General features: G+C 34.4%; 3 protein-coding genes across 7 annotated transcripts; 2 read left to right on the top strand and 1 right to left on the bottom strand.

Moving 5' to 3' along the window:
- The first annotated feature begins 21,093 nt into the window (after nucleotides 1-21,093).
- Smpx (small muscle protein X-linked) lies at nucleotides 21,094-74,232 on the top strand. 2 transcript variants are annotated; one of them, XM_077107246.1, is made up of 5 exons: nucleotides 21,094-21,288; nucleotides 24,966-25,022; nucleotides 35,875-35,961; nucleotides 41,946-42,095; nucleotides 73,801-74,232. In XM_077107246.1, the coding sequence occupies exons 2-4, from the start codon at nucleotides 24,984-24,986 to the stop codon at nucleotides 42,078-42,080; spliced, it is 261 nt and encodes an 86-aa protein (XP_076963361.1). In that variant the 5' UTR covers nucleotides 21,094-21,288; nucleotides 24,966-24,983; the 3' UTR covers nucleotides 42,081-42,095; nucleotides 73,801-74,232. The 2 variants fall into 2 exon arrangements, with proteins under 2 accessions (XP_076963361.1, XP_076963362.1); XM_077107247.1 differs by lacking the exon at nucleotides 73,801-74,232 and adding an exon at nucleotides 61,348-61,636.
- A 52,736-nt stretch (nucleotides 74,233-126,968) lies between these two features.
- On the top strand, nucleotides 126,969-130,978 carry Klhl34 (kelch like family member 34). Its single transcript, XM_077107082.1, has one exon. The coding sequence runs from the start codon at nucleotides 127,519-127,521 to the stop codon at nucleotides 129,463-129,465; it is 1,947 nt and encodes a 648-aa protein (XP_076963197.1). The 5' UTR covers nucleotides 126,969-127,518; the 3' UTR covers nucleotides 129,466-130,978.
- Nucleotides 130,979-132,621: 1,643 nt separating this feature from the next.
- Nucleotides 132,622-388,797, bottom strand: Cnksr2 (connector enhancer of kinase suppressor of Ras 2). Of its 4 annotated transcripts, XM_077107065.1 has the most exons (22): nucleotides 388,734-388,797; nucleotides 350,512-350,675; nucleotides 340,438-340,640; nucleotides 325,478-325,565; nucleotides 293,289-293,330; nucleotides 273,760-273,879; nucleotides 266,782-266,841; nucleotides 262,634-262,702; nucleotides 247,238-247,384; nucleotides 238,995-239,128; nucleotides 234,048-234,259; nucleotides 216,044-216,133; nucleotides 214,269-214,483; nucleotides 189,274-189,322; nucleotides 188,678-188,850; nucleotides 185,400-185,473; nucleotides 185,043-185,114; nucleotides 181,094-181,161; nucleotides 174,422-174,522; nucleotides 172,463-173,009; nucleotides 135,869-136,065; nucleotides 132,622-132,837 (listed from the first exon to the last, which is right to left on the bottom strand). In XM_077107065.1, the coding sequence occupies exons 1-22, from the start codon at nucleotides 388,795-388,797 to the stop codon at nucleotides 132,622-132,624; spliced, it is 3,105 nt and encodes a 1,034-aa protein (XP_076963180.1). The 4 variants fall into 4 exon arrangements, with proteins under 4 accessions (XP_076963180.1, XP_076963181.1, XP_076963182.1 ...); XM_077107066.1 differs by lacking the exon at nucleotides 216,044-216,133; XM_077107067.1 differs by lacking the exon at nucleotides 247,238-247,384.
- Nucleotides 388,798-576,716: the final 187,919 nt, after the last annotated feature.

Here is a 576,716-nt window from a genome sequence, read left to right as displayed (position 1 = left end):
TTGGGCAATTCATGGAATTTCTTGGTGTCTCACTTCCTACATTTATAAAATGGGAAAAATAATAGTACTATCTACATTATAAGATTGTTTAATGGAACAGTTGATGTAATTAAAGCATTTGCCACACTGGGCATAGGGAACATTATGTATATACCTACACAGTTTCTCTGCTGTATATTCTTTTCCAGTTTATTCATATTTCATGGATTTGATCATAGCTGCAAGTCTCCAAACCCTTTTCTCACACACATTCTTTTGTTAGGATTATTTTATCACTTTAAAATTACTTGATAAAAAAGATTGTGAATAATTTATACTTGAGATTTTTTTTGGTGTAGTGAAAGAAAACTCTTCAAATAAAGAGATTTAGGGCTGGGGTTGTGGCTCAGTGGTAGAGTACTTGCTTAGCATGTGAGAGGACCTGGGTTCAATCCTCAGCACCACATTAAAAAAATAAACAAATAAACAGCAACAAATAAATAAAGGTTAAATTCTTTAAAAAAAGAGAGAATTGTGAGCTGGGGTTGTGGCTCAGAGGTAGAGTGCTCACCTAGCATGCACAGGGCACTGGGTTCGATATCCTCAGCACCACATAAATGTAAAATAAAAATATTGTGTCCACCTAAAACTTAAGTATAAATATTTAAAAAAGAGAGATCTAGTGAGTCCTTGTATACTTATTGTCAACCAGGAGAAAAATAATGATAAACAGTGAAAAATAAAAATAATAAAACCATATAGTAGAGATGATTGTGCATATCCTGATTAGAAAAGTGTTCAATTAGGATTTTGGTTATTTGTATTTTAAAACAAATGCCTTTTCCCCCAGAGAATACTTTCGTTGTAATCCAATGAGAGATAAGGAAAGAATGTATGTATTATTTATTTACTAAAGTGGAAAATTTACAAGTTGGGAAATACCTGCATTAGCAGAGAAATAGGAAAATGAACGAACTACAAGTTGAGCATCCCTTGTCTGAAATGCTTGGAACTGTAAATATTTCAGATTGGGGACTTTTTTGGATTTTAGAATAATTTCATAGATGTTACCAGTTGAGTATGCTTAATCAAGGATTTTGGATTCTCAGTTCAGGAACACTCAACTTGTATACAATATACAGGAACACTCATTAGTTTATACATTTTTTATTGAGTTTTCCCCTAGAGTGATCTGCAAAAGGAATAAACCTGATGGACTGAGATTGCTATCATGAGACCTAGGGTGATGCTGTTGTTGAAGTGTAGATATGACTGATGGGCCAGGCACAGTGGAGCATGCCTGTAATCCCAGCAACCCAGGAGGCTGAGGCAGGAGGAGCACAAGTTCAAAACTAGTCTCAGCAACTTAGCAAGGACCTAAGCGACTTAGTGAGACCCTGTCTCAAAAAATAAAATAAAATAAAATAAAATGGGCTAGGGATGTGGCTCAGTTGTAAAGTACCCTGGGTTTAATCCCTGGCACTAACCAACCAACAAACAAAACCAGAAAATCTGATGGGGATTCTACTGTTATTAGTCTGCTAGGGCTACCATAATAAAGTACTACAAAATGGGCAGCTTAAACAATAGAAAGTTAATGTTTCATGCTTCTCTAGGATAGAGGTTCAAGATCAAGGTGTGGGCAGGGTTATGAGGCTGTGAGAGAGAATAGGTTCCATGCATCTCACCTAGATTCTGGTTGTTTGCCTGCAATCTCTGTCTTGTAGAGGCATTGCCATGATCTTTGCCTTGATGTTCACATTGTGTTCTCCCTGTATGTGTGTATGTACTCAAATTTCTCCTTTCTATAAGGATATTAGTCATATTGGAGTAGTACATAATCTACTCCAGATGACCTCTTCTTAACAAATTATATCTGTGATGGTCCTACTTCCAAATAAGGTCAAAATTGGAGGTACTGTGGGTTAGGACTTCCACATATGAATTTTGTGGTTACAAAATTTCACCCATGACGTCTACTAATGGGAAAGGTATTAATTATGTTTTTAAGCTCTGCTATGGCCAGGCATGGTGGCACATGCTTGTGATCCCAGCATCATGGGAGGATGAGGCAGGAGGATCAGAAGTTAAAGGCCAGTCCCAGCAAATTAACAAGGCTCTAAGCAACTTAGTGAGACCCTGTTTCAACATAAAAAATAAAAAGGGCTTGGGATGGGGCTCAGTGGTTGAACGCCTCTGGGTTCAATTCCCAGTACCCCCCTCCAAAGCTTTTTTTTTTTTTTTTAGAGAGAGTGTGTGTGTGAGAGTGAGTGAGAGAGAGAGAGAGAGAGAGAGAGAGAATTTTAATATTTTTTATTCTTTAGTTTTTGGCGGACACAACATCTTTGTTTGTATGTGGTGCTGAGGATCGAACCCGGGCCGCACGCATGCCAGGCGAGCGCGCTACCACTTGAGCCACATCCCCAGCCCCTCAAAAGCTTGATTGTGCCCAGAAGTAGATTGCTAATGGGTAGACTCTTCAGATAAGGTGTAGAAATACAATGTATTCACAATCAGCAAGAATATTTCTAGCTCTTTTATGTAGCCAAACTGGATTCTTCCTCCCTTTTGCCTAAAGATATCCCTCTTGTCTCCTTTCCAAGAGCTGCTCATGTTAATGCATATGCTTCTCTCTAAGGCTTTTCTTGGCCAAGGTTGCTGCTTCGTGCCTATTTTGGAACAACATCAGCCTTTAAAACAGGTGACTTAACATTCCCAAAATTACTCAATGACTTGTGTCTAGAAGAAATCATTTGAAGAGAAGTCAGGGACTAGGGGAGTGATGTTTCTAAATGATAATAAGAAGACTGAATATTAAGTATGACTATCTGCCAGATTTTCAAAACTGACATTTGCCAGTTATTTCTTCAGAACTTCAAAAGTGACTTACAAAGGTCTAGTTAAAAAATAAACCAAATGCTGCACCCCTGGCAAAACTCAATTGAAATGTCAAAGGATAGCAAATCTGTTGGTTCTAGGTGAAATGATGATTTTTAGAATATGTGTGAAATAATATTTAGCAGGAAAGAAGAAAGTTCAAGTTCATAGTGAACTTGAAGAAAGTTCAAGTTTGGTTAGGTCACATGGCTGTGGCTTCAGTGTTCTGATGATCACAGATACTGCCGTGGGATCAGTCCAATACCAACTAATATCTGTTTTTCAATTGGTTTTTCACTGCTACATATTTGTTATATTCAAAGAGTAAATGGTAACTGAAACCTGCCTTGGCTCTAATGCAGCTGTTCCAGAGTTATGTTTCAGTATTTGTGTGGGCTACATTCATAACACACTTTGTAAGAGCTTAATATAAATTCTTGGAACTCAGATAATGCCTCTGTGTCTATTAAAAGAAGTTAGAACTTTGGGATTTAAGATGAGGTTGCTTGGCAATAATAAAACAGATTAAAGGGGTTGGGGGATTGTGGCTAAGTGGTAGAGCACTTGCCTAGCACATGTGAGGCACTGGGTTCAATTCTCAGCACCACATAAAAATAAATAAAAAAATAAATAAAATAAAGGTATCGTGTCCATATACACCTAAAACACTATTAAAAAAAAAAAACAGATTCAAGCAAGTCACCTTAACATGAAGCAATTCTTTCTTCAAGAAGACATTTTGTCAAAATTTAAGGAAAAAAATCTTTCATTTTTTAATGGAAAAAAAGCAAGTCACCACCTTATAATTTTTCATTTATAAAAGGAAATTTTCATTTTTAAGAACTCAACCAAATTGAAAGTAATAAATAGTAAGTATATATTACTTTATTGCTGGAAGAGTTGAAAACATACCATCCTGTGTTTTTCACAATATTTTAAAGAATTTATTTTAAATGAGGATGGTCTTTTTTTTAAATGCAAAAACAGCAGAAAGAAGACAGAGGGGAGTTAAGTGACCTGGAGAATATCTTCATGACTCTGTATATCAAAGTTAGATCATCTTTTTCTTTAATTTCTCTTTTTAGATGTGGTCTCATTATGTTTCCCAGAAGACCTCAAACTCCTGGGTGCAAGAAATCCTCCTGCCTCAGCCTCTGAGTATTGGGGACTACACGTGCACCCCATCCTACCCAGATAATCTCTTGCTGTACAAGGAAAATAGTAAATATTATAGCCTTTGAAGGCCAGGTCATTTCTGTTTCAACAACTTCACTCTGCCTTTCTAACTTTATTTTTATAAGCATAGGCAGCAGACTATAGTTTGCTAACCATTGCTATATATTATTAGGGAGATCATTATGATCAAGTCATAAATATTGAATATTGAAATAAATCAAGTTGTAAATATTGAAAATCAAATTTAGTGCTTTATTGCTTTTTAAATAATTTCACATATATTTTCTATTGGATCACTCCAGGGAAAATGAACATTGTAGGAGACCCTCTAACAATCTGTGAGTTTCTTTTTTTTTTAAATAGAGAGAGAGAGATAGATAGATAATTTTTTTAATATTAATTTTTTAGTTCTCGGCGGACACAACATCTTTGTTTGTATGTGGTGCTGAGGATCGAACCCTGGCTGCACGCATGCCAGGCGAGCGCGCTACCGCTTGAGCCACATCCCCAGCCCAAAGTCTGTGAGTTTCTTGAAGACATGTTTCATAGTCTTTTCTCCAGTGCCTAGGAGTGTTAGTAAATTGAATCAGTGCATTTCCTATAAACTCAATGTACTTACTGTATTTCCTTGCATATGCCACTTTCCCTGTCTCAGAGGTACATTTTATCCTTCCTTGCAGCTGTTCTCTTGACCCTCACACATATTAGGAATCTTCCATATTTATGCTGAATTATTTATGGATACTCCAGTTGACATAAAAATAGGGTGGAGTAAATAACTTTCCCTCCTCACTGGCCTGTGAGGATCAACCACATTGAGTATCCATCACCAGACATTTAGAAAGGAAAAAGGACTATCTACATGATGGACACAGTGGACAAAGAAGGAAAAGAGAATCCCTTGTTCCTCTATTTCCCTAAGGCAGGGTGTTCTTTTGGTCTGGCCATTCCTTTGTGATAGAAGTGGCGGGAAAGGTTGATATGCTAGTGAATACTTTTGGACCAGCTATGATTGCTGATGGTTCTTATTCTGAGTCATTTACTTCTATGCAGGAAGCATGTAAGGTTGCTAAATTGCATCTTAAATTATCATCTAAACAAGAAGATAAATACTTCATGGGTCTCCATGTTACCTCACTATGTCTTCCTATTTTTTGCCTTTGTGTTTCATTGACAGACATGACCACACTATTTTACAGCTCTTTCTATAAGGAGTTAGTTCTTTAGGGGTATGGATTTTCCTGTGAGTGTATATTGTTTTCACTGTTCATTTAGAAATATGTTGTAATTTCAATTTTTATTTTTATTCAGTCCTTAAGTTATTTAAATGAATATTTTAGAGTTTCCCCAATTGTTCTACTTCTTTCTTTTTGTTGTTATTTTCTAGTGTTTCAGCATCTGGATCAGAAACTGGAATATACAACTTAATTTTTATTAAGACATAATATCTGTACATCATTATGGAGTATTTTGGTAACTTGATACATATATATGATGTATAATAATCAAGTCAGATCTTTCATTTTCTGCCTTTTCAAACTTTGATCATTTTGTGTTGGGTATTTTATATTCTTCTGTTCTTGTCATTTTGAAATATACCATAGATTGTCTTAAGTAATAGTTTTTCTACTGTTGTATTGAATAGCCTATGTTTTGATGCTCTTATTGAACTTCTTTCTATCCTCCTTTCCCCCTATCTTTCTCAGTCTCCAGTGAGTCCTCTTTCATTCCATTCTTCTATGAGCTTGATTTATTATTTTCCACAAATGAGTAAGAACATATAGTGTTTGTCTTTCTGTGTCTGGCTTATTTCATTCAACATATTACCCTTCAGTTCCACCCATGTTGCTGCAGACAACAGAAGTTCATTTTCTATTTTTACTACTGGAGATTGAACCCAGGTTGCTTCAATACTGAGCTTTTGAGATAAGGGCTTTTTTTCAATTTTTAAAAGATCTCATTTATTTTTTCAATTTATTCTTTTTAGTTATGATATAACACCGAGATCCACCCTGAAATAATTTCAAAAGCATGGAACCCAATCTGCTCCAATTCAGTCCCCAGCACTTGTCCTCCTCCACCCCTCTTCAATCCTTACAGCTTACTTTTTGAAAAATTTAAATTCATATTCTGTGGATACACCCAATGCCAGGACCCACCATGCCACATCTGCGCATACAAAAGTTTGGTCAGATTTAATCCACTGTTCTTACCTTTTCCTATCTCTTCTTCCTCCTCCTTGATCCCCTTTGTCTACTCTACTGATCTTTCCTCTATTTTGATGAAATTCCCTCACCTTCTCTCTCTCTCTCTCTCTCTCTCTCTCTCTCATAAATATTGAAAATTGAAATAAATCAAGTTGTAAATATTGAAAAATTAATTTGGTGCTTTATTACTTTTTAAATAATTTCTATTGGATCACTCCAGATTTCAACTCCGTTTTATTTTTGATTAGCTTCCGCATATCAGTAAAAACATTTGAACTTGGACTTTTTGGGACTGGTTTATTTTACTTAGCATGATAGTATCAATTTCCATCTATTTACTAGCAAATGAAATAATGTTGAGACAGAGTCTTGCTGGCCTCAGACTTGTGATCCTCCTGTCTTAGCTTCCTGAGTCACTGGGAATACAGTCGTGCATCACTACACCTGGCTCATTCTTTTTATGGCTGAATAATTTTCCATTGTGTGTGAGTGTGCCACATTTTCTTTATTTATTCATCCACTGCTGGGCATCTAGGTTGATTCTACATTTTAGCTATTGTGAATAATAATGCAATAAACATGGGAGATGCAAATATCTTTTTGGTAAAATGATATCATCTCCTTTGGATATATACACAGCATTAGAATTGCTAGATAATATGGCAGTTCTACTTTTAATCTTTGGAGGCATCTCCTCAGTGGCCTCCTTAGTGACCATACTAATTTACATTCCCACCAAAAGTGTATGAGTTTCTCTTTTTCCACATCCTTGCCAGCATATTTTTTTTGATGATAGCCATTCTAACTTAGATGAGATAGTACTCATCATGATTTTGATTTGCATTTCCTCAATGATTAGTGATCCTGAGCACTTTTTTATATACTTGTTACCCATTTGTATATTTTCTTTTGAGAAATGTCTATTTCTTTACCCCATTTTAAAATTATTTGGTTTTTGGTGTATAGCTTTTTGAGTTTCTTATATATTCTGGATAGTAATCACTTGTCAGATGAATAGTTTTCAAATATTTTCTTCCATTCTTTGGTTGTCTCTTAATCCTATTGATTGGTAGAATATACAACTTCTAGGCTTGATGCAGTGGTGCACACCTGTAATCCCAGTGGCTCAGGAGATGGAGGCAGAAGGATCGTGAGTACAAAGCTAGCCTCAGCAATTTAGCGAGGCTCTAAGCAACTCAGTGAGACTCTGTCTCTAATAAAATACAAAATAGGGCTAGGGATGTGGTTCAGTGGTCGAGTGCCCCTGAGTTCAATCCCTGGTACCCATCCTGCCCCCCCAAAAATATACAACTTCTAAATTTGGGAATTTGAAGATTTTTTGGTATCACAATACCTTAAACATTTTTTACAAATGTTTCATGGCAATAACAAATGAACATTGAATTGAAATTTTATGTTTGTGTTTATATAGATATAGATATGTATAAGATACAAACATAAAATATATAATACTGTGCATATACACATTGAATCATGTATAATTGTGTCTGCATATACTCAATCAAGTTTAATAACTGTAATATTAAAATATTTTATATCTATTTTGGCTAGATATTTTTCAAATTTGGAAGAAGTTCTTTTTATGGTTTTTATTGGTGCATTATAGTTATACATAATAGTGGGATTCAATGTGAAATATTCATACATGCACATAACATAGTTTAATCAGTCTCATTCTCCACTACCTCCCCTTTCCCTTCCCTCTCCTTCCTCCTGATCCCCTTCTTTATTGGTTTCTATTCTTTCATGAGGTCCTTTCAAAACTTGTTTTTTGTATTATTAAACAATATTTTGTGGAAGGCCATGAATTTGGACTAAGCAATCACATGGGGCTTGACAGATCAAACCAATATAGAGTTCAATCACACTTAGTGAGCTTTGGTTGGTTCCAGGAGGTCCTGTAGTCAATTAACTAAGCTGTAAACAATTAACTAAGCTGTAAACAATTAACTAGTTAAGCTGTAACCAATTTACTGGTTAATTGACTAGACTATAAACATTTAAGTTGTTTTCTATTTCTCACTTCTGTTTTGCTATAAATGCTATCTGATCATGTTGTTGACTGGAGTTCTCAGAATCTGCCCAATTTTCAAATTGTCTTTGTTTTGCTTTGATCAGTTAAACTCTACTAAATTTGAATAGTCTAAGGAATTTTCCCTTTAACAGTATTTTTTTGGGGGGGGGGTGGTTACAGGGGATTGAACTCAGGGGCACTTGACCACTGAACCACATCCCTAGCCCTATTTTGTATTTTACTTAGAGATAGGATCTTACTGAGTCACTTAGCAACTCACTTTTGCTGAGGCTGGCTTTGAACTTGCCATCCTCCTGCCTTAGCCTCCAGAGCTGGGATTATAAACTGGGATTAAAAGCATATGCCACTGCACCTGGCCCTTTAATGGTATTTACAGAAGTCTCCGAAGTATATATTTTGACAAAATGTTGTCAGTACTTAGAGATTTATGAATGATATATTTTGATGGCTTGCATTTTTATAAAACATACTTAGAGATATTTAAAAAATTCTTGTCTATAATAAGTGAATCGGAGATAATAAGACTGATATTATACACTATTCAGTATTAACAAAAAATGTTACATGTTCAGATAAAAATTGATTCTGACCTCACTTTACATTGTTGACCACAAACCTTAATTAGGCACCAAGAACAGCTTACTAAATCCAGTGCCAATTGTCCCTCCCTCCCTTTAAGAGGGCTATTTTAATGCTTCTCGAAAGTCCCAAATCATGTTTGCCTTACATTCAAAAAGCCCTGGACTCAATCCTCAGCACAACAAACAAACAACTTCAAAATCTCTTTCCACTCCTCACTATTGGCTGACAACCTTGCTTCTTGTTTCAGCAAAGAGTCTTGGTCAGAGGAACACGTCTTTGCCCTCCCACTGGCAAGCAGCCCCACCTGCTTGCCTCTGTACCCACACACCATGCCCACTCCTGATATCATGGATCAGTTGCACATCCTTTGCTCTTGTGGAGGCCAGCTTGCCATCTGCCACTGCCTGTCCCCATGTAAATTAGATCCTTAAGGCTCTTGGTTGCTCAGGGGCTGAGTGTGGCTGTGACAAGTGTCCTCTCTCCTTCGTCAATGTCCCATTCCCTTTGGGATCATTACAGCCTCAGCCCTCAAATATGATACACTATTTTTGGTCTTAAAATAAGACTTCTTTAACCATATCCAGCTGTTGCCTCCATTTATCTGCCACCCTGAGTCAGCTACTTCCCCATCTTGCCGCCTTCATCCTTCATTACATCTTTCAGTACAATTCCACCTGCCCCACCATTAAGGGCACAATGACTCTATATGTTGCCAAGACCAATATTTAACTCTTTGTTGATTTATCAGCAGTATTTGACATGGTTGATCACACCTCCTTTCTGGAAGCCTTCCATTTGGGTTCTTGTATTCATTTACCTCTTAGTCTCTTTCTATCCCTCTGCCTAAATTGTGATAAAATACACCTAACAACATTTTCTCCTTCCTTCCTTCCTCCCTCCCTCCCTCCCTCCCTTCCTTCCTTCCTTCCTTCCTTCCGGATAGAAGCCAGAAGGGCTTTTACCACTGAGCCACATCCCTAGTCTTTATTTTTTTGTGTAGAGACAGGGTCTTGCTGAGTTGCTTATGGCCTCACTAAGTTGCTGAGGCTGGCTTTGAATTTGCAATCCTCCTGCCTCAGTCTCCCAAGTTGCTAGGATTATGGATGTGTGCCACCACATCCAGCAAAATTTATCATTTTAACTGTTTTTAAGGGTACAGTTCAGTGGCATGAACTACATTTATGTTGCTGTGCAGCCATCACCACTATCCATTTACGGAACTCAAACTCTGTACCTATGAAATACCAACTCCTGCTCCCCTCACTTCTCAATCTCTCCTTGACTTCTAAATGTTGCCCTGCTCTAGGGCTCAGCCCATTGACACCATCTCTGCTCTAGTTCCACTTCTTCTCCAGGTGATCTATTTCATCTGAACCTCTGGTATTAAATACCATTTCCACAGTGGTGATCCCCCAATTTGGATCACAGCCTAGACTACTCTCCTGAACTTCACACTGAGATACCCATATTATCTGATAGCTCTATTTAGAGATCTAATAGGCATCATAAACATAATATTTTCCAAACCAAATTTTGGTCTTTATCCCCAAACCTGCTTCTCCCCTAGCATTCCCTACTCCAGTAGTCCCTACCTCACTATTCTCTGACTCCCTGAGACTTAGAGCTAGGAGTTCATTCAATATAAGACCCAAGAGAGCAAGGATTCCTGTTTTGTCCACCGAGGTATCTCTAGTGCCTAGAACTGTACCTGGCACAGAGAAGGTTCTCTAAGATTCTATGTGATCTAATTTTGGCTACATCTTTCCTTTCACTGTCTGGCTTGCTGCACTAAAGCCACTTGCTTCAGTGTGCCAAGCACATTCATACTTTTAATCTTTGTTGTTAGAATTCTTCAACTTGGTTCTGGGGTGATATCAAGACTATGAATCTAAGAGAAAGTTCTTAAGGAGATTCAGGAATATATAAACTAATCTTTTACTCGTCATCCCCTTCCCACACCAAATGTGATCTTCAAGGTAAACAGATGCACAGAGGAGGCAAACCAGGCTATTACTTCCTAGGGCAATAGCTCCAAACCATACTGCAATCACATGGACATCACAGAAAATTCCTTTACCCTTGTCAAGTTAACCTAAAAATTCAGTTTTTCTTTTCTGATTTATATTTTATTTTCTGGTACTAAGAATTGAACCAAGGGGTGCTGAGCTACATTCTCAGTCTTTATGATCTCCCTGCCTCAGCTTCCTGAGCCACTAGGATTACAGGTGTGTGTCAACACATCTCGCTGTCTATCTATGACACACTTTAAGTTTAGGTTTTATCCATTTCTCACTCTAGGAGGACCCAGTTATTTATGAGTTTATTGTGTTGTTTTAATTCATTGATTTATTTTTTAAAACAGACTTTGTAGGGCAGGAAGGAAAGGAGAGTGAGAAGTTACCCTTCATTATCTGTGGTGCAATTGTGATTTTCTCTGGTTTTATAGATGCTGACCTTGAGTAAAATTGAAATTGGGTAAAAATTTTCACTCAAGGGCACACGGGCCACAGTGATGTTTCTGTAGTATTCCAGTTCTCTGGTGCATGTGCCAAAAAGTTACTGTTATTGCTTAAGACCCTGAAGGAGGACCCTCTGTACTTATTCCATCTACTATGTGTCACCAAAGGGACTGGAATTACCTCTTTTCTTTCTTTTTTTTTTTTTTTGAAAAGAAGCCAGGTTATAGAGGTTTCATGTGACAAATCAGAAAAGCATAACTAAATATATTTATAGACTGCCAAAACCCTGTAGAAATATTCCATTTCACCACCCATTAGAAAATGACCAATGAGAACAGAAGTGCTCATCTCAACATGGCATTAATAGAATTTTGTAAGTCTGATCCAAATCGATTAGGCTTTTTGGAAACAAGATGTCAATCTAGTTAAGGGCAACTTTGCTGAGGCCCATATGCCATGATGGGCAGCTGTGCTAGGACAGATCATGATGATGCACTGTCTGGTACCCCCCAGTCCCCCTTCCCCAATTTCTTGTTTGCTCCTGGCTCCAGTGGGTGTCTATTTCCAATACCTTAGCTTTCTTTGGGAGGCCAACCCTAGGGCTTTTGGAGCATACCTTTCTTATTTTTTTTTGAGAGAGAGAGAGAGAGAGAGAGAGAGAGAGAGAGAGAGAGAGAGAGAGAGAGAATTTTTCTCAATATTTATTCCCTAGTTCTCGGCAGACACAGCATCCTTGTTTGTATGTGGTGCTGAGGATCGAACCTGGGCCGCACGCATTCCAGGCAAGCGCGCCACCACTTGAGCCACATCCCCAGCCCCTGGAGCATACCTTTCTAAGGTAAGGGGAGCCAGAAGCCCTGGGAATTTGTTCCCCTGGGCAGTACTTCATTAATGACTGGTGGACACAGGAGTATGACAGCCTCCACCACTTGGCCTGAGGTGGGATAATTACATGGCATAACTTATACTCCAGGTCTCCCATGTGGTGTCAGGTACAAGATAACTTCTATGGGACTTGAGAAAGTGCCCTTGCTCGGGTTTTTCCTGGAAACACTTTCTAACAAATCACTTGTAAGGTTTCCAACCTCATCTGTGCTTGCAGCACTATTGGGCAATTCTTTCAGCTCTTCCCTATTCCCTACAGCTGATTTCTTTTTCAAGACCTTTAGAGAGTTGAGGCAGGTCATCAGGTGGCCTCTGTTCTCCCTGTTCCTACTTCCTCAGCCCTATGATCCTATGTTAGTCAGCTTCCATTACTGTAACACATCCTTGAGATAATTTATTTATAAAGAGGAAAAATTTACTTTGACTTACAGTTTTAGAAGTTTTCAGTTCTTGTTCTCTTGGCCTCGTTGCATTTGCGACTGTGGCAAGGCAGCTTATCACAGCAGGGACCATGTGGTAGAACAAGCTGTTCATCTCAAGGTGGATGTGAAGCTGAGAGAAGGAGGAAGGGGAGGGCCCCGAGTCCCAATATCCCCTTCAAGGACACTTCTGCCCTCTAGGCTCCACATCTCAAAGCTTCCACAGCCTCCCATTAGTGCCACTCTGGAGAACAAGCCTACATTTAACACATGGGTATTTCTGGGACATTTCAGATCCAAATTATAGCAGACCTTCTTACAAGTTTTTGCCATCAGCTTTCCTACTTGAACTCCTTCTCAGAGTTTTTACTTCTGAAGGCTGGATTTCATTCCCTCCTCTGAGCCTTAGTCACCAATGACCTCTTCTTAACCTCTATCATTTTCTTCACCTTGGCTTATAAACATGTTTAAATATTGCTCAGATTGAAATTTGGCATGGTCAATTTTTTTCCTTCATATTACATATCTCCAAACCCAGCTACCAGCTACCATCCTCTTTCTTTCTTTGGCAGTAGATATTGCAAATGTTAAATAAGTACTCCACCACTGAGTGACGTCCCCAGCCCCCCTTTTCTTTATTCTTAATCAGGAGTCTCAGAAGGGACATGTCTACTTACTGCCTCAATTCTTCATTCATGTCACAACCCATAGTAACCTACCTGTTTTTTTTTTTTCATATAGTCATACAACAAGGATTTATTGAAAATCATGCACAAGGCTCTGAAAGATTCCAGGCAATACCATTCCCTTTCTATTCTAAATTCTGGAATGTAAAATGAATGAAGACCCTTTGAATTGTGTGCTGTGGTGCCCCTCACAGAAGCAATTTGCTTTTATGAAATAAAAAGAAAGGATTGTTTTATTATGAAGGGAGACAAAGAACCTGTGAAAGAGGTAACAACATACCTTGCCTAATTCTTAGTTATTATTTCCATAATGCCATTCTCCAATGTGGAAGATATCATGGATGTGTCATCCTGGAACCAGCCTGTCCTTAAGGGAACAGCACTTCATTGTACTGCAGGGAACAGCTTCCATCTCCTCCAACCTCAACATGTCAGAAGGTGAAGGGGAGTGAGCTTATTCTTATTGGGCTCCAGATTCCTGGCAACAGAAACCATTATAGAGAAGACTCTGGTCCAACCTCAGTATCTCAGCTCTACTTCCAGCCATAGAGGGGGTTGATGTGTGATTCAAACCCAACCAGAGTCAATCTTTGGGATTTTTCAGCTTGAAACTTTGACTGTAAGGTCTTATTGCCTCTTATGACCAAGCAGGACAATGTGAGTCACAAGGTGCTGGTAGCCATAGTTCTTGCCTCCTGAGAAAGCCAGGATGAAAGGAACATGACCAATCAGCAGAGAGAAGCAGAAAGGGGAGGGAAGGGAGACCTGCTGGACTGAGGCTCCAAGGTCTCCAGAACTGTGACGTGTTTTTTGAAAAGCTTCCACAATCAATTGAAACTCTTCTGAAGTCAGCAATGACTTTTTTTTTTATACCAGGGATTAAACTCAGGGGCACTTAACCACTGAGCCATATCCCCAGCCTTTTATATATTTTATTTAGAGACAGGGTCTCACTAAGTTGCTTAGGGCCTCTCTGAGTTGCTGAGGCTTGCTTTGAACTTGCCATCTTTCTGCCTCAGCCTCCGAGCTGCTGGAATTACAGGTGTGCACCACTGCACCTGGTAGCAATGACCTTTTAATTCTTCATGTCTCCAAGGATACAGAAGGAAGAACTAACTCTAACTCAGACTCAGCTTTTTCCCACTATACATTAACAACATGGATTATGGTTATGACCTCAAAAGGTGTGAGAATTTCTCCTTAGCAGAAAACAGGCAATTCTTTAGTGGACAATAGCTGGAAGTACTCTAATCTAATTAAGTTCTGATGCATATACCTGGAGATAGTTTCAGATTCCATAGGTTGAGGGCTCAGTCCCCAAGATACCTCCCCAACCTGTTCCACTGTAAATGCTAGTCACTAGCCTCAGGTTATTTTAACCTGTGTTTCTGACCACATGGCTACAAATCAGAGCTCCCACAGTCCCCTCTTCACATTCAATTAACTTGCTTGATTGGCTCCCACAACTCAAGGAAACTTAGGTTTACTGGTTTATTGTTAATGATATTTTAATAATACAGATGAAGGGAAGTACAGGATAAAGAATGACAGGTGTGTGGAGCTTCCATGCCCTCTGGGAACATCACCTTTTAGGGAACTCCATGTGTTCAGCTATCCAGAAGCTTTCTGAACCCTATTCTTTTCAGTTTTTATGAAGACTTCATTGCATAGCTATGATTACTAATAGAGTGAGTAGGAAAACCCAGCAAAACTTGTCTATTCATATTCTTCTTTGCCTTTCTGTGCAGCAATCCTGCCCCCCTTGGTATGGGGCAAGAACCCTCTGGAACAAGGAGGGTCTTCTGACCTACTATCAGACGAGGTAGGTTAGAGTCATGAGCCAGATCCATGGATGAAGTCCCAAATACGTATATCCTATATCACAATGCTCTGCCTTATGAGTATACTATGTCTCAAGCCCTATGTCAAGAACTTATGATGTATATCTCATTGTTGCTGCTACCTTAACTCCTCCCCCAATGTACCAGTTCCCTTAAATTTCATGGTCCAAGCCTGAAACTTAAGAGACACCTGCCATTCCTCTTTCCCATTCTACCATATTCCAGCCCATTAGCAAGGAACTTTTAACTCAATTACTAAAATACATTCTGAATCTCTCTTTGTTCAGGTCACCATAACCTCTAGCCTTTTCATCATTTTATCCACTTGTTCTAGCATAATCCATTTATTACAGCAGTAGTGAGGTCATTAAAATGTAAGCCAGGCAACTCCACTGCTTAAAACCTTCCAAGGATTCCCATTACACTTAGAATAAAACCAGTACTTCTTGCCAAAATGGCCTACAAAGCCTCACTAGCCACTTTCTTTCTCACCTCATCTCATGCCACTCTCATCTATGCTCAGGCCATATTGTATTTCTTTGAGTTCTGAGACACATATATGTTTCCATCTCAGGGCCTTTTTACATGTGGCCTCTGCTGCCTGGAATGTCCTTTTCCTCAGTTCCTTCTCACCATATCAATTTCAGTTTTCTTGGAGAGATGCCTCTCATACCACCACTCCTCCCTCTCCCCCGTTATTCTCTTCCTTAGTATTTGTTTTCATATAACTTAGTAGGATTTATAATTATCCATTTATTAGTTTACTTAGCTTTGTCTGCCCTTTTCCCCAGTAAAGCTCTGAGAACAGGGATATACTCAGCCTCATTTATTGTTTTCTCCCCAGAACAGTAGGAATGGAACAGTGCCTACACTTAATAGAGGTTCAGGTCATTTAGCTCAAACATTTTCTTCTTGGTGAAGTGATCATCCCCATGGGAGAAATAGGTCATCTTCCTCTGGAGTCCTATAGCAGTTTGTATAGTTACTTTCCCAATGGCACATACAGCTTACAATTATGTTATTATTTACTTGTTTGTCTCCTGCACCAGACTGTGGCAAATAGGTTCCTAGAACACAAAACTACATTTTACTTACTTTGAAACATTCAGCATCTATCACACTGCCTGAATTATAGTAAGTGTAATAAAATATGTGATGAATGAATGAATAAAATGTTATTATCATGATAAAGGGTGACTAAAAGCATTGAGAGGTAGATGTGGGCAATTTCTCTGAGGACAGAGGAGCAGAGCATATTTTTGGAGATGGAGGTCTGAATTCACTTTTGAGGCTAGATAGTCCTTTTATTTTGGAAAGAAAATACTTTTGGGGAAAAAAGCTATTGAACTACACAAAGGTGAAACAAAGGTCTCTTTTCAAAATGGTAGTTTGAAGGCAAGGAAATGCTAAAATGCTCTGCATAATTATATAAAAGTGATTTTCCTTGTGAGTGGAAATTATAACTCTATGCAGTACTTCTTTTTAGGAAAAAAAAACAACATTTTTCCTCTCTGTGGGTACCTGTGGAAATAAGCTAAATTCTAAGGAGAGAGACATACATATGGCTAGTGCATCACAGCACAGAACCAAGTTCTAAGGAGAGAAGTGGCTTGTCTCATGTAATACAGATAATATTCAGCTTTGACTTTTTATTTTTGATTTTGCCACTGTCTTGTTATCACAAATCTTTAATGAAGTTTTACTCAATGTTATAATCTTGTGTGAGTTGTACTTTTGGAAACAAAGGGTCTGGATTTACACTGGGACAAGGGAAAGGGGTAGTTTAGGAGGAGCAGGCTTCAAACTGTAAGAGAAATTGTATGGAGCCAGAGCATTAGTAAGGAGATATGTGGCCACTGGGCTGATTTCTGAAGCATATGACCCTTAATTCTTGGGCATTCTGAAAAATGCTTGGGAATGGGTACCTGACAAAACATGGGCTTTCTATGATCAAGAGGGGCATCAAGGCAATTGGCAATAAATATATAAAGAAAAGGTAAAAGTAAAAATCTTCGATATTGGGAAGAAAAAACTAAGACTGTCTTTATTCACACATTATATGCTCTTATAAAGAAAATCTACCAAAAAATCCCTACTAGAATGAATAAATGATTTCAGCAATGTTGCAGAATATAAGATCAATATACAAAACATATTTTATTTCTATATGCTAACAATGTGGAATCCAAAAATGAAATTAAGAAAGGAATTCCACCTCCAATAGCAATGAAAAGAATAAAATACTTAAAATATATTTAACAAAAGGAGTGTGCTTGTACACTGAGAACTATAAAATAGAATCATTATTGAAGTAAATTTCAAAAGACTGAAGTAAATGGAAAGACAGCTCATGTTTATGCATTGAAAGATTTAATCTGGTTAAGATGGCAATGCTACCTGAATCAATCTACAAGTTCAATGCAAACTCTTTTAAAAATCCCAGCTTTTTTTTCCCCTCTGGACTTGGTAAGCTAACCCTAAAATTCATATGGAGATGCAATGGACTCAGAATAGACAAAATTAGCTTGCAATAGAAGAAAACTGTTGGGTTCTATGGTATCTCTGTGTTTAATCTTTTTAAAAAATATTTTTAATTATAGATGGACACAATACCTTTATTTAATTTATTTATTTTTATGTGGTGCTGAGGATGGAACCCAGGGCTTCACACATGCAAGGAGAGCGCTTTACCACTGAGCCACAACCCCAGCCCTCTGTGTTTAATCTTTTTAGGAACTGCTGGACTCTTCCAACTTTGGAAAGTACCATTGTACTTTCCAACCAGTAGTGTATGAGGGGTGCTTATTTCTCCACAAAAAATTTGTCTTGTTGGTCTTTTTCATTATAGCCACTGAGCCACATACTGGGGATACACCTATGAAGTGATATATAGGTACCACAAAATAGTGGTTAAGATATTTAAGTCATATTATTATTTAGTTACAAATGCAGTTAAGAAGACCAGAACACATGAAAATAACTTATCTAGTTGTAGAATTGTTGGACAACATACCTTTAGTGAGAGCAATCTTTCCAGAAATTATCTGTAATATTATACAAGTCTAGACTATAAAAATGAAAAATATCTTCATGTTGTTGGATTTTTATTTGTTATGATCCATAATATCAAATGTATATCTTGCTGAATGCAAAGAAACTGTGGAAGTTAATAATTGATTAACTATAAGGTGATAATAATATTGCATTACTCTTTGCAGAGAGAAATGGGGTTGTAGACATGGGAGAGGGTAAAACAGGAAGCAACAACAATACTGATAAAAAATAAAGATCCAAAATTATTCCTGGTCCCTATCATTCATCTGACCACAAATATCCATATTTATCGTGTTAGTAAATTTAATGAAATCAATATTCTAACCTTCTTGTCATTAAAGGCCACTGGCCCTGGGTAGATGGGTAGTGCCATTACCAGATGAACATACAGAGAACTACAACCAATTACTCAATCAGAATTAGTCTATCCCATTAGTCAGATTGCATCAACATTACAATATATTATATTTATTGTTAAAAACTGATTATACTTTCTAAGATAAAATGACCTATAATTTATAAAATTTTGGTACAACTGTGATAGATGTTATGGAAATTTAAAAAAATTATGGTTGTAGATGGACAGAATGCCTTTATTTGTTTAGTTTTTTATGCAGTGCTAAGGATTGAACCCAGTGCCTCACACGTGCTAGGCAAGTGCTCTGCCACTTAGCTACAGCCCCATCCCTTATGGAAATTTTTGAATTAATTATTTTCTGCCCAAACTGGTGGGGACAAGTATCAAGTGGGCAGAGTGAGCTAACTTGCACAACTAGTCTTTTTTGGGGGATAGGGCAGTGTTGGGGATAGAACCCGGGGTTTTCTGCATGCGAGGCAAACCCTCTATCACTGAGCTACACCTCCAGCCCTCATACCAGTCTTTTTAAAGGTGTCAGCATCAGCCAGGGAATGAATCTTGAAACTTTTCTGGATTTCAAATTGAGCATTGATTTGGTCATAGTTGTGGTGTCAAAATTCCAATTTAACATAGAAGTAGTTATTATGGAAAAATAAAGTGTTTTCATAGATCATAGCTAGGTTCTTTTTCATAGTCCCTTCTCCAAGCTGATCATTCTTTATTATGTTTTCTTTTGTCTACCAAGTGGTCACTGAAGTAGGACTGTGGCAAAATGTGTAGGCTGACTGGAGGGCAGGGTATCCAAATGGCTCATTGTTGTTGGTCCATGGAGTGACAACATCTTTGGTTCAGTAAAGAGCTCTGAACACACAGGTATAGCCAAACATCTGGGCAAATATTCAAGTGCTCCTTATATTTTCTTCTCCAGTGTATAAATAACTCACTTTTGGCACTATATAATCTTAAAGCATGATGTCTAAATTGAAATTTAAAGACACCATTTTTTGAAATAGTATATGAATAATAGAAGTCAATGGTGAACCCCAAACTAAAATAAATCCCAATAATCTGCTGACCCTTAAACTCCCAGAAAATTGTTTTTCTGTTTGCAGGCCTGAAAACAAAGCCAACTGCTTCTATTTGGAATGCACTCAGCTACAGGGAACAGAAACTTGACTTAAGAGGCTCACAGAAACTGAAGTTTCTTTCCTTCATCTAACAAGAAGATTAGTGGGTGATGGTTGCTGGTAAGAGTTCTGTGGCTCAATCATGCCATCAAGGACTCAGACATAGGGTTCATTTTCATTTAGTGGGTAGATTTTAAGTCTGTATACTCTGTCAATTATTTCTACTGAAGGACAGTTTTTTATTTAAAAATTTTTAAATTAAAGCATTATAGTTATACATCGTAGTTAGGTTCATCTCAACAAATTATTACATTCATGGAATTCTATTTCAGTTAATGTCCTCCCCTTTTCTTTCCCTCTTCCCTCCCCTCAATCTCCTTTCTCTACTGATCTTCCTTTTGCTGGTCTATTTATTTATATTTTGATTGCTTCTTTCTACCTATACATAAAGGTGAAATTCCCTGTGGCATATTTATGTATGCACATAGCATGATTTTTTAAAAATTTATTCCATATTTCCTACCCTTTCCCATCCCTTCTCCCTCTTAATCTCCTTCTTCTGCTCTACTGATCTTTCCTGTATCTTTATGATATCCCATCTTCCCTTCCTTCTTTTGAAGGTAAGTTTTATATAAAGCTAATTTCAAAGACTGGAGAAGTTAAAAAAATGAAAAGTCATGTTAAAAATAGTGAGCATGTGCCTTAGGGTTTGGTGTGGTCTGTTTAAAAATGTTTTCCTTGGTACCTGGTCCTGGCTCTTGTCATACTGAGACACTTCATCTTTGTTTGCTTTGTTCTATTCTGTTGTCTCCTTTGCTTTGGGGGTCAAAGTTAATGCCCCCAGTAGAGGCAATGAAGCAGAGGAACAAGGATTATGGGCCCAACAGCCTGTCCCTCTTTAACCATTTTTGTCCTACAAAAAGACAATGTCATACAGTTCAATGCAATAGTTTAAATATCATTTGGTGACTATTGAATGCTGATTATTTAAAAAAAATCAAAACTTTAATAACTCCCAAGTGGCCAAGCCGGAATAAAAACACTGACATCAGTACCCTAGCTGCTTCCCCCAAATTTTATTAAATGCTCCTCATCTTCTGGCCTCCAGGTAATAAAGCTAAAGATAGCCTTTTCCTACTTTTTGAAGTTTTCTGTACCTCCTTAGAATTTGTGAGAAAATATAATCAGCCTCTCTGGAAGATTAGGAGGGCAGTAAGATACCATAGCCACCTCCCGGCTGACATTTGAGCCCTGCTTCCCGCCTGGTCAATCCTTTTGGAGGCAGCCAGAGTATGGCTTGTATCAAACTCTATATTTAGGAAGAACAACTGTGAGCTATGACAGGAATTCTCTTTAACACTTAGCCTTAAACTGAGTTCCCCTCCAGCCCCGAGCCAGGAGCAGCTCTCTGTACCGGGAGAGGCACAGAGCACTCGAGCTATTTCAGCCACATGAAAAGCATCAGAATTGAGATCACAGCTCAGAGGACACCGGGCGTCCCTTCCACCCTCCAAGGAGCTTTGTATTCTTGCACCTGGCTGCCTGGGACTTTCCTCAGGCAGTAAACAAATACAGAAAGCAGGTAAGCAGAAGGACCAGCTTGCTGGCAACTGGGCTTTCTGAAGGAAATGTCCTTGATACCTAACTTGATGTAACTACTTATAACTTTGTAGGCTTGTAACCAGTGGGGGTAGTTTCTTTGTCAACTCCCTGTTCACTGATGGTGCTGCTGCTTATTTTATACATTGTTTATGCATGTGTGTGCGAGGGGTGTGCTGAAAGAATATTGAACTAGAGGTATTTTTCATTGATAGGGATGTTAGTAAAATGTTCACAATCCAGATATGATAACTGTGACCTTGAAGCTAGATGGTCAGCATTACAGTCAGCCAGCTGTAGACTGATTTGGACTCAAAGCTGAGAATTAATCAGGAGAACTGGGAGCAAAGAAAAGCTATAATGCTAGTTTTCTGATTTACCTAAATCCGCATTATTGACAGAGTTGTTACACAGTACAAGTTTGAATGCTTTTCTCATTTCCCTAAGTGTCAAGCTTACTCTTAATGATAAAGTTCTATTAATATCTGTGTGTAGATAGAAACTTCTTTTCAAGAGCTTCACTCTGATCAGTTTTCCTGTAACTTCTATCAGTGAAGAGGGCAGTTCTCACTGTCCCCATCTATGCGGGTACCAGATTTCAAGGCATGGGACTATAGAGTCTCTTCCCTCCCATTGTATTTAAAACAGAGTGAATAAGGAGTCCGTTCAGACAGCTGAACATCTTTCTACACCCTTCTCAGGAATTATTTTTAGCTGTAGGACAGAAGATAATTCCCTTTGAGATGGAGCTTTATCCATTTACTTGACCTTTCGAAAGAACAAACAAAGCTCTTCTTTCCAAATATTGATTTTCCTCTGAATCCCTTCTTATTAAATTAGTGATATTAATGTTGACCACTTTTTAGTAATTTAAGGAGTTTTATTTAGAAGTTAGATATTAGGTGCTGTCCAATCAAAACCAACCAGGGGTATATATTGTACATGACTCAGCATACAGACCATTAAAAGTCCCCACTGACTTGCAGAACTGCCAGGAAAACTCAACTGCACTCAGTTGGCAAGCATTTGCATTATACTATAGGCTTTGTAAAAGTCAATATATGCCTGTCAAACTTTCAATGTTTTCAAATTTTAGCCAGAGCCAGGAGACAGACACAGTAATTGAGTATTGTAAAGAGTACCTCTCTGGATGAAAAGCTGTGGCCCCGGTGGGAGTAGAAAGTGTATCTAAGGCATAGCTTTCTTTTTTGGTCCCGGGGAGGAAGCATGCAGATGAAGAGGGAAGGTGCATCCTATACTCTACATCCCTGATGGAGGTGAATACAGGGCCAGGGAAACAGCTAGGGAACACGGTCTATTTTTATTCATTAGTGTGCTTTGCCCTGATTTCTCTGCAAATAATGAGGACAGCAGGAACTGCTGCTGAACTGATTTACACAAATGTTCTCTAGCCTGTTTGTGAGGAATAAGAGCTGGGAGCTAACCAACTTTTTCTATAGGTGTCCCCCTATTCAATATTGACATGGATGTTTAGAAGAGATTTGTATATAAATCAGAATATACCAAAACTATAAGGAAGATAAGGCCCACCCATTTGTTAGGCTAAGTTTCTCCCCACCCAAAACACAGCAGGCCAGTAGTTGTTGTTATCGCCAGTGGAAAAAAACAAAATCAGCTTATCAAAAAAAAATCAATGCAGTATAAATGACACAACTATCCATTGCTTGCTTTTTGTTTCGTTTTACATTCCAACATGCTATTGTAATAACATAAAGAAATTTCCTAATTCCCATGTTTTAAACTGATGTAAAATAACTTTTCAAAAGTTCCCAAATGATAGTAGTTAAACTTTAGTTGTACACACTCAGAGAAAACTATGCTGAGATATTTAAAATCCTTTGAGAATTCTTTGCATGACTTCTACTAGCTTTTGAGGAATGGAAACGTTAAGAATTAAGTCACTACACTTTTCACTTTGGCATTGAGCTGTGTGCCCTAGATCCAAAAATTAAAAATGATTCTTTTTCCTTTGACACTGAAGGAAAGACAGTAATCTTTTTGAAACAAACCATAGAGCAAAATGTATCCCCATTGTTCATTTTGGTTTTGCTATTTAATTTTTTAACCATATTAAAAATAACTGTACCTAACCTTTATGCACAGAGGCTATATCCATGTATTACTAAAGCATTTGGGGAAAACTTTTATAAAATGTCTCATCATTTTCATGTATATAGCTACAAAAACTCTACTTGGATATACTAATTTTAAAAATATGTAATTGTTTAACTTCACATAATAGAGCCTAAGACTTTGAAGATCTGAAAAAAACAACAACCTAAGTTATTCACAGAGTTCTCAGATCTTTTTTCTCTACAGGTGTTGAGGAACATCTGTCCATCAATTCTCTGTACTTAAGGCTGCATATCAGTAATAACAATCACAAATCATTAGCTGTGGACAGTGCCAGTAAAACAATAAATACTTGCATCATGCTTTAACATTCGTAGGGCCTTCCCAGCAGCATTATGTGTTTTGAATGTTACTACAACCTGTGAGGCAGGTAAATTTTAAGGAAGGGGAATTGAGCCTAGAAATGTTGAGCAACATTGCCCAGGTCACATAGGACTTGTGGCAAATGCCAATACTGCTTCCTGTGTCACTTATTTACATGTTAACATGTATGTTTAAACCAGTCAATAGGTAGAATGCAGTCAACCTGTTTTATAGATTAGGTTTAGAACACAGAATGCTTTTCATTCAATGAATTTTTTAACTTTTCACTTGGTCCTGTTCTTGTTTAATAAATGAAGCTATAAAAATAAGCCAGAGCTGGGTTATTATTTCCTGTTCCTTCAGCCCCAGTAAACAGCCTAGTCCCCAAATATGCTCCAGTTACACTGCCCTAACGAAGGTCTCTAAAGTCAGTGTTGAAAGAATGAAATAGTCCTCTGGGAATGAAGCAGTTCTACATCTTGGGTATCTGATCTGACATGGTCACTGAAGTCCTACTGCCTTCTGAGATCATTGAAAGCAAAGAAGATGAGCAAGGCCTAGTTAGCTGCCTGTGTTCACAGAGCCTGAGCTCTGTATGAGCACCCTGCAGAGGGCCTGAGGAACATAAGGCACTGCTGGAGTGTGGGGTGATGAAGCTGTAGCCCAGGTTCTCCGAGTACCTCCCAAGAGCTGGAAGAAGAGACATGTGCACAGTGGGGATGTAGCACAGGCCATTTGTCTTTGGGTGTTCAACAAAGAGCAGGTGCTCTCAATGGACTGACTAGCCACCCTGGCAACAATGAATTCAGATCAAAAGTTCAGCTTCAAGTGGAGAGCTGCTGACGCCTGAACAAAGGTGTTTTATTCCCACCACCTCTGTGCTTTGCTGCTCTTGGCAGAGGGTCAGGAGGGCAGGGAAGGAGATGATAGGGCCTTTCAAGTTTCTGATCCCCTATCATTAGCATCAGGGGCGAGGCATCTCAGCATTTCTCCTCCTGAATGATTTATTGGGGCGCTCTAGTGTTCCCTCTCCCCAAGGCTTTCAGAAGGAGGGTCTCTAAGTAACTTTGGAAATTGAGACTGAAAGAATATATGGCCTGTGAGAGGGGTGGCTGCCCAGTTGAATCATGAGTTAAATTTGAATTTATCAAGACTAAGAATCTGAATGCCGCCACATCTAACAGTTTCTTACTTATTTTTTAGAACTAAGACTGCCTGAATATGTCGAAACAGCCAGTTTCCAATGTCAGAGCCATCCAGGTAAGTAGGTGTGTTTGTGTTTTAACATCAGCTCTGTGACTTCTAGTGTGATCGCTTAAGTCATACTGCAATTGTGCACCTCTAAATAATGTGAAGAAAAGAAAGTTCCTCTTGGTAAGGCTCCTGAAGGACAATTGAGAAACGAAGTAAGACTGGTAAGCACAAAAGAGAAAATAAAAGCTATTTTTGTTTAATTGTTCTGGATTATAAAGACAATCAAATTTTATAAATGAGAATTAAACTATCTTCTACAAAAATATAGTGTGTTCACAATAGTCTATTATATGCTTTCTGAAGAACTAGAAGAAATTTGCTCAAAGGCTCCATACAGAAAGCAATGATAAGGAGAGGAAAATGCTAATTGCTCTGATTTGATCAGTGCACATTGCATACATGTATTGTTATAAAATATCATATTGTTGAAATATCATACTGTACTCTATAAATCTTTATAACTATTAAATGTTAATTTAAAAATGTAGCATGCTTTTGATATGCATGTTTTATACGCTCAACAATACAGATAGAATGTTAAGTTTCCATTTTCATATCCAATTGCTATATGGATATATCAGTGGGTCAAAGTTTGTTGATGCCTCTGTTTCAAATACACCTTTAAAAGCTGGGGGTGTAGCTCAGTGGTAGAGCACAAGCTTTGTATGTGGGAGGCCCTGGGTTCAATCCTCAGCATAAATTCAAATAAAATATATCTTTCTTTAAAAAATACCCTTTTATAATCAAGTGTTCTTCCCATGGCTCGTTTATTTATTTATTTATTTATATTTTTGGTTATTTATTTTTTAAAGTTCATATGTTATTAGCTTTCCTCATGCCATCTCAGTAAACAAATTCTTTGGCTGTTTAAATTGACTTAGTACCACCCACAAAAATGGGAAAGAGAAGCAGGCATTTTGAAACAAAAACACAATTATGAAAATAACTTTCAGTATTTGTTTTTATTCAACATTTAATTTGCTATTTCTCTTAAGTGTTCCGTGTTTCATTGTCAAATGGCTCCCACTCAGAGAATTGGGTACAAAGATTTATTGTAAAATTCCTTCTTTTCATCAACATGGAACCCATCTCTGCTTTCTCCAAATGAATATTTTTTCTTTCTGGACTTTTTCTGAATGTGTGAGGGCATGTGGCAGTTGCAGAATGTGTTAGCTTTGATGTACCATCATGGCATAAACACAGTCACCAACAGTTGACTGTGTTTTGGAAGGGCATGCACGTGGCCAGGCTGTGACTACATCATTGAGGGTTTTAGAAATCCTGGCACACACCAGTGATGGACGTGGGTGGAGGGACAGATCTTTCTTTACTTGTCATGACTAATGCATATTCTTAAATTGGTGGGGTTCTTAAGTGGCAGGATATATGACAACCTCTGGAAACCTGTCACTTAGTAAGCTACCAAGGAGGGGCCTATATATTTGGCAAGGATTCCATTCCAAATTGTGACATTCAGTCCTCTGGTGTCTACCTAGTGGGACCCTGACATCCTGACAGTAGCAGTGGAAATTATTTTGTCTCTCAGAACTTGGATATAATTGAGCTTTAGAATCTTCTCTTCCACATATAAGCAGTTAGTAACATGTGCTCTGAAATCAGATTGCTGAGGTCCTTCATCTGTCTTGTGCTGGCATAGGATCATAGGAAAGTAACTGTACCCTGTTCTTTCTCTGTACCTCCACTCCCACATTTGTAAAATGGGGATGATAATAGTACTCACCATCTAGGGCTATATGTATAAGATGTTGAAAACAGTACAATATACACTAGCTGAAGATCAACCATTATTATAGTTATGATCTTTCAGGAGTGTTTTATGTAAGTTATGAGCAATAATACCATTGGATCACTTTGCTTAAGCTTCAAAGTGCTAAACATAAAATTTCCTTTTTATTTTGTAGGACACAAAACCATAATCTTCTCTTGGGCTGCTTTTGCTTCTCTTTTGTTTAAAGCTGAAAGCATGATTTGTCTTCTCTCAATGCTCCCTGGTCTCACTCAACTCTACACTGAAAATTCACCAGTATTTCATTTACTAATTTTGACCTTGATATATTTTTAGACCTATCATATTTAAAAAGCTACTATCGACTATTCTCAGTAGCTGTTATTATGCTGCATTACAAAAAAATCCATCCACTTTACCAACAAGGGCAATACAGTCATTCCTTATGGTGTGGTGTTGCCTCTTTCAATATATTTTATGCCACACAAAAAGCCCAGTTTGATGTACCTTCATTTTATTGTGGCTAAATTGGATCAGTACTACCTAATATTTTCTATCATTTTTGTATTAACCTTAAGTAGGATGCATTAAATAAAATATAAAAATGGTTACACTGTACAAAGTAGTTTATAGTAGGGATATTTTCTAGGTTACAGTCTTCTCTGGAACAAATAAAAACCCTGATTGATGAAGGAATACCCTCATTGTGTAAATGCCATTCAAAGGTCTTAAATGTTCTACTCAATACCCTCTAGTCACTTTTTTATTAGAACCTTATTTCCAATCCAGTTCACTGGTTGTTTCCTGGGTACATATTGTGGACCAGGTACTGTGCTAAGTGTAGGGTATACAAAGATGCATTGATATCTGATTCCTATATTTGAGAAACTCATAGACTCTTACTTAATAGCTACATGACTTTGGGCAAGTTTATTTTTTGTCCTCTTTGTGCCTCAGTTTCCTCATCTGTCAATAAGGGAATTAATAATAGTGTCTATCTCAAGGTTTCTGGGAGGGTAAATTGAATTAATCAAATTTAATACATGTAAATACTTAGGCCATTGCCTGGGTCATTGTAATTGTTTAAGAAAAAGCTTTTATTATCAATGATAATCATCAATCATTATTATTATCTAGTTCATGACTACACTTTTTAAATTTTTTTTAGTTGTAGATGGGCACAATATCTTTTTTAAAATTCATTTTTGGGCACAATATCTTTATTTGTTTATTTTTATGTGATGCTGAGGATCGAACCCAGTGCCTCACATGTGTGAGGCAAGCACTCTACCACTGAGCCACAACCCCAGCCCAAACAGTGGCAGATTTTTTTGTGTGTGTGTGTGTGTGGTGCTAGGGATTGAACCCAGGGCCTTGTGCATGCAAGGCAGGCACTCTACCAACTGAGCTATATCCCCAGCCCTCATCATCTAGTTCAATAGTACCCAAAATGTGTCCTTTGGAAAACCAGTTTTATGAGATATTGTTAATTAAATTAAAGGCTTCTATCATTAAATGTTTGGAAAAATTTATCAGAGTCAATAACTTGAAAATAGCATTATATTATTTCCAGGAAGGTGGTAACATATACAATGTTTTCTAAACATATTGGACCTCTTCAATGAGTATCTTGCTGTATAGTGTTTGGCAGAGCAAATGTCTAGAAACAATGATTGGGGTCTCTACTTTGTCTGGCTTGGTTAAACTTAAGCTACTGTCAGCCATGCTTGTAACAGGCAGGCAGATCAGGAACTGAGTTATTGCACCTGTGTTAGAAAACATCGCATCAAACAGTTGCAAACCTCTTAGCTTACCTTTCTGTAAAATGGGGACAATGTTACTTAACATGGTTGTTATAATGCAAAATGCAAAATCATGCATGGCAAGCACCTGGTTTATAGTACACACATTTCTTAAGAGATGGCTCTTTACATGAAGTAATGCATGGAATGGCTTTGCTTTCTCTTCAAGTGGCTCTATCTCTTCCATGTACTAGAATAAGAGGGAGACCAGAACTAGATTCACCCTTAGAAGAAATGGACAAATTTTCTTTCACATCCATACTGAAGAAGAGAAGGCCTTTGAATTTTGTGGAGATTTTAAGTATACCCTTCTTTCACATGGTTTTAACTAAGTCTCAGCAAGGGAGCATAAAAATAGCTTGAAGGAATCAGCTGATTCTTTTATAGCCTGGACAGGGCTTTTGTCTCTTAAACAGCTGATAAAGTTCTGTCTGAGAGGTTGGCAAACCTTTTCTGAAAAGGACCACATAGTAAATATTTTATGCTTTGGGGTTGTTTGGTCTGTTCCAATTACTCAACTCCATTATTATACCACAAAGCAGCCATAGGCAATACAAACATAGGTGTGTTTCAGTGAAATTTTATTTGAAAATCAGGTGGTGGGCTGAATTTGGCCAGTGGATTGTAGTTTTCCAACCACAGTTTTAGACTCTCCAGGCTGCTTGTTATTCCCCATTGTTGATGGGAATGGAGCTGTGACCAAGGTAACATCAGCACATTTGGGACACTAAGTCCACTCCCTTCCCACGAAAGAATTTGACATGACAGGTGGTGGGGAAAGCTAGAGCTGCTGGGAAATCTAATCCCATCAGTGATCTGCTTTGTGACTTTCTCTAATGAGACCAAATGACACCAGCTACTGGTAGCACCTGCTTGTCCTTCTTCTTCCTCCCAAACATATCCCCTTTTGGAAATATTACAGGCCTCCCAGGGTCTCATTCATACAGAGCCAATCTTCTCTGGGTTGTCACTGGTCATTTCTCTCTATTGTTTATCAAAGTAGCTATTATTTTTCCTCTCCCAGGCGATCTGAGAGCTCATGGCTGACTGGAAAAGAGTCCTGTGCCCTAGTCTTAGTTCTGCAGTGTGACTTCATCCCCCCTGACCCTTGTGGTCTGCAAAGGGAAGGTGTTGTGTTAAATGACCACTAAGCCTCTGACCAGCTTCTAATAGTCTGTGAATTTCTTGAGAATAACTTCCAAGGTTTATTATTAGGATGACAGTAATAACTACAGTTATTCTGGGTTTCCTATGTTTTTGGCACAGTGCAACAGAATTTTTGTGGATCATAACATTAGGTTAGGAGATATGAAATAATGCACCTAGGATCACACAGCTTGTAAGTAGGAGAGTCATACCTGAACTCAGTGGTCCAGTGCAATCCCAAAGGCCATGTTTGGAACCACTGTGCCCATTCTTGTTAGTTATCATCCCCACCCTTGGCATAGAGCACAAGACTGGGTGTGTGGCTGTGGATCATCTCAAGGGTGATTGGAAGTGCCAAGGCTACTTGAGGGACAATTACCATTTTATGGATGCTGGGTGCCTGCCTTTTTTTTTTTTTAAAGAATTTAACTCTCTTTCAGAAATGGTGTCAGGATTTCAGTGGAGAAGCTAATAGCTGACACCAATTAAAGTCATGTTAAAGGCAAGTTGGCTTAGAGTGAAAAGTACAAAATAAAGGGACTCAGTGACAAACATGGTCTTGAAATATAACCACGGCCACTGAATTACTACCTCTGGCTTAATCAACTCAATCAAGCTGCTTGTGAAACTAACTCCAACTCTTTCATCATACATTCAAAGGAATGATTCTGTGAGTCCTTCATGTGTGGCTTCTTACTATAGGTTTCCATTGCTATTCAGTCTGCATAGAGAACAGAATATTTTGACACCCCACATTTTAATGCTTCTTTTCCTTCTCCATCCATAATCATTGCTCTTCCACTCTCAATTGCCCAGGGCATAAAGAAATAGCAGTCTCTGTGGAAGCCCCAAATACACACAGACAAGATTCCAAGTATATGACACTCCTTGATACAAAGGAAGAGACTATCATCATCATTGATTAAGCTAAAAATCATAATAATTATATATGCCTTCCTTCAATATTTTATTTAAATTTAAAACAGTAACTTTCATTTGCCATTTGTTTTAATGTAGATATAAAGCCCTTTTTTGATCATGTATATACTATTTCTTTCTTACAAAAACCACTCCAATACATTGTTTCTGATTTTCAATGCTGGATTCTATAAAGTAATAGCAAGAACTTGCATACAGCTGTCTGACTCTCTGCTCTAACCAGGGCCTCATTCTTATGACATGAGACAAACAGACATATACTGGCTAAAAGATGTCATTTTTTGATGGCGACATTTACAAGTACTTCAGAGATACAACCTGCCCCCAACCAATTGTGCACATTATCTTAATAGCTGTACAGTACATTCCTGAAATCTGATTTCCCTGGATGACAAGACTACAGTTGAGTCATCCAGGAAATTATCGAAGAGAACAAAAAGTGTTGAGAACAGAGAAAAAAAGAAAACGGTTCAGTATGAAACATCATGGGGGAAAAACAGTGGCTGAGTGGGAGTTTCTCAAAGTCGTGTTGAGTGGGAAAATTTTGTGTTTTTAATCTATTCCACCTTTCAAGAATCCCTAACCTGTTATGCATTCTAGTGACACAGAATTTTAATTTAAAATAAGTTGATTATATTTCAGTTGGTAGGGGTGTGTGTATGTGTGTGTGTTTGTGTGTCTGTCTGCCTGTCTCTCATTTCAGGTGAATATATCAAAAAAACACTTCATTTTCTTCTCAGAAAACATACCTCTTTTTGAAAGTCTTCTGTAAAGATGCTATAGTCTTAAAATGTCACATCCTGCTCTGTTTATGGAAGGACTAGGACTGTGAGAATAGGAAACTGCAGAAAGAAATACTGTAAAATGCAACCCATAGAATTTCCTCTGACTGCATCTTGGGAGAATGACTTTGGGGAGGCTATAGATCCTGGTAGGAGCTGATGAGAATCTTTGAAAACTAAAGATGAATCATTGGGGGGTCATTAGAAACAAATATGCAACACAGTAGGTTCAGGAAATTAGAGACAAAAAGAGAGGAGGAGATAGGAGAACAATGACTATGGAAAGTAAAGTTCAATAGGAATTGTCAGCACCCAGGGGCCAGCAGCTATCAGAATCCAACCCCCTGGGGAAAGACAATGTCATTCCATTGTAAACCCCAGTGGAGTGACTGTGAAGGGAATATTGTTTCCAGAATCCTCCTGGCTCAAAGCCTGGAGTCAAGTAAAGAGAACAATACAAATAATTAAGGGAGTGGTGGAATTAACTTACAGGGAATTCTTTCTACTTTTCTTCATCTGGTGAGATCAAATGTAGTATTCATTTCACATCAGATAGGTCTTCTATCAGGGAACTGTATCCTGTACTGGCAAAAGATGATCTAGTAGATTTTTTCCATTCCCAACTTGGAGGATGTAACAAATTATGTATAGCTTGGGAAATGATGCACCTGGTCTGTTGAAGGGGAGCACATTTAAAAATATCTAAAATGAGTAAACCTCAAGGAGAGAAAGGAATTAGATAGGGTTGCACTACCAAAGGGAGAAAAAACAAACAAACAAACAAAAAAACCCAAGAACCTGCTTCCTTCACATTTATACAGAATCTATATAGCAAAAAACCCTCCAACTTAACATCAATGACTTTGGTCATTAATGTTAAGCCTTTTCTGTGTTTATTCTTTCATTTTAAAAATAGCTTATAGCCAGGTGTGGTGGCACAAGCCTGTAATCCCATTGTCTCAGAGGCTGAGGCAGGAGGATGGCAAGTTCAAAGCCAGCCTCAGGGACTTAGAAAGGCCCTAAGAAACTTAGTGAGAACCTGTCTCTAAATAAAAAATTTAAAAAGGGCTGGGGATATGGCTCAGTGGTTAAGTACCCCTGGGTTAACTCTCCAGTTCCAAAAATAGATCGATCGATTGATAGATAGATAGATAGATAGATAGATAGATAGATAGATAGAAGCTTATATTCCAAACCCATTTTCAATGGCCAATGCCATACTCAATTTGCAGGGGGAAAGAGTGAGGGATTGAAAAGATATTTCATTTGTATTCAAACACAGAGAAAGCCCTGGGGATGTATGTAGATCAGTGGTACAGTGCTTGCCCAGCAGGTTCAAGGCTCTGGTTTCCATTCCTAGTATTTCAAACAAACTGGAGCAAGTCAGTGAAAAAGACAAGAATATGACCCAATTCTCTGGCCAATGGAATAAAAACAGAGATCTACACATCTACATTTTCCTATCAAATTCAAGTTAAAGGAATTTTCTTTATGTGTATAATTTAGTCTATAATTTGTCATTCAAGTATCACTGCCCTACAATTATATTAATGAAACATCTCTAATCATCTTATTACTAGTGTAATGCATGCCACAGTTGACAAAGCATTCCTTTTACACTCCCTCATTGGTGCACATGAATGATTGGATGTTCCACATGTTTTCAGGCTGCTTTCATTCCTGTCAATATTTGCTGTCATAAAAAGCCATTTAGGTTCCTGATGTGAGTGATGCTTTAAAGAAGAAAAAGTGTCAAGTCAGTGAGTTAATGGCCCATTTTTCAAAGTGGCTTTTCTTTGGCAGATATTCTGGAATTATCTATTCTGTATGCCCCTTTTCAAAGGCCTTTCTCAAAATATAAGTCTGTAATTTCAGAGCAGGTTACAGCTAACTTCAGCCAAGTGAAAAGAACTCTTTGGAGAATGGTTTGGTAGAGTATAAAGGTCTGATTCTACAGTTAGACAGCTTTGATTTAGAATCCTGGCTTTTGCTTGTAGTCTTTTTTTGGGGGGGAGGGGCGATCAGGATTGAACACAGGGGTGCCCTACCACTGAGCTACATCCCCAGTCCTTTTTATTTTGAGACAGTCTTGCAAAGTTGCCCAGGCTGGCCTGGAATTTGGGGTCCTCCTGGCTCAGCTTCCTGAGTAGCTGGGATTACAGACATTTTGTGCCAGCATGCCCACTTGCTTGTACTAATTGTGTGACCTTGTACAAATTATCTAACTCAGTTTCTTTATCAGTAAAACAAAGATGATTATATCAGCCTCAGAATACTTGTGAGAATGTAGGTGTTCAAAACCTCCATCTCCTCAGACTTTGCATTAGATATCCTTAGAATTCCTTAATTGAGGGAAGGATTCCATGGTTAAGAGGTTTGAAAAATCCTGCTGTAGCCTAATATTCATATCACAAGTGGGGACAGAGCAGCTATCACTTTTTTAAGTACTGAGAATCTGTTAGCAACTCCTAGAACTGGGCTCTTTTCACTATTTTTTTTTTAAAGAGAGAGAGAGAATTTTTTAATATTTATTTTTCAGTTTTCGGTGGACACAACATCTTTATTATATTTTATGTGGTGCTGAGGATTGATCCCAGCACCCTGCGCATGCCAGGTGAGCGCATTACTGCTTGAGCCACATCCCCAGCCCCTCTTTTAACTATTGTAAACCACACATGACCCATGGAGAGGCTACTTGAATTTCTACAATTAATCCCCAAATGGGAAAAGCACCTGATTCTACAGAAAAGAAATCAATCAAGAGTATTTATAGTGGAAAAAACAAGAGGTACATCATTGCGGTGCCATCCTTAGAGCCAGCAGGCCAGGAAGTATTTTTGACTAATATATCCTATAAGACAGATAAGATAGAGGGAAATATAGGTCTTACATAGTTGAAAATATGGAGCCCTACTTTGTGAACTCCAAGATGTATTTCTTTTAATGTATTTGAAATCATAATGTGTCTTACAGCTAGTGATATCTTACACTTCCTAATAGCCAGGTCAGATTATCATATTGTTTCTAAAAGACTTAATAGTTAAACTAACCTATTTACTCAAGTATGTATGTTCTATAGTTCATTGTGGCTTTCAGAAAGAAAAAAATGCAAAAGTCATCCACAATAATGTAATAGATAAAGCACATGCTATGGGCCCACCCCAGGTGCTTCCAAATGGACCTTACTATATTTCACAATAATTTCATTTGGTCCAATCTGTGTTATAATAAAATGATGCCTTTGATCAGGCATCATTGTCACTCAAAATAAGATGAAACTTCAACTTTTCAAACCCACATATCCCATTACTCATAAAGCAACACTTTTATCTATAGTGGAAAAAAATGTGTTGTACTTTTTTTAAAAAAAAGTGTTTAATGCATGTTTTATGTGAGTGCTACTATTGGTTGAAGACATTTTAGGTCTCTATTATATGTCTTCACTCTTCTTTTTTTTTTTTTTTTGGTACCAGGGATTGAACTCAGGGGCACTCAACCATTGACCACACCCCCAGCCCTTTTTTGTATTTTATTTAGAGGTAGGGTCTCAATGAGTTGCTTAGTGCCTTGCTAAGTTGCTGAGGCTGGCTTTGAACTCATGATCCTCCTGCCTCACCCTCCTGAGCTGCTGGGATTACAGGCACGTGCCACTATGCCTGGGTGTTTTCACCTTTTGATATCAGACAAAATATGGGCAAAATTCAAATTTATGTATTCTCTTCCCAAGTTCAAATTACTATGTCAACATGACATTACATAATTTAATTTTTGGAACATTTCATATTAAGTAGATGGTATTTTGTGTTCTCCACTGATGGAGAATAATATGTTGTCTTAATAAAGAATAAGAATCAGTGAGTTATAATACAAAGGGAACTTGTCTTTTCAACATTCTGCTTATTCCTTACTGACACAGAAGAGTGTGTTGGGAAGAGGACTGAAGGTCAATTCCAGAGGCCTAAGGCAATGCTGAAATATGGCAGGATGTTATGTAAAGAAGGGAGCAGCAGCATAGGAGGTGTGAATGTCCCCCACTCCTTGGTAAATCTGAAGGGACCTGAAGGAAGGCAAAGGCATGGGGTGGCCTTTGCAGATGCTTTCCTTCTGTCCTATGGTTCTGTGTTTCTTCCTTATCCCTGACAGAGATAATATGCACCACAGGAGGGCAATAGCGAGAACAAACTGTCTTCAAATTCTTCCACCCAATAAGGAATTGTAAAATCGCTGCTCAGATATAAGGATGAATACCAGAAATCTGTAACAAATGGAAGTCAAATTTTCCTTTGCATATTTTGTGCTGTCATTACAGCAATTTTCCTGAGATAAAAAGCTTTGAAGATGTACTTTTCAGACACATTTTTTCTCACAATGATTGCTGTCTCAGAGTATCATTGCAATTTCATACATTTCTTGAGCTAAATCTACCCCATTTTCTCTTTTAGGCAAATATCAATATTCCAATGGGAGCCTTTCGGCCAGGAGCTGGGCAACCCCCCAGAAGAAAAGAATGTACTCCTGAAACCGAGGAGGTGAGGAAAACTTAGCTAGCAGAGCTTAGCAAGGTCTGTCTCCTCCAAAATCCTCCCTGAAGGAGGGCAGAGGCCAGGTGGGGCAGCAGGACAAGGGAGGGGAAATAAATGTGTATCAGGGAATCAATATATAATATGCAGATTTATGTAGTTGTCTTGGTCATTCAGCTAGGAAACTCTGTCCCTCTCATTCCTTCAACCAAGTCCCTGGCGCAGTTTCTTGAGGATACTGAGCTTCCTGTTGTTCATTGATTTTATGTGTGTCAGGGAGGACACAGCCTCTCAGATGCTTTTGGTTTAGTGATAGTTGCTAGATTAATTTAGTGATAGTTACTAGTAATTTGTTAGCTAAGTTTCACTTGGAAACCTTTATCAATCTGAACAGGATGTATTTAAGACAGCTTCTGATGTGTGCTGAACACAAATTGGAGCTCTGGAAGTATGCACATTGAATCACTTGTGGATTTGAACAATCACCATGATCTCTGTATGTTTCCTTTGAAGACAACTTTGCAAAGGAGTCTTTCAAAACTCCATTTCTACTTTTTTTCTCCCTCTAATTTTTCCTCCCCAAATTCAAGTACCTAGTTTGCTAAAATGAAGGCTTAAATTATGCAATAAGTAGTAAAGAGTTTTCAGAAGTTTTGTTTTTTTATTCACATGTGACTTTTCTGCTGAAACCTGGAAGGAAGATCTGATTCTGAGGTAAAAATTAAGATTTTGAAGCATTTTATTAGCACAAGACAAGGAAAATGGAATTAAATAAAGCCACAATGCACATAAAACTGTATTTTATCTTGTGATAAAAGTAAAAAGGCTTTTTTACTTTTTCAGTGACATTTTTGGTATTTCCCCCCAACAACATCTGTCACCATATTATGGTTACTAACAAGATTTTATCCTGTATCTAATCTTTTCTCCTGTGACTATTTTTTAAACTTTATTTTTAAAATTTTTATTAGTTATTGATGGATCTTTTTTTATATATTTGCTTATATGTGGTGCTGAGACTAGAACCCGGTGCCTCACACATGCTAGGCAAGCACTCTACCACTGAGTTACAACCCCAGCCCCTAAACTTTATTTAATTAATGTGGTACTAAGGATAGAATTCAGTGCCTCACATGTGCTAGGCAAGCATTCTATCACTGAGCCACGACCCCATCTCTCCTGTGACTATTCTTTTTTTTTTAAATATATTTTTAGTTGTACATGGACACAATTTCTCTTTCTTTCTTTTCTTTCTTTCTTCTTCCTTTCTTCCTTTCTTTCTTCTTTAATATGGTGCTGAAGATCGAAGCCAGTGCCTCACATGTGCAAGGCCAGTGCTCAACCACTAAGCTACAACCCCAGCCCTGTGACTATTCTTGATGTGGTCCTGGGTCAGTGGTTCCAGCCTCCCATCAATAGATAATTCTTGAGAGAAAGAAATGAACTATTTAAGTGATGTCATCAAATTCCGGAATTTCAGCTACTAAGTTACCTTTGATGAATAAAATTGTTGAATATGCAAGTTTAAAAGACCTGATCCTACCTTGCTTTTCTTTTCTTTTTCTTTTTTTTTAAAATATTTGTTGATTGACCTTTATCTATTTATATGTGGTGCCGAGACTCGAACCCAGTGCCTCATGCACACCAGGCAAATGTGCTACCGCTTAGCCATAACCCCAGTTCCCTACCTTGCTTTTCAATTGTTATATAACCCTAAGTTCTAGTTCTGTAACTTGCCTTCCAGTTAACTCATGAATTCTCCATCCAGGATCTGAGTCAAGTACTTGAAAGTGTGCCTGAAATTGTATCTCCTCCATTCTTCAGAGTGTTGCTGTGATAAAATAATCTGTGATATAATGGATATGGCATAGTCTAGTAGGTATCTGATAAATGATTATTCATCAGTTGATCTAATTGTCCAATTTTTATGAGAGACCCCTGGACTTACTGTTTTGCATGTTGTGAGAAAGAGCCATGGGAAGGTAAAATGGAAGGCAGTGGAATTTTTCCTATGCCTGTTGTCATTAGATTTTCTTCTCATGTTTCCTCTTAAGCTGTGTCTGTCACTACAGTGGCAATTAATCAGAAGGTAGCTTGACCTTCTTTCTCATTAAATTGACTGATGTAACAGTTGCTTTGGAGGCTCGCATCTTACTTCTTCTCTGTGGTACAGATGGTCCTTGATTCTTCTCTGTACAACTGGTACTTTCTTCCACATAAGTGTATCACTGAGGGGGCTAGGGAAGCACTTTGCTCTCACTCTTGCTTTGTCCCCAATCTGAGGTTTCCAGCACATTCTAAAATAATCAAGAATGGATAGTCTAGTTTATGAATATATATTTTAAAACCAGCCACATATACAAATAGCCAACTAATATTCTTCACATGATAGAGTGAGTGAGGTATCCACAGAGATCCAGAGACCCCAGGAGTATTTCTTCAGTGATGCCACACTTCTTCACAGGGCTCAGTGGGCAAGAGGAAAGTAGAGCTGGGGAGCTCCCTTATCACACAAGCAGAAATGAACTGTGAGGACTGGTGGGTTTTCTAGAGGAGTGGGCTCTCCTGCTTCAAGCTCTGGCCCTTTGCTTTGCTCCCCCAGGTAGAGTGCACCCTCTGTGTGCTTGGCCTGTCAGACATTGGCATTTGCCTGGCCAGGAACCTCATAGTCAAATCCTCATAGGCAGGCCTGGTCTTTTGCATGACAAGCAGCTGCTGGCTTAAAGTGATTGGAAAGGTATTGACAAGCCTCCACCAAGAGAGAGAATTTTTTAATATTTATTTTTCACTTTTCGGTAGACACAACATCTTTATTTTATTTTTATGTGGTGCTGAGGATCAAACCCAGTACCCCACGCCTGCCAGGTGAGTGCGTTACCGCTTGAGCCACATCCCCAACCCCCCCAAATCTCTCTTTTGATCAAAATGTCATCGAGCCACAAAATAGCATGTTGGGATTTTCTGTTAAATATTTCCCTTTCCATCAGGTCTCTTCAAAATGTGAACATATTATTTAATTCTGGATCAGCTACTTCTTAGCTGTGTGACCTTAAGCAAGTTTCTCAGCTCTCCTGGGCTTAAATCTTGTGAGTAAGGTAAGAGTAGTGCCAGATTTATAGGGCTGGTATGAGGGTTCAATGAGCAAGTATGTATAACTTAGAACAGCTAGTAGTGTTTGCTGTTATTGTTAAGTCTTCAGTGTTTGGGCATGAGTGAACAGTAGACTGTCACCCCACGTAGGAGAGCTCAGGGGAGAACTCAGTAAAGTATCCGGTAGCAAAGAGGAATATGAAAGCAAGTGAGCTGGAAAATGCTTCACTGTTTTGCTAACCTTTACAAATACTCTGACTTCCAAAACAAGCATTTTCCTTCCCAACAGTCATTCCTAAAACTGGGAATGTGTCTGTGGTCTATAAGGCTTCTCCCATCCTTTCTTCATCTGAACCAAAGAATGTCCTCCATGTCCCTTCTCAGTTCAAATATCTATTTATGAAAAAGAAACAAAAAGAATGAACTTAATTAGCCAAATGAGGCCATCTGGAACTCAGCTTGTTCATGCCTTAATTTACTGTAATCCTTATAACAACAAATTCGTGGAAGAAATAGAATTGTATTTCATTAAGTTTTTAAAAGATGAGAGAAGATTCAGTTTTAAAAAATGCACCACCATTAACCCCCTTCCTGAGTCAATATCATAATGTCAAATTATTAAATATATCCACTTATAATTTTCCATTATATCTCACCTCTCCAAATCAAAAACTAAAAGTCTTACCTTGATTAAAAAAAAAAAAACAACACAGTGCACTGAGGTTTTAATAACTTGAAAGGAAGATGCCCACTATTAAATATTACCATTATTCATCTGCATATATTCACATAACTCATGTACATTGACACATAAGTTCAGAGATAGATATTATGTGTTAAATGTGCCAATGGAGCACATTTTGATGTTACAAAGATATGACTTACTGGGGAACTTAACAGAAGGAATTGGAAACATTTTTCTCCTTCAGGCTTCTTTATTAAGATCTACCCACCTAACAACCATGGGAACATTTATAAGTGAGGAAACATTTTTCATTTCACTGCTACACATATTAAAAAAAAGCAATACTTTATATTCTTGTTAAAAAGTCCCTCCTGGAAGCCCAACAAAGAACATTTTGGAATACCTAGTCATCCAAGTAGATGTTTTACAGCTTTAATTACTGCTTCTATATCTATATTTATAAATGATGAATGTGTGTGTGTGTGTAAGGAAAAGCAGCCAATCCTATGGCTCTGTACATTGACCTGCAGAAGCTGTATTTACAGCAGGTATAGTCTACATTGACTTCCTTTATCATTTCATGTGGGTGACATGTTAGCCATTTCATCAGTACTATACCAGATTCAGAGAAAATGACTATAGGAAAAGTCATTAGCCCTTAGTAGAAGAACATCACCTCAATATTTTATGTGTCTAATCATTCCCTCTAATAAGCAATTTAAAAATGTGTCTATAAAAGAAATGTCTTCCAAGTAATTTGTCAGGGTTTGGAGAAGCTTGAAAGTGTTCTTCATGTTCTAACCAATCTGAGAACTAGGCATAGGAGCTGGCAGGGACTAACACATGACATCAGCTCTAATACCCCAATGACAGGGCTGCCAAGTTAGGCTGGAGGGCCTAGGGCTTCACAGAAGGCAGACATTCAGTTTCTTATTCCTTTCCCCTTGGAATTGTATTAATTCACCCAGGTATTGGCCCCCAAAGTGGAACTCTGCCAGTCTCACATTTGAGACCATATTAGTTTGTGTCCTCCAAGAAGCAGGCTCAAGGATGGGATTAGATATGCAAAATATTTATTGAGGAAACTGCTTGTAAGGAAAAGTGGGAGGGAGCGGCGGGAGGCTGTCAGAGCACCAGTCAGACCACACTGCAGGGGAAGGTGAGAAGGATGGAGGGGGGGTGGATCTGCGGAAGCAGTTCAGACTTCCAGGCTGCTCTAAGGTCAATTCTCCAGCCAGAGCTGCTCTGTTGAAGTGTCATGTGTCTCCCAGGAATAGACCTGCCTTAGGATTCCTGTCACACTCAGTCATTGGTTACAAGCAGCCGTGGGAAGCGTGACCTCAGCTGGTGACGGATGGATTTTAGGGTGAAGCAGCTGGGACTGTCATTCGAGTACCCTCCCTGCAGTAAACTGATAGGAGGCATGTTCTCAAGGCTGCCAAGGTGATCAAATGTTCTCTTAAATAGCTTCTTCCCAGGCCCTTGGAAGACTGTGTTCCCCCACCTCTAGCAAATAGAAAGAATATACTAAGAAGCAACTTTCTTCTGTAATAATGAGTTGGAGCCATACACAGCAACTGATCTTATTGTCTTATAGTCACTGTTGTATGTGTGTTGGGTGTATGTACATAGAGGTGTGGATTTGTCACTATGGTACATTCTCAAGATTAATGAATTAATCAGCAATCATCAAGTATGCTTGTGCGTATCTGTAACTGGGCATTGGAAGAGCCATAAAAAGGACAGGATGTAGATATTGCCCTAAAGCTGCGACAAAAACATAACAACACGTCATGATAGGAAATTTAAAATACTTTCAAAGCAGGAGGAGAAGGCTGGGCCTCCTCTCTTGGCCTCTCACACTCTGTCCTTCAAAGTGGTTTCCCTTATGTCCTTTTGTTTATACTTTTCAAAGATATCATGGGACCAAAGACTGGCAGCCACAGCACCTCAAATAAAACCTTGAAAATTCCTGAACTACGTCATCATTAGAGCCAGCCATACACTAAAGTTACTTAATTTGTTCTTCCAGATTTATTTTACTAAACTCTAGATCTTATTGGAACTGAGGCTGTCTCAATAATGCAAGAGAAAGAAATTGTACTAGAATCACAATCTGACATTCTTGCTTTGTTTTTTTTTCTGGTTTATGTCTATGAGCCAGAGAAGGATCAAATATCTTTTCTAGGGAGTTGAATATCTTCTCATTTCCCTTCAGGGAGCTCCTCTCACCTCGGATGAGGAGAAGAAGCCAATTCCGGGAGCAAAGAAACTTCCAGGACCTGCGGTCAACCTATCGGAGATCCAGAATATTAAAAGTGAACTGAAATATGTCCCCAAAGCTGAACAGTAGTTGGCAGAAAAAAAGGTGAGTTAAAAAGTAGTTTGTCTCAAAAACACCACTATAAAATGGTTTGAGGAAACCTTCCACAGAAGAAGTCTGGAATTTTATTAAGTACCAGGAGCCTTCAATTTAGACTAGTATGTCTCTGGTGCATTTTCTGCTAAAGCCAAGCTTTGGGGCTCATCTTATTCTACAATTAGTCAGAAATTGAGGACGTTTGCCTGCCAGCTCCTTTATGGTCACCCTTCTGGGTTGGGGAAGGGTGAGGAGAGGAAAAATGCTTGGGGAATGGATTTAAGGACCTTTTGGTCTTGGGATCCAGGGATCCCTCTTTCATCCACATGCTTCAGTTTCCCCACTCACATACCACAAAGAGCAGTGGACTATTCCTTTAGCTAGAAGATCCAAGGAGCAAGGAGATGAACAGGTCTGGAAGTGTGAAGGGGCACAGAATAGGAATTCAGGGCTTGACAAGAATTAACCCAGGTATGTGTAAGGCAGATAGTACCTTGTAGTAACTCCTGTGGATGGAGCAAGTGAAGGTTCAAAACTATACATGCTACCCCCAATAAGGCAATTCAAGCAGGCCTTGTGACTTTAGTTTCATTTTAATTTATCTGTTCAACAATGACCCCCTGCTGGGGGCTCAGCCCACCCTCTATCTGTAAAGCAGGCTCCTGTCAATTGGTATAGAAATTCTGCCACCAGGAGGATTGTAGAATTGACCCAAATCATTGCTCTTTCTCCAAAAGACTTGAGGAGAGCAAATGTACCTTTATCTAACATTACTAAACCCAACCATGCACAATCTATTCCATTTCTTAAGCAGATGTTTACAGGAGAGGAATCTATACTGAGAACTTAAAACAGGCTTTTATCTCACTGAATGGTCATTCATTCATTTGTCCACTTGCCCAATTATTCAATCAATATTTAATATCTACAATGTGCTGAACACTAGAAGCACTTATTATTCACTTACCATGTGCCAGATACTTTGTGAAAAGCACTATATCTATTGTTTCTGATAAGCCTCTTGATACCCAACTATTGTCCTAATTCTTGAGATGAGTCTTAGAGAAGCTGATGTTCTCCATCTATCATACATCATAAAAAGGGTTTCTGACCTCAAAGTTCATGCTATCACCTACTTGTTATACTGCTTCAACCCCTTCTTCCCATCACACCTTTCAGATGGATTACACACTCCCTGTTGGTGTTGGGGTGAAATTTTCTGACCTTCTAGAAGGCAGAGGCAAGCAGTGGGGCAGATGAGGCCCTGATATATCTTTTCCTCTAAGACAGAATGAAGAACCAAATGTTCTGTGAGACAATCCAATATATTGTGGCAATGTTATTTGTGTCATACGTGAATGGATTTACTAGAATATTTGCTACTTCTGCAAAAAAGATATCTTTGTAGTCTAGAGAAAAAGAATAGCCATTTTGAGTCAAACTAAAAAAAAACAAAACAGTATTTAAGGTTTGTAGTTCAGTTATGTAAAAAAAAAAAAGAGTAAGAAAAAAAACAGAGGAATCCATGCCCATAGAAATGAATCCCAGGAACCTGGATGGGGACAAAATGACATGAACGGGAACTGACCTGACATGTGGCTACATGCACTTGATATTATTTATGACAGAATGGAGCAAACTGATGATAAGCATACACAGTCCTGCTTGTGTTGTGAAACTGAGATGAAATCTTCCAATCCATTTGGAATGAAGCTACAGAACTTCCTTGTGAGAAAGCCTAGAGATGGGAAATTAACTTTTTGTAATATTATCATCAGCTGAACAAGGCCGTCTAGTTAGACATATGACTTTTTAATGCAAACTTTAAAGGATTTGCTTTTGTGAAATCCATGCTGACCTAAATTTAACCCTAGTTCTGGTTTCAAAAGAATTTGGCTTTGAAGATTCAAGGAAGGGCTGTTAAAAATGAGCTCAGAAAGGACCTTGCATTGGTACATAGCAGCAGTTGATTCAGTAGCCTTGGATGTTTGGTTGCAGTAAACAGAGAACAAAATCAACTCAATAAAATATTGAAAAGGTAGCAGAGTACCCAGTACACATTTTTGTCACTTCATTTTCTCAGAGAAGACTTTAATGTTTCTTCTCCCTTGTGTTAGCTTTTTGTCACTGTGAAAAAGTACCTGGGAAAATGAACTTAAAGGGAGGAAAGATTTATTTATTAAAACTCTTGGTTTTAGAGGTTTCAGTCTATGGTTGTTTGGCCCCATTGCTTTGGGTGTGTGGTGAGGCAAACATTCATGATGGAAGGGCGTGGTGGAACAAAACTGCTTATCTCTGGCAGCCAGAAAGCAAAAAGAAAGCAAGACAAAGGGGCTGAGAAAGGGAGGTGCAAAATATCCCTTTCAAAGGCACCTCCTACTCCCCTAACCTACTTCCTCCAACTAGTCCCCATCTTCTAAAATTTCTCAGTAGTGCCACTAACTGGGAAGCAAGTCTTCAACACATGAGCCATTGAGGGACATTTCAGATCCAAACTGTAACATCTCCATGTACAATTCTAATGTGAAACCTCTCTGAGAAACCTATTTATACTTAATCTCACAGGAATGTGAACATCTAAGTTGTCAGATTAATTGATCTGAATTCCAAATGAGTACAGACATTGTTTTAAGCTAAGAAATGATCTTTATTTCTTGTAGAAGCAGTAGTGCTCTGGTTTGCTTTTAACTCATCTGTTCTGCAAACCTGTGATTTCAGTGGTTATAGGTCTATGGTCACAGAGGGAGAGCAGTTCCTAACATTCATTGATTTAATGAACTCATAAGCAATAGCTACGCTGGAACAGACATTATTTAACCCCTCACTGGTTAGATTGATTTCCTCCTTCTTGGACCACCATTTTGTCGTCAATCACCCTCACTCTGTATTGTCCAATTATTTGATCAAACAGATCATTGGTTTGAAGACAGAGTAAGTCTAATGTGTTCATACTGACAAACACCAAAAACCATGAGACTCAAGAATCAAAGTCCACATTATAATTAATACAGTCTTTAGACATATAAGACAGAGCAGCATATCCTTCTAGTCAAGATCAGTGTCTCCTTTTAAGCAGGATTTTAGATGTGTTCCCTGCTTTATTTCATGGCCAGATTGTTCATGGAAATTGACTAAAAACATTACAGTACAAGAATCAGAAAGGCCAATAAAGGCCCATTAGGGATGGGGAATCATAGCTTGTAAAAAAGGACTTAGAACCTGGACCCAGTCAGAAATCAGATCAGGTAAGAATGAGACAGCATATACCAAGGGACATATGAGTGTCCCAAATGGGGCCCCAAACCAGGCTGGAAGTGGCATAGGGCAGAGAAGGCAGGGTGTTCAACCATAGATTCTTGCAATTCTACTGGCTGTGATTTCAGGTGGTCAGATGGTGATTCACAAAAGTCCAAGAGCTGGGTGTGGTGGCTGGCACATACCTGGCATACCAGTTACATGGGAGGCAGAGGAAGTAGGATCACAATTTTGAGGCCAGCCTCAGCAACTCAGTGAGACCCTGTCTCAAAAAAATTATTTTAAAAGGGCTAAGGATATAGCTCAATGATAGAGTACCCTAGGTTCATTTCCTGGTACCGCAAGCAAGCAAGCAAGCAAGCAAGCAAACGAAAGTAAGTTCAAGAGCCAGATGCAGAGGCAGGACCAGCAGCAAAGTCTGAAAAACAAGTACACTCCTACTTATTTGCTGCATTAGCAAAATTCCCATAAGTCCTGTTAGCTCATTTGCTCATAGCTACAGCAGATGCCACAACAGGCTTCATCGACACAGGTCTGGGGAACCAGCTCAGGGCTGGTGTCCAAACAGACTGTGTCCATTTTTGCTGCCTCACAACCCTGAGATTAGACCACAGGTGCTTTGTAAATAACCCTTGTAATGCTTCTGTACTTTGGGCACTTTCTTCATTTCGTACTAAGATGTATAGATACAAAACTTGGTCCCTGATCTCAGGATACCTAAGTCTTGATAGAAAGTCAAACTACTTCCCAAGAGAAAGAATTCAAGAATTAGACAGCGGTTCTGTGTTTGAAGATATCTCACAGATGTTTCTGATCCACTAACAAGTTACGCAGTAAAGACTTATGAGAGGAGGAATTTGTGATGATTTGGAGTCGGGGACAATTTCAAGGTAGAAGGAAGAGAATGGTTTAAAACAGGCTCAGAGATAGCCTCTGGACATATGGAAATTTCAGGCCACCATTAATAAGGTAGCTTGGTGAGACTCAACAGTTATCTGGGGCAATACTTGTTAAAATTTTGGGGCAGACAAAAATAAGACTTTATAATTTTTTGTGGGGGAGATGATACCATGGAACAAACTCATGGGCACTCAACTACTGAGCCACATCCCCAGTCCTATTTTGTATTTTATTTAGAGACAGGGTCTCACTGAGTTGCTTAGCACCTCGCTGTTGCTGAGGCTGGCTTTGAACTCATGATCCTCCTGGCTCAGCCTCCTGAGCTGCTGGGATTACAGGAGTATACCACTGCACTTGGCCAAGACCCTACAATTTGCCTATACTGTCTCTCCTCTTTTTCCAGTGGTAAAAGCACTCAGTGATAACAAAGAATTGGAAAGGAACAATATAAATATTAAAGTGGTAATAATGCAGCGATTACAAGAAAAAGAAATGATTAACAAAGGTAAATCCTAAGAATAGTTCTCCAATAATGCTGGTTAACACCAAGATAGCAGCAATCAGAAGCTCTGGGACTGGTGAAGCTCTTGAGAGAAATTGTCATTCTGAAGTTACAGGGCATCTCTTCAGTGTTGGGCATGGTGGCATGACTACGTGTTATGTGGGAGGCAGATTTCATACATAATTAAACTAGTATACATAAACACTACACTAAGGTCTCAGAGAAATGCAAAACAATTTTGTGGTTTGGCGTTTTAAAATTGGCATAATTGTACAATTTAAGGTGCAGTGTGGTAATTTAGATATGTGTATACAATGTGTAATGATTAAATCAGGGTATTTAGCAAATTCCTTCTCCTTAAACATTTATCATTTCTTTGTTTTGGGAAGCTTCAAACTCCTAGTTCTTTATAGGGTATAAGAAATTGTTGTGAATGTAGTCACTCCACTGTGCAGTAGAACCCATTATTCCCATATAACTGCACTTTGACACCTGTTATCCAACCTTTCTCCATCCTCCTTTCCCTTTCCTAGTCTCTAGTGACCACTATTCTACTCTGTACTTCTATGAAGTCAACGTTTTTAGATTCCACATGTGAGTGGGAACATGTGGTATTTTTTTCTGCTCCTAGATTATTTTGCTAAGAATAAAGTCCTCCCTTACAATTCCTTTTGCCACAAATGATGTGATTTCATTGTTTTTATGGCTGATATTCCATTGTATATGCATCACATATTCTTGATCCATTCATCCATCAACACATACTTCAGGTGATTCCCCAAATTCAAACTTTTAATGACTCTTATTAATTTACTTAGTTTTTGGTCATGTATAAAAGTGAAAACCTATGGAATTGATCCCCATTTGTCACTAAGAACTGAGGGAAGCACCTGAATCTCTGCAGTATTTTGAGATCAACCCATAGGTCTTAGACCATACTTCAAGAAACATGGCTGTACAGCAGCACACACGAGTAAGTTGAAATGATCTGCCACTCCCTTGGACCCATACATAGTCCCATAATCTCAACCTAATCTGTATCCTATATTCTATATCAGCTAACCAGCTTTGATTCTGAATTTTGTAGGTTGGAAAAGAATCATATTCCCTGTTGGGGTTGGGGTGCCCTTATTTTAGGGTTCTTAGGCTGCTATTACAAAATACCATAGATTGGGTGGCTGAACAACATTTGTTTCTCATAGTTCTTGAGGTTGAAAATCCCAGACAAGGGTGCCAGCATGGTCACATTCTGGCAAAAGCCTTTTTCCTGGTTTGTAAACAGCTAACTTCTTACAAGGGAACTAATCTCTTCATGGGGGCCTCACCCTCTTGACCTAAATCTAATTACATCCTCAAAGCCCTACCCCTTCTAATACTCTACATTGGGCATTAGGGCTTCAACAAAGTAGTCTGCAGGAACACAAACATTCAGTCTGTAACAGCCCCCTTCTTCCAGCACTTCTCTAGCATCTTCTATTTATGCTGTAATACTTATCAAATTGTAACATATTGGTTTTCTGATTTTTATCTTCTTGATGCCATGGTATGGATCCTTAAAGACTACAATGCACCTAATACCTACTAGGCACACAAGGCATGTCTGTAGGATGATAGTGGCACCTTGACTACAGCAAGTCTGGTGTCTCTTAGAAATGGGGAGCTTCCAAGTCTTTGTATTTTAGGGGGATTACTACTTAAAAGCTAGATTAGCTTCTCTGGCAAGTGCTGACAGTAACATTTTTTACCATAACCAGTAATAGGCTCAGAAATATGATTTCAATTCAGTGATTCCTTTGAGAAACTGAAAAATTAGGGAAAATGTCAAATTTGGTTCATATTCTCCAAAGAGGAAAACCAGAAGAAAATTCAATTTTCAAGAACTCTTTGACTTTATTTTTCAAAGAACATTTATGTCCAGATAAGACATATTTACCAACCAGTCATCCAGAGAGATGTCATCTCTGATAGAGGAGAACATAAGGTGCTTATTACTCTTAAATGTTAAGCATTATGCATCACTGTCATTCTTACTGACTCAAGGGCTAATTTTGAGTGTTGGCAGGAAGGCAAAATGATATATCCAGATACTCGATAAGAAGTTCATTTAGCACCTAACAACAGACCCCCCCAATATAGAAATTTAAAAAATTGACAGAATAAACACAGAAATAGACAATCTAATGATAATAATTGAGGACTTCTATATCCCATTTTCCTTAATGGCTAGAACTAGACAGAAGATCAACAAGGAAACAGAGATTTGAGCAATACTACAAAGCAACCAGACCTAACAGACACACATATAACACTCTATCCAACAAGAACAGAGTACTACTCATCCTTTTCAAGTACACAAGGAACACTGTCCAGGACAGACCATATGTTGCACCCCCCAAAAAAGTCTCAATAAATTTACAAGGGATTAAAATTATGCAAGTCTGCCCTCTGACCATAAAGGAATGAAATTAGAAATTGATAACAGAGGGAAGTTTGGGAATGTAGAACTTAAATAACATACTCCTGAATAACTAATGTGTCAATGAAAAAAATCACAATGGAAATTAAAAAAATACTTTGAGACTAATAAAAGTAGAATATAACATACTGAAACTTATGGATGCAATGAAAGCAAGTGCTTAGTTGTAAATGCTTATATTAAAAAAAAAAAAAAGAAAGATCTCAAATCCGTAACCAACCAACCAACCAAATCAATATTAGCAGCTACAGATTTGGGAAACATGTCTTTTATCATCTTACAGTAAACTTATGGTTAAATTTATTTGTGAATAGAAATATCATTCCTTTCAAATGGTAAGCATAATAACTTAAAAAAATCTATCTATATAAATACTAGAACAACATAACAGAACTGGAAAATAAAAACATAATTGTCCAGATCACCAATTTAGCATAACATTCACTTTGATATCTCCCCTTCTAGTCTTTTCCTCTGCATTTACATATGGAATGAAATATAATCAAGTTGCTAACAATATGGTGATTCGGGGTCATAAAGACTTGATCTCATTTCCTTCTACTTTTGCAATGTTGAGCTTGATGTATCTATTTTATTTCACAAACAAAACAGAAAATGGCACATCCCTCATAGGGTAATTGCAAAAGATTAGAGAGATGTTTTTGCAAAATTATATCTAAGCACAACACCTGGGATGGGTAATTACTCAGTAAATGGGAACTGATTCTCTTTATATTTTTTTTCTGAGAAAGCATCATTCATAGCACTTGTACAGATTTGTATCTTGCTTTTTCCACTATACATTTTCTCACAAGAATATTTTTATGCTGCTTTTTAGCCTTCACTATTAAGATTTATTTCTCATAGTCATTGTCATGATTTCATAACCTTTTCCCTCTGCAGAAGACTTAAGATTGATTTATTGATTTACATAGAACTCAACTCAAACAAAACAAAACAAAAAGCTTCTCCAAATGTCTTTTCTGTGGTTTGCTGGAAATGTTTTGTCCTCAATTTTGACATCTTCCTAGCTTTGACCCAATTACACAAGGTCTCTTCACTTTCTCTGAAGGGAATGGTTTGAGGCTGAGATTTTTCACTCTTTAGTGAAGCCACATTTCTTTTGATTTGTGATGCTCTTTTTTTTTTTTTTTTTTTTCCTGCTCTTCACTAGGTTAGGAGAAAGTGAGTTCTGCAGTGGTTTTGAACTGCATCAAGATTTCATTCGTTTGTTTTCTTGCCTGGCAAAGCTCTTGTTCTAGGCTCTGATTTCAGCCTGGCTGGGTGTAAAGGACTCAACGAGGGTGAGTTTGAGGAGCCTTTGAATTGATTGTGGCCATTGATTGAAGAGCCTCTCCATGGCAAACACACTGAAATCACCTGGATGGCTTCTACTAAACAGAGCCCTGGAGGGGCTGCTGTGTGAATTTTCAGCAGGGAGCTGGAACTGGTGAGACAACTTTTACAGAGTAGACTTGAGACCAGAGAAACACATTTGTTCCAGCAAGCATGGTAGAAGGCAGAGGTGATTCAGGACCCAAATCTTCAGATCCTTGTATACTGGCATGTAAATTTCCATGGGTAAAAGTACAATCATGACCACCATGTCCCCTCCTCTCAATGCTAATGGAGCATGTTTTTCTACTCAGTGGTTCTCAACCCATGGTGTTGGAATATATGTAGATTTTGTCCCTCATGTGCATTGGCAATGTCTGGAGACAGTTTAGTTTGTCATACCTTGGGTGAGGGGTGGACTACCACTATTATATAGTAGGAGAGAGTTCAGGGATGTTTAATATCCCACAGTGCCCAGGAAGCCCCCTAAATAAAGAATGATCTAATTCCAAATGTCAGTAGTGCTGAGTAATCCTGCTTTATCTGCTTGAGAGCTGAATGTCAGCGCAACTTGCTTTAAACTTTCTTTTCCAAGCAATCAATTCAGTGCATTTTACAGAAATTAAGACATTAACAAAAAGAGTAGTTAACTGCCCAACATCTAAACTCTCTCCACAGTAATTAGAGACATAGAAATAAGGTAATCTTAAGTATAATTATTTTTATCAATTGGTAAAGTAAGCATATTTATGCTATACGGTGTGCATGGAATATCCAAATTACTTTTTGTAGGATATTTTTTCATCTCAAATGTATCAGAGAGCAGTAGGTTATCTCAGCAGCTCACCAACTATTTTAAAATGTTTATGTTAAGTATTAGTAATCATCACTATCATTTTTATTGTAATCATGAGCATTACTATTTATTATATGTTTGTGATATGTCCTATACCACACATCGTGTGCTTCACATTCTTTTATTTGCTCCTCATGTTAACCGCATGGGGTATATAATATCATGTCCAGTTTCTTTTATGGGGAAAGGAGGCTAAGAGAGCTTATGTAACTTGACCCAGGTCACCCAGCTTGTAAGTAACAGAGGTGAGGGTCACACCACCATCTATTATACTCCATACTAGCCCTTTAAATCACTATGTCCCACTGCATTCTTTTAAAATGCCTTTTGAGTTACAGTCTTTGCAAATATTTCACTGTGTTGGGTCAGAGTGAAGCAAGCAAAGGGTAAAGACACTGAAGAAACTGTCATCTCCTCAAAGAGGAATACTGAATCACAACTCTCACATACTGGCTTATTTGATCATCTGCTTGTTCATTCATTCATTCATTCAACCAGTCAGTCAGCATTTATTAAGCATAAATATCCACCAGGTGCTGAGTATATCAGACATTGGGGATTCAAATGTGAGTTACAGCATCTACCCTGGTTCACAGTTAAATGGGAAAAACATCACAAAGAAGCACAAATAATTTTCTCTATTTAAAAATCTTGAAAAAACAAAGGCTTAATACCCATTTGTATCAGAGAAAGCAGGAAAAAAAGAGAGAGACTATGAGAAAGGTAAAGAGAAAGAAATGAGGGAGGGGGAAGAAGAGAGGAGACTATGGTCATGTTGAGGCTGGTGTGGGTTGTGCCCAGTGCCAACACCACCACAGCAGAAACTGCCAAGCCTCTGCAGAGCCTGCCTTGGCTCCCAGGATGAGCAAGGGCTTGTCAGGTGCGTCTTTGTCGTTTATGGTGCAGCCGTCTCTGAGCCATGAAGCCTTTTCTCTTATTCCCTCTCATGCTGTGTGCAACCCACGCAGAAAACTGGGGAAATGAATTCCAGGCTGTCTAATCAGGCTTGGCTGCATCGTGACAACGCTGCTCGTTTTAACTCCCTGCACATGCTGTGGCATTTGAGAAGAAGGAATCACGAGGAGCAAATCAAGACTTGCAAATTTAACTTGTACTCCCTTGCCACCACTCCCTGCTGGTGAACTCATCGTTCCACACCCTCTGGTTTAGAGCTTTATGCAGATGGCAAGGTGGTAGCTGGTTTAGTCCCAGGCAGGGTTGGTCAATTGGCTTCTTACTGAGGGAAATTTCTATTAAGCAGTCGACAGATTGAAGTCTCTTTCGTCCAGGCAGATGGCGCAAAGGCTGTTCAGACCAATTCATCTGGACTGCTGGAAAAACAGTGGAAAGCAAGCGTTCCCTATTGCCAGAAAGTCATTGGATAACTTCTGTAGGAAGGACAATGGCACTTCTTCCACCCCAGAAGACCTGCCCTGACACGGTGCAATTGAATCCTTAACAAGTAATACACGTTTGGCTGCCTAGCTGTTGTCTGACCCCCAATTTTTAATACAAATGATAGGAATCATGGCTGCCCTTTAGTTTCACAGACAATTAGTTCCTAAAATCTTACCACACAGGGTTATTAAATCCTGAGTGTTCAAACATCCATTTATTCAGACTCGATTTTAATTTACTAGTAATTTTGTATGTGGGCTAGTTGGAATTTACCTTGGCTGAATTAACATTTTTTTTCACAATGTACATTAACTCTATGAACTATATATAAATGGGAGGGATTAAAGTACTGGAATAAATATACTCATTTATTAAGTGAGTATGTGTGCACCTACCGTGTCAGTCATGGTGACATTAAAAATATGTGAGAGCCGGGTGTAGTGTGCATACTTGTAATTTCAGTTACTCAGGAGGCAGAGGCAGGAGGATCACAAGTTCAATGCCAGCCTCAGCAAGATCTCAAAATAGAAAATAAAAAGGGCTGGGGATATATCTCAGTGGTAAAGTACCTTTGGATTCAATCTCCAATATTTCAAGATGAAAAAAAATAGGTGATAAAGGACAATGCCCCTCAAGAAATTCACATACTAATTGGGTGAGGACTGAGACATTAACACATTGTGGATAAAGCAGGGATGAAATGATAAGGTACAGCCTTTGAATATAGGCAACAAAGAATGATTCCAGATAGGATGTTGAAAACTAGGTATTCTACTGAATGAAATGCTGAAGAGAGAAGATTCACACATAAGTTCAGGTCTTGGCTTTGCTATTCCCTTAGTCTCTGATTTTTACATAATGACTGTGCCTCAGTTCCTTCACCTGTCTCATGGGGTTTAGATTCTTCTCCCCCCAAGGGACAATTAGGAATGTTTGAAGACATTTGTAGTTGTCATACTTCATGGTGGGTTGAAAAACATTGAATTACATAGGCTGTAGAAAGTTCTCAGCATAATAATGGCTATTACTATTATTAACTATTGAATGTTACAATAAGAAAGAATTTAAAATCCCTCATCTATTAGCAATAGAAACTGAGTCTCAGGAACAACTGAGTCAAGATTAGTACCAGTCTAGAATCTCAGTCTCTTGGGCTGGGGCTGGGGCTCAGTGGCAGAGCACTTGCCTAGCATGTGTGAGGTACTGGGTTCAATCCTCAGCACCATATAAAAATAAACAAAATAAATGTATTGTGTCTATCTACAACTAAAAAAAATCCCAGTCTTCTATTTCCCAGTTTTATATCATAACTTTCTAGGGAAGGCATACAGTTTTCATTTTGAATATTGTCTCTGTTTCATTGGGTACTGACAATTGAAAAGGGTTTGGAACCTGAGTTCTGCAGGAGGGAGTAGGGTGATCACAGTAGAGTTGACAGACTGTTTGAGGTGGTTTGGATAGGCTTCCTGCCACAGCTTTGCCCACCTGACAGCAGGCACTAGACACTGGATATACTGAAGAGAGGAACACACCTGCAATCCACTTTCAGCTGTTACATATAATTCTGTGACCTTGGTCTACTTCCTGATCACTCTGAGCTAAATATAGAAATAGGAATAATAATGCCAATTCATGAGAGGGGACCATAAAGACAGAGAAGTGACTCAGCTGCCTCAGCTGGTATGAGCCAAGCCAGCATCCAGAAAGTGTTCATCCCCTTTGCTGTCCCCGCAATGTGCCCATGCCTTCTGCACTCTGCCCTTTTCTTTCAAGGCTGAGAACTGGTTGGTTTATAAATGAAATACTGTGTAAAGATTAGCTCTGCATATTTCCCCAGAGGATGGGAAGAAAGTGCACTGAAAATTAAAATCCATTAATTATTGGTGACTAATATGAGCTCATTGAAACACTTGCAAGCATCCAGGAAGACCTGTTTCTCAGTCACCACCTACACTGAGCCACTGCAGTTTGCACCAGTTGGTGAGGTGATTTCTGACCTGCAGGTGTCCTCTTTCTCCTGGAGGAGGCATTGCAGTTCCAGTTTTCAAAACCTGCAGCAGCTCTTGTTTCCAAAGTCCTTGTTTTGAGACAGCAGAATTATAAGCATTTCACTTGAGCATTTTCATTATGTTTTGGAGACTTCAAGGGATTTTTTCCTCCTCTTTCCCCAATTTTTATCCATCAAATGCATCTGGTTTGTGATTTCTGATTTTTCTCTAAAGAGAATCAGTTTAAGAAATACTTGGAGGATGAAGCTGCCATACCCCTCCTGTCAGGGAAAAGTCAAACAGTGAATCTCATACACCATTTTCCCGAACATTTCAGATGGGTTTGATGGCCAAAAAGAGACAGCTTATCTTTATAGTAATCTTTCATGTGGTCCAGAAATAAAATGAGAGCTGTGTTTGTCAAGATACCCAGAAGTGTCTTCTCTATGACATCCTGTCCTGTCTTATGCTATATCCACATCCAAATTTCAACTATTACCCTTCAGGAGTGTTCTCTCCCTTTTTCTGACATTGCTTAATTTAATAATTAAGTGATGTCTATTTTGAAATAAGAGTAAACAGGTATGCAGTTACTAATAAATACAGGTGCCAGAAAACATGAGAGTCTGGAGACTTTGTGAAATGGCTACTTAAAGGGGCATCAGGAGGAAGGCAATGAGGAAACAGATGCTTACTTAGAGTTTTATGAAATAAATAAAATCACACCTTTTACATAGGGGCTGTGGTAGCAATAACATGAACAAGTCCTTGAAATTGATATTAAAAATTCCAAAGCACTTCCATGTTTATTCTCTTTTTGAGCCCACCAGCAGTTCTGTGAGATCAGGAGGGCAGAAATTGAATTTATAGTACATTCTTACATGACTTCCAGCTTCACAATAGTTTATGATTGTGTCATATACTATTATCTCCCTCCAGAGAAAGCTAATTTTAAGCTTATTTGTGACATCAGCTTATTTGAGTTCATTTATAGAAAATGGAAGCAATCCTTTTTAACCAATACAAAAAGATCACTACATAGTTTGCAACTATAGTAGCCAAGGAGCGGGATTAGCTACAACCCATTCCATGGGGCCAGAATTGACCAGATAATGGCTCTCCTTTTATCCAGGAAGACATTTTTTTTTTTCATTGACATAGAAAGATAGCCAAGATTAACTTACTCATCTCTATTTATAGATAAATTCCAAAGGAAATGTATTGTCTCAATTTTTATTTTTATTTGCTCTTTTCCTGCTGCCTAATTTTATTTCATTTTTTAATATTTTGTCACCCTGAGGGTCATTGACCCCAGGTCCTTGTACATGTTAAGTAGGTGCTCTACCACTGAGTTCCACCCCCAACCCTCACTGCCTAATTAAAAGAATCATACTTAAGTGTAATCTTTATACACATATAAATACAACACATACAATATATATATATTTGCACTAGGATTTGGAAATCATGCTGAAATGCTACCATGTAATCCTCCCCTGCCAAAAAATACATGTCTGGGAAAACTTCATTTCAAGATGCCCCTAAATCATCACCCTACAGGTCAACTATTCTGAAAAGCTCCCTGTCATCACCAATAGCAAAATTAAAAAAAAAAAAAGGTGTCCTGTACTCCCTGAAGAATCATTTACAAATTTTGCTGCTTGTTATCTGTCAGGGGAGACAGCCTGGAAGTCATTATGACCCAAATACAATCCAATTATGGAATAATTATAGACATGCTTTCACAGCCAGGAGCGGGCCACCCTACCAACCCAGTTGGTTTCAGAGCCCCTGGCTGCACCAGCTCCCAGTGCATAGGAAGAGGAGCTCATGGCCCAGATAAGACAAAACAGCTAATAATACTCCAGTACTACAGCACAGGTGGCAAATGCCACTGCATCAAGTTCTGGAACTCCTCACCACCACTACCCCACTTCTAACCCTTCATACCCGAGTCTAGACATGGTTTCCTCTTCTGAGCAGTACTATTTCTCACTAGATAATCAAATCCTAAAATAACAAGAGGTGGTAGTCAGGGCTTTGCTTATATAGTTGGGGTCAACCTTCTATTGCTTGCTGCAATTCTGTAGCATTTACCATGGTGTGGACTTGGGCCATGGTACATGGAGGCTTGGATCACTGCTGACAACTTCACCAATCATGTAGAAGTTAAAAATGCCAACAAATTTGAGTTAGGTAAAAAAAAAGAAAGCTATCTCTATTAAAAACCAAAACAACTCTGTAAAATTTGGCCAGCACTTTCAACCTATGGAGATCATTACAGGTTTACATTCTAGCATCCAATCATGTAGTTGTTCCTCCAGGCTGGCACTGCATAGATGACCTGCCAATTTAAGAAGCTTTCTCCCTAACTTGAGATCTTGAGTAGAATAGGGACAGGGCAGCACCAAGGACAGCATCCTGTGGGCCTTTGTGAAGGAAACCTTTTAGATAGGTCTAGAGCAATGATTCTCAAAGTTTTCCATGCAGTAACATCAGCTGGTGGGATGACTTCGGCTTAGATTGCTGGGTTAAACCCCAAAGGTTTGAGTCAGTTGTTCTGGGGTTGTCCCAGAATTTGCATTTGAAACAAGTTTCCAGGGCTGCAGCTACTGTTGGTTTGGGTATCATACTTTGAGAACCATTGACTTAGAGCCAAACATCAATCTAGATAGTTTAGATCTGGGCATTCAAAGATCCTATAACTATGCTATCACCCACTCCACAGTTTTTACCTAGTGTTTGAATGTACAGTGAGACAGTTGGTCAGATTTCTTTGCTGAAATTCAGACACACTAAATACCAACGAGGCAATAATCACAAATACTTGTCATAGTCTTTCCAAGGGTCAGACATTGTTCAAGCACTTTATCTTATGAGACTTAAATGGGTTTGTACATATAGGAGCTCCAATTTATACAGATGAGAAAATGGAGGCACAGAGCAGTTACATGAATTTGCCCAAGATTGTACAACTAGACAGTGGGGCAGACAATAGTCAAATCTAGGCAGATTTCTTAATCATTACCCCAGGCAGACTCTCCACATGGCAGACAGGACAGCTCCCATGGGGATGAAATGTGTTGTGCAAATTACAAGGGACAATCCTAATGTACAGGATAAAGAATTTTGTCAATGGCATTGACTTACCAACTAGTCACTTAACCTCACTGACAGTTATGTTTTAGATAAGCGGTATCCCCTGAAAGCTCATGTGTGAGACAATGTAGGAATGTTTAGAGGTGAAATTCTCGGATTATGAGAACTGTAACTTAATCAGTGAATTAAATCATTTGAAGGATTAATAATTTGAATAACTATAGGCAGGTAGGATGTGGATGGAGGAAGTAGGTCACTTGAGGCATGCCTTTGGGGTTTATGTCTTGTTCCTAGTGAGCAGAATTCTTTCTGAAACCTGGCTGTCATGAGCTGAGCAGCCTTTTCCTGCAACACCCTTCCACCATGATGTTCTGCCTCATCTTGGACTCAGAGCTATGGAGTCAGTTGACCATGAACACCCAAAACCATGAGCCAATATAAAATTTTCCTTCCTTTAAATTGTTCTTGTCAGGCATTATGGTCACAGTGTCAAAAAGAGCTAACTCAAACACTAATACAACATTAATTTCTATTAATTCTAATACTGTTATAGTCCCAGGGCTGTCAAAATAGGGCCCATAGATCCAATTTAGCCTATCATTGAGTTTTCCTTTTAAACTTTTTTTTAACTTTGAGATTATTTTAGATTCAAATGCAGTTGTAAGAAATAATACAGAGAGATTCCTATAGGTAATGAATGGGAAGAAAGAGCAGAAATCATTTTTCCAATCTTTATGGAAATATTTCTAAGGAAGGCCTTGTCAAGTTTCAAATATATGCTGAGATAAAAAGCTGGGTTTGATAATCTTCATTCCAGCATGCTTTTATGGATGTACAGGTAGTAGAAGTAAAACACAAAAGATATTCTAAATTTGTACACTTTTCAAGTCCAAGAGCAGACAGGACCAAAGGATCACAGCTAGGCAACTTTATAGTTTTTCTCAAATATTATGACACAAGAACTAGCCAGTTTCTAAACAATTGGTTTGTCTAGTCTTGAGATTTAGGGTGAGAATTGCTCATTTTTATTCTAATTATTTTAGTCCTAGAGTTAGGCAGCAGCAAAATGCTGAATACAATTAGATACATTGTCCTTGACAGTGACTACGTTAGAGAGTCATGTGGACTTACCTGGGTGCCACTTCTGACAAATGAATTCTTTGAAAGAGGAACAGAAAGAACTAGGCATGAGAATGTTTCACAAAATTTCTAGGTAATTCTGATGTGCAGGTTGGGCTGAGAAGGGCTGAGTTAGAGGGTGTTTCTCACATCTTCCCTTAACAAGCCAGAGTGAAATCTTTCTTGCTTGTGAAAGTTTTTTTTTTTTTTTTTTGGTTGAATGTCTTTCTTTGGGATGAAAGTCTCCAAATGTGGAAAACAGCCAAGCATTCCTGAAAAGCCATGTAGTGTAAATGTGCACATATGTGTAGGGTAACTCATTGGTGCCACAGCCTCTGTTTAGGATAGAGCACAGGAAAGAGATACTGGATTATGCAGACTGCCATATGAATCCAAGGAGTAGCCAAATTGGTCTTAAAGGGGACTAAAGACATGCCAGTTCCCACAAATATTCTGTACTTCCTCAGTGTTGTGATGCGTGTCTATATCCATCAGTATATGAAGAGTCACATTCTCACAGGTCAGGTGACCATCAATGCCATTATAGCTGAATACAAAGGTCCTCTCTATTTCCCTGCTTCCCAGATTATATCCATTACTCTGAAGAATCTTTTGGGTTTAACTATGAACTCAGTAACTTTTAACCTCTATCCTAATTCATTTCCCTCTAAAACCTGCCAAGGCTGCTCTTCCCTCAAGATAATCTCAGTCATATCCTTTGGAGTGATTTATTAAAGGGAATACTAAGTAAGCCCCTATTTCACTAGAGTTTCTTTTAACAAGATCAGTCTCTGAGTGTGTAAACATAAGTGGGTTGTGTTTTAGTGTAATGTGCTAAGAACAAATTGTTGGGTACTGAGCTGTTGCACTATAAGCTTTGGTTCAAGGTCAGCCACAAAGCTGCTTTGTGACCTGTTCCCATAAAGCTGAACCCATCGGTTCTCAGGTTGCTACTTCTCTAGATTCTGGCTACTCACTTTTTCTGTCCATTTTAGAAATGCCTAATGCATTTGCAAGGTATTTACCTTGCAGCTTGGATTCAGTTTTTGACCTGTCAAATGAAATGCCAACTTTTCATGATTCCTATCGATCACATCTATTCATTGGCATAAACATGTAAGGAATGGACTTAGCCTAAGGCAGGTCTATTAGTTATCTATTGCGGTATGACAAATTACTCCAAACTTAACAACTTGAACAATAAATATTATCTCACAGTCTCTGTGGGTCAAGAATTTGTAAGTGGCTTAGGTATGTTATAGCCTAGGGTCTCCCATGAAGTGGCAGTCAAGATATCAGTTGGGACTGCAGTCATTTAAAGCCTTGATTAAGATTGGAGAGTCTACTTTCAGAATAGCCCACTCTCATTGCTAGCTACCTGGTGATGACTGTAATTAGGAGGCCTCAGTGCCTTCCCATAAGGACTTGTCCATTGGTCTGCTTGAGTGTTCTCACAACATGGCAGCTGGCTTCTCACAGAGTGAGTGATCCAAGAGAATGCAATGCAAGCAAGCAAAGTATTTTATGATCTAGCCTTGGAAGACATACTATGTCATTTTTGTAATGTTCTATTGATTATACAAGTTGGTCCTATTAACATCTTGGGGGCTACCTCTCTGATTTTTTTAACAGATGAGAAACTTGAGGTCCAGGGATGTAAGGTTTGCTTGAAGTCACATAACCATAACGCTTCAGTATTTGTTTTTCTTTCACCTTTATAGATGCTCACCAACCACAACTTCGTATATGTACTTAAAATATCAAATGCTGTTTATCTTGGGTAGATTAGAAAGATTATTTCCAAACAAAGTCAGTTTCCTTGATGCTACTCTCTCACAAACCAGATGACAAACAAGCAAAGTGCATACTCTGATCACTTGGAAAAGTGTTTCCTTTGCTTACTTGAGTTATTAGGGAGGAGATGTTTCAGGGGGGAAGCAGATATAGAGGTGAACTAAAAAGCCAGCATTTGAGGGACACATTTTAACTTTTGTTTCCTCTCTTTAGCTTATTTCCATATGCAGTGGGTTCCCCACTCTCTTCATTTCTGAGGACAAAAACTTGAACAACAAGAAAAAAGCAGAGGGTATCACCCAAATCAAACCAATGGAAGGGAAGACTCTCCTTAGGGGTTGGAATTTCATTAGTCCTAAATGAAAGAGAATTATCCAGCCCCAGGAACTCCCTAGAAGAAGCAACTTTGTTTTGGAAAAACTTGTTTCCACACACACACACACACACACACACACACACACCCATGCCTACAAAAACACAGTTTTTCAAGCAAGAAACTTAAAATCTGTGATAAATATTATCAGTGCTTTCCTTTTCAGGTCCTCTTTGAAACAGCTATCTCCTGAGAAAGGACACAGCAAGAAAGAAACCTCTTGTATATTCTCTATCCTTTTTCAATCTCTTCAAAACCGACAAGGCCTGTCATCTCTGATCAACTTAACTAGTCAGGAGACACAACAACTTTTTCCCTGCCTGACCTATTTTGTATAATGGGGCCAGTTCCTTTGCCCTCTGACAAGCTACCTTCTCTCCTGACTTCCATTTATAGTAGGGCTTTATTAATGGTTAAATTGTTAGGAACGGATCTGTCTCCCTCACAAGGCTTATTTCCCCTGTTCAATAAATTAAGCCATGGGATCCAAGAGACTGTTCATTTCTACTTTATTTAAGGTCAAAGTCTTCCCAGCCCACAAAATACTTTGAAGTGACAGGAAAGAGCTCAGTCTGAGTTCCCACTGCATGCCATAACAGTCTGGTCACTTGCCAATTATCTTGTATTTACTTGCTCCAAGTAATACTTCTGAGGCCTGTGGAAATTTTCCTCAGCTCTCCATGGAAGTTTGCGATCTGGAACTGAAACTCTTCGTTGAGGAGCACTAGGAGTTTTACCAATAGATAAGGACCTCCTTTCTCAATTCTCAAGCAAAAGCCTTTGGACAAGTGCTGAATTTTTCATGTTTGATGACCTTAAATGAAGTTTGGCAAACTCTAATTATTCACAATGCTTATTGCTGTCACACAGGTGATCTCACTGAGGTCCTACAAGTGCCAAAGTTACCTGTGAATTTCACCCCTCAAAGCTTTTCCTCACTTGCTTTTTAAATCCACTCCCCAACAAAACCCCCACAGAAGTGATAATATCACTGCACTACTGCACATTCTTCAGTGGTTCCCCATTACCCTTAGGGTGTGCACTAAATGATACAGACCAACCAGGAGTTTTTCATCCTGCATTTTTTTTCTACCCAGGACTTACCTTGCTCCAATCCTAGTGAACTTCTCTCAGTTCATGGAGGTGCTACGTTGACTCTAGGCGTTTGTACCTGCTCAGTCAGTGTTTTAGTCAGCCTTTTAACTGCTGTGACCAAAATACCCAATTTAAGAGAAGGAAAAGTTTGTTTGGGGGCTCACCATTTCAGAAGCCTCAGTCCATGGCTGACTCCATTCTTCAGGGCCTGGGATGAGGCAGAAGATCATGGCAGAAGAGTGTGGCCAAGGAAATCAGCCGAGAACAGGGCACCAGGAAGCAGAAAGAGGGCTCTGCCCATCAAGGACAAATTATAAACCAGAAAGATACAAACCCCACAGTCAGGGACCCACCTCCTCCAGTCATACCCTACTTCCTGTAATTATCACCCAGCAAATCCCTATCAGGGGATTAACAAACTGATTGGGTTAAGGCTCTCATACTCCAATCATTTTATCTCTAAATTTTCTTGCATTGCCCACACATGAGCTTTGGGGGGACACCTCATATCTCAACCATAACACCCAGAAAATTCTTTTCCAATCTTTCTCACCTCCATTACCAATTATCTGGCTAACTCTTACCCATGAGTCAGGTCTCATCACAGTTTTACACTGAGCCCTAAGCCTTTCTTTTCCCCAGTTTAAATAAATGCAGTTTCTGAAAAGCCTTTGCATGGCCCCTTAAGCTGGATAAGGTATTCATAGTTTTCTGTGTTCGTCCCATCATGGCAGCACCTATCACAATGGAGGAGTGAATTGCCATCACTTATGTTGTTGTCAGACTTTCCTTCTAGATGTTAAGTTCCATGAAGAAGAGTAACCTGTTTGACTTGTCCACCATATATGTATCTAATACGTTTCCTGGCCTACAGTGCAATCCAATTAGACAGGAATTCTGTTTTTCACCTTTAGGACCTTTTAGTACATGTAAGTATAGAGCCAAAAAGAAATATAAATTTATTTCCAAAAATGACCTCAAAAACAGATGCAAATATTTAAGAAAGAGTTACATGTAAAACTACCTAAAATTTTCTCATTATCAGCCCAAGATTCCTTTATCATAGAGATTTTTTTTTACCTCAACTCAAATCTCACTTCTTTCTTTCTGAGAATCACAGTTTTACACTGAGCCCTAAGCCTTTCTTTTCCCCTGTAATGTAGACTCAATTCATTTCTTTCAATTTTCCTCTACCCATTTAGATCTCCCTCCACTATAAGCACCATGAAGAGCTTGAAGCTAAGATGACATAGACTGAAAATCTTACTTGGAAGACAGAGGAGGAGGAAGGAATGTGTTGACTTATAAGCTTTTTGTGGGCCTTTGTCTCAGAATAATAGCAAAAGTGCACAATGATAATGTAGGAGGCACTCTGCTAAATGTATGAATATGTCATCCTTATAACCATCCTATGAGCTTGACACTATTATTTTCATATCCATCAGAAAAACAGTGGGGTTTATGTGGTTAAATAACTTGCACATGATGCAAGGTGGCACGGGTAGAAAGCAGGAGAGCTGACATGTGAAGGCAGCTTCTGCTGTGGAAACATCTCCATAGTGAGCATGCAGGAAAACCCCAGCTGAATGTAGAGTCTGGATCCTATCTGGGAAATAGCTCAGAGACCGGCAAGGCAAAGGATGTTGAAGCTGTTTCTGGATGAGTTGATTGTGAGCACATGTCAAAACTTTATTTTAGAGTTGTTTCAAGTAGCTTCAAAAATCCAGTTCAAAAAATGTGGAATTCGGCTGGGGTTGTGGCTCAGTGGTAGAGTGCTTGCTTAACATGTGTGAGGTACCAAATTCAATCTTTGGCACTACATAAAAATAAATAAGAGAAATTTTTAAAAATGTGGAATAGGAAATAATGTGGTCAGATAACATTGTGAAACCAGGTACAAGTGATCATTAAACTCTGTTACAAGGCAAATCTAGTGAGGCAGGTAAATCTAATATCCCTGAAGGATCTCTTAATCTCATTAAAGTTGATCAGAAAATCATATGTTTATCAGCAATGTTTCCCAGAAGGAACCACTTATTTCACCAGAACACAAAGCTCTTTACTAGCTCAGGTTTGTGAGCATTTTCTTTCACAGGAAACAGCTCTCTCTGGACCAGTGTTTCTTCACATCAGTATTTTGACATTTGGACCAGATAACTTTTTGTTGTGGGTGCTGTTCTGTGCATTGTTGGATGGCCCACCCTCCTCCTGTTGGCTGTAATAACCAAAAATGCCTAAACATATTAACAAATGTAGAGTGGGGGTGGGCAACCCCCTCCCTATTGAGAACCACCACTTTCAACCTTGAATTCTCCAAACATGGTCCATGAATCAATAGTGCTCCTTGGGAGGCTGGGCATGCACAGTCTCAGGCCTCACTCCACATGTTTTGAGTCAGAATCTGCATTTTAACAGGATCCCCAGGTCACATGGACATTGAAGTCTGAGAAGCCCTTCTAGACCAGTGGTTCTCAACCTTGATTACACACCAGAGCACCTGGGAAACTTTAAAAAATATTGATTGCACCTCCAGAGTCTAGTATAACTGGTCTGGGGCAGCCTGGACTTTAGGATTGAAAACAACAACAAATAGCACTGCCCAGGTGATTCTAATGTGCAGCCAACTTTGAACTCCTGTTCTGGGTTTTCAAAAAGAAGAAAATTCTCCACAACACTGGGAGTGATTTATATAAAAAAGGCTACAAACAAGACCTCAAATATCCAACGCTTCTTTTCTTTCCATAAATATCCTTTCATGACTTCTTAACTCTCTTAGGATTATAACATTAAAGTCCTTTGGTGATATCTTCAAAAGATAGAATTTGGCTATAACTAACTTTAAAAATAATGGTTGAATGATTGGGGGTGGGATGAAAGCATTAAGCTTCCATGATAAGCTTTTAAATAAGAGCCATTGAAATAATCCCTCCAAACGCTGATCATTTTTAAAAAGTCTATACTTGGAAAAAATACATTAAATAGCAAACCCTATCAAGAAAATTGTTTTGCATGAAATGTATAATTATATAAAGAGCCCATGCAAATTGGGAAGCAAAACACTAACACCTTAATAAATAAATAGTTAAAGAAAATGAACACACAATTCACAAAAGTGGATGTAATTAGCAGAGAAGCATGAAAAAATGTGCAGCCTCATTAGAAATCAAAGGGATGCTCAAGAAAACAAAGTTAACAATTTTCCTCTTAGAAAATTCCAAAGATGAATGGGAAAATGATCATGAGACAGACATACTCATTCTCTCCATGGGTATTGAGAGTCTCCCGCATAGCAGGCACTATAGTAGCATAGGTGATGAGGATGGGGGGGTTAATAAATGAAGAAAGTCTCACACCTTGTGGATTTTTATCTCTTCCAACCTATGTATGCCTTGATGGAAGTCCTTCCAAAAGACAATGTTCATGCGGAAAAAATTGTTTATTTAAGATTTAAAAACTGATTGAAAACCCACATGTTCAATAATAGGATTTCAATCAAGCAAATTCTGATGCAGTCTCCTGATGAAATACTACAGACACTGTGGCATAATAATGAGACATAAAAAATGCAAACACTGTAACTGGGAAAATGTAGTGGTGGAGTAAATTTTGAAAATAAAATGTGGCTTTGTTCTTACTCTTAATACACACAATATACATTTATATATCTAAAGCTCTAAGGAGCCCTAAAATTAAGAAATTGTATTATCTTTCCTTAACTAAGTATGTTTTTAAAAATGTTTGTATTGACACATTATAGTTATATATAATACTGGGGTTCATTTTGACATATTATGAATGGATGGAATATAATTTGCTCCACTTTGTCCCCAATACTTCCTTTTCCCCTCCTTCTTTCCCTCCCCTGTTCCCCTACCTCTACTCTACTGGTCCATCTTCTATTTATTTATTGTTTATTTAATTGGTGCTATATACACACACACACACTCACCATGGTATATTCATATATATATACATAGTATAATTTGGTCAATTCTAATTTAACTGACCACAGAGGATTTTTTTCTCCCTCCCTTTCTTTCAAAAGTGAAACTTCTTTTATCACCTGTTGGAATTAGTATTTCTCAAACAAAATAACAAAACTTTGGGGATATGCTGGCATGTATGATATTCATAGTTATGTAAAGATAAAAGCCATACATGGTTATATATAGGTCCTCCTTTTTATGATGGGGTTGTGTCCATTATAAGTTGAAAATACCAAAGTTGAAAATGCATTTACTATGCCTAGCCCACCACACATCATAGCCTGGCTAATTGGGAGTTCCTGATTTTTCCACTGCCCAGCATGGTGGTAGAGGAACATATCATGTCTTGATAGCCCAGGAAAAAATCAAAATTCATCATTCAAGGTACATTTTCTACTTAATGTGATTGCTTTTGCATCATCAAAGCAAAGAACACAAATTGAATCAGATGACTTTTTCCCCTGTCTGGACTTGATGAGGAAATGCCATATTCACTCTTTCTTTTCCCATAATAATGGTTTACCCTGTTTACCTCTACTAACTCCTAACATACTCCTAAGGCAACACCTTTAAAAATCATAAGTTGAACCATTGTAAGTTGGGGACAAGCTGTAGATAGTAAAAAGAATCTCAACAAAAGGCTGGGGCTGTAGCTCCATAGTAAAGCACATGCTTAGTGTATGAGAGGTCCTGAGTTGAGTCTGTATCAAAACCACAATAATAACAACAACAACAACAAAAACCCAATCAAACAAAAACCCCCAACACTTCATGCTGTTCATGTCAGATTTCAGCATTTTACTCTAGGAAAAAAAAATATACACACACACACACACACACACACACAGAGAGAGAGAGAGAGAGAGAGAGAAAGAGAGAGAGAGAGATATTTGTGTGTATCTATCTATATCCCCTCTCTCTCTCTCTCTCTCTCTCTCTCTCTCTCTCTCTCTATATATATATATATATATATATATATATATATATATATATATTTATATATATATATATTTATATATGCTTGTTTTTGGTTCCAGGGATAGAACCTAGGGGTGTCTAACCACTGAGCCACATTCCCAACTCTTTTTATATTTTATTTTGAGACAGGGTCTTGCTAAATTGCTTAGAGCCTCACTATCTAGAAAATATTTTTAAAATGCCTCTAAGAAGACAAGAAACATTTTTGATTAAATTTTGGTGTTCCTTAGGACAGAACAAGTACACATATTTAAATCAAAATTTTGATACACTACCAATATATTTATTTTTATCAGTTATTGCCACTGGTGTCTCTAATATACTGTCAGTATTTTACAGAAATTTTGAAAAATAATTTAGTGTAAGGGAAAGAGCTCCAGACCAACTTTTCTTCCTGAATTAGCCATTTTTTTAACTGGCTGTATGATCTTGGACAAGAGACTCAAACCATCTGGATTCAAATTTCTTAATTTCTAAAATGAGAAGCAATAAAAACCCTCTAATTTCATTCATATTTGAAAATAAGTTTAACTATTTTGAAAGATAAAACTTTATGGTTATATCTTTGCTTGATGGTACATCAAAGGCTGTACTTTTTTTAATACTGAGAATTTGAACCACTCATCATGATCATTGTTATTATAAAAACAGAGTCAATCTGTATGACCATGTGGTTTCCAGGAGTATGTTTCTGGAAGAAAGCAGAGAGGCCTATATTTGTTTTCAGGTGTTCTGTTAACTATGTCAAGAAATTGGTTTTCTATTTGGTTGTTCCAGAACCCATGGCTACCACAGATCATTGCTAGACAATTGTAGGAGGATTCTGGGTATTTCCCATATAATTACCATTGTATCTAGGATTCAAATGCTAAGGTATACACAACATAGAAGAATGTTCCTGTATTTGGGAAGTCAGAAGCTTTTGGTCAAGATAGTCATTTCTTCAACTTATCACTTCTTCTACCTCTCAATATTGTTGACCTCTGCTTTGCCAGGGAAATCTCGAGTCAGTATTTCCACAATGAAGTCAGTGGCCCCTTTGAAAACAGGGAGGAATATGTTCTGATGGATGGAGAGAAATTTTCCACAAACTCTCTAGCTACCTGTGGTAACTTAGATGATGCCCCTTTCTTCATCAAGATCTCACCAACCAAATTAAGTTTGTGTCTCAGCTTCCTGTGGCCCCTAACTCTGACCATGTATCATGCTATCAATAGAATAAAATTTAAAAGCTCCTTTTGAATTTACTTTAATGAGATTTGACCTGGATATGTAATTTGCCTTTTCCTTGATGTCACTCAAATTCTCCATGTCTTACACACAATGCTACTTTACTCTGGATTTCAGGTGAAGAATTTTGCCAGAACAAATGTCTTGTTCTTCAAGCCTCTCTCATCTTCTCTGTTTTTAAATAGTCACTGGTAGAAACAATTCAGTTATCATTGTTGCCACCAAAGGCTTCATGATATGCCAGAATCAATTTTGGTGCATGTTTCATAGCTTAGGAAAAAATTTTCTAATTTTTCAGAATTTTGTTTCATTGATCTTATTAGTGGCTGTTTTGGATAAAAGAAAGAATTCTGGGTTTGGAGTTGAGCGTAACTCCAAACTGTACATGTCTTGTCTCTATGACCGTGTGTGTGTGTGATATTCCCTAACACTTTCCTCATGGTGGTAGTTGTAATGATCACATAGGACAATGTGTGTGAATGTGCTTTGTAACCTCTAGAGGGCTCCACAAATGCCAGGCTCTTATCTTTATTTCTGATGCCCTCTATCGAACTTCAAAGTGTTCACTGGTTTTCTCTGGGCATGTGGTGGGCCACTGCAAATGAAAACAGAGTGTGAAACACTGCCCGTCTCCCAACTACTTTTGAGTGTCACTGTGTTTATGGCTTTATGATTTAGCACCACATAGGAGGAAGTAATTGTTGCACCGCCCCCTGAGTGTCTGGTTAAAAGACCAAATGCAGTGTCTGGTTAAAAGATCAAAGTGTTGAGAAGACTCCGTTTCCCACATGATATATGTAGGGCCACAGTGACTATGAGTAACACAGCTATAAATGGGTCATGGCAAGGCGTAAACATCACATGCTCCTCAGGCTGGATGTGGTGTGACACAAGGGGGAAATTTAGCCTATCTTAGCACCAGCCAAAGTGTCCCTTGCCCAGAAGTAAACTAGAGGTTGGGCTTCCATTTAAAAAAAATCTGGGTGTAAAAGTTGTGGGGTAACTGGTGAGTGACTTTTTAGCAGGGTGCCTCACTTTCCCCATCCTTCTTACAAATGCCCCCATACAGAAGGACAGGGCACAGGAGAATAGCTGACAGCTGTTGTCTAGGCAGCAAATCAATGTGGCCCTGGAGACTGCCCAACACACTTGCATTCCAATGCCCCAACAAACAAGTGTGCTTTACAGCATGGGCAATTTTAGCTCTGGATCCCTTCCCATTGATTTCCATTTCTAAATTTGAGCCCTGACGCAGAGCAGGGAGCTCAGGTCTCTGGATTCCTGAATTTCTGTCTTCTGATATCTTCCAGGCATTCCTAGCATATGCCAACTCCCATGAGGCCAGGGTTGGAGATTCTGGTCCTCTGTGGCTTTGTACTCCAGGTTGGATTATATAAGACCTTATCCATAAGCTTATCCATAAGCAGAGTCCAGTGTTCAAGATGGGACATCTCAAATTCTACTGATACCCAGGAGAGGAAAAGGGATCTGGAGGCACAGTGTGATCTACAGGATAACTGCAATGTTTTCTCTCTTTCATCCACTGCCTCCTGTCTGGCTTCTTCTAGGAGGAAGAATCAGGTTCACTTTTTAGATCAAATGAGGTAACTGTATAAATCCATGGTGGAGTGTCCAGAACATAGTAGGTGTTCAAGACTGGTATAGTCACCATCAGCTCTTTTTCCACCCCCATATGAAGCCACAGGTTGACAACACTGCCAGAGTTCCCATCTTTAGTCAGAGTTTGACAGGTATCTTTGGCCCTTGGGCACTTTGGGTAAAGGGGAAGAGCCCAGATCCCCTACAGCTAATGTTGCATAAGTAATATTTCTCAGTATAGCCACAATTTTATCTACCTTAGTTCAGAGTACATATCAATCCTGCCATATAAATGGCACTGATCTGTGGGTTGCAGATAGTGCTTCCCAGTCTGAATATTTCTTGGAGAGAAATCACACCTCACAGAACATGCTTTAGTGACAATTTGCTATGGATCATCACCCCTTTTATGCTGGTCAGAGAAGCCTACGGAATGTCTCAGCTTCAAGGGCACCTTGTCATGGGCCTCTTACTTAGCCAGGGAGACTGGGCCATATGTCACCCAGCACAGTGACCACAGCAGTAAAGTGAATAGAGCATACCGTGGCCATGATGGGACTGTGGCTAGGGTCTAGAGCAAAATTGACAGCACAGTGGAGACCCAGCACATTAATCAGCACTTCTGGTCTACTGCATCTATGAACCTCTTGCTCATTCCTGCTGCATCACATTGAAGAATGTGGGTTTGGCTGTAACTACAATTTCAGCCTTTTTTCTGTTCTCATTTTTCCAGTGGCCCAAATCATCAGTTCCCTGGTCTCTGCTATATGGCAGGTACCATGATAGGCAATGGAATGTAAAAATGAATAGAACATGTTTAGACCCTACACAGGGTCACAGCCTAGTGGCAGGAGAGCTATAAAAGAAACCATGTTAGGAGTGAGATGATGCATATAAGCAAATGATTACAATCCAGTATGTTACATGGAGAGTCATGAGGAGGCAGGATTTTAGTCCAAAGTTATAAGCAAAGAGGGGGAGGCCTGATGGCTCTTGTGTTAAAGAAGCATTAAGTAAGTGGTCCAGTGAACTCAGAGTACAGGTGAATGAGAGAGAATGGTCAGAGATGGGGCTGGCATGGTGCACCAGGATGAGGCTTTGAAATTGCTGGTTAATGATACATATGTCCTGTGGAAACCCTGGACTGTGGAGATGATGGTATTTTACTTTTTTTCGGTGACTAGCATGCACCAAAAATTGCTTAAAAACAAGCAATCTAAATATCTATTAACAGATGAATAGATAAAGAAAATGTGATGTAAATGTACAATGGAATACTCTACAGCTTTCAAAAAGAATTACATTTTGTACTGTGTGACAATATGGATGAACCTGGAGGACATTAGGCAGAGTCACAAAAGGACAAACACCATATAATTCCACTTACATGAGGTAGATAAAATAGTCAAACTCATAGAATCAAAGAGTGGAATGATGGTTGCCAGGGGCAGAGGGAAGAGGAAAAAGGAAGTTATAAATCAAGAGGTATAAAGTTTCAGTCAAACAATACGAATAAACTCTAGAGTTCTGCTGTATAACACTGAACCTAAAGTCAACAATCCTTTATTGTATAACCAAAAATCTGTTAGGAGTGTGTATCTCATGTTGTGTTCTTACCACATTAAGATAAAAGATAAGCAAATAAAATAAAATGCTAGAGAAATACAAGGGACTATGTCAACTGCTATTGAGAGCATTTTCAGTTTTGCAACTATTAATATCTCTCTACCTTTCCCTCTGGTTCCCAAACCATCCAAACCTTCCATGTCAGTGGAGTAAAAAGAGCCTCAGAGTCAGGACAACTGAATTAAAATTCCAGTTTTTCCATTTGTCAGCTATGACACTTTGAGCTAGTCACTTAGCTTTTGGAACCTTTATGTATTTCATCTTAACAATGAATACACCACATCCTGCATCATAGCAGTGCTACAAATGTTCAATGACACAAGGGGCTTTGTGATCTATAAAGAAATATACAGGAAAGCAAAGCTTTCTAACAGATCTCTGCAATAGACTTCTCCTCAGGACTCACTGGCCAGACCTGGGACTCATGGCTCCCACTAGCTGTAAGAGAGATTAAAAAAAATAAGAGTATTTGGCTCACCAGCCTTTGAAGTAGAGAAAACTGGGCTTTGTGGAGAGTATGAAGCCATAGTTTTTACCTTAGCAGGGAGAGGACCCTTGTTGGCAGAGTTTTTATTCCTTCCAGCTATTGGTAATGAAAAAATTTGAGTATTCAATTTAGAAAATACTTATCCCATTTATATAAGTAAAACACACAAAGAAAGACACCAAAGATTAACAGAAAACAGATGTATCAGTGATGTTCAAGAATCCTTGCATTACAAGAACTTTGCAAAAAAATGGCACATGTCAATTAACTATTGCTTCATGACAAACTACCCCAAATCCAATGCTTAAAAACCACTTTTTAAAAGTATTTTTTTCAGAGGTTGGGGTGTGGCTCAGTGATAGGGTACTTGCCTCGCATGTGTGCGGCCCTGGGTTCAATCCTCAGCATCACATAAAAATAAATAAAATGAAGGTATTGTGTCCAACTACAACTAAAAAATAAATATTTAAAAACCATTTTTAAAAATTCTAGATAATTTGTTTGGGCTCAGCTAATCTTGGCCAGAAATATTAATGAGTCTTCAGGTCAGTTGGGGGCTCTCTACTACATGAGGCTGTACAATTAGGGTTGCTCTGATCTCCTTGTTTCTCATCCTTCTCTTGGGATCAGAGGCTAGCCTGGGCATACCCTTGTTACAGCAGAAATACAAGAGACCAAGCAAAAGCATGTGAAATTTCTTGGCGTGTAGGCTTAGAACATCATCACTTCTGCCTCATTTTGTTGACCAAAGTAAGTCACATGGGCAAACTCAAGCATGAGAAATTATATCCCACCCACAATGGTAGGAAACTACATAGCAGGAATGGATATAGAGGGGGGTGACAGAATGGAGCCATGAATGCAAATCTGTCTCAGGCACCAAAGGTCTTGGAATTTATGGTCATAAGATTAGCATTACACTCTAAATCTTCACAAGGAAGCCATTCTAATTTAGTTTGCAATTATTTAAATCACTGGAGCTGAAGTTGATGGTCACACCTTCTACCCATAGTTCGTTTTACATTCATGGAATTGAGATGAAATTTCCAAGTGAAAATGGGGTCTTGTGTCCCATTTGGCTTGTACCAATCAGATTGATTTATAACCTGTCCCTAAAAGTATCTCATGGAAACTCATGACAAACGTAGGGGACATTGTATTAAATTAGCTAAGCCAGAAACAGAATGACAAATACTGTATGATCTCTCTTATGTGTGAAATCTGAAGAAGTTGAACTCCCAGAAGTAGAAAGTAGAATGGTAGTTGCAGGGGACTGTGTTAATGGGGAGATGTTGATTAGAAGGTGCAAAATTTCAGATATGAGAGGACTATATTCTGGAGATCTGGTGTATATATAGCATGGTGACAATGATAATGGTAATAATAATGTCTTGTATACTTGAAAATTGCTGAGAATAGGTCTTAAATGTTCTTATAAGAAGTTAGAATGTAAAGTGATGAATATGCTAATTATCTTGGTTTAATTATTTCACAATGCATGCATATATCAAAGTATCATGCTGAATACCATAAATATATATATATATGATTTTTATTTGTTTACCATGCCTTAAAATAAAGCTGGGGAGAGAAAACTAGTGTTTTTTTTCTTTTGCAGGCTTGATGTGAAGAATTAAAAATGAAGAGAGTGGATTCAAATGAATATAGCTCAATAAAAACTTTTCTATATTTGTATGAAGATTATGAACTTCCTGAATGCCTGAGACTCTAGCAGAAATGGCCTGTTTGTACATTTATATCTCTTCCTTCTAGTTGGCTGCATTTCACTTTAATTTATCTTCATTTGTGGCAACTTGCAGAGTAAATCAGCCCATAAATTTGCCACCTGAAGGGTGTGGTTTTGAGGAGGGATATGATTTTATGGAGCAGGATATGGCAATGTGTGTAACAGCGATTTTGATGGAAAGATCTCTAAGCTACTTCCCACAGTCTCTTGGTCAATATTTGGAATGCATTTTAGTTCTTCACCTTTTAAATTATGTCAATAAACTTTTTATGAGTTCAAATAAATATCAGAGTAAATGTAAAATCTGAATCTAGACTAAATTAATTTTCACATCTTCAGACAGCCACATATTCACTAACATGGAGAGAAATAAGATGTAAAAATGAGCCAAATCCTCTATTACCTAAGTGTGGGCTTCTTATTCTGAATTATTAGCTACTACGAATAACACTATGGCTGGGTGAACATTGCACACAAAATTAAATATTGCCTGAGGGATTGGATATCACTGATGTTCCTTCTCCAAAGATGACATTTGTGGAGAGTGCATTTGACTTCCGTAGAGGCTCAGAAACTCCCCTCACTCAAATGGAATAGAGTTTATTGTAAGGCATAATAAAGTTGAGAGATCAGAACAAAAGAGAGGGGCAGATCATATGTTAGTTGTGCAAAGGAACATGAAACATGCCACCTGCAGCTCAGATGAAGAGTCTCTGTGTAAATTTAATCAGTGTCCAACACTATCACAGACTAAAAAGAATCACACAAGCAACTTCACAGTGCAAGGACACGAGTGACCGGACGATCAAAGGCCATGGTGTTCAAAACACAAAGGGTGTCACCTACCTGGTATGCACAGACCTCAACACCACTTCTGGGGCTAAACGACTTTTATCCTTGCCTCAGAGCCAGCTGTTGTAAAAAAATTCGATGTGCTTCTAAAAAGCCCAAGTGGAAATGAATCTGCTTTTCTGTTTTGCAGAGAGTGGTTTCCAAAAGCAAGACTATCATTGCCCACACCTGTGACTGGCTGGAGACTCTCTGATGCCTGATGGGTTTACATTTTCCTGAGGGGTTGCCCATCTGGTTTTAGGTCCTAGGTGTCTTGCTGGACTGTGGTTTATCTTGGTGATCTACATCTAATATATGTCTATGGGGTGGGGAAGATCAATCAGAACTGCCAGCCTATCATTTGTCAGTAGAGCAGGTGAACAAGTTCTAAATAATATGGTGCTGGGTTGCCTCAGGCTGTCTCTTTCCTTCCTAATTGTCATGGTTGGGTAGGGTTACAACATTTACCTCAGTCTTCACTTTGTTTAAATATAAATTATCCACACTCAGTTTCAAAATTAAGTTCTGGTTCAGTGTTATGAAAACTGTCTTCATAATTTAATAAGTCTCCCAAGACACATTTGCAGCATAATGCAGACTGAAGCCATGAGATGAATTCAATAGATTTTTTGAGAGCTTTAAATGTAATGTGTATTTTATTTTGTTAATGTTCAAATTCACTATGTGTAGGATTTAGGAGTTCCATATTCTATCATTCATTGCTATTTTATAATATAGGAAAATTTAGAGCTTTGGCTTTCTATAAAGCTATAATTTAAAAAAATCAGGGCTGGGGCTATGGCTCAGTGGTAGAGCGCTCACCTAGCATATGTGAGGCACTGCATTTGATTCTCAGCACCGCACACAAACAAACAACAACAACAACAAAAAGGTCCATTGACAACTAAATATGTAAAAAACTAAAGTTTAAAAAAATTTACATATTTCATGGTAAGTAGCATACCATAAATCATGGGCTAGGGGTATGACTCCATGGCACAGTGCTTTCCTAGGGCTTGGGTCCCATCACCACAAAACAGAAACAAGAATACCCATGCATCAGCCAGGTATGGTGGTACACTTGTAGTCCTAGGTTATCAGGAGGCTGAAGCAGGAGGATCACTGGAGCGCAGGAGTTCAAGGCCAGCCTGGGCAACATATTGAGACCTTGTCTCAGGGAGAAGAAAGCCATACATGACTCGGAAACACACTTATCTTATGGGTTTGTAAGCAACCAGTTATTATGCAACTTTTGTATGGGAGAGAAACAAGTTTAAGTAGTTGAAGAGTTATCAGGAAAGAAAAAAAAATCCTAGAAACAACACCTATTTGAGTAAGAAAAGCATAAGCTACCATATCCAGTTTTTAGCGTGAGTGCTGTAAATGATGATTAGCATTTTATTGTGTACTCAAAGATATAACATCCACTCTGCCCACATTTGATAGATATGTCAGGCTCTATATTAAGTTCTGGGGAACACAGAGCAAATTCACCCAGAAAATCACCTTGCTTAAAATACCCCCCCCCCCAAATCACTCCCTCTCATCCCTTCCCCAAATCTGGGATCTTCCTATATTGTACTTGGAACAGTGAAGGAAAAAGGCCCTGCTGGATTCATGACTGAATGGGACAATTGGAAAGCTTCTCCCTTTGGATCAGAAACCATAGAAAACACTGTTCAGAATCATCTCAGCCACTCATTTTGCATGATCTTTATATTTTGAGAGCACAGACTGGATGTAATTAGCTTTGTTTCCAAGGTTGCTTACTGAATAGCTGAATGGCACAGTAGTATTCTAGAAGTTAGGCCCTGGGCATGGGGGATGATAATTACCCAAATGAATCCCTCATTTTTAACTAGAGCAGCTAGAGGATTTACAAAAAGCCTCCCATTGTGATTAGGTCCATGTAAGGAACGCTACTAATTTGAATGTGCCATCCTGTGAAATCCCCTCTCCTACATTCTTGGGCTGACCTAGAATCAGGGTTTCCCCTTTGGGAATGAGCACAGGGCTCATTTGGATTCAAGGACTACAGATTGATCAATTAAAACTCGTTTCCTTGGAAGGCCTGTGGCATTATCCCATTGCTTTGCAATCTAGCTTGAAATAGAAACTGCATTTAATTTGATAATTGATGCTCCCTTGGGAATTTAACCTGATGCTGAGCGTGTGCATCAATGTGGCCCATTGTGAGTTCTTTGCCTTATGTACCATTAGTGAAATTTCTGTGTTGCTTTGAAGGAAAGGATATATTATATCACTCAGAGACAATCATGTATTCATTCAACAAGCCACACATAAAGCATTCTCTGGGATAGACAGCAATCCACTAGCATATTGCCAGGCCAAGAAAACCCTTAGAATTCATGCATTGAGTTCATTTTTTTTTCTCTAAGCAAATGACAAAACTTGTTTAGATCCTGCATTGAAGGCAAATTATACTGTCAAAAAAATATACTGATTATAAAAAGAGGGGATTCAGACATAAACTAAGATTACAGTCTTAACAACATCATCACCTAAAGGTGTTCTTCAGAGAAAGAAAAACAACCTCAATTAAGCAATCATTTTCAGATTCTGGGAAGCTCTTGGCCTCATATCCTTCACCTCTATGCTTGTTTATTATAGGAGAAAAATCAATCCTTTAACATTTGACTTCTCCTGAGCAAAATAATTCAGAGACATCACTGACTAGGAGAAACTACACTATCAGATAACAAGGCTCTTTTTTATGACTAGCTCTTTCCCTGGTTCAGTGAGGATATATTAAGATGCAGATTCCAGAGGGAAGGAGGCTTTCCCCTTGGGCTTAAAGCAAGCTGCAAAGCAAACGGCAAGTCTGCACTCTGAAATCAAATTTGTAAAACTGACTGGGAGGAGCAATGGGGAGAGGAGGTGCAGGCAGATTTTGCCCCAGTGTGTAGGTGGCTGATGGATTCTGGGCATGCAAAAAGGTGGTCTAGACTTCTCTGAGAGCCATTCCTGCTCCTTAACATTGCTCAAAAATCTATGGTGCACTAGACAAGGCAGGATCCTGGAGAAATTTCTTTTCACAAACATTTTTGGAGCACATCAACATGTGATTCACCCACCCACACAAGCCATGCTGCTTGATGGCTAATGGCAAGCTTTAGGCAAAAACAAAACAGGAAAGGCTTTGTTCTTGATTTATGGTTTTGTTTTGCTTTATTTCATACTGTGTCTTCTGGTTTCGGCCACACACCAAGATTCTCAGGCTTGGGCAATCCTTACCCTCCTCTCCCAGCCAGAGATGAGTTTTCCATATATGGTGGGAGATAAGGAACATAAGGAGAAGCCAAAGGAGACCTTTCAACTTCTAGGAGGCCAGCTGACCAACAAGGCCTGGGAATTTCTGTTTGGTGTTAGAATGTAGGCATTTGCTTAGTATTCTAAAATCATTTGGGTTAACCAACTTTATTATAATTTCTTTAAAATGGCATGTTCCATTTATTTAAATTTGCAGCTAAGGAAACAGGAAACAACACAGCTGTCTCTAAATGATAAAATAACAATAGCACATAGGCCAAGATTCCTTAAATATTGGGGGAAAAACACAAAAAGATCAACCCTCCAGACATATTTTTTTTTCCAAATCTGAAATTCATTGCTAGGCATTGTGGCTGTGATAACAACAGTTCAGGAGAGACGGAGTCAGAACTCCATTTGGAATCCAGGGCAACAGCCCACCCACCCACCCATACCCACACACTGGGTAGGAATTCTTTTCTTTCATTATTGCATTATAGTTATACATAATAGTTGGGTTAATTTTCATAAAATCACACATGCCTGGAATTTGATTTACTCCATTCCAATCCCCAGTGTCCCCACTTCCCATCCCTCCTCCTTCTCCCTCCTATCTACTCCTATTCTCCTTCCTCTACTGGTCTTCCTTTCACTTATTTATTTTCATATCTTTATTTTATTTATTTTATGTAGTGCTGAGGATCGAACCTGAGGCCTCACACATAATAGGTGAGCATTCTACTGCTGAACCACAACCCCAGCCCCTCACTATTTTTTTCTTGATTGGTGCTTTATAGATATAGAGAAAGGTGGAATTCACTGTGGCATTTTGAAGATAAAATTACCCAGGAAAAATGCCCTTACTGAGGAACCCACTAGACTCCAAACTCTGTTATCAGATTCTGGTCTATTACAGAGATCCCAACCAATACACTCCATATTGTGGTCCCCTTGGCTATTCCCTAGACTTTCCCCAGCTTATTTGATTTACCATCTTGGAAAGGGAACCACCTCTTCTCTGTCAAGTAGCATAATTTCCTTATAGAGCATGCTTCTATCGCTGGCTTTACCTGTATTTGCCACTCTGGAGTTGTTAGTTCCATTTGTCCTTGGATACAAACAATGAAACCTATTGCTGGCTAGAAAATAAACCATGGGAATTGGCATGTTTTCCAATGTGAGATCATTGAGAGTAGCACTGGCAATGGCCTGTCATCATATCCCCCAGACCTTTGGTTTAGAGGTTGAACAGAGGCAATGATCTTGAACAGTTGCACCATTAGGCAAGACCTACATCTGAAAGCTTTGTTGATTCAGACACTCAGTAATTAAGTTGTGGGTCAGTGAGCACATTATCTGCAATCAAACATGTCCCTGATCAGCGATTAGACAAGCAAACATGTGACCTCATTGTCTCCACCAAAGGATGATTATATAACAGTCTCTGGTCCTAGGATATTATGGTTATTTGCCAACTTTCAATCCCAGTAAATAAGCTAAAAGCACTTGCTGTGGTTCTGGGAATAGGAGTTTTAGGAGAATAGACTCGTCCCTGATGCATTGTAGCTGATTACCCATGTACTGGAAATTCTACAGATATTCAAGCACAAAATGGGAGGGATGCAAGGCGGTGGGAGCTTCTAAGAAGGACAGGGGTGGGCCTGTATCACATGAGTTTACCCAAAGAAAGATATGTCAAAGAACATCTGGTTTTTAAACTTCAGAGTTTTTTTTTTTTTTTTTTTTTTCTGTACAAGAGAAAGAGAAAGACACGGGTAGGAAGGTCAGAGTAAGAGGGAGGGAGGGAGGGAGGAAATGAGAAGAGAAAAGGCAAGAGGGAGAGTGGCTTACTCCTAGAGCCAACCCTTTGGAGGGTCACCAAAGATTCAGTGACTTCTTTTCAGTCTAGCTAAGCAAGGAAAGCATATCTGCTTCATGCACAATTGAATACTCATCATCTATTTTCTTCAGAGGGGTAAGGAAGATGCTCAAGAGCTTCCAAGTACAGGTGGTGAAGCCAAGAGAAGACCAGAGGATAATCTGGCTTGGAGTGACTTGGGACATCTAAATGTCACATAGTCTTGATGTACATGTGACCTGGAATAGCCCTGGAGTGACTCAGGCACCAGCCCTTCCTTAATCCCTTACTCTTTACCCCAGTGAGATTAACACAGAGCAGCACCTAACAGCTCATGGCCTGCTTTCAGCTTTGGATAGGCCAGTCCTGCACAGAGCTCATCTCTCTGCTCAGACTGATCTGCATTTCCATCCTAGCTGCCCCTTGAGAAAGAGCACCGCTCAATTAAAATGGCTGCATATATTTGCAAAACAGCCTACCAGTCAAATCAATAGGCCATGAGCCCTGATCCAGCACAGGGCTGGTGCCATTGGAGGAAAGATCTCCACACTGTTTTGTCCCTTCACCACTTTCCTAGAATCTCCTGGAGTTCTGGTATGTTTGAGGGTTATATTTGGTATAGAGGCCTATCTTGTAGAAAAACAAATGACAAACAATGATTCAAAATTAATTTACATATCTAGTGATTGAAGTCATGATTCAAATTATGTGGACTTAATTTCAATATTTCTCAGAATCCAGATTCCTCTATCTAAATCAGAAGTTATGATTTAGGGAAAGATCCAGGGTAGTAAGCCACCGCCCCCCAACTTCTGTCTTAGTTTGCTTTCCCTGGCTGCAGACTCTGGGATGAGGATTCAAATCAAGAAAGGTTGTTTGGGCAGGAAAGGAAACACAAGTAAGGGACTGAAGAGGTGAGATGAGGCAGGGAAGGCTGCTATTAATTCATTTAGTACAATGGGTAACTGGACCTCAATCCTGCATAAGAAGCCCTGGAGTTTGAATAGAACACAGGTCTCAGAATTATCCCAGCTGAGGAGTGAGGGAGCTGATGTAATCATGTGTCAGCTTCAGTTCTTCTTTAAGGACTACCTGTCACACAGAGCAAGTTCACCTTGCAGCTCAGGGAAAAGCCCCAAAGCCACACAATGGTTGGAAAGTAGGAAGCTGGGTTATTTGTGTTCAAAATGTAGTAGGTAGGAGGACAGGGTCCATTATGGCTTCTATGAAATGATAAAAAAAATATTATTGTACTAGATCACAGAACATATTTTCTTAGAATTTTTTTTAGTTGTAGATGGACACAATACCTTTATTTTATTTATTTATTTTTTATGTGATGCTGAGGATCGAATCCAGGGCCTCACACATACCAGGCAACCACTGTACCATTGAGCCACAAACCCAGCCCCACAGAACATATTTTCTACTGAAGATGTGACTAAATATGCATCATTAATTCAGGAAATGTATCAAAATGAATCATACCCACTAAAAATTAGTGAGGGGCATAACACTTGCTGGAAAAGCAAGGCAAAGGGATATCTGATTTTTTCCCCCACAAGGGTGTACATTTAGAAACAGTTTTGATGATAAAACAATTTAAAAAATAGAAATCCTATAGAACATCTTATGCTACCTAGTCTCATATCTATTCCTCCTGTCTTTATATTTTCCAAACAAATTTTTCATCATAATAACTCGAGATAAATCCAGGGAGGCATATATTTATCTATAGATATGTAAATTCAGATAATAACATTACATGGTTAATATTGCTAGCTCTCCACATACAATTAATGTATACAACTATTATCATTCTGAAGGTTTGTTTTCATTTTGAAGATAGATGTGTAACTAGAAACACAGTTGATCAGACCTAAATGTCTCTTTTCTACAAAAGCAGCATGTTTTGGGCTATTAGGATTTTTTGAAAGATGCAATAAAATATCCTTATGGTTAAATCCCATGGCCCCAAAGCATCTCAGACTGTCCTTCACTCTTATTTGTGTAAGTCATTGCAAAATTGTACATGACTTGGGGCTTAAGTATCAGCTCAATAAGAAAGCATCCTTGAATAAATTGATGAAAGGAGTGAAAAGAGAGGACTTGAACATAATGTGTAATCAATATCCATGATTTGGTAGCTTGCTAGCCTCTGCAGTGAAAATGGCAAATGAGCTAATAGTATCAAGAAGGAATTAGGAAATAAAACCATCAGCAATGGAAATGTGGTTGAGTAGATCGTTATATGATGTCCTGGGAAGCCCTGAGGTCGAAGGGTGGCAAGCAAATCTTTTTAGTTGAGTGCTTTCTATGCGATAGTGATTTGAGGCGGCATGGTGGGATAGAGGTGTAGAAAAGGTAGAAGGCAATTTTACCACTTTAAAATATAAAAATTTCTTGATAGAGCCAGAGAGGTCTCAGTGTCCCCTATTGTGCATTTTCTTCTTATTTTTCAGAATAAAAATCCTGAATTTTAATTGTCTGTATGACCATTTCTTTTGCAGCTTGAGGTGGACTTTGACTAAATTCTGGTGAACTTTATTAGGTAAAACCAGCAATTATAATTCCTGGTCAACATTCTTGAAGGGAGAGGTCGGGTACATTTTTCTTTCCCTTTTTCCCTTTGCTTCTAGCTGATATGCAGATGGAAAGACTGGATTGGAAGTGGCCATCTTGCACCATGAGTTGGAAACTGTGATGATAGAAGCCCAGGTCCACAGAGATGGAATACTAGACTGGAATTGCCTATATTTCTGAGACAGGTAAATAAAATGGCTTTCTTATACTTTGGGCTTTTTGTTACTCCCAGGTGAATCATTTTTTTAAATTGATTTTATTTTTTTTTTAAATACATGACAGCTGAATGCATTACAATTCTTATTACACATATAGAGTACAATTTTTCATATCTTTGTATACAGAGTATGTTCACACCAATTCATGTCTTTATACATGTACTTTGTTTTTTTTGCATTACAATTTTTTTTAATATTTATTTTTTAGGTGTAGATGGACACAACACAATGCCTTTATTTTTATGTGGTGCTGAGGATCGAACCCGGGTCCCACCCATGCTAGGCAAGTGCTCTACCACTGAGCCACAATCCCAGCCCCTACAATTCTTATTACACATATACATCACATTTTTTCCTATCTGTATTTGTATGTAAAGTATGTTGACACCCAATTCATGTCTTCATACATGTACTTTGGATAATGATGTCCATCACATTCCCCCATCCTTGGTAACCCCCTGCCCCCTCCCTTTCCCTCCCACCCCTCTGCCCTATCTAGGATTCATCTATTCCTTTCATGCTCCCCTTCCCTACCCCACTATGAGTCAGCCTCCTTATATCAGAGAAAACATTTGGCATTTGTTTTTTGGGGATTGGCTAACTTCACTTAGCATTATCTTATCCAATGCCATTCATTTACCTGCAAATGCCATGATTTTATTCGCTTTTAATGCTGAGTAAAATTCCATTGTGTATGTATGCCACATTTTTTATCCATTCATCCACTGAAGGGCATCTAGGTTGGCTCCACAGTTTAGCTATTGTGAATTGTGCTGCAATAAACATTGATGTGGCTGTGTCCCTGTAGTATGCAGTTTTTAAGTCCAGCTGAATCTTATTTCACTAATACAAAAGCTATTCTTCCTTGGAAATGAATAAAGGGGAGACTGTGTGCTCCACAAAAGGAACCTGCAAAGGCTTCCCCAGTACTTTCTGGATCATCCTTCTAGCCATCATCAGTGAGAGTCTACTGAGAGACTCTGTGGTTTATCATAGTAAATGTGTACTGTGAAAGGGGAAACACATCTTTTCCAAGGACCAGAAAGTTACTGTGACCCATTAATCAGGTGAGGCAGAACACAAAGAGAGACACAGAATTCATCCCCATGTTCTTTTCTCTCCATTCTGGATGTTACTGAAATATATTCTCAGAAACTGGCTGTGGCAAATCAGATTACATTTTCCAAATGTAATTTGGATTACCTCAGATCCTGATGGGTTTTGCATGTAACCTTGTGACCCTCCTTATTGGGCGGTAAAGTCCATTTCTTCACCTCTTTGAATCTGGGTGGGCCCTGAGACCACTTTGATCAATAGAATGGGACAGAAGTGACATCTTGCCACTTCCAGGTATAATAACCCTTAACTCATCAGGCAGTTCCTGTTTCTTGATTGTTAGAAGGCAATCACCATGTGAAGAGAGCAAATTTCCTGAGACCACCATTCTTGGAGAAACCCAAGTCATATGGAGAAATTCTAGAATGTGAGATGTCACATGGAGAGTGAATTGACAATGAGAACAGGTTTTCCCATATGGCAGACATGTTACTTAACTTGAATGGAGTTAAAGCTACAATTCCAAATTTTAGATGAAAATATGATTGTACTTTAGAAATAATATTGTATGCCAAATACTTAATGAAAAATATTTGCTAACTATTCTAAGTATATTAAGCCTAACAAGATTTCTTACAGAAAGACAAAGTAAAATTGATAGTTGTGTAGTAATGTCTTTTTGGTGCACTTTTGGAAATGGAGAAAATAATGATGCAAAGAACAGGTGTCAATTTATTTTTCAAGTCTTATAATTCTAATTCTTTGCTCTCAACAAATTTGAAAAAACTATGAAAGCTGATACATCATTAAAAATAAACTTTGTTGATAGATGACTATGTAACAATTAGCATATACTTGGAGAGAATTCAACAAATCAAGTGAGGTTGGTATAGCAAAACTCTATTCCTATATACTTATTTATGTGAACAAGTTTTCTTGGTGCTTACATCTATAATGAAGAAAAATAGGAATAAATGTTGAATTCTTGTGCAACCCTGTCTCATTCTATCAACAAATCATATTCATTCATAGATACATAGACTAATTTTAAAAAATCAACCCCATCCATATTATTAAGAAATTCAATTTCAATTAAATTTGCTTTTTATTGTTTAATGATTATCCGTCAAAATTTATATTTATGCTGTTTTGGTCAATTTTATGTAAATAATAACCATATAAATCAATCCAGAAGAATATTTTAACCATTAGATATGAAATTTAAATTTTAAGTTGATATAATTATATGAAGTAATATATTAATTATCTTGATTGTAATGATCATCTCACATTGAATGTGTATGTCAAAGCATTATATTGTATGGTATAAATATATACATTTTTTATTTGTCAAACATATAATTTTTGTCAATTTTATATCAATAAATCTGGAAAAAATAAGAAAAATCCAGTGGATATTATCTTTATATATACAAACATGGAGAAGTATAGTATATATATATTTACAAATTTATTTACTCAGCATAAAATTCTATGGGTCAAGATATGGAAATTCAAGTTCAATAAGATGTAAAGTTTATTTATGTTAACTAGGAATTCATTTATGTAGATTTTAAATGGATCAAGTCATGATCTGTTTGGTTTATGGTTATCTAAAGAATATGATGGAAACAATGTTAATAATGCAGATGAAACTTAAAAGTCTTTTAAAAAATATGCTATTAGGTCCCTTTAACTTTATTCAAATAATTTTTTATTCTTTTTCTTTCTTTTTTCTTTTGATAATGTTGGAGGTCCAACTCAAGGCCTTGTGCTAGATGCTAGGCAAGCCTTCTACTACTGAGCTACATCCCTATCCCTGAAACTGAGTCTTATTTATAATCACTATATTGTGGATAGCACAAAAAATTGAGTAAATATTCTTCCAGTATTTGAAAACTTGTCCAATTCAGTAAACCAGTAAAGAAGAACCAATGAAGAACAAATAATGTTCCATCATATATATTCATTTTTAAACTTTCATCTTGCTTGTTATTGCAAATGAGATTATCAACCAATATCCATGACAAATGTATTAGTTAGATACGAGCAACTTCTTGGTTGACTTATAGAGTATAAGTATTAATAGTCTGGTTTTGTCAAATCATGGTTGAATTGCCATCATTGGTTGGGGGAAAATCCACAAAAGCAATATTGGAGAATCAATTTGTTTTATGGAATTTATAATAAAGAACATTACATATTTTTATTAGTTGTAAATTGTGCACTATATATCCTTTACATCAGTAAAATTTATAATGAATATCACCCCTCCACCCCCCACAGAGAGTTGGTTGTTAAATATTTACCAGTGTATCATGCTCAAGGTGGGCCTCAGGGGAAGGGGAACTCAGAATGGTCAAAGGAAGAAAGAAGACAGAAATACCTCATTATTAGGAGCAGAAACAGGGACTACAGGATCTTCTGAGATTTTCTTCTTTGCAATTTCATGTACACATTTATATATTTTAAGTGATTTCCCTTTCTTTCCTTTTCCTTTATCCCACTATTGCATACAGAATTTGCTGGTGGTTGAGATGTTATTATGGCAAAATTAACCTCCTTCAGATACTCTGAATGAGGGATTAGAAGAAGAAATTTATGAAGTAGTGGGTTATTTTCTTTGGGAATGGGGTAGGTTGCATTATTTTTAATTTTTTTTTTAGTTGTTGATGAACCTTTGTTTTATTTGCTAATTTGCTAGGAATTGAACTCAGTGCCTCACACATAATGAGGCAAGCACTCTACTGCTGAGCTACAACCCCAGCCTGAGTTTGCATTATTTAAAGTGTGTGTGTGTGTGTGTGTGTGTATGCACATGTGCACTTAAGAGTATAAGAAGGTGAGTTTTCAGGGATAATGACCAGCCAAAGGAGTGGTCTGGAAATCTTGCATCCTTTTCTATGTATGGGGAATGGTTCACAGTGAAAGTATTATGGGGAGGGTGAGTCCTGCCTCAAAAAGGGAAACTAAAACATGTTTTTCTCTTCCCCTGAGGGATGGAGTGTGTGTGTGTGTGTGTGTGTGTGTGTGTGTGTGTGTGTGTGTTGTATGAGTGATCTAAACTGAGAAAAATGCATTCTTCTAGTTAGGGTTTTGTTTCTGAAGATACAAATAGGGAACAGTTTACAATTCTTGGTAACTTTAGCCATGGGAGGCAGCATGCAGAGATGCAGCTGTGGCTCAGAGATGACTCCTTTAAGAGATAGTTCCTATGGTGTCATTTTAGCAGTAGATCCAGCTGCTCAGCTTCCTTTGCTTCCTACCATTTTTAGAGCCATTTCTGCAACCTTTCTGTTAATTCTGTGAGCTATTCAATAAATTGCAATACATTGATTTTTCTGCTTAAGGTAAGTAGAGTTGGTTTCTGTTGTTGGAGTTAATAAAATATGCCCAGAAGGAAGCCTTTTAAAAGATCATGCTGTGATTCTAGAAGCAGGGGTTCACTAATGGCACCCCTGGCTGGAGCTAGAAATTTGATGCTGGGAAATTGAGAAGACCATAAAGGCTAGGATGTGCCCAGCTCCTTAGTATAACATCCATGGCCAAGGAGCAAGATGAATTGTTTAGAAGTCCCTATTGTTGTTGTAGGTCTATTACAGGAGAAAATCATCTTGATGATGGTTAAATCTTTTTTCTAAATTTATGAATTTGATTTCATTCATTTTCTTGCAATAGTCATAGCTCTGTGACATTTTTTTTTACAACATGGCTGGGCAGACACAATAATTTCTGACAGTCATCAGCATTTTCCTTTTCTGTGTTTGAGGACTTTGTAGAAAGGAACATCATCCAAGTATTTGCCATTATAACTCCTCTTTGGCAAGTCAACATGCAGGCTAAATGTTCTAGGAATAAACCAACCACCCAAATTTGCCAGGTTTCTCACATCTCAACTTATGGTTTGTGTTCAGCAATGTCAATGTCACTAGAATTGCTTATCAGTGGTCTACTAGCTCAAAACTGCTTCAGCAGTTACATTATTTGAAATGATAATTTTCTATTGCTACCTAAAAAATCACCACAAATTTAGCATCTTATAACAACAAAGGTTTATTATCCCACAGTTCTGTAGGTGAGAAGTCTGGGTGGACTCCCTAGCTTCCTCTGTTCTAGGACTCCCAAGGCAGAAATCAAGGTGTTGGTTAGCCTGAGCTCTTTCTTGTAGGTTCTGGGGAAAGAATCCACTTATAAGCTTTCAGGTTGTTGGTAGAACCCAGTTCCTTGTAGGACTATAATCCCCATATGACATTTTTTTTCTGATAAGTCATCCAGGAACTTATCTTGGTTCCTTGAGACTATCTGCACCCCTCATCATATCCTTCTACCATTTTCATTCCAGTGATGGCACACAGAATCACTCTCAAGCTTCAAGTCTCTCTGCTCTCTTTTGCCACAACTCTCTGCCTCTAGCCAGAGAGGGTTGTTTGCTTTTAAGGACTCATGTAATTAGATTGGACCCACTTGGCTACCCTCCCTATCCAGGCTAATCTCCCTATTTTGGCTGGGGCACTGGGGATTGAACCCAGGAGTACTTTATCAGCAAGCTACACCCCAGCTATTTTTTTTTTTTGAGACAGAGTCTCTCTAAGTTGCTTAGGGCCTTGCTAAATTGATGGCTTTGGACTTGCGATCTTCCTGCCTCAGCCTCCCAAATCACTGGGATTACAGGCATGCACTGTGTACCTGCTAATCTCCCTGTTTTAAGGCTCTAGTCTTAACTACACCTTTTGTCATGTAATGTCACATATTTACAAGTTCCAAGGATTAGAGTATCGACATCTTTTGGAGGACATTTTTTGCCACAGCAATTTCCTCCCTGTTAAGATCACCAAGGACTCCAAAGACAGGGTTTCCTACCACTTTCATCAAGCTCTGGCTATTGGGGTTCTTCAGGTACCTAGAGGACACTGTTCATTCTTTTTTTTCTCCCTGGTACCAGGGATTGAACCCAGGACTGCTTAACTTCTGAGCCACATCCCCAGCCCTTTTTTTTTGTATTTTATTTAGAGACAGGGTTTCCCTGAGTTGCTTAGGGCCTTGCAAAGTTGCTGAGGCTGGCTTTGAACTCAAGATCATCCTGCCTCAGCCTCCTGAGCCACTAAGATTATAGGCATGTGCCAATGTGCTCAGTGACACTGTTCATTCTAACCCACAGAACTATAGGAAATTATAGGATACTATGAACCAAATGTTTGTGTTCCCCCAAAGTTCATGTGTTGAAATCCTAACCTACAAAGCAATGGTGTATGGGGATGAGGCCTTTGAGAAGTAATTAGATTTAGATGTAATCATAAAGGTAAGGCCCCCATGATGGAATTAATAGCCTTTTAAGACAGGAAAGAGACCCAGAATTTCCTCTCTCTGCCATGTAATGATATAGTAAGAAGAATGTTGTCTAAAATCCAGGAGGCCAGCCCTTGCCCAGAGCCAGATAGACTGCTACCTTGATCTCAGACTTCCCACCTCCAGAACCATGAAAAGTAAATGTCTGTGGTTCAAGCCATCCACACTATGGTATTTTTCATAACAGGCTAAGATAAGATATATGGATAACATTTTATCTGCCACATTATGAAACTAGAATATATGAGTTTTTTCTGCTTTGTTGAAATATTGAGTACCTTTAATGAAGTTAATGAAAGACTGAAATAGTTTTGCTTTCTAAGCTTTAGCCTCTGCCTGTGACCAGAAGCACAGTATCAATAGTGAAGGCAGCTATAGTTAAGATTTCCATTGCCATGTGCAGATGTTTGCCTTTGGATATCTCCTCCCACAGTACCTAGAGGAGCACTTTGCAGTTTGGAGCCTCTTCCCATGAGCTTGAAGGGTTCAAGACTCAAAAGCTGTCCCCCACTCTTGGCAGAAAAACCAGTGGAAGGGAAAGTGGCTAAGGCAGTGCTTCTCCAACATCACTGTACTTTGAAACCACCTGGATACTTTCAAAAAGTACCCAGGCCTTGCCCAACACCCAGAAATTCTGATTCAAATTCTAGAGTCGGTCCTGAATATTAGTGTTTAAAACAAACAAACAAACAAACACTTCTAGTTGCTTTTAATGGTAGTGAGGCCAGTCTAAAGAAGCCCTCTGAGATAAGGAGTTCAGCTTGTCCTTAGTGCCCCTATTTAGTAGATATGTAAATTCCAGCTGTCATGAACTATTACCAGTGTTGCAAGAATAATAGGGAAGGAATAATCATTAAAGCCTCACCTTTAGGCAAAGGGTACAAACCCTTTCTATGCTTCTGTTACTTTGTATGCAACTCCTTTTTGCTTCTCTGAACACAGGCATGGACCAGGGATAGGAACTCTGATGATGGCCCTTCTTAGAGGGCCTAGACATAATTGAGATAAGGAGACAGGGAGCATACTGTTCAAATATGTAGTGTCCCTGAAAAGCTCATGTGGGAGACAATGCAAGAAAGTTTAGAGGGGAAATGACTGGGTTTTGAGAGCCTTAAGTTAATCAGCGGATTAATCCACTTGAATGGATTAATTGAGTTGTAATTGTAGGCAGGTAGTGTGGTTGGAGGAGGTAGATCACTGGGGGCATGCCTTTGGGGTTTATATTTTGTCCTTGGTAAATGGAGCATTCTCTCTCTTTCCCCCTCCTTCTTTCTCTCTCTCCTTCCCCCTCCCTCTTTCTCTCTTTCCCTTCTTCATGATTGCCATGTCCTCAGCTGCTTTCCTCTGCCATGATGTCCTGCCTCACTTTGGGCCCTGAGAAATGGGATCAGCCATCTTTGGACTGAAACCTCTGTAACTGTGAGCACCAAATAAACTTCCTCCTCTAAAATTGTTCTTGTCAGGTCTTTTGGTCACAGTGATGAAAAAGCTGGCTAAAACATACCTTAATCTGGATGTAGATGGCATCCCTGTGCCATTGGCTAGGAACTGACCAACCACTTAACAAGTCAGGCTGACATAATGAAAGATTCACTGACCATCGCCTCTGATACTGCCTACTATGGGAAGTTTAATTATACCTTTTAATGACTCATCTGGGCCACAAATGAGAGAAGCCATACTTTCACTAGCTAAACAACAAGTGAGTCTTAAAAAGGATAATAATAGCTTTTGTTTTTGAGCACTAATTGCCCTAACAATTTACTACAAAATTAGAGGCTTAAAACAACACAATGAATTGCCTTACAGTTTTGTAGGTCAGGAGTTTGGCATAGGCCTTACCAGACTAAAACCAAGGTGTTTGCAGAGCTGGGTTCCTTTTGGAATCTCTAGGGAAGAATCTGCTTCCAAGCTCATTGAGGTTGCAGGCAGAATTCAGTTGTTGAATTAAGTTGGAGCTTAATTTCCTTGCTAGCTGTCAGTTGAGGACAGGTCCCAGTATTCCAGTGCTCATGGTCTCCTTCTTCCATCTTCAAAGTCAGCAATCGTGGGTCTTTGACTCTCTCCTGCCATCTTTTTTCTATCATTGAATCAATCTGATCTCTTTTGCCTCTCTCTTCAACTGTTAAGGATCCATTGGTTACATTGGGCCCAGCTGGACAATCCAAGATGATATCCTTATTTTAGGGTCTATGACATTAATTCTATCTGCAAACTCTCTGCCATGTAAGGTAACACTTTCACAGGTTCCAGGGATTGGGATTTGGATATTTTGGAGCAACTCTTCTGCCTGCCACACACTGTATCAGGGTTTCCTCCTACCCCTACAAATAGGTATATTCATTCTTGTAGCCTAGTTGCTCTTCCTTTAATTCATTTTCATGTTGGCTTTCCTTGGGGCTCATTCCTGGCTCCTTTTCTTTTCTAACTTTCCCCCCAGGTTATCTCTTCCATTCTCTTGACTTTAAATAGCATCTATCTGCAACATTTCAATATTCCTGTGCCCTAGAATTTTTTTTTAATCCAATGGCCTACTTGATAGTGTTATTTAGATATGCATCTCAAATTACTGAATTCTTGGTCTCCTTTCTTCACCTCCAATCTTACCCACATTTCCCTTCCCATCTTATCACTCACTCAGTTATGCCAACACCTAGGATTCATGTTATTTTCTTCCCTTTCAGGCACTGAAATTTTGCCACATCATGCTGTATACTAGATCCTTTTTGTCACTTCCCTTTACTCCATAACCACAGAAGCTAGGCTGAGCCTGGATGCTATGAGTTTTCCTTAAATCCACTTCTCCTTACAGCAGTGGAATAGATTTTTTGCAAACCTAATTGAAAGTAGCAATTCCAAATGGTTAAGAAGCTATTTCTGGATGGTGGAGATGTGGGTGTTTTTTTTTTTTTTTTTTTTTTTTGGTACTTTTTTGTACTTTAAACATTTCCTTAGAAAACTCAAAACAAAATGTTCCATAAAAAACAAAAACAAAAACAAAATGTTACCTTCTCAGAAGGCCCCCCCCTTTCTCTGTCCCTACACTGTTGTCTCTAATAGCATCCTGTTATTTTCCTCTCTGTCTTTATCATGCATTGTAGTAGCATACATTTTATTTGTGGCTTGTTTATTCTTTCTCTTTTACTAGCTATAAGGTCATGAAGGCAGCTCCATATTTATTGTGTTAATCACTATATGTACCCAGCATCCAGACCTATGCTTGCTGCACAGTAAAGGTTGAGTTTACCCAGGTACTCCTCACCACCTGGACTGTCATTATCTAAATACTTACAACCTGCAAAATCTTTTATTCCAGATTAATTATCTGAAACAAAGTCTGATATTGCAAATTAGCAAGTAATTGCCAGAAAACCTGCTTAAGTTGCAAGTGAGCCCAAATAAGAGAATACAGACTGTGTTGCAGTTCTATCTCAGCTGTTGCCTGATTGGTGATACATGTTGTTTAAATGTGCACTATCAACAGCCACATAAGCACTCCCAATTACTAAGTGGAAATGTCTTCTCAGGAAGCAGAACCTATTCAGCTTCATGTTCAACATCATTTAGAGGAAAGGGGAAAAGAGGACCTATGAATATTCTATGCTGAATCTTTAGAAGAAATTGTAGCTCATACCCAGAAAGCCATTGCTATAACAAGTGTGTATGATCATGGTATTAAAGAAAGAGCCACATTTTAGAAATGCAATGACAAGCCCTGCTTAGGCTAGCAGGAGCAGTAACCTTAAGCAAAGACAATATAAGCAGCTGTCCACTTTGACAGTTTTTATTCTCCTCATGCTACAGTTACAGGCAATGTTTCGGCCCCGCCCACTTCTGGTGTTTCACATGCTAATTAGACAAAGTGGTCTTCCAGGTCCTTGCATTTGGACATGGAGAACATGAGGACATTTACCCTTCCATTCATTCTTTTACTCACCCTCAACTGTGACTAATGCTTCCATGCCCACTACTGGACACCAGACTCTTCTTAGGCAACTCATCCATTAGTTGATAACCATTATTTGAAAATTGTCATTTTATTTAATTTCATTTTCAAGTGTAATTTCCATTCATTATTCATAGAATCTTCAACATATTAGTTCTTTTATAAGAACTAATAGATTTTTTTTGTGGTGCTGAGGATCAAACCCAGGGTCTTGTGCATGCAGGACAAGCACTCTACCAATTTAAGCTTTATCCCCACCAGCCCCTTATAGATGTTTTTGTAATACTTCTTGAATGTGGAAGAAAGATGAAATTCATGTCCTCTATAGCAGTCCTTATCTCAGTGTCCTGGATCAAGCAGATCAGCATCACTAGGGACTGTATTAGAAATGCCAATCCTTCGTCCCCACTCCAGACCGACTGAATTGGAAACTCTGTGTCGCAGGATTCTGTGCTTCAACAAACTCCCCAGATGATTCTTATGTATGCCAAAGTTTGAATTGCCTGGTCCCACTATGAACCAGGTTACTGCACACAAATAATTAGGTGGTTAGTGTTTTAAATGCTTCACAGTATGTACAAATCTTTGATGGATGGTTATATATTGGATTAAGAGTATTTTAGTGATATTTGAGAACATCAGTTCTGTTTTCTGGATGGCCTGAGAATACATTATTTTTGTCATTTAAGCTTCCTGTATATGAAAATTTGCTATCAATGTGTTTTCAGGAACAGATTAGATTCAGTTAGCAAGGGAGGTTGAGAGATGTTGAGAGATTAAAAGGCATCTGTCAAGAATTCTTTTGTAGTTAAATTCTTTTGCTGATTGAAAATCTGCCTCTTCCTTGAGTCATTTAGAGTTGCTTCATGGCAGAATGTGTACATAGGCCAAAACACAGGGTAGTAGTCTGAAAGTAGTCTGAAATACTTCGGGAAACTATGTGAAGATTTTTTTTTAGGATTTTAAGAAAAAGTGGTTGAGGGAAACAATAAGGGAAAACTCAAGGCTGTAGGGAATGTCAGCTTAAATTCTCACTCCAAAGGTATGATGGAGAGAGAATGGCAATTTGAAACCAGAAATGATGTGAACCACATGCTTTAATTAACCAATTGCTGCAGATCACCATCAACCTCAACTCATCAAAGACAAATCTAAAGGAAAACTCTATTCCTAGTGGAGAGCCAGTTGGTAACTTTCCAAGAGCAGACACCATTAATCTAACAGGTTTAAAGCAACTCAAGCCTTGCAATTTCTCACAAACAGTCATGTAGCAGTCTGCTGATTATATAAAGTTCAAAAGAAGTCAAACAGCATGGAGTGATTTAAGAAGAGAATTTTCTTGTAGAGATAGGTGACCCAGAAAATCAGCTTTACCCTTCTGTTTCAAATATATTTAGTTCAATAAACACATTTTCTCTTAACTCTGGGTATATCTCTGCAGGAGTAATTTACAAATGTTTATCCACTGTAGGTAAATTACATCTTGTCTGGAATATTCACAAAAGGACCCCAGATATGTAACAATGAATAGAGACACACAGAGAATTCAAATAACAATGCTTTTAATTAGGGATTTATAAAACATAGTAAGGGCATCCAAACTTTGTTTATCTCAACCAACCTTGTGCCCCTAAATGATTTTGGAATTTGTTCAGCATATATCAACTTACTGGAAGGAATCAGAAATAATTTTAAAGTGGAAATTATGTTGTTAAACAAACCTTGAATGCATCAATAGCTATAAGGAATGAGGTAACATGATGCAATATTCTTTGTCTAGCTTTACCCAAAGAGTGTATCTTTTGTAGGAATTCTGTAATTGAGGACATATGCCTTTATATGGAAAGCTTACTGTGGATATACATGATAGAGGCTTATTATTGTACAAAAATTGCAAAACTATGTAGTTTATAAAGCAACATTTCATTTTTTGATATAGAATACATTCACTGTGTTGTTCCAATCAACATTTCTATTCATAGACACAGAATTTTTCTATCTGTGTACTTGTCTCAAATTATTTCCCTTATTTGGAATATCTTCCATTTTCTTTCCGAAAACAAGTATAAGTTCTCTTTCAAATCCTTGTAAAACTTTCTTTTTTTTTCTTAAAACCTTCCCACACTAAACTTAGCTGACCCAGTCTTGTAAAAAATACTTATTGAGCACTCACCATATGGTGGGCACTAAGTTGGGTTCTAGGATGAGCCAGAAAACTGAAAGACTAGCCAGTCCAGTGGAGATAGATGATACAGCAAGTAAGAACCACACTATGTAAGGGGGTTCAGAGCCAAGTAGCAAGGGACTCTGGGGGCACTTGTGAAGGGTACTTATGTCCATCAAGTCCAGGGAGAGTTTTTCTTCTGTTTCAGATTATTATTAGTATCCATTCTGGAGACAAGACACCAAGTACCCACATCCTAAGGTCAAGGAGTTTTCATAGCTTAGGTATAGCCACCTCAGGGCTTGCTGAAGAGTATCAATTCAGGCCCACCCAGTCCCAAATATGGATAAGATGCTTAAGCGTGGGAGACGTTTGAGGTCTTTACAAGGAGAGGTTAGTTTCTGTTTCTGTGTGTCAAAGCCAAGAGAGTAACTTGTACACAAGCATTGACAGGAAAAGTAGAGTCACATTTCATCTCCTAGTTGGATTCTGGCTTAGTCATTAGACTTGTCAATCTGTCCCTGGCTTCCCTGAACAGGCCAAAGAGAAAAGGCAAAAGATACAAGGCTAGGCAAGGAGTTGGCAGCAGTCTGACCAGCCTACCCACCATTTTGGGTGGGGAGGATTTAGGAGCTTCCTGTGGGTTGAGTAGACATCTCAGAAGTAAGCTTGACTTGAGCCATGTTGCTGGTAACTTCCATCCCCCAAAGAGATGCCCTGAAAAGAGGCAAAGGAGTAGACTGTCTTTGTGGAGGTAAGGGGTAGAAGTGAAGTGGTCCAGGTAAAGACTAGTGTATTAGTCCTTTCTGTTGCTATAACTGAATGCCACAGACTGAGTGATTAATGAGGAAAAGAGATTTATTAGGCTCAAAGTTCTGAAGGCTTGGAAGTTCAAGATTGGGTGATGTATCTAGTGAGGTTCTTCCTGACAATGGGAACTCTACAGAAGAGTCCGAAGGCAGTGCAGGACATAACATGACAAGAGGGTCCAAGAATCCTAACTCGGGTTTCTTCTCCTCTTCTCATAAAGTCACAGTCTTACTGGATTAAGAACCCACCCTCATGGTCTCATTTAACCTTTTTACCTTCTAAAGGTCATACCTCCCAGTACTGTAGCTGGATTAAATTTCTACCTTTTTAATACCTTACAATGGGGCTTAAATTTAAACCTGAGTTTTGGTGGGTACTTTCAAATCATAGTAAGAAGCTCCCAGGGCCAGGAAAATATGCAGTGGGGAAGACTCACATGAGTCCTCTGGAGGGCCCACATACATGAGACTCAATTGTTGGGGAAAACAGTTGTTGGAACAGGGCATCTATTGTTAGCCTGCCAGTATTAGCCAGAGAAGCATGGAAAACCAAATAAGTGGAATGTCAACCTTATCAATAAAGAAAAGAGACCTCTGCTGTTTTCTGTTGTTCTTTCTCTGCCCTAACATATGGAGAAATGAGTCCCTCCAACTGGGAGAAAGTGAATGAATATAAAGAGTAGACTTTGCAGCATCTTCTACACTGTTCAAGACCTAGGTAGGGGTAGAGGAATGAGTTTTGAATTGATCTTGAGATGGAAATTTGAGAGTAAAGAGTATGAGACTTAGCTCTTGTTGCCCCCTGCTACAGTGATTATGGAAGCATGTGCCAATGTGGAGATGTAATGTTGGGCCATTCTGAGGAAGAAAACTGCCCTAGAGAGTTGCTAGGTCTGCATGGGCTGTGTGAAAGAGAAATAATGCTTGTTTTAAATTTCTGAGATTGGGAGTTGTTTGTTACTGCAGCATGATTTAGCATTTCTGGGCTAATACACAAGTTAACTGAGACTCAAAAGAAAACCAGTAGTTAGCTAGTCGAAGGAGGGAAGGGAAAGGATGAGAAGAAGAAAGTGTGAAGTGCTTCAAGCACCATGTGTGAAGTTTAGGAGGTGAGAAAGAGAATGACACATTTTATGACCTGAGAGAAGTAGAGAAAATAATGCGTGTGGGAGTGGAAGTTGTGTTCAGAGATGAGACACCAGGAAAAAGATCCTGAAGGAACTTGACAGCTATATTTATGAGTTTAGGTGGCTTTTTAGGTCATGATTTCTAAAGGGCCAGACCACAATCCATCCTTCTCAGTGAACGTATTGAGGAGCTCTGTTTGGGACAAATAGGCAGCAAATGTTACAGATGGCTTTGCTGCCCAAGTGAATTTTAACATTCAGTTGTTTCATAGGTAGAGTTTTATTCCCCTTACTGATTCTTTAAGGGTCTAAAGAAGGGTATCACAGATATTTGCAAATTGGATGTTAATTTAAAAATTAAAATGACTTGCAACTTCATGAACATTTATCAAATGAATGAGGATATGAATAAACAGAAATCTATTTTAATACAGCTGCTTAACTGAATTTATTTATTTATTTTAATATTTTCTAGTTGTAGATGGACACGATATCTTTATTTATTAATCGTTATGTGGTGCTGAGGATCGAACCCAGGGCCTAACACATGCTAGGCAAGTGCTGTACCATTGAGTCACAACCTCAGCCCCTGCTTAACTGAATTTATCTCTTGGTTTCACAAATACAAGTGGGTAACTCTCCATTATTTTGATTGTGATTAAGCCCTCAACACTGTGCTTATTAAAGCATGGCCCACATGCTATATACATGCTCTAATAGTTGGTTCAATTCATAAGAGACTCATAAAATATATCAAGGTCACCATAATTGTGGATAATTGTGGAATTGATTTCCTTCACTGGATTTGATCTTCAGTTTCATTGGATTTCATCTATTGTTGATCTCCATAGCCTGTTTGTGAAATTACTTCATCCTCTAAACACATATTAATGAACAATCTTTATCCTTTGAACCTGGAAGTACTGCTCAAAACCACAAAAGCTAAAAATAGATAATTGGCCTTTTAAGTACTATGAGCACCAGATGCAGGAAGAGAAAAAAAAACACCTTAGGCCCATGGATGAGAAATTTTATACACATTTAAAAATAAAAACTTGAAAGGAAAAAATGTCAAAAGAGTGATTATCCCATAAAGTTCCACGATGCAAGTTATTTATGATTCTTCCTCTATTTATGATTCCTGATCCTGGAATCAATTTCTAAATCAATTGGAAACCAGTCTCATTCAGAGGGCAACCTACACGTTCTCATCTATAACCAGCTGGTATCTTTCCATTGCTCTTCAATCATTCTCTTTTGAATTATGTTTCTGGATATGGAAAAGGGAATAGGAGAACTTTTCTTCTTCATTGGCTTTCTTCCTAGGATAGTTTTAAAGAGATATTTATTATCCCCACAGTTCAAACCAGTTACCCTTATCAACTCTTTGCTTTTTTCCTCTCTTCTTTACAAAGCTTTTATGTTGGAAAAAATTAAAACATGTACTGAACATAAAGCATCATGAACCCTCACATAACCACGACTTAGCTTCACTGCCATGAACTCATAGACAATCTTGTTTCATCTATATATCCTTTAAGACCTCCCTCATAAAATTTTGAGGTAAATTTCACTTCATTTGTAAATATTTCAAAATGTAAAGGGTTATTACCTTAGGAAAAGAAATTTATCACCCTTCCTCTAATTCTTTCAGAGGGTGACAACAGAAAAATTACCTAGTGATATTGGTTAGGGAGTCTAGTCTGCAGGTTTTTCAAGGGTAGGGTAACAGATCTCATCATACTTCCCATGTATCCCATCTCAGGAATTTTATTTTTCAGGTGGGAAAAATGATGACATATGCATCAGTCAACCAGCCTCAGCCCTCTTTTGGTCCATGGCAGATTCATCAGGGACACAGATTCTTTGCATCAACTATATATTTTAATTTATATTGTTCCAAGTTATATTATATTTCTGTTATTGATTTCTGTTTTAATCTACTGTAGCAAGAGTATTTAATCTGTATTATTTTGGTTTTTGATTTACTGAGAGTTATTTAGGCCCTGGCATATTTATTATCTAGTATCTATTTTAGTTGATGTTCTATGTGATTTCCACAGTTGTTCTACAAATGTTCATTTGTTACTAGCATATTTAAAATTTTTATATTATTGTTACTTGTTTTTTCAATTGATAAGAAAGAAGTTTACATTTCTCAACTAAGACTGTAGATCTACCAAGGTTTATCTCTACTGAGTGCTGTCAAGTTTTCCTTTATGTATTTTTAAGGCTGTTATTAGAGGTGCATTCACATTTAGCATTGTTATGTCTTCCTGTTGAGTTGATCCTTGTGTCATTATGGAGTGTCCTCTTTATCTCTAGTAAGACTTCCTTAAGCCTACTTTGTTCAACATTAATATAGCCTAAGAGTTTTCCTTTCAGTATATCTTTCCCATTCTTTTGGTTTTAACTTTTCTGTGTCCTTCTTTTTAAAGTTTGCATTTTATAAATAGCACATACTTGGGTGTGTTTTTACAAATCCAGTCTGCCTTTCTTAGTCTTTTCATTGGAGTGTTTAGTTCATTTATATTTAATGTAATTATGATATAGTTGAGTTTATGCCTACCAAGTTATCTTCATCTCCAGCATCTCTCACTGTTGCAGAACTCAGCAAAAGGCCTGTTGGAGAAAATTGGTGAAAAATACTGGCTATATGTTTGGAAGCTCCTCTTGATTCCATTCAGTTGTGCCAGCCCACATGGCATACATAGCTGTTAGCTTTCCTGGTTTCTTTTTTTCTCCACAATGTCTCTATGCATAGAGTAGGTCTAATTTTTAATCCCTTTCACGCTTGGAAAATGTCCCATGGGAGGAAGGAGGCAAACAGTGGCTGATCTCTTCTCATCTAAGAATGATTCTTCTCTCTCTGGAATTTTATTCATTGAAAAATCATTTTATTTATTTTTTTATTGGTTATTCAAAACATTACAAAGATTGCAGAATCACATCGGTTACACATCCACATTTTTACATAATACCATAATAGTAACTGTTGTATTCTGCTACCTTTCCTATCCTCTACTATCCCCCCTCCCCTCCCCTCCCCTCCCATCTTCTCTCTCTACCCCATCTACTGTAATTCATTTCTCTCCTTATTTTTTTCCCATTCCCCTCACAAACTCTTATTTTAATGAAACAGAGAATTCATGGCTCCATAAAATAGTACAATTTTCCATATATACTATACCTATATTATTTAATATCTTGCTATATATTTTTTTATTATTTCTTACATATATCACAATAGAGGAATGCATTATATTCATAATTTTTTGCATTGCAATTCTTAATACACCTTTATACCACAATTTATCAAATCTTGATGGTCATCATTATACAGAATTCATGTATAAGGATGTGAATTTGGAGTCATATGTGTTTAAATCATGCTATGTATGCCTACCTGTCTGCCCCTTCTCCCAAATACAGATGTTTTGTTTTTGCTGAATATTATGGTGAATTACAGACATTATTGACATTACTTCTTTTTATTTTATAGGTTCTTTCTAGTTATATGTAAAAGTAGAATTCATTTTGATATAAGTATACAAGCATGGACTATATATTATTCTAATTAGGACCCCATTCTTGTGGGTGTACAGATTGTGGTATTCACTTAGGCATTTTTATGTATGTACATAGAAAAATTATGTTAGATTCATTCCACTGTCTTTCCTTTTCCTATCCCACTCCTTCCCTTCATTCTCCTTTGTATAATTACTGAATATCTGTTCTTCCCCTCTACCCCCTTATGGTGGGTTAGCTTCCACATATCTGTAAAAACATTAGACCTTTGACTTTGGGGGACTGGGTTTATTTCGTTTAGCATGATAGTCTCCAGATCCATCCATTTACTTGCAAATGTCATAAAAATCATTCTTCTTTATGGCTCAGTAATACTCCATTGTGTGTGTGTGTGTATGTGTGTGTGTGTATGTGTGTGTGTGTGCGTGTGTGTGTGTGTGTGTGTATACATATAACATTTTCTTTATCCATTCATCTGTTGAAGGGCACATAGATTGGTTCCATAGCTTAGCTACTGTGCACTGAGTTGCTATAAACATTTATGTGGCTGTATCACTATGGTATGCTGATTTTAAATCCTTTGTTTATATACCAAGGAGTGGGACAATTGGATTAAATGGTGGTTCCATTTCAAATTTTTGAAGAATCTCCATACTGCTTTCCAGAGTGGTTGCACCAATTTGTAGTCCCATCAACAATGTATGAGTGTACCCTTTTCCCCATATCCTCACCAACATTAATTGTTACTTGTATGCTTAATAATTGCCATTCTGACTGGAGTGGGAGTTTCAATTTGCATTTCTCTAATTGCTAGTGATTTTGAACATTTTTTTTTCATGTATGTGTTGACCATTCTTATTTCTTCTTCTGAGAAATGTCTGTTTAGATCCTTTGCCCATTTATTGATTGGGAGATTTGGTTTTTTGGTGCTAAGTTTTTTTAGTTCTTTATATATCCTGGAGATTAATGTCCTATCTGAGGAGCAAGTGGCAAATATTTTTCTCCCATTCTGTAGGCTCTCTCTTCGTGTTATTGCTGTGAAGAAGCTTTTCAGTTTGATGCCATCCCACTTATTGTCTATTGATTTGACATTTTTTTTGCTTTAGAAGTCTTGTTAAGGAAGTCAGTTCCTAAGCTGAAAGCAAATTACCTTTAAATGTTTCAGCATCCATGTCCTAAAAACAAAATTCTCTTCCACATTCATAAGACTATTGTCAACTTCAAGGAATTTGCTACAATAATATCAAATAGGTACTTCATTTTCAAACTTCCCTATTTGCCCCCCAAAATCATGTATGTATTTTTCTTAAAGTCTAAGATCAAAAGTAGGATCACAAATTGCATGTGACTGTCAAGATGTTTAGTGTCTTAATCTAGAAGTATCTTCATCTTTATTCATCTTTTGTGACCATTGACATTTTAGACTTGTCTAATGATTTCTTCAGTATTAGGTTTAGGTTAAACATTTTGACATGAATATTACCTAAGAGGTATTGTGTTCTTTCCACTGCATATCATTAGGCATATGGTGTTAGTTGTCTTATTAATAGAAGTGTTGAGTTTGATTACTTGTTTAAGGTGGGGACCACCAGATCCCTACAGTGTAAAGATCTCTCTTTCCCTTTGCAACTAATAAGTAATGTATGGTGTGATACTTTGTGATTGTATGTACATGTTATTACCTATAATAACATGTATGTACATGTTATTATCTCACTCACTGGTTTTAGTATCCATTGATAATTTTTACCTGAATCAACGGGTACAATGATGGTTGTGAAATGATGATTTTCAAATTCCATCATTATTTATCATTATTATTTATCCTCCCAATTTTTATGTAGTATTACTGTGGACTCATTTCCTTTTGTTCATTAGTCATTGTGATTCTGAAATTGTCCTGAATTTGCCTATTGGAAGTCTCTTCCAGCAGTTCCAGTGTCCTTGATGTGTCCTATATATTTTTAGCACTTCTTCACTTTCTATACCACAGGATACTCCAGGTTTACCTTGTCTTTTTCCTGTTCCATCCCTGGAATGAACCATTTCTCCAAGGTAGTCTTTATGGTGGCATCCAGCAGTCTGAGATGCACAATATGCCCATGTTCAGTGGTAGCATTAATGAAGTCTACATGGTTTCATCACTGGGGTGCAATTCAGGGCATTTTTTACCAGATGCATAGCCTCCCAAATTTTATTTTCCAGCCCTGGTGAAGATTTTATGGTATCTGGTATCTTATAGTATAAGATTTTATACACTCCATAGTATTTAATCATTACATGTACATTTAGGTGAGCCAAAGTCTCTGTTGCTTGCAGTCATGAACTCTGACTGATATAGTATCAAATGATTTATTAATAAATATGAACTTTCTGTTCTTTGGGTGACAGTAGATAATCTAGAGCCTGTGTAAAGGTATGCTATGATAATGGCTCATAAGGGCAGGCTCAATAAATATGAACTTAACAGCACTTTTCAGTTCCATGGTATTTTTTTTTTAATTTTTTAGTTGTAGTTGGACACAATACCTTTATTTCTCTTATTTATTATTATGTGGTGCTGAGGATTGAACCCAGGGTCCCGCATGTGTGAGGTGAGTGCTCTACCACTGAGCCACAATCCCAGCCCAGTTCCATGGTATTTTAAACATTATCTTGAATACCCTTGACATGTTTTAGAAATATATTATTTGTCTCATTTGAAAGATGGGAATTTGGAGTACATGTTATATCAACATGTTTTAGAACTTAATTATTTGAAGATAAAAGGTGTTCTGAGCAGAATAGAATAGAAAATATGATTGATGTATGTACATTTCATGTATGTATTATATGTCAAAATACATTCTGCTGTCATGTATGACTAAAAAAAAATAAAAATAAATTGTATGGTAAAAAAAATGTAACCAAAAAAAGGTGTTCTGAAAACTTAAGTCCATCAAAATAGAAAAAAATACCAAAATAAATTTTATGGGTAGTACTGCAAGAAGTTAAAACAAAAACATCCAAATGTTATTATCCAAAGCTAGAACTACCTCAATTGTCCTTCATTGATTATTTATCTGCTGATATTTTTACAGCAAATTTATGACAATAATTAGTAGGATTTTTCTGAGAATATAGTAAGAGTTGGGAGTATAAAGAAATAGGTGGGTCTTTGGTAGAATATGTACTTAGCATGTGAAAAGCCCTGGGTTTGAATCCCAGAACCCCCCAAAAAATGTTTAAAGGGAATAGGACATAAACTACTGGTGCAGAATATTAATTTTAAATAGTAGTGGATTGTCACATTTGATTCAATTAAAAATTTGATCCATATAACTTCATTTCTTTGTAAATGCATTATAATTATTCTTCATATTGATAATTTTTACCCAAATCAACAGGTACATTGATGGTTGTGAAATGATAATTTTCAAATTCCATCATTATTTATTTTGTAGAGAAGAACTTTTTCTCCTCCCAATTTTTATGTAGTATCAGGTTTTATCTTGGCTTAATGAATCTCCAGGAAGGTGAACTCCCTGAAGGTGGGGTGTATTAGTGCACACAAATCCAAATATATTAGTTATCACTGACTGTGTAACAAATCACCCCACATCTCAGTGGCTTAACCATCACACAGTTATAATTGGTTTCTGTGGTCAAGAATCTTGGCCTGGCCTGAGTCTCTCATGTTGTTGACAGAACAATGGATTCCTTGCAATTACCTTTTATAATGAGAAAAATCTTACTTCCCTTTTCAGACTAAAATTTCCTAAAACAGCCTCAGTGATATCTCTCATCCCACATGCTCTATGACCGTACTACTACCCCCTTTATAAGTAGGGTCTAAGTCAGTTGTGGTGGCACACACCTATAGTCCCAGATACCTGAAATATGAGGCAGGAGGATCATCTGAGCCCAAGGGTTTGAGGCCAGTCTGGGCAACATAGTGAGATTCAGTCTCAAACAACAACAACAACAACAACAAACAGAACAAAAATAAAAATAAAAATAGTAGGGTCTAGGGGCTGGTGTTGTGGCTCAGTGGTAGAGTGCTCACCTAGCATGTGTGAGGACCTGGGTTTGATCCTCAGCACCACATAAAAATAAATAAATAAATAAAAGAAAAGTATTATGTCCAACTACAACTAAAAAATAAATATTAAAAAAATAGTAGGGTCTACAACTCCTTTCTAATCTGACTAGGCTTGTTACTCCTAAATAATAGGATGTGGCTAAAGTTATGCTGTGTGATTTCTGAGGCTAGGTCAGAATATGTGAAGCATGTGAAGATGTGGACATTCTTGTTTGGAGTTGGGAGCTGTCATATAAAAAGTATGAATATCTTGAGGCTGCCATGATGTGAGATAGTCCAGCTACATGGAGAGACCAACGTTAAATGCTCAAGTTGACAACTACAACTAAGCTTCCAGATGACAGGTAACATTAAGCATCAGATATATGAGTAAAGAAGCTTCCAGATGATTCCAGCTTCTAGCCATCAAGTCATCACTAGTCATGAGTTATCCTCAGCTGAGGCTCCACACAGAGTGGACAGAGAGGCAAGCACATCTAGCTGTACACTGGCAGAAAGGCTGATCCACAGGACCCATGACCATAATAAAGTGATTCTTTTGAGATGCTAAGGTTTATGAGTAAACTGTTATATAATAATAGTAACTGGAAAACTTCCCCATCTTCCAGTCCAAGAAGATTTGGGAAATAAGGAGCCTCTAGGAGTCTATATAGCTTATGAAGCATCACCTCTAAAATCTACAGGGCTAATGAAATCAGTAAATCCTGTTTAGTTAACTACTCAGTAATTCCCAGTATAAGTAATTCCACAACAGTGTATTAGCTATGTATTCGTATTACTGCTTGCTGTGTGACAAATTATCCTGCATGTTAGTGGCTTAAAATAACACACATGTATTATGTCACAGTTTCTGGGGGACAGCAATCTTTGAATGGCTTAACTGGGTCCTATGCTTTCGTGATCTCTCATGAGGTTCCAATCAAGGTATTGGCCCAGTGTCTATCATCTCATCTGAATGTTTGAGGGGAAGGACGAAGTGAACTTTGTGGTTGTTGGCACATTCAGTTCCCTGATGGATGTCGGTTGAGGCTGTTCTTTGTTCTTTCCCATGTGGTAACTTGCTTCATCAAAACATGCAAACTGAAAGTTCAATAGACAAAGTCTGCTAACATGACAGAAGTCAAAATCACTTGTAACCTAATCATCAAAGTAACATTCAATCACCTTTGCCATATTCACTAGGTCTGCCTACTCTCAAGGGGTGGAGGTTACAGGTGTGACTACAAGGAGGCAAGGATCACTGTGGGACATCTTAGAAGAATCTATTCCATTAAAGACATTTTAGTTAAAATAATATTTAGCTAATTTATTCTAATTTTAATTAAGAAATATCAGTTTTTTAACATTCTTCCTCTTTTAGTCTGCCCATTTACTTATCTATCTTTTTGCATTAGCCTAGGTAGCTACATGGAACTCTCCTAATGTCTGATAATTGGTTCTGGATGCTGTTCAGTGGATGATAATTAATTTTCTTAACTTTGTACTTTTATAAACTATTTGAATTCTTCAAAATAACCTTGCATTATATTGACAAAGAACACTAATTTGTCTTTAGAAAGAAAATAAAAAGAATGAAGGTGATAAAGGAGAGGGAAGAAGAGATAGACAGAGACAGACAGAATGCTGGACAGAAATGCCAAATTATTAATAATTTATTCTGGATGTGCAAATGTGGTTAATTTTTGTTTTCAACCTGCATACTTTTCTCATTTTTATTAGATTTTCAAAACTAGTCTTGTGTGTTACTGAGGGCACAGGAGCTTTTGATCTCTTTTTCACCCAAAGGGAAATTGTGAAGAGTAGAATCACTGTTAAGTCAGAGGTTGTAAATTATTTTTGCTCTTTCAAAAAATCTTAATAATGAAAAAGGACTAAGAATGAGTCCATAGCACTGCTCTTTAAAAATATTCATGCAAAATTCCTAAGGGAGTCCATGGGTAAGTTTTATGGGCCAGAGATGTAAATAATTGACTGCTAACAAGTGTCACTTCTCACTGATGAATGACATGTTTGCTGAATATGCTTCCCTTGGCAAGCAGGTGGCCACCTGGGGTGAGAACCCTGTGAAGCGCCAAGGATATGAGAATATTGACTTAGAACTAGTCATATGGACAGACTTTTATTTACATGTGAAAATGCGGTGGATTTAAGTTTTGTTTTTAGAGTTACCCTTTGAGGTTTATACCTACAAAACTTGAAGATGTTCAGATGTAAGCCTTGTGCAAATTCTAAATATTCCTCTTGTAAAAACTAAGTAAATGTCAGCTTGGAAGTTTCTGGTATTGTAACATTTTGTTTGAAGAAATGTTAAGCTTATCATACAAGGAATTCTTGTGAGAAGAGAAAACCTGACTCTGTTCTACTTTTGGAAGGCCACTGAGAGCTGTGAGAGGGCTTTTGTCTTGAATAGATTTTAGAGCATAATAATCTTGATAAAGAACTCCTTCTGCATATTTCCAGCTTAACACATTGCTTCACTGTGCAAGAGTGAATCAGTTAAAAATAAAATGACATTCATCACACAAATAGAAAATTATTCTGTAAAATCCAAGCACTCAAATAAAAGGAACAGCAGATCCATGGTAGCAGATCAAAGACTGTGGCATGGCAATAATTTTCGTGTAACTAATGACTAAAACAGTTTGAAAATGTGATATATTGCCAGGAGAGGATATCAAGGGGTTGGGGTGAATCTCAGAAGCCATCACATGTGTCATGTAATCAGAATGTTGGGGCTGGAAGAGCCTCTAGCAACATACCGGAGGACAAGAAGTTGCTTTCAGCTGCAAATAGAAGGAAGAACTTGGACAAGCTGTCATTTGGGCATGGTCTTGTGGGAAAACTTGTGTTTCCACATAATGGACGATGAGTTTCCAAGTAGGGAAATAGCTCCCATTTTCTATTTGGTGGTGGAGATTTGTTGTAGCAATCCAGATATTTAGCAATTTTGAGAAACTTGGTCTCTGCACTAATTGTGTCAAAAAACCAGTGAAACAATATCTATCTAGATGGATCTGGGGGAAGATATCCTCCTTGCTTTTGAGAGCTTCAGAAAATCTGGTCTAGTAGGTATAAGTTAGATCAATGAATATACATGCTGATCCTAGCTAGCTACTGGGTCTGAAGTTGTCTCCTTTCTAACAAGGCCACTTGTCCAACCAGGAGGCATCTGCTATGTTACATAGTGACATACATGTTCTGTAGCCTTCTGACCCTAGAATATAGTACATGGAGCATGACAGGGAGGGAGAGGTGTGCATGGTAAGCAGTGAAATAATGTTGAGTTTGGGAGGATTGCACATGCTTTAGCACTCCTCCGTTTGTTAATTTCCCAATTGGGAGATTACATGCACCATGTTTCACTACTGGTGTGTGTCCTGATCTCTTCACACTATGGTCAGAAACTTAATATTTTTTTGGAGGTTCATTATACAGATATATTTATTCATACCACAAAGCAAATGATGCTTAAAAAAACTGTATGGTGATGTTCCATGTTCCTATTCAATATAGATTACTCACATTTACAATCAGACTGATGCTTTCATCTGATGTGTAATACAGGAATAGCTGGTTAATGATAACCATGAGCAGGTGCAGGACTGGAAGCTTTCAGAGCTTTATATCCTTTCAGCACATTCTCAGGGTACTTGCTCTCAAATATGATCAGCTAGGTTTTCCAAAATCTTCTTCTTATTATTATTTCATAAGCCTATATTTTAAATCTTTCTGATTTATTCTAATAATATCAAGGTAAGATTCTTTGTTATTAATAACTATATTTTAAATAACATTTACCATTTATTCTTTAATAGAAAATAAATATATGTCATTGTAAAGAATTTGGTATATGCTTATTTGTGGCTGCACATGCCTGTAATCCCAACTACTCAGGAGGTTGAGGCAGGAGGATAGCAAGCTTGAGGCCACACTGAGCAGGTTAGCATGATTCTATTTCAAAAAGAATTTGTTTTATATTGAAAGGTACAAAGAAAAATACTCCCCCAGATATAACTACTCTTCCTTTTAATGCATATCCTTCCACTATTTAATTTCTCTAGTTTGTCTATATGTATGCAAATTTAATCAGAATGATACTGTAATTACTCTTTTGTAATCCGATTATGTCACTTAACACAATATATTTTGAACATTTTCCTATGTCTTTTTTTTTTTTTGGTGCTGGGTATTGAACCTAGGACCTTATGCATGTGAGGCAAGCACTCTACCAACTGAGCTATATGCCCAGCCCTTCCCCCTATGTCTTTTTTAAAATAATTTTTTGTTGTGGATGGACACAATATCTTTATTTTATTTATTTTTATGTGGTGCTGAGGATCGAACCCAGTGCCTCATGCATGTGAGGCAAGTGCTCTACCACTGAACTATAACCCCAGTTCCCATCCCATGTCTTTAAACATACTTCTAAGAATAATTTTAAAGGTTGCCCAGCTTGCTGCCCAGCCAAACCAACATGCCGCTTGGTGCTTGGTGATTGATCTCAGGAGGCAGAAAGGATAGGATCTGAGAGCATCAGAAGCAGCAAAGGATAAGCTCCCCTATCCAATGATTGGAACTCTGGGGAGACTCCTGGGGCAGTATCCCAGTGTAGATCTAGAGTTGGGTTCTAAATGTACGTTGATTCAACACTGCCAGACAACTTGCCAGGCAATAAAGCACCTTAAGCCTCACTAAACCTAAGCTCCACCCCCAGGAACTCCACATCCAGGAACTCCTCTAACAAAACCCTGTACCCTGGGAGTGGAACTGGCAGCTCTTCCCATCCCACTGCACACCACTCTGCCAAGAAAGGAAGTTGAGAAGTCTTAAACCTCAATTGGCAACTAGGTGAGCAACACAACACAAAGGAAGGTCTTGAAAGTCTGCAGCCCATACTCCCATGCTCAGTTCATACCTCAATAAGAAATGAAAAGGCAGTGGCTTAGGGGGCTGAGACAGGATGATTGTGAGTTCAAAGCCAGCCTCAGCAAAAGCAAAGTGCTAAGTAACTCAGTGAGACCCTGTCTCTAAATAAAATACAAAATAGGGCTGGGGATGTGGCTCAGTGTCTGAGTGCCCATGAGTTCAAGCACCAGTATCCCCCCCCCCACCAAAAAAAAAGGAATAAATGAAAAGAAAATCACTTAGGCACAGGCATAGATGACAAATATATATTCTAATTGACTATTTTGTCCACCATAATGAAAATTACTCCTTAACTTTTCACCAAGATTTTTCACTTTTCTTTTTTTCCATTTGAATGTGTACTGATAGATTCAAGGACATTTATACATATACATATTTGTTTCTGTCTCCTCATTTCTAGCCTTTTTTAAGGTAGTTTTTTTCCTTGCTCTGTTTTTTTGAGGGTTAGGATTTTTGATTAGTATATTTTGATTTTTTTTTTGTATTTCTTTTCAACTACTCTATTTACCTCTCTCTTTTCTTTTGTTAATAGCCAAATTCTACTGTTCTCTCTTTCACACTTTCTTTATATTTTTACTTCAAATTTTTCTTTTCCCTCCTCAGAAACAACACACTCTACCACACCATTGCATTTCCCTATTTACTCTTTGACATGGCAAAACTTTTCTATCCTCTTATCTCTTCTTCTTTTCCCTTAATTAACTCTATCTTAATACCTCTTAACACAAATTGGTTTATATGATGCCAGCCCCCACCACCAATTCTATAGAAATAATTAATACAGTAGAAGTCATAGATAATATCTATTGTTTGATTTTATGCCAGACATAATTTATGATAATTTACTGGTTTTACTGATGAGAATTGCTGATACTACTATTTCTGAGTAGTGTGCCAATTAACATTGCAGACATCATAATAGGAACTAAGTACCTAGGCTATTGATATATATTGTTTGCAAAGGTTGTTGTTATTATTGGGCTACCCCTTAATCTGTGAGGTACTAGAAACATACAAGGATACTATAAGCACATAGGGTAGAAACTCTGCAGCTTCAGATCCATTCAGATATATGGATAGACACAATATGAAAAAGCAAGGAAACAAACCATCTCATAAAATACAAAATATCTCAATAACATAATCCACTGACACCACAATGGAGAAGACATAAGAGATGGAACTGAGAAAGTTCATGGTTAAATTGATTGATGAGATAAAAGATGACATAAGAAGTGAAATCAGAGAGAAAATATAGGAAGTGAAAGATCACGTGAATAAGGAGATAGAGATTCTGAAGAAAAATCTATCAGAAGTCCTCTAAATGAAGGAATTAATAAACTAAAATAAAAATTAAATGGAAAGCAACACCAACACACTAGACAACTTGGAAGATAGTTTCAGGCAAGGAAGGCAAAATATAAAATATAAAAGCTTGAAAACAAAGTTGACCAAGGATAAAAGATGTTAAGTGACCATAAAAAGAATTTTCAAGAAATATGGGGTAACATAAAAAGACCAACTTTAAGATTCACTGGGATAGATGAAGGCTCTGAAATATAAACTAAAGGAATGCACTATCTTTACAATGAAATAATATCAGAAAATTTCCAAAACCTTAAGATTGAATTGGAAAATTGCTGCAGTCTTGCTGGGCACAATTCAGGAGCCACTTGTCAAAAGAAACAAACTTTATTTTAGAACCACACACGCCAAACAAAACAGTTCCTCAGGAAAACCTTCAGAGCCCAACTGCCACCACCGGCTTCCCACAAGTCTCTCAACCTCCCCCACTCCTCCTGCTCTTGAGGCCGATTGGCTGGGTCGCATGGGCGGATCCAAAAAAAGTCCCCCAATGAGCAGCTCCATGGTCTGAAAGGGCGGGGAAACAGCCCAATGAGCATCACCGCAGAGGAGCCAATCAGTTGGCAGCTAGAAGTTGCTGGGGCCGTTGTGAGCCAATCATCAGCTGGCAGCTGGAAGTTTGCTGGCAGCTGGAAGTTTGCTGGCAGCTGGAAGTTTGCTGGGGCCCCTTCGGCTGTGGCTCTCAACAGAAAATCAAATATAGGAGGCACACAGGACTGCAAACATACAATATTACAATAGACCCACAAATATAAAAATGCCTAACATACAGAAAAAGGACAGAATTCTAAAAGTGGCTAGAGAAAAATGACTTGTTACACTTAGAAGTAAACCAATCTAGATCTCAGCTGATTTTTCAACCCAGACCCTAAGAACTAGAAAGTCTTAGAATAATATATACCAGGCTCTGAAAAAAAAAAAAAAAGGATGTCAACCAAGAATATACCCAGGGAAATTAAGTTTTCATTTTGAACATGAAGTAAATATCTTCCACAATAAACAAGTTAAAATAATTCACAACTAGAAAGCCAGCACTACAAAAACATACTTAATAAATATTTCATGAAGAAGAACTGGGAAATAAAATGAAAACCTGTACATGGAGAAGCTACACTAGAAGAATAGCCAATCAAAGGAGAATCTAATTCAACTTAAAAAGTAGAAATAAATCAAAATTACAGGATATAAAAAGCATTTCTCAGTAATAAAATTAAATGTAAATGGCCTGAACTCATCAATCAAAAGACATAAGTTGGCAGGTTTGATAAAAAAAAAAAATAAGACCCAACAGTATGCTATCTCCAAGAGACTTACCTCATAGGCAAAGACATCCACTGACTGAAGGTGAAAGGATGAGAAAAAAACATATCATTTATATGGTTCTCATAAACAAGAGGAAGTTTCTAATATCATGTCAGATAAAGCAGACTTCAAGTCAAAGTTAATCAGGAGCCAAAAAGGCCATTTCATATTACTTAAGGGAAACATTAAAAAAATAATAAATAACAGTCATAAATATTAAGGTCCCCAATAATGGAGCATCAATGTACATCAAACAAACCCTCCTCAATATCAGGAGGATTCCTGATATTCCTTCAATATAAGGAATCAAATATACCAAACATAATAATACTGGATAACTTTAACACACCTCTCCCAACACTAGATTGATCCTCTAAATAAAAACTAAATAAAGAAGCTACAGAACTAAAAATACAATTAATAGGGGCTGGGGTTGTGGCTCAGCAGTACAGTGCTCACCTAGCACATGCAAGGCACTGGTTCAATCCTCAGCCCCACATAAAAATAAATAAATAAAATAAAGGTATTGTGTCCAACTGCAATTGAAATAAATATTAAAAATATACAATTAATAGTCTAGACATAAGAGATATATATAGAATATTTCATTCATCAATGGCTGAGTACACCTTTTTCTCAGCAGCCCATTGAACATTTTCTAAAATAGACCATATTTTAGCCCAAAAAGCAACTTTTAGCAAATAAATTTAAAAAAGAAATACCCTGCATTCTATCATATCATACTGGAATGAAATTAGAAATCAATCATAAGACAAAAAAGTAGAAACTACTCTAATACCTGGAGACTGAAAAATTCACTATTGAATGATGAATGAATAGCAGAAGAAATCAGGTGAAGTAAAAAAATACTTAGAGGTAAAGGAGAATATTGATACAGTACATCAAAATCTCTGGGATATTATGAAGGCAGTTCTAAGAGGAAAGTTCATAGCATGGAGCTCATTCATTAAAAGAATAGAAAGACACTAAATAAATAATAGAATATTAAATTTCAAGGCCTGAGATAAAGAAGAACAAATCAACACCAAAATCAAAAGAAAACAGGAAATAAACAAAATCAGAGCCAAATGCAATGACATTGAGATTAAAAAATAATTCAAAAAAATCAATGAAACAAAATGTTGTTTTTTGAAAGAATAAATGAAATGGACAAACCTTTAGGCATGCTAATCAAAAGAAAGAGGAAAAAATTCAAGTTATTAAAATCCATGATAAAGAGGGAAATACCATCACAAACACTGATGAAATACAGATGATTATCAGAAACTACTCTGAAAATTTATGCTCCAATAAGCTAGAGAATCTTGAAGACATTGGCAAATTCCTAGAGGCATATGACTTACCTAAATTGAATAAGGAGAACATAGAAAATTCAAACGGATCAATTTCAAGTAATGAAATTTAAGATGCCGTCAAAAGCCTAAATGGCATACTTTTGGCATTCATACATTATATACAGAGTTACGAAAAATTGTGCTGTAAATGGGTAATAAAATGTATAAGGCATTCCACTATTGTTATGTACGTAAAAAAATAAGTTAATTAATTAATGAAAACAAATAAAATAAAATGTGTTCTCAAAAAAAAAAAAAAAAAAAAAGCCTACCAACAAAGAAAAGCCCAGGACTGCATGGATTCTCAGCCTCATTCTGCCAGACCTTTAAAGATGAACTAATACCATTCTTCCTCAAATTATTCCATGAAATAGAAAACGAGGGAACTCTGTGAAACTCATTCCACGAAGCCAGTATCACTTTGATATCAAATTCAGAAAAAGATACATCAAAGAAAAAACCTTCACACCCATATCCTTGATGAACATATATGCAAACATTCTTAATAAAATATTGGTAAACTACATACAAAAACACATTAAAAAGATAGTTCACTGTGATCAAGTGGGATTCATCCAGTATGCAAGGTTAGTTAAACATATAGAAATCAATAAACATAATTCATCTCATCATTAGACTTAAAGACAAGAATTGCAGACCACAAAAGAAATTGAGGAAGACATTAAATATTGAATGATCTCCCATGTTCTTGAATAGGCAGAATTAATATTGTCAAAATGACCATACTACTGAAAGCACTATACATATTCAATGCAATTCCAATTAAAATTCCAAAGATGTTCTTCATAGAAATAGAAAAAGCAGTCATAAAATTCATTTGGAAAAATGAGAGGCCCAGAATAGCCAAAGCAATCCTTGGTGAGAAAAGTGAAGCAGGAGGCATCACAATATCAGACCTTAAAGTATATTACAGAGCTATAGTAACAAAAATGGCATAGTATTGACAAAAAAACAGACATGAAGACAGATGGAACAGAGTAGAAGACACAGAGACAAACCCACATAAACACAGTTATCTTATACTAGGCAAAAGCACCATAAACATATATTGCAGGAAATAATAGCCTCTTCAACAAGTGGTGCTAGGAAAATTGGAAATCCAGATGTAGTAGAATAAAATTTAACCCCTAGCTCTCACCTGCACAAAAACTCAACTCAAAGTGGATCAAGGACATAGGCATCAGACCAGAGACCCTGTGCCTACTAGAAGAAAATATAGGCCCAAACACTCCAACATATCAGCTCATGAACTGACTTCCTTAGCAAGACTCCTAAAGTGCAAGAAATAAAATCAAAACTCAATAAAATAAAAAATCAACACTCCAAACTTGTCAGATCAGGAACTGACTTCCTTAATAAGATTCCTAAAGTGCAAGAAATAAAATAAAAAATCAATAAATGTGATGGCATCAAGCTAAAAATCTTCTTCACAGAAAAGAAGACTTTCAAATGTGTGAAGAGAGAGCCTACATAATGGGAGAAAATCTTTACCATATACACCTCAGATAGGGTATTAATTTTCAGAACATACAAAGAACTGAAGAAATCTAACACCAAAAAAAATCAAACTACACCCCCCAGTAACCCAATCAATAAATGGACAAAGGAACTAAATAGACCCTTCTCAAAAGAAGAAATATGAATGGTCAACACATGTATGAAAAAATGTTAAATATTTCTAGCAATTAGAAAAATGCAACTTCAAACTACACTGAGATTTCATCTTACTCTAGTCAGAATGGCAACTATAAAGAATACAATAAATGTTGGGAAGATGTGTGGAAAAGGATACACTCATAAATGGCTGGGTGGACTGCAAATTGATGCAACCAATCTGGAAAGCAGTAAGGTTATTCCATATTGGAACCATCACTTGACCCAGTTATCCCACTCCTTGGCATATATCCAAAGATTTAAAATCAGCATACTATAGTAACACAGCCACATCAGTGTTTATAGCAGCACAATTCACAATAGCTAAGCTATGGAGCCAACCTATGTGCCCTTCAACAGATGAATGGTTAAAGAAATTGTGGTATATATACACAATAGAATATTACTCAGCCATAAAGAAAAATTACCTTATGATATTTTCTGGAAAATGGATAGATCTGGAGACTATCATGCTAAATGAAATAACCCAGTCCCCAAAAAACCAAAGGTCGAATGTTTTTGCTGAAATGTTGAAGTTAAACCATACCAAAGATGGGGGAGGGGAAGAAGAAAAGTTCAGTAGAATAGACAAGGGTGAATAAAGGGAAGGGAGAGAGATAGGAATAGGAAAGATGTTAGAATGAATCTAAATAGTTTTCTTATTACATATATGAAAATACCTAAGTGAATCGCACCATCATATACACCCATAAGAATGGGGTCTTAATTAGAATAAGATATATTGCATGCTTATATAATTTTGTCAAAATTGATTCTACTGTCATGTATAACTAGACAGAACCAATAACAAAGAATAATTTTAAAGGTTGCCTAGAAGTCTACTCTTTGAGTTTTTCTTAAATTCCACATATTTGAAAAATATTTATAAATACAATTTTGTATAATCAGATTATTTGCTTAGATTAAATTTCCAGATGTAAAATTGTTGGTTAATAAGATTGAGTAAATCTGAGGAAGCCTGATTCTTTTCCATTTGCAGATGCATTTTTCTGTCTTTGTGGATACTAAATTTTTTTTTAAATTTCAAATTTGAAAAACTAAAGAAAAAAGAGAATCTGTCTCAGCATCAAATGTTCTCTATGATATTACCATACAATGAAGTATAACCTTTTGATCAGCAAATCTAATTATTTATTTATTTAAGGAGGAATTCAGCAGTGAAGTCCTAGGCCCTGAATTTTTCTTTAACTGGAGATATTTTTGTTTGAAGTTTAAATGTCATTCTGTTTTATTATGTTTTTTATTAGTGCATTATCGGTATACATAATAGTGGGATTTATTGTGATATATTCATATAGGCACATAATTTGTTCTGTTTCATTCCCAGTACTTCTTTCCCTTCCCTGCTACATTCTCCAATTCTCTTCCTTTATTGGTCTTCGCTCTATTTATTTATTTATTTATTTTTAATTGGTGTATTATAATTATACAGGAAAGTGAGATTCCTTATGATCTATTCATATATACACATAGCATAATTTGGTTAATTTCATTGCATAGTTCCTTTCCTTTCCCCGCTTCTTCTCTTTCCCTTGAGCCCCTTCCTCTATTTTAATGTTCTCCCTTCAATTTTTTTTAGATCCCTGTTTTTGTTCCTTATTACTCTCTAGCTTTTACATATGAGGGAAAACATTGGGCTCTTTACCTCTGAGTCTGGCATGATGTTCTCCAGTTCTATTCATTTATCAACAAATGATGAAATTTCATTCTTCTTTATGGCTGAATAAAACTACATTGTGTATAATGTGTGTGTCTTTATCTATTTGTCTGTTGATGGACACCTAAGTTAGTTCTATAACTTGGCTATTGTAAATTGCACGGCTATAAACATTGGAATGCAGGTATCACTATAGAATGCTGATTTTAGTTCTTTTGGATAAATACCAAGGACTGGGATAGCTGGGTTCTATGGTGGTTCCATTCCTAGTCTTTTGAGGCATTTACATACTGATTCCCATAGTGATTGTCGTAATTTGTAATACCACCAACAATGTATTACTGTCTTTGTTGAGACACTTTTTATTACTGATCCAATTCATTATTTGTTTTTGATCTGTTAAAGTTTTCTATTTCTCCATGATTTAATCTTGGTAAAATGTATGTGTCTAGGAATTTCACCATTTCTTCTACATTATCAAATTTGTTGGCACATAGTTATTTATAATAATCTCTAATGATCTTTTGTATTTTTGTGGTGTCAATTGTAATGTCTCCTTCAAATAATTTTTGACTCTATGCCAACACCATTCAATAGAAAAAGGGCAATATTTTCAACAAATGATACTGGGAAATCTGGCTATCCATATACAAAAAATTAAGTAGGACCTTACCTTATACCATATATAAAAATTAACTCATAATGGATCAAATGCCTATACATAAAGTTTTATAACATTAGATTTGTCAATGATTTCTTAGATATGACACTAAAGCACAAACAACATAAGAAAATAACAGAAAAGCTTGATTTCATCAAAATACAAATGTTGTGTGCATCAAAGGTCACTATCAAGAGAGTGAGAGAGCAACCCACCAAATGGGAGAAAATATTTGTTAATCACATATCTGGTAAGGGATTGATATCCAGAAGATGTGAAGAACTCTATACTCAATCACAAAAAGCTAAACCACCCAATTGAAGAATGGACCATGATTTCAATAGATGGTTCTCTGAAGTGCTACACAAATGGCCAATAAGCACAGTAAGCAATGCTTAAAAATCATGAATTATTAGGGAAATGCAAATAAAAACAATGAGATACCACCTCCCACCCATTTGGATAGTTACTAAGAAAACAGAAGAGAAAAGTGTTGGAAAGGATGTAGAGACACAAACTTTTTAGAATGCTGATAGGAATGTAAAATGCTATAAATGATGGGTAAAACAGTATAGGATGCAGCAAATCCACTTTTGGGTATATATGCAAAATTGACTACAGAGACTTGAACAGATATTTGTATGCTAATACTCATAGCAGCAATATTCACAATAAGCAAAAGGTGGAAACAACTCAGATGTCAATGGACAGATGAATGAACAAACAAAATATGGTCTATACATAGAATATTATTCAGCCTTGAAAAGGAAGTACTGACATGTGCTACAATATAGATAAACCTTGAAAACATTATGCAAATTGAAATAAATTAGATACAAAAGGAGAAATATCTGATGATTCTGCTCATTTGAAGTGTCTAGAATAATCAAATTAATAGGGACGGAAAGTAGAATGATGTTTGTCAGGGCCTGCGTGGGGAGGGAGACATGGACACTTATTTAATGGGTACAGAATTTCAATTTTGGATGATGAAAAATTTCTGGATATGGTGACAGTTGCACAACAGTATGAATGTACATTATTCTGCTCACCTGTACATTTAAAAATTGTTAGAGTGCAAAATTTATATGCCATGTATATTTTGTCCCCTTCTTCTCCAAGTCAGGTCTGGCCAGGCAGAGCTGCTTAGGAAGAGAGGAAGTAGAGGTGCTCTGAACAATGCAATGGCATGTATTTTGGGCTTCTAGGAGCAGTCTGGGAAAGAGTGGTAGGCAAGGCAGAAGAGGAAAAGGGCAGAAACTAGGCATAGTTGCCCCTGTGGAGGATGAGCTGATGATTTTTAGAAGTGGTGACTGAGTGTCCTATACTGGGCAGGCTCTGAAAGTGTGGAACTTGCTGCTTTAGTGAAATATATCCTCTGCTTGGAGTTCAAAATGAGATTTCCTGAGTGAAAACATTACACACTTCTTAGAAAATAGTCACTTGAGATATTACAGTTTAATGACCATTTCATGCTATTTATATATATATATATAAATATATATAAATAGACACTTTTGAAGAATCTTAAGAAAGAAAACCCTGGACAAATGACATACAACTTTCAGGTTAATATTATGAATACCTTTAAGAAGATTATATGCAGCTGAGAGCAAGGTATCCTATGATCTCTCCCATGTTGTCAAAATCTTGTGCAGAAATTTTCCCTATTAGTCACTGGCCAGAATTATTACAAAGGAGTTCTGAAAATAGCAGAAGTCATTGGCACAGTTAACATACTGCTCATGTGTCAGACAAAGGGATAGTTCAGGAAAGAGTAGAATATCTCTTTGGAACAGTAATAGTTAAAAAAGGGCTCTACAGGGCTGTGGCTGTGGCTCAGCAGTACCATACTTGCCTGGCATATGCGAGGCACTGGGTTCAATTCTCAGCACCACATAAAAACAAACAAACAAACAAACAAACAAATAAATAAATAAATAAATGTCTATCAACAACTAAGAAAATAGTCATGTGTGATTGGACACATTTACTAACAGCTAAAGACTGTTATATGAGTATATGCTTGGTTGTGCTCAGCTGTCATACCTGAGCAACTTCCCATTCTATGACTTTTTTTGCACTATGCAGTCATTTTGAAAGGTGAGTGAGAGACTCTGATGTTGATGTCAGAATACTGTTTTGTCTTTCTGAAGAAAGACCAGCCACCAAAAGTTACCATGAGTTTTGTTTTCTGTACATGACAGTAAGTAGATGACAGCTGATTCCTTGAGTCAGATACTATAAGACAAGCCACTTCATTGTAAGGTGAGTTGTGGAACTGGTGTGGAGATAGATGGGCTGCCATAGCATGTCCTGCCATTCTACTGGTAAAACTGTGAACAAGGTCTGAGGTCTGGAACTTAGCAACAGTCACTTGGGAACTGGTGTGAACTGGTATTGGATTCTTCTACTTAGCTAATTTAATGAAGTAGAATGGGCAAAGACCTCATGAAAGGGGCCATGAAGGCTGAATTTTCTTGGGAATGTATATGACACATGGAAACACCAACATGTTATAGAATTCCTTGAGGTTTGAACTCTTCAAGGGCAGGGTCTCTGACTCTTCATGGTGCCTACAGTGCCTCACATGCCTGGAACACAAGAGATATTTCTGAATAAAGTGAAATTCTACATAAGTGGCTCTTGAACTGTAGAGCTATGCTTCTCAAACCTTATGATGCATCAGAATCATCTAGAGGGCTTGATAAAACAGGGAAGGTTGAGCCCCATCCACAGAGTTTCAAATTCAGCAGGTCTAGGGTGTATCCTGAGAGTGCATCTGTAACAAGTTCCCAGGCATTGCTGCTGCTGGTTAGCTGACCATACTGTACAGTCCCACTTTGGAGTGAGTGAGTGAAAAACTCCTAGACAGCTTGTTTAAGAGGCTGCCATTATTCACTCCCACCATATCTAGGAATTCTAATCCAGTGGTAGAAGATGTAGCCTGGGAATCTGCATTTGATTCAGCTACCAGGGTGCTGATGCTGCTGGTCCCCATGGGGGAAACACACCTCCATGGGGGAACTGCCAATGGCTTGCATCTCTCTTGTTGCTTTAAGAAACTAAGTGAGGTGAGAAGCTCAGTGACAGCCAAGCCCTGGCAAGCCACATACATGAACACACATAAAAGTATAGCTTCCTGTGTGAGATGTTGTAGAGTGAAGAAAGGGACATGAGACCATCCCAAGTGGGTAGGAAAGAGAAGAACACAGGTGAGTATAGCTTCAAGCCATGTGAAGTGTGGTTGAAAGCTGAAGGTGGGTGGGAATAGTAAGCAGCAGCCAGGCTGAGGGTATAGTGGGAAAGATGATAACAAAGAATAGTATCAATTCAATAGAGCAAATTCTTCAAATAAGGCTCACATTTAGGTGGTACATGCAGTTACAATTTAAGTGGCCAGTAGCTCTGAACTGTGGCATCCTGGATTTGAGAGAACTCTGGAGTTCATTTTAGGTTCCACAACAGTGTTGAAAGACCAGAAATGTGGAGGTTGAAACATTCAATCTTGGTGTCAGGCTCTCCTGAGTTTTGGAGTTTTCCAGTTGTGTCATTGGACAGACATACCTATCAACACAATAGATCTCCAGTGTTCCATGCATGTCTGCAAGTGAATGACAAGTGGCCCTTTGTGGATGTCATATGTGCTCCTCCTTGGAAACCATCAGCTGTGTATCTTGGGTGTTTTTTCCAAGGCCAGGGGTTCCTCCTGAGATGAGAATCCCTTTGAAAGTGATTTAGTAGGAAGCACTTCCAGAAGAGATAGGTATAGGGTTGTGATATGAGACAAAAAGAAGTAGGGGTCCAGAAAGCACATGACACCAAGCAGTCTCCCACAGAAAGTAACTGTGGATCTATCAATAAAGGAACTCTGGAAATGGTGTAAGTCATACCTGGAAAGGGATCTGGGATATTTGTTCATTTGCTGCCACCTCTCCCCTCAGTGGTTGGTTAAGGGTGGTCCATGGAAGATACAAATTTTAGGTCTTGTACTTCACTTTGCATGCATAGGTAAAGTGGACGCCCAAAGAACAGGAGTGTCTTCCCACAAAGGAATGCAGGTGCTGGCTGCTAGGAACAAAAGTCCCTGGGGTAGGTGGGTTCCGAAATGGTAATGGGATCAAGGGGATATGTATGCTACTCCAACAAGGTTTGCTAAACCATGCCCTTCCTTGTCAAGTTTCTTTTCTTCTTTCTCCAGGGCTCCTGTAATTTTTCTTATGACCTAGTACATTCTATTTCTTTTTCTTGAACATTTTCTTTCAATATTCTAAATTGGCAGGTGGTTCTCATGTGTGCTTGGCAAAATTTCTCTTTATAACTTAATCTGTTGGTCCCAGGTTTGCCTTCTGTAGCTAGGAGACTACCTCTGCTTCCTCTTACCCTTCAGGAAGTTGAAAATGGCAATCATTTATCTTCTAGAGGATTCTTTGAGCCTAAAATCTCCAGCTCCTTCACCTGCTCCCTATATGAAGAAAAATTTTCCCATACCTCACCTCCTTCACCTGGCTTCTTTGGATATCCCCCAATTTGTTCAAGAATTTCTAAAAATATGACCTCAGAATAGGAAATGGTACTACAGGTACCTTCAGATTTGAGTTTTCAATCAAATGTTGTTTGGGAGAATGTATTGGTTACCACAGCATTATCTCTTGCCTCAGAGAACTACTGTTAATATTGTCAACTTGTGGGGGTAAAGAAAGGAAAAAAGTCCATAATATATTTTTAAGTCTTATAACAAGAGGGAGAAGCCCCTAATTTTTCCCCTCTGGGTCTCCAACCTCTGACCATTGAAGTTAGTGGGCTTCCTTCCTGCTGTGTTTTGATTGTCCCCTAAGACCTTGTGTGTTGGAATTTAATTCCCATTATGAGGTATTAAGAGGGTGGAGACATAGAATAAGTATGGTGCCTCTGGGAGGTGATTAGGGTTAGATGAGGGTGGAGTCCCCATGAGTAAATCCTTGCTGGCTTTATGAGAAGGGGAAGAGATCAAAAGGCATATGCATACACACATGCACTGGCTATTTCTCCTTGTCATGTAATGCCCTGCACTGTCTTGGGACTCGACCAGCAAGGAGGCCATCACCAATTGTGGACCCTTCCTCTGTAACTCCAGAAGTCTGAGTCAAATTAAACCTCTTTTCTGTATAACTTAAGCAATCTGTGGTGTTGTGTTACTCGCAATGGAAAATGGACGACTACATGCTCTTTTGGGGGAAACATTGACATCACACCTAGAATAAGTTGCTAGCAAGACTAGCAAATTCAGGTTGTAGCAAAAATTGTTAATAATTTAGGACATGGTTTTCAAATTTTCATGTGCATAAGAATCGCAGGGAAGGCTTGTTAAAGCAGATCACTGGCCCCACTCCCAGAATTTGATTCAGCCAGTTTGAGGTTGAGTTGAAATTTTATATTTCTTAACAGGTTCCCAGGTGATGTTACACAAGTAGTATTGAGAACTACTCCTCTACTACATTTCCTGATGGCTTGGGCTCTGGTATTATTTCTGAATGCTTCAGTCAAAAGAAGGAGTAGAAGCAAAAAGACATCTCTTGTGTACCTTGTGTGCCAGGAACAGTTACACACACACATGTATATACACACATATGTATACACACACATATATACACATAAATATGGGATATATGTGACTGTTTTATATAATCTTATGTATATTATATATAATATACATATTTATATATAATCATATATATTATGTAAAATCTTATTTCCACAGTGACACCAATGTAGAGTCAATATCCTATTTTTAAAAATAATAAAATGATAATCACAAAATTTAAGACACTTGCTTTACAGTCACATGAGACAGAACTGTAAGTGGATTTGGAATTGTTGCCCAAGTCTGACTGACTCCCAAGGCTAACACTTCCCCACTCACCACACTACTTCTTGAGCTGTCAGCTGGGCCAGAATACCAACATTACTCATGATTAATACACACACACACACACACACACACATTTGCTTGAATTGCATGTTACAAAGACAAAATATATTTCACACACATGAAAAATTGTCCTTGCAAAGGTGAATATCGATTTTTTCCCTACTGCATGCATGTTGTTTTTTGTAATTATGTTTTCACAATAAACTTCATGTGTCAATTTCTAATAATAGGCTTTCCATGGAGGTTGCCAGAATTCATGTGTTGGAAGAAAGCAGATTGGATTGAAAAGAGCCGGTAATGATAGAATTACAAAGGGCTAACCTGCCAAAAAACTAGATCCTAAATATCTAATAGGTAAAATTTAGAATTTTGTGGTTTTGAGAAAAGGTTCCCAATATTATCATTATATAGTCTTTTTATTCCTCAAAAGTGCATTACAATAGACAAATCTTAAAAACATGCTAAGTGAAACAAATTGGTTACAAAAGATCATGTACTGTAATATTAATATGGAATGTCCAGAATATATACAGAAAGAAAGTATATTAGTGACTGCTTAGAGCCTGGGGGCTGACGGTATAGGGAAATGACAGCAGAAAAATAAAGGATTTCTTTTTGAGGTGAAGAAAATATTCTAAATTTAGAGACTGATGGCTGTACAACTTTGGGAATATACTAAGAAACACTGAACTGTAAACTTTACGTGGGCAAATTCTATGGTAGGCTGATTATATCTTAATTCTGTTACCTAAAAAAGAACATTATATTTGTAAAAAATTACAATGTTCATTGTACATGAAAGTTTATAGCTTTGAATTTTTTAAAACATGTACAATTATGTTAACCAAATTCATTTGTGACTCCCTAATGTGACAGCACTATAAATTACCCCTTGTGAGGTGTGTTTTGTTATAGTAGCCTAAATGGACTTAGAAACTAATTTAAGACACATATCCTCCACAATTTAAAAACACACTGAAATTTTATTTAGCATACTTAATATTGCACAGAAATTACAATACTGGCACAACATAAACATTACTCAAAGATAATGATTTCCTTGGGTTGACAGTTAAAACATTTTCTAAATAAGTTCTTATAAATACATCTAATATCAAAATGTCTTCAGTTAACATACTTCATTATATCCTCACTGGCAAAACATATTGGTGAGTAACAAACACATACTTGTTGTGTAGAACTGGATTTTTGATGTTAAAATGTAAAGTTTTCTATAGCATCTGAAGTGTGACATTTTGGATTTCACTGGAATGCAGTGATGGGCAGTTCTGAAGTGACGTGATTCAGTTTCTGGGTTAAAAATATGCTGTTTACAAAACATTTAAATGATTTTAAATTGATAAGGCAATAATCATATTTTATTACCCCAAAATAGTTGGTTTAAATAAAGTGTGTGGCACTATTTTATTATCATATACAAGGTCACATAGTGGGAAGGGAGCACTGGATTCTTGTCCAGATTCTGTAACTAAATATCCAAGCCATCCAAACAAACCATACTCTCTGGGGCTCATTTGTCATAATTATTTAAAACTAAAGTAGGTTTTAGAGAAAAGGGACAAGGTTTGACTAAATGATCTTAAAAAAAAATCCCTTCTAGCAAAATTCAGTTGTGTTGAATAAAGGCCATATAAATTCAAAATACAGATCTGTGCAAAGTGAACCATACTGATATTTTACTTTTGAACCCAGAATTTTAATATTAACCCCTATCCAAATATCTACAAATGAATATACCCTCTCTGAACCCATCTGTAGCTATAATATTAGGAATTCCATCTGTAGCTATAATATTAGGAATTCATATTGGAGCATTTTTAGTATCTGAAGTTTAAGGAAGCCCAGCCGCAGCCCCTGCCTGCACTTTGTAATTTGGCAATTTAAGTTATAATACACTTCCATCTTTGAAAGCAAAATTCTTTTTCTAATATTTTTATGCGTTTAAAGAATTATTTCTAATAGGAGACCTTTTAAGTACTGGTGGCACACTAAGCAGGAAATGACAGACTCCCCCCACCCATGAAATACAACCCCAACTGCCAGAAATACAAGTTATTTCAGATGCCTTCAAAAGGTTCACTTAAAATAGACTGCCAGAGGAATTGCACTAGAAAACAGAAAAATCAATTCTAGATGAAAGCAAACAGAGCAGCTTCCAAATTGGCAAGAGAGATCAGTTATATCAATCATTCAGTTATTTAAGAGCAGGAAGCAGGAGATGGACAGACTCTCCTAATGTCTCAACATTGGGGTACTTTTAGTCATAATTTCTGTGCTGGGTGTTTCTTATAAAAATAACTTCACCAGGAGGAGTCCTCCCAAGAAACTCCAGCTCTATCGAGCTTTGCTATCTTCCTACTCATTATCATGGCATTGAGGATGTAGCAGCCAGTAATTAGATCAGACATGGAAAAACAGGGAGAGAAAACTATAAAGAATTATGTCTTTTAAAGGAAGTGGCCAAAGAAAATCCAAGTCAGCTACAATTTCCTTGTGCATGTTGCAAAGAGATGGATTGAGCAGGGTCCAAGAATGGAAAGAAAGAACTCAGCTGGGGCGGTAGCGAAGGGGTGGGAGCAAATTCCCAAATGGGGAATATGAAAAGAGGTATCCTCAGAGACATGACCTGCCTTGGGAAGGGCGCAGAGTAGGCCCAGCATCTCGCACGCACGGGTGAGCCCAGGTGAGTAGAGCGTTACTCAGCGCCCCTGGCGGGAAGCCTGGATTCGTCCAGGAGACCTTTTTCGGAAGTCTCCTTTGTGCATAGCAGCCCTGCTGGGTGTCAGCGCGCAAAGTCACCGTTTAATTCCCGCTAGCTCCAGACACATTAGGGCTTCTTTAAAGCAGAAAGCTGATCCAGGGGCTTCCTTCCCGGGCACAGCGGCACCAGAAGGTCGACAGTCGTCCTGCCCAGCAGGGCGCCTCTTCCTGGACACCACCAGGTTGAGGCTCTATGGAGACTTGTACCTCACAGGAGCGTTCGCTCCCTACCCATAACCAAGGTATAGAAACACTCCTGGTGACTAGCGGCCAGTCGGGCCACCCGAATCAGGTCCCTGGTCCGGTTCGCTTTCTCTTGGGCCCCCACCCTCTGTTCGCAGCCAGCAGTTGGGGCGGGGTGCGCCAGACAGGCCGAGGTGGCGCGCTATTCCTGTCACTGTGAGCTACCAGCATGTTATGTGCGGCGCCCAATCACGCTTTCAACTAGCTGCGCGCTGCGCTGACCTGCGGCCCTCCCCCGTCCCCTAGTCTAATCCCCTAGGCCTTGATTTGATCCTCTACGCGGAACATGCTCACCCCCCTCTGCCCCGTAGCCAGTTGTCTCTGGCCCTCCCGGGTGCCCTCAGAACCCGTCCTACTCGTCCACAACCAGGAGGTCAGAATCCTCGCCTCACACTACCAGAACGCCTGCAGTCGGACTGCATCTGCGTTTTTGGGCCGTCGGATATCTTGTACCTCCGCTGGCCACCGGCAGCTCGGCCCTTCCAGGTGATGGTGCGCGGCCACCGCCGCCCCTGGTGCGTAGGTGTGGGTTACCTAAATTGGGCTGAGGAGGGGGCTCTGGGCAACGCGCTGGCAGCCTTCGCAGCCGCTGAAACCAAGCCCCACATCCCCTGGAAGACTCCAAATTTCGCGTCTTCGGCTACTAGGGACTTCTGGAAACGGTTCTCAGACCAGATTTTCTCTGAGAGGGGCACGGGGCGACCAGCGGGCGGTCCTGGATGAAAGCGCCCTGGGCTTTAAGCTGAGCAGGCAAAAATGGTCTGCTAGGGCCTCTGCCACTCGTTCAGGGGCTTTGGGGGTTCCGTGCCCTGGGATGTCTCCAGCCGCGCCCGGCTGGCTCCATTCCCGGACCGGCTGTTTCCCGCCCAGGGCATCATGAGTTACTTCCTGTCTTACTGCAAAGCTCATGGCGGCGCGCTGCTCACCGGCTACCAGGCCCTGCGCGCCGAGGGTTTCTTGTGCGACGTGACACTGGAGGCCGAGGGCAGCGAGTTCCCGGCGCACAGGTCTCTGCTTGCGTGCTCCAGCGATTACTTCAGGGCGCTGTTCAAGAGCCACACCCGGGAATCACGGGCGCGCGTGATCCACCTGCACGTGCCGTCGGCGGCCGGCCTGCAGCGCTTATTGGACTTCATCTACACTGCCTGGCTGCCTCTCTCCATGGATACCGTGGAGGACACTCTGGAGGCCGCCAGCTACCTGCAGGTCACCGAGGCCTTGGGGTTGTGTGGTCGCTACCTGGAGCGTCAGCTGGCCCCAGAGAACTGCTGCTTCACCGCCAACGTGGCAGCGCGCTTTGGCCTGGCGCATACATTGGGCGCGGCTGAGCGCTGCATCGTGCACCACTTGCGGGAGCTGCTTGCGCTGGGTGTGGGGCCCGCGGGGCTGCTGGAACTGAATCCAGCGTCCCTAAAGGCCATGCTAGGTGACCCCGACGTGGCACGTGTGCCCGAGGCCTGGTTGTTGGGTCTGACGCTGGCCTGGCTGCGGCAGGACCCAGCAGCCGAGCGCCTGGCGCACAGTGCTGCGCTGCTTGAACGTATACGTTTTGGCCTAGTGCCCCCTGAGGTCCTAAGGCGTGTATACTCAGGCTCCGGTCTTGCCCTGCCCGCTCGGGTCAAGGGCCTCATCATCCAGGCCCTTAACTATCATACAACACCCTCCCGCCAGCCGCTCCTACACTGTGAACAGACTAGCATCCGGAGCCCCCAGACCCGCATCTTGTTGATTGGGGGTCGCAGGGGGCGGGAGGCAGTGATAGAGGAGGTCGTGGTTCCACGGGCAGCAGCCAGGCACCCCGGCCCAGCAGCTGAACCCCAGGAGGAGGAGGAGGAGGAAGAAGAAGAAGAAGAGATGGAGGAGGAAGAAAAGGAGTGGGAGGTCACCCAGGACGTGGTGGCCTTTGACGTGTACAACCACCGTTGGCGCAGCCTCACGCGGCTGCCTGCACCACTGCTGGGGCACAGCGTGTGTACCGTGGGTAACTTTCTGTTTGTCCTGGGTGGGGAGACTTCTTTTGGCAGCCCCTCCACTCCCCTGGCTGATGGCCCATGGGCGGTCACGGCCCAAGTGCACCGTTATGACCCGCGATTCCACGCTTGGACCGCGGTGCCCGACATGAGAGAAGCGCGCGCCTACTTCTGGTGCGGTGTGGTGGGCGAGTCTCTTCTGGCTGTTGGAGGCCTAGGAGCTAGTGGTGAAGCTCTGGCCTCCGTGGAGATGTACGACCTGCGCAGGGACCGCTGGACTGCAGCTGCGAAGCTGCCTCGGGCGCTGCATGGCCATGCAGGGGCCGTTGGAGACCGGGATGTTGTGTACATCTCTGGGGGCAAGGCGGGGAGAGGTGAGGGCGGTGCTAGTAGCCTCCGGGACTTGTATGCCCTGGGCCCTGGGGAGCAGATATGGAGCAAGAAGGCGCCCATGGGCACAGCCCGCTTCGGGCACCAACTGGCGGTGCTGCGAGGTGCAGTGTTTGCCTTTCTGGGACGATATGAACCCTTCTCCGAGATCGAGCGCTATGACCCTGGTTCGGATCAGTGGACTCGGTTGAGACCACTGCCCTATGACCGCTTCTGCTATGGGTTGGCAGTGGTGGAGGAGACTGTGCTGCTGCTGGGCGGCCTCAAGTGGCGGGACTCGCGCCAGGTGCCTACCCGTAATGTGGTGGGTTACGACCTGGACCTCGACCGCTGGGAGGACATCAGCTGCGCGCTACCCTGGGCCTGGAGCGGCCTACAGTGCGCGGTGCTGCAGCTGACTGAGGGAGGGGATGAAGAAAGGGAGGAAGAGCCTGGAGACTTGCTAGGTTTAATGCTGGGTTAGTCTAGTCTCTGTCTCAGGGAGGATGAAGGAAAAAGTCGTGCAACAGATGGGCTTTTCCAGAGTGGAATTCTGATAGCAGAGTGGCTTCTGAAGATTGAGGAGGTAAAAGAGGCATTGGCTAAAGGGAAACAGCTCCTCTTGAGCTGAGAATGGGAGACAGGAGAGGTCACATGGAAGGATATATGAATCAGCTTCAATGAACTGGTATTTTGAAAATAAAACGAGCCCTATTTCCCCCTCTTAAAGTGTTTCCCTAGATGCCAAACAGTTAATAGCTTCCTGCTCCCTCCCCACAAAAAGGTCAAAAATGTTCACAAAGTTATATACAAATCCCAGAAAATTGTTGGCTATAAAAGCTGTAATAAATAGTCCTAGAAGATGGCATTATCAGAATAAATAGTGAAAGAAAAGTGCCTTGGTTAAGCAGTATGAAATCATTGTAGAGATAACTATGATTTTATGAACCAGAGCCACAGTTATAGTTCTGCTCTGAGAGTTCCATAAAAAAAAGGAAACTGAGAGGGGGAAAAATCTCAGAAGCACTTTCTTTGAGACAGTATCCTTGGTTAAATCTTTCCATCCCTGGTTTCCACCTCTAGTCTGCTTTTGTACTGGCTTCAGGTAATTCATTGGTTTAAAGTCATATTTCAGCAAACCTTAGCAACAATAGTCTGTATTTTTAAAAAAATAATTAACTTATTTTTTGGTGGATTCTCCCCACTTCCCCCAAAAGAATCACAGAGAAAGGAAAGAAGAATAGGTGAAGTTTTTCCTGTTTGTGTAGGTAAGTGGGAAACCAGATTGATTTTTTAAGGTCTCAGAGAAGATACTTGAAAGCTTGACACAGGTTTTCCTTCTGGCTTGTGCCAACAAGGAGGTGGCAAAATTGGAACTCATAACTGGGGTGGTGCTAGTGCTGGTGGTTGTGTGATTAGGTCACAAAGAAATGTGGTAAGGACTTTGCATGAATAAAGTAGGTGCTTTATAAGGATTCATTAAGAGATGAATTTATTTGACTTCAGTTTACAATGGTGCCTCTCTCCTAGATTTGAAACTAATGCAATAAATTGTACAGATATATAGTGTTAAAAGATCTCTTTCATGCTAGGCTAGCCACGAGTCTTGTAAAGTTTCATTAGTTTAATTTTTACCATTTAAATAACAGAGCTGACTTTACAAAAGTAGAAGCTGCTTAGTAGCAACAGAGCTAGTCTTCCCATCAACTGCTTGCTGTTTACAGGCCATAACCTGGCCCCTGTTACGTGACACATCTATCAGATACAAATATTTTTAAATTAACATACACATTTGGTCTAGTAAACATCAATAAGTCTAAACACCTGTAACAAGCACACTTCATTTTAGGACAAGAGGTTTTTTTTTGTTGTTTGTTTGTTTTGTTTTTACATATACAAAATCCCACAAATTTAATGTGCATCAATATCCATGCAGTAAATAAATGTTTTTACAAATAGAGTTTTTAAATGATAAAAATATTACACTGGACCCAAAATTCCATACAAACATTAATACATGATTTCTCATCCTTTTGACTAAATATAGGATTACTGAAAATGTGCTGTAGAAAGGCCACTCTCCTGTACAGTTGTGCAAAGTCTGCAAAACGATAGTGATTCAATGGTGGTTTCAAAAGCAAAGAAAAAGATCCCCGCTGTGGAGTTTTACTTTCTCCTCTACAGCAAAAATATTCACTGGCATATATCTGAACTCTTAAAGATGTAAGTACATTCACTGAGCTGTACAGGCAACAGTATAAAGCTGATTAGAAGTAGATTTTAGGATATAGAATAGTAAAGGAGGGTCCCTTCCTCCTCCTGGAAAAAACAGCAAATTGTGACTTGCACGTTATGCAGCCAGACACTAAAAAGCAGCACAGTCATTTTCATGCTGTGATCACTTTCAAAAACGAGACGCTTATAAATGGAAATATATGAAGAGGACCTTTTCATAGGCTTCATCCACTCTATAGAACAATTCATAATGCTAGGAAAAACCTCTAAATTGTTTCTCTCATGGAATTCAATGTGACATCTCTCTGACCATCACCCTCTTGCTCCTTAGGTGAGAAGTACATTTTTATTTTTAACATTGTTTCCTTTATATAACACACATCTGCCTATAATTAAGCATATTTTACTTCCCTTCCTGAAGTATAATTACATAAGTTCAATTAATGGACTGGGCGGGGGTGGGGACTGGAGACTAACTGGAAAGTTGATTCATTTCAGTTTATACCTTGTCATCTTTTAAGAGTTAAGAGTTCAAAAACATGAGTTTGGGCTGAACTTATATATATAGCTGTTAGCTGCCTTTCTGGGGGAGTTAAGTCTGTTTAAAAAAATCCATTCTTAAATTCTTCTGTACACAATCAGCATTTCATCACTACAAAAATAAAGGAAGATTTAAACCAAGAAAATAAAGCAGCTCTATCTTCAATTTTGGTCTTAGTTACAAAAACATCTTACAAAGCTTTGCCCTGATAAACCATTAAGTGTTCTCATAGATTTGGAATAATATTTCCATTAACCAGCTTTCACAAGTTAATAGACTATTAAGACGAATATTAGATACCTGAACTTTTCTTATGTCGATGCTCTTCTAGTTTGCTTAACTCTTGTACGCACACCTACATTTCACAAAAATAAAACTACAGCATTAAACTTTGTGCAATGTTTAAGAAAATTCTTAGGACATTTTAATAAATATAAAAAAGGTTTAAATTCTTTCCCACCCACAAGGATGTCTGCACCTGAAAAAATGTGATTTACGTTTGAAGTCTTATTTATATAAAATTAACATAAAGGGAGAAAAGATGACCTTAGATAGAAAACTGCCTTTTTGTGGTTTTACTACTTGAAGACCACCTGTATTCAGAATTGTTTGCAAAAGTTAATTTTAAGTCATTAAAGATAGTTGAGTTTGCACATGGTAAACATAAGCTGAGCACTGATTGCATATAAAATATACAAATGCTCATTAAAGACAGTGGTATTATGATCATATATGGTTTGTTTCATATAGTTTGGTAACATTAAAGTATAGCTTGTCAAGTATCCTGCACATTGATATAAAAACTACCTTATATACTTGTTCAGAATACCAGCAGGTACTAGATGGCCTGAAGGCTGAATGCACTTACACATGCGTTTCGATGTAGGAATGAGTGTGTGTTAGAGAGGAAGTAATTACATCTACTTCAGGAGAAATACTTAATGGGTCATTTGAGGTGGTATTTTGACAGATATCCAAGAAAAGGTCGAGGTACATCTGCTTCCACTGTTGGAATTCTTTAGATGTCAACTCTGGATTGTCTAGGACTTTATCAATAATGGCTACTTCCCCTTCTCTGGCCTGAAAAGCAAAGGTATTCAATGGTTACAATGGGGATAAACTTTTATTCAAGTTTAAAATGAAAAGTTAATAGGTTAAAAAATAATCCAGAAGCTCCTAAAACATCTTTGTTATATCCACATTCAGATGTTTACACTCAAATCCTAGTGTAATTTTTCTACTCCTGATGTATACCTTATGTTGCCCACACTGATTTATTTTTTCTCTTTGTTTCTCCTGTTGCCCATCTCTGTCTATGGAAACCTTCCTTATGTTTTAAGATCCAGTTTAAGAGCCTTTCATTTCCTCAAATCTCCTTAAACACTTGGAGAAAAGGTTTTATCTTTCACTGATGTCCCTATAATTTTCCATCCCTGCCAATGAGTGGACTTACCACATCCTACCTCTTGAGTTACTTTGGCAATCTGTCCTCCCTTTCTATATGGTAAACTACTCACACAAATACAGAATTCTAATACAAAATTCTTGATAGTTGAATGTTGAATGTTATGATTCTCTTCCTGTAATACTGGGGCTTGTAATGGAGAATGACTCTCCCTTCCTCGTTGGTGACTGGGACTCAGCTGAAGACTAAGCTTCATCTTGGCATAACTTACAACTATTGACTATGGTAAAAGAGAATCTTCCAGGTGAAAAGTGGGATGGAGGAGAAGGGGTTAAAACAGTATGAAAAGTCCAGTTCTGTCTTTTATGAGATAAAGAAAGGATAAGAAGTGCAGGAAATGTTCTAAGGGAAGTGAGAAGGCATGCCTCTCTGCAGGCCAGAGTTGGGAGGAAAAGAATATATCAAGGAGCCTAAGAAGTGGTTTAGTCTTTGAGGTGAGTGGCAGGACATGGAATAGGGCTGGGACTAAGGATGGTAAAAATTGCCTGTGGTAGGATCTGACATCTGTGCTTGGTAAGAGTTCCTGTTAAAAGTCCAGGGACTAGGTGGCTGGGGTGTGGCTCAGGGGTAGAGCACTTGTCTCCCATGTGTGAGGCACTGGGTTCGATCCTCAGCACCACATAAAAATAAATAAATAAAATGAAGATACTGTGTCCATGTATAACTAAAAAGTATTAAAAAATGTCCAGGGACTAGGCACAACTGAGACTGCTTGATAAGTTGTCCTTTCATAATGGAAGATTTTATAATTTATAAACTCTTCTCCCTCCCTCCCTCTTCCCTCCTTTCCTTCTTCTTCCCTTCATTGGGGATTGAACCCAAGGCCTTACACATGCTAGGCAAGTGCTCTACCAATGAGCTACATCCCCACCCAATAACCTATTAATTTTCCATGTGCAAAATTACAGGATTCTGTAGTTCATTTTTACAAGTGAGGGTGTTTTCTTTACAGACTTTTTCATTTTCATTGTCCCAGATAGTCAAGTACAGCATCATATACCTAATGCTTCATCAATACTTATTGAACTGAACATTGGCAGTAGCTCATACTCTGTGTCACTGGAAGAAAATGTTTTTTTGGGGGGGTGGGGTGGGGATATAAAACAGGAGAAGGAGAATACCTTTGGTATAGAGCTGGTCACTGTAATTATTTTTATGAATATTATAGACTCTCTATAAATCATGGTCTAAGTTACCATTAGGTTTTCCTATAGATTTGCAATAACATTTGCACAACTACCCTAATTGAGGGCTGGGGTTGTGGCTCAGTGGTAGAGCGCTTGCCTTGCATGTGTGGGGTGCTGGGTTTGATTTTCATCACCACATATAAATAAATGAATAAAATGGAGGTCCATCAACAACTAAAAATAAATAAATAAATGGATGAATGAATGAATGAATGAATGAATAAATAAATAAGATTTAAAAAAAAAAAAAAAAGCTAATTGACTTCTGGGCATGGTGGTACAGGCCTGTAATCCCAGCAGCTTCAGAGGCTAAGGCAGGAGGATCTTGAGTTCAATGCCAGCCTTAGCAATGTCGAGGTACTAAGCAATTCAGAGAGACTCTGTCTCTAAATAAAATATAAAGTTGGGCTGGTGATGTGGCTCAGTGGTTGAGTGCCCCTGAGTTCAATCCCTGGTACCTTCCTGCTGCGCACCCCCCCCAAAAAAAAAAGCTAATTGACTGTGAAAACATGGCTGCTTATTACCTGAAATTTTGTCAAAATCATTTATTTTCTATTTTGTTTATCTCTTTGGTAGTTACCTATATTTCAAAATTACAAAACCTTACCAGCATGCTTATTTCTGAAATATTTCCCACAGAAGCCAATGACTTTTTTTTTTTAAAAATATTGTGCTACATTCTATGTATGAAAGTTATTTTTGGTTTTGATTGTTCAAAGGGCCTGATCAGGTTTTTGATGTGGTATACCCTCAACTCCAACCCTCTGCTCCCTATCCCCATATGCACACAGTGAGAGGGGGGCTCACTTGTTTGCCCCCTTCTTCAACTTCCTGTCTCTTTAGTGGTCCCTTGTCCTTGCCACCTCCTTCCTAGTCTGGGAGTGGCATAATAAGAAGGCGGGGAACAATGTAAGCACTTATAGAAATGTACAATAGGAAAGTAATATGTGAGTTGTGAACTAATAGTTAAATAGAACAATTATGCAATTTCTACATGGAACATGAATCACTGTGGCTTCACTCCAAATGTCCTATATGTAGTTCATGCAAGAAATATTCACAAACTATCTTAATTGAATTAGCATCAACTATTTCATTTTTCATGCAACTGTAATAATTATACAAATGCATATTTATCTTAGGAATCAAAAGACTGAGGAATAATACTAGCCCTATGTTTTTTGTAAAAATAATTACACATCCTGTTTTCTCCTAGAACTAAGTCACATAACATTTCATAAGTGTTTTCAGACTTTAATGAAACCTTAACATGATCTCTTTATCAATATACTTACTATGATGTAGGACGGCTCAGCTTCAGTTTTAGTTTCTTATTGTTTATCTCTTTCATCCTCCAGTTCCCTATTTTGTATTGCTGGATTTATAGTATCTGGTCATTCACTTTCAGTTCAAGAATGAATCTCCTAAGAAAAATTTCTCTTTTCAATTAATGTCTTACCTTTAAAGTGCTTTTGAGAATTCTCAGCCTGTGTAGTTTTTCATTCATTACAGGATCATTACATCTTTTAATAAATGACAGCTTGTATTCCATCTTGGTTGAAAGGCGATGTTCTCCTAGTGGTGACAGACTGGCTTGCTCCAGTGCCCTGTATAAATCTTGCAATGAATCTCCTAACTTTTCCTCCCTACTTTCACCTGTAATGTTGGGGCGGGGGGGGCGGGGTGGAGAGGGAGAAAGAGAAATAAATCCACTGTAACAAACAATATTTGCTACTATGAAAAATCTGCTAAAAATCAAAACTATTTGAGAAACAGGATAATGAATGATTGGGAATGCACTATAATATTTAAATAACAACAACAACAAACCCCCCCCAAAACACCCCATAGCTGTTAGTTACATTGGGAAATATTAGATTAGCTATGGGAAGCTAATTGTTTTAGAATGATTTAATAATAGGATTCTTTGATTACCAAATATTCTCTTGATAGCACATTACCATATTATATCTTGAATCCATTAAGTTCAAAGAATTAGAGTACAAAAGGTATGCAACATGGAAATAATTTTGTACATAATTTCATTTTTTGAAGAATATCAGTGAATATCCCTTATAATTATACTGATAAGCACAGAAATGCTGGTTAATAGAGCTTTCCTGGTTTATCAATACTGAATGAACTGACTTTTACATTTTTCTAGACTTCATAATATGAAATGGCATCATTAGCATACATTTGATTATAAAAATCTTTCAGTAGTTTTATGGACTATTAGGTTTCATATAACTGACATAGTGATGCTTGGTGCATTGTAATAATATAACTACTGTAGCTGATTGTAAATTGTCATCAATATTGTGTTAATTAAAGTGAAACATGGGAATATATTTATATGCAAATATAAGGAAAAATTTGACTTGTACTAAGATAAGCTACTTAATATTTATGAAGACATGGGAAGAAAATACTCCAATTAAATATTTTTGAGAAAAAATTAAGAGACCGGTTCAGGTAAAGATTTTAGATATAGCTGGACAAATAAATCTCCTTATTTTTTAAATACCTGAATTCTGATGTTATATCAGTGTTAAGCATATAAGTTTGTTTATCATAATGATAACCAAAGAAGAACTAGGATTTTGCTTGGGGTGATGGAGAGGGCTGTATCATATTTAATAAGATCAAATTTGAGGTATAGTCATTATATTGTCCAAAAGAGTAAACATGGGATGTTATTTATTCTACCATGGTTCATGTGAATATTTTAGGCTTTCTGACAGAGTCTCAAAAAAAAAAAAAAAACAAACTCCTAAATGGTACTAGTTAACATTTATATGTGCCAGGCAGTAGGGTAAATGCTTAATTCACAATCTCATTTAATCCTCACTATAATATTAAGAGCAGGTATATTTGATCTTCACTTCATAGCAGGAAACAACCTCATTCACAGCAATATTTCATAAGTGGGGCAACTAGAATTGTAACTGGGCAGTCTTCCCCAGAAATCATGATTTTAAGAAAAATTCTATACTGCCATTTTTTTAAGGAACTATTTGAACTATGTACTTAGCATTAGGTGCTAAGAGGCTCCCTTAAAATGTAGCATACTATTTTTTTACAAAAAGAATATCTAAAACTGCCCCCAATGCCCCCAAAATACAGCACCTTAATTTTAAAGGATCACCTTTAGGATCAAAAAGTAGTTTTATTTAAATTTCATATTTATCTCCTGGTTCTGCTACTAAGGTTAGCAACTTATGGTAGGTATGATCATTGAGTTTTTCCATTAGACAATTCCTTCTTATCCATTAGCATATGTGATCACTAAGTCCTCTATCATGAGTTTTAAGTTCCTAACCATATATCTAAATTAGAATTATTATCTAAAAATACAAAAATCCATTTAAATAACAGATTTTTAAATTTTCTTAGCTCATCCTTCAATGTTTTCAACAGCTCCAGGATTTCTTTCAATGGATGGATGAATGAAAGACTATAAAAAGGAAGGAGTACTTTGTGGGTTAAAAGTATGATGGATGCAATGAGATTTTTTAAATTGAGAATGCTTTGAAACAAAGAAGGCAGAAAATCATATGGTCATTTAGAATAACTAAATGAAGTTGTAAAAACAAGGATACATTTAAACAGCATAATTCCATTTCATAAAATCATAGGCCAGGAAAGGACCCCAAATAATTGTCCAGTAGTGATCATCCTTTTTGCCTTTAGACAACACTACATCTAAAGCCAGATTTAATTTCATAGAGTGGAGGGTGAAGTAGAAATGGGAGGCCTACCAGATACGATAATACTGTAGTAGTTAAGGAACCAGGTAGCCTAATGTATTGTCATTTTTTCAAAAGAAGAAGGAAGGTGATGGGGAAAAGAGGTCCAGATTATAGTGTTAGGATTTAAGGGAAGCAAAAGTACTTTTACATAGCAAATTTGCCATTTTAAGAAAAATTTTCTCCATACTACATAACACTTTAGTGTGTGTGTATTTGTATGTGTGTGTGTATGTTTTAATTAGACCCAGTTTTTTTTTTTGTTCCCTTACTCTTAACATTGTGAAATTCTGGGGCAGATTACTGATTTTTATAAGATTTCAGTGTAGTTTTACTTTTAGTAAGATCAATGAAGCTTTAATATAAAGTGATAGAGCTATTAAAAATAAAAATTGAAAGTTTTTTCCCATTCTTGATGTTATGGGAGAGAAAAGCATTCAGCCAAAAGACAACATAATTCTACAAAGAATCTGGTTTGACAGCTTAAGAATTGAGTATGGATTTATCTCTGGGCAGCACATTTGAACAAGGAATCACAATGAGACGGAACACAGAAACATTTCCAAGGCAATGAGATAGTGTGGCTCCTATCAGAGATAAGAAAGCCCCCCTCCATCCCATACACATCATACACATATGCAACACTGCACAAGACACAGTAGTGGGATGAGTAAGGATGAGGGACTGAGATGCCAGGCTACCACAAAATGCCACCAATTATTTAACATTTTAAGACTGGACAAAGAGTCCTTTTATTTTCAAAGGAGGGGGGTGAGGGGCAGAGTCACATTATAAATCTCATTCACTGTGCTCAACAGTCAAAACAACACAGAACTCAACATTCAAGACAAAAACAGACCTTTATTTTCGTTTATAATTTTCAATTGGTTTCCTTGATTTTTTTTTTCTCAGATGAATACCAATTAAGTCATTTGGGGCTATTGTTGCAACTGAAAATATGAAAGCACCTTTATTTTCTTCTCTTTTGCCCTCTTCTTCATCTCCTTCTCATTTCTCTTCAGGCTTCTCTTTCTTTTCAACCCTTGCTTTCTTCTTTTAGAAGAAGCTTGCTTTGGACGAGGAGGCAAGCACTTGGTGAGGTCTGCTTCCCAAATGACTTTCTTTTCAATGTGCCAGTTCAGCCATTGGAACACTGGCTGAAAACCAGCTCTTTTGCAATTTGAATGAATGTTTTCTGAAAGTTGGCAAAGTTTAGACCACATTCAAATCACAGGACATATATAGGAACCTTCTGCGATTCCTAATGAGGAAGTGGATCACTGCTGTAATGACATTTTAATCTGTATCTAATTTAAGAAATCCAGGCCTATGAAAGAATACATTTTCTTCAAAATTATATTTACATTTATAACATGTAAATTAGTCCTATGTCAGATCACACATTTTTATTCCAATTTCATTAAAGCAGAGAGCACATAAGAAGTTTCCTTTCCTATATAAAATTCCACTAACGGATAGATTTGAGGATCACTATTAAGTGATTAACTTGTATTCTGTGCCAAGGGAGGGTCATTTCTGGCTGTGTTGTACTTGACAGGGTGAAAAAAGATCCTCTTAACTATCTCTTTTATACTCTGCTGTACTAAGAAATATTGTAAATCTAGAAATGTAGTGGATATCACAACACTTCATTCTCTGGTTTTTACAGGTTGCCTATCATTTCTAGATAGTGAAAAAGAAAAGCCCAAAGATAAGATTAACTAATAAAAAATACTACTTTGTTGGAACCTCTTGCAAACTGCTTATGAGCAGATGATAATATATTTTTAAAATATCACAAAGTCTTTGGTTGATGTGTTTCCTTATATTCAGGCTCAGTGGTTTCCCAAGCTTTTTTCTTCTTGGATTGTGCACCCTTACCAGTTAAAAAAATCTGTTGTTGACAACTTATGTACATGTATTACTCTATATTAATAGATATATAAAACATATACAGAAAAGAAATTCAAAAGGGTGAGCTATAAAACCCAAGGGGAAATTCCAAAGATTTTCTTCCTGTGCTTCAATAGAACCCTGTATACTCTTTTCCAGAGACCTATATTTGTATGATTTTCCTATGAGTGAAATTTGTGTCATTCATGTTTTAACTTCCCATTCTCTATCTGGTACAGTGCTTTGTGCACTAAACAAATTCAAATGGAGTGATGGTTTTCTTTATATACAAAGTACTCCAAAGAATGTAGCCTATTTGGTCACTATGTAATTATTAGGAAGGCCTATTGTGTAATATTGTTCCTGTTTCTCTGGTGAAAATTAAGGAGAGAGGAATAAAAATAAAACTTTAGTGACCCCAAATTTCACTCTGGTATCCTCTCAATTTCCCTGCCCCTGCAATGGCAATGTTGAAGGAGAGTAAAATATGAAAATGAAACCATAAGCATACTAATTGGGCTCTTGAGGAACTAAACCAACAATGGTTAATGGTTTCTAGTATATGATTCAGAAGGGAATTGTGCTCTTTTAAAATTGGACAATGATGTCCTCGTGGAAAACAGTTTTTTTTTCCTACAACACAGCTGTGTAATGAGCACAGAAGGTTGGGAAAGGTTAAATCACAAATGGGAGAGAAGGCTGGACATAGTAGTATTAGTCACCAGTCAAATCTGAGAGGCATTTGTTACAACTCTGTGGTTGTAACCACAGAGTACTTTAAGTCTTCCAGGCTAATGATATCAAGTATGCAGAACACTATTCTTGTCACAAAGGACGATTAGCATTTGCATTGAGACCACAGGAATATTTTATAAGAATACTAATTCAGTAGCATGCTACAAAGAATAACTTATTTATGTGTAAGGTGACAATTAAAATTTAAATGGATTTAATGTCTTTGTAGGTTTTATGATGATGATGATTAAGTATTGAAGGGTTTACACTGTAATTTGAATTGTTGTATAACTAAATGCTAGCTCTCTTAATTCATGCTTTTATATAACTCAACTAGCTATGCCTAGCACTGTATAACTGTGGAGAAGGGAGGGCAATTTGTTATATCTGAAAAAAGTGTAAGATTTTAAAATCTAGCTTTTAGTTCTCCCTCTATAATCAATTACCCATTTCACAATTAGAAGTCATTTATTTATTTTCTTTTAGGCAAAATAACAATGCCAAACCATTACTATTTGGTAACAATTTCTCTGATGGAAAAAACTGATTTTAGTGAAGAAAAATCCCTTCTTTTAAATGGACAGTTTGAGTGACTCTACCAACATTGCTAAGTGTTTTTTTTTCTTTTCTTTTTTCTTTTTTTGTTTTAGAATGGGTACAGACCATATTTGTAAGAATGATAATACATTTCACAAAAATCAAGTATGGCCTGTGTTCATGTCTGTCAATTCTGGTGTATCACTAAAGCTTACTTCCATACAGATATGAGGAAACAATCAGAGCTAGGTTATATTCTACACTTCTTTCTCTGAATTTCTGCCAAATTCTGTGGTTTAATAACAAATATGTCTTGGTCAAATTTTTAGGGTATTTCAATAGATTTTATGACAAATAGTTCAGATGGCAAAACCATGATATCTTTAGTATTGATTTATTGACCCAAAGAAGGGAAGATTCTTTGAAGGACAATCATAGGCATAAATGGCAGTCTAGATTTATCCACAGAATTTAGAAAATTTAAACAATAGACATGGAGGTCAAGGTGCCTCACTCTTAGGCAGGAATTCATAATTGGGACAGTTAAAAACTCAAGCTAAGGGATGATTATATTTGAAAATTAAGGTAAAGTCACCAAATTCCTTAATGAGAAAAAATTAAAATTCTTCAGATCATAAAATTTTACTATGACTTAAACAGGGAAAATGACCCAAAACAATTCCATTAATATTAAATGCCAATAAAATGCTTTTTGATGGAATTCTACATACCAGAACCATCTTTTTAAAAAACACGTTAAAATGGTTAGAGCACAGAGGCAATTGTAAGGCAGATCAATGTGATTTTATTCACAACACAAATTCCATTTGTGAGAAAGAAGCATAGATTACTTCTTTTTAGAAAGATATTTACTATCAAGCATACTTAGCAAATTATTTAGCTATCTAAAAAGATATCTGATACCAACTGGTCATATTTTTATTTTTAAGTAATTTATATTTTTACAGGTATTCACATTATGCAATACCACACACTGTAGCAACAGGAAGAAAAAAAAACATTTCAAAATACAATGTTAAATTTCTGTTCATTGCACAGTATGAATTATCAATTAATTAGCATTGAAATCATTACAGTGTATCTATCCAACTGAAGTAAATTTCACATTCACCACAAGAAAAATAAGTACTATTGAGCCATAGGGGTCCCAGTTACATTATATGAAATAATATCTGAAGCTAGTTTGAAAGACATCCAGACAAAATACTTTTCAAAAATGAAAACCACAGCCTATAGATTTGGAATATTTTACAGAATAGAATAGCTCATGCCTGCCCTAAGAGGCAACACCACTTGTATACAAGTGCCAAAAAATAAGGAGAAAGTTAGAATTTTAGCTGAGGGGTCTAATAAAGCCTGGTATAAGGAATTTCCTTCATTAGTGTCACTAAAAGCAGTCTCTGTGTTGCACCTGAATACATTTTATAATAGAATAAACATATTAAGTTTCAGAGCAAGTTGTGTATACCTTGCCTTAATAGATTACACTTAATTTAGTACAATACAGCACGTCAAGTTTTAAAAATGCAAAATACACTTAATACAGAATTTGTTTCCTCTGCTTTGCCTTAAAGAAGCCACCGAAGAGTCCATTAAACAGCCAGGATTTTCTAGTTATTGGAGCTGATCCCTCTCATTTCCTGGTGTCAGGAGAATACAACTGAGGTGTCACCACACAGAGCCCTTCCCCAGTCAAGACCCTTTCCCCTTCTGTTCTCCCACAGAAAGGGCAGTTTTCTCTTACTGTGCTCCATCTTGATTGGCTTTGATCTTATGCTAGTCCCACTGTAGATAGCTCGAATTCTTCTTAAGAGTGGCCTGCCCCTCTTAATATCCCTGTAGAAAGGCCCCCAATCCAAAAACACTTGATGATCTAAGCTTTTTACAAGTCTGTTTTCTGTTATAAACAGCAAGGACGAGGCCATTTTAGTTGCTTGCAAGAGGTTGATGTTGAGTCTGCGCCGTGCCGACTCTCTCCGATCTAAATTCTCTAAACATTAGCTTATCAATCTGTGAGTCCAATGGGTTGAGTGCCAACAGAAGTGGATCCGATTTGGCATGGAGAGGTTCTACCAACTCTCGCAGTGTATTAGCCTAATATGATAAAGCAGTGATACAATATGATGAAAGACCTGCGAGTGCCATTATTCCAAAGCATATTAGTATTTGTATTAGAAATACCATCATGCAATACCCATGAGGAGAAAATAGAAAAATATGGCTAGAACTGCATATGGTTTTAATGCCATAATGTCTTTCTGTTGGCATGCAAGTCTATGTGGCCATAAATGGGATACTTTTTGTTTTAGTTTGGTTGTTTGAAATGCCAATCTTCCAAACATACACAGTAACAAACAGATAAAAAATTTTCCACTTCTAAACTTGTATATGCATATCTACAATTTTAATCAGAAATGTCTATATTAAAATGATTAGTCTTTTAAATATTAAAATAATTTCTATACAAGAGCTTTCCTCTAATTCAATCAACAAATATGAGGAAAGGTTTTTCTGGTCTTCTGAGATATATGCTACCATGAACTAATATTTTACTGAGATAGTAAAATAGTCTAGCTAGTATCATTCTGATAAGGAGGCCGCATGCGAAACCATACAAGTGAAGAGAAATGAAAAGTTGTAATAGAGTAGACGTGATGAAGGGTGACTTTACACCTGAGCATAAGCCACATACCAAGGAGTTAAGAAACTAGAAGAGAAAGAAGTTTCTGAATGACTTGAGAAACTAAGAACAATTTGGATAAAATAAACTGCAGTCTCAGTTCATTTTATTTTGAGGAATACAAGTATCATCAGCAGGCACAAATTGGCAATATTTGTTATCTCTATCCTAGGGCTGAATTTTATGTGCAACATCCTTTTATATTTTTTGAGTTATACATAGAAGAAGAAACAAATCAAGAGAGGGAACCAAGAAAGTATAGTGTTCATGATTACTCTCTTAGAAAATGGGGAGGAGCATGTGTTGCCCATAACACTGGTATCTAGAAAATGAGATGCAGCAGAGTTCAGAAACCAGCAGAATTGTTTATCACATCATTATGTTTGTGAACAAAAGGAGCTGAGAACTAAGTAATCTTCATATGTAGTTCAAATAAAACAAAATATAATACCTCATTTTTTTGAAGATTATAAATACTGAAAAGCTAGCTATAACTTTTTCCAATGTATTCCATAAGGTCGTGGAATTTCAAACAGTGAAAACAGAAAAATCTAACCTTGGGCATAAGGTCATTTCTAAATTTAAATTGTACTTAATTTATCTATGCAATTCAAGCATTCTATAAGTTGTTTTGAACACACCCCTCATTTTCCTGCAGAACCAATGTTATATACTACTGTATTCCCTAATGCCCAGTTAACCCTGGTAATCAAATTCGACTAACTTAGACTTATATCATTGTTCCTATAAGATTGCTGAATGTTATTCCAAGAGATTGGAAACACCTCAATTTAGCCCCTTACCAGAGTGCAGGATGATGAGGAAGAATCACTATTTTAAACTAGTTACAGCTAGCTACTAATCTGTGTATATTAGGAGAAGAGAAGATAATTTCCCTAGGGCAAGGTATCTCTTCAACTAATAGTGGTCAATACCACTCACAGAAGAATCTCAGGGGTGGGGATGAGATCTGTTTGCTAATCACAAATTTCTGGGCCCTTACCCCTCATCTACTGAATCAGAATTTCTGGATATGGAACTCAGGAATCTGTATTTTGAACAAGCAATTCAGTTTATTCTTATGCCCACTGCAGTTTGAGATCTCTTGCTTTAGGCCAGTCACATATGGATGGCCCACCCAATGGGTAGGGCTGTTTGAAGTAATATCCAATTGTACTGTATATCCAAGTAGTTTCCAAGTCAGAAGACCGGTGGCTGGGGACTTCACACAGCATTTTATTTTTAATGTTATCTGAAGTCCCAAACATAACATTTTTATCACATATAACATTGTATTACAGTTAAAAACAAGGTTTTTGCTGAGGAATCTGATGGAAATATCTTGGTCTACTAAAATTATGGCAAAATGAAAGCAGCCTTGGTAAACAGCTTGAATAAATTCTTTCAAGCTAAACTTTTATGTAGGGTTAAATAATTCCTATTTATTTTTGAGACAAAAAGAACAACTACAAAGATACTCTTAGACTCAACCCCACTGAATCAACAGTATGTCCAGATAAATGCATTATGTATCTAAAGTAACAATGCATTGGCAAGCCAGGTAGACAGAGGCAAGGGCACAAAGTGCTGCTGGTATATGGCTAATCTATAAGAAATCTCTAAAACAAAAAACCAAAATAAAACAAAACAAAACAAAAAAAAAACAACAAAAATACACTTCATAATCATATGTACTTCATCAAAGTCCACTTTTGACTTACTGAATCTCATATTTATATGTCTTTAACTTTTTACAAGTCCCTTTTAGATTCTCAACCCTATTTCCTTTTTTCTTCCTTTGTGTTTTCATTGGGCTTTCTGTTTTTTTTTTTTTTCTGTGTGTCTGATCCCCTGTATCTACCTTCCTCATTTGTAGCTGACACCTTCATTTATCTTTACTCAATAGCCTAAATATTCAAATCAGCTAAAATTATTTATTACAGTAACAGACTAAGTTTATCCCTATTTTCCAAAAAGACAAATGAAAATTGTATTTTTTTAAAGGCAGCTGAAAATATATGACTCTTGACTGTTTTGTTTTCTTATGGCTGATTTAACTATAAAAATATCCCCTATTCCTGCTATTAAAATAAATATCACTGTTTTCAAGCTTTTAACCAATGATATTTTGGAAAAACAGCAATGTGTCTATGCTACTCCAAAGAAAAATCAGTCATGTCTTTGCTTGGCATATTAAGAAATATTTATTAATTTTTCATTCATCACTGAAACCTCTGCTTATTAGACCAGTAGCCTAGCAGGATAATAAGGAACAGATATTATTTCCCTGTTCCTGGGTTCCTGAAGTTCTGAATGATAGATCCAGATGTAACATCATCTTGAATTGTGCATGGAATAATTTCTTCCAGTGTGAATCTACTTTCCATGTAAATTCTTTGAGGCCCAGTTTGAAACCACATAGGATACTTTGAGAAGGACATTTCTTTCCCTTTGTATTTTATTAATTTAAAAAAAAAAGTTCCACTAAGGACCACCCAAGTAATAGCAGAAATATGAATTCTAGAAACAAGTTTTATAATTGTAAACTGGCTTTAAAAAATGTATCTGCCAGGGTCTGGGGTTGTGGCTCAGCAGTAGAGCGCTTGCCTAGCATGTGCGAGGCTCTGGGTTTGGTCCTCAGCACCACATAAAAATAAGCAAACAAAATAAAGGTATTGTGTACAACTAAAAATAAATTAAAAAATGTACCTGCCAGGAATTACTGATGATAATCTAATCATATTTTTTGAAGCTTAGAATATAAAGTGGTTAAGGGTGGAGGCACAAACATTTGCAAGAGAATAATTAAGTTTGAATACCAAACAGGTGAAAAAAATCTTGCCCTTAATGAATGAAAGGCAAGAAAAATACTTGAAAATGGGAATAAGAAGTGCTTTAGCGAAATGAGAACTTAAAGAGTCCTACTTCTGTTTGACTTCTAAGAGACAACTCCATTCCATTTACTCAGTTTCATCATCACTGAGTTGAGAGCAAATTTAGAGCAAAGCCATAGAATATTTGTCTTAAACTGCTTGTAGAGAGATAACAAAGGTCACCAACAGCAGATATTCAAACCCATCAGCAGTAACACAGAAAGAGATCCTGAGAAACGATTGTTTTGCTCCTTTAAAAAAAAAGCTTATTTAACACAATTATCTGAAGCCTCCCATTCTTTTAAATGTACCTATTTTGGATTTAAATTTTTCTTTTTGAAAAATAAAAAGATATTTAACACTATAAAGTGTTAGTGATAATTATTTTCTCAATGTAAGTATTGGAAAGAGTACTTTGGTTCCGAATGTTTAGACCAAAAGAAAGATTGGTAATTGTGGGACTTGAGTAACATATGACCATATTTTGAGGGCCTATTTTATCATAAAAGGTTCGGTTAAAAAGATGGGAGTTTAAGGGGCTGGGGATGTGGCTCAAGTGGTAGCGCACTCGCCTGGCATGCGTGCGGCGCTGGGTTCGATCCTCAGCACCACATACAAATAAAGATATTGTGTCTGCCAGAAAAACTAAAATAAATAAATAAATAAATAAATAAATATTAAATTCTCTCTCTCTTAAAAAAAAGATGAGAGTTTAAAAAAATTGCTTGCTTCATTTTTCTTTAACACCACAGGGGTTAGGAATTAGAAAGTTTTAATTTTTATTTTATAAATGAGGAGCACAGTGAGAAACAGTAAAAACATAATAAAGTTTGTGCTTATAGAACTTATGTACTTCTTTAATTAACAATCCAAGCAAAATATTTTATGAACCTAGCTACAGGCAAAACAGTTAAGGAAATACTGTTTGCAGGTAATTGGAATTTTCCTCTAAATTGGCAAATCACAATTCCTCTATCTATATAATTCACAAGAGATGTAATATTTTCTTATGAAAGTAGTATTTTATCGTAATGTATCTATGCTATATTATGACCCCAGAGTGCATTTATGATTTAGTTACTATCTGTATACTACACGATAGCTTTTTCTATTTGCTTTAAAAACTATTATCTCAAATAAAGTAAGACCTAAAGTCTTTTTCTTAAAGAGAGAGAGAGAGAGAGAGAGAGAATTTTAATGTTTATTTTTTTTAGTTTTCGGCGGAGACAACATCTTTGTTTTTTGTATGTGGTGCTGAGGATCGAACCCGGGCCGCATGCATGCCAGGCGAGCGCGTACCGCTTGAGCCACATCCCCAGCCCAACCTAAAGTCTTTAGTTTACTTATGTATTTATTTTGTGCTGGGGATTGAACCCAGGGCCTTGGTGCATGCTAAGCATTGGCTTTATCACTGAGTAACACTCCTAGTCTAAAGTACTCTTTTAAAAAATATTTTTAGTTGTAGGTGGACACAATACTTATTTTTATGTGGTGCTGAGGATCAAACCCAGTGCCTTACACATGTAAGGCAAACACTCTTCCACTGAGCTACAACCCCAGGCCCTAGAGTACTCTTTAAATGGAGCTATGTATTAGCAACAATTGTTTCTTTTGTTATTTTTTCATATTTTTATCAGTGAATTGTAATCAGACATAACATTTTGGCAACAACTGAAAAGGTCTTTTAAGTATAATAGATGTATTTAATATTACTTCATTGAAAATAAACTGGTGGTAAATTGATTTTTCAGAAAAACATCCTAGGAATTTTGTTGCACTATATGGTCATTGTAAATGTCATCATTCAGAATTTAAAATGGAAAATGGGAGGAAATAATTTTGATAAACACATACTTTTCAGTAAGGATTTAATATGTATGTGTTTGAATAATACCAATTATTAGGGATAAATATACAAAGATAGCCTGACCTTAAAGAGTTCTTGATATAGCTGTACAACTCCTTCGAATTTGTCTTAACATTTTGTAATTTTTACTTTTTTTGACTTAATATTTGACCCCTCCATTCTAAATAATCCATATTTTAAAATAACAGTAGATAACATTATTTTGATATTATTAATAAAAATCCATGTTAAACTCCAATGAGATAACTTTAGTAAGCATAATGATTCATGGTAATATTTTCTTTCAGCAGTGTGGATAGATGGGAGTCTACTGATATTTTATGATTAACTATTACTTATCTTAAAACAATACCTTTAAAGTTCTCAGTTGCAGGTGAAATAACTACAGAGGTAACATAGCTCAAGTCTGAGATGTGAACCCACTATAGGAAACAGTATTCTTTTTTAAAAACCCAAAATATTTAGAGATAAACAATGCAGATTTTTAACTTATGAAGTTTTATAAACTATATCACCATTTCACATATTTATATCAAAAGAATATAATTAAATAGATCATATTCAGTCTGGAAGATAATCAGTGTGATGAGGACTGCCCATCTGGTGAACAAGTGAGTCACACAACATTTCATCTGTGAAATGTGTGGCTTTGCCAAAATGAAAAGGTAAATTGGGATCAACAATGTTTATATTGTTTTCTTTCCTATTTCTTCCAACAGGTTACCCATTGTTCTTTCCAACCCTACTAGGACATTCTTTTTCCTACTTCACAAGTACTTTGAAAGGAAGTTGAAACCTGATCTGAACTTTGATCCATATATGCAATTTGGTGGTAAAGATACCTTCAAAACACTGATTATACCTCCAAGATCCAAACTACTTAATTTCTCCAACACACTTGACTTGAATTCTCCAAATTGGACACTCTGATAGAACAAAAGGGAGGGTATGTGTATTGGGGAACTGAGGTTGTGAAGATGTATCTAGTATGTTCACTCCATCAGAACCCATGCAAAGTAAACAAAGGACTTCACCCTTGCCAAGTTGTTGATCAGTTAATTTATCTATCATCAGTGAATTTCGCTTATTCTGCTTCTTTCCAGCTTCTTTAGGAAGCAATCAGTGGCACAACTTCCTAATTCTTGAAAACTCAATCCAAAAATAAATGAAGACACACATATTTTTCAAATTAATAGTAACATAGATCTTTGCAAACTTTTATTCTATATATATATATATATATATAGGGGTGTGTGTATGTGTGTGTGTGTGTGTGTGTGTGTTGCTGAGGATTGAACCCAGGGCCTCATGCATGCTAAACATGTACTCTACCACTGAACTACACTCCTAGCCCTAGTTCACTCTAATCTTATTCTTACACTAAATTTGTACACTATCCTCCAAATAATGCCATTTTGATCTGGTAAGATTACTTGACAAAGAGAATTTTCATTTAATACCAGTTCCAGTATCATGTCATCCTACAATACTAAATGATGGGAAAGGAGGTATTAATCTGCAAAAGTGAGTGGAATACTAAATTCTTTTCAACAAGAAAAGAATTTAGTGTGTGTGTGGGGGGGAGCGGGGACTGGGAGATGGGAGTAAAGTAGGAAAAGTAGTGTCCTAGCTAAAAATTTAAAGGTATTATTTCCCCTTATGCTGTAATATTTTTTGATTGTAGAAGCCTGAAATGGACATCTACTTACTCCTTCTGAGCTTGTAATATTACAAAAAAGTTGTGATATTGATTTTCCTCCTTCAATAACTTCTAAATGTTAATGCCTTATTAATAACCTCCTTGGCATACCAGCCTGACATTTGGGATTTTTTGCTCATTAGCAACCCTGGCAAGGAAAAGCTGCTTTGGGGGTATTGCCAACTGAATTTAAGGACAACCAAAAATATCTTCTCCAGAAAATCAAATGCCAAGAAAGATAGGAAAAAATTTCAAGAAATATGTGCTGAGAATCTAAAATTATTTCTTGATAGTCATTTATATTTTTCATCAAAGTGTTATAAATCTAATCTTTCACCTTAATGACATTTTTACATACTTTTTAATTTTCCAATCTATAATAATTTCATCATAGACTTATAAATTTCCATTGTTTGAATCATCTGCATATTCCAATACATATTGTGTACATGACCAGAAGAAAAAAATTGAGTAAAAATCATTATGAAATCATGTTTTTAAGAAATATAGTGTAGATGGAAACAAATCAGCACAAATGTCCACCTTAATTAAAAGCTTAGGGTAGTGAGTATTTATAATCTTAGCTGTCCTAGAAATTAGTAGTTATTAAGTATGGGATGGACCTAAAAACATATGAGGAATATACTTTAAGAAATTCCCTATATGTTTCATTTTTCCTTCCTGACAACACTTTACAGTACTGCCCTTTTAAAGTATGTAAATTTTACTGAAGAGTTAGATGCTGACTCTCAATATTCTTAGGGAAAAATACAAATGACTTTATAGCTACTGTAAAAATGTTTCCAGCTATATCTGTGTTTTAACATTTAGCATCAAATGTTGAATTTCACACTCACCAGTGTAATTACAGAAAACTAGAATTATACAGGAACTTCATTAGGGTGAGAGTTCCTTTTGGAAAATTCAAATGTTTGAAATGTCAGAAGGTTCTCTGCATCACACAATGTAATTTTCATTCAATTATGACAATGTATTTCTAATTTCCTGATAGCAAACAAAAAATCATATTATATGAATGGATTGATTTCCACCTGTAAATAAATTAATTTGTAGCAGCTTTATGGTACTAGTTTATTCATAATATATTTTTAGAAACAAAAACTCCATATTTTATTAAAATCAGGATTTAAAATTCCTATTTAGTATTTTTTTAAGAAAGGACCATGTTGCCTTCTCTATGGTAAAAAAAATACTGTCAAAGTAGTGATCTTAAATCACTTTGTAGAGATATGCAAATGAACGGATAAATGTGGGATTACAGAATTCCACTTAAAATTTCCTTACCATCTCCTCTGACTACAGCCATTTGTGTGTGCCTGTGTGTTTGTGGGGGAGCAGGGAGGCAAAAAAATATATATCAGCTGTAGAGTAATTAGTGATCAACAAAGAAATCTGGAAATTTGGCCATATTTGTGATGCTAATGTGTGTTTGTGTGTGTGTGGATACATATATGCTAGTGTGTGAATGATATTAATACATGCCTATATCACAAATAGGGCCAAAGTTCACTTCACAGAGTGTGTGTGTGTGTGTATGTGTGTGTGTGTGTGTATGTGTGTGTGTGTGTGTGTGTGTGTGTGTGTGTGTGTATATATAAAATTCAAGAAAATATTATCCTGGTCTATTGTGATCTTCTACAGATAATTTATCAGATCTTTATAGATCTGTGTAGACTGAATTTATAGTGAAATATCATATCAATACCTCTTTGTTAAGTCCATGTATACTTATGATCAATGTTCTAGAATAAATTTTTTATACTGATTTTAAGTGTAGAACTAATCTAAAAAACACCAATATTGGATTTAGAAACAAATTTAGAAAACCTCAAACTAAAATTAAAAGTAACCTTTTAAGATCATCAAGTGTATATTATAAGTGTTTACTACTATACAGGAATACTCTCAGATAATTTGAAATGAAACATTATTATTTAGTGATTGACTATGAAGACTACATACCATAATTATATACAAAACCAGAATCTGACCAAGGAAAATGTCATGATGACATTTTCTTTCTTCTTATTGTAAATTTTCAGCACAGTGCTAGGAAACCTGTTTTTTCTTTGTGGAAAATCAATAAATACTTCAAAAGCAGAAGCAGGAACTCTTCTTTAACAAAACAATATACTTTAATTATAGAAAGCCTTGGTTCCCAAGGCCTTAGTTTTAGCCATACTAGGAATGATTTCAGATCTTAGTTGTGTGGGCTGATCTGGTCTCCATGGTAATGAAAAAGTCAGCCTGGGATGTGGAAAGAACTATGGTACATTGCTCCCCATAGAAACTGCCAAGCTGAAATCAAATGCAGCTTCTGTATTTAGCATGGACAAAGCCTGAAGCTCCAGTCAACTGGTACTTTACCTCAGGAGTTGCCATGGCAACCTGCTTAAAAAAGGTGGGTAACAGATACCCACATCAAATTATTACTAAGATGTCAAATCAAAAGCCAGAACATATGGGTTAAAAGTAATAATTTATTCACTAGTTCTGAATTTGGTTTTCTTAAACAGGAGCTAAGAGTTTAATGGGGGCATCGCTGTTTTTGCAATATATTATATAATCTAATTAGTATTCATTTTCAAAGAATCCTAAGAAATAGCACCAAACAACTTTTACTTTTCTTCAATTTAGTATAAAAATTTTGAAGCAAATCAATTTAGCCTTTCAGTTCAGTAATGATTCTGACACTAACATTTGTATTTTACCTTCTACTTTTTATTTATTTTTTGTAATTACCTTGACAAAAGATGCAGAAAATAAGAAAATTTCACTAAAGTTCACTTTGATAATAAATTTTTATTTTGTATTACATATTGTATGCTTCAAAAGAGAAGTTACAAGTTGGAATTAGATTAAATATGAATGTTGTATTCTTTAATAGTTCCTTTTGGGTCACTGAAATGACTGGATTGGTAAAAGGTGATGAAACTAATGATTTATTATGAGGAAACAAACAGTAACCCATAATACATCATATTTGGCATCTGTGAGTAGTGACTGATAGAATCAGTGTTATTTTTCAATTTTACTCCTGTATCTGTTGCTTTTCTACCCCCCAGATCATAAACAGGCAGAAAGATTTGTATTATTTCTTAAAAGTTGGATAAAGTGGAATTTGGAAGGAAAGGCTGAAATAACTTTGGCCATATGAAATACTTTTCAAATTTGTATACAGACTTAATTCTGTGGAAGCAGTTCTTAAAACAATATCCCGATATTAACAAATTACCTATAAAGAAATTATGTCAAAGTTTAAAATATTATAAAAGTTTTAACTCATGTAGAGAATTATTTCACATTCATCATTCATACAAATTATGATACATGATTTTTGGACACTGGCTAGTTAAAACAGAAAAAACTAATTTTAATTTTTAGTAGTAAAACTTAAACTGGTATAAATGTTACTGAAAGATTAGAATGAGGTTTCGCTTTACTTGATAGAGCATGTTAATACTTATCATGACTTGCTGCAATAAAACAAAAAATTTAATTCCTTTTTTATAAGTTTAATAATATACACAGAAAAAGTATCTGAAAGGATACATTTTGCTAAATTTATCCTAAATTAAAATTATGGACCTGAAGGTCAATATATACTTGAAAACGTTTTCTCTGTTGTCAGAATGTATTAGTCTGAATCTCCAGATACGTTTTTAACTAGCTGGAAGTCATGGATTATGCTATTTAAACTCTGTTTCCTCATCTAGAAGATGAGGATAATAATAATGTTTACCTCAGTGGTGTTGTGAGGTTTAAATGAGTTACATTATATAAAGACCTTCAAATACTGCCTGGCACATAGTAACCCTCATTAAAAACTGTTAGCCAGTATTTATAATAGATTAATGTGTTCAACAAACCTACAAAATCTAAACAAAATGCATCATATTATTAAAAATGCATAATTCTTATTGATATTTGTGTTTTACCTTAGGGAAGGCAATTCCATTTTAACATTTTTTCATGTGGGAAAATGTCTTCTTTCTATATATGAGTAACATGAAAGATTGAGATTTATGGGCATGCCTAACTCTTGCAGATTGCATTTCAAATCCAGACTATGTAGCATACTTTTATAGAAAAAATAAATCATTAAAATGTCTTTCATTTTAACAGACAGGTATAGTCCATAGGAGAGATAAAAAGAATCTTTCTGAGAAAACAGTGAAAGTAAAAGGACAAAATCCATATAATTCAGTCAACTGACTCAGAGTGCCCTTGACATCAAATTTAAAATTATTTCACACAAAGACTTACAAGGTATTACTATTGTAAACCTAACTTAAATGAGATTTACTTTAGAATGGAACATTAAAATATCTTCAGCTTTCAATTCTTCATAATTTATGTTATGTCATTGAATATATTTTACTAAGCAATTGAAACATGTAATAAATAAATCCTACTAATATAAATGGGATTATTTCTTATACCAGTGAGCGTTCAACATTTGCTATTAGATAGCTTAGTTTACACATTAATGTGGCAGTATCCCCCAGTTCTTTTTTTCCCCCTTCAGTAATGGGAATTAAACTTGGGTGTGCTTTATGGATTGAGCCACATACTTAGCCCTTTTTATTTTTATTTTTTTTTTTTACATTTTGAGACAGGGTCTTGTTGAATTGCCCAGGCTGACCTTGAACTTGGAATCCTCTGCCTCAGCCTCCCAAGTACCTGGGATTATAGTTGGTAACTGAGATTATAAGCATGCATTATCATACCTGGACCATTTTTTGTTGTTTGTTGTTTTAAATTTTTAATTTTTTTACCCTCAAGATTCAAACATAAAAAAAGGATGTTGAAAAGCTGTTTTGAAATAAGCCACCTCTGTTTATTTTTTTGCTGTCAAATCCTATAACGTAACACATTTGAGCTTGTCATCAGGGTGAAACCATGTCACTTCCTTAAGTACTATAATTCTCCCTGATAACACCTTCCTCTCCTTATTTCTTCCACTATGTCTAATCTTTGATCTTACCAAGAACCCAGTCCATTATTGAATCCACCTTTTTACTCAGTAAAGACTCCTCAATTCCCTCACCCTCTTGGGTAGGAGCTATATGTACTCTTTCCAATATGTGCTTTCTTATTCCTGCTTGGCCACTGAGAATTGCTAGAGAAAATTGTATATCCATGCTGATCAGCACTATTCTAAATTTTGTGTTTTCTGTCTTCAGGCTACAGAAGGCTATGTGGCAGACCTCTTATTAGAGCTTGGTTAGCTCAATATCCAATTCCCCCGTGAGGCATAGTCCAAGATCGCATGATACAACTAAAAGCCCTACTCCCTACCTGAGGATCTTCCTTTGAGCAGATTACTTTATCTCCACATTTGGAGAGGAGTTATCATTCCTTCCATGTGAATCACTGAAGTAGTTTTCTAACTGGTTTCACTATCATATATTCTTCCACACAGATACATGTACATTTCCAACAGAGAGGCTGTTCCAAAACTTACTGTATGATTATATCATCTTCCTATTAAAATCTACTTGAAGCCCTTCAGCATATTGAAATACAGTGCAAACCCCTTGGCATGATATACTAGGGACTTCATAATTTAGTTCTAGCTTAATTCTTTGTCTCATCTATATTACCATGTTGTATTTCTCTAAATTATATGTTTTCTTCATGTCTACATTTGCTGATGCTATTTCTGACACTGCTATGTCAAGGAAGAATGATTCAGTCCTTATATGAACTGATGACTATCATCACTAAAGGGTAATTTAATGACCTAGACTGTCAAGTTATTCATGTGTCATTAATATTAGGAGTAGATGAGGTGAGTCAAAATCTTACTGACTCAGGATGAGTTTTTAATTATAAATATAGCTCATAATACTCTCTCTAAAGGTGCTTTTTTATTGACAGAGGCTGATTACAATGAACTACTATGAAAAAATCTTATCTTACCACCTTACTACCTTGGGGAAATGTTGGAATAGGTTGCAGCCAAATGCTTGTTATGGGTGGGTTTATGGCTATGTCTAACACTTTTAAGTTTTTAGGTCCTTTAAGCAGACTTTGAATGGCTAGCATTTTGAACCATATGGGTCATATAAAATAGATACCTTTATAACATACCCATTAGTTTCTGCTTTAATATTTTAAAAATGCTATTTTCTTATCTTCTCATTTCTATATTTCCATAAAAATATTGTCAATTTAAGAGTAAATTTTACCCATCTATTTATGATTTACTTATCCATTCATTTCTTTTTATAATAATATTTTATTTTAAAAATAATCTTTGAAAACTGAGTTGAGATAATTTTAATTCTTAGTGACTAGTATTCTCTAGTCACTAAGAAGATCTGCTTTCTTATACCACTGGATCAATTAAATGGCTTTTCTAAAAATTCAGGCATTTCATTGGAGACAATTAAAACATAAAAATTAGTATTCTATCTTAATGAAGCCTACTGGCACATGCCACTCATTTTCACTTAATTGGGCCACAACCACCTGAATTATGAGCTACTAGGGGTAGAACACAATTATGTCAGATATTCTCAATCTAAGACAAGCTCTGACTTTAGAAATTGAACAATAAAAAGAATAAAAGTTCAGTTAGGTAGGTAAATTAATACATCACAATTCTATTTAAACTGAAAATCAATGGAACAATTCACAATAGAAAATAGAGCAGTCCATTCTTTAAAAAAAAAGTGGTAAAGGAGATCTCATGAAAATAGAAGAGAGACTAGTAGAATAGAGGAAGGGGATTAAAGGGGAGGGAGGAGGGGTAGGGAAAGGGAGGGAGGGTGGAATGAAATCGACCAAACTAGCCTCTGTACATATATAGATATATCACAGTGAATTTTACCTTTATGTATATCTATAAAGCACTAATTAAAAAAAACTATAAATAAAGAGAAGACCATGGGGCTGGGGATGTGGCTCAGGCAGTAGCGCGCTTGCCTGGCATGCGTGCGGCCTGGGTTCGATCCTCAGCACCACATACAAACAAAGATGTTGTGTCCGCCGAGAACTGAAAAATAAATATTTAAAAAAATTCTCTCTCTCTCTCTCTCTCTCTCTCTCTCTCTCTCTCTCTCTCTCTCTCCCTTTAAAAAAAAAAAAGTTGCTGAGACTGGCCACAGACTTGTCATCCTCCTGACTCAGCCTCTCGACTCTCTGGGATTATAGGTGTGTGCTACTACACCTGGCTATAGTTTGGTTAAAAAAAAAAAAAAAAGAGAAGACCAGTAGAGTAGAGGAAATGAAATGGGGGAAGGAGGTGGGGAAGGAAAGGAAAGTACTGAGAAATGTATTAGAGCAAATTACATTCCAAGCTTGTACAATTATGTCAAAATAAACTTCAACATTATCTATAACTATAATGCACTAATAAAAAAACTGAAAAAGGATTCTAGTTTGTTCCTGTTCTATAGTCATAAGAATTTCAACATCATAGACATAATTCTCACCATTTTAACTCCACAAAATGGCACTGTAAATATAATAAAAGGCTCTTGAGAGTTTTTAGTCATTGTTTATCTATATGGCCTGTTAGAACACCTGGTTTATGATTACTTTTGAGATTTACTTTTGTGATGCTAATGAAGTCTTGCTTATAAAACTTCTGCTGATTGTCAAGTACAAAAAAACTATATTATGTCTCTTTCCTTCTTTTCAAACCTAAAATACTAAAGGAATTAAAATAGTCCTGCACTTTTTGAAAATAATTTATCAGCTGGTTTAAAGTAGCTAATTTGATGTCAATGATCTTAATATACTAGAAATTCAGTTCTGTATATCAGTAATGCATAGGACTTTCTTCCATATTTCAGAAATCGAAGAGTGATTTTATGTCATCAGTGGAAATATTGTTGATGTTTACTAAATTGTTCAGGTAATTTGGCTGTCTCATCACATTATCATTGTTGGGGTATATTTATTAAACTTTAAAAACATGAAGGTCATTTATAAACTCACTTAATAAAATTTTCTATACCATAACTTATCACAAAGCAAATTTTAACACACATAGCTTTCTTTTTCCAACAATATATGGTATTTTATAAGCTACAAACCCATGAAACAGTGTTATTTAATGTGTATTCAGTTTGAGTTCCATGACAATGAAGTGCATGTTACACGCCTTATTTAATAGGCACTTGCTCAGTGAATGATAGGCAAATAATTTTTGAAGGGCTAAATCAAGTTTGTTTATTTTTACCATCATGAGAGGTACGAATTCCAATTGTTTCTATAATGTTAACTGTTCAGTTAGAAGAGGGATACCACTGGCCATGTGTGAAAATCTCAAGAAGTATTATCAATGTAGCTTAATATCACTTTTTGTTTTATAATTACACATTCTGAAATGTCATCATTTATTCTCTAAAATAATAATAAAGATGATTACCTTGAACAGACATCTTGTTTTTTTATAGGCAAGCAGCAGGTATTTAGCCCTAGACATTATAGCAAGATAATATAGAAAACAAAAATATTCAAATGTTGCCCCCAGTTATATTAGCTCTAAAGAGCAGAAATTAGTAGTACAGTTTTATACTACAGAGTATCCCTTATCCCAAGCACTTGGGACCAGAAGTGTTTCAGATTTCATAGTTTTTTTGAGATTTTGGAATGTTTGCATGGACTTTACTGGTTGAGTATCCTTCATCTGAAAACCCAAATTTGAAATGTTCTTAATCTAAAATGACCCTATGCAAAACCCCCCAAATTTTAAGTTTTGGATTCTGAAGCATTTTGGATTTCAGATCTTCGAATTAGGGATGATCAATTTGTATCAAGGCATTATTACTTTATATAAAAAGCCTTAAATGAAAGGTATGAATTCCAATTGTTTCTATAATTAGAATCTATTATTTATAGGGGATGCGAAATGATAATTCTTAGAAACAACTGAAGGTAGTTGACTAAAGAATATGGCTGATCTAGGATAGGTTTAGGTTTAAAATATAAGCTACTAGAAAATTTTGGTTCTCTTATTTCTTTACTCTTACTAGTTTACTATCTGCAGGGTTCCCATACTTTATCCTGGCATGTTTAGGTATTGACTGAGGATGCATGAACAATGGATTAAAAATCCTGGGATTGGGGTTGTGGCTCAGTATTAGAGTACTCGCCTTGCATGTGTGAGGCGCTGGGTTCAATCCTAAGCACCACATAAAAATAAATAAATAAAATAAAGGTGTGTGTCCAACTACAACTAAGAAAAAAAAATTTAAAAAAAATCCTGCAAATTATCCTCATGAAGTCACCAAAGTTTTATAGTGCTACTTTTCCATTAATTGGTTAATAAAAGTTGGCAAATCAGGTTCTATGAAACCCTCTGAATATTAAAAAAAATAAATGATATTATTTGAGCATCATTATTTTCTGTTTAAGTCACTAATAATGCTAACTATAGGATTTAATGCATTAAAGATGGGATGAATACATGTAATTACTGTATGCATTAAAACCCAGATAATTTAATGCTTCATAAATAGAAAGAAATGAGTAAAACCCTGTCTTAACACTGAACAACAGGGAAGAACTTTTGTGGCCCTGGAGACGTAAAAGAGACTATAATAGTTCAGTGGGAGTGAGTGGTATGTGTCTGTAATCTCAGCTACTTGGGAGGCTGCAGTGAGAGGGTCACTTGAGCCCAGGAATTTGAGAGCAGCCTGGTCAATATAGTGAGATTCTGTTTTGAAAACAAACAACAACAACAACAATAGCAGCAATATATATATGGGAGGGGTGGGGAGAGAGAAACTAAAACAAACTCATCCTATAATTTTGTCTTTGTTTTTATTTCTCTAACAGTGAGAGGAAAACACAAAGTTGAATATGGACCATACAGGAAAGAAACATGATTTAAAAACTCCAGTAAGACAAATAGAAAATTTTAATGAGAGATTAAAAAAAAATAAAATTACAGTAATATAAACATAAACTGTCTCAATGAGAGAGGGAAAAAGAGATTCAGCTCAAATCAAGGTAGTTACAAGAAATTTACTTAGGAAAAGCTTTAATTTAAAGAAAAATTTTATAAAATATGGAACGAGAGGCCACTAAAAATGAATTAGCAGAGAATAATACCAATTGCTTATACAAATGCTATGAAGGTAAATGTTCAATTGAGGCTTGGGAAAAAATATAAAGAGCTTTTAAAAAAATCATAAAAAATGGTCTAAGAAGGTAGAGCCATATTGTTTCAATGATATTTAAGGCTTTTTCTGCAAGAAGAAAAGTTTTAAACTAGGACATTACAAAAAGAAACACTTCTGGAGACAAGGGACTAAGAAGTACTCTGTGGTCCCCCTGAACCAGTAGTTTATAATGTTAGACAACAAATGAATGTTTTGTAAATTATTATAGGGCTATGGTTAGAATACCTTGAGACTTAATGCTTAAGTCTTAACAGAAGAGCTGTTATCCAAAAAACCAAAACCCCAGCATAGGTTCTACAAAGCACAGGCTGATAAACCTGATATAAATGCATGGTGAAGTTTTAGAGAAGACTATTGGGATGAGTTTTGATTTTTAATTTTGATTGTAGGATGAATATAGATTCAATCATGAAAATGAAGCATTTTAAACTAGATTTTTTTGGGGACAGTACCTATAGGCTGGGAGATAAGTGGAAAGTCATAGTCAGTGTATGTTGCATGAGATGAAACTCTGCATGATATCCTTATGAATAAAGATATTGCAATAAGGACTGAAAGACATTAGGTGGATTCAGATAAGCACTTTGAATGACTGAATTAAATTAACATACAAAGTTTTAAATCGAGAACTATAATGCTCTGTGCTTTGCCCCTTTTTATTTAGAATAATTTCTATAATTTTTTTCCTTAATAAATCAATCAGTTAAAAACAGAAAGGATGCCTAAAATTCTGGAGGACCTGGTAATGGGGAGCCCACTAAACTCAGGACCAGTCATTCCATTTATGGGCAAATACAGTAATTAGATCTTCTTTCTCAAATCAATCTACATTTATAATGTTCTTTGGAACTTTAAAGACCATCTTATTCTTTCCTTCCATAGGACAGCCTTTCAACTACTTGCTCTATATTTTTCTAAATTGCAATTTTAAGATTCTAAAACCAGGTAGAAAATTTGTCAGAGGACTGCTTTTGTATATCAATAAGAAAGAACCTTCTAGCTAGGTTGTCCAACATGAAATATCCTGCTTTTGGAGGTAGGCACTCCGAGACCCTAAAATATTCAAGCAGAGGTTCAATAACAATTTTTCCAGTATGTAAAATGTGTTTATATTTTGGGTGGGAGGGTGGACATATTGTCTTAAAACTCTAGTTCCATAATGAGACAGCTATCGTGCCTATTTACATGTAGCATGAAACATTATATGCCTAACTGAATAAAAACAATTTATCTAATAAATGAACCCTTTACCTTAATATAAAGCATTTTCAAATGGGTTCTGTAGTGTTACCAGAGTGATACCACCAGTAATAACACATTAAAAAAGATGCATGCTATAAATTTAAAGAAACATTCAAAGCTAAGGCTACCTTTTCATTTAATTATTCAGCAAAGTGTTTCAGCATTAGTGCAAATTATTTTTGGAAGGGTAAACATCTTTCCAACCTCTAGTGCTGGGGCAAAATCCTTCTAATTAAGTTAATAAAACCCCATCATGAATCTCAGAACCCAATATGCTAAATAAAGAGGAGGCTGCCCAGCAACTATATAGTGTGTAAAAAAAGACAATAGAGTTCAAAGTGAGGGGTGGGGTTTATTGTCAGAGTTGCAAGATTGCATTAAAGCCACACTGATTCCAAGTTGTCTCTCTTTCCTTTTTTTTTTTTTTTTTTAAAGAAAAGGGATATAAACTCCTGTGTGTTAGCATTGTTAAAAAGCATTAAGAAAACAGCAGAAATGGTGGTAGTGGTGGTGGTGTAAAATTCAAGTTCTGTGATATCAAAGGCTATTTTCTCTCACCTAGAATCCCAAGGTATATGCTTTTAAATGTCCATTTCATAAGTCACAGAATATACTCTAAAATTAGTTTATGGAGTTGTAGTGGGGCAAAAATAACAAAAATATCAAGGAAAAGAATATAGCAAAAAAACACAAAAAAGTCATGGGTGAGAAAGATAAGAAGTCTTAAAAGAATAGATCTTGAATAGAAGTCAATAGATTCTATGGATGATTTATAAAAATAAAAAAGAGCATAATAAGAATATCAGACTTGAAATCATGGAAGATAGGGATTGTAAGCATAGAGCAATGTTAAAAACAAGGCTTGAAATTTTAAGGTTCAAACTTCCCTAAGACAGACATTCAAAATATAGTACAATTTTCATTATCTGGCACTCTGCTAACATTCCCTATGTTAATTTTTATGTGTTTGTTTGTTTTTTTGGGTACCAGGGATTGAACTCAGGGGCATTCAAGCACTGAGTCACATCTGCGGCCCTATTTTGTATTTTATTTAGAGACAGGGTCTCATGGGATTGCTTAGCACCTTGCTTTTGCTGAAGCTGGCTTTGAACTCACTATCTTCCCCAGCTGCTGGGATTACAGGAGTGCATCACTGCTCCTGATGTTAATGTTTTTTTCCCTGATAGTTAAATTCCCATGATGGTTATAAAATTAGGAAGCATTTTCTTAAAGAAATATTAATCTATGGTCAGTATAATATGATGTTCACTTCACGTTTTTGACATTTGATTAGTGGTAATCAGAACAGCTGAGTGACTTGAATGCTTATTCCTAAACCAAAGCTTAAGGAATGAGCCAAATCAGAAATAGCTCTTCAAGTGATCTCATATCTGATTCTAACCAGTCTTGTAAACTTCATGTAAGTGATAAGTACCTTAAAATGAAAACAGAGTATCATGTGCCATCTAAAACAATTATAAATTGGTTACTAGATAAAATTATTGTAACATTAAAGTAAAAAAGATGTTACATATTTTGCATTATTTGCTGTTTCATGTTACAAAAAGAAAGATCTATCTTATTTCTTAAAGATAATTTACAAATTTCTGTTGTAAGTAGACTTATGGAATAGCTAAGTATACTTCTAATATGACACCTAGCATGTAATAAATAAATGCCTGTTAAATGAATGAATACATGCTTCAAACTAACTGGATGATATGTTGATACAGTAAATCATAAATAAAATACAGAAATTTAGTTTACATTTCAGTAGGATAAATCTAAATATTGAAATGTCATAGCACCTATGATATATTAAATAATTCATAGCTCTGAAATGAATAAAAATTTGATAACTGAAATTGTTATTTTTAAGTATTTTAAAATTTCTGTAAAAGAACCCAGAAAGTTGATTTTTTTTGTGTGTGTGTGTGTGGTTCTGGAGATTTTATTTTAAAAGTAAAAGTTTTAAAAAAGGGGCTGGAGATGTAGCTCTCCATATTGCCTAGCATGTGTGAAGCCTTGGGCTCAATTCCCAGTACCATAAACAAAATATATACAATTGGCACTTTTTCCTTATTGACACATTAGTTGTGAGTATTGTCCCATTAATGGAAAAACTTCAAAATATAACATACTAAGCTATTAAGACCAGATATTTGGCCAAGATGTGCTTGTGGCTAAACATAAAAAGTCTGAGTGACCAGAGTAATGGAACTAGTGAGAAAACTAAAAAAATAAGAGAGAAAGATTTTTAATAGAAGGTTTAATGTTTAAAAACTTGAATCCCAAATCCAAAGGCAAATTGATTGCCAGATAAGGGACTCTGAAACCATTTGTGAGTTTTGCTTTTTGGCTTTTTAAGAATATACTAGAAATGTTTTATTTTGTTTTTTTCTTTCCTTTAGCTAACTGATAGACTCTGGCTCAGTTGTTGTCATCACAGAACTTTGGAATAAGCTTATAGTACTGAAAGATCTCCATACAGAAAGCAAAAATTTATATGACATTGAAGACTTAAGCAAGAAGTTAGGAGAACTTCTGATGTATGAGTCTAGGGGATGTGTGTGTGGAGGTGTATGTAAGAGTGCACAACAGCTGTTGCCCTTTTTTCTCACGTTCCTGTCCATCATTTTTGAAAAGGCCAACTACTGCATTTTCTAGAGTATGGGACTGAGGCTGGGTTCTGAAGTGGTAAGTTATCTCACAACACTGCTGTTTTTATTATAAACTTTTTGCATCAAAATTTTCAGAGAAAAAAATAAATCAATTAGGTCATGCTTCACCCCCTTACTCACACTGAATCACAGGAAAAAGAAATATGAGGAAAATGAATTTATGTAGTTCTATATGGACAGCATTCCTTTGTTTATTTTTATGTGGTGCTGAGGATTAAACCCAGGGCCTCACATGTGTTAGGCAAGTACTCTACCACTGAGCCACAACCTCAGCCCCCATAATTAATTTTTGACAGTAATCTTTGGAGGGTCAGAAGGTGAGAGGGTTTCTTTGTACTTTTATAATTGCATTATACACATATTATATATTCCTTTCTTTTGCAACAAGCATGTTATTATTACGAATTAAACAGCAAAAGAAAAATGTGGAAATTTATAAAATTTCCAATACATGTTGCATGGTACAATCCTATTATATCTCAACATGCTATCTATCTCCTAGCAGGTGGTAATCATAAGTGGTGAATTTCCTATGACGAGGAACAAAAATGAGGCATTTGGGACCATCAGCTTTCTGTGGCAAGGGTGAACAAAGCAAAAGGAGAATGAAATTAGGATATGTTCTTATATAATATGCTATAAGGTATGTCACTGAGAAACTGTCAATAAACTATTACTGAACTGAAAAAAAAGTGGTATGCTTTTTTGATGTGTGAAAATAGGAACAGGTAACAGTATGGCTAAATCTGATCTTCTGTCTTGATTAAAAAAAAATGTAAATTATAACTTGTCTTACTTATGCTAGGGAGGGACTGTCATCCTTTTATATGAGCTTTAATTCTTATTTAGCCACATTTTCTGCTGGTGTGATTATAGCATATAGCATCTAGAATTTTTCTTTTACCATTAATATCTGGGTTCATTACTTATCAACAGTTCTGAGATTATTTTTCTGACTGAGGCAGGGCTACTGGTTATTTGCTAAAGTACAAAGTTGCAATTTTAACACTTTTTAAAAACTAATTAAGATGAAACTAGGTGATGGACGACTTCCAAGGGAGAACTAAGGCTGTAAACCAAACATTGGTAGTGAGTTGAGTCACCCTTCTTTCCACAGGGAAAAGATTTTGGTAGGAACAACAAACAACCTATGGATGCTGGAAGATCTGGCTTCTAACTGGTTCACGACAATGAACTAATCATTTCAGATGTCATATTTTTGTGGCCTTCATCTTTGAAATTGGAGTAAAACAGGACAATTATTTCAACTATAGAGAATATGACTATAAAAGAGCCACAATACAAAGAGCAGTAATTCTAATTATTAGCATCTCAGCACAAAGAGGGTATGCTGAGCACATACAGTCCTGGCTAGCCCTTTCCAAAATACCTAAAATGAAGAATTCTGCAATGTTTTGATTCCTGTTTTATGTTGCATAATGGATAAACAATAACTTTAGCTCTATTATATAATAAAATAGATAAGAAATTAGGAAGAATGGGGGTTAGCTATTATACATTCATTCACTTATTCACTCAGTACTGTCTGGCCTACTTTGGGTTATATACTATTTTATGCCTTGGGTATACAAGACAGGAATAAAACCCCTGCTCTTAAGAAGCTTATATTATGGTGGGTAGAGGGTAGAGATGGAAAATAAACCAGTGAATAATATTTGATATTATATACATAGTGATAAAGCTGGGAAAAATATAAAACAGAATACCATACCAAAGCACAAATGGTGGTGATGGTGGTGAGGGGTTGCATCTGGATCACACTGGGTTGTGAGGGAAGGACTCTAACGGGAAGATATTTGAACTGAGACTAGAATGGTATGATCTATAAATAACTATTTAAGTAAATACATATTATAAGGTGATTTACATTAGGAATACAAGCTTCTTTTGAGTTCCCATATATCCAAAGTCAAAAAGGAAAGGAGTAGTGAGTGATAAGAAAGTGAAACAAGTGACATTTCTAATTCAGTTTGTAGACAACAGCTAATGTACAAAATTGCTGTTCTTTCATCATTTTTACCTATAAAAACAGTCATTCACATAGTTTAAGTCAATGTCTGAAACTAAGCAATTATAGGTCATGTAGTCAAGTAAACATTAGTGAGGTTTGCCAGGCCTAATAGTTATTTAAGTATTGTAACTGCCCTCTTTGCCTAAATTCAAATCTACATAAAATCTACATACAACCACATAATTATAACACTTGTTGGATGATTTACAATGTGTCAGATATGGACACTAAGTGCTCTCTGGCACTGCCTCATTTAGTCCTCACACAACCTCAAATGGTAGGTACTGTTACCATCTGATTTAACAATGAAGATATTGAGGTATAGAGGTATTAAATAACTTGATAATTCATCCCACTTGTAAGTGGCAGAGTGACAAAGCAAGAATTTAAACTGAGGAATGTCTTCAGAGATTGTACTCTAAGCTATGATCATTTATTATTTACAGAAAATATACCTTTCATTTATAAGGCAACAATAATTATATAAAACATGTTATATTTTCAGGGTTACATAATATTCACCTTTTAAAAAATATATCTAGTATTTTAGTAGCACCAAGACTTTGAAATGAGGTGACATGATCTGGGGCATGTGCTTGAATGTACATATTAAAAAAATGAAACAATGCTTAAACAAATATACTTAAAGACATAAAAATACACAACAATAGAGCTCCTCATACAGAAAGTAATGACAAAACGTTTTAGTACATTTATTTTATGACCTTGTGAATGGTTCAAGTGTAGTCTAAACTATTAATAATCATTCAATTTCCCTTGACATATAGGCATGGGCATATGGAACAACCCTGGCCAGTGATATCTGGGGATACGCCTGCTGAAGGGATCTAGACAAAGTTGCCCTTGATGTTACAAAAAGGACTAATAATAAAGTCTGGTCTTTGGCTTTCTGGATGCTGTCTTATGAGAAATGATGTGTGGAACTGTTGGCATTAAAAAAAATTAACTGAGATTTCTGACATTTAGAGAGCCATGAAATTTACCCTAGAATAGTCCCATCTCTGAACTTCCTATAGGTTAATGACTTTCCTCATCAATTGAGAGAGGTGTGATTAAAAAAAATCCAGACTCTAAGCAATATAAGAATTATATCAAATCCTCTGTGTTTAATGGCTCCCTAACAGTAATTTTTTTCAAAATGACAATATGATATTAAGAGAATATTTACTGCTTTCTAGATTTTTTCTGCATTTTTTCTTTATATATATGTTAATTACATAACTAGTCAAGGATGGCACCTTAAACTTCATAAAAGTGACATATTTAAGGTTTTCTGCCATTTATTCTGACTTTATCACATGCCTTTTTATTCCCATTGTTATATCCCTCTTCATTCATGTACTCCCTTTAAACTTAAACTAGTGTTTTAGATATTATTGATTATACTCTTCCAATTTCTTTGTATTGTGTACAGTTTACTTTGAAAATAAAAAAATGATGAAAAGTGCTGCAGTATTTTTATTTATTTTCAACTTGTTCATTACCCCCTTCAAAGTTTCATATTCTGAGAATATGAAACTTACCCTTGCCCATACATCTCCTATCTGAATGTTGTTAAAAATAAAATTCATGGATTTTTAGAAAATTTTCAGGAAATTACTCTAGGACCATTTACAATGATTCAAGTGGATTAATGTATGTTCTTCTGCACCACATTGGCCGTCATAGTTATCCAGCCTCTTTGCCTAGATAATTTCAGATATTAGGCTACTGAATATTAGCTCCTAAGTTATCAGTGGTATTCAAAGAATGCTAGATTTTGAAATATCACTTTAAAATATATTTCTCAGCAGATATTATTTTGAGAACATTAGCAATAGTTCATCCAGGTAACCAAATGTGTCTAGCAGCTACAAAGTAATAGATTTATCCCTCTCTAACCCCTCAAAAAAGACCTAGATTTTGCTTTAAATTGCTAAGTCCAAGCTAAATATCTACATAAATTAAGTGAGAAGACTGGTAGGCAATCTTCAAGGCAATGGAAAAAGAGAAAATTATAACTTCATTGAGTAAATGAAGACACCAAGAATGTATGGCTAGAAAAGAGTACCCTTATAACCGCCAAGGGGCACATCGGTAGGATTAAGGGATAAAGCTTTTGAAAACCTCATCTAAATTGCCTATTATGGCAAGGGAAAGAGAGATATTAAGACAACTTTAAGTTGTATTAACCAAAACAGTATTTTAGTGTTATGGCAGATGATTTCTAAATGAAACATACCTTTTTATTTTGTCTTATACTTTTATGATTTTTATCCCTTGAAAGTTGCATAGGCTGACATAATTAATAATTTAACAAAGGTATTATAAGGCCTACACCTCAGTAGCTTTGAAACTGTTAATTGGGATAATAGGAAATTACTTGTCTTTTCCCAAATGCCAGTGAAGTAGGTCAAGATAATTAATATGCAAGCTGACTTTTCAGTCAAAGGAAAACAAGACAAGTCTCATCTGTGTACTTTTAGTACATCCATTTCAGACTAAAATGAGTTCAGCCTGAGAAAAATCACAGTATGACTCAGTTAAATAAGTGAATTTTAAAATAAGACAAAAGATAGTTCAACCATGAGAACACAGATTGAAGTCTGTTCTAAGGAGGACTAAATTTACACTTCATAAGCACAGCCAAATTCCACATCCATAAGGAAACTGGAAAACATCCAGGGCATCATTTTAGGTATATCTTGCTTCTTAGATTATTTGTAAACTTGTAAGCACCATATAATATGTGCCATATTATATAAGGTAAGATGAAATATAAATGATAATAAATGGCTTTGGTTGATGACATAATTCTTCATCCTTAAGGTATAAGAAGGCCATATTTTTAGGTTCTCTTCCATTACTCCTTTTGCCCACTTGCTTGATGGTTCCTATTTTTAACTTTATGGCAAACTGAGAAAAATGTTTGAAGCTAGAGACATTAAACTTATTGCTTCTGCATGTTTGTACTTGAGTACAAATTTACTTTAGTAGGGTCAAATTGAGCAGGACAGTTAGTAACACACTGCTGTTAGACCTTGATTTTTTTTAAGTACTAGTTTCCTGCCAATCTGTGTGGTGGCACAGTGAGTGCACTGTACTGGAGAGAGTGCATGTAAGTCTGAGGCTGATGTAATGGCCACAACTTCATTCCTGTGTATAAGTTTTACTCTACTGGAATAACACCAAGCAGCCTGGTTTGAATAAGCAGCCTGCTCATATACTCCTAATGGCCAATCCAGGTGAGTCAATACTATGGCACCCTTAAACTAGACCTTAGTCTTTTGAAAACACTGATTTTAAACATACTGGTTTGCAAATGAAAAGTTCATCAAATTGTATATTCCTGAATATTAGAAATAACAATGCAAAACCATGATTAGAAAGGCGAACATGCATTTCATCAAATAAGAAACATCTTCCAGGCAAGCATGAAATGCAACTCTGCTGAGAACAGTTTGAAATACACTGAGACATCAAGTGGCACAATTTATGGAAAAATACCCAGAAAGCAATGGGGCCTCAACAATAGTGCACAGTCACTTCCAGCAAAGCTGAACTGACTGAAATAGCATGAATTGTCCCATAATATTGAATTGTAAAGAAAAATGTGCAATACCAAATTTACTGACACACTCACTATGGCTATTCTACCTTATCACATTTATTCTGCAAAGAGAACCCACTAAAAATGATGGACAGTACCAAATAACTACTCACTTAATTCACCTGGAACCTGAAAAAAATCCTTACCTACTTAGGGGTGCACCTGTATAGCTAACAATCTATCTAATCTACAGAACAATAAAAAAGAGGCTCTAGAAGAAATTGAAAGCTATCTATATAGAGATGCTCTGTGGGCTACTGGAATTTGGAAGGAATGGCAGGTACGGTGCCATGTTTTCCTTTTGTGTCCTAAGTATATTTGCTTCTAGTCCTTCCCAACACAATGACCAGGATGAATGGCTAAATACCTCACTTATTCATAAAAAAGACGGCATCAGTGACTCTGCTTATAGGAATGATGGGATATTTTCTAAACAGAATTCTCTATTTCAGGAGGCTGTGCTAGTTTCAACACAGTTTATTTTAACACAGCTGAGATAAAGTATTTTATACAATATTTTTAGAGTTAACAAACCTCACATACTTAGTCATAGCCATTATGCAGCAACTGGATGACAACTGAAATAAAATTTTGAATTCAATTTTAGAAATCAGTTCATTGATTTTGTAAACATTAGAATATTAAATATGTATTATTGCCAGAACTCCTAAAGAGGCCTAGCATGACTCCTAAATATTTTTTACAAGAGTCTTCCATAATCTCTGATAGATGTGAATGTTGGGAAGGCTTGGCAGGTAGTAGATGGTAATTACTTTTTAAAAAAGAATTAGCACATTACTTTTTAAATTTATTTTTTAATGTGGTACTGAGGATTGAACCCAGTGCCTCATGCATGCGAGGCAAGCACTCTACCACTGAGCTACAACCTCAGCCTGGTAATTACTTTTTCTACACCAATAGTATACTTTTTATAATATTTCTCATGGAAAGTACCTCAGCCTGTAAATTTTATTAAAAGCAATTCTTGTACTTGTTGTAGAAGATATAAAATCCCCATTAAATAATACAATGCAAGATCCATACCATAAAAGAAGGTCTACTACATTGTCTTGTCAATAATCTTCAAAGTGGCTCTCATATTAAAGGAGCCAAGCTTCACATTAAGATGAGGCTTTTGCCTTATTGGTAATTTGAGAGCTTTGAGTTGTTTTTCCAATTACAATGAAGAACTAACATGAATATATCCGGGAATCAAAGTCCTGCATACTTGTAAAATGGGTTAAAGGCTATTTTCTGTTTGTATCCATCAAAAAAGAGAAGTCTAATGCCCTAAGGGGACCAAATGAGTAACTCATTTCATAACCACTGGCTCTAATCATCTACACTAATCAGCTCAGATTGCATTTTGAATAGAGATGCAAGTGGTAGCATATTTCTCTTACACATTCAGGATTTATAGCCAAACCTAGTTTTTCTAACAAAAACAACTGAGTTATACCCTTAAACTAACCTAGTTTCTGGAGCAGTATATGATGTTAGGTATAAACAGATGCTTGGTATAGCATACTGGATAAAGAACTTGATACTTGGGAAACATAATCTTAATCTCAACAAGACAGAGGGTTACTTGATTGGCTTCTCTCTCTTCAGAGTTGAGTTCATATAAATTGAGCATTGTAATCAACATATATACCAAGAAAGCACATGGATGCTTTTGGCAAATTGGTTTCTAGAAACAAATACAACTATTTGGAATTGACAGAAATGCTATGTGACATCTCTCCTTGGAAAAATTGTCTTTTGTACTTTTCCTTTAAATCTGATAGTGAAAAAGGAAGATATATACATGTGTAGGTATGGTTGGGTGTATATGTGCATAAATATTTACCTATTTAACCAGGGCTCTGCTAACATCCTGTTTGAAGCATTTATAGTTTCTTAACCCAAACTCAGGGGCTAATCAGTGTGGACCAATGGGATGATGCATGCAAGTGAGAAGAAAGAGGGTAAGAGAAGGAAGAAAAAGAAATGAATATTATTAACCTTAAAAGGCAATAGGTAGTTGGGAGAAAAAGATTTTTTTGCTCCAGCTCTGTGTGTCCTGGGATAAAACTTCATTCTTCATTATATATAATTTTCCCCCAAGTTACTTAAGTTATGGAAGTAGGACATGAAGGGGGACCTGACTTCTTATTCAGCAAGATCATTATTTTAAGAAAAAGGGAAACAATTCTATTTTCCTCAAACAACAAGTTTGAAAAGTTTAGGCCTTTGTATACACAGGCTAAGAATCTCCATAAACATACTTACTTTTTTCTCCTATGTTTTCCCCTGCTGCTTCCCCTTCTTCCTCCTCTTCTTCCTCCTCTTCCTCCACCTCTGGGGGTTGCACATCATCCTGTGGGTCACAGGCACTAACCGGAGCATTCAGACAGCAGTGGTTGAACCCACTATCTCGAGGCAGAGTAAAACTTCGAGGCTTGCCCCCATTGCCATTTAGCACTTGCATCCTCTCACTCTCGGCCAAGGGGTATGGCCCATAGTGATCCTGTAGGTGGCACTTCTGAGTTGGAAGGGTGGATTGCCGCCTGTGCTCAGGGGAGATGGCTGCAGAATCAGAGAAGACGGAATCCTCCAGGGGCAGAGTCTGAAGATAGTGTAAGCCTGAACTTGTTAGTGGTGTCTCAATTAAATCCTGCCAGGAGCGGCGCTGACTGGCTGTCTTGCGAATGGGGGACACTGCACTGCTCCCAGTTACCTCCTGGCGAAACTCCTCATGAGAAGACTGAGACTGAGAGGTCTCTGTGGAGGAAAGCCGGCTGTGTTTTGCTTCCACATAAGGACTGGCACAACTCATCTGTGGAAAAGAGCCTCTGATCAATCTCCACAGAAATAAAAGACCACTTGGAGCATCAAGGAACACTTTAGAATTTTACCAAGGAATATTTAAGTGACTAGATTCTTACACTGTCATGTAATTACTAAGAAAATTGTTAGATATCCCAAAGTTAGGCCTCAACTTATAGTTTAAGAGACAGACTTGTATGTCTTAACATGCAGCTATACAAGGTTCTCATGAAAAATCTGACATTTCAACGGAAAATTTCACAATAATGAAAGTATGAGAAAATGTGAGTGAGAAATATTCAGCAGCTAAAACAAACACAGTTTTAAAATATACATTTGGAAATCCTGAAGTTTTGTCTGAAGATTCACATTTTTGGATTTTATGTAGCTTGGGGGTGAAGGCAAGGAGAGAGGCTTTTGGGTATAAGAACATGTCGCCCATAAACAGACTATACACTTCCCCTTCTTCATAGATGAAATGTCTGTTCCTATGGGTGCCACAGAAAAGCTGTATCATTTTCTATAGAGTTAAAAATGTAGGCAGGATGAGATTATACCTTAGCATTTGCCTTGAATATAGACAATATATGGTGTATAAGCTCAAAATAAAAATGAAATATTTTTTATTTGTGGTATTCAAAGTTTCAGAATTCTGGAGCATCATATACACATGTATATTAAACAGACTCCATGGTTATCTAAAAAGCTATATGCCAAACATTATAAATAAATAAATAAATAAATAAACAAATAAAGAAATAAATAAATTTTTTGGTGGTGCTGGGGATCAAATCCAAGCCAGGGCTTTACACATGTTAGGCAAGTGCTCTGTCACTGAGCTATACCCCAGATCTATAATACTATTTTCTATCAGTTCCTTGTAAAGGATATAAAAATGAACTTCACTAGTATATAGTAGATAAGGTCAATTTTATATCTTTTGTTAAGAAAACTTTTTTTGTGTTGATATCTCCATGAATGCTACTCTGACACAGTGTATGCTCTTAATAAAATTGGTCACATATTCTTCCTTCCTGGAATTTCTGGCAATGTTTTTTCTTTGTAAATTTGTTGGCAGTAAACCACTGAACCACATCCCTGGCCTTTTATTATATTTTATTTAGAGACAGGGTCTTGCTGAGTTGCTAAGTGCCTCGCTAAGTTGCTGAGGCTGGCTTTGAACTCTCAAGCCTCCTGTCTCAGCCTCCCGAGCCGCTGGGATTACAGGCATGTGCCACCATGCCTGGCTCTTTGCAAACTTAAAACTATTTTCCTTACTGATTTTAGACCCTCTTTTTTCATTTTTCCAAAGAAACCCACAGGTTGACATGAAATTTGCTACACAATTTTTAAACATATAAAGAGATGTTTCTTGTCAAAGAATCTGGTGATGTATTAAGTATACTTGTATTGTTAACTTACAGAAGGAGGCCGTGGGTATGTGTCATAGGGTGGTGGAGGACTGTCTTGTTTTGGTGTTGATGGAGTATCTGCTTCTTCCTTGTCACTCTCACTCCAGTAATCTGGAAATTCACACACATGGATATATGGACATTCTATTAAATGTTTCTAATTATATTTTTCAGAAATGTACCTTACCAATTAACAGAAAGAAATTTAAATTCCATTCCAATACCATACCCCTGAGCACTCCCTTACCATAGTCATCAACTTCCATTTGTTGGGTTTTGAAGAGGAAGCAAGAGCAAAATTACCTAATTCTAACCTGCTTTCAAAGCAAGTGTTTAGACACAGCCATCATTAATGGATTCAAGAAAAGACACTCTGTAAGCCAAATCAGGTTTAATGTGCCTTTGCATCTAGACAAAATTATTATGAAGCTTCAATTAATAATTGATATTACATGATGCTTCTTAAAAGGTTTATCATTTTATCTTAGAGATTAATACTCAAAGAAAAGCAATACATATACTTTTGTGGATCTCTACAGATATAAACAGCTCCAAAATAATGTTCTCAATTCTTTTCTTTGGCTTCAATTCACTGGTTATCTAACTATCACTGTTTTCAGAGTCATGCTGACATGAATCCGTAACACCACACTCCCACCTCTCTTTGGAAACACATGGCAAACCCTGATCCTTGCCAAATGGAAAAGGACAAATCTACTGATGTGGCTACAGTTCTAAACTTCCAGAATGATTTAAAAGGGTAGAAAATGTAAGCCACTTGAGAAAGTGACTTGGCAGACCTCAAACAAAAGGGAAGGAGAACAATTCTCTGAGCTATACATTAGTAAAGTTAAATCAAATGCAGCAACAAAGTCAATAATCAGAAACTATTCCACTAATATCTCAGCCACCCCATAACTGATGGGTTAATGTTTTGTGATTTACTGGGGAAAAAAACCAAAGTGTTACCCATGCCAATTTCAGAAACTAAGAGAACAGGCATTAAAACAAAAAGATTCCTTAATCTCATGAAAATTTAAATTATAAAAAATTCCAAGGTTTAACTAATATTCAGATACTGTGAAAAGTCACAGTATCCTTTTTTTCCCCCATAGAGACCCTTCTCTTCCCAGGAATTCTCACATTATAATATTTTTATATATATTTTCCCTCTGGTGCTCATTAATAAAATTATTGGGGCAGTACAGCTAACATTTATTGAGAAATTATTGTGTGTTAAATAGAAGTAATGATTTGAACCAGGAAATTGCCTTGCCTTAAAATTCCAAGGACTGTTTCTGAGACTCTTTCATTTAATATAGTAGAAGAGTTTGCTAGGGAGTATACTGATAATCATTTAAATGCTGTACCCCCTTCTGATTTATAACTCTGACCACTATAAATAGAAACTCTTTAGCAATGAAGACTGGGTAAAAGATGTCCATTATATTCAGGCTTTAAAACATGAGGACACTGACAATTCTATTTCTATCTTAATTTTTCCTTTGAATAAAAGGTAGGAAATGACTAGTTAATCTAAATTTTATATCTGTTTTTTTCCATTAAAAAACAATGGAAATAATGGCCAGTGCCAGTCAGTATACTAAGTCTTCCTTCAAATTTGAATTGACATTTTTGCCCAGAAATAGGACCAGCAAACTCTGGTGGAAAAAGCATGACCTATATACTCAGGCAGGTATAGGTTGAATTCTTGGCTAGACACTTAGTTATTTTTAAAAATTTTGTTCTTATTAGTTGTACATGATATTTGACATATTATACATACATGGGGCATAACTTCCCATTCTTCTGGTTGTACAAGTGGAATTACATTGGTCATAATGCACATAGGAAAGTAATATCTGATACATTCTACTATCTTTCCTATTCCCATTCTCCCTCCCTTCCCTTCACCCCCCTTTGTCTAATCCAAAGTACTTCTAATCTTCCCTAAATTTGCTTATAATCTATAAAATGGGATCTAATAATAACTTTCCCTTTAGAGTTGTGTGTCAGGGATACTGAATAAGATAATGCAAATTCAAGTGCCTTGCACCTTGAGTACTCTCAACATATATTAGGACCCTTTATTTTTTTAGATGTATTTGCAGGTAGCATGCCAGGACAGTCTGAGCCAGTTTATACAGGCGATAAATGCCTGGTGGTCATCTTCTCAGGCATTGCTGTTTTTTTTTTTTCTTCCTCATAGCAAGTTCCAGTAATGAAAACTAAAATCTGGAGCCCTGGGTTCTGGGAGGATGGTTTTATGAGCGCCTGAAATCCAACTGGAAAGTCAGTGCTAGAGGTGAAGGGAGTGAGCAACCCTTCCACACAAAGCAGTGGGCTTGTCAAGATCACTCCACCATTCCCACTATTCCAGGAACTCTGGCTCAATTTCTCCTTGATGTTTACATTGATACCTTGAAGCCTTAAGGAGAAAATATCTCAAGTGGTCCTTATTAGTACACTGAAGAGGAGATGATCAGCATTTTATCCAGGGCTCTATAGCTGTCATTATGAGTGACAAAGATTTCAGGAAGTTCCCTCTCTACTTTTTCTCTTCAGCTAAATTAGGAAGAATTCTAATCCACTATTTCATATAATTCTTGGTTTATTAAGAAGCATCACTGATCTAAACTTTTCTTGGGTGCCTTAGAAAAGGCTGAAATACCACTTTGCAAGTTAACTTTTTTTCTTACACTAAGTGGTGTGTGTTTGAGAGAGCAATTCCAGAGAAGAAGCTACACAGAAAATTTAGTTAGTCTTTTTGTGTTTGTGTGGAAAATCAGGAGCATACCATAGCATAAAGGCTTAAACTAGTCTGATTTTTATTCTAGGATAAATTATCTTTGTAGCTTTCTACATAGCATAAAATAAATGGATATTTCAACATTGTTACAATGACATATAATTTTATAAATAATCATGAATAAACAGTGCCATCACTAGAAGAGGAAAACTTCCACTTTACTTTTGCATGTTGACATAAAAGGATAATTTTAAATTGAAATTTTCATTTAAAACTATCAAAGAAACATATTTCATTCATTTTTATTTGGTCAAATAATTATGAATACCTTATATATGATTTAAAACTATCTGACTTGAAGCTGGAAAAAACTGGAAAAATTACCAACAAATCATGATTAGCCAAATTGTTATTTTGGTTGAATTTAGTGTAATCCTGTTTTCTCTTAACTACAAATATGAGTACTCAAAGAAAACCCTACAGCCTTCACATTTTTGTAAGTAAAGACAAATTCATTAAATTTTAAGTTAATAAAGAGTCACGTAAAAGTTACACTAGATATTTAAATAGAAAAAGTGGCAGTTGTTTCTTTGCATCTTGATGAAATATTTCTAAACTTCAAGGAGCTTTATTTTATTTTAAAAATTTAATATAAATATTTATTTAAAATATTAATAGAAATATAAAATCAAAATTATACATATTTATAGGTTGCCTTGTGATGTTTCAAATACATACGTGTGTGTATGTAATGTTTAAATAAGGTTAAACATCTACCTCTTCAAACATCATTTCTTTAGAATAAAATATTTAAACTCCTTTCTTCTAGCTTTTTGAAATATTCAATATCATTATCTACAGGCTTCCTACTGTATAATAGCATACCTAACTTATTTCTATCTAACTATAATAGTACCCATTGATCATCCTCTACCTCAATTCTGCACATCCTCTGGCAGTTACCACTCTACTCTCAACTACAAAAGAGCTGTATTTTGTATGAAGCTTAACTTCAATACTGAGAATGGTAATCAGGTATCAGCTATCAAATTACTACAGAAGTGTGGAGTAGACATGTGCATGTATTAGTTTTCTATGTACAATATCATGATACCCTAATTATGAATAAGACAGGGGGTCTACTATGGTTCTGAATATGTTAAAGTACCTTAGGACCATATACTTTATGTGAAAATTGAAATTACTTCAAAGATTCTGGTCGCACTGCATTAGCAAAAAAAGACTTAAATTGTAACTCTTAGCTTCTGCCTATGATTTCTACCACACTTCAGTAGGCATTAAAATATATACTTACATGATTGACCAGGGCAGCATGAACCCACAGAATACTTTTTGTAACCTGTGTATGCAATATAACATACCAGATCTTTCATTTTTAATGAAATTTGGTTATATAAATACTGAGTACAAAGAAAATCCACTGAAATAAAGACTATGCTCAGCTTTAAATAATGTCCAATAATAAAATAACGGACATTAAGCCCAAAATTCCAAGTTTACTTATTTATGTAAATTGATATTTTTACTACATTACCCACACTTCCTTTTTAAATTTTTTTTGGTTGTAGATGGACACAATACCTTTATTTTATTTATTTATGTGGTTCTGAGGATAGAAGCCAGTGCTTCACATATGCTAGGTGAGTGCTCTACAACTGAAACACAACCCCAGCCCTACCCACACTTCTAATTCTTGTGTTTAAAAAAAAGGAAAAAATCTATAAACACCTTTAAAGAACTATTTTATGCCTTTTAAAGAAGTGTGGTACTTTTTTCAGTACTCTTATCTCAAATTTAGGTCTATAAATTACAATGAAGCATGAAAGTGAAAAACAAACTTATAATCACTAAGATGTCTTTTTTCCCCCCCTGTACTGTTGATTGAACCTGGGACCTTGATCATGCTAGGCAAGGTTTACACCACTGAGCTACATCCCCAGGCTAAGACATGTGCCTTAATAACTGGTCTGACACTTCATAGTCTTGACTTAGATTTGCCTGTGTAGATTAATTTGATGGAGATAGTTTCTATATTATTTGTGAAATTATACATGCTGCTTTCACTCCCTGGAATATTTTAATTTCTTCCTTTAGTCAATATCCTTCTCATCGTTCAAGACCCAGTTCAGAAAATAGAGCCAATATAAAGTTTTTCCTCATTCTCTTCTTGGAAGGATACACATTAGCCTCGTTCCATGGAACTTGATTTGTACTTTATTATATTTCACTTTCTATATTGCACTAAGACTATCTACCAGAATGCAATGTAATTTCAGGTAGGATGGGTGCCTATTTCATCCTTACATTATTAAGAGTGCTAGTTGAGGGTCTTGTACAGAAGTACTTAATATTGAATAAAATATATTCTTTCCCTCTCTACTGCTGACTTTAAATCATGTTGACCATTTTTTTTCCCAGAAAAGCATTTCCACATCAACTGCACATCCTTCTCGGCACTTATGAAAAAAAAAATATTTGCAACCCCTTAATTATTTTTTATTAGCAGTATACTATGCAAAATTTAGTAATTATTTGGATTTTGTGGTTCTCTTTAGTTTTTCTTAACTAATTTCAAGAATGAATTTTATAAGTCCTCAATAAGATGAAAAATTCCCCTTGGGAGAAACCATGCCTTGCTAATTATTTGAGATCTCCCTGACCTAATTCCTCACCCTCACTAATCTGACAATTTCCATTCCCTCACCCTATCACTCAAACCAAGGGCTGGCAAACTTTGGTCTATAGGTCATATAATGACCCTCTGCCTGCGTTCACATAGCCTATTAAGATCAATATATTTTTGTACAATTTAAATGGCTAAAAAATAAACAATAAGAAGAATATATTTCAACGTATGAAAAAATGATATAGAATTAAAATCTTAGAGTTCATAAAGAAACTTTAATGGCACACAGCCATACTCATTAATGTGTCTTTGCTTTCATGTATTATAATAGCAGAGTTGAATAGCTACAATAGAGACTGAGTATAGCCCTCAAAGCTCAAAATATAATTTGACTCTTCATAGAAGAAGTTTACTGATATCTGCCTAAACATTTGCTGACATGTTGGTTTTGGGATCTGGTTGTCTTCTTTGGATCTCTAAAACTTTTTTTTAGATTTTAAAAAAGTCTTGGCTGAGATTTTACTCTAAATCTGAGAGAAACAGGTTTTTAGGAATCTACACATCAACAAACTGGCTGTGCTCACTGTAGACATAACTACATATGGGTTTGTGTTGTATCTATGTCAATCTGTGGAATTTTTAAACTTTAGGATGTCTCAAATAATTTCAAAAAACTATTCATGCTTCCAAGGGATGTATAACAAGCACCCTTTCAGCAATGTGAAGCTACCTCAGAATGGTGACCACAGCTTTCATTCTTAAAATTTCAATTCTGCATCATAAATCTGAGGTCAATACCAAGACAGATTACCTAAGACCATAGAGTAACATAGTAAGAGAGCTAAAGAACATAACCAAATGAGATATTTTATAAAAGAAAGGATAATTCCTCTGACCTCTCTGCATAAAAGGCTACTTAATTATCCATGAAACTGCTAAACAGAAAATACAGATCACTGACAAGGACTTGGACTTGGGTTAATAAATAGGATCTACTATAGACTTTTTCATTTTTAAGCTTTTGTTCCTCCACAGGAAATAGATGGAAGAAGAGAATAATAACCAAGACAGAATTCCACCTTAATTGCTCTAAACATTTGAGAGTTCAGTGCCTATTTGTTCAATTAACTTTACCTATAATATTCTATGATCTGGATTTGAAGAGCCCAGTGAGTAATAGTCACACAATAAAATATTTTCTCTTAAGTGACAGCAATGAAGCACTGTATAGGAAAACAGCAAGAAAAAAGTATAAAAGAATTGTAACAAAGAAGGTATTCCTTTACCTTGTTCTTGCTTAATCCTCTCTCTTTCTGCATATCCTGCAGTCAGCATATTAATTCTGTTAAGCCACCTGCAAAAGCAAATATTAAAATCAGTAACATTGTAACTTGGCCCTCAAAGCTCAAAATAATATTTGGATCTTTACAGAAAAAGTTGACTGATATCTGCCCAAACATTTGCTGACATATTGGTCTTGGGATCTGGTTGTGTTCTTTGGATTTTTAAAACTTGATTGTTTATTAGCTAAAAATATTTACTTATCACAAATAATTAAGATGACTAAGAATATGTGAAATAGTCCTACGTATAAGATGTGTTCTTTGCCACTCTTGATACACGGAGTCTTCAATGAGTCATAATTTACTGTAGTACAAACCGTTCTCACACCAAAGATGTTATTTCAATACAATAGTTGGGAAAAACTGTTAACATTTGTTCCAAGAAATATTTGTAATATAAAGGGCTCTGGGATGACCAAAGCCATATCTGTTGCTCCAAATGTAGAAGTACTTCAAATATTCCTATTGTTCTATTTCATCAGAACAAATGTTCCTTTAGAGATACCTAAATAATATCCAGTCTAATTTATCCTGATAAGAAAGAGTTACAGACCTTGCCTGTGAAAATAATAGTCTTACTTTGAAATGACAGTTTTGATTAAACTCATTTAAATTTAATAATACAAGAAGAAACACATCTGGGAGCACTTCAGAAACTTGTCTCTAAATACAAGAGAATTAAGTTTTCCAAAGAGACAAGGAACATATATAATAAACATGTATTTTAACCTCTGTCTGTATCTTGAAAATGTATTTTCATGAACAATAGTAAGTTAAAAATAAACCTTATCTATTTCCTCATTCAGTATTACTGCTATTGCCAATGTAGCAACTGCCTGAAGCAAAGCATGGTCTCTATCACTTTCATTTGTTCCATCAGGGCTCTCCCTATGTGCTTATATTTCCAATTATTTATGTTGCATCAGATTAAAAAAAATTGTACAATATTTAAACAAGGTTCTGAGGCCACAGTCTTCCACTGGTCATTCCTGAGCCATGACCCATAAGCTTTCCAAAATCAGAAACTGAAGAAGAACCTACCTTTCAAATTAGCTTGGGCAAGTATGGGATTACTAGCATAGTTAATATCATTAAATTGTAGAATAATCAATCTAGATATACTTTTAAGAAAAGGGTGTACTTGAGAACTTTTTCTCCTAAGATCATATCTCCCAATCAAGTGGAAGTAACATTATTTGCAGTGATTCATATATTTCACCATTTTTGCCAGGTGGTGTTAACTGTGCATCAGATACTAAGCATATCTTGAAAAGGAATGAAAGTTATGTCTCTAATAGATGGAATCACATCTACAGAAATTTAAACTTTAAGAATAAGTCACTTAAAGCCAAATTTTATTTTGACAAAACCTACAATGTTATTATCACCTCAAGTATGTGTGGGAAATAGAGAAGGAACTGGAGTAGAAATGGAATCAAATACTGATCACATGAATGCAATAGCACAGAATATACACATATACTCCTGAAGATTATAAACTGTAAGTCACGAGGTCAATTTCTTGACAAATAACTGTTTAAAATGACTAATTATTAGCAAAATATCAAATTTAAATCTAGTCTATAGCTCATTTGTAGTGAGAAAGGGGTTGAACTACAAGGCAGATCTTATCATTCTTGGGAAAGACTGTCTTGATGTTTTGGAAGTAAAAATCATGATTATATAACTAAAGCAAAATTCACCCATTGAAATTTAATCCATTGCCTTATATTTACTACTTTAAAAATCACTAACATTTAGTATTATTGCAATTCCAAAGAACAATGAAGTTCTTATGAAATAAATCAAGAAATTAAAAAGAAGCTTCCTCAGATTTTCAATTTAACACTTATTAAGTGCCTATGTGCTGAACAATGAGCTCTATTAAGGGTATTGAGCTTAACATGTAGTAACATGGATAGTTGAGGACCTAGATCAAAGGTTTAAAATAATTAATACACAAAATAAGAGTATCACAGTTCCCCACCTGCCATGTGCATGTGAAAAACATTTTCATCTTGAGAACAAGGAGGAAAAGCTCTCCAAATTCCAATGGCCTAGTGTGAAATTTTAAGAATGGGAGTTATAAAAATTAAGAGGAAATTATGGAAACTACAGGAGTTATTCCTTTCATTAAGTGTTCTCAACATCGTCTTTGTCATTTCCTTACATTCATATCTCCAATTTAGAAAAACAATGCTTGTACTCCAAAGTTTCAGAAAAACAATATTTATAAAACCATATTCATTCAGTGTGTTCAAGTATATTTATGAAGCTACACATTTTTGTGCTTAAAAATACCATTTTTAGAGACATACAAAGAGAGGCACATGAAGCAAGAGCCTAAAATATGTAAATGCATTGACAGTGAACACTTATGTAGCACTTGAAATTTATTAACCCCTCAAAATTCTTTCTTATTGGGATAGTTATTATTCTCACTACTTATAAAAGGGTCAAAACCTGGCATAGGGAGTTAAGTTTCTTGCCTAAGGTTGCAGAACCAGTCCTGGTAAATACAGAATTGAAAAGGTTACTATCCCCACCTACCTATTGAACACATTGAACAAAACAGTCATGGAGAGGTCAAGTTCCTCATCCAAGATCACATAGCTAGCAAGTGGTGCAGCTGGCATTTAGACAGTCTGGTTCAAAAGTTACATAATTCTGATTACCATCTAATCTTACCTCTCCTTTACTATAGGTAGTTTATATATGTAATATACACTGGTTGCTGAAATTATAGAAAGGGAGAAAAATTTGAATCTTAAAGTCAAATTCTATAATTTTATTTTTTATTAAGAGAAATGGAGAAGTATAGGAAAGGGAAGAAAAGAAATTCATAAAAGCTATTGTTGAAATATGAAGCAGAAGGTGGCAGATGATGGGGGATATACATATGTAGGACACACACACACACACACACACATACACACACACACCTTATGTTGTGTCTTTCTATGTATATCTTTAAAAATGGCATTGTAAGCATAAAAATTATGTGTGTGTGTGTGTGTGTGTGTGTGTGTGTGTGTGTGTGTATTCCTCAAGTCATCAAATAACCACAGAACCATCTAATCAGTTGGCTCTATAACCCTGTCCAGTGATGTATGAAAGGTGACAAAAATAAGTACTAACTTTGCTTAGGCCTGAATTATTGAGATGAATGTTCTATCAAAAATAACACTTAAAAATAGCTGAGAGGATTTTGAATGTTCCCAAAACAAAGGAATGATAAATGTTTAAGGAGATGGATATGCTAATTACACCGATTTGATCATTATATTTTATATATATATATCATGCTATACTCTATAAGTACTATAATTATTATGTATCCATTAAAAATAAAACTTTTAAATTTTAAAAAATAGCTTTTTGTGTAATTTTGGGCCATCTATGAATAAATTTTAAGACATTCTTAATATGAACTTAAAAAAATCTGTTTTTCTTGTGGTGGAATTTGTATGGTCTATATGTGAATTCTAGCATGCCTTTGGTAAACTTGACAAATAATCAATGAATAACCATTCATTTTTTTTCTTTTGCTGTGCAGGGGATGGAACCCAGGACTTTGCACATGCTAGGCAAGTGCTCTACCACTAATCTACATTCCCAGCTAGAGTCTTACTGTTTAAATGCAATTCTTTATCTATTATTATTATGTAAAAAATAAATTTTATATATATTTTAGGCTTACATTATGATGTTATAGGTAAGTACTATTCTTTAAAATTAGGTATGGCCATAATGAATTCTATCTGGGTCCATTTTATTTTAAACTAATTAACCTAGAAACTTCAGTGACATTCTCTAAGCATTACTGTAGAAAACCTAGGACTCTAGGGCTAAATGACTTTTTAACTACTTTGAAATTTAAGTAATACTTTACCTGTTCATATCATCAAGATGTTCAGCAGCAAAATAAAAGCTTTTGATTTTAGGATGACAGGCTTTGAATGCACTGCAAAAAGAAACAAGGTATATTTATTTTATTAAAAACTGGGAAATAAGTTCAAACCAAATATTTTTTATGAGTAAAATTACCTCAACATCTAATCTGAGTTCACACATATATGCTTCTACTATGATGACAGAAGTCAGTAAGAAAATAAATTTTCTTCCCACAAAACTGCTTTCTTATTACCTCAATGTGAAAGCATTAGATGAGCAACCTATAATTTAAAAGCTGGAAATTTTAAAAAAAATTTTTCCCTTCTCTCCCTCTCCCAAAATAAAATCCACTTACTATTTCTTGCGACATTCACTGGCTCTATCAATTTTAAATTCAGGCAGACTGATGAATCCTTCTGCTTTTTCATCCTAAAGAAGCAAGATTCTTGTTTAGGCTGTTACACAAAAAGGTTTGAGGCTAATGATACTGCATAACTATGCCTTAAGTATCTATACTAACAAAATTATTCATTCAATTCCTTAATTGACATTTGAGATTATAATTCAGTGACATTCTCTAAGCATTACTGTAGAAAACTTAGAATTACTATAGAAAACTCATCTGTTATATCCTATAAATTTAAGGTATATTTTGAACATTTAGAATACTAAGGTTAAAATACGCACAGAACTTAACTAAAAATTCTCTTTTTATTATAATAAGGATAGAAAATTATTTAATTCTCAATGTGCAACATGTCTATTAAGAAATTTTCTGAGGTTTGGGGTATAGCTCAGTGGTGAAACACTTGCTTATTATGTGCAAGGCCCTGGGTGAATCCCCAGCACCCCCCCTCCAAAAAAGAGAATTTCCGGTCAGAGTGTATGTATAATTTTATAACACACAAAACAACTGGAGTTCACATTTGCAATACACATTTTTTCTTAAAGTTTTAATTCTAACATATAAAATATAGAGATGCATACTGATTCAATTTCTCTTCTGTCCAAAGATTCTCTTATCAAACCTGAATTAATAAAAATGTTATATAATGATGAAAACATCATTTTATAACATTTGTGTTGTGTATTATTTTTGGTGTACAAATAAAATAGGCCAATTTCAATTATCTGGCTTTGGATATATATTATATTTATAAACATCATTTTTCATGTAGAATTGAATAAAATAAAATTGAATAAAATCCATAAAATCCTTCTCTCTTTAATGTTGTATTTACAAAACTCACAAATTATCCAAAATCCTGTGTGATACGAATGATTCCATCTAAGCTAAAACTATCTTTGGCTAACCCGTTACTCTCTACCTCTCTTTTCCTGCACATGGCAAAGCTTTTTAGACTTTTATTCCACTAAATTCTTATCTTGATTTGTGTGATACCAGTCCATAGCTCCTTATATATCAAGTTCAAGTGAGATTACACTCGCATTCATGATCTCAAAGAACAGATTCTCAATTCTTTGTATGTGTGCATGCATGTGATTTTTGAACTTCTAGACAAAACTAAAAATTAGATGCTATGGGCAGTGATTCAAGTGTGTGTGTGTATGTGGGTGTGTGTGTGTTATAAATAAGAGAATTATGAAACATTTTCCATCTTTGAATATAGTTCCAGTCTTGGATTAAAGACAAAGCTTTCAAATCATGTTCTCAATTTTCATTTCTATGTTACATTATCTTTGCTGTCCTTCATTTAACAATTTAAAATTTTGAATAATTTAAGTATTTTGAGGTAATTATTGCTTCCCTGTGATATGATAAGTAATTTTTTTTATTTATTTGACAAAGATCACATCAAGGTATTTCTTGCAGAGTGTGCTATGAAACTATTCACTCATATCTCACAAGGCTAACACAATAACTTGTTGATTGAAACACAGCTACTGGATTGAGGGTATAGCTCAATAGGTGATGTAGAGATCTTGCGTAAGACCATGGATTTGATCCCAAGTGTCACAAAAACAAACAAACATGAAAAAACATAGCTAATATTCAATAAAAAGAGGCCACAGTTTGAAAGATAGAATATAATCCAGTACCATAGCAGACAAATCTACAAATGATTTTACAATGAAGAAAAACATAGAGATACTGTATCTTAATATTACTTGGTAGGCAAGCAAAAAGTATTTAAAATATTCATTAAATAAAAATGTAGGTAAAATTGTAGTTTGTTTATTCTACCTAAAATAAGACACACTTAGTGAAATAAGTGATGTTTCAGGTAACTGTGCAACTGCCACAAAAATATCAAAAGAACAGAAAATTATCAAATCTTTTAACAGGTAGTACAGATATTTATATTAAATAGAAAAATGTATTATATCAAGATTTTACAAATAAAAGGTCAATTTGAAAAATATCACTGGTAACATATTACTTGAGCACTTTTTATATGCCAGATATTGTTCTAAGTGGGATTTACATTCATTGATTCATTTCATCAATATGATAGCTCAGTGAGATAATCATTATTACTCCCATTTTGGAGATAAAGAAACTGAAGCACAATAACTCAGGTGGTGTAATTCCTCAGTCTACATTCCTAACCTTGTCATAACATAACAGCCCGTTTGGGGAACACCAAGTTCTTTAGACACAGTATGCTCCAATCACAGGCATAATGATAATGTTCAATTATATTTCAACAATCTTCAAAGGCATATTAATAAATGTCAACATAATAGTATCTGAAAAGACTATTCAAACAATATTATATTAAACCATGTATATTTTTATGATAGCAGAAGTCATTGCTTAAAAAACCACTGATAACCCTGGAAATAAATCTGTTGTACTAAAAAACTCCAGGAAATTATAAGAACAATTTAAATGTGTTATATATGTTCCCTCTACTCTCAATTCCTGTTGAAATAAATACTTGCAGATTTTCAAAACTAGTCTAGAGGTTCATTTTTAATATCTTATTATATTAATTTTATTACTAAAGAGCTTCTCCATTCAAAAAAAATAGGGAAACAGAAAAAAATGTAAAACTTTAAATAAAAGCAAGACATTTTGGTATTAAATTAGCATGTTTAATCCTTTTAGTTAAGCTACTACTTGAATCAGCTGGGTATTTTAGTTAGATACATAGAATTTTAATATACTTTGTGCTTCAGATATATTTCCATATTAGAATAATTGGGGCACTCTCCTTCCAAAACCCCCAAAAGAAATCATTTTAAGATAATGTATTGAAAAAGAACTAGCAGAATTACATCGGTTACACATCCACATTTTTACATAATGCCATATTAGTAACTGTTGTATTCTGCTACCTTTCCTATCCTCTACTATCCCCCCTCCCCTCCCCTCCCATCTTCTCTCTCTTGGGGTAAAAATGGGAGTTCATAACCCACTTGAATCTAATGTATGAAATATGATATGTCAAGAGCTTTGTAATGTTTTGAACAACCAATAAAAAAAAGAGAAAAAAATCAATAAACCTTCTTTTTAAAAAAAAAAAAAAGAAAAAAAAGAAAAAGAACTAGCAGAATTCCTGAACTGACTTTAAGGCAATTTTAGTTTCAAACTGTAAGCTTCAAAATGGTGCCACTTTTAGTTAAAGATAGAGAGTGGATAAGAAAACAAAGTGTGCTTTATCTTACCTCTTCATTAATATACCAGTATAGGGATGCATCCTTGAGGACAAACCAATATTTCTTCCATTTCTGTGAAAAATAACTCTTTGCATCTTTCTTTTTCCAAAGCCAGCCCTCACAGTCACCACGACCCAGATCCTTGCAAGAAATCCGTCTTTTGCTCTTGCCTGCTATAGGACCTAAAGATAATAGTGAGTGAACATTCACTTTAGATTTAGAAAAAGGTATAAAAATAGAGGATCAATTTACAGGTTCTAAAAATAAGTCTGGGTATTTAACTTTAAAAGTTATCATTTTCACATGGTATTAGAATAGAAACATAAAGACATCTTTAATAGCTTTTCCTCCAAAGAAGTGACACATGATTAATTAAAAAATGTGTAATCCCAGTCTTAAAACTTGTTGTGACCATTTGCCATAAAAGGTACCTTGTTTGGTAACTGAACCAAAGGAGAAGCTAGTCTCAGCAACTCTTGCCCTGGGGAGGGGGGCTGTGCTTTTCCAAACCACACTGGGCTCAGGCAAGAGAAGGATGGATTAAATGTGCTGGTGATAATCACAGCACAAATGAAGCAGGTAAAACTTTCATTTTCTTTTCTTACCTTTGTTTTTCTTCTTTGATTTGTGCTGCAGAGAGGACTGCTGAAACGTCTGAAATCAAAGACAGGGTAGAATGTTATCTGATACTCAGGATGCAATCCATAGCTCCAGTAGGCTACATAGCTCTCAAGGGCTAAATGATTAATGATCAGAAAAAGTACCTTGTTTTTCCCCAAAGCCTCAAAATAAATTAATACTTAGATTTCTAATTCTTGTAGGAAGTAGGAGAGAATATTATCTTTACCTTTATTTTGTAGGCAGAGAAATCAGGGTATGAAACACTGGTAAAACTAGGGGCTTTTTTACTTTACTCTTTCTATACCTTTTTAGGGGTTTGTTGTGCTTCCTCAGACAATATCTCATTTGATTCTCATAAAAATCTCATTAAGTAGACAAGCAAATATTACTTTCATCCACTAATATCCCATTTCCTTAGTCTCTAAATATTATAGCTCTTAGATCAGTATTTTCTTCTCATGCCTAATTCTATCACTATAGTTGGTGACAAATCTTCATGTAGATGATATCATCCTCATCTCTGATTTCCAATATTTATCTCTCCCTTTTTCAGCTACCCACCCCCATGACCATGTTTGATATCTCAAACACACACCAGCTACTGCCTGTAATACCTATGTTTTACATAGTCCATCCCACCAACTTAAAAATATTCATTACATTTTCTAATTAATTGACTATACCACCCTTTATGCCTGTATTTCTCTCCTCTCATTTGGTTTCCATCATGGTTCCACTGAACTATGCTCCATGCTTTTACTCCATGCTATATACCTGAATAGCTTCGCGTATCTGGAGAAAACCTTAAGCTGTAGTGACTAGTCTAGCTTTTGATCAATGACTATAAATCACCAGTCAAACTTCTAAGCTAGATAGTTTACTGGTGTAACAAGATTAATTACATTTACATAATGTTAGACAAATGGAAACAAAGATAGCATATATGCTTTTAATTCATCGATAGTCCTTCAAAATGAATTTTAGGTAACAGTTTCTTCATAAATATACACCTATAAGGGACAAATGAATTTTGTTTATACAAAATTTTGTGATCTTGGTTTTATACTGTAAATTAATGTTATTTAGTATCTTTATTAAAAATAGTATTTATTTAAAGAATAATCTTCTCATTCTGTGTATGATTTACACAAGTTTAATGAATATTAGGGATGGGTACAATATGTAAAGATAAGGGTCAGATAATTTTCTAATATATAATGTAACCCAGAAATAATAATCACCCAAGTATCAAAGCAATATAAATAAGTATATACGTGGTATTTGTTATATCTCTCCATAAATAAACAGTATTTTCATAAAGATCATGATTGCAGAGTATATTCAGTATACGTATTCTCTCTCTCTCTCTCTCTACATACACACACACACACACACACACACACACATATAAATCTTAACCTTTGTAGCATTCATGACTATAAAAATTCATAATCAATTTTTGAAAGAAAGCATAAAAGATAACCCATTACTATGTGTTGATTTTCTTGAGTGCACTTTGTTTCAAAATAATAGTTTAAATGATAACTCAGGCTACTGTGCTTAATGTAGTTAATTTACATATGGTTATTTTCCCTAAATTGTTTTGCTATAAAATTACTGATTAGGATTTTTCCTTTTGTGTTTCCACAAGTAATCATTATAGTTTTACAGCTAATTATTTTGAAAAAATGACAAAGATGAGGGTGGTTTGTTTTTATGAAACTACATGGGTAACAGACAGCTTGGAAGAATTGGGTTATATAATCTACCTCCTATGCATTTTGTATGCTATCCTTAGAATTTGAAGGTCTACTTAAAAATCTGCACAAAACACCATTTTATGCTCTCCAGGTTTCCTTTTTAACAAGATTATCTTGTCTTTCTCTATAAACATATGGTATTTTCATAAAGATCATGATTACAGAGTGTAACTTGTATACATATTGTTGAAACCTGGCAACTCCTAGGTACTCAATACAAATTTAATCATTTGATGGAATAAAGCCTTAAATATCTTTTGTAAATACTGTAAATATTACAATGGAGTTATTTTAAGAGAGATTTCCTTATTTTTCCAAGTGATTTGATATTTTAAACAATGAAAAAGTTAATTGAATTATAGTTCTTTGAAGGTAATGAGAAAAAAGCATTAAAAATTTACATTTAGGAAGAAAACAGTTAATACAGTAGGCCTGAGGATGCTATCTTAGAAGGATGTATTAGGTTGGCCCTTGGCTAGCATCTGGGAACTTGGCTGGTAAACAGTTCTCTATACTAATATGAAGCTTCACTAAATGATGAATATGTTTTCCACATAGGGGTAATGAATACCTGCTTTCTTGCTGGAAAGTCTGAAATCTTCGTGGTTTACAGATAAAGGATGCCTGTATGACCAACTCAATATAATGTTTGGGTGTTGAGTCTCTAATGGGTTTCCCTGGATAGAAACACCACAAATCATGTGGCTGCTGGGGAGAGAGTTTGCTCTGTGTGGCCTGTCATGGGACAGGGAAAGCATAGAAAACTTGCACATGGATTTTTCCAGATTCCAGAGGTTTTCTCTCTCTTTAAAAAAAAAAAAACTTGTTGAGCTTTATATCACTTACTGTATCTCTCTAATAATCTTTATTGTGAATACAAATACGTGTTATATCCTATGAGTTCTAGCAAAATTACCAAACATGGGGTTGTCTTGGAAAACCCCCAGTCTCATATTATAAATGATCCTTTACAAACTTATATTAGAAATTGTTCATTATTACACAAACAAATAGCTCCTGATAGTTAAGGTTTCCTCATGTCATAAGCAGTCACATTGTTATGAAAACCTTGAGGTACAAATTTATGATAATATACTGTTTTTAGTAGAACTGAAGGAGTTATTCATTCTGATTGACAGAACTTAATTTGTGCAAAACATTTTAGTTTCTAAGGATATTATGCAATATTTAATAAGAGCAAGGCATTAAGAACACACTATAATAAATAACAAGCTGATCATTATAAGGTTCTAAAATAACTAAAAAGGAGTCCTTGAATCTTTGCATTAATGACAATACAATATTTCTCATGAGAACGAAAATTCATAATGCATCTTATTTCTCTACTTTTTGTATTAGTTTCAGATCACCCTTCTTCCAGGTTCATGCTCAAGTAAGTATATCTTTTAGAAGGTCTGATTCAACAATCTGTCATTGGAAAATTCTTCTAGTTTTGCTTTCTTTTATGTTTTTATTAGTACATTATAATTATACACAATAGTGGGATTCGTTGTGATATATTCATATGTGTATGTAATTTTCTACAATTAATTCCCCAGTTCTTCCCTTTCACTTTCTTCTTCCCACCCCCTTGATCCTCTACCTCACCTCTATTGATCTCCATTATATATTCATGAGATTTCCTCTTTGTACGTTTGAAAATCCTTTACTTTTTAAATAACATCTTAGCTGTATACAGAATTCTGAGGTGAAATAATTTTCTTTGACAATTTGAACATACTACTATTTTGGCATTTATTGTTGCTCTTAAGATATCTGTAGCTATTGTCATTTGTTATAATCTGTCTTTAACCTCTGTAGCTTTTAAAATATTTTTCTCTTTATTTCTAATATTCTGCAGTTTCACTGTTATATTTATACGTCATAATTTAACTTAATTAACCTTATATAGCCTTCATTAGGTTGCACTGAAAGTTTTTTTCTTTCATTCTGGACATTCTCAATCATTATCTCTTTGAATGGTCTTTTTTTGATAGCCCTCTTTAATTCTCTAGATGTATGTTATCACCTGTATGTATGTATCACCTGTGTGTCTTTCATATTTTTTTTAACCTTTTCATACATTTGCAATATCTTTTAGGTGAATCCATTCTACTATCTTCCAATTTCTTAATTCTCTGATTTTTATCTCACCTGAAGTTAATCTCATCTACAATGTGTTTATTTCACTTACAATATTTCATATTTACAGGCTATCTAGTTGGTATTGGCTTTTTTGAATACCCACTTTTCCTGATCTTTGTTTTATTTCAAAAACTTTTGTGAATTTCTCATGTTTGCATTTAGCATGGAATCATCTAATTGATTGGTTCATTGTCTTTTTTATAAAAGCATTAATTTTCACTAGACATTTTTGGATTTTTAGCTGGAGTGCAATGTTCTTCCTGGGAGGAAGTTTCTTTTTGCATTCACCGCTCCCTGTCTGAATTCTGTTGTCTTCTGCCTCCATTCTAGGGTGCCTTCATCTTTTAAATGATGACATGGGTTTCTGTCACATCCCTGAACTCCAAGTGGGAGATACCTGACCAATGGTTCTAAATATACATTTTTTTTTGTTCCCTGCTCAAACACAGGAACTTAGCTTTATATCAGTCTTACCCCTGGTTATTATTTACCTTTATGCAACCTCAACCTCATTACTCACAAATGAAGACACTGTTGCTTGTCTTCCCAGTTAACTTCACTCAGTGAGTCAATCATGTTTCCCAACATTGCTGAGGTCCATTTGTTCTCTGATACTCATTAGAGACAATCCCCAGTCATTACTACCTCTTTCTGTACTAAGACCTAGCAGATACATGGCTTTAGTTCCCAAATATCACTTACCATTTTTGTTCTGGTCCTTAGAGAGTAGATCTAATATTTTTTAACCATCAAACTATGTTTTCTTTGTTTTATTGCTATATATTTGGTGTAGAATGAATAAAAGGGCTTGTGCAAGTACATGAAAGTGAAGGAGTGGGTTTTTTTTTTTTGTGTGTGTGTGTGTGTGAATTTAAAGTATAAGTTTATAATACTTATTGGCCACCAAAAATTGGTTCTTCTACTAAGCAGTTTTGAAGGCCAATTCTCTTAGAAAGCATCTCCTTATCTTATTTCCTAAACCATGTTTCATTAAATATTTCTAATACTCTCCTAGCATTTTCTGTTTATTTTAGTGAGTATCTGGGCAAAAGTTCTTCAAACATTTTAAGAATGATCTACAAACACTGATCTTAAGCAACTTATGAATTCATATAATCAACTGGGACTTCTTGGCTGGCCTATAGGCTGTCTAACTCAACAAATTTAATATGTACAAAGCTGATTTCATGATATTTACCACCTGTCAAGCAAATCTGCTCTTCTCTTAATCTTCTTTACCTTAGTAAATGGCAATTCCATTTTTTCCCTTTCCCATGGCTCAGTGCAAAATCTTTGGAGTTACATTTTTTTTTAACTCTTTTACTTCTCTTACAAGACCATGACCAATTTGTCAGCAAGTTGTTTTAACTGTCTTAAAAATTTATTTAGAGCTTACTACCTCTACTATTATCACCCTGGTCTAAGCCACTATGTTATCTTACCTGGGACACTGAAAAACCTCTTTCCTCACTGTTCTCCCTGCTTCTGCTCTTTCCCCTTCCAAATTAAGACCCAGAGTGATCCTATTAAATAAGATTTGAATCATGTAATTCATATATATATATATATATATATATATATATATATATATATATATGAATTAAACTATCCAATGACTTCTCATCTCACTCTGAGTAAACATCCATATCCTTTCAACAATTTTGAAGGTACCACATGATCTGTTACCCTGGTTCTTTTGCCTATTGCTCTTCTTCTCAAGACACATTTAATGATTCTAGATCATGCCATGTACAGTCCCATCTCAGGGCCTTTACCCTTGCTGCTCATTCCCTATGAAATAGTTTACTCTTTTACTATTATCAAATGCTTATATTTTAGTAAATTATCAAATGCTTATATTTTAGTAAATTCATTCTAGGCTTCTTTATATAAAATTGTTATCCTCATTGCCCTCAACACTTCCTATTTTCCTTTCTGACTTTATTATTCTTCTTAGCATTTAGCATTATCCAAATTACTTATGCTTCTAATTACTTGGACTTCCCTCTAAATACCAACTCAATTAAAGAAAAGGAATTCTATTTGTGCACAGCTTTGTCCTTGGCCTAAAACAAGGCCTAGCACAGAGTAAGTGCTCAGTTAATACCAGTTAGATGATGGAACACTGAACAAACCATTAGCAAAGAACAAAGGATATAATCTTAACTAGCTGGTTATTGTAACCTGAAAGAGTCATTGCAGGGAGTAGGGAAAGCAAGGCATCTGTTCTATTCTTTAGGCCATTCATTTGGGAACAAAAAGAAAATGTTCCTTTTTATATAATCTACTTTAGCATTACTTGCACTGGGATTGTCTTGGTGCATATAACAGTTTAAATTTAAATTCAAGATGTGGCTGGCAAAAGTACATTAAATTTTTTGTCCAAAGATATTTACACAAATAATTATATGATGAATTATAAATGGATGTGTTGAAATCATAATTCTATCCATAAAAATAGAATGTGCTAAAATAAAGGGTCATTAGGGAAGTATTGTTGATCCTCTTCTTAACCATGGTGATGCATGCAATGGTGTTCTGTTTGGCTATAAAAGATCCCTTTTTCAGACGTTTGCCTGAAAAGACCATTTTTCATTCATTTTGTCCACAGATGTTCTGTTTAAACTCCATTCCTCCGTCTTTTGGATGGAGAAGTATGGGGGGGGGTAATTTGGGTCATTCTTATCCTAAAATTTCAGAAGCACTTATTTTAATTGTAGAAGAAAAATGACAGTTTCTGTGTTACATTTTGAAAGCTCAGCTACTATTAAATTCTTCTCAAGTTGCAAATTGCTGCACTTATGGAAAAATTTGCAATCAAAATACTCTCTTGCTGCAATAAAGCAACTCTTACTGTAATTTTCTGCAAAGTTCCAAGATTTCTTCAGTGATGGGTCCAACCAATAGTTTATTTCTTCTCCATAAGAAAAAAAAGGTGCTTAGCAACTTGAAACATTCAGGACAAATGACAGCTGCTTCCACATATTTAATTTTTAAGTAAATAAACACAATCCTTTGAGATTTTAAATTTTTTAATAACTTTATTTTATTTATTTATATGTGGTGCTGAGGATCGAACCCAGGGCCTTGCAAGTGCAAGGCCAGCACTCTACTGTGGAGCCATAACCCCAGCCACAAGATTTTAAATATTTTACAAAGAAAAATGTTTCATCTAACTGCCTAATTATTTATGTCAGGAGAAAAAAGTATAAATATAAGCAAGTAGGATGAAATGACAATGGGACTAAATATTATGTCAAGAATTCTTTCATTGGCAATAAAAATAGCCTAGAACTTAACAAGTTTGCTACTGTGGTGGTGGCCTTGCCCATTTGCTACATGAAACAAAAAGCTAGTGCAGAGAGTGGTGAGGGAAGTGGCACTGCATATTCATGAGGTAGCTCTGTATTCTGTCAGTAAAGTTAACCTGAAGTTTTACTGAATGAAAATGGCTCCATACTAACTTGAAAATAAGCATGCTCTTAAAATATAAACTAATCAATTACGAGTCAGATAACAATAAAAAGGCAGTAATTGGGAAAAACTGATAGAAGGTCAGTCAAACAGGTTAGGCAGACATCAGGCTTATCAACCATTGAAGGAAAGAGGTAACTGAACCTTTTTTGCATGATTTCATATGAACCATTTCCATTGCAGTGGCAAAGTAGGAAAAAGGGGAAAGTGGCTAATTGGTGAACAGTTGGAAAGGCTAACAGAAATTACTACTCTTGGAAAACAGAAACTGTCATACTTGAGGGTCATCATGATTATCATTTTCTGAGAGTTTATTATGTGTAACAGTATTAGGCACTATGTAAGTTATTAATTTCAATCCTTACAACAAATCTATAAAGTGGTGATCATTAACCTTATTTTAAGGGAAAGAAAACTGAGAGAATGCATGAAGAACTTGCTCAGGATCTTACAAGTAGGGGCCTCTTAGGTGGTCTGTCAACCCTAAAGTCTTTCCTCTAACTCTACAAACAGTATTTCTTCCCAAGTTATTTTGTAGTCATAGTAACAATGTGAGAGAGAAGAAAAAAATGCTTCTGACATGAGACATCCATTTATGAAAACCTCATATGACATGTGATGCAAGTACATTGCTATGTGGAAAGGATTCTACAAAACAGAAAGTTATTAGTAAGGATAATACTTTTTTATATAAATGGAAATAATTTAAACCAGTACCATCTTATCAATCTATTTTTCATGCATACTTTATCAACTTTATTTTAGTTAGAAAGTTATATACTTTGTGGGTGAAAAAAGATTTGCAGGATTTCTTTTCGGCAACCACTTATAATATCTGCATGAGAAGAAGGTTCATGTCAACATCTTAATTCTGCAAATGAGATAGAAATTAAGGTAAATAAAGGTCACAACACTTAGCCAAAGGAGACAAGGATGGGACTGGAATCACATTTAATTCCAAGCCTATTAGCAATGTGAACTCAATGCAATGGAATTAAAAAGCTCTATGTCAATACTAATAAGGAAATAATGGATTCAAATAAGGCAAGCCTGTCTTTCCACTAATTCTTTACATAGGAGAAATCTCTTGGAGCTGACCAATCATTATGTATTTTTTTTTCACACAAATACACTCCTGATTGCTAAGCAATGCCTTTAAACTACTTGGTTCACTTTCTCATAATATGGCTTATACCTACTATAGTAGTTTTGTGAAGGCATAAACCATCTGCTTTGGTCACCACTCTATACTTATTTCCTAGTATAGTACCTGACATAAAATTATCAGTTCAAAGGATGAACCAATTAGTTTCAAAGGATGACTCAAGTAGTTACTGAGCACGTATGGGTGTGGGACACTGATGAGTTATGAGTTACAGCATCTCATATGCAATGTGTCAGGACATCTTGTCCACTTACCTTAAACACATATCCAGAGTTTAATCCATTCTCATCACTTCTACTTTAGCAGCCAGAGCTAAGGCATGCTTATTTCTCACTTGAATTGTCCTGATTCTATCTTGTCTCCCCACTTTCCATACTTGCCCCTGGCCCTTCACCTTTATTCTCAACACACCAGCTACAGTATTACATTTAGAATGCTTATTTATCATTAAGAATGGAATGCACAGTATCAGTGGAGCAATACTGTGATAGGAATCAGGAGACCTGACTTATCTATAATCCAGACTTTATTCTAGCTCTATCTATGACTGTGGTCAAATCACTGAACTACTCATGACCTCAATTTCTTCATCTGCATGACCCGGGCTTTAAATCAGATGCTCCTAGGTGTTTCAGAGAGTACTACCTTCATGTGATTCTCAATGAAAAATGAATGAAAAAAAATGGCTATTCATCAGTGTAAGTCTAATTAGTGTTGCCCTAGAAATTATAAATAACTGTAATTCATGTCAGTTTTAACACTAAATGCTGAATTATTCTTTGAAAAGCAGTTTATGTTTAAGCTCCACCATACATGGAAATATCCTATGACCACCCATATTAGGTACAGCTATTTTTGAATATCTGATTGATGTGTACAATTAACATGGATTTTGCATTTGAGACAGGGCAGCTCCTTATCCTGACACTTCCGTCTGATAAAAACTGTTGATATCTGGATGCTAGAGAAATCAGGGAAGGTTTACCAATCTTTTGTGACAAAGAAATGTTTATTGGTGGGGTGTTCTTAATCAAGTGATTTTTTTTCTTAGTAGAAATATTTTTCAAAGAGAATACTGAATAAAAATAAAACTTAAGAAATTTATAAAAGTCACCATACTCAATTCATTTTATAGTAAAATAATTGTTATATATCTCATACTTTTCCTTCTCTTTATAATGAAACACATACATAAAGTAAGACATGATTTTAAGACTAAACTAGCAACACTGGCTTCATCTAACAGAAGGGAGAAATGAATTTTATGGGAAGAATTTTTTTTTAAATTCCCATATTTCCGGCAGGGATCAAATCAACATTGTGCTGTCAATTTAGATGGCATTTTCCACAGTTCTCTCTGCAACATAATGCTCATCTTATAAATAAGAAAACTGGGTAAGGCAAAGAAAGCAATTCATATAAGCTCATATAAGAAATATAGAGGACCTAGTGTTTGCTTCTACGCTAAAACTGGTTGCTTCAAATGCCCCTAGATTATATTTTGCTTGTTTTCAGCCCACTAACAAGGATATTTTGGTAATATGGTTAGAGAAAGATAATTTTATATGTGTATATTCATAGTGCTAGATGCTGTATCAGATACTTTATATACATTGGTTCCCTTTATACACACACACACACACACTGGTTCCCTTTATATATATATATATATTGAACAGAAAAAAACAGAAAATACAATATCCAAAAATATTATATAGCAAATGAGAAAGTGATATCATATAGTTGTTTCTTGTAATAGCCATATGACAAAAATTGAGGACATGATGCTACAATGCAATAAAATGAAGGAGTTTCAGCAACTATGATAACAGGATCTAGGTATACAGCCTTCTGGCATTCTTCCTCAGAGTATGTGAAGAAATCAGTAAGAGAATTGTGTAATCTTTTATTAAGTAGATACTTCTTCAGGTAACCTAGATATTTTATCCTGGTTATTATTTATATTAATCAGCTTTTGATTTGAGATAATTTAAAGTTATAGTTTCTAATATACGCTTTGAAAGAGTAAATAAATAGGTGCAGGGATGATACCTTCATTGGGGTGGGCTATGCTTTTGAGTCCACTTCAGATTTATGATAAAATGAAATTTTTTACTTAAACATACTATCGAGAAATCTTTAAAGCAGAGTGCCACAGGGAAGGAAACCTCAGTGTGCTTATGTTCCAGTTTGTTCAGGGGTTCTAGTTTTGCCTTGTTTTCTCTCACTTCATGTCCAGATTTGCTTCTCAAACATTGGCTCTGCTAAGGTATCTTTACCAGTTCCTTCACTGAGTAAGATCTAACCTTTTATCCCATGTCACTTAGTGATTATGCTCCCCTAACTGTACCTTAATTTTTATACTCATTACAGCCCAAGGGTAATATATATTCTTTTAGTCCTAGAAGGCTTGATTTGCTCATCATGATGTAAATTACCTTACATGCAAATGAATTTTTTTCCTATATGGAATTAAGAATAGCTATTTTGTGCTCTGCACAGTGGAAAAGAAAACTTTATATACAATGTATGACTGAATTCTGAAGAAGAACAATGAAAGATTATATTTTTTACTGAGGTTTAGAAATGGGTCTAGAATTATACAGCTCACTTAAAGCCCATCTTTTATAATGACAACATTATCCTTAGCCATTTGGATTTTAGAAAAGCCAATTCCATTCTTTTTCCATTCTACCCTGATATGGTAGAAGTAATAAGAGGCAGACTTTGCATTATGACTTTGAACTAAGATTTTAGGTTGAGCTCAGGCAGTTTGACTCACCGCCAATGGCCATCAATTCCAATGAAAAGTTCATAAAGACTGCTAACAGGTTAATATTGTTCTTGGAAAGAATATCTTCAAGAAATAGTAGTCAATAGTTATGCCTTTCTGTAGTTTATTAAGAGGAAACTGGATAAGATTTGGGGATATACAGCAAATCATTATGCCTACAGTTTTGTGGAATTACAGATTGCTGAAACCATCAAGAGAATAATATGTTGAGTTAAGTGAAGAAAATAATTTGGTTCTTTAGTCTGGATAGACTTTAAAGAGTTCTAGGAGGTTAGATAATTTTAACTAGAGTTTTATTAAACTTGAGATACTTAATTAAATGAATTATGATAATGAGGTAATGTGAATAGAATGATTATGGGAGCAAAAAAGTCCTACTGCCTACAAAATTTGGGAAAGTTTTCTGAGGCTATTAAGTGAGCCAAAACAAGTCTATAAGATAAAAGAAAATGATACTTTTTAAAGGTCTCTGATCAGAGCTTCTAAAGGCAGGTATGTCCTCAAATAATGTGCAATTATTGACCTTAGCAACCAAGTCAAGGGCCTTCCACTGAAATTTGTTTTATTTTTTTTTCCTAAAGGCAACAAGGAATTTGTAATCAGATTTAAATTTAATAAATTTAAACTCAATAAATTCCTAATTCAATTTTTCTGTGTCCTGTGTTGCATGGTGCCTCACTAATTAATTTTGTGTTTTGCTTCCTGGTAGTCATTACTTAATCAGGAACTAGCAGAATGAGACATTTATTCAAACATGAAACTGAAAATACTGTGTTTCTGTTTATCAATTATATATTATATCTTTATAATTATATATAATTATGTTTATACATAACATTAACATTATAATAATAACATATAATACACATACATATATAATTACATGCAATTATATATATATGTGTGTGTGTGTGTGTGTGTGTGTGTGTACATATCCACATGCACATGTATACATACAGTGGTGCTGGAGATTGAATCCAGGGGATTGCACATGCATGTCAAGAGCTTTACCACTGAGCTATACTTCCAGTCTTAATAAACTATTTTATACAGTGTGGCCAGAAATCTTTCTCAAGAGTAAGGGTATATTAGCAAATCTTTTTTTTAATGCTCAAATTTTAAAACTTAAAAAACAGATGGAACAATAATTTTTAAATATATAAACATTTTCAAAATTAATAAAATTTATGAATTTTTGACAGTTTTGTATAGCCATTCCATTAAGTCACAATTTTTATACATCAAATCTCTTATAGGTTTCCAACTCTTTGCACCAGAGAACATAATATAAACAAGTTGGGTTAATTCACAATCAATATGAACATTAGTATTGGGGGGATTGTTCTTATTTTCGTATTTCTCTACTTATATTCTATAAATTTTTTAATGGTTAACTAAATTTTCTTAGAGAAATTAAAGAACCATTCAGATTATACATGTCATCTTGGGGTGAGCTTTGGTGCTTTCTGGTTTTTGAAGAATTAGTTCAGTTCATCTGAGTATTTGCTTATTTGTTTAGATCAATGAGGTTTACCATGACATTCCTTCTTTCATTCCAGATATTGGTAATTTGAGTCTTCTTTCTTTTTTTCTGTACCAGTCTTGATAGAGGTTCATCTTTTTTCCCCCACAAAATCCCACAGCTTTATTTTTTTTTCTATTTTTTTTTGTTTTCAATTTAATTGATACTGCTCTTTATTAAGTCTTCCTTCTGCTTTTTTGGGGGATCCTTTCCTAATTTCTTGAGGTAGGATTTCAGAGTTGAGATTATTAGAATTTCTCCTCTTCTGATATAAGCATTTAGTGCTATAAATTTTCCTCTAAGACTACTGTGTTTTTATTTTCATCCAGTTTAATTTTTCTTGGAACATTCTCTCTTTTATCTAAGGATTATTTAGAAATTGTTGTTTCATTTCTAAGAGAGTTGATATTTACTTATCTTTTTGTTATTGGTTGCTAATTGTTTTCCCTAATGATCCAAAAGCATACTTCATATTACTTCCATTTCTTTTTAAATTGAATTTAATTTTAAGACCATTATCCTGATGAATGTCCCATTCATACTTGAAAAGAATAGGTATTCTGCTGGGCATCAGTTCAATACTATTGAAGTCATTTGGTACTTCTATATCCTTCCTGACAAAATATTTTGTTTAGTGGTTCTACTAATATCTGAAAGAAGGACAATGAAATTCACAATTGTAATTTTAGTTTGTCAGTTTATGTTTTCAGTTCTGTTGGATTTTGCCTCTGATAATTTTAAATCTCTTGTTTGGAGCATATACATTTAAGATTTTCTGTCTTATTGAATTGATCCATTTTATGTTTATTATGGTAGAGGAAAAGAAGCATGACTTTGATAGTTGTTTCCTTGAGAACAGGCAGGTATTATAGAAAGATTCTTTTTTATGGCTGTATTTTTTACATGCCCATTGAGGTTTCCAGATTGTAGGCTTTTCCAGACTCAGCCAGATATATAACAGGCAAGAAAAAACCAGGAACTCACTACTTGTTTGTTCATCTCTACCCCACCCCACCACAACCTTTCAGAGTCTGAAACTAGAAGTTTGTATTTGTGAATCTTTATCTTCCAGTCTAGCCAGTTCAATTATGAGTACACCAATTTGTGGTAAATGAGAAAATGGGGCTAGGGTGCAAATAGGTGATTTGTTTGAAAGGGAAAATAAGACCTTTCTAAGTATAGAAACAAAGAGAACTATTAGAATAAATGAATCAGGAAATACAAGTCAATTTTCCTCCTATTCTTTACAGACTACCATTCAACAAAATTGTTTCATATTTGTAAACAAGTAAAGCCAAACTTTCTTTTATTCTTCTTTTTAAAAAATATCTTTTTTAGCTGTAGTTGGACACAATACCTTTATTTTGTTTATTTTTTTATGTGGTGCTGAGGATCAAACCTAGCACCTTGCACGTGTGAGGCAAGTGCTCCACTGCTGAGCTACAACTCCAGCCCCAATATATTTATTTTTTGTGGTGCAAGGGATTAGAACTCAGGACCTTGTGCATTCAAGGCAAGCACTCTACTAACTGAGCTATACCAACAGCCTCTTTTATTCTACTTATTTTAATCATGTATCTATATCTAAAGCAGTAGGTCTTAAGAGTTTTTGACTGGAGCCTCCTAAGAGAGATCAACAGAAACCTCATGTTCATGTATCCCTCTGTTCCCACTTTCCAATGGAAAAAATAGCTATGTGATACCAACAGAATATTACTCTATAGTTATTATTGGCTATGGACAAGTCAAACTATATTCTTAGAAAACTGTGGTGAAATAGGAATCACTGGATATAGATGGTAAACAAAGCAACTAACCTAAAACAAACTAAAATTGATAGTAATTAAGTCTAATACTAATTTATAATGAAATAATAACAATAAAAATCATAGGTAATTGTGCCTATAATCCTAATGACTCAGGAGACTGAGGTAAGAGGATTGCAAGTTTGAGGCCAGTCTCAGCAACCTAGCAAGACCCTGCCTCAAGATATAAAATAAGGACTGGGCATGTTGTTCAGTGGTAAAGCACTGTTGGGTTCAAACCCTAGTACCAAAAACAAAAATAAAACAAAAAGTCCCCCCAGTACATAGGTAACTTAAAAAAATCCTGATGATGCATTAGTAGAGCATTCTTCCTATTTTTTCCTCAACAAAATAAAGATTATTTATGAAAAACCCACAGTCAACATCATAGTAAATGGGGAAATGCTTTCAACATGAGATAATTTAAATCAGGCATGAGATAATGATGTCCACTCTCACCACTCTTATTCAATACAGTACTTGAAATTTTAGCTTGTGCAATAAGGCAAGAGAAATAAATAAAAGGGATGCAAAATAGGAAAGGAAGAAGTCAAATTATCCTTATTTGTAGGTGATAGTGATGCTACACTTAGAAAATCCTAAAGGCTCCACTGGAGGACTTCTAGATCTGGTAAACAAATTCAGCAAAGTAACAGGATACAAAATCAATACATAAAAATCAATAGCCTTTCTATATATCAATAATGAACCTGCAGAAGAAAAAAAATCAGGAAAATAATTCTATTCACAATTGCTTAAAAATACCTAGTAATAAACCTAACCAAGGAGGCAAATGACCTCTAAAATGAAAATTACATATCATGGAAGAAAGAAATTGAAGATGTCACAGAAAGACCTCCCACCAGCTGCAGTAGCACATGATTGTATAGTAGATACTCTGGGGCTCAGGCAGGAGAATTTCAAGTTTGAAGCCAGCCTCAGCAATTTAGCAAGGTCCTATCTCAAAATTAGGAAGTAAAAAGGGATGAAGATATAGCTCAGTAGTAAAGTGCCCCTGGGTTCAATGCCCAGTACTGAAATAAAATAAAACAAACAAACATACACACACAAACCTCCCACATTTATGGGGAGCATTGTTAAAATAAGCATTGTTAAGCATTGTTAAAATAACCATATTACCAAAAGTGATCGATAGATTCAATAAAATCCTCATCAAAATACCAATGACAATTTTCACAAAACTAAAACAAATTCTAAGATTCATATGGAAACAAAAAATTCTGAATAGCTAAAATATCACAATAACTGATTTCAAAATGTACTATGGAATCATAGTAACAAAAACAGCACAGTATTGGCATAAAAACAGACACATAGACCAATGGAATATAATAGAGGTCACAAACACAAATCCATGCAGCTACAGCCATCTAATTCTTGACAAAAGTGTCAAGAACATATGTTAGAGAAATGATAGCCTCTTTAGGTGCTGGGAAAACTGGATATCCATATGTAAAAGATTGAATCTAGAACCCTCTCTCTCTCACCCTGTACTAAAAGCAACTCAAAAAGGATCAAAGACCTAAGTATAATTCCAGAACTTTGCAAATGCTTGAAAAAAACATAGGGGAAACACTTTAAGACATAGGCACAGGCAACAACTTCCTGAATAAGATACAATAGCTCAGGAAATTTCATAAAAAATCAACAAACGGGGGAGGGAACGGGAGTGACTGGGGTTGAGGCTTAGTGGTAGAGTGCTTGCCTAGCATGCGTGAGGCACTGGGTTTGAGCCTCAGGATCACATAAAAAAATCAATAAACAAAATATTATGTCCATCTACAACTAAAAAAGAAATTCTTAAAAAAATCAACAAATGGGCCTATGTCAAATTTAAAAGCTTCTGTACATCCTAGCAGCTCAGGAGGTTGCAGCAAGAGGATTCCAAGTTCAAAGTCAGCCTTGGCAACTTAGTGCAGCCCTGAGTAACTTAGTGAGGACCTGTCTCAAAATAAAAAAATAAAAGAAAAACAGCTCAGTAGTTAAGTGCTCCTGGGTTCAAATCCAGTAAAAACAAAACAAATCAATCAAACAAACAAAAAAACCTCCTACATAGCAAAGAAAACAACAGGGTGGAGAAACAGCCTAGAGGATAGGGAAAAATATTTGCCAAAAGTATATTAATATCCAGAATATAAAAAGAGCTCAAAAAACTTAACACCAAAAACCCCAAATCACCCAATCAATAAATGTGCAAATGAACTGAACAGACATTCTCAAAGGGAGAAGTATGAATGGCTAATAATTATATGAAAAAATGATCAATATCTTTAGTCATCAGGGAAATGCAAATCAAAACTACAATGAGATACTGTTTCACTTCAGTCAGAATGACTATCAACAAGAATACAAAAAATCAAATGCTGGTGAGGATGCAGGGGAAAAGAAACCCCTATACACTACTGGTAGGGATATAAATTAGTATAGCCACTAAGAAGCCTGTATGGAGGTTCCTTGAAAAGCAAAATATGGGACTACCATATGATCCAGTAATAACTCTCCTGAGTATATACCCAAGGAATTAAAGTCAACATAGGATAGAGATACCTGCATACTCATGTTTTTCCCAGCATGATGCACAATAGTCAAGGTATGGAATCAACCTAAGTGCCCTTGAACGGATGAATGGATAAAGAAAATATGGTATATATAAACAATGGAATATTATTTGGTCACAAAGAAGAAAGAAAATATGTCATTTGCACAAAAATAGGTGGAATTGGAGATCATAATGTTATGTGAAATAACTCAGACTTAGATAAATATGCTTTCCCTCATATGTGTTATCTATGGGGGGGGAAATGTCATTAAAGTATCAGGGAGACTATTAGAGAAAAGGAAGGGGATCTGGGTGAGGGTGAGGGAGGATAAAGGGGGTGGACAAAATCAAATTATGTTATTTACATGTATGAATATGTAACAACAACCCATCATCCTGTATAATTAAAATGCACCAATAAAATATAGCACTCCTCCTGAAAACCATTGAGATATGAGCCATCTACAATTGTGCTTATGCAAGAAGAAAATGACTATTGTCAAGATTGTATGAATACCAGGCTTACTGGAAAAAATACTGAATCAAAATATTTAGTAAATTTTACTAAAGCATTGCTTTGTAATTTCTTGATTTATAACCTTTTAAAAATTAGTAGGTTACTGGTAAGCAATATCTACCCATAACTGAAAAGGAAAGTCTGTAAAATTACATGTTATTTGTCTATAAGAATCAAAGAACTGTGATTTCTGGGTCAAGCCTCAATCATCAAGCCCTTTGCCAAGGTTGGCCCATACTTTGAGATTTACTGCTCTGGGGAAGTAGCATGCTGGGAAACACTTCTCATAGTCCTTATTATTCCTATGTAAACCTGCCAGTGCTGCTATAAATTTGGCATTAGTGCTTTAGAAATAATCAAGGCATCTAAAGGAATAAGAGAATATACATTAGAACAAATACATTAATATTAGAATGGATATTTAGCATATTTCTATGCTTCCTGTGAGGAGAAACATCATGTTGCACTGCACAAAAGCCATTTTATGGGTGAGTAAAGTCAAAATGGGTGAAATTAGTTGTTATAAATAACTGTCAGCTCAGAGGTGGCTTCTTTGCTGCTAAATTTAATTGTCCTCTTATTTTTAGTTACTTTGATCCTGAAATAATGCAGCTAAATCAGCAATCTGTTATACAAACCAACCTTTATAACTTCAGATAAATTTAATTATGAATGTTTATATGCTAATTATAGAGTTTCCATCTTTGTGATAATAATAGCTCTGTCTTCCCTAATAGATGGTAAAATCTTTATGAGCAGAAATGGCTTTATTCAGCTAAAGATGTGAATTTTTGAGTCAGACTGCTTGAACTCTTAATTCTGTTTCTTTTGGAGCTATGTGTCAAGTAAAATCACAGTTCCTTTCTGTTTTGCAAAATAGAAATAATAATGATAATACCAACTTCATGGTGTATTCTGATGATTCAATGAGATAATGTACAAATTATTTGCATAGAAACTTAATAAATAATCAGTAATGTTAGCTAGTAGTATTAACAGCATTGGTAATATTATTATTAGACTAGGCCTTTACACGTAGTTGACACTACTAGAAGTATTAAATTTTGAGAGGCAAAACTATTGAAATGAAATAAAGTCAATTAGATATAAAAACATCATTTCCACTCTGATATGATGTATTTTACAAAGAAATACCTAAGAAAAAAGGTACACTCATACATTGCTGGCGGGACTACAAATTGGCATAACCACTCTGGAAAGCAGTATGGATATTCCTCAAAACACTAGGAATGGAACCACTATTTGGCCCAGTTATCCCACTCCTTGGTATATATCCAAAGGACTTAAAATCTGCATACTACAGAGACATAGCCACATTAATGTTTATAGCAGCTCAATTCTCAATAGCTAAGCTACAGAACCAACCTAGATGCTCATCAACAGATGAATGGATAAAGAAAATGTGGTATATACACATAATGGAATATTATTCAACCATAAAGAAGAATAGCTTTGTGGGCTGGGGTTATGGCTCAGTGGCAGAGCACTTGCCTCACACATGAGGCCTTGGGTTCAATCCTCAGCACCACATAAAATAAATAAATAAAACAAAGGTATTGTGTCCATCTACAACTAAAACAAACAAACAAACAAACAAACAAAAAGAAGAAGAATGGCTTTGTGACCTTTGCCAGTAAATATATGGATTTGGAGACTATCATGCTAAGTGAAATAAGCCAGAACTAAAAACAAACAAAAAAACCAACCAACCAAACAAAAAAACCAAAGGTTGAATGTTCTCTCTGATATACAAATACTAACACACAATATGGGAGGGAGGAGGGAAGAATAGAAGTTCAGTGGATTAGATAAAGGGGAATGAAGGGAAGGGAGGGGGGATGGGATGGGAATAGAAAAGTCAGTAGAATGAATTGGACATAACTTTCTTATGTTCATATATGGATACACCACCAGTGAAACTCCATATCATGCACAACCACAAGAATGGGATCCTAATTAGAATAAGATACACTCCATGTATGTATAATATGTCAAAATATACTCTATTGTCATGTATATATATAAAGAACAACAAAAAAATAAAATAAAAGTTTATTTACTTGTTAAATTAAAAAAGAGGCTTTAACACCTATCACCCTCCTACCTCCACAAAAATAATTCCTCAAAAATTGACCAGAATGGCTAAAGGTACTTATTAGAAATAAAACAACAATTGAATGTCTGTATTTATAGCGTATAAAACAATCCTCTTCCACTGAATTCCTATTCTATTAAAATGGGGTTGTCATTCAAAGGAGCAACTGGTAAAAATGATTAGTAGTTCATCATAAAAAAACTAATAGAAACTACACAAATTCTGGAATGTTATGAAAGAAATTATACAGATTTTTGAACACCTACTCAAAATCTGTTGTTAATAAGACATCTAAAATTACATTATTTGGTTTATCAAAGTATACCTGCATGCTGCCTGGATCCATAATCAAATTTTACTTGTTCTGGCATCTCAACAAGTTTATTTGGGAAAAAAAGTTTTATAAGATTTGAAGATGAGATTCAGAACAATTTAATCATTTTATATTTAAGATCCTTCTGGCTACATTTGAATTTCACATGCACACACACTGCTCCTCAACTTTTTTTTATGTGCTCTCAGGTCAGATAAGGGTTTTGGCAGTTAACGACTTCCACAGTTTCAGACAGAATCAGTGAGTAGGTAAAATAAAGTTATGATTTTTTTGAAAAATGTCATAACATGTTTGGCTGATGGACATATTGGGACCTCTGAGATAGAAGGGAAAGGAGAAAAGCAATGACTAGCTGAAGATCTGAGCTACCATGGAGGAGGTGTGGTCGGAGCTGTGGGGGAACTAAACTTGTTGCATTACTGATCATTGTGGACTCGGCTTAGGATATGTAGGAAGGCTGTGTTTCTAGGTTGAAGACATGGAGAAAGTGCATTAAAAATTTCCTGTCCACATTCATTTATTCATTGATTTATTCATTACATTCTTATTGACAACTTATACTAAGTGCTAAAATATAGTGCTAAATAAAACAGAGAAATTGTCCTTGCCTGTCATGGAAATAGACATAGCTGTCCTACTATGTACAGGAAAGAAAGAAACTAAGAAGATATTTACATAAATAAATACATAATTGTAAATCTCAATAAAGGTTTTGAAGAAAAAGTACTGAATATTAATAGAATATAATAGAAGAAACTGCTTTAGTTCAGGGAACAGTGGTCAGGGAAGTTCTCCCTGGGAGTTTGGGTTTAGACAGTCCAGAAAAAAAGGTGTAAAAGGCATTTTCAGTAGAGAGAATAGTATTTCAAAAGAGAAGAGGTGGCCAAGAGCTGGTGGACGATTATAATGGCTAGAGCATCATGAATGATTCCCTTTTAAATAATTTAAGAAAAAAATTGGAATAACAAATATGTGAGATTAATTTTTAAAAATATATATTTTATAATATCAAAACTCAAAATATTTATTATCCTGTAAGAATTTCTGTGGTAATTGCTGATAAGAATGAATCAAACACTGAAGTTAAACTATATTTGCCTTGTTTTGTTTATTTTTATTGGACTGCTTTCTAAAATAGACCAGTGGGGATTACAATTTAGGTCTGCTCATAAGGAATGCTATGCATACACACAACACCCCTTGAGAAATTTGTTTGCAGATATCTAATGTTGATATGATCTTGCTGTCAATTTCATACTAAATTTGAGCTCAAAATTTTTAGACTACACAGAGCTAGTAGTATATATAACAGCAGAGATATAGCCTATAAAACAATCTTCTTCCACTGAATTCCTATTCTATTAAAATGGGGTTGTCATTCAAAGGAGCAATTGGTAAAAATGATTAGTAGTTCATCATGAGGGTGACTGGATTACATATTGATATTGGTCTTGAGTTGGAAAATATAAGTAAAATTATTTCATTTTAAAATGATAATGTATAAACAGAAAAATAAAACATTGATTTCTGTGAAATATAAAGATATCATTTAAGTGTATTTTGTTTCACCTCCAAGGTTCAAGAAATTTAACTATAATGCTCTGTAGCCTCTCAATAGACCATGTTGAATAACAACTTGTGCTCTAGAATAGCAGTAGCTCTGTAGGTTTTTCCTAATTTAATAAAAAAGTAACATAATGCAAAGAGAAATCTAGATAGAAATTAATCCAGACACTGCAAATGATATTAACAACAACATATGAAGGCACCTGTATCATCAAGTCAAACTTTTTTCAAAATGCATATATTTATCCCTTAAGGCACAAACTCTTCTATGTAATGGAATATCTACCATGCACAATGCACTAGGACAGTATGGAAACCCCTATTGTATGTGATGGGGATCCTAGTCCTGACGAGAGCCCTTACAATTTTTACAACACACCTTTGGGTAAATCATTTATCCTTTCTGAATTTGAGGGTTTTTTGTTTGTAAATAGAGTTTTATAGGATTCAAAATACATAACAAACATGGAAACTCCCTTGATAACTGTGGAAGTACCAAGTACAAAATGAGGTCTTGTATTAGGGGAGGTAACTCAGGGAATGGAAGAGCCTCATAAAAAAATCCAACAGTGAAAGTTCTCTATTTGAACATTGGTTATAAGCATCCAGAATGTACTTGGGGGCTAACAATTATTTTGCTTCTTCTAAACCTGAGAATAGATTATGAAGTACCCAACCTTTGACTATGGAACTGGTGGATCAATGTTACATGGGAGGATATCTCCCAAAGTTAATGCTATTCCTTACTCTGTGTTAGCATTCTGTCAAAAATTAGCTGGGTACCTATCTGGGAAATACCATGTTACAGACTCAGGACACATAATATGATGCAACATAAGTCAGAAATGCATTCTTGATTTCTTTCTTGAAATAAACTTTTGGATGTGAAGTTACTAGACCAGACTCGATACACCTAATTAAATAAAGCCCTTAAGACAGGTGGCAACAATTTATACTTCTAGAAAATACAATATTATTTCAATTGATTCACCTTTTCCTGTCTTTAATTTAGTAATTCAAAATCCACAATTCTCATCTCTCTATCTTCCTTCCCCACACAGTATATACCTTTCTGGATATGCATAATGGAATAGAATAATGCTGAATATTTAAATTCAATGGCTCACCACTCTCTGTAAATTTAAATCCAAACTCTTAATAGTTGAAGTAGCCTCTTACTCCCTCTTCAGTCTCATCTCTCATTACCAACTTCTCTTTTGAATAGGCCAGCTGTCTCTCATCTTTAGACCTTTGTTCAGACTATTACTTTTGACTAGAACACTAGATTCTAGAGGGATTTCAGTGTTCATATGATTTTTCTGATTAGTGGTGGTAACAAGAGTGGCCCTCTTCACACGTATTAAGGAGAATTGATTTTAGACTCACTTTAAATGTTAATGAAAAAATACTTTGATATTTCAGTCGGTTAATGGAGGGCTGAGAGGGACACTTTCCTCTTGGAAAAAAAAGAGGCTTAGGAGTATTTAACTGGGGAACAGAAAAGGTAGAGAATTAGGCACTGGAGAGTGCTATCGACACCCCAATCCAAATAAAGAAAAATACTTTCTATTCTAGGCTTTTTTCGTGTGTGTGTGTGTGTGTGTGTGTGTGTCTGTGTATGTGTGTGTGTTTGCGTGTATGCACATGTGTGCATGCACCTGCAGTACTGGGGAAGGAACTCAGGGCCTCCTGCATGATAAGCAAGGTTCTACCACTTAGCTACATCCTATATCTCATTAAGAAATTGTTTGTTTTGAGACAGGGTCACATTATGCTGCCTGGGCTGGCCTCAAACAAGTGATCCTCCTGCTTCAGCCTCCCAAATGGCTTGTATTATAAGCATGTATCACTGCACACCATTCTATTCTAGTTTTATAATAGACATACAGAGTAAGAAAGTAGATGATTTAAGGGATTTACACAGAGAATAAGTTTTTAAATCTTTCATAAAATGTATGCCTAGATGGCACACCTTTGACAACAATGGTACATTAAAAGTTTTTGTGAAATGGTGAGCATTAAGTGCAGCTGTCCAAATTACTATTTAAAAAATTGCATTCTGTGTTTTAAGGGCTCTTATTAGAAGCTTGAGTTGTACTGGTACAGCAGTACCTTTTAACCAAAATGGTCTAAAAGGGGTTGATTTTTTTAAACATTTATTTTCTAGTTGTAGTTTGACACAATACCTTCATTTTTTATGTGGTGCTGAGGATCGAACCCAGTGCCTCATACATGCTAGGCAAGTGCTCTATCTCTGAGCCACAACCCCAGCCCTAAAAGGGGTTTATTTTTAGAGTGTTCTGGCTAACAGTATTCTTAGCTTCCATGTGGCCATTGTTTTAGTTTCTCATCACCAATCTAAACTGGATGTAATGGCTCTGCCCTTTGACTACTCAATTTATGCTCTGTACAAGAGGGATACAACAGCCCAATCTGAATATGCAAGTCCCTAGCTAAAAATCATCAATAGCTCCTTATTACTGCAGAAAAGAGCATAGGTATTTTATCATATAATTTATAATCTAACCTCTGCCTAAGTCCCTTTACCTTTTTATATTGCCATCTTTCTACATAATGTTCCTCCATTTTTAATGAACTAGCATTCTAAGGCACATAAAGTCCCTGGAACTTGGCATATTCTTACACACCTATGGTATACCTGTATATGCCTTCCCATTAAAATACTGCTACACTCTTTTCACTCGTCACTTAAATGCTTCCCATTATAACTTCCCCAAGATTAAGGCCCTTCTTTTCCTATGTTACTTCTTTTTTTCTTTCTGCACCTACCCATTATAAGTTAAATAATGCTGGGACTCTCATCTTTTTCCTCACATAATGGTGTGCTTTGCCTTCTCATTTTTATCTCTAGAATCATGCTCTATACCTTAGATAATCATTTTAAATGGAATCATGAATATATTAAACATTCTATCTTCAATGTTAAATTTTACAGCTACCTGCACACTGTGTATTATCAAGCTGATGATTAATCAGGTAATTACTTGTTGTTCTATATTAACTTTGGGTATTTTATCTCATAAAATCCACATGACATAAAACTCATTGAATATATAAACTGAAGATCAATAATCCATCATTTTTAAGGATCATGCTCTAAAATTAGAACCTTATGCAAAATCTAGGAATAGGATAAAAATAATCTGGAATTTACCTCAAAGAGTCAAAAGGTGTATCAAAGTTCTTGAAACTTTACTTACATGGTACAGTGTGGTCTCTGGCACAGGTGTGCCCATGATGTCTTGTCTTAATGCATCCATTTGTAGACTAGGTAGCAACGAATAGTGAGTTGGGCTACTGCTCTTATCACCCTTCTTTTTTGACTTCTTCCCTGTATCTTTTTTGCTGTTTCTCTGAAACATGTATTCTTCTTGAGCAATTTTTTCATTGCTCATGTATCGAAGTAGAGAGTTTTCTATACAAAAGAGATAAATACACCAATATAAATATACAAATATCTCAAATTTACCATTCATTCCCAATTATGCTAGAAGATTTCATTTCAGAACTTTTAGTTGATTTGATTGATAAAATATATGGTGAAAATATAGTAGGTCTTAATTACTTGGGATTACAGGACAATAAGAAATAGACTCTAGATTATTTCTCCTGGTTTTATCTTTGAACTAAATATATCAGAATCACCTGCAGAAATCGAATCAGAAATTCTGGGTGTTAGCTCTAAAAATTTCTAATAAATTCCCCAGGAGGATTTCTGTAATGATGGATGACAATCAGTGGTATATGGCATGCTAGGTAACATTTGGAAAAGTTAAAGTCCTCATTGTGAACCAACAGTCAGGAAACTTAGTTCATAAAACCTACACTTAAATTAGTAGCACTTTATATAGCACCCCCCACAAGATACCACTATAACATGAAGTCTCAAAAGAGTGACTCAGAGATGGCATATGATAGGCATTTCTCTTAAACTTTTTAATTGATTGAATCTATAAATGAGATTAGAAACATTTGGAAAATGAAATGAATACATAGATGAAAAGGAATTTGTAAATGTCCCTGGGCTTGTCAGCATTTTCAGAAGTGCTCACTCCATAAAACAAGTGCTAAGAAGACTAACAAAGCAGATATTCATGTTTGCTTGTCTTTGTGGTCTGTGGATTTGTGCAGGAATGATATAAAGTCTGTACCCTGTCTAGAAAGAATAGGCAAATGGGTCAAACATGCTAATCTAAGCCTAGTGATCTTAGGTTCCATGAACAGTTTTTTTTGTTTTATTTTCCATCTACAATCTCATGTTATTTTACTTCAGAAAGTGGAAGTAGCAGCATGATCAACGGGGCCCACCATATCCACACTTGGTAGAACCCAATTTAGTAATGAGGCTTTCAGTTGCTCTCTTTACTGCTCACCTAATAGCAGAATAAATGAACAAAAAAACCTTACTTTTGGTAGATACTTTAAGAGGAGCCCATCCCCACATAAGAAGATAACCCTGAACAGCAAACAGAACAGAAAAAAGCAAAGGAGTCCCCCCCCCCCACCATTTCAACATGGTTTTCATTAGAGTCACTGGCCCAGTTTCCAATAGCTTTTTTTTTTTTTTTTTTAATAAACCCATGTGCTTCAATGCTCATTCTGAGGTTGTATCAATACAAAAGTAGTGACATTGCATTGCAGACCAATGGGGACTAATAACAAATTGTTTCTATCTACTGAACTTTATTATTTTATGCAGTTTCACACTTCTGACTTTGTTTTCAAAATATTAACTTTTGAACAGGAATCAGATGCTCATTTTCACACTGTACTATCTACTCTGAATCCCACAGAAGACATTTGTAGATACCTATTTAATAATGGGTCAAGATAGTCAAATATTGGTCTGACTTCATTTGTTGCACAATAAGTCAATGGTAGAATAAATTTTCCTCTGAAGCCATAACAATCTATTTAAAGAACATTTAAATTTGTTCAAACAACCCAGCCTACACTGAAATTCTAGAACACTTACCTCTTCTACTATCTCTCTTCATCTTATTTGGATCTTCATAGTCCCCCACCCAATTATATTCCACTGGCATAGATATAGGTCGTAGCTTGCCTAAACACAGAGAACAAAGTTCACATCACATTGTTTTTCTTCCCCATGTCTGCTCAAAGTTAGGCTGATTTTCAACTACAGTGAACAAAACACACTCACTTATATTAAACATTATGGTTGGCATTCGTGTAGATGAAGAAAATGTGTGTTTTGAGCCAGAAGGTGAAACTGCCTGTGGCAAATGGCCAAGTAATAATGGAAACTTAAAGTATTTTTTATAAATAATAGAGAATAGCCTAGGTTTGCTCTCTTAGGAGTCTCAGACTATAAGAGTTTGGTCCTTTAGAAAGAGGATCATCATTTCCATAATTTTATTTCATTTTCAGTAATGAATCTCTTATTCCCAAATGTCCAAGTATCTACCTCATGATAGCCAACCTCTGAAATGGTAGCCCCTTGTGATTAGCCGGACTATTAGGACATTAATCCAGTTTCATGTTGAATACCACAAGGCTAACTTCTTAACTTTGTTTCTTAACATATCACCATTTTGGATACTATATATCAGCAATATGGCTAGATTAGTTTTAATCTAGTCATTCAGTTGGGTCTGCCCCTGCACATGTCTTTTGCTACAATAAACATTCTTAGTTTACAGATACAAGTAATCACTGTTTTGGCCTATCCCATTTCCTTTTGGGTCTGTATCCTCACCAAACAGCATTTTATTTTAGCAAGATGAACTAATGATGAAGACTTTTTGGTGGGGCTACAGTGTATGATTTTTGTTTAACTTAAAATTACTGGAGCACAAAAATAGCTAATGAAAGTTATTGAAAAATTTTAAAAAGGATACCTAATGGAATTACTTGCATGAGATGTTGTTTAATAAATTTTGAATAAATGAAAACCAGAGACTCATATATGCCTGGATCATAAAATAATGATCATGATATTCATGATAAAGTGTAAAGACTTATAATCATTTAACATATGCCACATACTGCTTAAAAGTTTTAAAAGTATTAAATAGTTTAGTCCTCACAATGAAAAAACTGAGAAAAATTATATAATCAACTAAAGAAATACAGCTGGTAAATGCCTGGTACTAGGATTTAAATCCAGGCACTCAAAATATTGCTTTTGCCATAATTCTTGGTGACTTCAATAGTCACTGTCTGATATTCTGACCTCAGTTTCTTGAGGGTCTCTTCTCCATGATAATCTGTAAAGGATAAAGACCTTCTAAATATCCCACTTTCCAACCTTCTGTATTCCTGTATTTCTAGTATATTTCCTACAGAATTCTAAACCCAACAACCTTCATCCCTTTAATATGCTGATTTTACCACTTTTTAGTATCTCTCAGTTAACTTCTTTCTTCTCTTCTTCCCTCCTTGCCCATCTAAATTTCCTGATCAATTATTATAATCATTCCAGGTATTTTTAAAAGTTAGCATTTTTATGTATCAGTTAAAAAATAAATTTAATTTAAAATTCTGTCAGGAGATTTCTAATTCTATTCTTATGGAAACTTCAACTGTATCTTCTTATATACACTAATACAATGTTATTAGGTTTTGCTAAGATCTTTTAAAGTCTGAGGATGAACTAGACAAGATTAAATTTTTAATGAGCCAAAAAAGCAGTAATTATTTAGTGGCTTACATTCAAAGCAAGCAACTACCTTTATAAATAACCATGCAGAATTCTGCAATTTTTGTGGAATATATTTTTGCTCTTTTACACAGAGGGAATTTATGAAGATTCAGGTCAATATATACTTCCCACCAAGGAGAGATAATGGGTTGAAGAAAAGTCTCTTTTTGTCATGTGTATTACACTGCTTTGCAGAATCAGTCCTCCAGATTTTCAATGTTATAAAATATGCTATATTTTCCAAATACCTGTACAACTTAATTTCTTTAAGGGTCTTGTTTTACAACTGAACTCCCTTTCAGCACAGGAAATGAAACTGAAGTGATTAAGAATTGTAGCACTGTTTCAATGTTACCAAGAAATCTTCTGAAAAGTGAAAAATCCAATGAACGAGCAATTATTTGCTTTATTTACTGTGCATATTATATAGTTAAAAACTAGTTTGATATTTTTAGAAGAATTAAATGTTTGTTTAGAGCCCAATATATGTACACAAAACAAGATCAAACATACTTTAGACAAATAATATTAAATACATAATTGTATTAATTGTATTTTGGTCATCTCTGAGATTCTAATGGAGTTAAGTAATTGAAGCAAACAATTAAGCCCTTGATCTGTCTCATTGTCTCATTAGTCATAGGAGCAATTTTGCATAAGATTTGCAACACTGACTTTTCTGGGGGTAATTTTTAAACAGAATTATATTGTATATTATTAATATAAAATTGAAGAAAATATATTGCATTAGGAAAAAATTGAGATAAAAGCTCTAATTAAAATTTACTTTTGGAGCACTTCAAGATTTTACTTTTATTAGTTATAAAATTATATAAATCTAGCAGTGCAAATAAAAATAAATATTTAAAAAATTGAAGTGTATCAGTGGCTTAGGTATAACAAAAATGTTGTTGGTAAGTATTGCTCCTTTGTAATTTTTTTATTGTACTGAAATATAGAAACAGACAATAAAAAGTTAAACTAATATCATAAGGTTACATTTTTATACAAATAGCAATCATTGATAGACTGAAAAATAGAACACAGCTTATATTACTTCTAATTCCAAATACAAAGATCGCCAATGCAGCTTGAGAATATATTCACTACTTCATGTATAATAGCAACATTTTAACTTTATAAGACAGAAAAAGTTAAAATGGGAAAAGAACTTTATAGTTTTGTGCTATAGTGCTGTTGGTAAAAAACAAAAACAAGAGTATTATATTCATTGTAGTTAGACTTAAATATACATTATTATTGTATGCATTTTTATGTTCATATTACTTAAGGCCTTAGTACAAGTTAACTGATTCAACAAAACTAAATATATTTGACTGCTTCCTATGTAAATGTACACAAATTGATCATAAATCTCTAAAAATAATGTTAAAAATTTAAAACATGTTTTTAGATAGCAATGCTTACATTAATTTTTGAGGCGATAATAATTACAAATTCATGACAAAAATTAATAATAGTCAAAATGTAGTTAAGAAAAAAGAGGTTTAGAACTCCTCTAAATTTTTTTGTCAACCGCTTCATCTTAATTTTTTTATTCCTTTAAGGATAAATCATTTACTAATTGTGGATTTAATGTGGCACCCTATCATAAGTATATAATTTCTCCGTGCAAGTGCTTTATAGTATAACCATTGTTTTGTTACTTGTTTTTTCATATATTTCACATCTGTAGTTTTCTAACTGGTATCTCCATAGGAGCAAGAATTGTGTTATGTTTCACTCTATTTGAATAAATGTAATGAAGGTGAAAGGTAAATATTTTTGAAATCTGCTTGAATTTTATTCAAAATTGATGGCAAGTTAGCTTCTTAAAAATTATGAACTGTATTTAACTGCATTTAAACACAAATGGAACATGAATAAAGACAATGATAGGGTGCTTTGTAATGATGTATGTATCTAAATCACTATATTTTAATAAAAATTGCCATATTAATACTAGTGTACAGAACTATTGAAAACAAACTAATTTTTACCTTAGATAATAAAACATTTTAGGCAATATTACAAATGATATTATTCCCTTTGACAGATAAATGATCACTCTTCTGGGATTCCTTAGTTTTTTTTCCTGGTGCCTCTGGTATGTATATATAATGTTAACTATACTGTATTGTAGTTATCTGTTATAGATCTCTCTACTTATTGGCAGAAACTAGGTCTTACATATCTTTGTTATCTTTGTCTCTGGCAGAAACTGATCCAGTGTAGGTATTCATAAAAATTTATTTAATGCTTGAATCAAAGTATGCAAGACATTAGAGAGATCCCAAATTACTAGGTTGCTCACTGGGTCCCATTCCTTCAGACCTACTCCATGATATACTTTAAACAACTCTTTATCCTACAAACTCCTACCAGTCACACTTTATTTCTCTGCTCCCCTTTATAGAAAAACTCCTAGAAAACTTCTTTATATTCTCAACCTCGAATTCCTCTCTTGAACCCTCTCTCTTGAATGATCCTCTGCCTCACTAATCCCCAGAACTGCTATTGTCGAGGTCATTTGGGCTTTCATGTTGCTAAACTCAATAGACAATTCTCAGAGTCCTTGCCTTTTCTGATCTATTTGCAGCATATAGTATGGAGGATTATTATCTTCTTGAAACACTTTCTTCACCTGCATGTAGAATTCTATCTTCCTCTGGTTTTCCTCTCCTCTTCCTAAATCCACATGCATCTTTCAGAGCTAAGCAAAAATGTCATTTCCTCAGGGACATGCTCCTTGACCCTTTATTCTGAGTCAGCTTCCTCTGTATTTGTTTTCATTTCCTCTCAAAGTTCTTCATGGCACAACCAATGGTACTCAAATAAATATTAAATTAGTTGCTTGATTTATTTTACCCTTTTAGAATGTAAATTTCAATAAAAGATTGCTATTTACTGTGGTATCTCCAGCACTCAGAACACTGTCTTAAATATAGAGTAATTGTTCAATATTCATTAACTGCAAATTAAGAAAGTAAATAGAGACTCATACACTGGACAAACAAATGATCCAAGCCACATCTTAGCTTTGTATTTCAATAGTTTCCTTCCCTTTTCCTTCCATCCAAGGCAGTATGCCATCTTAACCCACCCTTCTTTATTTTGGGCAATGAAGTCAGAACTAAAAGTCATGTCTCCTGATTCCTTTCCTAGAAATATTTCCATATTAAGGTGCCCATGAAATCTGTTGAAACACCACTGAATTGCTGCCTTTTGAATTGTACAACTTTCATTTTATTCTCTTTCAAAACATGCTAAACTCATTAAGTTTCATTGTAATAAAAAACACCTGAGAAGCAATCTTCTCTCTTACAGTTGACAAAGGTTAAAAAAAAAACTGCAGAGAAATTCTCCATAAGTCTAACATACCTTTCAATGCTCAAAAAATGTTTCTCTAGAGCCCGAGAAAACATATACATATATACACATCTGTTCTGAATATTTTAGTCATTATTTTGATGAAAATGAGTGTAGTAAGGAATAGTTAAGCTATAAGCTTGCCATATATACCCATCAAACTGCTCACATACCAGACAGAAAAATTACTTTCAGATGGTTGACTGCATTTCTAGGAAAACATCCCGAGGTTATTTAAGGTAGAGAGTCACACATTTGAAAAGGAAGTGAAACTGAATTAAATGAAAGTCAGTCATTTTTAAAGGATAATGGTAACCTATCTGGATCCAATAAAATAAGTACAAATGGGCACTTTGATCTTTGTTGCCACATTTTAAAAATTTAGCTTTTGTATAAAAGAGCTTAGGAAAAATTGGCTTGTAAACATTTCAATGTGTTGATTATTTAAGCATTGGCTTTAATGACACTTATAAATAATATAAATTAAATACAAACACTGAATTGGTTATTAACTCTAAATCTTTTAAGTTTCATTAATGAAAACCAAAACCAATTAAAATATCTTTTAAAAACTAAGCCACATCATGTTTGTGTATTTTCCTACTGCTTTCTAAAAGTGATCTATACTTTAAATGGAGAGAAACAAAACAATTGTTGAAGGAGAAAATACTGAACTGTTTCAAAAATTACACAGTACATTTAACACTTGATTACAAGGCTAATTATATTTTGAACCAAATTACCTTTTATGAACATCCTATCAAGGAAAGGAAGAAGCTTTACACACTGAAGTTTGGAAAGTCAGGCTTTTCTTAGATGAAATGTTGATGTGCACAATGCTGATTCCTCTGCAGAGGAGGGGTGTGGGAGAAATCAGGAAGGATTCAAATTCCTTAAATACTAAGTAGCAAAAGAGTTCTGGGTCCTCCTCTGAAGATTCTGGTGGCCTTCGTTATGCTCAACATTAATACAAATGTGAACAAGAAAGGCTCACAAATATTATTTGTTTAAAAGCATACAGTTATCAACTGCAAATTAAAAAATATATATTGTGGGGGGATTAAATTAAGGGGTTCTCTATCCTGAGTTATATCTCTAACATCCCCTCTTATAAAGTTTGAGACAGAGTCTTGCTAAGTTGCTCAGGTTGGTCTTGACTTTGTGATCCTCCTGCCTCAGCTTCCTGAGTCACTGTGATTCCATATGTGCACTGCCACACTCAGAGGAAAGCAATGTATTTTTAAAAAATCTTAGCAATGTCTTAAAAATCCCATTAACATATAGAAGTCAGTCACCCTTTCTGATGAAGAGTGAAACAGATGATTAAGATCATCAATTGAAGATTTTCTTTTGAAAATAAGTGACATCTTACAATAATCGTACTATTTCTTTCACATATTTTATCATATTCATGAAATTAGTAACAAAGGTAGGGATGAAAAACTTAAGACACACCAAGGTTAATTTCTTAGAATTTCAGATATAACCCATGTTAGAGTCAGCTCATGAATATAAATCTTCAAATTCCTATCCCAGTCCTTTTTTCACTATATCAAATTGCTATGGTGATGAATCATTTAAAACCATGAATGAAAAACTCCAATTTATTTTTCTTCAAAATAATTTAATGACATGTATGACTACTGTATTTTTTGCTGTGTTCTTCTAATCAGCCTGCAACTCGTGCAAAACATTACAGCTAGATGAAGAACTAATGGAGAATTAGAGCATAGAGTGTGGATGAAACTTTGTGTTCACAGTTAAATGCTTTAAAATAGTGAAAAACACATTAGTTTGACATGATGTATTACTTATAAACCAACGTTAGCTTGTCATATATACACTTTTAAATGTCTGTATATTATTTCAATTATTTTTTAAATATTTTCTTAAGTTGTAGTTGGACACAATACCTTTATTTTATTTATTTATTTTTATGTGGTACTGAGGATCAGATCCAGTGCCTCGCACATGCTGGGTGAGTACTCTACCACTGTGCCACATCCCCAGCCTTATTTCAATTATTTTTTTTAAAAGTCTATAGTCTAAAGTAACTTTAATATAAATCATAACCTTAATTTAAATCATAACTTTAGTATGAGTTTTTTAGTTATCACTTGTTGAACAACAGTGAGTATAACATTTGACATTCTTTATCCCAAGGGATCTGTTTTCTTCCATGATTTTTGGAAAGTTGTTTTGCAATGATATCATTAATTTCACAGTAACTAGGAGTATTAAACACTACTCACTGATATTTCTGGGTTTTTTTATTGCTTTATTTTGATCTTTTATCACAAAAAGATTAACTCTAGAAAATGGTTTGCATCTGGCTTTTCCTCAGGTAAAAAATGAAGAATGAAGATGGCATTCAAAGAGCATATAACATATAGAAGTCAGTCACTTCATGACGAGTTTCAACTTTGAGAAGTTTTTCAAATGCTTATCTCTAAATCAGCTGTTTGAAACTTAAAATGCAAAAGAAAGTTTTGCCATTGGTATTTTTTAAAATTTTAAAATTTAATTAGTTATACATGATAGTAGAATGCATTTATGCACTTAGATATATCATACATAGATGGGATATAATTTCTCATTTTTTCTGAGTGTACATGTTGCAGAATCATATTGATCATGCAGTCACATATATACATACAGTAATAATGTCTGTTTCATTCTACTATTTTTCTTATCCCCACATCCCCTCCTTTTCCCTTCCATCACTTCCCTCTACCTAATCTAAGGTAACACTATTCTTCTCTAGTGCCCCCCTCCACCTTATTGTGAATTAGCATCTGCATATTAGAGAAAACATTTGGCCTTTGGATTTTGGGGACGGGTTTATTTTGCTTAGCATGATATTCTCCAACTCCAAGTAGAAATCCTCGAAATGAAGGAATCAGTAAACTAAATTATAAATTCAATAGAAAGCATCACCAACAGACTAGGCCACTTGGAAGACAGAACCTCAGACAATGAAGGCAAAATATATAATCTTGAAAGTAGAGTTGAACATGCACAAAAGAAACTATGAACAGAACATCCAAGAATTATGGGATAACATGAAAAGACCAAATTTTAGAGTTATCAGAATGGTGAAGGAGCAGAGATACAAACCAAAGGAATGCACGATCTTTTCAATGACATGATAGCAGAAAATTTTCCCAAGATAGCTAAAGAATGGAATGGTAAATCAAATACAAGAGGTTTATAGGACCGCAAATGTACAAAATTACAGCAGACCCACACCAAGACACATTATGAGGATGACTAACAAACAGAATAAAGATAAAATCTTAAAGGCTGTGAGAGAAAAAAAATCAAATTACATATAGGGGGAACCAATTCAGATCCCAACTGATTTCTTAACCTAGACCCTCAAAGCTATTAGGTCCTGGAATAATATATTTCAGGCTCTGAAAGAAAATGAATGTCAACCAATAATTTTGTATCCAGCAAAGTTAATTTTCAGATTTGAAGATGAAATTAAAACATTCCATGATAAACAAAATTAAAAGAATTCACAACTAGAAAGCCTACATTACAGAGCATTCTCAACAAAATATTCCATGAGGATAAAGTGAAAAAAAAAATAAGAACCAGTAAGGGGAGGATCTACACTAAAGGGACATTCAACCAAATGAGAAACTAAGGCAAATCAAAAACAAGAAATAAATCAAAATGACAGGGAATACAAATAATATCTCAATAATAACCTTGAATGTTAATGGCCTAAATTCATCCATCAAAAGACAGACTGGCAGACTGGATTACAAAGAAAGACCCAACAATATGCTGTCTTCAAGAGACTCACTTCATGGGCAAACACAATTACAGGCTGAAGGTGAAAGGATGGGAAAAAACTTATTACTCATATGGATTGCATAAACAAGTAGGGGATTCCATTCTCATTTCAGATAAAGTAGATCTCAAACCAAAGTTAATCAGAGGAGACAAAGAAGGACATTTCATACTTTCCAAGGGAAGTATATATAAGCAGGACATAACAATTATAAATATTTATGCCCCAAACAATGGACCATATAAGTACATCAAACAAACCCTTATCTATTTCAAGAGTCAAATAGATCACAAATAATACTATGAAGGCAATATTAAGAGGAAAATTTATTGTACTGAGTGCATTCATTAAAAGAATAAAAAGCTAACAAATAAATGACCTAACACTTTATCTCAAAACCCTAAAAAAAGAACAAATCAACACCCAAAGCTGTAGAAGACATGAAATAATTAAAATCAGAGCTGAAATCAATAAAATCAAAGCAAAAGAAACAATTGAAAAAATTGATAAAAAGTTGGTTCTTTGAAAATTTAAATAAAATAGATAAACCCGTAGCCATGCTAATGAAGAGCAAAAGAGAGAAAACTCAAATTACTAAAATACAAGATGAAGAATAAAATATCACAATGGACATGTCTGAAATACAAAAGACAATTAGAAGCTATTTTGAAAATTATACGCTAATAAAATAGAAAATATCGAAGACATTGACAAATTGCTAGAGATATAGGACCTACCCAAACTGAATGAGGGGGTCATACATGATTTAAACAGATCAATTTAAAGTAATGAAATAGAAAACACCAACAAAAGCCTACCAACCAAGACAAACCCAGGACCAGATAGATTCTCAGCCACGTTCTACAAGACTTTCAAAGAAGAATTAACACTAATGCTCCTCAAAGTATACCATGAAATAGAAAAGGAGGGAACCCTTCCAAACTCATTCTATGAAGCTAATATCACCCTGATACCAAAACCAGACAAAGACACATCAAGGAAAGAAAACTTCAGAGCAACATCCCTGATGAACATAGATGCAAAAATTCTCAATAAAATTCTGGTAAATCACATATAAAAGCATATCACAAAGATAGTGCACCATGATCAAGTGGGATTCATCCCAGGGATGCAGGGTTGGTTCAACCTACAGAAATCAATAAACATAATTCATCAATATTAATAGACTTAAAAACAAGAATCATGATCATCTCAATAGATGAAGAAAAAGCATTTGGAAAAATACAGCACATCTTTATGATCAAAAACTAGAAAAACTAGGGATAGTAGGAAAATACTCAGCATTTTAAAAGCTATATATGCTAACCTCAAGGCCAGCATCATTCTAAATGGAGAAAAATTGAAAGCATTCCTGCTAAAAACTGGAACAAGACAAGGATGCCCTCTTGCACCACTTTTATTCAACATCATCCTTGAAATCTAGCCAGAGCAATTAGACAAAATAAAGAAATTAAAGGGATACAAATAGGTAAAGAAGAACTGAAACTATCACTATTTGCTGATGATATGATTCTATACCTAGAAGATCTCAAAAATTCTACCAGAAAACTTCTAGAACTAATAAATGAATTCAGCAAAGTAGCAGGATATAAAATCAACACTTATAAATCAAATGTATTCCTATACATCAGAAATGAATCCACTGAAAGAGAAATTAGAAAAACTACTTCATTTACAATAACCTAAAAAAATACCTGGGAATCAATCTAACAAAAGAGGTGGAAGACCTCTACAATGAAAACTACAGAACACTAAAAAAAAAAATTGAAGGAAACCTCAGAAGATGGAAAGATCTCCCATGCTCCTGGATAGGCAGAATTAATATTGTCAGAATGGCCATAGTACCAAAAGCATTATACAGATTGAATGTAATTCCTATTAAAATCCCAATGACATTCATCATAGAAATAGAAAAAGCAATCATAAAATTAATTTGGTGTTAAGGTCTATAAACAAGTCAGAATGGCACCTGGTATTTTGCCAGAGAAATGTTAGAGTCTGTAAACAAGTCTGCATGGTGCCTGGCAAAATACCAGAGGGAGTGGTTTGTGAAGTAACAAAAGCGAGCCATTAAGTGTGGAGATTCCTTATTGGTTGACTGCTGTATCTATTTTATGCTAATTAGATAAGCTGTGTAAAATGTATAAATATCGCTCAGATCCTACAATAAACGGCTCTCACTCCTGCTGCATCAATCTACACAAGTAGTTCATCACGCCCTGGTTATTTTGCTGCAGCCGGACTGCGGCAATTTGGAAAAATAAGAGACTCAGAGTAGCTAAAGCAATCCTTAGCAAGAAAAGTGAAGCTACTGGACAGGTCTTTCAAACAAAATCTAAATAAGGAAGCTTTAGAACTAAATAATACAATAAATAATTTAGACTTAATAGACATATATAGAATATTTCATCCATCAATGAGCAAATTTACTTTCTTTTCAGCAGCACATGGCTCCTTTTCTAAAATAGATCATATCTTATGCCACAAAGCAACTCTTAGTAAATAAAAAACAGAGATAATACCCTGCATTCTATCAGACCACAATGGAATGAAATTAGAAATCAATGATAAAATAAAAAATAGAAGCTATTGCCATTGGTATTTGGGTATTTAAGAGGAGCTGCAAAAACCCATTTCAGCATTTTCCAAAATGTGTTCAATAAAACATTAGTTCCATTAGAAAACTTAATAAGTTTAGATGATGATAAAGAAGAGGAGGAGGGAAAAGAAAAAAGGAGGAAGAAGAAAAAAGGAGAAAGAGATTATAATTCAATGCAGAAATATTTGGGAAACAATAAGCATCCAAATTCAACAAGACTTTCAAAGCCATTAATCTCTAAGACCAGATAAAACATACAGAGTTCCCAGACTTATTTAACCACCTGACCTTTCTTTAATAAACTCTCTTTCATGATAAGTGATCTTAAAAATCATACTAAGGAAAATGCTGAATTACTTTAAACTATATTGTAACTTGTAAGTTAACACTAAGAGTTCTATGTAAATTTTATATAGCTGCCATTTATTATATATTTTTTCTATAGGGGAAATGCATTCTGATTTCAAGTAGGGACAATTGTACCACACTTCACGTTCCAGAGGATGTCATGATTATGTTTTCTATTGTAGAGCAAGTTTGGTCATTCTAGACACTCATAACCTTAATACTACTTCTACCCATAGAATATGCTGAACATGAATAAATGTAGGTATATCTTGGAGGGGCAATAACTACCCAGGTTCTTTGGACTAGAAGAACAATAGTAAGGTAATCATCCCTGTGTCATATAATTTCTCTGATTTTGATTTTCTATTATATGCTTCTGGATTCAATTTATCTGTTAATCAATTCTTCTTAAGTTAGCCAGGTTTTTAAAAAATTATTTAATTTGTTCTTTTTAGATATACATGAAAGTAGAATGTATTTTGACATATCATACATACATGGAGTATAACTTATTCTAATTAGAATCCTATTCTTGTGGTAGTACATGATGTGGAGTTACCCTGGTCTTGTATTCACATACAAGACTAAGAAAGTTACGTCTGATTAATTCTACTGTCCTTCCTATTCCCCTCCCTCTCCCTTCCCTTTGTTCCCCTTTGTCTAATCCAATGAATTTCTATTCTTCCCCTACCCACCCTCCCTTGTTTTGGGTTAGCATACACATATCAGAGTGAACATTCACCCTTTGGTTTTTTAGGACTACCTTATTTCACTTAGCATGATCTATTCCAGTTCCATCCATTTACCAGAAATGCCATAACTTCATTCTTCTTTATTAGTGAGGGTTTTCCAACAGTGGCATTATTGATCACTTTTTTTTTTGGTACCAAAAATTGAACCCAGGGGCACTTAACCACTGAGCTACATCCTCAGCCCTGTTGTTGTTGTTGTTATTATTATTTTGAGACAGGGTCTTGCTATGTTGGTAAGGACCTTGTTTAGTTGTTGAGGCTGGCTTTGAACTCAAGATCCTTTTGCCTTAGCCTCCTGAGTTTCTGGGATTACAGGTATGAGCCACCATGCCTGGCTGATCATTATTTTTTGTTGTGGATTGTCCTATGAGGTTTGGTAGTGTTTTTGGCCTCTACCTACTAAGTGCCAGTAGTACCTCGCCTCCCCTAACTGCTATGACTGTGTAACAAAAAAGTCCCTAGAAATTGCCAAATGTCCTCTGAGGTGGGGAATAATGACCTCAGGTGAGAATCACTAAATTAATCTCTATTCTTGGCTTTTCAATTCTGTTAATTTATTTGAAGAGTTACTTTTCTCCTCAAATAGGTGCATCAGCTTTGTTATTTGGTTTGGTAATCTTTCCATTTTATCCACATATTAATATTCTGGAACTTTACTTAAATCTCCTCTTTCTTAATCTTACTGTTTTATCCATTATTTAGTTACCTTGAATTCTTTCAGAATAATAATTTCTTCCCAGGTTTCATTTCTTTAAAAGTTTCCATTTTGTTTATTTACATGTTATTTTTCTCCTTCTTTATTTTAGTTACTCACCTAAAACTTTAAAAATTTATGAGGACTGAATTATTTTCAGATTCTGAGAGGTTACAATGGTCCTTCTGGCCCAGAGTATAACTTGATGGTTTCTGTAGTGGAGTTTAAGAACACTTAGGTAGTACTTTGTGGCATTATTATCTATATGAATATTCTTATTTTTACTTTTGCAAATCTAAAGCAAAAGAAAACAAAAAGTTATATTCCTTTTTCTTTTAGCTGCTCAAACTTAAATAGTTGGTTATTGGCTTGGTAGAGGGACAAAACATGAAGGAATACTTATAGCCTTTTTGTCCCTTAATAAGTCTTTCCACAGGAGAGAAGCAAGTGCTATTTTTTTAATTTTTATTTTATTTTATTTTTTCATCTTTCATACATTTGATTCAAGTGAGTTATGAACTTCCATTTTTACCCCAAATACAAATTGCAGAATCACATCAGTTACACATTCACAATGTTTACATAATGCCATATTAGTGACTGTTGTATTCTGCTGCCTTTCCTATCCCCTACTATCCCCGCTCCCCTCCCTTCCCATCTTCCCTCTCTACCTCATCTGTTGTTGTTCAGTTCTCTCCCTTCCCCCTGCTTTCCCCTCACAACCTCATATATGTGATTTCGTATAACGATGAGGGTTTCCTTCTGTTTCCATGCAATTTCCCTTCTCTCTCCCTTTCCCTCCCACCACTCATCTCAGTTTAATGTTAATCTTTTCCTCATGCTCTTCCCCCCTGCTCAGTTCTTAGTTGCTCTCCTTAAATCAAAGAAGACATTTGGCATTTGTTTTTTAAGGATTGGCTAGCTTCACTTAGCATAATCTGCTCTAATGCCATCCATTTCCCTGCAAATTCCATGATTTTGTCATTTTTTAGTGCTGCATAATACTCCATTGTGTATAGATGCCACAATTTTTTTTTAATCCATTCATCTATTGAAGGGCATCTAATTTCATCCATCAACACTTGAAAATCTTTGGGACATTTTTTATTATTTTTACTTATGAGAAGCAATAATATACTATCTAGGCACCATTTCTTCAGCACTTTCTATGTGGCAAGAATTTTGCTAAGTACTAGACACATTATCTCATTTAATCCTCTTGAAAACACTATGAGTAGTACTGTTATCCCATGTTTGCAGATAATGAAACAAAATTTTAGGGAAGTGAAATTTCACTTAAACTCAAGTTTTTTATTTACGTATTTATATGTGGTGCTGAGAATCGAACCCAGTATCTCACACATGCCAGGCAAGTGCACTACGCTGCATCCCAGCCCCAGCCCTAATATACATTTATTATATAAAGTATATGTAAATATAACAAATATAAAATATATATGTATATAGAACATATATATACATACAACTTTATACATACACTATATATAACTACATACACACACACACACACACACACACACACACACACATACACACACACACACATTGTTATGGTTTATGAGATGTCCTCAAAAAGCTCATGTGTTAGACAATGCAAGGATATTCAGAGGTGAATTGATTGGGTTATGAGAGCTTTAACTCAATCAGTGAATTATTCTCCTAATGGGTGTCAAGTGAGTGGTAACCTGAAAGCAGATAGGGTGTGGCTGGGGGAGGTGGGCATTGGGGGTGTGCCTTTGGGGCATATATTTTGTATCTAGAGAGTGGAGTCTCTCTCTGCTTCTTGATCATGCCCTGAGCTGCTTCCCTTTACCATACTCTCCAACCATGATGTCCTGCCTCATATTGAGCCCTGAGGAATGGTGTAGGTTGTCTATGAACTGAGACCTCTGAAACCATGTTCCCCCCAAAAAACTTTTATTCCTCTAAACTTTTTCTTATAATGTTTTTCAGTAACAGTAACAAAAAAGCTGACTAAAACACACACATACACAATTTTAAAATATGAATATATTAATACATATACAACCCAAAGTACATATTCTTGTACTGGTAACTGCGTCATGGTCCTCTTTTGCTTCTCAAAATTTTACCTAGGCTCATAATCTTAACTTTAAACTTTCTCTGAATAGACAGGTAATTTGTGAAGTTAATAGGAGAATAATGGTGGCTAAATTCGAATACTTCAAGATAAGGGCATTTGTAACTAAGAACTAAATTGACAGTTATAAGGATAAAAAACTTATATACTGCATTTTAAGGTATCACACAAGTAAAAAGAAGTTGCATTAATATCAAATCTAGAAAATACCAAATATGAACTTTAGGTTTTTTTGCAATACATTTAAGGAAGATTGTAAATTTTCATCATCATAATTTTCAAATACAAGATAATATTGTCATACTTGGTGGTCCACAACATACTACTTTATAAGTTAAATAAAGAAGTTATTATTGATTATGAAGGCTGGAAGTAATTTGTATTTAGGCTTTTAGGGTCTAGGCTGAGAGATTTATGCAAACCCTTGGTCTCAGACCTAGGTTTTGAAGAGGTACCAGGAATTTGGTGGAGATGACCAGCATTTAGAAATGCTGGATAATGATTATTCATCATTCATAATCCAGCATAAATGTCATGCTTGCTTATGTGATTTCAAAGGTAGACTATGGTGTTTCAATTCCTGGGCTATGTAGCATTATGTGTATATACTTAAAGTGATTGCAATGCAGATATGTTTCTCCTCTTGGGTTATGCCTATCTTCCATGTAGAATTTATGTTTTACTCACCTGTGTCCCTAGTTATGACCAACTTTATGTATATAAAATACTAGCTGAACAAGTTGACAAATGAATTAATCTTTGGGAAAATTATGGCCACAATACTGTAACTGAATAGTAGATTTATTATCTAGCCTCTGATTTTGGAAAATTAAATAAATTTAATTGTTGACTGAAAAATCTTTCAAGTTGTGCCTGCACATCTTCACTGAAGTATCTACAAGTGTCTACCTTGAAGGTTCGGATTAAATAAAACTATTATATAGTAAGATTATATTTGTTTCAGGTTCAAAAGTTAAAAAGAGAACTTTGTTTACTTCTTTATCCCTCTTTTAAGCATATACATATTTCTTTTTAAAATCAAATATCTATATCTATAGGCTATCTAAATTTCTAAAGTTAAAACAGTTAAAAATATGATTTATAGAAAATAACTGTACTAGTGCTTTAAACTGCTGTTTAATATGACAATTATAGCTATTCTATAAGAACCTAGTAAATATATTTTATAAGGTCATGAGTAATGAATCAATTACTTCATTTGGTGACTAGAATTTCCCCTTAAATGCAATGTTCATTTACTTCCATATAAGTAAAAGTATCCAGAAAGTTCTGGGATATAAAAAGAGAAGAGTTGATATACTTTACTGTCTATTTAATAACAGGTGGTCAACATGTACTTGTGGAATGAATAAAAATATACATTATGTCATGGGATGCAGAAAGTGATAAGATGGCAGGCCTCTCTACTGTAGGTTTACAATATAATAGGAGAGAAAAAGGTGCAAATACCTTTAATATACAACAGTTCAAAATAACTGTCACCAAAGTTATGTGACTGAGGAGTTATGCTAAAAATATCATCACTTATTTGTATAAAAAGCACATGTACAAAGAATCACAAAGAAAATTAAGTATGATTCCTATTCTTTGAGATTACTTTGGTCAAAACTTTTCATACATAATTATTACCAGAGAACCATAAAGAAATAAGACATGCATAAGAAAAAATTACTGCTATTTTTGTGACAAAAGGAGGAAGGTATATGGCTGTAGCAAACAATTGAGGAGGGTAGGTAAAAAGAGAGTGTTTAAAACAACTTCCATTCTTTATAGCTCTTAGTGATCAAGTTTAGACTAATGAGCAAGAATCCTGTCCTTCCCCAAAGCATAAACTCCTCAATGAAAATGATTAATTTAAAAACTGGAAAGGAAGGAACACAGTCTTCCAATTAAATCCATTCATTCTTGCATTAGGACCATAGGATTTATTACATTAGGCAACTTTATCAAAAAATATTGCAGACACGTGGTATCAATTTTACATATTTGTGACCTGATTACATTCTTGGACATGCATGGGAAAGCAAGAGTCAGAGGTAAAAAACAATTCCAGGTACATGGTAACTTTGGGCCCATCTTGCCTTAAATACAGTATGTCTATTCTATTTAAAATCTACTTCAACTTGAATGTCAGATTAATTTTACAGCTTCTTAAAAACAAAAACTGAGATGAGATTTACCCCAGAAAAGCTTATCTAAAGATGTTTTTAATCCATGAGAATTAAGAAGACAATTTTATTTTAAAGAAGTCATGTTTGAAGTAAGTGTTCATTAAAAATGATAAAGCCCTTGAATTATTTTAATTTGGCAACATATAACAAAAGAAGTACTTGTGATGCTACAAAGATTTTCATAAACCATTATGAGCTAAAATGTAACTTGCTGTTCTCTCTTATTGTTGGAAAATCTAGAGTAATTTTTAATGTCATGTCATATTGTTGATATTTCACTTAGAAGCACATGATAGATACAGATTAATAATAAAGATTCAAAAGCAATCAAGTAATTTTCAAAGCCCCAAAACTTATGAGAGGAAATTGTGATTCCCATGTTAGACATAGTGTCATGTAAAAATAAGAACTCTCACCATAAGTTGGAGTGCTTTCTCGTCTTCCTTGACTACTTGATCTTCCTTTTTCATATTCATAGCAATACAAGACAGTATCTTCTTCAACAATATTAAACCTCTTTCGGTATTCCTGATCCAGAAATGAATTTGGTGATTCAGATCCTTTATGCACTGGTTTGCCCACCATATGTCCTCTAAGGTCTTCACAAGGAAGGTTTCCTTTTTCATCCCTAAAGAAAATTGTTAGAGTAAAGGAAAAGGATGTGGAAAAGTGTTAGGGGGGTAAAATGGGCAGAGTTTTTAAAATGCTAATAATAAACTTCCCATACAATATATCTCCTGTCTTTTTTTTTAATGTGTATGGTGCTGGGAATCCAAGCCAGGGCCTTGTGCATGCAAGGCAAACACTCTACCAACTGAACTATATCCGTAGTCGCTGATCTTTCCAAGTTTTCTTTGAAAATTAAAGGAGGCTGAGGCAGGAGGATTATAAGTTCAAAGCCAGCTTCAGAAATTTAGTGGGCCTAAGCAACTTAGAGAAACCCTGTCTCTAAATAAATAAATAAATAGGCTGGGGATGTGGCTCAATGGTTAAGACCCTCTGGGTTTCATTCTTTATTCAAAGAAAGAAAGAAAAAGAAAATTATAGGACAACTTTTAATTATTCCTATTTTGCAAGAAAAAAAATCTGAGACTCAAGTTAAATGACTTGTCTCAATGTTACACAGCTAATAAATGACGTAGCTAGAAATGGGCCACGGATCTTTTAACTATTGCTTGAGTTCATTTTTCACTGTAAAATGTCATTCATAGGAAATAATTTTAGCATATAAATTGCTCTAGTATTCAAGTCACTATGTATACTACTAACAATGTTATTTTAACCATAGGCCTTTTTTTCTGCCAGATTACCTAACTGATTTTTTGGTAAAATGTGTGCTACTTAAAAACAAAGATGTATATAAGATTTATCACTTACATAAGGAATATCATGGTGACAGAAATCAAATTAGCCCTATATAAATTGGTATTGTAGTGACTTCAAACAGCATGTCATTAATTTAAAAGACTCTTAGGAGACTTGAGAAAAAATATGTATCTTAACACATCAGTAATGCTTCTTGTGGAGAGACGTTATAAAACATGGACTTTAAGAATGGGATATATGGGGTTTCCAAAACCTATTACTTACACAGTACTTGATGATTAGGATCATGATAAATGGCATTTTGATAGAAATATTCCATTTAGGATTGGTTGAGCTGAACCTTGTTTATGTTATGAAATATTTCACTAATTACCTGTGCATTCGTTTTAAAAAAGCTTGTCTTCTAAAGTATAACTAGGAATGTAAATGCAGTATTTCTTCACTTATGGATCACAAATCAGTGTTATTGAACCAGAAAAAGAATTAATTTTATGTTAAGCTCTAGGACTAAAAATCTTAAAGATGTAGAAAAACTGAAATATAAATATATAAATATATGTGTATGTGTATATGTATATGTACACACACACATATATACATATATATTTATTTAAGGCCCATTATAATTTATACAATGGTGATGAGTTTATAAAAGTAATGTTATTTCCAAAATATGTGTCTCAGAGCAAAAATCTATATTTTTTTGCATCAGTGTGAAAATGTTTAGATGTCTAAAATGTAGGGAACTATATTCCCAGTACTTTAAATATGGAAAAAGTAATAAACAATATTCTTAAGACAGACTAAACTGAATCAGTAAGATGTCTTATAATTTAACCCATCACAAGGTGAGGTTTTTATTTATATTGACATTTACTCTTTTATTTTCTAAAATGATTGCTTATAACCAAAATATGCCTATATAGTTCTTAGGCAATGAAAAGAAAATAAATATAAAAATTCATTCAGAATTTCATTTTCAATTAGCTTAAAGCTTTCCTGAACAAATTGCCTGGCACTTTTTGTTACTGTTAATCCTCTATCAAAAAGAAATCAATACTACGATTAGCCTGGAAACAGCTCTAATGAATTCATGGCACTGGACTAAGGTTATGCCTACCTATAAATGGGCAGATTTTTCTATCAGGCCTGTGACATGAATACTAATGTAGCTGAGATCAAGGGTGATTCAAATCCATTAATTCACCTTGCTATATATATATATATATATATATATATGAACACAGCCAGTGGCAGAAAATTTGAAGGGCTAATATTTTCTACCATATAATGATATGAAGAAGTGTCTTAGATCAACAAGGCAGATGTGTTAGACATGTCTATATGGCACTAAAACAATGCTAAGTTAAGAAAAGTAAAAAAGAAGCCTAACTTTCCAGTGGAATGAATTGATATGTCTAAGAGTATGTGTGCATGTATATGTGTGAGTTGTGTATATAAGTGTGTGTATAGTATGTACTCATGTTATGAATCCCTGAAGAACTCATTGTATTAATTCATTGTACTATAAACATTTTAACTGTTCTTAAATTTATACCTTTATAAAATATGTAATAAATCTACATTTTGACCTAGAAAGGATTTAAGAAAGGATGAAGATAACATTGCTTTAGTGGACACATAGTAGAGTTAATTTGGTTAAATATAAAATGCACAATAAATTATAATAATTTAGCATATAGTCACAAGGCATAATAAAATTCCAAGCAAATTTCACATACTTTACATACATGAGTGTTTTCAGTTTTAGAGGAAAAGGCATGTTTATAGTCACTTTTTTACTTTTTGTTTTTTACTGGAATACATACATTTGAAAAATTTAATCACATAAAAAATCTAAACTTAATGACTAGTTGTACCATTTTAAGTTGCTTTTTATTAAGATGAGAACCCTTTTATTATTTAAAATCCAAATGAAAACTGCAAGAGGTTTTATGACTATAACTTCAAGTCATACCAAAACATGCAGATGATTTACATAATGTTGTGGTTCAAAGGGGCTTTGATGCATGGGCTGTTCTGATTGCAGTATCAAAAGACTGACTGGGTAAATACTAATATGACTCAAAATGCCTTTAGAATATTCTGCTAAATTATATACTGACCAAATAAAAATCAATTGAGATGAATTTTACTGAAAAGTATGGAGCTTTCAGTTTATCCTGATAGAACAATAACCAATATGTTGACATTTCAACTTTTCTAATATTTTTAAATAGTGCGTTCAAGCTTTTTATTGACTTAAAATATCTTCACCAAACTCACGAGGATAGGACTGGTTCATTTTACTGTGTTGTTTATCTAAAGTGTATCTTAAATCCTATCTGTCTTGGAGATCATTTCCTTTTAACAAATTCATCCCTAATCCAAGTGAATAGGAAAGAACATTTAAAAATTGTGGAGATTTGTTAAGAAACATTTTAAAAATATTTATCTTTAAATATAGTCCTCTAAAGGATAAGGCTTGTTACATAATCATTTGCACTGAAATATAAATATTTTCAATGAAAATGAAAACCATAAAAAGTAGCTTCCTATTTTTTTCAGTGCTTCTCATGCAAGAGTATTCAGAAAATCTGACACCATTTTAACAGAATTAAAATGTAACTTATATTTTTACTCATATTGGATAGATCTATACATCTGATTGTAAATTGAACATAAGATTGCAAATTACACTATGGAAAGACTTATTAAATGTCAATCATTTTTTTCTATAATTTATTTTTCCACAACTCCACTTAATTCTCAAAAATAAGAATTTATGTGTATATACATACTGATTATAGTTTTATTACTAGATGAAAACATAGTATTTGTGGATATGTCGTATTGCCATATAGCATTTAGATTATATAGCATCAGTATATTGTATTTAATAGAATAAATATCTCTGAAACACTAGGTATACTAATACAACATACACTAGTATGGCAATATGTAAAAACGTGGATGTGTAACCGATGTGATTCTGCAATCTGTATACAGGGTAAAAATGGGAGTTCATAATCCTCTTGAATCAAATGTATGAAATATGATATGTCAAGAGCTTTGTAATGTTTTGAACAACTAATAATAAAAAATAATGAAAATTAAACATGAGGAGTTCAATTATTTTCTATACAGAAGAAATTTAATATTAAGTACTGCTTAGTAATAACAGAACTTAAATTATTATTTTTGAGTGACTGCAGAATTAATTTAAGAAATGAATCAAATTCTTTCTGATTGGTGTTTATTATTCCCAATACTGATGGCCCTTTCCATAATTTTTGTATTCACAAGCTAGATATCAGAATGCTTTTGGATAGAATGCATTATGGCACAAAGCTGTAATCTTTCACCCCTGCCAGGAATTTCTTATAAAGTCTAGAAATGAAATGGAGATTCAGCCCCAAGAAATCTAGAAAATAGAATTTAAAGGCAATTTGTTTTCTTGTAAACACTATTGCCTGAAGAAAATATTAATGAACTAATAAAGTAAAACCTCTAGATACTAAGGCATTGGGGGGAAAACACTCTCCCTCTTCTCTTCCTCATCATTAAAAAAGTAATCCCTCTATATATTTAATAAAGCATAAATGTTCTCCATAAACACTCTTTTTTGAAAAAATTGAAATGCTTCAAACTAGACTGAGATATTCTCAGCTTCTTTGCCAGAATGCTTCACTTCCTTTGTACTTATTAAAATAATTGTTACTTAATATTACCTTCCTCTTCTTTCTTCTAAGAGATAAGGAGGATAAGATATTTAATGCATACTAAATATTTAATACAAATTAGTTAATAATGCATACTAAATATTTAATACAAATTAGCAGTATTTAATACAAATTAGTTACTGCTATTATTAACCAACCAAAGTTTGTTCACTATAATGGGAATGATTTTCAAAATATATTCAGAATTCCTGAAAAAGTATTCACAGCGTTCCTCAAGAGTTGACTTTGTAGTTTATATGCTATTAGTTTAATCTTTAAGTAGAAATTGCCTAGAACAACATGATAGTTTTATACCTGGGAATATATGGTTCTGCAGGTGGAGGGGGAATGTAGAGATCCTGGAGGGCAGAACTGTCTCTCTTGGTGGGGGTACTGATGGTGCTGGAAGGCGTGGCAACACTGCTTGTGGGACTTCTAGGTATAAGAGGCTGGTTAAAATGAAAAAGAAAATACATACACACACAAACAACACAAAACAACAACAACAACGACACATAGTTATCATTTTAAAATGATCTATTTCTGCAAAGTTTTTGAACTTGGCTGAAATCAAGAGGGATGTTATTTAGTACATGGATATTCCTTTGAGTCTCCAAAAATAAATGATATATATTAGAGGTTACTTCTTAGTTCCCAACTCACCTTTTCCTGTGATCTAACCACCTAAAAGCTAATTATGAGGTAAAAAATTACCATGTACTGTTTTATAATGGGAAGATTTATCTCATAGTCAGAACCTTATTTAAATTAACTTTGTCAGAATCCCACTTTCGAAAGAAAGATAACAAAGAGTAATTCATAGAAGAATTAACTTGCTTACATCTTGACTGATTTACAAGAGAGCTATTTCAGATCTCACCAAAAAAACAAGCCCCACTCTTAGATTTGTAGAATGTCATAGATTCTCAGAGAAGGCAACAAAAGTGGATTATGAAAGACCAATATGAGACAGCATTTTCTAGGAAAATGTACCTTTTTCTGTCAATATAAACATAGCTAGCTGTCTCCTTAAACTCATTTTATGGTACATATTCAAAAGTATGGTTATTAATGTAACACAATCATTTCACCTTTCATAGGCACACACATTTCTCTCATTTTAAATAATCTTCAGTTGCATATTGATAGATCTCAATTTCATGTTTGTATGTACACAATGAATAGGAGGTTGTTTACTTTTATGTTAAGAGACTGTATATATTGAAGTAAGCCATACATCAGGATGCATTAAAAGCATCCCAATTCCAAACTTCACAGCATTTATAAATAATCTTGTGGTTCAAGAAATTATCCTATAAAAATTCACAATTTTTTATGTTTCTCTTACAGATCTTACTGATTAACTACACATACAATTAACATTAAAAATAAGAATTTTTGTGCAATCTCAAATACCAAAGTAATGATCACAAAATGAACTGCATCTCCTCATGACAAAATGTTGCCATTTTAGCTAGTATGAAAACACTTTAGTATATCTAGATAGACCCACAGTTCTATTATTTAACATGTATTTTTGGACATTCATATAATGGCATAGTACAACTATTTTATATTGTAACAATACTTTTGTACAGATAAACAAAATTTGTTCAAAAAGCCAAGGATAAATACAGTGGAAAGTACAATGCAGGTCACTGGGATAGACTACATAGTTTAAGACTCATTTCATGATTTTTGATGTTCCTTGTTACACAGCTCACCTTAAAAGCTTGCAATTAAACATCCTGCCAAAATGATGGTTAAGTTTTAATCTATGTGAAATAGAAATTAAAGAAAAAGAGAGAGAAGGGAAAAAGGAATGATAATGTATTTTGGGGCTTTACAAATCCATCTCATATGATGTTAAAGTTAGAAGCTGTACATACTAATTGAAGAATTTTAAGATATTATGAAGGTGTACAGTAAAGACTATTGTGGTAAACAATGCTGATTTCTGAAAACAGTGTCCAGTTAAGCTATGCCTGTCCTTTAGGAGCAAAACTCTTGGCAACAGGAAATCTTAAGATTATATAAGTAATCAGAGGAACCACTTATACTGATGAACACCATGAAGCCTAAAGGAACAACTGCATTATTTTGAGGTTGTGTTGCACGCCTCTGCAATAGATCTTTGAATAATATGTTTAGAGATAACATGTTTATGTTCAGTGTTACATCTATGTAATCTATAGTCACTATTATGTGACTGTTTATAGTTGTTTTCCTCTCTGTAAATATAACTTGGCTCTAAATACAGATGACACTAAATAATAAGTCTGATGAAAATTTCATCATAATAGAAATGCAGTAAAGAAAAATTTTATTACATAGTATATTATTTTCCAATAATTTAAAACTGATGCACTGACAGAAAAGCTAATACTCAATATGCTTTTTAAATGCTCCAATAGATCTCTTACTTTAAAATATCTTAATGCTACTAGTAAACTTCACACCAAATTTTAAAGTATAAGCTTTTAAAAATAATCTACCACACTTATTTGTCTTTCTGCAATTTTAGTGTCACTTTTTCTAGTTTGAGGATTTCTCTCCTTTTCTTCCACCATCTACAGAACTATGTGTTACTTTTCTTGGATAGTACCTATCATCTTCTCCCCAAACAAGAAATAAGGGAAAAAACAGCAGTAGTAAATGGTTACAAGTATATTCAACATATTCCTTAAGTATCAGATAAAAAAAATCTGCCTCTAGATCATAAGCAATAACTTTAGCAATAATATCCTACTCATCCAGCTTAAACATCATTGGAAGATTGTGATTGTTGCAAAAATTGAACTTCAAGCTTTTGTAAGGAATCAATGAAATCTCACTTTAAATACTCTGATGGCTCACGTCTTATCTTTGTGCCTCCCAATTCTAATATCTCTAAGATAACTGAGCACTTCTGGGAAGGATTCTGTACCTCTGAAACCCATATGGTCTTAAAGACTATGGAAAAAGAACTTCTATATATAAGGAGATTTACATTTTAACATCTCTTGGCAAGCATATGTTAATTTAGTTGTCTTTCTGTATAGAAAGTGACCCAGCTTTTTTTTTATAAGAATCATAATAGTCTCGAAAGAAACCAACAATATAAAGAATGACCTCAACTTTAAAGATTAAAACTCTGTGTTACGTAGTTAGCTTTAAAAGTCACTGATGCCAAGATCACATAGAGTTTGATTTTGCCTTCTGGGGGTGAGGATATCCACTGAAATACAAATGATTACATCAAATATAAACCTGGCCATTTATTTTATTCAGTCTTGGGAACAAACACAAACAAATAGATCACAACACCCCAATATTCTAAAACAGGACTTTTATATAAGACCTTACTCAGTTTAGACACATTATAATTCCCCAATACTAGTATCAGAACACTACTTTATATTAACAACTCTTTCCTTAATCATCTAAACAAATGTCCACAGAAAATGTATTCTGGATTTTTGGAAGGCAAGAATTTGTGTACAAATTGTAAGTTTCTTTATCATGTAAAGAATGTTAGACCTAATTTGGAAAATTACTCAATACAGTTTTTCCTGGCCAAACTTTTCTTAAGTAGTAAATTATTTGGAACTTAAGCAAGGGAAATGCATGTATTCAACATTGTCCCATTCTCAGTTATTTCATAGCTTCTTTTAGAATTCAAGCTTATAAATACAAAAGATTTGAGTCTTCTTTTGTAAATATGTAACTTTATTTTCTATTATACTACAAAGAAAACAGATATTTTTCTGACCATAGATTCAATCAGGAAATCATATTTGCCTATGTTAAAATACAGACATACGAGCATAAATATATGTATGGAATAACACAATATATAACTAATATAGACTTCAGAGTCACTGTAAAAAATGTCTTTTTTTTCACCAAATCAACTTTTGCACACTGTATTGAGTCTAACACTCATATATTAATTATGTGATGTCCAATTTTATGAATATAATTAAACTGCAACATCTTTCAAATTACAGTAAACATCATTTTTAGGATATTAATTTTAAAAGTATGGCTAATATTTTCATTATTAGTTGATTATTTGTTGTCATTGCTAACTGTAAAAGCATTTGGCTCAAAAACACAAATGTGACTTAAAATTCTTTAATTGATTTACTTAAACATTGGTGCGTTAAAAGCTGATATGACAATTGCTTGTAGCTATTTGCTAATTCAAACATGTAAAACATAACAACTGTTATTGTCTTCCAGTTAGCACAATTACATTTTTTAAAACGCATTTTTCTCTAGTGTCATATCTAATATTAGTTTTTGTCCTCTTCAAAACATGCTGTTAAAATAAAATTCTCAGAAACATATAAACTTTCTGTCACTAATTTTTATTTCAGTCACACCAACCCATAACTTAGATATCGAAGTAAATTTTATTGCTACTTTTGTGTTTTGACTTTTATGGAATAAATTTAACCATTCATATCTCTATATAGTTCAAATGTAATGTCATCAGCATTCTCCAGTTGTTACACCAGTTGACAGACAAAGTTTAATGTTAGGATTATTTTCTATTTCTGTTTTTGCTCAAAGGTGTTTAAATATCCTGTAAAAATGTCATTGAGGTAATACTAAACAATACAATTTAAATAGAAAAGCACAAAATCACACAAGTAACTATGGTATCAACATAAGAAATTTATGGATTGGAATACAGTTTAAGAATATAATTCTAATTATACAGCTAATGTAACAATATCTAAATCAGTTTGTTGAATTCCAGCATTGTTTTAATGATTATTTATGAGATGCATTCTCCTCCCAAAAAAACTGGATAATTAAATTTACAAAAATCACTGATTCCCAGTGACAACTTTCAGTGTCTAGCTAATAGTTCAACATATTTCTTTTAAAAAGAAATGATACTTCCCATGCATGCTATGGCCTACACGTACTAATTTAAAATATTCAATATACCTTGAGGTTTATCCACAGTTCCCTGGAAATTTTTTTCATCAAATTAGAACTTGACCATAAACAATCACCATGCTTACCTAAATCCAGGAAATTAATAAAGGGTGCAAATAAGTTTGAGAAATAGTTCCCAGAAAGCAAGGAATCCCTTGCTTCTTACAATAAAGATTCTATCTCAAGTAAACTGTCTCTGCCATTTATGAAAGTATGCAAATAACAGAATTAAAACTTTCAAATATAATTAAATCTGCTTGTAGTATTTAATTAAAGAATTTTTAAGTCCTTCAGTTCTATCATATATGTTTGAGAAATCAGAAATTTTTCAGAAGAGCTGCCAAATTTTATGAAATGTACTGATGAAATTGCTCTGAGTATGAAGTTGTATTGTATGCTTTTGTTTATTTCACTATAATTTCATCAATAAGTATCAAAAGCAAATCCAAATTAAAATTCATCATTGTAGTTAATGAATATTAGAAGTCACTATCTTTTTAAACATTTTAAAAATAGAACTACTTTTATTAAAGTTACATTAGAGTATCTAAGACTATATTTTATTTGTATAGATAAAAATTTTCCTTATTAATTTAAAAACCATTATGTTAGAATAAAATTTTTTTTAAAAAAGATGCATGTACTAGTGTCTACTTGAACTTTGCTATATTTTATCTGAAAATGCTAATATCTATTAAGACTGGTATAGTCTAAGAAAAAGACATACCAGATAAATAAACATCACAGATTTTAGTAGCCTCCAATTTAAGCAATTCTTAGTAGAATACTAGTACCTCTATGAAAAAGGAAATAATCTAATGTACAGTTATTTAAGGTTGAGTGCTGAAGAGTTATATTTAGAGGAGTTAATGGGTATTTTTTCTCCAACTTATTTATATACATAACAGAAGCAAGAACAATAAGAATGGCACTTGTACCTACACAGAGGATTAGTACTATGTTTAGCACTTAAGCTTCACATCTGAGGTTGTTCCTTAGGCACTAGGAAGAAAACATGACCTCAGGTATAGCATGAAAAATTTCACAGCTGCCTGCAAAACCATCTTATCCCACTATTTCTGTGACTTTTCACCCTTTGGAGGCAGTCTAACTTCAATCTTGAGATCCTGGTACCCTAAAATTTTGTTCATTTTTGGTTGTATCAGAAGTTATATTCTATGGAATTTCTGACCAGATAATTTCCATTATGCTTCCAAGTGTCTGCATTTTAGCATATATCAAAGTCTTAAGATAAAGAATTCTATAATGGTACAATTTCAGGTCCTCAAAAACAGGATGCAGGAACATTTGGCAGAGGTGTAAGGATTGTATATTAAAGAACTTATCCATTACCCTTACTCCTAAGACCTTGTTTTAACACCAACTGCAAGTATTGAATTAATTATAATATTCTTCCTTCTAATCTGTAAAAAAGTAAAGCACTGAAGCAATTTTCAAAGATGTTAAAAGTAGTTTTTTCTCCATAATAGCATGGCTTACATACAGATAATTGACCATTGCCAATACATTTTAGGTGAACCAAATTCAGTTGAAATAATGAATTTACAAATATGTTGATAAATATATAAACACATATAAATTTTGGTTTCCCTTTTGCAGATTTTTGCATTCTGAAAAAATTTACAAATATACTCAGCATAACTGAATAAGCAATGAGGAATAAACACAATTAATAATATAAGAAGGCAAATTTCTTGGTATTTAGAAATGGACTTAGAAACAATACTTTAAAAATCTATTATAATTATAGGTAAGAAATGATGTGAGGTAATTTTTAAAACTATAATCTTTGTACTCTAACTTTGACTACATATACTAAATGTATGTGTAACAAAATATTGGTCTTTCAATTATTTCGGCATTTTACGTAAAAGTTATTCTTAATTGGGTACAGCTATTATCTTAACTCTCCAGTTTGCATTTGTGGAAAAGAATCCAACAGGGGATCAAATTATCAATTTATTAGCTAGATACATTTCCTCAAACAGAACACACGGATCAACAAGAAACCAGGGTCTTTTTGGTGTTCAAGTCCCTTTATGAGGGACTAGAAAAGACTTGTTAAGTTTAAGTAGACATATACAGAGAACAATGCCTAATGGCTGAAAGTATGGGCCTCTTCTTCAGGGTGCCCACCTCTTCAGACTTTGAAGAAGGATCTTGGGGAAGACATTTCAATAGAAAACTCCAGAGTGGAACAACAAAGCAATTTGAAATGCAGTAAGAAAAAAAAAATGATGTGATGGGAAATTCTGATCTGTTCATCTATGACTTAATGAGGCAAGCACTGGCCTCTGAACTTTAATGATCATCAAATATATTTAATAACAAATACCGTAGGTCAAATGCATTTGGACATATCAATACAGTTTAAATTTATTAATTTGAAAAATAGATTCCCATTAAAAATTTAAAGATCTTAATATTGTAACATTTTATGTATTTTTATATGATTTAAGTATAATGATAATTTTGATGTTAATAATAATTAAAGTTTTAGACAATGAAAAATCATCATAATCCAAAAGGCCAGTCATGTGTAATAGAGAACTAGGGAAAAAAATTATGAATGGTAAAAAAGTACTAATATCAAGCTTAACAACAATTTGCATACCAGTGACAATAATGCATTTCCATATATTCCTTCTCTTTTTTAATCTGAGCAATGGGCAATTATTTTTATTTTTTTTAAATTTGACTTCTAAAAAAAGGTAATTTAAAAATGCAGGTTTTGGGGGCTGGGGTTGTGGCTCTGCAGTAGAGCACTTGCCTAGCACATGCGACACTGGGTTCAATCCTCAGCACCACATATAAATAAAATAAAGGTATTGTGTCCAACTACAACTAAAATAAACAAAAAATATTTAAAAATGCAGGTTTTGCAAGAGAAAAAATTCTATGATATGTTTAAATATTACATTCTAATTGAAATGGAAGGAAATGTATTACTTCATTGCCTTTTTCCAGCTAGAATACTTTTATATCTTTATAGATATCTCCTAATTAATTTGTCATTATCCAGCATAATATTTTAGAGTGATGTTTCATGCTGAATAAAAATGCAAAAATTTTAATGTGACAATTTCCCTATTTTGGCTATTCTACAAGATAGAAAAGTCAAAAACACTCAGGAGGAATGAACTAGGTAAATTTTAATTAAAACTTATCTTCCTACTGTCCACAAATTACTATCACTATCTTATAACCTGATTTAAAAGAATTCTTTAAAATATCATCTAGCTTCTTCCAGAAGCATATGCAGTTATAACCTATAAAATAGAAGATTATATCACAAAAATGAAATCTCTTACTTTCAATTCTACCCATATTTTGGCATGATATATTTATGGCTTTTTGGAATTATGCTTTAAGTGTTTATAAATTAAGGCAGAGTTCTTTATCATTTGGGTTTTAGATACTTTCTCAGATTTCATGACGATTAAGCCTATTAAGATAAGCTGTGAAGAGATAGTTTCACAAACAAATTTTCAAAAGCATACAAGATTAAATCCATATGCTGCTGAGATGAGGCACAATAAAGAAGCATTACTGAGATAATCTATGGCTAAAATGATGGTGTATGACTTATGATTAAGCTTCATTACCTGCAGAGCAAGGGGCTTCCATCTCATATTTTTCAGTAAAGCTGGTGCTGAGGTAAGCATGCTCTGAGGTCGCTTTTTCAAAGTTAAGATAACACCACTCGGGTCCTCTCGTAGTGCATTCACCAAATTTTTCAACTGCCACCCCACCTGGTAACCAGCAAAATCATTACAATAAAATTGAGGTACAGTATTCAAAGATTTAATGTTCTCCCCCTTTAATAAGATTAGTAAAAAAATCACATAATTGGTGTATCATCCTATCAATTTTCAGGAGATATATACTCAAAAAAGAAATTTTATCTTTGAATTTATTAACCATGTTACTGCATTAAAGTCCATATAATTATGAGACAAAATAATGGACATTTACGATGTTAAAGCAGAGAGTAAAACTGTATCCTAATCATTGGAATAATTTAGAATTTAAAGAAATTATGTCACCATTAATGCTGCTTAGCTGCTAGGTAGAAATCCAAGCTCTATTCACAAGCACAATTTGAAAGTCCACATGCCAGAAAACAAGGATTTGGCAATGTCCTAAGCTTACAAACTACACCACATGCTTTCTCATCACCATCTTTTAGAGATATGTGGTTACAAGTATCTCTAAAATACACTGACATTATACTACCAATAGCTAGTACTGACACACCAAGGCAACATTCTGATGCAAGGATGATAGCATCAATAAATGAACCTTTTACCATGCTATAAAGATAGGATAATAAATGACAAGGTAATGCTACTCCAATGAGGCAGCTATTGGAAATGTGTTCCAAATAACCCTATAAACGTAAAATATGGTGTGTCGAATTTAATGAAGCCTTTCTATTTGAATATCACCTTAAAACACATTACATAATTAAGCCAAATACTTAATAAATGTTTTGAAACCTGGCTCCATGGTTATTCATGTTAAATTACTTCACTTATCATCCTTTTAAAATTCTGAACATAGAATACTTTTTGTTAGTATGCTTTTAAAACAGACTAGTAATACAGTATCAGGTAACTGAACTCCTAGAACTATGCTTTAAAGAAATACATTAAAATATTTACTATTCTAACATTTGCTTTTTAAAAAATATACTTCATATTTAAAACAGAGAAAAACCTTTTGTCCCAACTCTAATGTGTTATAATATTCCAGGATGTGTTGTTATACAATTACACTGGGTCAAATTTATCCTGGATTGCAAACAATTTAGCAAATAGTATAAACAGTGATCTAGTTTTTGAAGGCACCCAAGTGAAAGAGAATGCAAGTCTTTTGTCTGCTATTCACCATGTTTGCCTGGAAAATCTTAACTCAAGCTAGAGAGATGAGCATTTTACCAAAAGAAGCAAAGGCCCCTATGCACTATAAAGAAGTAACCTGGAATGAAGCCTGTGTGGTATAACAACAGATGTAAGTATATTTAATAAGCATTTATGTAAATTATAACCTCAACTACAGCAGAATTGAGTGATGATGAATAGAAGGAGTCAGGGAAAAAAGAAGCAAGATGCTATAATTCTTAAAACTTCAGGGGTCTCAGACATGAGTCAAAATGATCATTATGATACATGGCTAAGATGAGTAAGAGGCTGTCAGTTAAAAACATGTTAATGCAGATCTAGCACAGCTACAGAACTGGTTGAATGCCTCTTGTTATATGTAAATAGGGACTGTTATATGTCCAAAGGTATATTACATTGATTCTCATCCCTCTAATAGCTAAGTAGTGTCCTTAAAGCCATTTTTACAAGCTAAGTATCAAAGAAAAATTAGCTTAAATACAAGTGATCATTTTGTTTGCCAAAAAAGGAGAAATTTTGAGTTATGTTTGGAGGAAGAAAACATATTTATAGAGAGTTTAGGAAAGAACTATTAATGATAATCATTAATAAGCTGAATAATGTATTCAAATAATTGCTGACTATACTAAAACCCCATATGTGATAGCCATATCTTTCTTCCAGCATATCTATTCTCAACAATGAATTATACATTATTTATACTAAGCAATTTCTTTCCATTTTACACTATAATGTGATCATTGTTGACTAATTGAAGATTTTAAAGGCTACATGGTGTTTTGTTGTGAAATGTTCAGTACAATTTGATTCCTCCTATTCTTTCACACTTTCTATTTAATTTTTGCAGCAATAATTTAAAAATTAGAATTGTTTTCCCATGAAAAAGTGGAATGTTAATTTTTGGTGGGTTTTAATTTTAATTTTGGTGAGAATGTTAATTTTGGTGGGGTTTTAATTTTACAGCTGAATATTATTTTATTGGATATATAATGTTACTACTTTTATGTCAGCCTTTGTATTATCATTGATATAACACTAAGAATGTTTTAAACAAAAGCAAGCAAACATATACCAAGGATCATATATGGTAAATAACTTTGGCTCCCAAATTCTACTTCCAGTACCACAAGAAGATGACTGCACAAAAATCACAAAGAGAAATGTGTAACATATGTGTCACAGGATGATTTAACCAACCAAAACTTGAATATTATATAAATGTCTACTACTAAGGGATATTAAAATTGTGTGAAACAAAGTACGTTCCAAAATAGCAGGTATTATTTAATTCCATTTTTGTTAAAAAATATATATATATAGCTATGGAAGTCCAAAAGATATACACACCATTAATGGTGGTTACATTAAAAGGAAGTGAGAACTGCAATATGTACTTTCATCTTTGTACTTCTATTTCCTGAAATTTGGCAATGAAATGAGTTACTTTTATAGATAGTAAAAAGAACAAAATACATGAATTTATTTATGAATAATGGTAGTTTCAATTAGAAGAACATGAAATTTATAAATTAACTAATTGGGATTGCTTGTGATAGATGGAAAATTTCCACAAAAACCAAAGAACAATATTTAAAATAAAACACTAAAAGGTAGTGATGGGGAAACAAAATCTGCTTTGCTCATGATATTTTTAGATGATTAACAAAATCAAATACAAATTTATTAATCAGATATAGTCAATAATTCAAGAATTACATTACATCCTGATTTTTGAGTCAATGAATGATTTCAGTAGATATTCCACTTAAGCATTGTCAGTTTCACACAGAAATTACTGAGTAGGAATGAAGCCTGCTGAGTAATTTACAACTTATATATAACATTTTTCTCAACAACACAATTATGTTTTAACTCTATCAGTCCTTCAATATACATATGCCAATACATATGAAATATATAATTAACTCAAGTTAATAATTTTAAGGTTAGTTTTCCATTTTCTCATTTAAGTTTCTGGCTATAGTTTTAAAATATTAAGTACAATAGGCTTGAATGAGAACACATATAAAGATATAATAATGATATGGAAAATTAATGTAAAGATATACTAATAATATGGAAAATGAAGGTATTCTTTCTACTGACTATAATAAAAAATTTATGTACTAGGAGATAAATGGAGCTTTGAAGGAATGAAGAAAGGGGTCCTAGTGGCTACTAATATAATATTGTAAGTCACTGAATTAAGAAGAAATCAAATAAGGCACACAATTTAAAGAGATAATAGGTATGGATAAAAATGTAAAACAAATATAGTAAGTTCCAAAAAGGGAACTGGCTGACTGGTGAAATAGTGAGCTTGATATCAAAAGAGATATTGAAATATTCTTGCTCAGGCCAAATAATTAGGTGACTTCCAATGTCACAATACATTACAGTCCCCAAAACAGAATGGGTAGGAACAAGCAAATAGATAACAGATTAGTTTGAGTAAAGGAATGTGGTCCTGATATGTCTCTGCCTATGTGTCTTCCATCTTCTCTTCTTCTCAGCACCAGAAAATGTAGAGTTTTTTTCCTCTAGGTTAAATATTAGACAATTTCTAATATTTTATGTTCTTTTTATAATAATCTTTTCTCTTTCTTGATTTTCCATTAACAACTTCCTGCATATGACTCCAACATCTAACCACCTCTGATCCATTTTCAATTGAGTCATCCATTTTCAATTGTTCAGTTCATTGATGCTAATAGTTGCTAAATACACTGAATAATCAAGGACCAACAATTCACTCTACTAGATTCTTCATATCTATATTAAATTATTTTAATGTGTATTTTCATTTTCACAACAGCTAATGAGGTAAGCTAGTAAGCTGGTTTTGCACATGAAGATATTGAAGCAAAGAAATATTTTTTTCCTATCCAAGACTACAAAGATGGCAAAGCTAGAAATTATATTTAGGTATGGTAGATTCTACAACACGGTAAGTATTTTCAACTGAACAGCTACTGGTAACTCATATAAAAGCAATATTTTAAAAACTCAAGCCTATATTTCCTTGCTTTCATTCATCAAAATAATAAGTGCACCATCAGGTTTAGAATTTGGCATCACCTATGACTGTTTTCCCTTTTTAAATCCATGTACATGTCCTAAACATAGATGCTCGCAATTAATACCTCTTCTTACTGCCTTAGTCCTGGCTTGGGTATGTACTTGGCTAGACTTAAAACAATCCTCACCTGCCTTTCTGCTTCTAGTCTTTTGCAGGTCCAAAACATTGCTATGTGTAAAAGAATTCTTCCTTTCAAAATGTTTGATTAGCTCTCCAAAAGCCCAACTAAAGTATCAATCCTTGGGGCTGGAGTTGTGACTCAGTGGTAGAGCGCTTGCCTAGCATGTGCGAGGCACTGGGTTTGATTCTCAGCACTACATAAAAATAAATGCATTATGTCCAACTACACTAAAAATATTTAAAAAAAAGAACCTTCCTCATATAGGTCCTTTTAACTTTGGTATAGTTTTATCTGCGATTATTTCACTTTAATGTGAATTTCAAAGATTATAATGTGTCATCATGAAGGCTAGTTGAAAGGCATGTTGCTGAATTTTACTCCCCAGAGTTTTTCATCAAGTGGGAGTGTGGAGTAAGGCACACAATTTTTTAAAAAAAACACAGAGTCCTAAGTGATGCTCATGCTATTGGTATGGGAATCACATTTTGAGAACTACTTTAAAAGATGATGTGATCATTACAGGCAGTAACTGCCCATGTCTAGAATATTTTAGTTGTTTAATATGTTTTTTAGAACTAGATCTAAAAATTCAAATTGCTACATATTTATTATGTTGTTTATAGTATGGATACAATGTTGAATGCCATACAATCTGTGCTTCATTAACCCATTAACTCCCAAGTTTTCAATTTTGCAAATATTCAACAAAATTAACATAGGTACATTAAAATAGGTTGAACTCATGATATAGAGCTTACATATTACATTATAATTTTCATGGAATAATATTTTCTCATTCTCATATAATTACATTATCTACTGTATTTAAATTTTCACAGAGGCTCCACATCTGGGATATTGGGACAAAATGGGTTAAAGAGCATAATAACTAGGCAGGGGAGAGTTAGCAGATGAATAAACATTTAGAATATGGTTAAAGATTCCTTAACAGAGTAAATACAGGGTTCAGTAGAAGCCCCCACAAAAAGCACTTAATTCATACCATTCTTGAGGTCAGACAAGGTTTCCAATTAGTGTAGCTTAACTCTAAAATTTAGATGACTGAAAGGGATATGGAAGTTGAAGGGGTGAAGAAAGCTGTGAGATAAAGTATCATCAAGTTTGAACCAACTTTAAATAGTTGAATAGGACTGGATAACAGAACTAGAGTAAGGAGGCAGAAGAAAGAAGCAGAGGTCAGGTGCTTATAACAATTTTTTTAAATATGAATAATTGAGTTAGATGAGTAGTGAATATATGCTTTCCTTAAACAGTTTTTTTTTTTAATTTTCAGCTATATTTTTGCAAAAGCACTCTTTCCTCTGCTTTTAATTTTTTTTCTCACTTATAAAATCTTACCTATAAAGTCTCATCTCACATACAATGTCCATCATAAAGTCTCTTCTTACAACCGTTTTCCTTATGTGAGTATCATAATACACTGTATCTCTCTATTGGCATTTTTGTGCATTGTTGTTAATTGTTGCTATAGTTATAAATTTTTCCTTACCCTTTCCTCTTTACTTTCCCTCACAAAACTGGATTTGAGGGTTTGAGATAATGGTTTCATTTGTCTAGATATACCCTGTACTCAATAAGTTGCCTTACAAATGGTAAACAATTAATCAATATTTGTTAATGCTTTGATTAGTGAGATAATGTGGTGCCATGAGAACTAAATGTTTCAAAGACAATAAACATTGAAACTCCAAAGGAAGGCTTAGATTTATATGTAAAATCAAGTTGTTGTATTAAAATGTTCTCTACCTGCAATATAATTAAAATCCACCATATTAAAGATTAAATGAGCTCACAACCAAAAAAGTAATGTACTTTATACTAAAGCTACAAATAGACATTATTTATCACCCAAATTACCAATAAACTTTCAAACACTTGAAAAAATACGTCTAATGTTGGATACTCAAGATCTAAAGTCACTGTGATGTGATTATGACAACGAATAGAACATTTTTCTATTTATATCTGTAGTGGTTGCAAATAGTTAAAGTTTCTCTTTCTTAATATTTTAATAGAACAATTCATTTACATGAAGTTCATGGGCTAGGAAAACCATATACATGTTATATAAAATGTGCCTTATTATTAGCTATAGATAATGTTTTTATAAATGCCAAACTATTAATATTATCTTCCTTATTAGACAAGATAGAAGAAGTGTCTTCAGGCAATGTCTAATCTTATAATTTACTAATTTATATATAATCCCCAACACATACATTAAAATTTATTTCATATACAACATAAATAGGGTTAAAAATTCCAGAGAAAGTCACTAGGATATCCCAAATAGTAAAAGTCAGAGGTCCTGTTTTCTTGTGAATGGGGCCTTTATTTTTATCAGGCTGAAGTGGACAGCACATGCTGCTGGGTGAATCACAACATAAGTGGGCAGGTCATGGACAACTGGTTCCCAGGATTAGGTGCACAAGGGGTTGGTGATGAAGAGATGAGGTTTCCTTTCCTTTGGGCACAGAGAGGGAAGAAGTTGTCAGTGACCCCTTTATGGCTTGCCCTGGCCTGTTTTCCAAATAATACATGGTGAATTATTCGACCAAGATATGAAAAGATAATCACTACTCTAGATTTCAAGTAGCCAAAGTTACAAATAAGTAAGTGTAAAGGTAAGAAGTTAAGCCTATCAATCTAGACCTTAACCTCTTTCATGGCTATATTTGGTTACAAGAGAGCATCTTTATACATATAGTTAGAAGAATATTTCTTAAAATATTTTCAAAGTTATTAACCTTCACAAGACAAAAAAGGATTCATTATCAATATTTACACATACTCTTATTCACCAGTTGTAATGTAGAAATGATACCTGTTCATATAGGAAATTTTGGAGATTTTGAGGTGTGCCTATATGATTGTCTGATGATATGAGTCATGCTATAATCCAGATGTTCTCCTCTCTTTTTAAAATTACAGAAGATACATCCATTCATTCACACTATGGCTTATGACTCTGCTAAATTTTTTGGTGCTGAGATATTTATTATACTGTTCTTCTCCTTTGTAGTACTAAAAACTTATTGAAGTATCTGATAAGTTAATTATTTTATAATAATGATTACCTCTTTCTTCAGTGAAACAAAATGTGCAGAGGAAATATCATATAGTTAGTTATAGCATTTCAGAAGTAATGAGTTGACATATCCTGTCTTTCAAAGATTCTAGAAGCACTAAATTTTGAGCACTTATCTATAAAATTGACCTCCACCTAAATTTATTTTTAACAAAATATTAATGAAAACAGTCTTACACAGTTTAACTTTAATACATTTGGAGCTATTCTAATTTTGCTTTCACAATCATTTATTCCCTGAATAGAAATAAAAAAGTTTCTCATGGTTCAAATATAAGCTAAAGGGTATCATGCAATTAAAAACTATGCAATTGACTGATTTTAAATCCCAGCATAGAGTAATTTGAGTAGGTAATTCAGAGTATTCAGAAATGTCTCAAGGTTTACCCATTTGAAATAAAACCTTAGTATTGATAATTCACAAACACAATTAGAAACAACAGTCTCAGAGAGAAAAGAAGGAATAGAAGAATTGGAGATTTTATTTTAATTAGGAAAATTTTATGTTTATTCATTGAGTGGCTCATTATCTCATATTCTCGACTCTAAAAAGCACTGATCCAGTGAAATCAGAGTAGGTTAAGGCGTTTTTTGTTGTTTTCTTAATAACTTTTTTCCCCTTCAGGGCTTAATTTTACTATAAAATGTGGACCATGATGAGTTACAATTTAAATATATGTTCTAATACTTATTATTTTTATGTGAATTTTGCACTCATGTATATATAATATATGTGTATATAAAATGTGCATATATGTAGGTGTGCAGTATTTAAGGCACAAGCTCTAATGGAAAACATAATTTCTCACTGCCAAAGGTGAACAAGGAGTCCAGGAGAGAGCCAATTTGATCAGCAGAAGCAGCTTGTATTTTTCCCCCCATGGAATGTGTTCATAAATAATCAAGAAATTCTGAAGGTTACATCAGAATTTCTTGATTGACTTATAAGGAGGCTCATGGGAGAAATAAAATGGTAATCACAGTAATCATAATTTTTTCCTTTAAGTTTTATGAGTTCCTATACAATTCTTACCAAAGGTGGTGACTTTCTGTGTCCTGTTCTTTGCACTGTCTTCTGTAACCTATCACTTATATTAAGTGTGCCCTTTATATTGCTGTGGTAAGCTGATTCCAAAGCTGGGGGTATAGTTCAGCATCTTTAATAGACCCATATTCCATTTCAATATGGCATTTGGTAACATTGTGGTTTCTGAAGTCCAAATGTTTATTTTGGAGGCTTCATGTTTTTCATTAATTTATGCTATACTATATGAAACTAAATTACACCTAATTTAGTTTTATTTCATCATTATTTATGGAGTCCTCTGACTTCTCCCCAAAATATAAATTTTCAGACTCAGTCTGAAAGCCTTTGATATAAAGAGAAGAGGAGGAAATCATATCATAGTGAAGGTGAAATTGTGGGATAGACCTCTGATTGTACTATAGAACTTGAATATTCAAAAGAGCAAACATATTTGAAAAGATGTTAAACTAAATTTTTGTAAAGATATTGAACAAATTAAAATTCAAAACTATTTTATGTATAGCTATACTTTCCTGTAGTTCATTTCTGTTCTTCTTGTAAAAACATTGGGAATATTTTTTAAATAAAAAGAAGAGAGTCCCAGTCACCAAAACTAAGCGATGAAACAAAGCCCCATTATGTAAAAATCTGAAACTCCATTTTTTAAAGAATTCTGAGAAAACATTAATATTTGTTTATGAAAGATTCATAATTAAATTCAATTTAGGAGCCCAAATGATAAAAGTAAAAAGCAACCCAAAACTTTGTATTTGAAAATTAGTATACTTAAAATTTTACTTTAAAATGTCACTAGCAGATACTTAGCAAAGATATACTTATTTGAAAATACTTGCAAATATTGAAATATGTCTATATTTATCAAAACACAAAATAAAGCATTTTAAATCTCTGTTAATAAATGGTATTTGTTTAAGAACTTCCAGCATACCCGTTAATACTTTCAATGCATCAGTTGTTTTAGAAATTATTTTACCAGAATTCTGGCAACTCAGACAAAAAAGGTAACACAATGTCAGCTCTAAATGGGATGAACCATGATGAACTCTATATGTCATCTGTCTCATTTAAATTTTTTATGCCCAGTATTAGGGTAATAAAATGTAGAAGGTACAGTGTGAGAGGAAATGTATTGAGTGGCCATATTACCTACAATTTCAGCTGTCATGCTGATCAGAAATATAATTTAGTGAATGAAATCTATATTTGAATCCTAGAACTAAATAACCTCAAAAGAATTTAATATTAATGTCATCATCTCTAATTTTTTATTATATGGTGTTCCATAGTCTTTCCCTTTCATGTAATATTTTTCAGGTAGTTAAATGAATCTACTAGTTGTCCACTCTTACTATGTATAGAGAGAGGATTAGGCAATTGTGACCATCAGGAAAGAGAAGGAAAAGGGCTGAGGTTACTGGTACTGGTTTGCAAATGAGCTACACACTTATGTTAATAAACTAGAGTAGGTAAGAACTTCGAGTAATATATTGTAAACATACAAAACAATAATCCTTGGAAACTTCTTTAAATTTTATACGAAACTATTTTATATTTAACTATACCTTGACACTGAAAGATATATTCTATTTATAAAATTAAGAGTAACCATTTAGAAAGCATTTACTCTTGCTGGTAAAAGTAGTAAGAACTGCATAAATGAGAAAAAAAATCAGACTGAAGATCTGCAAAGAAAATAAGTTGGTTAACAGCAAGTTATGTCATTCTTACGGCATCGTGTAACTCATCTCACTTATGTAAGAACTTAATGACTTTTAGTTTGATAATAGAAAAATAACATTAATTTGGATGATAAGGTAATGAACTGATTTCTCTAGGCAAAATAAAAAATACAATTTATGTCAATATTCAGTACTTCAAAATCAGTTTCCACACATTAATCAAAACCAAAATGTTCAATGTAAAATAATAATTAAAAAACCCTCTGATCATCTCACAAACTAACTACCTGCTATATAAGATGAATCCAAAATAAAGTATTAGTATGAGTAACTGAAATCTATGGAAATCTATGGTACATTGTTTCCATTAATTTTTATTAAATGATTCTTTATAATTCTTTCCATTCCAAATGAGAATAATTTATGGCTTCTGTTTATAATATCATTTTATTAATCCTAATATTGTTATTTTAGGGTATTATCATGACCATTTATTAAGCATATGTTAAATACCATCCTAGCATAATTATTCCTTCTAGTCTAGTAACATCTTGTGTTTACAGGAATAATATATGAGATATACCAGAAACACTGTCATTGAAGGTCTCAATTTTCAATATTCTGTGTGTAAGTAATTAAAAGATAAATACTTTCTCCTTTGAGAAAGGAAAACAGAAGAAAATAGGCAAAAGTAAAGAAAACAAAACAAGGCAAAGAATAGATCAGAAATAGTCAATTGAGAAGAGATGAGAATGGTAAAGGAAAGGAGAAGAAAGTGTAATAGAAAGCAAAGTTAAAAGTAAAGACTAAAATTTAGTAAAATAGAAAAGAGAAGGCACTTCTTATGTCACGTGATGTCATAATACTGATTCAACTAAATGAGCCACTCATTTCTGCTGAAATCCAGGGAAAAGATGGTAGGGGTAAGAGAGAGAAAAAAGCACAGATGAACTTTAATGGGTAACCACACTCTCATCCATTGATTATGTTGGTTTCCCATTTGAACATTATTCTCCTCTTCTGGGGGTTGAAGGAATAAAAAGTGATAATAGAGTTAAAAATGAGAGGCTAGAGTAAGAATAAGAGAAAATAAAAGAGACAAATGAAGTTAGAATGAATTTTCCAGATGACGCAATAATCCTTCAATCTATTTCCTTCCCCGCCACCCTTTCTGCCATCACTTTCAATTCTTGCTCAATTATGTTTACCATTTTGAGGGTAACAAAAGCCACTTGCTTAAAGTACTTATTTTCCATATTGCACTAATCATTGTTCAACATTATGACTATCTGCTGCAGTCTATCTTCTTCTTAACTATCCCAACCTGGATATTTTTCCATTCTGGCAGCCTTTACAGGCACATCCATTGAGCCATTTCTTGCCTTAATAGTCATCAGGTTCCAGAAGACCTTTCAAAATAGCAGTGAATATGTTTAATTATTAACACAAAGAAAGAAAAATTTTTCAAATGCTGGATTTAACCACCATATGCCTCTCTTTTCAACTGATATTCCTAAGAAGAAAAATATCTGTTTTTAGTATGGATAGAATCTTTAGAACACTTACACACCAAAACCAGTATTAACACCAATTTAACAGATTCCTCAGAAATATGCCCAAATTTTGAATAACTATAATTAGTCTCATCAACTAGAAAAGTGCATCATGAGGGCAGAGTTGCTTGTTCAAAGTATGCCGAAGTATCTCCCAGGGAGAGGACAGGGATGTAGTGGCAGATGAAGTGGAAAAAATCTTGGGGGATTCCAGCAGCCTTTGAGGAGTTGGATCTTCAGTGGAAGGGAAGACATTCAATAGGACTCAGTCTGCTTTGCTTGGATGTTCATGATTTTTTCTTCTTCCTACCTGGCAGCCACAGTTTCTCAGCCACAGAAGTATGTTGGTTTGAAAAGCTTAAAAGCCACTTATAATAAAGCATATAGCAACATGAAAAAGGACATATGACTTCCAGTTTCATTTCAAATAGAAAATATACTTTTTTTTTTAAAAAAAGATCAACCTAGAAACATACTTATCTAATTGGACACCTTTAATATATAACATACTAGCAATTTAAAAATATAATATTTGAATTAATCTGTGATTCATTCAACTTTCTCCAACCCTCAGAGAAAAGTTTCAAGTTGTTTTTCTATGGATCTTAGAGAAAAATGATCAGATTTATATATATATACATATATATGTGTGTGTGTGTGTGTGTGTGTGTGTGTGTGTGTGTGTATGTATAAAAACTATATATATAAACTACCTGTAGTAGCAGGAAATTTTAAAATTACTGAAAAATATGAAATGAGCTTCAATATCCTAAACAATAAAATTTAACATTCTTCTTTTCATTGTTGAGTCTAAATTGGTATAGAATAATATTGATAATATCTCACTATTATGATGAATGAATTAAAGAATATTAATGATGTATCAGGCCATACCTTAATGCAACATCATAACCAACCCCTAATGTCCATTGTGATGAAGGAAGATATAGAAGGGATAATTGCAAACTATAAATAATTTATACTTGTTAGAATTAATTTACCCACCTACCAATACTTTTGTAGTAACAAAACCCAGAGAATTTCCATTTTACCACCTCTGTATATTGTCTAATAAGAAGTTAAAGGCACTATACAAAATACAACACAGGTGACAATAAGAAGACGCCAAACTGGGTTGCATTTAATAAAATGTATCATTCTTGAAGAAATATGCCTCTCACTTGAACACACAGAAGAAAATCTGGTAACTGGTTACATTACTAAATGAGGCTATTTTCAAGAAATTCAACATATTGTCCTGTCTCCATTATAAACCCCAAACCAATCTGTTTGCTCCAGTAGAAGACTGCTAAGAAACAGAACTCCAACTGGCCCAACTATTGTAGCACGTAAAAGAGAAGAAGAGGTAGGAAAGTTAATTACTATTGATTTCCTAATATGTGCCAGCATTTTGATAGGTATTTTACATATTTTAGCTATCTGAGGGGAACAAGCCCAGTGAAGAAATGGCAGTAAAGTTAAATCAACCGTATTTCTAATTTCAGTTCAGCTGATTTAGTACCCCAGTTAGGTAAAATTTCACTTTCTTTTCTCTTTTACACTTGGTTCCACTTAATCTCTCACTGAATCTGAGATTTACTCATATGCTTATTAGAATTCTTCCCCTTTTGGTTGATAATTTTATAATTTGAATTTTGGAAGGGTATAATATAAATGAAGTAAGAACATGGATCTTAAAAGCTTTGAGTTGTAGGTAAAACATCATTCTAAGTCTCAATTTTCACATACACCTTCTTTGCAGGACTGCCATAAGAAAAAAAATAAATAAAATATGTAAAATACTATAATGCTTGGCACATTGTAAAAGCACAATACGTATTAGCTATGGTTATTATTTTTATAAAAAAGTAAACTGATTCTCAGTTAACATGTCTCACTCACAGCCATAAGTCAATTCCAGAGTGAAACCTAGAACCATGTTTCCCCAACCAACACTCTGCAATTTTTAGTATTTTAGCATATTCCTGTGATGCAAGGATGCATTTCCACATTCTTGTAGTATTTGAAAGTCACTAATCCTTATATATTTTTATTAGTTCATTTGTAGACTTTAAAAGACTTTCATATTCATTTGATAAACATCAGAATCTTTGCACCACAAAGAGTATCCTTTAAACAATTTTATTTTTCATTAGAGACTACTTTCTATTCTCTTAGAATTAACCAAGTGGAAATTCATGCAGAAATGGTTCAATATAAGTCATATTTGTTACTGTACTATTGTAGACACAAAGGCTCATCTACTGAAACAGTTGCTTTATCCCACTTGCCCAAATCCTCATCTTATGGTACAAGAAAGAAACTTCCATCAGGACAAACACTTTGTACAGTTTCTAGTAATGAGAACAGAAAGTCATCAACACCATCATAGGACAGAAAGGCTTTTTCTATTACCAACACTTTATTATTCAGTGCCAACCACATAACCATATATTTAATTTTTAAAATTTTGATCAACTTAAACTTTACATAGACAATAAACATACTGAAGAAACATGATGACTATGATTATAAGTGTTTAGTAGCCTTTCTAAAGTATCACTGAGAAAAATCACTCTTTTCATAAAGTTTCTATTATTATGACATGCAAAAGAAAATTTAGTTAAATTGTATAACATGAAATAATTACTCACTCTAAAGAGTTAGTAAGCTGTAAATAGAATCTTTATTCAAAAAATCCCATACTTTCTTCAGATGAAGATTATTACTTAATAATGTTGGATAATTTTAACTTCACTTTTTTACACACAACACTTCATTTTGGCAAAGAGGGAAACAAAATGAATCAACTGAGATGTAAAAATTAAAAATATATATTGTTCATTTTCTACATCTAAAATTAATAAAAATCTACCACAAGCACAGAATATCACTCTTATTCAATGGATTTGTGAGGTTCACAGGCCAATAAAATTTTATAAACTTATTTAGTTAAGTGTAATAGTTTTAAAACTAAAACTATAGTCCCCTTTGGGAAATGAAGAGCCAATTCTGCTATTAAAGATTAAAATTTTTATAAAAATCTACATTTAAAATAAACAAAAACTCATCACACTTTAATGAACTAATCAATGTTAAAGTAGATAAAATAATGTATGCTGTTACAAAACATATCTACTACAATTCATTAATTTGTAAAAATGAAATTTTTGAAAGTTATACTAGAAAAGGTTGAATTTATATACATCACAACTTTAATTTCTATTTCAAAATTGTTATCCCAGTTCATGTAGTATATATTATTATCCTATACTTGTCATTATAGAAATGCACATCCAAGTTCCATCACCACTATTTCTTCATTTTCTTTTAAAGTTATGCCTTATATTGCATCAAAAAATTAACAAGAATAGTTATTCCGTTTTTTAAAGACTTGTTCTATTAGTTTATATACAAATTGGCATTTCAATTCATTGGCATTCTTTCAAAGCTTTAGCAAATTTTTAAATCAGTTCCTCCCACTGACTCTTAAGGTAATTATACATACCACAGTCTGATGATTAACTTGAATCACTTCATCGCCAGCATGGATTTTCTTACACCGATCTGCCGGTGACTGAATTTAACATAAAAGAAATGACAAAGAACATGAATTTTATCAGTTATTTCCTTTATCTGGAAACACTACAATAATTTAATCTCCTTAAATTAGATTTTAAAAATTAAACACAGGGCTGGGGATGTAGCTCAGTGGTAGAGTACTTGTCTAGCATGAATGATGCCCTGGGTTCAATCCTTAGCACTATGAAAAAAACTTAACTATAATCTTTAAGGAATTAAACTAAAAAACTATTATTGGTATTTAATATACTGTTTGTATTCTATTTTTAGCCAATGATAGGAAATAGAAATTCAAAATAATATATAGATATTTATGTTTTAAAAGAATAATGTGCTTCTGAGAGCATTAAGAGAAAAATGATAATTGGTATTAACCTTTGCAGACTTTATCCAGGCAACAGTGCTGGGCTCTACTGTGCAACTGCTTCAAAAATATATTTCAAAATATTATCTTTTTACTTTGACCTTTTCAATTTAATACAAATGATTCACATTAGCCTCAACAAATGAGTATTTCAAGTACAAGCATATGACCAGCATCAAAGCTTTAAAGTCTGATAACTAAATTGTAAATTTGTTTCAGCAATAATAATACCAATTCAGAATAATCCAGAAAAGCAAATTAAAATATGAATAGCAATTAGCTCAAAATTACTTACACTCTTAAGTACCTAGTTACAAGAGCATGCTATTTCTTATGTTTCACACAGGGTAATACACTGGCCAAACAAAACCACATTAAATGAACTAAAATGCCAACAATTATACAGTATATAGCAATTCCATCACTTTATCTCTTTAGTCCCACATGATAAAACAAGAACAAAGAAAAAGCAATTTTGTAACTTAATGTTGACAAGTTTCAAGAAAAATTTTGGAAACTAAAATAGGATTTAGGACAGAAATTTTGTAATATTGTAGGTGTGGGTAATGAAGTTAAAGTAGTATTTTCTTTTTCCCATAAAGACTACTTATTATTGATTATATGCATGTTTAGTCATTTTAATATGGCACTTTTAATATGACACTATACCTTTCTATTTTGAATACACAGAAATTTTTTTATATAAAAAATGTTTATCAAATCAACTATAAATATAGTTATATTACTCATTAGTATCTATTGAAAACTAAAGAATGATACGGTGATAGAATCTGCAAAGTAAAATGCTACTTTTGAGACCCTGGAATAGGATTTACTTTGAAAGTAATTTTGAATTACTTTATGTTTGATTCAATTTCAATTTCCAATTATTTCAAAAACAAAGTTTTTGAATATTAACTTCAACTCACCAAGTTTTTAAAAATTCACAATAAAATTATTTGCCATAGGCTAAAATTCAAAACAAGATACTATTCCAAGGAATTTTTCAGTTATTGAAGTGATGACAAACCATACCATTAAGGGGGTAGATTCATCTATATGAACCCTATTCTAAGAAAATATCATATCTCATAGCACCTTTAGGAGGTCAGAATATTACCTAATCTGATTAGTACTATGTAATGATTCTGAAAAGTCTGTAAATCATTATTATAACTATAGTCGGTTCCTGGGTTATTTGTTTCATGACTGATCTTTTAAAAGGAGGATATGAAAGAAAAATATCAGGCAAATGGCTCTATTCGTGATGTAAAAAAATGATGGTTGGTATATAAAATTAAAAGGTAATCATAAAACTTTTTGCACAGGTCAGTGAAAAAAGGAGTAAGTCATATAAATTATGACTTAACACCTAATTAGACTTTAAGTGTTAAAAGGTATCCCAGAGATCATGTTGTCCAAACTCCTCATTTTTTAAAATTTATTGGTTCTTTTAGTTATACATGATAGTAGAATCCATTTTGACACAATTATAAAAGCATGGAATGTATCTTGTTCTAATTCAGTCCCCATATATGAAAATAAAGAAACTAGGGCACAGCAAAGCAAAATATAACTTACCCATTTTTTATGAGCAGCTTTACTAAAACAACACAGAACTGCTAATTATAAATAACTGAAGATAATAAAAATAGTAAAATATTTTCAAGAATAACCAAAAGATGAACTATTAAAACATGATTCATATTTGAACTACTCCTAGATCAATCTTTCCCTTGATCATTTATTAATTTATCAAATATTGCTGAGTGATTAATATGATCAAGGCATAGTGCTCAACCTTTTGTTTTTTACAGATCTCAGAAAACAGAGAGAATATTCCTACAAATCTTCATGATACATTTCTTTTTTTTTAATATTTATTTATTTAGCTATTGGCGGACACAACATCTTTGTTTGTATGTGGTGCTGAGGATCGAACCCGGGCCACACGCATGACACGCAAGTGCGCTACCACTTGAGCCACATCCCCAGCCCCATGATACATTTCAAAAGCACCATTTCTGTGATTCCTACTCTGATTTCACTTGACAGCATTTACTATTTTTTCCTTTATTCATCAAAGCAAACTGTACTACCTACTTCTACAGATGAACCTCTACTTGCTATCCACTCCTCAGGGAAAGCAAGCTAATTTATTTTAGAAAACCTTCCATTTCTGAGTACCATGCCTAAAATTTGGCAGACATAGAGTACAGGCTCATTAAATGAAAAAAAATGTATAAATGAGTGATCAAATGAATACCCAAATAAGAATGATTAAAGGCAAGATTATAGTTTATAGCATCTGACTGAATTTAAAATTGTTAAATAGTTGACAATATGTATTTAATTGATTTTTATTGTTGTTGTTGTTCTTGTTTTGGTACCAGGGATTGAATCCAGGGGTGCTTAACCACTGAGCAACATCCCAGCCCTTTTTGATTTTTTTTTTATTTATTTTGAGACAGGGTCTCACTGAGTTGCTTAGGGCCTCATTAAGTTGCTGAGGCTGGCTTTGAACTTGTAATCCTCTTGCCTTAGTCTCCTAAGCAACTGGGATTATAGGCATGCACCACCGCACCCAGCTTTTAACTGATATTTTTGATCCCCTCTTACTCTTATATTTAATACCAAATATAAAGCTGCTACAGCATTCCTACTGCAATGTACTTTGTATGTTTCACCTTTTACAAGAAACCAAGATAAATATGTAGAAATACCAATAAGTGATTGAAGTTAATAGGTGAATTAGATGAAGAAGATGTTGACTTTTAAGAATAAGATGTTGGTCAAATGTTGAGATTAATAATAATTTGAGATTACACAAATTCTACCTCAGTCTTTGTTAAAGAAACACAGCATAAACATGCTGTTATAATTTCTAATAGAAAAAATAATAAATTTATCATCTGCTTATAGGGAAATCTGGGATAACAAAATGTAGGAATAATGATTTACTATGTTATTCAATTTTATTATACTAATCATGTTAACACCCAATATGATCACTTCGTATTTCCTTTTCTATAGCATAGCTATAGTTCTCTATAGTAGAGCCTTTCACATGTATTAACTTATTTTATTTTCACAATAATGTAGTGAGGTATGTAGGATTTAGGCCTGAGGATTTCTGACCCACTGCTTATAGTGGTTCTCAAACTTGTACATGCCTCAGAACCACCTGTTAAAACAGAATCTCTTATGATTAAAGGCTGGTCCCCAGAATTCTTGATTCAGTAGGTCTAGGGTGGGGTCTGAGAATTTGTATTTCTAGCAAGTTCTCAAGGGATGCTGATACTGCTGCTGGTTCAGGGACTTCACTGTGAAAATCACTTAGCTATACCATTCTGCCTCTCCTCTGACTTCAGAGAATTGATTTAACTGATGTTCTTTTTAGGAATTAGCTAATTTTCTTAAAGTAACTAAAGTTTTTACAGATTGAGGTGCATTCTTTTAGGTGTCACAATAACTTTTCATGAACCAGAAAATACTCAACAAAGATAACTCTCTGGTTGTAAATAGAAAATACCGGATTTACTCTAAGTAGCTATTCTAAACTAAATAAAATGAATACAATTCAAATGAAACCAGCACCTATTAGCTCTATATATTTTCAGTCATTTGTCCCATTTGTTCTGGTCCTCAGCAGCCAATCTCATTCAAATGAGATATACATACACCAAAATTTGAAATGTTGCAATACTTACATTTTCTGTGGTTCCAGTAATTACATGGAGGCCATCATATGTTGATTTAATATACATACCCTAAGAAAAAGACAGCATCAGAAAAAAAGTGATTGAAATATTTTCAAATATATTATAATTTCATTTAAAAAACCCATGATTTAACAATGCTGTTTTAAACCTGGTGAGAAATTACTATCTCAATGTTCTGTTTTCTAAAGTTTATCTCAAAAAAAAAAACTACACTCAATCAAGTAACTATTTGATAAGTAATTTACCTATGGAATTTATAAAATGCAGTATAGTAATTTAATACTCTGAAGAAAGGATACACCACACTTCCCCCCCAAATCTATAGTATAAACTTTGTGGTAAAATAAAAATTATAACAGGAAATTCAAATACCGGTACGTTATTAGCCCTGATATAATTTCACAATAAAAAGTAGGTTTCTACAGAGATACTTCAACTATAACTAACTGAAGCCAAAAATGTAGCAAAATCTTATGTACTTTGTTCTCCTGATATTTTTAGTATTTTTCCTTTATTTATTTCCTCCTTTATTTTCTTCTGTTATTTCTTATTGATTATATCAAATCATCTCTATATCAGTAAGTAATTAAAAGGTAATGTGTGGCAATTCTTTCTCCCAAAGGCAAGATTTCATTTTCCATTTAAATAAAGCCATTTTACAAAATGCTTCATTAGAGTTTTAAAATTTTCCAGAAATCCTGAAATTCAGCAGGCTTTAAGAATAAATGAAAACTTCAAATTATGGATGGTGATGAGAATTTAAAGAAAAAAAATCACAATAAAAGATTCATAGTTTAGATATTAAATAATTTAAATATATCAGAAAAATATGATTATGCAAATGGTTTATTTTGTCCTCAAAGAAAGAATCTGTTACTCTTATTCTCTTTTGAGCATAAATTACCTGAATTTTACCTACTTTGAATTTCAAATTATTAATTTCATATAAAAAATCACAAATTTTAATTAAATGCAAATCTGAAACACAAGAGATTTAATAATAACCAACAATACCACTGCAGGAATAGCATACATTTATCACTTATGTAAATGAAACAACTACTATAATGTTAATTTACCATACTTTCATGTTAATTACATACTTATATACTTAATAGAAATGTGTTTTCAGTGAAAATAAGAGATAAAAAGCAGTAAAGCACTGGGTGGGTTTTAACTCTAAAAAGTCATATCAGTAATGCCATATATCTAAAATTTAGTACCCCAAATGGCTGAGCCTATACTTCTAATGTGAAATGAAATGAATTTAATCTTAAAAGATGATCATTTGTCTGTGAACTCTTGTTTCTTAAATGAAAGTTCATCACTTTATATAAAATAAGTAACCTTAGCAAAAATAAAAACAAATTAATTAATGAATTGGCCTGTAGTTTTTGGCTGTAACTATGTGACAATTTTTAACCTTATGTTGTTGACAGTTGTATATGTACTTACTTTTGAAATTAACATTTATCCCATTATTTATTGGAAGTTAAATATGATGATATTATCATATTACTTAGACAAGGAGAAGGTCTCTTCTAACATTTTCCCCTAGTAATTAACAAGATAATATAAAATCAATAAAGAATCTTAAAAAATATTTATAACAGCTAGACACTACATTTTGTTTTAATTTTTTTTTTTTTTTTTTACACATAAGGATTGTAAGAGGATAAAGTAGAAAAAAGACAGTGAAAGAAACATTATATATTGCTTGGACATACAAAACAATCATCTATCATTATCTATCACCATCATCACTAATATTTACTTGTTACAATGTACCAGGGACTATTTTAAGTGCCTTACATTTATTTCATAAAAGCCTATGTAGTGAACCTATCATTAACCCTGTTTTAGAGATAAGGACACTAAATCACAGGGAATTTAGAGAGTCTGCCAGATAAAAAAGTCTCATCCCACAGCCCATATTCTCAACAATTAGTCTCATGATTTGTGGAGTTATTAACATATTAATAGTTAAGAGAGTTAATTTATTTTTCTTATTAGATCATAATAGTTGGCAGTTATATTGATGAATGGTCAATAAATATATGAAAAAATGTTCCACCTTTCTAGCAATTAGAGAAACGCAAATTAAACTATACTGAGATTTCATCTCACTCCAGTCAGAATGGCAATTATTAATAATTCAAGTAACAAAGAATGTTGGCGAGGATGTGGGGAAAAGGATTCACTCATACATTGTTGGTGGGACTGTAAATTGATGCAAACACTATAAAGCAATATGGTGATTCTTCAGAAAACTTAGAATGTAACTGCTTTTAATATAATCAAAACTGAATTCCTTATTCTTTTTTCTCCCTCTGGTAGTACTAGTGAGAAAAATGTCCAAAGTCAGGCACAAAAAGGAAGAAAAGAAATAAATTGTTTGGATGAGTTCCAAACTAATCTTCTGAATAACAAAGAGTCTACAGAAATACATGTGATTACTTGTTCACCTCTTAGAAATGACCAGTCAGCAGGAAGACATGTAAATCAAATGTTTTTTTTTTTTTTTTCCTGGAATGGAGACCAAAAATGGTGTTCCATTCAATCAAAACCTTCACACCTCTTTTTTTTCTGTTCAATTAATTCTGGATCAGACTTTAAACACCTCCCTCTGTCTTGATTAGCTCACCAAAATGACATTTGCTTCTTTCTTTTTCCAAATGTCCAAAGCAAACTCACAGTCAAGTCAGTTAAATTAAGGCCTATTTGGAAACAATTCAAGCACCTACATAGAAAAAGAACTCTCTAGGCTCAGAAGCTTCCCTAAGAATGGCCCCAGCCCCTTCCTCACTATTCAACTCATCTCTTGGCTCTCATCTAGGTTTGATACACTCAAAATCTCATTTTCTTTCCTTTAATTTTCTACTAATTATTGTTTAAAAGCAAGTTCCACGTTTTAATCATGACTAAACACATTTCCAACCATTCTTTATAATGCTTCAGAACTCTCAAATCTAAGAAATCCTATAAGATTTGACTAATTTGTTAGGAAGCTGATGAACAATCTATCCAGTTTATCAGAGGAAGAACAAAGCAGTTACCTTTTGCCCATGAGAGATGTTCTATTTTAAAGTTAGAAGAAGACCTACAGATCTTTCTAATTAATTTTATTAAAGCTTGGTGTTTTCCCACATCTTTCTATTTTTTCCCATCTTTTACCATTTAGACATTCCCTATGGTTAAGCATGTGCTAAATATTATGAAAATTCGCAAACCTATTTATTTCAAATGGGATTTACTAAGTTTAAAGATGATTGAATTTTAAAATGATACCTTGAATAAGCTATGTAAAATCTCTATTTAGTCTTTTAAAGTTTGATATCAATCAGAAGATATAAGTTTATACTTAACTCTTTTAATTAGTAGTCAACATTTTAGGGTTTTCTTTTCTCCCTTTGAAATATTAACTCAGTAATATGCTGTCATTGCCCTTTTAAAATGAATTTACTTAAGTTTTTCCAGTTTTGAAGTCATCCTCCTAAGTTTTTCACACCTCCCTCTAGCAATTCCAAATTTGAAAATGGGATAATGGGAAAAATTTTGCTCAGATGTACTTTATTTAGATTTACCTGTCTCTATTGTTTATTACTATTTTTTAGATTTTTAAATATTTTTTTAGTTATAAATACCTTTATTTTATTTATTTTTATGTGGTGCTGAGGATGGAACCAAGGGCCTTGCACATGCTAGGCGAGCACTCTACCACTGAGCCACAACCCTAGTTATAAATAGTAATAACCCTGTTTATTACTATTTAATATAAAGCAACTGGTGAGGATCTGCAATTCTTTATTCTCATTTGTAAAAGGAAAAAATAATACCTACTATATAGGTTTGTAAGGAAGATACCTGGCAAATAAACACATACTTTAAAATTTTCTTTTTTCTTCCAGTTCTTTCCCAGATGATTTAATTCAATTTCTTAATATTTTAAATTCATTACTATTTCAAAGAGCAGATACACTTCTTTTAAATAAAAAAGAAAGGAAAAAAAACCTAAAAGACTTGTCCAAGGCTATACCTTCATTTAAAAAACAATCAAGGTTTCATAAAGTCCATCAATTAGCATTGTTAACACTTCACATTGCTGTTTCTCATTATGATTTCAATGGAAATTAGAGGACAAAATAAGGTACTTTCCTCTAAACACTACTGTGTTTCGAACCATATACTCATAGAGTTATAAGGAGCTTTAAATATGGTCTACTCCTGCCCTCCCCCCATATTCTACTCATGACAAGATCAAGCCTAAGGAAATTAAATTTATTATCCCACTTCCATAACATAACTCTCACATTTCATGTAAGTGATTTTTGTCAAGGTGTCTTGATTTCTAGTGCAATATAATATAGTATTAGTTCATAATTTTCCATTCTACAAATCATACTTAGAGAGCTTCCTTTCTTCCTTAACCTGGAAGAGAAGATGTAGAAAGGAAAATATTTGATGTGGAAGGCTTTTTAAAAAATAAAACTGGGTTTTGTAAAAGTTAAATAAATGAATACAGTAGTCACCCCTTATCCATGAGGGATATGTAGCAAGACACATAGGGAATGCCTAAAAGCATGGATAGTATGCAACCCTATAGACATTATATTTTTTCCTATATAAACATACCTATATATTTTTTCCTATATAAACATATGATATAGCTTAATTTATAAATTAGGTAAATAAGAGATTAAAAAATACCTAATGATAAAAGAGAACAATTAAAACAATATATAGTAATAAAAGTGATATGAATGTGATCATTATTTTTCTCAAAATATCTTGTATCTTCAACTTTTCACTTAAAGGAAGCACTTTATAGCTTCTTTTAGGCATATCTAAATATCGAGTATCACTATTCTTGTGCTTTGGGGCCATTATTAAATAAAATAGGGCTACTTGAACCCAATCACTGTGATAACATGACTGTCAGTCTGTTAACCAAGATGGCCACTAAGTGACTAATGGGTGGGCAGCATATACAGCACAGATACACTGGACAAAGGGATGATCCATGTCTTGGGTAGAGCAGTATGATATTTCATCGCACTACTCAGGATGGTGAGAAGCTTAAAACTTACCAATTATTTATTTTTGGAATTTTCCATTTATTATTTTCTAACTGTGGCTGACCAGAAGTACTAAAACCATACAAAGTACAATCATAGACTATACTTATAAGAATTTAAAATCATAAAGATTACTTCAAATAAATATTAGAAATAAATTCTTAAAACTAATCCAAGTGTTCTAATTTAGAAGTTATAACGATAACACATAAACATATAGCTATTTCTGATATGGTAATTTTCATCTTCCCAAGAAAATAGCCATAAAAGCCACAAAAGCACTAGGAACTATGGATACCCAGAAGTAATCTACCAAATATCCCAATTTTAAGGATTAAAAAGTCACTATATGGACTAGAAAAATGGCCTCAAATCAAAAAGTCATTGGTGGTCAATGAAGGCTTTGCCTTCTGAAACAGTTGCGTGTGTATATGTGAACAAGAAAGGACTTAAGAGCTAAACCTGCTTAGAGATCTTTAAGAAGATGCTATCTGAATTAAATTATGAGTACTAGTTTCTAAGATTTCTATTTTACAAAATATCAATGATTGGCAAATTGATTCAACAGGGAGAAAGTAGAAACAATGTAGCATGATACTAATGTTTAAGAGTTGTGTAGTGGGCTGGGGATGTGGCTCAAGTGGTAGCGCGCTCGCCTGGCATGTGTGCAGCGCCGGGTTTGATCCTCAGCACCACATACAAATGAAGACGTTGTGTCTGCCGAAAACTAAAAAATAAATATTAAAAAATTCTCTCTCTCTCTCAAAAAAAAGAGTTGTGTAGTAGGTAAATGTTTTACAGTCATTTTCCTGGATTTGCCTTCCTTTGCACTATTGATTTTACATGCTTTCTTTATACAGCTTTATTTTTAAAATCTTTTCCTTGGGTTCAATTTAGAATTAAAAGATTTTTCAATCAGGTGAACAAAAGAGAAGATGATTATCTTCATTTCATACCAAAATTATATCAATACATCTTACAGATATTAGCCTAATGTTAGCAATATCCACTTATATATTCACCCTTTTAAGAATGGATGTGAATTATAAGTTTGGTTTAGCGAACAACCCCATGGAAAGAAAGATCTATTTAAGCCAGGACAAAATGGCAAAGGCTGATGGTGCCTGCCTGTAATCCCAGCAACTTGGGGGGCTGAAGAGGGAGGGTTGCAAGTTCCAGGCCAGCCTCAGCAACTTAGCAAGACCCTGAGCAAGTTAGCTAGACTCTGTCTCAAAAAATAATTAAACAAAAATTAATAAAATATACAAATAAATAAATAAATAAATAAAACAGATGGTCTGGTTAGTATCCAGGTTCAATTCCCAGTAACAAATAAACAAACAAAAACCAAACCAAACCAAAACAATAAAAACAAAAACTAGAACAAATCAAAGTAAAACAAAAACCTTTCTTGTATAAGCAGGTAACATTGTGGTATTTATTATAAAACTCTTAAATTTCCCTTTAGGTTAAGAAACGTTAAGGGGCTAGGGTTGTGCCTTAGCAGTAGAACACTGGTGAGGCCCTGGGTTCCATCCTTAGCACCACATAAAAATAAATAAATTAATTAATGATATTGTATCCAACTACAACTAAAAAGTAAATATTAAAGAAATGTTAATTTGAGGGAGCGTGTAAAAGAATGCAATCAAAACTACATGATCAACAAATTAAATGAGATAATTCAGAAATCACCATTTTCAATTCTTCTTAATTTTTATTCATAAAACTTCTTATCATGACAAATTCCTACTCATTAAGTCCTCCAAGTAAAAAATACCAAAATGTTCGATATCTGTTAAAATTCATAGATTCACAAAATTGGAGCTTGTTTTATCCATATCATCAGTTGTTTGTTGATGATGGCTTTGATAAACATGGTATCTCTTACCAGCCCTTCACTTGGTTTGATGTTTGCCAGCTGAATCACTTCCAGGTGAGCAGACTGTGAAACTAGAGGATCAGATGATAGGGAGATGATGTGGTCACAGACTCCAGAAAGAGTTTTACACTGGAAGCAAAAAGAAAAATAGTTATGGTAAACTTATTATTAAGTAAAATCAGCTTTTGTTAATTTGTTTCTATTCAGTATTTGGGATTGAACCCAGGAGTTTTCTACCACTGAGCTTCATTCTCATCCTAACTCCCTTTTTTGAGACAAGGTCTTGCTAAATTGCCCAAGCTGGTCTCAAACTTATAACCCTCATGCCCCAGCCTCTTGAGTAGCTGGATTACAAATGCTATGCCACCATGCCTGGCTGTTACAACTTTTTTAATGAGAAAATAAACCAAAAGTAAGTGTTTGGCATTTTATCCTACTAAAAGCTGCATAAAAAAGGTATTCAGGTGAAAAATGCACATAATACAACAAATTTAAATCATGGATATAAGAACTATATGCCAGAATATTCATGAAAGTTATGGCTATGTATTATTTCTATTACTCAAGTTATCACATCTAAAATGATTGTTTCTAAACAATCTTAAATAATTTGAGAACTTCCCAATAACAGGTATAAAATTGAATTCAATTAAATAATATAAAAATCCTGCTGTCTTTTACTTCATGTTCAGAAAAGCTTAAAAACAGTTTGACCAAGGTACTGGAAAGATGAATGTCCTAAATCTGCTTGGTGAACTCTTTTTACCCATTTTAAGTTTCCTACCTTGTCCAGGCGAAGTCTGGCACAACCTCAATCTGCTTTCTCAGCATTCTATGAACAGTCTGACAAATGTATGATATCTTATTCTGAACTCCCCTTATTCTGAGGCAGGGATCATAGGTCTGGCAGGGACTTGTCTCTGACTATCTATCTATCTATTAGTTGGATGAACAGAAGAGCAAGTGAACTTTAACAATTAGTAGAGGGGCTTACTGAGAAGAGAAAGCTAGTGCTTAAGTCAGGATAAATCCATTCATGCTGATATAAAATAACAGGCTTAAAACATTATAATATGTTATATATGGTATGCTTAAGTCTTAGACATAGTACAATGATGAAAAAGGGAAATATGAGTATGAAGCTTGAGATATATTTCACTAAAATATGCTAGCCCTCCGATGCTTCACATACTCTTTTTGTACTTACATAGGTCTGGTTTCCATTATTTGAGGATTTTCCCTTACCATAGAAGGAGTTACTATTTTGTAGGCATCAAGGCATCTTCTAATAATCTCCAATATGTTATGTTTGTATTGCGACCACTGAATTGGTCTACTGTGAAGGAGATAGTTCCCTCTGCCTGGTTAGAATAATAAAACCGCTATTTATTGCATTCTGTCCTTGGTCCAGGCCTCTATCCATGCTGGGCTCAGTTTCCTTACACTACAAAAAATGTCAGGCTAAATTTCTCTCTGTAATGGTACTTAGGCTTTTTGCATCTGCTTCTTAAGGCTGCACTTCAATTGTGGCTATCAGCTCCTAAAGAGTAACTGCATGATACCAATACCCATGGAAAGAATATGGACTTGATATAAAAATGTGGGCGAACACCATACTGAAAATGACTTACAATGGGCATGTAAGCAAGTTATTTTATATCTTTCAGGCTGTTTTCCTTACGTAGAAAGTTAAATGAGGAGATAAAGATTACCTTATATGGCTTGTAAGCTAAAACATGATAATATATTTTAAAAAGAGCCCATAGGATTCCTATTCAAAGACGACATTAAATAAATGCTTATTTTCTCCATGTTGTTTTCACTACTCTCAAAGGGCTTTAATTATTATTTTTTAGATGAATTAACCTATTATTCTTATTCCCATGACCTTGTTGGCCATCTTATAATAACTAGTAACCACACTGGTAAGTCTAGCTGCATGGCCACTATGGAGAATTCATATCTGATTACTCACTCTGGTGTTCAGGTCTCAGTGCTCTCAGATATAAAAAACATATTTTTCCTTGAAGAGCTTCTACACAAAATGCTAAGAGGAAATTGATCCCTCAATAGGAGACTTTACAGGGACCAGTTTAGTGGGAGAGGGATCTGTGTAGTCACACAAGGCCTTACACTTGGTTTTATATTTTATTATTGATGTCTTGGAATTATTGATTTATTTTGAACAATGTGCTAGGTATTTTCATTTTTTCCACTCACAAATTATGTAGTCCATCCTGGGATTGTGTGTGATGTGTGTGTGTGCGCATATGTGTATGCATGCACATGTGTATTGGTTTTTATTGGACTTTTATTTTTAAAATTTATTCTAATTAGTTATACATGACAGAATGCACTTTGAGACATCATACATAAATGGAGGATAATTTCTCATTCTTCTGGTTGTACATGATGTAGAATCACACAGTTGCTGTAGTCATATATGTACACAGGATAATAATGTTCTATTTATTCAAGTAGCATTCCTACCCCTATACCTCCTCCCCTCCCTTCACTCCCCTCTACTTAATCCAAAGCAATTTTATTCTTCCCTAGTAACCCCACCCACTGCCCTATTGTGAATTATCACCCACATACCAGAGAAAACATTTGGCCTTTGGTTTTCTGAGATCGGTTTATTTCACTTAGCATTATATTCTCCAGCTTCATCCATTTACCAGAAAATGCCATAATTTCATTCTTCTTTAAGGCTGAGTAATAGTTCATTGTGTGTATGTACGTGTATGTATGTATGTGTGTGTGTGTATATATATCACAATTTCTTTATCCATTCTTCTGTTGAAAGATACCTAGGTTGGTTCCATAGTTTAGCTATTGTGAACTGAGCTTCTATTAACATGACATGGCTGCATCACTGTAGTAAGCTGATTTTAAGTCCTTTGGGTATAAATCAAGGAGTGGAATAGCTGGATCAAATAGTGATTCCATTCCAAGTTTTTTGAGGAATCTCCATACCATTTTCCATAATGGTTGCAACAATTTTCAGTCCCACCAACAATGTATGAGTATGCCCTTTCCCCCACATCCTCACCAACATTTATTGTTGCTTGTATTCTCGATTATTGCCATTCTGACTGGAGTGAGGTAAAATTTTAGAGTAGTTTTGATTTGCATTTCCTTAATTGCTATAGATTTTGAACATGTTTTCTTATATTTTTGATAGCTTGTATTTATTCTGAGAAGTGTCTATTCAGTTCCATAGCCCATTTATTGATTGGGTTATTTGTTTTTTTGAGTTTTTCATATATCCTGGAGATTAGTGCTCTATCTGAGGTGCCTGTGGTAATGATTTTCTCCCATTTTGTAGGTTCTCTCTTCACATTACTGTTTGTTTACTTTGCTAAGAATCTTTTTAGTTTGAATGCATCCCATTCATTCTGTTTTTGTTTTGCAAGTTCCTCTTGAAAATATTCATCAGCAGCCAGGGGGAAAAGGACAGAATGGCAGCATGGCAGCAATTACACAAAAACTGGCTACAGTTCAAATTGTATATTTGACAGGGGAAAATAGTCACCTTGGTAGATTTAAATATTTTAACTCTTCCTTTCTTTTTCTATGTGGTTACATTTTCATTCTTATTTTCTTTTTATCTCAAAGGGGGAGAAAACACTGCTAATTTTGGAGTGTTTCTATATAGGATATGTGGATTATATACAAATCTGAAGATTATAATAAAAAAGAATATTTAGTGGTTTCTACAAATTGAAGCATATTTCAAAAGAGTCCAGTGTGTAAATAATTAGGAAGGCAATGGGTATACTTAAATGACTCAATATGTGTACATTATAATATTCAGTCCCTCATATAACACTCTGGTAATGAGTAATAGTAATTCCTAAATAGGAGAGCTCCTATTCAGGCACTGGTAAGTTTAGAAGTGGGATGGAAGGAGACTGTAGACATTTTTGGAGAAAGAAAATACCAATTTTAAATCCACATACTGAGTTGCAAAGCATTTGCTAAGATTTTTATTAAGTAATTTCTGGTTTGTTGAATGTCTGATATGTGATAGATGCTGCTGAGAATATAAAATATGAGTAAAAAATTGACTTTATCAGGAAAAGTTACGAGTATTTAATAAATATCTTGAAAACTTGTAGAATTAGAAAAGAAAATCCACTAGAACCTTGCTGTCTGTTATAGAGATAATGTACTAGGATCTTTATATTGTTGTGCTTGGCATTAGACTGAATAAGCCAATTAGAAGGGGTATAAAATGGCCTTGCTTTAAATGCTAATTTTATACTCTGAACTGCATCATATACCAAGCCACTGCAGGAAACCCCACTAGAACTACAGCAGAGTTCCAGGAAGTTATTTAACATATTCTTATAAAAACTGAATTTGTTCAATTTCATATGAGATAGTCTGCTGTTATTTTAAAACACAATGTTATCTATCACTACCTAAGACTTTTGTATTCTAGAAAAGAAAATTATAATATACCAAGAAATATATTTTTTCTTTTATTTAACATCATTATTAGATATAATTGATAGAGTACCTACCATGTTTGGGAAATGCTAAATACTTCATATTCATTGCCTCATTTATCCTTATAGTGGTTATTGAAGTTGATGTTATAACCAGTTTAACAGATGAAAGAGCAAGGCTAAATCATTAGACCAAGGTTACTGATTGGCAGATGCACTGAAATTCTTAAAATGCTTGCTCGATTTTGACTCTTGTATCTCAACTTCTGTTTTTGATACATTTTATTTTGTATTGTTTAAAATCAATGTCTGCTTTAGATGGGTGTTATACAACACATTTAAATTACTGAGTATAATGAAATGTAAGTTAAACCTGAAAGTTATCTTTCAATTTACACTGTAATAATTCTACGCAAGATTATGACAAAAGACTGGTAACAATTAACACACAGGGCTAAATATGCCTTACGAAACTCTAAAAACAGAAGAGTGACATATTTGGACTTAATAGTATTGTGTGATTTTTTTCTCCTGGGCAGTTTATATATTAATTTCAAGTCTGAATTAATACATTTAATCATATTTTGGGAAATTATTTTTTTTTGTGTGTGTGTATATATATATGTGTGTGTGTGTGAGAGAGAGAGAGAGAGAGAGAATATGGCTGGTTTTCCTGAATCTAAAAATTCTAAAAGAAAAATATGTGAGAAGAGCAAGATTAGTTAAATAATTGTTTTAAAACAGCTGTAAAGCAATATTTTAGTTACTTTAGAGATTTAAAAAACAACTCTACATTATTAATCTTCTGTCATTATATCTGAATAGCTTTCTTTCATTATCTTAAAACTGAGATACCTGTTGGATTAATACATGAAATTTTAGCTATTCCTATTTAAAAGGAAATGCAGAAAGTGTTCTAAGTGCAAATAATAGTGAAAAACTAGAGAAAGCAAAGAAGTCTTGTGTGAATTTTGGAGCATACTCAGGCATTATTGAGCTACTTAAATTATTATTTTTGTTTTTATCTAATTAAATGGAGGACTGGTAAGTTAATCTTCAAAGTGTATTAGAAAAAAATATTGGAAATGTTTTTAAAAAATCAGAAGACACATTTGACACAAGAAAGAACTTCAGGCTCATAGAGTTATCAAAAGAGTTCACAGAAAGAAATTTCTACTTTTCAGTTATACTCATATATACAAGAGTATAAAATATAAAACCAAGATAAATTAGGGAAACAACAGATGAATATATATTTCAAGATGGCCACAGTGATGTGAAAACTACAATTTAAATGCAGTTTGTATAACTCATGTTTATTATCTATGGCATGGAAAACAGTAACAAAAGTTTTATTTTGACAGACAGTGTGTACATGTTAAATAGCTATTGATATAAATAATACTGCAATTAAAGTAGTTTATAAAACAGAACATGTTTTTATCTTATTGTTTGGTTTGGATATCAGTATAATTTGGAATAAATACTTCAACTCTGTGCCAAATTAGGATGAAATTTAAATTGTATTTGAAGAACAAGGGGTGCACTGGTTTTATAAAATATTAAATATTAATTCTAACATTAAATAGTGAGACCTCTAAATGATAGTAAGCCTCATTTAGAAATATAATATACTAAATTGCTAAATACTTGACAGAGTATCTGCTGCCCCAGAAATAGTGAGCTGCCATGTTGTAAAAGGTCCTATGGAGTGCTCCATGTAGGGCTCACCTGAGGTCAGGCCAACCCAGGATAATCTCCCTTTTGTTTATATTAAAGACAAATGATAAGGGACTTTAAACACATCTGCAAAATCCCTTCACCTTTGCCACAGAACAAAATCTAATCTTGGGAGTAAAATCTATCATATTAATTGGTCTCAATTACACTGAAGAATTGGCAATTGTACAACAGAGGCAGGAATCTTGGGGATCACATTAGAATCCTGTCTATAGATGCCAATGGAAAAAATCATCAAAAGAAAAGAAAGTCATTAAAATTATATGTTTGTACTTATAATCTTAGAATTAGATTTCAATACCCTGGAAAGGCAGTGATAGTGAAGTGATACCACATACTAACTGCATTACCTTGGGCAAGTTACTTAACCTCGTCATGTGTCTTGAATTTTTTTTATCCATACAACTGAGATGAAAATTGTACCTATCACACTGGACTGTGATGAGGACTAAATAAAATAATAAATAATGTTTATTATAGTCTAAAAATTCTTCTAAGCCATTTATATTATGTAGACTAATTTAATCCTCACAATCTCCCTAAGGAGATACTGCTATTATCTCCATAGAACAGATGTAGAAATGCAGGCATAAAGTTATTCAAAACCCATCCAAGATCACACAACCTTTAGATGACAGAAACAAGGTACAAATAGACAGCTCTGCTTCAGTTCCTGCTTCCTTAACCACTGTGCCTGGATCACTGCCTGACATGTTACTATCAGATGTTTTAATACTTAGAGAACTAAACTTTGAAGTAATATTATAGCCTGAAAATTTTACTTTAAAATAGTAATCACCTAAGAATGAAGAGGTCAGTGCCAAAACAGTGAGAGAATATCAGTCCCAAATTGTGTTCTTTTTTATGAGAAAGAAGTGGCATGACACTTTCAATTTCTGTTCAACTATGTCCCTGATACAACCTGATCTGAACTAAAAGTTGGAACAAGCGCCTCCATCAGTACTTTCATTTCTAACAGAGAAAGGAGTAAGCTGGAAACCAGAACTGGTTCTGGAAAAATCTCTCTTTGTTTGTTTCAGGAAACAGAGACAGGAAGGCTTGTGGTGGGTTACCAAGCAGATGGATGATCACTCATTAAAGGGCATGCTACTTTCCAGGCGCAAGAATATTCCTAACACAAAGAAATGATAAATGTTTCATTATGAATAAGCTAATTAGTCTGATTCATAATTATATATTGCATACCTGTATCAAAATATCACACTGTACCCCATAAATATGTATAATTATTATGTGTCAATTAAAATTTTATAATAACAATTTAAAAAAGAATAACATTTGCTATATCAGTGGCTCAACTAAGATGCAGGTTTTTAGGAACTTGATTTCATTTTGTTTTGGAAATTATAGTCAAAGAGTGAAGAAATTCATTACAATTGGTTTAGCTTCTGGAAAATTCAGATTTTTACACAACACACACACACACACACACACACACACACACACACACACACACTTTATAGGCAAATAGTAACCAGACAGCAGAGACCTAGGAACAATGTCTTCACTTACAGTTAGGAAATGTGAAGGTATCATAGGTGCTTTTATGGATGTAAGAGCTAAATGTACTGTACCTGTTATGAATTTATCAACTTTCAGCTACAAATTCACCTTTTAGTGCTTGGTTGGTGATAATGGTCTAGATTCTTTAAGCATTTCTTTCTTTATAAGGGCACAATGCTATATTTTTGTCAGTAGAGGGCATCAGAGGGACACTGCAGGAGGAAGGAGGTTTCTTTTCAGGTTCCCATGGGGTTTGACTTATTATTATTATTTTTTTTGTGTGCTCCTGCTTAGGGTTCATCGGTGGTGTAAATGTGTTAAGACATCAGGTGATGTTCTGCCTCAGCTGCATTCCCAGACCATGCAATCTCTCAATAATCTTTCAGTCTCAGCCTGGGCTCAGTGATCACTACCAAAGATTATCTTAAAATGTTCTGTTATTGGTGTATCATCCCAGCTCTTGCTATAAGCCCTCCCATTGGCACCATTTGCCTGCATTCTGCAAGGTTATTTCCCACTTAATTGACTGCTAGACCAGCACCAACCCAAGCAAACTAATAAAGCTAAGATCACACCTTCTCAGCCTTGGTGAGGATATTCTGCCTTTAAGATGTCCTTCTGCCTTTAAGATATCATCTTCTTCATAGGCACTCTCCACCACAGTTTAATAATTATTTATGTCAAACTTCCCTTGTTTAAGTTACTATAGAGTTTCTGTTTCCATACTGTTTGAATTACTTTGACAAAATCTTTACGTTTACAGTAATTTGGCCATACTTTTAAAAATCCACAGTGTCCTTCATCACATTATGTGGCCATACTTCTGTCTTGTGATTTTGTGAGTTTATTACCAAAGAACTATGGGATTTAGACCTTAGTTCTCCAATACACCAATTTAATCAGAGAGGCTCATTTAGCTTGTTCATAGCTAGTAAATGTCAAAATGGAATCAAGACACAAAATCTTTTTACTTTGATTGCCCTTTTTACTCTATAACACTTTACTCCTCAGCAAAAACAAATGCTCTTTGAGAACAATGATTGTATCCTCAGAGTTAGTATGGAAATAAAAATATTTTGCAATGAATAGTGTGCTCATCAAATGCAATGTTAGCAAGAATACTCATTAACTACACTGCCCTACATACTGTCTATTTAAATCATAATAAGAAAGACTAAAATCAGATTATTTTAATTCTTCAAATAGAACATGTTCTATTTAGCATACACCAGTTCGTTTTTGGTGCAGGAAAGAAACATTTTCTACCTCCATCATATTATATTTGGATTTATCTTTTCTTGCATGGACATTGGTTATGAAGAAGTTAATTTACAGTTAAAATAACTTACAATGTAATTAACCGCAGAAGAATCAAATCTGAAGATAATCTAATATACCACTTAAGAAACCAATGCCTGTTTCAATAATAGTGTTAGCATATCTCTTTAGGTTGACCACAAAAACAGTACTGAGGGCTAAAATAGAAGGATTAGATTAACAGTGAAAAAACAAAGCAATATCTTGATGCTTTCTATCTATAAAACTCAATATTAGAATTCATGTTTTAATAAGAATGATTAGAACTTGTATGTTCAAATGCTGTGGGTACTACCAAAATGTCAACCATACAAAAAATGTAGTTTGCTTTTGGACCAAGACCACAGCTTTAAGAGAAGAGTCTGGGCTATAATTGGTAAAAGCTGCCTTTTTCACAACATCAGAGACCTTCTGAAGACCCATATAAAAATGTTATGGGTTTTAAAGTCATTAGAGTGTCATTGGTTTCAAGAAATCTCTAAAGATTAAATATTAATATGATCACTTTTATTTCGTTATGGAGTTTGCTGGTACCCTAGTACTTAAATACATCCTTCAAGGTTTTAGATGATTAGAAGAGGAAAGCTATGCTTACATAAATGATATTATACAGATATCAGAGCAAAGACTAAAATGTACTCTTTGCTTTCTTCTTCAGATTCCTCTCTTACATTTATCTGTGGGCTCTACGCAGTTTAAGCTTCTTCTAGTCTGGTTAGTAGAGAAGGCACAATGATCTCAGTGCAGATGGAGTTTAGGAGTAAAGGATTAATAAATTTAAAGAAAGTAAAATTTAAAAAAAGAAAGCAAATTTTATAAAGCATGTTTATGAAATAAAACAAATACTTAGCATTCTAAAATAAACCTAATTTATTATCAAACCTAAATAAGTGGAGAAAAATAGCTTTGAAAGAAAAGAAAGGGGAGAGAGAGAGAAAGAATCCTCAAACTAGAGCACTATACAACTAAAAGATCATCTTAACACTAATATAATAAAATGGGCATTCAGTGTATTTATTTATCTCATTAACTTTGAAAATATGATAGGGTAAAATAGCACAAAGCGAGTGCCACATATAAGAGCATGCTATTGGTTAATGTAAAAGGTGTATTCACATTTACAACAGCCTGATTTAAACAGTGTGACTTTAATGATTACTTCCGAACCTGGGAGTGCCATGAGTTTATCAAAGCTGACAAGTGCTCCAGGCTTACCAATGAGAGCAGCAGGACTATGATGAGCAGATTAAGTCTGCTCAAAACCCAAGGTCTGAAATGGCTTCTTGGGAGTGCTTATCTCTTCAGATGCAAAGGCTTTAGTGAAAGGTAGAGAAAGTGGAGTACGGAATTGAAGACAATTCCAGATTATCTGTCACTGATTTGCTATACAAAACAAGGATCTCTGCAGAGCAAAATAGATGGTTTCCAACATGCCAGGGAATGTGTAATTCAGGACAAGGTCTAACTGAGGGAAATATCACATCAACAGAGGTTAAGTATAATACATTTTATCTTTAGTCAATCATCACTCAGATAACTAGTACACTAATAATCTATATTTCTTTCTGTCCTTTATGGTTGTATTCTCTTGTCTGTTCCATTATATTTAATAGCAATTTCCAAAGAAACCCAAGCTGTTAAGGCTTCTTTTATTCATTCTTATATTTTGTATTAACAAACATCCCTTCTGAACACTATAACCAACTTCCCTTCCACCAGGCCTTTTGTCTTCACTGCCCTTATTTTCTAATTTTAAACAAAACAACTCTCTCCAATTTTAGAGATGAGAACAGCAAACACAAAAATCTAGTCTAAACATTGTCCTAGTCACATTTGACTATTTTACTATGTGTAATATAAAATTCTTCCTTAAAAACCATCAGAATTATAAATACACTAGAATGAATATGTACTTTTCTGTTTTTTCTTTTCATTATAAAAGCAAGGCAAACTAAAAAATATTGGAAAGATTCTTGAAACTAAAAAATAAAAGATCAGCTCATGTTACTAAGCAAGTAAAATAATACTAACATTACAGAATATTCCCTTTTCCAATTTTCAACAGGATGATTCACTGTGTTTATAATGCTTTAATTAACATTAATATTTAGAATTTTCCTTTAATATTGGCATATGGATATTTTAGGTATATCCAAAAATATAATTTATTCATAAATTATATAGTCACAATTTCAGACAGTACTGTGAATAGCAAATGTTATGTACCATAGTTTACTGAAGCATCACCCCTATTATTTCCTATTTTTAATTATTAGATAAAGTGTTTCTATAAACACTTTCTATAGAAAATGTTATTGTGTCCCAAAGTTTATTTTAGATTAGATTCCCAAGATAGTACAGCAATATGGACTCTGGAGACAGACTGCCAGAGATTGAAATCTGATATTAAATCCTTCCTAATTCTATCACTTAATGAAAGTCACTTAACCTCTCTGTGCTTCAATTTACTCATCTGTAAAATGGAGTTGAGAATAATAATACTTCTTAAGGTTCTCTTTTGAAAAAATTTTTTAGTTGTAGTTGGACACAATAACTTTATTTTATTCATTTATTTTATGTGGTGCTGAGGATCAAACCCAGGACCTCATGTGTGTGATGCAAGCACTCTACCGCTGAGCCACAAGCCCAGCACCTTTCATAAGGTTTTTATTTTTCTTTTTTTAATAACTATTTAATTATTCTAATTTGTTATACCTGATGGTAGAATGCAATTCATTTCATATTACACATATAGAGCCCAGTTTCTCAAGTCACTGATTGTACACAAAGTATTTTCACACCATTCATATCTTCATACATGTACTTAGGGTATGTCTAACTCATTCCACCATCATTCCTACCCCCTTTCCCCTTCCTTTCCCCTCCCTCCCCTTTGCCTTATCATAAGGTTTTTATGAGAACCAAGTGAGCTAGTTTGTATACAGAACTTGAAATAGTGCCTGAGACATATTGTAAATACTATACAAGTGTAAGAATTAAAGTTTCTGAGCCTTGAAATCACCTAAAACTTGCTTTTCAAAAAGGTTTTGGGAATATACATGCCTATAAATGCAGTAAGTGCATTCTATTTTCATCAGGTTTTAATCAGCATTTGGATATATTTAATAAGTATGTATGTGTGTACATGCATTTGTGTTTATGGCTTGATAGGCAACAATTTGTATTTCACTATTATTTTACAGGCAGTCTTTGTTTGCTGAGGATAATTGCCACTGGGAAGCACTTATAACCTTTGTGATTTAATACGGGGATGCAGAGTTTGTCCCCTTTAAAAATATTAAAAAATACTATGATATATGAATTATCTTTTTGATTTATCATTAACAACACCCATTTTAAAAACACTCATATGTATTTTTTGCGCCTTCTCAACTTATGTGATTTTCTTAATTCATCTCTAGTCCTTTGTTATTTTGTACTTTCCTTTTCTGAAATTCAACTTTTTTTTTCACTTTACTTGGTAATTTTAGTCAACTGTATTTCCCCAAAAGGTACTTTAATGATCTTGCTGATCTAAAAATATTTTTGTTACTTTCACACATGAATAATAATTTAATTAGATATAAACATTTTTGGCCAATGCATTTCTTCCAGTGATTTATAGTTTTTGATACATTATCCTCTGGCAGTTATGACTTCAAAATAGAGATATGAATTCAATCTAATTTTTCTTTCTTTGAAGTCAAAACCTCCCTTTCTGTTTCCTCCGGTTGAGTGACTGAAGGTTTCATTTCTTTTTCTTTTTGCCATTGAAATCGTAAAATATTACAAGAATATAACTTGAAATTTTTATCTTTCAATACATTTTTTTTCTTTTTTTTTCAATACATTTTTAACTTTGTTGTGTATTCCAAATTTCTACTTCTAAAATATTCTACTATGTCTTTTTTTTCCTATTCCATTCTTCCTCAGAAACTAACAACTATTTGATTGTGAGTTAACTGTAATCTATTCTCTACAGCCTTCATCTTCTTTCACTTTGTTCCCTTTTTGTAATTTATTAAATACCCTAGTATTATATTATTAAATTCCATTTTGTGTATCATTGTCTCAAATTTCCTGCAATATGCAATCTGCTATTTATTGCTTTTAGCATGGTTTAATTTCTATTTCTGTGTTAGTTTTACAGAATTATTTTATTAGTTAATTCTGTTGTCAGTATTTAGTGGGCTTAGCTTCTTTATGGTATGATATTTTTAATCATTTGTTTAAGGCTCTGAGAACATTAAACTGTTCTTAATAAGCCTATATCATGGGGAAGAATTTTTCTAGTATATGAAAGGATACTTCATCTTCTCTTTCTCATTCTTCTTTTTTACTCATCCTTAAATATAGATATCATTCAGGAACAGACATCTCCCAAGTGTTCTCAGTTCTCCATCTCTGTTCACTTAGGCATTGAAGGAAAATCTAATGCTTCCATTGCTCTATGGAATTCCTATAGTATAGAAGCTTTTTGTAAATGATCATTTCTCCTTCCTCTTGATAATTGCCTCCCTTACCTCCTGACACAATAATGATTCAGTCTGTTGCACAGTTCTTCAAATTATTTTCTTAACTATAAATATACTTCTTTTTGACACAAATGCTACACTATGTCTACTATTTGAAACTTCTCTTTATTTCTTATGTGAATCTTGATTTCAACCAGTATCAAGATATTACATGTGATTCAAAATAATTCAAAACTTGAATTGCCATTCAGAGCCTGTTAAATTTTCTCCCCAAAGTTCCATAAAATTTTGAGGAAATTTTTCTTTTTAAAATTATAACCAATAAGCAGGCATTATTTTGTTTTTGACATTAAAAACAGGCAATGAGACATATGATGGTGTGTTTCATTGAATTATATATCTCTTGGGCCCAACTTCACATCCTCTCAATCCACTGTTTCTCCAGCTACCACTGTGGAAATCTACCTTTGCTTTCTACCCTGGAGCTCTCTGATGCCTCCAGAAATCTAGTAGTATGAAAGAATTAACACCTCAAAGAACCACCTTTGACCAATGGGAGAACTGAATTAGAACCAGTGGATAAATGTTCCCTCTTCAATCTTTGGTAGATGGGTTGGACAATTTTGAGGAACATTCTGTAGGGCTCCTCAGAAGGCCCCATAGGGTATACCTCTAGTTGCTTACAGCAATGAACAACTCCAGAATACATATTGATTCTTTTTTCCAATGTTATTTACATTCACTGGTGTCACTAAAGTACATAAACTACCTACAGTAGGCTATGTTTTCCAGAAAGAACTTAGGCCAAATGATCATACCAAGTACATATTAACTCATCTTTGAAGAAGAGTTATTACCATTAATATTTTACTTAGCATATTCAAGTATCATAGAAATAAGGAAAACATTCAAATTAACCAACAATTTGATTCTACATAGACTATACCAAAACTCAGTCTTTTTATTTTCTGGTGCACATAAACAAAAAAGAAGAATTTTTTAAAAATGTGAATAATTCAAATCTAAATAAATAAATGCTGGAAAGAGAATCATAAATTATAAAGTTATGCCTAAAAAAACCTATTATTTTCTCCTAGGAACTATCATATGTAAAGTGTACTACGGGTCCCATTTAACATATTAAAAACAAAGTCTCTATGGGGCTGGGATTGTGGCTCAATGGCAGAACATTTGCCTCACATGTGTAAGACACTTGGTTTGATCCTCAGCATCACATACAAATAAATAAATTAAATAAAGGTATTGTGTCCATCTACAACTAAAAAAAGTATTTTGAAAAGTCTCTAATAAACAGATCACTTGAAAGATCTCTGAGGTAGAATACAACTTGGATTCATATACTGTTTTTTAGACTCAAAATGATTTCTTCTACACTGTAAGAAACCTGGAAATATTATAGCTCTGAAAAAAAAGTATTTGTAAAGAAAGTATTCTAACATTATATACCAAGTAGTTTGGAACACTATTTTATTATTAAAAAAATTAATTCTTATTGTGAGCAAATGGACACACAGTATTTATACAGTCTTCTAGTGGAGGCTGGGCCATCCTTAAATAAACCAGAATGGGAAACAAAATACTAACATGAAAATATAAGCAAGTTCTGAGCTGAATTGGCTGATTAATGCCATCCACTATTTCCATCATAATAGATTTTAAAATTCTCACTAGCTGGAATGCAAAATTGTCCATGGTGGCATTTGTTTTTAAACTTCTTCAGTATTAGTTATGCTGTCACTCATTTGTAATGGCAAATAGCTCAGAATCTGGCACATAAGAAAGAGAAGTAAAATGTCCATACACTAATGATGAGTCAAATATTAGGAATTTAGGTAAGGAATTAAAAATCATTTAAAATATTAAAAACATTGTCAAAAAAGAAAAAATATTTTAAATGATTTAAAAGTCAATTTAAAGCCTGACTGTTGTTCATTTTGGTTTTTAATAAATTTTAAAACATCATTTTATAATATTAAAGAGGTCATTTCCTTATCATAAATATTAAAAATTATATTTAGGGTACTTTTTTTACAAGAGCAATTCCATATTATTCCTTTCCACATTTAAATTTGTTTCTATTATTCTTTCACATGGTGGCCTCTTCTTCAGAAATAGAATCTCACCTTTCTTTGCAGTCCTCTACAGATTATTTTTCTATGAACCACTTTCAATTCCTTGGTTAACAATTGGATATGATTATGAATGAACATATGTTACCTACTGAACTATTCCTCCATATAAAAGATTATGTCAATAAATGTAAAAACATATACCAAACATACATTAAGTGAGAAAATGAAGGCAAAGAGAAATCATGGATATAAATTAGAACTTAGAATGAAGCTAATAAATAAAATAAATACCCTGAGATGTATTTGCCAACTATTTCAATATTTAGTTTGTAACAGCTGTTTTTGATGTCAAAACAGAAGAGATTATACCTGATAAAATGTATAAAGAGAAAATGGCAATACACATTGACCTCAATAAGTGCCTTAAATTAAACACAATGAAGAACCCATAACAGTCATCATAGAATTCCATGCCCACAAAAGTCACACAAAGGAAATAAAATGTAGGAATAAGGATCTGTTCAAGTTCTTTATATTCTATATTCTTTATAGCTAACTGGTATAGCTAGACAGTAGCCCTGAGTTCCATGGGACACAAGATAGTACAATTCATAAAGTCTCAGAGAACTGGAATTGTTAGCAAATACCAGATCTGGAATGGGCACAGACATTGGTATTAGACCTGTTTTCAAACTCAACACTGAAGCTTGATATTTGCAACCTACAGGTTCACCATCTGTAAAAACAGTATTAATCGAGACACAGGATGAGTATCCAAAATGCTTGGGTGCAGAAGTGTTTTGGATGTTGGACTTTTTTCATTTTTTGAAATATTTATCTTTTTTAGTTTTAGGTGGACACAGTATCTTCATTTTACACTTATATGGTGCTGAGGATCGAATCCAGTGCCTCACTCATGACAGGTAAGTGTTCTACCACTGAGCCACAACCCCAGCCCCTGGATTTTTTTCAGATATTGGAATATTTGTATATACATAATGAGATATCTTGGTGACAAGACCCAAGTCTATACATGAAATTCATTCATTTCATATGCCTCTTATATACATAATCTGAAGGTAATTTTTACAATATTTAAATAATTTTCTTTATGAAATAGTTTACATACACTGAACCATCAGAAAGCAAAAGTGTCACTATCCCAGCCACTCATGTGGACAATCTGTAGTTGTGTGACCTCACCATCATCCCTGACACTAAATTTAAATGCTACCAATAAGCAATCGTTTTCTTACACTTATTCACACGTAAGTATATAACAGTAAAAAGATGACACAACTGATACAGTGAAAAAAGAATGTGTTCAGAGTAACTAAGCAGGACAGTTAACATATCTAAAATACCCGTATTAGCTGTTAACCAACACTAATAAAAAATGATAGACTTCAATCTCTACCTATAATGATATGTTTTGATAAAAAGGTTACTGTACACTGTATTTTATTATTTCAGGTGAGAAAAAAATCACTAGCTGTTGAAGGAGAAGGAGAAATGTGGAGGCATTGTCCTGGATAGCTTTTTAAAATGTTTCCTTCAAAGTCATCTGCTTCATTAATAACATGTTTTTTCTCTTAAAAGTCTTTCTTTGATTTTATAAACTGTCATGATCTCTTGTTCTGTTATAAATGCAGACTGACTTCACTTTTTCAATAAACTCACTATACATTTTCACCATTATACCTATGGACAATTTTTTTCTCTAGTGTTAACAACATCATGTTCAATGACACTATTATCATGATCACCTTGATTCTGAAACAATTTGGCTATTTTACCAAAGGTCAGTGAGAGAACAACTGGAGCTTCACTATTGATGTTAAGACCCCCTTTGATATTCACTTCAATGGATTTCTTTACTGCTTCATATTAGCAGATGCTTTATAACAAAAAAAATGTTTAAAAATTTAATGTTGTGTCTTTCATTAAATTTCTACAACCAGCTTGTTGAACAGTCACAGTTCCCTTCAATTTTCAATTCAACTTGATAGATCTTTGCTGGTTTAATGATCAGCAAATATTAAGTGGAATGGGTTTCCTGTAAAACTGATGGGTCCACTCTTCCAATACATAATCTAGATGTTCATTTTTTGATTTATGGAATGTTTTTCTATTTTTCATTAAGTTCCCTTTGCCCACATTCAGCATAGAACTTCAGCATTTTATCTTTCTATTTCTTCATATTATAGAGGTGATCATTCCAACACCATGCTCTTCTGTAAGAGGGTTGACACACCACTGTCCAATTTCTTCAACAGTTCAAATTTCTGTGCTATAAATTAATATAAATACTTCTTCTTTTTTCTTTAACTATTACCCACAGGAGTATTTGTAGACCTTGTTGAAATTTTCAAAAATAACTTTACCCCACAGAACAGAGAATAAGCACCAAAGAAGGAGGAGGAGAAGGAGGAGGAGGAGGAGGAGGAGGGAGGAGGAGGAGGAGGAGGAGGAGGAGGAGGAGGAGGAATAGGAGGCGGCGGCAGCGGCCACTGCTGCTGCCACCATAGCACCAGTCACTGTGAACAATGTGTGTAGATCTTGGCCGCATGCAGGGCATCATGATGAAACTATAGTTGGTGCATTTGGCTTGCACACATTCCACTGTATTTCTTCTTTTGGGTATGCTTCTGTGGGGAAATCCAGACATGCATGGGAAAGAAATATCACAGATGAAGAGGAGGGCGATTTTTTTCCCTTGGTGTTATTGGAAAAACCTGTTGGCATGGTTTTTGACTGTGATCCATTATATGAGGTTAGGTATGGCATTCTCCACTTATGATATTATGTCAGTGCTCAAAAAGGATTCAGATTTTGGATTGTTTTGAATCCTGGATTTTCAGATTAGGGATGCTCAATCTGTAATATGTTTACAGAACCTAAACTAATACTTGGAACATATAAATCCTAAAAAAATATTCTTTCTATTCTGTAGAGCCTATAAGTGAATCCAAAGGAGGTTGGTGAAATTATTTTCCTTTCTGGATTAATGAAGAGAAGAGTACATTAACTGTCCACTCTTGACACCATCTTAATATGTCAGAAAGGCCATCACTACTGTATAATGAAAGGAAAAGGATTACTCAGTATTACTTATGTAGTAGATAACACAATGGAATAGTAATGCTGTAGTGCTGATATTCTGAATCGAATATTTTCCCCTTACAGATTTAAGTAAGATATGTCTTAAACATTTGCTTTTCTAAATACAAAATAGTATTGTTTTATAAATATTAAAATATTTCAGAAATATTAACTGATAAAGTAGAAATAAAAGAAGCACTATAGGGGCAGAAACGCCATGATCTCTCACATTAGAGGTGAAGAAGCTGTTAGGACAGACCAGCATCAATCAAGAAATAAATTTACATACCAAAGTGGTGAGTTGTTCAATAACAAGAAAGGAGATGTCATTCCACAAAGTATAATGTACTCATAACTCATTTCTAGTAATAAAATATCAGCAAAGCCACTAATTCATTCAACAAATATTGATAATTTACCATTTGGAAGGTTGTTTGGTGAAAATAAAATCAGAGTAAAGGATGTTTGATTATGTTATAAAGTAGTTCATCCAAATGATGACAGAGTTGAATTATCCCTAATGTAGAACAGAATACATTTTCCAATCTCTTTTTGTCACAGTGAAAAATTCTTATTTTAAATTACCTTTTCTCTAGGCTGTCTATTTTATTGTACTCTAAACTTGCTAAATACTACAATCTTCAAATATTATATTTCTCTACTATATACCATAAAACAGTTATAAACAATATTTTGATATATCTATAAATTTCCTTAAAGATATACACTTAACTGATGTGGTCAGTAGATTTTTAAATTTATTGCTCACATTTTTTTGTAAGAATATTTCTATTTAGTATTCTCTAATGAGATGAAAATTCAAATATACTTACCACATGAAGAATTTTATTCTCTGTTTCATATACAGTACAATCCTAAAAAAGAAACATGCACATTAGTTTCAAAAAATCAAGCATTCTTTTAAAAATATTTTGTGAGAAATTACACTATAATTTGAAAAATCTTGAAATTTCATATAAAAAAGAAATATGAATAGAAAAAAAAAACTAGACTGCTATTTCCCAAAATATTAGAAGTTGTTAGCTTGGATGATCAACTAAAAAAGATATTTTTATTTTTGTCTAAGCATAGTTTCTAAATCACAAATTTTAAACATATATAATAAAGGATAACACATATTAAGTACACTTTTAAAAGAAAATTGAAAAAATTATTATAACTATTTTTCATCTAAACTTTTACCTGTGATAAATATATTTTGTTGAAAAAATCTCTAAGACTTTAAGCACCAATTTATTATATATTAGAACATTAAGAAAACATTAATATTTATTTGAAAAGTCACATCAAAATTTTATACTTTTATATTTTCAACTACTGTAAACTATATTATATTATATATGTAAAATCACTACACATTAATACCAAGTTTATAGTTCTCACCTAAATTTGATTCCCTGAAATTACAGAATCTTCTTCAAAAATTCCACCATTAATGGAACACCATTTGACCAGTTATCCCGCTCCTCAGTATATACCCAAAGGACTTAAAATTGGCACACTACATTGATGCAACCACATCTATGTTTATAGCAGCTCAGTTCACAATAGCCAAGCTATAGAACCAACCTAGGTGTCCTTCAACAGATGAATGGATAAGGAAAATGTGGTATATATACACAATGGAATATTATTTAGCAACAACAAAGAATGAAATTATGGCATTTGCTAATAAATGGGTGGAACTGGAATACATCATGCTAAGTGAAATAAGCCAGTCCCAAAAAACTAAAGGCCAAATGTTCTCTCTTATTGTGGATCTAACCTATAACAAGGGAGACTAGAAAGGGGAAGAATAGATGTCCACTGGATTAGACAAAGGGGAATGAAGGGAATGGAAGGGGAGGGGGATAAGAAGGACAGTAGAATTAATCAGACATAACTTTCCTAGCCTCATATTTGAATACATGACCAGGGTAATTCTGCATTATGTACAACCACAAGAATAGGATCCTGATTAGATTGTTTTATTCCATGTAGGTATAATATGCCAAAATAAATTCTACTGTCATGTATATCTAAAAAGAACAACAAAAAATATGAATGCAAACAAAAATTCCATAATTGCATTTTTTTAACCTGCAACTGATTGAAATGCAATAAGAAGTGATAATAATAAGTTGATCTTTGCTTAGACACTTAATGTCTCTATGGCTCAGTTTCCTCAAGAAGTTTATAAAACGGGCATGATATGTACTAGTAGTAGCTCAATAACAGTATTGTAAAAATGAGAAAATGAGATAAATTGAATAGCACAGAAACTGATATATAGGAAGTGATAAATGTTTTAGCATGTAAAATTGTTCTGTATCATTAATTTTTAAAAACTATATTTACTTCAAAATATAAAATTAACTATTATTTTGCACATTTTGAAAAAATACCCATATTTCACAGTACTGCATAGTTTAAAGAATGATTATACATTTCATTTTTTCCCTGAATTTAATTTTTTAAAAAAGGAATTTTGTTTGACACAGTTTTTTATTGTTATTTCCCTATAATAACTTTTCAAGTATGCATTCATATCACAGGCAAAAACCTTTTTTCACAGGCAAATTTTCAAAAAAATATTTAGGTCTGATTAATTCTATAAACTAACAGAAATATTTATGATTAAGTCTTGCTTTTCTGATAGACCTCATGTGCAAAAGGAGAAATTTGCTACAAAGGGTCATATATATGTATACGCTTACCTACACAAAGTCAATATTTAATTAATTCTAAATTATATAAATACAGGAACCAAGGTAAAGACAGCATTTATATTTAGAAAATGTACTTGTACTTCCATCTGAATTTATGAGAGTTCAATTTTATACAAATCAATTTTAAACACAATTGCAATGGGAAGAGATAAGTTGGGAAAACCTGGGAAGTTGCCCAGATTCCCCATGCTGCTTCTACAGCTTGCGATAGCTACAATGGATGCAAGTTTCATATGCCTACCTTCCAGAATCACAGGATATAATTAAATGTTCAACTTCAAAGTGATTCTTTTCCTCAAGGAAAAAAGTAAATATGATAAACGTATACACTACTAGTAGTATAATAATCACATATAAAGTAACGATTTCAAGTCTCTTTAAAATATAATAATTTACTCATACATCCCCACTGTGATATAATAAAAAGGACTGTTAAAAGAATCTTAAATTGTTTCCAGTAATCGTATTGCTTATTAGTAGTAGTGTTATTATTGTGCTAAATCTGTAGTGTGTGCTTTCTAAGATGAAACAATTGAACAATTATGTGACTGCCATTTAATCACTCCTGGTGTCATTGGTAATTATTTTTAGCATAGGGAAAGCAGATACATATGTATGATTGAAGAAAACCCTAGCATTTCTTGATGTATTATGTATGTACGTCTATATACTTATTTCTTAGCTCTGCCCACTGAAAACGCAGAGAAACAATGACCAATCCAGTGATAACAAACTTCCACAGTTTGTAGTCTTTTAATACCATTTCCTGGGCTGGGTTGTAGCTCAGTGGTAGAGTGCTTGCCTACCACATGTGAAGCACTGGGTTCTATCCTCAGCACCACATAAAAATAAATAAAAATATTGTGTTAATCTACAACAAAAATATTTAAAAAAAGAAGACCATTTCCTAAGTTTTGGAAAATGGCTGATTTGAGATCTGGGATGGAAATTTATAAGGTGTGCTTGGATCATATTGTGATACAAGATATAAGTAAGCTACTAAAGACTGCTAGGGTAGTGTCAACAGGATTCAGTAGTCGATATGAAGAGACTGCTACGGGCTAAAGATGGAACAATCTGAGCAACTAAAATGATAAAAATGCAGTGATGGAAGCATAGTAAACACTACTAAATATTAAATACATTAAAAAGTCCTATGCATAAATATTAAATTTTAAATCCACAAATTATTATGTTTTAAATAAGAGGTGTCCTCCTAAGCAGAAGAGTCAATGCAGCAATGTTCAAAGGTGAAATGATGAGATTATAAGTGGTGTAACCTAAATGGTAAATTAATCCATTTGATGGATTAATAATTTGAAAGAACTAATATACTGGGTAGTCACTGTAGGCAGATTGGGCATGGATGAGGAAATAGGTCTCTTGAGATGTGTCTTTGGGGACAATATCTTGACCCCCTAGCACTTCCCTCCCTCTGATTCCTGGTTGCTATGAACTGAGCAGCTTTCCTCCACCATACCCTTCTGCCATGATTTTCTACCTCACCTTGGTCACAGAGTAAACCTCTGAAACTGTGAGCCCAAACTTCTTCTCCTATAAGTATTTTTTTGTCAGATATTTTAGTCACAGTGATGAAAAACTAACACAGAAATACAAACCTAGAATTGGAGTCACTGTTGTGACTGACCTGACCATGTGGTTCAAGCCTTTAGAACTAGTTTGTGCAAAGAATTTGGAAAGATCAGAGAGATAGGCTATAGAATCCTTAGAATATTGTAAGCAGAGCTTAACAGGTGACTCTGGTGGAAGCTCAAAAGACCAGAATGCTGATAGAAATGCACACAGTAAATACTGTGCCTATGAGGTTTCAAAAGGGAATGAGGACTCTATTGGGAACTGGAGTAGAGGCCATTTATTTTACTTCTTGGCAAAGAATCTGTCTATATTTTGCCCATGTCCTGCAACTTTCTGTTAGGCTGAAAGTAGGCGTGGAAGGCCAGGCAAAGTGTAACAGAATTTCTGTAGCCAGTCACTGAGAGGGTGATGTGTGAAGCTGTGTGAAGAAAGGCAAAGCTGCAAGGGCAACTCCCACCTCCACCCCTGGATTAAGAGATACCAGTAACATAGAAAACCTGAGGAAAAAGCTGCTGGTTTCAGACAGAACTAGTCTGAGAGAGAGCCCATAAGCAACCAGCAAGGCCATAGGGGCATGGCTGCCCAAGCCCTTTGGAGCTCATGTCTCACCAATATATGCTCTGGATTCTGGACATAAAGTTATAGAACTTACTATTTGCCCAGCTGGGTTTCAATCTTACTTTGATCCCATTCCTTTTTTCTATGTGCCATCTCTCCCCTTTGGAATGGGAATTTTTATTCTGTGCCATTATATATTGGATGTATATAATTCACTTTTGATCTTCATAGAGGCTTATAGCCAACAGTTGACCTTAAGTATTAGAGGGGACTTTGGACTTTGACTTCTGGGCAATGCTGAAACTGTTAAGACTGTGGGGACTCTTGGAGATGTATTAAATGCATTTTGCATTAGGAGATGGGCATGAACTATTTGGGGATGGGGTGGAAAGTTATAGTTTGAATATGAGGTGTCCCCCAAAAGTTAAGGAAACAATGAAAAAAATGTTCAGAAGTGGAATAATTAGATTACAAGAGCTGTAACCTAATTGGTGGACTAATGCATTTGGTAGAATACAAATTTGAAAGGACTACTGTACTATGGTGATCACCATAGGCAGATGGGGTATGGCTGGGGAAGTAGACTTCTAAGGTTGTGCTCTTGGGGATTATATCTTGGTCTCTGGCACCTCTCCCTCACTCTCTTCTTACTGGTTGCCAAGATCAGCTTTTCTCTGCCATACCCTTTTTCCATGATGTTCTGAACCATGAACCCAGAGCAACTGAGCTGGCCAATCATGGACTGAACCTCTGAAACTATGAGCTCAAAATAAACGTTTTCTCCTCTAAGTTGTTCTTGTCAAGTATTTTGTTCACAGTAATGCAAATATGACTATCATACTAATATATCCAAAGTATATGTGGTATTATCGTAATGATAATAAAATTAAACTAACTGAAGAATGTATAATAGATATATAATTCTCAATTCAGGAAATATTAATCAACTCTGCTAGAAATATACAGATAAATAAATAGTAAAATTTAGGGAGAAAGGCTTTCACAAAAAAAATGTTAAAACATGTAGCACTCAAGAGGTTTTCATGCAGTTTCAAGTTTTGATAACTTCAGAAGAATAAATGCCACAAAATTATGTAAACCAATGTGAAAGGCCAATTATTTTTATTTACAAAATATTGATCCATTTCTTACTAAAATTCAACATGAGCACTGGGTTGTGCTATACATTGCTCTAGTCAAATTTTAAGTTTTGTAATTTTCATCAGCTGTGGCATGGTGACTGAAAGGATCATATTTGTACTCCTGGATTTAAGATTATTTAAAAATTTAAATATTGGTACATACTTGACAATCTTGACATAATCCCACAAAACAAAGGGAAATACATGAAGTGCATTGTATGTATCAATATAAGGGAAATATATGAGGTGACTAAGGTGGCCAAGTTTTTCTCAGATCAAAGTCTAAAAAATTGTCATATACAAATATTAAAATTCAAAAGTTGTTATGTAAAAAATTATGATTTTAAAAGACATTAAAATAACTATTTTCAATTACATTTTTGTAAGTTTGAGAAGTTTTTAAAGCTTAAATTTGCATTAACACATATGAGACAGTTTGGAGAAGTGCAATAGAGGCACAATTATGGGACTGGAAGAACAGTCCCTTAGCTTCTTTCTCTAAAAAAAAAAAATCAGGATAGGTAGCTTTTAATTAGATCTTGGAAACAGTAGGTTTTTAGGTAGGGAAAGGCATGGTTGTAAAAGCCATGTACCTATATTTAAGCATAGTAAGTTATTGAAATAATTTTTAGATTTAGTCCCCCCCCACACACACACACATTTGTAAATCTATTAGGGAATAGGTTAAAATGCAGTGTCCCAGGTTTCATCCCCCAGAAATACAGAATCAGGAGATTTAGAATAGAAGCCTCCATGATGATTTTGATGATAGCTGGTATTTTGAGAAACACTTGATCTATTTTACAGGATTACCTTATGATAGAGGAACATCAACTCAAACCAAAAATTATCAAATATACAGAATTTATAAATCAGTAAACTGACTTAAAAACAGTATCTGCTGGCTCACCCTAAACAGTTGTTATTTCCTTAAAACTGTGTGTTTCAGTTACACATTCCCACAATTTTTTTCCTCCCAGAAAACTTACCTTTAAAATAGCTTACTACTTTGGAACAGCTGCTTCTACTTATTTGAATCTTTACCTTCTTTTAGCAAGATCTGCTTCTTCCTTATTGAAAGCCAGGGGCTTACACAAGGGTGTAAAGGTGAGGACACAGCATATTGAAAATCAAATAAAAAAACAAAACCACACAGACAATGCATATTAACATGCTACTTTATATTAGGGTGAAGAGAAACTAAATGACTACATCCTATTTTGTTAAGCAATAATTTTATGTAATTCATTTTATCATGCTAAATATTTAAATAGCACTATTTACTCTGGGGTATTCATTTTATTAGTAAGTTATTTGACTTCCATCAAAATGTGATTTTAAAATATTTGCTTCACAATTGTGGGTTTTATTAATATTTCAGGGCCAAACCTTTTCCCAAAATTTGTATTTCAGGTTTTAAAAAGAAAATAACACTACATATGGAGAAATCTATATTTCATAAACCTATTCATGCTATGGGAATGTACATCTCTGACATTCTAGTTATCTTTAGATGAAGATTAAATTTAGATTTTAAAAATTGAATTTAGAACTTTGGCACCATATATTCCCTTCAGCAGATCAAACTGTCTTTTCAGTAGCTTAAGCTGTCTTTTACAATACATGTAAAAATGTATGTGTTTCTTCTGTATTCTTTTACATACAATGTTTCTACAAACTATTTGATGCACATTTAAAGGGGCGAATTCCTAATGAGAAAATATTCATAAAAACAAGGAACACCTCATTTTGATCACTTCTCTTTTTAGAAAAGTATATGCATTGAAACATCTTCCCAAAAATGAACTACACAGCCACGCAGATCATAAACAGTTATATTTTCTGTGCAAAATGTTGTAATTGTGAAACTGAGCAAAATACACAGAACAAATTTTATTCCAACATGTTACCATTGATATTCCATACTTGGTCAACAAGTTTTAAGCACCTGGAGTCATAATGCTCAGAATAAGTTGTACTTTTCATTAAGTGTCTAGTATAGTCATAATAACAGTATATAGGTTATTAATATTAAATACATAGAGAGTGAAGGGAAATAGTTTATGCCTCTAGTACTATATACAATTGTATTTCATAGAACTTCATAAATAAACATGTTGTAAACTTTCATCTATCTCACTGTATATATTATAGTATACTTTTCCAATTAATAAAAAATGTCATTTTGCTTAGAAACCTTTGATAATGGTATGCTTATACCACATAATTTAAACATATTCTCTTATTAAGCTATTGGAATGTCTTTATATGCCTAAGTGATTAATTCCAGCAATGAGTTAGTGTCATATTATTTTTTATTTCATTTCTTCCTTTATGCATTTAAAACAAAATTCAGTTCATCAAAATGTTTTGTGGCATCTTAATTGTGGTCCTTGCCCATCATGATTGCATTGCCTAGTAGGAAAGAAAACATTAAAAAATATTACAAGGTGGACAAGATAAATGCTAACAAAAGATCCCATAAAATGGAGGAAAATTCTGATTTGATAATCCTGGAATATCTACCTAGGGGAGATGATACTTTAGCTGGCTACAAATGGCTTTCAAATCTGAAAATCGGTGATTCAGAGAAAAAAAAAAACATTTCTTCAGAGGAGTGTGAACTTTACTCCCATACATGGGAACTTATAGAGATGTTTGAATACTGAATTTATGTTTTACAAAAATGATGAAGAAGTTACAGATTTTGAAGGGTCAAACTTAGAAGTAGGAAGATCAGTTAGACTGCACTTTCAAAATAAAATGTTATATGCAATCAGGGCTCAAACTGAGGTTATGATGATGGAGGGGGAATGAGGTTAAGTGGATGATATACAAGTAGAAATGAGAGAATTAGATGATTGATCTCACACAGAGGACAATGAGGAAAGTTAAACACAACTTCATGGTTTTAAATTTGAGCAAATGAATGAATGGTATATTAGAAATGGAGAAGATAATTTGGGGAGATTGAAATAATTATATTTTGGATATGTGAAATTAGGAGTGGCTGAAAGATGAAACATACTGTATAGAACTGTCTAGAAAGCAGCTAAGGAAATTGAATTAGAACTGAAAAAGAGCCAGATCTTTGAGATATTTACATTAAGGTGATAAGGCAAGCTATAAGAAAACAAAATCAATGTATAATCAAAATCAGAATATGTATGATAGGAATACAGATAAGGATAGAATCTCAGAGGATACTTACTTAGGAGCCAGATAGAGGAAGAGTTAGTCACAAGGCTAGGACTAAATGAAGAAAGTAATAGTAAAAAGACAAGATAACATAGTTTTAGAGATAGACCATTTTTTAACTATTTTTTAGTTGTAGTTGTCAATACCTTTAACTTTTTATTTAATTTTTTATGTGGTGCTGAGGAATGTTTATAGCAGCACAATTCATAATAGCTAAACTGTAGAGCCAAACTAGATGCCCTTCAGTGAATGAATGGATAAAAAATGTGGCATATATACCCAATGGAATTTTACTCAGCATTAAAAGAGAATAAAATCATGGCACTTGCAGGTAAATGGATGGCGTTAGAGAAGATAATGCTAAGTGAAGTTAGCCAATCTCAAAAAAACAAATGCCAAATGTTTTCTCCGATCTAAGGAGGCTGACTCATAGTGGGGTAGGGAGGAGAAGCATGGGAGGAATAGATGAATTCTAGATAGGGAAGAGGGGTGGGAGGGGAAGAGGGGGCAGGGGATTAGCAAGGATGGTGGAATGTGATAGACATCATCATCCAAAGTACATGTATGAGGACATGAATTGGGTGTCAACATACTTTATGCACAGATATATGAAAAATCGTGGTATATATATGTCCAATAAGAATTGTAATGCAATCTGCTGTCATTTATTTCTTTAAAAAATCAATTAAAAAGATAGTTTTAGAAAGGAAGAAAGGATCAACAGTATTGATTTTAAGTGAGAGACTGAGAAAATTGACCAACAGAAACTTTGAATATCAGTTCTAATATAATGACAGAGATGAAACTTTAGTTGAAAAGGATAAGCAGTGGAATTTAGATGTTCTTCTAAGAAATGTTTTGAGATAGAAAAGTACTATAAAAATAGTTTCGTGGGGAGCAGGGTCAAAGTGATAGGGAAAAGGGGAATAGAAAAGAAGCTAAAGAGAGGCAGTGTAGAACTTATCATCATATTCTAATTTATGAGAACTAGGTGAACATATTTAAATAACTCAGCTAATGTAAAAATTATAAATTGAAAGAATGTCAAAACAATGCTTTATATAACATGATTCTGAGCACACACATAAAATATCCTGACTGAAGAGTGATTTAAAGGAAAAACAACAACATAATTCACAATAGCTAAGCTATGAAACCAACCTAGATGCCCATCAACAGATGAATGAATAAAGAAATTGTGGTGTGTGTGTGTAATGAAATATTAATCCGCCATAAAGGAGAATGACTTTATGACATTCATTGGTAATGTTAAGTGAAATAAGCCAATCCCCAAAAAACAAAAGTCAAATGGTCTCTGTGATATGTGGAAGCTAATCCACAACAAGGGGAATGAAGGGAAAGGAGGGGATTAGAAATAGGAAAGATAGTGGAATGAATCTGATATAACTTTCCTATGTACATATATGAACGCACCACAGTGAATCTCAATATTGTGCATGTCTACAAGACTGAGATCCTAATCAAAATAAGATATATTCCATGCTTGGATAAATATATATAAATGAACTCTACTTTTATGTATAACTAAAAGTAACCAATAAAAATAAACGTATTGCCATGCTTTTTTAGATTTTTATTTAAAGAATAAAATGGACTATAACTACACTGCATCTAAAAACAGTATAATAAAGTTGCAAATTCATCAACTAGGGGAAAGAATGCACAGATCTCGTTAGAAAATTAAGAAAGGTAAAGACTGCCAAGAAAAGATTTATATGAGCTACTTATTCCTCAGAGGAAAGAGAGACTATGATGTAGTAAGGACTGCAGTTAATTACTTGGAGAGGAGCAAAAGCAAAATTTATTTTGTAAAAAGAAAGGAAAAACTCTATTTTTACCACTAGTTTTGATCCAAAGTGCTTTTACATTTAAAAGTGCTTTTACATTTAAAAAGTTTCTAACAACTTTTGCATACATGAAGGAGTATATTCCATTTTTAGTAATGAGCTATAACACATTTTCCACTTATTCTCAGTCTGATTACTTTTACAGTTTTCTGCCTTACAACATCTCAAGCTGAGTACTGATAGATGACAAAATTACTTCATCAAGATACTTTCATGCATACATACAGCAATGGCCCAAAATAACACTCTCTTATAAAATGTTCTGGGACAACAAATGTTTTATATCCATGCTGTCCAATTCAACAGCCATTAGACAAAGTGGCCACTAAGCACTTGAAATGTGGCTACTGCAAAATAGGAACAGAATGTATAATTTCACTTAATTTAAATTTACATTTCAATAGCTATGTGCAGCTAGTTGTTACTGTATTAATATCACAGGTCTAAAGAAATATACTGTAGTCTGTTCAAAAGTTGCAAAACATGAAGCCATTTAACAAAAATTCCAAACAAATAAGACAATATCTAGCAAAAATACATAAAAGGACTTAATTTCCAGATATGAATCAAATGCTTCCCTTATTATTCTTTCAGCAAAAAGCAGATTCCCATCTTATGACATCTGTACTACCAGAGCAGTACAATGAAACCAATTCTCTCTGTAGGATAATATATGGAAAAAAAGCTTTGAAAAGGAGATCAAAGTATTCATCACACAGATTTGTGAACATAGAGAAAGTACGTGCCAGGGACAAAAGACTTGAAATTTATGGAAGATGAAAGTCCAGATTAAATTTAGATTCATCAAAAACTGACAGGTGACTGTCCTGATTGAAAAGGAAGGTGTTCATGGTGAATAGGCAGGCTCTGGCATTCTTGAAAGTGTTACCTAAATGCCATAGTTTGGCTCCAATTTCATCTCTAAATGTCCTTGGAAAATAAGGCAGATGTATAATTTCCCTACAAATACTTTCTTTGCACCTTCTTTGTTATTTGACCAACTCAATGACCAAAAATGTGTTCATGTTTCTATCATCATTGTTTTGAGAGAAAAAAAGGGATGCTATTTGTTGAAATTTTTAAAATGACAAACTTTTGCAAGAATTATCTAAGAAGAATACAACAGTCATTAATATGGTATTATGTAAAAATGTGGATGTGTAACCGATGTGATTCTGCAACTTGTATTTGGGGTAAAAATGGGAGCTGATAACCCACTTGAATCAAATGTATGGAAGATGATATGCCACGAGCTTTGTAATGTTTTGAACAACCAATAAAATAAATATTTTTTAAAAAAAGAATTATCTAAGAGCTTTATTAGACTAAACAGGGTTATGAATTATAAAGAAAGAACAAAAAAATAGGTTGGAAGAAGAATATAGGTGGGCATGATCTTAATGGTCAGCTATCCCCTGCGTTACAGATAAAGAGACAGAGAAGGTAAATGATTCTCTTGAGTAGGCACAGATACTTAGCAATAAAACTGTGACTATGACTATTATCTTTTTTTAATATTTATTTTTATTTGCAATTGGACACAATACCTTTATTTAATTATTTTTATGTGGTGCTGAGGATCGAACCTGGGGCCTCACACATGCTAGGCAAGTGCTTTACTGCTGAGCCACAGCCCCATCCCCGACTGTTGTCTTTTAATACTTCCCCTGTTCATTCCACCACACCCCAAAGCATTTGTTATGTATTGGATCTATAATGACCCCCCAAATCTCATATGATAAAGGTTTGGTCCCAATTCCTGGAAGTGACTGGATCATGAGGGCTCTAACCTCGTCAATGAATTAATCCATTGCCTTCAATGGATTATTTGGTAGCATTATTGGGAGGTGTTGAATACTCTAGGTAGCAGGGTCTAGTTGGAGGGAGGAGTCACTAGGGCCATGCCCTGGGAGAATACATCTTTTCCCTGGACCCTTTCTTTGCTTTCCAGTTGCCATGAGGTAAATAGCTCTCTTCCACCATAATATTTTGCCTAGCCTCAGTCCAAAGCAATGGAGCCAGCTCATCATGGATGGAAATCTTTGAAACCATGAGCCAAAATAAATCTTTCCTCCTTTAAGTTCTTTTTCAGAGAGTTAGTCCCTGCAATAAAAATGTAACTAACACAAAAGTCCTTACTCTAATGGAAGTTGGTATCAGATTGTCAAAGAAGTAAACAACTTGTTTCTAAGGTAAATACAGTTAATTACTGAATTGCTTTTTTCTATTAACACTAATATCTCAGGTTCTAACATGGTTAATCATAGTCTGCATTATATGGGAGACCCAATGAATTATCTTTCTCTTAGACAAGTATAATTAGTAGAGAAAAACAGTAATAACCATGCCTATACCCACTTCACAGAGTTGCCATGAGCATAACAACTGTGTTTACCTACCTACAAACATTAAGTTACATGGTAATGTTCTATAAAACACACAAAAAGGGCAAATGTTAGCTGTTGACTGGATGTAGGAGTATGAAATTAGATGATCTCTAAGATCCCTTTCAACAAAAGGCCCTGACTCCATAATTCTATTCTTGAGTTGTATTTATACCCACAACTGTAGTCATTTTCCACCTACTATCTACAATGATGTATTCTATACACATTTATGGATATTAAATGGACTATATGCTTAAATGGTGATAACACATTAATCAATATCATGATACATTAAGGAAGGATATTTAGCAAACATAACATCAATGTCAATTACCTAACAACACAGTAATGATGTGACCTATACTTGGCACAAAATTTCTTGATCATTGACTTCTTATCATAGCATTATGTCAAGTCATGTATTATTTTACTTAGTAGTCTAGAGAAAAATATGCACATACAATCTAAAATATATGAGGGTGAAAAAACAATGAAATAATATTCTAAAGGGAAAAAGTAACAAATGGCTCAAATTATGGCAGGAAAAAACCCCACACAACTGTGCATGCAATATAAACTGGTAGCCACAGGCAACAAAAGCAAAAATAAACAAATGGGACTATGTCAACCTAAAAAGTTTTGGCACAGCAAAAGAATCAACAAAACAAAAGAATGGAATAGATGATAATATTTGCAAACCATATATCCAATAAGGAATATACAAAATCTTAAAAGAACTTACAACTCAATAGCAAAAAATAAATAAACCTAATTTAAAAATGGGCAAAGGACCTGAACAGATATTTTGCCAAAGAAGATATACAAATGGCCAACACGTATATGAAAAGATGCTCAAAATCACTCACAATCAAGGAAATGCAAATCAAAACCAAAATGAGATATCATCTCAAAACTGTGAGGATGACAATTATCAAAAAATCAAAAGATAATAAGTGTTGGTGAGGATGTAAGTTGGTATCGTTGGTAGTAAATTTGTATAGTCAATATGAAAAAAGCTTTAAGGATGCTCAAATAGTTAAAAACAGAACTACAATATGATCCAGCAATCTCACTTCATATATATCCAACAAAGTAAATAAAGAAAAACAAATAAAATCACTATTTCAAAGAGATTTCTGTACTCTCATATTCATTGCAACCAAGATACACAATATCTAAGATACAAGAAAAAAACCTACGTGTCTCACATTGGTAAATGTTTAAAAAATGTAATATATACACAAGTGCACATGTGTGTGCAAACATTATTCAGCCTTAAAAAAGAAGGAAATCTTGCCATTTGAGACAACATGGATGAACCTGGAGTATGTTATGCCAAGTGAAATATGCCAAACATAAAAAGACAAATACTTCATGATTCTCAATATGGAATCTAATAAACAAAGTTTAAGTCATAGTAACAAAGAATAGAATGATGGTTATCAGGAATAGGGGGTGGGAGAATGATACTAATCAAAAATTACAAAATTTCAGTCACCAGATGAACAACTCTGGAGACCTAATGCACAGCATAGTGACCATAGTCAACAATAATGTACTGCATACATAAAATTTACTGAAAGGGTAGATCACCCACCCCACATTTGTAACTATGTGGTAATAGACATGTTAATTAGCTTGTTTGTGGTAATAATTTCACAATGTACACATACATCAAAATATCATGCATACACCTTAAATATATATAATTTTGTCAATCATATCTCAAAAAGGCTGTAAAAATGTAAATTGATATCTACACAGAGAGAAGCAGGCAGATGCTAAGGAAGCAAAGAAGACCACCAACATAAGCAGTCTGAGGAAGTGAGAAAGGCATTTAGGTGAAAGTGAAAGCATAATTAGAGTCTGGAAGAATAAACAGGGATTATCCAGGCATAGGGTAAGGCACACTCAAGGGATAAGGAGCAACATGGTTAGAAAGGCATAGGGGTGAGAACCAGATGTATGCAGGGAATTAGACATAGTTGGTTCTTATTAAATTCAAAATGTGAAGTAAGAAAAACTGAAATAGGAGATTAATAAGGTAGGCTGACACTCAATCATTCTTAAAGAATTTATTTATGTTGTACATGAAGTGGGGATTTCAGAAGAGATGTAGGCAGAAGTGTTATGATCAAATACACCATTGATATCAATTCCTCTGGTTGTTATATGATTTAAGAGGAATAAAGAAGAATTAAGGAGATTTCTGCCAATAAGGTTTTCTACAAAAAATTATATCTGATTTTCTTTCATTCTATATGCTACATAAGATAATCCTCATTACAGAATAGCTTTGGGTATAGTTCATCTACAATTGGCTAGGTAAAGCAAATATTATTATTATATTAAAAATGACTCAGTCCTTGTATCCAAATTATAGAAAATTTCTGAAGCAAAATTTGTAAATGTAATACAAAATTGTTATAGCAAATGATTAATAGAATATTTGTTGATTTAATTATCAATAAATTAAAAATAAGATGGATTTTCAGGCTTTCTGAAGTTCGCATTTAATACTTTAAAATTTTATGTCTCACTATGAAAACCTAGACCATAACTGACGTTAAAAATAAAAAAGCAACAAAATTGAGCATAAAATTTGGAAATTATCAGGTTTACAAAGGTTCTGGGAGACATATAAGATGGAGAAAAATCTTAAACTTAACTGCTAGCTTTTGATTTCTTTTTGAAATAGAAAAACCATTGTTTTACCAAGTGGTCTGAAGATATATTCTAATTATAGTATTATTTTTACTTTGATCATCATTAATAAGCATCAGGTTAGGAAGTTTTAATGCCAGAATTTCCTATATCTATAAGTAAATTGATCATAGGTTTCCAGATGAAGAGGTCAATTAGAGTCAGAAGCACTAGGTTTGAATTCTCATAACTGGGCAAATCACTTAATCTGTCTGTGTCTGTTGCCATTATGCAAAACTGAGATGAAAATATCTACTTCCCAAGTTTATTATAAGGATCAAATGAGATGATGTATTTAGAAATGCTTTGAAATTGTAAAATATTATACAAATAGTTGTTCTCTTAGACACAATATTTTTTTTCCTTTTTGCAGTACTGGGGATTGATTACAGTGGTGCAATTACCACTGAGCTACATTCTTAGCCTTACTTATTTTATTTTTTGGGACCAGGATTGAACCCAGGGGCACTTAACCATTAAGCCACATCCCCAGCCCTTTTCAGAATTATTTTATTTAGAGACAGGGTCTCGCTAACTTGCTTAGAGCCTTGCTAAGTTGCTATGGCTGGCTTTGACCTTGAGATTCCCCTGCCTCAGACTTCCCAGCCACTGGTATTACAGGCATGAGCCACTTAGTCTGGCTCAGCCTTATTTATATTTTATTTTGAGGGCTGAGGACTACTTTGTTTCTCTGAAAGAGAGTATTGCTAAATTGCCCAGGCTGACCTCAAATTTGTAATCCATCCTCCTTCCTCAGATTCCTGAGTAGCTAGTATTATAGGCATCACTACACTAGCTTAGACATAGTTTTTATATTCATGATTACCTTATACAAAGACCTATACTGTTATAGAGTGACTGAAACACAAGAAGGACCTGACATTTATTTCCTTTCAATTCAGAAATTCTCAACTCCAAGGACAAACTTAGAGAAGGCAGGTCCTTTGCCTAAGTAATTGCATACCATGAGAAAACTAGATTAATATTGATTTCTTTCATTTAACAAATACTTATTTATCAATATCCATGCAAGCCTCCTACCATAAAATTATTTAAGGTCTAGTGAAATAGACACTTTACAGAAAAATAAAAACAATGTTTAATTAGCTCTGTAATTGGTTAAAAACATAATGGCATGTACTGCTACTAACCAAACAAACAAAAAAAAAGAAACTTGACTTTATGAAAGGAACCTGATACCTAATACTTCAAAATATAAAAATCATCAAATTACTGTAGTCACTATATATTAGAAATCTAATTTTAGACTTTGTTACAGCAATTTGATTGGATTGATTGTGAATAACTTAGTATGGTGAGAAACGTACCACTTTTAGCTCTTGAGACATCTAAAATGTCTTAACTTGGCTCTGGTGTCATATTTTGGAGAGATTAGAGGAAACTTCCCACCAGAAGTGATGTGTAAATTGAAGTTAGAAGGATGAGAAGAGTTAAAGGTGAAAGAAGAGTTTTGGGCAAAATATGTGAGAAGGTTTTAGAGACCTTTTTTTTTTTTAATTAAAAGGCAGTAGTAGTAAGAGTAAGGTCTATAGTGCCACAGGAACTTGGCAGACATAAGAAATGTGTTCATGCATTACCTTGAAAGTCAGGGAAGGAATATGAATTCTATATTGAGGCTTATGATAGATAATACATCAAGAATTTTCAAGCAGTGATTAATATGACCACTATATCAAACTTTGAGAATTGTTCTATTATAATCCTATATCCTTATATTTAAGTTCCATGCTGTTTTTTTCTTTTTGAAAAATTTTTATTCATTTTTTATTTGTTCTTTGTAGATATACATGACAGTAGAGTGTATTTGACATATTATACATATATGGAGTGTAACTTATTCTAATTAGGATCCCATTCTTCTTGTTGTACTACTGTTCTGTTTTGTCATTAACTAAAATTGAGAAGAATTTATTATTTGTGAATAATACGTATATGTATAGTAAACTACATAAACATGGACTGAAAGAATTGTAATGCATTCCGCTGTCATTTATTTTTTATGTCAATAAAAAATGAACCCATTTATTTATAATCATTACAGTCTTTCACTTGACAACAAAAGACTAATGTCCCAATAGTTGTATAAGTGCATAAACTAATCTTTAATACATAGACCCTTGGGGATAGAGACAAGGAAGAAGCCATTTTTTTTTCAGTTAAATGGGTCTCTAACAAATGCCCAAGTGTTCAAAGTTCTGAGACTTAAACAAAATAAAAATTTCAACGTACCAACGAACAGAAAACTCATTATACTGACATTGTAACTTTAATAGCTTTGCTTGGACAGCATGAAGAAGCAATAAGCTATTTCCCATAATGAACTTTTTTTTTTTATTGTACATGCCTTGAGTCAAGACCCAAATGATTTTGAATGGCCTACCAGATAACTATTAATTGTACATATTTTGTTTCCATCATATATTTGTTAACTAGTCTTAATTTCTCCCACTACACTATCAGTATTTTAGAAGGAACCCTATATTTTAATGTGTTGTCTAATTTCTCAAGGTGCTCTGTATACTCTATAAAAAATAATGTGAACTTTTAATATTTGATTCTACTTATTCCCTACTTTCATTTTAGATAATAAATATTTTATATTGGTTTTACAGATAAAGTATAAAATGAAAAAAATTCAAACCTATATTTTTTTAAAACAAAATTTCGAATTACCAAATCAGCACAGTACATTTAGTTTTTTCACACTTACGTTTTGTACAAAAATAGATTGAGTTTCACAGTTTTAAAAGTGATTATGGTTTTAAACTTTAATCTACATAATCTCAGCAGTTATTTTCAACAAAAATAAATTAGGCTTTCTCCGCATAAAGATTTGTATTAAAAGAAGATATCACAAAAATCTACATTCATACAACAAAACTAACATTTATTTGTAGTAAAAAGCATCTCTAACTTTCAGATGTTCAAATTACTTAATGACCATCTGAGATATTCTATGGGAAAGAAAATCTACAGGATCTAAGTTATGAGAGATAATCTTTCCTTTGTGATAAATTTAGTAAAGCAAAAATAAATATCACATTTCATCACAAATAAAATATAAAGTCAGTGCTAATTCTTTAACTCAAGATTATCCACTTGGCTATCTGAAAGTAAGAGCTGCTATGATATATTTGAAACAAATTCTTAGTATTGCTTTAAAAATGTCATTAGCCCATATATCTTTGTCTCTTTATCCATTTAGATTATATACTTCTAGACAAAATAGAGCTATTTCTTTTCAGTGACTGCAATATTTTAAAAAGTACCATTTATATCCAATAGTTATTTTTAGATCTAATAGCTATATTTATATACTCAATAATAATTATTTTTAGATTGATGATGATGACAAGATATTTAAATCTCATTAAACACTAAATTGTCCAAGCAATAATCCTAGTCTAATTTCTAGGCTTAATTTGGTACACCTTCAAAAGAGATATTCTACAGAATGAGTATACTTTTAATGTTTCCTGGTACTAACACTGAATGATTATGATCCAGAATTTTACAACTGGACAAAATTCAACAAGTAATTTATCCCTTCCTCAACCCAAACTTCCACCTACATTTCAGTAGATTGCCCTTAAAATACCAGTACACACATATACATACACACCATACACTACTGAGAAGAAATTTGTGAACCCAATCTTTACCAAGATTTTCTTACATTTAAAAATTTCCCACATAATTTAGTCTCTTTCTTTATGTTCAAATAAAAAATACTGTTGTCCTGAAGCTGCTAGTATCAGGCTATAATGGAATTCTTTACAAGAGTTATCGCTGTGGCAGATTGTATTATTTCCAAACATATACTGCCTTTTTTTCTGAGGGAAAAGTAAAATTCTGAGAGCCACTGAAATCAGTCACAAATACATAACTTGTTTTAACCAACAAAATGTGAGCAGACACCTATGCCTCAATTCCAGGTAGAAGTTTTAAAAAACAATACAGAGTTCACCATGCTCTCTTTTCCCTAGGCCATGATGACTAGCAATGTTATACAAGAGGCTACTCCTTCTCTCTAGGTTATAAAGTGAAGAGGAAATAGAGCAGAGCTATAGCAACCTAGGATGGACATGGAGCATGAGCATGGAATATGAGTATTATTCAAAGTCACAAACATTTTCAGGCTGTTTGTTACTGCAGCCTAATCTATCTTATCATGGATGATATAATCCTCCACCAAATACAAGGGAAAAATAAGACAGATATACATGTGATCTAATCAATGCAGAGTTTAATCAAATAAATTTTCTAGGTTGTATATCTCCATTTTAAGAAATGTGAATGTTAGTTTTTCAGAGGTGTGATGTCATTCCTCACACATCGTAACCCACAATCAACAAGGATACATTCTACGACCTTCATGCAAATCTCGTCTTTTTTTCATATAGTATTTATAGATAATTTTTATCTCATTTTATAAGTTTGATTCATACTCACTTGTCCCAATTGCTTAATTCCAACCAGTTATTTAACCTGCCACTGTCAATTACAATTTCAAGTCATCATTTCACTTGTGTTAGGGCATAATTTCATTTGAATTACCTGATATTGGTGGTCATTCTGTCCCAACATAAGGAACTAGGTTATTAAAAACTACTTCAGCAGAGGTAAAATGCCTTAGAAAACCAGTGCCTATAACTAGTAGCTGTATATTTTCTTTGGTTTGTTGCTTTCATTTTATGTAGGTATGAGAATCTATGATGCATAATTCATGTAAGGCATACTATATAATCAATGATATAATCTAGGCACAATAGTTTATAATGAATGCTTAAAACTTTAAAAAAAAAATTTATTAACCATTATTATTGCTTCTTGTTTTACTAACTAGTTCCTGGCCATCTGTTGATTTCACATATTAGCCCTCTTATTACAAGTGCATAATAATCATTTTAATAACATTTGATGTTTCAAACAACAAGTCTAATCCTTTGAATATTTATTCACTGCAGAGGGACTATGAGCCACATATAACTACAGTGGTAAATTCAAAACATCAACCAGCCATCTTTATTAATGTATAGGCTCTGGGCTAATATCACCTATAAATAAGTGAACTTCACAGATCCACACTTCTTAATCATTTGGCCTATGGTAATGTCTGGAAAATTTGCATTTTAAAATTCTTTCTCCAATGGAGTCATGGTCCATGAATCACTCTTTGGGAAACACTTCTTGATCACATACACTTTAATCCCACCTCATAAATATCTCCTACTAAAATATCAGTACAAATACAGTAGTTATCAACTTTGGTTTCATATTATAATCACTCAAGTTATTATTTTTAAAATACTGATGCCAAGTCCCCTTCCCCAAGAGAGTCTGATTTAATAGATCTTGAATGGGGCCCAAGTATCAATGATTTTAAAAAGCTCTTTACCAGATTCTAAGATAAAGCCACATTTGAGAAGCAAAAAGTAGAAAATATTACAGAATATCTGGATCTATGTCCTGAACCTTGTCACTTAATATGTCATTTTTCCTCTCTGAATTTCCATTTGCTCACTTATAAAATTGAGATAATGATACTTGGTCTACCTACTACACTTGATTACTGTGAAGAACAAATATAATAATGTTATAAAAGCACTTTATGAACTTCAAAACAGTAATGTTGTTAGGAGTACCTCTTAAACTTTGCAGAGCTCCTTTTCTTGCTAATAATTTTCAAATGTCATGAGGGACTGCATTTGCCCAAATGATATCAAATAAGGATGGGATTAAAAAGGTAGGTTGAAGAGCAAAGGGAAGAATATATTTCTAACAGTCAGTTTAGAACCTTTGTGGGTAAACAGAGCAGGAGAATGTTTATATAAACAGTTTAGGTGAGAAGAAACAGAAAGTCTAGTGAGATATTTAATAAGGTGAGGAGGGGCGGTGGAAAACAGTAAGTCATTATAAAGGAAATTAATAGTTAAGGTATTAATACCTGCTAAAAAGCATGACAATAGACATTTTTTTTTTTTGGTACCAGGGATTGAACCCAGGGGTGCTTAACCACTGAGCCACATCCCAGCCCATTTTATTTTGAGACAGGGTCTTGCGAAGTTGCTTAGGGCCTCCCTAAGTTACTGAGGCTTGCTTTGAACTTGCAATCCTCCTGCCTCAGTGTCCTGGGCTGCTGGGATTATAGGCATGCACCAACATGCCTGGATGACAATAGACATTTCTAAAAAAGCTAAAACAACAACTTTGGCACACTACTTACACAGGAGCTACATACTGAAGAAAATATTTATAGTACCAGACCAATAAAGTTATCTAATTGAATCTTTTGACTCTCCCCTCAGATTCTTTTTATAACTCCCATTCTAACTGGCATTGCATTGTTCAATGACATTATATTCTATATTCATTTATGGATCAGATTGCCAAATTTGACATGAGATCAAAATTGGAATTTCTAGGCTACAAATGCATTCTAGATGATGTTCAGAAACACACATGAATTGATTTGGGTAGAGTGGAAAGCAGACTGAACAAAATGGGGAACTTTTCTAGGTCTAAACCTAGCCTCTTCTCTGAGCCTCTAGTCCTCTCCTTGTCAGTATTCCTGTTCTTGTCAGTCCTCAACTCATTATGGAGAGATTGGTGCTTTGCCAATGTTTTCTCCTAACCCACCTTCCTGGAGGTACAATAAATAAAAGGAGAAGAGGAAAAAGTAACATATTTTTGTATTTGTAATAATCATGACATATATGCATTTCATCATCTTTGAAAAAATTAGTATTTTCCAGTTAGTTTTAAAAAATATATTTATTTTTTAGTTGTTGTTGAACACAATATATTTATTCTATTTATTTATTTATATGTGGTGCTGAGGATTGAACCCAGGGCCTTACACATGCTAGGCAAGTGCTCTACTGCTGAGCCACAACCCCAGCCCATCCAGTTAGTTCTTTTTAGGACATTTATCTGTATCACAGTGAGTTTCAGGAGCTAAATCAAAATTTCTGTAATACTTTTTGGTGTTTTTAAGGGGAAAATTAATTCCTTTATTCTTTCAACACTTGTTTGCCAGGCACTGGAGACACAGAGGTATAAGAGGATTTTTCCTGCTTTCACCAAATCTGTCACAGCAAATCTTTTAAAAATGGATTAGTATTACTTTTCACTTTAAAAGGAGTCATAACAGTACATCACAAATGGTAATATATGAGGAATTTTCTTCTGAACTTTATTTTATTATCTATGAGGTTCAAGAATTGACTAACACACCTTTCTACATCTGTTTCATACACATACCACAGAAATAATGGTAAAGTTCTTTCTTAGAGTCTTTGTGAGGAAATTATAAAAGCCTTTTGAAAGATGAGCTATATAATATAACTAAAAAAATAAAATAATTCAGGAGTAGATAGATATTAAAGTACAAAACATAATAAACAATAATATTTTGAGAACATGATGTGGTGCAATTGTAAAAGTGAGCAAGTGCAAACTATAACCTAGCAATTACACTCCTTGGTATATAGTGAAAAAATACATATATCTCCAAATGTTTGTGGTTAGGATAGTATACATTTTGGAGTATATGCACATAATTCAATCTCATTTGCAGTAAAAATGAATGAACTACTGCTATAGAACCAAGTAGAGATGAATTTCAAAATACATCAAGTGAAAAAAGCAAGAGTGATACCATTTTTATAATGCTCAAAGACAACCATAATTAAATATGTTTAGAGAAGTATATGAAACTATTTTAAGAAAAAATGAAATGATAAACACTCTGAGAGGACGAAGGTTGCTGAGATGTGAGGGAAGCTCAGTATAATTAAATTGAAGTTGGCAATATCCTAGTTATTAAATTTGAAGACAGATTCATGCATACTAATTGTTATGCTCTATAACATACATAAATACATATGCTACATACATCCTTTGGTATATATAAAATATTACATAAAATTTAAAATGTAATCTATTGAAGGCAGCAGATATCTAAGAAATAATATCTTGACATTTGCTATCTAAAAGAACTTAATTAAATTTAGTATATCTCATCTATTTTCCTTCTGTGATTACTGATGGTGATAATATCTACAGCTTTAAAAATGTTTTGGGAGGATGACACAGATAACATGAAGTACAGTCTACATCAGTATAAAAATAAACATGTAGAAGTAATCTATTTCATCATCCATATTTATGTAAATACAGCAATTCTAAGTTTCTGTTCACAGCCAGACTAGTGTCAGAAAGATAGAAGGGTAAGAAATTTTTACTTCCCATGTTCCAAATATTCCTTTGCTAAATAAAGTTTTAGCATACAATGATTCATCACTTTTATCTTTTCATTCTGAGTCTTCAGAAAATATATAGCTGTCAATAATAGGGTTCTTTTAAAAATATAATCAATGAAGATGCACATTTATATCTATTCTGATTAAAACATTCTCATTATACAAAGGCCTTTGAGAAGATACAGGTATGTGTGTGTGTGTGTGTGTGTGTGTGTGTGTGTGTGTAACATACTATAAGTTTGTAAACTGTCTATATTTTTAGTTTTTATGTGTTTTCAGAGAAAGACTTCAAATTATTTGAGTATTATTTCTAATAGTTCTATATCTAACATTTGGTTCCCTAGAGTAGGATCATATAAAAATTTTAAAAGATATTAGAATTGTTTCTTCATGGTTAAGACAGCTTAAAGATACACTTAAAGGACAAAGTATAATTGCAGTGAACTAAAAGTAAATTATTTTAAATAGAAAGTATATGGAAAAAGAGAATTCTCATATAGCCTACAATGGGTATACTAAGTAATTCATATTGTATAAAAATTATATATAAGACTTGCCCTGGTTTTGGTCTGAAATGCCCCAATTTCCATCCCAAGAGCCCCAATTCAATTTTTAGGTCACCTAGAATGTCTGGTTCAAGAAGGCTTAAACACTAACCCTGAGTATACAGAAAAATTAGTATTTAAAGTTGTGTCTGAAATGACTGTCAGACTATCCTGGATGGCCATTTTGTATACTTTAACACTATATGAACCATAAGAATATATACTCTGCCTACTCCAGTACAATTCCTGCTCCCACTTTACTTCACTGCATCTATTTAACTATTATTTGATCTTAATATCCCTTTTAAAACACACATTCTATATGATTATAATATACTGCTTTTGCCTTTACATGTTTTGAGCTTTCTATTTTTAACTCTAGGTTATTTGTACATGTGGAAAGAGATGGCAAGTTCACAGTCAACTCAAATTAACTTTTGCATTACATTTGAACATGGGTATTACAAAATACATTTCATAAAATGAAGAACAGTAATCAATTTGTGTTAAAATCTAAAGAATATCCCAAATTAAACCAAAATCTTTTTTTCAATCCTTCATTTTATTTATTTATTTAGTTAGTTAGTTATACATGACAGTAGAATTCATTTTGATATGATTATACAAACACGGAATATATCTTATTCTAATTAGGACCTTATTATTATGGATGTATAAGACGGTGGGACTCACTATGGTGTATTAATATATGTTCATAGGTCATTTTTCATTGCCACTCAATACCAAAAGCAAGCAGAGTATCACTCCTTTAATTTTTTGTGGAGAAAGAACATAGCTGAGTTTAGTGTTTCCAAAGGCTCTTTTGCTACATAAGATAACTCTAATAGTCATTTATTAAATTTCCAATAAATTATAGATAGTAGGCTAAAATAGTTTTCAGTCTTTACAACAACCCTACTATGATCCAATAGGGTATGATCAACTTTCAGAGATGTAGGTAAAAATGATCAGAGATATAACTGGTTCAAGTTTATAGCTTTCATCTAAAAGCAGAGGCAGAATAATAAACTCAATTTTCTATTTCATGTTAAATTCAACATAATTTTGTCATAAAATGCCAAAATAAATGATATGAAATGCCAATGAAAGGAAGTAGTATTCACACAGATGGAATAGTTAAGTTAAATATAACAGCTATTGTAAATAAATTTACAGAACAAATTTCCCTGAATAAATAAATCCTTAATAAAATTTTGAAAATAACTCCTAGGTTATTTATTTTTACAAAATTTTGCAATTTTTTTAGTATTTACAAATACGTGCTTTAAGAATTTAAACCACAAATTTCCATTGAACAAGTCACAGTAAAGCTCTCATTTTTTCTCAAGTATTTACCTTGAGTAAATGACAACCTAAGATTAAAAATATACAGTGTTTAGATTAAATTCAATCAGGAACACATTTAAGAAGGGCTATACACTCAATATGATTATTTGTTTTTATTTAAAAATTCATATACAGAGAATGCTTATATGTTTTACTTTTATTCTTTGTATTTAAAGTATTATAAAGGTAACAAAAATAATTAGAAAGCACATATACATAATTTAGAGATGTTTTCCATCAAAATAAACATTTTCAATATTGATAGTTAAAGAATACTTTTTTCTATTTTAATGAATAATTGTTAGAAAGAAATGAAATATCTCTAATAGGTAAATATGGAACAAAGTAAAAAAAAAGGAATTGTCAGAAAGTCAAAATAACAATTTAAGTAAATACATTTCTTATAGAAAAAGACCCAAGCACTTTGGTCTAGTTGTTTCTGTATGACTAGGTTGGGACAGGTTTCTGTAAAATACTTCCAACCCTATTCAGACAACGAGTCATACCCAAGGACACAGAAAATAAATCTAAAAAGACTGAAAATAAATAAGCAAATAAGAAAGCAGAAATACAGTTTAGAGGAGACAAAGCATATTTCCAGAAGTTGAATTTTAGAAGGAAGTTTTCACTCTGTATTTAACACTTGAAAATCTGATTTCAAATGTTTCACATGTTGAAATCATTCCCTCATCATGTAATTCAGATTTAACTGTAAATGCAGCTCAAGAAAAATAACAAACACCAAATGGAGAAAAAAAACTACACATTTATCTTTTTAAAAATGTGATTATGCTACTTCCTTTTATCCTCTCTCCTTATTTCTCAGTCATTTTATGACATTACTTTCTTTTCAGTTTTCATTTCACGTTGTGAGCCATTTTTAAATATACCTAATTTGATTCTTGCAATAAATTTAAAGCAGATATTTCTTTTTATACATGCAATAAATTAAAGTAGGTATCATTATTTCTTTTTATACACATTGCAAGCAATGACATGGCTTCTCCAATATAAAATGATCATGAGGTAAAAGGGCTGAGTTTCAAGTCTTCCAAGACTACCTGTTTCCATCCTTGTCCCCTACACTAAGTATTCTAAGCTTCACCAAAGCTTATCCTTTCAAACCAACACTTTTAGCCTAATTTCTTTAACGAGTGACAATCCAATACATCATTTTTTGTGTCTGAAGTGGAAAACATAAAAACGGCACAGTAGAATAATTTTAAGTTATACTGATATCCATTAAGACACACATCATGGCAATTATATCAATGCTGACAAAAACGCGTGGGTACCTGTCTCATTTTCTGATTCAGTTGCTGACAGTGCCCTAAATGAGGCTTCAGTCATTTGTGAGAAATTTTTCCACTTAAGATTTTAAAATCAGTTTCCCTTCTTTCTCAACAGTGTTATTATATCCAATTTTATGTGGGGAGGAAAATGTTGGAGGTGAATCTCTTTAAAAGAACTTCAAATATCATGATCTCAAACCATCACAACTGGGAATAAGTAAAATAGATAAAGCAGATTAAATACATTCTTCCAAATGGTGTTTTTTTAAAATGAAACTGATCTCTTTTTCTTCTAATTGTAGTGTTATTTTAAATATAAGTGACCAATATAAAAAAGCACTTTATACTTCATAGTACCACCCCTTTGTGTTAAGAGAGGGGAGAAAAGCCATTTGTGGCAATTTATTTTTAGATATTGATCATCTCTTCTTGCTGCAAAGGGAATAAAAATAATTAAAGTTGAATGAAAAATAATTTGAAGCACAGCATATTTCAAAGCATAACTATCATCATAACTGTTCAGATGAGATTTCTTAAAAACCTGGTAATAAATGTATGCCCTAGATACTTTTTTAAAAATCTATATCTTCTTTATATTGGCCTCTTTAACTGGCAGCTTAAGTTTAATTCCTGTATTCATAAATGTCATACAATTCCAAACAAACGGACTGATTACCATGTATATAAAGGCTGAATTAGATGATCAGATGGACATTAACTATTTGTAAGTTATGTAATTCACATCAAAATATAATTTAAATATTTGTCTATGCTGTGGTCTTTTCTCAAAGCAACATTTCTCCAATGTACACAACATTCATTTTGAAAAAAAATTCTGCTAACTCAAATTCATTTTAGGAAATTGGAAAATTTCAGAAAAGTAGAGTCTAAATTAATTGAGCTACATTCCTATTGCTACTCTGGGTAGCAACAGACCACAGAGCCTAGAAAAATTTAGTGCTGAAATGACATAACATAAAATTAGAACAATAGATTATTTAAGAGATGATACATAAGTACTAATGTATTATGCCTATAATTAAATTTGCTCCAAAAGATATGTTCTGTTAGCATTATAAATATGTACAATGTTTCAGAAAGATGTAGTCACTATCACTGTAGGCTTGAAAAATGGTTATGAGGATCAGTACTCTCATTTTAACTAATGAATAGAGATGTAAAATGATGATTATTTCTGAAGTTCTTTACATTAAGAGCAGAAACAAAACTGAAGGTTTACATGAGTGAGGAAACAAAAATGAGTAATAATTCAAGCATTTAATTTCAAAAGGAGAGAAAAGAGCATGTACAAATTGAAGGGAATAACACTGATCAGGTCAATTTATTTTAACAAATATGAATAAGTATCTACAATGTCACCTACTATATTTGAAAATTAGTAAGAAAGTGTTTCTGTCTTTGAGTTCATCATCTAATGAAATGAGAAAATTATTATTCATAGCCATGCAAATTAAGGTTAAGGGACTCTTCTCTGGCTCTCACAGGACAACAAATTATAAAGTCAACAAAGGAAACAAAATGGAATTGTAAACAATTAATTAACATATATATTTATGTCTCAAGAATAGATAGGAAAAGTAGAGGACAAACAGAAAAGTACTATTTGTAATTCCAACCATATCAATAATACCATTAAATATAAACAGTCAAAAAAGGGGGATGGTACAATCAGTTTTGGGAAATTGAAAAAGTTTCACAAATGAAATTGTACTTCCTAAAAGTTTTAAAACTGGGACATAATTTTAATAGTCAGAGATAAACAGATAAATGGGGTATATTCTGCAGAGGTGTCAACATAAAAGAGAAACCTTAAGATCTATTTTACTGATGATATGTCATTCACATGACCTAGACTACAATTAAGATGCCTAGGAGTACTAGAAGATAAAACCAAAGTTATGCTAGAATCATATGTTGATCCCTTTGAATTTCGAAGAGAGAAGTGTGTAATCAGTTTGGAAATAGTGGAATATTGATGAAAGTGACAAAACTGGAGCATGGATTTGGGAATGACTAATCTGAAAGTGATTGTTTCTATAGTTACTTACTTTTATAATTAAGTAGATTAAATCAGGATATCATAAAACATAGTTTCTTAAGAGAAATTTGCATCTGATATTTCCTTTAAAGTACAACAAAAAGACATAGTTAAAGTAAGAACTGAGACTTTGGGCCAGGTATAAGTTGGGATGGAGTAGGCAAGGCAAGAATAAAGAATAGCCATGTACAGAAGTTTTTGTACGAAACTATCTTAAAGGTGAAACACTGAACAGGAAATGTGTTGGAAAAATGAGAATCAGGTAGAAGTAACTGTGACAAATGTTATGACCACTAAATTAAAAAAAAAAAAAACAGAGGTAATGTAGAGCAGAATGTTCTAATAAGGGCATGGAATCTCTTCAAGACAGAGTATACAGTGGATAGAGGGTACAGAAAGTCTTTCTGTATTGAGTACATGTGCAGTATTTTAATAATTCCATGTTTGACTAAAAACGAATGTACCTAAAATTCAACCTGTAAAAGCATTCTTTCTATTCTACCTAATGTTTCCTGACTTGTAAATAAAAAAATTTAAACCTATTTCTATCTTAAAATAAAATTCTTAAAGAGAATGTTGAGCTAAACAGTGCAGCTATGAAAAGGTCCTTTTGAGAAAATAAATAAGTCTCTAGGAGCAATGTAAGAGTGGGTTTTGTTTTCTATAAAGTAGTTGTCAATAGCAGGCATTCATACATTCCAGAAATAAGAAAAACTGAATCACTTCTTAGTTAGATGGTAGGTTCTTATAACTGCACAATGTGTGGGTTAGTCACATCTGACATAAACTGTACTTCTATAACTGTTTATGTCTCTACAGAAGTTCTTAATTCACCAAAAATTATTTCAGCTATTTTTCTCAAGAGTTGAAAATTAGTGACAAAGGTATGTTCTGTTACCTTTGAGTCCTAGAAATAGAAACACTCCACTTTTGACTTCAATCTATATATGAGTTAAAAGGAAGGTAACTTTTTTTAAAAGATCATTTTGTTTATCCCTTTTTAATATGGTAAAACATTAAATAGATATGAATTAAGTAACAATAAATTCGCTGATACTCTCCTTCAGGATTTCCAAGAAAACTTACATGTGCCATTTAGAAGTACAGTCTTGGTTTATAAGTTAACAAAGTATCAGCATATTACTCAAAAGTAAATCTTAAACTGATTTCTAGCTCCAGATGTTCCAAGGAGACACAAAAAATTAAAATAACCTACTTTCATACCATAAATATACTTAAAATTATTTTGAAGTTAACATCACATTGATTGGTTTCTTATAGGAATAACAATGCTTTTGTAACAATGAGTTTCCTTTCTAAATAAAATATTGAAATTATCAAATTGTTAATTCTTTGGCTTAATTTTATAGCATGTCAATTGTCTTGTGTCTCATATATAAATAAAAAGCTTAAATATTGTATATAATATGGGTAGCACAGATTTTATCATGTAATGACATTAATAATTACTGTTATTATTATTTATACATAGATTACTACTGATCACATACCCAATATTAAGATGCTATGAATAATTATGGTGTAAATGCCATGTACCCTTTAAGTCAAATTTCTTTCTCTCATAGTAAAAAGAAAGAAATTAATAATCTGTTATCCACACCCTAAATCTCTGATCAAATTTAATGCCTCAAAAAAGTGAAGCTTTAGGAAATAGATTTTTTAAAGAAATGCTACTGATAATTCAGTACAAAAAAATTGTCCATAATTATATTATTGTTTCCATCTCTGTGTTCTAGATCAGTGTATGAAAACTGGCAAACATGCAGGTTCCTGGGCCCTGCTTATAGTACATTTGAAGTGGTTCTAAGAATCCGAATTTCTAACATATTTCCACGTGATGACCTTACTACTGGTCCCACTGGAATAGCATTGTCCTAAAAGATGTTTCAGTAAATTATGACTCATGTGCCAGATTTGACTTGCTGTCTATTTTTGTAAAACAATTTTTATTGTAACATTAATTCATTCATACCTGTCTGGCTGTTGGTGCTCTATAAGAGAGGTAAGTAATTGTAGCAGATAACTATACAGCTTATAAAGACTTAAATGGCTCTTTACAGAAAACATTTGCTAACTTTTTCCCCAAAATATTACTCTTCTCTCCATCATCCATTGAGATCTTTGAAACTCAGAAACTAAGTTTATTGCTATCAAAATTGAAGTGTAGAGTTAGACTATTAGGGTACTTCAAAGCTAATAAAATATTTACCATCTTCATGAATGTCTCTTTGGCTAACATCTCACTGCCATGATTTAATTTTGATGAATGCCTGACATGTTCCACAATTAAAAGTCACAAAGTTAATCTCCATGCTAAAATAAAAAAAAGTCTGAAAACCTGTAGTTTCTTATATATGGTACAAATAAAATCTGTACAGTACAACAAAAATATACTGAATGATTTGTCTCCATTAGTAAAAATTTCTTATTTCTTAGAGAAAATAGAGCCAATATAAGAAAGTTACAATTATCCCTGGTCATGAAGGACAAGCAGAATGATAAATTAAATCACCAGTTTCCCTAATTTAGTTAATAATTTTTTATCATCTTACATTATCCTCTGCCATCCCTATATCTCTGTCATTGGTAATAGTATTCTGAGAAAGCAGCAGCAGCAATAAACTGATATAAGATTTATAAAGAGTGGTGGTTATAGGCCTGAGGCCTCTAAGAAGTATTTTTTATTAGATTCACACATTTTTGCAGAATATCTAGTAGTCAATTCACTTCAGTTTCTACAATTTCTCTCTGTCTTACATCAGGATTGACTCAAACATTCATATTAGCTTCTGGACTCCTGAAGGCATTTGATTTTGGGATTCCTGGCTTAGATGATATCCAAAGTAAAAAAGAAGTTCAGGTAGTTATATCATTATTAAAAGCTATTACATACAGTTGTTTATATGGGCATACATAAATGAAACCAATAGTGTTTTAGAGTAAAAATCCGAGACTATAATCTAAATGGGGTAATTTCATTTTACAAAAAGCAACAGAGTTTAGTCACCCACATGCTAAGTGTGAGATGAATAGACATTATGACCTTATTATAATAATTTATTTGAAAGTTAAAATTATTTTTATATCTTCAGATAAACAAAATCCCTATTTATTGAGCCATATGCATAGTTTTCCAATAAATAACGATATATTTGGTTTCTTTAGAACATTTGTCTTTGATTCAGAAACTTTGAAACCACTATTTTACAAGCTCTTGGTAAATAGAATACTTTCATTATTAAAATATGAAATTGCTAAGAAATTAACAGAAGGAAAGTTTGTCAGCTAATACCTGTTGCACAATTGTTGTTAATTCCAAGCAGAGCTGTATGACATTGTTCCTGGTAACTGAATAGTCTGTCACAGCAGCAAATGGTGACCTACAAAGAGAAATGGAAAATTGTGATTACTAGGAATAGCTTTTCAAAAGTACCAAAATGCAATAGCCCAAGATAAGATTTTGAATAATAAAAAGTGAATTATTCTAAAGCTTGCATATTAATAAAATGATATTTGGTATTTTATTTAAAGAAAAACATTGTAAGAAATTTTGGAAAATAATCAAATTCTAGAAAAGTAATATTTGTTATCAATTTCCCAATTTTAAAGTTCTTAATACTTAGAACTTCTTTGATACTTCTTTCTTCTTTTAAGGTCTCTTCATTATATCTAATCAAAACAACAAAAAGATATGCGAGTTTGGGTATGTAGCTGAGTGGCAGAGCACTTGCCCAGCCTGTAGAGGCCTAGGGTTCTATCCCCAGCAGTTACCCCCCACAAAACCAAAAAGGAATATTAGGCAAAGTCAATATTTTTGTTCACTTTCCAAAGAAGCTAAGAATTTAAGTACAGCATCTGCTCGAAATGTTAACGATTATGAGCTAATGTTTACTGAAGGCTTAGAATATGCCAGTTACTGTTTATATGTTACACATACAATAAATAACTTAATCTCCACAATAACTCTTGGGTGATAGGCACTATTATTATTCCCATTTTACAGTTGAGAAAACAAAAGTAGAGAAAAGTTAAATGACTTATTTACATTCACACACCTAGGAAGTAGTGTTCAAACTCATAAATCTGACTCCAGAACCCATCCTCACACTTGGTTAAACACTAACACACAGTGACTCTATGAATTTACCTAGGTTTTATTTTGAGCTAATGTTACTCACGTCTATTTTGGAACAACTTTGTGTTCTTTCTTGTATTTGCTTCGCCACTAAACAAATTCACAATGGCTTTTCAATACTCCTTATCCTCTCTTGTCTGTTAATGTCATCAGGCATTTTTTGGAGGACAAAGCTTAAATGACTGGAGAGGCCCAGTTTAAGGAAAAGAAAACAAAACAAAATCATGACTGTAAAGAAGGTATGGACGTAGAAAATTAACAAATTATTGGAACCTTGGTACTTTCAAATGAGATATCTCAGACAATTCACTAGAAATACTCAGAGCTGCTTACTGGTCACAAACTGAATCTGACTCCTTTCTAGAAAACCCAACAACTGAAACACCTCCCAATCTCAAAGGGGTCCATATAAGAGAGAGGTTCTTTATCAGGTAGATTTTTTTAAAATATATAATATACATATAAAATTTGGCCATTCTAACAGCTATGTAGTAGCATAACATAATAGTTTCAATATGGATTTCTCTAATGGTTATCCATATTTATATTATACATAATCTATATCTTAATAGTTTTTATACTTTTCTAGTAATTATCTCATAGTTAATGATGTTAGACATCTTTCATGTGCATGTTTGCTATCCATATAGACTTTTTTGGTAAAATATCTGTTTAAAAACTTTGCACATTTTCTATTTGGATTATCAGCATCCTTACTACTGAGTTTACAAAGTTCCTAATACATTTTACAGGCAAATCTTTTATTGAACTGATTTGTAAATATTTCTTCTCAGTCTGTGGTTGGTCTTTTCATCCTCTTAACAGGGTCTTTAGCAGTAGATGAAAAGTTTTTAATTTTGATTAGGTCAAATACATTGAAAACATTTTCCTCTTGATTGTGAGTTTACCATCATCTAAAAAATCTAAGTCAAGCTTTTTTTCTAAAAGTTTTACAGTTTTATTTTTTACATTTAACATCTCCCAATACCAAAAGGGTCCATATAAGAGAGAGGGTCTTTGTTAGCTAGATTTTTTTAAAAAAATATTTTTTTATCTCTATATATATTTTAAATTTTGGCCATTCTAATAGCTATGTAGTGGCATAACATCATAGTTTTAATATGGATCAATTTTGAGTCAGTTGTTGTATAAGGTGTGAGGTTTAAGTTAAAGATTACCTTTCTTTCTTTTTTATCTTTTTTTACTATCCAAGTATTCCAGCAAAATTTCTTGAAGACTACCATGACTACCATTCTCCACTGAATTGCTGGCACCATTCTCAAAATCCAGTTAACCATACTTATAAAGTCATAGTTCTGGACTCTGTCCATCCTGCTACCCATATTACGGTTTTGATTGATCAGTGAAACTATATGACTTAAAATGAGCTAATTTCTTTAAAAATAATTGTCAAAAAGTCAAGTTTTTTTTCAAAATTGATTAACTATTCTAGTACCTTTGTTTTTCAATATGAATTTTAGAATTAGATTGTACTTACAAAAATCCATCCGGAATTCTGATGTTTCACCAAACTTACATGAAAATTTGAGAATTTAACATCTTACTAACTTGAGTCTTTTAATTAATGAACATGGTATGTCTCTCCATTTATTTATGACTTTGATTTCATACATCAGTGATTTGCAGTTTTCACATATAGATCATGTAGGCACTTTTGCTAAATTTATAGTCATCTCATTATTTTTGAAGCAACTGTAAATTATTCTGCTTTGAAATTTAGTTTGCAAATGTTAATCACTACTATGTGGAAATATGATTGACCTGTGTATGTGTAATTTATATCCTACTATCCTCAATATTCCCTAGTCCTAAAAGACAGTTTTTGTAGAATTCTTTGGATTTTCTACACAAAGATTATCTACAAACAGGCAAAGTTTTACTTCTTCCTTTCCCATCTTTATACCTTTTCTTTCCTGCTATACTGGAGAAGACTTGCAATATGATATTAAGTAGAAGCCGTGAAAGTAGACACGCTTGCTTTAGAAGAGAAGCAATGATTATTTCACAAAATAGTATAAGGTTTGTTACATACGTTTTATATATGCTTTTTATCAAGTTTAAGATATTCTACTTTACTACTTGCTAATATTTTTTCTCATGAATAGGTATTTTGTGAATTTTTTCCCCACATGAACTGATATGATCATGCAATTTGTATTCTTTACCTCACACATGATTAGTTTCATTGTTTGAAGCAAATTAGAAACCTAAAATAAATCCCACTTAGTTGCAATGTATATTTCTATTAATGTATGGTTGGATCTGGTTTTCTAATATTCTCTTGAGAATTTTAACATCTAAGTTCATAAGAAATTTTGGTTGTCATTGTGGCTGTTGTTTGCATTGTCTTTTGAAATCAGGATAACGACTGCCTCATAAAATGAGTTGGGAAATTTTCCCTCTATTTTTTAGAAGAGATGGTATAGAATTGATGCTCTTCCTTCATTAAGCAGATTCAATTCACCAGTAAGATCACCTGGACCTGGAGATTTATTTTCTTCACCCTAAAGAGTACCGTGGTCCCCTGTTTTCCATAGTTTCACTTTCTGTGGCCTCAGCCACAGTCTACCACAGTTCAAAAATACTAAATGGAAAATTCCAAAAATAAACAATTCATAATTTTAAGTTAAATGCCACTTTGTGTGCAAAACTGTGCACTGTCCTGTTCTGTCCTGCCTGAAATGTGAATCATCCTTTTGTCCCTTGTATTCATACTATATAAGCTATCAACCATTAGTCATTTAGTAGCCATCTCAGGTATGTGATAAACTGTCTTGGGTATTTGTATTCAGGAAACCTACTGTAAGTAGTAATCTAATGGAGCATCACATTATCTGTATCATTTATCTCTGTTAATCTCATCACACAAGCAGTGTATTATCTCATATCTTCACAAGAAAGGTTAGTACAGAACAATAAATTATTTTAAGAGGCAGAGAGACCACATTCACAAAACCTTATTATAGTATATTGTTCTAAATTTTCTATTTTACTATTAATTATTGCTGTTAATCTCTGCAATAGTTTGGATATGAGATATCCCACAAAATTTCCTGTGTCATGCAGAAATATTAAGAGGTAAAATAATCTAAGATTTTGAGAGCTGTAACCTAATCAGTCCATCCTGGTTTGAATGGACTGACTGGATGGTAACTATATGCAGGTGGAGCATGGCTAGATGTGTTGGATCACTGGGCATGTGCCCTGGAAGGGTTCATCTTCCCTGCAGCCCCCTCCCATCTTTCCTTTGCTTTCTGACCAGCCATGAATGAAGCAGCTTTCTTTCACTGAGACCCTTCCCTATGATGTGCGGTCTTACTCTGGGCCTAGAACAATGGAGTCAGCCACCTATAGATAGACACCTCTAAAATTGTAAGCCCCAAATAAATTTCCTTCTCCTAAATTATTGTTGTGGGTCATTTTGGTCATAACCATATAAAGATTAAATTAAAATTAAACTTTATAGTACATATCTATGAATTAAAAAAAACAGTCTATTTAGGGTTTGGTACAATCAGCAGTTTAGCAATCCACTGGGATTCTCTAGCTCCTCCATGGATAAGGTAGGGCTATTCTATAGGATTTTTCAGATTATGTATTTCAGCTTTAGTTAAGTCCTGGTAGTTTGTGTTTTTTAAGGAATTGTATATTTCTTAAAAACATGCTGTAGAATTAAGCTGTCAAATTTGTGCACAAAGTTATTTGTAGTATTCCTGTATTAATCTTTTAATTTTGACAATTTCTCTACTGTGTTTTTTATTTCAGTGATTTATGCTCTTACCAGTATTAATTGTTCTTATTCTTGCTTTGTGCTTATTTTGCTCTTATTTTTTTCTATTTTATTGTGATAGAAACTTAGATAACTTGTTTGAAACTCTTTTTTCTTCTCTGATATAAACATACAGTGCTATAAATTTCACTTTTAGCAGTGCTGTAAGTTGCGTGCCATAAATTGTTTTGTTGTATAAAAATATTTTGCTCAATGTATTTTTAATGTTCCTTAAGAATTCTCACTTGACTACTGAATTACTCAGAAGTATGGTGAGTTTTAGTGTAACTCCATTATCTGATTTCAATAATTTTAAGTTTATTGAAATTTGTTTTACAATGCAGATACAGTTTATCTTAGTGAACTGTCTCTGGGCACTTGATATTCTGTTGAATGGAGTGCTCTAAAACTGTCAACTATATCCTGTTGTTTGGTGGAGGTGTTTCGCTTTTCTAATCCTTACTAACTTTCTAGTAGTTTTCACAATTCTTAAGAGAAAAGAGATGAAGCATGTAACCATTTGTGAATTTGTCTATGACTTCTTTCAATTCTGTCAATTTTTGCTTCAAGTACTTTATTGTTTGATACACACATCTTATCAGCAATCTCTTATCTTCTTTATTGAATTGTTGATTTTTTATGTTCATCTATTACATTTTGATGTTTTTATCAATTTGAATACACAATATTTAGTTAGTACACATTGACTTTATGCTTCTCATATCTATTTGTTGCAAGTAATTTTTCTAGCCTGTTCTAATACTTTGTTACATGTTTTTCATTTTTCTGTAATCAATGACAAGTAGTGTATTTATTTTATTCCATATTTTTATACTTAACATTTTTTATGGATCTAGAAATCATTTTGCCTACATTATTTTTCTATTTTTTGGATTTATATTTTCTATTGACACAACCAATATACCTATAATTTTCTTCAGTAAATAACAGATAGTATTCTATCATTATTTATTTTCCAAAGGCTTAGCCAACTACCTCAAAACCATTTATTAAATTACCTTTTCCTAATGGTTTTAACATTGTTTTCTAAATATTTCTATATACCAGTCTGTTATGGGCTTCTTCCACTCCAATTTATCTACATCAATATAATTTACTAAGATCTTAGGCAATATTAAGAATTTGAATAAAGTTAATAAGAAAAAATGTGATTAACTTATGCTTTTGGCTTAAAAATAACCTCTACATAAAAACCACTTTCTTCTTATTATTAACACATATTATTTATACAAGTAATAAGATTCACTGTGATGTTTCCATATATGCATATATCATACACTAATCTATGTTCATCCAACTTTCTTCTATACTTCAAACCCTCTTAGCACTCTTCCCAGCTTCTAGAAGTCTAATTTCATTCTGTCCCTCTTACTCCCATCCCTCCCTATCTCTAGTGGCTGCTATTCCACTCTGTACAAGGTAGACTTATTGGTAGAAACCAGTTTTTAAAAATTCATCCTATGTGTAATAAGAATTGTAATGCATTCTGCTGTCGTATATAAATAAAAAATTGCTTAAAAATTCATCCTGATGGAAATTTTCTAAAACTGGATTATAAAAATGGTTTCATATTGATATCTAAGTTTCATGAAACTCATCAAACTGTATACTTAAAATTGGTGCATTTTATAAAATGAATTTATGCCTCAATAAAATTACTTTTTACAAAAGATACAAGCACTTCTAGGAGAAAAATCATTAATTTAAAATAAAACTGCTTAAAGACCATTTTTTTTTTTTTGCTATATTGTGCCGCAGACTTTCTGGGCACAAAATAACTGAGCCACCACAAAAGCCTTGTAGATTCAAACAACAACTCTTTATTCCCGAACTGTCACCAACACTCTACACGCACGTTCTCGGAAAATACACCCTCCACCAGGCTCTGCATACCAAATACCCTCTGAATCCCTAGAGAACTCAACAGGAACTCAAGGAGCAGGCCCTGAGGCAGCAGGATACGCCCTATTCCCAGCAGGATCCACCCTAAACCTGGAACCGCCCTAAACCCGGATCCACCCTAATCCCTGAGCAGGGTTACCTTTCAACCAAAACTCTCAAACATTCATGCAATGTCACTGCAAATGACCTGGGTCCAAGGCAAGCCCATTTCCACAATGGAGAGTCCTCCCTCTAAGCAACACTGGGTAGGCTGACAAGGAAATTTCCATGCATCATTCCTACTTGGCTATGGCTCTCAGTAGTATTGCAGCATAAAAACTGGCATTTCAAATTAAGAATTAAAAAATGTGTGCAGTAGATTTTGAAAGAGCTTTGGTTCCTGGGTTTTAAAAGGGTAGAATTTGTTTAATATTTAAACTTCATTCAAAAGTGATGCAACTAAATACTATATGATTTTTTTTATAAGTGCTTAAAATAATCTCACATTTGATCTTCAAAATATACCAAAAAATCTATTTAATAACTGAATGCCTGTAACCAACTTAATTCTACAGCATGTTTTCCTTTTCCCTGACCACTCCTATTTTAAGTAGGCCAAGCTTTTCAAGATTAAATTTCAAGAAAAATGGGAAGAAATCTAAATGCATACCAAGGAAAAAACTGATTTTCTTGTGTAGTAATTAAGAATTCCTGTAAAGTTTTCATCTTAAAGCAAATGATAAGCAGTCATACTGAGTCATTCTTAGCTGATATTAATGTTTGGTATGATGACCTGGACTATCTACATATATAATTAAATATATGAGGCTGACAGGTAAGGTTCCAATATTTAGAGGTTACAAAAGATGACCAATCAATCATGACTTAAAGTTCACCTGTCAGATAAAATAAATTGGTCTCTATAGAATAACTGAACATGAACAGCACAAAAATAAAACAAAATAAAATAATAAAGAAACCCTAAACTAGAGTTCGCAATACTTATGAAAAGAACACAGTAACTCAAAGCAAGAAAACTTTTACATGCCACAAAGGAAAAAAGAAAAACTCCTTAGTTTATCAATAAATGGTTGTTATAGGAATTAACCCATTTAGATAGTGAAAAGATATTTTCTCTTATGCAAAGGTTTATAACCCTATAAGATATTATTATTTGTACATACTCCTCAAATAAAACATTAAAATAAGGAAAAGTTATTAATAGTTCTAAAATCCTAAAAAAGTAGAAGCCAATAAGAAAAATCTGGGATGCCTTTTTATTTCTCAGGTTGGCACTGCTGAAGCCTTAGGGAAGTCCATGAATAGTCTTAGTGCTAATATCACTGCTCTTTTCTCAAACAAATGATATCAAGTGACGAGCAATGAGCACATGAGAGGAGATCACACCAGACAACAATGAACCACATTATCTGGTAGGCGATGTTTGACATAGCTTTCATGGTCTTAATTTTTCTTGGTATAGAATTAATTTTTATTCTATGGTTTCCTATCATGGAAGAAGAAATTAGTTAAATAACTCTTATCTTAGTTAAGATGAAAGATTTCAAAAATTTTTTTCAAAGAAAACATTTTCCCCTGACATATGAAAAAATGTTCACCATCTCTAGCAATTAGAGAAATGCAAATCAAAACTGCTCTAAGATTTCACCTCACTCCAGTCAGAAAGGCAATTAATCAAGAATACAAGCGATAATAAGTGTTGGCTAGGATGTGGAGAAAAAGGCACACTCATACATTGCTGGTGGAACTGCAAATTGGTGCAAACACTTTGGAAAACAGTAGGAAGATTCCTCAAAAACTGACAATTTAAGTTCTTATAGCTTAAATATAAAACATTTTCAGTGCAAGATATTTCATTGATTCCTTCAAAAGAGAATGGTCTTAAAAGAGATTTTATAAACAATGTGATGAACATAATTATCCAAAGTACATGTATGAAGACACAAATTGGTGTGAAAATGCTTTATATATGACCAGAGATATGAAAAATTTTGCTCTATATGTGTAATATGAATTGTAATGCATTCCACTGTCATATATAAAAAAGTCAATAAAAAAGAATTACAAAGTAATGATAAAAATGAGAGTCTCGAAATAAATTTTTACCATAGTGAAATAAATTCTCTATTTAAAATTTTTGAACATTTTTACTGTTACTAGTGTACCTATATATATATTGTGTGTGTGTGTGTGTGTGTGTGTGTGTGTATTGGCAAAGCCAAAGAAAACTTCATAAAAGATGAGGTGTCAAAAACAGCAGGACACAGGTTAAAAATAGACAAGTAAGCCATGCATTAAAAATAAAAAGTAAAGCTACCAACTGTGATTCACCTCTGAGTCTTTTCCTCTAGGAAAGTCTGCTGTTTCACTTGGGTCAATATTTAAAATGAGAAGAGCTTTCGAATTTAGAAAACCTGATTTTTTAAAAATATTATTTGAGAAATTCAAGAATTTGGTCTTTGAAAATAAACCTCATTAAAAGGAAACACCAATAAATTTGTGGTTTTGTGAATTTTTCATAGCATCCTAATTTCCATGCCTTAAAACGTGTGTAAGTTTTTCAGTATCAAAAGACATCTCATTGATTCCTTTGAAAAAGAATGATCTTGCATGATATTTTACAAACAATTAGAATTAGGTAATAATGCTAAAAATGAGAGAAAAGAATAAACTTCATACTTAAAGTCTATTATATTTATAGAAAATAAACATTTTCTATACAAGAAAATAAATATTTTCTATAAATATAATTCTACATAGAAATTTGAGGCATTGAGGCAAAAACCAGAAAAGTGGTAGTCTTGTTTAGCTTTTACAAGAAACACCACACTTCAAATAAGTGTTTATTGCTCCTTTCCTTTCCCAAGAATTCCTTCCTCAATATACTCAAGAATGAGTTCAAACATATAGTTAGCATGTCAATGGAATATGAGGGAGGATGAATAACAGTCTTAGTGTGAGACAAAGACAAATTCAAAGTATAATTTTCATACTACATGAACAACTTTAAGTTCATATGTAAGATGGTTATAATGATATCGGCTTTTTGAGAATTCAAAAAGTTGATACATATGATAAAGTATCTAATAGAGTATTTAAAATTAAAGACTTTTACCTACTCGTTTCATTTCTTTCCCTTTAAGCAACATAAAATAAAACTGCAATAAACCTAAATCATATTGTTGTGCATGCAAGTTCTCTCCAAAATGTCATAAATAACAAATTTCTTAATGCCAAAAATCACCACTCTTTAAAAGCAAAAACAGTTGTTCAACATCAAAATAGTCATAATAAACAGATAAAATTTTATTCTTCAACTAGCGAATTATATACTATGTTGCATACCAAAAGAGTAAACTAAAGTTAAATATCAAATACTTGGCAAAATTCAATTGCAGCGGCCATTTAATAACTCCCAAATTCAGTCAAATCTACACTCACAAACCAAAATAGTAAGAAATTTTGGTCGGCATTATTTGTATGGAAATTTTATAACTAAATATTTAATTTTAAGTTTCAAAAGAAAACAAATTAAAAGACAAGATGTACTGTAACTTTACATAAAGAAAATATTACGGTAGATTATTTCTAGAACTTAAGATGAAATAAATAAAAAATATTAACTAAATATTTTAGAGAAGAGGTAGGCAGGCACTTAAATCACAATTCTAAAAGTCAGAAACAATTTTTAAGTGTTTATTCTTTAATATTACACAAAGGAAAATAATTTGGAAATATCACTCATTTGGCTTTGGTTAACAAGATCAATCAATTATAAAACATTCGTATTTAGAAGTGAACTTCAAATTCTGCAAATCTTTCATCCTTATTCTAAAAAGAAAATAAAAATACAGAGGCTAGGGGTTATTACCAAGAGCTAGAGGCAGAGCTGAGACTCAGTTCTTTCTCAGTCCTCTGCTTTTTTATACCACATCACAATGTATTTGGGGGATTCACAATAACAGTCATGGAGAACACTGTTCTTTTGTTTCTTTTTGTAGCATTTAGTTGGAGTGTTTTGTTTTCTGTATAAACATTACAAGATACACTGAAACAAGAAGATGTGTGGAGTATTAGCTGGCACTCCTGTAGCTACCTAGAAAATATTTTGCTTCTTTAAAAGGAATAAAAATATAATTTAAACACATGCATGCTAACAATGTCTACTAAAAGTCTATACCACTTGTTGGGAAAACAAATTGCCTAAATATTTCATCTGGCACAGTTATAGATAGAATTCTATTCAATTGTTTCAGTCACTGATTTGTTTATCATTTATTGCAATATTGGGGATCAAACCCAGAGCCTCATACATGCTAGCCCTAAAATTCTATTATATTTAAAATGATCTCAGTACCTTATAAAATTTATATAAGCCAAGGAGCAGTTAAGATAGATCTTCATCCAACCCAGGGAAGAAGAGAAAGCAAAGTTATGTTTCCCAATATATTAGTGGCACTGATAATTTGTTTTTCCTTTTTTCTAATCTAAAAGATTAAAAATCAGTGAAAAGGGGAAGTTAGTATTCTATAAAACTATCCTGAAGTACAAATAATTTCATAGAATTTTTTTCCAAGAATTCTCACTTACCTTAACTTCCAACCAACTAAAGTCATATCCTGATTTCCTTAATCTAGCAAACACTTTGATTCCCTACCCTACTTAATCTCTCAATATCTGAACCTATTGACAACTTTCTTTTTTTCCTTAGAAGTCTTTATTCCCCAGTCATCAGATCGGATTTATTATATATAAGTTTGGATAGTCCTTCAAACTCTTCACTGTCCTTGCTTTACTGATTCCATTCTCAACTTCTCTCTCCATTGATTCAAAAATATTTTTGGAAGCTGGGGTGGTGCATGCCTGTGATCCCAATGGCTCAGGAGGCAGAGGCAGGAGGATTGCAAGTTCAAAGCCAGCCTCTGCAATTTAGGGAGCCTCTGAGCAACTTAGTGAAACCCTTTCTCAAAATAAAAATAAAAAAAAAGGGCTGGGGATGTCGCTCTGTGGTTAAGTGCCCCTGATTCAATTCCTGGTACCAACAAAAATTATATATATATATAGACAATATACACTAGGAATTCTTCTAGATAATTGTGATATCAATAAACAAAGCAGATGAAAAATCTCTGCTCTCTTAAAGCATATATAAAAGAGTAGATAGATGAAACCATAAGCATAATACCTAAAAGTAAGTCCTATAAATTATTAGAAGCTTTAAGTATTTTAGAAAACTGAGCAGGATAAGTAGAATCTATTCTTACATTACCCTTAAACCTTTCTGTTTTGATAAGAATGCCACCATCCACTGAGTCAGTTAACTCAGATAACTTATTTATTCCAATATCTTCCTTTCTCTTACTCTCTAGATTTTACTTGTCACTGGGTATTATTTATCTGCATAAATAACTCTTTCTTCCATTCTTTTCACTGCTTTTCAAATTTAAAATCTCAACCAAAAGCAGTAGAATGAATAAATTTCTGTAGTTAGACTCTCAGAAGTGACTCCTGGCTCCTTCATTTACTGACAATTGGGTTTTGGATTTAACCTCCCAAATTTCTAGTTTTTCCTATATGCAAACGAAGACATCCTTTTTTTTGGCTTGTTTTGACCAAACAGAGTGTGTCTGGAGGTATCTGTGCCCCACAGATATTGTCATCACCAAAGTTAACATTAGTATCACCATCAATAGTAGCAACATGATTAATTCCTAAAAAATAATTTTAAAAAAGCCTTCTAACTGGTTTCCCTTCTTATAGTTTACTCTTCTCTAATATTTTCCAGCATGAAGCCCAAGTCACTTTTAAAATTTACAGATAGGAATGCAACAAAAACCCTAAGCAGCTCCCCATTGCCTTTTCCATAAAGTACAAATGCATGGCAAAGAATTTTGTTTCTTTATTTTGTTTTTCTCCTTCAGCTTTTCCTTTTTCTTTTCTTAATTTAAGCTGTTAAAGCACCATCATTAAGACAAGACAGCCTGGAGCTGAACTTTACTGTGAAAGATCTTAAAAATAAAAGTTCAGCTTCTTTTTTAAATTTACAAAAGACTCAATAGAAGATTTTAAAGTTAACTCAATTTTCCTTTATTTTTTTCAAGTACTTATTTCATATTTATAGTAAAAATGTCAAATGATTTTATTGATTTAATTGAGAACTATGGTATGATATAAGAGAAAATATGCATTGTGAGAATCTTTGCAGCAATAGAGGCCAAATAGGCAACCTAAATTATTTCCTTCAGGCTTTTGGTCACTATTTCTCTTATAAAATAGACACAAAACACCATTGATTGATCCATAGACTGCTATATGTGGGGTGTATTTGTAGGCATACCTATATGTCTTTGTACAAGTATTAGAATTAATATTTACCAAGATCATCTTATTAGATGATAAAAATAACACCAGCATAAAATTAATAACACAATAAAGTCTCAGAGACTTCTATAATGTTAAAATGCACTATGGTTTTATAAATAGTCATCTGTTAATAAGAAGTAAAAATATTCTATAATCATTCTAACAATCTACCTAACAGAGTAAAAAGAAAACATAAAAGAATTTACTAAATAGAAATATCAAGTCTGGGCAAATTTGCAATTATATGGCAGGTGATTGTAAAAGAAGATATAACTAAAATCAATATGCTCTTTAAGCTTTCTGATTATTGAGAAGCCTCTCAAAAAATCCTGTGTTATATTATTTAAGGAATAAGCTGCATTTTATTTACTAACCATTAGTAATAACATTTGAAATGCACTTATTTAAAATGCAATTACTTTTAATGATGGATCAATATGATTTAGATAATTGTGAGAATTAAATTTTAATGATATTATAATGCAAAGAAATATTCTATTAAACATCAAAAAGTTAGTTAACACAGCTTAGTACTTAGGTTGAATTTAGGATCATCACTTTATATTATGTTTATATATGTATACATATAAATTTAGACAATTAAAATTAACCAAAATGTTTCTTAGTTTTTACCTTAAAAATACAGACTTTAATTTTAATATAGTTGGTTTTCAAAAAGCCAAAATGTAACACTGATCTGTATATGTGTGCATGTATGTACATCCTACTGACATTTATTCAAGAAAATCATTCTGGTAAATTTGTTTGTTATCAGTTTCTTATAAAAGACAAAGTTCATTAAAAACTTGATTAATCAACCAGTATAACACAGTACTTACTCCTTACAAAAATGTCAAAAATGAAAGTAAAGAGCTTGCTTATTTCTTAAAGGAAACAGCTGTAAATTAACCAAAATGTTTCTTAGTTTTTACCTTAAAAATACAGACTTTAATTTTAATATAGTTGGTTTTCAAAAAGCCAAAATGTAACACTGATATGTATATGTGTGCATGTATGTACATCCTACTGACATTTATTCAAGAAAATCATTCTGGTAAATTTGTTTGTTATCAGTTTCTTATAAAAGACAAAGTTCATTAAAAAATTTGATTAATCAACCAGTATAACACAGTACATACTCCTTACAAAAAATGTCAAAAATGAAAGTAAAGAGCTTGCTTATTTCTTAAAGAAAACAGCTGTAATATGCTTTACCATTACATTTATCCAAATGTACAATTTTAATCTAATCTTTTTCATTTCATATTACCAAAAATTTATGCTATTTTATGCGTTCCAAGGCAAACTAAAATTAACTAAACTAAAAACAATGTCTAAAAGTGCATTTACAATACTCCAAAAAAGAGCAACATGAATAATAACAGAAGATAAATAAATGCAAGGGTAAGGAAACACATAATGCATGCTATTAAAGTGTCAGTATCTACTTACACATTTAAAACAATATAGAAAATACCAATTGTCACTTTTTAAACATGACTAATATAAAGAATAAAGAAAATAAGGAGACAAAATAATACTTTAAACTTTGTTATGATAGCTAAATAATGACTTTTGTTTAAAAATAGCAAAAGTATTCTTTAGTTGTTAGAGATAAATTATTGATGGGAAGCCAGACACAGTAGTGTATGCCTATAATCCCAGTGGTTCAGTAGGCTGAGGCAAAAGGATCTCAAGTTCAAAGCCAGTCTCAGCAAGTTAATGAGACTCTGTCGCTAAATAGAATATTAAAAAGGGCTGGGAATATGGCTCAATATTAGCACCCTTGTGTTCAATTCCCAGTACCAAAAATGTAAATAAACAAATAAATGTTTGATTGGCTACTTATTTAGATATACAATTTTACAAAAGATTAATATCTACTTGGTGATACTCCTATAATGCAATGAGCCATATCAGACATCTATTGTTTGGTACCCCTTCTACCCATTCAATCCCTTCAAAAGAAAATATGTAATAATATTACATTCAAGTTGGTATCTAAGAAGGGGTTATTTATGAAACAAGTGGAAGATTTTACCTGTCCAACCAGGCAAGCAGACTCTTGGCTGCTCCAATCAGATCCACAACAGAGGTCAGAAAGTCATTTGGCAATTTTCGGCTGGTCCTTCCATCATAATGACCACTCCTTCTCCTTCCTGTTATAAAGTTCTGTAGATTTTTGGCAGATGCATTCAACTTGTGAGAAAGGGTTTTTAGATTTTCTGTTTCCAAGCCATAATTCTGAATTATAAAAGAGAGAGATAACAAATATTCTTAAAGTCAGTATTTTACTTATTCACTAAAATATGCATTGAGTACTTTACTTTACACAGGCAATGTGATTAGTGTTAGTGTTACAAGTGAATAAGATAGGATTCCTGGCCTACTGAAGCCCACAGAAAAGTGAGGGTTTGGGGAGATGTCAGATAAAGGACTTATAATAAAATGTGTTATGCACTAATGTGAACATGGGATAATGGATCATTATATCTTAGAACTATGGTGCCTGAGAGAGCAAGACTGTAAAGATTTGTGAGTTTAATTTTTTAAATCCAAATACAAGTTCAATTTATATGTGAAATTAACTATTATAAACAATTATTGTTTTACTGACTATTCAGTTAGTGTATGCAGGTCATGAATATAGATACTAGGAAAAATTCTGTTTCTTCAAAGTCAGGAAAATAAACATAAACAAACAATAAAATAAATTCCCTGAAGACCTTAAAAGAGCATACTACAGGGATACTGCCACATCGATGTTCATAGCAGCACAATTCACAATAGCTAGACTGTGGAACCAACCCAGATGCCCTTCAATAGATGAATGGATAAAAAAAATGTGGCATTTATACACAATGGAGTATTACTCTGCACTAAAAAATGACAAAATCATGGAATTTGCAGGGAAATGGATGGCATTAGAGCAGATCGTGCTAAGTGAAGCTAGCCAGTCCCTAAAAAATAAATGCCAAATGTCTTCTTTGATATAATGAGAGCAATTAAGAACAGAGCAGGGAGGAAGAGCAGGAGGAAAAGATTAACATTAAACAGAGACATGAGGTGGGAGGGAAAGGGAGAGAAAAGGGAAATCGCATGGAAATGGAAGGAGACCCTCATTGTTATACAAAATTACATATAAGAGGTTGTGAGGGGAATGGGAAAAAAAACAAGGAGAGAAATGAATTACAGTAAATGGGGTAGAGAGAGAAGATGGGAGGGGAGGGGAGGGGGGATAGTAGAGGATAGGAAAGGTAGCAGAATACAACAGTTACTAATAGGGCATTATGTAAAAATGTGGATGTGTAACCAATGTGATTCTGCAATCTGTTTTTGGGGTAAAAATGGGAGTTCATAACCCACTTGAATCTAATGTATGAAATATGATATGTCAAGAGCTTTGTAATGTTTTGAACAACCAATAAAAAAAGGAAAAAAAAGCCAGAAATATATTGCATATAATATATAATTTATTTCTATGTCCTCTACATAATGACCCATAAGGAGTCTCTTTTATAATATGATATCAAGGAAAACTTGGCTTCTTCAAGGAAAATAATATACTTTCTCCTTTTATAGTATAAAGTATGAAACTAAACCTATCTTTATTACTTTTTTCATGGCTGCACTAGCTCACAGTCAATTACAAAGCACACCCAAAGTAATCACAGTGACATTTTTGGTAAGTGTATTTTTATTCTTCTTTGCTTGGTTCTCACTTTTCAATTTTCAGTGATATTTATTAATTCATGCTAAATATATTGTCTGTATATTATTGTTGAAAGGGATTATATAAATAAACACAAATATGAGAAGTCTTTTTACCCTCTTGAAGAAGAAAAAGATTACCAAATTCCCTCAAATAAATGTATGGAAAATTTTTATAAATTATAATTAAAATTTAAAGCAGCTAACTTTAAGTTGTAAAACACCCCTAAGAAAAGGCAGTTAATGAGATCAATCAAAGGATAACCTTAATCAAACGCATAGCAGTATGCATGTCATGTAAAATTAAAAGTATAAAAAATCATAAAGCCCCAATAGTATTAGAATTTACTTGGGTCAAAGAGATTGTCTGACTTATCCTCCTTTCACAGTTAAGGAAAGTGAGGCTTAAAGAGCTCAGTACTTAAACCAGACAGTTAGAAATGTAAGTCACCAAACTACCTGCGAGGGGATATATCAACCAAATTCTTTAGCATCAATATTCTCCTGTTCTGAGAAGGATAGCCACAACAACTGAAGAAAAGTGGAAGACAAAGAATAGAAAAGGGAAGCAATAGTCCAATTAATTAAAATGTCTTAGTCAACAACCAGGGGATACCTACTTTATGTGAAATTTAATGGGTTATTTTCCTAGGATAAACTAACAAAAGAGAACTTAGTGGGGAAAAAAAGAGAAAAAAGAGGAAGGCTTTCATGCATAAACATTAAATATCAAATTATTAGGTATGTTACCTCCAAAATCTTCATGATAATAAAACAAATAAATCAATAACCAAGTGGGTAAAAGAACTAAACAGAAACTTCTCAAAAGAAGAAATACAAAAGGTCAACAAATATATGAAAAAATGTTAATCATGTCCAGCAATCAGTAAAATGCAAATCAAAACTACACTTTGATTTCATTTTACTTCAGTCATAATGTCAATGATCAAGAATACAAATGATAATAAATACCGGTGTGGTTCTGGGAAAGGGGTACACTTATACACTAGTACAATCACTCTGGAAAGCAATATGGAGATTCCCCAAAACACTAGGGATGGAATACCACATGACCCAGCTATCCCACTCCTTGAAATTTTACCCAAAGAGTGAAAATCAGCATATTATAAAACAGTCACCTCAATATTTACAGCAGTATAATTCAATATAGCTAAATTATGGAATCAACCCAGGTACCCATTAACAGATGAATGGATTAAAAAATTGTGAATTATATGTATGTATATACACACACAAAAAATGGAGTTCTACTCAGTTATAAAGAATGAAATTATGGCATTTCCTGGTAAGTGAATGAAAATGGAGAATCTCATGTTACATGAATTAAGGCAAACTCAGAAACTCAAAGGTGGTATGTTTTCTCTCATTTTCAGAAGCTAAAGTACAATAAAAGGAAAGGAAAGGATAGGATATCATAAAGATAAAGGAAAGACAATAATGTAGGAGAAGGAGATCAAGAGGCAGAATGGAGAGAGGGGAAAAGGGGACACAATTTAGAACGAATTCTTTAAAAAATCATGTTAAATACATAAATATACCACAGGGAATTTAACCTTTATGTATAAATAAAAAACTAATCAGATATAAATAAATAAATGAGCAACAGGAAGTCTAATAGAATAGAGGAAGGAGAATGGGGAAGTAGAGAGAGGACCAGATAGAAAATGGGAAGATCAAATGAGAGGCATGAACCAAAATTCCATATGAGTTTGTTGGGATGAACCTATCTACTATGTATAATTATAAATCTCTAATAGAAAATAAAAAAGAATATTCTTTTTGGGGTCATAGACTTGTTTTTTAAAAGAAAATGTACTATATTAAATAGTCACTCTCAATTCAAATCGCAATATTCTTCTCTCAAGTTAAAAGATTTGGCTTATGCAAGTAAAAGAACATTATTTTTTAAATAAAATAATTTATTTATTCTAATATGTTATATATGACAGCAGAATGCAATTCATTTCATATTACACATATAGAGCACAATTTTTCAAGTCACTGGTTGAACACAAAGTATTTTACACTATTCGTGTCTTCATACATGTATTTAAGGTAATGATGTCTACCTCATTCCACTGTCTTTCCTACCCCCATGCCCCCTCCCTTCCCCTCCCTCCCCTTTGTCCTATCTAAAGTTCCTCCACTACTCCCACACTCCCTCCCCAACACCTTATGAGCCAGCATCCTCATATCCAACAAAACATTCAGCTTTTGATATTTTGGGATTGGCTCACTTCACTTAGCATTATAGTCGCTAACTCCATCCATTTGTAAATGGCATTATTTCATTCTCTTTTAATGTTGAGTAATATTCCATTGTGTGTGTGTGTCTGTGTGTGTACCAAAGTTTCCCTATCCATTCAACTACTGAAGAATATCTGGGTTAGTTCCACAATTTAGCTATTGTGGTGCTGCTATAAACATTGATGTGGCTGTGTCCCTGTAGTATGCTGTTTTTAAGGTCTCTGGGTATAAACCAAGGAGTGGGATATCTGGGTCAAATGGTGGTTCCATCCAAGTTTTCCAAGGAATCTCCATACTGCTTTCCAGATTGGGGGCACCAATTTGCAGTCCCACCAGCAATGTATGAGTATGCCTTTTCCCCCACATACTGAAAAGTATTTATTGTTGTCTGTATTCTTGATAACTACCTTTCTAACTGGAGTGAGATGAAATCTTAAGAGTAGCTTTGATTTGCATTTCTCTAATTGCTAGAGGTATTGAATTTTTTTCATATATTTGTTGATCGAATGTATATCTTCTTTTGAGAAATGTCTGTTCAGCTCCTTAGACTATTTACTGATTGGGTTGTTTGATTTTTTTGGTGCTAAATATTTTGAGTTCTTTATATATCCTGGATATTAGTGCTCTATCTGACGTATGTATGGCAAAAATTTACTCCCAAAATGTAGGCTCTTTCTTCACCACATTGATTGTTTCTTTTGCTAAGAAGCTTTTTAGTTTGAGTCCATCCCATTTATTAATTCTTGATACACACACACACAGACACACACACACACACAATGGAATATTACTCAGCATTAAAGGAGAATAAAATTATGTCATTTGTAGTAAATGGATGGAGTTGAAGAATATCAAGCTAAGCAAAGTAAGCCAATCCCCAAAACCAAAGGCCAAATGTTCTCTCTGATAAGTGGATGCTAATCCATAATGGAGGAGGCATAGGAAAAATGGAGGAACTTTGATGGGGTAAAGGGGAGGAAGTGGATGGGAAGGGGGTATGTTGGCAGGAAAGATGATGAAATGAGATGGACATCATTACCCTAAATACCTGTATGACTGCACATATGATGAGACGCTACATCGTGAATAACCAGAGAAATGAAAAGTTGTGCTGCAATTGTATACAATGAATCAAAATGCATTCTGCTGTCATATATACCTAATTAAAATAAATTAATTAATAACAAAGAAATGATAGATGACTAAGAAGATAGACATGTTTAACCTCATTTAAATAATTCATATATTGAAACATCACATGGTACCCCATTATTATGTATAGTTTGTGTTTTTATGTATCATTTAAATAAAAAACAAATTTGCATCTACCTTCAATAAATAAAAACCTAAAAAACAGGTTCTTTGCCACAGAGATGGAGATGAGAAGTACTGCCTTAACATTTTCAAAATGGAGGTTTATGATGAATAAACATCATACATTTTCTTTTTATTGGACATGCATGAGAAAATGGGGCATTACTATTAGTATAGAAAGAACTACCTCAAGAAAACGAAGCATGGACCTAAAATGTACTTGGCTGCTTTGTTTCTTCTATATATACCTATGTGTTCATATATTTGGCCAATAACTGTGTGCCCGGAACTGGTTCTGATTCAGAACTCATTCAACACAGCCAGTGTAGTCAGTCTCAATGTAAATGGTGCTAAGTTCAAACTGGTCTTCTCTTTCAATTATATGCATGTAAAAGCTTATGTGTGAAATAAAGAAATAGAGGAATATATTTAACAATTTAGAAAACCATGTTATCTAAATACTCACTAGCAGCAAATTTTCACCATTAATAAAAATATTCAAAATTGGTACCACATTTTTTAGAATGTTGATGGCATTTTACTCAGAGTTCTTAATTTGAATATATAATGCAGCAGGTGTTTAGGTTTATAATAACTTCTTTATAAATTGAGTGAGTCTTAAAAGGCTTAACGAATTTTTTAATAAAAATAAATTGTTTTGAGATGAATGAACCAAACAATCATGTTGCAAAGAAACAAATCCTAGCAATTGAAAATGTCATATTTTTAATGCAAAATGACTATTATATGAAAAGTATATGAAAAATGAAATTAAAACTATTCTTTCTTGTCATAAACTATTCACTTATAGTTTCCAATAAAAGGTATGCTGTCAGAATACATATTAAGGGTCATATATTAAACTATATTTTATGCTTTTACTTCTTTGGTTAATATTATTTGTTCATTGTTTAAGTATACTAAATAGTAGCATAATAGCTTCAAAGAGTTAATACACCTCCAAATCATAAATAGCACACTTCTTTCTGGAATAATATGGTGCAAACAATATAGTTGCTGTTTAATAAATATATGTTGCATGAATGAACAGATGACAAAATAAGCCTTTAATTTTTATCAGCTGCCATAACATTTATTCTCCATCATAACTAACATCAAACAGAGCAGATGAGAATATAGCATAGCTTGAAGAAACAAAAGTAATGTGGTCATTTTTCTCTCTTATAGTAGGAACTGAAACTTCAGAGTCAAAGACTTATGTAGGCAAGAAAAAAATTACAGTTCTCTGAAGAAAGGCTAAGAGTTTCATTTAGTAAGATAACATTAATTCAACATCATTTATGTGCTACTCATTGGGCAAAAAGGGGAAGAAAAAAACCATGAGATGGACAAACTTATCTGTCTTGGAAGAGCCCACTATAAACTGGAGTACTACAGAATTTAAGCAAAGAATTATAATGTGATACAAGGTTTACAAGGGCCTTTTTTTCTAATCACTTCCCTATTCTGCTCCAGCCAAATCAATATTCTCATTTTCCTCTTACCACTCCATATTCTTTCACAATTCTGTCTTTACACATGCTATTTCTTCTGCCTATATAACTACTTTGTTCATCAAATGTCTACTCATTCTGCAAGACCAATGCGAATTTCACCTACATTTTGAACAGTATTTCTCACTTTCCTTCTCTGGGATTTTTTAAAAAACTATGTACTATCAACGACTGTTGTCCTTCTTAATGGATTATATACATATATCGTAGGAGTACAGACTATGTTTTTCATCTTTGTATTCTCATTGTTAGCATTGTTTGGGCATGAAATGTTTTGGGCATGAAATATAATTTAAACACAGAAATAAAAGGAATTTAGTCTTTTGATTTCTTTTCCTGTGTTAACTTCCAGAAGAACTCAACCACCCAATGAAGTATTCAAATGATGCAACACTATGTTGTGCTTAAACCCAAAATTGTGGAGATTAAAACTCAGCATATGAATGAATTTACCACAATTTCATAAGAGTTCTGAAAGAGGCAATTATTACTGCTATATAAGATATGACAAATAGGGAACTGACAGATGACATATACATCTCTAGCCCACTTTTATCATACCTTCAAGGCTACTCTGGCTCAAATTTGGAGACTAGTCTGCTAAAAATACTATGGTCCATTATCTTACCCTGAGTATTATCCTTTTACATGATTTCTGAAACCTGATTCTGATAGAGTGCAAGTGCATAGTATTATCTGAATTTAGGTTATCTCAGTAAACAAAAATGTCCCTAAATTATCATGTGCCAAGACTCCTGCATTGCCATTTTCAAAAATTATTAATGCTGTATCATTAGTGCTACATAATACATGATCAATGAGCATATGTCACTTTTCTCAAATAGCTTATGGTTTAGTGGAAGAAGATATGATAAACACCTATAAATACATAATTTAAAAATGAATTGTTGCTTAAGAGAAAGAATAGCAGGGGCAAGGGAAGATTATTTTAGACCAGGTAAAGAGTTAAAGTAATCAATGAACATCTCTTTGAGAAAATGACAGTGAAAGTAAGAAGTTGGGAGGTGCAATTCAATCTGGTTTCAGTCCACTCTTTGGCAAATGTTTTCAGTCAGGTCTTTTACCCTTGCTTATCCTATTGGATTTGGTGGTGTTTGATGACATTATTGAAGCCTTTTAATAAAAATAACACTCTTATTTGTTTTGTGACAACTCTTGTAGTTGTCTTCATGCGTTTCTAGTCACTATAACCCTCTCCTTCCATCCCATCCCAAGTTTCAAACTGTATCTCTTGTTTTTAGGTTCTAGAGATCTTCTCTAGGTAATTGCTTTTATATGAATTTAATCCTCATATCAATGAAATTTACCAGTTTGTATCTTCAAACACTTTTCAGCTTCAAATTAGTATGTTTCATTGTGTAATGATATTCCTTTCTTTATAACGCAGAGATACCTCAAAGTCAACAAATCCAAATCTCAGTTTATGTTCCCACTAAATCTACTCTTGATGCCACTGCCTATCTTTACTACTGTAAAATCATCTCTCTGTAGTTATGAAAGATGGATTCTTTCTCCTTCCTTTATCTGACCCCCCCACTCATGAGATCTTCTCTACTTCAGTTAGTTGCACGTGCTTATTTAGTCCATGCCCTACTCAATGCCTATGTAAATTATTTCAAATATTCCCTAATTGTTCTCCTATTCGATTCCAGTTTTTCGACTATGATCAATTACAATTTTAAATCAAGTATTTGATTATCCTTGGATGGTGCTCCAATGGCCATACTAGGAAGCAAAAATATTAAGCCATTTTAGTTTAGCTCCATTCTATTTTAAAGTCTATTTTCAGCTATTGTTTCCCATCTATTTTGAAAACTTCACTCTGTATGTTCTTCATTCTTTGTATCTGTTTTGTGTTGTTTTATCTACCTGGAATGCCATTCCATTTCTTCCTCTGCCTATTAAGTACATATTAATCCTCCATTAGGTTGCTTCAATATCATTTTTTTGCAATATACACCCATACATCTTAGTCAAAGGCAGTTATTTAATCTTCTATGCTCCCATATTTAGCTTATATTTCTATTGTAGTAATTGCCGCAGTCTGGCTGGGCACAATTCAGGAGCCACTTGTCAAAAGAAACGAACTTTATTTTTAGAACACACACGCCAAACCACTACTGATTATTTGTCTTTCATATTCCTCAATTACGCTTTTCAAGAGGACAGAAACAAGGTCTCAATTCATAACTGGCAACATAGTGATAAGTGTAATAATTGATTCTTGAATTGTGCTTAATTATCTACACATTTATTATTAGTCATCACCATGTCACTAATAGTTATTGTTTATTGAATGAGCATGGAATGCCAGGCACTGAATTAGGCATTGTATAGATATTATCTCATTTACTTTTTACATCACCTCCAAAAGGTAGTTATTATCCCTATTTTAAACAAAATAACTATGGCTATAGTTAAATTTTTTTGTCCCTAAGAGTTAGTAATTGATTTAACCAAGATACAAACCAAGGTTAGCACATTACATTGAACATATTGTTTTCTCTATGTAGTTCCTGACTCCCTAACAAATAATGGGAAGAATTTAAAACCAATCAGGTTAGTGTTATCTTCCCAGAAAAAAACTCTGTTCCCCTCAGACTAACTAATGTACTATCAAAATCTTGCAGGCAGCTTATTTTTTTTTTAAGAGAAAGAATTTTTTTTTTAATATTTACTTATTTTTTTAGTTCTCGGCGGACACAACATCTTTGTATGTGGTGCTGAGGATCGAACCCGGGCCGCACACATGCCAAGCGAGTGCGCTACTGCTTGAGCCACATCCCCAGCCCAGGCAGCTTATTTTGACATTGATATTTTTCTTGCCTAACTATGCATTGCTTCTTTAATATAAGCAAGTAACCATATAACGTACAATATTCAATTTTCATTGGATTTATTTGTAAAAACTACTCAAATAAGTTGATTATTTAAAACCTTCTCCAAAATGCTATTAATTAGTATTTCTAATAAAAAGTAAAAGCTTTTAGAAGGAATTTGACTTTATACACAATTGTGTGCCCAAAATTCTGCTGTGAAAACTTCCTTGGTGAGCTCTAATTTAAGTGGCTAATAACACCAATTGAGTCATAAGCTTTGTTGTCATTTGGCACTAATATAATCAATTCAAGGATGCAGGAAAATACCACACCTAGTTGGTTGAGAATTAAGGGATTCTTTTCCCTGCTACTTTCATGTAAATTAAAAGAAGAAAAGAAAAAAGAGGAAATAAATGAAAGGAAAAAAAAGAGAAATGAGGGTTTTGTCCACCAGTTTCATGTCCTTACCAGTGCACACAAAAGGTCAACTGCTTCCAAGATCAGTTCCTGATGGCCAATGCGGCTGACTCCCAGATCTTCTAGCTCCTGATGTGTAATGCGTAGCAGCTGGTCCCCACTGATCTTCTCCCTCTCAAAGTTCTTAATATACTGCTGCAAACAGTCATCAAGACCTACAACATAAAAGTATGGAAGGCCCAAATGAAAAACAGTTGACTCAAAAAAATTGTGGGGCAGGAGGAAATACAACTGTTAATTACTACTATACCACATGTTAAGTTCATTTTGACTTTGTACTATTTAATCATATACCTTTCTCAACCTTTATGTGAGCTTCAGAAAAAAATAACAATAGTAGTAGTAGCCCCTTCATCATATTCCTATATATGCCTTCTATATTCAAACACCTATCATCTTAAAAAACAAAACAAAACAAAAAACCTTTCTTTGATTTCCTTGAGTCTGTTTTGTTCTCCATCAATCATTCTCTTCAGACCCAGGTTGTTTATTTTTATTTCCTCGCCTGCAATGCACTCCTTGATCCATTATCATTTGGATTTTATCAAAGTCTAAAAGTAAGTACCCTTATTAGATTTTACTCTCTTGAAGCCATCTTTCTCAAGAATACTTAGAGCAATTCACAAATGATTGAGAGATTGAGTTAACTTAAGTCACCTATGAAATGGCCTGGCACAAATGATAAACTAGAATAACAGGATTAATTTTCTAGAATTTTGGGTAAGGAATACTAAGGAAATTATGCAATTAGCACAGACTAAGTGGTCTTGATTATATTAAGAAGAAAGATGAAGCCATAATGGACTATAGTCTAGCTTAAATTTTGAGAAAGTAGAAATTATAAGCAAGTAGAGGGAAAAAATTATGGGGTTAGAAGAGATGTACCAAGAAGTAAATTCCCATTACTGAGAGATTCTATAGCCATTGAAAGAGGAAAAAAGTCAGATATAAAATCAGTCTGGGTTCTGATAGAGTCTAGTACCAAGTCACATATGCCCTTACTATATTCTCAAATTTCCTCAAAATAACTGGAGTTACTTTGTGGCCTCACTATTTACTATCATCCTTTTCTTTCATTCTCCATTGGCATGTGTATATTTGTGAGTGATGAAATTATATCACTAGATATAGTAACATGAAGATCAGCAGTGACATTTATGAAAACTGTTTTCACAGTGATGGCAATAAGACAGCACTGCATGAGCAGAGGAGTCTTCAAAGCAGTCAGGCTATGTAACAGAAAGAGTAATAAGAGAATACCTGGAGAATTTGTTACCAAATGTCTGCTTTTTCTTTAAGATGTTAGAGTTGACACCATTAAAATTGTAATAAAACAAAAATATGTTAGAGAGTTGAAGATATTTAAATGTAGGCAAGAACCATTATCTTTAATAAAAATGTAGTAAAGGAGAAGATGGGTGCAGATGTAGGTAGATTATGATTTTAAGAAGATGAGGCCTTTCATGTGTCTGATTAGATTATGAGAACTTTATGGACTTGTGTGAGGGTTCAGTGAGATAGTTATAAAGCAAAAAAAAAAAAGTACACTGGTAACATTACAAATATATGTTGAATGTGTGAGTAAACAGTACTAATTATAGTATCATGGGGCAAGGCAGAATTTTTATTTTAAAGGGAAAACTCTGTGGTCAAAAAGAAGGGAAAAGATAACTAAGTGTAAGGCACCATCATGTATGCTGGAGACAGAATAGTAAATCTAACACAGACCTAAAGGATGCACTACTTAGAGGCCAAGTCAGGCACACAAAATGATCACTATATTTTGAAATATTAAGGAAAGTAGTGATGGCAGTGAAAACATAAATGGATGGAATTTTCTGGAGACAGTATATGGTGGGCCACAAAACTTGAGGGATGGCAAAGGAACAACTAAGAATGAGAACAAAAATCAATCAGAGGGGTCCAAGGTATTGTGCTAGTGAGACAAGTGTTAAATGAAGCACAGCATCCCAGTAACATAAGGACTAAAAACACTCTGAAGGGAGATTATTAGTTCTTTAAGCCAGAATAGTATCAAATAATGGAAAAAGAAGCCAAGCAGCATATGGGGATGAAGAGGGATTGAGAAATAAGAAAGTGAAGGCTTCGCATGTAGAAAAATTCTTTTAAACTACCAAGGACTAAATTTCATGCCAGCAGACACTGATAAATTGAATACAGTTAGGGTACTGACTGGCATTCAATCAGAGGCTGCATTCAAATGAATGAAAGGAAAAATACCACAAATAGTTCTTAGATAACTGAAGCCAATACAGTATATGCTGACCTGAGAAACTCCTCTTCTTTATATTTTTCAATGCCATCCTTCACAGTTACCCTCCAACGAGCAAGTAGTAGCTCTACAGCAAGTTGTATACAATTTGTTTTCACAAGAATTCTCAAGAAAACCCAATAAAATAGAAAAAGGAAGGACAATTTTCTTCTGGGTCTGTCCTCAATTACTCTGGTAAGCTTTCAATAGTTTTGTTATTTCCAAATGGAAGCATTGTTGCTGAGTAGCAGTAACATCTTCTATTTATTTTTTGTGCTCACTGTGTGCCAAGCACTATTCTAAGAACATTAGAAATATTTTCTCATTTAATCCTTAAAACAATTTTATGAATTGCATGTCATTATCATTACTTTACAGATAACTGAATTTAGGGACCATGCCCAGGATTCCAGTTTATAAACGGTAAGTCAATGTCTAAAGCCAAGTTTATCTGACTCTGATTCCAACTTACTGCTTTTAAAGACTGCACTGAATTGGAAGTGGGGCAGAGGTAGAAAGGATTGCTTCCATACCTCTATATTGATCATATGGACTATACCAAAAGTCATTACATCAAAAATATTTTTTTCTATTTTCCATTTAAAACCTTGAAGACGTGGTTTAAAATAAATATTAAATCATGCTTTGTACCAAAAGACATTTGAGTGTCACATAGACACACAAAATTCAGCAGACTAATGCAAAGTAAAAGTATGTAAGAAAAATATGGTTAAGAGAAACATGGTTAGTCATACGTTGGGAGTCAAAATTAAAATAATACAAAAAATCCATAACAAAGAAGAATAGTAGACTTACTAATGGGCAGAAGAAGCTAGAACAGGATCTAGAACATAAACTTTAAATTGTCTAACAGTGAATGCGAATAGAGATATGGGATCATATACAGCTTAAAACATTCACAGTTAGATAAAAACAGGCCAGTTTCTCAGAGAAATCTATCCATTCTTGACCCTAAAGTCAGCAAAAGGATTTCTCACGGGAAGAATTTCTTATGTGCTAAAATGAATACCATCTTCAATAAACCCTTTTGATAACATATCTACAAGTTATCACTGGACTGTTCCTTATAGCAAAGCTAAAATATATTTTTTTAAAATAAAAATATATATTTTAAAATATAACACATTATATTTAAATATATTTTTGCATTATACATGCAAAAATAGCTGGTTATCATGTAGAAAATTTTTATATTTGCAGTCTTGAAACATGTTATAACCTATAAAACAGCTATTTTCCACAGGAAAAAAAGAGCTAGTAAGGTTTCTCTTTTTATAATGGTAACAAATGAAAAAATGAGCTCTATTTGAAGTATCTTTTGAAAATTAGTTTATCAATATGTGCCTAAAATATTGTGGAGGCACATACTATACTTTCATTTAATATGATGAAAGTGGAAGAATTCATTGCCATACCTATTTTGAAAAGCATATTTATAGATTTTCAAAAAATATGAAGTAAAAATCACAGGCAACATGAGAAAAAACAGATACATTCAATTTATTACAATTAAAAAATTTTTGTGTATCAAAGAACCCTATAAGCAGGATGAAAGGGCAAACTATGCAAAAGAGAAAATATTTGCAAATCATATATCTGATACAGGATTAATTTCCAGAATACATAAACAATCCTACAACTCTCAACAACTGCAACAACAAAAATTGGTTTAAAATGGGCAAAGAACTTAAATAGATATTTCTCCAAAGAATACATACAGCCAATAAACACATTAAAAATGCACAACATCAATAACCATCAAGGAAATGCAAAATGAAAGCCACAATAAGGTGTTACCTTATACCCATTAGGTTGGTTTCTATCAAAAATGAACACAAAGTTGATAAATACAGGGAGAAACTGAAATCCTTTATAGTTTTACTAGGAATGTAAAATGTCACAGTCACTATGTAAAATGGTTTGGCAATTCCTCAAAAAATATCAGGATTACCATAGAATCTAGCATTTTCATTTCTAGCTCTATACTCAAAAGAACTGAATGCAGAGATTTGAAAAGATATTTATACACCCATATTATATAACAGCATTATTTACAATAGGCAAAAGGTGGATGCAACCCAAGTGTACACTGATGTATGAATGGATAAAGAAAATATGTTGTATACACAAAAACCTTTTAATTCAAACTTAAAATGAAAGGAAGTAGTGATACATATTGTAATATGGATGAATCTTGAGGACATACTAGATGAAATAGTTCATTTACAAAAAGACAAATACAGTATGATTCCACTTATAAGAGGTATATATAGCAATCAAGTTTATATAAACAAAAAGTAGAATGGGGGTTACCAGGAACTAAATAAAGAGGAATAGGGAGTTGTTTAATATGTATAGTTTTGGTTTTGCTAAATTTAAAAAATTCTGAAATGAATAGGATAGTATATCTGATATTATGCATATTTTACAATATAAAAAAGTGAATAAATGGCAGATTTTATATTATGTATATTTTACCATAATAAAAATATACTAATCAACTGGCAGATTAACCTTAATTAGCCTAAATTTGCTACAAAGCCAAAGCTGTCATTATTTCATATCTGATTACTAATGCTATGCTTATATGTAATTATATTTCTCTAACAGAAATATAATTTTTCTTTCTAATTGAATACAAAGAAGCATCAAGGGCAATGATATAATTGAAGGAAATGTATAGGAAGAATTCGGGTCTAGAGATGAAAAGGAGTCAACTAGACAATGACAGAGGAAAGGGCATTAGACCCCAGAAATAGCAAAGACCCAGAAGTAGGAACAAGATGAAGAATATGAGGCATTAAATAAAAAAAAGGCCAGCAGAATACAATTAAGACTGCATTTTGAAAAACTTTCTCTGTCTTCAACATGTAGAACAGTAATCTGTGACTCCTCTCAAAGAAAATGTAATCATTGGCAGAAACTAATCTTCTCACTTGGCACCTTCACTTGATCAGTTATTTCAGCTATATTGTTAAAGGATACTGCTTTTTCCAAGCATGTCCTTTCTTTAGCCAGTTTATTCCTCTGTGCCTATTTACAATTTCCCTTACTATTTTCGATAATGTACAAGTAGAACCTGTTTCATGCATTCTTTAGTGCTATACCCATGGTCTGCTAAGTAAGAAATTGCAATCAACAGAAAACTGTGGTAACAGGTAGAAACATCTTTGAAAATGATGATTCTAGAAAAGCAGCATATTAACACAGAGGTAAAAACTGCCTTTAGTAATTACAATCAACCATTTTAATTCAGACATACACAGCTCTCTAATTCTGAAATAATTTCCACAAAAGAAAGTTCTAGCATAAAAACAACTGAAGAAACAAACAGCCCCATCCATTATAAAACTTAATCTAAATACATCTCCTATGATCCTTCCCTAATACAAAACAAATCTTATTCATCATTTCAAATCAACTATAGTGAATGTCAGCATTATTACCAACTCAATAATTTCATACAGTCAAGCACACGCACACACATGCACACACCTAAAAACCTGTCTGTGTTTTATAATTTTGGTGACTCTAAAACAGTTTTTAAACTATTAGGTCGCATTTAATTTTTAGTCAACATGTACTTGCCATTTAATTACTAAACTATCAACTAAACTGAATTCTAAAATTAAAATAAAGCTATAAATGCTTGCCTTTTATCACATGTAAGGACTTATGATCAGGATAAAAAGAATCAAACATCTAACTCACAGCCATTTCTGACAGGTTGCCAAAAAATAAGTGATCATATTCAATTTTATATTTTTTGCTTCATGTATCAGTATCAAGAAGTAATATTACACAAATTAATAGTCAAACATTTTTTATTAATCTATGATATAAATTCTCCTTGACCAAGAAAAATGTGCTATTTTGAAAGCCTTATTTTCCCCTAGCATTCATAAGATATCCTCAAAATAATTTTAATAACTCAAAACAATGTTAGTTTTCCATATTTTCTCAAATTTTATGTGCATACAAAACATCTAGTGATCTGATTAAACTGTAGATTTTGATTCAGTCAGTCTGGGATGGGGTCTGAGATTTGTATTTCTAACATGCTCTAAAATAACAATGAACATTACTACATCAAGGCTTGTCCAAAGCAAAAATATAATTGATTTTTTCCAAAAAGTGATGAGGTTACTATGAAATAACAATAATGAGTACTGAAAAAACACTTCACACTAATTGGATTTATATTTCTAAATATCTAGTAATGCCCTTTTTGGACAGTCCCAATATATATATATATATATCTCCAAGAATCAGCAAATATTTGTCATAAATTTATAGACCACAAAGAAACAAATTTCTTATGTTGTAATCTAGACAAGTTGTGAAGAGAAAAAAAGCTATTCCAAACTAATTCTAATGATGTTTATTTGAATAAATCCCTAATTGCATGTTTTAAGAATAGTTATTCAGAAAACCTCCTAATTTTCCAAAAAGTGAAGTCTGAGGAGAAATTCACCAACCTAATTTAGCAACAATTACTCTCATCCTTCACAATATTGTTATCACTAATTTAAAAAAATACAGTGGAAGTTCTTTATAAAAAAAAAGGAAAAGAAACCACAAACAATAGGAATTAATGTTCCTCATCATAAAGCATTTTTCAAAGAGCTCCAAAAATATGAGTCTTTTAATACTTTTTATAATTCCTCTCTGTTCATTCTCCTTCAGCATAATAGCATTCTACAATAATCAATGTCCACTGGACAATGAAACCTGAAGATATCAGTAATCTTTCCCTTGGTTCCCTCTGGAATACAAATTCCTACAAGTAGGCCAGAATAGAAAATGCCTAAAAATCAGAAAGGAAGGAGGAAAAAAATATGTGGAAATGCGTATGAATCAGAATGGGGTGGGGCAGATATCAGAATCTTGGCTAATGCAGTGTCAGAGAAACAATTTGACAGACCCACATTAAAAAACAAAACAAAACAAAACAAGAAACCTCTTACACTCAGTTCTTACCAGAGAGGCAATATTGCTTCTCCAGTCACAAATGAACCTCCATAACATCTGTTTCTTAGCAGACTAAAATTGCTTGCCAGGAATTTAAGAATTAACTTTTCAATGACATTTACAAAGTCCAAGTCATAATTTAATACTATATTCGTATTGTTGGCAGTCCAACAGTTAATGGAGCTTAATGTTCTTATGAATCTCCTGATTAAATTACTGCTCAAAAACTTAGTTTCATAAACAGGAGTTTATAAAAGAAGAAGAGATTCATGGGCTTCAGGTTTGATCAGGTCTTAGAATTTAAAAACTATTTGACATAAAATAATTCTATGATCACTGGGTTCATCATATAAGAAGAAAAAAATAAAACTTAAAAATGATCTCCATAAGACATAAAGAATAAATAACTCTTCTTCTAGGGAAAGGAAACAAAAAGAAAAGAAAAAGAATGTGAGGAGATTGGGATAAGGACAAAGACACAACACATGTAATGACTTTATATTTTGTAAAGTACTACTCAAGAAAATTCTGAGCTTAGCCTCACAAGCGTGCACTGACTCACTCTCCTATGAGACTTTGGTCACTGCCTGAAAGCAGCTGTGCAAACAATCTTTTAGCAGAGATTTTATTTCAATTGAATCCTAAATTTCTCCATTGGTGAATTTCAAAGAAAAGACCCCGAGGGATACAAGATTTGCATATATATAAATATACTGCCACTGCCTACTATGGAGGCCTACACTAAAGACAGCTATAAATCAACTTGAGAGAGGAACCAAAAAAACTTACCTTTAAAATCGTCTTGAATAGCCACAAACTAAGAGGTATTTTCTGTAATACTTTGCAAATGTTATAAGTAAATGCTAACTTTGATAATCTATAGCTATAAAATTTAATTATAATGAAAACTACAAAAAATAATGGTAGGCATTCATAAACTAACATGATAAAGATTAATATTGTCTATTTAAATTTTATAGCTGAATTAAATCGCTCCTTTTCCAAAGGCAATATAATTCACTACTTATGATAATTTTATTTAAAACAAACTTTTATCTATTTATATTTGAAGTCCTAGGGATTGAACCAAGGGCCTTGAGCTTGCTATGCAGGCACTTTACCATTGACTATTCCCCCACCCTCCTGGCCAGCCTTCATGATAACTTTAAACAGCAGGCTACTGAATTCTGATGTATTTTTCCAGAAATGGAAAAAAAAAGTCTAAGGAACTTACAGTGAATTAGAATTAGAACTTTTCATTTCAAGAAAGAAAATAAGAAATATACTAAAATATGTAACAATGCAAGAAAACCTATAATTACTTTTTATTGTCAGCATCTACCCTGGAAACATGTTCCCTTTGGTTATAGCATCACAGATTAAAAGTCGCATAAGAAAGTATGATTCATTCAATAATGATAAAGGCAACTTTAAATTCCTGTTAAAGTTTTATACACTTCTAGTTATGAAGAAAGCACTCTGATCCTGATTTCCCAGTGCTATAATCCAAAAAGGGTAAAGAATTCAAAACAGAACCTTGCATTTCTATTCAAAACTTGAGTCATGTCATCCTAGGAAATGTTATACATAAGAAGAGCTGATTTCATTACTTTTCATGGCAATCCCAAATCTCAAAAAGGAGGAAAACAACACCAAAATTGTTTCTGCTTGAATAAGAGGGAACTCATCTCCTTGAATAGGAAGGGTTTTAATAATCTTTTGAGAAAACAATAAAGCAAAAAATCCTAAAACCTTTCCTATGCACATATATGAATACACTACAGTGAAGCTCACCAACTTGTACATCCACAAGACATTAATTAAGAAATTAACTATGGGTAAATGGCAGAAAGTTCAGTAGAAGGAAGGGAGCAGGAGGGTGGGGGAGGGAAGAAGTAGGAGAGGTACTAGGATCTGCATTAGAACAAGATATATTCATGTTTGTATAATTATGTAAAAATGGATTCTTTTGTCATGTATAACTAAAAAGAATCTATAATAAAAAGAATAAACAACACTGGGTTCTTTTAAAAAAGATTTTTTAAAAAGCCTAGCATAGGAAATAGAAATTATGGTCCTCTTTGGAAGAAAATAGGACTACTGTATTTCTGTCTTAACTCCCCCAATGCTTTGCTATGACATCTATTCTCCAACACATACAACACCTTCCCTGTAAATATTTAAATGAAACTTTTATCTTATTAGTTAATATAAGACCTGTGGTTTTAACAAACAAAATGTAAATGTTTGTTATATTCATATTTTTTCCCTCAACAATTAAACTGTATAAGAATCATAAGAATTGTTGAGGGAAAATGTGAATATAACATTTACATTTTGTTTGTTAAAACCACAAGTGTTACATTAACTAATAACATAAAAGTTACATTTAAATATTTACAGGGAAGGTGATCTGTAGTTTGGCAACAGGATTAATATTCCTTGTAGATTTGAAAGACCTCAAGATAACAAACTTGTAATTTAGATCATGATTTCTAACAGAAACATGATACTGACTTTCCTATTCTCACCTCTTCTTATCTTGACCCAAGGAACAGAGGGAGAGAAAAGAACCTTAATCAAATACTCTTCAGCCCAACTGGGAATGGTCCAGCTGTACCATCTCCTCTTCACTTCTTTTATTATTATTATTATTACTTTTAGAGACTTGCTTTAAGAATTTTGAGAGGGAAACCCTAAATTATTTTCAGAAAATTTCTAAATAATGGATGAACAGATTCAGATGCTCTAATAGTTCAATAATAAAAATGTGAATCATATCATCAGTATATATATAAACTGATATCATCAGTTCAAATAGAATTAGAGCTGGGTACAGTGGTGCATTCCTGTAATCACAGCCACTTGGTAGGCTGAGGCAGAAGGATCCCAAGTTCAAAGACAGCTTCAGCAAAGGTGAGGCGCTAGGCAACTCAGTGAGACTCTATCTCTAAATGAAATACAAAATAGGGCTGGGTATGTGTCTCAGTGGTCCAGGGCTCCTGAGTTCAATCCCTGGTACCCCACCCCCCCAAAAAATTAGACTTAGACTTTCTAAAACTAGATTTTTTTTTTTTTTTTTTTGGTCCTGGAAATTTAACTCAGGGGGACTTGACCACTGAGCCACATCCCCAGCCCTATTTTGTATTTTTATTTAGAGATAGGGTCTCACTGAGTTGCTTAGTACCTTGCCATTGCTGAGGCTGGCTTTGAATTTTGGATCCTCTTGCCTCAGCCTCCCAAGTCACTGAGATTACAGGCGTGCACCACCATGCTGGTCCTTAAAACCACATTTTTATTAGAATTTTAATTTTTACTGAAAGCTTGTTACTTTATTTTTAAAATATTTTATTAGTTATTGATGTATCTTTATTTATTTATATGTTTATATGTGGTGCTGAGAATCAAACCCAGTACCTCACACATACCAGGCAAGTGTTCTACCACTGAATCACAACTCTAGCCTATGGATACTTAATAAACTAAATTATATATTCAAATAAAAATTTAAAAATCATCCTCTGCATAAATTTTCTTCTTCGATTTAGCAAGAAAACAAGGCTCTGAAACCCCTAATACCACTTCCTAAACTAACCTTTAAATGTTTGGATTTATACAAATATTGTTTATTTATTTTTTTAATTACAAAACAATTACAAATTTAAACATTAATATATCAATTAACCACCACTGTCACATGTGGAAACACATTTAAATCAATTCAGAATAATCACGAGCAACGGTAAAACTCAAGCATTCATTCTCGCTAACAGTCAAGAGTATTTAACTTTGAGCAGTGATCCTAGCAAATGCCAAAAAGCAGGAAAAAAGAGTAAGAGGGATGCTTGATGGGAAAAACTATCAACAATGCATGAAATGATTACTTAAAAAATACAAGAAATCAACTGAAAAACTGAGACTTAAAGGAAAGTTTATTAACATGGCCAAATACCCTACACACAGCAAAACCAATTAAAAATAGAATTTTAAAATTTCATTCATAATATGAAAAAAAACAACAAACTAGAAATAAATCTAAGAAGATACAATATTTTAAAAGCTATCAAGTTTCCCTGAAAAATATAAAAGAAAATCCAAAATAAATAAGGAATGATACATCATTTCTGGAGAAGACAACCCAATAGTGTACAGATATTAATTTTTCCTAAATTGACTTATAAATTCAGTGTGATCCCAGGGAAGATCCTATGAGGTTTGTTTGTAAGAAACTTGACAAATGGAACTACATTTCATATGAAAGGAAAAACTGGCAATAACCAAGAAATATTTGAAAAAGCAAAACATGAAGGTGAAGGAAAGTTGCCAGATAGCTAAAGTTCTAAAAAAGTGACTATAATTCAAAATAGCACTGAAATTAGAAAACGATAAGTTGTGTTAGTAAAACTGGCTATCCATTTGAGCAAAAATAATGAAGACAGAACCCCTGCTATACATTCTACATTTTAAGAATTCATATTTAAAAGATAAATGAAGGCATAAATGTGTGTACTGAAACAAAATATAGGAAAAGTTTTATACAATATGGGGATGGAAAGTTCTTTCTAAGCAAGACATAACACTGAGTAAACATAAAATGGAAAATAATGAAAGATGTAACTACATTAAACATTTTTCTGATAAAAGATACCTAGGACATTTTTAAGACAATTACACACATGAGCCCTAGCTTCTGATCTTATCTTCCCTCTTTCCTCCTTAAGAAGCTACTCTTTAGTAAGTTACTGTTTCTTATAGAAGTATGTTACGTTTCTTGCATTTAGATCCAGAATAGGCTTTTCTTTTATTTTAGTTCTAAGTAATTTCTATGAAAGGTTAGTGATTAAGGGTTGACCTGGTTCTTTCAACTAATTAAGCTATTCTTGCAATCTAGTTTACTTTATATACATGTTGTTGCATTTTTCTATTTGTGAAAACAGAACTACAATGAAAGACCCTATATAAAATAGTTTGTTATACAAAGCTACTTTGGGAGCTGCGAAGAAACTATGGATTTCAAACTGTCCTATGACAGAGGTGATGCCCCTCTGGAGAATTCTCCTGAAAGGTGCAAAGAAATAGCCCAGTTGCTATGGTGACACCCTGTTCAATGGGAGATTCTGTGCCAGCCATAGAGCTATTCAGTTTTAAGCTTGAGTTTCAGACACCAGATGCTCAGGGGTAGAAAGTTATAGGCACAAACTGATAATCATAATCAGGCTGCTCACACTCATGAACTCCGCTTGCTTTGAACAAACTTTCCCACGTTAACCATTTTAATGATAAAACTTATATAATAAACGTGGTGAGCTTGTTTGTGGTCAGTCTTCCTCCATAAGAGGTTGGCTGAACCACCAAGTCCTGACTTTTTCTCTATTCATGCATGTGTCTGTTTGTCTTTTTTCTATCCCTTCATGGACTGGTTTGGATATCCCTGAATAAATTGTTGTGCAAGTTGTGATAATACTATTTATTTTAAGTAGTTATTTAAAATATACCACAGTTAAAACTTTGTTCTGACAAGTAACATGTGGCATAAGTGAAATTTAATATAGCAGGTGTAGAAAGAATGAACACTCACACATTGGGTCAATTAAAAAAAAAACCTTATTTAGGATATAGCTCTGCATTTAATAATCAGATTGACACTAAGATCAGCTATGGGACTATATGCTATTTCTGTATTTCCAGAGCAGAACCAAGTTCACAAGAAATATTTAATACATGCTTATATAATGAATATACATTCTGTTTTATTTTAAAATTCAACATAAATTTAGTTTTATTGGGTTTCTTTGAATTCCCTGTGAATTTTTTCCTTTAAAATTTTTATGTAGTAGGGAATCAACAGTTAACTCCTTTTATCAATAACTCAAATTTACAGTCATCAACCACAGTCACAGTAGAATTTAATGTAACTTCCCTGCCTCCCATCATAGAATCTGAGTTGTCTTTGATGTTTTATGGAGGTAGGCAAGTTAATAATAAAGTTCATATAAAAATTTAGGGGCAGAACTGCTAATGTATACAAACATATCATGGGAGTAAGTCTACTCTTTTAAAAAGTATTAACTGTACAAGTTTCTAATTTTGGTAGTGAAATTTCAAAGAAAATAAATGTAACTGATAATAAGACTGTGATACTGATGCAGAACTAATTTTCCCTATTCTTGTTACCTGCAAATGATCATATCTGAAAATCAAGGCAGAAAACCCACCATATCAAAAAGACCTCTTTCTACTATATGGGAAATTTGCTTATTATCCAAAGTACATGTATGAATACACGAATTGGTGTGAATATACTTTGTATACAACCAGAGATATGAAAAATTGTGCTCTACATGTTTAATAAGAATTTAAGACAGAAAAAAAATATGCCAAGGTTGTGGCTCAGTGGTAGAGCGCTTGCCTAGCATGTGTGAGGCACTAGGTTTGATTCTTAGCACCACATATAAATAAATAAAAGTCCATCAACAACTAATAAAATATTTTTTTAAATATGCCAAGGTTAAACTCATGTTTTCTTTTTTCTAGTATTTGTGTGGCTCCATTTTTTTTTTCCATTTAAGCCCCTAATCCACTTGGAAGTTATTCTTGCATGATGCAAGGTATGAATCTAATTTTATCTTTCTCCAGATGCCTACCCAGTTGTCTAAGAAAAATAAACAATTTTCACCATTTATGAAAAAGTCCCTTTTATGCCCAGTAATTGGAGATGCCAGCTGTATCATATAGTAAACTTCTAGATATGCCAGATTCTAATTCTGGGGTTTCTATTCTATTCCATTGGTATTTTGTCTGTTTATAGGTCAACATCATATTGTTGTTATTATAGAGGCTTTATAATGCTTTAATGTCTGGTAAAGATAATTGTCTTTTACAGTTTTTCATTGTTTTCCTGGCTCTTCTTGTCCATAGGCTTGATGGACAAGATGTTTATAGATGTGACTCAATCATAAGATTAAGGATTCAGTAAATTAAGAATTATGTCCTAGGCATAATTAGGATGGCAAATAAAGCACAAAAATTATGTCAAAAAAATTAGAATTCAACTGGTCACAATTTTAGCATGACCTCAGCATAAATATTTAAAAGCTAACTAAATTTCAACTAGTTTCATGTTCTAGGATATTAAGAATGTATTCTTATTTGTGAAATGTTGTAATATAACATACATTAACATTTGCCTTTAAATTTTTGGATTAGTTGCTAGGTTAAAAAAGAAAAAAATCATATAAACATATTAAGTTTTCTTCTGGGTTGGCGATGTAGCACAGTGATAGAGCACTTGCTTAGCATGTGCAAGGCTCTGTGTTCAATTCTTTGTACTACTAACAAAAAGTTTTCTTCTAAAATAATAAATTGTCAAGTATCAAAAATTCAAATATAGCCTCTGACATATATTTGCATTACCTAACTTTATATTAACATAAATCATTTGAAAATATTTATGATTTCTAATTTTCTAAATTTTTTTGGATAAACAAAAAAGTAGTTTTATTAAGTTGTTCTTTATTTGCCCTAGGCTTTCAACTCTATGCCCTTACTTATTCAAGGACACCACAAAAAGTTATATGGTTTGTGTGCTGCTAATCTGCACAACCAAATATGGAATGTGTCAGCCCTGTTTTTGCTCTTTTTGTTATCAGCAGAAAAGCAATTCTTCAAACTTAGGTAAGATGAACTAAAGAAAAATAAAGGTTAGTGTTGGGTAGAATTCTTACTTAATTAGGGAGGCCATATGATTGAGAGAAAATATATAGTAAGGCCTTTAGAGTCAGAGGGGCCTGGGTTCAATTCCAAAATCTGTCATTTACCATAAAAAGTCATGTAACTTAATTCTCACATTTAAACTTGGTTAACAACATCTACCCTAGAGATGTTGCTGCAAAGTCTAAATCAAGTCCTTAAAACATGAAAAGTAACTGATACATAGTAGGCTCTGAATGGTTACTATTTGTACAATTATCTAGTTTCACATTTATTATAGAGTAAAAGTCTCTCAGGAAAAAAGGTTATATCATTTCTCTTGTTTTTTTTTTTTTTCCCAGAATGAGATACACAGTGATCTAAACAAGGCAGTAAGAGGAAAAGTTTGCTCTGACTGATTCTGAAGGAGAAATTTACCTAAACATAGAGATTGTTATATGTTGTATAGGTTTCTATACCCTACATAGGACTTAGTACACTGTTTAAATAGAGAAGTACATACGCATACACACACACACACACACACACACACACACACACACACACATCATGACTACATAATTATGAAAGTAAAAGGGAGAAAAATAGGCCACTGAAAAATGATGTGTTCAAAACTCAGAAATTATATTTATCTGGTTTCAAAAAGAACTAATATGAATTATTTTGGAGCCAAATCTTTGAAGCACATGTCATCACCATTTTGGTTAAATGTTTGTAGATTTAGATCACTAAGAAGAAATAAGAACTCATACTTTTTTTATTTTAAGATCCTCTCTTTTTTACCACATAACATTATAAAGTCACAAAGTTGCAGTTTACACTTAAAATTTTCAGCTATTCCGACTATCCTTATAGTGGATTATCCAATCATCTCACTATTTCCTAAATATTTTTAACACAGTTTTCTAATTTCATTCATAGTACTATTTATATTCCTGACATCCTGGTATATAATATAATTCCTACTTTAATGAATCATTGCTCAAAAAGATACATCTTGGCCAAAAAAAAAAAAAAACAAGTTTGAACAAGATATAGCTGTGCATTTAAATTTCAAGACTATAAAGGACTAAAACACTTTTAAGGAGCTAAGAAGAAAGGATGATTGAAACATAAAACTTGTAAAATATTATCTTTTGTCCACAATTTTATCTCATCCACAAACCCTCTAAAATTTAGGTGGGTTTGTCCAAAAAGAATTGAGACAATTTATTAATTTAAAATAATATTTTCTTTCTAAATTTTGAACTATCTGGTCATTAAAGCAACAACCTTTGAACTTTTAGCTTAAGAAGAAAAATTATCAAGAAAAATGTTTAATCTATATAAACAGATAAAAGGGAAAGCTCTGATGTTTAAGTAAAATGTTTATTAGGTCTTGAAAGAGACAAAGGAAAAGGACACAGAATACTATTGGCCCTGCCTCTAAGTTTATATATGACAAAAAAAAAAATTAAAAGAAGGAGTAATTCTCTGAGATTAGGCATTATCTGCTGGGGTTATTTCATTCATTTGACAAATATTTGTTGTGCCCATGTGCCAAACACTATTGAAGTCTTCTGAAACTCAGACATTGCTAAGTCCTAATAAAATACTATGTATAACCAAATGAAAATATGTGGGATTCTATATTTCAGAAGTATGACATTTTACTAAATGGTGAGAACCCGGTCATCTAAGTATTTTAAGGCTGCATAAATGGAAATTATTTTATCAACTCATGTTGGGTTGAGGTGTATATTGTTGGCAATGGAATCTTTATTTCTATTTTAAATGTCTCAATAGTTTTTTATTTTTCTTTAATTTCACTGTATAATTTCAGAGATGTTATACTGGAATGACTCAAAAATATCTAATTATTTATATTCAGCTTCAATTGAGGTATTACTTTATTGCGGATTACTGGCATGACACCTAATGGTAGCAATAATGATAACCAATACTTTTCCAGCTCCTACTATCATCTTGGTATACATTATCAACCTCTGTCTACAATCCCCCTTTGTAGGTAGAATTGGTGGTGGTACTACTAATACTAACAGCCAACATTTATTTAGAACTTACTAAGTGCCAGTGACTATGACACATCTTTTACATAGATTATTCATAATAAACCTTAGTATTCTTTGAGGTGTTATTTATTTACTTTAAAAATAAGAAAATTGAAACTCAAAGAGGTTATTACACATCCAAATCCATATAGTCAATAAGTAACAAAGCTTGAATTTAAATCTAGATTTATTTGTTAAATCTAGATTTATTTGTCTTCAAAGATTATATTTTCTCTCATTGTAATACAGTGACTATTTATGCTAGAGCGAGGTAGTTATACAATGGTCATGGTAGACAGCTCAGAGAGGCCTATTATTCAGGAGTACAAGCCAATGTGACTTAAAACCTTTAAAAATTCTGACAAAACTTAGAATAAGTACATTATGATCACCTAAGGGAAAGAATAACTGTACTGCCCTAAAAGGCTTTTATGGTAGACTCCAATGTTTACAGTGATTTTAAAAAATAACTAATTGTGTAGGTTGTTAAATATCATATTTTACTATAAAAATTCTAACATATATACAAATAAAAATATTATCTAAACATACAGAATGAGTGCTGTTATTAGAAAATTATGTGTTTCAAGCAAGTCTAAAGATATAGGAAAAACCGTCTCCAAAATAAATTTCCTTTCATTTGAAGGCTGTACAATAAACTTTCATATAAAATACATATAAGTTGTAACTTGAAGGCATACATTCAAAAATAATCAATTCAATTAAAGGTTTTGTTTGTTTTATATAAGGTGATTATTTTAATCACACACTTATAATCATTAATAAAACATTCTTAGAACAATATTTATGCTTGAAAATAATTTAAGTAGTTGGAGGTGAGCAGTTTCTATAGTTCCATATTTTACTAGTATTTATCAAGGATAATCAACCAAATTTTCTACTATTATATTACTGTTCTGTAAAATTATTAAGGGCTTTAGATATATGTACATATTAGAAGCCACCAAACTTCTAGGTTAAATTAACAGCTGTATATATTCAGATAGGACAAAAGGGTCATATTCCAGTGCTACCTGGGTTTTTGAGACTAGTTACCACATTAAAAAAAAAAAAAAATAGGGGGGCTGGGGTTGTGGCTCAGCAGTAAAGCGCTCACCTAGCACACATGAGGCACTGAGTCGAATCCTCAGAACCACAGAAAAATAAAATAAAGGTTACTGTATCCACCTACAACTAAAACAATTAAAAAATATAGTAACAAGGTGGGTGTGGGTGTTACTCAGTGATAGAGTGCTTGCCTAGAATGGATGAGGCCATGAGTTCGAACCCCAGCAAGGGTGATGGTGGGGCCAGGGGAACAAGATTCAATTTTTGAGTTCTTTAATTTTAACATATCATTACCATTTAAATTTAAAATAAAACACAACTATCAATTTGTGAAACAAGAACAACTAAATTAAGAATTCAAAACTGCTGGTTCAATATAAGTCATAGATTTTAGTTTTTACACTTTTTAAAGTTAATTTTTCCTGGAACTTAGACATTTGAGAAACATTTCAGTTACATCATGTGCCAGTTTGCCATTTGCCATGGAACATGAAGAGCCCAGGTGGCTGCCAATGATGTGAACTTTTCCTACTAGCCCCACAAGTATGAGTCAGTGCTGTCCTGAGGTGACCACACTTCTGATGGTGGCAGGAAACATATTATTCTATCTCTGACAGCAGCTATCAGAAAATGTGCATAATGACACAGTTCATTCTTAAGTGATTAAGTTACATTATTTTGTCTTTCTTAAAGAAAGACAAATCTTGAAAAATACAATACCTAAAAATTAACATGCAAAAGAAATAGTTCCTAAAGGACAGTAAATTCCATTAGAAATGTTCAGAATAGAAATACAATGACATTTCATGGGTGAAAGAAAAGGTACCTTCAATATTCACTTAGTTATTGAATACTTGGGAGTATATAAGAGACCTACACTAATATTAAACTTGAAAAATCTATTACTGTATTTGTTTATAATTTGTTACTTTATTTAGTCATATCTCCCTATTTGGAAGCCACATATTTACTTAAAAATAATTACCAGAAATCTCATTATGAACATGTAATTTATGTACCTCACTAAATGATAAATGCAGATATCATACTGGTATAGTTACTCTCAATTTTAAGTAAATAAATATTCTTTGAAATATGATTGAGATTTTTGAGGCTTTAACCAAAACTCAGACATACAAATTCTGGAAAGAAATAGGAATGAGAAGAGTACAAATTATGCAAATCCACTATATATAAACAATATCCAAAATAGATTTTTTAAAAAAGCATATCATAATCAGATCTCACAACATATTTTAAAATAATTCTGTAGTCTTGATCTTTTAAATATTTTTTGATGTATCATGATAGGTATTTGTATTTGGTAAGGACCAATTTATTCTAGTAGTATGATTGAAGTTAATTAAGTGATATAAACAGTTCAGGATTATAGGTTCAAAAGTTAGTTCAAATACATACTTTTGGAAGCAGGTATAATATTCATAATTAAAATGAAAAATCATTAAAATAAGGGAATTACAATAAATTATTCAGCACAGTAAACCACTTATTCAGCTCTAACTGACCTCAAAAAGTACTCTGTGCTCAGATTTCTGCTTAATCCTGTTATACTAGAGTACACTAACAATCTGCAAAGCTTTAGAAAATGAGATGTAAAATCATTGAGTCATAGCGCACAGAGATTAGAAGACCTTTGGGAAAAGTTTCTGCAGCAGTTAATAGCATTTTAACTCTCTATAAATGGGGTTTGGCATTATACAAATCTTACATTTGATTATGATAAAATGAAATCTAAAATAAACATTCTTAATGAGGGGATTATTCTATGAAGCAGACTTGTTGCATGTGTTAATCAAGACGTGCTCTAGCTTTGACATCAATAATCAAAAGAATTCATTCTTTTTTGTTCCTAACATAGATCTTCTCATAACAATGAAAAGATATATGGAATATACTATTTCTGAGCTTTCATATATTGAGTTCTTTTGTCATATTAATTTTGCTACTAGGAAGATATGTGAATTCAGACAAGTTCTTTAATCCCTCTGACCTCAGTTGCTTACATGTAATACGATGGCATAGGACCAAGTGATTTCCAAAAGTTCTTTCTCCTTCTAGATTTCTATCAATTCATCTCATAGACTCTACAGAGAACAAGAGTGTCAGTGTGTAGAAGAACTAAGCATGTTCTTTTGTAAAAGAAATGTCACAAACTGTTTTAAATAATGATGCATTTCAATAATGAACAAAAGAACTGTAATTGAATGTGTTTCAAAATTGCCTACCAAATATTAGAACCATACATGTTAGAAGTCTGTAAAAATAGCTATAAATTTTGCTAAGAATTTACAGGCATATTTATGGAAAAAGAAAAAACTAAAATAAAAGGAGAAAGATTTATAATCTAATATCTAGGAATTTCCCAGGCAGAATTTGAAATGGTAAACTGGCCCTGATGGTCTAGACCTTGGGGATTCAGATCTACCTAAAATATGAAAAACATACCTCTGTTTTTGTTACATAGAAAGTGTTTGTGTAAAGCACATGCAGTTTTGTGCTTGGCATTTAATCACAGGATAGAAAAATTAAGCCAAAAAATTCAGAGGGCTCAACTGTCTTTAGGTGTCACTAAAGCAGATGTAAGTAATATCAAGAATTTCCATTATTTACTACATCTAATCCAAATACAGGAATAAATTTAAAAGTTTAGAATCACAGAAGACTAGAGTTTTGAAGGTAAACATATCATTCAGCTTTCTTTTACCACAAAGGAAACCAGAAATCCAAATTTATCATAGATAGGTAACACTGATGGATAGAAGTAGAATTTTAAAAGCAATAATTTAAGATTACACGGTTAAAAATGAGTTATGAAGCTCAAGGGAGGACCAAGAAAATCCAAATGGTCTTCAAAGTCTGGATAAAAGTGTAAAATTTTGTATACTGTTGGCCACTATCATCTACAAACACATCAATATCAAAAAGAGTGAAGAAGCTCCACAACAAAATCATGGTGAACAATAGTTCTCAAAAGTATTAGAGTCAACATTGTTACATAGTTATACTGGCTAAAAGACTTAACTAAATTGTGTATTTTAAAAATTCTTGTAACAAATTTTATATATAAGTTATTATCACTTACACAAGATGTACTCGTGTAGGGTATATACAGCAGTTTTCCAAGGAAAACACAAATAGAAATCACAACACAAAACTAAGGAAAAAAACAAACCACTGATAATAAAATAATAAAAACTCATCATAAAAGCTTTGGGAAAGTACACTTTCCAACAACCACTCTATAGAACTTGGGAACTAATTTGCAAACTTAATGCTTCTCAATTATCTATCCAAATACCACTTGTGACACATGAATGAGAAAGGGCATTGTTTTGTTAGGGATTCTCTTTTGTTTTCAGCACTCCAAGCACAAATGTATTGGTTCATTTGTTTCTTGCAATTCACTGGTCTGCTATGAAAAGTCAATAGTTCTTATCACTTAAAAGACCTATAGTGCTCATAAGTGCTTACCATTTTCACCACACAGATTCGTTAATAATAATTTTGATCACCATGTATACAACCTGTAATGATAAACCTCATATTCTAATCATCTAATAAAGTCAGAGAAATGAAACTTCAATGACCATGAACTTTTTGATAAAATAATGCTGAGAACTACTAACGAACCATGATATACAAGGTCTATTACTGAGATAATAGACCTGAGATAATACTGAGGCCTATACTATTGGGACTTAGCCAGGGATAGTAGAGCTATCAACAATATCTTAGGACTTTTGTATTGAGTTCTTGGTAAAAAGAATAGGATATATACCATTATAATAATTAGGCTTAAGAAGTCAAATGATCATCTGACTCATAAAAGAAAAAAATAATTTGGAAAGTTACATTCTAATAAAGCTGTTAGAGATTTTTTTTCTAGTTCTGTGAAGAGTGTCACTGGTATCTGAGGGAGATTGCACTGAATTTGTAGATTGCTTTTGGTAATATGGCCTCTTTAACAATGTTCATTTTGCCTGAACAGGAAGATGGGAGGTCTTTCCATCTTCTAGGTCTTCTTTGATTATTTTATTTGGTGTTCTGTAATTTTCACTGTAGAGATTTTTCACCTCCTTGGTTAGATTTATCCCTAGATGTTCTATTTGCTTTGAAGCTATTCTGAATGAGTTTCTTGATTTCTCAGTGACTACATGTATAGAAAAGCTTCTGATTTTTGCATATTGATTTTGTATCCTGCTATATAGCTGTATTTGTTTATCAGATCTAAAAATCTTCAGGTGAAATCTCCAGGGTCTTCTAACTACAGGATCATGTCATCTGTAGATAGAGACTATTTGAATTCTTCCTTTCCTATCTGTATCTCTTTTATTTCTTTCTCTTGCATAATTGCTCTGGCTAAAATTTCAACTACTAAATTGAATAGGAGTGGTGAGAGTAGACATCCTTGTCTTGTTCCTGAGTTTCCTTGTTCAGTATAATGTTTGCTTTGGTTTGCCATATATAATATTTATTATGTTGAGGTAAGTTCCTTGTATACCTAATTCCTTCAGATCCTTTATCGTGAAAAGATGTTGAATTTTGTCAAAGGTTTTTGTGCATCTTTTGGGTTGATCATGTGATTTTTCTTTTCTTTGATTCCATTCATGTGGTGTACTATATTTATTAATTTAATATGCCAAACTATCCTTGTGCTCCTGGAAGGACACCACATTGATCACAGTGTACTTTTTAATGTGATGTTCAATTTGGTTTGAGGACTTTTGCATATTTTCATCAAAGATATTAGTCATTAGTTTCTTTTCTGTCTTATCCAGTTGTGGTACCACAGTGGTACCTGCTTTATAGAATGAGTTTAGAAGCATTCCTTCCCTTTCTATTTCATGGGATAGTTTGAGAAACATTGGTGCCAGTTCTTTTTTAAAGGCCTGGTAAAATTCAGGTGTGAATTCATCCAATTCTGAGTTTTTCTTTGTAAAACAGAATGGTACTGGCATAAAAAGAATGTAGACCAATGGAATAGAATAGAGGACACAGAAATAAATCCATTAGCACTAGCCATGTGAGTTTTGACAAAGGTGCCAAAAACATGTTGGAGAAATGACATCCTCTTTAACAAGTGGTGCTGTAAAAACTGTACATACATATGAAGAAGATTGAAACTAGATTTCTTTCTCTCACCCTGTATAAAGGTCAACTCAAAATGGATCAAAGACTTAAGTATTTAAGATCAGAACTTTGCAACTGCTTGAAGAAAACAGGGAATACCTCAAGATAGGCACAGGCAATAACTTCGTGGATAGGACACAAATAGCTCAGGAAATTATAGCAAGAATCATCAAATAGAACTGCATCAAATTTTAAAACTTTTGCACAGTAAAAGAAACAATTAACAAAGTGAAGACACAGTGTACTAAATGGGAAAAAATCTTTGCTGGATACTTTTCCAACAGAGGATTAATATCCAGAATATAGAAGGAACTCAAAAACTTCACACCAAAAATGAATAACCCAATCAATAAATAGGATAATGCACTAAACAGATACTTCACAAAAGAGTATGGATGGCCAATAATTATATGAAAAAATGTTCAATATCTTTAGCCAATAGGAAAATTCAAATCAAAACTACACTGAAATTCCATCTCCCTCTAGTAAGAATGGCTATCAAGAATATGAAAACCAATAAATGTTGGCAAGGATACAGGGAAAAATAAACATACACTGTTGGTGGGGATATAGGTTAGTATAGCCACTATGGAAATCAGTATGGAGGTTCCTCACAAAACTAAAAATAGACCTACCATATGATCCAGCAGTACACTTACTGAGTATATACCTGAAGGAATTAAAGTTAGCATAGTACAGAGATATCCACATACCCATGATTACTGCGGCATGATTCACAGTAGCAAAGTTACAGATCAGCCTAGGTTCCTGTGACCAGATGAATGAGTAAAGAATATGTGGTGTGTTCATACACGTACATAGGAATACACCACAGTGAATCTTAACATTGTGTACATAAACAAGACTGGGATCCTAATTAGAATAAGCTATACTCCATGTTTATAAAAATATGTCAAAATAGATTCTACTGTCCTGTATAACTAAAAACTAAAAATAAGAGAAAAGAATTTCCAAAGAGAAAAAAGAAGAAAATATAGTATATACACAATAGAATATTACTCAGGCATAAAAAAGAAATAAATCATGTTATTTACAGGAAAACAAATGGAACTAGAGATCATAATATTAAGTGAAATCAGGCAGACTAAGAAAGACAAGTATCCCATTCTTTCTCTCATATGTGAAATCTAAGGTATTATGGTTTGGGTATAAGATATTTCCAGAAACCTCATGATTACATTATGAGAACTGTTACCTAATCAGTGCATTAATCCATTTGATAGATTAATAATCTGAAAGAACTACTTTGTAATAACTGTAACCAGACAAGATGTGACTGGAGGAAGAAGGACACTGAGTGTGCCTTTGGGGTTTATATTTTCTCCCTGGTCTGTGGAGCTCTCTTTTTCTGGTTGCCATGTCCTGAGCTATTTTCCTCTGCCATGCCTTTGGCCATGATGTTCTGTTTCCCCTTGGGTCCAGAGCTATGGAGTTGGCCAACCATGGACTGAAACTCTGAGTCAAAATAAACTCTTCCCCCTTTAAAGTTATTCTTGTCTGGTCACAGCAGTGAAAAAGCTAACTAAAACAGCATGTATGAATATGTCACAATGAAGCCCATTATTCCATATAATTAAAATGCACCTTTTTTTTTTCAAAAAGCTGTTACAGAAAGAAATGGCTACATCAATAATAAAAGCTAGTAAGAGAGGAAGGACTCCCAGGGGAGAGACAGTCATCTGACATCCATACCCCAGATACAGTTTAAAATCAACATAATATATGCATGACATATCTTAAGGCAAACATATATGAGCTATATCCAATAATTTATTTCTAAGTTGGAATACTAAAATATTCTTTTCCTTAAAGATTATTTTATACCCTATATAATAATACATAAATTATTTTTTGCTATTGTCAAAATTTACTCCATTTCTTCCAGATCACAACTGGAGAATCTCAACTCAATATTATAAATTGTATTGTCTAATACATAAAGGTTTTCCTACTAAATATCTTCCCCTTTAATCATTTTATCAATCTGAATGAGATGTAGAAATGGAGGAAGGGAAGGATGCAGTAGTGAATCTTTTCAAATGGCTACTAGGGATAAAGATGTTTTCAGCAGTCTTGAAAAGGCATCATCTAGGATTTTCATTTGGGAAAGGAGAAAAACAAATTCATGGTGGCTGATAAGACAGTGGCTTCTACACAATGATTACTCTTTAGTAACTTTATTGCAGAACTCATGTCCATCTGCATTCTGAGAAAGCTTCCAAGTCTACTTCTCACCATCTGTATCTAACAAGTCATGCAAATCACACAATTTTCTTCAAATATTCTGTTTTTAATTATGTTAAGGCTGTCTATATTACTGTAATAACTAATCATCAGAAATCTGAAATTTTATTAAAAATATTACTAGAAAGTTTTGAGAACAACTCTAATCTAAAAGTTGCCCACTTGCTCTAAGCTATTTTAAAATATTGGAGAATGTCAAAATGCCAAACCATCCTTTTCAGTTACATAGTCAAAGATCCATTTCAAATGTTTGCTATTTAATCCATAATCCACACAGGTTGCCCTTTGAAGAATTCTTTAAACATTACTAAAACAAAAAAAAATCACTTAAACGAAAGAAAATACCCTTCATTCTTGAAAATATACCTCACGAATACCCAAAAGCAGAAGCATTTCACAATGAGCACATGAATGCGTATCTACTATGGTACTCATGGAGCACAAAGTCAGAAAAAGACACTTAGCAAACCAGGGAGACAATTCTACAACATCCACATCAATATCAGAAGACCCTCACACTTTTTCAGAGCAGCATTAATAACAAAAATTCAAGTAAGCTGAAATTGTGATAATTATAATATTTCAATTTATTATGGCAAGAAAAAAAGCATCAAGTTTATACATTAAATTCTTGGTCATAGTTTATTACCAGAGCCTGCTTCTTTTAGAATTTTTGCACCAGTAAACTAGCAAACAAAGAAAATCTCAACTAAAAAGGCACAGGAATTAAGTATTAAAATAATTCTGCCTTAAAATTTAATGTAATTTCTTGGAGATGTGACCAAAGGAGTTCTTAAATTTCAACCATGCTCACAACCCAAACTCAGTTGCTAAACACACTCCACATACTTATTATATGATGAAAATAAGGTGTTACATTTAATGACAACAAGAAAAAAATTGACCTCCTTGCCGAAAAGCAATCAGAAAAGGTCTTTTAGTTATAGTCATTTTCACCAAATCTGTCCCAGGCAAACATCTGCTCTATGTAAATATGTGTGCTTATTTATACACACATTTATATTTATACAGCTGAAAATCAATTATTAGAAACTACAACATTTATTTTCTCTAAATTTTTCATGCCTTGTTTAACATTCCTACACAAAGTGTATGCAGGAAACAGAAACTACAATTAGAATGATTGTTAAGAATCAGGCTTTGTTAACAAGGTTTAGAATAGCACACTCTTCTGTCCAAGAGTTTAACTGCAAATTGGTTAACAGTGAGGTAAAATAAGGGCTAACTACCAGTAGTCATTGTCTATGTACTTTATGCTTCCTTTTCATAGACATATTTCTTGATTAGCCAAAGGTAATGGGAAAAAATCTAATCAAGGAAAAGATTAATTGTAATAGAATGGAAACAGGTATAACATTCATTCTAGAAAATTATTTTTTCAAACCACAATATATATTCATAAAATTTAAAAAAATATATTTTTCATGTGTGGAAAAGCATACAGCAGTTTATAAAAGAGACAATTAAGGTAGAGGATTCTTGACACCAGGCCGGGGCCAATACTGCATTTCAGGAGCATTTTGAGAATTTTGAGTTTTAAGTAATCACAATAATTGTGTTACTGAATGACTGTTAAATCAATGTCTGAAACAATCTCACACAATGAAGAATTGCTCATATTACAAGTGACTTTTTTTTTATTTGACAGTGTTTATTATTAGTAATTCCAGAGAAGCAAGTCAAAATTATTTCATGAGACACTGCTAATCTTCTAAAATTACCAAACTTAAGAATATGATAAACTCTAATTTTATATTTAAACATAATTTTTATTTTAGGATAATTTAAGATATATAGAAGCTGTAAAAATAGTATTAAGAGTTCCTGTATACCCCTCACCCATATTCTATCATTAACATCTTATATTCCTTTGGTATATTTGTCACAACTAAGAAGCCAATATTGGTACACTGCTATTAAATTAAACCTATTAAATTAGAATTTCATTACTTTTTTTCCTAGTATGCTTTTTCTTTGCCATGATACTAGCAAGGATACCCTAATAACCATTAATCATCATGTCTCCTAGGCCTCCTCTAATCTGTTTCACACAATTTCCTTGCTTCCATGATCTTAACATTTTTGAGAAGTACTGACTGGTCAGATATTCTTTCAAATGTCCTTAATTTGGGGTGTGGTTAATGTTTTTCTCATGGTTAGAATGGTGTTATGGGTTTGGGGGAAGAGACCAACAGAGTGCCATCCTCATCACATCCTATCAAGGGTACACTACATTGAATTTTTAATGTGAGTATATATGTTATATTGTCTATGAATTTTATTTCAGGAGACATAAAAGAGTTGTTGGGTTCTAAAAGATTAATGTATAAAAAAGAATAAAATACATCACAATGTGTGTATCACAATGTGTGTATCTATTTGGATTATGATTTTTAAAAAACTGTATGAGAACTTATAACATTTATGAAACCAGAAATTTGAACTAAATACTGATGATATTAAGGAATTAATTTGGTGTGATTAAATACTGGTATACTTCTCTATCTATTATTCTGCTTTATTTATTTTCTGTGTGTTAGTTTTCAGTATAAATATAAGAATTACCTGGCAAAAGCAGACTCATTTAAAAAAACTTCAAACATAAGAAACTAATGTCTTTAAACATAAAATCAGAAATATCTTAAAATTAATGGAGATGGAAATTTATGGTATTACTTCATTTTTCTATTACCAGAATGCTTTTTAACATAGCATATCAACAATTATTTCAAGGAAAGTGATGAAATTCTAGAAAATAATGAGCACTTTAGGAGAAAAAAAGGTGTTTTAAATAATCAAATGGACAAGGCTAATACAACTTCAAAATATGATAATTACCATATTTCATAGCTGTTATTTTTAAAAAGTGTCTATTGTCTTGGGTACTGTAACATCTTTTATAAATATTATAACTTCAAACTATTTTCTGCACAATAACACTTTAAATTGTTTTCAGTTCTTTAAAATTTCTAGTCTAAAGCAAGCTTACCACAATTCTACTAAAAGAAAACAAAGAGAAATAGAAAGCATCATCTTAGTACTGTCACTCTAAACAAATCCTACTTTAGGTTCCTGTATATGTACTCAGATATATATTTAGATGCATATATAAAACTATATGCAACACTTCAAAATATAATGTAAACAGAACTGAACTTTTCATTATCATTTTACAAATACTCAACTGATAAAACATCCCTAACTCAACTTGATCACTCCATATTTTGTATTTATTTCACAAGTTTTTGATTAATTATGATTCAACTTTCACTAGCACTTCAGGTTACTTTTGTGAATTACTAAGCTATCATATCATATCACAATCTGGTCTACAATAATGATTTTCAAACAAAGCGATTTTAGGAGACCAATTAACATTTGGTAGATACATAAGGGTTTCCAAGATATAGAAATGCACTGAAAAATGTCTGTAAAAACATTTATGGAATGCAATGCTAACCAATGATCAGTTAATCTGAAAAAATAAGTCATTTCTAATAAAATGTGAATCACTTATGAACATCTTTTATAAGGAACCATGTACTTTTATTAGTAATTCTTGGAGTACCAAATATCTCCTTAGCACTGAGTTGATAGAAGTAATGAACTGAGCTAGGTTTTTTAATGTAGGTACATTCTCAATTTGGGTGGAAAGGGGACATCAAATTCCTCACTATAAAATAAAAAAGCTGTCACCAAGACTACACTTGTGTGTAGTACCTTTTTTATTAGCTAGAGTCCTATTCCGAGTAGAAACAGCTCACCATACACACATTCTGTTATATGTCAAATGGACCCAGCAACCTTCACCTTAGCAGACACTAGAGAAATTAGGCCTGATGGAGAAGACATCTACCTTTCTTTAAAAAGTATTTCCAGAATTCCTTTCATGTCACATCTACCTCTGGTAGAAAGGCATGGTGGAAATATTATGTACTTTTGAATCAATTACAAATCAACCAAATGGTCTAATAAAAACAAACACCTATTCAATAAATATTTGAATATATATAGGACAATTCATTCAACATTTCTAAGCAAAAATCTCTCTAAGCAGAAGTCTCTTCATTTGTAAAGTATAGATAATTCCAATATTTCAGGGCTAGGATAAGCATTAAAGATAATGTAGGGAAAGCACCTATGACAGTATGTGGCATGTAGTAAGCACTTGTGATTTCTGCCTCTAAAGATTGCCAAAACAACTTATTCCTTAATTTAAAAAATCTGATATTTATCATGCACTTACATACCAGGCATTGTTTTAAGCATATCATCACAGAAAAACTTAGAAATACTATTTAAATTGGTGTTTCTATAGGTAATACTGCCACTCCCATTTTGTAAAAATGAGAAAATCCAGATCTACACCAGACCTCTACTGATTTGTTTCAGGAATTATTTGAAAAAAACATGTTGCAAGCCTGTTTTTAAAATAGTAGATGTATTTAAAACAAAATTTTAAAATTCAAGCAAACAACAAGAAGAAGAGGAGAATATGGGCAACATAAAAAAGAGCAACTAAATAAATGCATATTTTATCCAAAGACTATCCAATCTACCCAACAAGACTAAGAACATTAATATATAACATAGCTTTGTGTGCTACACTTGATATTAGTTATGTAACTATGCTTTTGTCATATATTAATGTTAGTGCTTGTTTTGGTTTATTTAATAAATCTTGGTTTTGAAAGCAATTTTATGTTGTGCCAAAATACGCAATAGATGAACATCTAAAACCAAATTATTGTATGTTAGTAAAATTTATACTTTAATGAACTTATGCAAATACTGACAAACCCTTTCTTTCCTGAAATTGCAAGTATAATGTATGAAAACTTCTATTAGAATTATAATTAAAAATGAATAAGAAATTAAATATGTCTTTAAAATTTTAAAAATTTTATTATCTTGAATAGTTGTGAGTCAAACTGGGTACTATTTGCAATTCATAGTTATCACTAGCTAGAACACTAAAATGCCTGAAGATGTTTTAAGAGTTTAAAAAAAGCAACATAACTATGTTAAGGTCTTAAAATTTTCACTTATTTTGTTTTGTATTTTAACAATTATACAGTGAAGAGGGGTCAAACTGTATTAGAAAAATCTTGATAATTTGTTTACCAGTGATGTCTCCTAGCATGTAATTCACAAAAATTGCACATGGGACAACTGTTTCAGCAAGTTATGCTTTACAAATAACTCTCTACATATGTTCTTAAGAAGTACTCTTCAAAAAGTTAAGTCAAAATAAATTTATACATAATTTTAAAACTTTAAATTATTTTTAAGTCAGAGAGTGATGGAAAATTACACACAAAAATATTGATTGAAGGTGAATTTTAAATACCTTAATTTTAATCCTATTAATAAAAATGCAAATCCAGCACTAAATATAATAAAGAAGATAACAGTTTTCATTAAACTAAGGGGCTATTTTTCCACTTTATGTCCATAATTAACAATTAAGGGATAGTTTATTCTCATAACAGAAAAATAAATATTTATATGAAAACAATGCATTTTATCACTATCATTCTACCATGTGTTCTAAAATATATAGATTTTTTAAAATACCAAAATAAAGAAATTAGAAAATTTGAATGAAAGAAAATAAACAAATGCTTAGAATAAGAGGTACATTTCCATTTTTAAACTAGTAAGTATCTGCTGCTGCCCTATTAAGTGACATAAACAAATGATATTTCCACCATGTTTATAATATTTATGGCATAAATACAAAAGTGTCATTAGTTCATTAAAATTATCAACATTTTGTTATAAAATGAGTCTAAACCATGATTTAAATCATTGAATTGGCTAGAGCAACAAAATCCTACTTCACACTGTATTCTGGCACACAACGTCCAAGTTGGCACAGAAGTATCCATTATAGCACTATAAGGGACATTATGTGTATTGTCTTTTAGGAAAACAGATTTGCTGACAGACCAATAATCTGTGAGTAAATTAATTTATTTCTTCACTCAATATTTTCTGAGTGCCTATTTCATACCAGATACTTCCTTATACATTGTTACAAAAAACAAATCGGGCCCCTGCCCTCATCTAGTGCAGGAGTTAGACATCAATCAAATAATCGTACAAATTAATGTAAAAGTATAACTGGCAGATGGGACACAGAAGATACATATGGTACTAGAAGAGCATATAACTGAGGATTTGATGTGATCTGGAAAATAGACAAGGCTTTCCTGATGTGTAGGAGGAAAAGCTTGAGATCTGAAGGCTGAGTAGGGATTAACTAGATGAAGAAAATAGGGAAGAAGAAATACATGAAGTTCAAAGGCCCAGTGGTGGACAAACAGAAAGACTGAAAGGCAGCCAGCATAGTCAGTGCTGGACATCTATCTAGCTTACCTCATAGGCAATAACCAAACCTTCAATGGTGTCACAGCCATGTAAGGACTTCGATCTTCATCATAAAAACAATCAGAAGCTATCAAATTGTTTTAAACTGATGAAGGTGAAAAGTGAGAGAATAGAATCAGTTAAGAATCATTCTTAAGGAGTTCACCTTGATTGAAAATTTGTGGATCAAACAAATAAAACAAAATTAATATACTGTAATTATCATGACCTTGACAGAAAACAGGATAGGTTGTATTTTGCCCTTCGGAATGATAAGAGATTAGGGGAAATGGAGCACACTAATTTTTACCAGTTCTAAACTTACCTAGCATTTCTCAAACTTTTCCACATATGTACACATAACTGATGAACAGAATGTACTCATAACCCTGGAGGTCCAGGGAATGCAGCTTTAAACAGCCTGCTGCAAGCCTAAAATTCTTGTCAATGCCTCTGGTCTCATCTTTAAAATCATACTGATTTTGCTCTATCCATCAGGGATAATAATATCCACATTTGATTTAATATGAAAATAATGTTTAAAATGCTTAGCAAAAATCAACTCTTCTGTTAATTTGGCTTTCACAACCACAGAAATATACCATTTTGAGGAGTACAGACCTATTGATATTCATGAAAACTGTGAATTTACCCACTGAATGTCATTCAACCCAATAATGTCACATTGAAGAGCACACTTGGTTTTTGGTAAGACACTTAACCAAGACAAAAAAAATCATAAAAAGCAAAAAGTTTTAGACTCCATTTTTTTAAACTTACCATCTCTCCCTCCGCCCCTTTTAAATTAGTACAGATGTTCCATCCTTCTACTACTCTTTATAGAAGGTAACACTTCATGTTTCACAGTTAAGTCTTATGTGTGAGGTACTGTAAGGAAGTCACACCAAAAACTAAACGTAATTAAGAGTAAATTAAGCTTTAATCTAAAGTTACTCTGCTATAAATGAAAATGGTAATTTATCATTGCTTTAAGAACAGTATTAATATCTCCATTCTTCACATAAGAATATGGATCACTAAACGTCTAAATAACATTAATGATGTAATTAATCTTCAAAATAACTCATTTTAACATTATTTCCAAATTATTCCTGAGAAATGGATTTGAAACAGCTGTACCAATTCAATACACATTCTTTGTGGGCTTATTTTTGGCAGCCAAAGTTTTATAATGTGGTATTTATTTAAACTCAGGACATGATGAGAGTTTTATTGTCTCTGTGAAATGCAGATTTGTTCTTGTACTTTTTTGCCACCTACTCACACTCCTCCCTCACTTTACCCCTTGTGCCTACCTCTCCCCTTCAACCACACAAACCTAGATAAGTTCGTCTGGTTAATCACTCCATTTCAATGCCAGAGTCTTTTGCTGTACCTCCACAGTTAGGATATATCCCTCTTAAACAGCACCTTAATTATATAGTTTAAATAGTTGCTAAAACCTCACCCTCCACATGTGCCCCTTTCATGGTTCATAACATTATCTTCTCTTTCTACCAGTGCTGTAAGCATAATGCAACTTTTTTTTTTTTTAATTTACCCAGTGTACTAGTTGGTGCATGTCTCTGCCTTGGCATAGGTTTGTAAATGTCATTGTCATTCCTCACAGAGGCTAATTTCTCCAAACCAGAGAATAATTTATTTAAGATAATCCATTAAAACATCTTTCATGAAGATATACTAAGTAAATAATATCTGAGGACTAGAATACATACACAAAAATATATTCTTTCTTGCTAATCATGACTAAATCATGTGTTAACCTAAGGAGCAAATGTTAACAACACCTTAAGTAAAAATTTTTGTGAATTAAACATATCAAAATGGTAAGTGTCTTGTTTACATAAAATGACAAGAATTCCTGTTCCAAAAAAGTGTCAAATCCAAAAGAGATGACTGTTGGTGCCTATCTAGTCAAACTGCAACTGAAAAACATCTAATTTTTCAAAAGGAAATGATAAACCAATTTGATCTATTGTTCAACATATTTTCTTAAAGTCTTTACAGCTTCAATTTCCTGCCAGAAACTTACTTCTGTTCTCTCCCTCAAGACACTAAAAATTTTGACATTTTTCCTTTATCAAATTGAGATAAATTTCAACCTATGCTCTGAGTCCTGTGAGAGGGGCAAAATAATTACTAAAGAGCATTGTACCTGTCAAAACTTCTTTGCCTTCCTTATCAGAGACATTCTCCTTTATAGCATATATCTTTTATACTGAATGGACCTTATTCCTTGACTACATTTTCCACTATTATACAGATGCATGCAAAATATTACTTTTGTTTCTATACCTAAAATAATGTATTTCATTTTCTATCCTCAAGATGGCTGAGTCATCGGGATAGAAATTAGAAGTCAGGGAACGTCTCTTGAAGAAAATGGTTTATAATAAACAGGAAGGAGTAGCACAGTGATTATGGAATATGCTGAGAAAAGGCTATCGTAAAATTTAAGGGATTATAACAATACAAAATTGGTTAAAGCTAAATCACAGAGCCGATAAGACCAGCAAAGCAGGGACTGTTGGTTGACTCCAGAAATCATAATAATTTTATTTGACCCAGAACAAGAATAAAGACCCCTAGAAGAATGTTGTGCAGGAAGCTGGTCCTAGAAAATATCTACATTAGTTATGCGACTATTTTGAATGAGTCTCAAAGTTGGAAATGCTGTGAGAAGAAAACTTGAATTATTGGGTGTGATATGCAGAAGGAAAATTAATGATAAAATTAATAACAGGAGCCCTGAAGTGTTCAGAGATTTTTTGTTATATCACAGTAAGCAAAAAAGTAGAGGACTGGTGACTCAAACAAATGCAAATTATGAAGTATTTCTAGGTTCTGCAAGTGAACACAAAGGATTTGAGAAATAACTTGTTTTAGAGTAATGAAATAAGCAAAAAAGTAGAAAGTTATTGGTCTACTTTCCTATCTGTGGCTTTTTAGAATAATTTGCTCAGTTTTAATTATTTTAAAAAAATATGTTTTAAAATTTTATCAAAACTATAAGAGGACTGAATGCAATTTGCAATTTAAGGCTGGTTTCAAATGCTAAATGGCATTTGATTCTTTCCAAAAATACTTTTATGAAATTAGCTTGAAGGTTTATAAAATCTTTCTAAATAGCCAGAAGTACTTTCAGAATAATCTGGGATATAACTAGTTATTTTACTGACTCATAAGAATTTTGTGTATTTACTGGAAATTACATTGACAATGTGTCACATTGAGTTTTTATTGTCAATAGAAAATTTGGTGAGTATTTGATTTTATAAACAGTGAAGTTGGGTGAATAAAAAATGCAAGCCTTTGCTCATATCTTTACTAATAATTAAAATAAATTTTATATTTACATCTCCCTCAAATCCATTTAAAAATAGGTCAACATTAATTGCAATGTATAAATGGTCTTTCATAATCTTGAATCAATGCTACCTGTCAGCACATTTTCCTCTTCATTTTCTTCCCTGATGAGTGTGTTTCCATACCACTTCTATTAGTTGTCTAGAACCATATATATAATGTATATATACATATATACATATATATGGTCATATCTATCCTTTAATGATTGCTTTCTGTTTGGAGAAGAGAAAAATATCCTAGAAAGAACACAAAGTATGTACCTTACTAAACAGAGTTATAATTATTTATAATTGTGACCAGATAAAAGGATATACTAGATGCTTTAACATTAAGGGTGATGAAACTGTCCCATTAGGAGCATGCTCTGAAGAACTCCCATAATGTTGCAATTGTGCAAGAGCCTTATGCATTTATAGCACTGCCTTTATAGCACTACATATTATACAACACTAAATGAGTTTTAATCATCTCCAAGTTGGGACCTAAATTAGCAGTTAACTTTTAAACATTACTGCATCTGAGAAAAGGGTGAAAAGTATTTTTTAAATGTCTTTTGCTAAATTTTACTTGGAAAAAAGAATATAGAGGGGAAATTAAGGTAGTAGTATAAGTTACAAGTTGAGGAAATGTTCATTTCATTCAATTATTTCTTAAAATCTCATTTTTATATCATCTCAAATCAAATTTATATGAATACTGTGAACATTTTAGCAGAAAGAAGTTTGGGATTTGAAATAGGTAATTACATTAGTCAGTCTCTTCCAGTCTTTTGCTGGACAAAGACACACAAATTCTATCCTGGCTACCTAAATAAGCTTTACTAGTAGCTCTAAAATGCGTCACCAACAGGTATGAAAACAAGTTAAAAATAATGGGCACTGAATATCACAGCTAACAATGTTAGCCTAACTTTAAAGAAACTACCTTTTAGGCTGCAGAGATTTTTAAATTATTAGTGTACTGGAAAACTAACAATGTGTGTCAGATTATGTGCATCATATGCTGCACTTGCTTCAGTGGACCTAAACTGTGGAGAGAAGGGAAACTGCAAGAATGTAACTGGGTGGGAGGTGAAGAAGATGGAGTATACTGCACTCACTACAATCCTCATGAGAATTTGTGAGAGGTAGTCTATGAAGCTCATGGAATCAGGATAGCTTGTCTTTGAATATTTCAGCCATAGATTCAAAGAAACCTTTCAGACTTTTTAAAAGGGATTTTAATTAAGCATTCTTCCTTCCTACATATACTCTAGCTCTTTCTTCGATGACTTAGAAATAGAGAAGACAGATGTTTTTATCTGAGAAAGAGGGAAGGGGAGTGAATTGGTGGGAATCTAGGAAGGTGGAATTTCAATAGCAAATATGGAAAGAGAACAAGCAGCAGAAAAGATGGGCCAGCCACTGCAGGACTCTGTCTTAGTCATCTTTATAACCCCCATGGCACCTTAGCACAATGCACCGCACACAGGGGGGCAGTAGATAAATAATGAATTAGGTTTAATTCAATTCACTCACATTTATACTGTGCTTTGCGGTTACAAAGCCCTTTCCACATATTAGAAGAGAAAAAGTCAATGAGGAATAAAGGGGCTAGAATGGGATAAAATTAAAATAGATAAAGAAAAATCTACAGTAATAAGCAAAAGATAGAAAAGGTTCAGAAAAAGAAAGGGAATAAATTGAGTTTCTCCTTGTCAGTTTCAACCCTTTCCAATCATCACAGTTTTCCTACTGAAGTACCTGGGGCTTAGAAAGTATGACTGCTAAGCAAGCCCAAAGAAAAGGGGCTCCCTCACCTTCAGAAAGGGCATTTTCAAAGATAAGCCTAACTGATCTGACTAGAGTTCGTGCTCAGGTATATAACCTCAAGCAAAGCTCTAACATTCCAAGTGTCTTCCAATCGTGGCCAAGGGATTCCTTTATTCCATTCCTCCACTGCTCAGCATTCCCAAAATCTTGGGGAAGAGGTGGATCCTAGGAATGGACTGGGGAGGCTTTCTACAACCCCCCAAAATCAGACAACAGAGGGAGGTAGTGAGGCAAGATAGCCCAGGGACTAGAGAAAAAGCCCACGTTTGCGACTAAGAGGATGAATGTCTATGACTGTAGTTGTTGAAACTGCCAGGGGCAAAAGGCAGTGGTAAGGGCTTCAATATGGAAGAAATGAGAGGTGTACTTGAAGGCGTCTTACAACTGGCGTTGAGCCCCTAACAAAAAGCCACCAGATCCAAAGCCTCAAGCGGCCTGAATCTTGGCAAGCAGAGGGCAAGCGAGGATGCGCAGGAAGGAGCCCACACAAAACCAGCGCCTATGCTGTCCCAAGGGAGGCATGTTTTCCCCACTCTGAAGTAGCGTGTCTCCTGAGAATTATCTGCCCAACATGGGGGAGGGGGTTCCCAGCTCCAAATGGGGGCGACCGCGTCCTGGCCCCATTATGCGGGCTTAAAAGTTGCCAGGAGAGTTGGCGCTACACACACCTGGCAGGGGTAGCCACCAAGGGGGCATCAGGTTTCCCAGGAACAAAGAGGTCCGCAAAGAGGAGACTACGGAACCAGGTCCTTGACGGGGGCGGGGGGCTCTCCCTGAGATGGGAGACCGGGGTCGCCACGTCCTCCCGGCCTTCGGGGACGCCGAGGGGAGAGTGGAGTGGGCAAGATTCGCCTCGCCAGGATTCCACCACCCGGCTTCCTGCTTCCAACCAGGTGGCGCCCGCCACCCTCTCTCTCTCCGCGCCCCTCTGGCTGGAAACAAAAGGAGCCCGGGGACCTTGAGCCCCAGTCAGCCTCTAAGGAACCCCGCCGCCACCCAGCATGCCAGGATAAGCTGGTGAAAGGTTCGATGGCGGGCTGTGCCTCCGAGGGCGCCCCTCCCTTCCTCCCTCTTGCCGGGACCCTGCGCCCTCCCCACAGCAGGCATTACCTTTCATCCAGTCCACTACTTGACTCGGAGACCATTTGCTCACAGGTTCCATTATCAGAGCCATGGGCACAGGGTTGGTTCCGCGTGGGGCGCGAAGCTCAGGCACAAAACGAAGTCAGCAACCTGAGCCGCCCTCAGGTGGGGTCCGCCGCAGCCTCCCAGTGTCAGTGGCACGAGGAAAGCGGCTTTTGTGTGTCGGGTCTGGAGGCTGCAATTTCTCTTAGCCCGCAACTGGGAGGAAAACGCGCCGGGGTGGCGGCTCCGCGCCGGGTCTGCTCAGTCCCAGCTGAGGCGGCGGCCGTAGCTGCCGCTTCCGCCGCTCCGCTCCGGTCTCCGTCCCGGCGGGGCTTCAGTTCATGGTTTGCGCTGCCAAGAGTCGCGGGGTTGAGGGAAGGAACCGCTGCCGCAGGTCCGCAGCCAACTTGCCCGCTCGCCTCGCGCGCGGGAGTGAAGCCCCCGACACGACGAGCTGCCTGGCGGAAATGACGAGGGGCCTCCTGCCACCCAAAATATCTCTCCGCAGCCCTCGGGTGCGGGGCGCGCGCGCCACGAGCCCCCCGCCCGCTCACTGCCGCGCGGTCCCGCCTCCGGGGCCGACGGCAGGCACGCGAGGCGCGTGCGCGTGTCGGCACGAGGCCGGAGCCCAGGGTCTGTCTAGCAGGCAGGCAGGCAGGTGCCGGCAGCTTGCAGCCTCGCGTTCCCGCCCTGGGGGCCGCCCGGGGACAGAGGCGTGCAATGAGCGCGTGCGCGGCGGCGGCAGCGGCGCAAGCCCAAGTCTGAGCCCTGGGTCAGTCAGTCAGGTGCGGGCGTGAGGAGCGAGGCTCTGAGGGGCCTTTGAGGGGACGTGGCGGCGGTGGCAGGGAGCCCACCAGTTGAACTGTGACAGCTGAGGAGGTACCTGCGGCCCCGTCATCGAGGAGAGGGGGGACTCCACTGAGCGCGGGGTTACCACGGGAGCGCGGGGTTACCACGGTAGCCCGGGCTTTCCTTGCTCTCGCCCTCCCTGCTGCTGAGTGGGTTCCTGAGGTGATTCCGGAGACCCGCGCACTCCTGCGGAGATGGAGGCGTGAACTGCCATGGACGGGAATCGGGCTCCGCCGGCCAGAAACGCAGAGATGACGAGGCAGGAGGGCCAGTGTTGAATCTGCCCTGGGTCATAAGCTGAGTCTGGGAAGTGGGTGTTGAGGCTGTCACCAGCAAGTTGATTGTCCCTGTGATCCTGAGACAGATTCCCCCATGTACCTTTTCAAAGGGCTCTGTTTCGGGTTTTCAGCCAACTCCTCAAACACAGAGCTCCCAGTATCTATTTTAGAGGATGTCATTTGTGTTCAAATGTTCTTATGTAAGAGCCAAAGGGTAACAATAAGATTTAAAATGAATGACAAATTGTAAACAACATGATTCTTTAAACCTTCTTTTCTTACCCAGACTACTCCGCAACCCTTAGTAAAATACAGTTTGCCTGATGAGGCTTCACTTTAAAAGACAAATAATCCTAGAAAGTAGAGAAGCAAACTCTCTACCACCATTATAGGAGTTTTCTCAGTATAATTCTTAAGTAGCTCCACTGAGTAAAAGAATAAAACTTTTTATTTCTATAATCATTTCAATAACATCAATAGGTTTTGCCAGTTCCCGCAGTAACCATTTTCTCTAGCTCAATTTGATGAGATGTCAGAACTGTCACTTTCTTCACTGGGCACAGTTGATGACCCCTCTCCCACATGTACACAAAGAGCTGACACAGCAGTAGTTAATATCAATGTTTTCATGCTAGTGATACAAAACAAAACTTAAGAAGCCTGTATTTGGGCTTGTTGTTTACCTTTCTAATAATCCACATTTTATAAGTGAAGAATTAGAGAATAATTTAGAAGATTAATCAGGTCTACATACAGGATCTTTAATAATCTAGATCTTGTTTGTGCTGTATAGTATTTTCTTGATTAACCAAGTGCAAAAGATATTGTATTTTGCATATATTCCAATTGTGTAGTATTTATAGAAAAACATTTCCAGTGTCTAATTTATGAAGTAGCTTTACTTTAAAAATATAATGGCTACATTGTGAATTGTTAGTGGTTACAGTTGTGGATCGATCTTAAAAGTACTTTTCCAGGGACTGGGGATATGGCTCAGTGTTAGAGGGCTTGCCTAGCATGTGTAAGGCCCTGGATTCCATCTCAATCACTGGGGGAAAAAAGATCATTAACTAAAAAAACTAATAATAATAATAGTAGGAATTTATTGAGCAAGGTGCCAAGCACGTTACATACATTTTATCTTCCGAACAGGTTCATTATTAGCCACATTTTACAGATGAGAAAACCTTAACTATCACATCCACTTCCTGTCCCTAAATCTATTAGACATAGTTTCATAAATGTTGAATAAATTAATGATAAGCCTTAAAAAGGTTAATTTGTCTGAAGTCATGATACATGATTTTACACCAAGTTAAAGTTATTCCAGAAGATGAACTTTGAAAAAAAGAGTTTGTATCAGTGTCACAAAATGAACAGTTCAAGTGAATGGAAGATCCACTGAATGTTAGCTGAATATATTTCATCAGAATGTCAATTACTAAGAAATATGAGAGTCACTGTGAGTGTTCCTGACTAGTACCTAACCAGTAACTGTAAGGATGTAGGAACTGACCAAATTTGGCTAAAAAATCAAACTTGCACATGGGCTTGCATGACAAGCAACCATACTGTGGATCATGTTGCAAGCAAGTTCAAAAAGAGATATTTCTTGCATGATGAGTGAAATATCAGTCAAGATAAACACCAAAGACTAGGATACAGTAAAAATAAAAGGTGTGGATTTCATGAAAAGACCAGTGCCAAAGAAGATGGAGAAAAAAGATCCCAGAGAAAGGGGATTTTGAAAGAGATCCTATATCATAATGAACTTTTACATATTTCCCTCCCATTTGTGTTATGGTAAGGGATTTATTTGGCCTAGTCATCTAAAATAACTAAGTCTAAGAAGTAAGCATGAACCAAAATGTGGGTGTGGAGTTATATTAGCTAATAGATTTCACCAAGGCCTTATGTATTTGTCTTTAATCCTGCTCCCTGAGGTGTCCCCCACAAAACAGCATTTCCCTTTGATTTTCACAATATAATCACAACATTATTTCACTTAATCTGTTCAGAACACAACTGGTTTTTCACTTTAAATATTCTTGATTAGGGGGAATAAAAGGTCTGAATTATTGTTGCTTTCACTCTTTTATTCTTAACTCCAAATGACTCAGCTACCTCTTTCTTGTGTTTTTCTTCCTACAACTTTTCAAATAAGCTAGCTTTTATATTCTTTTGCCTATTATTCAAAATTCAACACCTTGATCCATTTTTGTAAATATAGTATAATGTGATTCTATACAAACTTAAGCAGTTTAACTTTTACTTTTCTAAATGCACCATAGAATCTCAAAGATTAGTGAAAAAAGTATGTTATTATGAAACACATATTAAAACATAATTCACTAAATGGTGTGATGTCACACATACTTCAACAGTCTAGATATAAAAGCCAAACTAAATCTTTGGAAGCAGCCTTAGATTTTTTGGAAGCAGGCAGAATAGAAATATTAACTTAATTAAAATAATTGGAGACATAACTTTAGAGATGTTTGCAACCATGTCAAAATTAATCATTTGAAATATTTCTTTTTTATCTTTTGTTTCTTAAAATGATCTCTTAATCCAGTTTATGCCAGTATTTAGTTTTATCTTTTTACTACTCTCCCTCTAGATTTCAATAAAATTAAAATATTTTGACCAAAATAGTCTCTGTTAAGATTTTATGGTATAGTAATAATTCTAAATAGTTTTTAGATATAGAATTTAAAAATGGTCCACTAACTGGAATCTGGGTGCTCCATGGATTTGACTTTTAGGAATTAGAACAGCTAGGAAGGGAGGGAAACTTCCACTGGAAGAAGGACTTTCAAGAGTTTTTCCTTTTGGGACCAAATTGAGGAGAAAATAATGTAAATGTTTCTCCTGGAACTGCTAGCTAAGGACCTCTGACTTATCCATTTTCCAAACTAGGCTAAGGGTCTTAATCTTCACTTACCATTTCTTCTGCATAGACACTTGCTCTGCACTGGACTTCAGATCTGCCACACAGACATGTTTTAATGTTTTTAGTTATTTAACATTTAGACAAAATGTCTTAAAGTTAGTTCCCTTCCTGGTAATTTCCCCAGGAATTAGATTTTGTATGTTTGCTAAATCTAGCTTTAATTTCTAGATTTTTGCGTTCTTAGGAATAATGTTTTATTATGTTATTTTTTCTCTTTTGTCTTCTGCTTTTGAATGGGTTGATCACAGCACAGAATAATTGTGTGAGTAGTCCATGTTCTAAAATAGAGAAAAGGATAGAAGCCCCCTTTTTTCCCCACCGAATTTTATATTGACCTTTCATATGATTTCAAAAGCAGGTATTCCATGCTGGCTCAAGGTGTATCCCTTGATCAGAAAAATTATCTAGGCAATTCTAATAAGACTAATAGTGATAGAACACAGATTATTCCTAGAAAAAATATGGAAAACTTTCTCCAGAGGAAGTTCAGCATAATTGCTGGGAAAATATTATTTTCTTCCAAGGTAATATAGTTAACAACTATGAATTAAGAACTAAAGCTTCTGATATAACCAATCACCTGATAGTAATCTACATTTCCAATCATTAGAGAAGCAAGTAGGAAGAAATCTTAACTGTAAATGGGCTTTCAGTGTATTGCTTAGGACCAAATCTCCCTATAGATTTTAAAGGGGAGAAGAATCTGAAGAAAATAATTTTTCACAAGTTTATCTGGAGAAAATAATTTTCACAACTTTATTTTTCTTCTACCTTTTCTCATAGCCTATCTATGTATATATTGTATTCACATGACTCTATCATATGATAACCCTTCTTTTTTAATATTTAGTAGATTTTTTTTTGCCTCTAAGGTAAACTGTATTACATCAAGACATGAATTATCTTGACCAAGATTTAAAGCACTCATCTTTGGGTAAAGAGAAATTGGCTTAAGTTGAGGTTATATCAATAGTAGACTCTTTTCAGTGCTCATCCATGCCGTATTAATCACGTATTAATCAGAGCCCATCAAGATAATTTTCTTAACAGACAAATCCCTAGCCTACCCAGGAAGTCTAAGATGCATTTGGCCACTATTAGCAAAGAGCATGTAAACTCATTATTCAGCAATTTTTTGTACCATCATGGTGGTGGCTCATGTTGTATCCCTTGATAAGAAAAAAAAATTGATTGATTTCGAGGATGCAGATGGCCAAGATACTTTTGGATTGGTAGGCAAAACACGAAAATTCACAGTTAATATGATAGAATGATAAGTGCAATGGGAGAAATGTTTAGTGCTATGCAGGGAGGAGTATCTAAAAGTTAGAGGGAAGACTATGGAGAGTATAATGCCTGTTTTAGGTATTAAAGGATGACCAACAAGCAGAATGCAGAAGAGGGCTTTTAAGCAGAATACTGAACAAAGTTATGGAGTATTACACATATAGATATCTGGATGTCTGGCATTAAAAACTAATGAGACGAATGGGCAACAATAAGATTCTGTAGAAAAAATACAAACTGTCTATGATAGAACCTTTTATGAAGTTATTTGGTCATATCTATACATTTATGTTTTATGTATACTACTGGCCATGGAAAGTATAGATTTGAGAGGGACAGGATGGGTAAATGTTAATTCAGAGTATGTTGTACTAAACAAGTGAAGGGGTGACTCAGGGCAGTGGAGTCGGGGATGGAGGGAAGATGATGGATTTAATAATTATCCAGGGGAACTTGGTGATAGACTGGACATGGGAGGTTAGGAAAAGTGCAACATCAGGACTGATTACCGGGATTCTAGCTTAGGTGAATGGGTAAAGTATTTCTTCTGTATATAAACAGACAAAATGAAAAGGAGAAAACTTGGGAAGAGGAGGTATTCTGTGGCACTTCTTGTGTTTTGGACATTCTAAGCGCGAGGCACCTGTGGAACAATCAGGATGGGATTCCCAGTAGACAGTTTCTGTATTCACATACAGGAATGAGAAACTCAGTATGGGCAGAAGAAACAAATTTGTGAGTCACTACTAAAACAGAAATATGAATGATAAAATGAGGATGTGAGATTTCCACTGAGGAGTTCCATGGAATGGAAAGAGAAAATAAATAAAAAGAAGAAGAACCAGGAGAATGCAGTGTCATGGTAGCCCATTAAACAAAAATTTTCAGGGAGTAAGGAGTGAAAAATTGTGTAAAGAGCAAAAATGATGCCATTCCAGTAAGAATTGAAAAAGAAATCCAGTGATTTCATCAGTTTGCATATTCCTCATGGCCTTATTAAGAACTATGAAAACTAGATGTCAGAAGGTAAGGCTTATTACATAAGGCATTAACTTGTGAATTCACAAGTTTATTTTTCTTCTACCTTTTCTCATAGCATATCTATGTATATATTGTATTCACATGGCTCTACCATATGATAACCCTTCTTTTTTAATATTTATTTTTTGGTGTAGATGGACACAACACAATGCCTTTATTTTTATGTAGTGCTGAGGATCGAACCTGGGTCCCGCCTGTGCTAGGCGAGCGCTCTACCGCTGAGCCACAGTCCCAGCCCCTGATGACCCTTCTTCAATTTACACATTACTACTTGTATCACTCCTTTCAGATGAAATCCTAGTTGCTAAAAATGATACCAACTCTTTCTTATCTAATTGTATTTTTATCACTTATAGAATGATGGCACCCTTTAACTGAGCTGAATTTGAGGTACTCATTCCTCATGAGACTGTAAGGAAAAAGCTCTTCCATGGCACCCTGTTGATCTTACACATCTCCACAAAAAGCCATGTAGGCAAATATCAATCACTAACAATATGATGCATGTTTCAGCAGGATGCCTAGTGATCCTCCCCAAAACAAAGAGTCTTGTGAGAAGATATCTTGAGTCCATTTGTCAACTTCTATCCTGGTTCTAATGAGGTGTGGAACCTTCTTTACTCCAACTCTAGGTACAGCTTCAGATTATAAAACTGTTTATCTGTAGTATAGTTTTCTTCTAAATGCAAGGATGACCCATCACTTGCGTTGTCTATCATCTGGTCCACTGGATTTGGTATTATCCTATGGGACTAGGGACACGAGGAGCTGCCACCAAACTGATCTTGCATTTCTATCTGTGTAAATAATAAACTTTCTAAATCTACTTGGGGCTGTTGTCTCCTTACTGACTGAATCAATGAAGTGTGACAAGCCAATTTAGCAGCTGCCACCATGGTACAGATTAGGTACCACTTGGCCACTTGGCACAGATCTGATCTAGGAAGTCCATAAATACTCCCAAAAGAAGTGAGCTCTGCTGAACCTCTGCCTGGATAAACTAGGCCAATCCAGCATGGCCTAGTAAATCAGCAGTAGCAGCAATAACAACTCAATTTCAAATTTGAAAAGACTGCATTCTTTCCTGAACATTAAGGCTTCCTGTGATTAACCCATTATCAATGAGAGCCCCATGTTAATATTGCAGGATAAGAAACAAAATTCCTGACCTAAACCCTGTCTTCTAAGTTCTAACATTATTTACAAAACAACTAGATTCAGTGAATTTTCTCACATTCAATATGTTAAGTCCATTTTCATCTGAACGTTTAGCATCTTGGTAATGACAAATGTGAATGGGCAAAATTCATGCTAGATGAGCTAAAAAATCCTGTTTATAAGTTAACTTGTTCATTTTCATGGATACAAATTTTAATGTCAAAGTTGCTTAAGGTAGGATCAATTATTTAATCTTTGGCCAATAATTGAAAGAATTCAGAAGAATAAAGATGAGGAGTGGGAAAGAATTTGTTTTCTTTTCCACCATAGATTTTGTCTTTTTTTCTCAAAAGTATCTTATTTACTTCTAGGAAGATTGGCTAATAGCTCATACCAAGTGGAACAAATCAGTTATTTCCACTGATGAGAAACTGTATCCAGAAAGATATAGAGGTATGTAAGTTTGTCACTGATTATGATATCGTTTAGATTTTTAAAGGAAATTTAGTTGTTTTGGTGATAAAATGAAAATAGTTTAGTTTGTTTAGTTCTTAAGAATTATTTCAAATACTTTGTAGCACAATTTTACCTATTGTTTGTTGACTTTTCAACATAATATCTAGTCTGTATAGGCCCTGTGCTAGGCACTATAGATTAAAAAAAAATGAGTAAGACATCATTGCTAGCCTCAATGATTGTAAATAAAACAAAGCATACACGTAGACATTTTTGATATAATGTAACAAGGAAAATGATGAAAACACAAAAGCATTATGGAGTGTTTCACAGTACAAAAATATAAGTGCATACTAAGTGAAAAATAAACAAGCACTTCTCTAGATTACAAGACAGTAATTTAATTTGTATATATAATGTTTTGTCTCCATTCATTGATCAAACTTTTATTAAATGGTCATCATGTACCAGGGTTAAGCACAATGGATAAATTAGTGAATAGAATGGACATAGCTCCTGATCTTATAGAGCTTATAATCTAAGTGGAAAACATAAAGACAAATGTGTGTGTGTGTGTGTGTGTGTGTGTGTGTGTGTGTGTATACATACACATACACAAAAAATGCAAATCATGAAAAGTACTGATGAGAAATGTATAATGTAGGTGAGAATAATTAAGACAAGAGAATTGAGAATAATTGAGGGAGAAAGAAAACTCCTTAAGGTGATCAGAGAAGATTTCTCTGAGTAGGTAACCTTCAGTCCCAGTCATGAGATATTTGAATAGAGTAGAAATAACTCACTCAAGGGAGAAATAAAAACATGTAAAGTTGCTGAGGCATAAAGAGTTATATGTGATTAAGGAAAATAAAGGAAATCAGTTTGCCTGAAACAGTGATTGGGCAAAGGGCATGAAAAGAAACTAGAGAAGTAAGCTAAAGTACTTGTATTGTCCATATAGTAACTAGTGAAGAACTACTAAGACATATAAGCAGGTCACAAATGATTTATACCTTTATGGAGGTGGGTGTACATTTAGAAAGAATACATACATCCTCTATCTTCTTCTAAGTACAGCTAAAAACCTTGGAAATTATACATAAAATAAGAGGACTCTGAAAGGTAGAGTGAACAAAGCAGTATGGCAAGGAAACTCAGAGTCAAGTAATAACAAAGCTGCGAGTTCCCAAGGTTTTTAACGTTTTGTCTCATGTATCCCAGACTTAGAGCTGAAGAAATCAGCAATGTGGAAACACCAAGGGTACAGACGAAAAAGGCCCAAGAAAAACCTACTTCCCCTAGCTAAGTGACCAGGAAAGGTCAGCCTAGCAAGAAACAACAACAACAACATTAAGACAGTAACTACTCCTTCCAGAGAAAACCGTGCCCACACCCCTACCCATGCCTGCAAAGGCAAAGTAGGGAGCCTTGATTTCCACCTTTGCCAGGATGTAGCAAGGCATCCCAATATCGCAATCATGGTGATATCAGAGAAGTCCAAGTAGGAAATGGGGCTTTCATTTTTTCTAGGAATTAATAAGTCCCTCCCCTCTGAAATGTTGAGTCTGCACTCTTACCTCCTTTCAGCAGTAATGGAATACTCCTCTCCCCTCTTTGATGGCACCAGAGGAGTACTTTGAGGACTTTAAAAGTCTTTTAAACTGTTTCCACAGCCCAGCAGTAAAGAGGTTCCCTTCCATGTCATAATGTCATCAGCAACCAAACAGTGAGCTTAAATAAGGAAACACTCTTACCCATCTCAGCCAGGGCAATATTAGTGGAAGTCTATAGGAAAATCAGAATTCCAACCACAGCCCAGGAGTAATGAAAAGTTTCAACTTCAAGTATCAATGGAGGGTGAGTGGGAACCTGAACTTTTACCATACCTGGCTAAAAGAAGGAAGTGCCCCTGTTTCCCCTGCAAGAGCAGTGTCACAGAAAACCAACTAAAAGATCAGGCTTAAAATAAGAACTCAAAGCTGATAACATAACACCCAAAATATCCAGGTTTAAATTGAAAATCTTGTCATATCAAGAGCCAGGAAAATTCCAAACTGTATGAAAAAATCCAATCAATAGAAGCCAACAACAAGATGACAGAAATGTCTGAACTATCTGACAACAATAAAATGAGAATAGTGGTTACAAGGGGCTGAGGAAAGAAAACATAGGGAGTTATTGATAATGGGTAAGTTCTGGAAATGGATTTGGTTGTACAACAATGTGAATATACTTAATGTTATTGAATTTTACACTTAAAATGGTTTCAATGATAATTCTTATGTTATGTATATTTTACCACAATGAAAAAATTAAAAGACAAAGAGAGAAAACCATAGAAAGAAGCAGCACATTTTTCAAACGCTCAAAGAATTATCAACTCAGGATTCTATATTCAGCAGAAATATCCTCCAAGAAAGAAGGGTAAATCAGGATAACCTCAGATGAAAGGAAACTAGGAAATTTTACCAGAAAATCTACCCTAAAAGTAAATATAACAGCATTTTTTTCTCCTCTTGAATTTTAGAAATTATGTTTGATGGTTGAAGCAAAAAGTATAACACCGTCTATTGTGGTCCTCAACGTGTATATATAACTATTGTAGTATAAACAAGGAAGGTAAAGTCATTTAAAGAGAGGAAAGTTTCAAAACTTCACTTGAACTGATAGAATGGATGACATCAGTAGACTGTGACAAGTTATGTGTATATAATGTAATAACTAGAGTAACCACTAAATAGGCTATAAAAGAGATACACTTGAAAATACTAGAGATAAAATGAAATTCTAAAACATTCAAGTAACTCACAGAAAGGCTGGAAAAAGAACACAAAGAAATTAAAAATAGAGAACAAACCAAAAACAAAAACATAAACTGATAGACTTAAGCTCCAACATATCAATAATTACCTTAGATATAAATGGTTAAAGTAGATCAATTAAAAGACAAAGTGCAGAGTAGATGAAAACCATGTTCAAACTATATGTTATTTTCAAGAATTTAACATCAAATATTATTACATAGGCCAGTCAAAAGTAAAATAATAGAAAAGTTATATTGTGCAAATATTATTTAAAATAAAACAGATGTGGCTGGTTACATTGTCAAATAAAGCAGACTTGGAGGGGAGAAAAAAACTAAAGGAGAAAAATAGAAGTACTAGTATATTCATTTTGCATTAAAAAGTCAAGGGAAGCATTATATAGTTGATGGAAAAGGAAATGAGTATCATCAATATAGGAGCTTAAACTAACGATATTATCATATTGGGGGGTCATGAATGTATGAATATGTGACATAAATAGTAGATGTATGGCATAAGTTAGCTAAGTCCTCTTTTACCATGACACAAATTCTATGTATAATGTCCTAAGTTAACAAATCTGTTAATACTATCAGTTTAATGAATTAAAATGGATAAGGATAGGGCAGAGGACTGTGGTATTCACATCGTAAATTGTTCTAAACCATTTCATTATTAAATTTTAAGCATTGATTAATTAAGGAAGGTTCAAATCTATTTTAAATAAAATCAGAAGTCACTACTGTGACTAACTACAGCATAAAGACTGAAGTCCTGGGCTGGAGTTTTAGCTCAGTGATACAGTACTTGCCTGGCATGCATCAGAACCTGGATTCCATCTTGAGCACCAAAAATTTAAAAAGAAAGGAAGGAAGGAAGGGAGGGAGGGAGGAAATAAGGAAGGAAGGAAGGAAGGAAGAAAGTAAGGAAGGAAGGAAGGTAGGAGAGAAGGAAGGAAGGAAGTCAGGAAGGAAGGAAGGAAGGACCCAAATCCCTTGTGCAATGGTTGAAATCAAATACAGGATGACACCAATACAGCTTTATCTTCTTATTTCTAGCCATACTCTAGAACACTTATATTTTGGCCACATCAAAAAATACAGTCTTTCTTCTCTTGCTATCTCTCCCTCAAGTGCCCTGTTCACTCATTAAGACTCTTAGAATGTAGTTTCCTCCATACAGTCTTTCCCAAATCAATCACCTTCCCACCCCACAAGGGTAACATTGTTATTTTTAACTAGCATTTTTCATTCCACTTTATATGCAGTGCATATATAGTATACCTTTTGAGTATGAGTAAAGCAGAACATAAATTCTAGGAATTCAAATTAGAAAGCATTTCACATACTTACAGGGAAAAAGTGAATGGATTGTCTGTGTGATAAGAAATATAGGGACTACATTTAAAGAGGCACATTTCTTAGTAGAAAAGTACAGTCTGTCCCCCTGGCAAGTCTAATGGAGTATACTTCATGACAACTCCTTCTCCCCAGCTTCATGAAGATTCACCATATGTCTTTTAAATCAGAAACCTTATTTTTAGACCAATATATTATTTCAAAGATTGACTGAAACAGCATATATTTTGTAGTTAGAGAAGATATACTTTTTCCATGTCATACAATTATAAATCCATTCAATTTTCCTGGGTTTTGGAACCTGATAGAAAAAATAGGAATCAGTTGATAATGAGAATGTGACCTCTCATTATGTTTCTTACAACCATGTTTATTTGCATTTTATTATTATTTTATGTAAGCTTTTAAATTATTCTATAGTTCCAGTCTGCATGTTTTAAGATACTACTCTACAAAAATTTAAAGTGGAACACAAAATAATCAAGAAAATTTATGTTTATAGCACATTTAGTTCTGATGCATTTTTTTCTTGTGTGAGTATAAAAAAGTAAATGAAAACTCAGTTTCCACAAATAATTCCTTTTGTTAGGATTGTGAGAAAGACTGAAATGGAGAGAAAGGGGAGTGAAGAGGAAAATTTTTGAATTACCAAAATACCATTTCACTATCAACAAATATAAACAAGTTTCCATGTTAATTAAAATTGGCTTCAAAAGTTAAAACTTGCCTTTACTCTCCATATATGGAAATATACTTTCTAAGGTTTGGATGAAAGAAAATTATGGTTCATAGGTTCCCAACCTAACCTACGTTCCTTTATTTCCTATGCAGCACTGTCAGAATCCTCACATGGCAGGGGGAAGCAGAGGTCATCAAATTACTGTATTTATTTTTCTTTGAAAAATATTGTGCCATGTTGAGAAAATACAGAAATTCACATTCTTAAAGGCAAACTTCTGGCATGCACAATCTCATAAAGAAAGAAAGATGACATGCAATTTTTTTCCCAAACAAGAGGATGAAGTTGTAGCCACCTGGGGAAGATAGGTTAGGAAGATGATGAAATTAATAAATTCACCATTTAGTTTAAAAATACCATTCAGAGAGAACTTCAGAAGCATGGTAGAATGGGAGGCTTCTGACTATTCTTCCATAGACACAACAAGTTAACACTGCAGACAGATTAGTTATCTCCAAACGAAGGCCAGAATCCATTTGAAAAATGCCTACACAGTAGAAGACTAAGAAAATACACATATAAAAATGGGTAGTAGAAACAGGAGATATACTTGTGTACTAACCCTGTCTTGAGCAGACTGCCTTTTAATAGAGAGGTGGCCTTTAAGAGCAAAGATAATTTTTTTTTGAGCATAAAGAGTTTAGAGGCATCTACAATTTCTAGCCAGGCCGATTAGTCCAATAAGACTGGGGGACATCATTATTTTATATATTGTATAGAAACCAGCACAAAGAGTCAATGAAAATTAAGCAACAGGGAAATATGTTCCAAGTAAAATAACAAGACAAATCTCCAAAAGCCAATCCTAATGAAGTGGAGATATGTGATCTTTCTGACAGGGAATTCAAAAGGACAGTCATAATGGTGCTCCCTGATGTAAGGGGAAAAATACATGAACAAATTAAGCATTTACACAAAAAAGAAAATATTAAAAAGTACCTAATAGAAATCATCAAGTTGAACAATATAATATTCAGGATATAATTGAATTCAAACAGTTCAGCTGGGTTCAACAGCAGACAAGAATAAGCAGAAAGGATTAGTGAACTTAAAGACAGACCATTGGAAATTATCCAATCTGAGGAGTAAAAAGAAAAAGAATAAAAAAGAGTGAAGTTATTCTATATGGCTTATGGGACACTATCAAGCAGAATATTATATGCATTGTCAAATTACCATAAGAAAAAGAAAACATATTCATAGAAATAAAGGCAGACCACCCAAGCACCCATTTTGACTTCTGTATTACTGAGTAGATTTAGCCTGTGACTAAATCAATTGCTGGCAAAGAGCCTGGGATAACAATTTTTATTTTAGGCAGGTTTCCTGAAGCACAGGTATGCCTGGCTCCCGAACCAGGTCAGTACTGAACTAACAAAAGGGGAAAGAATACATTTCATGTGTTTTTTCCTAACTAATTGGTTAGGAGTTTCAGTTCTGTGGTGAATAGAAGCAGCAAGAGTGGGCATTCTTGATCCTGATCTTAGAGGAAAAGTTTTCAGCTTCTCATCTTTGAGTGTATTAGCTATGGGCTTCTCATACACCTTTATTATCTTGAGATACATTTTATTTTCATACCTGTTTTTGAAGTATTCAACATGGATGAATGTTGAATTTTGTTGAATATTTCTCATCTATTAATGTGTTTTTCCCTTCATTTAATTAATCCAGAATATCAACTTTATTGATTTATATAAGTTGAATCATCCATGAATGCTTGGGATAAATCCCAATTAATCATGGTAAATTATTGTTTTTGTCAACTTTGTCATCACTATGACCAAAAGACTTCACAAGAACAATTTTAGAGGAAGAAAAGTTTATTTTGAGCCCACAGTTTCAGTGGTCTCAGTCCATAGTCAGCTGACTCCTTTGTTCTGGGTCTGAGGTAAGCAGAACATCCTGGTGGAAGGGTGTGGAGAAGGAAAGCATCTTAGGGACATGGCAATTAGGAAGCAAACAGTGTTCTGCTTACCAGGGACAAAATATATATCCCAAAGGTACATTGCCACTGATCTACCTCATCCAGCTACATCCTACCAGCCTACAGTTAATGACCAGTTAGTCCCTTTCAGTGTATTAATGAACTGATTATATTTAGGCTCTTATGAACCAATCATTCACCTCTGAACTTTCTTGCATTGTCTCTCACATCAACTTTTGGGGGACACCTCATATTGAAACCTTAACAATTATGTTTTTAGTGTGCTATGGAAATTAGGTTTATTAGTATTTTGTTGAGATTTTTTTTCGTCTGTATTCAAGAGGGATATTGTTTTGTAGTTCTCTTATAGTTTCCTTATCTGATTTTGGTATCAGGGTAATATTACCCCAATAAAATGAGTTTGGAAATATTCCTTCTTTAATTTTTTGGAAGAATTTGAGAAGAACTCTTATCAGTTCTTTAAATGTTTGCTAAAATTCAGCAGTGAATACATCAGGTACTGGGCTTTTCTTTGTTGGGATACTTTTAAATTACTGATCCAATCTCTTTCCTTGTTTGTTGTTGGTCTATTCAGATTTTCTATTTCATCCTGGTTCATTCTTCATAGATTATCTGTTTCTAGGAATTCATACATTTTTTCTAGGTTACAAATTTGTTGGTGTATACTTGTTTATACTAGTTTCTTTTAAGTATTTTAATTTCTGTGATATCAGTTGTAATCTTTTCTTTTAATTTTATTATGTTTGTCTCCATTCTATTTTGTTAGTCTAACTAAAGATTTTCCAATATTGTTTATCTTTAAAACACTTTTTAGATACTTGTATATTTTCTGTATGTTTCTAAATCTCTGTTTTATTTATTTCTACTCTGATATCTGTTATTTCCTTCCTTCCACTAAGTTTTCACATGGTACTGGTATAAAAACAAATATATCAATCAACAGAATAGGATAGAAAGCACATAAATAAACTCAAGTATTTGTAGCCAATTGATTTTTGACAAAGGTGTCAACTACACACAATAGGGAAAGGACTGTCTCTTTAATAAATGGTTTGGGATAACTGAAAATACACAAATATAAGAATGAAATTGGACCCTTATCACGTGCTTTATAAAAAATCAATTCAAAAATAATAATAATAATAATAAATCAATTCAAAATGCATAAAAATTTAACCATAAAACCTGAAAATATAAAGCTACTAGAAGAAAACATAGGGGAAAAAGCTCAATATTAGTCTGGGAAATCAGAAGTATTCTGTTAACATGTAATATACCTAATTTTTGGTATGAAAAACTACCTGGGTTCTGACAGGACCTTCTAGAGGTTTGGGAAATTTTATTAGTACTAATTTGTTGATCTGTTTTAGTAAATTACAAAATAAGCAATTTTAAATACTGATACAAAAAAATTACCCATATATAAATAAATTGATACATATCACTCCGACTGATACCTGTCATTTATACAATTAAATTTGCATTCACTTTGAATACCTCAAAATTTAAATTATCTTGTAACATGTTAGCTATACTTCTTACAAATTAGTTTCTATCAATTTAATATAGACATAGTTGTAACCTTGTGTATCCCAGAGTCAAGGCCTGAGAGAAATCTATCCAATTTATTAGAGGTAATAAAAATCTCAAGGTAACTAGAACTTGTATCAAACTATTTCCATTAACTAGTTGGAAAAATTATTCTCAAGAAAGAATACTAATGACAATGTGACCTTGGTGCTCTGATTTAATGATCATTGTATTCCAGAATGAGAATAACCCAAACCCAAGCTTCTGAATTCACCACTGATGATTTCCTCACATATAGACATTAACTATGCTCTGTTATCAAATGTTTTAGGAGGAGGAGAAATACCATCAGTAGTGATTTTAATTGGTATGGTGCCACAGTTTGAATATACATTGTCTCCCAAAAGCTCATGTGCTAAAGGCTTAGTCTCCAGCTTTGGTGCAATTGTGTGTGGGTGTGTGTGTGTGGAAACTTGAAGAACTTGGGCCTAGTTGGAGGTCATTGATCATTGGAAACATACCTATGAAAGGTATACTGGGAACTAAATGGCTTCTTCTTCCTCCCTTTCTCTTTATTGACACCATGATATGAGAAATTTTGCTCCACTGTACGCACCATGCTATGAATTTTCAAAAAGTTTTATAGTTTCATTCACAGTATCATACTAATATTCATTTCCCATTCTTTTTTTCTGAGCTACCAAAGACAATTTTATTAAAAACATATACAAAGTATTTCCTCAGCAACCCCTCTTAGATTTGTTCCACAGTAATCCAAGGGGTACAAGTGGTCTTCTAGAGTTTATTTTGGAAGAAGATAAATTTCCTTTCTTCTTGCTTTAGCAACAAGGATACACTCAGAAATAGAAATGCATAGTTAGGCAATTTCATCATTGTGGGAACATCATGAGTCTACTTACATAAATTAAGATGGCACAGCATTAGGAGGCAGTATAGTCTTATACAATACCATTAGTGTATGTGGTTTATTGGGGACCAAAATATTGTTAGGCACTCACCATTGCATTTCTTGGAAGGTATCAATTGATTTAATTTTTTTGTTTCTTATTTATTTGTATATGTGTAATATGAAATGAATTGCATTCTGCCATCATGTATAACAAATCAGAATAAGTAAATAATTTAATAAAAAATAAATAAGAAATATTTCCCATTCTTAATAATCCAACTATGGGTATATAAAATGTTAACATTAGGAGAAGTAGGGTGAAGGATATATGGGAACCTTGTACTATTTTTGCAACTTTCTCTAAACTGAACACACATACATACAGAAAAAGAGAACTTTTGCTTTTTTAAGTAACTAAAAGTAATTTCTAGCATGTGTTCAGAAAAAAAAAATATCTAGTGACAGAAAAATTATCCGTGTTGCAGAAAGTTTTACCTAGATAAATGTGGTTCACCTTTGTGGTTTTTCATGAGGAAATTTGCAGGTTTTGTTTTTTCCCCCTCCTGGAGGTAGACGTAATGATGAGAGGAGATTTAAGCAAAAATTTGCTAGTTTCCATAAAGTCACACATCTATTTGTTGGAGTTTACTTGGTTACCTTCTAAAATGGCATTCTCTGGAATTTAACTCGTTCTATCTGATCCTTGAACCTATTTTCTTCACACTGACATCTGCTAAAATCAAACTATATAACGTATTGTACACTGTGAGTATATTCCTCTAGTTTGCTGATCATTACTATCAACTGTAGCTCCCTTACAGGACCATGATTTATTTCTCCTCTTAGCTACTATCTAACTCTCAAGGGATTTTGAAATACTATCCCATTGGAAATTCAGAGGGTCTTTTCTGGTTCTTTCCTATTTGGGCAAAATGGTAACTATTGAAATCTTAATGGTATGGAAGACTTTTATTTATTTTTTATAATATGTTTATTGATGTATTATAATTATACATAGTAATGGGATTCATTATGCCATATTTGTACAGACACATATCATAATTTAATCAATCTGATTCCCCAGTACCCCCCTGCTTTCCCTGATGTGCTTGCTCTACTCTATTGTACCTTCTCCTATTATTATTATTATTTTAATAAGTATGCCATAATTATATATATGCACATATATATGTATATCAGGATTCTTTATGGTATATTCATACATGGGCATAGCATAATTTGATAGATTTTATACCCCTGTACTTTTCCATGCCCTCCCTTTTTACTCCCTTCAATTCCCTTCCTTTACTTTATTAGTCTCCCTTCTATTTTTTATGAGATTCCTTTTAAAATTTATTTTCCCTCTTTCTCTAGTTTCTGCATATGAGAGGAAACATTTGACCTTTGACTTTCTGAGATTGGCTTATTTCACGTAACATGACGTTCTCCATTTCCATGCATTTACCAGAAAATTACACAATTTCATCATTCTTTATGGCTGAGTAAAACTGCATTGTGTCTATATATCACATTTTTAAAAATTCATTCATCTGTTGAAGGGAACCTAAGCTGGTTCCATAGTTAGTTATTGTGAATCATGCTACTATAAACATTGATATTCATGTATCACTATAATATGTTGATTTTAGATCTTTGAGGTAAATACCAATGAGTGGGATAGGTGGGTTATATGTTGGTTCCATTCCTAGTCTTTTGAGGAATCTCCATGCTGCTTTCCAAAGTGATTGTAACAATATGCAATCCCACCAGAAAGGTATAAGTGTACCTTTTTCCTTACATCCTCACCAGAAATTATTGTTATTTGTATTTTTGATGACTGCCATTCTAACTGTACTGAGATTAAATATGGATGTACACTTGACTTGCATTTTTCTGATTGCTAAGGATATTACATTTCACTGATTCATATATTTGTTGATAATTTGTATTTCTTTTGAGAAATGCCTGTTTAGTTCTTTTTATTGATTAGGGTGTGTGTGTGTGTGTGTGTGTGTGTGTGTGTGCATGTGTGTGTGTGTGTGTGTGTGTGTGCATGTGTATGTTAGATTTTGGGGGGTTCTTTATATACTCTGGATATTTTTAAAAAATAATTTTTAGTTATAGTTTGACACAATGTCTTTATTTTGTGTATTTATTTTTATGTGGTGCTGAGTATCAAACCCAGTGCCTCACACCTGAGAGGCAAGCACTCCACCACTGAGCTACAGGCTCAGCCCTATATTCTGGATATTAATTCCTTGTTGGAAGAATACCTGGCAAAGATTTTTTCTCTCATATTATAGGCTTTCTTTTTACTCTTAATTGTTTCTTTTGATATGCAGAATATTTCTAATTTTTATGCCATCTCACTTACTGTTTCTTAAGTTTATTTCTCAAGCTTTTGGAGTCATGTTAAGGAAGTCTGGGCCTATGCCAACATGTTGGAATGTTGACCCTAGGTTCTCATTTCAGTTGTAGTGTTTCTGGTCTAATTCTTAGGTCTTTGATCCGAGATGAATTGATTTTTGTGCAGGTTGAAAGATAAGGATCTAGTTTCATTCTTCTATATATGGATATCCAGTTTTTCTGGCACCATTCATTAAAAAGCCTATTTTTTTCTCTGATGTATGTTTTTTGGAAAATTTGTCAAGGATCAGATGACTGTATCTATATGGATTTTTCTCTGTCTTTAATTCTATTCCATTGGTTTTGTGTCTGTTTTATGCCAGTACCATGCTGTTTTTGATACTATAGTTCTGTAGTAAAATTTGAGATCAGGTATTGTGATGCCTTCAGCATAAGTCTGCTTGCTTGGTATTGCTTTGGCTATTCTGGATCTCCTATTCTTCCATATGAATTTCAGAACTGTTTTCCTAATTTTGTGAAGAATGTCATTAGTATTTTCTTTCTCATTTTTATTGGTGCATTATAGTTGAACATATTGATGGGATTTGTTGTTACATGTTCACACATACACACAATATAACAATATAATTTGTCCAATATCACTGCCCAGCATTTCCCTCCTCCCTCTCAGCCTCCCACACCTTGGTCCCTTTCCTCTACTGATCTGCATTTGATTTTTAGGAGATACACTCCCACCCTTGTTTTCCATTAGTATTTTAATGGGACTTGCATTTAATCTGTAGATCATTCTTGGTGATATGGTAATTTTGACAGTATTAATTCTGGCTACCCAAGAAAACGGTGGGTTCTTTTCTAAGGTCTTCAATTTCTTTATTCAGTGTTTCAGTGTTCTATAATTTTCATTATAGAGTATTTCATCTCCTTGATTGGATTTACTCCCAGGAGGTTGTTTTGTTTTGGTGGGGTGGTACCAGGGATTGTACCCAGGGGCATTTGACCACTTAGCCACATCTCCAGCCCTATTTTGTATTTTATTTAGAGACAGAGTCTTACTGAGTTGCTTAGTGCCTTGCTTTTTCTGAGGCTGGCTTTGAACTTGTGATTCTCCTGCTTCCGCCTTCTGATCCACTGGGATTACAGTAGTGTGCCACCATATCAGGCCCTAGGAGGTTGTTTTTTATTTTGCTTTTGAGAGTACTATGAATGGGAATTGCTTTTTTGCTTTTTTATCAGCAGATTCATTATTAGAGTATAGGAAAGTTATTACTTTTTGTATGTATATATTGTATCCTCCTACTTTGCTGAATTTGTTTGTCAGCTCTAGAAGTTTTCTGGTAGAATGTTTGGGACTTCTAAGTATACAATACTGTCATTTGCAAACCAAGAAAATTTGACATTTTTTCTTTTCCTATTTATATCCTTTTAATTTCCTTCACTTGCCTGATTGCTCTGGCTAGGGTTTCAAGAATTATATTAAGCAGGAGTGGTGAGAGTGAATATCCTTGTCTTATTCCTTATTGTAGAGGAAATTCTTTCAGTTTTTTCTTTATTAGTATGAGGTTGCCTTTGGGTTGACAAATATAGCCTTTATGATGTTGAGCTAAGTTTCTTCTATCTCTAGTTTTTTTTCAGTGTTTCTTTTTTTAAAAACAGGAATGGGTGTCAGATTTTGTTGAAGGCTTTTTCTGCATCTATTGAGATGATCTGTGAATTTTGTCCTCAATTCTATTTATGTGATGGATTACATTTATCGATTTGTGTATGTTGAACCAACCTTGCATCCTTAGGCTGAAATTGAATTGATCATGGCATATAATCTTCTTTATATATTTTTGAATGTGGATTGCTAATATTTTATTAAGGATTTCTATGTGTTCATTAGGTGTAGTTTGCTTAGCTTGATGTGTCTTTATCTGGTTTGAGTATCAGGGTGATACTGAACTCAAAGAATGAATTTCGGAGTGTTCTCTCCCTTTCTATTTCATGGAATAATTTGAAGAGGACAGGCATTTAAAGCTCTGGTAGAACTCAGTTGAAATTGATCTGGTCCTGGGGCACTTCTTTGTTGGAAGAACTTTTAGTACTGTCTTAATCTTGTTCCTTGATAATTGTCTGTTTAGATTTTCTGTATCCTCTTGGTTCAATTTGGGAAAGTTATAAGTATCTATAAATTTGTCAATATCTTCTCAATTTTCCAATTTATTAGAATATAAATTTTCAAAATACTCCCTGATAATCTTCTCTATTTTAACAATATTTGTGGTGATATTTCCTTTTTCATCTCTATTTTTTATTTAGTTCTCTCTCTCTTTTTTTTTCTTTTTTTTATTGGTTATTCAAAACATTACAAAGATTGCAGAATCACATCGGTTACACATCCACATTTTTACATAATACCATAATAGTAACTGTTGTTTTCTGCTACCTTTCCTATCCTCTATTATCCCCCCTCCCCTCCCCTCCCATCTTCTCTCTCTACCCCATCTACTGTAAATCATTTCTCTCCTTATTTTTTTCCCATTCCCCTCACAACCTCTTATATGTAATTTTGTATAACAATGAGGGTCTCCTTCCATTTCCATGCAATTTCCCTTTTCTCTCCTTTTCCCTCCCACTTCATGACTCTGCTTAATGTTAATCTTTTCCTCCTGCTCTTCCTCCCTGCTCTGTTCTTGGTTGCTCTCATTATATCAAAGAAGACATTTGGCATTTGTTTTTTAGGGATTGGCTAGCATCACTTAGCATAATCTGCTCTAATGCCATCCATTTCCCTGCAAATTCCATGATTTTGTCATTTCTTAGTGCTGCGTAGTACTCCATTGTGTATAAATGCCACATTTTTTTTATCCATTCATCTATTGAGGGGCATCGGGGTTGGTTCCACAGTCTAGCTATTGTGAATTGTGCTGCTATGAACATCGATGTGGCAGTATCCCTGTAGTACGCTCTTTTGAGGTCTTCAGGGAATAGTCCGAGAAGGGCAATAGCTGGGTCAAATGGTGGTTCCATTCCCAGCTTTCCCAGGAATCTCCATACTGTTTTCCATATTGGCCTCACCATTTTGCAGTCCCACCAGCAATGTACAAGAGTACCCTTTTCCCCACATCCTCTCCAGCACTTGTTATTGTTCAACTTCCTAATGGCTGCCAATCTTACTGGAGTGAGATGGTATCTTAGGGTGGTTTTGATTTGCATTTCTCTGACTGCTAGAGATGGTGAGCATTTTTTCATGTACTTGTTGATTGATTGTATGTCCTCCTCTGAGAAGTGTCTGTTCAGGTCTTTGGCCCATTTGTTGATTGGGTTATTTGTTTTCTTATTGTTTAATTTTTTGAGTTCTTTGTATACTCTGGATATTAGGGCTCTATCTGAAGTGTGAGGAGTAAAAATTTGTTCCCATGATGTAGGCTCCCTATTTACCTCTCTTATTGTTTCTCTTGCTGAGAAAAAACTTTTTAGTTTAAGTAAGTCCCATTTGTTGATTCTAGTTATTAACTCTTGTGCTATGGGTGTCCTATTAAGGAATTTGGAGCCCGACCCCACAATATGTAGATCGGAGCCAACCTTTTCATCTATCAGACGCATGGTCTCTGATTTGATATCAAGCTCCTTGATCCATTTTGAGTTAACTTTTGTGCATGGCGAGAGGAGGGGATTCAGTTTCATTTTGTTGCATATGGATTTCCAGTTTTCCCAGCACCATTTGTTGAAGATGCTATCCTTCCTCCATTGCATGCTTTTAGCCCCTTTATCAAATATAAGATAGTTGTAATTTTGTGGATTGGTTTCTGTGTCCTCTATTCTATACCATTGGTCCACCCGCCTGTTTTGGTACCAGTACCATGCTGTTTTAATTTGGTTAGTATGACTATCAAATCTTGCTTATCTTTTTGAAGATTCAACTATGTTTTTCATTGATCCTTTGTATTTTTTATTCTCTATTTCATTAATTTTGACTTTGATCTTAATTATTTCCTGTCTTTGTAACTATTTTGTCACTGCTTTTCTAGGGCCTTGAGATGTAACATTAGAATGTTTATTTCGAAACTTTTTTTTTTAAATGTAGGCATTCAAGGGCTGGTATTGTGGCTCAGAGGAAGAGTGCTTGCCTTGCATGCATGAGGCACTGGGTTCCATCCTCAGCACCACATAAAAATAAAATAAAGATATTGTATTCATCTATAATTAAAAAGTAAATATTTTTTTAAAAATGTAAGCATTCAATGCTTAAATTTTCCTCATAGAACTGATGTCAGAGTGTCCCAGAGATTTTGGTATATTGTCTCAATATTATACTTTGATTCTAGAAATTTTAAAATTTCTCCTTTCATTTCTTCCATGATTCATTCATCATTTAAGAGTATTATTCAATTTTCATGTGTTTATGTTGTCTCTATAATTTTTCTTGTTGATTTCTAATTTCATTACACTTTAATTTTAGAAGATGCAAAGGATTATATTGATTATTTTCTATTTGTAAGACTTGCTTTATGGACTGAAATATGATCTATTTTGGACAAGTTTCCATAAGCTGCTGAGAAAAAAAGTAAACTCAGTTGTTGGATGAAATATTTTGTAGATGTCTGTGAGATCCATTTGATTTATAGTATTATTTAGGTCATAAATATCTTTGTTTATTTTATGTCTGGATGATCAATCTGCTAGTGAAAGTGACATATTGTAATCACACAATATTATTATATTAGGTTCTATCTGAGATTTAATGTCAAGAAGTGTTTGTTTTTATGTAATTAGGTGAAACAACATTATTAGGGGAATCAGTATTTACTATCATTATATACTCTTGTTGAATTCTTCCCTTTACCAATGTGTAATCACCACCCTTGTCTGTTCTGATTAATTTTGCTTTAATCTAATTTTCATATATGAATATAGCTTCTTCAGCTTGCTTTTGTACTCCATTTTTGTAAATTTTTTTTCAATTCTCTTAATTTCAGCCTATAGATGTCTTTGCCTATAAAACAAGTCTCTTGCAAATAGCCTATAGGTGGGACTTGTTTTATAATCCACTCTAACAGCCTACATCTTTTAATTGGAGAGTTTAGACCATTTCTATTCAGTGTTGTTGTGCAGAAATGTTTATTATTCCCTGACATTTGTGTCATATATTTAATTCAGTCTTATTTTTTATTTGTTTGATAGCTCTTTTGGTGAGCTGGGTTTTTGTTTTTGTTGTTGTTGTTGTTGTTTTGTTTAAGTTCTTCTGTGCTTAATGTTTTTTTGTTTGTTTGTTTTTGTTTTTGCTTTTTTTAGGTATTTTCTGTAGTGTTGGCTTAGTGGTCTTGCATTCTTTTAGTTTATCCTTATCTTGGAAAACTTTCATTTATTCTTCAATTCTGCATGATAGCTTTACTGCATAGAGCAATCTTGGTTTGCCATCGTTTTCTTTCAAAGCTTGGATTACCTCATATGCCTTTCTGGGTTTTAGAGTTTGAGCTGAAAAATCAGAAATGACCCCTATTGGTTTATCTCCAAATGTAACCTGAGATTTTTCTCTTATGGTTTTAAATATTCTATCTGTATTCTCTATATTAAGCATTTTTATTATGATGTTTCTTTAGGAGATTCTTATCCTGGCTTTTTGGACACCATATATGACTCCTCTGTATGGATACACATCTGAATCCTAAGGTTTGGAAATTTTTCTATTATTTTATGGAGAAGGTTCTTAATTTTATTGGCCTGCATCTACATCTCTCTTCAAGTCCAATAACTCGTAGGTATGATCTCTTAATGCTGTACCACTGTTTTTGTGTATTCTGATTATGGTCCTTTATTTTACTCTTTACTGATTACTGAATGTTCAAGTTCATAAGGGTCTGTCTGTACTCAAGTCCTGAAGTTCTGTTTTCTATGTAATATAATCTGTTGGTGATACTTTTAAATGAATTTTTATTGATTTATTTTGTTTTTTTTCAGGAGTTCTGACTGGTTTCATTTCAGAATCACTCTTTAATGATTTTTTTAACCTCCTATATTTGCTCTTTTAGTTAATTCCTTAGATTTTTTTTAGCTCATTAATCACTTTAATAATTTTTTAAGTGTTGCTCTGGAATTTCATCTCCTTCAATGTATATGGGTTCTTTTGTTGAGAGATTATAAATTTTGTGGGATGACTTGTTTGCCTATTTTCTCATGCTTTCAGAGGTTTTGGACTTGCATATCTGTTGAGATAGATTCCTTTTTCTCTTTTATGAGCTTTTGTGAATGGTGCTGGGTTGCCAGTGTACCTTAGCTTCAACACATTGGCTCAGCATAATCCAAGTATTAATTTTAATCTTCAATGCCTCTTTGAAAGGCGAGAGTACTTCAAATAAAATTACTAATTTAGAACTAAATTATATATCAACATGTACTATAAATGTAATTACCAATTATTTCTGTAATTCTATTAACCCAAGAGGAATGTGGTTAGAAGGAATATAATATAGGCTGGAAGGGTTACACCTAATAATTGTATTCTAAATTAAATTTTAAGGTGGGATAAAAAATAAAATAGAGAAAATAAAGAAAAAGGAAAAATGAAATAAAGAGGGTGGAGAGGGAATTGACTCAGGTTAAAATGAGAAGAGTAAAGTAGATGCATAAAATGAGGTTCTTGTAGAATAGCTGTATATAGGGGAGACTAGTTATTAGTTAATTTCAATCAGATAATGCATTAATTAATTATTATTTATAAGTTCAGATTTATTGCTGCAGAAGTTTTTGAAATAGAGTTTTTGTATCTGATGTTTCAAATTGTAGAAACTGCCAGATGTGAGGAAGTCTTTAAAATGTAAAACACCTTAGATTTTAGTCTGACCCAAATCAGCCAAACTTGTTAGGAGAGTCTGCATGCAGAATTCAACTCCCTCTGCCTGACCAACACTTCTGGAAGGGATGGGTGTAAACTTTTATTTTCTTTTAAATTAGCTCTGTTGTTGTGTCCCAGGGTCAGAGTATAAGTCAATCAGAGCAATTGACCACCTCCTTCACCTATTTTCTTTGTAGACAGATCTGGTTTGAATGGCACCTCTTCTTCAGAGAGTCCCTGTCTGTGTGGTATGCTTGAGGTGGGGAGGGGTTGGGACTTTCCTTCTGATCCACCTTAGACCATGATTCCTACCCCCTACCAGCCATATTCTTTATCTCACAGATCAATTTGTCAATTTCCAGTGGAAGCACCCTTTGTTCTCCACTCTGCAGAGCCCCAGCAGGGTTGAAGTCTGTCTTCAATACTCAGAATGGGGCTAGGTTTGATCATCAATGATCCAGTGAAGAATATAGCATCATTAGCTGTTTGGTCTCAGTTTGCCACTTCACAACTGCTGATTTATTTCATTCTTGAAGAACTGAAGCACTGTGGTTTCCTCTGTGTTGCCATCTTCCTTCCAGCCTGGGGGACTTTTCTTAAAGGCTTGCCATCTCCTTATTCTTCATCCAGTATTCTCATACTCTCTCAAATACTCACACTTAAATTGGGGTTCTCTTTAACACCTGGAGAGAAGGTTATGACCCTCTTCTCCTCTCTCCCTCAATACACTTGGCTTTGTTGTTTCTCTCTTCAAAATCTTCTCCTTGCCCTGTCCTATAATTCCAGTGCTTTTATGCAATTGGAGAGAGGAGAAAACCTATTAGCCAGTACATTTTCTAAGTCTTTCATATAGATCTGACTTTTCTTTTTATTGAGGTGTAAGTTAAATGTAGATAAATTTTCTGTGTGTTTTGATAAATATATGAACATGTATAATATTAAAAATGAGAACATTCTCTTCATCACAGAAAGTTCCCTCATGTCACCTCTCTGTGAAGGACCCTTCCTAGCAGCCATGATTTTTTAAAAATCATTTTAGTGGTTTTGTCCATTCTCAAATTTCATATAAATGGAGTCATATGATATGTACTTATTGTGTATTGTTTCTTTGACTTAGTATTTTTTGGAAATGCACTGATATTGAGATAATTATATATAGTTAATTTCTTTTTGTTACTGAAAACTACCTGGAAAGAAATACTAAAAATCAAGTTTTATAAGCCATGTTTGTTTTTAGATACTTAATGACGGTTTTAAAGGCATATATTTGTGTTTTGGTTTTCAATTTTAGTAGGTGAAATGTGATTTACATCCAGGAATGAGACTCTATTTTGCAATTTTGCACATGTATTAAATTAAGATAGATTTCTGATGTTTCAACATATGACCATGCCCAAGTATCAATTGCCTCAATCATAATTTTTGTATACTTCTGAAACATGAGGCATAAATAAGCATTTAAGCAGTTGTCAGAACATATATGGAGGAGCAGCATGTTGATGTCAGCTGAAAGAAAATATTGGGAGACATTTGACTGAACAGTTCTCTAACTAATATATTGTGTGTGTAAATATCGAAATGATTACTAATAAAATTGTACATATTTCTGTTTTTTGGGACCCCAGCTGCACTAGAGGACTCTATATTCAATATAGTCTTCAGTACTTCCTAGCTGTCAATTTTATATCCCTTTCACATAAAGTATTAAAGTGCTTAGTACTTATGTCAGGTTCTCTACAAAAATCAGTGAATTTTAAAATCCATTTTTAAATTTTAAAAATTTGTTCTAAACAGACTACCTTGCTTCCTTCTTTGTAGAAAAAAAAATATTTAGGCCATCACATGAAGCTTTCCTAAATGCCCACTCTAACTCTAATCAGTATATTAAAGGTTAAAACACACATTAGCCTCCAATATATGCACAAAAATAATTTGGTAAAATTAAAAATTCATTCTTATTTTTTAAACAAATCTATTAGGTACAAACAGAAAGCATTGTCTTCTCAAAATAACTTTTGGAAGACTTCTGGTTTGTCAAGATGGAGTAGCATCATTCCTTCAAGATCCTGCCTCTTATGGCTAAAAAAATACTGGCCATAACATAGTCAAAGCTTATGGATAAGTGAAATAAATAAAAACTGTTCTCAGGTTATGCTAAGCGAAGCTAGCCAATTCTTAAAAAACAAATGCCAAATGTCTCCTTTGATATAAAGAGGGCAACTAAGAACAGAACAGGGAGGAAGAGCATGAGGAAAAGATTAACATTAAACAAAGATTATTGGGGGGAGAGAGAGGGAGAGAGAAGGGAAAACATATGGAAATGGTAGGAGACCCTCAATGTTACACAAAATACATAGAAGAAGTTGTGAGGGGAAAGGGGGGGGAAATAAGGGAGAGAATTGAACAACAGCACAAGAGGTAGAGAGGGAAGATGGGAGGGGAGGGGAGGGGAGGGGGGATAGTAGGGGATAGGAATGGTAGCAGAATACAACAGTCACTAATATGCCATTATGTAAAAAGGTGAGTGTGTAACCGATGTGATTCTGCAATATGTATTTGGGGTAAAAATGGGAGTTCATAACCCAATTGAGTCAAATGTATGAAAGATGATTTATCAGCTTTGTAATGTTTTGAACAACCAATAAAAAAAACTGTTCTAAGGACGGTAAAGAGGAATAAAAATATTGTGTTTTAATATACCTATACTATCTAAGAAGTAGTGTAAGTGTTATTTGAAAGTAGATCTGTATTTGATATAAATGTATATTTCAAATGCTACAGCAACCACTAAAAATTTTTAAAATTCTTTTAAAGGAGTATAATTGGTGATATAAGAAAGGAGATAAGTAAAATCATATAAAATGCTCAATTAAAACTAGAAAAGGCAAAAGGAGTATAAGACAAAGAAAGAAGCCAAAAGACATTGGAAACGAGTATAAAACCTTAATAAATATGGTCAGAATTTATCCAGTTGTGCCAATAATCACTTTAAATGTGATTGATCTAAAATACACCAGGGACTGTCACCATAAAATGTATAAAATAAGAAGACACAACTCTATGTTATCTAGAAGAAATCAACTTTTCTATAAATATTAACTCATTTTAGTTGTACAAATTAGTGATTTTACTGTGATATTTCCATACGTGTTTATATCATGTTTTACATATTCATATTCCTGACTACTCTCTCTTCCCTTCTCCACTCTTCCCCCTCACCCTGGCCCCCTTCCCTTTCCCTGGTTGTTCTTCTGTTATTTGAAAGTCACCTTTTTATTCTTTTTGTAGTTTATGGAAACTACAAATTAAAGAAAACATGTAATACTTTTTTCTGTGTTCGGCTTAATGTGAGGACCCCAAGTTACACCCAATTTCCTGCAAATGACACAATTTCTTTCTTCTTTATGGCTGAATAATATTCCAATTTGAATATATGCCATATTTTCTTCATTCATTCATCTGTTGATAGGCACCTAGGCTGCTTCTCTAACTTTACTACTGTGAACAGTGCTGAAATAAAGAGATGTATACAGGTATTTCTTTTGTATGCTTACTTAATTTCATAAGGAATCCCCTTTAAATATGAAGACATTGATAGATTAAAAGTAAAGGGCAGAGAAAATTTGCCTTGATAATACTAACAAAAAAATTGGTGTGGCTATATTAATATTAGACAAGGCTGACTTCAAAGCACAGAGAATTATCAGGATTAAAAAGGTATAAGAGAGAGAGAGAGAGAGAGAGAGAGAGAGAGAGAGAGAGAGAGAGGTGAGTTCTCCAAGAATACACAATAAGCCTTTATATTTGCATAAGAACAGATCAGCAAAATGTGGGAGGCAAATACTAACAGAACTACAAGGAAAATAGATAAATCCATCATTGTGATAGGACACTGAAGCACCTTTCTATCAGTAATTTAAAAATCCAGATGGTGGAAAATCCATAAGGATCTAGCTGTCTCTTCCACACATATGCACTTGTCTTATCTTTCTACATGAGGCCCTCATGAGAAAAATGTCTCAGTGCCATGCTTTTAGGTTTCAAAACTGTAAGTCAAAATAAACCTCTTTCCCTTATAAATTTCTTAGTCTCAGTTATTCTGTTACAGCAACAGAAAATGGAATAAGACAGAAAATTGTTACTGGGAAATGGGATTGTTGCTGTACAAACACCTAGAACTAATTAATGACAGTGGATAAAAAAAATTGAGGATCAGGCTAGAAGAAGCCTAGAATACTATAAATGGAGCATTACATATGATTCTGGGAAGGGATAAGAAGAAAGGAAGACTAGGTAAAGTCTGGAAATTCTTAGAGATTTCTTAAGTGGTACTGATTTGAATTCTGATAGAAAAATGGGCAATAAAGGCCATTCTGAGGAGGGCTCAGAAAGAAATGAAAAATATCTTCTTGAGAGCTGCAGTAGAATCCATCCTTGTTATTATATAGTAGCAGAGAATTTGGTGTATTGTATTCATTCCCTTGAACTTTATAAAAAGTTGAACATAAAATGATGAAATAAATACATCTTTCAGAAGAAATTTCTAAGCAATATATAGAGGGGGCTGCATGGTTACTTTAAATCATTTATGCTGAGTTTTGGAAGGAAGGAATAATTTGAAGATAATAATCTATAATTAAAATATGCTTTTTCAGAAAGATTGGGAAAATTCAAAACCTGGTCCTGTAAGTGAAAAAGCATATTTTGGAGGACAATAAAAGGGTGTGGTTGAATGACCAGTTACTTGGAAGATTAGACCATGAATAGAAGGGAACTGGGTGCTAATCATCAGGACAAACAGAAAAATTCTCAAAGGCACTTTGGAGATCTTCTGGATTATACCTCCTATCACAGACCCAGAACTCTAGGAGGGCAGAATGGTTTCAGGAAATTGGCCTGAGATTCCTGCCCAGAGCCACCTCAGTCCTCTGTACCCTGCATCTTGGCTATGGCTCAAGTGGCCCCAGGTATAGATCAAACCACCACTTCAGAGGGCACAAGCGATAAACATTGATATTATTGGCATGTATGTGGTGATAATTCTGTAGATAATAAATAAAGGGCTGTGCCTGTGTGGTAACCTCCACATAGGTTTCAAGGATATATTGAACTGCTTGAGATTCCAGGTAGAGAGCTGTCAGAGAGGCAGAGCCAGCATAGAGTTCCTACTAAAGCAATGCCTCATGGAGCCATAAATCATACCTTAACAAATTTGCAAGAATACAAATTACATAAAGTTAGCTCTCAGACCATAATGTAATTAAAGTAGACATCAATAACAGAAAGATATTTATCTCTCTAGGAAATATGAAATAATATATATATATATATATATATATATATATATATTAAATATTTATTTCTAAATAATACATGGGCCAAATACAAAATCTCAAGAGAAATTTAAAAAATATTTTGAACTAAAAGCAAATAAAAACACAACCTAAAATTTGTGGGAATCAGCAACAATAGTGCTTAGAGAGACAGATATAGCAATGAATACATGTTTTTAAAAAGGAGAAAGATGTGAAATTGATAATTTTTGCTCTAACTTAAGGAACTATAAAAAGACCAAACTAAATCAAAAGTAGGCAGAAGAAAAGAAATTTTAAAATTAGAGCAAAAATCCATGAAATTTAAAAATAATCTTCAAGGAGACACAATATCCCACAAGAAGAAATAGATAATCTCCATGGACATATATTTATTAAAGACATTGAATCAATAATTAAGAAACTCCTCAAACAGAAAGCAACAGACTCAGATGATTTCACTGGTGAAATCTACCAAACATTTAAAGAAAATATACAGATGGCAATTAGGCAGTGAAAACATGTTCAAGCTCATTAGTCATCAGGGAAGTGGAAATTAAAACCACAATGACATACCACTATACACTTATCAGAATGGCTGCAATAAAAAATAATGACAACATCAAATGCTGGAGTGGCTGCAGAAAAATGGATCACTTTGCTGTTAGGAATATAAAATAGTACAGCCAATCTGGAAAAAGGTTTGGCTCTATGGTAAAACTAAACATGCTGTCATCATACAACTTATCAAATACTGTCTTGGTATTTACCCCAGAGAAGTTAAAATTTGGGTTCACTCAAATATTTGTACATGTTTATTCATAACAGCTTCCTTGCGATAACCAGGTACTTGAAATGTCCCTGTTGTCATTCAAGTTGAATGGTTGAAGAAACTCTGATATACACATACTATAGAATACTGCTCAGCAATAAATAGGTGATAATTATTAATACATGTAGCAACTTCCATAAATTTCTAGGGATTATACTGAATGAAAAAAGCAAGTATGGTTCCATTTAGATAATGTTATTGAAATGACAGTATTGGAAATGGAGAATTGATTAGTGGTTACCAGGTGTTAGGGGTGGTTTGAATATGTGGATATATTTATAAAAGATCAACACAATCTATGCTTGTATTAATGATACTGTTTAGGTCTTGACTGTGGTGGTGAATACATGATAAAATTGTATATGTATAAACATGCACATGCACATGAAGAAGTAAACATCAAACTGGTAATTATCAATAAAATCAGTGCATTGTATTAATATCAATCTATTGGCTATAATATTGTACTATAGTTTTGTAAAATGTTACCATTTGATGAAACTATGTAAAATATACACAGGAGGTCTCTGTATTAGTTATTACAAATGCATGTGAATCTACAATTATCTTAATGCAAATTCTGCAAGATCATTTACAGTTGTTCCAAAGAAACCAAATACTTATATATGCAGTAAAAAACACAAATGTTTCTGGAGCAGATAGGCATATATAGGGGAAAAAAGTAAAATAAAGGAAAAAAAATCTCAACATAACCCACATATTTTTGTATTAGTCAGCTTTTCATTGCCGTGACCAAAATACTGGAAAAAACAACTTAAAATTGGAAAATTTATTTTGGGTCATGGTTTCAGAAGATTCAGTCCATGGTCCACCAATTCCTTCCAGGGCACTCGCCCAGTGATCTACTTCCTCCAACTAGGCCTCATCTCCCAGTATTCCATTCAGCTGTCAGTGGATTAATCCATAAAACTCCCACATCTTAATACATGAGCCTTTGTGAAGCATTCCAGATCCAAACCATAACAAGTTTATGCAAAATTCAATTCTAAAAGAAACTTGAGTTTAAATGTTAAATGTAAAACTATAGAACTTTTAGGAGAAAAGTCAGAGAAAATAAAAATCCAAGACTAGGCAATATTCTTTAGACATAGTACCAAAAGCATGATCCATATTTTGCTGCAGTCCTGCTGGGCACAATAACCGGGAGGTGACAAGCGACTTGAAGGTTGAAATGGGAACTGCTTTATTTCGGGGAAACTCAGCGGGAACTGAGCGGGAACTCAAGGTAGCAGGAGCTGCTTTATTGCAGAACAGCAGAGGTGTATATACCTAACTGATTACACACAGCTTGACTCAATTAGCATCATCCAGTTACAGCAATCAGCAATAAGGAATCCCTACCATCTTAACAAACCACTCCTCCTGGCAAACTGCCAGGTGCCATCTTGACTTGATTTGCGGTCTCCAACAATATTTTACTTCTTCATAAAAGGAAAAAATAACCTCATCAGAATAAAATAATTTGCTGTGTGAAAGACCATGTTAAGGGAATGAAAAGACAAATTACTGACTAGGAGAAAATACTTGCCAACAACATTTCTGGCAGAAGGCCAGTATACGAATATATATAAAGAAGTTCTAAAAACTAAGCAGTAAAAATTTTAAATTATAAAAAGTTTACACTGAAGAGGATATACAAATGGCAAATAAACACAAAAAATTTTGTTCAAAATCATTAACCATTGGGAAAGTAAAAATTTAAAATACAATGAGATATCATTGTATACCTATTGAACAGTGAAAATACATAGTTACAACACAAAATATTGCCAAGGATATGGAGAAACTGGATTATTCATAGATTTTGAGTGAGAATATAAATGGCAAAGCCACTCTGGAAAATTTTTTGGTAGTTTCTTTTAAAACTAAACATGCAATTCTCATACTACCCTAAGATTGTCCTCTTGGCCATTTATCAGAGAAAAATTAAATGTTATATTCAAACAAAATTTCACACATAAATGGTCATAGCAGCATTAGTCACAAAGGCCCCAACCTGGAAACAAATACACACACACACACACACACACACACACACACACACACACATATATGTGTGTAAATAATAATAAGGGAATACTAAAAATCACTCTATGCCCATAAATATACCCACATGTGTATACGTATAGTATATAATTAATATGTGCATATATGTGTATATACATATACACACATAGTATCCCAAGTGTAAATATATCAAATGCCAAATATAAATATACTGTATGTTTTAAAATATGAAGTGAAAGAATGGAAAAAGCTACACCATGTAAATATTAGTAACAAGAAAATTTGAGTGGGTATATTGATATAAAAGTAAAATTTAGAAAAAAGAAAGATTTCAGGAATAAGAGAAAGGCATTGAATAATAGTGACATGCTATAGTTACTAAAAATAAGAATCTTAAGCATAATGCATCTAAAAACAGAAATTTAAAATATATGAAGCAAAAAAAGTGACAGATCGAAAGGAGAAATGGATCTGGGACACACATTCTCAGTAAACAATGGACCAAATATACAGGAAATCAGAAAGATATGGAAGATATAAATAACAGTATTTATGAATTTCACCTAATTGACATTTATACATCATGACATGCAACAATAGTGGAATAGAATTTCTAAGTGCATGTGTGAGGCACTGGGTTTGATCATCAGCACCACATAACAAAGTAAAATAAATAAAAATAAAGGTATTATGTCCATCTACAATAAAAAAAAAGAAACAGAAAAAAAGAAAAGAAGAAAGATGTAATTAAAATGTTAAGCTTTCACTATAAAGAACAAGAGAAAGAGGAAAAACCATATGCTCAAAGTAATCTGAAGACAGGAAAGAACAAAGATACTAATAGAAATCAAGGAAAGTGAAAAACATAAAGATAATAGAAAAGAATCAGTAAAACGGAATGCTGAATCTTTGGGGAGATTTAAAAAAAATGATACAGCTCTGGATAAATTGAACATGAAAACAAAAGAGAAAACATAGATTACCAATATCAGAAAGAGAAACATAATTATGGACTCTACAGACATTAGAATAATAATAATGGAATACTAAAAATAATTCTATGCCTATAAATTAACAAATTAGATTAAATAGATATCTAGAAAAACATAAATTACCAAAATTTATTCAATGTCAGAAACTGATAACTTGGGTAGTTCTCAAAACCTTCTGAGTCACTCTAAAAACTGAATTTATTGCTATGAACTAACCACCAGAAAAACATTCTAGACCCAGGTGCTTTCATTGTTGAATTCTATCAAATGTTTGAGAACAAAATAACATGAAAGCTACATATATTCTAGAAAAGAGACTAGAATTATACACATTCCAAGTCACTTTTGAATCCAATTTTATCCTGATATTGAATACAAATAAAAACATTATAGGAAAATAAAATTTCATATAAATATCCTTCATGGATATAGATGCGAACATTTTCTAGTGAATGTTAGCAACCTGAATCAAGCAATGCATAAAGATAATCTACCATGACTAAGTGATGTTTACTCAAGGAAAGCAAGACTGATTCAACCTCAGAAAATCAATCATTGCAATTATCAATATTATCAGACTGATAGAGGCCTACTATCTTACTAGATCCAGAGAAAAAGTTTGACCAGATTTAACATACGTAATGATTAAAAAAAAAAAAACTCAGAATGCTAGGAATAGAAGGCAACTCCCTTTATCTAACAGTTAGCCACAGTTAACATCATGCTTAATCATGAAAGACTAATACTTCTCTAAAAGACGAGGAAAAATAAAAAGTATTTGCTCTCCCTACTCTTGTTTAACAGCATACGGGAAATCCCGTCCAGTGTAGTAAATTCAGAAGATGAAATAAAATACATCAGATTGGAAAAAAAGAAGCAAAACTATCTCTATGCTCAAATGACATGATTGTCTTTATGTGAACCTCAAGAAGTCTACAAAGAAACTCCTAAACACGATAATTGAATTTAGCAGGTTTTCAGATACAATGTCAATTGTGTTTCTATACATTATCAATGAACAATTTTGATACAATATTGGAAAACAGCAACAAAATACTGAAATGCTAAACTTTAAATCTATGAAAATGTATGCAGAATCTGTATGCTGAAAAATATGAAATGCTGATGAAAGAGATCAGGAACATCTAAATAAATGACAGGAACTGGAAGACTTGTTAGTATTAAGATGTCAGTTGTCCTCTAATTGAGCTACAAGTCCAACAAAATCTCAATCAAAATCCCAACAGTACTTTTCAAGACACCAACAAGCTGATTTTAAAATGTATGTTGGAAAGTAAAAAATATCCAAAAATTGAGAACATACAAAGCAATTTTGAAAACAAAGAACAATGTCAGAGGACTGTTTTTTTCTGTTCTTTGTGTCTTTGCTCAAACCACCCTTTCTTCCTGAATGCTTCCTACACTTTCTTTAAGACTTAGATAAGAAAGTATTCCCTGAACCCTCTGGACTGGACAGGAACAGGTGCTCTTTCTTTGCTCTTTCGTAGTACCCTGTGGTATAACTATCTTGTATTGTAGGAATCTGTTTGATCAACTCAAAGGCTTATCACGTTCACTTGGGCTTATGTCTTACAATTAAATGTTGCATAACATTTAGTATACAACTTGTTATTCAGTACACATCTGTCAAATGAATTGAATATGGAGTTGTTGATTTCACTTCTGAGAAGCCAATTTCATCAAAGTAATTGACCCCTTAACAATCTTCAATATTCTGTTGTGGTTTTTTTTTTCAGTCCTGGGGATTGAACCTAGCACCTTGCACATGTTAGGCAAATGCTCTACCACTGAACTATATATCCTCAGCCCACAATTTTCCTTATCCTATAATGGGTCTCCTTTCTCAAACATTAAGAGATATAAAGGATGATGTACTGAATTTGAAATTAAGCTTGTAAAAATTACTCTGATAAATGGTAATAAGGGTAAGAATTAAAGAAAATATTTTCAGCTTCTATATTTTTCTAAGAACTTGATTTCTCAGGTTGGCCAAATAACTGGCATTCCTCTATTGATACTAGCACTGCGCTGAAGATTGGGTGATCCACTGTACAAACCAACATTTATCAAGTATATTATCTAAAAACTGGGAATACAAAGAAAAACATGATAAATTCTCAAAGGAGCTCATACTGTCCTGTGAACTAAAGAGAAATTAGCAAATAATTGAACAGAGTCTCTTCTTTTGGCTACAGGGTAGTGAGGCAGGGTTGATAAATATTTTTTCTTTTATGTCTGGTTAGCATTAACCTGTTTCTAGCTATAGACTCACCATAACTAATCAATGCTTGGTCAGGAGGAAAACAGAGTCAGATTGCAGATGGATCAGAGAAAATTCTAAACTGCTTCTGAAAAAAAATGAAACAAAATCAAAAGCCAAAATAAAAACTAAACTAGACTAAATTCCTAGTCTTAATGCTCATGTATTATAGAAAATGAGGGGCAGTTCTGGATTCATCCAGGATTGTAGTGATAAAGAAATGCTGGGTTTGGTAATGAAGGCTCCAAATTATACTAGTAATAGTAGAGCCTCTGGTTTGAAATTTTTGGGAATATGAATTATTTCCAAGATTTGAAAAAGTCATCATATACCCTATGATGGAAGAAATACAGCAGATAAATAATTATTTGACTCTTTTTTTTCCTTAAAGACAATTATTCAGCTCTGTCACCAGGCATCACATTTCTCTTTCAATTAGGTCAAATCTCTGCAGAGCAAGCAAAACACAAGTTCATTTATTTTTTCAATAAACTTTTAGAACAGTTGCATAATCTTTTCATTATCTAGTCCTCTGTTTTAATTTGAGGAAAATGAGGTTATTATATATGAGACAATTGTTTTATATTAAAAAGTATTTATTTAAATAATATCATTTGGGGGCCGGGGTTGTGGCTCAGTGATAGAGTACTTGCCTAGCATGTGTGAGGCACTAGGTTCAATTCTCAGCACTCCATATAAACAAATAAAATAAAGGTCCATTGACAACTAAAAATATTTTGAAAAAATAAAAATAAATAATACCATTTAAGTCAAGTCAAATAATCTGTCTTCATCCAAAAGGCAACATGATTTGTTACATGAATTTAAAAAAAATTAGATCAGGCAACCAACTTGGATCTTTTCTTTAGTTAGTTCCAAACAAGCTAGTAGGACTCTTTAAAAGTCTACCATTTTTAGGCCATGGATAATAAAATTTTTATAAAATCACTTTTTTTAAAAAAAAGTATTTTTAGTAAAAGGAAGAAAGTTTTGTTCCAATAACCAGTTAGATCCCCTATTTCTTATATATAAAGGTTGGTACCTAAATCTATGTTTGATGCCCTAGTTCAAATACCTTTCCACTTCTATATTTTTCTAAGAATTTGATTTATCAGGCTGGTCAAATAACTGGCATTCTTCCATTGATACTAGCAGTGCTAGTACAACAGAGTGTGACATATTCCCCCCACTTACCCTTCAAAGCAACTGTGTTTCCTTTCTACTTGTTCATCACCCTTGTAACATCATTCATAGCTCATGAAGTCCTGAGGCATCATCACATGAAAGTTGAAACTTATAGTGAGTTGTTTATTAAAGAAATTAACAGATTAAATACATGGCTTGGAAAGGGAAAGAAAGCATAATGCAACACTATAATCAGAGTGACTGAAATCTGAGAAGGAGAGGAGAGAATGATGTGTCAGTCGGCATCCACTGAGGAAAAGAGAAACCATTCAAGGTGTTCAAATAAAGGATTTAATGCAGAGAAATGGTAATAGATGTTGGAAATCTGAAAGATAACAGGAGATGTTGAAATAGTCATTCAGATAGTATTAACACTTTTAATAAAAAAAGAGTGAAAAAAACAAAGGACCAAATAATTAAGATATTCATAACAATCAAAGAAGTAATATGCATAGCTGCTGTATTCTTGCTTTTCTAACTAGTCACAAGGTCATTTTTTAAATTAATTTTTTATTTATATGTGACAGCAGAATGCATTATAATTCTTATTACACATATAGAGCACTTTTTCATATCTCTGGTTGTATACAAAGTATATTCACACCAAATCATGTCTTTATACCTGTACTTTGGATAATGATGTCCATCACATTTCTCCATTATTTCTAACCCCATGCCCCCTCCTTTCCCCTCCCACCCCTCTGCCCTATCTAGAGTTCGTCTATTCCTCCCAAGCTCCCCATGCCTACCCCACTATGAATCAGCTTCCTTATATCAGAGAACACATTTGGCATTTGGTTTTTGGGGATTGGCTAACTTCAATTAGCATTATCCTCTCTAACTCCATTCATTTGCCTGCAAATGTGATGATTTTATTCTCTTTTATTGCTGAGTAATATTCCATTGTGTATAATGCCATATTTTTTTATCCATGCATCTATTGAAGGGCATCTAGATTGGTTCCAAAGTTTAACTATTTAACACATTGTTAAATGTGTTAAACACAGTTTAACACATTGATGTGGCTGTGTCCCTGCAGTATGCTGTTTTTAAGTCCTTTGGGTATAGACTGAGGAGAGGGATAGCTGGGCCAAATGGTGGTAAGGTAATTTTTTATATTCATAATTTCTTCCTACCATTATCCTTGCTATGTTTACTGTCAGAAAGAAGATCAGTTGATTAGTTGATTAGGTTTTTATATGATGAGGTGATCCCAAACTTCATTCACAAAGGATCTGAGTCTTTAGCAGTCCTTGTAAATTGGGTTACTTTAGTTTTCCATTAAGTTTACTATTGGATATGTAATTATGAAATGGTACACCAGACAGAATTCCCTGAGTTATGGTCTCTTTCTTGGTAGGAGAGACTCAAATTTCCCTTGGTAACAGCGACTGGTCACCCCATTCCTTATTTGTCTTTTGGTTCAGTGTTATGAAGAGCCCCCAAAGACCAGAAACTGTCTTGCCTTCTAATTAAATGGAAACATTGACTTTAGATCTCAGACCTCTAAGCCAGCAGAATCTGAAGCTGTGTTATTTGACATAACAGAAATAGTAACTACTCTCATTGCCACTTCTTGTGATTCCTGTATTCATGTGTTGTGGCTATGGGAGAAAGAGCACCATGTACTTGTGATGGTTTAAAGGATGTGTTTTTTTCCAACTACCACTAACTTCCAAAGGGTGCCATAGTCTTCAATAAGTCATTGAAGATAGGTAAAGTGTATTAGTTTTCTATTGTCATGCAAAAATGACTATATAATTAGAGGCTTAAAAGAATATCCATTTATTATCTCATAGTTCTGAAGGTCAGAAAACTGGAACGAAGTGACTAGGTTCCCTGCTTATCATTTCACAGGCTGAAATAAAGTTTTGACATAATTGAGTTCTCATCCAGAAACTCTGGAGATTTTTTTTTTTACTTCCAAGCCCATGCTTGTTGGTAGAATTCAGTTATTTGCCTTGATAGAACTAAGATCCCTGTTTACTAGCAACCTGTAAGCTGGAGGTTATTTTCATTTCTAGAGACTACCTGTATTTGTTACCATGTTGTCTCTCCCTGGCATCTTCAAGTCAGGAATGACGTAGCGAATGCTGCTCAAGCTTTGACTTTCTGACTTCCTCTCCTGTATCCATTGGTAGAAAACTGCCTGCTTTTAAAGGTCTCATTTAATTATGTCAGGCCTACCCTTATCATCTCATTTTTTAAAGTCAACTATGGTATTATAGCATAAATAATCACAGGTGAGACATTCATCTTATTAACAGTCTTAGAGATTACACAGGATATGTATACCAGGAAGTGGAGGATCTTGGGAGACTTCCTAGAATTATGCCTATCACAAAAGAAACATGTGTTTCTCTTTCAGTGAGGAAAACTTGCTATCTTTTTCATGACAGAAATGGTTTCATACAATCAGTCTGCTTGCTGATCCAACTGAGATATTATGCCATGTTGGGAGATCAGTGTTGGTTTCCACTGTTGGCATTTTGGCACTCAGTAAAGGTGGTAGCCAGATCAGTGTCAGTGAGGAAAAAAAAATCTATGTTGTCACATCAGTGTGTAACCTCTTTTTCTACCACCCTGGCCATTTTGTACATCAGCCCTTTAAGCATGCATGAAGATGCCACAAACAGATTATCTTTACCATTTGCTAACCTTCATCTATGTGAGTTTTCCCTAATCTCATCACCTATCTATCAAACCTGTTCTTTACAAGCCAATGATATTTAATCAAAATGTTATCTACTGCCCATAAATCAGTGTAGATCATACTTTTGGCCACTTCTTCATCCAGGCAAAATAGAATAGCTAAAATACTGATTAAAATCATGACCACTGAAAGTATTTCCCTTCACCTCTTTTGAGAGGCACTCCTTACTGGGTCTGTAATGCCACAGCTGTATGTTTCAGGTTAGAGCAGCATAACATGAAGAATAATTTATAAACAAGACCCCAATTTATTTTTCTAAGCACCTGGTAATAGGTTAGTTTCTATGAGGCAATAGTGTATACCTTGAGGGAGAGATGTTAATGCAGTATAGGTTAAGCCAACTGCTCAAGCAGCTTATCTGTACCTTCTGGACCTGCTGGAACTTATATACTGTTTCCATTTGATAATGGATGACTGCCTAGCATATTCAACCTTATGGCTTGATGGATCAGGTAACATCTAGTTCATGGGGGGCACCTTAAGTCATATCACTACTTTGTATCTTATGGGTGGGTATTTGGTCTCTACCAGAGCCGAGTAGGTAAACATTTGTTTCTTGAAAGGAGAGTGATTAAAAAAAGGGAGAGTGATTATCTGTGGGATACTAAGCTTTGCTCAAGACTCTAGTAATCCTGTTGGTCCATACAGCATCCCCATTTACTACATAAGGCTCAAATAGCAGAACAGCATGTGCAACAGTTTTGTTGATGCAAATGCTGCTTTTTCCTATGGACCTTACTCAAATTAGGCATATATATCCTCTCCCAAATCCATAATATTATGCCTTTTTCTTTGTTACAGGAGATGCAAAGTGTTACAACTTGTCCTTCAATTTGGACATGGCTTAGGCCACTAGACCCCTAAAAACTTAGGGGATAAGCCCATATATGACTTGCGCCTGAACTTTTGAGGAGGGCAGTCTGAAGTTGATACTCACAGCCCTGTACAGGGACACCTGGAAACTGTTCAGGTTTCTGAGTGAGGTCATTTATGAATGGTGTTTGGATCTCTAATGGCAGACGCTCCATAGTTAATGCTCAATGGCATGGAAATCTTGATAATGCAGTCTGTAGACTTCATGCCCTACCCCCACAAAACAACATATAAGAAATAAATTTGGGGCTGAATGACAATAATTAAATAATCATCATGAATGTGAATGTCTTATGATAATAAGGAAAGAAAAGCATAGATTTTTCTCCATCTTTTCCAAAGAGGATTTAAAATACAATGTAGTATCACTAGTAGCACTCATCTACTGTGCACCATATATTGTGTGACTTTATTTGAAGGTTCTGCCCTTTTCTCCCCTGCCCCCCACCTCATTAAGTTTAAATTCTCCTTAGTCACGACTGATTACTCCCTAAGGCTTCAGCAGATTGAATAGGTTACAACTTTCCTTTTAAATGAGTACCTTCTTCCTTTTAGGTGTAGTTTATGCCCCTCAAGTCATATGACTAATCACAATCCATTAAATATAAAAATGGGTGATATTTCTAAAAACTGAATATTTTTTTACATATTTTGTTTTGCCCTATGGTTCTTCATCAGCAATATTTATAGCCTTGGTAGAAGTATTGATAAAGATGAAATTAAATTTTCTAGTGAGGATGGTCTATATTACACTACAGTGACAAACCTCCTCAAATATCAGTGGCTTAATCCAGAAAGGGCTTACTTTTTGTTCTTACTAGTTGCTGAACATGAACTGATAAAAGAGCTCTGCTTATTGTAATCAGTGACTCAGGTTGATGGAGGCTCCATTTCAACCTATGCTTCTATAATTAAGGTATTAATTACTATTCCATAATGAAATGGAATATAATAATATGCATATTGGTTCTTACTCCTAACTGTTCATGGCCTGTAAGATTCTCTTGTATTTCATTGGCCAAACAGGTCACTAGTTTGCCTAACTTCAAAATGAGTGGGAAAGTTTAATTATACAATGTTTCTTCAAGGAGTCTTTTTTTTTTTGCTTTTCTCCTCCTCCTCCTCTTCTTTATCCCTTTTTTTCTTCTTCCTTCTTCTTCTCCTTCTTCTTCTTCTTTTACAAGTATGAGGATTGAACCAGGTCTTGCACATGCCAGACAAGTACTCTACTATTGACCTACATCCCCAGCTCTTGAATACAGTCTTGTTGCAAGAGGCACTAAATTTCTGAGAGGAGTCTAGTGTTGGGTTTGCACATAGATTCCATGGATGGACCTGACCATCAAGGTTCACAATGAGTTGGTAAACACCAATAGATGCCAGACCACCCTTGACATAGGATATACCTAAACAGGAGTCAGTAAAGATAGAGGATGGTTTTTGGATTGCATATTCCATAGCTCCCTGATATTAAGATCACATATATAAATCTCCTCCTCCATCTTCTCTAAGAACTCAGATCAACCACCTTTACCACTAACTTCTCTAATCACCCTGAACCAGATGTAAGAAGAGGAAGAGTGATAGTAAATAATTGATTAATATACAGAAGGTAAAGAAAAATCTGAAAGTAATTGAAGTAGCAAGATTAAGTTTTAAGCCATCAATGGAAAAATAGATGAGTTCCACATTTACATACTTAAGTTCTTTAATTGAGTACATTTCTCAGCTACTTTACTCACTTTATGGATTATTATGGATATTAATACAAATGAAGGTATTATACACTCTATTGTATACAGTTTATAGATAGGTAATCTGAGTCTCAGAGATTGTAAAGGACTATGCCATGGGCATAAAGTTATAAGTACTAAAACCTGAACAACTCTTTAGACATTGTGACTGTTAGAATCTTACTTCACTTCCATTATTTTGGTAATTTTGATGAAATATATCTTAGAATTCATAATTTCAAACCTTGGACAGATTAAGCTTGTTTCTCTACCTTGTGAAAATTTATTTATTTATTTTTTAAAAATTATTTTTGTGAAATAGCACAGATGAAAAGCAAAAACACTCGATAAATAAAAATATAAAATTGTAATAAATACCTCTTGGAAAGTGTTATGTTTTTAAAGTTCCCCATAATTTTCTACAAGAAAGAACTAAGAGAATCATATACTTTAAAATCTTTAAAATAGTTAATGCATTTAGACAGCACACAATTCAAACAGTACAAAAGGGTACATGGTAAAAAGGAAGTCTTTTTCTAACCCTTCACCAGTCACCTAATTCTTTCCTCAGAGATAATCACTATTATTAGTTATGTGTGTTTCCTTCCATAAAGAGGCAGGTACTATGTATGTAGCTATAAAAATACATCATACAATTTTAAAGATAAGTCTCAGAAATAATAAATATTATGCTACAGTGTATTTTGCCATCTGTCTTCTCTTATTCAGTTGCATGTAGAACATTTTTGTATTAGACTACCAGTTCTCAAGGGCAGATGGAGTGGTCTTACTAATTTATCTTTAATATTGCTTAACATATATATTTTTATCAACATTGGAAAAAATTCAATTAACAAAGGGATAATTTATACAGAATAGCTTATTGTCCACCAATGTTTGAGGAGATCATATCATTTAAGATTTTGGCTAAATATTTGCCCAGTCCATGGTAGATGTAAAGATGACACATGAGAGTGTATATATATATATAGTATCATTTTCAATTCCTGCAGCTGCTATTATATTTCAGGATCTTAATACTATTCACTTTGGGTAAAGTGTTCTAAGAGGTCACCACTCTCTCTTTCCCCTAATTTTTTCTATTCTCCACCTTTTCCACAAGTCACCTATATGCTGCTTTCAAGTTGTCTTCCTACATTCACAGCTTTAATCAGAATTTGAACAAATTATGCTATATTCATATGTTAATATACCATAGTGAATTTCACCTTTATGTATATCTATACAGCATCAAGTTAAAAAGTACTATAAATAAATAGAAGACCAGTAAAGTAGAAAGGGAACAGGCGGAGGGAGGAGGGAAGGCTTAGAGGAAGTATTAGGGACTAAAGTGGAACAAATTATATTCAATACATATATGATTCTGTCAAAATGAACCCCAATATTATGTATAACTATAAATGCACTAATAAATACACTGAAATAAAACTGGCTCCTAATTTTCTATGGCTTCTACTGTCCCCCAATATAAACTTCAAACTTAAAACTTGTATAGGAAGCCATTTCTAATTTTATCTCAAATTACGTTTCTAGTGTTGTCTTTAGAATTACGTGCCTATTTCCACTACATTGTGCTACTTGCATATCCACCAAACAAAATTGTTAAGGTCCAGTGAATCTCACAAACCACCCAGTTAAGATGATAAAATAGATTTTTAAAAACATTTTTAATCTCTCTCATCAACAAACCATGTTTCTTTATAATTCATAGTTTAATTTATATGTAGCAGAAAGAAAAGTTAAATACTTTGACATTTGCAAAAATAATGCACAGATCTTTATATTTTATACCAGTGTAACTTAAGAGCCTTAGAATTAACTCAATTTAACTTTTGATATCTAGTTTGAATTTCTTTGTCTTGAGATGTTTTTGTAAAGCAAAAGAACAATTTTTTAATTAAGTTTTGTTATTTTTAAATTTTTTATTCTAATTTATATATGACAACAGAATGCATTACAATTCACATTATACATATAGAGCAAAATTTTTCATATCTCTGATTGTATTCAAAGTATATTCACACCATTCATATCTTCATACATATACTTAGGGTAATTGTGCCCATTTCTTTCCACCATATTTTTCACACCCCTTTCCCCCACCCTTCCCTTCCCTCTCCTTTGCCCTGTCTAGAATTCATCTAATCTTCCCATGCTCCCCCTGCCTACCCCACTATGAATCAGCCTCCTTATATCAGAGAAAACATTTAGCATTTGGTTTTTTGGGATTGGCTAACTTCACTTAGCATTATAATCCCCAACTCCACCCACTTACCTGAAAAAGCTATGATTTTATTCTCTTTTATTGCTGAGTAATATTCGATTGTGTATATATACCACATTTTCATTATCCATTCATCTACTGAAGGGCATCCAGGTTGGTTCCACAGTTTAGCTATTGTGAACTGTGCTGCAATAAACATTGATGTGGCTGTATCACTATAGTATGCTGTTTTTAAGTCCTTTGGGTATAAACCAAGGAGTGGAATAGCTGGGAATAGCTGGGTCAAATGGTGATTCCATTCCACGTTTTCCAAGGAATCTCCATACTGCTTTCCATATTGGCTGCACCATTTTGCAGTCCCACCAGCAATGTATGAGTGTGCCTTTTCCCCCTACATTCTCTCCAACACTTATTGCTGTTTATATTCTTAATAGCTGCCATTCTGACTCGTGAGATGAAATATTAGAGTAGTTTTGATTTGCGTTTCTCTAATTTCTACAGAAGTGGAACATTTTTATTTATATATTGATTGATTGATTATATATCACCTTCTGAGAAATGTCTATTCAGTTCCTTGGCCCATTTATTGATTGGATTTTTTTTTGTTTTTGGTGTTTAGCTTTTGGAGTTCTTTATATACCCTAGAAATTAGTGCTGTATCTGATGTTTGTGTGATAAAAATTTGCTCCCAAGATGTAGGCTTTCTATTCACCTCACTGATTGTTTCTTTTGCTGAGAAGAAGCTTTTTGGTTTGAATTCATCCTATTTATTAAATCTTGATTTTAATTCTTGCATTATAGGAGTCTTATTAAGGAAGTAGGGGTCTAATTAGATATGATGGATATTTGGGCCTACTTTTTCTTCTATTATGTGCAGGGTCTCTAATTTAATTCCTAGGTCCTTGATCCATTTTTAGATGAGTTTTGTGCATGGTGAGAGATAGGGGTTTAATTTCATATGGATTTCCAGTTTTCCCAACACCATTTGTTGAAGAGGCTATCTTTTCCCTAATGTATGTTTTTGGTGCTTTTGTCTAATATAAGATAACTATAATTATGTGAGTTCGGCTCTGTGTCCTCTATTCTGTAACATTGGTCTATTCGTCTATTTTGGTGCCAATACCATGCTGTTTTTGTTACAGTGATACAACCTGCTTCACTCTTCTTGCTAAGGATTGCTTTAGCTATTATGGGTGTCTTATATTTCCAGATGAATTTTGTGACTGCTTTTTCTATAAGGAATATCCTTGGGATTTTGATTGGAATTGCTTTAAATCTGTATAGTGCTTTTTGTAGTATGGTCATTTTGACAATATTAAGTCTGCCTATCCAAGAACAAGGAAGATCTTTGCATATTCTAAGGTTTTTTTAAAAAAATTTCTTTCTTTAGCATTCTGTAGTTTTCCTTGTGAGGTCTTTCACCTCTTTTGTTGTTCCCCAAGTATTTTATTTTTTGAGAATATTGTAAACAGGGTATTTTTCCTCATTTCCCTTTTAGAGGATTTGTCACTGATGTACAAAAATACCTTTGATTTATGGGTATTGATTTTATATCCTGCTACTTTGTTGAATTCATTTACTAGTTCTCGAAGTTTTTTGGTGGAATTTTTTAGGTCTTCTAGGTATAGAATCATATTGTAGGCAAATAGTGCTAATTTGAGTTCTTCTTTTCCTATCCATGTCCCTTTAATTTCTTTCATCTAATTGCTCTGTCAGTGTTTTAAGAACTATGTTAAATAGAAGTGGTGAAAGAGGGCATCCCTGTCTTATTCCAGTTTTTAGGGGAATGTTTCAATTTTTCTCCATTTAGAATGATGTTGACCTGGGGCTTATCATAGATAACTTTTAAAATTTGAGGTGGGTTCCTGTTATCCCTAGTTTTTCTAGTGTTTTGAACACAAAAGGGTGCTATATTTTTTTGAATGTTTTTTTCTGCATCTATTGAGATGATCATATGGTTCTTATCTTTAAGTCTATTGTGATGAATTACACTTATGGATTTCCGTATGTTGAACCAGCCTTGCATCCCTGGGATAAATCCTATTTAATCAAGGTACACTATCTTTTTGATCTGCTTTGTATTCGATTTGCCAAAATTTTATTGAGAATTTTTGCATCTATCTTCATTAGAGATATTGGTCTGAAGTTTTCTTTCTTTGATGTGTCTTTGCCAGGTTTTGGAATCAGGGTGATATTGGCCTCATAGAATGAGTTCAGAAGTGCTGCCTCTTTTTCTATTTTCTGAAAAAAAAATTGAAGAGAATTGATATTAGTTCTTTGTTCAATGCCTTGTAGAACTCAGCTGTGTATCCATCTGCTCCTGGCCTTTTCTTGGTTGGTAGTCTTTTGATGGAGTCTTCTATTTCATTACTTGAAATTGATCTATTTAAATTGTGTATAGCATCCTGATTCAATTTGGGCAAATCATATGACTCTAGAAATTTATCAATGTCTTCTACATTTTCTATTTTATTGGAGCACATGTTTTCTAAATATAATTTCTAATTATCTTCTGTATTTCTCTAGTGTCTGTTGTGATATTTCCTTTTTCATCATGTATGTTAGTAATTTGAGTTTTCTCTCTCCTTCTCTTTATTAGCATGGCTAAGGGCTTGTCAATTTTATTTACTTTTTCAAAGAACCAATTTTTTTGTTTTGTCATTTTTTATTTCCTATCTTCTACTGCTTTTGGTGTTGATTTGTTCTTCTTTTTCCAGGGCTTTGAGATGTACTGTTAGGTCATTTATTTGTTGACTTTTTCTTCTTTTAAGGAATGAACTCAATGCAATGAACTTTCTTCCTCTTAGTACTGCCTTCATAGTGTCTCAGAGATTTTGATAGGTTGTATGTGTGTTCTTATTCATGTCTAAGAATTTTTTAATCTCCTTAATGTCTTTTGTAACCCATTGTTCATTCAGTAGCATATTATCTAGTCTCCAAGTGTTGGAGTAACTTCTATTTTTTTATCATTGATTTTTTTTATCATTGATTTCTAATTTCATTCCATTATGATCTGTTAGAATGTAGGGTGTATCTCTACTTTTTGTATTTGCTAAGAGTTGCTTTGTGGCTTAGTGTATGATTTATTCTAAATAAGGATCCATGTGCTGCTGAGAAGAAAGTGTATTCTCTTGTTGAAGAATGAAATATTCTATATGTGTCAGTTAAGTCCAAGTTATTGATTGTACTACTGAGTTCTATAGTTTCTTTGTTCAGCTTTTGTTTGGAATATCTATCTAGTGATGAAAGAGGTGTGTTAAAGTCAACCAAAATTATTATGTTGTGGTCTATTTGACTCTTAAACTTGAGAAGAGTTTGTTTGATGAATGTAGATGCTCCATTATTTGGGTTGTATATATTTATAATTGTTATGTCTTATCAGTGTATGGTTCCCTTGAGCAGTATGAAATGTCCTTTTTATCCCTTTTGATTAACTTTAGCTTGAAGTCTACTTTATTTGATATGAAGATGGAAACTCCTGCTTGCTTCTGCAGTCCATGTGAGTGATATGATTTTTCCCAACCTTTCACCTTCAGTCTTTGGATCTCTTTTCCTATGAGTTGAGTCTCTTGAAGGCTGCATATTATTGGGTCATTTTTTTAACCCCATCTGCCAGTCTGTGTCTTTTGATTGGTGAGTTTAGGCCATTAATATTCAGGGTTATTATTGAGATATGATTTGTATTCCCTAGCATATTTGTTTAATTTTGGTATTTAACTTGAATGGGTTTTCCTTTGATAGTATTTCCTTTAGTGTAATACCTCCCTTTGCTGATTTTCATTGTTGTTTTTCAATTTCTCCTTATGAAATATTTTACCAAGGATGTTCTGTAGTGCAGTCTTTCTAGATATAAATTCTTTTGACTTTTGTTTATCATGGAAGGTTTTTCTTTCATCATCAAATCTAAAGCTTAATTTTTCTGGATATAAGATTCTTGGTTGGCATACATTTTCCTTCAGAGCTTTATAAATGTTGTTCTAGGATCTTCTAGCTTTCAGGGTCTAGGTTGAAACATCTGTACATAATCTAATTGGTTCCCCCTATGTGTAATCTGATTCCTTTCTCTGGGGGCTTTTAATATTCCTTCCTTATTCTGTATGTTAGGCATTTTCCTTATAGCATGCCTGGGTGTGTATCTGTTATGATTTTGAACATTTGGTGTCCTATTAGCCTCTTAAATTTGGTTTCCCAATTCATTCTTCTTGTTTGGAAAATTTTCTGATATTACTTCACTGAATAGATTGCTCATTCCTTTGGTTTGGAACTGTATTCCTTCCTCTATCTCAATAACTCTTAAACTTGGTCTTTTTATGCTATCTCATATTTCTTGAATGTTCTGCTCATGGTTTCTTACCATCTTCACTTGTGTGATCAACATTCTTTTCAAGATTATATATTTTGTATACATTGTCTGAGGTACTGTCTTCCAAGTGGTCTAATCTATTGGTGATGCTTTCAATTGAATTTTTAATTTGGTTGGTTCATTGCTTCTTTCATTTCAAGTATTTCAGTTTGTTTTTATTTAGAATCTCTATCTCCCTATTGAAGTAATCTTTTGCTGCCTGTATTTGTTTATGTAGCTCTTTGCCAAAATGATGTTTTGCTGCCTATATTTGCTCTCTTATATCATCCTTTAATTCACAGAATATTTTAATTATGTACATCCTGAACTCCTTCTCTGTCATTAGTTCTGCTGTGCTGGCCATGGATTTTAATAATGTGGTACCTTGATTTATTTGGGGCACTTTCTTCCCTTGTCTTTTCATATTGCTTGTGTGTCTTCCCTTCTAGCACTGTGGATCCTAGGTGTTCCTGTTTTTACCCTCTAGGCTTATAGTGCCCCTGTAGGAATCCAATACCTCTCCTTTGAGGTGAAGGACAATGTTATCAGATCCCAATATAAACAATATACACCCTAAAAACAAATGTTTGCTAATAAGATATTTACAATTTGGTTACAATGTTCAGAAAAGGTGAATTCAATTATTATCTACAATATACTCAGTAGGTTTTTAAGAAGGTTTACAGTTTCTGATGGTGGATAAAGAACCGGGCGTGAGGAGTAGGATGATATGCTGGGGAGGTAGGAGGTGAGGATATAGAGTTATTATATCTTAGGAGGTGTGAAAGAGAAATCTAAAGAGGAAGATTAGTAGCAGGAGAAGGAAGAGGAAGTAATTTTGTGTAGACAAGTAAGTGGGAAGACAATAGAGTACATAAAACAAACACACATATATATTAAGAAAAATAAATAAAATGTTAAAATAGTAGAAATTTGTGGGAAAAAGAAAAAATTAAAAAATAAAAAGAATGTACAACACAACTCTAATATACTATTCAGACGTCCCAAACCCCAAAATCCTAATTCATGCACTGTATTTGGTTTCACATATGTTAGGGACGTGAGGGCAGGAGAATAGAGAGGGACAGGAGAAAAAACAATCCTGAAGGAAGACACAGGGCTTGTTTTGGTTGGAAATCAGTATCTTTACTGCTTCCCACCTCATCCAATAGGTGGGGTCATCTGTTGTTACCTGGTATCTCCGCTCTCAGGATGGTAAAGGTAACCAGGCTGTCACTGTGCCGGGTTAGTGGCTGCTGGGGAGAGGGGGGAGTTAGAAACTGGGTATCTGGCTAGATGGGGGTTCCAAACTGGGAATTGTTCCCCACTGAAAATGATGATGAAGGTGAACCAAGATTGAGGTGCCTGCTCTCAGTGGTGGACTGTCAGGTTGAGTTGGGAGAGTCAGGGCGTTGGAGGATGAGTTCAGAGATAAGCTCTGTGGTGTGCAGTGTGTGACTGTTGGCTGACTTCAGAGCCTGTGTGAAGATCCCTGGGTGCAGGCAAGCTACTAAGAATAGGGGACTTTCTGTGCTGCTGCAAAGTTCCAAGATGGCGGCAACAGGGGGAGCCTCATGTTGGTAGATGGGGGTCCACACAGGAGTGGTGGCCAGAATTCCTGCATGTGGGAAGCTACTAGGTATCCTGCTTGGGAGCCATTGTGATTTCTGCTCTGGTGGGTGGCTGAAAATTCTGTTCGGGTGTTGATGGTCCCACTTAGGTACCCAGTAGTCCTGCATGGACGAGTATTTGAGAGACTTACTCTGTTGATGAGGCCTGGAGCCCTGGTTGGGCATGGTGACCATGATTCCTGTTTGGGAAAGGAATATTGCTTGCAGAGAAAGCAGTATTCTCACTACCTAAATCCCAGGTCATGGAATGATACAGAATTCTGCCTCCCTCTGGCCCACCATCTTGAATCAAGAACAATATTCTTAAATAAGTAAAACATTCTTTTCTATGGAGATGATAGTTTTCTGTTGACTTTGACTCTTTCAGAGTTTTCAAATATCTTTGTGTACTCTTCCCCATATTTGATCATTTACTCATAAAGGTAAGAAATTAGAAAAGATTTACTTTCAAAACTTAATAAACATTAACCTTGCAGAACCATTTTTGTTTCAATAGTGAAAGAATGTCACTCTTATAGTTGTGCAGATTTTATTCTGCCTTATTTTAGATTTCTTTGAATTACTAGCAAGGAGATTTTGCTATTCCTATGAGTTCAATCACTCAACAACAACAACAACAACGAAAACAACCGATAAATAAATAAATAAATAAGCAAAACTAAAAGTAAACTCTAATTTTTGTGGGTTCTAGAAGACCTTAAAGTTTGTTTATTTCTCTATGCAATAGTTATGTTTAAGACATTTCTCTGATAGATGATCTCAGTGGTAGGTACCTTCAAAAGGACAGAAACACATATTTTATATGCTTTGTTCCTTTAAGTATGAGTGGTTTTTTTTTTTTTTTTTTTTTTTTGCAAAAGTCTATGAATAGTAAAAAGGATGACTAGTAGAAACAATGGTACTTTGGAACTGAGATTCTATACTGCAATGAGAATGAATCAGTTATTGTTACATCCAACTTGAGTGAATCTCACAAACCACCCAGTTTAAGAAATGTTATAGGATTACCAGCACCTTAGAGGCCTGTTATATAGCCTCTCTGAATATATATCTTTTTCTTCCCTTCAAAGGAACTCATTTGTGTTATTACCATTGGAATTAATCAGCTCTTACTAGGGTCATTCACTTAGGCATATCTCCTAAAGAAATCTTCTTGCTGGGTGACACCACCTCTTATCTTGATTCTGTTTACTTTAGAAGTAGTAGAAGATTCCTGCTATTGCCTTTCCCCTATATGACTTGTCAGCTATTCCAAATTTTTGTTATTTGTTTTGTATTAAACTCCTTGTTTGAAATATTTAGCATAGGCTGTTTCCTGAGTGAACCCTGAATGATATACTTCATATTTCTTTTTCTTTATTATGTGGTTTAAGATCTCCAGTTCCATTATATTTCATGAGGAAGTTTAAGACCTCATTGATTATAAGATTTATTATTATCTTATGTACCACTTTCAAAGAAAAATCATATCAATTAAAACTGTGACCCAGTATTTTTTCCTGAATTTGTATTTTATGCTTTTATTGTAATAACACTCTTTTAGATTTACACACAAATTTTTATTTGTTTTTTAAATTTTTTTGTTTTAATTAGTTATACATGACAGTAGAATGCACTTATATACTTTGATATATCATACATAGATGGGATATAATTTCTCATTTTCTGATTATATATATTATAGAATCACATTGGTCATATAGTCACATACATACATAAAGTAATAATGTCAAGACGGATCCAACATGGCGGCGGGCGCGGAGAGATCAAGTCTCTGACCTCCCCAGCTGTGCGGGCATAGGGAGTCGTAAACTGTCTAAATGATGGTTACTCAGGATCACTAGGCAATGCTCAGCTGATGTGGATCTGGAGCAAACAGTCTGGGCCTCTCAGAATACACACTGAGCCCGGATCGGCTGCATTCAAGCTCCTGTTCGTCTGCTTCTCGTGACTCAGCACCAACGATCCCGCTGAAATAACTGGTTGGCCCCTCTGAATTTACAGAGGTAAAAGCCAACCGAGCCTTCATAGGCAGTGGCAACAGGACTGAAACGGGGCTTGGGAGAGACAATCAGGACCCACCCGTTGCATTGGTCACCCGGAAAAGGGAACGAATGGTCACCATTTGCATGGGATACCACCATGGCAGAGAACTGACATCAATCGGTGGAGGATATAACTTCATTGAAATCAGCAGTGACAGGTGTGTAATCCCCTAGCCATCACTCTCCACACAGCGGGAAAACCTTAAGGGCCCCTCCCAGCTCTCCCGAGAGCACAATAGCCAGACCCAGGGAATCAGGAGTGGCGCAGAACTTGCAGTGCGGGACTCGCGGCGCATGGAACTCCTGGCTACCGCACCCAACAGTGCTGATAACTGAGGTCTCTTGCACCAGCTACCGGGGGCATGGCTACCGGAGTGCAAGCAAATTCGCTGGGGGTTCTCAGCCCCAAGCTCTACAAACTTAGGGTCTGAGGGAGGCAAACAGGGACAGTGTGCCCAGGCGTTCATAAAAACAGGGGTCCTGGGAGCAGCAGAACTGATGTGTAGCCAGTATTGTGGTGAGCGTCACAGGTGAGCGGGGCCTGGCTTGAGGAAACACAAGAGAAGTCCCTAGGCACTCAGGATTGGAGACCCGCTCAGTCTGGGAGGAAGAGCTGCTGCACAGTGATTGGTTCCCACCTACTGAGAGGAGAAACTTGGCCCAGTGAGCACAGCTCCACTTACTGGAAGAGAAGTTAATCGAACTCTATGACTGCATCTATTATTATTATTATTATTATTTTTTAATTTGGGTTTTTTTTCTTTCATTTTCTTTTTTTTTGTTGTTGTTGTTCTTTAACCTTTTTTTAAATGTTTTTAATGTTTTTATTTTTTTATTTCATTATTATTATTATTATTTTAAATTTCAATTTTCTTTTTTTATTATCATTATTATTTTTTAAAAAAAATTTTCTCTTTTTTTCTTTATTTTCTATTTTTTTTCTTTGGTCTTTTCATTTCTTTTCAATTTTTTTATTCCCCCTTCCTTGAATTCTACCTGCCTACTCTCATTATCTTTAGTGACTTCTTCCCTTCCCTTCTAATATCTTTCCTCCCAACAATAAAATAAATTTATAAGAGTAAACAGTAACTCAGCAGTCAAACAGAACAAGAAGTAACATGAGCAGCATAAAAAAGCAAGGAAGAAAAGGAGTACAAACAATGAAGGACAGCCTAAATATTCAGGAGGAACTAGAGTCATCAGAAAAATGGTCATATAAAGAACTCAAGGAATACCTTAGATAGATGGAATAGAACCTTAAAGAGGATACGAGACAGCAAATCCAAACAGTGAAAGAGCACATTGAAAATGAATTACATAAACAGATAAAAGAAGAAGTTAAGCATCTTTATCAGGAGATAGAGATTATTAAAAAAAATCAAACAATAATTCTAGAAATGAAGGAAACGATAAATCAAATTAAAAACTCAATTGAGAGTATCAGTAACAGAGTGGAGCAAGTAGAAGCCAGAACGTCAGATAATGAAGACAAAATATATCATCTTGAAAAGAGTCTAGCCAACTCAGAAAGGCTGGTAAAAAATCACGAGAAAAACATCCAAGAGATATGGGATAACATTAAAAAACCAAACTTACGAGTCATCGGGATAGAGGAAGGTACAGAGATTAAAACCAAGGGAATGAGTAACCTACTGAAGGAAATAATTACAGAAAACTTTCCAGAAATAAAAAAGGAAACGGATATACAAATTGTAGATGCATACAGGACACCAAGCACACAAAATCACAGTAGACCAATGCCAAGATACATTGTTATGAAGATATCCAATATACAGAACAAAGAGAAAATATTAAAAGCTACTAGAGAAAGGAGGCAGATTACATTCAGGGGTAAACCAATAAGGTTAACAACGGATTTTTCATCACAGATGCTGAAAGTGAGAAGATCCTGGAACAACGTATTTCAAACTCTGAAAGACAATGGATGCCAACCAAGAATCCTGTATCCAGCAAAATTAAGCTTCAGGTACGACAATGAAATAAAAATCTTTAATGATAAACAAAAGTTAAAAGAATTTGCAGCCAGAAAACCAGCATTGCAAAGCATCTTAAGCAAAACACTACACGAGGAAGAAATGAAACACAATAACCAAAACCAACAGTGGGAAGTCCCTCAGTAAAGCCAGAGGGTGAGGGGAAAGCTAATCATGGAGAAACAAGCCAAATTAAAAAAAAAAAAAGATAAATAATCAAACATGGCTGGAATTACAAACCATATATCAATAGTAACTCTAAATGTAAATGGCTTAAACTCTCCAATAAAGCGACATAGGCTGGTAACATGGATTAAAAAACCAAATCCAACAATATGCTGCCTCCAGGAGACACATCTGATTGGAAAAGACATACACAGGCTGAACGTGAAAGGTTGGGAAAAAATATACCACGCACACGGTCCTCGTAAGCAAGCAGGAGTGGCCATTCTCATATCGAATAAAATCGACTTCAAGACTAAGTTAATCAAACGGGATAAGGAAGGACATTATATACTGTTAAAAGGAACCATTCACCAACAAGACATTACAATTATCAATATTTATGCACCAAATAATGGTGCTGCGACGTTCATAAAACAAATTCTCCTCAAGTTCAAGAATCAAATAGACCACAACACAATAATTATGGGTGACTTCAACACACCTCTCTCACCATTGGACAGATCCTCCAAACAAAAGTTGAATAAAGAAACTATAGAACTCAATATCACAATCAATAACTTAGACTTAACTGACATATATAGAATATATCAACCATCATCGAGTGGATATACTTTTTTCTCAGCAGCACATGGATCCTTCTCAAAAATAGACCATATAGTATGCCATAGGGCAACCCTCAGTAAATATAAAGGGGTGGAGATAATACCATGCATTATATCTGACCATAATGGAATGAAACTGGAAATCAATGATAAAAGAAGGAAGGAAAAATCCTACATCACATGGAAAATGAACAATATGTTACTGAATGATCAATGGGTTACAGAAGACATAAAGGAGGAAATCAAAAAATTCTTAGAGATAAATGAAAATACAGACACAACATATCGGAATCTATGGGACACAATGAAAGCAGTTTTAAGAGGGAAATTCATCGCCTGGAGGTCATTCCTCAAAAAAAGGAAAAACCAACAAATAAATGAGCTCAAACTTCATCTCAAAGCCCTAGAAAAGGAAGAGCAAAACAACAGCAAATGTAGCAGAAGGCAAGAAATAATTAAAATCAGAGTGGAAATCAACGAAATTGAAACAAAAGAAACTATTGAAAAAATTAACAAAACTAAAAGTTGGTTCTTCGAAAAAATAAATAAGATTGACAGACCCTTAGCCATGCTAACGAAGAGAAGAAGAGAGAGAACTCAAATTACTAACATACGGGATGAAAAAGGCAATATCACAACACATGCTACAGAAATACAGAAGACAATTAGAAACTATTTTGAAAACCTATATTCCAATAAAATAGAAGATAGTGAAGACATCAATAAATTCCTTAAGTCATATGATTTGCCCAGACTGAGTCAGGAGGATACACACAATTTGAACAGACCAATATCAGTGGACGAAATAGAAGAAGCAATCAAAAGACTACCAACCAAAAAAAAGCCCAGGACCGGATGGGTATGCAGCAGAGTTTTACAAAACCTTTAAAGAAGAATTAATACCAATACTTTTCAAGTTATTTCAGGAAATAGAAAAAGAGGGAGCGCTGCCAAATTCATTCTATGAGGTCAACATCACCCTAATTCTGAAACCAGACAAAGACACTTCAAAGAAAGAAAACTACAGACCAATATCTCTGATGAATCTAGATGCAAAAATCCTCAATAAAATTCTGGCGAAACGGATACAAAGGCACATCAAAAAAATTGTGCACCATGATCAAGTAGGATTCATCCCTGGGATGCAAGGATGGTTCAATATACGGAAATCAATAAATGTTATTCACCACATCAATAGACTTAAAGATAAGAACCATATGATCATCTCGATAGACTCAGAAAAAGCATTTGACAAAGTACAGCATCCCTTTATGTTCAAAACATTAGAATAACTAGGAATAACAGGAACCTAACTCGACATTGTAAAAGCTATCTATGCTAAGCCTCAGGCTAGCATCATTCTGAATGGAGAAAAATTGAAGGCATTCCCTCTAAAATCTGGAACAAGACAGGTATGCCCTCTATCACCACTTCTATTCAATATAGTTCTCGAAACACTGGCCAGAGCAATTAGACAGATGAAAGAAATTAAAGGCATAAAAATAGGAAAAGAAGAAATTAAATTATCACTATTTGCAGGTGACATGATTCTATACCTAGAAGACCCAAAAGGGTCTACAAAAAATTACTAGAACTAATAAATGAATTCATCAAAGTGGCAGGATATAAAATCAACATGCATAAATCAAAGGCATTTCTGTATATCAGCGACAAAACTTCTGAAAAAGAAATGAAGAAAAACACTCCATTCACAATATCCTCAAAAAAAAAAAATACTTGGGAATCAACCTAACAAAAGAGGTGAAAGATTTATACAATGAAAACTACAGAACCCTAAAAAGAGAAGTAGAAGAAGATCTTAGAAGATGGAAAAATATACCCTGTTCATGGATAGGCAGAACTAACATCATCAAAATGGTGATATTACCAAAAGTTCTCTATAGGTTTAATGCAATGCCAATCAAAATCCCAATGGCATTTCTTGTAGAAATAGATAAAGCAATCATGAAATTCATATGGAAAAATAAAAGACCCAGAATAGCAAAAGCAATTCTAAGCAGGAAGTGTGAATCAGGCGGTATAGCGATCCCGGATTTCAAACTATATTACAGAGCAATAGTAACAAAAACCGCATGGTACTGGTACCAAAACAGGTGGGTGGACCAATGGTACAGAATAGAGGACACAGAGACTAATCCACAAAGCTACAACTATCTTATATTTGATAAAGGAGCTAAAAGCATGCAATGGAGGAAGGATAGCATCTTCAACAAATGGTGTTGGGAAAACTGGAAATCCATATGCAACAAAATGAAACTGAATCCCCTCCTCTCGCCATGCACAAAAGTTAACTCAAAGTGGATCAAGGAGCTAGATATCAAATCAGAGACTCTGCGTCTGATAGAAGAAAAAGTTGGCTCCGATCTACATATTGTGGGGTCGGGCTCCAAATTCCTTAATAGGACACCCATAGCACAAGAGTTAATAACAAGAATCAACAAATGGGACTTACTTAAACTGAAAAGTTTTTTTCTCAGCAAGAGAAACAATAAGAGAGGTAAATAGGGAGCCTACATCATGGGAACAAATTTTTACTCCTCACACTTCAGATAGGGCCCTAATATCCAGAGTATACAAAGAACTCAAAAAACTAGACAATAAGATAACAAATAACCCAATCAACAAATGGGCCAAGGACCTGAACAGACACTTCTCAGAGGAGGACATACAATCAATCAACAAGTACATGAAAAAATGCTCACCATCTCTAGCACTCAGAGAAATGCAAATCAAAACTACCCTAAGATACCATCTCACTCCAGTAAGATTGGCAGCCATTATGAAGTCAAACAACAACAAGTGCTGGCAAGGATGTGGGGAAAAGGGTACTCTTGTACAGTGCTGGTGGGACTGCAAACTGGTGTGGCCAATTTGGAAAGCAGTATGGAGATTCCTGGGAAAGCTGGGAATGGAACCACCATTTGACCCAGCCGTTGCCATTCTTGGATTATTCCCTGAAGACCTTAAAAGTGCGTACTACAGGGATACTGCCACATCGATGTTCATAACAGCACAATTCACAATTGCTAGGCTGTGGAACCAACCCAGATGCCCTTCAATAAATGAATGGATTAAAAAATGTGGCATTTATACACCATGGAGTATTATGCAGCACTAAAAAATGACAAAATCATGGAATTTGCAGGGAAATGGATGGCACTAGAGCAGATTATGCTTAGTGAAGCTAGCCAATCCCTAAAAAACAAACACCAAATGTCTTCTTTGATATAATGAGAGCAACTAAGAACAGAGCAGGGAGGAAGAGTAGGAAGAAAAGATTAACATTAAACAGAGACATGAGGTGGGAGGGAAAGGGAGAGAAGAGGGAAATTGCCTGGAAATGGAGGGAGACCCTCATTGTTATACAAAATTACATATAAGAGGTTGTGAGGGGAATGGAAAATAAACAAGGAGAGAAATGAACTACAGTAGATGGGATAGAGAGAGAAGAGAGGAGGGGAGGGGAGGGGGGATAGTAGAGGATAGGAAAGGTAGCAGAATACAACAGTTACTAATAGGGCATTATGTAAAAATATGGTTGCATAACCGATGTGATTCTGCAATCTGTATTTGGGATAAAAATGGGAGTGCATAACCCACTTGAGTCTAATGTATGAAATATGATATGTCTAGAGCTTTGTAATGTTTTGAACAACCAATAAAAAAAATTTTAAAAAAGTAAATGAATAAAATAAAGTTAAAAAAATAAAGTAATAATGTCTGTTTAATTCTAATATTTTAAATAATATATCCCTGTTTTAAAAATACTTTTTAGTTGTAGATGGACACACTACCTTTATTTCGTTTATTTATTTATTTAATGTAGTGCTGAGGATCAAACCCAGTGCCTCACACATGCTAGGCAAATACTCCTCCACAAACCCAGCCCCCATATATCCCTCTTATATATTAAATAAAAAGGAAATGCAAGTGAATAAATGGTTAATCTATTCCTATACTTCTTCATATTAAGAGTTTAGCTCTTCTCAATCACTTTTTAATCTAACAGTGATAGAATTTTACGCTTTCTCACACAATACCACAATTTGGTCATCAGGAATGTTAGTGATATTTCATTTTTTTTAAAGTCTATAAAAGAACCAGGTGCTTTGCTTGTTAGTTAGTTTTACATTGTTGTTAGAAATTAGAAATAAATTCATTGAATAATTATTCTATAGCAAAAACTGTAAAATAATTAGGAATCAACTTAGCTACAAGGTAATTCATGAAAAATTAATCATCCCTTACTAGAATGATTTTCTAGTGTTTTAATTTCTGCTTTGAGAATGTTTAGAAACTCAATACTTCCCCTTGCACAACCATCCTATTTGGAAGTGTTAAAATAATGCTTCATTTTTTTTTGTCTCTAGGACTGTCTTCCAAGCTTCTGACACTGTTCTATAATTTGGTGCTAGATTTTTGATGTTTATACATGAATAGGCATCACAGTTATATTCTAAGTGCTGCAAGTTTGAAATTATAAAATACATCAATTACAAATTTCAGTCCAATTTCAGAGATTAACAAGTTTGAAAAAAAATACACACTTTGGAATCAATGAGATTGATAGTGAGTGTTACTTTTGAAACTTTGTAAGAATTCTTTGATCCTGGGTTGATATTGGTTTATTATAGAGAAGATTAATCAGTTGCCTGGAGTCATTTCCAACCTTGAACCACTTTAAATTATATTCTTTTCTTAAAGATACTTTTTGACCATGCAGGTAGAATGAATTTAGACTAAAAATTCCTGGGGCAACCAGCTTGTGGTTTTGCATGAGAATTCTCAGAGGTGACTTTTTTCTATTCTACCAAGTATCAGGGATGAAATTGTCAAGTTTTCTGCCTGGAGTTTTTTTTTCTTTTTTATTTACACTTACAATTTTGAGTCCCATATTTATAAGTTTTTTTCTTGTACCCTGTGCTTTGGGCAGATGGGCTTTATCTCTTGTCTGCCTTTCATATTCATTTAACTGTCAAAGTAGAAGCAAGTTTTTAGTATCCTACAGAAAATCACAGGGTAAGGATAACTTATAGTGTTGACCTACCTCCTGGGTTTCAATTTGACTTCTGCATAATGCTTCCTTTTGAGTCAGCTCAGCAATGCAGTTTTTATAATATTACTTGTTTGGTTGAAAGATTGATATGGGTAACTAGTTTGCCATCTAACTACCCTGTAATCCATTCATTCGTTATCTAGGATGATAACTCCAAGATGAAAACTACGTGTTTGTCATGATATAGCTACAGTAATGAAGTCTTCATTTTTCTGAAAAAAAATAGCTATTCCATATCTATTTCATTAATATGGGAGACTACTTTAGTCTTGATCATCACTCTAAATTTTAGCTTGGGTATCAAAATTATTGTTAGAAATGGAAAATCCTAAGATAAGAAATCTCATTTTTTTTCCTGAGTTTTCAGAGTTATGAAGATGTTCCCATGACTTTATTCTTAAATAATCTGTCTGGCTTTCATTACTTATTTAACATTTGGATTCAAGTAACATTTTATAAGTGAGAAGAGGTGCTCAGTATGATCACAAAATTTTTGTTCATATTAATTATTGCTTGTTTAAAACACTTTTAGGGCTAGGATTGTGTTACAGTGCTTGCCTGGCATCTGTGAGGAAGTGGGTTTGATCCTCAGCACTACATAAAAATAAATAAAAGTATTGTGTCTATATACAACTAAAAATTATTTTAAAAACACTTTTAATTTATGGTTTGTGGTAAGACAGAGTGTATACTGTCCTTTATAAACTTGGTATATCATCATCAGTTTAAAGGATAAGACAAAATACCCATTTCTGAATTTTCAATGTTAGAAATGGACACCATTATGAAAAGATCCTTATTTTTTATCCTTTTTTTTTCTGAATCTTCCAATTTCCTAATTTTCAGGAAATAGACTTGTAGAATATAGCCAGTAATTTTCTTATCTTTTTATCCTATTATCTCTTTATCTTTTTCCCTTTATATTTTCTTCAAATTTATTTTATAATTCTTTAATTCGTATTTTTATACATTAAATCAAATTTTTATCCGTTAACACCAGAGTTTAATCTTCAACATGTGTAATCTTATATTTTACCATTAAGTATCTTATTTGTTAATTAATTAAGAATCTCTTATTTAATTAAATTAACCTAATATACACTAATTTTAACCTTTAACTGCTTTTACTCATTATAAAAGCAGTTCATTTTCAATGTGAAGAAGGATCCAAACCTCAAAGAATATCAGGAATATAAGTAGAAACAGAATCTCTTAAAAAGTGTATCACATAGTGTTGAATTTTAAAAATAGTTTTCTATGAAAATTTTGGTGTCTGTGCACATTATCATATAATGGATACTATTTTTCAACTCTAAAACAATGTATCTTTGACATTTTCAAAGTCTATTTTTAAGATCGCTGTACAAAATTCCATTTATCTGTGCATCATTTTTATTTCTCTATCAAAGGCTATTTAATATTTTTATAATTTTGTATTCAAACAAAGGATCTGTGAAAAACCCTTGTACACATATCTTTTTAGAATTGTATGATATATCTGAGGGACAATTTCCTAAAATTGACATAACTGGGATCTATAAATAAAGTACTTGATTTTACATTTATAGTATATATATTTCATAATAGTTTAATAGTCACTTTGCTGCTTTAATTGATATTTAAAGTGTCACAAAATTTTCTTCTGTAATCAGCCTTGAATTTACTCTTGATTTCTTACTAAACAAGCAGTTGCAATAGTTACCATCTTAATTAGTTATGAATTAATTTCAGAGCCTGTAGAATATGTACAAATAAAGGGAGCGATAGACCAAATAAGCCATGGTATGACCAATTTATTACCGTAATGACATTCACTTTACATCAAACATACAAAGAGTAAACATTCCCTTTTAGGTACTTTACTGTCCCAGTAATAAAACACATAGTCTTGTTAAGAGAACGGGAGTAGAGATTGCCCATTTCCCAAATGACTTTCAAGATAAGGATGTATTTGAAGTTGTGTATATCTATGCAGACATGTAGAAAGCATACTTTTTCTAGGATGATAAGGCAAAACCTAGGCCAAAAGTTGTTTTTGATTCCAGAAAATCCAAGTCTATCTCAATGACTTTCAGATAGAGGAGACTCTACACTCATATGACAGGAATTCTAGTTCCCATTAATTTATTTTCCCATTTCTAAAATGTAAGGAGCAAACTAGAATACCTATAAGTATCATTTGAGGAATAACTAATGAACATTGATTGCCAAGAATGCCTAAAGCTTAAATGGCTGGGTAAAACAACAAAACTCCCCAAATGCGAACTAAGCTAAACCTTAGTCTCTTTGTGTAAATCAACCATTAAAAAAACATATGATTTTACTTCACAGCATTTTGTAGCCTTCAATAAGCAATAAGCAATAAATACTAATGGTCACTGTTATACATTTATTTTGCCATTTTGAAATAAGCTTGAGAATAAATAAGCTTAAAAATTAAATTAATAAAAACTAGCAGAGTCCTATCTATTATTATTCTTATCTAACTTTAGAAGTAAAATCAGAAGAGATGGTAATGGCTGAAAATGTATGTAGATAGCACAAAACATTAATTACAGTCAGCTAATTATTGGGGGAAGGCAGGATTATTTGGGAACATATTTCTTATATTTTGAGGATAATGACCCTAAAAAAACCTAATATCCCATTTTGCCTGTGCCAGAGAAAAGGTACTACAGGTTTTCTTTGCACTGAGGCTTTTGGCTATTTCTTTGTCTGACCATTTTCTTCATTTAGAAGAAATGGCTCAAATCACATTCAACCTATGATTATTCCTTACTCTTAGATAATGATCTAAAAACTCTTCCCTTTACTTCTCTCTCTCTCTCTCTCTCTCTCTCTCTCTCTCTCTCTCTCTCTCTCTCTCTCTCTCTCTCTCCTGGATTTAGTTTCTGTTATGCTATTATATTTTTTTACAAGTCACTTTCACTGACAAGACTTTAGTATCTTGACATCTATAATAGAATAATAAACAAAATTATCACCATAGTCCCTTCCAGTTTCATATTTTGAGATTTCAAAAAAGTATATCTCACTGTAACCTTCAATGGCTTTTTACTGTGCTAAAAATAAAATTAAAGCCTCTTTCCAAGACCTATCAGTCCATATATAGTCAGCTATGCATTTATCTCCAACTTGGATTTAATACCACAATCCCTTGTCCACTACAAGCCAGCCACATCAACTTCCTATTATTTTAGGAATTATTTCAAATATTAACTTCTCAGAAAGGTTTGCCTTGATCTGTTTATTTAATTTACCTATCTCATAGAAGTTACACAGACACTATCATGTTGTATTTTAAATTTCCTTCAAACTCTATCACAACCAGCTTGTGACTTTGTTTGTTCTCATGCTGGATTAGGAGGATAACTCCATAGAGATGGCACCTATTTCATTTTATTTATTTCTAAATATTTAGTGGCAGCACAGTGCCTGGCACATAAAAAGTGTTCAAAAATACTTGATTAATGTTTTTTGTTGAAAAGATGTGTAGAAATACTATATGAACCTAAAATTAGGAGCACAAGAGGCCCTGTGGTATACTGTAGTGTTTACAGTTGTCAGTGCAACACTTGTAGTCTGCTCAAAACAATCACACAGTGAAACCATTAATCTAATCTGACATCCTAGGTAGCTCTAGTATAAACCATAAGAGAAATTGCAACATTTGACTGGTTTTGCAGAAGGAAGATAGTCCTACTATCTTCCTACTCTCAAGTACTGAGAGTAACAGTACATTTGTAAGTCCACATTGTTCTCCAACCAGGGCTTTCTTCTTTTACCTCTTCTTGGATTATGCTCTGGAGATAATAATATTAGGAAATCTAAATTGAAATTGACCCCAGGTAAGAAACAAAGAGTCAAGATTAGGTTTTGATGATATAAAATAATTTATTACTTAACTCTTTGTTATTACAATAGTGTTAGTATATAATGCTAAGAAAACTACTGGAAAAAAAAAGAATTCAGGATTTAGTCAAGTGTCTATATGATTTTTGGCAAAATTCTAGAATTAAACAGTTCTATAAGTTTTATTCCCAAAAGTAATCAAACTAAATTTATATAAAAGAGCGTGAGTAGTAAAATCTCAGAGCTACAAGCTTAGGGTCTTCTCTGCTATAATCTTACTTATTAGTTATTTCAACTCTTTAAGCGTTAGTCTTTTCTCTATTTAAAATAAAGTGATCACTATGTTCTCCTTCAGTTTATATTTTGTGATTTTATAGATTTTATAATATGGACTGGGTACTAATATGTGGACCATGATCTATATTATAATGTTAAAACTAAGAAAGAAACTGAATATTTAGAGTCTGTGGTATGCATATTCTTTCTAATGCTTGAAAAGTAGTAGGCACCAGTTTTGGGGTTCAATAACTAAATTGGGTTCTTTTTCTGACTTATTTAAAAACTTACTGTGATAGAATATCTTTGGATAAATAGATCACCCCAAAACCTAACCACAAAATTTATAATAAATAATTAAAATATGATAGGGATTCTTTTTCTTTTGGAATGAGATCTAAATAGCTACTGGAGATTATGGATTGATCTCCTCTAAATATCCAACAAGAATTGTTTTATTTTGGTATTGGATTTGTCACTACTCATATTCCATATGATTGATATAATTGACTATTATGAAATCACACTACAGCTGTTTTTCCTACTTTGAACAAAGTGATCATTCTAATTCATATTCACCTGCTGTCTTCCATGTGTCACAGACGAATCTACCACCATGTAAAAATTGAGTCATTTATCCAAAGAAAATACAGTCTGTAAGACAGATTCTTCTTTTGCTTACCTTGTCTCAGCTTAAAAGTTCATCTATAGTGACTAAGTGAGATCGTTTACTCAGGTAATGTATGTGGATGAATCTTATTTATATCGCTGTGTACATGAACAATAGTCAGGCTAATTAAAGAGCACCATAAAATTTGAATTTCTTTGTGTTACATCTGAGACGGACACCATACTCACAATGTGCTTATCCACAGTTTGGAGAACCATGCTATGACGACAGTTGAAATACAGGGGGGACAATGCCCTGAGAAGATACTCTTAAGGAGCAGTCCTAAGGGTATAAGTTAATACAAATATGATGTAGTTGCACAGTGATTGGGAGATTTTTAAAGTTATTTCATGTTCATTTTTTTCTCATTTGAATCTCATTAGCTGGTGAATTATCAGGGTAGGAATTTTGATTATATTTTTGAGATGAAATAAGTATGTTCTTTTTTATTAGAAAATTGTTGATAATTAAAAGCAAAGGCACTTCACTTGGGCATCTACTGATATGTTTACATTATAATGTAATTATTTGAGAACTTTACTAACTTATTTTCTGAATGTCTGGGTAGCTGGATATTGAACACAAAGAAGTAAATTTTGACATTCAATTGCCAGGTAGCACACACCATTATAAAAAGAATAGACTCTGCTCTTTTGGCATCCTAATCAAATATATATAGCATTTTAAACTTTGTTTTGTCTATGCAAATACTTTACTACAGGAATACAAGATAGCTTCATGAAAGTTGTCTAATACTATGTTTTATTATTTTTTCAAGTATTTCTTTGGCACTTATCCACCTTTTTATAAAAGTTTACATTTTATTTTGTATTCAGCTGATATCCAATTAAGTTGAAAACAAATGGCCAAGTGCAGTGACACATGCCTATGTAATCCCAGGTACTCCAGAGGCTGAAGCAGGAGGATCAGTTGAGACTAGGAGTTTGAGAGCAGCCTGGGCAACATATTAAGAACTCATCTCAAAAACAAGACAAAATGAAACAAAAAATAAATGCAAGCATGGTAAGGGGCATACATTATTTAAAAGATAAACCATATACCATTGAACTGAAAGTAGGTCATAGGATTTGTGGCAGCTGTCAACTCAATGAAATGGTGTCTTCTTATTGTTATCTTTGAGTCATTCTATTTTTTTTCTATTTTTACCTCTGTTATCCATGCCTATTTCAATATACTAACCTGTGTCTAGTTCTGCAATAAATGGGCATAGTTTTAAACTTTCTCTACTTTTAGAAGATATACTTTCCTGTAAAGTAGCTTATGAACAGAAATGATTGATACTTGTTTTTATGAGATTAATACTCTGAATTTTTTTGCACAAAGTAAATTAGGATCAATTCTTTATATTATGATAATAAAATTCATTTTTTTCAATTAAAAAGAAACATTAAAACATTCCTTTTATCATCTTTAAGCAACTCTCAGTCATTATGATGATATTTTAAATTGTATGAAAATCTTAGAGTAATATTACCACTTAATATTTTTAGTATTCTTTATATTTTAATGAAATAGAACAACAGCCCTCTACATTTCTTTTGCATTCATTAGGTTACTTGGGCCTTATTGTATCTGAATAAATAATTATCATCAAACCACTTCTCTTATTCAATATGGTAAACAATCTAATTCAAATTTAATCAAACAACTATTGAGGAGAAAGCTAAGGGAATGAGTTGTGTGTCTTTGCTGAAGGCACTAAAATCTTGCTCCTTTCTGTGACTTAGGAATGCTCCATCCAGACCATGAAACTCAAGATGAAACTCAAGAAAACATGGTTTTAACAGTTTAATGAAAGAGCAGAGCCTTTACTTAAGGACCTATAATTATAAAGACCTATAATCATCCTGCTAAATCAGGATGGGGAATTCTCAGCACCTCATAGTGATTATTTAGGGTCTGAAAGAACCAAGAACACCTGGAAGCTCTGAGAAGATGCATGACCTGAGGCAGGGTCATCTTCATGGCCTGTGACCTATGCAGTAGCCTAGGGTCAAGTGCTTAGGAGGCCTTATATTTCACTTAATAATGCTCTGTTTTCACCATTTTAAAGGTTTAATAATTTTTGAACAAAGAACGCCACATTTTAGTTTTGCTCTGAAACCTACAAATACGTAGCCAGTCCTGACCTAGACCACCTGAGAAAGAAGCCCTTGGACGAGGTAGCTTAATAGTGAGAAATACCCATGCTATCACCATTTCCAGTAGGGTATACCAAGTAAACACTAGAATAGAGAATAGTGCAGACTGGGTCCTCCTTGGAGTATTGATTTGGAGAATAATGAATATTTTTAGATGACTTGTGAAGAGGAAAGGGGAAAAGATAGAGAACTGTCCTTTTTTTCCTTTTGTACCTTGTGTCCTACATTATATTTAGTGATTTTCCAGCTGACATTCAAGATAAGTATTTTTCTAACCATTTCTAATTGCCTGCTCCTGTCATCATAATAAAAATCTAACTTTCATTCCTCCAGGTTTTTTTAAAAAAATTTTCTTTTAATATGTTTTTTAGTTATTAATATACTTTTATTTTATTTATTTATATGCGATGCTGAGAATCAAACCCAGGGTCTCACATGTTCTAGGGAAGCACCATACCAGTAAGCCACAACCCCAGCCCAATACAGTTTTTTTTTTTTTCCGTTCAGGGCTGGGGTTGTGATTGGGTGGTAGAGCACTTGCCTAGCATATATGAGGCACTGGGTTGGATTCTTGGCACCACATATAAATAAATAAATTAATTAAATAAAGATTCATCAACAATTAATAAAAATACAAAAAAGCTTCAGTTTATACTGCATTACTATTGAATCGTTACTCGTCAGTATTGTCCTGTAGAAATATAATCTAAATCAAATATGTAATTTAAAAATTTTCCAGCACCCAAATTAAGAGAGTAAAACAAGTGGAATTAATTTTAATAATATGTTTTAATTAAGCCAATATATGAAAATATTATCTTTTTGACATAATATCAATATGAAAATTATAAGATATTTTGTATTTTTTACTATGTCTTTGAAATTTGTTGTAAATTTTAAACTATCAACATTTCAAATAATAATAACCACATTTCAAATGTTCAACAGTTACGAGTGGCAGTTTTATGTATTTTAAAATGTATTAGTTAGAGGCAGATGATGAAAAAAGGAAGTTCTAAGTTCTTTTCAATTTATTTTTTAGTATTTTATTTGTTGTTTTTAGATATACATGATGGTAGGGTGTATTTTGACACATTATACGTACATGAAGAGCAGCCTGTTACAATTTTGATTGTATTCTGTTTTTTAAAAAATTTTGTAGTTGTATATGAACAGCATCCCTTTATTTGCTTGTTTATTTTTTTATGTGATGGTAAGGATTGAACACACTGCCTCACTTATGCCAGGCAAATGCTCTGCCCGATTCTGTTCTTATGGTTGAACATAATGTGGAGTTACACTGGTTGTGTATTCATATATGAGCATAGGAAAGTTAAGTCTGATTCATTCTATTGTCTTTCCTATTCCCATCCCTCTCCATTCCATTTATTCTCCTTTGTCTAATCCAATGAACTTCTATACTTCTCCATTCTACACTCCCTTGTTATAGGTTAGCATACATATCAAAGAGAACATTTGACCTTTAGGTTTTGGGGATTGGCTTAATTCACTTAGCAGGATATTTTCCAGTTCCACCCATTTACCAGCAAATTTCATAATTTAATTCTTCTTTATAGCTGAGTAATATTCCATTGTGTTTATGTATGTTTTCTTTATCCATTCATCTGTTGAAGGGCACCTGGGTTGGTTCCAAAGCTTGGCTATTGTGAATTGAGCTGTAATAAACATTGATGTAGCTGCATCACTATAGTTTGCTGATTTTAAGTCCTTTGGGCATATACCAAGGAGTGGGATAACTGGGTCAAATGGTGGTTCCATTCCAAGTTTTCTAAGGAATCTCCATACTGCTTTCCATGTTGGTTGCACCAATTTGCAGTCTCACCAGCAAAGTGAACCTTTTCTCCCACATCCTCACCAAGATTTATTGTTACTTGTATTATTGATAATTGCCATTCTGACTGGAATGATATTGAATCTCAGTATGGTTTTAATTGCATTTCTCTAATTGCTAGAGATGTTGAACATTTTTTCATATATTTGTTGACTGATTGTATATCTTCTTCTGTGAAGTGCCTTTTCAGTTCCTTTGCTCATTCATTGGTTATTTGTTTTTTTTTTTTTTGTTGTTGTTGTTGTTGTTTTTTGGTGTTAAGTATTTTTGAATTCCTTGTATATCCTGAAGTTTAATGCTCTATCTGATGTGAAGGTGGTAAAGATGTTCTCCCATTCTGTAGGCTCTCTGTTCTTGTACTTGATTGTTTCCTTTGTTGTGAAGAAGATTTTTAGTTTGATGCCATCCCTTTTATTGATTCTTGATTTTATGAAGTTCCAAGTTCTAATATTTTCTTCCCGAGTCCTGGTGGATGGCCTTGAAGACCTCCTGGTTTGTATGAATACCACATTAAAAAATAGTGGTCTAGAATCATGATAGGATTATCCAAGTTTCTAGGTATAATAGTTCTAAAAGATAAAGTTGTTCTTTTTAAATACTGTGGTCAACACTGATGCAAGTATTACCACCCCACCACACACACATACATAGAATTTCCTTCAAGAGAAAGAAACAATTATATATCTTGATGGGAAGAATATTAATCTTCATATTTAAGAAGAGTGTATGTGATATATTCCAGAAGCCATCTTTGGAAAAATACAGAATGCCATAATTTCTTACCACTGTGTAAGGTTGAAGCTTTAGGAAACTGTACTGTACTGACCCCTCTAGCACAGTGCTCTATACTTTGGGAATATGCACATTCTTTGAGAAGCCTGGAAAGAGATGGGAGGAAACTGGAGAAGTGACTAGGATCCATCAGGTCACCATCCATGGAGCTTGAATGGTACCTCTTTGGTGATTTTTTTTCGGCAGAGGAACATCCTAGTCAGAGTTGTTTTTTTGAAATATATTCCACCGACTGCAGTTGGAATATGGACTTCAGAGGTCAAGACAGAGCTTAGGGCAAGTTGAAAGCAAAATAGTGTATTACAACAATGAACTTGCTCACTGAATCTCATCAGATGCACATGCTTGCTTATTAAGATGTTCTATTTGGAACTCCTGTCAAGTGAAGTTCTAAAAATAGTAAGTTAGAAAGAAGCAATTGAAAAAGCTTGTAACTAAAATGTTAACTTTTGAAACTTAGTGACTTTATTTGAGCCTACACTTAACAGTGTCCATTCCTATTTTATTTATCACATTGCTCTTTGCTTCCCCACAAGTCAAAATATAGTTAATTTATCTTAAATCAAAGAGAGATTCTAAGTAGACATCTCCAGTTTTCTACATGGCATCCACAGATCCTAAAGGCCTGGAGAGTATGGGTAGAAATGGTTGATGTTGAGGCTATCTATGTAAAGATAATTGAGACACATTTCACAAGACAATTGATTTATACTTTTCAAAAATGTCAATACTATAGACAACAAGACAAACTAAAAAATGTTATAAATAAAAGAATAGTAAGAAGATGTGATAACTAAAGGAAATCCTGGATTGGATCTTAGATTGAAAAATATTTGCTATAAAGAGTATTATTGGGAACATTGGATAAATTTGAAAGTGGACTATATATGAGATAATAGTATTGTTTCAATGTTAAATTTCTTGAATTTGATAATTTAAAATACATTATATAAGAGAATATCCTTATTCTAAAGAGATACATGCTGAAGTATATCAGGGTGAAAGGACATGATAGCTACTATTTCAACTTACTCTTATATGACTCAGCAAAAATTTCATTGAAATATGCTTACACAATAGATTTATTTACTATAAAGATAAAGAGAAAATAGATGTGGCAAAAATGTTAGCAGCTGAACATCTTAATAAAGAAGTGTAGAAATTATAATATTGTTATGATTTCACCAAAGATTCAAATTTTTCAAGAAAGATATTTTAAAGATGACAAATAGTTACAAATATAATAATATGATATATGAGATTGCTTCAGAATAAAGACATATTAAGAATGAGAGTGGGCGGAAATACAGATGAAATAATTATCAAGAGTTATAGATTGTTGAAGCTAAGTTATGAGAACATGGGACTACCCATCACCCAGCTCTCTGTATTTTGGTATATGTTTGAAAATTTCTATAGTACAACATTTTAAAAAGGACAGTAATTTCAGACCTTAAAAAAGAAAGAGAATGGTGTTCCACCCCCAAAAAATAAGTAAAAAAGAAAGCTAATATTAGAGGAAGAAATCCCACTTAAATTGTAAGTGTGCTAATTCTATTTAAATGTTTTGGGCAATGCAGAGATGAAATATCACATAACATCATAACAGTTTCTTGATGCATTTTCTGGTGCCTTAGCATATACTTGATCTGACAATTGAGTAATTCCGTATAAATTGAAGTGGGAAGAAAATAAGAATGAAATTAGGGAATTTTATTAATAGATTTGTTCTGGTTGAAAATGTTATATGATAGAGTGAAACTTCCAGAAAGTTCTACATGTTTTCATACCCCAGATTATAAAAGTGTTGATCTATATACAGCTGTGAAGTATACTTCTGTTTTCCTAAAGGTTTAGAGACTAAGATTTTTCTAGCACAGCTGTTTTCCTTTCATGACCCCTCCTAACCCACACATAAAATTGTTCATCTGCCAAACATTTGTCAAATATAATTTATACAAAATCTCATATTTTTGATGAGATTCAAGTACTCATTTCATACTTCTGTTGTTTTTCAAAATTCCCTAGGTGATATTTCCCTAAAACTCATAACTACAGAAGAAAAATAATAGAATTCTGAGTTCTATCATGAGTTCAGTTATGAGACTCTTTGAAAAGCACACAAGAACACAAAACTACTTTGTGTTACTCATAGATTATAAAAGGATTAACATTGGAAGAGGGCTTTAATAGGGGTGAAATGTTGTTAAACACACCACAGTGAATAGCTAAATCTCTTGTTCTTTCCATTGCTTAAGAGAAGATATACATCCATATTTAAAAGTGAAGTATTTATGTGTTATTATATACTTTCTATTCATATAGAGAATTTTATGTGATTTTAATGTTTCAGTGACTGGTAAGACTATTGGCATTAGAATAATATGCTTTTACATCATCCCACTCCGCCCTTACCTTTGATAGACAAATGTCCATGAAGCTTGATGGTGATTTGGTACAGACCATTATCAGTTATAAGTAGAGTCATTACAGCATAAATATATAGTTATGCATCCCTTTATGGTGATGATACATTCTGAGAAATGCATTTTTCAGTGATTTTGTCACTTTGTGAACATAGTAGAAGGTACTAACAAAAACTTAGATAATATAGCCTATTACACACCATGATCTATGTGGCATTTGTTGATCAAAATATCATTATGGGGCTGAGGCTGTAGCTGAGTGGTAGAATGCTTGCCTGGTACAAGTGAGGCCCTGGGTTTGATCCTCAGCACCACATAAAAATAAATAAAATAAAATAAAGGTATTATGTCCATCTACAACTAAAAAAAATGTAAAGAAAAAAATCATTATGTAGCACATATCTGAATAGTTATACTTGCCTAGTTTTACAGATATTTTACAGATTTTCATCCAGTCATTAAAATATAGGAGCAGTTAATATCATAGAGAAAATTAAAATCTCAGAAAGCACAGAACATGAGTTTTGAACATGTGAGTGAAATCATGCATTATGAGATTCCCTTTATTATTCAAGTATAAAAATAAAATTAAAGTTTCCTAAATTTTCCCATAATTAATTAGAAATATGGAGGGATTATAAAAATTCAGGGAAATATATTAATTATTTTATATTTCTTAATAAAGGGGAAATTTCATAAACATTAAAATATGAACATTACCAATTTTAGATTAAATAACTTAATGAATTAGAAGGCATTATACTATTACTCTAACATAAATTATACTATCAATTTGCTGCAAATTACAGTAAGATGAACATGAAACATATTGTTAAAATAATAATATTACATACATATGTCAAAAAAAGCAGTTATAAATACTTTCAATAATTAATTTCCAATACTTTGTTAGTGGTTATTAGGCTTCTTTCAAGTGATTCTACTTTGAATTATTCTAGTAAATTCTTGTTTTAGATATAGTGGTTTCTATTTCCTTTCTTTCTTTTGTTTCCACATAGTTATTATGGCTGAATCAATTTATAGCTTAAATATAATTAAATATTTTTTGGCCGAGTAAAAATATTCCAAACATTCCCAATGGAAGGGTCAGTTTTTCTAATCTATAACTTAAGTTATTTGAGTTTATTTTCCAACACTGTCAAGGCATAGTAGATTCTTTCTAATAAAATGGGGGGGGGAAATCACCATAAGTTTGAAGGTTTCATTTTCCTGTTACATTTCCTATTGTGTATATTATATACAACAATATTCTAGGAGTTTAGGGTATTTTCCCAAATACACGAATGAAATTATTTATACTTACCATATGAATTTTGGTGTATTAGATTTGGTCTTCCAATCAGCATTAGTATTTACAGAGATTACAAACTTTAAAGCTATATGGGAGTTTAAATTTTGTGAAAAGAACAAATTTCTCATTTTGAACTTGAAGAAAATCAAGTCCTGAGAAAGCCTTGAGGATATGAATCTGAAGCATTTTCTACATGGTTCCTGGCATAGTCCCCATGGCTCAACCCCCAGTTAACCACAGAAATACCTAGTTCAGTAAGCCACTCTTTTGATGGGCATTAGGTCCTTTCCTATTTTAGCCTTTCCATATCCCCAAAATAAATCATCTTAACATAAACCCGTGTGTAACACTCTGCTTTTTGGTGGAACACTAGCTGATATAGATTTAAAAATATCACTAATATAAAGTTTTTAAAAAATATTTATTTTTTAGTTGTAGTTAGACACAATACCTTTATTTTATTTACTTTTATGTGGTGCTGAAGATCAAACTCAGGGCCTCACACATGCTAGGCAAGCACGCTATCACTGAGCCATAACCCAAGCCCACTAATATAAAGTTTGATGTGCTATATTAATCAAAAATGATTTGAAATGGAAAATATACCCCATGTTTTAAAAATATTTTCACCAAATTCTACACATAATCTTTAAAATTTTAGAAATCTTAACTCCTCATGTTTTAGAATTTATAATATGAATTATATTACCTGATATCTGAATCTAAGATATTTTTCTTAATTTAATTGAATATTATTTCCTATGAAAAGAAATGATGAAGAATGCAAATTGAATTTATTTTCCACTTGGACCCTTAAAGTTCCTTTCCTTGGGAAAACTATACTGAGGTCATGTGTATACAACACTAAATTTTTTTAAAAAAATTTTTAATTGTCATGCCAACAGTTTATAGCTGTGCTGTATAGGAATTTTCTGGCTGTCAGTAAAAAATACCCAACTAAAACTGATGAGCAATTAGACTGTTTTTTATTCTATATAACAGAAATGTGGGAATGGGAGTTTTCAGGCTTTAGAAGCTCGATGATTATTTCTGACTTGGTTTTCCTAAAATTCTTTGTTTTTCCTCCATAGACGCAGGGTAGTTATAGTTCTGAACAACCTGATATATCATATATATATATATATATATATATATATATATATATATATATACACACACACACACACACACACACACACACACACATAAATGTGTGTGTGTGTGTGTGTGTGTGTGTGTGTGAAATTTCAGGTGTTACTCAATTTTCCATCACTATAACACAATACCTGAGATACCAACACATAAAGATAAAAATATTTTAGGTGTTCTAGCTGTGACTGGGCTTGTGGTAAGGCAGCACATTCTGGCAGGTGTGCAATGGTACCAATCCACACACCTCATGGTCAGGGAACAAAAGAGAGGAAGGATGGAGCTCAAAATTTCCAGAATACCCTTCAAGGGCATGCCCCAGTGACATAAAGACCTCCAACTGGACTCCACATTTTTAGGGTTCAACCACCTCCTGATAGTGCCTTTCTGAGGACCAGCAATTTATGAGCATGATATTCTCCTCACATCCTTGGCAACACATGAGCCTTTGAGGGACATTAAGAATCCAAATTACAGCATCGTGTATGCAACATATACCACTTACAAGTATATATTATGTATATATAAGTGCAATTTGCAATATTTCATGGACAGCTTTCCATATCAATATATGTATCTATAACTCATACCTCATTCTTTTTTATGGTGGTATAATATTCCATTACATGGATGTTCCATAATTTATAATTTCCTGTGGACATTTGGATTCTTTATAATATCACTATTGCAAAATTGTTCAATATGTATTATACATATTTTGGTGCATTTGTATAGAAATTCTATAGAACAAATTTTCTTTTTAAAATTTATATATTCTAATTTGTTATAAATGACCACAGAATGCATTTCAATTGATAGTACACATATAGTGCATATTTTTTTATGTCTCTGGTTGTACACAAAGTAGAGTCACACCATTTTTGTTTTCATACATGTACTTGGAGTAATGATATATCCATCTCATTCCACTATGTTTCCTATCCACCTGCCTCCTTTCTTCCCCTCCCTCCCCTTTGCCCTATCTAAAGTTTCTCCATTCCTCCCATGCTCCCCACATCCTGATTATGGATCAGCATTCGCAGAGAAAACATTCAGCATTTTTTTGTATTGGCTTACTTCACTTAGCATAATATTCTTCAACTCCAACTATTTATCTGGAAATGCCATGATTTTGTTCTCTTTTAATTGTGTAGACATACCACATTTTCTTTATCCATTCATCTACTGAAGGACATCTAGGTTGGTTCCATAATTTAGCTATTGTGAATTGTGCTGCTATAAACATTGATGTGGCTGTGTCCCTGTAGTATGCTGTTTTTAAGTCCTTTGGGTATAAATTGAGGAGTGGAATAGTTGGGTCAAATGTTGGTTCCATTTCAAGTTTTCCAAGGTATCTCCATACTGCTTTACAGAGTGGTCGTATCAATTTGCAGTCTCACCAGCAATTTATGAGCATGACATTCTCCTCACATCCTTGGCAACACTATTGTTGTTTGTATTCTTGATAGCTGCCATTCTGACTGGAGTGAGATGAAATCTTAGAGTAGTTTTGATTTGCATTTCTCTAATTGCTAGAGATGTTGAACATTTTTTCATATATTTGATTATTGATTGTATATCATCTTTTGAGAACTGTCTGTTCAGTTCCTTGGCCCATTTATTTGAGTGGGTTATTTGATTTTTGGTGTTCAGATTTTTGAGTTCTCTATAAATCCTAGAGACTAGTGCTCTATCTGATTTCTATTGGGTAAAAATTTGCTTCCATTCTATAGGCTCTCTCTTCACCTCACTGTTTCTTTTGCTGAGAAAAATTTTTTAGTTTGAATCCATCCCATTTACTGATTCTTGATTTTATTTCTTGTACTATAGGAGTCTTATTAAGGAAGTCAGGGCCTAATCTATCATGATGGAGATTAGGGCCTACTTTTTCTTCTATTACGTGCAGGGTCTCTGGTTTAATTCCTAGCCTTGATCCACTTTGTGTTGAGTTTTGTGCATAGGGAGACAGGGGCTTAATTTCATTTTGTTGCATTTGGATTTTCAGTTTTCCCAGCACCATTTGTTGAAGAGACTATCCTTTCTCCAATATGTGTTTTTGGCACTTTTGTCTAAAATGAGATAACTGTATTTTTGTGGGTTTATGTCTGTTTCCTCTATTCTGCACCATTGGTCAACAAGTCTATTTTGGTGCTAACCCTGCTATTTTTGTTAGTATTGCTGTGAAGTATAGTTTAAGGTCTGGTAGAGGGATGCCACCCACTTCCCTCTTTCTGCTAAGGACTGCTTTAACTATTCTGGTTCTCTTATTTTTCTTTTTTTTTTCAATATTTTTTTTTATATTTTATTTTTAGTTGTAGTTTGACACACGTCCTTTATTTAATTAATTTATTTTTATGTGGTGCTGAGAATTGAAGCCATTGCCTTGAATGTGCTAGGCGAGTGCTCTACCTCTGAGCCACAACCACAGCCCTGATTCTCTTATTTTTCCAGATGAATTTCATGAGTGCCTTTTCTATTTCTATGAGGTATATCATTGGGATTTTGAGTGGAATTCCATTAAATCTGGATAATGCTTTTGGTAGTATGCTCCTTTTGACAATATTAATTCTGCCTATTCGAGAAAAAGGGGTCTAAGGTCTTCTTTAATTTCTTTCCTTAGCATTCTGTAGTTTTCATTATAGACATCTTTCACCAATTTTGTTGTTTCCCAAGTATTTTACTTTTTGAGGCTATTGTAAATGGGGTATTTTTCCTAGTTTCCCTTTCAGAATATTTGTCACTGATGTACAGAAATGCCTTTGATTTATGGGTATTGATTTTGTATCTTGCTACTTTGCCCAATTCATTTATTAGCTCTAGAACTTTACTGGTGGATTTTTTTTTGGATCTTCTAGGTAAAGAATCATATTGTCAGCAAATAGTGATAGTCTGAGTTCTTCTTTTCCTATATGTATCCCTTTAATTTCTTTCATCTAATTGCACTGGCTAGAGTAGATTTTCAAGAACTATGCTAAATAAAAGTGGTGAAAGAGGGCATCCCTGTCTTGTTGCAGTTTTTAGAGGGAATTATTTCAATTTTTCTCTATTTAGAATGATGTTGGCCTAGAGCATAGCATAGATAGCTTTTACAATGTTGAATTATGTTCCTGTTATCCCTAGTTTTTCAGTGTTTTGAACATGAAGGGGTACTGTATTTTTTCAAATGCTTTTTCTGTGTCTATTGAGATGATCATATGGTTCAATTAAGTCAATTGATGTAATTAATTATATTTATTGATTTGTGTATGTTGAACCAATCTTGCATCCCTGGAATGAATCCCACTTGATCAAGGTGCCTATCTTTTTGGTATGTTTTTGTATTCAATTTGCCAGAATTTTATTAAAAATTTTTGCATCTATGTTCATTGGAGACACTGATATAAAGTTTTCTTTCTTTGATGTGTCTTTGCCTGGTATTGGAATAAGGTTGATATTGGCCTCAGGAATGAATTTGGAAATGTTCCCTCTTTTTCTGTTTCATGAAATAATTTGAGGAGTATTGGTATTAAAGAACTCAGCTGTATATCCATCTGGTCCTGGGATTTTCTTGGTTGGTAGGCTTCTGATGGAATCTTCAATTTCATTGCTTGAAATTGACCTGTTTAACTTGTGTATATCATCCTGATTCAATTTGGGCAAATCATATGACTCTAGAAATCTGTCAATGTTTTTCACATTTTCTATTTTATTAGAGTGAAAATTTTCAAGATAATTTCTAATTATCTTCTGTATTTCTGTAGTGTCTGTCATGATATTTCCCTTTTCATCATAGATGAAACAAAGGGTATAATAAAGGACATTTCTCTCTCCTTCTCTTTATTAGCATGACTAAAGGCTTGCCAATTTTATTTACTTTTTCAAAGAACCAACTTTCTTGTCAATTTCTTCAATTGTTTAAATTTTATTAATTTCATTTATGATTTTAATTATTTCCTGTCTTCTGCTTTTGGAGTTTATTTGTTCTTCTTTTTCCAGGGCTTTGAGATGTAATGTTAGGTCATTTATTTGTTGACTTTTTCCTTCTTTTAAGGAATGAACTCCATGCAATGAACTCTTCTGTTAGTACTGCTTTCATGGTGTCCCAGAGATTTTGATAAGTTGTGTCTGTGTTCTCATTCACCTCTAAGAATTTTTTTAAATCTCCTCTTTGATGTCTTCTTACAACCCATTGTTCATTCAATAACATATTATTTAATCTTCAGATTTGGAGTAGCTTCTATTTTTTTTTATTTCTTCATTGATTTCTAGTTTCATTCCATTATGATCTAATAGAATGCAGGGTAATATCTCTGGTTTTTGTACTTGTTAAGAGTTCCTTTTTGGCAGAATATATGGTCTATTTTAGAGAAGGATCCATGTGCTGCTGAGAAGAGAGTGTATTCTCTCATTGAAGGATGAAATATTCTATATATGTCAGTTAAGTCTAAGTTATTGATTGTATTACTGAGCTCTATAGTTTCTTTGTTCGGCTTTTGTTTGGAAGATCTATCTAGTGGTAAAAGCAATGTGTTAAAGTCATCCAGAATTATTGTTTTGTGTTGTATTTGACTCTTGAACTTCAGAAGAGTTTATTTGATGAAGGTAAATGCTCCATTGTTTGGGGCATATATATTTATAATTGTTATGCCTTGTTGGTGTATGGTTCCCTTAACCAGTATGAAATTTCCTTTTTCATATCCTTTATTTGACTTTAGCTGAAGTCTACTTTATTTGATATGACGATGGGTACAAATGCAGGGCCTTGCACATCCTGGGCAACCACTCTACATAATATACACTTGTAAGTGCTATATGCTGCATACATAATTCTATGGTTTGTGTCTGAGCTACATACAGCCCCAGTACTGGTATTAGGAATTTTTAACATGAAGTTTTCTTTTCTGTCTACCCATATCCAACTCCATTTATTGCAAACTTTATGTTTTTCCATAGTCTTTTCCATAGTCTTGAAATTCCACCATTTTTCTGTGCTAAATTCCACCATTTTTCTGTGCTAAATTCTTATAGATCTTAGGTCTAACTTATTTATGCATTTTATCTCTTGGTTTATTCTTAAGATAGTAACATTCTCTTTTGATTAATGAACTATCCATTAAACTTTATATAATAGTAAGATAAGTACCTACTTATATTCATTATTAAGGTTAGAAAATTCCTGGTTATTTTTGCAAGTTTCATTATTCTAGATGTATTTCATAATTATTTGGGATTTGGAACTGTATTTCATTAAATGCTTAGATTTTTATGCTCAGAATTAATATTTTTCATTACAGAATATTTATACATAAAAACATTATTCTCCATTTGTTGAGTCTTTCTGATGTTTCCTTACAGTTTATAATGATTTTCTTATGTAAATCCTGGATCCTCCTTATTAAATTTACTTCTAAAACACTCAGTAGAATTTTAAAATATTCTTTGATCTGAAAATATATAATAATAATAAAATAATATATATATATATATATTATTTATATATGTCTGAAAGAACAATAGTAAAATGAATACCAGTGTACTGATATCTCAACATATGAAATATACCAGTAGAGTACTTTGAGGTCTTCTTTGTGTCCTTTCCTGAATACAAAGCTTCTTTTGTCTAACTACTCTCACCAGAGGTAACCACTACCAGGAACTGTGAGTTTAAAACTCCTCTATTTTTCTTTATAGTTTTTCCAAACCTGTATGAACTCCTAAAAATTATGTATTTAGTTTTACTGATTTTGAAATTTTGAATAAATAATAACAAATACTTTATGCTCTTTTTCATCTTGTTTTCTTCATCAGATTACTTTTTCAAAAAAAGATTCTTCTAAGTTATTCATTTATAGTGTTCTATGGTATTCCATTGTATGAACAATATGTTCATTTATTTTACTGTAAAAGCATTTGGGATATCTCTTCTTAAAAAATTTTGTTATGCATATTTCCTTGCATAAATTTATTAGTTTCTCTGTTGAATGTATATAGCAGTGGAATTGTTGATTTAATAGGTTATATGTGCCTTCCACAGATAAGATCACGTCATTTATCAATGTGCTCAAACTCGTTGAGTACGAAAACTGTATTTTTCCCATTTTCTTGGAAATACTGGTGTTGTCTTACATTTTGATGTTTGCTAATTTGTTGGATCTAAAATAGTATTTCTTTGGGGAACCAGCAGGATGCTCTGGGAGGCCTTTTTCTCTGCAGGGGTTCTCAGGGATAGGCTAGGGCTACAAATGTGCTCCTCTGATAGGTATCTAATTGATATCTTGTCCAGGTGGAGAAGACAGTCACCATGCACACATTTGACAGCAGTCTAATTCTTATAAAGGAGATATCCTTGTACAATGCCAGAGTAAAAATCAATCCCCAGATAATGGATTCTACTCCTCAAAGTGAGCAGCTTTTACTGACATTGATTAGATTGGTCTGAGTCACATTGAAATATGGTACAGTATAGAAGATAATGTTACTACTAGAAGACAAATTGAAGGATCAAAAACAAAACAACAGAAAACATGGTTAATGTAATTTGTGAGTTAATATTAAAATCTTGACAGCTAGGAATTCCTGGGGCTGATCGTGATGACCTAGAATATACTCTGAAGATAAGTAGCACAGATGAAGAGGCCTTTCATGATCTGCACATGTAGAAAAGTATCTTACATTTAAAGTCATTCTGAAAGTTAATGGCTCACAGAGCTTCAGAAATCACAGAAATGGTACAATGAAAAACTTCATTGTTTGAATACTAATCTCCAACAAAAACAATTCTTGTATTTTCCTTCGAGATTTTCTTTGGTTTCTTTTTTTCTCTCTCTCTCCCTTTCTCTCTCACATCCCCAACATTTGTTAAACCAAGTACTTTTCATGAATTAGGCTACTGAGGACTGACTGAGATGTCTAAATAGGATATTACAGTTGTGTTGTATATGCTTTTATTTCTTATTTTTACATTTCATAATATATATGTTTGTTTATTTTCTGTACTCTATTGTATTCCAACTTATCTCCCCCAAATCACTTTCTCTCTCTTCTCCTTCTACTAGCCAACTTCTTTAGATTCCTCTTTCATGCTTTCTAAAATCTAATAACTCTATATCCTCAGCTTCTCATCAGTATCTCAGCATCTCATCCTACACCTTACCCCCAGTCAGAACTATAGACCCTTTTGCAAACCTACTGTTTATATTGTAGATAATAATTGAACTTACCATTTCTGTATATTGTGACAAAACTGTAAATGTCTTAAAAGCAGATATTTGGCTCAAGGTTGTATCTTGTTTGTATTGGGATCTGCTCACCATGTTCTCCCCCTGAAAAGAGAAGTATTGGAAACCTGCAGGGACACTTTAAGCCTCTAGGGTAAAAGCTATAACACCTGGGATCCGCACTGCTAGAAGGGAAGACACAGGAACAGCATAAGAAAACGAGGGAAGGAGAGCCCCCAACAAACCAAGATACTACACTATTAGACTCCATGGCCAGCACAACAGAAGAAATGACAGAGAATGTGTTCAGGAGGTACATAATTAAAATGTTCTGTGAGTTAAAGGATGATATAAGAGAGCAAATACAGGCAGCAAAAGATCATTTCAATAAAGAGCTACAAAGCAAATACAGGAAGCAAAAGATTACTTCAATAAGGAGATAGAGGTTCTGAAAAAAAAAAAACAAACAGAAATCCTATAAATGAAAGAAACAATAAAATAAATTAAAAACTCAATAGAAAGTGCCACCAACAGATTAGATCACTTGGAAGACAGGACCTCAGACAATGAAGACAAATATATAATCTTGAAAAGAATGTTGTCCGCACAGTGAAGATGGTAAGAAACCATGAGCAGAACATTCAATAATTATGGGATAATCTAAAAAGACCAAATTTTAGAATTATTGGGACAGAGGAAGGCACAGATTTCCAAACCAAAGGAATGAATAATCTATTCAATGAAATAATATCAGAAAATTTTCCAAACATGAAGAAGGAATTGGGGCTGGGGTTGTGAGTCAGTGGCAGAGCACTTGCCTGGCATGTGTGAAGCGCTGGGTTTGATTCTCAGTACCATGTATCAATAAGTAAAATGAAGGTTCATTGAGAATTAGAAAAATATTAAAAATATAATGCAATGGAAAATCAAATACAAAAGGCCTACAGGACACCAAATATGCAAAACCACAACTAATCCACACCAAGACACATTATAATGAGAATGCCTATCAGACAAAATAAGGAGAGAATTTTAAAAGCCATAAGAGTAACAAATCATATTATATATAGGGGGAAATGAATTAGGTTATCTGCAGGTTTTTCAACCCAGACCTTAAAGCTAGAAGATCCTGGAACAACATACACCAAGCTCTGAAAGAAAATGGATGCCAACCAAGAATCTTATATCCAACTAAATTAATCTTCAGATTCAATGATGAAATAAAAACCTTATGTGATAAATAATAGTAAAAAGAATTTACAGTAAGAAAAGCTGCACTACAGAGCATCCTCAGCAAAATATTCCATGAGGAGGAAATGAAAAAAAAAAACAACAATGAAAATCAGCAAAGGGAGGAACTACACTAAATGAAACACCAATCAAATGAGAAACCAAGTTAAGTTAAAAACCAAAAACAACTGAAATGTCCAGGAACACAAATAATATCTCAATAATAATCCTGATTATAAATGGCCTAAACTCATCAATTAAAAGTTATAGACTGACAGTTGGATTAAAAAAAAGACCCAACTATTTGTTGCCTTCAAGAGACTCATCTCACAAGAAAAGGCAACCACAGACTGAAGTTGAAAGGGTGGGGGAAAAATGTACCACTCACATGAACCATGTAAACAAGCAGGGGTTTCCATCCTCATATCAGATAAAGTGGACTTCAAACAAAAGCTAGTGAAAAGGGATAAAGAAGAACATTTTATACTGCTTAATGGATTCATACATCAACAAGACATAACAATCATAAATGTCTATGCCCTAAACAATGGGGCATCTATGTATGTCAAACAAACCCTCTCAACTACAAGAACCAAATAGACCACAACCCAGTAATACTGAATGATATTAGTACACCTGTCTCACCACTGGATAGATCCTTCAAACAAAAACTAAACAAAGAAACTATAGAACTCAATAATACAATCAATAGTTTGGATTTAACATACATATATAGAATATTCCATCCATCAACGAGCAGATACACTTTCTTATTAGCAGCATATGGGTTCTTCTCCAAAATAGAAAAATGTTAAGCCACAAAGAAAATCTTAGCAAATTCAAAAAAATATAGAGATACTACCCTACATTCTATCAGACCATAATGGATTAAAATTAGAAATCAGTGATAAAATTAAAAGAGAAGCTACTCTTACACCTGAAGATTAAACAATACATTATTGAATGACCATGGCTAACAGAAGACATCAGGAAGGAGATAAAAAAATTAGAGGTAAATGAGAACTCTGATACAACTTACCAAAATCTCTGGAACACTATGAAGGCAGTTCTAAGAGGAAAGTTCATTGCATGGAGTTCATTCATTAAAAAAAATTAAAAATTAACAAATAAACAAACTAACATTACATCTCGAAGCCCTAGAACAAACCAACACCAAAAGTAGTAGAAGACAGGAAATAATTAAAATCAGGGTAGAAATCAATGAAATTGAAATAAAAGAAACAACTAAAAAAATTGCCAAAACTAAAAGCTGGTTCTTTGAAAAAATAAATAAAATTGACAAACCCTTAGTCACTCTAATAAAAAGAAGGAGGGAGAAACTCAAATTACTAAAATTTGTGATGAAAAAGGAAATATCACGACAGCCACTATTGAAATAGAAGACAATTAGAAACCATTTTGAAAATTTATACTCCAGTAAAATAGAAAACCTCAAAGACACCAACAAATTTCTAGAGGCTTATAATCAACCCAAATTGAGTCAGGAGGACATAATCAATTTAAACAGATAAATTTCAAGCAAACAAATAGAAGATGCCATCAAAAACTTAACAACCAAGAAAAGCCTGGGACCAGATGGATTCACAGCAGAGTTCTACAAAACCTACAAATAGAAATTAATACCAATACTCCTCAAATTATTACATGAGATAGAAAAGGAAGTAACCCTTCCAAACTCATTCTACAAAGCTAGTATCATCCTGATACCAAAACCAGGCAGAGACACATCAAGGAATGGAAATTTCAGACCAGTATTCATGATGAACATTGATGCAAAAATTCTCAATAAAATTTTGTCAAATCACATACAAAAACATATTTAAAAATAGTCCACCATGATCAAGTAGGGTGCATTCCAGGGATGCAAGTTTGGTTCAACATACAGAAATCAGGATATATAAATTCATCACATCAATAGACTTAAAGATAAGAATCATATGATTATATCAATTGATGCAGAGAAGGCATTTTACAAAATACAGCACACTTTCATGTTCAAAACACTAGAAAAACTAGGGACAAAGGAACATATCTCAACATTGTAAAAGCTATCTATGCTAACGCCAAGGCCAACATCATTTGAAATGGAGAAAAATTGGAAGAATTCCCTCTAAAAACTGGAACAACACAGGAATTCCTTCTTTCACCACATATACTCAACATAATCCTTGAAACTCTAGCCAGAGCAATTAGTCGATGAAAGAAATTGAAGGGATGTGGATAGGAAAAGAAGAACTCAAACTATCATTATTTGCTGACAACATGATTCTATACTTAAAGTATCCAAAAAACTTCACCAAAAACCTTCTAGAATTAATTAATGAATTAAAAAAGTAGCAGGATATAAAATCAATACCAGTAAATCAAATGCATTTCTATAATACATCAGTAATAAATCATCCAAAAGAGAAATTAGGAAAACTACTCCATTTACAATAGCCTCAAAAAATAAAATACTTGGGAATCAACAAAAGAGGTGAAAGACCTCTACAATGAAAACTACAGAACACTAAAGAAAGAAACTGAAGAAGACCTTAGAAGATTGAAAGATCTCCCATGCTCTTGGATAGGCAAAATTAATATTGTCAAAATGGAGATACTACCAAAAGTACTATATTGATTCAATGTGATTTCAACTAAAACCACAATGTCATTCTTTTTAGGAATAGAAAAAGCAATCATGAAATTCATTTGTAAAAATAAGAGAACCAGAATAGCCAAAGCAATCCTTAGCAAGAAAAGTGAAGCAGGAGGTATCATAGTACTATACCTTAGACGATACTACAAACCTATAGTAACAAAAACAGCATGGTATTGGCACCAAAATATACATGTAGACCAATGGTACAGAATAGAAGACACAGAGATAAACCCATGTAAATACAGTATTTCATATAGGACAAAGGCACCAAAAACATACATTGGAGAAAAGGTAGCCTCTTCAACAAATGGTTCTGGGAAAACTGGAAATCCATATGCAACAAAATGAAATTAAGCCCCTATCTCCAACCATTTACAAATCAACACAAAGTGGATCAAGGACCTAGGAATTAAACCAGAGACCCTGCACATAATAGAAAAAAAAGTAGGCCCTAATCTCCATCATGTCAGATTAGTCCTCGACTTCCTTAATAAGAGTCCTATAGCACAAGAAATAAAATCAAGAATCAGTAAATGAGATGGATTCAAACTAAAAAATTTTTCTCAGCAAAAGAAACAGTGAGGTGAAGAGAGAGCCTATAGAATGGAAGCAAATTTTTACCCAATAGAAATCAGATAGAGCACTAATCTCTAGGATTTATAAAGAACTCAAAAATCTGAACACCAAAAAAAAAAAACAAAAAACAAATAACCCACTCAATAAATGGGCCAAGGAACTGAACAGACACTTCTCAGAAGATGATATACAATCAATAATCAAATATATGAAAATGTTCATCATCGCTAGCAATTAGAGAAATGCAAATTAAAACTACTCTTTCATCTCACTCCAGTCAGAATGGCAGCTATCAAGAATACAAACAACAATAAATGTTGGCAAGGATGTGAGGAGAATGTCATGCTCATAAATTGCTGGTGAGACTGCAAATTGATATAATCACTCTGGAAAGCAGTATGGAGATTCCTTGGAAATCTGGGAATGGAACCACTATTTGACCCAGCTATCCTACTCCTCAGTCTATACCCAAAGGACTTAAAAACAGCATACTACAGGGACACAGCCACATCAATGTTTATAGCAGCACAATTCACAATAGCTGAATTGTGGAACCAACCTAGATGCCCTCCAGTAGATGAATGGATAAAGACACTGTGGTATATATACACAATGGAATATTACTTAGCATTAAATTATGAAATTTTCAGATAAATGGATGGAGTTGAAGAATATTATGTTAAGTAAGCCAATCCCAAAAAAAAAATGCTGAATATTTTCTCTGATATGAGGATGCTGTTCCGTAATCAGGATGGTGGGAGCATGGGAGGAATGGAGAAACTTTAGATAGGGCAAAAGGGAGGAAGGAAGAGTATATTGGCATAGGAAAGACGGTGGAATGAGATGAAAATCATCACCTCAAGTACATGTATGAAGACATGAATGTGTGACTCTACTTTGTGTACAACCAGAGACATGAAAAATTATGCTCTATATGTGTACTATGCGTTGAAATGCATTCTGTTTTCAAATATAACAAATAACAATAAATAAATAATTTTTAAATATTTATTTTTTAGTTATAGTTGGATATATAACTTTATTTACTTACTTATTTATTTTTTATGTGGTGCTAAGGATTGAGCCCAGGGCTCTACTGCTGAGCAACAACCCCAGCCCCTAGAATAAGTAAATAAATTAAAAAAAAGAATTTGAGAAAGGAAGCTTTCATTTTTGAAATAATTATTTAGTTTTTTGAAAAGCAGAGTTGATGAGCTGAGGCAACCCACCAACTTTTTGGAGTCATCTACTCCCTGCTCCAGATGATTATTCAATACTGAACAAGGTCATAAATGGAAAAGAGATTTGTTTCTTTGGATTCTTGGTCAAAATCTTTATACTCAAAGGCTTTTATTCTTTGTTTTGTTTTACTGTTTGTTTGATATTTTTATCTCTGCTCAATGAACTTTAATAATCAGCCATATATTTTGACCACAGGGTTACTCTCTCTCTTCACCTTAACCTGTGTCACCTGATTGGCAGGTGAATATTGCTGTTTCCTAATCTTTTTCTCTTCCACATCTGGGTATTCTAATAGGCTCAATGCAGAATACAGAAAAATAAAGGCAAGTAACCACAAGATGGCCTTGCCTTTAGTCCCATCTCCTTTGTAATATTGCTCTGTGGAAACTGGCTCCCAGTGTAATGCTTCCATTGTGGCCTGCCAACATTCCTCAGAACTCATTTTCAGGTTTAGAAATTTTAGTAAGACTCTTAAATAATTTTTTAAATTTTTTACCCAATGACTTCACCCTATACTGTGAATCAGTTTTGCTATTTAATTATTTTGACCCAAATTTTATTGAATATGACATATTTTTTCTGAAGTGAGTGATAAAAAGATTGTGGGAACTTTCATTGCTTTATTTTGGATAGTTTTTTCTTCTTTTTACTTTATTTTATTCTTTTCCATTGGGTTTCTGAGAAAGCCGTCATGCAAATGTGCACTTACTTGGCTATGGTCTCCAATAAATTAATCAATCAATTCACCCCCCCCAAGAAATACGTGATCATTTCTGTTTATTTTAAAGTTTTGGCCATGGAAACAAATAGTATCAATTAAATTCTTTACTTAAGATGAATAATACTTTTTTCCATCAAAATTTCTAATAAATCTGTAAGACTTCTTTTTAAAAAACTCAAATGGGAAAATGAATAAAATTATATTTCTTATCTAAATTATCCTCATCTACCTATAGTAATGGAACTATGTGAAATTAAATGAACTATAGTTTGTTGTAGCATTTCATCATGAGTTAATGAAAGGACCAGGAATATTCATTTGTCATCTTTGATTTCAAGGGAAATAAGTGTTATGAACATGGAGAAAGAAATCCAGCACTGTTTTTATTTTATATTTTTGGTTTTACACAATATACTAGTAATCAAATTAAACCTTAAGACATTAATATATATATATATATATATATATATATATATATATATATATATAATATATATAACATATATTTAAAGGGATATATGTGTGTATATGTGTACATATATATATATATATATATATATATATATATATATATATACATTATATCCCTTTACTTATTTAAAATGCAGACAAAAGCTCTAAGTCACAAATTTACTATTTTTTAAAAAAATATTTATTTTTTAGTTGTAGTTCGACACAATACCCTTATTTCACTTATTTATTTTTATGTGGTGCTGAGGATTGAACCCATGTTCTTGCATATGCAAGGTGAGCACTCTACCACTGAGCCACAATCCCTGCCCCAAATTTACTACTTTTAATTTAGCATATTTGAAATACCAGAGTTACCAAGTACAGGTAAAAATTTTAAACTAATGATGACATCTTTTTCCAGCAGATCAATCTATTACTATAAAGCTCATGAATAACAAAAAAAAATGTGTTTAATCATTCTTCCACTAAATTGATTATAAATTATGCTTTTAGAAATCATTTATAAAAATAAATTGATAAGTAGTCAAAAATATTTCTACAAACAAATATTATATTTTGGAGACCTTAATTTTACTTAATTTATATCCTTCACTGCTAGCTTTCATTTCTCAGCAAGAGGTTATTCCCTGGACCAAATTAGGGCCAATAAGAGTCAATCACAATTACAACATTGACAAGTGTCCTAAAAGTTGAAAGGCCATGATGTAATAAACTGTGCAGAGAAAAAAATTAATCAGATGAGGAAATACATTTCGGGTTGAATTGGCAATCTTTGCTTTAGAGAAGCATAGCACTTGAGTAGAATGGCAATATCTTGGGGTAGGATCAGAAAAATTCTTACGAAACTCCTGGATAATTTATAGCATAATCTCAAAATAAAAACATGAGAAACAAACTCTTGCTGAAAAAGCATTCTCCAATGGGTTATGTTTACCTGGTTTGGCCCTATAAGGGCTCCATATTCATAATTAGGAGATTCAAACAGATTGACCCAATCTAAATATTTATTTATAATTTTGTAATTTAAGATTCTATGGATATAATAAAGCATTGTTGAAAATGAATGTGCCCTCTGAATTGCAGAAAATTTATGTATATTTTTATATAATAAATGTTAATGTAAATATAGATAATAAAAATAAAAAATATGTGGGACTAAAATGGGAGGTTTTGGTACAAAATTTTAGTTCCTCTTTGGTGCTTGGTGAAAATTGTTTCCCCAAGATGCTAAAGAATTTTGTGTTTCTTTGGTCTAATATGGATTCCTGGAATAGCTTACTATTCCTTGCTTAACTCATACCATCAATTCTTTCTGGAAACCTCTCAACATCTCACACTCTTCAACATCCACCTTAACCTGCATAGTTATTTCTCCTTCAATAAAACTTCTCTTTCAATGCGTGTAAGTAAGTACTTATACATGCCTGTACATACTTAATATTACAGCTAACTCTTTAATGGTCTTATTCATCTTTGTAATTCCAGTGTGTAAACATAATGGTGTTCAACTTGCTGAATAAGGGAATGAAGCACCCACTCTGTGGAAAATTTGCAACATAGTACTAGATTGACTACCTCTTTAATTACTTCATTTTATGGTAGAACATTCTGTCATAATAATTAATCATAAAGTTGCCAAATAATACCTGTGCCTTGCCATTTGAAAATCACTAATAAAGGTGTGTGACTTTTAAAAATCAGGGAGGACATTGCCTAAGGGACTAAAATCAGATAGTCTATGTTTGAGCACTTCCAATTCTGGAATCCTTTCCTTAAAAGCTAGACATTTTCTTGTGTTTGATATTGGAATGAATGTGAAAGAAGGGAAATAAATAATCTAGCAGTCAGATCTAAGCTTTATAGCTAGTGGCTATTGTTGGCTATATCCACATCTGACTCTTCAGTGTCTGAATCCAGGATTAGAGAAATTCCAAAGTAATTCAAAATGCCTGTTTTCATTATTATTAAGGATCAAGCTAACTTTCATGAATCATGCATTAAAAGTGCCTCAAAAAGAATTTTCAAAATATCACAGGATTTGTTTTTGCCACATGATGATAGACAACATAAAGTTAGTTGGTAAGACTTGCAAATATTCTACTTACCACTCTGTTTTTTCACCTCTTAGATTTCTTTCTGTATCTTACCTTTTTCAACAGTATTTGATGTTCTTTGGTCATTATGTAAATGCTTAGGGCTTCATCAGGATGTCTCTGAGAAAAAAAAACCGAAAGTATTATCATGGATGCTCAAAAGTTGTAATAACACAAATAAAAGTCACTGAATTTAAGATGGCACAAAATAACACTGCTTTTTTCTCTATTTTAGGCAAAACGGGCTTGAAATCATGTTTTGGGAGTTTTCTCTATCAAATTAGGCTCTTTCTTTATACCTATACATAATATTGCTGTACTCCCTGTGAAAATAGTGATGGTAATTTAAACCTGGATAGTTAATCACTGTGAACAATTATATCATCACCTGCCAAAAATACTTGTAAAGGACCTATCTTCACCATTATATGAATAGAAGAAGAGATTTTAGACAAATTCACAACAGAAAAAAGTTATTGAAGCCTTATATATTAGTTATTAATCACTGCATAAAAATTACTCCAAAAATGAGTACCTTAAAACAGCATTTATTATCTCAAAGTTTATATGGGTCAGGAATCTGGGGCATAGCTTAGCTGGGTCTTTTGGCTCACAGTCTCTCAAGGCTGTAATCAAGATGTTGGCAGAGGCTGCAGTCATCTCAAGGCTCAACTGGGGAAGTACCTGCGTCCAAGCTCACTCAAGTAGTTGTTGGCAGGATTCAGTTCCTAATAGGCCATTGCACTAAAGGCCTCAGTTCCCTACTGGCTATTGGCCAGAGGCCTCTCTAAGTTTCATGCCAAGTGAACCTCTCAATAGAGCATTTCACATCATGAAAAGTCTTCCCACAAAGCAAGCAAGCAAGCAAGAGAATAAGGAAGGGACAGCAAGACAGAAACAAGATTCTTCATGAAATCTAATCTCAGAAGTGGGATTCCATCACTTTACTCTATTATATTAATTAGAAGTGAGTAATTAGGTTTAGAACATTCTCAATGGGGATGGATTATACATAAAGGTGTGGATATGAGGAGGTAGGGATGATTTGGAATGATCTAGAAATTGTCTATGAAGGGAATCTATTGCTTTCAATTAAACTTTTGATCTTAAAACTTATTGCAAAAGATATCTCAAAGCACAATCTCATATCCTTTTTTGCTTTCATCTATAGTGCTTATAGAGAATGGCTCAAAATTATAATTTTAACTTTATATCTGTGGAATTGTGATTGGAACCTTATCTATAGCACAAGCTGAAGAATGTTAATGGGAGAATTTCATATTGTAGTATAGTTCCTATAATTGGGTTAGAATTTTTTCCAAATAATGACTCTAAATAAGACTCCTATAAATGAGGTAACATTACTAAACAAAAATGATTCTTGTAAGGGAATGTCCGTACTGCTCAAAGCCCTTAGGCCCTATCTAGCTTTTTGGCTTTAGAGTTAAAGGGGTTGTAGTAGATGATGCATCACCCAGATTCTCTTTACTGAATAGATGCACCCATTTCCCATCCACTGTGAATGTTTGTTACTAACATAGCTGCATCCTTCTATGGAAGGAATTGGCATTGGCAGAGAGGTCTTGACTAGGAGACCAGCATCCCACCCTTAGCAGCAGGGAATACTCTGCAGCCTATGACTGAAACTGGAAGATACTAATGCCTGGCCTTCTTGTCTTAAGGTGAAATTGAAGCTATTGAATTCCCCATGGAATCAAGACTGAAGTTAGGCTTCAAATGACACTACATCTTTACTTAGTTCTTCTCCTGCCCTATCTTGATTCCTTTATTCCTTTAAGGGATCCTTTTGAAGGGACTCACTCAAAGTAATCTTACACAAGAATTTCTATCTCATGTTCTGATCTAAGATGTGGGTCCATTGGAACTCAGACATCAACATTGGAAAGTAAGAACCCACTTTTCTTTTTTTCATTAGGGTACTATTTGTTATTTAAACTACTCCCAGTGTGGAATTTATTCCTTCCACATAAAATTAAGGGACTAAAAACACGAGCAAAATGGTTAAACCGTAATATCCTAGCCTGTCAGCCTTTCTGTGAACCAGAAAACATTCCCTCTTTTCCTCTCCCCCTCCCTCCCATTCTTCGTCTTTTCTCTCCCTTGTTCCTTCCATGGCTTTCTCCAGAAAAAAATAAGGCATCTAAATTAAAACATGGATAAAATGGCACACATAACAAGTGTTCATAGAATGCCCTTCTCACAAACTCTCACAAACTCTAGGCCAATATTCTCCATATTGGCAAATATTGAATTCCCAGTCTATATGGAACAAAGAAGTAGCCAAACCTTTATGAACATTATTAGGTCAAATTGATTGAAAACCAATTCACAGAACAAATAGAGAGCTATCAATTTCATATGTTTCATAAATTTCCCTACCCTTAGTTCATATACACTAAATAAAATCCACATTTTTGGGAAGGAAAAGTGGTCACTGGGGAGCACCTGCTGTTTTGGGAGACCAGAGGTGGTATGCAATTGACTGCTGAGATTCTGTAGCCTCACTCAATGTTGGTGAGTGCCTTTTAAGCCAATACTTTAATGACATTGACTTGCTTCCATATACAGAAAATATTTTGCAAAACTCAATTTTTTTCATCTGCAATTATTTTATATTTTATGTTTTAATTAGTTATATATGACAGTAGAATGCACTTTGACACATCATACATAAAAGGAGTTTAATTTCTCATTCTTCTGCTTGTATACAATATAGAATCACATTGGTTGTATAGTCATATATGTACATAGGGTAATAATGTCAGACTCATTCTATTAGCCTTCCTACCCCCTCCCCCTCCCCTCACTTCGCTCCCTTCTACCTAATCCAAAATAATTCCATTCTTCTCTAGGCACCTCACCCCATTATTGCGAATTAGCATTTGCATATCCGAAAACATTCAGCCTTTGGTTTTTTGGGATTGTCTTATTTCACTTAGCATGATATTCTTCAGCTCTGCCCATTTACCAGCAAATGTAATCCCACAGTCCCGAGAGGCTGACACAGGATAATAGTGAGTTCAAAGTCAGTCTTAGTAATGGTGAAGCACTAAGCAACTCAGTAAGTCAGTTCCTGTCTCTAAATAAAATATAAAATAGGGCTGGGAATTTGGCTCAGTGGCCGAGTGCCCCTGAGTTCAATCTTCGGTACCCACCCTCCCCCAAAAGCCATAATTTCATTCTCCTTTAAGGCTGAGTAATACTCCATTGTGTGTATAAACCACATTTTCTTTATCCATTCATCTGTTGCAGGACACTTAGGTTGGTTCCATAGTAGCTATTGTGAGTTGAGCTGCTATTAGCCTTGATGTGGCTGTGTCATGTGGTATGCTAACTTTAAGTCCTTTGGGTATAAACTGAGGAGTTGGATAGCTGGGTCAAATGGTGGTTCCATTCCAAGTTTTCTGAGGAATCTACATACCACTTTCCATAACGGTTGCATCAATTTTTTGAGAAATGATAGTCACTTCTAATCTTGGCACATCTCCAACTGTTCTTTATCAGCTACCCTTCATATTGTTCCCATCATCCATACTTTTTCCCATGACAACTTCCTGTGCTATTTTGCCTGCATGCCCTGTTAGCAGCAACCAGAGCTAAAACAGGTCACTTTATATTTCATTCACAGTAGCAAAACCACTCAAAACCACACATGTATACATACCAACTTTCCATAAGACTCAAAAAAACCTTTTAGGTGAGTTAAAAATAACTCTAACTAACAAATGCTCTGTAACTAACAAATGTCTTTAATGGCATGTCAAAGTTCTCTGTTTAAAGAACTTTGTAAGGGTAAGGACTGATTTGATGTTCCTTTCACATATTCCATTGGTTCACCTTTAAAACCTACTTAAACAGTGCCTCAAGGCTTGCTCAAGAACAAGACAGCCATGTTTTGGCTCTTAAATGACATAAGAAAACAAACTTCTACTGCCAATGGGCATTCTCAGCTTTTTGTTTCAAACAGCAGCTATGCCATTTTAAATGTTATTTCTATGCTGGACCAGCAGGTCCCCTTGTTAACTTTATAACCACATTGTAATTAACACGGATAGGCTATTCATCCTACACCTCATTCTGAAATTAGGAAGGCCAGAGTTTTCAAATGAGGAAGTTCAAATTTAGAAAATAATAAGCAAAGTATAATACAGTGATATGAATAAGTTAAAGTAGAACCACTAGTTTTTCCCTGAGGCAATATTAACAATATAGACAGAATTTGTATCCACCTTCCTTCTATCTCCCTTTTCAGGCCTCTGCCTTACCATTCAGAAAATGGGCCCTCATGCTTTCCTCCCTATATATCTAGAATTTCTTCATTAAGTAACACCATTCTGGTTTGCAACTCTTGGACCAGGCTTCTAACTTTGCCCTTCTCAAAATTTTCTTGTTCTATGGCCTATGTCTTATTGTAACAATGTTACACATTAACTCATTTGATTTTATGGACTAAAAACTATTGATTATTTAATATTTAATTTTTTTAAATATAGATGGACACAATATCTTTATTTTATTTATTTTCATGTGGTGCTGAAGATCAAACCCAGTGCCTCACATGTGCTACGTAAGCACTCCACCATTGAGTCACAACCTCATCAATTATTTAATATTTTAACCTCTTGGATTTGTTCATATGTTCATAGGTAATATAACGATTTTTTTTAGCTCAGAGAGAATTATAATTTCAAGATTTTTACAATCATGTTTTGGAGAGGTAGGACTAAGTCTATAACAGAGATTTTTTTTGTTGGCTTTATTTATGTATTTAGCTAGCCCGTCATATATGGCCATTATTCAGGTCCGGAAGTGCACACTAGGACATCTTCTGTTGAAAGAAAACATGTTTTGTTGAAAACAACTTCTCTGAATTATGACCTCTTTTTCATGATTTTTTCCATTGAGAATGAAAGAAATATTTCTTCCATCTGCCTTCATTTTCACAACCGAAGTATTCATTTTTGTTATATTTAATCAACTGTAATCATTACTTTGAAAACCTGAAATTTGTTAACCCAGGTCTACCACTCATCCAGATGACTTTATGAGTAGCAAAACTATCAGTTATATGATGTGCAGTGTTTAATGCAATGTTGGTTGCTACATGCAACTATTTTTTTTCTTTTTGGCAGGAATGGGCTGACTGCTATATCATCAAACAAATGTGGTAGCAGCTTCAAGTTTAAAATATTTTGACACTCTGCAAAAGTGACTCTTCACTTGACTCTAAGACTGTCTGTCTGTTACTCAGAAATGAATTTACTCACAGTGTTTGATGTGTAAGCTATTAAAAGAAAATGATGAGCATCTTCCCCCAAATAGGTCTTCAATTATTGATAATGGCTGATATTATTAGTATTATCATTCTGAGCTAAAATATCAACCTCATTAGCAACCTAGGTTTAATAAACAACTCAACTTTCCATGACTTGTTTTTTTTTTTTGTACTAGAAATAGAACCCAGGGAAGTTTAACCACCACGACACATCACCAGTCCTCCAGTCCTTTTTAATTTTTTATTTTAAGAAGTGTTTAACTACATTGCTTAGGGCCTCAGTAAATTTCTGAGTCTGGCCTTGAACTTGCAATCCTCCTGTCTCAGGCTCCTAAATCCCTGGGATTACAGGTATGTACCACTGTGCCTGGCTTATAACTAGCCCTTTGGGTACTTTGAAGCTAGAAATTAAGTCAGGGCAGGTTCCATCTATGTTGGAATTTTCCCAAAACTTTAAAAATCTTTGAGAATATATTATGTATGTATAGGGACATATGTAGGAAAATAATGTGAATATGTAATAAACATAATTGTTAAATACATTTTAAATAAATGAATGATGAATTATTGAATGAACGAATCAATCAAGAATTAAGCAATAAATGAGCAAAACATGTATATAGAATTGCATTCTGTGTACCAGGCTACATAACATTTCTTTTAGAAGTGGCAGAAGATCTTATATCCTAACTTCTAATTATGCAGGTGAAAAAGTAATAATGGAATGATTTGCTTGAGGTCACACTATTAGTAAAAATTGAAAACTTAATGATTTCCCTTTTCCATGATGAATTAGATGTTTTTTACCCCAATATGCCTTAGGCCCCAGGAGCTGCACAGGGTATTACAAACAACATGGACTTGAGAGGCAGAGAGACCTGGGTTTGGAGTTCAGCTTTGCAGTTTCTGGCTGTGTGTCTCTGGGCAAATAATTTAACTTTCCTTACACTCAATTCTTATCAATGACAGAACATCTACCTCTCAGGGCCACTGAAAGTTTAAATGATGTAACATGTAAAGTGCCCAGTAAAAAGTAAACTTGAATTGATTATTCTCTCATGTGCCATAGAAATAGCATACTGTGAAGGCATTATGTGAGTGGGGATATCAGTTCAATGAGTCTACATAGTTTACTCTGAATTCAAAACTAACACCAGAGCTGATATTACCATATCATTAGCTATCTGAAAGTGGGTAAGAAATTGACTTCCCCATGATAGAAAATTTAATTTCTCTGTTTTTCTACCTAAGAAAACATAGATAATGAATTGGTTTTATTATACCTTGTTGTGGATAATTTGAATTGTCTTATCAGCTTTAATTCTCTTCTATTGAAATACATGAGAGATGACAAAATTTTCTGTTACCAGAGTTAGATACTTAGAAATTTCCAAGAAAAATTTTGTACTCTAATCATATCTAAGACACACCATTAGCCATAAATCAGTTATCCATTTTGTTCCATTCTTCTCCTTTTCTTAAGGTCTATAGAAGATTCTGTCATTTGATACTAAGACTCAAGCAGCACTGGCTTCTTTTTGTATCCTAGCATTACTGTCAATCTCCTAGAAAAGGTGATATCATCTGGAACAGGGATTCATAGATACAAGCCAAGGAAATTAAAAACAAGATAAAAGACTCAGATCATCAATCTTGTTTGCTAGTACTTGTTTCTGAAGTAGAGAATTAAAATATTTCTCCATGTTGGGAAATAAAATGAAGAATAGCAGTGTGACTTTTGCTTATTTTATTTTCCTCATCTGAAAACAAATAAAAATCGTGATGAGAGAATGAAAAGAATGATAGCAAGATAGAAAGCAAGTTAGTGAGTGATTAATATGTACTAGGGACCTGGAATTATTAACACAACAACCCTGTGGACTAGGGAGATATAGTCATAGAGAGTTAAATAACTTAATCAAGATGATACAGGGAGTTGATCTAGCACGCAAATCCAGGTCTGCTTCTAACTCTCTTAACATTGCCTGAATATTTATCACCCTATTTATGTGGTTCAAAAACCATAGTAAAAACAAAGAAGAATAATGAAAATATAGGATAGATTTGCCATGGTGGGTAGTACCCATTGGAAGCAGGCCAATACCTGAAAATCAATTACCAATTGCAATTTTGCCTAAAGATAATTTGATAAATGACTATTACATCAAATGGACAATTCACCAAATTTATCAATTTACCAAAAATAAGTTTCTTTTAATTTTTTTAAATATTTATTTTTTAGTTGTTAGGTGGTGGACACAATATCTTTATTTCATTTTTATGTGGTGCTGAGGATTGAATGCCTGCTAGGCAAGCACTTTACCACTGAGCCACAATCCCAATCCCATGTGTTTTGTACTTAAAGACTAAGAATATATTTTAAATGAATGTACTTATGAATATATCCACTATTAATATATTTCCATTTGGGAATATATTTAAGATTATTCCATTTTATTCATAATTTCTTCCTTTTAAATATGTTGATAAAAATAGGTTCTTAAAAGACTATGTTAAATGCCACTAAAATGATAGTTATAGAATATATTGATTAGATACATTCAAGACTGTTGTTTAAGTCATGCTTTTGGTAACTTGATGAAATTAGAAAATTTGTGTGTAGTGGTATGCACTTGCAGTCTGAGCTACTCAGGATGCTGAGGCAGGAGGGTCACTTGAACCAGGAGTTTTAGACCAGCCTAGGCAACACAAGGAGACCCTCAACAAACAAAAACAAAACAAACAAGAAAGGAGAAGAGAAAGAAAATTAGAAAATTTGGCAAGGTTATCATGCAAGCTTTAATGTGGATGCAAATTGCTAGAGAAATTGAATGAACCTTAATATGCATCATTTGGGTATCTTGTTTAAATGCAGATTCTGAGCTGGTAAGTCTGGGTAGAACCTGAGTTTCTGCATTTCTAATAAATTCCCAAATGGCTTTGATGCTGCTTGTATGAAACCACATTATGAATAGCTTGGATTTACATGGAAGTAGCTTTCAGTGTGTTTATATGGATCTACCCGAAGTAGAATCATATGCATGACATATATTTCATGCCTCAATTGCACTGACCTTTGTTTTAGACATCCCATATAAAAGAGATTTCACTTAGCTATTAGCATAACTAATTTTTAAACTGATACAGATTTGGATGAGACAAAAGAAAAATTGCTTTATTATTTTGTTGGTAATCTAAGCAATTTGAGGAAAGCCATGATACCATCTGCTCTCCTGTCTAATTCTGCCTGAGCTCTATGCATACAATATGCCCACAATTTTTTTTTAGCAGTTAGAAACATACATACTTAGAGTCATCACATAATAATGGAGTTTTAGCAACCCACTGACAATTTGAAGTACCTGGTTTTATTTTATTTAACTAATTATGTTTATGTCAGATTTTTTGAAAAATAGAATAGAAAATGTTATTCATGGTAACTCCTTGACCTAGTTTGTCTAAATAAAATGAGTTATTATTAATAGCAGAAAGAAAATGAATATTATCATCTGCAGCTGTGAAAAATATTATACTATAGGATTATATTTTGATTGGAGGAAATATCTTTTAATGATTTACTTTAAATATCCAGTTAAATATGATCAGCATATTTAGAGGTGAATTGTAGTTTTCTTCAGTGCAATAGGTCTCAGCCTTGGCAACATCTTTTTTATATAATTTTTTAGTTGTAGATGAACAAAATATTTTTATTTATTTTTATGTGGTGCTGAGGATTGAACCCAGTGCCTCACATGTGAATGGTAAGCACTCTACCACTGAGCTCCAGCTCCAGCCTTTGGCAATAACCTTGAATCACTTAGGAAGCTTCAAAAAAATCCCAATATCTAAGCCACTCCCCAAATTAACTATATCCGAATCACTTTGTAGAGTTTTTAATCTCTCCAGTTGATTTGACTTTAATGATGATGTTATCAGTTCATGGCTTTACATATTTTCCCACTACTTTTTCTTAATATGTCATTATATAGGAAACTCCATGCTATATGTAATTTCAATTCTTCCTGTTTTTTTGGTTATTTACATGTAGGGTCATCTGCTAAAATGGCATAATTTCTGCTTATAAGTTGGGCGAAAGCATAAATTCCAAAAACACAAAAACATGTGGGTAATCTTTAAAAAACCCATTATTGATTTTATGATAAAACTGAGATCCTCTAGGTAATTATTATTTGAAACTTATCTTTGGCCTGAGTTCATTTATAATCATTGAATAGCATATAAGCAGATAAGCTATGGAAATTTGAGATAAACATATAAGCAGTTTAATTTATTCTAGTAGACAGTATTTTTATGGTGTATAGTTCCATTTAAAAGTTCTCAGTTTGGACACTTACAGTCATTTTTCAGTCTTTTTCTTTTTAAAGGTTGTGCTAAGTTTCTGAAGACAAGTTACAGCATGATACTAAGAACTGAAAAATTGCACAAGACTGATGGGCTGGTGTGTGGGCTTTTAATGAGATTGATATGTATACATATACCATTGTCTTCTCACTATATCTAGGGTGCAGAGTGGTGAAACCAAGAGAATAAGCTCCTTACAATTACAATGGGGATTATTAATTTGCATGTTCTACCTAATGCTTAACATTTGACCTAGTATGTTAATAAATTTGAATGATAATACATTTGGAGGATAATTTTTTGGGGATCATATAGGGGGTTCAGATAGAATAAGGATGTTTTATTTCCAACATAATTATCTTTATATTTTTTCAGTGTTGGGAATTGAATACTGGGACTTATGCATGCTAGGCCAATACTATAGCGCTGAGCAACACCCAAGTCCTCAGAGCAATTATCTTAATTCAGAAGATCACACAATATAAATATCCAGTTAGAAAGGAATAGGACCAGTTCAATAGGGAAATCAAGTCAGAGAAAAAGTTCAATAACAGATTAATAGAAGGAACAAAATAACAAACCAAAAATTCTAACGCTGTTAAGTGCTCATATTATTATTGAATGAGTTCTATATTGGAACATATATAGATTAGCTCTTGTTTTTTTCTGAAAAATATTTTAACACAACACTTAAAGCTAAGACAAGTAAGATAATAATGATTTAGAGGGGGAAAGCTTGTAGAAAAGGAATTAAGCAAAAAAATGTTGTAAAAAGCAAATTTAAGAGAAAAAATGTCTTTACATGAATTAGTGAATGGAGGATAAACTAGATATCTCTTAAGATTGTTTCATTAAACTGGATTTCACTAATTTGCAATTCTAAGTTCTTAATCAAGAGTTTATGCTGAGTTTGCATCAAATTTAGGGGAAAAGTTGGGAAATAAATAAGATGGCATAGAGAGGTATTCTCGAACCTATTAAAATCAGCATTATTTTTAAAATAACAAGTATAAAATTGAAATAAAATTCATATACAATGTAACCTACTTATATGGATCATTTTAAAAAGCAATAGAATACCCATATTGTAATATAAAGAGAAATAAGAGGAAAGTAATTTATAATAACTACTTTGATGTATGTTTTAAAGCATGTAATGTTTCAATAATGTATTTTATTACATATAACAAATTACATTGAAATATAAAAATTGTATGTTACAATATGTTTAGGCATGACTGTACTTTAAGAAATAATGTCTATTGCTTGTACCCATTATTCTAATCTGCAAATACAACTCTATATGAAGACTGATACAGGTGAGTTGTATGTGTGATTCAAACACAAAGGAAGCATTGCATTTGATGTGCTTTTCTGAAAGGTAAGCAACTTATGGTAAAGTTTCAAACAAAAGTCATGAGACAAAATATAGTTTTGATTTAGCTTAGTTTAGAATTTACATTTCTAAAAAACTTCAGTGTAGCTTAACACCTTGCAAAAAACACTTAGTGTGAAAGAGTTGGATTCTAGGTGTAAATCCTTACAGATACTTTATAAATGAGATTTTCATATACATGACTGTGTTTAAAGACATTAAAACTCATGTGAGGTATAAAACAATTGTTGTGTGTCAGTTTCCTGCTCATAGTAGTGTATCCATTATCCCTGACCAACCAAATGTCAGTACCATCCCCAAATCATTGTGAAAATTAAAAATTACCCCTCGGTTTTCAAAACACTACTTAGTGGCCATACTAGTGAGTGCTGGTAGGTCAACAACACATACAGGGAATTAACATCACTTGTGCCTGACACTAACATTCTCTGTCCTTGGGCAAATTACTATCTTTTTAAGGGTGAGGGTGGTTGGAGGAGTAAGATTAGGAATGCAGTAAAGCTAGTTCCATTTTAAATTGAGGAGAGACTGAGCAGCTTCATGATGTATTACTTAGCTGCTAGTGCATTTGTGGGATTTTGCCCAGCATTCTTCAGGGGTTTGGATGTCACTGTTCTCAAGATTTGCTCTTCATACAATGCAGCATTTTCTTTTTCTTGTGTGACTCTTGCTTTATTAGATCACCCAGTCACTTGAGAAAATCAAGGGTAGGAAAACTTACTGTGGTTCTCTTCTTCTGATACTACCTGAATCCCCACTTTCTACCTCACACCCTAAACCTAAGTATCTTTAATGGATCTCCAAATCAGAGTTTCTTTCTCACTTCACACCTTGAAAGCACTGGAATGTTAGCACAGGCCATTTGATGAAGCCCTATGGATCTATTTAGAGAGGAAAAATGAAGAGATCATTAGAACTGAGAGCACATTTCCAGTTTATCACTTTTCAACATGAGGTTGAAACTATAAAATGCCTTCAACCTACACTAGGGTAGTACTAGTTGTAATCTTTTTCTCTTAATATTAGTAAACAGACATGATAGAAGGCATAGTTCATTTAAAATTTTCCTTTTCCTACTGCCCTTGGCCTGTTTTCTCTATGTATAGAATATAGCTCCCCAATCTAACTGATATTTGGCTTGATCTTATGGCTTGTTTTGACCAGTGAAATATGGAGAAAATTAACAACATGACAGTTTTGACTTTTAAGTATCAAAGAAACATGGAAAGTTTCTGCCAGTCATCCTGCAAATCTACTGTCTGTCATGAGAAGAATATTATCTGTTGAATAGCTGCTGGTTCCAGCATGAACTCAATCAAATCCATTTGATCATCAATATTTGTAGTTTCAAGCTACAGAGAATTGGGGGTTGAGGGTAGAAAGGAATAATTATTAGGCAGTATTAATGTAGAAAACTTCAGTGATACAGTACAGTTTCATAGTAGGCATATCACGACATTATGAAGGAAGTCACCACGCTTCAAGTGCTGGTCAACAGACAGATGTACCCTTTGGATAGAGGCTCTGACTTGGAGATCCAGTTAGGATACTTAAGATTGGGGCAGAGTGTGGACACTCAGGTAGTATGAAGAGATAAGCTACAAGAGAGTTTTCTTAGTCTTGATTTTCTCAAGTGATCGAGTGCCCTTATAAAGGAAGAGTCACATAAAAAAAAATACAGAGAATATTGCACTGTATCAAGGGTAACTTGTCTTGAGAAAAGTGAGATCAGAACCTCAGAAGAATGTTGGGCAAAATTCCTTCAAAAACACAGTTAAAGTTAAGTTGTTTGAAGCTGCTTTATAATTGATACCCATTTTAAAATTCTTTTATTCAACAGAATGCCTGAAAAATAGGAACAAAAAAAACCAACTAGGAATATTAGTAAAATGATACTCCATGTATCTGAAAAAAATGAGGAGAAAAATCTGAAGCAGATAGAAGCAGTTTGGTATGAATTGTAATGGAGCCCATATTGGAGAGCTGCTTCAAAGTTAATTAGCATTTAGAGACTTGGTAATGAAACCTGAACAGTCATACTGGAATGAGGGACATCATTTATACAGCTGAAGGGAATGCTTGTATTGCCAATTGAAGTTACCGTGGAGAACCTTATTAAATTAAGTCTAATGAAGGAATGGGATGAAACATCATCAACTATACCTTCATCAACATTTTAAATTTCATAGGATTATAGAATATTTTCCAGCCAGAAGGTGCCTTGGGATTTGGTCTAATGCTTTCATTTTTACCAGGAAATTGAGATGCAAAAAATTGAGTTGTTCTACCCAAACTCACATAGTACCAGATTGAGACTAGAGGCTAAGTCTGCTGCCTCCTATATTTTGTTCTCTGTCTTTTTAATTCTAAACTTTAATCACTGAATCAAATTATCTTGGAAAAAAAGGTGAAAGAAAAATTATCTTAAATATTCTACCTAATTGGTTTCTTAAATATTTGATATTTTGTTGAGAGATGATTTAGACCCTTTGCTGCTTTCTACTTTGACAACGGATTAGAAAATATTCTTTTCTGCTATTATTATTTGCAAATTGTAGTACTTTAAAGCCTTATATACATTTCACTTCATAGAGGAGGTTCTGGCAAAATACAAGTGGCTACACAAGAAGTTTTTAAACTCAGGTCTCTGTTTAAGAGAGGGTAAAGAATGCTTAGATTACTTCCTGCTTACTCTCAGTGAGTTCCGTGTAGCCTTTTTAAAATTATAAATGTCATTGCAATAATTATAGATTCCCATGCAGTTTTAAGAATAGTACAAGCTGGGTGTGGTGTCTCATACCTGTAATCCCAGTGGGTTGGGAGGCTGAGGCAGGAGGGTTGCGAGTTCAGTGCTAGCCTACTGTCATGTATAACTAATTTTAAAAAAATTAAAAAGACATGTTTAAATAAACAGTAAATGATGTTCTGAAAAATTTTTAAAAAGCCAGCCTCAGCAAAAGCGAGGTGCTAAGCAACTCAGTGAGACCCTACCTCTATATAAAATATACAAAATAGGGCTGGGAATGTGGCTCAGTGGTTGAGTCCCCTGAGTTCAATTCCTGGTAGTGCCCCGCCCCCACAACAATAAAGAATAGTACAGAATATAATCTACCCTTTACCCAGTTTCTGCAAATGTTAATATCTTACAAAACTATATTACAATACCATGAATGATATTGACAGTGATAAAATCTACCACCAATCTAAGTCAAAATTCGACAGTTTTACTTGTATTTGTGTGTATTTAGTTCTATATAATTTTATCATATATGTTCATATATCCACTGCTATAGTCAAGAAATAGAACTGGCACTACTTATTGTAAAGACTGTTTTTCCTCCTCTTGATTGCTTTGCATGTACACCTTTGTCAAAAATTAGTTGAATAGAGGCTGGGGATGTGGCTCAAGTGGTAGCGCTCTTTCCTGGCATGCGTGCGGCCTGGGTTCGAACCTCAGCACCACATACAAAGAAAGATGTTGTGTCCGCTGATAACTAAAAAATAAATATTAAAAAATTCTCTCTCTCTCTCTATCTTTAAAAAAAAGAAAAAAATTAGTTGAATATATTGATTTGGATCTATTTCATTCCATTGGTATATTTGTTTATCCATAGTCCATACTACATTCTCTTAATTATATGACTAAAGTTCTTTCCACTTTATTCTTTCTTCTTAAGATTGTTTGAGGTATTTCAGGGCCTGCGCCTTTCCATATCAATTTCAGAATCCTGTCTATATCTACTAAAATATTGCTGTGATTTTGATAATAATTATATCAAAACTATATACTAATCTGGAAGAAATTGACATCTTTGCTAACTTGACTCTACTAATGCATGAACATGAGATGTCAATTTAGTTCAGTAATCATTGATTTTGTTTCATCAGCATTTTGAAATATTTAGCATAAAGGACCTTACATTTTTGGTACATGTATATGTAAGTATTTCATTTACTTTTTAGTGATTACAAATTACATGTTTTTAAAATGTATTGTTAGTTGTAGATGGACACCATACTTTTATTTTGTTTATTTATTTTTATGTGGTGCTGAGGATTAAACCCAGTGCCTTACATGTACAAGGCAAGCACTCCATTGCTGAGCCACAGCCACAGCCCTATAAATTGCATGTTTTAAATTTTGGTTTCTCCATGTTTGTTGTTACTATATAAAATGTGATTTATTTTCATGCATCAGTATTATATCTTGTGATCTTGACAAACTCATTTATTATTTCTAGGATTTTTTTAGGTTCCTTAGGATTTCCAACAGATAATCGTGTTATCTGCAAATAGGAACAATTTTATTTTCCCCTTTCCAAACTGTATGGCTTTCATTTCTTTTACTTTCCTTATTGCAGTGGCTATAACTTCAAGTACTATTTTCAGAAAGAGTAATGAGAATGGACATCCTTATTTTATTATCAATCTTAAGTAGAAATCACTCTGTCTTTCTCCATGAAGTATGATATTAGCTGCAGGAATCTCTATCCCTAACTTGCTGAGAGTTTTCATCATGTAGGCACTGGATTTTGTTAAATGCTTTTTGCATGTTAATTACTATGCTCATATGACTTCTCTCCTTTAGTCTGTTTACATTGTAAATTACATAGATTGATTTTTCAAGTGTTAAACTAACCTTACGTACCTGGTATAAATTCCACTCAGTTATACTATATACATATTTTATGCATTTTAAAATTCTACATGCTAGTATTTACTTTGGGGGATTTTGTACCTAAGTTCATGAGAGATATTCTTCTGTAATCTTATTTATTTTTTTAACTGTCTTTCTTGTTTTTTTTTTTTTTTGGCATAAGGATAATGCTGGCTTCATAGAATGGGTTACAGAACATTCCTTTTTTTCCCCATTATCTGGAAAACACTATGTAAAATTGGTGTTAATTCCTTTTCAATGTTTTGCAGAACCCTCCTTTGCAACTATTTTGGCCTGGGGAATACTTTTTCTGGAGCTTTTAACTTATAGATTCCATATTCTTATAGTTATAGGATAATTAAGATAATGTATTTTACCTTTGTTGAATTTTGATAGAAATTGAACCCTCTCTTGTAAGTTGTAATTTAAAAAATATTTTTAGTTGTAGAATGACACAGTATCTTTTTTTTATTTTTATGTGGTACTGAGGATTGAACTCAATGCCTCACACATGTGAGGCAAGTGCCCTACTGCTAGCTACAACCCCTGCCCAAGTTGTTATTTTTATGAGCAAAAAGTTATTAATAATTATGTTAGCTTCTTAGGATTGTCATAAAAAGTACTATAAACTGGAGGACTTAGAAAAACAGAAACTTATTGTCTCCTACTGGAGCTTAGAATTCCAAAATCAAGGTGAAATTGTCAGTAGGGCCATGGTAAGGGAAGGAAATCTGTAAAGGGAGAACCACTCTTTGCTTCCTCTTGTTTATGGTAGCTCCAGACATTCCTGGTAGCATAATTCCAATTTCTCTACCTCCATCTTTGCAAGATGTTCTCCCCATGTATCTTCATCTTGTCTTCCTTTTATATCTTTCTTTATATTCAAAAACCTACTTTTTATAAAGTCACCAGTCATATTGGATTAGGGCCAAATCTAATGATCACATTTTAACTTGATCACCTCTGTAAAAGTCCCGTCTGAGATACTGTGGATCAGGCAACATGTCTTTCTAGGGGAAACAGAATTCATCTCATAACAGTATTATTTATCGTTCTAATGGATTTGTGATCTCAAGTGATATACTGTTTCATTTCTGGTGTGGGTTATTATGTCCTATCTCTTTTTAATTTTTTGAGAGTCTTACTATGGTAGATTTATTGCACATAGAATTTGGAGTTGACAGTTCTTTTTTATTAATTTTTTATTTATATATGACAACAGAATGCATTACAATGCATATAACACATATAGAGAACAAATTTTTCATATCTCTGGTTATATACAAAGTATATTTGCAACCAAATCGTGTCTTCATACACGTGTTTTGGATAATGATGTCCATCACATTCCACCATTATTTCTAACCCCATGCCCACTCCTTTCCCCTCCAACCCCTCTGTCCTATATAGAGTTTTCCCATTCCTCCCACACACACCCTACCTACCCTACTAGAATCAGCCTCCTTATATCAGAGAAAACATTCAGTATTTTTTTTTTGGGGGGGTATTGGCTAACTTTACTTAGCATTCTCTAACTCCATCCATTTACACGCAAATGCCATGATTTTTTTCTCCTTTATTGCTGAGTAATATTACATTGTATATACATATGCCACATTTTAAAAAATTCATTCATCTATTGAAGGGCATCTAGATTGGTTCCACAGTTTAGCTATTGTGAATTGTGCTGCAATAAACATTGATGTGGCTGTGTCCCTGTAGTATGCTGTTTTTAAGTCCTTTGGGTATAAACTGAGGAATGGAATAGCTGGGTCAAATATTGGTTCCATTCCCAATTTTCTAAGGAATCTCCTTACTGCTTTCCATATTGGCTGTACCAATTTGCAGTCCCACCAGCAGTATATGAGTGTGCATTTTTATCCCTCATCCTTGCCTTATTGTTGTTTGCCATTCTGACTGGAGTGAGATGAAATCTTAAAGTAGTTTTGATTTTCATTTCTCTAATTGCTAGAGATGTTGAACATTTTTTCATATATTTGTTGACTGTATATCATCTTCTGAGAAGTGTCTGTTCTCGTCCATTTATTGATTGGGTTATTTGTTTTTTTGGTACTTATCTTTTTGAGTTCTTTATATACCCTATAAAATAGTGCTTTATCAGATGTGTGAGGGGTAAATATTTGCTCCCAAGATGTAGGCTCTCTATTCACCACAGATTGTTTCTTTTTCTGAGAAGAAACTTTTATTTTGAATTTATCTCATTTATTAATTCTTGATTTTATATCTTGTGCTATAGGAGTCTTATTAAGGAAGTTGGGGCATAATTCCACATGTTGGAGATTAAGGTCTACTTTTTCTTCTATTAGACGCAGGGTCTCTGGTTTTATTCCTAGGTCCTTGATCCATTTTGAGTTGAGTTTTGTGCTTTGTGAGAGATAGGGATTTAATTTCATTTTATTGCATATGAATTTCCAGTTTTCCAACATCATTTGTTGAAGAGGCTATCTTTTCTCCAATACATGTTTTTGGCACCCTTGTCTAATATAAGATAATTGTAATTTTGTGGATTAGTCTCTGTATCCTCTATTCTGTACCATTGGTCTACCAGTCTGTTTTGATGCCAATACCATGCTGAGGATGTTCTATAGTGAAGGCTTTCTAGTTGTAAATTCTTTTAACTTTTGTTTATCATGGAAGGTTTTTATTTCATCATCAAATAAAGCTTAATTTTGCTGGATATAAGATTCTTGGTTGTCACCAATTTTCTTTCAGAGCTTGGTATATGTTGTTTCATGATCACCTGGCTTTGAGTGTCTGGCTTGAAAAATCTGCTGAGATATGAATTGGTCTCCCCCTGTATGTGCTCTGATTCTTCTTTTTTAAATCTTTTTAAGTTGTAGTTGGACACAATATCTTTATTTATTTTTATGTGGTGCTGAGGATTGAACCAGTGCCTCACACATGTGAGGTGGGCACTCTACCACTGAGCTATAGCCCTAGCCCCTGATTCTTCCTTCTTGCAGCTTTTAAGATTCTATCCTTACAGGCTGGGGTTGTGGCTCAGAGGTAGAGTGCCTGCCTAGCATGCATGAGGCACTGCATTCGATCCTCAGCACCATGTAAAAATAAAATAAAGATGTTGTGTTCACCCACAACTAAAAAATAAATGTTTTTAAAAAAGATTCTCTCCTTATTCTGTATGCTAGGAATTTTCATTATAATGTGACTTTATGTAGATCTGTTGTAATTTTGTACATTTGGTGTTCTGTAAGCCTCTTGTATTTGGTTTTCCAATTCATTTTTCAGGCTTGGAAAATGATTCAATTCATTTTTCTGCTATTATCTCATTGAAGAGATTGTGCATTCCTTTGGTTTAGAACTCTATGCCTTCCTCTATCCCAGTAACTCTTATATTTGGTCTTTTGATGCTGTCCCATAATTCTTGGATATTCTGTTTATAGTTTCTTACCATCTTCACCATGTGGTCAACTTTATTTTCCAGATTGTATACTTTGTCTTCATTATCTGAATGTTCTGTCTTCCAAGTGATATAGTCTGTTGGTTATGCTTTCTATTGAGTTTTTTATTTGTTTTATTGTATTCTTCATTTTAAGGATTTCTGGCTGTTTTTTTTTTTTCATAGTCTCTATCTGTTTCTTGAAGTAATCTTTTGCTACCTGTATTTGCTCTCTTAAATCTTTGTTGAAGTGATCAATTTTTGCCTGTATTTGCTCATTGAGGTCATTCTTTATTTCACAGATCATTTTAATTATGAACCTTTTGAACTCCTTCTCTGACATTTCATCAACTTCACTGTTCATGGGTTCTATTATTGTCATATCCTGGTTTGTTTGGGGGCATTTTCCTCCATTGTTTGTTCATGTTGTCTATGTGTTTCCTTTCTTGCAGCATGGATCTGAGGTATTACAGTTTCTACCCTATATTCTTGTGGTATCTGTTCAGATGGTCTGTACCTCACCTTGATGTTGGGCTCCCAGACCATGCTGGTGTCCCTCAATGTATGCTAGTGCAACTAAATGTGGTGGCGGCAATAGTTGAGGTAACTTGAGATAATAGTGGAGGTGCCCCCAAGATGGATGCAATGTCTTACAGATATGGGGCTGAAAGGGTGGGCCTTACACTCTCTTTGGGATGCCTGTTCTGTGATGCAGCTGCTTCTAGGTCCTGTCTGTTTTCAAAAAGGTAGGGGTACTGCAATGTCCCAAGATGGAAGTGGGTTAGGCTTGGGCTCTTAGATGGTGGGGGGTGCATGAACTCAGACCTACCTGGGCCTGGGTTCTGTGCAAGTCAGTGAGGGCAAATCTGTTCCAGGCCTGACCTCTGCAGTAGTCTGCTGGTTGGAAGGGTTGGTCCTGTGCCCAATGCTGGGCTCCAGCTGGTTCCTGCTGGTGGTGAGATGGACCCAGGCCTACTGTGAACCTGTGTCCTATGAAGGCCAGTGGGTGGATCTGGGATGGGCCTCGAAGTTGACAGTTCTTTACTTTCACTTTTGAAAAATTATTGGTTTCAGATATCATTTGAATTGATATTCCCCGATAGGTAAATTTTTGTTACTCTTACTGTGGTTTTGAGACATTTTGTTGTCTCTGATTTTCAGAAGTTTAATTATGAGGTGTCCTTGTTGTTGGGGAGGGTTATGTTACTGGGGATTCATTTAGCTTTTTAAATATGTAGATTATATCTGACAAATTTGAGAACTTTTCAGCCATTTTTTATCTTTATACTCTTTCACCTCCATTCTTTTTCCTCCTCTTTCTATAACTCTAATGATAGGAATAGTGGGTCTTTTGTCATTGTGTTTCACAGGTCTCTGAGGTACTGTTCATTTTTTTAGTTTATTTTTTCCCTTGTGTTTCAAATTAGGTGAACTCTACAATCAATAATCTTTCCTTAAATTCATCAATTATTTTCTGTGTTATCTTCACTTTACTACTGAGTTAGTCCAGTAAGGTGATCTTATAATGATTTCTTACTGCATTTTTCATTTTATACTTTCCATTTGGGTCTTTTATAACTTTTGGTTCTTTGCTGAGAGTTTTATTTTTAAGAGAATTTATAAGTTATCATTGAAACATTTTTTTAATGAGGGCTGATTTAAGATCTTTCTCTGTTAATTCCAACATCTGAATCATCTTGGTGTCGGTGTGGATGATAATCTTTTCTCATTCAAGCTGTGATTTTTTCTTAATTTTTTCTATTATGGATGGTTTTCCATCATATACTGCACATTTTGCTACTTGTTGCTATACTCTGAAGTCCTATTTAAATCTTTTATTTTAGCAATCAGGCACTTATTTAGGTGTAGCACACAGGTCCTGGCTTGCTTTTATGGTCTGTTTTTCCTATTACAGTCTAATTTCCAGAGTTTTGCAGTAATTTGTTTTGATTGGTTTGTGTAATGCCTTTGGAGCTTCAACTTGTCCCTGCTGATTCTTCCTGAAGAGGCAAAAAAAGGGTTGGACTGCCCAGTTTTTATTGATGGAAGAAAAGAGTCTGTCTCAGGTTTGTGGGGATAATGTCACTTCCCAGATTAGGCTACCTTTTGTGGGAGAATCTCTTGCTGGTACTGCCTGGATGTTATGATATTTAGCCTTTTAAAGTTACTTCAACTTTCCTTCACTGCATTAATTTATTCACTTATTCAGTAAATAAATATTCATGGCACACTTAGTGTATGCTAGTTTCTGGAATTTTTGTGATTCTCCAGGCATTGTTGACAGATAATATTTCTTAAGTACTGGAGTGGTGGTAAGAATATAAGATCTGAACTGACTTTAGTCAGAGTTTGAATTTATCTAAAGCTCAGAAAAAAATCTCACTTTATTTTTCAAAGGTGTAGCTAAGTGAGAAACGTAACATGGGAACTCAGGAGTTTTACTCAATTGTGATTTGGATTCTTTGTTTTAAACTGTCAATCCAAGTTTTGATTTGCTTTTTAATGCATATTATTATATAAAAACCCTACTCATCTTTCAATATTGTATTCAACCTTTGCTGATTCTGTCTAGGTTGGATCTTTTGCCTTACTGTGCAGTTGATACTATGGTGATTGCAAAAATGGCACCAATCCTCCAATCATTCCTGCATCCACACCTTTTGTACTGTTACATTACTGTTCCTTCCATCAAGAGGTGGAGTCTACATACTTACTGCTTAATTCTGGGTTGTCCTTGAGTTTTGCCTTGGTCTGGAGAATGTAGTGGGAGTCACAGTTTAAAGCTTAGGCTCAAGAAACCTTATACACTTCTTGCATTTTTGCTTCTCTAGGTGCTGAAGGGTGAGAGAGCACAGGAAGCAGAGATAACTGGTTTCCACTAATATTTCATAGACCATACATCCTGAAAGTTGACTACATGTATATATAATACACGAGACATAAGCTTTTAGAGGGATAGAACTTTTTGTTTTTGTATTTTTTGAGTCTGGGAAAGGGTTTGGTACATAATAGGTAGTTAGCAAGTTCTAATAGAAAGGATGAATAAGTAAATGAGCAACATTGATGAGATGAAGACTAAAAGAAGGCAAAAAATGTGTCGTTCCACAATGACCACTTATTGCCCATATGATATTAATTTTTTTCACAATATCTTTTATTTATTTATGTTTATATGGTGCTAAGGTTTGAACCCAGGGCCTCGCATGTGCAAGGCGAGTGCTATACCGCTGAGCCACAACCCCAGCCCTGATATTAATTTTATTAGACAAAAGTAATGCCAAAATATATTATTGAACTGTAAGACCATTTAAAATAAAGTTTTAAAAGGTTTAAAACTAAATTGAATTGGCATGTGGCTCTTCTTCAGTAGGGCCTAAATAGAATTAAGTAATGAACATCTTTTGTTTCTTCAAAGAAGAAATAAATATAAATAATATCTGGAAAGTAGAGGGGAGAAAAGGGGAGACTATTGCTTAGTCTTGATTTAATGAAAAGCTTTTGTTTGGAAAAAATTTAGCCTTGATATAATGCTTTATTCTTTATTTTTTAAATGTGCAATAATTAGCTAATCTTAGAAATAGCCTTCAGAATGTCAAGAGCTATTACCTACATTGCACACTAGGCACAGTGTTTAAGCATAAATAAGAATTCTTAATAATACAAAGAGTAGTTAGAAAGGAAGGCCTTGGTATTTTCCAAGATAGGAGAAAAAGAAAGTGGTATCATTTTTTTAAAGAAAATTGTCAGTAGACACATTCATTTTACTGTAGTTTTGTTATGGCAGGACTTAATTTACTACCTTTCAGGAACAGTTCTGGGTCATTTCAGGAACTGAGGATTATAATTTGATGGGTGGCTTTAGAGGCCTTTTAACTGTGATGAAGGAAAAAGGGTAATAGGGAGTCAGCACTTACTAATAAAGAATTTAGGAATAGCCAAGAGATAGAAAAGCTGCAGAGTAAAAATTTTTTCAGCATATCTCTTTTCCATGTGCTCCATGACCTCCATGTTTATTGTGTTCTCTGAAATGTGCTACACGTGTAATTAAGAATGGGTTCTATGTGTGCTCTTTACTTGCAAACATATGGTTGCTACCATGGCAACACAAAGGAACCAGCAGAAGAGTCACTCTCTGATTAATGTAATTACACAGCAAGCTGTATAATATCCTTAAACACCATTTATTTCTGCATGAAGAAGACATTAAAATGGGTATTATGTTCAGCAAGTTAACATCCCCAAATTCTTTAAGATCACGTGATTTTATGTCATTATTAAGTTAATGTTTATCTTCTTCATTCAAGATCATAGTCTATGAATAGCTATGTTGTGTTTTCACTCAATTCAGCTCCTCAGAATAATTATTGAATGCCAACTATGGGGAAGAATCTATTTAGGCCTGCAAATGTTACAACCATGTATATCAGATCTTAAGGAACTTACAGTCTAATAGACCTAGATTATTACCAGGAAAATATTTTTTAAAGCCTGGAATATTTCAGTAGACCGGAAAAACACTATTAATCTTTGTGAGTTGTCAGGGCATATTGTATCAGTCAAGGTCTCTGCTGGAAACAGATGGCACACTCAAATTGTGTGGTCTGAGAAAAGTTTAACAAAAGTAAAATTTATAAGATATGGACAGGATACAGGGAAAGCACAAGGTTAGTGGAGTACCACAGGAGATAGACACAGCATGGTGCTACCACTGAAGGGACAAGGACAGAAAGCAGTAACTGAGACCTGGAGTGAAAGATAGATTGCTTGATAGAAACTGATTTTCAGTTGAGGATGTGGCTACTCATAATGATCTGACACAGAGACTCAGAGGAATAAATATTCTGACCTTTCTCTATTACTGCCCTCTGAACTTCTGCTGATGTTTCTTCCATTGTCTGAACCCACAGGATGCCAGAAGGTGAGGAAACCCATTGATGTAATTTTTATAGTTCGGTCTCCTAGCACACAAGAAGGTAGAGAAGAGTGGAGAGTGGATCTGGGGAGGAAGGATGGTGGATATCAGTACAATTGCATATATACATATTACATAATTATATGTCTGTATACTCAATATGGGAACACATACACATATACCTATGAACCCAAATGTGCAAACCCTAGATACATATGTTTATATAGGCAAACTTCTGTATTTACATGTAATATCTATCTATCTATATCTATCTACCTACCTATCTCTCTCTCTCTCTCTCTCTCTCTCTCTCTCTCTCTATATATATATATATATATATATATATATATATATATATAATATCCCTTTTTCCTTCCCTCCCTCCCTCCTGAGTATATCTCTTTGGCATTTTTTTTTAAATTTTTATTGTTGGTTGTTCAAAACATTACATAGTTCTTAATATATCATATTTCACACTTTGATTCAAGTGGGATATGAACTCCCATTTTTACCCCATATACAGATTGCAGAATCACATCAGTTACACATCCATTGATTTATATATTGCCATACTAGTGTCTGTTGTATTCTGCTGCCTTTCCTATCCTCTACTATCCCCCCTCCCCCGCTTCCCACCCCTCTTCTCTCTCTACCCCCTCTACTGTAATTCATTTCTCCCCCTTATATTTTTTTCCCTTTCCCCTCACTTCCTCTTGTATGTAATTCTGTATACCCCTGAGGGTCTCCTTCCATTTCCATGCAATTTCCCCTCTCTCTCCCTTTCCCTCCCACCTCTCATCCCTGTTTAATGTTAATCTTCTTCTCATGCTCTTCGTCCCTACTCTGTTCTTAGTTACTCTCCTTATATCAAAGAAGACATTTGGCATTTGTTCTTAAGGGATTGGCTAGCTTCACTTAGCATAATCTGCTCTAATGCCATCCATTTCCCTGCAAATTCTATGATTTTGTCACTTTTTAGTGCAGAGTAATACTCCATTGTGTATAAATGCCACATTTTTAAAATCCATTCGTCTATTGAAGGGCATCTAGGTTGGTTCCACAGTCTTGCTATTGTGAATTGTGCTGCTATGAACATGGATGTAGCAGTGTCCCTGTAGTATGCTCTTTTTAGGTCTTTAGGGAATAGACCGAGAAGGGGAATAGCTGGGTCAAATGGTGGTTCCATTCCCAGCTTTCCAAGAAATCTCCATACTGCTTTCCAAATTGGCCGCACCAACTTGCAGTCCCACCTGCAATGTACAAGTGAACCCTTTTCCCCACATCCTCGCCAGCACTTGTTGTTGTTTGACTTCCTAATGGTTGCCAATCTTACTGGAGTGAGATGGTATCTTAGGGTGGTTTTGATTTGCATTTCTCTGACTGCTAGAGATGGTGAGCATTTTTTCATGTACTTGTTGATTGATTATATGTCCTCCTCTGAGAAATGTCTGTTCAGGTCCTTGGCCCATTTGTTGATTGGGTTATTTGTTATCTTATTGTCTAATTTTTTGAGTTCTTTGTATATTCTGGATATTAGGGCTCTGTCTGAAGTGTGAGGAGTAAAGATTTGTTCCCATGATGTAGGCTCCCTGTTTACCTCTCTTATTGTTTCTTTTGCTGAGAAAAAACTTTTTAGTTTGAGTAAGTCCCATTTGTTGATTCTAGTTATTAACTCTTGTGCTATGGGTGTCCTATTGTGGAATTTGGAGCCCGACCCCACAGTATGTAGATCATAGCCAACTTTTTCTTCTATCAGACGCCGTGTCTCTGATTTGATATCAAGTTCCTTGATCCACTTTGAGTTAACTTTTGTGCATGGTGAGAGAAAGGGATTCAGTTTCATTTTGTTGCATATGGATTTCCAGTTTTCCCAGCACCATTTGTTGAAGATGCTATCCTTCCTCCATTGCATGCTTTTAGCCCATTTATCAAATATAAGATAGTTGTAGTTTTGTGGATTGGTTTCTGTGTCCTCTATTCTGTACCATTGGTCCACCCGCCTGTTTTGGTACAGGTACCATGCTGTTTTTGTTACTATTGCTCTGTAGTATAGTTTGAAGTTTGGTATCGCTATACTGCCTGATTCACATTTCCTGCTTAGCATTGTTTTTGGTATTCTGGGTCTTTTATTTTTCCATATGAATTTCATGATTGCTTTCTCTATTTCTACAAGAAATGCCGTTGGGATTTTGATTGGCATTGCATTAAACCTATAGAGAACTTTTGGTAATATTGCCATTTTGATGATGTTAGTTCTACCTATCCATGAACAGGGTATATTTTTCCATCATCTAAGATCTTCTTCTATTTCTCTCTTTAGGGTTCTGTAGTTTTCATTGTATAAGTCTTTCACCTCTTTTGTTAGGTTGATTCCCAAGTATTTTATTTTTTTTGAGGATATTGTGAATGGAGTGGTTGTCCTCATTTCCATTTCAGAGGATTTGTCACTGATATACAGGAATGCCTTTGATTTATGTGTATTGATTTTATATCCTGCCACTTTGCTGAATTCATTTATTAGCTCTAATAGTTTCTTTGTAGACCCTTTTGGGTCTTATAGGTATAGAATCATGTCATCTGCAAATAGTGATAATTTGAGTTCTTCTTTTCCTATTTTTATGCCTTTAATTTCTTTTGTCTGTCTAATTGCTCTGGCCAATGATTCAAGAACTATGTTAAACAGAAGTGGTGAGAGAGGGCATCCCTTTCTTGTTCCAGATTTTAGAGGGAATGCCTTCAGTTTTTCTCCATTCAGAATGATGCTAGCCTGAGGCTTAGCATAGATTGCTTTTACAATATTGAGGTATGTTCCTGTTATCCCTAGTTTTTCTGGAGTTTTGAACATAAAGGGACGCTGTACTTTGTCGAATGCTTTTTCTGTATCTATCGAGATGATCATATGGTTCTTATTTTTAAGCCTATTGATGTGGTGAATAACATTTATTGATTTCCATATATTGAACCAGCCTTGCATCCCAGGGATAAATCCTACCTGATCATGCTGAACAATTTTTTTTGATATGTTTTTGTATTCGATTCGCCAGAATTTTATTGAGGATTTTTGCATCTAGTTTCATTAGAGATATTGGTCTGTAGTTTTCTTTCTTTGAAGTGTCTTTGTCTGGTTTAGGAAATCAGGGTGATGTTGGCCTCGTAGAATGAATTTGGAAGTTCTCCCTCTTTTTCTATTTCCTGAAATAGCTTGAAAAGTATTGGTATTAGTTCCTCTTTAAAGGTTTTGTAAAACTCTGCTGTATACTTATCGGGTCCTGGGCTTTTCTTAGTTGGTAGTCTTTTGATGGTTTCTTCTGTTTCCTCAATTGATATTGGTCTGCTTAGGTTATCAATATCCTCCTGACTCAATCTGGGAGATCATATGAATAAGAAATTTATCGATGCCTTCACTATCTTCTATTTTATTGGAGTATAAGGATTCAAAATAATTTCTGATTATCTTCTGTATTTCTGAAGTGTCTTTTGTGATATTGCCTTTTTCATCCCGTATGCTAGTAATTTGAGTTCTCTCTCTTCTTCTCTTCATTAGCGTGGCTAAGGGTCTGTCGATTTTATTTATTTTTTCAAAGAACCAACTTTTAGTTTTGTCAATTTTTTCAATTGTTTCTTTTGTTTTGATTTCATTAATTTCAGCTCTGATTTTAATTATTTCTTGCCTTCTAAATCTTTTGCTGTTGTTTTGCTCTTCTTTTTCTAGGATTTTGAGATGAAGTATTAGATCATTTATTTGTTGGTTTTTTCTTTTTTTAAGGAATGAACTCCAAGCAATGTATTTTCCTCTTAGAACTGCTTTCAATGTGTCCCATAGATTCCGATATGTTGTGTCTGTGTTTTCATATATCTCTAAGAATTTTTTAATTTCCTCCTTGATGTCTTCTATAACCCATTGATCATTCAGCAACCTATTGTTCATTCTCCAAGTGATGCATGATTTTTCCTTACTTCTTTTATCGTTGGTTTTCAGTTTCATTCCATTATGATCAGATAAGATGCATGGTATTATCTCTACCCTTTATATTGTCTAAGAGTTGCCCTGTGACATAATATAGGATCTATTTTTGAGAAGGATCCATGTGCTGCTGAGAAAAAAGTGTAACTGCTTGATGTTGGGTGGTATATTCTATATATGTCAATTAAGTCTAGGTTATTAATTATGTTATTGAGTTCTATAGTTTCTTTATTCAACTTTTGTTTGGAAGATCTGTCCAGTGGTGAGAGAGGTGTGTTGAAGTCTCCCATGATTATTGTATGGTGGTCTATTAGACTCTTGAACTTGAGAAGAGTTTGTTTGATGAACATAGCTGCACCATTGTTTGGGGCATATATATTTATGATTGTTATGTCTTGTTGGTGTATGGTTCCCTTGAGCAGTATGTAGTGTCCCTCTTTATCCCTTTTGATTAACTTTGGCTTGAAATATATTTTATTTGATATGATATGGACACTCCTGCTTGTTTCCGAAGTCCATATGAGGGATATGATTTTTCCCAACCTTTCACCTTCAGTCTATGTATGTCTTTTCCTATCAAATGCGTCTCCTGAAGGCAGCATATTGTTGGGTCTTGTTTTGTGATCCATTCTACTTGCCTGTGTCTCTTAATTGGTGAGTTTAAGCCATTAACATTTAGGGTTATTATTGAGATATGGGTTGTTCTTCCAGCCATATTTGTTTATTTATGTTACTAAACATGGTTTGTTTTCCTCTTTGATTATCCCCCCCCCCTTTACTGTACTACCTCCCGCTGTTGGTTTTCATTGATATTTTCCATTTCCTCTTCCTGTAATATTTTGCCGAGGGTGTTTTGAAGAGATGGTTTTCTAGCTGCAAATTCTTTTAACTTTTTTTTATCGTGGAATGTTTTAATTTCATCTTCCATCCTGAAGCTTAATTTCGCTGGATACACAATTCTTGGTTGGAACTCATTTTCTTTCAGTGTTTGAAATATGTTATTCCAGGATCTTCTAGCTTTCAGAGTCTGTGTTGAAAGATCAGTTGTTATCCTGATTGGTTTACCCCTAAATGTAATCTGCTTCCTTTCTCTTGTAGCTTTTAAAATTCTCTCCTTATTCTGTATGTTGGGCATCTTCGTTATAATGTGTCTAGGTGTGGATCTCTTATGATTTTGCACATTCGGCGTCCTGTAGGCTTCTAGGATTTGGGATTCTGTCTCATTCTTCAAGTCTGGGAAGTTTTCTTGTATTATTTCATTGAATAGATTGCTCATTCCTTTGGTTTGGACCTCTATACCTTACTGTATCCCAATGACTCTTAAGTTTGGTCTCTTTATGTTATCCCATATTTCTTGGATGTTCTGCTCATGGTTTCTTAACAGTCTTGCTGAGCTGTCTATGTTCTTTTCAAGTTGAAATACTTTGTCTTCATTGTCTGATGTTCTATCTTCTAAGTGTTCTACTCTGCTGTTAGTATTCTCAATTGAATTTTTAAGTTGGTTTATTGCTTCCTGCATTTCTAGGATTTCTGTTTGTTTGTTTTTTATAACCTCTATCTCCCTGTATAATTGATCTTTTGCTTCTTGGATTTGTTTATGTAATTCATTGTCGATGTGGTCGAAGTGGTCTTTCATTGTCTGATTTTACTGCCTAATGTCTTCCTTGAGACTCCAGATCATCTGAAGCATGTATATCCTGAATTCTTTATCTGACATTCCATCTGCTGCAGATATTACCTCTTCTAAAGTTGAGTTGGCCTGCATTGCTTGTGGTCCTTTCTTTCCTTGTCTTTTCATACTGTTCGCGTTTCTTTCTGCTTGGTGAAACTGTTGTGTTATTGATTTTTCCCCCTATATATTTATATCGATCTTGTATAGTTGCAAAGTCTCCCTCGCAGGCGCTGGTGGTGGCTCTGCCCCTCCTCCAATTGGGGCAATGTGCCTACCACGCCGGCAGGCCGCTGGGCCTGTTGTTTTTTTGGTCGCAGGTCCGCCTACCTAGCAGGCGCGGGCAGCGGCTCTGCCCCTCCACCGGCCGCTAGGCCTGTTCTGTCTGTCGGTTGCAGGTCCGCCTACCTTGCAGGCACGGGGGGCAGCTCTGCCCCTCCGCAGGTTGCTGGGCCAGTTCTGCCGGTGGGTCTCAGGTCCGCCTACCTTGCAGGCGTGCGGCGGCTCTGCCCCTCCCCCAACCGGGGCGATGTGTCTGGCTGGCCGCTGGGCCTGTTCTGTTGGTGGTCACGGTTCCGCCTACCTTGCAGGTGCATGGGGCAGTTGTGCCCCTCCGCGGGTTTCTGGGCCTGACCTGCCAGTGGGTCGCAGGTCCGCCTACCTTGCAGGCGGGGGGGGGCAGCTCAACCCCTCCGCAGGCCGCTGGGCCTGTTCTGTCTGTCAGTTGCAGGTCTGTCTACCTAGCAGGCACTGGTGGTGGCTCTGCCCCTCCCCCAACTGGGGCAATGGCGGGCCACTGAGCCTGTTCTGCTGGTGGGTTGCAGGTCCGCCTACCTTGCAGGTGCGTGGGGTGGCTCTGCCCCTCCGTGAGTTGCTGGGCCTGACCTGCCGGTGGGTCTCAGGTCCGCCTACCTTGCAGGCGTGTGGGGCGCACCCTCTTTGACATTTTTATATTGTAGATGATCCATGCAGATATATTTCTTCCTTCAGCATCATATAGCAGGTACTGAATAATTACTGGATGAAGATGAAATTTTAATAAATGTGACCTTGGGGCTGGGGATGTGGCTCAAGTGGTAGCACACTCGCCTTGCATGCGTGCGGCCTGGGTTCGATTCTCAGCACCACGTACAAAGATGTTGTGTCCGCCGATAACTAAAAAATAAATATTAAAAAAAAATTCTCTCTCTCTCTCTCTCTCTCTCTCCTCTCTCACTCTCTCTAAAAAAAATAATAAAAAAATAAATGTGACCTTGTGAATCATTTTTACTTCTCCAAGTTGCCCATAGACTATTATTTGCAAGTTAGGTTGTCATTACCAAACATTTCGAGGCTATGTTCCCTTGAGAGTATGATATTATGGAAAAAATATGAAATGAGAGTTAGGAAAATAGCCATTTGACAAACAATTCCAAACAAATGCTGAATAATTGAGTTTGCTTTCAACAACTCCCTTTCAGTTAAAGGGAGTCGCCTGCATTAAATCATAGCATATGAAGAGAGAGTGGTTGCAATATTTCTTCCTTAATCCACTCTGCTTTATGCCTTGGTTATGGCTGTGATTGAGTCTCTCCATGATTACAGCTTCTGCTATGTATCTCTTCCTTCATGGTTTCAGCTTTCACTGGTTTCTGTAACACTATGTCCTGTTCTTTACCCTCAAATCTGGGCTGGTAATGGCATTTAGTTATGAGAGAGAGAGATTATTTGAGTTACGTATATATTTTGGATATTAAAACCTTATTAGTTTTTTTATCCCAGCCAAATTTTTATCCCAGCCAAAAGATTATCTCTTCGCTTTGTTGGTTATTTCTTTTAATGTGCAGAAGCTTTTTGATGTAATTCCATTTGTTTATTTTCTTTTTTGTTGCAAAAGTTTTGCTATATTTATTTATGCCATAAACACAAAGTTTTTAGCACAAATAAAATCCATAGAAACATATATAATCAATTGTGTCTGTTTTTATCATCTCCCCAAATAAGATAGGGATTCAGGGATTTTATAGCCTGATGCGTAGTTGAGGAGGGTAAAGAGATGAAAATATTGAAGTTAGACCTTGGTGTATATCCCTGATAATGGATCTACAGGCTCTTATCTGTGAGAATTGGCCCTTAACTTCCCATCTCAAATCTACCCATTCCAAGAGTATAGAAGGAATTGAGAGATAGTAAATGACTTATGAGATAGATGATTATGGAAAGGAAGGCACAAATTGCCCTGCATGTACTTGACAATTGGGAATCAAAGGGAAATGTGCATGCCTTAGAATCTACTAGCAGAGCTACAAGAGCCTTAGGTATCTCTGTGTATGCCTTCTTGGATAAATTTTGAACCTGGATATAGATGCTATTTTTTCATCCACACAGTGCTATACCATGGTTCTTCTCCTGGAGTGTAGTAGAACATTTTGGTGTCCATAACCACATCCTTTTGACCATGCACAGAGATTAGCTGTGGCTATAGTGGGAAGTTCTTGTTCATACCATCAACAAACAACTGAAAGAATATACTCAAATTTCACACTTTATTGTCTTTGGATATTTTCTGAAGATGTGCGGGAAAGCTCAATCAGCTCTCAGGGTAGTCCAGAAGTACAGAACAGGCAGTGTCCCCAGAGGAAATTTTCAACTAATGAGGAGTGGGAGTCAGACGAAATGCTCCATCATCCTATTTTTCAAAGACAATTATGAGTTACATTCCATTCAATTCTCAAGGAGCCCCAGAGGAATAGAACCTTAGTTAGCATCAGCTCAATAAACTCTATGGTCTTGTCCTTCTTTCATGTTTCACTCTTCTTTCTAATTCCTGTGCCAAATATTATATCTCAAGTAAAACACCAGAACAAACTCCCCTCCTAAGATTCTGCTTTTATGTTAACCTAATTAAAGACATGTGGAAAGGAAGAAAGAGAAGAACTCTTATTTGGCTGAGAAAACCCTTAACTGCATGACTTGCCTTAATTAACCAAGTCTAACTTATTGCTATTAATGGAATAATAATTCAATATAGAAGTTTAGTTACATATAAATAAAAATTATATTTTGCCTACTTCAATTCATAGTCTGTGAATAGCTTATCTACTATGCATGCTAGTTACAGTCTGTGAAAATTCCATTATCACTTTTTGAGGGGAATCACTCTACTCAAACATCCAGGCTTTGAGAAGATATCTTGGCAAAAAGTAGCCACCTAATGGGCCAGGAATGGTCACAAAAAACCCTGAATATCTTAGATGGCTAAATTAAGTCTCTTTTTCTTGTAATCTAAAGAGTCTAACAGACCCATATCCAAGGAATTGCAAGTAGATCATTAAGGGACTGAAGCAAGAGTTGAGAGATAAGACCGGAGACTTAGGCATGGTTAAATTACTTATTATGAAGATAATAGGGAGACATTAAATATTTTTTAAAATATTTTTTAAGTTGTTGATGTACCTTTACTTTATTTACTAGTTTATTTATATGTGGTGCTGAGAATCAAACCTAGTGCCTCACACATGCTAGGCAAGTGCTCAACCCCTGCCTGACATTGAAGAATTTTAAACAAAAGAATGATATTTCCCTCCCAAAACTGAATTGCATGCTTGAAGATATTGAAAATTGTCAAATTAGAAGTGGGGAGAATATGGAGGTTTGGAATTTTTTTTCTTTTGATTCAGAGTAGAAACAACAAAGGTCTGAAGTTATAACAGGTTTAATTGGGAAAATGAAGAGACGTATTTTAGAATGTGTCTATTTGAATTCTCTCTGGTACATTCTGATGAGATATTTAAAGGCTGTTAGATTTAGTTCTGGATTACAGGAGGAAATCTGGGTTGGTGATACAAGCAAGTCATTACTATTGGTAGAAACCATGAGCAGAAGTAAGACCTCTCCAACTGATTATCCAGCGTGAAAGAAGAATTGGGTTAAGCATGATTTTTAAAACAGCAAAATCTTAAGGGGAGGGAGGAGAAGGAAGCATTTGTGATAAAGATTGAAGAGTTGCCATGTAAGTAGAAGGAAATCCAAGAGCCACTTTCTCCATGAGCTCTATCAAACACATATATCTGTTGATGGAACAAATATCTCCCACAAATTTTCAGAAAATTTCCTTTGAAATTTATAATTATTTGTGTTTATTTCATTAAAAATATATAAATTTTGCCTTTTTAAGACTTGGTTGGCATATTAAATAAGTCCTATTCAAGACAAGAGTGAAACACAAGAACTGTTTTTTACTCACACTTGGCAGTGGATGTGCCACACTTTGTATCACAGCCCAAATGGCTGATTCATCACTATAATCCATATATCAATCCCACTCTCTGTTCTCTCAATCAACCACATATTCACAGCATCCATCTATCCTTCCAGTATTTATTTTTTAAAAAACTAATGTAAATTCTCATATACTGATAAAGTATAAAGTGCTACTTCCACCTTCTCCCTTCTTATATTTTTTTCCATCTTTTAATTCACATTACCATGTGACACTGCTGCTCTCATCAAATCAATCATCTACAATGGTAAAATGAGCTTAACCATTTAAGCCATTTCACAAGAATGAATTACATTCTGTTTTTTTCTTACATTTATAAATAAAAGAATTGCAGAATGAAATTTAAATTCTTGTGTTAATGGTTTTCATTGGTAATGCATTTCCATCACCATAATTTTATAGCTACATGCTTATGTAGAATCTAACAGTATAAAAACAATCACTTTGGGGTAGAAGTGAGGATTTTTGAGAAGTACTTTCTTTGGGGTTCTCAATATCTCCTATAGAAATGCAGGTGACTATTATTTAAAAGTTCCATAATTAATCCACTTTGGGAATATCATTAAGGTTTTCATAAGCAGCATGATGCAATATGATCTTTTTTTAACCAGATAGGGCAGAGTATGAAATTTATCTCCCCTTACACACACAAGATTAACTTCAGAAAAGCATTTAGCACATCAGAGATCATGGTCAGACTAGTTCTTTGGAAATTATTACATAATATTGCCAACATGGTGAAGTGCAACCAAGTCAAACTTGAGTTTGAAATGTTTCTGATTCTGGCTAATTTGACTAGAAAGTTGTTTGAGCCTCATTGGCATGAGCCATGAGCACTGGATCCAGTAGTATGGATGGATTCAAACTTAACCTAATTTTCTTGGGGTAAACCATGATTACAGATTTGTTTTACACTGAATTATATACATTAATACCTTAGAAGTACAATCAACTATTTTTGAGTGCCTACTATATTCCTGAAAATGTGCTCAAATACTAAAAGGCAAGTAGATGCTCTCAATGATATTTATGATCAACTGAAAAACTCAATGAACTTCTTTTTTTTAATTTTTTTTTATTATTAGTTGTTCAAAACATTACAAAGCTCTTGACATATCATATTTCATACATTTGATTCAAGCAGATTATGATGATTCAAGCAGATGAAAAACTCAATGAACTTCTAAATGTGTGAACTTCATTTTGTCTCAATGAGATCAATCCAGGACAGATAGGTGTGTCAACTGAAATGTGCTCCTAAAGAAAGTATGAATTGGATAGTACTTTTTTCTTCAGGATTAGTTAAATGGTTGGATATACAGGAAGTGTTATGAAAATTAGGAAAATTTAGGATGTATACAAGCCTCATCACAGATACTATACACAATTGAGAGTCTCACCTTTTATTGGTTTCTTCTGAACATGGCTGTCAAATGTAAAATTTTTAACTTCAAACTTCAACATATGTTCAATATGGAAAATACAGGATAGCACAAAGAAGCAATGAAGAGCTGGGCATGATGGCATACACCTATAATTCCAGGTACTCAGAAAGTTGAGGCAAGAGGATGGTAAGTGAGCTCAAGGCAACAATAACAAAACTCTGACTCAAAAAGGGAAACAAATGAAATCATCTATAATCTCACTATCCTCGTGATTTCCTTCAGTGCACAAATGTGATTGAAACAACAGGTGTCACATTGTATATACTATTATTTCATATTTTCTTTAATATATTACATATAGTTCCTATTTTAATACATATTCCTAGATACTATTTAATGGTCTTATACTTTGTATCACATTTATTTGCCACATTTTATTTTCTCAGGATCTGCTGTACAAATGAACATTTTAAATGACAATAGTTATTTAATTGTTCTATTTGGTATTGCAAATGACTGACAGTACCACAGAGATCAAATGCAGATAGTACATGTGAAATACTTTGAAAAGGCATAAAAGCACTCTAAAATGCTTTTATAAGTGAATCAGGAAAGTAAATATATCAACAATAAGGAATGCAAAGTGGAATAAAGCTCCGAATTAAGTGAAGTTTTAGAAAGGAATAGTTTTCTATAACATCCTGTAAGTAGGATAAGCACAATGTGAATTTTCTGAGACAGTTCTGGCTTTGTATATATTTTTTGTCTTGTTGACCCTCCATTAGCCATGAAAATGTTGAAAATTCTGAATATCTCAAACTATTTCTCAGACTATTTTTTTGTAACCGGAAGTTGCACAAACACAAATGAATATTAATATTAGGATAAGAAAATGTGTTTTTCTTATATGTGAAAAATAGCCTAAAGCTGACTGTGCTTCTTTCTTCCTTAGTAGGCAATAGGTCTGTTTAAAGTTAAAAATTATTGCCTATATGCATTTTTAAATTTTCTACAATGAGTACATATTATTCATGTATTATATACATGTATACTTGTGTATATATGTGTATACATATGTACATGTGAATTTTTTCAATGATGAACATAACAATATCTCCCATTTCTATATTCTTTTCCCATTACTTGATACTCCCTTATCAAGAAATAGAGTCTTTGTTTCCTTCCCTTGAAACTGGAAAGACTTCTATGGATATATAGGATAGTAGAATAAAACATAAGTGATGCAATGTTACTTTTAGGGCTAGCTCTATCATAAATTACATAAACAAAATAAAAAAAAGTTCTGAAACACAGTCAATCCATCTGTAATGAAGAAAGGTTCATGTTAAACAGTCCTATATAAAGTGGTAGGAAATAGACACTCAAACCCCTATTGAAAGGTAAATGAAAGTAACCATGATCTAAAAAGGCAAATAGAGCTTTGTAAAAGCACTCTAAATCACAGCTGCAAGAAAGGCCTACATTGCTGGCCATGGTTGAAAAATGCTAGCAGCTGTTGGATAGGGCTGGTAAAAATTTAAAGGTTGGAGGGCCCAGTCTGAACAATGGATTGAGGTCAACAATGTTGCTTAGAGGTAGCATGGAGAACCAAGTGAGTCTGCAAACAGCAGTCACATCTGCAGATCAAAGTGTCATTTTCACATTTGGATTTTGGTTATATGTTGACCACTTTTTCAACTCACATGCAAATGAGCACAAGAAAATAGATGTTCCTGCTTGAATCAATACTTTGAATATATACATTCATCATGCATATTTCATTAGTAAGGTATGGCGCTGCATAAACTCACTCACACTTCCCCACTTTTAACTGATTGTTTAACAAAGATCACAGACTAAAACAAGTCAGAACTGTTCATGAGGGACCATACAATAATGAGAAAGATTCTGGGATCTGAGTAAAAAAGAGTCTATTACAGGAATACTGGTCTTCAGTTACAGGCTGTAAAAGGAATAATCAGGTTCTGAGATATCAAGTGCAACAACTGAAAGCTAGGAAAGTATATCTATCTGGAGAGTGAATCAAGTTGGATCACATATTATGCAGAAAGAAAACAAGCAAGCACAATTTGGAAGCTATTTGAACATTTGTCTATCTTTTTATCCTCCTTAATTTTTGGTGAGTCTTTTGTAAATCTAGGGATTAATTCTAAAGAAGGAGTCTCGGTCCTTTGGCTGTGAGAGGATCTTCTTTGAGTTAATCTAATGGTAGGTTTCACAAAATTAAAAGTCTGTTTAATATAGGAATATGCATAAGTTCCTCCATCTACACTCTACCATGTCATGCTTTGTTAGTATGGAGGGCTGTCTCAGAAACTTCATTGTGTTTTTCCTACTTATAAGGCATTGCAGAGGACTATTCCTTTATAAAACTTCAGTTAATTCAGAGCTTTATGCTCTTTGCTTTTCTTCTCTTTGGTGTTTGTTTGCTCTCCTGATTCATTTTTAAGAACATTTTCAAGTTGCTTTTATGCCTTTTCAAAGTGTTCCACATACACTACATCCTGTAATGAATATTATGAGTCATCTTTTTAATTGCTGGGGAGCAAGTTGAGAGGTGGGCTTTTCCTGGGCCTGGCAATTAGGGAATGCTGAAATATAAAGTGTATGCATACACATGGTAGTAATAAGTTGGATATAGTGAACAATAGGGTTGACTGCCCAGCTGACTCAGAAATGTAGTTTGGGCTCCCTGGTAAGTTGACTCTGAGGAAGTCACATGAAGAAGGTATTGGGGAATGCTCTGTAGATCAATGCTTGGAGGGTAAGGGAAAGAAGCGGCACAAGCCAGAGAGAGAAGTAGGTGTTAACTCAATTTCAAAACAGGTCTCAACCAACCCCACAGGGAACCCTGAAGCTGGGACAATCATTCAGGCTTGCCTTATTTTATAGAAAGGGGACTATATCTTTATACTTTTCCATGATTCTCATTGGATGCAGGTTTCCCCCAGTAAAAATATATGACCATAAACAAAACGGCTATTTTCAACTGAGGAAACTTTTTAGAGAGGGATGACAACTGATGACTGTCTCTTGGCTACATTCCCAGAAGCTGAGGGAATGAGTCCTTTGGTCCTGAATAGAGATTTGTATGGCACAACAGAGTATTTACTACACTTAGAATGAATTTAATAACCTGTCCTCAAGCTTGTGTCAGATCTGGTTGAGGGATTTTGGCCTGAGGAGAACAAATGCTTGGGAGAAAAAAGGAAGCAGTTGCTGCCCCAATAACCTTCTCTCAAAGTAGAATTTTCAATGCTTATCAAGATGCAGACAAAAGTTGAAAAAATCACTGAAGTAACAGATTTGAAATCTCAGTCTTTAGGTCTTGAGAGGAGCAGATATGGTTCTCAAAGGGTGGTGCCCTATACATGAATAATCTTTAAAAGTGATCCATTAGAAATGGATAGGTAAGAGGAGAACCACAAATAAATGACATCATCAAAGCCAAAGTAAGACATGGTTTTAAGAAGGAAAAGGTGATTGGTAGTGTTAACTTTCTCGTAAGTAAGGACAAAAAAGGACCAACTGGCTCAGAAATTAGGCAGGGAGTGGTTGCATTGGATAAATAATTTCAGATGACTGTTGGGCAAAGTAAGATTACACTAGGTTAAAGAGCAAGTGGTAACATAAGAAGGGGTAACATAAGAGCAAACAAGTTTTTTTTCATAATCTATGGAAGAAAAAATGAGTTGATCACTGCATTGAGATCTTGGTCTGAGAGAAATTTTCTTTAAAAAATGGGAATGAATTTTTGTCATGAGTGTAGGCTAAGAGAAAGGAACTAGGGAACAAGGAAAGGTTGAAGATAAAAACAATTAGGGATCATTGGTGACTGAAGGTCCTGAAGCTGAAGGGAGGGAATGGAGTACATGCACACATTTGGTACTGGGTTCAGATGGTGAAGAAACACCCTTTCTTTGAAGCTAAATAAAAAGAAATGAATGTGATAATTTTAAGTTATTGTGGTTTGGTTATGGTTTAAGTATATACCACTAAGTTTCAAGTGCTGGAAGTGTGGTCTCCAGTGGTAGTGTGAAAGTGCTACAATCTTAGTGGATGGTGGTTAGATCAGGAAAGCATTGCCTTTGGGAGGAATTAAATTAATGCTGGTCTCATGGACATTAGTTCTCTTGAGGATGGGTTGTTATAAAAGGAGTGAACCTATCTCTTTCTTAGCCTCTTGCTTCCTCTCTCACTATGTGACCTCTTCCACTTGTGCTCCCACTATTGTGATGCCATCTTCTATGAGGCCATCATCAGAGTTAAGTAGAGGCCAGTTTCATGCTTTTATACTCCCAGAACTATGAGCTAAATAAATCTCTTTTCTTTCTAAAGTTCCCAGAATCAGGGGTTTTATTTTTAATAGCAACACAAAATAGACTAAGAGATAAGTCTACAGAAATGATACTACAATATCCTCTTATTTGTTAAGGACCCTATACCTAGGAATAGGACTAAAGTGTGACACACCAATACATAGAAAGGATGGCCTTTAACTAATAAGAAACCAATATGGCTACCTCATGGTTCCTTTAGCACATTCAAGAAATGATATTCAGAATTCTAAAACTGAATTAAGATATATACACTGTCACTATCCATGTGCTTAATTGGGATATTATTTATTAGTAAAATTATAGAATTTTAAGTTTTAAAGACAAAAAGGATTATTTCAGGCAATTCCTCTAATTGATTTCTACAACCATAAATATAAGGTTTATCAAGAAAAATGGCCTCAGGAAGTTCCAGATTCTGAAATGACCATGTGATCTATATCCCTCCTTCAGCAGACTGAACTAGAGGGAACATTCAACTCTAAAGCCGTCCAACTACAGGATGCTTAGTGGTCCAGACGGTGGCTTGTGTGAATATTGTCTACAAGAGATAATAATGATGGATTGAACCAATTTAACCTCCTTCAAGTACATAGAGTAAAAAAAAAAACGAAATGAAAAATCAAGGAAATGATTAGTAATGGCAGAAGCTGAAGATAAGAGAAGACTGGTAGTAGAGGCCTTCAGGTAACTTGGACCATAAGGGGTTCATGGATGACCAGAATCTAGGAATAAGGAATAGCTAGAAAACATATAGAGAAGAGGGTGAGACCAGTGGAATCCTAAATGCTTGGTCCAAGGTCACACACTTAGTGTCTAGCAAAGTATGAACCAGAGCACTATTTATTTTTTCTGTTTCTACAACAAACAAATGTCTTCAATTATCCCATAGTACCCTCCAAATCAGCTGTAAATCAGAACAACAGAAATGCTTTTGAAAAATATACTTCTGGTCCCTGAGTTCACTTCTGGAAATTCTTCATCAGTGAATCTGGCTAAAGACTCTAGGTCTATATTTCTGATAGGATGTGCAGGTGACTCTTTTGTGAGAGGTCAACTGACCTGTGTTTGGGAATTGCTTTCTTATGACAAAATTCCATATACCCAAGTGCTGTTAGTTACTTATTTTAAATTCAGGTTCAGGAAGAATTCATTGTTACTATGGTGACTGAGGAGGCATTAATTGGAATATTTATATTACTAAGATTGGAAATGAAGGGAATTGCATTACCGGTATAGCAATTACTCTATCCTGGGTTGGCACCAAACCTAGAAACTTCTCTTTAAAAAGCAGATCATGCATTCCTTCCCCTAACTCTAACAAAATGACTAAGCCTGTGTTTCCATTAAATTTCTATAATTTTAAACATTTTTGAAAGCATACCTGTATATAGAAAATAATTTTTCAGCAGTGACCACCAGAGAATGAAGTCTTATTATGTTTGAAATTCATGACAAATATATGGACACATCAGAAGATTATCTATGCATATGGGATGTATATTTAAAGAATTAAGTTTTTAATTTTGCACAATGTACCTTATATATTTTCTATCAGCATACCTTCACAGCATGGTCAGAACTCAATAAATCTCTTATTGATTTGTGGATTGATTGATTGACTAGGGCTTCAGGACAGAATCATAGTTTTCTTTTAATTTCCTTTCCACCATTATCCTTCAAATCTTCCTCTTTAACTTCCAAAAGAATAGAAGTCCACTAGACCTGTATCTTATAGTTTGGAAGGCCCCAAAGTTCTGTTTTAAATTGTGGCTTCCTGAGGAGGTAAAGCGCAAAAATTTGTTCTTGGACACTTTTACACTGTTGGTGGAACTGTAAGTTAGTTTTTACAACTGCTGTGAAAATCAGTATGTAGTCTCCTCAAAAGAATAGGCATGGGACCACTATATGACCCAGGTATATCACTTCTTGATATTTACCCTATAGAATTAAAGTCATCTTACTACAGTGATATATGCATACCCATGTTTATAGCAGCACAATTCACAATAGCCAAACTATGGAACTAACCTAGTGTCCATCAGTGGATGAATGTATAAAGAAAATGTGGTATAAATACACAGTGGAGTTTTATTTAGCTATAAAGAAAATTGAAATTATGGCATTTGCAGAAAAAAGTGAGTTAAACTAGATACCATCATGTTAAGTAAAATAAGTCAAACTCAAAAGGTTAATGATTATGTATTTTCTCTCATATGCAGAAGCTATAGAAGAAAAAGGAAAACAAAGGTGAGGTGGATCTTCTAAAAATCAAAGGGAGATCAGTAGAGGAAAGGGACCAAGGGGGTAGGTAGGTAGAGAGGGGGAAGTTCTGGGGAGTGATATTGGCCAAATTATATTGTTATATTGTGTGCATGTATGAATATGATACAACATGTGCAACTATAATGTACCAGTAGAAAATGTGGAAAAAATGAGTGTAAAAAAATGATTCTTTGGGGAATCTAAAAAATAATTAGGTATTTTGATAATATGTAGACCTCCAAAGGGTCATACAGTCCCAAAACAGATAGTGAATTTGTGTTATTAAAGTTGTGTTGAGTTGGGGAGTTATTTGAACAAAATATGTCAAAAAGACCCCTAAGGTAGGGGAATGAAATTTTTTTAAAGTCTAGAAATACTTTCAAGGGTTCTACAAAATCCTGGCCTTCTATCATCTGGGCTTTGTCTCAGTACATAAACAGATTGCTGTAAGGAGTTTCAATGGTAGACTGGCAGAGTGAATCAGCCAGTTCTGGCTCACTGGCTGACCATTAAAGACTCTCTGGGTATCATCATATTAGCAGCCAAGTGTTCTGTTTAAGGAGTACTTGAAAAGTTAGCATGCTTTTAGAAGCGCCTCAAGGATTTAACACAGTGAACAGGATTTCAAAGGATAGTTGGGCTTTTCTAGATGGTGGCCCCTTATTCAGTCCCACAAAAGGAAATGGGAATCAACTGATACTAATAGTGGCATTACAGCAGTGGAAAACCAACTGGTACATGAGTTATTAAAAATGTTATTCTCCAAGATATCCCTCAAGTAATGAAAGAGAGAACAAAATTCTGGAAGTGAGTAGACCTACACGTCATGATTTAGTTGAATGCATTGTGTCCAAAAGTCATTAATGGTGTAGAAATAATAAATTAAAATTGTGTTTGAAATAAAGTCTACCTGAAAAAGTCTCTAATGGAGCATTTATTTGATTATTCATTTACCTACATCATCTAGAGTTAAATCAGCATTTCTCTTGGGGGCTTTTTATTTGGGATTAAACCTGTTTTTTCTTATGAATAATACATTAATTAAAGTTATAATACTATGTATATAGTGAAAATAAAAGAGGAATCAAATATTGAGATACAAATATAGTATCTGTATCTAAGTTTATTAAAGGATGTTAATGTTAACTCAGAACAACCCATTAATTTCTAATAGTAGATTGCTTTATTTCATGTATATTCTGTATATTACGGGGAGATACCTGTTATCCATTGAACCATTTTAGCGCTAGAATGCTAAATTTGCAAATAATCACGTGTCAATGCAAAATGACTACAGATTACTGCATTTGTAACATAGTATATTGCTTATTATATACTTTATTTGAAATATTATACTTATAGTATGATACATGCTTTATTAACCTTGTCCTTCATGTTGTTTCATGAAGAGGTCTTTGCATTATCATTAGAGTAATGACCAGTAATATCCAACAATGATACATGGTTTATAGGCTGAATATCTTAAATACATGAATCTCACATCACTCTACCTGCTGTATTGTGCTAAGAAAGGCTAAACTCTGCAGACTGCCCCAGCAAGCTCCCTTGCCCTTTGGCTTCTCTTTTTCCCAATGGGAGGCTCTTGCAGAAACAGGAAGGTGGGAGAAATAAGAAATAGGAAGGTGGGAAGAATAAGAAGTTTATCACATAGTTCCTCTGCCTGATCCCCAGGGTATCACTACTTCATCTTAGCTGGAAGTCATAGTTTCTTTGGGTGTTTCCATACAGATATGCTTCTAGTAATGGCTCCTTCCCCTTCTTTCTTCAGGTCTCAGACTTCCTGATGTTGCTAACCTGGGGTACCAAAATATCTCTTGTTATTTTCCCTAAACTCTTCCCATACATTTGTAAATGGTACAGTCCATAAATTCTCCTCAATTACCTATTGTGAGTATGCCATCTCTTTCTGTGGAACCTATGATAATACTGTATCGTATGTAAGACTATGTAAAATAATTGACATTTTACTACATGATGCTATGTATGAACTAAATTCCCAGGAAAAGGGCATTTATCTTTCTAAATCCCAGATATCAGTAAATGAGTTAGTTATAGCCCAGCTATGAAAGCTGGAATATTTTTCAAAGATGGACACTGCTCCAGTGTAGTATACCATTTCATGCCATATAAGACAAATTGAGGTGCCCATTAACTGTGAAGAAGAGCTATTGGTAATGTAAAACCTTTTACCTTCAGTTTGAGACAAGGAGAACAAACAATGGACATTTTGGAAGGTACTAGCAAAATACTGTACCTTAAAGAGAGCTTTCCTTTTATTACTAAGAAACAAAATTAATTTCCTGTGGAGACTGAATAATTTTATTACTTCCCTTAAGCCAGGATTAATAATTTAGAGTAGCTCAGAACAGCCTGAAAATGCCTCAAACTTGGTGTGGACTTACATAGCCATATGCATGTCAATTTACCAATGTGTAAATTTTTAAATATAGAAAACATAGGCAAAGAATTTGTTTATTCACAAAAATAGATAGCTCTAAAGCTAACATACTATTGCTAATTCAGGTTTGTTGTTTTATCCTGAAAAGTGTACATTGGGACTACTTAGCACCAACTGTGCCTGCAACTGAGAAATAATAAATTTCATAGCAAAGGAAACTTAGAAAATTGTCATTCCTTTACATCTGGGAAGCCTTTAACTCAGCTTTGTTTCATAAAGAGCTGAGAGAACACTTGTTTATCTCTTTATTTTTTCTTTTTTTGTGAGTGACCAGATTATTCTGAAACTAGCTACCTAATACATTTCAATTGTCAATAGTATTACTCTTTCTTTCTTTCTTTCTTCCTTTTTTTCAAAAGAAAAGGTGAACCTTTACCCTCCTATAGTTATGACTGTAGTTTGTTAATATTCTCTAAACATCTTATTATAGAGAGCTCCATGAAAAAATCCTTAGCACAGGAAAAGGCAGACCTATCAGACAGATAACTCTTGCTTGCACTGGAATTCCTCTAGGGTCATATATGTCTACATAAGGCAGATGGCTTAATAATAGCTTCTGAAGAGTTCATGAAGACCAGCTATTCAAGGTCAGTGGGAGAGCTGGAAATTTCCATATTGATGAATGCATTCCACATTAGAAACATGGGCAGAAGAAGTGATTGTCCTTACTTGCCATCCCTCTACCCACAGCAAGGCCTAGCTCACTGTGGACATTTGATGAATATTAATTGAGGTAGAAATTAATTGAAGCAATGAATTCACCATGAGGAAGAAAGATAAGAACTGTGGGTATGTTATAAATTGACATGTTGTGGGTTTTCCTTTTTCCCTTGAACCCTGGAAGAAATACACATTCAAGACCGAGTCATTTTTTCCCTACTGGCAGCTCCATCTGGCATTCATGTAAAGAGGTATGTAATGCAGCCTTGTGTTTTGTAGTGATACAGAATGTGGCACTGGGTTTCCATGGGGAGGAGCCCTCCAAGTGGATTCCCACAGCTAGAGTGGAAAAGAGCCTCTGCTAATCTTTTTCGTCTCTATGGGTTTAGCCCTTAGAATTATGGGACCAAGCCACAACTCAGCATGCAAAAGCCCTAATAATGATGATTTCATCTTAGGCTGTTTGTGGAACTCTGACTCCCCTGTGGAGTATGAGAGTTAGGGGAAAGACAGGTTACATAACAGAGAGAAGTAAACACAGATTGGCTGGCTAAGTAGTATCAGGGGTTTTCATTGGTACAAGTAGAAAAATATTTGCTCTGTAAAGAAAAGTAATAGAGCCTTTCACTTATAACATTTTTGCAGTTTTAGCTAATGTTGTTTTCTAACACTCAAGCTGTTATACTGCCATATATTTTTCTTCCAAGGGCAAAAAGCATTACATATGCACACACAAACATATCCCCCCCATCTCTGAAACTTCTTGGCTTTATTTTGTGATATACACCTTTCCATAGTGTTTTTATTTTACAGTCCAGCTTTTTGTCCTACTGTCATGTATTTCACACCAAAAGATTTCAAACCATTCTTAAACATGTTTATAGAAATTTGTGAATGAATTGTGTTGCCCTGGCTAATTCTGACTGAATGCATTGGAGCATGTAAACTCACTGAACTACCTGTTTCCCAACAATTTCAGTGAAATATTTAATGCCCTCACCCTATCCTTACTATTGTGTTCCTATCACAAAAAAATGGAACAAAGTTTGACACATTAAAGTTACAGAAAATCTAAATTATTGTCATCTTGGTTTGTGAATAAAAAGATATATACTTTATTATTTTCTTAAAATTAAAAAATACAGAAGTATTTTAATTCATCCAGTGGCGTATTCATTAAGTCATTCAAGTGAAAACATTCTGTCTTGAAAGTAACAAGGCACCTCATACTACAATGTAATCATTAAGGACACTGAACTCTTAGTGATTTACCAAAGCACCCTAAGAACACTCAAATTTGTCTTAATGGCTGGATACAGACACAGAGAATATGGCTACTTGAGAGCCTGAGGGTTGATTTCACATTGAGGCAATTTACTGTGAAGGAATTAGAACTGAAATGAGGCCTACTCTCAAGCATCAAATACTTCAATTGCTCTTTTTCACCTCCCTAGGTGCAGGAGTATATCTTTAAAGCAAATCTATGAAAAATAAACAAAAATACCCCACTTCTGCCTGATTTAAAACCACTAATCCTCCATGGTTTTAAATCAGGCACAGATACCAGGACAATGTTCCCAATACCTTCTCATAGTAGATGGCTGTGCACTGTTTTGAATTAAACATGCCTTTTAACTTTTATGGAAAATCCATTTGCACCCTTACTTTGGAAAAATTTATATTTGTGGTTTTTCCCATCTGTGGCTGTGAATATAGACCAATGAAGGATTCAATGAAAAATTTCAGAGATTTAATTCAAATAAATTCTCTATATAATGGGTACACATTAAAAATTTTATAAGAAATTAAATTAGCATAATGACCAATGGTATATATCTGTAATGAATAGATGTCTCTGCAGGTACTTCCTAGGCATCTATAACTTGACATGTCCCAAATTGAACTCATTGCCCCATCTCCCTCTAGCCAAATTTATATTCCCCAATCTATCACCATTCACCAAGTTAACTAATATGAATATTGGGAATTATTCCAAGATCTTTTCTTTCTCTCACTATCAATGTGAAGACTTCTAGTTGTTTACCAAATCCATTTCTTTTCCTTCCTGGGCATAGAGCTAGACTACATTTCCCAGCTACCTGCAGTAAATGTGACCATGATACTAAGTATTAGTGAATGGAATATATATACAAATGTTATAAGCCATTTCCTAGCTGAAGCTTTTAAAATGAGGGTATGCCCCCTTCACACACTCTTTCTCCTTCTGCTCCTTCTGGAGGCTATTGTGAACTTCTAATGCATAATGGAAACATAAGGTGGAGGGATCCCAAATTCCAGAATCACCAGATGGAGAGGAGCCTCCAGTTGACAAGGAACATCTTTTTGGACAGTTATTTGACCAATAAATAAACTTTTATATTGTGTGAACCATTTTAAGTATATTTTGGTCTTTTTTTTTTTCTTTTTTTGTATTGGTTGTTCAAAACATTATAAAGCTCATGACATATCATCTTCCATACATTTGATTCAAGTGGGTTATGAACTCCCATTTTTACCCCAAATACAAATTGCAGAATCACATCGGTTTGGTCTTTTTTTTTTTTAACTGAAGCTTAGTCTATCTAATACACTGATATTCTTAAATTAGTCAATTGTATCTTATAGTAATTTCTCAGGTTCATCCCACCACCTGCAGCATAGCTGTCCTTCCTGTTGTCTATGTTCTCACTTCTATTAAGGTTAAGCCTTATGATAGTTACTGAATTAATATCATGACCTGCCTTTGGCCTTGCTTCCCTCAAATGCTTTATGAAACTGTGTCAATAATAACCTTTTCACAATATTAATTGGCAATACATTTGGTGGAAAACCATTCAATAATCTCCATCACCTACATTTAAAAAATGCTATGGCCTTGGCCCAGCACTAAAAGTTTGTCATAAACTTTCCCTGCCTTCTCTTCCTGTCCCATCACTTGCCTACCCTCCACCCTGTACCTTGTGATCTAGTGATTTGCTTCCAGATCCAGAAAGATATTCATTACTGATCCTTCTTCCCAGAATGCCCTTATTCCTTCTGCTTGATCCTTTAGTCTTGGGGCAGCTCATGGAATATCTCACTGCTTCTACCTCCAAAGAAGAGGAGTATTGCTGTTGCTAGTTATTCAACTGTCCCTTAGCAGTTCTTTTAGAGTTCTGCCTAACTGAAACTCTGCCCACATAAAATAATGGATGTTATGATTTGGGTCTGGAATGGCCCTCCAAAAGACTCATATTTTGAAAGCATGGTCCCGAATACAGTAAAGTTCAAAGATGGGACTTTGGGGCAATGATTGGATTATAAAGGTTCTGATCTCATTGGTGGATTAATCCATGGATGACTGAATGGACTACTGGAAGGTGAACCTGGTTGGAGGAAGTAGGTCGCTGGAGTAAAGACCTGGAAGGGTTTATCTTCTCCCCATCTCCCCACTCTTTCTTACTCTCTGTTTCATGGTTGCCATGAGCTGAGCAGCTTTATTCTGTAATGTTCTTCTGCCATGATGTTTCTGTCTTGGAACCAACTGACCTTGAACTAAATTCTCTGAAATCATGAGGTAAAACAAATCTTCCTGTCTCCAAGTTGTTTTGTCAAGTATTTTGGTCATAGGAATGTAAAGCTGACTAACATAGTGAGTAATGAAAATTATATGAAGGATTTCAAAAGGTACTTACAGGAGCAGGTTTTTGGTCTATAACACACTATACATTTAAATAATTCTCCATTCAGTGTTTTGATTCATTCCAAAATCTTTCTTCAGGCACTTCAACAGTCAGGAGCCTTATCTCCTTGATCATTCCCCTCAAGTAACTCCCAAGCTTATTATTATTTAATATGTGATGACCCTCTCTCATTTCTGATGAAACTTGAGCAATCTATAAATTATTTCTATACCAGAGTGAACTTATAAAAGTCAATCTTAACAATACTGTTTTTCCCACAAAGATGCTCTCATAGCACCTGCTAATAAGATAACATATTTTCCCATATAACATATTTCAAAAATGCAAATTGAGACTTCTAGTGTAGAGAATGGAACTTAATGGGAACAATAGATATAGAACACTGTTGGAACAAACATTCTCATTTTACTTCCTTGCAGGAGCATTAAGGGCAGTTCCATTATTCTCAAAATCTCTTTTTCCTTCTTCTTCTTCTTTGTCTATTACTGTATCTTCATATTAGCAATAATTAGCATTTGATGAGCTCTTACTGTGTGTCAGGCATTTTCCTAATACATTATGTCTTATATATTTGTTGATTTTTTCTTCATTTAATCCAAATATTTTTAATTTTGGGGGAGTGGCCAATATGGTAGATTAAACAATCTGAAAACTCCCATAATTTAATAGTTAATTTTTTTTGATAAACTATTACAAATAAACTTTTAGAGTCATAGCTATGTTTGCAAGCAAGTAATGGAAAACTTAGTCATAAAAGTAGAGGGGGAGGGCTGCAGTTGTGGCTCAGTGATAGAGTGCTTGCCTAGCACTGGGTTCAATTCTTAGCACCACATATAAACAAATAAATGAATAAAGGTCCATCAATAACTAATAGAAATTTTAAAAAAATAGAGAGGGAAATTGAAAACCAGAAGTATTAGTGAGAAGGTATGCCTAAATATAAAGTATATAACCATAAAAGGTAATCTACATGGGGTCTTTTTTAATTCCCCAAAGGGATTATGTCCAAATCATCCACACCGTTAACTTGCTCAATAATGTACCTTTATTTTTTTTTCTTTTGTCTTTCTTACCATTTCTGCTTCCCCTATCTCCTTCTGGAGCTTTCTGAATCACTTCTCAAATAAACCTCTTGCACTCAAATCCTTGATTTGGGGTCTGATTCTGAGGGAATCCAAGCTAAAACATGACTTCACTGTTCTGTTCATTTTAGCATATTGTGATATTTTGTACTTTGTATGTGCTCTAATTATGATTTCTATTATACAATCTAATTATAATTAAGGTGGCTCTCACAAAATTGAAGAATAGCATAGAAGATTTCTGTGAGGAAGAATAACTATAACAACAACAATAGTTTTCAAGCACAGATGAACAACAAGAAAATCGAAGTGATTTTTAAGAATTAAATACAAAAAACAATCTAGTCAGTTTGGACAGAAAGTCAATTTCAAATATTATCTGACTCTTTGAAATACAGATTTATATCCACACTTTCTGATGATGAAACATAACTCAGGTTAAGTTGGATTTCTTAAGATATTATCTAGTGATAGCTGTGTATGTTATATAAAGCATAAACAAATATATTTAATTAGTGTGAGGGTGGGGAAAGGTTGATAAATGGATTTAAGTTTATAGTGAAGAGTGAGAAGTTCTGATGTGGTGTTGCACAGTAGAGTGGTTATAGATAATAATAGTGCACTGTATATTTCAAAAAGCTAGAAGAAAGGATTTTAGTTTTCAACATGAAGAAATGATCAATGTTTGAGGAGTTAGATATATTCAACATGGTTTCAACATTATATAATGTGTTCATGTATCAAATCATTACATGGTACCTCATTAACATACAATTTTCAATATTTATGCATCAACTAACATAAATTAAAAAATAAAATTGACAGTGCATGTTATAAATTTATTCTGTTAATGTGAGGGATCAAGTATATTTGTAAGGAAAAGGGTGTCATCAGGCAACCTCTGCTTTTTCTTTGCTTCTGTAACCTGAAATGAGGGTTCTGAGTATCCTACTCAGAACCTTAGGGATGACTAAATATCTTCCTACATTTAAGAAAAGCCAAGAGCACAAAAATGAATTCACAGAACAAATAGGTCTATAGATAATTCATAGAAAAGAAATTTTAAAAAGTCTAATGAGTATCTTCAGAGAGATTTAGAATGACATAAATCTGGCAGAAAAAAATTCACATGTAAAGGAAGAGGTGAGTACAAATAAGAGCACCATAGAAGTTCAAAATATTATTACCCAAAATATAGAATGGATTAAAAAAGAAGCATAAAAAGACTGGCAAATTTCTATAGTATTGAGGGGAAAGACAATAAAAGAATCTGAGAAAAAGGAGAAGAAAGATTAAGCACATTGATATATGCTAAGTTCTGAGAAGTAGACACAATGGTGGGGAAGAAATTATGGGGAAAATAATTGAATATTTTTTAGAACTAAATAAGAAAACTGGAAAATCCAGAGTTTGATCAAATTATTGTATGATCATGTATGAATATGGAATGAGTCTCTCTATTATAAAAATTATAATAGAGGAAACTCTTTCCTTCCTAGCAAAATACCTTAGATGTATTCTTATAAAAATTGGGAATTCTAAAGATAAAGAAAAAAAGCCAGATTATTTCAGAGGAAAAAGCATGTCACCTACATGGTAATTACAATAAAATTGTATCAGACTGTTTTAGGAGGCAATAGAGCAAGGTTCAGTTCTTCTGATTTCTGATGAAAAATTAGTTTGGGAAAGGTTTGAAATTTTTAATTTTGGTAAATTACACATAATATAACATTTATCATCTTAACCATTTTAAGCATATGTTTCAGAATTATTAATTACATTCATATTGTTATTCATCCAATCTCCTGAATGTTTTTCATCATGGGAAATTGAAACTGCACCCATTTAAAAAAATACCTCATTTCTCCTACCCGCAATCCCTAGAAACTATCATTCTACTTTCTGGTACTAGGAATTTGACTACTCTAGGTATGTCATGTAATTGAAATTATTACAGCATTTATCTGCTTGTATCTGACTTATTTCACTTAGCATAATGTCCTCAGGGTTTATTCATATTGTACCACATGTGTCAGAATATCCTTCCATTAAATATGGAATAATATATATATAATTTATTCATTAAATCATCAATGGATATTTGGGTTGCTTCTACCATTTGGCTATTTTGACTAGTGCTGCTATGAATATGAGCATATGAATATTTCTTTGAGACCTTGCTTTCAATTCATTTGAATATATATCCAGGAGTAGAATTGCTGTATCATGTTAGTCCTATTTTTACTTTTTTGAGGCACCACCATACTATTTTCCACAGTGGTTCCACCAGTTTTACATTTCCACCATCAGTGTGTAAGGGTTCTGATTTCTCCACATCTTCATCAATACCTACTCTTTTTTGTTTTAAGTAACTAACTATCCTAATAGGGATGAAGTAATAACTCATTAGGATTTTGATTTTCATTTCCCTTATGTTTAGTAATACAAAACATTTTTTTCATGCACTTACTGGCTATTCCTTTATCTTCTTTGGTAAAGTGTCTATACAAGTCCTCTGCTCATTTTTAAATTGAGTTATTTGGTAGTTATTATATTGTAAGGGTTCTTTACATAATCTGGATATTAATTCTATGTCAAATATATGACTTTCAAATATTTCTTCCATTATGTTGGTTACCTTTTTCACTTTGTTGATGAGTCCTTGATATACTTAAGTTAATTTTGATGTAGTTCTGGACAGTTATTTTTAACCTAGAATTCTATATGCACTTAAAAATCAATTGTTTTGGAAGACAAAATATTTTAGGTCAGTGAAGATTCAGATAATTTTACATTATTCTGGAAATAAATATTTAAGATTTTTGTCAAGTAATATGCAATTGGGAAGAGGGAGCTTCTGAGAAACTGTAGAATAATATAAGCTTATACTAAAAGAAGCACCCCCCCTCCCAGGAATACAGGATGCAGCAGACCCAGAAAGTACTAGTATGGTTAAGAAACTGTATGCTCTTTGTCATATGATCATTTTGATATATACTTTTTTCAGTCATTAAGAAAAAGGCCCCAGAAAAAAAATATGTACAAGAAAGTCATAACTTATGAGGCAAAGTAATGCATGGATTGATTTTGAGCAATTCATACAATATAAGAAAACCAATTAACTCTTGGCAACTGGAGCAGTGGCACAGGTTCTTAGTGCCAAAGGTTTCATCATGTATACTTTAGTGTCTATATTGTATAGTCATGCTCCTTGATGCATAGGGAAATAAGATTATATTAATCATAGAATTATAGATTTGTTTATGAGGTTTTTATTGCCATAATCATTTAGTAGTAAATTTGATTATTAGTAATGGCATAGCTGACAAATGTAGAGGAAGTGAAGGAGAGATGAGAGATAGAAACAAGAGTTGTGGATGCTGAATTTCTTATCCCATATAATGAAAATGAAACATATATCATGTAATGTAGCTGAATTGAAAAGTAGAGGTTTAGTTGCACTCTAAAATTACAATTCAACCAATAGAATAATTAAAACTAAGAATTTAGAAACTAACAATTGGAAAGGAGAAATGATTGTGTAAAATTTTCCAATATTCAGTAGTGACAAGTTAATAGATAGAAGGGCTCAAATATAGAAATATAAATATATTTATCACAACATTTTTCAAAGTTTACTCATATCTGAGTCAAAATTACTAACATTAGTTTTTAGAAATTCAGATTTCTTGGCTGCACTCCAAATTTGGGGTTGAGACCCAATAATCTGTTTTTTAAGCAAGCAGCAAACTTCTTGGGTAATTATTGTATATACAGAAATTTGAAAACCACTGATTTAGAGTAATGTAATTGACCACCAGAAAAACTAAAAATAAAAATTGCTAATTGAAAATGGAGATTACAATTGAGGGCAGCACAAAGGTGTAAAGGGGGAAAAAATTAACCTTACCTTTGATTTCCTTCTGAACGGTTTAAAATTTTATTCCCCAATGTAAATGCTATATCTATAATTTAAATAAGCAAACATAGCTGGGGGGGGGTGCCAGTGTCTTTATTGAACCCCCTTACCTTGTTCCAATATTATTAGGAGTCAGGGAAATCATTTGAGGAGGATTCAGTCTATGCTCTTCAGTTCTGACTCTGTATAAGTTTCAGAATCTGTGAGTTCCTGCTGTCAGTGATAATAATGTTTATAGTCATTTATTTATCTTAGTTATATGTGCAATGTCTGGAATGGTATGTACACAGTTGCAAAGGAGGGGTGGGGAATAAGTAGATTATAAAATGACCTTCAATATACCCTGAGTATAGAGACTATAACAAAATGATGTTAAACCATTCCCATAAAATTCCAAAGGTCCCCAAAAGAATACTTTTATATCAATGACCTCAATTACTCTATCCTTTTTCTACTCTCCTGGCTCCTCAGTTTTTCCTACCTGCCTTCTCTCCCATCATATTTTTATTGTATCCTAGAAGGTAATTGCACTTCTTCTAGTTCAGTTTATTACTGAAGAAAGATGTAACTACCTTCTGTTCTTTAGAGCAAAACATTCACATGACTAACACAATTTTCTTTTGCTGTTATTGACTGCATATCATCTTCTGATTTCCATGTCTTATCTCACTAATAAAGTTTTGCCTCTTTACTTCATTGTACTAAGATTCCCATTCCATTTCATACCATAACAGTAAGAAGTACGATCTGTTGAGTGTTGACTCTCTGCCAGGTGCTGTTCCAGACATTTTACAGGTATTATTGCTCTTAATGAAGCAACACTATTATTTTCATACTATAGATGAGATAATTGAGTATTAGAAATATTTGGTTATTTCCCCATACTGTATAGGTAGAAAGTGGCAGATACATGACTGAATTTTAAGCCCATCACAAGAATCTAAGTTCTTAATTTTGTCACAATTCTGCCTTTCTAATTAGTCCCTGCAAGGCCATCCCATAAGGGTGTAATTACCCTGTGATTATTGCAGTCATTCCCATATTTTCTGTGACAACCAAGATTTCATTTCATAGAGATATGGGTGGCTCAGGACATATTCTCATGCATATAAGATATGACTAAAACAGCAGACAGTGGAGTGAGAACCATACTTTTGAAACTATACTCAATGCTCAGCTCCAAAGAGACTGTGGAATTTTACTATAATCTCTAGACAAAAAAAAAAATATTCTTCCTGTGTCTGCAAGATTCTTGGAGAGTAATTTCATTGCCAAGAAGCTGCCTTAATTAGCAAGGTTTTTAGTAAGCTACGTGTATTTGCAAGCAAACAATCACAGCAGACAATTAAACAAACCTTACAGATAAGGTCCAGCACAGTAGCACAATCAACAATCATGTTAAAAAAATGACTTAAGACCCTAATTAGAGGTTTGTGGAACTGTCATCTAAAATATATGATTCCGGGCTGGGGATGTGGCTCAAGCGGTAGCGCGCAAAGGCCTGGCATGCGTGCGGCCCGGGTTCGATCCTCAGCACCACAAAAATGTTGTGTCCGCCGAAAGCTAAAAAAAATAAATATTAAAAAATTCTCTCTCTCTCTCTCTCTCTCTCTCTCTCTCTCTCTCTCTCTCTTTAAAAAAAATTTAAAAAATATATGATTCCACCAGTTGCAATGGCATATGCTTGAAATCCCAGTGGTTCAGGAGGCTGAGGCAGGAGAATTGAGAGTTAAAAGCCAACATCAGCAACTTAGCAAGTCCCTAAGCAACTTAGAGACCCTGTCTCTAAATAAAATATTAAAAATGGAGGCTAGGGATGTGGCTCAGTGGTTAAGCTCCCCTGGATTCCATCCCTGGTATAAATAAATAGATATATAGATAAAATGTATGATTCCTGTAAGGACAAGCTTATAATAATAGAAGTTATAATACCTGAAGTAACAGTAACATCAAAATGATTCAGTGCATATATAATATGGCTTCAAAATCAAGCACAAAAATACAAAGTATGTTTAATGGTATCAGATGGAACATGAGCTTTCCTTATTTTCTTTTACCTTTAGATACTATTCTGTTTGTAAGATTGAGAATACATGGATATAGTAGGTTGACCATTGTCAAGTCAATGTTTATCTGCTCAATGGCACAGAGAATGTAGAAAAGAATGATTTGGGCTGCACTTGAGTCGAAATAATGAAGAGTTAACTAAGGCCATTAAAGTTGTGACTTTTTATCTTGCCAATATGGTGTGAACTGAGAGGACATTCTTCCTTAGTGATTTTTAGCAACATTGATAAAATATCTGTTTCTATGAAATAAGTTTTATTTTACTTAAGTATTGGACTACTGTCAAACAGGCACACACACACACATGCTAACACTCAGCTAATCTATCCAATATTCCATAAAACCTTGTAAGTAGACTTATCTGAGGCAATAAACAGAAATGTTTACACACAGTGAGTTAGGGGGTTGATTTTGGAGGTGGTACAAGCTAGTTCTCTTGAGCACTGCTTTCCTACCGAAAAATGCCTGTCTCTAGCACTTAGCTACATGACACTATTTCTTCAAGTCAGAGGCCATGACGTGTACTTTTTAATATGATTTTGATGATTCAGTATCCAGCTTAGTAATATGTCTCACAAATCCTTTAAATGCTTAATAATAAAACAACAACAAGAACCAATGTTTACTAACTTCTCATAATGACCAAATAAACAAAACCTTTTATCATAATTTTGTAAGTGTGAGAAATGTGTGTCAAAGATTTTGTTAGTAAATACACCCAATGAAATTATTTTATGTAAGTATAAAATAGTAATAAATATAATGATAATAAAATGCAGTTATAGTAACCTTAGATTAATAATTTACTACTGTAAAGGGGCAGGAGAGAAAGACATGTTTTACTCTAGTATGATAAGAACCACCCAGAGATGGAATGAATTGACTTTGGAATCCAAATGTTCTCTGGAATGCTTTTAATCATAGGCAATGACCAGTTGGTGGGAACATTGTGGAAGATATTTAAACATAAATAACTGCCAAGTTCTCTTCCAACTCTGAGAACCAATACTTCATTACCATTTTCACTAATTCCTTGATATCAACAATGGATTCACCACCATTCATCAATAGCACAAAAGGTTTGAAAACTTGATCCCCAAACCTTCCCTTGGTAGAGTTGCTGCAAAAAAACAAGATTCAATTCTGTTCTAATTGGTGGAGACTAGATTCCCTTGGGCTCCTTGAATGTCAGGTATAACTTTGTCTGTTTTCTTTCAATTGAAAATGGGTTGTATTACTTCCTTTTCTAAGACAAGGTTTCTCAACCCTTGATAGGTGAATGAAATATAGTTCTACTGCTAAGGAAATGAGGTAGAAAAACCCACCCACACAATAATCATTCCTCTTCTTCGATCTTGGCTGAAATAAACTGAGAGACAAAATAGAAAAATATCAAGCTAAAAATCTTTCAAGGATAAGCGACCTTGAAGGCTGTGTTATCCTTCCTTATTTTGCCCAAGCTAGACTGTCTGGTGAAATAATAATTTGCAGTTACATTAAGAGTGCAGAGACGCATCAAAATATTAACACAAAACTAATTAACTTTTAGGGGCTTTATGGTTTCAGAGGAAGGCATAATTTTCGTTTCTACTGTAAGCAAAATATCTGTTATTGTTTTTGCTAACTTATTCCACCATTTATTTTTAGACTACTTATTAGAACAAATGTTTTTGGAGCAACATAGTTTCTAATTATTGAATTCTTTTGTGGGTCTTGTGTACAAAAAGATAGGATGTAGCCCTGATCCCTGGGACCTTACAGTAGTCTAGTGCTTAGGAGTTGTCATTGAAGGCATAGGATTTAGGTTTTAATCTTGACAGTGCTACATACTCTCTTTATAACCTTGAATAATGTCTTTATCTTCTCTAAGCTTCAGTTTTCTCATATTCAAAACGAGGTTAATAATACCTATTTAAGAGTGTTGATATAAAGATGAAAGGAGATAAAGTACATAAATATGAGACTATATCAAATCTAATGTATGTGGCCTTAAGTACTTCTTTACCACATTATTGGCAAATTACTTCACCTTCTTTGCTTCAGGTTCTTGATATGTAAAATAGTGATGATAATTGTAGTAGCTGTATAAGTTATTATAAATTAGATAATATATGTATATTGCTTAAAAACACTGCTTTGAGTACAGCTTATATTCAATAAGGGTGAGTTATTATTATTATTATCATTGTTATTACAATTTTCATTTTCACTACTATTGGCGTCTCTAAGAAATATGTTGTTCAAAATGGTCAAGAATTAGGGCTTGAGATTGCTCTTGAAAGTTAGGAAAAATTTGAATTAGGTGGAAAGGAGAAGGTCATAGAAGAGAAGTAAGTAAAAACTCATAGAACAGAGCTGTTCTTGAGAGTAACCTGATTAGAGAAGTCAGGATGCCTTGGTGGCAAATGATGTCAGATTATTCATTTTGGGCTTAATTCTAGAGGGCTCAATAAGTAAGGCAGAGAAATTTAATTTTTGTTTTATTTCCCTTTTAAAAATATGAACCCTTTTATTAATCACTAGATTATAAGGTAAGTTTGTGGAGGAACACTAGGCAACTCCCAAAACTCTACAATTCTAGAGTGATCCAATACTTCTTCTAAAAAGGGTTTATAGGCATCCAGAACTGGCTTAAACCTAGGAATATGTTCAAGGCTCATTGATTGTAAGAAGTAGAGACTCAAGCTGACTTAAGCAAACAGGTATTTTTCTGAAAGGACACAATGTTCTTTGTTGCCAGTTCTTCAAGGTTTGGAGACAAAGAGGAAATGAGTCTCCTGGTAACTGGAACCTGGAAATTATGGACCAAAAAACTCTATCTCTTCTGAGGCCCCTGGATCTGTGTCACTTTTTCCTTTGGACAGCTAGTCCATTGGTTTGCTTCTATTTATAGAACAGCTGTTTCCACAAATACATGGTTCTTGGCTACATCTAAATACCAGCTTGAAGAGATTATGACTTAGTTGGACAAGATGATGACTCTAGTTATGATTTTACATGTTTTTCTGTTGAAGTGTCCACCATCCCTAATTAAATTTAGCACACTCCAAGTCTCAATTCTCATGCTCAAGAAAGTATTTCACTGGTTGGCTCTGAGTCAGGTGTGTGACATGGTCTAACCATCTGTAAAAAGAAGTTTGAGTCATGTGGCATGTTAAGGTAAGAAATAGGAGGTAAGACACTGAGTAGCAAAATTAGAAATCATTTTGGTTACATATCTGGGTTGAGACTGAGGCAGGGCTGCATAAACTGAAAGACATGGGTAGAGACTTTCTCTTATTCATCATGGTATTCTAATATTTGACACCCAAACAAATTGCATCAGTACAGTTCTCCAAATAAAACTAATAAGATATTATATTGGGGTGGGAAGAGAAATGGGGGAGAGAGTATTAGTTTATTATGGAAATTGGCTCATGCAGTTATGGAGGACTAGGACTCTTATGATCTGCCATTTGAAAGCAAGAGAACAACAACAAAAAATGGTAGTGTAATTTAGTCTTAGTTCAAAGGTCTTAGAACCAGGGACCTGATGGTAAAACTCCCAAGCCATGGTCCAAGTCCTGAGAACCAGGCAGGAGAAGACAGTTGTTCCAGCTCAAGAAGAGAAAAAATTTACTCTTCCTCTGTCTTTTTTGTTGTATTCAGGCCCTTAAAAGATAGGATGATTTCTGTCCACTTTGGTGAAAAAGGATTTTTTTTACTCAATCTACTGATTCAAATGCTAATGACTTCTAGAAACTCTCTTGCACAAATATCCTGAAATAATGTTTTACTATCTGGGCATCCTTTAGCACAGTGAAGTTGACACAAGATTGACCATCACACAAAGGTTTACTGAATTGAATGGACACTTTAAAAAATGGAATGTTATGTGTAGTTCTCTATATCCTTACTTCACTTCATAGCATAGGTACATAGCTCAACCCTTGCCACTGTCACCACTGTCACTCTCAAAATGAATGCCACTTAAACTGTTTGAGTGATCAAGAAAGTCCAGGCTAAGTCTATAAGTGTCTTACAATTTATTTATTCAAAAGAAGTGATCCATACAATTTGGAAGTTCAATTTTTAAAATTCTTTGTGGGGTAAAATCCCAAAAGTATACATATAGTCCAGATTTTCTGTATAGTTGCTTTAAGTATACCTATAGTTAAGACTTTTTATATAGTTGCATAAGTAGCTCAGTGGTATAGTGCTTGCCTGGCATCTATGAGGCTCTGAGCTCAATTCCCTATACCACACACACCAATAGCCACATAATAGGAAAAGAATAGATTTTTCATTGTTGTTTAAGCAGAAAATCGTTTAGTTTGGTCATTTCTTAATTTCATACACTTTTTACTCTGACAAGCAGATGTCAAGACATCAGAGGTGAAGTTGAAAAATAAAATAAACATACTTATTTATAAAAGATTTGCCTAATTTTCAATAATTCGTACTTCCAATGTATAAGGCAAAATTATTACTGACATTAGATTGTAAGTTCAAAACAAGCATTTATGATATATTATTATTTCCATTTTCTCCCACTTTGTCACTTATTATTCTCCCTTTTCTAATTGCATGATTATTGTCACCCCTCTTTAGTGAAGTATATTTTTGAGCCCTTTTGAATGATTCAGGTGTGAAAATTTCAAAGGTCTTCATTACATTCATCTAAAAACAGGGGGAAATATGAACCTTAATCCTTAGAGCTCAGTTGGTTGTATGTTTTCTAAATTTAATTTATATCCCGTGACTTCATCACTTTTTACTCATTTAAAATATTCTATTCATAGATTCAATCATCTTATTAAGATTTGGAAAACATTTTTCATACTTTAACAACACTACTAAACATTTTTTATTTTGCTTATAAAAGCTGGAACCATTTTCATTCCTAAAATGGAAAATATATCTTTAAAGAAATTTGCCATAAAAAATTTGAACACTTTGACTATTATGCTCCCAGTGTTTAAAACTTTTTTCACTTAAATTGCATACTGAACTCAGTCCAGAATTGCTGAGAACAACAGTTCAGTATGCTTTTACTAATATCCATTTTGTATCTGTACAGTCTTTAGATATACCTATATAGATACCCCCCCATTCAATATTTTTTATTTAACTTTTAGTCTGGCTGTCATTCTTTAGCATTAGTCTTGATGGTCTTTTGTGAGCAATTAATTGAAAGTCTGCTCTTGCATGTGCTTTGCAGTATGTAAGCATACTGATAGGAGTATTCTGGAATGAACCAAATGGACTATCTTATAGCAGGCCTATAACTTCATTCATTTCTTCATAGCTCTATGGAGATAAAGCAACTAATATTTTGAGTGGCCTTCTGTGCCAGCCGTTCCCATCTGTTGTGGATTGAAATTACTACCTAAGTTCTTGCCATCTGAGGATCTGCAGGGTGCCCCTTGATCTGTCAAGCAAGCATGAACAGTTAACACAAATAGCATGCAATTTTATAAGGCAGGAAGGCTGGTAGAATCAGACTCCATTTGCCTATTCTTTTATCACTTTATAAAACTAAGCTGTTCCTGTCTACTGCCCTCAGACAGAGGCCTTTAAAAAAAAAAGATTCTAGGAAACCTTAGGATAGGTTATCCATGGTCATCTTTTAAGTTCTTAACACTCTCTCAAAATGCTTTCCATGAAAATTGTAACATTTGCTTAAGTGCTAATTTTATAGGTGAAAATTATGTTTTACTATTCTACTTAATTTCATTTAAAAATTAGTATAGAGACCATCTGGATGCAAGTCCAGAAGTAAAGCATAGAAGGTATGGTGACTTTGACTTTCATCATCATCTAGTCTTGGGGAAAGAACAATGCCAATGGCTTCTACCACCATCTTTCTTCCTCTGAGGTTTTTCCTGGTGACCAAGGAACTGTAAAAAGAGACATTTCTGTTAGATAATTTCTTAGAGTGTAGCAAAAGCAGAGTTCATGTTTTATTAGCACCTTTTAGTTTATTAAGCCTCTTCACATTAGTTATCAGAGTAGATTTTCAAAACCATCTTCTGAGATCCTTTGACATATGATGAAAACTATAAATTCTCACTTCAGAATAACTTTTTAAAATGTGTACAATAAATTATTTATGATTGCAAATAAAAGCAAATTATACCGAAATACACTTATCAAGATACTTTGAAACAAGGTTGTGTTACAGTAAGCTAGTATTTCTTTATTAAAGTGTAAAAAACTCAGGTCTAGTGGTAGAACTGTAAACTGTCATAATTTCAATGTAATTATGAGCATAAACAATGTTTGAGGTATCTGTAACAACTGTAATCTGACATAAAAATATCAGTGACTCCAATTGATGACAAAGTCGCAGGTATATCTAATGCTAGTGTGCTTTGTTGACTACATTTACATTTTAAGGAAATACTAAATTTCATTTAGATGTGTGTGAAAATAAAGGTACCAGTACAGAGGTGATTTCAAATTTATAGTTACTTAGGAAAGGTATGAAATCTCCTGTTGCAAGTTGGTTTTTTTTCCTTCCCCGAAGGTTTATGTTGAAGTCCCGCCCCCAGCATCTCAGCATGTGACTGTATTTAGATGTAGGGCCTTTAAGGAGGTAATTAACTCAAAAGGAAGCCATATAGGTGAGTTCTAATGAAGTATGACTGGTGTCCTCACAAGAAAAGAAAATTTGGATGCAGATACAGAGGGAAGACTATCTGAAATACCGGAAGATCACCACTATAAGCCAAAGAGAGAAGTTTTAGTAGAAACCAACACTGCTGATATCTTGAGAAAATAAATTTTTGTTAATCCATGAAGAATGTGATACTTTTTATTTATTTATTTATTTTTGTACTTGGGATTGAACCCAGAGGTACTTCACCACTGAGCTACGTCCCAAGCCATTTTGTGGGGAAGGAGGTGGGGTTGAACACCATGGCAGAAGAGTGTGGTGGAGGGAAGCAGCTCAAAAATACCACACCAGGAAGGAGAGAGAGAGAGAGAGAGAGAGAGAGAGAGAGAGAGAGAGAGAGAGAGAGTGCTTCATTCACAGCACACAAAATACAAACCCCAAAGGCATACCTCCAATGACTTCCTTTAACCATACCCTACATGGCTACAATTACCACTCAGTTAACCCCAATCAGGGGATTAATTTGCTGATTAGGTTAAGGTTCTCATAACTCAATCATTTCACCTCTAAACTTTCTTGCATTGTTTCAGACACGAGCTTCTGGGGGGACACCTCATATCTAAACCATAACAGGAGTTCATTCATGTTGCAACAATGTGCCAGAACTTCATTCCTACTATATATAAGGGATTTAAGTAGAATCTGCTCTGTTGACTAACAGTAAACCTAAGTGAGCCTTCCTTCCTTAGTTTCTTTTCTATACATTACATTTTCCCTTCACAATACTAAGCAAGTGTTTATTGAATATTCACAACCTCCTAGACTTGATCCTTTCCTCACTGGCCTTATAGTTTAGCAGGGCACATGGACTCTGGATAAATAACAACTAAATTGCATGGTACAAATAGGAAGAAGGATGGAAGTATTTTGCGAGCATATGTCCAGAGAAAGCCTACCCAGATTAATGATATGTCATTGGAGTCCTGAAGGAGTTGTATAAACAAAAGAACAAAAGGAGGGAATGAGGAGTGAGGATGGAAGGAGACAATTTTAGGCAGAGGGGACCACTTACACCAAACATAAGGTTAAAAAGGGAATTTTAAAAAACAGAAGGTACCAAGCTCAATACCATGGTTGTCTGGAGAAACATTTTTCAGAAATTGTGTCACCAATAAAATATTATGTCTATAATGAGGTTTAAGAAACAATTGATAAAAGTTAGAGCCTCCAGGGATCTGAATTAGGAGAAGGGAACAGATACATCAGCATGAGCAATATATGAGAAACTTTCCTTGTTGAATTAAAAAAAGTCATAGTCAATATAACTAATACTCTAGAGTGGGCTTATTTTATATATATTCTGTATTTTTGGCCAGTGTCTGGAATATAACCAGTCTGAACGCAAGAAAGTTTAAGTACCAAATTAATTATTTAGGGCTCTTATCACTAGTTCAACCACTTCTAATTATTTTTTTATTTAAATGACAACTTCTTTCTTTATTAGACTCATCAATATTTGTCATTTAATGCATTTGGATTTTGGGGCTGAAGTTGTAGCTCAGTGGTAGAGTGCTTGCCTTGAATGCATTTGGATTTCAACATGAAATTTTGGATTTGATATATTTTTCTACTTCATCAGTGATGGAGACTCATGTAAAACTTAATATACTAGATTTCATGTTAAACAAGCTCAGTTAGATATCAGAGGTGCATTTATATGTGATCTCAGTAGCATTCCTGAAGTTATCCACTCCCTTAATCTATCTACCACTTGATCAGCCAGGGTGATCCCCAGTTGTGAATTAATTCAATTATGTATTTTCTCATCTTCTCAAGACTCCAAAGTATTGTTTGAGAATGTCTTATAACTGTAATGATTCATTACACTTAAAATTATTTTTATAGTATCTCAGGTGGATACATTTTTATTCTTCATTTTGATTCTGCTATTCTATTTCTTGTCCCAATTTTTCTCAATTCTGTTCTTTTGCTTTCCTTAAGTTCCTTTCACTATTTTGTCACTATTTGTCTAAGCCCTATTCAACTCACTAAAAATATATTTTCCTCCTTTATTAAAAGAGGCATCCTCTTTCCTTTCTGAGAGTTAACTGTTCTTTTCTCTTGAATACCAGACTCATTTACCATGAGCCCCTTTTCCTCAGCCTACAGATATATTCTCTTAGCTTTTGTATTCCCAAAGCATTTTCTTAAACTTATACCTATCTACCAACTTTCCTTAGCCTCTATTACTATGAGAATAGTCTCTTTTTCTGTGTCCTCCTCCAATTCATTTTTCAATCCACTTCAACCCCTCAAATCTGTCCCTACTCACTGCACTGTTTCCCATCAATATTTCACTTCATCATTTGCTGCTTCTATAGCCAAATTCTCACTCACTTTTCAAGACATTTCAATTCTATGCTAAAATACCACCTATCACAATATTCTCAATCCTGACTTACACATTGGAACCACCTAGGAAGCTCTTAAAAGTATAAATCTTTAGGCTCCACCTAGGAACAATTATAACAAAAACTCTGAGGGTAGGACCCTGATATTACCAGTTTCCATATCTCCCTACATAATTCCAATATTCAGCCAGAACTGAGAACCCCTAAACTAGGGATTTACATTTGGCTTCTATGTCCTTTCCTAAAGATTATGAGAGAGAGGTTGTATGATGTTGAAATCAGACAAATCCTGATTTTAAATTCTAGTCACATCACTTATTATTTATGTGACTTTAAGAAAGTTATTTTATTAATGCCTATACATCTCATTTCCTCATCAGTAAAGATAGAATAGAAACACCTATGCCAATTTTAAAAAATGTACAAAGTTAGCCTATACAAGGCCCTGAGCATGCAGTATGCCCTCAGAACATGTGTTTTTATGATTCTCTGACTATTCCTTCCCTTCTCTCAGAGATTATGAATGTTCTTTGCTGGGTTTCTCTTCTCGAGACTAAAAGGCTCAGGGTTTACTCCAGTTGAACTGGGCTGAGTGAGCTGCACAAAATAACCACCCCATACCTTTTTCTTTGGGTCACTGTGACGGCTCCTCTGACCTTAAGGGTCTGCAGGAAGAGAGAGTGAGAGTACATGCTGACCCCTTTTATTGAGGAGAAGCTATTTAAATGAGCCAAGGGGTCAGGTTTCAGGGGAGCTGAGTCTATCTTCATGATGTCCACTGTCAGCAGGTTGACTGACACCTGGGTGGGCCACACCCAAGGGCACAGTAAGAGAAGGGGACACACACAAGGCACTTCCATGGAAGATTCTATCCTAAACAGGACAAGGGGTTATATTACAAAGGAACAGGTGTGCATAGCTTCATCCATGGGGCTGTAGCAAGACTCAGCCATGTATGAGACTCTGACCCTCGAACCCAAGAAGGGTGGGGAAAGCTCTGCTACATTTCTGTGACTGGGTGCCTCAGCACCCAGCTAGGGAGTGTGAGTCAGTCAAGTGCAAGGTTGGTCTCCCACAGTTCTTGATTCATCTTTCCCCCCAAATGATGACTTACCTTCCTCCCTCTTTGCTCTGCCTATATCTGTATTTGTGCTGTCTCCCTTAGCTTTAATTTTCAGTCTTATTCAAATGATTCCCCTGTTTAATTCTCTAAGCAAACTTTCCCTCCTGTGTAGTGTGCAGATATTGTAGTTTTTGTCAGACATCTTCTGATGTATGTCTATGGAATCCAGAGTTCTTGCTTTGCAAACTACAGAAACAGACTTCATAAGCAGAAAAGCAACTCATTGAAAAGACATTGGCAATCTCCCAGGATGTTGGGAAAGTGGAGAACCAGCTTCAGGATGGAAAATAAGCAAGACCTTAGGGAAGTTACATACCTTGGATTCTGTCCAAAATTACTCAGTACAACCAGTATGGTTAAAACAATACTACTACCACCACGGAAAGCTGGAGAATGTAGTTTCTAATGTACACTGGATACTACTACTGCCATTACCTCTCAAAGAATTCTCCCCTGGATTTGCATTTGTGTGTCATTAACTCCAGCTTCAAACCCCAAGGTAGGTAGGTAGATATGCAAGTTTGTGTGGACAAAGCTAGGTCTCACAATTCTATCCTAACAGCAAAAGAAGCAAGAATGCAGGTGTTTGGACTTTTTACTTCCCTAATGGGAAGTAGGCGTGACCTTTCAATGATACTTACTCAGTGGAGAAATTCTGCAACATGAGATGGTCACTCAAGACTAAAAAATGTCCATTACAGTATTCTACCACTACCTCAAACTTAACCCAAACAAAGTAAATTCTAAACCCTTCCACCCTACCCAAACTGTTTTGCCAGTTGGTTTCCTTTCTCAGTTAATATCACAAGTCTCTGATGGGTCTTGAGTAATTTCTATACTCTGTGGATTTCCTCCTCCTCCTCCTCCTCCTCCTCCTCCTCCTCCTCCTTCTTTTTACTAAGGTAAGATCCTACTCCTTCATATTTCTCTATCTCCCCACACCAAATATGCATGATAGAAGCCTAATCATCTTCCAAAATTTGTCTCAAAAATGATCTTCATGGAAACCTGGAATGGAACTACCAATTGACCCAGCTATCCCACTCCTCGGTTTATACCCAAAGGACACAAAAAGAGCACACTGCAGTGATGCAGCCACAACAATGTTTATAGCAGCACAATTCACAATGGCTAAATTATGGAACCAAACTAGATGCCCTTCAATAGATAAATGGATAAAGAAACTGTGGTATATATACACATGGAATATTAGTCAGCATTAAAAGAGAATAAAATTATGGAATATGCAGGTAAATGGATGAAGTTGGAGAATATCATTCTAAGTAAAGTAAGCCAATCCCCAAAAAACAAAGACTGAATGTTTTTCTGATAAGTGGATGCTGATCCACAATGGGGGAGGAACATGGGATGAATGGAGAAACTTTGGATTGGGCAAAGGGGAGGGCAAAAGGAAGGGATGGGGGTAGGAAAGATGGTGAAATGAGACAGACATCATTACCCTAGGTGTATGTATGATTGCATGAATGGTGTGACTCTACTTTGTGTACAACCAAAGAAGTGAAAAATTGTGCTCCATTTGTGCTCTATGAACTGAAGTACATTCTGCTGTCATGTATAACTAATTAGGACAAATTTTAAAAAATGACCTTCATGGGCCTTCCATGATCCTTAATTAGAATGATAGTTTTCTTCCTCTGCAATCCCACAGCACTAAATTTTGAACTTCTTTAATCACTTACATGTGACTCCCTTACTATGCTATAAATTCTGAACTCAAGGACATATTCTATTTATCTTTGCCTTGCATCACTTAAACTCAATGCCTGGTATTTAGGTAAGTCACTCAAAATGTGAATCATTAGTTAAAGGCTTCACACTAAAGTTCTTTTCTGGCATAGATAACTGCACATATCACCAAATAGAAGACATCATGGAACCTAAGATGCATTGTTTTATGTACTACTAAAAAAAAGGACCAAAAAACCTGATGTTTTAGTAGCTATTTCATTGCTGTGACTAAAAGACCTGACCAGCACAATTATAGAGGAGGAAAATTTGGAGGTGGGGGGTTTCATGGTTTCAGAGGTCTCAATCCATAGACAGCACGTTGCATTCCTTGGGACTCTAGGTAAGGCAGAACATCATGGCAGAAGAGTATTTTGGAGAGAAGCAGCTAACATGATGACCAGGAAGCAGAGAATGAACTCTCCACTTGCCAGATACAAATATATACCCCAAAGCCATGCCCCAATTCCCTCCTCTGCCAGCCACACTCTACCATTTCAGTTACCACTCAGTTAATCCCTATAAGGGGATTAATTTTAAGACTCTCACAACCCAATCATTTCTCCTCCAAACCCTCTTGTATTGCTTCACACATGAGCTTTTGGGGGACACCTCACATCCAAACCATAACACCTGACTATAAAACCATCACAACATTGATTATAAAATGCAACTTGATTTTTAAGACGTAAAAGTGTTTACAAAGAGTGACCAGCAGACACCCACTGGAGCTCAGACCAGGCCCATATCTGCCTCTTCCCACCTGCAGGACCCAGGCCTAGGTAGGTCTGGGTCCGTCACCCTCCCCCCCACACCTGGGAGCTCAGGCCTAACTCACTTAATCTTAGGACACAGCCGACTTCCCCATGCAGTAGTCTTCCCCATGCAGTAGCCTCTACCTTTTGACAAGAGACAGGACCTAGAAGCAGCTACATCTCAGAGTAGGCATCCCAAAGATAGTGTAAGGCCCACCATTTCAGCTATTGCTGCCACCACCTTTAGATGCAGTAGCATATATTGAGGGACACCAGCAGGGTCTGGGAGCCCAACATCAAGTTGAGGTACAGACAATCTGCACAGGTACTACAACAATATATGGTAGAACCTATAATACCTCAGATCCATGCTGCAAGAAAGGAAAACACATAGACAACATGAACAAACAAGGAAGGAAAGTGCCCCAAACAAACCAGGATATGACAATAATAGAACCCATGGACAGTGAAGTTGATGAAATGTCAGAGAATTAGTTCAAAAGGTTCATAATTAAAATTATCTGTGAAATAAAGAATGACCTAAATGAGTAAATACAGGCAAAATTGATCTCTCAAACAAAGAGATAGGAGAGCAAATACAGGTAGCAAAAGATTACTTCAGGAAACAGAGACTCTGAAAAAACACCAATCAGAAATCCTTAAAATGAAGAATACAATAAATTAAATAAAAAACTCAATAGAAAGCATCACCAAGAGACTAAACACTTGGAAGATAGAACATCAGGTAATGAAGACAAAATATACATTCTGGAAAATCAAGTTGTTCACACAGTGAAGATAGTAAGAAACCATGAAAAGAACATTCAAGAATTATAGGCCAGCATCAAAAGACCAAATCTAAGAGTTACTGGGATAGAGGAAAGCACAGAGTTTCAAACCAAAGGAATGAACAATCTCTTCAAGGAGATAATATCAGAAAAATTCCCAAACATGAAGAATGAATTGGAAAATCAAATACAAGAGGCTTTAAGGATACAAAATGTACAAAATTACAACAGATCTACACCAAGGCACATTAGCATACAGAATAAGGAGAGAATCTTAAAGACTGCAAGAGAGAGAAATCAGATCTCATATAAGAGAGACCAATTCATATCACAGCAGATTTTTCAATGCAGACCCTCATGGCCAGGACATAATGGAACAACATATACCAAGTTCTGAGAGAAAATGGGTGACTACCAAAAATTTTATATCCAGCAAAATTAAGCTTTAGATTTGACAATGAAATAAAAACATTCCATGATAAACAAAAGTTAAAAGAATTCACAACCAGAAAGCCTGCAGTATAGAACATCCTTGCAAAATATTCCACAAAGAGGAAATGAAAAACAATAATGAAAATCAACAGAGGGAGGTATTACATTAAAGGAAAAACTAATCAGAGGAGAAAACAAGTTAAGTTAAATACCAAAAATAACAAAAATGGCTGGGAATACAAACCATGTCTGAATAATAACCCCTTCATGTTAATGACCTAAACTCACCAATCAAAAGACATACACTAGCAGATTGGATTAAAACAAAGACCTAACAATATGCTGCCTCCAAGAGACTCATCTCATAAGAAAAGACTTCTACACATTGAAGATGAAAGGTTGGGAAAAATCATACCATTCACATGTACTGCAGAAGCAAGCAGAGGTTTCCATCCTCACATCAAATAAAGTAGACTTCAAGCTAAAGTTAATCAAAAGGGAAAAAGAAGGACACTACATACTGCTCAAGGAAATCATAAACCAACAAAACTTAACAATTAGAAATATATATGCTCCAAACGATGGATAATCTGCATTCATCAAACAAACTCTTCTCAAGTTCAAGAGTCAAATAGACCACAGCACAATAATTTGGGGTGCCTTTAACACATATCATTCACCACTGGATAGAACTTCCAAACAAAAGCTGAACAAAGAAACTATAGAACTCAATAATACAATCACTAACTTAGACTTAACTGACATATATAGAATATTTTATCCTTCAACAAGCAAATATATACTCTTCTAAGCAACACATGGGACCTTCTCTAAAATAGACCATATGTTATGCCACAAAGCATCTCTTAGGAAATAAAAAAAAGTAGAGATACTACCCTTTATTCTATCAGATCATAATGGAATAACATAAGAAATCAATGATAAAATAAGAAATAAAAGCTACTACAACACCTGAAGACTAAATAATATGCTACTGAATGAACAATGGGTTGCAAAAGACATCTATAACCAATATGATCCTGCAATCTGTACACGTGGAAAAATAAGACTTCATACCCCATTTGAATCAAATGTATGATATGTCAAGATCATTGTATTGTCTTGAGCAACCAATTAAAAAAAGACAATGCAAAAAAAAATTCTTAGAGGCAAATGAGAATCCTGATGCAACATATAAAAATCTCTTGAACACTATGAAGGCAGTATTAAGAGGAAAGCTCATTGCATGGAGTTCATTCCTTAAAAGAAGAAAAAGTCAACAAATAAATGACATAATATCCCAAAGCCCTAGAAAAAGAAGAACAAAGCTACACCAAAATAAGTAAAAGACAGGAAATAATTAAAATCATATCTGAAATCAATGAAATTGAAACAAAAGAAACAATTGAAAAAATTACAAAACAAAAAGTTAATTCTTCAAAAAAATAAATAAAATTGACAAACCCTTAGCCATGCTAATGAATAGAAGGAGAGAGAACTCAAAGTCCTAACATACATGATGAAAAAGGAAATATTACAACAGACAATACAGAAGATAATTATAAATTGTTTTGAAAACTTGTGCCCAAATAAAATAGAAAATATTGAAGACATTGAAAAATTTCTAGAGTCATATATATGATTTGCCCAAATTGAATCAGGATGATATACACAATATAAACAGATCAATTTCAAGCAATAAAACAGAAAATACCATCAGGAGCCTACCAACCAAGAAAAGCCCAGGACCAATGGATACACAGCTGAGTTCTACAAGACCTTCAAAGAAGAACTAATACCAATACTCCTTAAATTATTTCAAGAAATAGAAAAAGGAGCACTTCTAAACTCATTCTCTGAAGCCAGTATCATCCTGATTCCAAAACCAGGCGAAGAAAGAAAACTTCAGACCAATATCTCTAATGAATAAAATTCTCAATAACATTCTGGCAAATTGAATACAAAACATTAAAAAGATAGTGCACCATGATCAAGTGGGGTTCATCCCAGGGATGCAAGGTTGGTCCAACATATGGAAATCAGTAAATGTAATTCATCACATCAATAGACTTAAAGATAAGAATTATATGATCATCTCAATAGATACAGAAAAGGCATTTGAAAAAATACAGCAACTCTTCATGTTCAAAACACTAGAAAACCTGGGGATAACAGGAACATATCCCAATATCTTAAAAGCTATCTATGCTAAACCCCATGCCAACATCATTCTAAATGGAGAAAAATTGAAAGCATTCCCTCTAAAAACTGGAACAAGATAGGGATGCCCCCTTTCACCACTTCTATTTAACATAGTTCTTGAAACACTGACCAGAGCAATTAGACAGACAAAGAAATTAAAGGGATGTAGATAGGAAAAGAAGAACTCAAATTAGCACTATTTGCCAATGATATAATTCTATACCTAGATGACCCAAAAAGTTCCACCAGAAAACTTCTAAAACTAATAAATGAATTCAGCAAAGTAGCAGGATATAAAATCAACACTCATAAATCAAATGCATTTCTGTATATCAATGACAAATCCTCTGAAAGGTAAATGAGGAAAACTACCCCATTTACAATAGTCCCCCCAAAATAAAATACTTGGGAATCAACTTAACAAAAGAGGTTAAAGACCTCTACAATGAAAACAAAAGAATACTAAAGAAATAAATTAAAGAAGACCTTAGAAGATGGAAAGATCTCCTTTGTTCTTGGATAAGCAAAGTTAATATTGTCAAAATGTCCATACTACCAAAAGCCTTATATAGATTTAATGCAATTCCAATCAAAATCCCAATGACATTCCTCATAGGAAAAGCAGTCATGAAATTTATCTGAAAAAATAAGACACCCAAAATAGCTAAAGCAATCCATAGCAAGAAGAGTTAAGTAGGTGGCATCAGTATACCAGACCTTAAACTCTACTACAGAGCAATAGTAACAAAAACAGCATGGTAATGGCACCAAAATAGACTTGTTGACCAATGGTTCAGAATAGAGGACACAGAGACTAACCTACATAACTAAAGTTATCTTATATTAGACAAAGGTGCCAAAAGCATACATTGGATAAAGATAGCCTCTTCAACAAATGCTGCTGGAAAACTGGAAATCCATATACAACAAAATGAAATTAAACCCCTATCTCTCACCATGCACAAAACTCAACTTAAAGTGAATCAAGGACCTAGGAATTCAACCACAGGCACTACATCTAATAGAAGGAAAAAGAAGGCCAAAACCTGCATCATGTGGGATTAGGCCCCAAGTTCCTTAATAAGACACCTAAAGCACAAGAATTAAAATCAAGAATAAATAAATGGGATGGATTCAACTAAAAACTTTCTTCTTAGCAAAAGAAACAATCAGTGAAGTGAATAGAGAGCCTATATTTGGGGGGCAAATTTTTACCACTCACACTTCAGATAAAGCACTAATCTTTAGGATATATAAAGAACTAAAAAATCTTAACACCAAAAAACAGCCCAATCAATAAATAGGCCAAGGAATTGAACAGACATTTCCTCAGAAGTTGATACACAATCAATCAACAAATAAATGAAAAATGTTCCACATGTCTAGCAATTAGAGAAATGCAAATCAAAACTAAAATTTCATCTCACTCCAGTTATAATGACAGCTATTATGAATACAAACAACAATAAGTGTTGGAAAGGATGTGGGGGAAAAGACACAATCATACACTGCTGGTGGGACTGCAAATTAGTGCAGCCAATATGGAAAGCAATATGGAGAATCCTTGGAAAACTTGAAATGGAACTACCATTTGACCCAGCTATCTCCCTCCTTGGTCTATACCCAAAGGACTTAAAAACATCATACCACAGGGACATAGCCATATCAATGTTTATAGCAGCACAATTAACAATAGCTAAACTGTGGAACCAACCTAGATGCCCTTCAGTAGATGAATGGATAACAAAAATGTCGTATATATACACAATGGAATACTATTCAACATTAACAGAGAATAAAATCATGGCATTTCTCAGGTAAATGGATGGAGTTGGAGAATATAATGCTAAGTGAAGTTAGCTAATCCCAAAAAACCAAATGACAAATGTTTTCTCTGATATAAGGATGCTGATTCATAATGGGGTTGGGGAGAGCATGGGAGGAATAGACGAACTCTATATAGTGCAAAGTGAAGGGAAAGGAAAGGAAGGAGCATGGGGGTAGGAAAGATGGTGGAATGAGATAGACATCATTTTTCAAGGTACATGTATGAAGACATGAATGGTTTGACTCTACTTTGTATATAACCAGAGATATAAAAAATTGTGCCGGATATGTGTAATTGAATTGCAATGCATTCTGCTGTCATACATAACAAATAAGAATAAAAAATGTTTTCAAAAAATTCACCTTAAAATTGATGAAATACAGTAGTCATCATTGTGGTTTAATAACAATAAAATTTATTCATCAAAGTCATTAGTTATGGATAATTTGCAGTATATTAAAAGTAGAAATAATTATTTTGGGTTGGGTTCTCTAAATTCTATAGCATGAATACTCAGGCTAATATACTTATGCTTCATTTAGTTTTGATGCTTATGCATTTGACTAATGTATTCTCTGTTGTCAGAGATATTTTGTTTAAGTATTATGACATTTATTATGGTAGTATTATATTCTTTAGATAATTAATGGCTTGAATCTAAAATTTATGGGGCTATATTTAAATTACATAATCCCACTGTCAGTGTTCTGACATTAAAGAGGGTGACTATTTCACTTGTTTTCATTTTCCTTTCCTTTCTCATCTGATGTTCTAGAAGTGGCTTGGGAGCAAAATTCAGGACTCATGACTTCTGACCTGGTATATCAGGCAGCCGTGAGGAAGAGGGGAGTCCCTGTGGAAATGACTAAACACAGATAAATTTTGGCATGGGAAAGTTCCCTGGGAGAAATCACCTCACCAAGAGATCCAGAAATAATATATTTAGTGTTTTATAGTTAAAAAGAAAATATTGCCCAGAGTAAAATCTGTTGCTTCTAACTTGGCTTAGCTTATACTCTCGATCACGATTCTGACAGTCCCAATTTCACAGAAATGATAAGGGTTACATAGATATTTCAGCTCAATTTATCAAGAGCACTGAAACAGCGAAGAGATGAATGAATGGTGATTTATTCATTAAAAATGTTTTAAAAATATATCCTATTGCTTGCTGTGAGGTTTTGCTTCAAAGTTATGAACAAAGGAAAATACTTTCAACTTAAAATTCTCTTTTCCTTTTCCTTTTTCACTCCTTAGCCATAGGACAAATCTAATCTATTTCCACAAATATTTTTCTCTGGGTAAATAAGTCAGCATCTTCCCCAGATTTCCTCTCCTCTAGAGGTGGGGAAAGGGAATTCATCAGCGTTGTGTCCATTCCATCCCCCAACCCTCCCACACTGATGCTTAAAATAAGTGTGGAATCATTGTACCAGAGGCTCCCTCAGCCAGCAGGGTTTTGTAACAATGCAAGTGGAAGGCAGGCTCTTCTGGTTGCAAATAAAACTTCACTCTTTGTAATTTGTTTAACCATAGCCATTTTGTCATTTAAAGAACCTGAGGCTAGTCTGAGGCTCCTTTCTCTTGAAGGTTTCTGTGAATGTTCTCAATGGTTGTATTAGCAAAAACTCATTTAGTCAAAATGCCATATATCTTTTTGGAAGGAAAGAAAGCATTTTGTAAAAGATAAATGTTCCCTGAACATATCGACATTTTATTGCATTATTTAAATTCAACTGTATGAATCTGGACCCTAAGATTGACATTTATTTTGTCTGATTTCCCTTTCACCAGAAAGAGGAAACACTAAAGATCACTCTCCATGCTTTCACAATCAGCTTTCATATGGGTAATAGCTGTTGACATCTGCTTAAATTCGGGAGTAATTTGTTCCTTACATAACAGAATATTTCAGAAATCACCAGAGTACAGGAAAGAGTATGTTCCTCAAAAAGAAGGCTTTTAGTATGTGAATAAATTATTTAAACCACATTGCTTCCTAATGCCCAGAGACAAAGCTAAGGATATCGGGACCTAGGAGTGAATGAAATGGGCTAGAAATTTAAGGTCCCCAGGCTTCAATTAGAAAATACCTTGGGTACAATCTGTTATTTTGGGAGTGCTAAACTCTGATTTATGGTTAACACATAAGAGTTCATGTGATTTGACATTTTCAGGTCTTGTAACTGCAATGTATTCAAAAAAGTCTGTATAAACCAGTATTTCTTCAAATATGGTCCAAGACCAACAAAATCAGCATGGTATCTCTTGGCAATTGGTTAGAAATGCAAATCCTCAGCCTCTACCCTCTACCTGATATGGTCCAGAAATTTGTAGTTTAACAAGTACTCCAGGTAATCCTGAGGTATCCTAAACTTTGAAGACAACCACTCTTAGACAATATTCTTACTTGAATAATTTTCCTAAAGAATATGACCTTTTGCTTTTATATTGGCAATTTAAAACTGGTTTACCAGATAAATTACTTTTTTGTCTATTCCCATCACATGCATTCATAAACAAGTACCACTGTAGAAGTCAAGTGCAAGAAGTTTCAAATGAGCCATGTATGCAGACATTAGAAGGCCTATTTAATATTTATCTTATCTTATTCTAATACTGGTTCATACCACAGATAATTTGGGAAGCCTGAGGCAAGCATACAAATTGTAATCTTAAGCATCCTGGAGGATGGAGGCCATCTTAAAATGCACCAACTCCCATGAATGCAATTTACCCTCTAGTGTCTGTCTGCACCTCTGCATATACTATTCTTGTTGCCTGCAATGTCATTTTTCCCTTTTTTTACCTTCTTTACTCCTACTTCATTCCTCAAAGAAGCCTTTATTTATCCCTAAACTGGCATCTGGTCTTAACTTGTTCATAACAAGATGTGTTTTATGATTATTGTCTTGTCTCTCTACCCACTAGTTTAGATGTTACTTGAGTGAAGAATTGTCTTTAATAACTGTATACTTCAGTGTCTAGCACAGTACCTGGTTCAGTTTGACTTAATAAAATCTGACTAAATTAATGAATTAAGAAACTCTTTCCCAATATACAGACAACTTGGTAGTGCTTAGAAAGAAATTAAAATGTTAACTCTGCTTTTAAATATCACAATTTCTTTCTTTCTTTTAGTTTTGTTCATTAAAGAATAAAACAGTTCATAGATTATATCAGCAGTGCACTGTGTTTTAGACAGAATATTCAACAGATAATCAGTGAGGGGTTAATAGTCTCCTAGGAGAGCTAATTTCAAGTGACTTTATTTATTTATTGCAGAACTGTTAGACCCTGTTGTTTCATTCTATAGAACAGCATTTGTCTACATCAGGCAAAACGTACATACCAGGAATATTTCACAATATTAAGTAGTGAGAAAGGTAATGAATATTTCAAAAGAGCTGAATGCAGGGATATAATCCCGGGACCTTGTAAGGTACTTGAATGGATGAAGGATTAATGGTGATTCTTTGGAAGCTAGATAAAATGCAGGAAACCTCAGTAGTCTAACAGAAATTAAATGAAAGGGATAAGTTTAGTTAGTTGAGACCAATTAATGAAGTGATGTGAATGAGCATATAAGACCAGTGACTATGATGTCCACTTACTAAATATGTTTGGAAAACATTCTATGGTGAATACTTAGAAATAACTTGCACAGTGAGTTCCAAAGTATTACAATGCAATATTGCATTTTCTTTCTTTTCTTTTCTTTTTCTTTTTGGTTCTTCAGCTCTAGTGGATTTGAAGACATCTTTCTTCCTGTCAGGTATGTGTCCAAATGAGTGTGAACTAATTGGCAAAATGGACATTTTTTTCAGGACACTGCACACAAATACTAATGGGTAGGAAGAATTGCCAGTGCTGTTTCTGAGGTCATCTTGGAAAATATGCTTTTCTGAGGTCATCTTGGAAAAATCTGCTCTTCAAACAAATCTAAGACCAAATTTAGAAAGTTGTCTATTGTCCTTACCTAAAAGAATAGTGTCGGTTTAAAAGATGGAATGCAAATAAGGGCAGCCTGTACCAGAGGGCTAGTATTCGCAGGGAATGAACTACCAAGTTTAATATTTCCAGCTCTTATTGCCAACATTCTTGGGTGATAAACTTGAGAAAGCAAAAGAAGGAAGAAATGATTATGTTGGAAGGAAAGCAGAAAGTTCTTGTGTGAATGCTAATGCTAAAGCTAAGACTTAAACTTTTTCTGTTAAATCAAAGACAGTTTTCTTATGCAATACCTGCCAAGAAGAATAAGAATTTACCTCCTTACATTAACATTGGAGAAATGAATACTTTTATCAAAAGACTGGTTACTCATTGTATAAAATGTCCTAATTTGAAATACAAATAAGTATTTCAAATTAGGACATTTTATACAATAGTCCTATTCCAGTGTAGTAAGACAAATCTTGATCCTGGCCGAATTTCATTAATGAGGAAGCTGGTCAATGCCACCATGTTTTTCTCCATTACTTGTGTGAACTACTCTTGGTAAACTATGGCATAAAACTGCTCATGAAAGTCAACAGTTAGGTTGTGTTTAGCACTATAATCTTCCACACTGTAACTTAGATATCTCAGGAGATTAGGGGTTGAAAATTTAGCACACTTTTTTTGATCTAAGCTCTTTTGATCCAGGCTCTAATATGTTTTGGAACATATAAACAAAGGCAGACATAGCAGTTGAGGTTGATGTATTAAATATCAAGGGAGAAGAGGGGACAGAAAGAATTTATGGGTAAGGGAGAGGAAATTTTTTGTACTAAATGTGTGATTTCATAAAAATATTATAAACAAGGAACTGTAAAATAAAAACTTTGTATGAGTGTGTGTAAGATCAAAAGGATTTATTATTTATAACTTTATCTGATCAAAACACAGAAGCTCAATGACTTTTAGAAAATCAGAATTTGACTTATTCCATAATCTAACATGCCTAATATACTATAAATGCATTTTCTTTCTCAGATTTATTCCTTCGGTTGTTTTGAGTTGAATTGGGGTCCTCTTTATAAACCATGGACAGCTTTGGGAAATGTGACTGCTGTTTATAGAACACCACAAGCCTACAGGGTACTTTCATCAGAACTTAAATTAGACTGAAACTCTTACTTACAATATCAGTTCAGGGTTCCTCTTGAAGGAAGGGAGGAAAAGCATCATGGCTCCCCACACTATGTGTTTGTAACATTAGAAAATGAACAGAAGCTCTAATATGCATTCTGATTGAATGAAAGAGATAGGAGACAAAGAAAGGAAACAAAGTAGATTAATGGAGTGTAAGTTTCCTCTCTCTAAGAAAATGCAATATGACTAAATTACACATAACAAAATTGTTGCAACAGGCTTATGTGTAAGTTGTTCACAGGGGAAACTGGAGAATAGGGAACAGACAGGCACCCAACTGTGAGAGTTCTTCCTCTGGAGTGTGTGGAAGGCAAATGGTAAAAAGTTATATGTAAATGTAAGATATGTTTTTTGGGAGTAGAGGATGAGAGTTTTTTGGGAGAACAAGGAGAAAGAATTAGGCTATGGGAATGTTAGGAAAATAAGAAATGGTAGAGTCACAAGTGGGAAAAAGAGGAAAAGCACTAAAGGAAGAGATGGGTGAAGAGGAGGAGGTAATGATCAAGCTTACCCACAAAGTATATTTGTGAATATAAAAGCATTTTGCTAATCAGTACAAGGCAACATTCTTTGTGGGGTTAAAGAGAAGATAGTATGTGCTTTACATACATAAATAGACTTTGATGATGGCAGGTCTTTAATTTGAGGCTTCCAGTTGAATATCTCCATGTACATCTAGATGGGACTGCAGAGGGCTATTGAGCTGAGAAAGGAAGAGAGGGTGAAGACCACAGGTCTTTAATAAACTTCAGTCCTATTATGGAAAAAAGCTTCCTTGAACCCCATTGAAAAATTTTTCACAAGCCTCTATTTCCAAATGCATCTGGAAAGTACTTTAACAAAAGCACCATAACTAATCCATATGAGATGAGGCTCCAGTGAAAATTCAACGAATGTCCATTTATCAGAGAACAAAGATTAAAACCTATGTTCAGCGTCTTAAATAAATGTTATGTTAATTTTATTAATTCTAGGTTTTAAATTTTAAATCACTAGACTTGTAATGATAATTGACTTGGGGGAATGTATTTTGCTTTCTGTGAAGCAGAGTGATTATCATGTATCTCTCTCATCTGTATCCCACCTCACACATCTAAATAGGAATACTTGTTATAGGCTTATATGTAAGCAAATTTCAGAGCTGGCTTTGGAAGAACAAATCTTATGGACATAATTTATACATCATTGGTAAAAATTGGGCGTATAAACTCAGCATTTCCATGGCTGTATTCCAAGGATTTGTAATTGTTTTTAGCACCACCATGATCATGAGGCAGTCAGAGCAACCATGGTCTGTTAACATTCTTAGAGGATATCCTCTTAGAAACCCCAGAGGTTTGTAAATAGGACCTGCCTTTGTATTGATGGCTGAGTATTACAGGTGATTTTTAAGGGCAGTGGGAAGAACTCTTCTGCCTCCAAATAGCTCCTGTACCTTCAGGTTGATTTTTGAATTATCTTGGGAGATTGATGCAGGAGGATTACAAATTTGAAACCAGCCTCAGAAACTTAGACCCTATCTCAAAATAAAAATACAAATGGCTGGAGATGTAGCTCAGTGGTAAAGCACCCTGGGTTCAATCTCCAGTACCAAAAAGAAAAAAAAAAAGTATTTGGCTATGGAAAAGGGTTTGTTTTTGTACCAGGGATTTAACACAGGAGTGCTTTACCACTGAGCCACATCCACATCGCTTTTTATATTTAATTTTGAGACAGGGTCTCACTAAGTTGCTTAGGGCCTCACTAAGTTGCTGAGGCCAGCTTTGAACTTGCCATCCTCCTGCCTCAACCTCCCAAACTGCAGGGATTACAGGCATGTGCTACCATGCCCAACTTAGAAGACTTTTCAATTCACATCAAGTAAAGAGATTTTTTTAAGAAAAAGTTTTAATATGTCTAAGGCATAAGTGATTCATACTAGACAATTTAGTAAGAACAAGTGAGTATGGAGACAGCAAGAAGTTACCTGATCTAAAATGATGAAAAAGGGAATATCATATCTGAGAGGGAATGGACACATTTGTTACAGTTTTTACTAATCCCTATAAGAGTTGAGCTTACTCAAAAGCCAACAGTTTATTTTTAAATAGAAAAGGGATGTTAGAATAGGCCAAAAAAGATGTAATGCTTGGAAAAGTTAATGCTGAGTATACTTTACTGTTATGTTAGTTAAATCTGATAATTTTATAAGACCTTAACAGAAATCTGAGAGCAAAAACCTGCAATACATAGATTCTTAAGATGTTTCCTTCCAAAATGACTATATTGGTCATGGCACACAATGCCCAGTATACAGCCACAAGATGAATAAAAGATGATTTTGTTGTAAAGGCTTAGAGGTGGATATATGACATGTATATAATGGTGTGAATTTGTACATAATAATGAAAAGTAGTTCATTTTTGAACGCTGATAATCCTAACACTTATGAAAGAAGTACTTAATGTTAATTTTAAAATTTGGACAGTTTTTATCAAAGAAAAAAGACACATTTTCTACTCCTGGAAGATCACAGAATTAGACAGCAATCATACTCTTTTTTTTCCCCTGGATCTTGTTGCTTTTCATCTTTGCCAAACCTTAAAATCAAAAGTACCATAAAAATGAATTTTAATGTTTTTCTGTGAATAGCTATGTCATATTTTATAATTAGGAAATAGAGTAGTTGCAGGTGGGGTAAGGGGATATAATATAATTCTGAGCAGTGTCCAGGAAAAAAGTGCAAAAAATTATGTTGAATACAGATTTGCATAGTTTTAACATCTGTCTTTGAAGACTTATATCTAGCCTTGCTTCAGGAGGGGAACTATATCAGATATCTCTTTTTTATTTATTTTTATTTGTAATTTCTAGATATACATGACAGTAGGGTATATCAGATAACTCTTAAAAGTTATTTCCAAGTTAAGAGTACTCTCTTACTCAGGTACTTTTAAGTGTTTCACAATTAAGAATTGAAAAATGGGATAAGGAAGACTCTGGGAAGGTTAGATAGCTCTCCTCAAATGTGCAAAATGTTGGCAAGTAGAAAAGAAAAAAGCTTTGCATTAGTTCTAGAGGACTGAGCTACAATGAAAACTTTAAAGTTACACAAAAGACTACTACATCCAATACAAGTAAGAAGTAGCTCACATTTAACATTGTCATCATCATGAAATAATTTGTTGATATTCAATGCTATTTTCTTGAAATTATAGAAGTAGGGCCTTAAAGATTGTCAATCAATGATGTTGTAGAAAATACTAGCGGATGGGAGACTGAAGTGGGTGACCTTTCAGATTCTCTTCCAGAACTAAAAATGAAAGGGAAGGTGAGAAAATGTGGTATTATCTTAGGCTGGGTTTCACAAGGAAAGTTCTTAGGCAAGAAATTAAATGCAAATAGTTTATTGGGGAGGTGATCCAAGGAAGCATCAGTAGGATTGTGGTGTTCTGAGTTTTGCTGAAAACCTCTGGAACACACCTCAGAATTGTCCTACCCCAGGGCTAAGGGAGTAGGAGATTCTGTCCTCCACTCCCATCCCTCATTGGCTAGAGACAGCTCTTTGAAATATTAAATCCCCAACATTTCTAGAGAGTTGTGGTTGTTTGAAGTAGCATATAGTGGGTCTGCATAGAATATTTGGTGCCAGAGGAATATGACAAGGTGGGTATGATAGTATCTGCCATAGTTGTAGAGCATGGACTATAGAGTTAGGCTGACTTGAATTTGATGCTTACTTTTTCCTCTTGACTCTATGTCTTCAGAAACTTATGCAGTCTCTCTGGTTCTTTTTCCTTATCACAAGGTGGTTGTTGAAATTAAATAACACATTGGAAGCATCTAACCTGTAGAAGGAACTAAAAAGGTACCTTTTATTATTTTAATAATAAATATTGCTGCTCATACATAAAATGATCCCAATCCAAAAATAGTAAGGCATTAATGTCTTAAATGTTGGCAAAAGACTTTTACAAGTAATACAAATAGTAAGAAAAAATTAAACTACCATAGAATTTAGTCAGAAATTGTTTATATGTATACAATTTATATATGTAATATATATAGTTATATATATATGTATGCAAATATTTAATATTTATTATTTATCAAGAAAACCTCTGTCATTTCTAAATTCACAATGAACATAAATCCCTATGTGTTCTTCTGATCTCTACTCAAGCAACATTTCCTCTATGCCACCACCTTTGTAACTATGAGGGATAGAATTATTTTACAGCTAGACTAAAATAGTCCTATGCTTATTACAGAGTTGCCTGGATATCTGACACTGACTATTGACTAATGATTTATAAGATGAGTTTTAAAGTTTGAAATTCCTCTGGTGGCACCCAGGGCCAGTTTATCAATGTCTTACACCTGTATAAACAAACAGTCTGGCTCTGTAGCATAACCAGAGAGTCATAAAAGGCTCCACTGGAAACTTTTAGAGAGCTCTTCCCAAAACAAGATTCATTGCACAAGCCTTACAGATCTTTGGACACATTATAAGAAAAAACTTGGAGAACTTCATTTGGAAGACTCTTGGGAGTCTTGAGAATCTGTTAAGCTATCTAATCCTGTTTCAATCCTTATGTGAATACTAATCACAGCATATTGTATTTGGCTGTCTACTTAAATGTCTTCCATACTAGATGTAAGAGTTTTTGAGAACAAGAATCTTGTGTGCATTTTATTTACCATTATATTTTAATTCTGAAAACAATGCCTATAACACCATGAATAGGTGAAAAAATTGTTGGATAAAATAAGTCAATACTACAAAATACATTAGGAATTAATATCATGGAAAAGTCTAGATGTTCATTAACTTAAATCACAAATGTTCATTCAATGATTTTATATGAAAAATATTATGATAAATGTTATGTGGGCTACAGAGATGGAAACCACAGTTTTTCTTTCAAATCATCTATGTAAATTTTCAGAGTAAGCATGGTTTCTTTGTAGTCTGCATTTAATAATTTTGATATATAAACTCATATGGATCTATTTCCATTGTGTATTGATTCTGCTAGATTGTGCTCATGTGTTCTGTTTTCTTTGGATGCCTGGTTGTCCTTGGTTAATTGCCAGTTATTGTATCTAAACCTATTGTAAGAATAGCTTAAGTCCTAGGACTAAAGCATTTTCCTTTGGCGAGAACTTACATTACTTTCTACCAGGTGCTTGGAGTTACTTTCAATCCAAGTTCAATATTCAAGTTCAATGGACCACAATGGTGACATGATTCCAAGCTAAAAGACCACTTAACTCTTCTCTGAGGTTGTAGCTCTTTGGTGTCATAGCTTTTTTGCAAGTATTCTTCTAATAGATTTGTATGGGCCATGGTTTTGATCTTTTGCCCCTAATCCTGTAAGCACATCAGAGTAAATGTTTGTTTGGTGGGGTAGTAACCTGATACCCTCAGAATGTAAGTGGCTTCTTTGTGTACTTAACTCTCTTGTTTTTTGATTTTACTTTGCTATCCATTTTTTGTTCCTTTGAAAGAAATATTTTACAAACCTTCATTCAATGTCTTTAGTTGTTTGATTGGCCAAAACAACCTAGTCTCTTATTGGAAATTGTAAATCTCTATCCAGAAAACTATGTGGTTATTAAATACTTTGCAAATAAGTGCTTGTGGGAAAGAAAGATGCATCCAAATAACTATGGTTCAGGGTGTGCTAAACATCTCCTATAATCATCTGCCTTGCTTACCTCACTCAAGTCACATGAACCTCTTATTCTTCCTCATAGACACCAAGGCTATTCCTGTCTCAGGGCTTTGAAATTGTCTTTGCTCTGTCTAGAATCCTCTTCTAGATTTTTTTTGGTATCAATTAGAACTTCTTGTAAATTCCAAGTCCTCTTGTTGCTCATCTTTCCTATAACCAAAAGAAGCTTATCTTTCACCCTTTCATACATATTAGTATCTCCAATAATGAGTAGAAAGAGAAAAATGAAAGTAGATGAAAAGATAAGACTCATAATAATTAATTTCAATAAATAGCAGGAGTGATGAGAAGTAGTAGTAGAGGAAATTAAAATTAACATTTGAAAGTGAACTCTAAGATTTTCTATGATGGAATGAAAATCAAGAGGCTCCTAAGATTTGGCTCTGGTGCTACTACTATTTCTTTTGCAAAATTAGTGGGTTGTATTTCTAGACACATTTTCAGCTTTAAAAGTACTTGATTCCTCAATTCATAGTTTCCAAGGGCTTAAAGTTAGATAACATCAAGCATTTTCAATGACTTCAGAATATAAAAATCTGTGTATATGAAAGATTCTCTTAGGTATTTATGTCTTATAACCATAAAACAATCCTGAGATATTGTATTTACATTATTCAGGGATTCTGAAATATTCTAAATCAGTATTTTTAAAGAAAGGTGAACATGTGAATCAACTAAGGTGTTTTTTTTTCAAAGTATATGTGCTTGAGATCTGCCAATACTAGGCTGAGTAAATGAGATTCTCTAGATATATCAAAATGGGTTCTTCCAAATCAGATGTTAAAATGGAGTTTGGGGGTACAAGATGTTTAATAAGGGTTAATACCTGTAAAGGGATGGGGGAAGGAATGGGATCACTCAGAAAGAGGAACATTACTACTATACAGGTGAGACAATCCTCAGCCAATGCAGCAGGGATCTCTGGAGTAAGAATAGCTTTTTGATGTCCCACATTGAGCTAGAATGGCCATTATGCCTCTGCCTTATGCAGTCACTGGCTGCTGGCTGCCCTAGGAAGAGTGTGACCTAATGCCAAAGATCGAGATGCAGCTAAGGCAACCCCTGAAGCTAGAGGCTGTCTTCTAACTGAGCAGCTTGTAACTGAGCAGCAAAACCTTTCCTGAAGGTGAATCTGTGCAGTACATCTACCATACCATGTATGAAGTTTAAGAGTATGGGTGAGTTAATAAAGGTCAATGAATTCTGATTCATACTCTGGTTCAAAATCATTGCTCTAAATAATTTCATATCACTTTGTAGATAAGTAGTATATATTATATACCGTAGGCTGTGTTATGTCAAGAGCCATTAGAAAATAACCTCTAGAAATCTTACTCTCCATTCCAAATACAAAAATATGAGAGAAAACCTCTAATGCAGTCATAATTTAAATCACAGCTAATTCTTAATAACCAAGTTAAATAGCTTGATTTAAAAATAAGAAATACAATACTGTGTGTAATAACATTCAGGATGCCTTTGTCTTTAAATTTGGTGTCAAACTGAAGTTCTATAAAATCCTTTGAGCAAGATGTCAAGGCTACCATCTAAGTGAAACCTTCAGGTTGAGAGGATTATGGGCATCCCCCTTGAGGTTCCAATAGGCAATAAAATTTCCTGAAAATCACCTATACTAAAAATTTGAAAGGTAGGGAGAGATTACACAGGTACTCATGGTGACTACCTTAACCCTACCCTACTTCTACACTTACCCCGAAGGTGCTTATGGTAATCATAATTTCATTTTTTAACATCGTAGCCCTATACCCTCTTATTATTGTACCAGATAGGTATTAATGTAGAACAAATTGATCAAAACTTTGTTATTTCCCATGAAACTAGGGTGACCTGGAAGTTTTTTATGTTAGTCATTTTTTCATCACTATGACAAAATATCTGAGAAAAGCAACTTAAAAGAAGAAAGCTTTATTTTTGAATCACGGTTTCGGAGGTTTCAGTTCATGGTTGGCTCCATTGTTTCTGAACATGTGGTGGGCAAGTTATCATGGTGTAAGGGCATGGTGGAGCAGCAAAGTTGCTCACCTCATGGTTGCCAGGAAAGAAAGGGTGGGATGTAGGGGCTGGGGACATGACAGGGTTCCCAAGGGTACACTTCGAAGGACCCATTCCCTTCAACTAGGTATACTTCCTGATGTTCACACCACCTCCCGATAGTGCATTCAGTTATGAATCCATCAGAAGATTAGTTCATTAATGAGGACAGAGCCCTCGTGATTCAATTCTTTCCCACAAACCCCTCCACTGAACATTGCTGCACTGGGGACCAAGCCTTCAATACTTGAGCTTCTGGAAGAATTCTTATCCAAACTCTAACAGTTTTTTTTTTTTTTTTTAAATACAGGTTAAGATCCTTTGATATAGTCTTGGCTCTATCATGCATCAATAGTTAGTTAGCAGATTTACTGGGACTGACTGATCTAGGATGGCCTCAACTGGGATGGCTTGGTTCTTTTTCATGTGGTCTCACATTAAGCAGACTAGCTTGGACATAGCAGGATCCAAGAAAGAAACCAGATTCACACAGTCCTCTGCTATGCTTTGCTTTTCCCCTTCCTCTCCTCCTCCTCCTCCTCCTCCTCCTCCTCCTCCTTCTTCTTCTTCTTCTTCTTCTTCTCTCTCTCTCTCTCTCTCTCTCTCTCTCTCTCTCTCCTGGGGATTGAGCTAGGGAGACTCTATCAATGAGCTACATCCCCATCCCCAGTCCTTTTCTTTCTTTCTTTCCTTTTTTTTTTTTTTTTTGAGACAGGGTTTCACTAAATGCCCAAACTGGCCTCAAACTTATGATCCAGCTGCCTCAGCCTCCAAAGTAGCTGGGATTACAGGCATGCACCCCATGGAACCTGGCCCACACAAGTGCTTTTCTAAGCCTGCCTCTATTATGTTTGTTACTATACTGTGTCTTTAGCTAAAGCAAGTTACATGGTCAGTCCAAAGTCCATGTGAAAGGGCACTATGAAAGGGTATATATACAAGGATACATGAAAAATTTGGGCTATTATTAAATTAACCTACCAAACAGTACCAAATATTTACTGAAATCATGTATCCCAGCACTATTTATACATGTAGTATGCATGCCACAAAAATCTATTGCTAATAATATGCTAAATAATTGAAAAGCATTGTTGTTTTTATCAAAATTATTCTCTGATTAATGGTTCCTTCAAGTTCCTTCAAATTGCTTTCACTGAAATGGTATTGGCAGAGACTGTAGTGATTTCTTTGAGAATTTTTTTTTGATATTTATTTTTTAGTTATCAGTGGACACAACATCTTTGTTTGTACGTGGTGCTGAGAATCGAACCCGGGCCGCACGCATGCCAGGCAAGCGCGCTACCACTTGAGCCACATCCCCAGCCCTGTAGTGATTTCTTGACAACCCATTCTTTCCCATCTTCCTTCTCCATGTAGTTTCTTTTTTCTGTGATGTGGCTTTTCTATCTGTCCACAGACTTGCACATCACCTCCAATTTTTCAAAGAATAAATTTGACTAGGTGGAAATATTTTTAGGGTTTTATAGGAATTCCTAAATTCAGCTATGTTCTTGCCACTCTTTCTTTCTCCTTCCCTCTCTTCTCTTCACATGTTTATTTTACTTAAGATTTCACATATTCTTCTATTTGTTTATTTGTTATAGAAATATGGCTTATTAAGATAAAATTTCATACATTTGCCATTTCTATTTCTTCAATTATTTTAAAGTGTATTTGTTGCATTGCATAGAAGATCTTTGCAAAGCCAATTGGTAAAATAGAAAATACATGCTGTATTAATTAAAAGAATGATAACCTAATGAGACAACAGCTTTGATGATGAAATTACAGAATGACAAAAGATAATACTTTGAGCAATCATCGATGCTCTCAGATTGGCATGTTTATACACTGCTTAAGAGAGGATACAATGGTAACAATCCTTTTGGAAAATAATTTGGCAAAAGTATTGCAAAACATAACTATGTTTCTACCCTTTTATTGAGACATTCTACTTCTAATAATCTATCCAAAGGAAACATCTTGACATGCAGGCAAAGTTTGAAGAGGTTCTTTTGATATCTAATATTAATCACATACAAATTAATATTTCAGTCAGGCTGTAGAAATTAATCCAAAACCTATAATTTTCCCCATTTTCAATTGGTTAGATAAAGTGACTGAAGCCTTCAAAATCCATACTGTGTTCCATCTTAGGAAGTCCCATGGATACATAGTCCATGTTTCCATGTTATACATTTTATTCTCTTTCTAAACGGGTTTATATTATCAGCACTGGTTGACCAATAATTTGTTTAAGTTTGTTGTTTTGATATTCTGCTGCAAAGGACACCAATATTTTAGTCTCCAGAGCACTGGCAAACAATTCAGGTGTGGAGAAAAAGTTTGTTGGGATGATAGCTTCGGATTTTCCTTGGGGAACTCATTAAAAGCCTGAAAAAGGCTGAGAGTCTTTTAGAGCCTTGTTACACTAGCATTTCAACAACACTGAAATTCATTCTCCCAATTCTCAGGTGTCTAGGAAATGCCCTTATATGGATATATTCTATTAAGTCATCTCACCTTTCTAATGATGTGTCATGATCTTAACTCCAATTCTTCCAACCAAAACTGTTATGATAGATACAGTTGGAGGCTGGAGAAAGAAATGAAATCAGTGTTGAGATCAAGAAAATAAGCTGAAGTCAGACATACCAAATATAGGATTTGAGGAAAAACAGATGTGGTAAGTATGATATTAAAATAACAGTGCTCCTAGAAGCCAGGTACTGTGCTAAAATCTTCACACAAATTATTTCATTCATTTCTCCTAACCATCCATAGAGGCATGAGCTATCATTAACCCTATTCCACAAAGGATGAATGTCAACTCTGGTAATTTGACTCCTGAGCCTCTGCTCTTAGCCATGTGATAAATAATGAAATGAGTTTGAGGATGTAGATGTGATTGCCAATCCAGGATGAACAACTTCAGAGTCCAGTGTCTAAAGAGTTTCTAGGAACAATGCATTTTGGTTCATAGAACTAAAGAAAGCTGGTTACCCTCAGTGGCAGGAAGAACTATGTGTAAAAGACTCAAATGCTTGGCTGGACCTGCTGGTACCTCCTATAAGTATTATAGCCAGCTGATCACATCTCTATATAATCTGAATGAATCTTATTCAGCAGGGTGGTGGAGGATTCAGATAGGCATAAAGGAATATTCCTTCCCCACCAGCCTATGCTTTCCAATGCAAAATAGAGCTAACCATATTTTCCTTTGATTTAGACAATTCTAGAATTCCTTACACATCTTTAAAACCATTTGAATGTATAAGCAATTACACACTTAATGAAGTCAAGCTCTTTGCTTTGGAGAGCTTGAAATTTCATGTTTCAAAAGATTGAGAGCACAATACTAACACAATCCAAGACCCCAATGGATGTCTGAAACTGCAGCTAGTATTGAAGTCTACATTGTTTTGTAGACTTTATGTATTTATTATACACAGGAAAGTTTTATCAGATTCATTTCAGTCTTTTATATTCCTATTTCATCCTCCCTTTCCTTCATTCCCCTTTGTGTAATACACTGAACTTCTATACCCCTCCTGCTTTTTGTTGGGGATTAGCATCCACATATCAGAGAGAATATTTGACTTTCTTTTTAGGATTGGCTTTTATCACTATGCTGATTTTAAATCCTTTGTATACCAAGAAGTAGAATAACTAGGTCAAATGGTGGTTCCATTCTTAGCTTTTTGAGGAAGTTCCATATTCAGAGTGGTTGTACATGTTTGCAATCCCACCAGCAATGTATGAGTGTACACTTTTCCCCACATTTTCACCAACATTTGTCATTACTTGTGTTCTTGATAATTACCATTCTGGCTAGAGTGAGATGAAATCTCAGTATAGTTTTAATTTGCACTTCTCTAATTGTGAGAGATGCTAAACATTTTTTCATATATTTGTTGACCATTCATATTTCTTCTTTTGAGAAGTATCTGTTTAGTTCCTTTGTCCATTTATTGATTGATTATTTGTTTCTTTGATGTTAAGTTTTTTCAGTTCCTTGTATATCCTGGAAATTATTGTCCTATCTGAGATATAGGTGGCAAAGATTTTCTCCCATTCTGTAGGCTTTCTCTTCATGCTTTTGTTTCCTTTGCTATGAAGAAGCTTTTTAGTCTGATACCATCCCATTTATTGATTCTTGAGTTTACTTCTTGCACTTTAGGAGTCTCGTTGAGGAAGTCAGTTCCTAAGCCAATGTGTTGGAGCATTGGGACTATATTTTCTTGTAGTAAGTGGTGGGTTTCTGGTCTAATACCTAGGTCTTTAATTCACTTTACGTTGATATTTGTGCAAGGTGAGAGGAGTTAAATTTCATTCTACTACATATGGATTTCCAGTTTTCCGAGCACCATTTGTCGAAGAAGCTATCTTTTTACCAGTGTATGTTTATGGCACCTTTGTCTAGTATGAGATAACTGTATCCATGTGAGTTTGTCTCTGTGTCCTCTATTCTATTTCATTGATCTTCATGTCTGTTTTTGTACCAATACCATGCTGTTTTTATTACTATAACTCTGTAGTATAATTTATGGTGATGCCTCCTGCTTCACTTTTCTCCCTAAGGATTGTTTTGCATATTCTGGGATTATTGGAATTTTATAGGAATTACATTAAGTCTGTATAGTACTTCTGGAATTATGGCCATTTGACAACATTAATCTTACCTATTCAAGAATAAGGGTGATCTTTACATCTTCCAATGTTTTTTCAATTAATTTCTTTAGTGTTCTATAGTTTTCATTATAGAGATCTTTCTCCTCTTTTATTAAATTTATTCCCAAGTATTTTTGCGGCTGTTGTAAATGGGTTATTGCACCATGATCAAGTGGGTTTCATTCCAGAGATGCAACATAACACAAATGGTTCAACATAACACAAATCAATAAATGTAATTCATCACATCAATAAACTAAAAGACAAGAACCCCATGATTATCTCAATAGATGTAGGAAAACCATTTGAGAAAATACAGCATTCACTCATGTTTAAAACACTAGAAAAACTAGGGATAGGAGGAACATGCCTCAATATTGTAAAAGCTATATATGCTAAACCCAAGGCCAATATCATTCTAAATGGAGAAAAATTGAAAGCATTCCCTCTAAAAACTTGAACAAGACAGGGATGCCCTCTTTTTCCACTTCTATTGATCATAGTCCTATAAATTCTAGCCAGAGCAATTAGGCAAAATAAAGAAATTAAAGGGATATGAATAGGAAAAGAAGAATTCAGTGTTTGCCAATGACATGATCCTATATTTAGAATACCCAAAGAACTCCACCAGAAAACTTCTAGAACTCATAACTGAATTCAGTAAGGTAGCAAGATATAAAATTAACACCTATACACCATATATAACTTTTAAGTCAGTTAAAAGATAACTTAGGAAAACTACCCCATTCATAATAGCTGAAACTTGGGGAAATTTTTAAGTAAAATAAGAGTTACTTGAACACAAGCACTGTGATACCATGATTGCAACCAGGATAGCTAGTAACTTACTAATGGGCTGGTAGTTAATATAGTGTGGATGACTACACTGAAAAAAGAAATGATTCATGTCCTTGCTGGGATACAGTAGGATGGTGCAGGATTTTATTATGATACTCAGAATGCCAGGCAAGTTAAAACTTATGAATTATCTATTTATGAAATTTTCCAAATAATATTTTCAGATCTCAGCTAACTGTAGCCAACTGATACTATGGAAAGTGAAACTGGGTGGGAGGGCTACTGTAGTTATACTACAATTCATTAAGTTTGTATTTACTTAGCAGGCATGTCAACAAGTACTTCACAGTTAATACTCATAAAACCCTACTAAATAGATGTGATTAACCCATGTTTTACACACATATGACCTGAGACACAGAGAGGTTAAGTAACTTGCCAAAATTTCCACAGTTAATTGGAACTTGAGTCTCTCTGATTTCTAAGAGTCTACTACACTTACTGCTAGGCTCTTTAAACTTTAATGTGTATACAAATAACCTGGGGATCTTGTTAAAATCCTCCTTTAGTAGGTCTGTAGTATTGCTTGAAATTATGTACTTCTAACAAGTTCCTGGATATGGCTGATACTTCTAGCCAATTAACCATTGTTTGAATAGCAAGGTTTTATAGCTTTCCCAGAAAGAGCAAAAACTGACTGTATAATTAAATACTTCAGGTTAAAGATGAAGAAAAATTTTCCAAATGAATAAAATTGATTTTAATATAAAATAGCAATATCCAAACAAGTCAACTGTTGAAAGCATATTTACCTCATTTAGCCCATAAATGAGGTATAAATATTACTCCACTCTTTTACAGATAGGGAAAATGAGGCACAAAGTAATCAATGCATACATCTTGTATCTCAATCTCTTCCTATTATTTCCATATTAAATACTTTTTCAATGCCTAAAATTCTATAATAACAAATTAATTCCCTTGTTTCTGTTTTTTGATCATCCATGCACTGGGAAAAGTAACATACTGCTTTATCATGGCTTTTTGCCTTATTCTCTCTTTTATAATGAATGAGTCTCTTGGTTTCTCTTCAGATCAAGTACAAAATATAGGACTTGGGTTTCTAAAGAAGGGGAAAAGAAATGGAAAATAGAAACTAAGTCTCTAATGAAGTTTGGTACTACCTGCTTCAAAAATTGTTGTATGAGCCCCATTGGCTTCCTCCACACATTTCTAAAGCTGAAGCCAGTGGTAATTTCAAGATAAGTAACAAGATTAAGTTGTGGATTTATTAGCTATACAGTGATCACCATGGAGACAATCAAAAGAACTCTCACCATGGAGACCTCTTATCCCTCTCTGTCTGAAATTATCAGTACATAAAATAAACAGATACAGAAATGAATTTTGAGAAGAAGACTACAAAACAAGCAGGCTAGGGCCCTATAAAGACTGATGATGGGGCAAGAATTTCTAAGATTGGTCTTCCACAGTCACATGTTTTGAGTCTCACATAGTTTCTCCATAGATGAAGACAAAATTCCTGAGCTTATCTTAAGATTGGAAGACATTCAACTTGATAACCATTTCACCAACTTTAACCCTGTTATACAAGAAACCTCACATGTGGTTCTTTTCATTGTAGAAAAATGTCCATGGCAATGTGACTCCTAGCTTACTCCTCTGGGCCATTACACAGTGATGAAATAAAAATATACAATGGACCAGTAACCTTGACATAGTGGCCTTTTCTCAAGCAGCTCTGACCCCCTATAAGTGTCCTTTCAGAGAGTAGACTCCACAAAATGGAGCAATTTGGTCCTCAGTGGGTACTTATAAACAATCTCTATTTTGTATAAAATGAACATGGAAATAATATAGGTTAAGCTCCCCAGAAAGCAGTCTTTGAGATAAAGTTTAACATACAAAATATTTATTACAGAGTACCCTTGAGACATGAGGAGAAGGAAGCAGAGCTAGGAAAGTGGGAGAAGTTGAGATATAGGCAGGCCCAATAATAGCCTTATCTGACCCTAGAGAAAGCCCTGAATCTAGTATGGACCATCAGAGTTGTTCCAGGTTGCATCAAGATGGCCAGCTCTTTCTATCCTTGCATAGACTGGTCACTGGGTAAGAGATGTGATATTGGTCCAGATGGCTATGTATAGCAGAAGCAACCAGGAAGTGACTGACAGCTGAAGACTGCCTGCCAACAGTACTGTCAGCAGCTAAGAAAATGAGCTCATTACTGAAAGAGAATAATGGTGGTACATTGCAGTATCCATCACAAATAGTAATGGTTTCAGAGTACTAAGAGCTCCAAAGTTAGATAAATAAGAATCATTTTTTAAAATTAGAAAAAAAAGTCATTGTGGTTGATTAAACACTATCTGGGGTAGATATTAAGAGATTCTACTAAGTGTGAGAAATTTCAATGGCCTTGGTATTCAGAAAATTAAAAAGAATGCATTTTATCCTCTATTCTGAATAAAAACCAAATAGATTACTCATTTCAGTTTTACAGTGTACATATGTGTTTAAATGTCAGTGTGTATTTTTCCATTTTCTTAGTGAGTCAGGAAAGATGCAAAAACGTTTAACTAATGAATTACCATATGTGTAACATACTAGTT

Source organism: Callospermophilus lateralis, chromosome X, assembly GCF_048772815.1.
Source record: "Callospermophilus lateralis isolate mCalLat2 chromosome X, mCalLat2.hap1, whole genome shotgun sequence".
In the NCBI taxonomy this organism is placed as follows: Eukaryota; Metazoa; Chordata; class Mammalia; order Rodentia; family Sciuridae; genus Callospermophilus; species Callospermophilus lateralis.
The sequence above is the reverse complement of the archived record's forward strand: the minus strand, read 5'-3'. Positions and strand labels throughout refer to the sequence as shown.

Bases quoted from the DNA above. Each gene is read 5' to 3' on its own strand.
- Smpx (XM_077107246.1), top strand. From the start codon at position 24,984: ATGTCGAAACAGCCAGTTTCCAATGTCAGAGCCATCCAG. The intron at 25,023-35,874 runs GTAAGTAGGTGT...TTTCTCTTTTAG, and splicing joins CCAATGTCAGAGCCATCCAG to GCAAATATCAATATTCCAAT. The intron at 35,962-41,945 runs GTGAGGAAAACT...ATTTCCCTTCAG, and splicing joins GTACTCCTGAAACCGAGGAG to GGAGCTCCTCTCACCTCGGA.
- Klhl34 (XM_077107082.1), top strand. From the start codon at position 127,519: ATGAGTTACTTCCTGTCTTACTGCAAAGCTCATGGCGGCGCGCTGCTC.
- Cnksr2 (XM_077107065.1), bottom strand. From the start codon at position 388,797: ATGGCTCTGATAATGGAACCTGTGAGCAAATGGTCTCCGAGTCAAGTA. The intron at 293,331-325,477 runs GTATTAGCTGAC...TTTCTTTTTTAG, and splicing joins TAACAACAATTGTGCAACAG to GATTGTACTGTATATGAAAC. The intron at 173,010-174,421 runs GTAAGTTAACAA...TCTTTTCCACAG, and splicing joins CATACCCACGGCCTCCTTCT to ATGAGTTGTGCCAGTCCTTA.